This window comes from Urocampus carinirostris, chromosome 1 (assembly GCF_059441175.1).
Source record: "Urocampus carinirostris isolate Australia breed hairy pipefish chromosome 1, RoL_Ucar_1.0, whole genome shotgun sequence".
NCBI lineage: Eukaryota > Metazoa > Chordata > Actinopteri > Syngnathiformes > Syngnathidae > Urocampus > Urocampus carinirostris.
Genome location: NC_142349.1, coordinates 18,330,343 through 18,907,058, shown reverse-complemented (window position 1 = coordinate 18,907,058; position 576,716 = coordinate 18,330,343). Strand labels below are relative to the sequence as shown.

Sequence of the window (576,716 nt, the reverse complement as noted above, 5' to 3'; positions counted from 1 at the left end):
TTTCGTCACTTTAACAAATTTCATCGTAGAATAAAAGAAAAACATTAGCACACGCGTGAAATCACTCTGCTTTCACCCCTCCCACCACCTTATTTCCACCAGCGTAGTGCGCTCCGTGGCCGGAACCCCGAGGGTAAAGGTACTATAAAAGCAGATAGGCGCGGTAGAAAAAAAAACCACAAAGGCCTCTTGACCTCAGTTGAAAATTTTTAACACATAGATAATAGAGAGTTTATTACATTTTAAACTTGTAAAGAACACCTCAAATAATGAAGCCCACCATTAATGAGGGTAAGGGCAAATATAAATGAGTGAGGTGAAACATTGATGTAAACATCTACGGATTATTTGCTTCAACTTAATGTTTTTAGTCTTTGTAAAATTCAGGAAAAACATCAATATGATTCAGATGCCTTTCATTGAATTTGCTACATTTCTCCGCCATTGATTTTTGTACGAGTAGTCAAAGTTCTAAGAGTGGGGGCGGACTGCCGCGAGGACTCTTTCTTGTGTGTGTGTGTGTGTAAGCGGATATGTATAGCAGCAGATCCTGTAGAAACAACAGCGATGCCAAACTGCTGGAGGACTGGATCAACATGCACCAAGCTGCTGAGGGGGAACGCAAAGGCAACGGCACTGGAAGGAAGCGGCACACGCTGGCCCTCGTGCTAGCAGCCGGTGAAGTCGCTCGTTTCCTAATGGACTTCTTTCAGATTCAGATTCAGATCTACTTTATTGTCATTCTAGTACACGTGTATACAGAACGAAATGTCGATGCATCTGACCCCCACAGTTTCCTTGAATGTACAGATATAAATAATGTTGTATTGTATTTTGGCTACGTGTAGTATTTTACCATAGTGCCGATAGTGCAAGAAGAGTAGCTAACCAGATGTGCAAAATGGGCAGTCAGGTTAACAAGTCAGGTACACAGTAACATTAACACTGTAACAATAACGCTGTAATTACAATAGTGCAGAGAGCAATGTGCAAGGAGTGGCAAGCTATAAAAAAAACTGCCAGTAGTGCAAAAGTCAGATTAGCAGCCGTTTAGATTTAAGTTAACTATATGTTAGATTGACCATTCAACAGTCTAATGGCCAGGGGGACTAGACTATTGCGGAGCCTGGTGGTCCTGCACCGCACACTGCAGTACCTCTTCTACCTCTTTACCGACATCAAAAATATGTGTGTTTGCAGAAAGTCACGTGTAAACAAAAAGCCAACTATAACAAAAGATTCAGTTGTTGTTGCTTTAATAAGAGGCTTCCATGAATTATTCAATACAAATACATAACTGTTTTTTTTCTTTTTGATAAAGCTATTTTACAAACCTACCAATGATTCGGGAGAATAATCCCCATAAAGATTACTCTGATGATAAAAACACTAATTTAATACTTATTCCTCTTTAAGGTTTCTTTGAAAAATTGGCACTGGCCACGGTGAATCTACAGTACGTCTAGTGAAGGAAACTATCTACCCTGGTCATATCTCTCAAGAGGAGTGACTGACAGCAAGACATACACATACAAAAAGAAAAGAAAAAAAGGGAAAAAGTAGCAAAAAACACACACAACATTTTTGGGCCCATGACCAACCTAAATGCCCAAACTTGAGCACCCAAGTTGGTCATGCATTCGTCCCTCCAGATGAAACGGGACACAAGAAAGCGGCCATTTCACTCGGGTCAGGGTGACACAACACACTCTTCTGTTCAACAGCAGGGCCCGACAGCTTTTGCTGGTTTACCCCTGCCGCATCATACAGGTGCCCTGCCCATCCCTTAGAACGTGTTCAAAAATCCCACTATCCTTTCACAACACCTCTCCACTCATTCCTATCACCAACAAGAGCTCTAGCTTCCACTAAATATAGACCTCTTTCCTGCAGTGCACTCATAACACCATCCATCCACGTCAATCGCGGCCTTCCATTTACTTCTGCTCTGTAGATCCTCACTCATCCTCTTCATGTGTCCAAACCAACCGAGTACTCGCTTATCCACACACTTGCTCAGTTCCACTACTACTCCAGATCTGTCTCTCATTCCATTTCTCATTCTATCCAATCTTGTCACTCCTAAAATACTCCTCATACACTTTATCTCAAAAACATTTTATTTCCTTCTCAAATCTGCGTTCAGGCTCCAAGTCTGTGCACCATACAACATAGTCGGCACAATCACACTCTCATATAGTCCCCTTTTAACATCCATACTCATACTCTTGTTGCTCATCACTCTCCTCAGAGCACATAAAACCTTGCTTCCTTGATTCACTCTGTGCAATACCTTGCACTTCATTCCAGAAACTGCAGCCACATCACAACCCAAGTACCTAAAGCTTTCAACTTCTTCCAGCACCTGTCCATGCAACCTTATTTCTAACGCCATGCCCACTCCATTACGTGAACACCTCATCAACTCTTCCCAACATTCACACATAACTTACGCCTATCACATACTTTTCCAAACTATATTACCAACCTTCTCAATGTTTCCTTAGAATCAGCCACAAGCGCTGTGTCATCTGCAAACAACAACTGACTTACCAGCCAGACCGTTCCACTGTGATCCATCATCTCCGCACCTCTGCCAAATACTCTTGCATTCACCTCTCTCACCACACCATCCATGTACACATTAAACAGCCATGGTGACATTACACACCCCTGTCTCACACCAGTTAACACAGGGAACCACTCACTTGTCTCACTCCCCACTCTTGCACATGCTCTGCTGTTCACGTAAAAACTCTTCAATGCTTCCAAAAACTTTCCACCCAATCCATACATTACCATCACTTGCCACAACGCCTCTCTATCAACTCTGTCAGTCTTCAGTCTCAGAACAAAAAAAAAAAAAAAAAAAAAAAAGATTTACAATGTGGTCATAGACAGTGTTGGGCCCGTTACTGAAAAATGTACAGTAATTGGTTACAGTTACCAGTTACCTGATTTAAAAAGTCATTGTGTTAATTGTATATACAGTATGTATAATTAGAATGTACAGTGCAACTGAAAACGGATGCTAAGAAGCTTCTGGTGAAAAATAGGTACCCTTAGGTACAATTATGTTAGCCCCCAATGAGGCTCATGTTATGTCAAATAAATGTAAATGTATCAAACTAGTGTGTTTTCTGCACTATAAGGCCACCTAACAGCCTTCATTTCTTTTCAAAAGCTGACCATGAACCTTATGATACAGCGTGCCTCATATATGGATCAATAATGAGTTGCAACAGGTCTTGTACGTACAGTAACATCCGTCGACTGGATTTTCTAAACAACAGCGACACTGACACCATTTATGATGACGTTGAAGAGACGGAGCCGGGTGTTTCTGATGTCGCATTCGCTCAGTTTTTCAATTCGGACATGGAAGATTTTGAGGAATTCTATATGAAGAACTGAGAAGGTAAGCTTTATGAGTTTCTTTTGTGCGTTTACAGCTTCCTGTTTTTATGCTATTGCTTTAAAGATTATTTTTCTTGTTATTGCTTTGCACTTTTACGAGTGTTACGATGTTGTGATTGCACTAAAGTTAATTTAACATGTGTTTACTGAATGGAGGAAAAGTTAAATATTATACCTTGATGCTGTTGAAAGATGATTCAAATTTGTTAAATATGTATCACAAAATTACTAATGCTTTACCTCGGAGAAATTAATAAAACAGCTGTTTATTAATTTTGGGAGTGAATGGAGTTGTCAGAAAACTGATTTGTGATCTATTAATAAAGTTTGACTGACCCATCTGACTGTTTTGTTTATGTATCCTATAGTGCAGCACCCTCTAATGGATTCATAGCATACAGTAACCCCAACCTCTACTGTGGCGCCTTATCGTCAGGTCCGCCTTATGTACGAAAAATATACGACAAAAGACTTTTTTTTGGGTGCGTCTTATAGTGCAGAAAATACGGCACCCGTATTTTGAACAATGCATGTTTATATGTATTACGTGTATTTTTGCTTAGTATTTATGATAATGTTGTTTTTTTCCACCAGGAGATGCTAAATAATACATTATTGTCCCTTTAAAGGGAACATTATTACTTGAAGTCCTTTTGATTTTGCAGGTTTAAACATCTGGTGTAAAATGCACAATCGTTTCATTCAATAAATACGAGAACTGGAAATCTTTCTTTGATTTAGGTCGAGTCTTGTATTTAGGGTGGGATGGTGGTCCTTGAAGTCAAGCCTGTTGAGAACGACTACCCTAAAGCGTCGTGTGGCCTGAAGCGTGTTAGAGTGTTGGAAATGTTCTCTCAAACAGAAGTCATTTTGATGCAATGACCTACAGTAGTTTTCACAAGCACATTACAATAATATTGCAAAAAGTCTCCAAATGGCTTCCTGCGTCTTCTCCATTGCCGTCATCAGTAGGCATCTTTATTAGATCTCCGAGCCACCTTAGCTGGCTCCTCTCAACGCGCATAAGCAGCGGTTCTAGACGGAGCCACTCCCGGATGACATAGCTTCTCACCCTATCTCTAAGGAAAACTCAGCCACCCTGCTGAGTAAACTCATTTCTGCCACTTGGATCTGGGATCTCTTTCTTTTGTTCATGTCCCACAGTACATGACCATAGGTGAGGGTAGGAACTTAGATCAACCCATGTTCCTCGCCTTCATCAGGACATGGGAGAAGTTCTGCTCGAGTTGGGAATTGAAACACTTTCTGACATAAAATTCTGTTTGACGTACCCAACGGACCCTCACTACACACTTAGGCCTTCTAGGGCGAACAGGGCTCTTCTCCCACCGTCAGAGCTCACTCACCACTAGGTGTTGATCAGTTGAAGTTGTTTTGGTTTTACTGGTCAATTTGTTTTTTGAAAACATTGTGATTGTATTACACTATCTCTGCTTTTTTATTTGGGTCAATGCAGGGTCCTGAAATCAGACCAGTTGAGAACCACTGCAACACACAATGTGCAATGTTATTTTTTTGTTAGATCAGTACAGATAGAAAAGGGAATTAGCAACATTATACTCTGTTGTGAGAGGAAACACAGCAAATTATTGGCCGATCAAAGCAGTGACAATGTGCCGTTTTATTGGCAAAAGGACTCACTGGAGTGCATGCAGAAAATATTTCCCTTTGCGACCCAAACTGACCCGTAGTTGTGCTATTTGATAATAAAAATGCAATCATATGATGTGAAAAATATTTCAAAAGAAGTGTCCAAGACTCATTTTTAAAACATGCACATCCACAGAGCTCAGTATTTGCCAGCCTTAACAACAAATTAACATACCTGTCAACCTCCAGGGCTCCATGCCCTTACAAACTGTCGTATTTTCCCTTACAAAATAATCTTAAACCATTTTTTTTTCCAAACGTGTTTATTTATGTAGTTAAACATGTTATATTGTACATGTGTTTTGTTATATAATTCTGTACATATTCTTAATAATAAAATTAAAAATAAAATAATAAAAAAATAAAAAAATCAGGAACTATTGTTATCAGCGTAACTAAAATATCAGCTAATAACACTTTAAATTTAAATTTGTAAATAAAGATACTTTTTGGAGGAAAAAATTAGTAGGCATTTCTATTTTGTAAACCAAACAACAACATCAACCATTGATGCTCGTATTTTAAATTTGAATGAATGAATGAATGAATGAATACTTTATTTAGAACATTAAAATAAAATCAGAACAAAAACAATAACTCAACAACAAAATAATGTTTTATTGTTTTAATATGCTTATCATATAGAATACGATTGCCATTGTCAGAAGCACAGCAGAATGCACGTTCACGCGAGGGGGAGAAGAAATTGCAGGTGAGTCGAAATTAGGCACTACAGCGGCAGATGCATGCGCACAGTAGCATCAAACGCTCGCTTCGTTTGCGACGAAAAAAACGATACAGTGATAGAGGCTACCGCGGCCAACTCGTTTGACTTGATTTGCCGTTTCGTGTTAGTCGGTGTATACCGGATGGTACCCATGATTGACAAATTTGCATTTTTCCATACAGATTTTCTTGTATGTTGTACACGTCTTAAAATGCATAATAAACGTACTTTGTATGGCAAAAACGTACGGGTTGACGGGTATGAATTAATCTACAAGAAAAGTTATTGTGACACAAAAAAAAAAATGTTTTAGGTAGTTCATAAATCTAGTCTACACTTTTAGTCTGCTGGAATTTGCAACTTGCATTTGTAAACACTGGAATTCCAAACCGAAAAAAGGCAAAAATTGTGTACCAAGAACATAAGGTGCATTGTATTAAAGTTCAGTCAAGTGTGCCATTGCTTTGTTTACCAAACTCATAAAGTGCACCTGATCACAGATGAAAAACTTTTTTTCTAGTAATCAAACCTAATCGAAATCTTAATACTTGGTTTCTTAATTGAACAGCTGTGCCAAACGTCCATCAGAAGTGTCTACAATTCACCTAGAATGATAGCAAGCTTATAGTTAATTTGCTTCACTTGTTTTTTTTTTCTGTACCGTGAGGCCCCATGCAGATAAGGCTCCATTAGCAAAATGCCGTTGGCGATCAGCGTGATTGGCAGTCGGAGCTGTCCAGGACCTGTCACACTCAATGCTATTTTCAGAGATGTTTCTAGTTGTGTTGATCATGTGCTTCAGATCACATGCCCATCCAAGATGGCTACATTGATTACGTAGCATATTTTCGCTACCTGGCAGCACTATTAAATTGTGCATATGGATATGTATGTGAAAAGTAATAGACCCTAAAAGAAGACAGCATGACTATGTAGAAGATTCAGTGACAACGGCGCTAAAGAATGTGGCACCAAACACCAGAAACAAAATACCAAATTGTAAATAGTGACACTTTAAATAGCGCCAGGTAAATGGCCTGCATTTATATGGCAGTTTTTAAGTCACTGGACACCAAAGAGCTTTACAAAGTGCTTCACACTTACCCATTCACACTCACACACCGATAGCGACAAAAGCCATGCAAGGCGCCTACCTGCTTATCAGGGGCGTTAGGGGTTTAGTGTCTTGCCCAAGGACACTTCGATTTTTAACTCTGTGCAGGATTTCGAGACAGGCAGGTATTGGATCACAGTTAAAATGCAAAGGATAATGCATGGAATCAACCACAATGATCTGCATAAACACAATGTTCTGCATAACCTACATACCCTTTTTCAATCTCTCGTGTGAGCCACACTTTCTCCTTTAACCTGTTATTTTATATACAGTGAACTACCCCCATTCCTCATTTAACATTATTTTGGCGTCCTCTTCTATTTTTGCCTTACAACACACGCACACAAACACACACGCACGCGCACAAACACTGGGCTTGCCACACGTTTTGAAGGAAATCCACTGTGTCCACAATTCCCCTTTTGATGTTCTCATAGTGTCCTCTACTATGTCTGCTTCAAAACAACACACACACTCAAAGGGCGCGCCATACACTTTGAAGGTAATACTTTCCATGTGTGTCTTTAGGCGTGAAAATACTGTTCTCCATGTCTCTAATTGGAGCACAATAACATATAAAAAAGACAAACACATGTCATTTATTTTACACCAAAATTAAATGTTGAAGAAAATATATTTGACAAAACACCATGCAATGTTTGGGTGAAGCTCATTTCTCCCCAATTTTACAACTCTGAATGTAGAATTCATTTAATAAATAAAGTAAAAACCCCTTTCTAACCTATATCATTATTGGTGCACTACAGGCTACAAACAGCTGGAGTAGCAGCTCGAGTTGGAATTCAGCAAGGGAAGATTTGTCCGTTGAGTTTTGTTTTTAGAGTCGCAATTTATAGAAACAGCATGCCCAGCTGTTGCGTGTGCTGGTTCTCAAATTGTCAGGAACACCCTTTTTTTGTAATTCCAAGAGGAAAAACACCGTCAGAATCCCCTCTTTAGGTGTGCCATTTAATATTTGATAAGTTATCGTGGTGATCTGGCTTGGCTTTACATGGATGCTAAATGCCAGAGTAAGTGTAAGTATGATAAGTGTTTTCTACCAATGCCTACTGTAGACTGTAACTTTATTACTACTGGTCCTAACTAGTAGATCCTGTGTAATAATAATTATAACATTCATAATATTTTTGTCAATGCATGTTTTATATAATATGTATTTAATAATAATGCATTATCATAATTTGTATTATTTACATTTTTAATTGTCATTGTTATTGTTAGCCCACCAACACTAATGATGTATTTCCAGTGGGTGCAAGCCAAGGAAAGTAAATTCTTCTTAAGTTTACCTGATTTGTGAAATTAACTACTGTAGACCTTCATTTGACACGATCATCTGAAACACCTTTTTATTCCATTTAACTGGCCTAAATAGGTGTTTTACTTGTTGCGGACTCGATTTCGACTAGACAATAATTCCTCGTAAGGTTTTGCCATAAATAAATAAAAGAAAAATGTTCAAAGGGTCGGGCCAGACAAAATGATTTTTCTTTCACTTTGATTACTAAAATACAGTAAGTGTCTTGCTGTTTGCTTATTTAAAATGTTACTATCTAAGAGTGTCAATTGGCTGGTATAAGATGACATGAATTCCACCGTCATGCCTTAACAATACGCGCGCAGCTTGGCCACGTCACACTCGTTTACCAAAGCAGAAAGGGGTCTTTAGGTCTCTAAACTACTTAACAATGCAGGTAGTGGTAAACATAATACCAAACATTGCATTTGATAGATAAATACCCGAGGGGAGTTTTGTTGTTTTTTCAACTCATTGAATATTTTACAGACAGGAGCGGAGGGGAGGCACACAAAGCCAGCACGGAGCCCAGAGTGTTCACAACAATGCAAAACCGGGAAGCAGCCTTGCACACAAAAGCCCACACTATCATATTTTTCTATTCGTTTGTGCTGTTTTCGAGGTTTGCTAATCCTAGCCCCGCTATCCCACCCCCCACACACCGCCCTCTACTTAATGAGCATCCATGTGTTTAATTCAGGTATTGCTAGCTGTTTACATCTTTCGCTTGCACAAAAAAGGATTTAAAAAGAAATATGACAGCCAGCATGGACCGACGCTTGCAGCTATCTAATCACCAATTAAACAGTAATCATTGTGAGACGAGTGCGTTGATACTGTAAACCAATAAATTAGGCATACATAATTAATGCCTGCGTTATGAAGCAGGCGGGAAAATTGCGCCTGTTTTCAGAACTGTGCATCAATGGCTGGCTTTAATTCAGATGCAAGTGTAAGATATCAACCCGTTTATCTTTCTCCGTCCATGACTTTAATGCAATCCGCTTCCATTATCATGGTCAAAAACAACATAATTCTCAATCAATATTCCCTTATATCATATTGCTTTGTAAAATTATTACAGACAATGAAAATTTAATGAAAAGCAAAAAGCTAAGAGCAACAGTGGAGATTAATTCATTGTGTTTTCTTCTGTGCACCCCCCTAGGTACACATTATATTGGAACGCAAAGGTGTGTTCCTGTGTGGAACCCTTTTAATCACTTGTATGACTGATATCTTTTTGTTGAAAAATTCGAGTTGTTTTTTTCCGTTATTGAAACGTAGTGAACATTGTTTATAACAAGATTAGGTATGGCACTCAAGGATTAACACGTAATAATGACTTAATAAAGGAAAACATTAGTCAACTATTTACAAGGTAGTGGTTGGAAAATGGCCCAACTTGTAAATTCACATGTAAGTGGATATTACTATCGATATCCTGGTACGCGGTGGGGCAATAAAAGCCTGTTGCTGGGCTGGGCTTGTAAAGCGCTCGAGAAAATGTTCGGTGGGACCAGTTATAGTTGGGAAGAAATGTAAGCGTACATATATCTCATCTCATTACCTGCACCGCTTATCCTCAGTAGGGCCGCGGGGGTGCTGGAGCCCATCCCAGCAATCATCGGGCAGTGGGCAGGGGACACCCTGAACTGGTTGCCAGCCAATCGCAGGGCACACAGGGACAGACAACTCGCTCGCTCATTCACACCTAGGGACAATTTGGACCGGCCAATCCAACTGAAATGCATGTCTTTGGAATGTGGGAGGAAACCGGAGTGCCCGGAGGAAACCCACGCAAGCACGAGGAGAACATACAAACTCCGCACAGGAAATGTGTTATTTCAGCCAATACTCATTTGATGGAATTGTGTTGTTTACTCAACAAAAAAAAAAAAAATATTTACCAAGGCTTGTCTTTTTATCTTGACAAATACAAACACATAGACCAGGGGTCGAGAACCTATGGCTCACGAGCTAGATATGGCTCATTTCATGAGTAAATCGGTCTGGCAGATAAAATGTGGCCCATGTAGATCTTCGTGTCGTTCCGCAATAGTTACATGTTTTAAAGCCAAAAACAGCGTTGTTACATAGATGGTTCGGGTCCAGGTTAGGGCACAGTCGCAACTACAGTCTACACTCTACAGTCACGGTGTTACACCAAAAAAAATCCTGTTTCGTCTTTACGTCTCTAAGGAATCCTTCAGTGGAAGCTAAATAAACAATGTGTGTTCACTGTTGAGACACTATATGATGAATACTCACAGAAGAAACTGTAAACACGCGGAAATGCAAGCACCCAGAGCAATTTGATTGGGTGAATGATAGGGTTGGGTGGACCTCAGCACTCATAGCACACCCACTACCTTCTCTCTTGCCTAGCCGTCAGCAACAAACGTAAATACGTCTATATCGTTCTCGGTTGCAGTATTTTGTGACATTATTGCAAAGAAAAATTGATCACACCTTGTTTAGAAACCATTATTTATGAAGAAAATTACATACAAAAGGAGCCTTAATGATCTTAAGTAACTGCGGAAGAGAGACTCATTTTAAGTGGTATATGTATATTGATATGGGACACAGACTCACATTTTATTATTTCATAGATTGAAACAAATCATCAAACAAAATAAATGCGCTGAATAAATACCTTTTCTCTGGAGAGCGGGTTTGGCGGTTTTGTTGAATTTTGTCTTAAAATACATTAACGTGTGGCTCTCAAAAAATATGTATGTCACAATATTTTTATTTAATGGCTCTTTGTAACAAAAAGCTTCCCGCCCCCTGATATAGACATTTGATTGGAAGTAAATTTGTAATGTTTAGTCGAAAAGTGTTCGCCTTTAAATAAATAAATGAAAATTTGGCAGCAGCTGGTGAAAAAAAAATATGATCTTTTTTTATTTATTTTTTAATTGTATCTTTTTTTACTTTTTTAAAATGTATATATTTGTATATAAATATATTTGTATGTTAAATTGTGTTTGTATTAGGTGCACTTGTAAATCTCTTTACAGGCCTTGCATGGAAACTTCCACCTGGAATTTGTCTGCAAATGCAAGTTCTGTGAATTTAAACATAATAGATATGGGACCTAATATTTTCTGTAAAAAGCAATCAGGTGAGGCATTGATTTGGAACTGACCACTCGGATCTGAAATGCAAAGTCAGCCTACACGGTAAATATTAAGTGTTAAAACTTTTATCAATTGTGATATAAAATTGCATAGATAAATTACATGAGGCTCCACTTCTACAAATTACTGCTTGGTGTAGCGCATGCTAATTTACAATCAGATGGCCCAGACGGAACAGGTATGTCAGGGTTAATCCAATTTACTCAATTTAAAACATCACCATGCTTACATTTTTATAATATATGAATGTACTAATATACTATATATATATATATATATATATATATATATATATATATATATATATATATATATATATATATATATATATATATATATATATATATATATATATATATATATATATATATATATACAGGGAGTGCAGAATTATTAGGCAAGTTGTATTTTTGAGGATTAATTTTATTATTGAACAACAACCATGTTCTTAATGAACCCAAAAGTCTCATTAATATCAAAGCTGAATATTTTGGAAGTTGGAGTGGGGCTTTTTTAGTTTTAGCTATTTTAGGAGGATATCTGTGTGTGCAGGTGACTATTACTGTGCATAATTATTAGGCAACTTAACAAAAAACAAATGTATACCCATTTCAATTATTTATTTTCATCAGGGAAACCAATATAACAGCTCAACATTCACAAATATACATTTCTGACATTCAAAAACAAAACAAAAACAAATCAGTGACCAATATAGCCACCTTTCTTTGCAAGGACACTCAAAAGCCTGCCATCCATGGATTCTGTCAGTGCTTTGATCTGTTCACGATCAACATTGCGTGCAGCAGCAACCACAGCCTCCCAGACACTGTTCAGAGAGGTGTACTGTTTTCCCTCCTTGTAAATCTCACATTTGATGAGGGACCACAGGTTTTCTATGGGGTTCAGATCAGGTGAACAAGGAGGCCATGTCATTAGTTTTTCTTCTTTTAGACCCTTTCTTGCCAGCCACGCTGTGGAGTACTTGGATGCGTGTGATGGAGCGTTGTCCTGCATGAAAATCATGTTTTTCTTGAAGGATGCGGACTTCTTCCTGTACCACTGCTTGAAGAAGGTGTCTTCCAGAAACTGGCAGTAGGACTGGGAGTTGAGCTTGAGTCCATCCTCAACCCGAAAAGGCCCCACAAGCTCAACTTTGATGATACCAGCCCATACCAGTACCCCACCTCCACCTTGCTGGCGTCTGAGGCGGACTGGAGCTCTCTGCCCTTTACCGATCCAGCCACGGGCCCATCCATCTGGCCCATTAAGACTCACTCTCATTTCATCAGTCCATAAAACCTTAGAAAAATCCGTCTTGAGATTTTTCTTGGCCCAGTCTTGACGTTTCAGCTTGTGTGTCTTGTTCAGTGGTGGTTGTTTTTCAGCCTTTCTTACCTTGGCCATGTCTCTGAGTATTGCACACCTTGTGCTTTTGGGCACTCCAGTGATGTTGCAGCTCTGAAATATGGCAAAACTGGTGGCAAGTGGCATCTTGGCAGCTGTACGCTTGACTTTTCTCAGTTCACGGGCAGTTATTTTGCGCCTTGGTTTTTCTACACGCTTCTTGCGACCCTGTTGACTATTTTGAATGTAACGCTTGATTGTTCGATGATCACGCTTCAGAAGCTTGGCAATTTTAAGAGTGCTGCATCCCTCTGCAAGATATCTCACTATTTTTGACTTTTCAGAGCCTGTCAATTCCCTCTTCTGACCCATTTTGCCAAAGGAAAGGAAGTTGCCTAATAATTATGCACACCTGATATAGGGTGTTGATGTCATTAGACCACACCCCTTCTCATTACAGAGATGCACATCACCTGATATGCTTAATTGGTAGTAGGCTTTCGAGCCTATACAGCTTGGAGTAAGACAACATGCATAAAGAGGATGATGTGGTCAAAATACTAATTTGCCTAATAATTCTGCACTCCCTGTATATATATATATATATATACAAGAGGGAGAAGGTTTGCCAATTCATAATTCATAGATTGTGAAGTAACACCTTGCCGGTCTGTTCATTGCACGTTCAGACTACATTATAATTTTGAATCGTGCCGCACAGGATCGCCTCTTCAGGGTGCCGGATACCTCGACATATAGCACATTCGACACTTGTGAGGTTGACGGTAATAGGGCATGAATAGGCTCCAAGTTGCTACGGCCGACACACATCTTGAGATATCATCAACATCATACCAGAATAGGAAATCACAAGAAAAAAAGCACCTTCCAATCCGATGAATCCATTTCAGGGAGAAAAAAAGGCTTTATTTTTCTAATGCAGTTTTTTTTTTCTTTAGGGCTAGAGTCCTGCGGGTGTTTAATTTTCCATGACACAATGCAAACCATCGCCAACTTTTTGTCCATTCGCTCATAACGCATGAGATGGAAGCAAAGAAAAAGCTGGGGACAAGCTGGGGGCTAAAGACAAAAGTGTGTTTGACTCTGAGGGGCTGTCATGAATCTCAAGTATATACCTTTGAAAACAGGGGATGTCAGCCGCATGAGCTTGCTTTGACTTTTCGCTATTAAAAAAGGGATGGACATGTATTTACATTAACTAGATTGTATAGGTTCAATCCATTGATCTAATGCTAAAACCTTATCCCTACAGTTAAATCATCATGTACGTTCGATTGAGGTTCAATGGTAAAGCATGTATCCGAGCATGTCAGGGCAGTACAAACACAAAGACTTTCTGAGCAATAGCGGTCAGAATTGTCTGCTGGAAGGATATAATTAGAATACAAAAACATGGAGGAAGGTGGAGGCTAACACGCACTGATCTCAAGTTAACCCTAATGTAAATAAGTACCAAAGTAAGTACTGCAAAATTCGGACTATAAGCTGCGACTTTTTCCCCCAGTTTTCAACCCTGCGACTTATGCAACGGTGCAGCCAATTCATGCATTTTTTTTAACGGCCGCCAGGGGCGTCCGAGCAGTAAAGATAATGGGATGGAATACACAAATTTAGTGTAACTTTGTGCTTTGTTGTTTAATAAAACTTGTATGAACAGACCCTCATAATAGAAAGGGTGTCAATCAAAAGGAGAGGGCTAACTACCATATTGGGAATAATTTTACGAGTCTGTTTATTTGTGAAGCTAAATAATGTGGCGAAACAAATGGATTACAAGAAGCAACGTCCAACAAAGCAAGAAGGTTTCAGGCGGATTTCTATTTATCTGTAAACATTATCATGTATTATATGGATTGTCCTTGATGGAACTAAGCAATTTTCACGACGATCAAAGAAGTTGATTACGGCCAGTGTACGTACTGGTGAGTTATACTGCTTTATAGCTTTCAGGTCTTCTTGTTTCAGACTGATCGTGATGTTTTTCCAATGAGTATATTTTGAAATTGTCAACATATCTTGAATCCCATGAGTCTACGCTTACCAATGATCTTCTGCATGACATAATTCAGTAACTGGTGACATCGTACAGACACGTATTTGTTTGTCAAAAGTGCTAACCTTAAGGGGTTAAGGTACCATAAATTATTAAAACGCTTTCAGTGTACCGTCTTTCTTTATAAATATATCATGTTTCAATGTGGGCACATGTGGCTTATAGTGAAATGTAAGCATACATATATCTCATCTCATTACCTGCACCGCTTATCCTCAGTAGGGCCGCGGGGGTGCTGGAGCCCATCCCAGCAATCATTGGGCAGTGGGCAGGGGACACCCTGAACTGGTTGCCAGCCAATCGCAGGGCACACGGGGACAGACAACTCACTCGCTCATTCTTACCTAGGGACAATTTGGACCGGCCAATTCACCTGAAATGCATGTTTTTGGAATGTGGGAGAAACCGGAGTGCCCGGAGGAAACCCACGCCAGCACGTGGAGAACATACAAACTCCGCACAGGAAATCTGGAGCTGGATTTGAACCCACGCAGGAGGTTCCCATGACATGAACTGTGCCGCACATGCGCTAAACACTGCATCGCCGTGCATATATATATATATATATATATATATATATATATATATATATATATATATATATATATATATATATATATATACATACATACATATATTTTGGGGGGTAATACCCATTCAAAACATTAATAATTAGAAATACATTTGAATTGTGTGAATGATATTGCCTCTGGCAACGTCCTAAAAGTTGACTTTTAGTGTCACCACACTGCTTTAGTACACTTACTCGGTACAGTAGCTCGCCTACACACATTCATTCGCTTGAAAAATGAAGTGGATGCTTCCTCGATGTATCTACAAATAATTGATCAAAGTCAATCCTGCTATCTAAGGGTAATCTATACTGAAACCATTCCCAGAGAATTAATGCTTACAGAGGAACAGCACCAAACCCTTTGAAATATTTTTTTCTAATAAAACAAATCAAAACATAGTTTTAGGTTTCGGCACACAGTAACAATGCTTATGAAAATATATGTATACGTTATGGCATTGTATGAGTTAAAGACAAGGCTTTAAACCAAAAGTGGGTTAACCTGGTCCTCAAAGGCTACATGTCCTGCATGATTTTGGAGTTACTCAGCTCTAATACATGTGATTCCAAACAACACAATTGTTACCAAGCTTCTGACAGCTTGGTAACAAAAATCAACAATATATAAGAAGAAAAACCTTCGAAAACATGAAGGACACGTGGCCCTTGAGGACCGGGTTGCTCACATCTGCGTCACAGAAATCATGCTTTGGCTCACGCAATACACAGATTCCTTAACTATAAATCATCAGACCATTCAAAATCACTTTTTGACCAGAACAGACTAGCCTGGTGGGTGCAATTAGTAGACAAGCAGTCCTCCAGAATAAAACCGATTATTTGAGACCAGTTTGAGGTTGTCAGGCCCATTGCTAGTTTGGGTACAAATCGGTTTAGTGCTGTTCTCATCACTTTGGCTACAAATGAGTTTGCACAATGGAGAACCGTTTAATAAACGGCAGCCGTGTTATGGTGGTCCGGGTTCCGCAGGGCTACAATACTGAAGACCACAAAAAAAGGTCATTGAAAAAGGAATCAGTTTTCTCAATTCTATCTTCTACCATCATGTAATCACTTTCATCATTGATGTCTTTAACCTTTTTTTCCTGCGACAGATTGTAAAGAGGCTCCTACAGAACACAACTTCAGCCATAGCGCTTTTATGGTTAACAACCGGCAAGGGACTATGGACCAAAAAAGCAAGTTTTAAAGTACAAAACAATAACCCAGCATCCAAATAAGCTGAAAACTCCAAAGCGAAAAGTTTGACTAACGTTTAATTAAAAAATCCAACAGAGAAGTAAACTAACAGCATGCGGCAAGGTTCATTACGGCATTACGTTAGTTTGCACAATTAAAAGTACAAAACAGGCTATAAAACGCACTGACAAGTAATAAATGATTACTCAAGTGTGTGCAAAGCAATATACTGAGCACATGTTAAATGAAGACAGTAAATTAAAGCTGCAATGAACGTTATTTATAAACCTTCATTAATGTGGTTAAACAAAAAGACTATACCGATTGGTAATCACCACTCCCAGCCCAAGTTTACAGTGGAACTAAAGATAAAACTTTCCAATTTAATTCCAACTAAGTTTGTCCATTCGGTCTGCTATCTAACGCATGGATTGGCAAATGTTTTGAGTTCCAGGTGGCATTGGGTTAAAAAAAAGTCTGGTTGGGGGTTGGATTGAGTTTCTCGAATCTGATACTGCGGTAATATATGAGGGGGAAAAGATAATGTAGGCCTATCCAATTATTCCTCTTATCGTCACTGCCGTTTTTTAAGAATCTATTTTATGGCATTTAAAAAAATGTTTGGGGTTTTTATTTTTGCATTTTTTTTCTTTTGCATTATTTTGCGCATTCCATTCTGGCAAAAATAGAAAATGACAAAAATATTAGATAATGGAGCTTTGGTATGCACTTATGAATAAAGATACATTCAGAAATGGACAAATGCATGTTATTTCTTTTTCTTTTCATTGATAAATCGTTTATTCAAATTGGTTTTCTTCTGCTCAAAATTAAATCAAAATGATATTTGATGTCCCTTTTTTAAAGCACTACATTCGATAATATGCCCTGAACAACACAGAATTCACTACAGTTGGCTCATAAGGGGTTTTGTTCATTAAAATGGGTACAAATATTGATAAAATAAATAAATAGCTCGTGAAGCAAAATTTAGCCAGCTATTTGAAGGTTGGGGACACTAGGCACAAAAGTGGCACAAAATCAAAGCATTTTTTTTAACCAATTATTACATATGATCATTACAGGGCCGTTGTCTCCCCATCCCTGATGTTAGAGATAATTTACAAAATGTTGCAGTACTGTGTGTGTTTATGCAATAGGATCACCAACACAAAAAGTTCAGCAACAAAGACTATATTTAGCGTCAAAAGCATCATCTTTCTTTTCATTAATCCCCGATTAACTTGTAACTTGTGCAACATTTGCCATTACAGTGGAACCTTGGTTCTCGACCATGAACCGTTCCAGAACCCTGTTCGAAAACCGATTTGGTCGATCACAGAAAATCGTTTTTCCCATTAAAAGTAATGTAAAATCCTTTTAATCCATTCCAACACCCTAAATGTTTACCAAGAACGTAAACATGAAGCTAACCCAGGCTAATCGTACGTTCGCGTTAGCGTAATCTTCCGTACGAAAGATTACGCTAACATGAACGTGTAAAAATAAAAAAATCAGGTCGTTTACACGTCATTTAGCACCCGGGTCTCCACAACAAGTGGTGAGCGGTTAAAGGATAAAGAAAAGATTTATGAATAGGATTTCTTACCTTTGTGGTGGTCTGCAGAAGCCATGCTCTATTCCCTCGAAAGAAGGGAAATTTGCACATCTTCTTTATATTTTGCTATTATTTCTTTCTTAAATGCAATAGTTGTACGCACTACTCTTCTTTTTTCACCTGTAGCAACTTTGCTGCTTCACCGACCTTCTTCCGAGGCATATTTAGGGGTTAAAACACTTCGTTCACCGATTTTAAAAACGAAAGCAAAAAGAAGTGCACGCTCTCGTGACAACAGTTCTTCACGAGGGGTGGGGGCAATCTACACCCGTACGCCGCTCAGCATCGCCCCTAGCGTACCGGCGTTCGAACTCCGATTTTTTGAACGAAAAGCGAAGCAAGAATTTCTCCAAATTTTTGGTCGAGAACCGATTTGTTCGAACTGAGAGGCATTCGAAAACCGAGGTTCCACTGTTTGTGGTTTTCAAAAAGTAAAATATTATCAAGTACTATCAAAAATGACAAAAACAATTAAAATTCCGAAATACTCAATTGCATTACAGTGATATTCCTTTTTGAAGATGACTATTTTATTCCTTGGATGGAATTCACCCCAGAGGCAAAAAAATACAAATCGAAACATTTCTACAAGAACTCTACGGCTATTTAGCTAGCGTGACATTCAAAGGAAAAAAAGTTGTGACCCTTATCACAACGTCAAGGTAATCCCAAATTCACAAATACGCCAAATGTAAGGATATATATATATATATATATATATATATATATATATATATATATATATATATATATATATATATATATATATATATATATATATATATATATATACTGTATACATACATCGGAGCCAAACCCCCCTAGTGGGAGGTGGCTAGAGTCACGAACACATTCCTGACTCTTTCTGGGAGATTGATTGAGGAGGGGAGTCCCAGCCCCCTCGCTCAACCCAACTGATGTGTTGGGAGTCATTAGGTGACCAAACCCCCCAATGCCGAGCGCCAAGCAGAGAGGCAATGAGTACCAATGTTGTAAGTCTTAGGTATGACTCAGCCGAGGCTTGAACTAGCGAGCGGGGACATACGCCGAACGGGGACATACGCCTGACTAGCTGATCAGGAACCATGAACCAATAATAAAAACGGTGATAAGCCGGTCAGGTATAAGCCAAGGCTTACGGCAAAACCGGGGCAAATGTCAAGCTGGCTAAAGAACACACGGTGGGCAGCCAACAATCGCTACCCGGGAGCAAACAAAACAGGAAAGCCCTGAGCAGCCCCAAAGCTAACGGGGAGATAGCCCGACAAAATTATACCATAAGCGATACACGCAGCAAAAAACACAAACAAAAAGCCACAATCGCCTACTTTCAAGCAGAAACGAGCAGGTTGACAACCGGCCTCACATAGTGTGTTAATGGGATTCGCCATTTTGAAAATATTGTTTTCCTTTAATGGTGTCTCAGCTCTAGAGGATACTAAACAGATGGTTCAACGTGGGATATTTTGTAAAAAATTTGCAAGATTGTCGTAAGGAACACTACACGTTCTGTGATAATACAAAAAACAAATTAAGTTAGGGAATACTGTTAAATAAACAAACCAAAAAGTTTAAGGACCTTCCAGCAGAGGGCGTTTGGTCAAGGGCTGTCCTTACAGAAGTATTCTTTTCTAAATCAATAGATCGGCAGCCCGCCGGAGACTAATTTCATTATCAATCCAAGCAAGTAATGATCTCATTAATTCACTCTCTATTCATTTTCAGCTGAGTGGATATTAACCTTTTGCTCGTAATCATTAATTTTCCAGCTTGGAGGTGTGGCCAAGATTGTGGCGCAAACAACACAACAAGTCCTGACATTGAAGGAGCTTCTCCGTGATGCATAGCATCTTAGTTCTCATGCTCCGATGATCAATGCATCGATCGGACTAGCAAGTGAGCTAATCTCTCACCCCACACTGGATGCCTTGTGCCCCAAAGGTGGCGGGAGAGTGTGTGTTTGAGGGGGTTGTGTGTGTTTTTTTTTTTTTCAAGTCATGCATAATTTGTGAGGACAATTATCATGCTCTGAATACTTTGCAGAAAGCTAACGGGGATTACAATTTGATTCGACTTCACTCCTTAAAATAAAAGCCAAGGTTGTACATTGAAGGGCAGTTGCCAGCCATTGGGATTTTATCCTCAAATATTCCCTTGTTGTTAGCACTGACGTGTGATTTTTATAGTGTCTTCTGAAAAAATCTGTAGCGGTTGGCAAGCTTTGGCACAGGCCTTGCTGTTTTAACCTGAGCTCATCAGGGGGGAGTTGGCTTTTCTTGGATGCACTGTCTGAAGCCACATTTACTCAAATTGGCCAATTGCAGAATCAACAGGAGAGCGAGGACTTACTGGTATGTGTCTTTCAGACAAAACCGCCTCAAATGGGATTTGGCCATGACATGTAACATACAGTAATTGGATGTGTGATGATGTCGACACAATTGCTCTCAACACAAAAGACTGAGTCTTTCTTGTTTGACGTTAAACTGAGGTTAGAGCTGGTGGCGGTCGGAGGCCAGCTAACACTTTTTGATTGTTGGCTTGGATTATTCACATTTATTTGTAAGCAGTGTTGGGTTATAATTACTGCCTACCTCCTCCAAAAAGTAATTAAGTTAGTGACGAAATTACTCTATCGTAAAAATATCTAGGTACTGGGGGAAGTAACTGTTTCAGTTACTTTAAAAAGGTGTTGAGTGTCTATGACTATGACATTTCCTGAGCAGATACAAAACACCGCAGTAAAATCTTTGACCGGAGTTGACTTGAAGAGATGGAAATCATAAATATTTCTAGAAATCTGATTTTATTCCGGCTTGGCTTATTAAAGAGGGCTGGCTCTTTTGAGTCACAAATGGCTTTTCAGGTTATTTTTGTTGCTTTACTCCCTACATTACTAATTATCTTCCAACATTATGCATAAAATGACTTTCAAATGGGGAAAAATTGAGGTGAAAAGACAAAAATCTTAAAAATAAGAAACAAAAACAATACAATAACAGAAATGTAATGAGAGATAAAAAAGAAAATGGAATACACTTTTCATTTTTATATAAACACAATAACACTAAAAAAACACAGTAAATATGAATCTAATATTTGTAAATCTATAAAAAAGATAAAATAAAAAACAATTTTAAGCATATTTATGCTCAAGAAATTGTGAGTGAACAACACGGAATGCCCCAAAATGCATATTGACCAATCACGAGAGAAAAACAACCCTTCCTGCCCAGCACTCATATGTCTCCGCACAAATCAGCATTTATAAAGTAGTTTCGCTTCAGGTAGATTACAATTAGATAGATTAGATCACTCTCATTATTATTGAGAACTAAAAATGTCAGAACAACCCCAAAAACTATTATAAATATAGCTGTGAGAAAGCAGATGGTTATAGAAAACTCCTCAGTTTAAAGTACAGTAATCTCGTGCTGTACCACGGTTGACTTTTCACGATTTCGCTACTTCTTAGATTTTCATCGTGCGTTGTGTTCTGTGTTCTGATTGGCTAAACAGAGCCCCCCCCTTTCTTGCCAGTTTCTCCCTGTGTGTCAATGATATTGCGGTCTAAGTTGTACACCTACATAAAAAAGATGGATAAACCTTCCTTGTGTATGCGCAAATCTTTTTCATTTTACAGTCGTTATTAGGCCATCATGTAAACAAAACGCTCTGGACCCAAAACAGCACAGCTCAAAAAGCAGAGAAACAGAGAAGCAGCGAAGTCAATGTTGTTTTAGAGACACCCAAAAATAAAACAAACTGTGAGACGAGACATGATGACAGCCTTTTAGCAGCTTGTTACATTGAAAAGAAATTGATGAATTAAAAATGGTACACTTTGAGGAAAATCCGAAGAGCTCAAAGAAAAGTAAATGCAGCAATAATGTCAGGGAAACTCATGACACATGGGTAATACTTGAGTAAAACAAGCCAGATTTTTTAAAAGTGGCACTTGTCTGAGTGTTCTCCGAGTTGAATATGATGTCAAATGCCACAAAATGTGAGACCCACAGAAAAGTAGTTTGTGTTGTGTTTTAAAAAAAAAAAATGATCACTTCAATTGCAATCATTCGTTTTGTGTTTTTATCCCTAGATCTATAGTGATTATTTTTTAACGTCCACATGATGGCAACAAAATATCATCTCAAGTAAAAAAATGGATTTATGGTAGCTCGATTTAGCTGCAAAATTACTTTTAAAATTCAAATTTGACAGTACAGTAGTTATTTGTAAGAATATATTTTTATGAAATACAGAACTTTTATTTGTCAAACGAATGACTGGAAATGTGGTTTGTTCTTGTTCTGTTTTAATGTTTTAATTTAAAAAATACATGACTAAATAAAGGAATAAATTAAAAAAAATACATGTTTGTACTTTGAGGGTTTTAAATGTTACTAGACCATTTTCGAACACAACCCCGTGGAAAATGAGGGATTACTGTATTAATACCTTTGCCACAACACTGGTATCAGTTCTGGAGAAAATCCTACTTACTGAAAAATATTATTATAAAAATGCAATTTAGAGAGTTGAGAGTAGTTTGAAATTATATCTTATACAGATATTGCTTTAAAAGATAATAAACAATTGAAATAATTAGGGTGAGGGAAGAAAATACTGCATGCTATGAGTGCTCAGTCTTACAAATACTTGACAGTAGTGCTAGGTGTCAAATCAGACCTCAGCATTCTCGATTTTTTCCCATGCACATCTCTCCTTTCATTCAATCTTGTCCTTTGGGTTTGTTTGGACTTTTTCTGTGCTAAGAGGCCTCACAGAGGTGTCAGTAAAATGGAATGATGGCGCTGAGGCCTCATATGAGGGGCAATGAAAGCATCAACGGTGAGCATGCAATGCATTATGTAGCATATGGACAATTTTATATTAAAATGCAGGAAGCATCACCAGCAAAAGATGCACTCATAAAACACGGCCACACAAACTTATCTGTTTGTGTGTGTGCGCAAGTGAAGGTTTAAGTCAACCTTCTCTTCTCTGGAGACATGCGGGCTTCGCCAGAGAGTCCTTTTAGTAGTATTGTGGTTTTATATCGAAACTAAGATTTGGAGAAAAACGAAATATTGTAGGGAAAAAAAATATTCTTCTTTTCTTTTCAATGACATTTAGGTTCCCATATCAGACTGTACTTCTATCTCAATAAAATATTCTTCTTTCTTTCAAGGAATGACCAGTGTTGAGAGCAGGGTTGGGTAGGGTTACTTTAACTGGATTACTTTCAATTACTTTTGGATTACTCCAATACCAAATATGCTAATAAAAGACAAAAGAAACTAAATATGAATAAAATTACTAAATTTTGTGCAGGCTTGTAATACATGGAACGGCAAAAATGATGTTGGCAAGCTGTTTGGATTTATTTTCATTTTTTTTCTGTCACATTTTATGTTAGTTTTGCCGGAGATCAAAGAGATCAAAGCCAGGAGAGAAAGCTTACCACGTGTTGTGAGTCATAATTTTATTCATATTTAGTTTATTTTGTCTTTTATTAGCATATTTGGTATTGGAGTAATCCAAAAGTAATTGAAAGTAATCCAGTTAAGGTAACCCTACCCAACCCTGGTTGAGAGTAACATGTTACTTTGTTCGGTAACAAGTACTGTAACGCGTTACAAAGTACAACTCAATACAGTTACACTATGAGTGTAATTTAAAATACAGTAGTTTCTTTTCCAAGTAATTTAGGATCTAGTATCAGTATTTTCAAATGTCACTGCCCGCCAATATCAAGGCTCATCTCTGAAGAGAGATAAGGCTTTACATCAAAAAACAATGGTGACCTGATAATGAAGGTGCTATACCTAAGTCAGATCTGATTCTGCTACTGGTAACATTGGAAACTAGTAATATCTGTTTCATATGGGGTAGTAAACCCATACCCCAAAAAACTGTCCTGGAAGAAGTGCCCTGACAACCCTGGCGGTTAAGGGATTTGTGAACCGTGAAGCTAACCAATAATTGTTACAACAAATATCTCAAGCATTAATCATTTGCCAAAAGAGTTTCGTAGTTCTCAACTCTATTTAGTTCGAAGTTACGTTGGTATATTGTCAAGATTTCATGACTGTGCTTGCATGTTGTTGTTATTTTGAAAACAAATCGGTTTCTTAGTTGTTGTTTTTACCCACCTTATTAATATTGTTTCAATTTGTCCTTTTTTTCCCTACTTGTAATTACACAAGGCGCAAAAAATGAATACACACTAGTACACACAAATGATTGCAAAACAATCATATCACATGAACGGATCGATCTAGATATCAATATCATCGATACTGAACAAGTACTCGGATCGGATCAATACTAATGTTCTGGGATCGATACTGTCTTCCTATTGCTACTGTATCCATGATAATGTGAGTGGGCTGAAAGATGATATTTACATACATTAAATGTTTTTATACAGCCACCCGATTTGCCAATTGTTGCCTGAAAAGTGCTACACAATTTATTTATTTTTAAAAAATGATATGGATATATTTTAACTTTCAAATTTGATCTGATTGTGTTAAGGTTTTATTTGCACGACTGGCTTTAATTTCAAAATTTAGTACTTGGTTTTCTTGTTGACATTGTGATACAGTAGTTTTTATTACAATGCTGCTTTTATCCTCTTTTGTGCTGAAAGTTACTTTAGCAGCAGTAGTTTATTTCTTATGCTGTTAAAGTTATTTTTTACTCTGTACTGTTTACACTGCTTACATTTACTAATATTTTGAGAATATTGAGCAAAGGAATATATTATTAATATTATTATTATCAGTAGTAATCATGATGACATTGCTGTCTTTTTGGATTGACTCCTGACTTTTCTTCTAAAAACATTTTTGTTGTACAATCATTGTATTTTTTACTGTTAAAGTTTGCATTTTATTTAACAAAATATTAAACATTTACTTTGCATAAAATTGTTGTGCTGTTTTTATCATAACTAAAATAAGTTTACTCAGCATTACTGAGGAAAAAGTATCACTATTGGGTGAGTATCAATCAATACGACCGTGCATTTACTTGGATTGATACCAAAAGTCCAAGTATTGCCCACCCCTAATGCAAACAATGTGCAGCCCCCAAAAATCAGTTTCCCGATTTTGTTGGCCTGAAAATATAGTAACCTTCCACTTCCCTAACAAACTGCTGTAATTTAATGTCAAACCATCTTTCGAAATTGAGGGATTAAATATGCCCGTCTCATACAACAGTTACCAATAATGCTATATCAGCTGTCTTTTCTTGAGCTAATAGGTGACAAAACGATGATTCTCCTCTATTGGACTATAGAGTTGTTTAAGTTCAAAAATACCAACAAGAATGGAATCGCTCATTGATAGAAAATACATGAATGCAGCACTCCTGCAGAGCAAGCGGTTGCGGCTGACGCCACCCAATGCTGACAGTGCGTAAATGATGTAGCCTTCAAAGACATGTCAAACTTTGGCCCGCAGCAAAGCAAAGTCTGACGAGCGTAACGTTGTGGAGCTCGCGAGAGACGTACAGTCAGTGCATACAAACATCAGTCGCTGCATCCACGCTGCCATATGATCAACATTTCTCTGGTGGTACTCAAGGGTTTTGGGGTATTAAAGCGCATCCAGTAGGTAGAGAAAGACAACAGCCTTGGATGCATCCTGCTGGGAATATGGCCGAAGATGCTTTAGCTTAATGAACCTTCTAGGGATTAAAGTATCTATGCGGCCATCTCCCCGGCTTGGCTGTCAAAACAACAAGACGTATGATAATGCATGCAACAAATGAGGCCATTTCTACATTGAAAACACCAGTTTGTTCTATTTCCTCATTTGGTAGCATAACAGGACCAAGTGATTTTCGTTTTCAAGGATTCTCTCGTTAGGGGAGCAGAAATAATACAAAAGCATGCATTATACGAGAAGAAATAAATTTCACATTGGGGATTTCAAAGCAGGCATTTGCAGCAATATATACAAACAAATCGAATGAGTGAAGAACATTTATCATTGACTTGCATAGAAAGTTGGCAGTATGGAACATTAGCTTGGATTGTCAAATGAGCCAAATAATACTACAAGAGATTTTAGAAGATAAGACATTTGAGAAAAACATATTTTTGAAACCCAAGTGTGTATTATATACAGGTGGGCCATTCTGGGAATATTGGTATCGATCCGTTCCATGCAAATACATGGATGTATCCATTAATACCTACCATTCATCGATACCGTATGCTTGGAAATATGATTACCAGTAATATTTGAACCGTTCCCTTTTTGAGTCAGTTTATAATTACAATAAACCAAAAATAAAGATTTAAGGCACTAAAATGTTTCATTTTTTGTAACTACTAACATTGAAAACTTAAATATTTCAATAACTGTTTCAGAACACAAGCTAAGACAGTCAAACAAAAAAAGCAGCAACTTAACAGCACAACAAATGCTGTATAACAATATCATCCAGGGAACTAGAACACCTATTCCTAATGTACTATATTTTAAAAAAAATAAGTAATGTAAATAAAGGGTCAATTGTTTCCTATTGGCTTTATTGCCATAGTGACAATGGATTTACGGGTTTTTGTTCAGAAACAGTAGCATGTCTAAATGTTTTTGCTGCCTGTTGCTTTATGTAGGGTAAGATTGTTTATGCCCATCCATTCATTTTCTGCACCACCTATCCTCAATATGGATGCCGTACCCTACCCCAAAATGTGTTCTATTAGATATATATATTTAATACTGGTAGTTGTACTTATTTTACATGGCTAGAGATGTTATTTTCTGAAGAAATTGACATGTTTTGGCTCCATCTTCCTACTATTGATTCTGGTATGACAACTTTGTGGAATCAGCTTGCCCAAGTGGTGCTTTTAGCACCTGTTTAAAAGCCACGTACGTTCCACAGCCATGCAGGGTTTCATAGCCCGGTTCCGTCAATTAACCATACATCGGTGGTCATCTTCTACTTTGCTATCACAAGTTTTGCTAGCCGTGTTTAACATTTGTTTTCTTTGTTAGCACTCTCATCAACCATTTGGCTATGGTGTATGGCTTGCCGCTAGTCACTATTGTTGTTTGTTGCTCACTGGCCTTCCACAGCTAGCCATGCAAGCAACTGTCACTTTGTTCTGTAACTCTGGATCCGGCCGAATGACAATTTCTGGTCTGCTCATAAACTTTTACTGGCCTTATCAACAGCTTCCCCCGTTAGTCACCAAAATAAGCCACTTGACTGTGGGCTTCTCCAGCTCTGATTATCACTATTTTTAACACTTTCAAATAAAGCTCCCTTGGTCTTTTGTCGCTTCAGATGATTTACACTGGGCTTCATTTCCCGTTGCTCACCATGTAATTTCACTCACGGAAAATTCAATTTTGAATGAGCATAACAATTGTAAGAGTAGGCAATCTATGTCCCGCCACACGTTCAATCCAACTTCTGGGATTCTGAACGAGTATTTGGACCACAAAAACAAGATTTGAAGAAGCAGTTTTTTGAAGAGTTTTGTTTTTATATACAGATAAAAAGTAAACAGAATTTATTTTGCTTGTGAGCCGGACCAAATAATTTCTAAACAAGCTCAGAGAAAATTGCTGACCACAGTTTTAGAGAAACGGGTGAGGGTTGACAAAAGTGAAACTTAACCACATTTTAACAAGAGAGCTTTTGTTAAGACTGGTTCTAACTGGATTTTGCAGGTGGTATAATAAGATGATTATTTGATGATTATTCAAACATGTGGATAAACATAAAGTGCATTTATAAAAACTAAATGAATATATCAAAATAACTTTGCTGAATAAATAACAAGAGTAATATAACTGCAAAACTAATGCATTAATGACTACATAATCAGTGACACATTTAATTAATCTAAATGATTTTTGCCAGGTAAAATCCTTTGAGCTTCTGTTATGTGACATTCAAATTCACACACTTTGGCTCCAATATAGGATACAGTGACCTGTAGTGGTGAATATTGGGGCAAATATGACGTCATAGTTATTGGCATAATAGAAAGAAATAAACCTGATAACAAGTCACTTACAGGCACACTGAAGCATTTAATCAACCAACACTAATTTCCCGAGCATTTATATTTTTTATCATAATATTTGGTGATTTTTAATGTTGTAGTAGCAAAGATATACTGCTAAACATAAGACATGAAATAACTATCTATCTAACATTGTCTATCATTGTATTATAAAAATGTTTGTATTGGATCGATTTAAGTGAGCAGGTTGGACCTAATGAAGCGTCTGCATGGGAATTTGTGTCAGGGGCGTGCACAGAGACTATTTATAATCACTACAGAAGTTAACAGCCGTCTCGGGCAAACACATCCACGCCCACCAAAAGAGAAGGAGGACAACATGCTGCCTTTTACGTTCCCATTTGCAGTCAGGCAATTAGTTACACATTGTTTTTAGGAAAACGACACAGGTGGCGTGAGCTAAGCCAAGAACTGTTTGAAAACATCCAAAATTAGCTCATTCTAACATCCAAAATGCTACGGCAGCAATGTGCAATTGCTCCAGAGTCAAAGAAAATTCATGAGCGATAGCTTTTATCAAGTCCCATTAACTGCACACTTTCTTTGCTATCGAAAGCCAGGAGATTCTCAATGGCATTATTTTGTCTGCATTATAGTGATTTTCGGCCCTTAATTGGTTTTAAATTAAGTTCTTGTGTCAATATTTAAAGGTGCTGTCCGGAATTTAGATATGTTCTACTTGCTGAGGTCATCAGTGCAGCCTCTGTCATGCCCCTTTTGTGGCACATGATAGTATGCGCATTTCCTGCACACGCTTGATTAAAGTACTGTTTTTCCATCTTTAAGTTTTATATTTGCTGAGTTTTAATCGTGTTCCTTTTGGATTTGCTCCAGTCTGATCTAATGGTGATGTGGAATGCTGAAAAGTCAAAATTGGCTTAAAAAACCCTGAAAAGTATTTAAAACCCTCATTTAGGGCAAAAACTCTTACCCATCCAAAACATTAACCCTAGATCTTATCAAAACCCTAAACCCAGCTCCAACCCTAGTGCTAATAGGTCAAAATAGGCTTCGATTCTTCTTAAACCTGAAAATGCTTTCTATACCAAGTTTAAGGTCATAACCTTAAAGAAATCAAAACCATAACCTCAACTCTGAACCCAGAAATAGTACTGGTCTGAATTGGAATCAAATCAAGAACCGTATGTGTCCAAGGAAAACATCTTATCATTTAAGCTATGATGTACTCCTGAAACACTAGCTCCAAACAAACCCTAACCTAACCCTAAAATGTATACTGTCTTGCTTGGGGACCGAACTCATAAACCTAAGTGTCTTAAAGCATTTTTTGCTAAAAGTCAAAATTGTCTTCAATTGGTGGGTAATTAAATGTACTGAAACTTTCTTTTTTCTTTTCTTATTTCTTCTCTTTTCAAAAGTAAAAGTGTGCATTTTGGTCTCTGAATTTTGTCTTTTTCCATTGTGCTTTTAGCCCTCGTTTTCAGTCGCGCAGAAAATAAGCGACATTTAGTGGGAAAATAATACACAATTTCTGTTCAACTATCATATTAAAGGCGGGGCTTCAAGGCTATCACCCTTAGTTACCCCGCACTTAAGTATTAAGTGCTGCAATTAGGCCCTGGGCCGCTGGTTTAAGACCCTTGCTTTAAGGCCCTTGCTTTAACGTCTCTTTTTTATAGTTAATCTTTGCTTCCCTGTTACTGATCCTCGCTCATATGCCCACCACCGAAAAAGGTGACATATCTTATATACAAACATAGCAAAGAGAACAATCACAGTTCCTTACTGTATCTCGCATTCCATGATAAGATTTTTCAAAAATGGTTCTTTTCTTTTTTGTGGGAGGGTAATGCACTTAAGAGTGTCACTTTCGTGACCACAAGATATGTCAATAACAGCTCGTGGATATTAAATGATTCGTTTTTACCCTTCGGCTCAAATCAAATATTTGCCTTTCTACTCGTTTTCCTCCTCAGCAGATCCTCTGTTGTTTTAGGAGTCTTACAAATAAAGCCTTGTAATACGCTTGTTAAAAGATCAAAAGACAGAATTTCCAGAGCTGAGATGTGATGACTATATTATTTTCAACTTATGCTTGAAATTTAAATGTTCCTATAAGAAATTCATAACCTATCTGCATGTATTTGAAACGCATTCATGAAAACAACACTCAGGCAAACGATTTGGAGTCAATTTGATATGCGTGGAGATGGTAGCAGTGTGAGAGATGTGCAAATACCTAATGTATTTACTATCGAACTCTTTAATTGATATTACTAATAAATATTCATGATTTTCTTGATGTCTGTACCCATCTATCCGTTATCTGCGCCGTTTGTCCAAGTGAGGACACTCTGAACTGGTTGCCAGCCGGTCGCAGGGCATGTTTATACCCGAAACGGGTAAATAACTGTATATACTATCAAGGTGGAACAAAATATTTTGGAAAGCAATCATAGTAACCCATCTGTGATCACGGTTAATAGGGAACAGAACCTCCTGCAAAAGAAAAAAATCTGCAAAGTAGAAGCAGCTTCATAAAAGCCCTCAAGTGACGAACTCACCTCAAGATGATGTTCATACTGACTGAGAATACATGCTTGTAACCAAATAACAACTTTGGATCTACAAATAAAACTGAGAACACAATTTGGAGGGCTTCTCTCTTTAGTGCAACTTAGTGATTTAGAGAGGGACTGGCTAGCTGCATGCTAGTCTTGGGTATCCTTGAATTTTACCAGGTCTCCAAAATGATTACAATCCAATCATCCCGAATGTATCAGTTTCCCACAAATTGTAGCTCCAGGGTCATCTGTCTCATGGGTAATGGATGTCACGTTGGTGAGATACAGGCTTGGCAGGGGTAGCTTTTGAGGGTTGTTACATAGCCTAGGCATGGCAATAGGCCAGACCTGCAGCACGACTATTGCCTTTTCTTCCAGATGATAATAATCTACAAATTATTTGCTCTCTTGGTCTTCCCTTTAGAGTCAGATTTATTTAATGCATTTCTTTGCAATGTAAGGAACCGCTAAAAGCTAGCTGTTGCCATGCTTTGTAGTTTGTTTGGATGGCCATATTGACTTGTGCGCCTGCCTTGCTGTTTGATTGACAGCATGCACAAGCCTATCACAGTCGCGCACATAGGCAGTCATGGCCCATCAAGCATACACACATACTTTCTGCCCCAGTGATAGCAATTGTTGACTACTTTCTGTTGCAGAACACAATGCAAGATCCTTTGATCTCAATGGCAATAAAGACAATTCAATCCAAGATCTGCTAAGCAGTGACTCAGCAATAACAGAAGTGGAAAGTTGCGAGCGGATCCCTTGATTTGGTGGGACTGCAGTTTTTTTGAAGTCAGCTGCACTCAAGCAGAAAATATTTTTTTTTTACCTAAAGAGCTGTGAATAATCTCATTTTCCTTTTTAAACCCAACAATTCTCTGCTGCAACTCATGTAGTCAAATATATTGTGCACAATTAACAAATATCGTTATGGTACATTTGCAGTTAGCTGTAGATTAATAATTGATAGTGAATTAGAATGTAAAAGCCGCATGGGAATGTTTCTGATCCCGGCTTGAGTACTTTTATTCCCAAGGTTGAACCTGTTTAACCTACAATCAAGGAGCCATGATGTAAATCTCGATTTTATATTCATCAAATCACCGTTACGGCGCTTGCATGGGCGCGAGACGTTCAGACGTTGACACAAAATCAACGGCATCTGGAGATGACGAGGTCAAATAGAGCTGGCTGAGGAATCTTAATTAAAAGTCAGCATGCGATACGGGCGGAATTGGGCCCGTCCACTCGTTTCTCGCCTGACAAAGAATCATTACACCAGATGTCAGCGTTGATCAATATTCTGACAGGGTCGGAACCCGAGGTCTTCACCCAAACCTGTGCACCGACTGCAAACCTGAAAACCACGTCCAGGCATAGGGATGAGGTCGAGCAGACATAGATAGCCCGGCAGCCCAGACTGGATCGTGAGTTTGCACTGGTGAGACATCATTAAACCCTTTCTTACTGCTCTGCTTTGCATAATTCATCTGCAGCCGCTGAAATATATATGTTGCTGTGTTGCCGAGAGTCTAAGGCACAAAAATTGTGGGGTGCCCGCAAGGAGCTGAAACACCGCCCGGGAGGTGGGCTTCAACAAAGAACGGGCAGGTGAGGACTTTGCAATGTTATTGAATGAAAGTTGAATGCGTGTTTGATGTTTTTCATGACATGCAAATTTGGTTATGTGTGTGAGAGTGAATGTTGATGTTCTAAACATGCGTCATGGTGGAATCTTTCCAAGTTTGTTGGCCGATGAGCTCACTTCAGGAAGAAGCGAGCCGGTGCCTGAGACACATTTTGTGCCAAATTATTCATTCGTAATACAAGTGACGGTCTTGTTTTTCTCATAAATCATAAAACTGGGAGTGAAGTTTAGAGGGTGTTGCCCAAAATAAACAAGTACAAAGTGCTGCCAGGGTGGCAAGAAGGGTCGCACACCAAGACTGCAAGTTTTAGTTTCTTTCAACTGAGTTTACATGCGAGCATTAATTTGAAAATTCAAAAACTCATTTAACTTATTAAAACATACTTTTATGCTGAAAATGGAGGACTATCACATATTATAATCTTGCTTTCAACTATTCTACATTTGGAAACCAAAAATGCATTTCCTTTTCCTATATTTTTTTCTCTTTTCATAAATAGTTTTTTCAAAAAGCTCCACAGCGTCACCAGGGCAACAAGCGTAATTCTACATTTAGTGTTCAGATGGGACAACAGCTCATACATAATATTCAACAACACTAATAAATTGTTCTGTGAGTAACAATGCATTAAAGAGAAGGACCCTTTTTTTAAATTACAATGCTACAACACTGATGAATTGCAGTCAGGTGGTAGGTGAGGCTGTAAGATATGAAATTAGAACTAGATTAAATGGTTATTTTAAGTTATTTCCTGTTTAACATTACAATTTGGGATTTTCTTTGTCGAAATGGCAGAATTGTCACAGTGTATTGTGAATATTATAAATACAATTAGTATGTAATGTATTAAAGTGCTACATGACTGAGGCACGCAATTCTCTTGCCTCATAGCGGAGAGCGATAGCAAGATCAAGGATTCAGATTTTGCACACACCTCAACCCCAAACAGTAGATTGATAGTATGAGCGTGCTCACAGCAAGTCAATACATCCTGTAATTTATTTTTCTTTGCATGGAGTTTTGTTATAAAAATGATTTCCTATCCATTGATGATTTATTCAGAAAGGACAGGATAGCCTTAAATCATACTTCGACGTAAGGCAACAAAATGTGTTTTTCCATGCATATAGTTTAAATATTACTTTATTGCTCTCCCAATCAAAAGATAAATTCGATATAGGTTCAACTTTTTGGTAAATCTCAGCGTGCCTCACCAGACACAAACCTCTTCGTGAGTCACTGTGCACTACATGGACAAAGTCATATAATAATTATCTTCTGCAAAGAATGAGAAGTTAGGCAAGAGGATGATGGCGGAAGAGAAAAACGAGTACACTACATGGAGTAAACAACAGAGCAAAGTAGATCATTGGCTGCCCTATGCCCAGTCCGAAGAACTATGCCGACTTGCGATACTGTAGCAGGGCTGTCAACATTATAAGGGATTTTTTTCACTTTACGCTACAGGTCCCTCAAAACAAGGACAAACTGGCGAAAGACAGTTTCTTTCTCAGGGCCATCACCCTCCTAAGCAAGGACGAAACACTAAACTATATATCTTTATAATCTTGCCACCTATCTTGGATTTTTTGTTGCTGCAAATATTATTGCACTACTTTTCATTTCACTATTGTTACGATGTGCTATTTTTTATTGAACTATTATATCTTTCGTCTGTCTCTAAGGACTATATTGTAAATATTGCCTAATCATTTTGTCTATTATTTTATGTGGGCAGCACGGAGGCGCAGTGGTTAGCGCATGTGCGGCACAGTTCTAAGGTCTTGGGAACCTCCTGTTTGGGTTCAAATCCAGCTACCGGACTTCCTGTGAGGAGTTTGTATGTTCTCCCCGTGCTTGCATGGGTTTCCTCCGGGCACTCCAGTTTCCTCCCACATTCAGACATGCATTTCAGGTGGATTGGCCAGTCCAAATTGTCCCGAGGTTTGAATGAGCGAGCGAGTGTTCTGTCCCTGTGTGCCCTGCGATTGGCTGGCAACCAGTTCAGGGTGTCCCCTGCCCACTGCCCGATGATTGCTGGGATGGGCTCCAGCACCCCCGCGACCCTACTGAGGATAAGCGGTGCAGCTAATGAGATGAGATGAGATTATTTTATGTTTGTCCTTATTACATGCTTGGTCGTTTTTCCCCAAAATTTGAGATCAAGTGTTCTGGAGGATGAAAACCAACATGGTTGTTTAGCAGATTTGTACGGATTGCATCTTGAAATAACATTAAACAATTTGGCGAGAACTGACAGTAAACAGACTTCACACAGGAAGCCCGAAGCATGTGTTTGCACCAGGAACCTCAGGCAGATGAATCACTGAATCACCGTGCTGCTCTGTGATCTGCATTAGTGCCCTGATCTTATGCTCGCAATGAGCTCAGATGATGCTTGCCATGCACTGATACCAAAAGTGATCAACAGTCTTATCCATCCATCCGGAATTCCCCTTCGTCGGCCTGTTTTCTAAAATCCTTTAAAACTCAGGGTGAGCAATACTGGAAGTGTTGATATCAATCCGACCCAAATTAATTCAGGGAAGTATTATACCAATCCGATACCGATACGATTTGCTTGGAAATTTCATGATCATTGAATAATTGAACCCTTTCCCCCTTGAGTTAGTTAATATTCACGATTAACACAGCACAAAGATTTTAGGCACTAAAACTGTTCTATTTCTTTAATGAAAAAACTAAAATACAAACCTCATACTTGTTTCCTTCTATTTTAAATGTTTTTTGACCATTTCAAAATTTGTACACTGTATAACGACTTTGGAACCAGGAAAGAAACAATCCCATCTTGCCTATTTTGGCTCTAATCTGGATCCTCTCAGTGGGCGAGATGAAATATGCTGAAAATGTGTTTTGTTTGTTTGGAAATTAAAATAACTTTTTAATTCACAGTCAGTGAGTAAAAAGGCGCCATGTGGAGTTTGTAAGATTTATTATTGTTTAATTGGGGATCGCAATCATAAATAAAGGGAACAATCTGTTTCAAAACAAAATTCAAAAGTGTCAAAAAAAAAAAAAAATGGGTGTGAAAAAGATACAAATATAACAAAGTCAACTTGAAAACTTCCATTGCACAATATTTTGAAAATTAACTCAAAGTGAAAATAGTGTTAACAATAAAATGTAAGTCGGTACTTTCAACAGTTTAAAAATACATTTCAAACAAACTGTTTCAGAAGTGACAAAACAAAGAGGCAATGTAACCAAAAGACAAATACTTCTGAAGTGTGAAGTTTTTCCTTACCCTCATGTAGGATTTAGATCAGGGGATGGTTTAATGATAGTCTGCAGTCCTTTGAGACTGTCATTAAGGGCTGTATGAATAAACATAACTGGACTTGTATAAAAATATTAACACGACAACTAAAATACTTTCTATTATATATTTTTGAAACGGTCAAAAGTGCGGCAGCACAGCGGCGCAGTGGTTAGCCCGTCTGCAGCACAGTTCTGAAGTCATGAGATCGAACCTTCCTGTGTGGAATTTGCATGTTCTTCCTGTGCTTGCGTGGGTTTCCTCCGGGCACCCCCGTTTCCTCCCTCATTCCAAAACATGCCTTTCAGGTTAATTGGCCGGTCCAAATTGTCCCTAGGCGTGAATGGGCGAGTGAGTTGTCTGTCTCGGTGTGCCCTGCGACTGGCTGGCAACCAGTTCAGGGGGTCCCCTGCCCACTGCCCGAAGATAGCTGGGATGGGCTACAGCATGTCTGCAACCCTACTCAGGATAAGCGGTGCAGATAATGGATGGATGGAAGGTCAAAAGCGCAAATGATGTGTATGCCAAAATGGATTAAATTTGAAAGTTGTAATGAGTATATAATCTTACAATACACTAACATTATTATAGTGATCGTTAAAAAACAGGAAGACAGTATTGATGCAAGACAATAGAGTCGATTCGATCCGAGTACTCGTTCAGTATCGAACACATCGATATCAAAATCGATCGGCCCAGGCTTACTTCAAACATGATGTGTCAGCGAGCATCGTGTTGACAAAAGCGTGTGGCAAGCGTCACTTACTTAGCAATTTTACTCCCACCATCTGTTTCCACTCTGACGCACAACGACGTTGTAAAAAGGCATCACAGTAAAACTAAGTGGACGGGGAACTGATTAGCGGAGGAGCTTCTCAAGGCGGCCTTGAGAGCCATTTCCGTGCCTTCCCGTTAATGACGCCCGTGGAGGTGACGTGTTCCGTGATGCTCGCTCATTTTACCTTTGCTGTCACAACAGTGCGGGTGGAATGTAGCACGTAATGAATAATACACCGACGGACCAACAGCAAGGTAATTACAGGATAATGAATGCACCTACATTTTGCCGACAATGTCGGGGGGTGAAAGTGAAGAGTACAAAAAGTGGCTTGCGTTGTGCTCGAAAACAGCTTTAAAACTCACACACCTGTTTATTCACATTACAACAAGTACTGTTTTAAGGACTTTCAAAGCCCATTTTTTTCAATGTATCCAGTACCATTTCAAGAAAAAAATCCAGTGTGAATCATTTATTTTGCAGAGCCACAAATATATAAGCAAATTACATATTTTATTTGTAATCTGGCGCATGCATTTTTCAAGGCACGATTTTTAGATCTTGAGTAAATCGCTAATCGACAAATCTCTCTCATATACAGTATGTCACGAAAGTGAGTACATCCCTCACATTCCTGCAGGGATTTTATCATAATGTTTTATTGAGCAACACTGAAGAAAATTCACTTTGACACAATGAAAGGTAGTCTGTTATAAAGCTTACATAGCAGTGTAAATGTATTGTTTTCCCATTCATAAAACTCAAAATCTAGCCATTAGTAGCTAAAGCCCCGGGAGCAAAATTGAGTACACCTTTAAATAAAAATTCCTGAAGTTCAATATTTCGTGTGGCTACCATGATTTTGCAGAACCACTTTAATCCTCCTGGCCATGGATTTCACCAGAGGCTCACACATTTCTGGAATGCTCTTCCACTCCTCCATGACAAAATTACTGAGCTAGGGAATAATCAAGATCTTGTGCTTCTCCACCTTCCACCTGAGGATGCCAGAAATATGTTCTATTGGATTTAGACTTGGAGACATGCTTAACCAGTTCATTACCCTTACCCACTTTAGAAAAGCCTTGGTCATATTAGAACTGTAGCACCAGACCATTACATTCCCAACACCATGCTTGACTTCGGACACAATCCAGTTTGTACTCCTCACCTGGTTGCCACCACCCATGCTTCACACCATCTGAACCAAATACATTCATTTTTGTCTCATCAACCAGAGCATATATTTCCAGTGAGCCATGGTCTTTGATGACAGACTTCTTTTTATTGTGTCACAGTGATGTTTCTTCAGTGATGTTCTATTAAACATTATTAGGAAATCTGCAGAAATGTAGGTGTACGGTTAAATGGCTATAATATATTTATTACATTTGCTCTTCCTGTTACAATTTACCACCGGAAAACGAAACCCTAATATTTTGCATGTCCATAGTTGACAAGTAATCTTTGCACTAATACACGTTTCACGGTGCCCTGTTTTAGTGTAGCTTGCACCTGTCCGATTGGGCGCAAGTTGTAGGGTGCAATGACGCTTCATAGGACAATGTCATACAAACTAATGCCAGCTGCAGTTAACCACAAGGGAAGAAACAAAGCACTGGCAAAGAGTAATAAAACCAGGAAGCAGCGTCGACGTAATTTTTAAGATGGCTTGTTGACAAACATGGCAACAATTCCTAGCATTAGGCCATTAAGGGTTTCAATTACTCAATAAGCATGTTATTTCAGAGCAAAACGTGTTGATATCAGATCATTATCGCTCATAACGACCTTGTACTTACTTGGATCGGATTGATACAAAAAAATCTCAGTTTGGCCCGCCCCAAACAATGAGAAGCATGCAAGTATGTGCATAATGACATCACAAATATGCTAATGTCATCAAATGTGGACAAAAAGTTGCATAAATGAATCATGGCAACAGGATTATTCCCTCCGAAAACCACCTCCATAAAAAATAAATATCACATGTTGCAGATGAATTAAAAATAAATCTAATTCAAATGCACACTGTGACATGAAGAACAAAATTGACCTACTAAGAATACAAAAAATATATACGTTTTTTAACCCATGTGTTTTTTTGTTTTTTTTTTACATGCAACTTCATAAAGTAAAGATATGAGGAAAATTAAAGGTAAAAAAGCTCAATTTGGTTCGGACAAAACAAATTAGGAAAATCATACTGCTTTTTAAAATATGTTTGCAGAGAAAAATCAATTGGCTTTGGATGGAGGGGATGGAGTTCAGTAACCCCAGAGTCCTTGGTTAATTTCCAGTTCTCCCCCAAGTCATTTTCTTTCTATCCTCAATAAATATCTATCCAACACAGTTCACTTACCTTGCTTCTAGTACCATTCACACAAGTAAATCGTTGGTCGCGGGGAGTAGGTTGCTCAGCCGTGGAAGTGGGACTTCCGCGGCGAGCGCTGACTGTGTCGGGAACGAAAAAGAGTCGAAAGCAAACAGATCGTGGCGGGAGAAAAACAAGAGCCAAAACACAGGAAAAAACAGAGATTCGCAGACGGACCGACCAACGGCGACTGTCAGGACAGCGTTTAAATACTGACAGGGAGCCAATCCGTCAACGAGTTTCAGCTGGTGACCACGGGCGGGGGTCAATTGGGCGACATGGCAACCGTGACAGAAGGGTTAATAAATATAAACAGGTCATGTGAAGGACTTTTAAAACAGGTTGGAGTTTCTTATCAGAGTGCTTGGTCCCTTTTTTAACCACATTATGTACTCTTTTTTTGACATGGATTCAGCATGTATTGTCTCAACATAGAATGTATCTGTATGGTTAGCAAGTTAACAGGAATATTTTGTACACAGTTTTTGGTTTCACGGCGACCTTATAAACAGCAACTCAATAAAAAAAGGTTATTCGGGACGTTTTTCTTTACTGGCTGTGAAGTTGCTTCTATATATATATTTTGTGTATTTCTCTGAACATTCCCCTATTATTCACTGTCTATATATCTTTTGCTGTTTTAGTCTAAAGTCCAACCAATGATGTGTCAGTCTAAAGTCCACCCAATGATGTGTCAGTCTAATGTCCACCCAATGATGTGTCAGTCTAATGTCCACCCAACTATGATGTGTCAGTCTAAAGTCCACCATACTTGTACTAAATAAAGCTAGCTTAGGTGGGGAAGAAGTAGGAGGACGATTGTGGAGCCGAGAATACATCCGTTGTGTTCCTCCCCGTTTCTCCCCCGCTGCAGCGGAACGAAAATGTATATTGTCGTTACCTGAATTACTTTTTAGATCTGATGAACGGCCACACAGGGTTTGCCCTTAATTTGGACCTCACACTGGCGAAAAGGTAATATTTCGGAGTAAGGCAAGCACGGTGTACCATCTATGATTCAATTATTTTTTCCCCCGGTGAAACCACAGGTCAAAATGTGAACTTGTGTTCTATGAAATAAATTATTTAAATGTAAATACATTGTTCATCTTAATGCAAACCTAGCTTAATTCCGTGCACCTTATAGTCCAGTGCGCCTTGTAAATAAAAAAGTATATCACAGAAGACAATTATTTGTAGGGTGCGCCTAAGGTTCTGGTCTGACTAATTGTGCAGGAAGTCATTTTTATTGGACAAATAATAGAAAAACATCTGAAAATTTGAAGGATTCTTATGAGCAAAATGTATTACAATTGGATGAAAAAATGTTCTAACCCCCAAAAAATGTAGATTTCATGTACTATGTAAAATGTACAAGTTTCGCAACACTCTATTGAACCCAAAAGAAAGGCAAGAATAGTGTAAAAATGACATCTCTGACATTTAAATAAAATATCTGGATTAGTTAAGTGGACTACACCCTTGTGCATGTGGCGTGCATCTTTGAGATGAAACTTTTTTGGAGTGAATACATTAAGGGTGGGCAAATCAATATTATTGATAGAAGGAATGTACTTATATCGGATCGATACTTCACTGCAGTGTCACTTCTCTACGTAGATAGTGCAGTCCTCTCTCTCGTTTAAGCCTGTTTGTGTGTTGACATAAGCCTCTCCCTACCTGGCCTGCTGCTGCATTTTACCTGCCGGGCAAAAGAGAGGACCAAATCCACACACGCGCCCTTATCAGGAGCTAAATACAGTATGACAGTATGATCACTGTGTGGACTTTTGTTTCAACAACACAAAAGGTGTCATTTGTGTAGTAAAGTGCCCCCCTGCCGAGGCTAATTTCCCAAAATACATGAAAAAGTTCACCTTACAGGGAGCAACTAAAGATATAAACATGTTGCTGTTCCGGAACAAGAAACTGTATATCCCTTGTCACTATGGCAACAATGCCAAAAGGGCTTGTTCGGTAAGTGGCTGATCTTTTATGTGGGACTCTCTTGACTTTTGCTCTGTAGCAGTGGGAAGTATTTTTTTTTTGATCGTTAAAGGTTTTTAGATTGTATTTTTTTACACTATTGGCACTTTGACTTTTTTTTTCCAAAATGTTGCCCAAGGTTGGTTTGACATGTAGTGTTGTTATATTTGTATTTCTTACTTTGCTTTTTTTTTGACTCTCTTGGCATCTGAAACAGTTTTAACATAAATATTTCTATTTGCTTTTTACACTGTTATACCTAGCAAAAACACATAAACAAGCACACCAATGTTATTTTTTATAAACAAATTATTGGTCGAGAATTTTTTATTTATTTTACATAGTGGAATCCTTACTTAAGTGGCCGCCATGTTTGTCTGCCATGTTGTTGTTTGCTGCCATTTAGTGGTCAAATAATACACACTAATGATTTAAAGTTTGAAATGAAGTTATTATGTTGAAAAATGAAACGTTTTATAACGTGTTTAGTGCCTAAAATCTTTGAGCTTATCATAAACAAGCAAAAACACGTCATGACATTTCCAAGCAAAAAGTTAGTTAAAATTAGTATAGATCAAAACTATCATGATCTTGGATCAGATTCATCATAAAATTTCCAGTATAGGCCACCCTTGGAATGCATAATTTCTGAGCCTTCGATACTTTACTGGTCAATTGAAACCGATATCGAATTATTTTAGACGACAATAGTAAAAGTGTGCAATGGCTATATTTACGTTCAGACGGATACTGTCGGTATATGTGGGGAAACTAGTCGCTGAGCAAACGACCTTGCTCGGACAATCCCTCAAAGTATTTGAGGCAGGACAGTGATGACAGTTGAGGAATGTTGGGACGCACTCTTGAGGATACATCAGTGGCTAAAATTGTCGCCGTATTGACCGCCTTGAAAAGAATGAACACATTCCCCACTCAGTGGTGGGAACACTCAAAATCAGCACTTGTGATCTTTTCGTTGCTGAATGTATTAGGTTGGATTCAGCAAGTGTAACATCAGTTGCGGCTTCAGCAGATCAGTTCAATGCCGGAATATTGTCAAGCGCTGCAAACACAAACTCTAGCTGAACTTTGATAACACGCATTTATTGTATGTGACTCCAATACAACAATTGCATGTAATCCGGTTGGAATTTGAAATTATTAACCGACACAGCAAACGCTCATTTAAAACAAAAGTGTACACACTTCAGCTAGCTAGCTACCTCTGCACAATGTTAATAAGTGATTAGCACGTCAATGATTTTTGGGAAATACAGGAATCCCTTGCTGTGTCGCGGCTTACCTGAAACGGTTTCGATACGATTTTCATCGTGCATTGTGTTCTGCAGGACTCAACTCACAACAAATGCTATGATTGTTGTTGTTATGTGTGTGTTGGAAAGGAGTGAGGCTCGCGCGACTGTAATAGGCTGGTGTAAACTGAAATTCTACGTGTCCTCCCAAAACAAACTAAAAAGCCCGATGACAGCTGGTATTTTAGCGTCATGCAGTGTTTTCGTTTGCCCGCGTCCCTGCTTCCTAGACGCATCATTTTTTGCTGGGGTCGCATAGTGTCAAATCAACGTGCGTCCCCGGGATGCAACTTCTTTTGACACAAAATTGTCCTTATTAGCCGATTACTTTTTTTTTAACAAAGATTTACCGCACTCCAAACTTTTCATCAGGCAGATCCGCCATTGTTGTCTTGGTCTCGCGGTTCGAGTTTTCGTCTCCACGCAAAACGCAATCGAGATCTTGTTGCTTCGAGATTACGTCATTGTTGTGGTGGTTGTCCTCGAGTGAAAGATAAGTATGTCTCCGAAAAAAACAGTTAGTATTACGTGCAAATCAACACAAAATTGGTAATTTCTTCCGTTTCAGTAATAAGTCGAAACATAATACAGAAAGTGATAACAATGGCAATAATTCAGGCACGAAAAAGCGGTGGAGAAATTCTTCAGAAGATCGCGGAGGCAAGGAAAACACGTGTGCTGAAGCGAACGATTCGACAAAAGAAAATATAAGAATACTCTTAGCAAGAATGGACTAAAATATATTCCTGGTGACGCTATGAGGAGGATGATAATGGAGGCTACATGTTCTGTGATGCGTGTACCCGGCATGACAAAAAAAATGGATTGCATAAATCATTTCGCAATACGAACTTTCAGAAAAGCACATTGGATCGGCACAATGACAATGAAAATCACAAATTAGCTATGGAAATTCTGTTGCAGGAAGAGAGAGGCAAGTATGAACGAATACGACATCAAAAAGAAGACTTGGCCATGCTTTCACACCTAAAAATAGTTAAGTGGATGGCAGTATTTTCAGTATTTTGTATAATGTACAATATTGTGAACTGAAAAATCTGAAGTGATAACTACTTTATATTACCAATTAACTGTGATGACTAAAACTTAATGAAAATATAGATTAGTATTTCAGCAATATTATTTTGTATAATGTACATTTGTGTGAACTGAAAAATCTGAAGTGATAACAGCTTTGTATTACCAATTAACTGTGATGATTAAAACTGAATGAAAATATAGATTAATATTTCGGCAATATTATTTCGTATAATGTACATTATTGTGAACTGAAAAATCTGAAGTGATAACTGATTTGTATTACCAATAAACTGTGATGATTAAAACTGAATGAATATATAGATTTATATTATATATTTGTTGCCGATTTACAATTTCAACCTCCATAACACTAAATTTTGGGGACCCATAGATCTTTGTTGAGACCCATAGATTTTTGAGCATGCGAGTCCCGGGATCCATCACTTTTCAGAGGTAAAATGAACACTGGTCGTGTTGCATTGAAAAGAAACCACCCTTCTATTTTATCTTGCTTATCTGAAATCGGGTTGTGGGGGAAGCAGCCTCAGCAGGGAAGCCATGACCTCTCCAGCCCAAGCAACTTCATCCAGCTCTTCTGACGGGATCCCGAGGCATTTTCCGGCCAGCCTAGAGACGTAGTCTCTCCAGCGTTTCCTGGGTCATCCCCGAGAGAGGCCTCCGGGAGGCAACTGAGCCACGTAAACTGGCTCCTCTCAATGTAGAGGAGCAGCAGCTCTACAGTGAGTCACGTCCGGATGACCAAGCTTCTCACGCTACTTCTAAGGGAGAGCCCAGCCACCTTCCGGTGGAAACTCAATTTAGCCGCTTGTATCAGGGATATTGTTCTTTTGGTCATGACCCACAATTTCTTGCAATAGAGAAGGGTTGGAAAGTAGATCGACTGGTAAATTGGGAGATTTGCGTTTCATCCTGTCTCTCAGATAGGACGCACTGTGTTAAATATGGCAAAATGACATCTAAGCCGGGCAGCACGGCGGCGCAGTGGTTAGCGCATGTGCGGCACAGTTCAAGTCATGGGAACCTCCTGCGTGGGTTCAAATCCAGCTCCAGACTTCCTATGTGGAGTTTGTATGTTCTCCCCGTGCTTGCGTGGGTTTCCTCCGGGCATTCCGGTTTCCTCCCACATTCCAAAAACATGCATTTCAGGTGAATTGGCCGGTCCAAATTGTCCCTAGGTGTGAATGAGCGAGTGAGTTGTCTGTCCCCGTGTGCCCTGCGATTGGCTGGCAACCAGTTCAGGGTGTCCCATGCCCACTGCCCAATGATTGCTGGGATGGGCTCCAGCACCCCCGCGACCCTACTGAGGATAAGCGGTGCAGCTAATGAGATGAGATGAGACATCTAAGCCCTCTAGTGTTACCTGTGGTGTTCTGCAGGGTTCAGTATTTGGCCCCAATCTCTTCAGCATTTACATGCTTCCATTAGGTGATATTATTCGCAAGTATAATATCGGTTTCCATTGCTACGCAGATGACACTCAACTATATATTCCAATGGAGGAATCTGCCACACTAAACTGGAAATCTGGAGGCCTGCCTCAATGAGATAAAAGAATGAATGTCACTCAACTTCTTGCGCCTAAACTCTGAAAAGACCGAAATAATCATTATTGGTCCATCGAAATGCCGTGATTTGTTTTTAAAAACTGCTCTTAACATTGTCAAATGTAATATCACCCAGAGTGACTCAGTCAAAAATTTAGGTGTCACATTTGACCCCAATCTGTCCTTTCAAACACACGTTAAGAATATTACTAGAAAAGCTTTTTCCATCTTCAATTAACGTTGCTAAAATTCACCCCATGTCGTCTCAGTCCGATGCAGATATTATAATTAATTCGTTTTATACCTCCCGTCCCGATTACAGTAATGTAGTACTCTCCGGTGTCCCGAAGTCCTTCAGCTGGTACAAAATGCTGCAGCAAGGCTTTTAACTAAAGCAAGAAAGTTTGATCACATTACTGCTATTTTAGCTAACTGGCATTGGCTCCCCGTTAGCTTAAAATGTGATTTTAAGGTTCTGTTGGTATGATACAAAATCATTCATGGACTTGCTCCCTCATGGTTTTTCAGATTTAATTTCCCCCCTTGCCTTCACCCTAAAACTGCTGGTCTACTTGTGATCCCAAGAGCCAAAATGAGAACCGCAGGTTCGAGAGCGTTCTCCATTCGGGCCCCGGTGCTGTGGAATGCTCTTCCCTCTGAGATTCAATCTGCAACCTCAGTGGAACTGTTTAAATCTGGGCTTAAAACACACTTCTATTCTATAGCATATGAGTAACCTATATTTTATGTTGACAATATAAGTGTACTATTGGTTATTGCAACATCCGTTGCAGCCTGGTCATCCTGGAAGGGTCCCTTCTCAAGGTTTCTTCATTTTCCTGATGTTGAAGTTTTTGAGTTTTTGAGCTCATGTCTCTTTAGATCAGGGGATGGTGTTATGATAGACTGTGGTTTGCAATAATCTGTGGTCTGTACAACCCTTTGAGACTCTTTTTGATTAAGGGATATACAAATAAACATGACTTGAATCGACTCCTTCACCATGACGGACCGGTTCAAGGTCCGCATGACAGCAGTCACTGCACTGATTCATCTGTCAATCTCCAGTTGCATCCTTCGCTCACTCTTTCAGGTCAGGCTTTCTACTGCGACTTTGTAACAACTCTAATATTCCACCCTTTCCGAGCCTGCACCTCACAAACGCAATATCCATTACCCATGAAACAAATAACCCTGAGCTACAAATGGCGGAAAACCACCACATTCCTGTATTTTGATTATCCCGGACACTTTGCTCAAAACGGGCAGCACGGCGGTGCAGTGGTTAGCACATGTGCGGCACAGTTCATGTCTTGGGAACCTCCTGCGTGGGTTCAAATCCAGCTCTAGACTTCCTGTGCGGAGTTTGTATGTTCTCCCCGTGCTTGCGTGGGTTTCCTCCGGGCACTCCGGTTTCCTCCCACATTCCAAAGACATGCATTTCAGGTGAATTGGCCGGTCCAAATTGTCCCTAGGTTTGAATGAGCGAGTGAGTTGTCTGTCCCTGTGTGCCCTGCGATTGGCTGGCAACCAGTTCAGGGTGTCCCCTGCCCACTGCCCGATGATTGATGGGATGGGCTCCAGCACACCCGCGACCCTACTGAGGATAAGCGGTGTAGCTAATGAGATGAGATGAGACTTTGCTCAAAACAAAGATACCCGATGCTAGCCAGAAGCTAGCCAGTCGCTCTCTCAATAGCTTCCTTACACCGAAAGGATAAGCCCTCCAATTTCATTGTACTTTGTACAATGACAATAAAGACCATTCATTCAACTGCAATTCTTTGTTCTGTTCTTTATTTTTAAAAACTCTATAGTTGATATTTTGTTACACTCATATCGCTAATAAATAAAAAAATGTTTCTACTTTGAGGGGTTTTGACCATCACATAATTTTGGGGGGAACGCGGCCCTGCGGAAAACATGGCATTACTGTATAATCAAGCCATACGCCTCAGAGAAGAGAGTTTAAAAGAGTGAATGAGGCAACTCATGATTCATCACAAGATGGCTGGCTTTGAGTGTGCTACCAGCAATTAACCTGTAACCCTGCATATAAAGTAAATATTTTTTAATCATGTATCAAGTCAGTCAATTTTACTATTTACACAACATAAAAGCAATCTTGTCACATTCAAAGAAATTGTTTTGTCACATCATTTATCAGCATTAACATGTAGTTTAAGTCTCCTTCATTACCTTCACTTGTCCTTTTTTTGCCTCATTACATTTGTGCTTTTCAATATTTGATGAAACTTGCAAATGTCTTGGATTCTTCTTGAAATCTAAAAGTAGCATTTTTAAAATTGTTATGCAAACATAAAATATTTTGTATAAAATGCTGAAACTCTTTTGAGCAACAGTCATTCTTTCCTTAAATAAAATGAACAAAGTGTTCTGATTATCTGATTTTTTTTTACTGTGGCAATATGTGTCATTATCCTTCATTCACTCAGTTCCTTTGTTCAGTCACCTCTGTAACGTCAAAAAACACCTTTTTTTTACATTGTTGAGATGAGGATCTCCATGAATAGCCCCAGTGTATGATTGTAAAGTTGTTTGTGAAAAAAGAGGTTGACTTACTTTAATCAGAACAAACATTTTCTCAGGTTTGCATTTTCAGCTTTGTGGATATTATGCAGGAATAGGATGATCGATGTGTTTTCTTGCTTCAAATTCCGAGATGTTAAAAAAAGTTGTATTTTTAACGTTGATAATCTTGAACTGAAAGCCTAAAAATGCTTCCTTAAAGTCATCGAAATTTATGTTTTTAACTCTTGGATTGCATTCGAGAACACCAGGATGGCGTAAATTCTTGCTTTTTTCTTCTCCTCGAATTGCAAATTTTTGATCCAAGGCGACAGATCATCACAAAAAGCTCTTCTGTGTCAAGTTCACATCACTCTATGTTCTACATAAAGAAAGGTCCTCCAAACTGATTTGTCAGATAAAAAAATAAACCAAAAAAATAAACCAATTCTAAATCACCAGAATCTATAAATTTCGTATTTTGACAAGATACTCCATCCATAAATGAAGCAAAAATCATGTGGAAATATAACGTCGTCTTCAATGCTTTAGCTTGCTAATTATAGGGACGAGCGACTATCTTCTGTTTCCATGATCATCTCGTCTTGTTGCTTTTTAACGTCTGCCTGAGCAAATATTTTTCAAAGTAAATGGATAATAATTTTCATAAAAATATAGTGAAGATAATATTTTAAAAATGTCTTTAAAATGGGATTTTATTTTTTGTGAGGTGCGATACCGATCAACAAATATTTGTCAAGAAAGATCAATTAACTGGTCGTTTTTTAAACATTTTTAACTATCAGTGGCGTGCTGTCAGGGCCTCCATTGGGTTCTCTGCTGGCCTAAAAATATATCTGAATATTGTGTTGTACTTATATTTTGTCCATGAGTACCTGATATATCATTTCAAATTGTCCGTCAGCTTTTTTTTTTAATCTCTTTTCCCCTCTGGTTGTGCTGCTTCCTTATGTGTGCTTACATATTTACTTAACTTTACTTTTAATCTCATTTCAGCAATGTTTTGGTTGCCAATGTCAGTAATCTGCCCGGAGGCTTTCACAAAGACTACCGAAGGCCCTGACAGATAACATCAATGTTTGATGAAGCTGTTGATTTTTCCCGCCCCAATTTTTATTGATTTGGGGCGGCAGTAGCTCAGGAGGTAGAGCACTCGTCTTGGGATCAAGGGATCCCAGTTCGAATCCTGGCTCGTCCGTGTTACATGTTGAAGTGTCCTTGGGTAAGACACTGAACCCGTAATACCCCCAATAAGCAGGTTAGCGCCTTACATGGCTGCAAGGCCACCATTGGGAAATGTGGAGCACATTGTAAAGCGCTTTAGGAAGTCATTGACTTGAAAAGCGCTATGTAAATGCAGATCATTTCATTTCATTTCATTTGATTTAGCCAATGAGATTTCCTGTTGGCGACATCAAGGCCTTCTTGTAGGCGTAAGGAAACGTCAGCTAGGGAGCGGTTCTGCAACCTAAAATCTTTTATTCTACTAAATCATAATAACTTTTAACTCATCTAAATATTTTGATACTAAGCAACTTGAATGACCAGCAACTCAGAATCTCTGAAAACACAAAAAGAAATGTTAATTAAAATATTGACTCCTCAGTGCAACAACACAAACGTTGAAATACAAGTATCAACTTCACGTTATTCATGAAAAACACAGGGAATATAAATTGAAATGTTTCCAGATGTACAAAAAAGATAGAAAACAAATCAACTTTAACCTTTTAATGCTCAACAACATAAAGTGAGCAACGTAGAATCCCTAAAAAAAAAAACATGCACATTGACCAATCACAGGTGAAGTGTCTTGAAGGGAACAGGATTTTGACTGGTGGGGAGCCAGCTACTGTCGTTTAGTTCTAAGAGCCGGCCTATCGGAGTGGTTCGTTTGCAAATGCCATCACTGAAGGCATGTGTTCTGTGGTTCTATTACACTTCCAGTTTATTATTTGTCATAATTATTTTGACTTGTAGTTAAAAATGTTATTTTATAAAAGGATGACGGTGCTGCTCCAACAACTTCTTTCCATCTCATGCTTGTTGATTCTTACAGCTCGTTTTCACAATTAGCTGCCATGCGTGACTTCCGTTACCACGCAGGTCCTCGGTTGACGGTTAGCTGCTGGGCAAATCACGACACGCTTCGCAGGGATGAAACAATCTGTCAGCTCGACCGTGCTTGTTTATTCTTTTCCAATGCCATTTCCACCTATTTCTGAATGAATTCACGAGCGGAATGGGATATTAAACCTGGTTTTGACTGCACAAAATATGCTATCCAGATATGTACAGTCCTGTTGGGAGGATCAATCTTCTTATAAAAAGCATGGGAAGACTATGCGGTGGTTCCAGTAAAGCTTCTTTTTAAAATAAGTGGAAAAGAGAAAGTCGGTTGGTGTCAAACGGTTCTTACATAAATAGATGCACCTCATGCAAAATAAAGGAAGGTTTTCCTATCACAAGGATGCTGGTTTATCTCATTCACAAATAATTACTAAAATACAAGGAAATGTAAAGCTTCAAGACAACGTGGCCTCAGGTTTTCAACATCTAAATCTGGGTCTCGAACTTGCGGTCTGCCCTCGCTTTAATATAAAAGTTTAAATAAGCATCATGTATTATTAAAAGACTACAGCTGGTACAAAAACATATTTAAAATAAGCAAAGATGAACGATGCAAACATGTTAGTTCTAACATTGACATTTATTTTACATGATAATCAACTCACCTTTAGGGAGCTGAAATAATTGTTCCCCTCGCTGCTTCGATGACCCATATAAGCAAAAACCTTGCGAAAGGCTACCCAAGAAGATGAGAGAAAAATGGTACGGTTTGCGACTTTGAGTCTTGGTAGTTAGTATTATTTGTTGTGCTTTAGGACTCATTTTTTGTTGTCACAAACAGTAGAACAACATGTAAAGTCAAATAATACACACTGCCCCCTCAATGTAAGTGCAGCTCACTCAAAAGATGTATTTTTGATTACTGATTGTTTTATTTTCATAATAATTCTGGATGTTTATTTTCAGAACGTATTTTTGTAGCATTTTCTAAAAAATGATATTCTTGTGGAAAACCCAATCCGGCCCAACTTCACCCACACCCCAAATCCAGCAGCCCCCAAGTAAATTGAGTTTTAGACACCGATCTAAATATATTCGAATTTTTGCTTATTTGCGCCACTATGGTTTGCAGGCCAACTGCAACCCAGACACTAGTCTGTAAAAAAGCTGCTGGTGCCAATATTTGCAGGTAATTTCAGTAGGGTTTTAATGGGAAACACCCATAACAGAAATGTGAATTTACCTTTGTTCGTCATGATTACTGAAAGGGGGCACCTGCGGCTGCCCCATTGGCGCGAACAGCCTTGAGCGCAGAATGGTTCCCTGACTCTTCTTAAACCCACGCCTTCCAAGAGGAAGCTGTCAGACCGTCCTGCGAACCTACACTTTTGCGAGACAAGCTTCGTACCTTCCCACAATCTCCTGCCCTGTTTTCTCCTGCCTGTTACCTGTTGCCGACCTGTTTCTGGACCCGTTTCTGCCCTGCTCTTCCGTCCCAGCGATCGACCTGTTTTGCCCTGTTTCTTGCCTGATACTTGTTGCCGACGTTTTTTCTGGACTCGTTACCGCCCTTGCTCCCCCGTCCCGGCTATCGACCAGCTTTTCTGCCGCCCACGACTATCCTCGCTTGACACGGATGTGCCACTTCCGCGTTCCTGCCATCAGCTACCCGTGTCCGACGATCATCGGATCGTGGAAGCAAGCACTGCTCTCTTTCTCAATAAAACTGAGTAAAACAAACGCTATTGGATCCTGTCTCTGTTTCTGGCTTGTGACATTGTTTTAAGGTTATAAGGTTTAGGATAAAGTAAAGTCCTATTTTTAGACATTTGAAACGTGCAATATGACTGGATAGATCATTAAACTTCAGAGTCATTGTGATAATGTAAATGCTGTGATATACTCTTAAGTAGCAAGGTGTTTGCACACAATTCAAAAAAAGACATACAAGCGATATCAGGGTAAGTACCCTTTGCAGACCTGGCCCCTTGATTGTCTGTTTCAGATCTCAGAACAAATTCGCAGGCGAATAAAACGAAACAACTTTGGAACGGCAGTCCTGTTGAGGTGTCAGCACGCATCAGTTTGATTTCATGCCGTGATCCGTGAAGCGTGAGGCCGTGCTCAATTAAACACTTTCCACTGGCACACACCATCCACAGCAGCTCGTGCTAACGTTGCGTAGCATGCCCTCCTTCGTCCTTTCCTTCCACGCACTGCCGAGACAATGATACTTTGCCTGAATTGGGTTTATCAATGTCAAAGACAGGGTTTGTGGACTGTGTGACCAGCATGAGACGAAGAGCACTTCGTGTCCTCACTTGATGGAACCTTCTTAATATTAATTCAAGTGGCTTCTGCACTTTGGAAAGTTTGCGTCCAGCTCATTCCTAAATAAATGAAACTTTAAGAGAAGTCCTGTGTCGTCGAGTACGATGTGTGCTCTCAAGCAAAGGACAGGGTAGACAAATGCAAAGTTAGAGATAAATCAATTGTGAAATGGATAAGCCTCAAAAGCTGGCTCAAACAAAAAGCCAGCATTGTGGCATCAAGCATACATTTCTGTCTACATGCTGTGCAGTGTGTGGCTAAAACACACTGAAAGCAAAACTTTACTTATATATCCTGCTGGTAAACACCCCTTTAAGAAAAAAGGGTAAAGATGTGGCTGCAGGCCATACAACTTACGAATTGAACGAAAGAGAAAATGAAAAATGGTCCCATTTGCATGCACTTTTTATGTCCAGAAAGTTCTTTAAAAACGTGTTTACTTGACATCTAGTTAGTTAATGAAACCCCTGTGTAAAAAGCATTGGCTGGCTGTGGATTTCAGGGGTAGGCTTCCTGCTCCAGTGTGAATTAGGTATGTGTCTTTTGCGAACAAACTGGTTCGATGAACCGGCTCTAGGAAGTGAAGGGTCCTATTTTATGTGAGGACTCAGGTGTGGGACAGGCATGCTCGGTCCTCTGGGTCCCACGGCACTAGACTTTGCCGACAACGGTCCGCCAAGTGAGCCGGCAACGCGAACTCTGCTGGAGGGGCGAGTGGGGGTCACGGACAGTGACGGCCTGTCGTTTCTTACGAAATCCAAGTTAAAGAAGACGGTATAAACAGAGACGACGAAAAAACAATCACGGTTTGATAATAGAAATTTTTAAAAAATCAGCGCGAGAAAAGCTCGACTTGACAGGCTTGCTCGCTGACGTGATCACCCCCTGGTCGATTATAAATTGTGAATCCCGTGACGTTTCTCAAGGCCCTCAAGCTGGCGTTCAGATGCCAACTGGGAATCTGATTGGCTAAACCAACAGCGGTCTCAAAGACTGATACTATGGGACACAGCCTTCAGGATTTTTGTGAAGTCCTCTGGGTAGATTTCTAGCAGAGAAACAACTAATGGCTGAAATGTGATGAGTTGAATGCCTGAATATGAAGGCACACACCTGAAAGCAGTTCAGCCACTGAGAAGCAATGAAATCAAACAGAAAGTCATTTTGCAATTATTTACAAAGGATTGGTGGACAAAATATAATCAAAATCAAGTGATTGCGATATATTTTAGGCCAGGTGAGAAGGTACAGCAGGCCCTCACGGCCCACCACTGGTAAAAAGTATGTACATCAGGGGTGTTAAAGTCAAAGAAGGAGGGTGGACTGATTAAATGTCAAAACATTTGAAAGTGATGTATATAGTCTAGTGAACCCAATTGACCCTGATGAAAAGCTAAACCATATACTTCAACACGATAAGAACAAATAATGCAATATTTGGTTGTGGCACTTTCAGCAAACTTTAGTTTGTATAAGGCACAAAAGACAAATGTATTTGATATAAAAATCTTTATTACATGAACATTAAATGAAAGAAGTTGCTATTGTTAAGGCACCATCAGTTGCCTATATTTTAGCAAACGCGGGCTAAATGCATTTAAGAGAAAAAAAATATTTTACTTAACTATAATAAAGTAGAGTGCAAAGAGAAGTAATGTACAATTAAAACAAATACACAATGATTCCTGATGTATGATACAATATTGAATCAAGATCATCTCAGGACCCACCTAAAAAAATCTATAGAGGACCCGACGTGCCCAGCAGGTCTTGACTTTGACATATGTGATCTACATATTGCATTAGTGAAGAGCTTTTTTTGGTACTTTTATGTGTGTTCATTATGTCGTATGTGTAAGCTACTGTATCGTGATCCATTTTGTAAAGGAAAACAATCACAAAATAACCTGTAAGTCCCTGGATCTCTATCCGTCCCGTTGCTGCAGCCTCCATATATCGAGTTATTTGGTTTTCTTCTGGGCTGTCTAGTATCTGGTCCTTGGGGAAGAGGCTATGATAGTGTCCTCCGTCTACCAGAGGGCACCTAATCGGATTGTAATTGGGACAGGTGTGTCCAACCACCCCACACTTGTCCCTAATTAGACTGACTCTTTATAAGGACATTTTGGACAACACCTGCTGTTGGGCGTTTTTTTACAGTCCACCATCAACTTCAGCTTTCTGAGGTTCATTTTTTGGTTTAGAGAGTTATTGTTTTGTCGTTTTAACAATCAAACAAAATAATTTGTTGGTTACTTTGTGGATGAGTTTGTGATCAAACACAATGTTTATTGAGCACCTTGTTACTGCTTTCCGGCCCCACCACACAACCCCAACACAGTCTCCCTTGCATGCATGAATTCCAAACCGTCTGAATTAGAGAATTAAGCGTTGTCATTCATTTTTCAGATGCCTATCCGCACAAGGGGAACCGGAACTCATCCCAAAATATGTCATTCAGTGGACAGGGGACAACATGGACTGGTAGCCAGCCAATCGCAGTGCACATAAAGACAGACAATAATTCACTCACAATCATTCCCACGGACAATTCAGAATCGACCTGTCATGCATGTTTTTAAAATATGAAGGGAAATCAGAGTGTCCCAAAAAACTTTACACATAGAGGGCAGTAGTTGGAATTGATCTTTCAAATTAAAATTGTTTTTATCGTCATTGATTACATTGTAGTAAACGTTGTTTGCAAGAGATTAGACATGGCACTCTAGGAACAAAATTTAAAGTATTAAATAAAATAAAAAGATAATGTCAGCATAAGGAAGCAAAAAGAATTACAGCTTTAGCCATAGAAACTGGCCAAGGTTATGAGTTTATTAGAAAAACAGTGCAGCAAAATGAAGGGCAATAACATTTGGCAGCAGCATAGTTGCCAAATAAATCCATATATACATACATACATACATACATATTTCACAGTCTTATGTATTTGATAAGGTTGGTGATGACCCCGGGGGAGAAACTGTCGAGAATCCAAAAAATGATTTTTAACTGTTGAATCAACAATTAACAACAATTAAGGGACGATTAAGATAAAGAACAAACAACATATTTTAGAGTCTTGAGGTTTTTTTCCACCACGTGACGACAATTTACAATATCTCATCTCTCATCAGCTGCACCGCTTATCCTCAGTAGGGTCGCGGGGGTGCTGGAGCCCATCCCAGCAATCATCGGGCAGTGGGCAGGGGATCAATGAATTACTTTTCCTAATTGTTTGATAAATGTCTTTAACACCAAACAGCTTAACTTCCTGTCTTATGAAGTTATCTAATCCTTTTACAGTGCAAACATTTTGTTAAATCTCATTTTTAAATATTTATTGAAATTGATACTCGTAATTTACATGTGCATCACGATGATAAATCACAATGATGATAGTTGTTATTATTAAATGAATGTCAATAATATTGTGATGGTGATTAAATATTTGTTTTCATCCTTTTTTTTTTTTTTTAACAATTTGTGTTGTGCGTTATAAGCAAAATTGAGATCGTTGGGTCCATTTCCATTCCTGCTTTATTATTAGGATTTAACAGCAGTGCGGCTGCTGCCCCCGGAGTCTCTTACAATGCGATCTGCTCTTTGTCAACACACGGTCTTAATTACAGATTTTAATTAGAACCCTTGGATTAGCATGCATTTTAATGAACAGAACAAACACGAGAGGCAACCTTCAACATATCCTCACCAAGGCAACATTTGTTAATTGCATCTATATAAACAATGGAAGCCTAATTCATAAAGAAGGTTGCCAAATTATGCTAAGTATTTTACATCATCTTGTATGGTTCACAGTTGGACCGTATGTTTTCGTTTAGTACACATTTTCAAACGTTATAATTCATGCACCCACACTGCGAATTTAGTTTAAAAAACTTTTGATGAGAAGAAAAATAACAATGGAAATATATTGTCAAGCCCAAAAAAATGCTGCTTTTGGGTCGGTTAGTTGTCAGTGAGAGAAGTTTGTAGGTCACTGCAGCCTTTTTATTTGCACTTTATTTGAATATATCACTGCACCCTTGTTGGCATACCTCGTTAAAATATGACAAAAACAAAAACAAGCGAAGGTAGCATTTCGTAATGATAGTAATAGTTTTGATTTATGGGATAAGATGTACAGTTGGGGATCTGATGTTTCGGGTTTGTAAGGCTCGTGATGTAGTTTTCATATATTCCTCGCCGGAGACTCGGAACGGGTGGGATGGCACCACTAGTTTCGTGAATTTGATGTGCTTGGTTACTCATTTGTATATCTGTTGTACATCATTATCTCTCACAATTCTGAATCTACAGTGGGACCTCGCTACTTCATGGTTCCACGTCCGCGGGTTCAGAGCTTCGCAGGTCTAAAAAAATAATAATAAGTAAATAAAACAATAAAAAAATATATATATATGTATTTTTTTTAAGCATTTTTGAAGGGGCGTCGCTACTTCGTGGTTCCACGTTCGCGGGTTCAGAGCTTTGCAGGTCTAAAAAATAATAATAATAAAATAAAATAAAATAAAAATAAATAAAAAAAAAACTTTTTTTTTTCTTAAGCATTTTTGAAGGGGCGTCGCTACTTCGTGGTTCCACGTTCGCAGGTTCAGAGCTTCGCAGGTCTAAAAATAATAATAATAAAAACAAATAATAAAAAATAAAAAAAATAAAAAAAATACACATATTTTTTTAAGCATTTTTGAAGGTCACTAACTACTTCGTGGTTCCAGGTTCGCGGGTTCAGAGCTTCGCAGGTCCCAAAAAAAAAAAAAAAAAAAAAAAAAAAATATATATATATATATATATATATATATATATATTAATCTCTGTCTAATCAAGCATTTTTGAAGGGGCGTTGCTATTTCGCGGATTTTCACTTTTCGCAGGTGGTTTTGGTCCCTATTAACCGCAATAACCGATGGATTACTGTATTTCTTAGTGAAGTTGGTACGGGGCATCTGACTTCCTCATAAATCGCCAACATTTTGCATCCACCCTTACAAGGTTAGTGTCTTTGATGCCATGAATACAACTCAGTATATTTCAATTGAGTACCTTTTCTTCTGACTTTTGAGATAAATTTGCATAAACCGGAAGAAATGATACGGCTGTTCTATCCGGAATAGCGACTTAATAGTCGCTTGCGGTCGTTTTGGCCGTTCCATTTGCTCCGCGTGTGAAACGTGGATATTGTTACTATGGTAAGCGTGGTTTAGTAGGATAATGAGAGCAGTCTGATTAGATGGGTCGGCAAGGCAATAAATTAAACAAAACAAAAAATCATGGGTTCGATAAAAACCGGAAGTGGCACATTTTTCCTGAAACAGGAATCAAATTTGATCTTTGGAATGGATTATTCACAGACAAAGACTTCGTCTCGCCTCGAAATACAGTCAAGTTTGATGTTGTTTATAGGTAAAAAAGTCGTAGATTTTTTTGAAAATCAGTAGGCATTTTTAAGGGAAGAAAAGCAGTAGATAAGACATAAAGCAGCAGTGTTGGTGAATATGTAACAGGAGCCAAACCACAAAGGCAGAGAAAGACTCGCTGCTCTGCATTTCCAATGTATAGAAATAAGCAAAGCCTGCTCATTAACCTGGCGGTATTCCATAGACGGCACCGTGAGCCTGTTGCACTTTTACAGCTAAAGTCAAACAGGCACACAGACAACAGCTGAGATGCGAACACCCATGCATATTGGAAAACAAAATAAGCCACAGATGAACAGCTGAGACTTGAAGTAGGAGCTGGAAGGATGAAGTGGAGAGGAAGCAGGGCTACAGATGGTTCATAAAGGTGTAGAGACATGTACTCTGGCACCACATTGCATCACATGGACACGCAATGCGTCACATATAATGGAGATTACGCTATAGGGGAACTTTCAGCCATTCAAGTGTGTCAATAAAAGCCTTTTTTCCTATAAAGCAATTTTCTTTTAAGACAAAAAAGAGATCACATATTAACATTTTTTTGTCCAATCAATAATTGTTGTTGGCAGTTTATTTAATCAGTTTACCTCTCAGGGTTTGTTATCAGGCCCAGTGTTTAGCTCTTTTACGTGCAATGGCTGATCGAAAAAAATCCCCAAATATTGAGATATTCAATTAGCATTTTAGTGTGCATGGTGTTTTAATTCATATTTGCAATACTTTCAAGTAGAAAAGAGCTGATAATTTTATAGTTGAGTAAACACATTCAAAATAAGTCAAAGACATTAATACATTTTGAACAGTCAAAGAGAACTAGAGAGGACTTTACCCCAAAAAAACCCACAATCCCAGATTCCAAATCTGTTCTAAAAGTCCTTAACAAACCCTTGCTTTTCATCAAATATCCAAGGTTGCAAAAACAGATCAGCATTAAAGTATGTGGTATTCAAACAGCAACAAGAATTTTCCCAGGTACTGACAATGATAATAACTGAAAAATACAGAAAAAATGTAATCAGTGCATAAATGTCAAAATACCAAACAACGGTGACGTATAAAAGTCGAAAAAACAAAGTGGAATCCTGTGCAATATTCTTTAAAAATGTCCGTAAATAAAACAGAATAAACTCATCATTACTGCGTAGCAATACCATGTGAAAGTATTGGTACAAGTACCAAATGCTTTTAAGGTCTTGATTACCCTGATAGTCACAGATACAATTATCCGCTGCCCTCCAGTGTCCATTTAAAAAGCAGGAACTACAAACTGGACTGATAATAATTTCCCTCAAATAAATGCATTACATACTGTAGATATGTTTTTAATGGATCAGCCTGGAAAGGGATAATTATTTACAAGTGGTATTGATAGCTGGTAACAGTATTAATGAGTATTCAAGAGTCGAACAACGCACTGAATTTATGTGGTATTGATAAACTTAACAAGTTACTCAACCAGTGGTAGTGGACTAACAACCTCAAAATTGGGATTAATAATAAATCAGAGGGATTAGGAGTTGAATCCAGGCCGACTCATACAAAGATTCAAGAAAATGCTGCCCATCACCTCACTGGTCAGCAATTAGCATTAAGGATTAAATCAAAGTTGCCCATCACTGCCAGGGAGCTGTAAACAGAGCTCCGATTTACTAAAACAAAGCTTTATTTTGAATAGCATTAAGTATCGTAAGCAAAAACCATTTAAACTACACGGTAAATGGTCTGCATTTAAATAGCGCCTTTCAAGTTCCTATAGACCTTCAAAAGTGCTTTACAACATGCTTCACACAGATTCGCACACACAAACCGATAGCCATACATGCCGCGTACCTGCTCACCGAAGACAAAATCAACTCTGAAGAGCTGAGATTTGAATCTGTGACCTCTCAGTCCCAAGATGAGCGCTCTACCTTCCTTAGTGAAATTTAGTGAACGCTAGTGCTGCTTGTGCTTTATTACAATAGTCTCTAATTGGAAAAAGAAATGACTTGGCTGTATTGTCTAAAACTACTCGAGAAAAATTTTAGGACCCAGTAAAACAAGTTTGCTGTTCAGGTCACACGCACTTCTGTCCACCTACGACCAAAAAGAATAAACATGAGCATATTTTGTATTTGTTCAGAGAAGAATGACAAGCATGAATGCCTCGTTATGAGCTTGTCACATACGTGTCCCAATTAGACCACATTGTTTACACTTACCCTGCTACAAACATGCGTTATGTTCCAGAAAATACAATTAAGCGAGCGAGATTTTCTTCTTTGCCATTTTTTTCCGAGCTCAGGCCTTATTTGTATGCAGTCACTTTCACGGCAAGCCCCCGAGGAGAGCAGAGGTCCGTATATTGGTTATTCCAAGAGATCAGCTCTGAATATTTCAAAGGGATGCGTGCAACTCAGAGGAAATTCAGATCAGTACAGATGGATTAATCAATGCGTTGGTATTTCACAAAGAACGTCCACATTAAAAAGTTCAAAGGCTGGAAGTTGTTATCCCAGGAATCGAGGGCGTGGGGGGGTTTATGTGCCTGTATCTCCAAGTCCTTTGGAGTCGCACTCTCTCTACACTTATCGACATTTTTATAGACTTCCTCCACATTGATTTGTGTAAACTGGGGGCGTTTTAACTGAGTCATAAGAAAAATCTGCTTGGTGACAATTTGTCTTGGCCTAAAACTTCCCACAGTGCAAAATTGAAACACCTACATGCCCAAAATATCAAGTCAAGAAAAAGGGCTCACTTCTCAGCACGAATCGGGCTTATTGTGCGAATGTCAAGGTTGAACAATGCCCAGTATCATTTCCCTGATGAGAGTGTAAGAAAGGGTTGTTAAGCCGCATGCTTTTGTAATAAAAGTATAATTTTGGTGCAAATGTTCCTTTTTCTGAGGATTTTTTGTTTTTTCAAACAAAAGTGAATAAAGAGACCCCTTGCTACTTTGCACTGGTTCACTCTTTTGCAGATGTTGAATTAACTTGTATTTGTTGTCATTGATATCATTGTATCGTGTATTGTGTTCTGATAGCAGGGAGCAGGGGGGCGCTCTGTGTTGAGTTGTGACTGTTTGTGTGTGCAACTGTGATTAACAGCGGCCGGGCGCTGCCTCCCAAAACAAACTGGGAAGCACAGTGACTGCTAGCTTTTAGCAGCTAGTTACATTGAAAATAAACTCATCAATTAAATCAGACTGAGGAAAGTCAGATGAGCGCAAATAAATGGTAATCACCAGCGAGTGCTCTGTGAATTATTATCAGGTTTGAAAAACTACTGAGATGGCGTCAGAGAGAAAGCTGCTGGTCCGACCTCCTGCTTTCGCTGGGCTTCGTAGCAACCCTCACAGGCTACCCCCTGGGAACCTTGTATTTCAGCAACGCCAAGTCCATCACCCAAGAAAAGGATTACCTGGAGCTACAACTCATGGGCAACAGCTACATTCAGGATTCTTGTATTTAAATCATTAATCCGCTCGTTAAATTCCTTTCTACCACTGAGAGCAGAATCCCTTCAATTTTGTGTAATGACAATAAAACAATGTATTCAACTGCAATTATGTGTTGTGTGTTATTATTATTAGCTCCATAGTTATTATTTTCTTAGTCATACACTCTCTGTCGGTAATGGCGTCATTTTGAGGTAAGTTTGCCCCTTGGCGCTTTTATGAAGGTATTAAGCTACTTTGCATATTTTCACTTTTTGCCGATAGCTCTGATCCGCACTAACCGCATAAACTGAGGGAGTTATGGATTTTAATTTCCTTATTGAATTATGTTAATTGTCATTTATACCAACATAGCAAACAATATTTGCGTTGAGATTAGACTTGGCACTGAACTTAACTTAAGGCAGTCTTCTGAGACCAGCCCATGTTGTAATAATAGTGCAATGTAAAATAGTGTGTAACCATAGTGAAATGACAATTAAGCAACAAAAGATCCCAAACAAGATATGAGTGGGGGAGACGGAGTACAGTTGTAGCACAGAGACAGATAGTTGTAACGGTCAAGGTTTGACAAATTGGAAGAGAGTTATATTGATGCCACTCCCCTTTCTATTTTTACCTCACACAAAACGTTTGTAAACTCTGAGTGACATTGTCTTAATTCTATCATCAAATTACACATTTTCATTTATGATTTCAAACATTGTCTTTCTCATTGCTTTTTGTTTTACGTCAAATATGCTAAAGATTGACAATGTTTTGGCACATGGCTGTAATGTCCACATTTTTGGCTTTAATCCCATGTTTTCTTGTACAGACACTGCCCTACTTACGAACGAAATACGATCCGGACGATCCTTCGTCAGCTGAATTTGTTCGTGAGTTGCTTCAATGCTATATTTTGTATTGAATGTATGTTAAAGGTTTATGTAAGTATGTTAAAGGTTTATGTAAGTATGTGTAAGGTTTATATATGTATGTTTAAGGTTTATATTATGATGTTTAAGGTTTATATAAGAATGCTAAAGGCTTTTATAAGTAACCTGTATTGTTTTGGACTGAAAAATAAACATTTAATAAAAAAATATCATCTATAGAGATGGAAGGAATTAATTAGATGTTTGTCTACATACAAAGAAGCACAGCTTCCTAGTGTAGATTAATTTTTGAATGAGTATGCCTCATATAGCGAATAGTCGTAGCGAAGCAGTGTGGTGAGAGAAGAAATGGGCAACAGAGCTTCAATGAACCTTTTTCCTTTATAAAAAAGATAACAAAAACCCATCGCCATTGTCTCTTCGGAGAGGGATGACCTTTTGTGCACGCCCATGGAACGAGATTGGAAAAATAGGGGCCTGAAAAGTTCTTGCAAACTTCATGCATCGTTCGTGCATAGTTCATACTTGAGTTTAGTGTCCTTGCGATGAAATGCTGTTTTGTAGACAAGGAACCTTTTTGTTCACGGAAAGCATTGTTTGGATATCAGAAGTAGCACAGATGCAAAAAAGAGCCACAAGATCAAGCAGTTTTGTCACTTCGATCGGTTTCAAATTCATCCTTTTACAAAAAGCTGTTTTTTTATCAGGTTACTCGGAAACGAGCATTTTTTAAGAAAGGTGTTCAACAATTGTTTACTAAACAATGGTAAAAGCTAGGAACCTTTTTTTTAATAAAAAAATGTTTCAAGGTTTCTTTTAAAATATTCTATGTCTTCATAGCTACAAAACATAGCTTTTCTGTAGGCCTTCAAAAATGGCAAACAATGGCTTTCGACTGCTCTTCCAATTTGGGAAAAACTTCTATTATTGAATGAGTTAAAAGTCTTTTATAGTGTTCAGGCAACATCCAAAAGCCCAATTGGTTTTGTTTTAAATCAGATACTTGTACTTTCTCCAGTACTATGGCACATTAGTCTATCCTTGTTTGTGTTTTCCCAACAGCCTTGCTCTTGTAGACTAGATTTTCCTACTGTTTGTACTAGTTAGAAAATGTCAGATATTAGATAAATGCACATATCTTTAATTAATGCGCCTTGACTCTCCAGTGGTTAACTGATGCAATTTATCCATTGAGGCGGATGAATCAAGCGCTTTATCAAGTATAAATAATGTGTTGTGGTGTCATTTTTAAGATAGGGCTGCTTCCCAAATTACTCTCCTACCAGAGTGCGGCCGACCTAAGGTGGTCAAGTTAGATTTGGCACTCCACGCACGTCACGGAGGAGCACAACAAGGCAGCCCAGCTTGAATGCTTAATTTGCGGGCAGTGGGATGCTTCATCCACGGATATAAACAAGAGCCCGGCCTATTGCATGCGACGTCACGTGGTCGGCGAGCATTCACTGAATTTGTAAGCAGGAGACGGAGGCTTCTTGTTAACCCCTGGAGCTGGATAGCCAGAATCCATTCAAAAGAGTCTCCAGACCTTGGCGTGCATAGCAATTTAAATCATAAGTCAGCGTCAAGTTTTTCATTATCTTCCAACTGCTGCAACAAAGCCCGGTGGATTAAAATGGCCCGAACCCCAAATGAAAGGCCCAATTAATGAAACACTTATTTTACATAACGACATTTAGCTCACAGCTGCCGACTTGCCCGAGATGTCCTCACTGCCGTGTTGTCCTTTTCTGATCAAAGAAAACCGGGGTTTAAACGTGTAATGAGGACGCGAATTGCAAGCATACTTGGATTTGGGTGATGAAAACTTCAGCACCCCGAGTAAAACAGGTGGCTGAAGCCTTGGAGTTCAGGAAGAGGGTACATATTTGGGTCCAGGCCTAATTCATTTATGACCATATGTGCCAATCGGTTTTTGTAAATAAATCCCATCTGTGCACAGGAATAGAAAACTTATAACTACGAGCTTGTTTGGGAATTTTCAGGGCTGTCTGTATTACACAACTCTGGTAGAGGACAAGGTGCTTACATGTGTGTTACATTTTGAGCATTTATTGGTGTGCATTAACAATAATCATACTACAGGACTTGGTCTAACTTTAGAGCTGGAATTTCACAGTATACTTTGAAGTCAGTGGTTGGCAACCGTATCCGTACCACAGACCGGTTTAAAGTGGGACTATATATACGAGGCTGACACAATAAAAACATTATTAATAATAAAATTCACAAAAATAATTATGATAAGCCAAACTCCACGGTGGAAACATCGGCAGACCTTGTATACTGGTATGACTTTGGCCCCACCATTCCACCCTAATGACAAGCTGCAACCCAAATCAAGAAAAAAAAAATATTGTGCAGTTAAAAGCAAAGACTGTATAAAATACTCACCTCTTTTTCAAAGAACAAAATGACCAGCAAAACCAACATGACTTCAAGTACTGTATATACTGGCGTATACACCTACGATGCAAGTGACCCCCTAAAACTGCTTTAAATTCCCACATACTAAAATAAATTCATACCCAAAATATGAATAAAAAGTACCTTAACTTAATTAATTATTAGATTATATATATATATATATATATATATATATATATATATATATATATATATATATATATAATATATAAATATATATATATATATATAAATATATATATATTGAAGAGTAATGTAATCGTAAAAAGCCTGAATTATAACATTTTAAAACCATTTAAAATATAAAGTCTCTGGGAATGGTTTCAGTATGATAAATCACCGTTAGATGGCAGGAGTGGGTTTAGTCAGATATTTGCCCACACATTGAGGAACCCTGTACTTGGTACTGATGCTACTTTTTACTGGTGTATGAGTTTTTGGGTGGCCCTGCGTAGTAAGTAGGCACACTGAAGCAATGTGGTGAGAATAGATAAGATAAATAGTAATTGACAGGTATAAATCTCTGGAAACCTTATTGCTTTCAAACAAAGATGAAAAAGTCCCATCGTTATCGTCTGATCAGGGTAGGGAGATGTTTTGTGTACATCTGCAGGAGTGCGGTCGCCAGAGTGAAAGCAATCACCTTGATGACCAAAATTGAATGAATTGTTCCTTAATAGTTCATGCATCATATCAGTGTTCTTGCAATAAAATGTTGTAATCAAAGTGCCCTTGTGTTTATGAAGAACATTGTTTAGATATTTGGAGGTATCACAAATGCGGAAAAAAGCACTGAAGCGAAAGTTCTTCTTGAAATGCATTCGTTCACAAAAAGCCGTTTTTATCTAAATTTTTCTTGGAAACGAGCATTCTCAAGAAACTTAGCAATGTTCAACTGTTGTTTACTAAACATTGGTAAACGCTAGAAACATGAAAGAAGAAGTTCAAGCTTTATTTTGATGTGTCCTTTGCCTGTTTGGCTTCAGAACTAAATTTTCTGTGGACATTCAAAAATTGGTCAAAATGGTAAAAATTGGCTGGCAACGTTTCTTCTCATTTGAGAGAAATGTGTGGCATTGAATGACTTAAATAAGTAAACATATTTAACATGAGAAAACTTTTCAACAAACAGCATGATTTATTTATTTATTTGTGCATGAAGGAGAAGAAGGGGGAATAATGCCTGATAAACAAAAGTTTTACCATATAAAAGTCTGCTTATAATTCTATTACTAACCCCGAAATGCCATTGCAGTGCAGAAACATGTGGCTTGGCAAGGTGAAAGAGCATGTCCGGCCAAATTGGTAGGGGAAGGCCATCGCTTTTCGAGGTGCCACGCTTGTCCATAAAGAGCAAGTCATTCATTACTGTCAGCTTTAAAGTACACACCCCTCATCACTAATGCGAAGACGCCATCTCCATGCAGAAGGTGATACCAGTGAAAAACATCCACAATGACCGAAACGCCCCCCGCGCTAAACAGCTGCTGTGCTTGTAACATTTGACTTTAACAAACTAGTGACTCTTTGATGAAACTGCAGTACGTGGTTCTTATTCTTTTATTCAAAAAATAACCCGGAGAATTATTAAGTAGTCATGGACAGTGTTGGGAAAAACGCTGCTAGAAATAGTAATGGGGTAATCTAACCAATTAATTTTACTGCCGTTACAACGCTGTTACTGTTACTGACGGTCAAAAGCAGTTTTGTCACTTTGAAGTAGTGATTTTACGCAGATGCTGGAGACAGGTGTCGAGTGCTTGTATCCCAATCAGTGGTCGCAATATCTCAAGGCATCCAGTGATACAGAGAGTGACGTCGCGCTGGAGGCAGACCCTCGGCAGTTGTCGTGCAATAAGTGCAGAGGTGGGTAGTAACGGAGTGCATTTACTCTGTTACATTAAGAAGAATTTACTATATTGTCATTCTTGTACGCACGCATACAAGAACGAAATGTCGATACATCCGACCCGCAGAGTTAAAGTTTAGCGGGCCGATGCAGCCACAGCCAAACAGGGTGCCACCATTTTAGACCCAACTGCTGTGTTGGGAGTCATTAGGTGACCAAATCCCCCAATTCCAACCCTTACTGCCGAGCGCCAAGCAGGGAGGCAAAGAGTACTAATGTTGTAAGTCTTGGGTTTGACTCGGCCGAGGCTTGAACCAGCGACCTCCCAGTCTCGGAGCGGGCGCCCTACCATCAAGGCTACCGAGCTTGAGTAAGTTTAGGGAAATTGTGTACTTGTAGGAGTAATCTAAAATCCCTATACTTTTACTACAGTAAATCTGTAAAGAAAAAAAACAGTACTTTTACTACGCTAGATTAGGCAACATTGAAGTTGTTACTCCATTACTTAATAAATCCCCTCCATGAAAGTATGCGTCTGTCCGTCTCTGCTGAAGCGCATTTATTTTGACGCAGAACTACACCAGGCTCTACCATGTTTAACCAGTCAAACGTAGCAGCCTAGTCACGTGACCATATTCAACGTCAGCGGGGGAAATTTTGTTTACAGATGAAACAGATGGATAATGTCTATTAGCAATACTGACTATGAAAACACAGAAGAGGAGGAGCCCCCCTGGCCTCAGGTCAAGAGCATGTTCACATTAAAAAGGGTGCCAAACACCAGCTACAATATGCAATGTTTTCTTTGTTTGAGTTCATGGGATATTGTTCTGCTTGCAGAGCCTGTTAAGATAAAAATGTGCTAATTGGTGCTACATGTGCTTAATGTCTGCGATTGGCTGGCAACCAGTTCAGGGTGTCCCCTGCCCACTGCCCGGAGATGGCTGGGATTGGCTCTAGCCCCCCACAACCCTAATAAGGAAAAGCAGTACAGCTAATGAGATGAGAAGAGATGAGATGAACTTAATGTATTTACTTGATTCAACTATTTGTATTGTATTGTTTATTAAAGCACTTGAATCTACGTTAACTAGTTTAATCTTATTAAATTAAATGTATTTTTGTTGAATGGATGGACTTTGATGATTGGACTATTTGATTGTTTGTTTTTTAAAAAATCAATAAGACGTTGCTACAGTTACTCGGTACTTGAGTAATTTTTTCACCGAGTACTATTTTACTTTTACTCAAGCTGCGATTGGCTGGCAACCAGTTCAGGGTGTCCCCTGCCCACTGCCCGATGATTGCTGGGATTGGCTCCAGCACCCCCACGACCCTACTGAGGATAAGCGGTGCAGCTAATGAGATGAGATGAGAAGTATATAGATGACTGTTTTTATATACTTGAGTAACATTATTCTGAAGTAACAGTACTTTTACTTGAGTATATTTTTGGCCACCTCTGAATAAGTGTCTCGATATGTTGTTTCGATCTTGTGCTTCGATTGGTGGAAATATGACATGACCACGGAAGCGAAGCGTTGTGATGTCACACGTGTGTCGAAAGTTGACCATCGACGTATGATGGCAAGATGGCCAACAAACATGTCAGCTCCCTGGGTGATCCTCATCTCATGTCAAATAACTACAAATTTTTCGAACTACGAGAATTAAAAAACTGTACTCTTATATAATAGTTCTTGCATTTTTGCACATTATCCCGTTCAATACTTGGCTATATAATGACAATGTCCTTGTAAACCATTGGAACATTATGGGTAGCCATTTATCCACATTTTGCAGGGTTCTCCAGTACTTATTTGCATATGATTGCCACCTCTGTATGATTATTGTCTAAAGCTGAAGAGTTCATCAGCAAAAAGAGGTACCTTTTAAAACCAAATTCTGCTGATATGATTTTGATTTTGAATAAAAATGTGCGAAACACCCAAATCCCACATCCCTATGTCACTAGCTTTCTTTACACTGACCACTTAGAGTTCCCTTTGCACGGAAGCATTTCCATGTTTTATTTAAAAGTAACACAACCGATTTGGGGGATTTTGTCAGGTTGTGAGAGTTTGACTGAATTTATTAAACTCACGTTAGATTGTTTACTGCTAATTGTTATTTTATTATATTTAAGTGTTTCATCCTTGCAATAGGAGCGGCTTTGATCAGATCTTAGTCCACACATCGAGGAAGCCCAACATCCTAGTTTTGCTTCATGTATTTAGCGATCAAGCGTGTAGGCTGCCCCAAATGACGAGTAGTCATAGGAAACAGAGTGGTGGGAAAAGGGAATACAGGGATAACTACAGACATCTAATGCTTCACAGAGCTTTTTCTTTCTAAAAAAAAAAAAAGACGACAAAAACAGGCTTCTACTTACCAGCTTTTGAGTATTGCAGGGCCTCTTTAGTTGTATGTAGTCCGTGCAGCCCTTTGAGACATCTTGTGAGTAAGGGCCATACAAAAAAATAAACTTGACTTTTTGAAAATATCTTTTGCTGGTGAGGTGCAATAAACATTACAAGGTTCTATAACACAACTAGAGTTTCTTTCTTCTCTATTCAACTGACTTGAATACTGATCATACACAAAAACTTATTTTTTAAAGTAACGGAAATAGTTGCGTTCCCTGGTAACTAGTTACTTTTATCTATCTATCCATCCATCTACCCTGGTCCCTCTAGAGGGCTGAACGACAGCAAGACAAACATACAAAAAAAGAAAATAAAAAAGGGAAAAAGTAGCAAAAAACACACACAAAATCTGTGGACCATGGCCAATCCAAATGCCCAAACACCCAAACTAGTTAAGCACCTCGGCACCCAAGTCGGTCATGATTTTGTCCCTCCAGATGAAACAGGACACAAGAAAGAGGCCATGTCACCCGGGTCAGGGTGACACCACACACTCTTCTGTTCGACAGCAGGCCCAGACAGGTTTCACTGGGTTACCCTTGCCACATCATACGGGTGCCCTCCATATCCCTTACAATGCGTCTATACATCCCAATATCCTTTTACAAAACCTCTCCATTCATTCCTATCACCAACAAGAGCTCTAGCTTCCACTAGATTTAGACCTCTTTCCTGCAGTGCACTCATAACACCATCCATCCACGTCCTTCCTCTTGGTCTCCTTCCATTTACTTCTGCTCTGTAGATCCTCTTCAACATTCGCTCCTCATCCATCCTCTCCATGTGTCCAAACCAACCGAATACTCGTATCCACACGCTTGCTCAGTTCCACTACTACTCCAGTTCTGCCTCTCACAATTTCATTTCTCAATCCATCAAATCTTGTCACTCCTAATATACTCCTCAAACACCTCATCTCAAAAACATTTAATTTCCTTCTCAAATCTGCGTTCAGGCTCCAAGTCTCTGCACCATAGAAAACATTCGGCACAATCACACTCTCATACAGTCCCCTTTTAACATCCATACTCATACTCATGTTGTTCATCACTCTCCTCAGAGCACCCAAAACCTTGCTTCCTTGATTTACTCAGAGCAATACCTCGCACTCTATTCCACCAACTGCAGCCACAACACAACCCAAGTACCTAAAGCTTTCAACTTCTTCCAGCACCTGTCCATGCAACCTTATTTCTAACGCCATACCACTCCAGCATGAGAAACTTCCTTACCATCCCTCTCAATGTTTCCTTAGAATTAGCCACAAGCACTGTGTTATCTGAATACAACAACTGACTTACCTGCCACTCTGTTCCACTGTTATCAATCATCTCTAAACCTCTACCAAATACTCTTGCATTCACCTCTCTCACCACAACATCCATGTACACATTAAACAGCAAGTTAACGTAATTACGTTACTAACACTGTTACTTTTTAGAAGAGTAACTCTAAATAATTACTTCTTTAAAGTATGGCGCCCAACAGTGGTCATGGATACCCACTGCTCATTTGATAAAGAAAATTGCATCAGACCATTGGCCATATTGCTTTTTGCTCATTAGTAAATTATAATTCCTCATTAGAAAATCATCACAAGGGAGCCGATACAGGTATCTTTCACATATCACACCTTTTGTTAACCGAGCCAAGGTTAACTGAGCTGTGGGTTACAGTAATTTTGTATGATTCTTCAATATAACTGAAACTATTAATTTTCAAAAAAGTATTTCCCAGATGTCCCTTTACAGGTTTGTTGGGAGCACATTCCTAATGTAGCGAGGTCAATTTCAAATAAGGCCTCCTGAGGTTGCTAGCTTTTTTGACAGGCATATCAAATATGTGTTTTGCCTGCATCTCCTTTCCTCCCTATGTGTCTCAAATAAGATAGGATTGCTGAAAGTACATTTTTTTTCCTCCCATCCAAGGTCGACAAAGTAAAGCTGTGAAGACGCTGGGCGGCAGGAAATCTTTCGTGCAATTTTAATAAAGCTTTTCAAAATTATTGAGGGTGAGCACACACTTGCCGGGCATCCTGCTTAAAACACTTGCACTGAAAATGATGGGTTGGCGCATCGATCAAAATGTCGATATTATCAATGCAAAGAAGGTACTTGGATCAGATAAATACTATTGTCCTGGGATCAATACTTTGCCCCTCCATTAACTTACTCAAAGCACAACTTTAATATGTAGGAAGCGCAGTCCTCTCTCACCAAGCGCCCTTTTTATGCCTGTTTGTGTGACTGACAAGCAGACTTTTAGCACCTCTACCTGGCCTGCTACTGCATCAGAAGAGAAGCCTAAATTTAAGTGTGCACCCGTATCAGAACCTTAATATTACAAAAGAAAATGGGAAGCGCAGCACAGTGTGGACGTTTTTTTTTTCCAAACACCAAAAAGGACGTTGCTAGGTGTCATTAGTGTGGTAAAGTGGTCGGCTAGGGTGGCAAATTTACAAGAACACATGAAAGAAGTTCACCATACAGCGAACGATTAGCTGCAACAAAAAATGTGTACATGTTGCTGTTCCTGAACAATAACCCGAAAATCCATTGTCACTATGGCAAAAGAGCCAAAAGGGCTTGTTTGTTACATTGCTTATTTTTTGCTTGGACTTTCTTGTATTTTGTAACAATTTACTACAAAGTAAATCATGTTTTTCCTGTTAAAGGTCTGACTTTGTTTTGAAAACATTGTGCAACGGAATGTATAGTTGTTATGTTAATCTCATTATATTTTGTATTTTTTTTACATTGTTGCTTTTTATTTGACTATCTTGCCGTTTAAGAAACAGTTGTACAGCCCTGTACATATATATATATATATATATATATATATATATATATATATATATATATATATTTCTATTTATCTCTTATAATGTTAATGTTTGAATTGTAATATAATATTGACACATTTACAGTGCCTAGAATCTTTCTCGACCGGGAGGGTGACATTTTTCAATGATCATGACATTTCCAAGCAAAACATTTGGATCGGATACAACCGGATCAGATCGATATAACAATTCCCAGTATCGTCCACCCCTAGTGAAAATGACGCCTCATTTATGACGTAAAGGCAAAGGTAAAACGGCGCTTCGGGACTCGCCGAGCTTTCAGTCCATGTCTATGAGCTTTATCACTGCTTGTCCCAACACCTTGTCGATGTCTCCAGAGCAGTTGAAATGACGCCTGTGCCGGAGTGAGGGCCATAGCCGTGACATCTTTCCCACTGCATTATCTTCACACTCCATCTCCCTGGGGTAGATGGAGTGCATAAGACTGGAGGCAACCGCACCCGCCCTGTCCTAACATGTAACCGGACATTGCTTTTAAGGGCTGTCTGTTAACTGTGTTGCCAATGATTTTTTACGGCCTTCAGATTGAATATTCCCTGAGCCTCCTGCGGCAGAGGCTGTGACATTACAACTGATGGCTCCATTATTTTTGGTGAGTCTTGGCAGGACTTTTATGTTTTTTTTGTTTCCCGTTGCACTTTACGTTTCCCGCCTTTAGCACTCACGTTTTCACAAGGACACGTCGGCTCGCGGCAAGCCGGGCTCGTCAATGCTGTGTTCACTTTTGTATAGAGAAATCTATGTTCACAGTCAGGCGGACTCTCAATATCCATTTGGTTTAGATTCTTGTAGCTCCATAAAAGGACACTTTCTCAAAGTGTCCTTGCTTTTTCCCCAACAACCTAAGCAATATGTTGCTCATACACACGCATTATTGCGAGTAAAGATATCTCTATGAACTGTCATTGCTACTATGATAGTTTCGGGACATACTTAAAACCTGAGAGTCCTATAACAGAACTTGAAAGTACATTAGAACTGATTATTGTTATCATTATTATTGGTATCGAAATAACTTTAGTGAGCAGAAGCCTTATAAAGTCAATAGATGGGTAAAGCTAATAATTAAGCTTGTTATTATTAGTATACAAATTATCATGACTATTAATTTTGTTGTCAATGATATTATCATTATCAACTTTGTCTTGCTGTCTATGGAAAAATAATCTACGGATACTTTTAAAGCATAGTAACAATGGATTTGAAAAAAAAAAGGATTATGTCAACAATTATCTTGGAGCCATGTAGGAAGCACAATGTAGCAAATGTTTCTGTAGGAATTGGGAAAGATATTAGACTGAACGCTGCCCAATTGCCGATCATTAAAAACGAGAAATTTACTAAAGTCTGTCCCTTGTTTGATGTCTTAGACGTAAGCCAATCTAACATATTTGTGGTTGAAGGAGATTAAATTCCTTGAATCTTAACAGCTATCAAACCTCCTATTTTGCCTTTTCAATTTAATTGAACCAATTTTTATTCAAAGTTTTTGGCAGGGGTTCCAGCACCGGTGGCGGGAGCCAGCTCTCGACAGCTGGGGCTGCCGCTTATAGGCCCAAAGACGATTCGTGCTCTGAATCTAGGGGCTCTTCGGTGTTTTTCCAAAATAACTCACACGGATGCGAGGTGATGGAGGAGAGAGGGGACTGCGCCAAATTGCCTTGACTTCTTGTTCCATTTTTTTCTTCCACAGCTCAAAGAACAAGCAGAAACTTGATAACATAGCAGTTTGGCAGAGACCGATTCAAACTGCAGTGTTTTTCTTGTTAAAATTATGAGGGGAAAAAAGTTTATTTATTCACTTGTGATTAAATATTTTCAGGCAAGTATGTATTGCTTCTTTATCAAACAATATGTAAAAAAAAATACTTTTATCCCGCAATCCTAGAACAGCTTTGTTGTAATTGAAAAGGACAGGGGAGTTCAATATAAAATACCCTGTAAAGACTGCCCAGTGTCAGCCTGCATGAATGGTCTTTTGTGGTTATGCATATAAATTATGAAATATGAAATATGAAATGATTAATTAGTTGTGAATTCTTCTTGCCAGCATTCTGTCGTCGACTGGACCACTACACAGTAATTGCTCGCCTGTCATTTTAATTTACGAGCAAATCTTTGGAAAACGCTTTAACATGGCGCACAAAAAGGTCATTCAAATCTCTTTCATTTAAAAAAATAATAATGAAAAGCTGTAAATAAGGTCCAAAAAAGCTCAAATGTAGTTGAAGATTGTTTAATTGTTGTCATGAAAAAAACACACAGATGTGTGAGGAGCAATCAAATCAATTCTTATATAAACAAAGGGACAATAAAGTAATCAGTTCCCTTCACTCGACACGTGAGCATGTTTCTAGCATTTATGAAGAATTCAGAGAATAGAAGAATTCTGGCCCATTTCTTATTTTTATTTTAAGTTGATCAGACTAATGATTAACAACCATTTCACACATTTGCACAAGGAAGATCACATGCTGTTGTAACACAGTTAAAAGGTGAGTTACAAATGAAAACATAATAAGATTATTTTATATAAAATAATATTTAAATAAAATCTTATAATTTGACAGAAAACACATTGTAGTACAACAAAATGATCAAATAAAATTATTTATTTGAATCAGATTAATAAATACAATGATTTATTATTCCCTCTTCCAACAGAACAAAACAAACAATTTTTTTAAAGAAAATAAATCAAATAATTCGTAGACATCATAGCGAGTGTCAACAGCCAGCTTTCATTGTTGCATGAGTAGACGACAGACAATATGATTATGATAGCACTCATTAATGAATGGCAGCCACTCCAGCAGCTCCCGTGTTATTTTCGATTGTTCTCGATTGTTCTCAGCTCAGGGATGCTGCTGGAAATGTGAATTTCCCTTCGGGGATGAACAAAGTATCTATCTATCTATCTATCTGGCAGCCACTCCAGCAGCTCCCGTGTTATTTTCGATTGTTCTCGATTGTTCTCAGCTCAGGGATGCTGCTGGAAATGTGAATTTCCCTTCGGGGATGAACAAAGTATCTATCTATCTATCTATCTATCATTGCTTGGAATTAGCACTCCATCTGTGACGGTGTAAGTCACTATGGATGAAAAACCTGGTTTACAAGAGTTTTAGCCCTCCTGTAGATTTTATTTCAAGGGATGATGTGATGATAGTTTGTAGTCTGTAAAGCCCTTTGAGACATCTTGTGATTAACGGCTTAACAAATAAATGAATATGACTTGACATGACTAGTGAGTTTTGTTGTGAATTTTTCTTTGATGTATTAAAACGTTGCTTTAATGGCCTGTGGAAATATTGGTTGTGGAAACAGATTATACCATTTATATCAAAGAGAGCTCCTTTTAACATTTGATGTCGTTTGATTATTGTTTTACGTTGTTACTTGACTTGCCTTATTTCTGTGTAAATTTACAAGTTATTGTAACTAGCTTGGGCTACAAGTTTCTTGACATGTAGATGCAGACGGCTTGACTTTGTCAAAGTTTATTTCTTGAAAAAGGACTGAATACATTTCTTTTGTTGCTTTTTTCAAAGGCCAGGTTTTTTTCCCCTCCAGGAGAATTCCTCGGTTTCTTGGAGGATTGAAATCTTGCTAATCCGAGTGGCGAGGAACCCCAGACCAAATATACAACAAAGCGCTGAGTCATCATAAAGGTGTGCATCAATGTTTGGAATTGGATTATTCCCTTGATCTTGACTGTGTCAAGTCAAGTCAAGTCATTTTTATTTGTATAGCCCTAAATCACGAAGAGGTGCACGATAGATAGTTATTACATCAATTGACAATTGAGGGGACCGCATCACAAGAGCCTCAAACGTTTTGTAATTATTAGAGGTACGTGTATTAAATTTGAGCGATTTTTCAGAGATTAGCGCAACACCACCACCCCTTTTCAGCGTGCGTGCTATATGACTACTCTCGTAGTCTGGGGGAGAGGCATAATTTAGCGCTAAGTGCTCATCCGGGCATAACCACGTTTCACAAAGACCCATACAGTTAAGTTTATAATCACGAATAATGTTATCAACAAGTAAAGCTTTTGGAGCAAGCGATCTAATATTTAACAGACCAAATTTCAGCTTTGCTGAATCATTTGACTTAGCTGAACTCTTTGTAGTCTTTGTCGAGATCTTCAAAAGCTCCCGGCGTTGTGGCCGTTCGTGAGCGCTGAGTTTAAAGCGTCGGTTGTCCGGCGAGGAATGAATGGTGGAATTAGTTACATCCTCGCGTCCATCCTCGCGTCCATCTTGCTGCTTGGACTTCACACGCTTCACACATCTACCTGCACGGCAACCACGTTTCTGTTTCCTTTCTTTACAGGGCCGCCGCCGTCGTTTATTAAGAGGAATAGCTGTCCACAAGGATGCCGGGTCTCTTTGAAGTTCGCTCGGTATATCATAGGCGTTATAAAAAGTGCCCGAAAAGTCGAAATTTAGACGCCCACCCAACCGAATAAGTTCGTCCCTACTGTAAGTGTTTTTGGCCACACATGTGTCCAAAAGTGAAAGCGAAAAAGACAGGAGAACGGCAATAAATAGAAGGTTAGCTGGACAACGAGCCGCAAGCATGTATCGTGTGGACTCACGAAATTTGAGAAACACTGATACCCATGGATTTGGGATTCCCTGAATTGGAGGACATCAAATTTGTTTTTTTCTTTGCCTTTTTTATGAACCTTTTTGTCTTTCTGGTGTACAATTATCGTAAATTCCGGACTATAGAGCGCACCTGATTATAAGCCGCACCCACCACATTTTAAGAAGAAAACCGATTTTGTACTTTCACAAGCCGCACCTGTATATAAGCCGCATGCGCCCACATTAAAAAATGTAACACAAACACAAAATCAACCCAAACCCGACTTTAAGTACCGTGATTGAAATTGAATGGGGGTTTGGGGTTTTTAAGGGTTATTGATCTATCTTCGTTATTCATTATCCATTATCCGTTATCGGTCAGTTCATAATACGCTACAAAGCCTAGGAGCCGGGACACTTACTCTCAGCCAAAAGGCCAAGCTAAGGTCCTAGCCCTAAAGCCTTGCTGCGATCATTGCGAATGCATGTTCCCGGAGGTACTGCAATACCGGGCCGATGCGTGGAATGTCCTTCATTAAAGTACACAGTCCAAAAATCAGAGCCGGCAAAATGAACGGAATATGATACCGGTACTTAACGTTTGATGCAGACCTGCAGAGTCCGGGTCCCGTTGAAAATAATCCGTGGAAAAAAGTGTATATTTCCAAAGGTAAGGGTGGGAAAAATATATATCCACTATTGTCCGCCGTGTCCACAAACAGGTCTCACCTTTACGCCACTTCCCGTCACTCCGCGTTTGTTCAGCCCCTTCTTTTTAATTCGCCCGTGCAAAACATATCTAAAATAAATACAAATAAATACATTACAAAAATATACAGTTGCAAATACATATTATACATGGTTACACATATTTACAAAGAAAGACGGTACACCGAGAGAGTTTTCAAAGCTTTAATAATAATAATATAACTTTCATCCCAAATGGTGCCTGTGACAGGGCAGTTAATGGTAGCAACACGCTAGCAACACGCTCGCAACACAGTAAACAGGTCTGTTAAAAAAACATACCGTAAATCACGGTAAACTGTCCTCATCTTCCTCCTTAGAACTGAAGCCATCAAAGTCGTCTTCCTCAGTGTTGGAAAGAAACTTTGTCATATAGACGTCGTCCTACGCTCCCGCAGCCTCACTTGTGCTGTTACTGTCGCTGGAAGTCTCATCCACTCCTGATTCTGTGCCCTCCTCTCCGTCACGCAGCAGACCGGCTTTTCGGAACCCGTTGGTGATGGTGGATTTTTTGATGTGCCTTTCTTTTTGCATTTTGCACGATGAGGGTATGTTTACGCTAATTTAATCTATGCACAAGCCAAGAAGTTGCAGTCTTCCTTGGCACATATATTCCACCGGTCTAAATCTTACCTTTTGTACTCGAGCGCCGCTAGCGGCTGTTAGAAAAATTACGTAAATTGGCCACATCACTGAATAAGCCACAGGGTTGAACGTTTGGGAATAAAAGTAGCGGCTTATAGTCCGGAATTTACGTTAATGTTGTCAAAAATTGTGTTGCATAAAATGTTTTGTAGCTTTTAATGTTTGTTTGTCTTAACAATTAAGACAATTCTAATTCTAATAATGATTCTATTTTGATGAACCTTCTTGTCATTCATTTGAATTTTCATTGAAACTTAAAACTGTAATATTGTGTTTCTTTAAATTCTGACACGGAACAGATTCAGGTTGAATCTATAACCGTGGCATTGCACAAAGATGTAAATTTTGTGATCAATAATTGGTTATCAACCAAAATTGGAGTAGATAAACAGTCATTATCTGAACTAGAAAGAAAAAGGGTTAGTAAATCATCCATGATTGCATTAAATTGCTGGCTTTTGTTCAAGTTAATTTTGATCCGGGGTATCCTCTATTTTTTTACTACTCAATAAAACTAAAACTAGTCCAGTAGTTTTTCCTTCTCTTCGGCATTGGTGCTACACTGTTGTGAATAGACTAATACATGTTCATGGTAAATAGTTTTTGAGCAAGAAGGGAAGGGCTTTGGGGTCCCTGACTGCATCCCACTGACTTTAATAAAGGGAACATTGAACCCTGGAATGACTCACATACAACATCCATAGCCAAACAAGTCCCTTTTATAATCAAATTTAATTTCAGTCTTTTTCTTTTTCATTTATCTACGTTTTCATTTTGGTGATTATTTTCTTTTTCTTCATTTGCAAGGAATTAACTTTAGTCACTTTAACTGAGCTTTTCTCTTTGACCTCACTTCCTGCTTGTGTGTTGATGTGAAGATTTCAAGAACCGTTGTGTCAGCCTTGGACTCGCCGCTTATTTGATTGCCATGGGTAAATATTTACAGTCGGTCAATAGCCAGCTTGTGTTGTTGAACGTGGCCTCATTTGATGCCTTTGCGGTTCACTGCAAGTGCGTGATGAGGTTCAGTCAACGATTTACGACACCAAAGAGAGTCAGTTAAATAGCACTGATGTCGCGACTGGCCACTTAGCCAGAACTGTTTTTTCTCTCTGCGACATGTATACATATTTTCCAATTTCTATATGTTTATGAAATCGTTACTCAGCAAAAAATATAATTATAGAATAGAATAGAATAGAATATACCTTTATTGTCATTGTTACAAAATGGGTTAACATATTGTGACAACGAAAATACTTCTATACAAGCATAAAGTAGATTTTTTTTTTTTAAAAAAAAGGTCATGTCAAGAACCCACTCGGAGTTGGGCAGAAGCTAGTTTCAGAAACACTGATTAGTACTGCTTTCATTCGGGCATGGTTTGGCACACAATAAGTCAGGTAGCGAGGCAACAGAGGTGAGGGATCTGTGTTCCACTGTGTCCAAACAGCAAGGTTAACAGTCCAAAATTTCGTCAGGCGGTACTTCTGAAAGGTCAGGCAAGGGTTCAGTACACTGGAATAGCAAGACACTGAGACAAGAGTGCTTGGTAAGTAACATGGAAGAGAAAGAACTAGCACCGAGCCAAGGTGACAGAGTGTATAAATAGTTATGAGTACGATTTTTGATAGGAGGGAAATTAAGATAAGTGACCGCAACTGTGAGGAGGAAAATTGAACCCAAAAGTGAGTGACGAAATAAGAGAGAGAGGAGAGAGTGAACCTGAGTGCACTATTGTGACAAGTAATGTAGACGAGGAACTTATCACTGTCTTTACATGAGAATTGCATTAAAGGTATAGCCAAATTTTATATTACATGTGTTTTTGCATAAGATCGGCAGAGTAAAAGCCCACAGTAAACCACACCACCTACATTGCATATTACCGAATCTTATTGCAATATGTATTCTGTGTAGCACTATTTAGTTATTCTATATAACACGCTACAGTGGGCATTTGCACGTCACACTGGGTATTTGTATATTGTATTCTTTTTGCTTTATTATTGTATTGTTCTCAGCTCAGGGATGCTGCTGGAAATGTGAATTTCCCTTTGGGGATGAATAAAGTATCTATCTATCCATCTCTATCTATCTAAAAATGTTTTATCTGTATGTTCCAATTATTTTCAAGATAATGCAATTTGAAGACAACCTGTCTCGTCTGACTTTCTGAACAGTAAAGTCATGTGAAAATCACCGGCACCTGAGCGAGGCACTTACCATATTAGTTTGGGTGTGAAATAGTCAAATAGATTATAAGTGTTTTGGTAGTTTTTGTAGGGAATACCTTAGTGTTGTGTTGCAGGTGCATGCAACACCAAGGGGCGATCAGCCAAAATGGGGCTAACTGGCAGAAATAACACACGGAAAACTAACGGCGTGTAACCAAGGAAATCAATAAAAGGTAGCCGCATCCTCGGCAGAAAAGCAGGAGGCTGGGCGACCAAAAACACGCAGCAAGCAGCCAGGCTAACCGGGAATCAACAATGAAAATTGGATACGGCAACAAACACAAACCAACCTGGGAATAAACCAATGGTCACAGCAGGCAAACCGGCTGCTAACAAAGGCTAATCTGGACCAAACAAAACTGGAAGCATTTGACAGCTTCGACGATAATAGGAAGCTGTTATCACATAATATTACCATAATAATAATGCCATAAAAATATAGTTAATATTATAATCACTAATATTACCACAACCTCTAACTTAAAAGGAGGTGAAGGCAAACAATAAAGATAAAAAATGCAAGCTGTAACAGCTGCAGGTAAACTTACCTCACGCAGCTTTTAAAGTTCGAAGGAGGCAAGTCTGGCAAAACATTCAGAAGGCCCCCAGTGACAGGGTAGGCAAAGTTGCAATACTCCAAGCAATGAGCAGTATGCGATTGCTGTTCATTACAATCGCACTCTTTTTGGAGCTGCCTCTTCACGTTTCGTTACCCGGATAATAGGCTTGTTTTCATGCAATGACATCACAGCTCCAGAGGATATGAGACAAATCAGTTAACTTTGAGACTAATTTGTTCAAGTCACCTTGGGGAGGAACACTGCACGTTGTATGCCTCATTGAAAAAAATGCTCTATTTGAATCCCTTTCTTAATTATGTTAAATCCAAACATCTGCATACGATAGAAAAGACATGCCGTATTGATATAAAGTTGCGGATGTATATATTATTGCATTTTGAAATTAGATGTGAATTTACCTAAAGTTAACTGACAACGAATCCAGTAGAGTCCATCACTCTCAATATTTCCAAGCTGAAAGGTTACATACTACCATACAACTACCGAAACACTGACAATATCAGTGACCGCAGTTATTGATTATGAAATTTGTCCTTGACCTCGTCAAGGATCTCATGATTTACTTTCAGAAAAAATAAATGTGGGAGATTTGCTATGGCGAATGCCAAGTGTGTGCTATTAGTAAAGACAAGTGGTTACCATATTCATTGAAAAACTTGAGGAAAGACTTTTCAAGGTTAGGCACAACTATAGGGGGAGTGTTTTCTAGGAGATAGAAAAGCTCTGCCAAGGACGAACAATTTTAAACTGGGGCATTACAAACACCCTTGTGCAGATGCCCTTTATTTCTGCATGCGGCCATTTACTATCAAGCTGTTACCAATGTTAAAGAAGTGTTTACAATATTTTCAATAATCCAACGAGGGTGAAAACAGATTCATTTTTTTCAAAGTCATTTGAATCGCTTGTATATATTATTTCATTTATATCCATTTTGTAAGGTTGCTTAGTTTTGTAGTCTGTTATGATGGGCGGCACGGCGGAAGGGTGGTTGGCACGCAGCCCCACGGTGCGGAGGTCCAAGGTTCAAGTCTAGCTACAGCAACCTCCCCGTGTGGAGTTTGCATGTTCTCCCCGTGTGTGCGTGGGTTTCCTCCGGGCACTACGGTTTCCCCCCACATTCCGAGAACATGCATGTCAGGTTAATTAGCCAGTTCAAATTGTCCCTAGGAGTGAATGTGTGAGTGAGTTGTCCGTCCCTGTGTTCTCTGGCGACCAGTTCAGGGTGTCACCTGCCCGCTTCCTGAAGATGGCTTGGATGCGCTCCAGCACCCTCTGACCCTAGTGAGGATAAGCGGTGTAAAAGATGGATGGATGTTGAAAGCCCTATAAGACTTTTTGTGATTAAGGTCTACACAATTATAATACAAAATTATACTGAAAAAAAGCCTTTGAGTCTTTACTTCTCAAGAGCAAAGAACGCAATGTAATCCACAAAGTTTGTTTTTCAACAAAAATATGAAAGCCACAAATGATGCAAAGCTTATTGTGTGATGTGATTTGGGAATGAATTGTTTTTCCCCAGTTTACGAATTAATTGAGGACCGGCTCATCTGCTTCTCTGCTACTGGTAACTATGGATATCAGTACTGTTTCATGTGCGGGAGCGAAACCCTACTCAGAAAAAAACATCCAGGAGAGGGATTTGTGCCGCCAGGCTGTACTTGCTCAAGACACATCAAACAAAAAGTGGTACCCTGAAGAAGCTGGCGGTTCAGGGATCCGTGAACCGTGATTGCAAGTTATCTCATCCCACTAAAACAGTTCTGCTATAAAAAAATTGGAGATGGATACAGTATTAAGTGGAAACACGGGATGATATTGAAAACACATTGACAGAAAATAACATCTCAACATACATCAAATTTAAAAAATGATAATGTTATTATACTAAACAAGAGTTGCATACTATTTGTTTCTAATTGGGACTGGGAACAAAGCTCTACATCCTCTGGAAAGTTATGAAAGGACTAGACACAAACGGGAAAAGAGAGTAGGGTTGCAGATGTGGGTCATTCCAAAGGAATCGATTATTCAGTCCGACATTGACGGATATCCTAACAATTTACAGACACATCTTGTGTGAGTTTATATTTGCAACGGGATCTCTGTTGAGACTAATGACCAGTATGTATGGCTGATGAGGTAGAAGGATCCAGACAACACAAATCGACCGAATATTTTTACATTTCATATTTTATTTATATATGTTAATTTGCATTCAAACCTTAACGGTTGAGTAAACTGGGACTTGGTACAGAAAGCAGGAACAGGAGACACATGTTTATTTGATTTGAACTGGATGGTTCAATAACCAAAATGAAAAAGAACAAAAGCCGACGGATTTTAAGTTAATTAACACGAGTGGGGGACAACAAGTGAGCTGGACATGATAGAACTTTGAAGAATTGAGGGGAAGAAACAGGAGAAAACACAGAACAAGACAGGTTATAGTTTTCTGTACAATTGCGTCACAAAATTTACAACGATGCCAACTTTTATAGGGTTGTATAATTTCCATAGGATCGTCTGAGTAGAGATACATTCATAGATACAGTGAACCCTTGTTTATTGCCCAGGGTTTCATTAGAATGAACCCGTGATAGGCAAAATCCATGATGAGGAATCATTTTTTTAATAATCATTATACACCATAAAACTCTATAATGAAGCAAAATAACAAACCAATTTTACAGGCCAAACCCTTTATTTAACAAATGAAAGTATTAAACAGTAATTCCTCGCTTTATCGCGGTTTACTTTTCATGTTTTCGATACTTCACACATTTTGAATTGAATTATCATCGATTTTTAGTGTATCATGCATTTTATTCTGCAGCAGACAGCGCACAGCAAATGTTATCATGGGGCTTAGGTTGTGTGTGTCTGTGTAAGCGTATTTTGGGTGGGTGTGACTGTGTGCTCGACTGTGATAGGCCGTATGCTGTCAGTCAAACAGCCGTGGCCGGTGGGAGCACAAGTCAGTGTGTCAACCTAAAAAAAAATGCGGAACACGGCTACTGCTAGTATATCAGGAGCTCTTTACATTGAAAATCAATTCATCAATTAAATCAAACCCTGATGAACGTCAGAAAAGTGCAAAAAATGGTGATCATCAGCATATCCGTGGATTGTTATAGGGTCTGAAGGAAGGGACTGAGGTGGCGTTTGGAGGGAAAGCAATAGCGGTATTTCAAGTACGGCCTACTCCTACAGCTGAGTAACAGGCCCCCCAGCCTAACCTGTAACTCCCCAACGCCAGATCCATTACCCGTGAAATGGATGACCTGGAGCTAAGACTCAGGGGAAACCACCACATTCGGAACGGTTCTATTTTAATCATCACGGAGACCTGGCTCAATCGAAGGATACCCGATGCTTGCGTGCAGGTACTAAGTAAGTACGCCATCTCAGGGTAAGTTGTACCCTTGAAGGGGGTTCTTAACCCCATTTACCGCAATAACCAAGGTAATACTGTATTCTGTAGCTACAAACATTTATTTATTAATTCATTTATTACTAATGCCTACTGTCTTAGGAACTTTTTAGCCATTTACAATGCAAAAAACAATGCATGAAGAAAATCCATGAAGCAGCAAGGTGAAGCGTGTTACATAGAAAGGTCAGAAGACCACAAAGAAATGGTAATCAACAGTGGTTGCCCCGCAAAAACATATCGGGTCCAGGATTGGACGGAGGCGGCGTCAGGAGAGAAGGCTGCAGGTTCCGCCTACTGGTAAGGCTACCTAACAATCTAAACAAGCAACCCCTGTATCTCACCTACGCCAGGTCCCAGTCAACTGTTATAACCGAGGGATTACTGTATATGATAGTTTTTTGCTTTTTAATCTTATCAATATTGTTTTTGTAATGAATTCAGTTTATTTTACCACAAGGAGGCGCTAAATAATACACAAAGTCTCTTTAAACTTGAATAATCATGAGTGTTATGTTGTGTTTTTGAAAAAGGATTGATTGTAACAACACTATTATAAAATGGACTGGCACAATCGAGAATCCATTTACTCAGACCCTACCTGAGATTCTGGAGCTCAGTTTGTTCTACAGCCCACTGTTGAAAACCAACGAGTCGCTATTCATGTTTTTATTTTGTCTGTGCTGTTCGGACACTTTGCAACAGGATGAAATGTGTTGTTTACTGAGTGTAACAATGTCCACCACTTCAAATCCCCAACAAGGATGCTGCGGTAATAAGGACACAATATAAAGCCTTTCCGCCTTTTCTCACACTTGACAGGGAGAAAAGCGAAGGCTCCAGGTGGATAAAATGAAAGTGCCGGCAGACCGGCGTAACTCACAGCGCCAAATCACACCCTTAACATCGCAAAAAATATATTCCCTTTGTCAGCATTTGGAATGCTCCCTTAGGAGCATCTAAGGTTACACTTTCGGGACATATTTCAGGAAAATAAAGTTAATGTTGTTAATTCACCCTCTGTTAACCTGACTTTACCAGGAGTCTCACAGAGACAACCTTTATATGCAGTAAATGTAACGACTTTAAAAAAAAATGCTCAGAGTGAGGGAAGATTTACAAGTCATGATGAATTTGCGAATGGTAGAAATGATATATGAGCAAGCACAAGGAGGAGTTTGGTGCACCGTCAGCATGGAAGCGGCGCAGGTGCCACAAGAGCGAGGGCCTGGAAATAGGCCACCATTGTGGAGGGAAGGCAAAGCCAGCACAGCGGGGCCAAAGAAAAATGGGCTTTGATGCTGTGCATTTTCACAGCGGGAGGACACTAGGTGAGCGGACGCTCATTTTTTATTTCATATTATGTAACACAAACTTGACTTTGTATGATGAAATGATGTAAAGAAAAACATTTCCAAAACAAACAGCTTACTCCAAGGACAAAAAGTGGAGTTCATGGATACAGTGCCTAGCGAAAGTATTGGCAACCCTATAACTTATTGTCATATTGCCATAATTCAAGTTTTCAAGAATCAAAGAACCAAATTATTTCAACATTTAATATTACATTTACAACGAGAAAACTGTAAAAGTAGGTTCTTTCAGCTCAGCCAACTGACTCCAGAAGTGCCCTGAGCAGTTCTGAATGATCTAATGTCGACCTAAATGTCGACTAACAATCACATACAGAATGTACCTGTGCGTCTCAGTTTAATTACCACTGCTCTGTAATGGGCTCAAAATGTCTGCAAAAGGAGACACTTTAGATCAGACCGAACACACCAGCTAGGTCCGGGATAAATTTGTGGAAAGGTTCAAAGCATGAATGGGATGCCAAAAGGGCTTGCAACATTTATACATCTCCCAGAACGGTGCACAAGCAATAATATCTAAATAGAGAGAGCATAAAACCACTGCATGCCTACCAGGACCTAGCCATTCCTCTAAATATTTGGTCTACACAAGGAGAAAACTAATCAGTGAAGCAACAAAAAGACCCATGATCACATTGGATGACTCGCAGACATGCACAGCTGAGGTGGGACAATCTGTGTATAAGACAACTATTAGTTGTACTCTGCACAAAATATGATATAGTGTCAATAAAAAAGCCCTTTCTGAAAGAATACTAAGATAAATGGCCGTTTGTCGTATGCATATTTTTTGTATGTGATGATGCTAAAGTGTGTCTCCAGTTGATCTTTTGTTTTGTGTGTGTTTGGCAATTTAATTTATTTGATCAAGATAAGATGTGTAAATTATGATTGTCTCAGACTTAAATAATAATTAAATTAATCTATATAAACACAAAATGTTGGTTTGTGCCAGAGGGGATTTTTAACACTTAACATTTACATTCACTTAATGAAATAAACGGTGACCCACTTTTCTGTCATGAACCAGAACAGGATCAGGACACAAACACGTGACGTTTCTCACACAAGCCTTTTATTTTATGGGAAATGGGGAGTCATGCACGTTAGGCAGCAGTCTGGCATGAAATGATAGGAAGCCAGAGTATTATTTGAGTAGATATCAGATGGGTGGGGTCGATACCGGACAGGACGGGACAGACAGGATTGATAATGAAACAGGATATCAAAATAGAACAGGACAAACTAGACGTGAACGAAAACTGGAGGGAATAATATACAGAACAAAAATAGACGGGAACGAAACTGGAAACCGATATTAAACGGGACAAAATAAACTGGAACAATACCAGACAGGAAATGCCAACAGGAAACAGGACCGAGTCAAAGCCCACATCTAGCAGGGCAGAGGTTCGTCGACGGACTGACAAACGAAGAGTGAGAACACTGAGCTTAATTAGACGGAGAGCCAATCTGTCAATAAGCAGCAGCTGGTGCCACACGGGCAGGGCCAATTGGGCGCCATGGCAACCATGAAATTATCAGATGCCTTGATGTCGTTTATTTGACGTTTTAACATACGCATTTATAAACTTTTACACATTTATACCTGGCTATATTTTATTTTATAGTTACGTTTCCTCTATTTTAACTGTTCAATCCACATTATGTCTTCCCAGGATGTGATTAAAAATGTTAATAAATGGTCGATTCATTTTCAATTAGATTTAGAAAATTGCAACAAGGTGTTACATATATCTTAACAAATCCAACCATGATCTGTATCAAACCTCTTTAAGGTTCACTGTATTCCCATCTTGTGTGAAAATGATTTCTACATTTGCTGGCATGACCTTTCTAGTCACTGTGGAAGGAAAGTGGAATACTTTTGCACCCGAGTACATGTTAGCGAGTTGGTGTGGCTCCAGCCTCTATGATGCAGATGCAGTCATACACAGCTCTACTTGGCACCAAATCACTTGATTCTTGACTAGACCTAAGGGCAACTTTGTGTGATTAGCTAATAAGATTATGACCCTATCTTAAGCATTTTATTTGAATTAATATCTATATATAGGGCAGCACGGCGGCGCAGTGGTTAGCGCGTGTGCGGCACAGTTCTGGGGTCTTGGGAACCTCCTGCGTGGGTTCAAATCCAGCTCCCGGCCTTACTGTGCAGAGTTTGTATGTTCTCCCCGTGCTTGCGTGGGTTTCCTCCAGGCACTCCGGTTTCCTCCCACATTCCAAAGACATGCATTTCAGGTGGATTGACCGGTCCAAATTGTCCCTAGGTGTGACTGAGCGAGTGAGTTGTCTGTCCCCGTGTGCCCCACGATTGGCTGGCACCCAGTTCAGGGTGTCCCCTGCCCACTGCCCGATGATTGCTGGGATGGGCTCCAGCACCCCGCGACCCTACTGAGGATAAGCGGTGCAGCTGATGAGATGAGATGAGACGAGATGAGATATATATATATATATATATATATATATATATATATATTTTTTTTTTTTTTTTCTTGGGCTCTTGTATCAGTTGTATCCTGAGATTCTGGAGCTTAGTTTGTCCTCAATCATCATAGAACTTGGGCCATTCCTGCGTATTTTCGACTCCTAGCTGACTCAAGTAATCAAAAAAAAACAGCAGATGTGATAAGCTGTGTGATACTCCCAGACTCCATTCCTATCAACTCATGGTTCTGAAAAAAGAACTTAGCCCTGCCGACCCACAAGGGCCCAGACCTGCTCAACCCACAACACCATATTGACATTGGGGGACACATTCATTCGTAATTGTTAAAATGACCCCAAGTCGCCAGTATTTGCAGTTCTCATGAGTGAGTGCATTGATATAAGTCAGGGGACTGATATTGTACAAAAAGTGATATATGTGGTACAAATCCAGGACAAACTAATTGGTTCGATAACGTATGTGCCCCAGAGCAGATCAAGGAACTGCCCCTCGCCGCCATGATTCACTATTTATCTGCCAGGTCTCGAGTTTTCTAAAATAAATTATTAAGTTCACCCGGCTTCTGCGAGTGTACAACGGACTGCTCACAGACTTCTTAACAAAGTCCACGAGATTAACCTTTGAATATGTTCAAGTCAACACCATGTCTCCCATCTGAGTTATACGCAGCGGGTCAGGAAAAATAAGTAATTCATCGCTACATGAAAAGACAGAGTCTGGATTTTCACCATGTTATGCTGTATTATTAGCTGGCCAGGAGATTTACAGTAACTGCAAGTGTGTACTTCAGGGAGGGTTTGACGGGCCTCAGGCTCTGTGATAGGAAGGAACACGGGGGAGAAAAGAGTAAGTGCATTAAGGACAAGAAGGGAGGTAAACTAAATCAGAAAAATGGTGATGGTAGACAACGACAAAAAGTTGCAGAAATTGTTGACATGTTTTGAAAGTACACCAGACATCTTTGTGATTAGATGGCCATCTGTTCTTGGGTAACATATTTTGGGCAGCCTCAGCCACAGAAGTGTTGAATGAGTGCCGCTTGTTAGTTTTGTTAGTTTGTTTTTTGATCAGTCCTTATGTACTTGTTTAATTAGTCTCAAGCATTGCAATTCACTATTGAATTGACAGATGTTTCTGTCGTATTTGTGCAATGATTGATCAGTCAAAAATCGCTAATGACAATCGCGAAACACTGGATGTATCGTAAATTAAACTCAGGTTGTAACAGCAAATGCGTCATATCCTAACCACTGCTATATATGATTTACGAAAACGTGTTAAAGGTTTTATATCATGATCACAATGTTTTAGCCGCGGTAACAGAGACAAATGTTAGAGAATGGAGAAAACATAAAGTTGTCCTGAATTATATAAAGGAACGCAAATGAAACACGAGCGAAACAAGTCTATCGTGTATCTGATGATACATTGGACTTTGAAGGACATTGAATAAATGTATTGAAAATTTTATGTCTGTACCGTAAATAAAAACCGTGTGATGATGATGATGATTTCATGGCCAGCATGGTCGCCGTGGCAACCGGTCTGCCCCGCCCCCTGGGCACCAGCTGAAGCAGATCAGCTAATTGCGTGTGTGCTACTTAAGGTTGGGTTGTGGGTATTGCGGGTGTTGGCTCATTACACATTTTCCGTTCTGTTATGCCCTGTCCTGTTTAGTTTGAGTCGGAGGAAACCTGTACCTGCCCATTCTGAGTGTAAGAATGTTTTTGTTCTGTTTTGTCCCGGAGTTTTGGACGACTTTTATTTTGTTAAATAAAAGTTATAATTGTGACCGCAAATGAGTTCTCCCTTCCTGCCTCCTGCCTCCGTTCTGGTCCGCCCCTCCCCGTGACAGATGATACAACGGTGGTCTAGTTGTTAGGTTGCAACCCAGGTTTGACTCCAATAGCATCTAACCACAAATTTTTTGTCGGACGACGCATTTATTGAATGTGATCGGTAAACAGAATTTTATAACAATTTAGGGGTGCACATTGTACTCAGGTGCTCATGATACACGTATAAATATGGTTGTGAATGTCCAAATTTAAACTGGTGATTATTCCAGTGGATTTGTGGGTAAACATAGGATATGTGAGCAAAGAAATGGTCGGGCTTATATGTGAAACGACTCAAAACACCCGTCTTCTCTGTGAAGCTTCCAAATTACATATTTGAACCCATATATTTTTTTAAAGCATACATGTCAATTGATGGTAAACCTACTGTAATTTCAAAGAGCTGAGTGACATTTTTTATGTATGAGAACTACAAGCTACATTAAAGTTTGATTGGAAAATATTATTTAAAACCTGCAAATTTCATAGTATAAAGATACTATTTGTACCACCAACCTTTATCAACCAAACCCAAAACATATTGCAATGCTCTGCAGGTGAACTACCAAAGATGAGACATTTCGGTCTTGGTTGAGTCGATATTGTCCACGGTTGTGGTGGCTTGGAGCTTAGAATTGATTTGATCTGTGTGAATAGAACTTGAAACATGTATTAAGATGTAAACCGGTTTAATAGCACTTTATTTGCATACATTTGCATATGTGTTCTCTAAACTAGGAGGGTGATGGAGCCCATCCCAGCTGACACCAGGCATTGGGCATGGAACACCCTGGACTGATTGCCAGCCAAACACAGGGCACACATATACATACAACCCCTCACACACATCCATACCTAGGGTGAATCTGGAGTCACAAATCAACCTGCTATGCCATTTCAAATGCGGGGGGAGATTGAAGTACCCGGAGAACATGTAAACTCCACAAGGAGAGAACAGAAGCTGGAATTGAACCCAGGACCTTTGAACTGTGAAGCGAACTTGCTAACCAGTCAGCTGCTGTTCCACCCGACACTTTATTTATGTTAGATTATTTTGTCTTCATTTAGATTTCCAGTGAGATTTGGGCAGAGCCAATGCAGAAAATATGTACAGAGAGAAAATTAAGAGAAAGAAATTGTCAGGACCAGGACAGGAAAACAAGCAGAGGAACCCACTCGCGTAACGTTACTCACAGTTTATTTGGGAGAAGAGAAAGGAGCGTACACTCGATCCGGAGATCTTTGATTGCGGGGAGTAGATTGCTCGGAACGCAGAAGTGGTCAAAATCAAACAGATCGTGGCGAGAGCAAAACAGGGGCACAGACACAGGAAAAACGGATATTCACAGGGCTTGGCAAAACAAGAGCAATAACACAAGAAAACGGAGATTCACAGGGTTTGGCAAAACAAGAGCAAATACACAGGAAAAACGGGGATTCTCAGGGCTTGACGTGTTCAAACAGAGTTTCGCAGACGCCCCGACCAAAGGCGACTCAGAGGACAGCGTTTAAGTAGGGACAGGGAGCAATCCGTCAACAAGTTTAAGCTGGTGTCTATGGGCGGGGCCAATTGGGCACCCTGGCAAACGTGAAAGAAGCTAGCGCCACACGGCGGGGGCCAATTGGGCGCCATGGCAACCGTGACAGAAATAGAAACAGAAAAAAATAGAGAAATAAAGTCTCAAGGTTTCCTCTTTCTCCTCATGTTGAGGTTTTTGAGGTTTTCCTTGCCCTCAAGTAGGTTTTAGATCAGGGGATGGTGTCATCATAGTCTGCAGTTTGCAATAGTTTGTTGTCTGTGAAACCCTTTGAGATTCCTTGAGATTAAGGGCTATAGAAATAAATATGACTTATGTGTGTATTTTTCATAGTGGTGTCTTTGGATAATTCATTGAATCTTAGTCTTAGTTTTATATTATAAATCCAAGAATTATTATTATTTTGTCAATAACCAATGATTTACCTTAAGAAACATCTCTGGTCTGATTTCCTCCTCATCTTAGCTTTGTTTTCACAAATAATTGTTATCTATATCATCAGCGACCTCTAAATTGCTGCATTTCATGTTTTGATTTTTGAAAATACTAACGTGACCTTGAAATTTGTGTTCATCCTCCAAAAAAGATGATTTAGTTAGGAAGGCCATGTGGCAGCAAATGCACAAGAAAAGCACAACAGTAGCTTGAAAAATTGCTAACTGAATGAATTTGATGTATTCAATTATTCAAATTGGTTAAAAAAGATGGATGATGTTGAATGGGAAAGAAAGTAGGAAGCTATAACGGTCAACATACCGAACATAATGACTCACACTATATTGCTCTGTACTATATTGCTCTGTTATATCAAAATTTTCTGGCAGAATTGTTCCACTTATAATCAGTGTGATACTTATGGCCAACAAAGAACATATCCTTTGTGTCACGGTTGTGTTAGAGCCTGTAGAAACCATGGCAACACAACATTTTACTTCCCTAATACCTCGGCCTCACCAGCCGACAACACAAATACCTTTAAAAGGGCAATTCTACACAATGATGTTAATGTTGAACTGAATATTTGGAAAATGGAAAAAAAACATCTTTCTCTGAGGTTTGTCTCCTTTTTGTAAGTGTTGTTTTTTTCCCACAAATGCAACCCAGAATATATTTTATAGACTAGGACTAGACTCAACTAAGTATTGTACTGACTTCCTTTGACAAGTGCCAACCAATTTAAAAAACACAACATTAGGCGCTTTTCCACTGCTCAGTTACAGCTCGTCTCACCTTTTTGGGTTTTCCGTCATGAAAAAATACCTGGTTCTTGGTACCCGGTACCATCGTTTTTGTACTGAAATGTGTGTTGTACTAAAAGTCACTGCCGACCACTGATTGGTCAGAGAGGTTTGTCCCCAAGAGCTGCATCCAAAACAGAGCTGCCCTTGTGTGTCAGGATATTTCCTGAACAAAAAAATATTTTTCGAATTATGTCTACCTGTGATTCTGCCCCGTGGTTGGTTGGCAAAGTGCATTCAAGAACGAATCTAGCGGGAGTTCGACAAAACAAAACTGAAGTGGTTCAAACAGATGGATAGCAAACAATAGCGTAAGCTAATGTGTTAGCTAATATTTTCGTTTGCGCTTATTCATAGTAAACAATATAAAAAGAAATATTTTAAAGTCTAGAAGTCCCTCTTTGAATGTTTGCCAGCTGTTCCATTTATATTTTTAAAGAGTGTGTTGTGATGCCGTGTTAACTATTTTCTGTGGCCATAAAATATAATTTTATGCAGAGATTACTAGTCTCTTTTACTTCCCATATAAAATAAGTCAATTTAAAATGTGTCCCTTCATTTAAAAAAACATTAGAAGCATGTTACTGTTTATTATTCGATAACATTGCTAGTGTGGGCGGGTGGGTATATGGATACCTTAACCATTAAGCATGTATGGTACCATTTCCTGTGGTGTGTCTCGGGCAAGTACAGCCTGGTGGCTCCCATCTCTCTCCCGGCCAACAAACATTGCTAGTGTAGTGACAATATAGCAGTGTTCAACTTTTTTGGAGGCAAGGGACATTATTTTTGTTAACAAATCTCAAAGAACACGATAAAGTTTTCTTCATTTCCATTTGGTTCACAATTTTACTGTAATTTTGGATTTTACTTTATTTTTAACATAACTTTCATAACATTTTGATTTTGTTTTTTTCTAGAAACATTATCAAGAGAAAAAAGGAGAGAAAAATATCTGCCAGCGGAACAAAAAAATATTCTATTCCGTTTTTTTTCCCTACATTTTTAGTAAGTATAGAACTATATCAGCAGAAATATGTGCAAAATCTTCGACTTAATTATTCTAGCATTTTACTTTCTTACAGTTTACATATTTATCTTGTCTTTCTAAGTTATCTAAAGTTATCTAAATAAAATAATACTTGAGCCAAAATTAACTGCCATTGATATTTTTTTTACAACAAAGGATATTTTTTTCTTGGCTCTGGAGTCACAAATAGACATGCGTTTTCCGAGTGGGGGCCCCAAGCGGGAGCATAGGGAACTACTAAATTAGTTGGATAAGCGGTTGCAAAACCCTGCAAACATGAATTCTAGTGTAGTGTTGTTAGTGCTGATGGGGGTAATGGCTAACACATCTTACTCTGGTACTCGTTTTCTTGGTAAACTGAGTCGGACTTAATTCCATTTTTGTGTTGGCCCGAGCCAGGGGTTCTAGTTGCCTCCATTGAAACACGTTTCTGTCTTTTGCCTCACGGTTGGGGAGGTGGGCCTTCACTATTGTAAGCTCACCAAACAATTGTTGAATAACTAAGGGGATCCATGGATTGGGTTGTAAATAATGCTCCCTTCATTTTGTTCTAATGGGGTAGTGTTGTGGCAGGGCCGAATAACATCATTTCCAGTTTGATGACTGCAAAAATGCAGCTCTAACTTTTGTGTTGGGGTTCTTTAGGTTACTATCCTGAACTCTTAATGAAGCAGATGAGTGCAGCATAACACACATCTGAGTACAAAGCCCTTAGTCAGAAAAGGTCAGTGTTCCCTTCCCCTTAACAAATGAGATCCCAAGTGAAGGAGCTCAAGTACAAAGGGCACTGTTCAGTAGAAGAGTGGGACAGACAAATTGACACTGCATGGATTGCTATGTGGAAAACAAATTGAGCCAAAAAGCAAGCTTCCAATTGTTGATCAACATTTGTATCTTCACCTAAGGTCAGGAGAAGTGGCTCATGGTCAAAAGCATGCGACAAAATTAGTTTTCTCCACTTTGGAGATAGAGTTAAAGACTCCGGTATATCCAAAGAAAGATGAGATTCCTTGGGCATCATGTTAAATGTCTCACTGGAAAGAAGTTTTTTTCTGGAAAATTTGTATGTCCTCTATATTGGAAACATTATTATAATCATTAATTTTCCAGCTGCTAATCTACATAGAGGGAGCTGAAGGCCAACTCAGCGACTTCGGGATATGGGACATCCTGGACTGGTTGTCAGCCAATCACAGTATTGGAAGGATTAATGTTAGGATCTAGCATACCTCCCACCACCAAAGTGCCCCAACTGGCATTTTTAACTTGGCACAGGTTTGTCCAATCATCACACACCTGTGCTCTATCACCCTGAACATTTTAAGAGGACATTTCTGTGCAGAAAACTCATTTTTACTTCTCCTGTCACCCTCCTTGTGACATTTTTACCACCCCGTTTGTTTTTTTCTTTTTTTTTGTTACTTTGCTACTGGCATGTTCCGATTGTTTTTTGGCTGGCCATTTTGTTATTTGCTTGTGCCCACTTATTTGTTCGGTACATGGATCCAGACTTTGTTGAGAAAATACCATCCCTTTTATGAGCACCTGCCTGCAGTTCCTGCCTCCCCCACTTGGGTTCATCATCATTACCACCAAATAATCACAGTTAAAGTATACTTCAGGAAAAAAAAGACATACAAATTAAAAGATAATTTTCTCATTCATTTGATTTAAAAAGAAGTTTTGGACTGATCTTTTTGACGGTTACAAGGCTGCACTGGCCTGATTAGCATTCCAGAGAATCGCCGCAATTTCAAAAGCGTTTTCTACTCATGCCCTTGTAATTTGTTCAAAGTCTTAAACTTGACAATCACTCACAACATGGGGGGAAGGTCACTTAATTATGTCTGTGATGAATAATTTGCAAAAACTAGTTTGACGAAAGAGAGCATGAAAGCCCTCCGGTGACCTCTGCGGCATTACTTCAATCCTTTGTGACAAAAAAAAAATGGAATAGCAAGGCTGTTGCTCTGATTTTTTTTTCAATTGTTCATTTGCTGCTTACTCTTTGTATTTCTGTCAGGCGCTCCCATTAATTGAAGTGTTGACGACAATCCAAATCTTTTCAGTTAGATATTTCAATGCCACCCTGAACTGAATCCGACATTCAGCATCAACCTTGAAATGACACAATTGAAGACTACAGACTAGTAAAACATAGCTCTGGAGAGCTCAGGTTGCTACCAAGGCCAAACAATATACATGTGGATCAACATCAAATTGAACACCTGAGTATTTTTACAGTAGGAGAGTGCAATATTTCCTCAGAAATAAATAGCACATGAAACTGGATCTCACGGTTCACGGATCCCTTAACTGCCAGAGTCATAGGGGAACAACTTTCTGTGGTGTGTCCTGTCAAGTACAGCCTGGCGGTGCCCAACCCTCTCCAGACTGTCTTTTTGGGGTAGGGACTGAGATAGACTTCAGTATTAAGAGGCAGTGGCGTGTGACAATAACCTATACGAGATTCGTAATTACCTATGAAGCACTATTTTGTTCCAAAGTTTTAAGCACCACATAGTACAATACACATTGCATCGCTCGTGGCTTTCACATTTAAGAAATAGATAAATAAGACTTTGTAGTGCTGACATAACGTCCTTTGCTTTTGTGACATATTATCAAGGCTTTCTGTCCTGTAAAGAGCTTCACATGTTATTGTATCTATATTAAAATGCTGCATATTATATAATAAATAAACAACTAGATGGCTAAAAAAATGTAAATGGTTCCTTCAAAAATAATTACATGGTTTGAAATGAGTTACATAAATATATAAGTACATAATTCAATTGAAAATACATACACACTCAAATACATGGTATACACAAAAATTTCTAAGTGAATCCGTGTAAAATTAAGTTGTTCTGGTAAATGGTAAATGGTCTGCATTTATATAGCGCTTTTCAAGTCAGTGAAGAGCTCCCAAAGCGCTTTACAATGTGCTTCACACTTACCCATTCACACAAACACTCACACACCAATAGGGAGTCAGCCATGCAAGGCACCTACCTGCTTATTGGGGACATTAGGGATTCAGTGTCTTGCCCAAGGACACTTCGACATATAAGGAATGACCTCAGAAATATTGTGGAAGTACAGAATTGAAAAAAAATAGCATTAAAATTGAACTTTTTAGAGAGGCAAACATTTGTATTTTATCAGCTGTTCTGTTTCCTTGGAAATGGTGTTCCTCATCGATGTGATTCAGGCTCATTTGCGTCTAAATGTTGGTCTGATTCATACAAATAAGTCTCAAGAGGTTTTTAATAAATAAAAATATGATCAAGCCTATTGTCACAATGAATTGGTAACAAACAGGTTTGCACTATTTCAATGTCTTTAAAAGTGAAACGTCACTGTTGTATGTCAGGGTTTTATTTTGAACGTATACAGCACTTTGGGCATAACAATTTCTTTAAAAAGTAGCGCATTAAGATTGTTGACTAAAGTGTGTGTTTTGCATGCTTACAAATAATAAAGTTTATACACACAAATTGGTAGATTGTTTTCTAATGCAAAGTGCAGTTTTTTTGTAATCATTTTTAGGTTTTTGCAATATTGAAGATTCACATTTGCATGCATGTTTTTAAATTCAAGTTTTTTTTTTAATTGTGTACTATGTTTTAATGTACAAAGGGGTGTTTGTCTAATTTTGTTTGACTAGATGCGTGAAAAACTAAGTGGATCTACTCCCCCATTCAGAGACATATGTGATGATTTTTAACTAACCAGGGTCAGGTCAAGGGTGGGCAAAGTTTTTGGTTTCCGGGCTGTGGTGTTCCGCAGGGTTCAGTGCTTGGCCCCCTTCTCTTCAGCATTTATATGCTTCCACTAGGTGATATTATTCGCAAGTATAATATCAGTTTCCATTGCTACGCAGATGACACTCAACTCTATCTCCCGATGCAGGAATCTGCCACACTAAACTGTGGAAATTTGGAGAACTGCCTCACCGTGATAAAAGAGTGGATGTCACTCAATTTCCTGCGTCTTGACTCTGAAAAGACTGAAATGTTAGTTATTGGTCCATCTAAGTCCTGTGACTTATTCTCTAAAACCGCTGTTAACATCGACAATTGCCACATCACACAGAGCGACTCACTTAAAAATGTAGGTGTCATATTTGACCCTGATCTGTCCTTTCAAACACATGTGAAAAAAATTACTAGAACCGATTTCTTCCATCTTCGTAACATTGCTAAAATTCGTCCTATACTTTCTCAGTCGGATGCGGAAATCATAATTCACGCGTTTGTTACCTCCTGTCTCGATCACTGTAATGCACTACTTTCCGGTCTTCCGATGACCAGACTCAAGAGTCTTCAGCTGGTACAAAATACTGCAGCGAGGCTTTTAACTAGGACAAAAAAGTACGATCACATCACCCCAATTTTGGCTAACCTGCATTTGCTCCCTGTTAGCCTAAGATGCAATTTTAAGATTCTCCTATTACTATACAAAATCATACATGGACTTTCCCCCTCATATCTTTCAGATCTGATTTCCCCCTATGTCCCGGCCCGAAGCCTTCATTCTGAGAGCGCCGGTCTCCTGGTGATCCCAAGAGCCAAAAAGTGTTCCGCTGGTTCGAGAGCATTCTCCATCCGGGCACCGGTGTTGTGGAATGCTCTTCTCCCTGCGATCCGATCTGCTGCCTCAGTGGACATGTTTAAGTCTAAGCTTAAAACTCACTTCTACTCTATAGCATATGAACAACCTAAACTTCTTATATGTAATAACTTGTGAAGCCCTTTGAGACTATTTGTGATTAAGGGCTATACAAATAAAAATGACTTGATTTGACTTGACATTGGGTTAAACATTTTCGGACCAAGAGGAGTAAAAATATTTAGATTTTTTTTGGTGTGTGTGTGTTTCTTATTTTGTAAAGAATGAGAAGAAGCCCAGGGGAGCATGGCGGCGCAGTGGTTAGCGCGTGTTCGGCACAGTTCTGAGGTCATGAGATCAAACCTCCTGTGTGGAGTTTGCATGTTTTTTCCGTGCTTGCGTGGGTTTCCTCCACATTCCAAAATCAGGTGAATTGGCCGGTCCAAATTGTCCCTAGGTGTGAATGAGCGAGCAAATTGTCTGTCCCCGTGTGCCCTGCGACTGGCTGGCAACCAGTTCAGGTTGTCTCCTGCACACTGCCCAAAGATAGCTGGGATGGGATCCAGCACCCCCGCGACCCTACTGAGGATAAGCGGTGCAGATAATGGATAATGGATGAGAAGAAGCCCAAATATGGTTGAATGGATGGGTGAAACATGCTGTGGATCTGAGGTTGGTTAATGGATGCAAGGGTGTGTGCAAGGGATAAATGTAAATGGCGAACAACAGTTGAGAATGAATGATATCGACGTACGTGATGCGGAGTGGGTAAACCAGTTTGTGCTGATGAAGAGTTGCCTTGTACAGCAACTTACCCCTTGTTCTGCTGTGGGCTTGATGTTATGTGTCAGGTTGGGAGCAAAGGGGAATGAATGTTCTCTAAATGCGAATGTGTTCTTGTCTCTAGTCACCTCCCACTGGGGAATATAGCTTCAATAGATAGATTGATTGATGGATGGATAGAGGGAGAGAAAAAGAGAGAGATAGCTTGATTCAGTCTGCAATCCGACACCTCGCCAATACAATCAGATATTATTCTTCCATTATCTGCACCGCTTATCCTCAGTTGGGTCGCAGGGGGTGCCGGAGCCAATCTCGCCTATCTTCGGGCAGTGGGCAGGGGACACCCTGAACAGGTTTCCAGCCAGTCGCAGGGCACACAGAAACAGACACCTTACTCGCTCATTAACTCGCTCAATAATAGTCTTTTTAGAAAGCAGCGTCAATGTGCATTAATGAATAGTTATATTTCACTTTTGTTGTCAATAAATAGACCATTTAATCGAATTATGAGCCAAAAGAATTTCTGCAAGCTTTAAACCCTGCGGCTTATGCAATGCCACGGCTTTATGCATTTTTTTTTCTAACGGGCGCCATGGCAGTGAGAGTGGAATATTTGTGTCGAGGAAGACACAAGTTTAATGTAACAGAGCTAGCATGAACAGGCCCTCATCATGAAAAAGGTGTCAAGATGGCTACCCAAATTGGGAATAATTTTACTGGTCTGTTTGTTTGCAAAAAAACGGTTTACAAGAAGCAACGTCCAACGAATCAGAGATAATTTAGGCGGATTCCTATTTATCTGTCAGCATTATCTTGTGTCGGAGTTAATATTTTACATGGTTGAATTTTATAGATTCCCCTTGATGTAACAAAGCTATTTTTACGAACATTCAAATAGTTGATGACGGCCAGGGCACATAACATTGAGTTACACCAGCTTTATAGTTTACCGTAACATCAAGCAGTGCTTTGTCATGAAACGGATCGGGAAGCAAGAAGTAGTAATTCATTTGCGTAGACATCCTCACACTTTAATTGAGAAAGAAAAGTTGTCCAAAACACGAACGGACCAGACCAAAAAAAAAACAAAAAAACGGGTCAAACACAGGCAAAACTACAACTAGACATTTCCAGAATAAAACAGAACTTGCAGGAATCTCTCAGAATATTACACCGAAGTGCAACCAAGTCCAACAAGCACAACAAGTATAACCATGCATAAACAAGTTTTCAACAACGATCTGGAAAAGCGCAGTTCGAAAGTGCGCGTTTAAGTACCCACAGGAGTAATCAGAAAATGCGAGTCAGCCGGTGTCAAGGGGCGGTGCCAGCTGGGCACCATGGCAACCGTCCAGAACCTGACAGAACCACCTCTTCAAGGGACAGCCCCTGAGGTCCCAAAAAAGCCAAATACCTCGCCCCCCAGAGTGGGTCGACGCTCCCGAAGAGGGTAACCCCACTCCATTCCCCCAAAACGCAGGAATGGGGAAAGGCAGGGGCTGCAGGCGGACGAATTGGAGCATCGAGCAGACGAGTCGGACTCAGACAGGTCGGGCGGTGCAGGAGAGTCAAACGGGCGAGTCAAAGAGTCGGATGGCAGCCAGACGAATCGGAGTGGCGAGCAGACAAATCAGACGTGCGGATGGGTGAATCAGGCAGACAGACAGGTCGACAAACAGGCATGGCAGGCGGACATCGGGACAGGCGGACTTCGAGACAGGCGGAAGGACGAACCTCGAGACCGGTGGGAAGGCAGACGGACGGGTGGATGTCGAGACTGGTGGGAAGACAGGCGGACGGGCGGATGTCGAGACAGACACAAGGACGAACCTCGAGACCGGTGGGAAGGCAGACGGACGGCCAAATCTCGAGACTGGTGGGAAGACAGGCGGATGGGCGGACTTCGAGACAGGCGGAAGGACGGAACTCAAAACTGGTGGGAAGGCAGGCAGACGGACGGACGTCGAGACAGGCTGGCGTTGAGGTCGACGTGGACCTCATTCAGCTCGGCGCCAATTCTTTCCGGAAACCCCATTCGAGGCACAGCAATTGCCACGATGGGCGGGGCCGTGGATTGAGTGGGCAGGAAAGATGACGACGCGGCCGGAGAAGGAGCCTCGGGAGCCGGGGCCGTTGCCGATAGGAGCTTATTCAGCCGACACCACATGAACTCAATCCGCTGAGCTAATTGCTCCATCTGGCGTTGTATGCTCCGTTGAGATTTCTCGACCTGCAGCTGAAGGGCGGCGCCCTCACTGGGCGATCGCCAAACGGCACCCTCCATCTGATCCAACTGCTGGAGAGCGTAGGGAGTCTCCAGCTTTCCCCAATTTGTGTTGGGATCGTTCGCTGAGTTCTCAACGTTTGGCCAGATCGTTCTGTCATGAAACGGATCGGGAAGCAGGAAGTAGGAACTCATTTGCGTAGACGTCCTCACACGTTAATTGAGAAAGATAAGTTGTCCAGAACACTAACGGACCAGACCAAAAAACAAAACGGGTCAAACACAGGCAAAACTAGGACTACGCATTTCCAGAATTAAACACAACATGCAGGAATCTCTCAGAATGTTAAACCGAAGTGTAACAAAGTCCAACAAGCAAAACAAGTATAACCATGCATAAACAAGTTTTCAACAACGATCTGGCAAAGCGCAGTTCAAAGGGAACGTTTGAGTGCCCACAGGAGTAATCAGAAAATGCGAGTCAGCCGGTGTCAAGGGGCGGTGCCTGCTGTGCGCCATGGCAACCATCCAGAAACTGACATGCTTTAAATTGAGACACTTGTACGATATTTTCCAGTTTCGCAATTATTTCCTCTTTCGACTCAATCGTTGTTTTTAATATTTTTCACATTCATTGTCAATGACGAAGTAAGACTAACAAAATCACAGTTAAATGAATTCTGGTCCCTTTCAAACACAATTGGGATACTGCCAATTGACTGAACAAAAAGAACACATCAACTAGGGCATTGTCACATTTCATGTGCTGTTAACTCTCTGTTTTTATTCTTTTTCTTCGTATTATTTTGCCACCACAAAGGCTACAACCCACTGAAAACAGGTCCGTGACCCACTTTTGGGTCCCAACCGACTGGTCTAAAAAAAAATATATATATTTTACAATTTATTTTTCCACAAAATTGTTTCCCATACAAACATTGTTGCAGGGCGTCCACAGCATGAAATGATCAATGAACGTATAAAGTAGGAGGAAAATGTATAAGTTGACGGAAATGAGACAAGATCCTGTCTTTTATCATTATTTTCAATTTTATCCTCTAATGTTTGGATTTTGCATGCCTTTCGGCCAAGCATGACAGTGCTAAACATCTGCTAACATGCCGGTAGTTGCGGACGCCACATCTGCTACTCGCCCTCTTCACGGGTGAGTCTCAAGCTTCACGGGTCGATGACTCTGTCTCATTTGATTCTGCCCTCCAGCCCCCCGGTGCCGGGCCACGCTGCGAAAGGCAGCACCTGAACATGTAAGAAGTGTCACCTACACTTTTATGTTTTCAAATTAAACAGACAAGTTTGCAAGGCTGTGGGATAGAAAAAAAATGAGTTTTGGTTTTCTAACTAAAAACGAAAAACTGGATGCACATTTTTAAACTTATTTCCAAATTGTAAAACATACAAAATGAGGTGTGTACAGTGTATTTGATATATATATAACATACAAAATGAGGTGTGTACAGTGCATTTGCTATATATATATATATATATATATATATATATATATATATATATATATATATATATATATATATATATATATATATATATATATATATATATATATATATATATATAATATATATAATATATACATGTACAAGTCTGTATCGGAGCTGCCTCACATGTTGTGTTATTGGGATTCAGCATTTTGTTAGTGTTGTGTACCTTCCATGACGTTACAGCTCTAGAAGAACCAAACCAGATGGTGCAAATTTGAGAGTAAACTTCTCAAGTCCACTGGCACTTGGACCATTTTGCAAAATATTTGCAAAATCGTGGGGAGGGATCCTACACGTTCTGCGCTTAATGTTTTTTAAAAAATGGGTGTTTGGGAATACCTTTTAAAGTAATGTGAAATTATATTTTATTTTTCCCCATGAAAATCCTCTGCATATTTCAAACCAACAAATGCAGAAAGAAATCAAGTACCCCAAGGGCTATACGGCACACTCCATGTTACACTCTTGTATGTGCCAATGGAAGCACAGCCGGCTACTGACGGAATGAACGAAATGATTTATTTAGTGCATGTTTGCAGGATATTTGACATGCTCGGGTATGTTTAGCCAATAGCCTCATCATAATGAAACAGCACGGCACCAGAAGAGTTGCAGAGGAGGCATATTATACCCCAGGCTATGTTAAATGACGCCCCTCTTTCACAGTCACAGGCTCATTCTTCTTCATGTCAGCAGCATCCCCAGAGGCCAGGGATGAGCACAACTAATCAAAATATGTCTGACAACAATTACACTCCAAATAAATGTTTCGCTCGGTTTTAGTCTCATCTACATCACAACAATTTCAACAGCAATCTGGCAAGGATCGCATTTCAAGTTTGCTTCCTGTGAGCCCGTGGCATGACTTTTTCAATACTTGAAAATCAATTATTAATGCCTTCGACGGACATGTCAAGTACCAGCCTGCTGGATGATTTGATCTGCTCTGCCAAAATTTCTGAGTATGTCAAAAAAGCAAGTTTCTACGTGTGTTATATCAAAGGTTATGATGTTTGAATTAAATGCAAACCAAATGCTCTCTCCACCTGCTAGTGTGCAGCAATGTATAAAAGAGCTGACATCCAGCATGCATGTTAGTGCCAGGAAATAAACATTTGCAATGTGATGTGTCCATCTAGAATAGGGGTCGCCAACGTGAAGCCCACAAAAATTCAATATTTTTCTGATGGTTCTCACTCAGGTGTGAAACTGCATTCGCTCAACCTTCTAAATGCCAAACATGAAAACCATTTCCCCTATTGTTTGAGAACCAGTGTGTTATGTTTAGAAAAGATCCTTTGTCACCCATGATTAACCCCTTAATGTTAACGTAAAATTTGCTTAACATCCCAATCCAAGACGTACCCCAAGTAAATCAAATGCTGTTCTTGAACCTTTTAAAAGATATGGATGGTTTGCGTTTGTTTTAATAGGTAAGACTCTGAATTTTTGTCCCAAACTGAAATAACCACTGCAAGTGCTGCTAACATTGAGTAATCTGAGCTGTAGAGGATTTTCAATCCCTAGACAAGATTCGTGATTTTACAAAAATTTTACCCTCTTGCGGGTTGGAGCATCGAAAAAATTAGTCCTCATTTCCTTCTTCAATAGAAACAACTACAAATCCAAATGGTGGATTTGCAAAACTTATGCAAATTAGTAGAAATCTTACTTTTATATTGCAAAAATCTTGAATGGAAACACAGGTTTTAACTGACTTAATAAACAGAGAACAAAGTAAGTGACTGTATTTACTGTTCTACCTTGATTGATGACAACAAAGTCACAATGTCTGACCTTGATTCCCCTTCAGGGCTCCCGCCCCCATCCGTTGCATTTTGTCATGGCCAAAGTCGCGGATCTTCGACCGGCGGTAGACCAGCAGGCCAAGGTCAAAGGAAAAAACCCCACTTAACCCACTTTGCCACCGTTCAGGGTCAAGCTGGGCTTGCAATGACACCTTTTTTCAATTACAGAGATCCCTCGCTACTTCGCATTTCGATTATTGTTGGTTCACTCCCTAGTGGATTTTGAATAGAGTTATGTTTATTTTCGTGAAAATCACCATATCGTTCATTTTGTTCAAACAGAAAGGACACAGTAAGTGCTGATTGTGTGTGCATGCATTGGGTGGCGTGGCTGTCCGCGTGCGCAACAAGTGATGGGCTTGTGTAAGCTGTCAATCAAACAGGGGCATGTGCAGTAAAAGTCTCAGATCAAAACAAGCTGGGAAGGATGGCGGCCGCTAGCACTTAGCGGCTCATACATCAAAAAAAAAATTCATCAATTAAATCAAACAAGAGGAAAGTTAGGAGAGCGCATAGAAATGCTGATCACCAGCAGGTGCTCCATGAATTATTATCGGGTTGGTGAAGCGACGGACTCGGCGTCTGAAGGCAATACACTGCTACTGCTAGGCAGGCAACTCTCTTTATTCCCTCCTGCCAGGGCTGTATTTCAGCAAAGCCAGATCCAATAACCATGAGACGGATGACCTGGAGCTACAACTCATGGGAAACCGCTACATTTGGGACGGTGGTATCTTAGCTGGCTGCTCTCTAAATTGATTTCTTGCACTGAAAGGAGAAGCCCTCCAATTTCGTTTTACTTTTGTATAATGATAATATAACCTTACATTCAATTTTGGTTGTGTTGTGTGTTATTATTTGTCAATTTGTAGATTTTATTGCCTTACAGTGGAATACTCTCAGTCAGAAATAAGAATGATCTAAAAGGTGAGTTTGACCTTTGGGGAGCTTCAATGAAGGTTACTTTGTGGACTCACTTTTCGCGAGTGGTTCTGGTCCCCATTAACTGCAAAACCTGAGGGATCTCAACGCCTCTTTAAATCAGTCGTTCTCCTCTTACCTTAATGTACAATTAGCTTATCACTGTCTATTTAACGAAACATCAAGTACCAGCGAATCCAATAAATTAGGCGGTGAATTTACAGTGCAGAGGGGAGCTTTTATGACCTGTCATGTCTGTCAGATTTGGGAGACAGCAGTGTTTGTTTTCCTCCGTTTGATGTTGCTGCCAATTCTTGGTTCAATCTCCACCCTCCTACCCCTTCCTTTTGCAGTGAGTCTGTGGCATTCCAAGTCATATGTCATGCTATTAGAATTTAGATTAACATATTTTTTTTCCTAATCTGGATTGTTTCTATGGATTGGCCATGACCTTGCTGTCTTCCATTTACCGTAAATTCCGGACTAACGTTCAACCCTGCGGCTTATTCAGTGATGCGGCCAATTCATGTAACTTTTCTAATGGCCGCCAGCGGCGCTCGAGTACAAAAAGTAAGATTTAGACCGGTGGAATATATGCGCCGAGGAAGACTGCAACTTCTTGGTTTGTGCATACAATAAATTAAATTAGCGTAACCATACCCTCATTATGCAAAATGCAAAAAGGAAGGCACATGACGCATCTTTCAAGCTAAAAGCAATCGAGCAGTCCGATAAAGAAGGAGCGAGCGTGTTGCCAGCGTGTTTTGGAATAAGGGAGCGTGGGACGACGTCTATATGACGAAGTTTCTTTCCGACACTGAGGAAGACGACTTTGACGGCTTCAGTTCTAAGGAGGAAGATGAGGACGGTTTACCGAGATTTTTACAATTACGGTATGTTTTTTTAACAGACCCGTTTACTGTGTTGCTCGCGTGTTGCTCGCGTGTTGCTCGCGTGTCGCTACCTGTCACAGGCACCGTTTGGGATGAAAGTTATTATTATTAAAGCTTTGAAAACTCTCTCGGTGTACGGTCTTTCTTTGTAAATATGTGTAACCATGTATAATATGTATTTGCAACTGTATATTTTTGTAATGTCTTTATTTCAGACACTTATTCTGATATGTTTCCCACGGGCGAATAAAAAAGAAGGGGCAAAAAAACTCGGGCTGACGGGAAGTGGGGCAGTAAAGGTGAGTGTTTGTGGACGCGGCAGACAATAGGGGATATATATTCTTCCCACCCTTACCTTTGGAAATATACACTTTTTTCCTTGGATTGCTTAAAACGGGACCCGGACTCTGCAGGTCTGCATCAAACCTTAAGTACCAGTATCATTTTACGTTCATTTTGCCAGATATGATTTTTGGACTGTGTACTTTTATGAAGGACATTCAGTTTCAATCGCGGGACTTAGTCGGGTTTGGGTTAATTTTGTGTTTGTGTTACATTTTTTTAATGTGGGCGCATGCGGCTTATATACAAGTGCGGCTTGTGTAAGTACAAAATGGGCTTTCCTCTTAAAATGTGGTGGGTGCGGCTTATAATCAGGTGCGCTCTATAGTCCAGAATTTACGGTATTCTTCTTTCAATAGTTTTTGTTTTTATTTTTATTTCATTTGTTTGGCATTCATTATTTTTTATGGCTGCTCGGAGCCATAGGATATTTATCTTTGGTGGGTGCTGTTGTAATTTGTTTCAGTACTTAAAAGATTTGCCCAAAGTCTTTCACTGATTTTGGGGTCAAATTATATTGCTTAACATACACATAGCTACAAGGTTGCTGATTTCATTGTTTGCTTAGGGTGTTTTAATCACATCCATGCCTCCCATAAGGCTGAAAAGGAATGCTGAGGGCAATTTTAAAGTATTAAAAAAGGAAAAGATAAGATAGAACATGGCATGGCGGCAGTCTGTAATCTAAGGTCCTTGTCCTGGTAGAGTGGCAATAAATACTGGATGAGATAGCATTCTTGCAAACTACACTTAATACTTCTCAAGTTTGTCATAAATAGTTACCAACGATCATAAATAATTGAGTGGATTTAATCACCTTCGACACATAAATAAACTTGGCACATGCCAAATCCCCAAAGCAATTCTCCAGCATGCTTTTAATCGAATCCTGTATATATTTGGAATGCATCGAAATGAAACTTTGGGTCAAACCGAGAATGTGAATCGCTTGGCCAAATTATCGAGATAGCAACAGCCAAAACTATTATTCTGTACACCATCACTATTTCCAGCTGGTTAGCCATCACTGTCCTGCTAGATTGTTCTTCCTTACCTTCCGGGTTGTGTCTCCGCTGGCCTCTGAGACCTTTACTCCCTACGCAGGACAGATGTTCATTTACTGAGACATCCCTGGCTAAAGTAACCAATGAGCTCCTCTTAGCAATAGATTCCGGCGCCTAGTCAATGTTACTGCTGCTGGATCTCAGTGCTGCTTTTGATACTGTGGACCACAAACATATTACTTGTTCATCTGGATACATCGATATCTCAGGAACTGTACTCTCGTGATTTAGGTCCTACCTGTCGGACAGGACGCGATGTGTTAATTACTGCAATATGACCTCTAAACACTCTGATGTCCCCTGTGGTGTTCCACAGGGCTGTGTACTTGGCCCCCTTCTTTTTAGTATTTATATGCTTCCACTTGTTGGTATTTTCCGCAAGTATAATATTAGTTTCCATTGCTATGCAGATGACACTCAACTGTATCTGCCACTTGAGACAACTGCACAGTTAAGTTGTAGAAATTTGGAGGCCTTGTCAGGTTCTGCACGGTTGCTATGGCGCCCAGCTGGCACCGCCCCTTGACACCGGCTGACTCGCATTTTCTGATTACTCCTGTGGGTACTTAAACGTGTCCTTTTGAACTGCGTTTTGCCAGATCGTTGTTGAAAACTTGTTTATGCTTTATTGTGCTTTTTGGACTTTGTTGCACTTCGGTGTAACATTCTGAGATATTCCTGCAAGTTCTGTTTAATTCTGGAAATGCCTAGTTTGTAGTTTTGCCTGTGTTTGACCCGTTTTGGTTTTTAGGTCTGGTCCATTTGTATTTTGGACAACTTTTCTTTCTCAATTAAAGTGTGAGGACGTCAATGCGAATGGGTTCCTACTTCCTGCTTCCCGTTCCGTTTTGTGACAGAACGATCTGGCCAAACGATGAGAACTCAGCAAACGATCCCAACACAATTTGGGGAAAACTGGAGACTCCCTACTCTCTCCAGCAGTTGAATTGGACCGAGGACGCCTTTTGGCGATCGCCTAGTGAGGTCGCCGCCCTTCAGCTGCAGGGCGAGAAAGCTCAATGGAGCTTCCAACGCCAGATTGAGCAATTAGCTCAGCGGACTGAGCTCATGTTATGTCAGATGGATGAGCTCCTATCGGCAACGGCCCCGCCTCCCGGGGCTCCTTCTCCAGCCGCGTCGTCACCTTTCCTGCCGACTCGAACCACGGCCCTGCCCGTCGTGGCAATTGCTGTGCCTCGAATGGGGTTTCCAGAAAGACTTGGCGTCGAGCTGTCCGAGGTCCCCGTTGACCTCAACGCCAGCTTATCTTGACGTCCGCCATTCCATCTGCCTTCCCACCGGTCTCGAGGTCCGTCCTTCCGCCTATCTCGACGTCCGCCCTATTTTGTCATTGAGGACCAGCTTTTTATTCAAACGCTGGAATTTCTTCATTTCCAACTGCCCAGTGGTGGTTCTGTCTCTTAATCGTAGTCAACCCTCCTCCTCATTCATTTTGAATAGCCTTAGGGTGCTGGACTTCGAGTGGAATCCACCGTTGCATAGTAAAGAGTTACCCTTTTTTTAATAAGTGGCTTGAATGTCTTCCAGTGGCCAGCAGGGAAACAGATTACTGGCTGGGCACAGGTGTTCATTGCCTGGATCTTATTTTGTTACTTAGTTGACTTTTCATGACCTGCCTTTCCCTCTGCATATATTTGAATGTGGCTGCTTAGGGAGTATCCTGGAGCACGTACGCTAACAGATCTTTTGGTCTCTACTTGGCGGGTAAAGGTGTGGCGGACTGTTCGCACTATGTCTGCCTTCAGCGTCTCACTCGAATTTCCTTTCATTCAGGTGACATCACCTTTTAAGATGTCCCTGTGTGACAGTGGTGGGTAGTAATGGAGTACATTTACTCTGTATTTTTTTAAAACCCTATACATTTACTTTTACTTAAGTAATTTTTTGATGAAAAAACTGTACTTTTTAAATCTGCCATTTTAGACAACATTGAAGTTGTTACTTGGTGACTTAATGAATCCCCTCCATCTAAGTACACGTCTGTTTGTCTCCGCTAAGGTGCATTTATTTTGACGCAAAACTCCGCCAGACTCTACCATGTTGAACCAGTTAAGCGTAGCAGCCTCGTCACGGGACAATATTCAACCTCAGCAGGGTAAAAGTTGTTTACGGATGAAACAGAAAATATAAAAAAATAGATGTTTCTTGTGAGGGTGAGAAGATCGATCACAACATCGACTATGAAAACACAAAAGAGGAGGACCACCCCTGGCCTCACATCCAAAGCATGTTACCCTTTAAAAGGGTGTCAAACATTAAATACAATATTTTTTTGAGTTCATGGGCTAACTTGTTCTGCTTGCAGAGCCTGTTCAAAACTAGCGGGGTTTTAAATGTGCTACTTGATACTACATGTGCTTAATTCATTTATTTGATTTGTATTTTCTTTTATTGTTTATTAAAGCACTTGAACTTACGTTGATTATTTTAATCTACTTTCAAATTAAATGTATTTTTTGTTGATTGGATGGACTTTGATAATTTGATGATTTGATTGGTTGTTTAAACAAAAAACAATAAATACGACATTGCTACAGTTACTCAATACCTGAGTCATTTTTTCACTAAGTACTTTTTTACTTTTACTCAAGTAGGTATTTGGATGACTACTTTCACTTCTACTTGTGTAATATAATTCTGAAGTAATTGTACTTTTACTTGAGTAAATTTTTTGGCTACACTACTCACCTCTGCTGTGGGAGCACCATACATTACATGCAGTAGAGAATGAAAAACGCAGATTTAGCACTTTAGTTTAGTACGATGAAGAAAAAGTACAAAATGATACACAGTACATAGAGCTCACACAAACAGACGTTGTTTTTTTTTCTGTTTGCAGCAATTAATCAATTACTGACACGATCTACAACAAATGGGCAATTTGTGTCCTACATTATTCACACGGCTTTTCAATTTTTAACTCGTTCAAAGCACTGCAGGAGATGGAAAGTTTGAATGCAATCTTAATATGCTGTTATGCAATGACTAGTAACATTTGTTGTTGTTACATTTGCTTAGATGCACTTCAAGTTGTCAACATTTCTTTGCTAAAAAACATTGATGTCACTTTATAATCACCTTTGTGGTTACATAAACTGGTCTTTATGCCTACATATTTGCCTGCATCTTGGTTGCGTCAAGAACAGAGCCCTCTTAAATCTCTACTATTCCATGATTGCTGGATTATGATACTATAAATTTAGTGAAAATCAAAAGATATTCTGCCCGCAGTCATCTTGTGGAGGATACAATTGCTTTTTTCCTATGACAAATTACATAGCTTGGAAAATGTTGTTTTTTTTGCACTATAGTGGCTAATAAATCATAGAGAGCATCACTTCATCCCATAATCAAAATATATCCAAAGCTCATAAAAAGAATTTAAAAAAAACAGTCTTTCTCTCCGACACACTTTCAGTATTACACACATACTAAACCTCCAATTGAACTATTTAAATATTTATATGTTATTTATTACTATTATTATATATCGATCAATCAATCCATCCATCTATTCTTTCCATGTATCCAGTGTCAGATTGCAGGGCCACCAACTTTAGCAGGGAATCCATTACCTCTATCCCCAGCCACTTCATCTAGCTCATCCAATTGGATGCTGAGGCATTTGTAGATAAATAGTCCTTCCAGCATGTCCTGGGTCATCACCAGGGCCCTGCGCCAGTAGGCTATGCCCGGAACACTTTCTAAGGTAGGTGTCTTGGGGACATCCCTCCTTTCAGTTCTTATACTGTAGTTCAATTCAAGATTTCACATTCAAATTGAATCATTATTCAGAGAGCAATGTGAATCATTGGATTATTTAAGATACATTTAATACTCGCAGCTGTCAAATTATATATTCTCACAAAAATGCAGAAGTAGTCCAATTTATGTCAAGTTCTTGCACTAGGTTCCTGTATCTCTGTAGGTTCCCTCTCCATCTGTCTTTTTCTTCCTTTTTCTTTTCTCCATCTCTCTCAACCTTACCTTATTTGGTCACTCATTTCCGGATTCAATTTACCGTCTCATAGGTGTGGTTACTTGTCCTGATTTACCTCCTATCACAACCCCCCTTCACAATTGAAACACTCTGTCCCTTTGGCTCTGTGTTAGTTTCCTGCCCTTCCTGACAAATTTTTGGACTCTCGCCTTCGCTGATTGAGTTTATTGGAACACTGACCTCTTGCATGCATCTTGGACCCTGATTGTTGCCTCGCTACCTGATTCCCCCTGTACCAAACGCTGACCAATTAAAGACCTCCATTATTACGCTAATATTTGTTTCTGGACTTTGCTTACGCACCAGCCCTAGTAGGTCCTTGTCGGAGGGAGCTTTACCCTGTAGTCTTTTTAATGATATTGTCATGCAACAGTAGAAAAATGGGACCATTTAGAATTTTTTTTTTTCAAAAAACTAAATATTTTCTCCCTGGCTACTCTCTTTTGCCAGTACAGGTGGCAAATTGCCTTGAAGTTATGATAGCTGAGGCAGTTCGCGGATAACTTCCTTAGTGGGAACCCTACCGTCATTAATCCTGGAATGATACTATACTGTTTTATAGTGCCAAAGAGCTGCGAAGGAAGAAAGTCATTATCAGTTTCTGTAGTTGTTTGCTCGGTGGTTGTAATAACCAAGTGCGAAAACGATGTCTTGCGCTGTTTATGGCCAGGTTGTGTGTGCGTGTTAAAGGAACACTCCATTACTGCCTACTCTTATCTTCTTAAAATCAATAGGCTACCTCACTATTGGCGTGACTACGAGCTGAGTCAGCCTAATTATCCCCAATCCACCTTTAAATCACACAGGCTGCTATAATTAAATAAGGACTGCTTAAAGTGTGACTGCAAATGAAGTCGGGGGAAGGGGGCGAGGGTGCTGGGGTTACAGAACCGGGATCAGCTGTTGCCAAAAGTGACCTAACCTGAGCCGTCCCGTAAAATATTGACGTGTCAATAAAATGCTGTGTTAATATATAATATAAATGCATGGCCTTCCGATCACCCGTTATGAGTGTTTATGCCAAACCACTTCATAAAAAAATAAAGTGTAGCTCAGGTGTGGGCAAGTATTTGGAGTTGCGGGCCACATTGGGTTAAAAAACTGTTTTAGGGACTTAATTTAGTTATCTATTATTACCATAGCATGATTTTTTTTTTGCGGTAGCATGGCGGCGCAGTGGTTAGCGTGTGTGCGGCACAGTTCTAAGGTCTTGGGAACCTCCTGTGTGGGTTCAAATCCAGCTACCGGAATTACTATGTGGAGTTTGTATGTTCTCCCCGCGCTTGCGTGGGTTTCCTCCGGGCACTCCTGTTTCCTCCCACATTCCCAAAGACATGCATTTCAGGTGAATTGGCTGGTCCAAATTGTCCCTAGGTGTGACTGAGCGAGTGAGTTGTCTGTCCCCGTGTGCCCTGCGATTGGCTGGCAACCAGTTCAGGGTGTCCCCTGCCCACTGCCCAGAGATGGCTGGGATGGGCTCCAACCCCCCCGCGACCCTAATAAGGATAACCGGTACAGCTAATGAGATGAGATGAGATGAGATTTTTTTTTGCATTTTTGTAGTATTTCTGCAGTCAGATTTTTGTAGTAATTCTGTAGTATGTTTTAATAAAGTCAGTAGTTTTTTTGAAAGGAAAAATTTGGTTATTTTTGGAATATGTTTGTAATATTTCTGCAGTAGTATTTTTATAGTATTTGCATCGCAATTTTTCAGGAGCATTTTGTTGTATTTACACAGTACAGTTTTGTTGTATATCTATACTATATTGTTTCTGTAGTATTGTAGTATTTTTTTGTGATACATCTGTAGTAGTATTTTTGTCTTAAAGAATTACCCATTATTATTATTATTATGGTTTGTTTGCATTAGTTTTTTAGGTTTTTGTATTTCAGTGGTTTGTATGTTTGGGTGCTTGAATCTTCATGAATGTTGAGTATATTGTATAATTGCGAATATTGCATATCAAGAATTTTTATTGTGTATTTTTTTCTTTGCAGTGGGAAAAATAACAAAACCATTGGACTTCTGTGTCATGGTTTTTCCATAACTGTCTGTTATGTTGAAATGATTTTGTCTATCAATATATATATTTTTTTTAAATAAATAAATAAATAAATAAAGAATTACTGTACTGATGTTCGAAAAAGCCGATCCGCGCAGGAAATGCAACCATAACAGCGGTAACAACAAAAAATGCAAATGTGAAATTCAATAATAATGGCATAAATTAGGTCACTTTTTTTGTATACACCTGAACATTATGACATCAAAACTAAAAGCACACATAGGAAATGTTCCCTTGCTTCAAAAAATGGATGTTTCTTGTGAGGGTGAGAAGATTGATCACAATATCGAGAGTATCGATACTTAATGACTACATGGACCGATACTATTGTCATGGGATTGATGCTGCATTCCTATTTTGAAAAAAAAAAAAAAAAAAACAATAACAATGCTGTTATTGTGTCGTGAGTTTATACATACATTTGTGTTTACATTTCATTTGCACTACTTTATTTCGTAAATAGATAGATAGCTAGATAGATAGATAGCTAGATAGATAGCTAGATAGATAGCTAGATAGATAGCTAGATAGATAGCTAGATAGCTAGATAGATAGATAGATAGATAGATAGATAGATAGATAGATAGATAGATAGATAGATAGATAGATAGATAGATAGATAGATAGATAGATAGATAGATAGATAGATGGATGGATGGATGGATGGATGGATGGATGGATGGATGGATGGATGGATGGATGGATGGATGGATGGATGGATGGATGGATAGATAGATAGATAGATAGATAGATAGATAGATAGATAGATAGATAGATAGATAGATAGATAGATAGATAGATAGATAGATAGATAGATAGATAGATAGATAGATAGATAGATAGATAGATAGATAAATAGATAGATAGATAGATAGATAGATAGATACTTTATTCATCCCCGCAGGGAAATTCACATTTCCAGCAGCATCCCTTCGCTGAGAACAATACAATAATAAGGCAAAAGGAATACAATATACAAATACCCAATGTGACGTGCTAATTCCCACTGTAGCGTGTTGTATAGAGTATTTGAATAGTGCTACATAAAATACATACTGCAATAAAAGTGCGGTAATATGCAATGTAGGGGGTGTGGTTTAATGTGGGCCTTTACTCCGCCGGGTTGAGTTAAAGAGCCTCATGGCATGAGGAAGAAAAGATCTCTTCAGTCTGTCCGTGGTACAAGACAGTGACAGCAGTCTGTCGCTGAAGCTGCTCTTCTGTCTGGATATATAATGCTGTGTAGTGGATGTGATGAGTTGTCCATGATTGACTGCAGCTTTTTCAGTGCCCGTCTCTCAGCTACTGTTGTCAGGCTGTCGAGCTCTGTGCCCACAACAGAGCTCGCTTTCCTCGCCAGTTTATTGAGACGAGAGGCATCCTTCTTCTTGACGCTGCCTCCCCAACACGCTGCCGCATAGAAGAGGGCGCTTGCCACAACTGTCTCATAGAATATTTTCAGGAGCTTTTTGCAGATGTTGAAGGACGCCAGCCTTCTGAGGAAGTAAAGTCGGCTTTGACCTTTCCTACATAGAGCTTCTGTGTTGGCAGTCCAGTCCAGTTTGTTGTCCAGCTGCACACCCAGGTATTTGTAGGTCTCCTTCACCTTCTCCTTTGATGGTTACAGTAACCGGGTGAGTTTTAGTTCTCCTGAAGTCCACCACCATCTCCCTGGTCTTGGTGGTGTTCAGGTGCAGGTGGTTTGCATCGCTCCATTGGACAAAGTCCTGAATCAGTTTCCTGTACTCCTCCTCCTGCCCACTTCTGATACATCCCACAATGGCAGTGTCATCAGCAAACTTTTGCACATGGCAGGGCTCAGAGTTGTACTGAGAGTCCGATGTATACAGTGAATAGGAACGGAGAGAGCACGGTCCCCTGCGGAGATCCTGTGCTGCTAACCACAGTGTCCGATGTACAGCCCCCCTGTTTCACAAACTGGGGTCTGCCTGTCAGATAGTCCGTAATCCATTCTACAAGGTGTGAGCTAACTCCCATGTCTGTCAGTTTCCTACTCAGTAGCAGAGGCTGTAAGGTATTGAAGGCACTGGAGAAGTCCAAAAATGTAATCCTCACAACCCCCTTAGCCCTGTCCAGGTGAGAGAGGGATCGGTGTAGCATGTAGATTATAGCATCCTCCACTCCCACCTTCTCCTGGTAAGCAAATTGCAGAGGGTTGATGTCGTGACGGACCTGTAGCCTCAGGTGGTGCAGCAGCAACCGCTCCATGGTTTTCATCACATGTGATGTCAGGGCGACCGGCCTGAAGTCATTGAGTTGCTCAGGTCTTGATTTCTTTGGGACTGGGATGATGCAGGATGTTTTCCACAGCTGAGGGACCCTCCCCTGTTCAAGGCTCAGGTTGAAGATGCGCTGTAGAGGGTCTTCCAGCTCCAACGCACAGGCCTTCAGCTGTCGGGGGGATACTCCATCTGGACCAGCTGCCTTGCTGGTTCGCAGCCTCCTTAGCTCTCCACACACCTGGGCTGCAGTTATCTTGAGTGGGGGGGTGTCCTCCGTGCTAGTGTCCAGACGGGGAGGGATAGCTGCAGTACTCTGGGGTGAGGGTGAGTTGGGGTGGTCAAACCTGTTGAAAAAGTTGTTTAACTGGTTAACCCTCCCCACATCTACGTCCACGGCCACACCTCGCTTGGTGCTGCAGCCGGTGATGGTCTTCATCCCTTCCCACACCTCCTTTATGCTGTTGTTCTGCAGCTTTTTCTCAAATTTCCTCCTGTACTGCTCCTTCCCTTCCCGGAGCTGGACTCTGAGCTCCCTCTGTACTCGTTTGAGCTCCTGCTGATCACCATCTTTAAAGGCCCTCATTTTTCTGTACAAAAGGCACTTGATGTCGCTCGTGATCCAGGGCTTGTTGTTGGCATAGCAGCGTACAGTTTTTATAGGAACAACATTGTCCATACAGAAGTTAATGTAGTCAGTGGTGCAGTTTGCCACCTCTTCAATGTCCCCACTGCTGGACCCTAGCAGGACATCCCAGTCCGTACGTCCAAAGCAGTCTCTCAGAGCCTGCTCTGCCTCAGTAGACAATTTCCTGAATGAGCGTGTGGTTGTTGGTAGCCTCCTCACTTTTGGTTTGTAATGAGGTTTAAGCAGAATGAGGTTGTGGTCTCCTTTCCCAAGGGCAGGCAGTGGCGTAGCACTGTATGCATCCTTGATGTTCGCATACAGAAGGTCAATAGTCCTATTTCCCCTGCTCTTGCAGTCCACATACTGGACGAAAGAGGGCAGTGTTGTATCAAGAGTCACGTGATTGAAGTCCACAGAGATTAACATGGTGGCCTCCGGGTGTTGTGTTTGTAGCTTAGCCACAGCGGAGTGGATGACGTCACACGCTACTTCCGCATCAGCGCGCGGTGGGATGTAAACAATAAAAGCAATGGCGTGTCCAAACTCTCTGGGCAAGTAATAGGGACGCAGACTTACGGCCAAAAGTTCAACATCACGGCAGCAGATAGAAATCTTTGTGTTTACATGCCCGGGGTTACACCACCTCGTGTTCGCGTAGATGGCAAGTCCGCCTCCTTTGCGCTTCCCGCAGGCTTTTGTGTCTCTGTCTGCTCTCACAGCACAGAAGCCAGTTAGCTCAACGTTAGCCTCCGGGATGCTAGACGTGAGCCACATTTCCGTAAAGCAAAGCAAGCTGCACTCCCCGTATGCTTCTTTCACAAGAACAGCCAGTTCGTCCCCATTATTATGGACGGTACCGATGGCTTATATCGCCACTTCGCTGCTAGCCTTTAGCCTTTACCTTAGCACCGATAGGGCCGCCTCACCTCGTCAGGTAAAAGGGGGACGACGCCGGCTCCAGAATTCTTCAGGTAGAGGAGTTGATTCCTGGAATAAACGCATTTTTGTGCGTTATAACCCATATCCATAGGATAGAAAGTAATCCAAAGTGCTGCAAGGCAAGGCAAGGCAAACACTGAAGATATAAGCAAATACAAAACAATAAATCACAAAAGTAGCGAGAATAACACGGAAGATCGCTGGAGTGGCTGCCATTCGCGGGGCATACTCAAATAGAAGGTGGAAAAGCACAAGTTCTTGTATACCCCCCAACTCAGTCATGTTTTCATGGGGGAGTGGAAGAGCATTCTAGTGGCAATTTGTGATGCTCTGGATAAATCTTTGGCTAGGAGGATTAAAGTGGTTCTGCAAAATCATGGTAGCACAAAATATTGAACTTAAGGAACTTTAACTTAAGGGTGTACTCACTTTTGTTACCAGTGGTTTAGCTACTAATGACTTTATTTTGAGCTTTTTTAGGTTTACACAGACTAACTTTTATTGTTTCAAAGTGATGTTTGTTCAGTTTTGTTCTTTAAACATTAACGTGAAATCTCTGCCGAAATGTGAAGGGTGTACTCACTTTTGTGACATACCGTACATTGTAAAACATGTTCACTGCAAATCCTGGAATACATTAAGGGCTGCCACTAGTCCCTCAGTTTGATAACAGATAAACATCAGCATCTTCTTCTTTCATCAAAAGGGGTATGATAAAACCAGGTTTGGGTAGGGTTACTTTAACTTGATTACTTTCAATTACTTTTGGATTACTCCAATACCAAATATGCTAATAAAAGACAAAAGAAACTAAATATGAATAAAATGACTAAATTTTGTTCAGGCTTGCGGAATAACGGAATACATGGAACGGCAAAAATGATGTTGGCAAGCTGTTTGGATTTATTTTCATTTTGTTTCTGTCGCATTTTATGTTAGTTTTGCCGGAGATCAAAGAGATCAAACACAGGAGAGAAAGCTTACCGAGTGTTGTGAGTCATAATTTTATTCATATTTAGTTTCTTTTGTCTTTTATTAGCATATTTGGTATTGGAGTAATCCAAAAGTAATTGAAAGTAATCAAGTTAAAGTAACCCTACCCAACCCTGGGTAAAACTCCAAATAGGGCTTAAAACCTTGTCGGTTCACACAGCCTACCGCACAGCAATAATTCCTTATTATAAAAAGTCATGGTTATAATCCTCTGTCGTCATTATTCTTTCAATTTAAAGGCTCATTCAAGTGCTGTCCACTAGGGTGCTTCTTGCCCTCCATCATGGCTTTTCCTTCTGCCAGGAAAGGCAATGTGACAGCACGTGCAAAGGGTCAATAGTCAGCAATGTGTGTTTGGTGTTAATTCAATATCGTTCAGTCATTAACAGTTTTTAAACCCCTTCTCTTGGGTTTTTCATTTGGAGCATAATCCAAAAATACCACTGTATTTTAGAATTTATTTTTTTAGTATTCAGCACATTGTTCCATTTCCAACAAGTACCTTTTTCCTCAAAGTAAATGACTCTGGTGATCTGGTCACTCAACCAATCCATCTATTTATCTATCTATCTTGTTCATTGTAAGGTAGACCAGTTCCCCAAATGGGCATTACCAAAAAAAAAGAAATACAAAAAATTGCCAATCTTCTTTACCGATGTGTATAGGTTGTGCAGCAACCAAGCTGAAAGTAAGATTTATAGCAGTTATCTAGACGAAAGCGTCTTTAGGTGCCTTTACCTGACTTCAAGAGTTGCCAATGTGAAATCGCCTCTGGGAAAAATTGTTGGTGTTTTTCCTGACAATTTAATTTTCAAACTTTGAAGAACAAAAAAACCACACACCCGCACCCAATGAAAAACTCGACTACGTCTTTTCTGTCGGTTTCGGAGTTGCTTAGTGCCAGTGAAACTGCAAAAGCAGGAGAATATGTTCAATTAAAGCTGATTCAAACAGCTTGTGGTTAAACAGAACAAAAATAGTTTAGACTGTCAAGAAGATTCATTATTTTCCTTCGTGTTTTGTAGCACGCTGCAGTCATTGTGTGTGTTGGCTTTCTGTCATTAACACCTCTCCAGGAAACTTTCTGTCTCATTAATCTTCTTACCTCGTTTTCTCATTTTGACAAATGTTCTTTGTATATCATTGAAGACCGACTGGTACATTTTTAAGATTAGTTCATTATTTGAACAATGAGAATTCACACTGAGATAAGTCTTTATGTTTGATCAAAAAGGTTAAAACTTTTTATAAAAGTGATTTCTGAGCAAATACGAGTCTTAGCCAACGCTAATTAAAGTCAAATAAAATATTCAATTGAAGAGGTTGTCCATTATTACTGAAATAAGACATTGGCATGAACATTGAACAATATATTTATCATTACTGGCTAACTCATCGTGTTTGTTAGTATTATAAAAACACAATGGCATATTTGTAAAGACTGGAGGAACAGAGAAATCTTGTTCAGGCATCCAAAGTTCAGGAGCCGGTAGCAATATCGCAAAGATTCAACAAAATATGAAGATAAATATTACTTTTTGTCATCGTAAAAAAGTGTCACATTATCTTGTTTTGTCACATTTGTCACTCATTTTTGAAGTTTTGCAGTAGTGGGCCATGAGAAATGAAATGAAATGAAATTATCTGCATTTATATAGCGCTTTTCAAGTCAAGACTTCCCAAAGCGCTTTACAGTGTGCTTCACATTTCCCAATAGCGGCCGTGCAGCCATGTAAGGCGCTAACCTGCATATTGGGGGCATTATGGGTTCAGTGTCTTACCCAAGAACACTTCGACATGTAGCACAGAGAAGCCGGGATTCGAATTGCGATCTTTTGATCCCAAGATGAGCGCTCTACCTCCTGAGCCACTGCCTCCCCTTACCCTGAGAGCCTGCAATACCTTCTCTGCCTGCCTAAAAAAATGTAATGTAATGGTAAATATATTTTTTCCATCAGTACTTATAAAATAATTCACTTTTTTTTGTAAGCTTCCTTTCATGGCTTCTCCCTGGTTGCGCTGCTTCCAAATGTGAGCATTTATATTCAAGCATTTAACCAGTCACATTTCTGCCATTAGTTGTTGCTAAGCTCAGAAATCGACCTGGAAGCGTTCACAAAAATCCTGAGGCATAATATCACATAATTGAGAAAGCTGTTGGTTTAGCCAATCAGGTTCGGAATCGGCTTCTGAGAGCCCAAATGGTGGAATGTAGGCCAAAAATGTCAATCATTATGTTCGTGTTGGGACCAGCCTCTCTCTCGCTGACCTTTTTGTGGTCTGTTTATACAGTCCCGTTTACATTTATTTCGTTATAAAAGCCAGGCCTTATATGTCGCCCCACGCTTCCCCCTCTTAAGCATTCCGCTTGCCGCCGCCGTCAGACCCACAAAATCGGATGCGCGGTTGAGTCTACTCCACTCGAGTCCTCACAAATAAAATAGCAAAGTTCACTTCTGCCACTGTTTTTTCATGAATAAAAATGGTGATTAAGCCCAATAGAGAAGAAAAATGTGTTGGTGAAAGACCCTATGCCACACGAGAGGAAATTAAATCGACTTTTCCCAAATTAATTGAATTACGTATTTGGCTTTTCAGTGTGATCCCAATTTTATTGTGGCCATAGTTGGGAGTGGGCGGTGAGGGAGATTATGTATAAGGGGAGTCTGGTGTCAAACGTTTAATCTTGCTGGAGAAACCCTTTGAACAACTTGTGTTTAATGAAGTAGCATAATCCTCTAAAATCACATAATCCTTTATTTGTCCCACTGAGGGGGAAATTACTTTTAATAATAAAACACATTCTTTGACTTTATAATTCAGTTTGGACAAGATAATGGCAACAACTGTGGCTGATCCATCTTTATCATTTGAGAGTTGTCCCTTCGAGGTTCCACTATTCAAAAAAATAAATAAAAATCAATGTGTTACCACGGTGACAATCTATGTAACTTCACTGTCTCATCATCCGTTCAACATATATTGTTTTTGTCCCCTCCCCTCATACATGATCCTTTGAGCTTCTTGGTCTCCATTCAACATGTATGCTTAGGGTTTGGTCTTCCCGGAGACTCATACGTTATCCCCAAAGGTTTTAATTATAAGTGTTGCAGATTGGGGCGTGTTCACTTTAATAGAACAGAGCGATCCCCTGAGTCTTGTTGAAGGGTGCTGCGGAATGGTTTGTACTTTTTCTTTGGCAGTATCAGGGTGATCACTTCATTTTTTTGCCAGCAAATACTGTGTTATACAATTGGCTTTATTTTGATTTTAGAAAGTATAAATGTGTTTCCTCCTGTTTGCAAGGGGTGTTCAGAAATTGGTGCCTTTGGTGCACCGGCTTATTCCATTCGCCTCGGGGGCATCCAAAGAGCCTGAAATGAGTCAAATTTCAGAAGTGTGCTTTAAGTTCAAGATGCATTTTTGAAATAAGGCTTCAAACTATGTGTGGTTGGCCAAGATAAGTAAAACTGTGGGCGATACTTGAATTTTTTTGTATGGATTCAAGTAAATAACTGGCCGTACCGACTGATACCAATCCAATACTGATACTTTTTGCTTCGTGATGTCATTGAAAAATTGACCTCCCTTCCTGAGTTAGTTTTTTGATATTATGACAAACATAGCACAATAATTTTAGACACTGATGTTTTGTTTTCTATCCAAAAACTACAATACAAACTTTAAAAGTGGGGTGTGTGGGTTGAGGTGGCCTTAAATAGTTAGAAGTTGTATCACATTAAAAAGATAATTGCCATTCTTTTCTGTCACATGCCTCATGACAAGGTGTATGCAGTCATTTCTTTTCTTCCACAAATGTCCCTAAAAAGGCTACTTTGTATTCAAGAAATGTCATAAAGTTGAAGTAATGAATGCTAAAAATATTGTATTCAATGCAGAATCCATTCTCTTACCCATTACTGTGCCTGTTTAAACGATCGGCTTTTTGTCATCCTGCTGAAAGTAGAGAATGACTTCAGCATTTGTTCAGCTGTACCGAGGTGACTTCATCATCAATATCCATTACCGGTGATGGAATAGCAAATAAAGTCTCCCCGATTGCCTTCATTTTTCCTTCACCTCCTTCTTAAATATGTCCCACATAATTGTCAGGTAACGTGGAAGTGCCCTGTTTGGAAACTGATGATTGGAGGTCGTGAACGCAAGAGCCGCTGATTCTTGGTTGGTCGTTTACAGACCCAATCATTCCTTCTCTCAGTGCTAGCTTTAGCCTCGGCTGTTCTTGGGACCTCTCTGGTGATTTTCGGTGCCGGTGCCAATGTTCCAATTAAGGAAAACGTGAAACCGGACTATAAGCCGCTATTAATTACATACTGTGTACTATATATATATATATATATATATATATATATATATATATATATATATATATATATATATATATATATTTATACCGTATTTTCCGCACTATAAGGCGCACCCGGTTAAAGGGCGCCCCCCGAAAAAATTGTTTTTGGTCCTATTTTTGACATACATAAGACGCATCGGATTATAAGGCGCTATAATGGGAACGTGGACAAAACAGTCAGATAGTTCAGTCCAACTTATTACCCCCTTAATATTCCCAAAGCTTGCAAAGACGCAAATACGTGTCGAGAACACGTGCGGATGCGGTGTCCGTACGATGTCACTCAAATGCATCGTTCCATCATTCAGAAGGTTAAAGTCTTGGGATTCAAGAAATGCCAACCTTTCCTTAGTTTATATTTTCTTTTTCGCTCGCAACTTTACTGAGCATATGACAATAAACACTTGGAATTGAGTTTAATTTAAAAATAGACACTCTATTCCATCCATTATCTGCACCGCTTATCACAGAAACATCGAGTTCAGTCTGAAACAAGATATATAGCCGGAGTAGCTCACCGAAGTCGTTGTGTTCATAATAATGTGCAGCCGTGGTCCTCTTATATCCGTTAGTGTAGTAAATCCAGGAGAATAAAATATTTACAAATACAATATAGTAAAAAATGCTTTCTGTATGCCGTCAAACTACGTGCTATACACATTCATCTTTTTCGGCCAATTGTAGGCTTTGTTTTGCCATTCAAGCCAATGCCAGCCTGTAAATGATAAAAAGGATGCGCCTCTTGACCTCCGAATAACTTTAGCCAATAGTGATCGATTCAACTGATGATTGACACATCTTTTTTGGCCAATTGCAGGCTTTGCTTTGCCATTCAAGCCAATGCCAGCCTGTAAATGATAAGGATCCGCCCCTTGACCTCCGAATAACTTTAGCCAATAGTGATCGATTAAACTGATGATTGACACATTGGTTAGCCAATGAAACGCCGGTAAATAAATCCCAGCATACACCGCGGACTACTTGGTGTTCAGGGGAAAATCTAGTCGGCGGCTGCTTGCCTTAGTTGCAAGACTTTGCGAATTAATATTGAGCCATAAATAAGGGGCACTGTATTATAAGGCGCATGGTCAGCTTTTGAAAAAAATAAAGGCTTTTAGGTGTGCCTTATAGTGCGGAAAATACGGTATATATATATATATATATATATAAATATATATATAAATACTCAGTTCCAAGAAAAACGGCTTTTTGCAGAAGGATGCATTTTAAGCAGAGTTTTCACTTCGTTGTTTTTTTTCTCATTTGTGGTACCTACAAAACAAGGCTTACCAAAAACACAAAGGCACTTTGCTTGCAAATTAACATTTTATTGCAAAAACAACGAACTTGTGCATGAACAATGCATGAGCTTTGCAAAAACTATTCCCGGTGACTTGATCAAAAGATTTTTGTCACCATGGCGATCGCATTACTGCGGATATGCACAAAACCTCATGTGTGACGACAGCATACACCAGACTAGCACATTCACGCACATAGACCCCCAGTCTCCCACCCCAAACCCACCCACACTGGTGTGTGCTGTCTGCTCACAAGATAAGACAAAGGCAATTCAATGCAAAATCCGCAAAGCAGTGGAACAGTAATAACCGAAGCGTGAATTAGCAAGGTACTGTATCTGTATTGGTGGGGACAAAACAAGGCTTGGGGACATTTTTTTTTTTTTTGGTTTGAACAAATTTATTGACACTAATAACAGAAAAACAATCATGACAATCTCAACAGCAATTAAGCACATTCACAATATTGTATTTCAATATGACTTTTTTAACAGCAAGCACAATGTGAGGTTTGAACAACCCTTCTCGAAAATCTTAATAGCAATCAAGCATATTCACAATTTCATTATATAACATCTTTGTTAGTGTCAATAGATCCGTCCAGGCCAAAGTCGATTATTTTTGGTCTGTGGTTTGAACAAATTTATTGACACTAAAAACAGAAAACAATCATGACAATCTCAACAGCAATTAAGCACATTCACAATATTATATTCCAATATTACGTTTTTAACAGCAAACACAAAGTGAGGTTTGAACAAACCTTCTCGAAAATCTTATTAGCAATCAAGCATATTCACAATTTCATTATATAACATCTTTGTTAGTGTCAATAGATCCGTCCAGGCCAAAGTCGATTGTCCTCGGTCTGAACAAATCCACCGACACCAACAGCAGCAAAACAAACACGACAATCTCAACAGCCATCAAGCATATCCACAATTTTTTTATATCTGACAATATGACGTGACGATATGATGTTTTAACATTTTTTCCTGACATTTTCAACATCAATTAAACAATTTCAGAGTTATTTTCTTTTAACAGTAGTTAACCAGCGTGTAAAAGGCAATACTATTGTGCAAGGGCATAGCTCTGCCATCCCACCCTCCCAAGCAGCATTCTTCCATGCCAGATCTACGCCCTTCATGTATTGTAAAAAGAAAAGAGAAAAAGAAATGCTGAGAAAATGTAAAGGAAAAGTCACCATTTAGTTCACGGGGAAACATTCTGTCAACAACTCAATCTACAACAAAACAGTAATACAAGAAAGAAAATCATACTTTTGAAATCTCATTACAGATAACAGAAATAACCGCAAATTACTTTTCTCCACTTTTGACCTATTAACTAAATTGGAATTTAGAAAGTCTATTTCAGAACCAAAAATGCTCTTTGTGAGGACTTTGTAGGTAGCTTCAAATGTAAAATTTAGTCAAGTCAAGTCATGATTATTTGTATAGCCCTTAATCACAAGAAGTCTCAAAGGGCTGCACAGACTACAGTCTATTGCAAGTTATAGACTATTGTGACACCATCCCCTGATCTAAAACCTACATGAGGGAAAAGAAAAACTCAAAAACCTCAACAATGAGAAAAATGAAACCTTGAGAAGGGACCGCACGTGAGGTAATCCTTCCAGGATGACCAGACTTCAATCAATGTTGTAAAAGCAATTAATACACATGCGCATAATTCTGCAGAACTACTTATTTGCAAAAAAATCCGAGATGCACCTAGGACACTGACTTCCAGAGGCTCCCAAAAGGATCAGAAATCCAGTCAGAAGGAATAGGGGCAAAATCAGTTTACGTCTTTTTGTTTTTTACAATGGAAATGGTATAAAAGCTGGACAATCAATTTTACCTGAAGAAACACTGGAAGGTTTTGCCTTGGTTTGTACAAAGACACCTGGTTGAGTTTGCTCCCAAGACCACCAAACTGATGTTTAGATTTTAATCCCCACATCTCTTCTAAATACATATTATGCATTATTTAAGGAACAGATAGTCAATATAGTCAATTGTTCTCTTCAAACAGATGTCTTCCGCGCCAACTTCAAAACAGAGGTGGTGATCCTCTCTTGCCCGCATGCTGGTTTAAGAGGTAATTTTGTCATTGTAATCCTGTGCAGTCCTTTGAGACATTTTTGTGATTGAGGGCTATATAAAATAAATGTGACTTGACTTGACTTGAAATGTGACTTGATACTACTGGATATTAGTGCTGATTTTGATACAGTAGATAACCACATTTTATTCACTAGACTTGGAAACCAGGTCGACATTTATTTTGCTGTTTTGAATTGGTTTTACTGCTACCTCACAGACAGACATTTTGAGTAAGTATGGATTCACGTTACTCTGAAAACCATTAAATAAAATGTGAGGTTCCTTAAGGTCTAATTTTAGGCTACTTTTTAATCGTTATATGATTCCCTTTTGGGATGTCCCTAGGAGACACAGCGACACTTTCCACGGTTAAGCTGATTCTGAGCAGATGTACATTGCTGTGTCTCCTGGTGACACAAGCCCTATTGATACTCTTTAAAATGTATTTTAGATTTTAAGTCATGGATGGTAGGGAACCAACTACAGCTCAACCAAGACAAAAAAGCAGGCCATGGCAGTCAAAGAGAGAAGCATTTACTAAATTGGAATATTTTAGACCTTCACAATGTATTAAGTATGTACATGTTATTTTTTACCCTAAGCTTAGTTTTATTCCATATATCAAAAATATAACGAAGATTGTTTTTATCATTTGAAGGTTGTAGCCAGAGTTTGTCCATTTCTAATGCAAATTTTTGCATCATTTCTTATAGATGATTTGAATTCTGCGGCTCATTGACGGATTGGTTTTCCGTCTATTTAAGCTCAGTGCTCTCACTCTTCCTTTGTCAGTCCGTCAACGAACCTCTTCCCCGCAAGACGTGGTTTTTGACTCGTTCCTGTTTCCTGTTGGTATTTCCTGTCCGGTTTTGTTCCCGTTTATTTTGTCCTGCTTAATAGCGGTTTCCAGTTTCATTCACGTCTAGTTTGTGCTGTTTAATTTTGATAACCCTGTTTTGATACCAATCCTGTCCGTCCCATTGTTCAATATCGGTTTCCAGTTTCGTTCCCGTCTAGTTTGTCCTGTTTATTTTCGATTTCCTGTTTTGATATCAATCCTGTCTGTCCCATCTGTCCGATATCCGTTCGGGCAATTGGTATCGATCTCATGGGCCTCTGGCTTCCTATCATTCCACGCCAGACTGCTTCCTAATTAGCATGACTCCCCATTTCTCCTAAAATAAAAGGCTTGTGTGAGAAACATCACACATTTGGGTCCTCATCCTGTGCCGGTTGTTGACAATTGTACATTTAATGTTTTTACACAGCGCTGTGCAAATGAATTTCAATTTTTGAAAAAGTGCTATACAACGACATTCTGGTTTGATTTTAAATATGTCATGTTTGAATGTGGGAAACTGCAGCTTGTAGTTCAGAGCCACTTGATTTGTACTCTATAGTTTTACCTTTCCAAGAGTAATAGATGCGACCTGTACAACTGAAGTGACCATTTCAAATGAGAGATCATTTTATGTGGGTCTGCAGCTATGTTTATCTGTGGTTGGTAGTGAAAGTCACATCCCTATTGTTTTTTTTAAATGTACCCATCCACAAACCTACTTGAATTTATGTTTTTGCTCAAAATGTTCCATTGATGCACATCCAAAGACACGTAAAGTGTCAGTAATTGTTACAGAAATGGATAAGAAGCGTTTCTGGAAGCGTTTTGAAAATAATCGGCTCAAAGCTTATTGATTGATGCACGCTTTCCTCTGCGCCCTCCATCTCCCAGAAACCTCAATATTCATTCCGATCCGTGTTTTGACCACACTCCCACCACATTTCAGACATCTCATCCTCTTGAGCTGTTTTCTGAAAGAAATCCTTCTACTATTATGTGCTGGACAAAAAAGCTTGCTGTCTGTTTTTTTTTTTTTTTTTTTTTATGTGCGGGAGTGTAGCAACACAGTAAAAGTGGCAGGCTCTAAAAGCTAATACAATGAGCAGTAAAGCAATAAAAAAAAAAAGTCAAAAGGAAACTTGAAATAAATTTTCTCAGTTTCACGAGGCAGGTGGCACTCCTCCATATTACAACTCAGGTCATTCGATTGTTCATTTAAGACTAGAAAAAGCCCTTTGTGGAAACGAGACTTAGCAATGTAGGTATGAAATGGTTTACTGGCAGAGGACAAGAAGGCACTAAGAAAAAAATGCATCATTGTAAATTTGAGATAATTATCAGTGGCGTACCTGCCAAAACTCAACCTGTTATTTTGCATGTACATTTTTGAAACATGCAAGTAGCTTTTGGGCCCTCAGACTCAAATACTGTAATTAACCTGAACATTACTGTTGATTGATCAATGTGGTAACATCCCGAGAGGATTTGGCTTTTATATCCTGGCCTTTACAGCATAGACTTATAACTCTACATTTCTCTACAGGAGACAATATGAGACTAATAATTAGTTAGCTTGCTTTACATCCGACACTGTTATCAGACTTGAGCGGTAGCCTCAGAGTTGTTGCTCTTCTACCTGCTGAAATCTGTCTCTGGCAGCTTGGGGAATACCTTTGCCTTTGTGGCCCTGCAAAATGTAAGATCATTTTCCTTACAGTACAATAATTAATCCTCTGGGGTCCATGATTCGGAACTGTGCCTGAAAGGACTCCTTTCAGCTCCCTTACTCTGCAATACATTGTCGAATAACCTTTAACAAATACTGTACGTTGTACTGTTTTCCACTTCATGACTTCATGACTATTTGCTCTGATTTCTGAAATACACACAGAAAAAAAGGCTTTTTTTCTCAATACCTTTGGAATCATGCCTTCTAATTTGTGATACAACCTCAAAAGTCTTTTGTATATTTATACCTATAATAGCTGGTGAAGTTTTGCGTGATTGTGTTCTGACTTGGGTCATTCGAACGCTGTCATGTAGGTGGTTGATTCGGTCTTCTATCTGATACTTACATAATTATGTTGGATTCCACATTATTTAACACCAAAAGGATATCCAAATCTGGAACATTGAGCAGTACCGGTACAAAATCAGTTTACAGATCATTTCGCTCTGTTTATGTATATTTTCTTATTTTACTGTATTTTTTGCCCTTTTCAATTTTAACAATTATATGAGCAAAATGATCTGCCATCAGAACACTTTTATTTGGAGGAGGTGGGGGGCAATGTAGATGTTTGGAATATTAACTGAGTATTTGGAATGACTGAATATTTTATATCAAATATACTGTATATAATGTAGTTTTCACTAGTTTTGAGCAGACGCACGTTCCCTTTACCATTTTCCATTTTGCATCGTGGTTATCCGGCACAATTGTTAGATAGATATGGTTGCACAGTACAAATGTATCAGTAAAATACTCGGGTCTCGGCCTAGGTTGAGTGCAGATCAAGCATAGAGGAGCACAGGAGCGAGTTAGGGGAATTGAGGGGGTAAGTATGAGTTGACAGCCAACGTGTGGACAAGGGCTTTGGGTTGGCCTGGTTTTTTCCGAGCGGCTCATTGTTACGGCGAAGAAAAAGTCCCGTGACGACGGCTCAGTGAGATATCTTCCAGGAATCATAAGATTTCAGCAGATCTTTTCTGAGGTTCAAGCAAGAAAATATACGACGTGGCATAAATTTTCTAGGTTGTAGCTTTTGATTGGCATTCGACAATTGAGCTGGGTATGTTTCCAGCGCATTCAGCGGATACACAAGCAATGTTGGGAAAAAAAAACAGCTTATTTTTTTCTGATTTCAAAGCCACATTTCATTTATTGGACATTACAGAGTTCTAAAAAAATCGTGGTAAATTTTGAAAGCACATCACATCTAAAAATCAAAGAGCCATCTCCCTGGAAAGACACACAAACCTGAACAGGTTTCATCAGGCATGTCAAACTCAGTTTGGCTGGGGGGCCTGATCCAGACTTATGTTTGCATTTGGGACGGATAAGTAAAAACTATCAACGTCAAATTTTTAGTTTCATTTTTCAGTAGCCAACATTTGTAGCCTGCCCTACAAATTATAATAAGGGACAAAAAAAATAGTTTCATGTTTGGCATTGAATTTGTTTATTTTGACAGTGGGATAAATGCAGCAAAAAACAAAATTATATATGTATATATATATATATATATATATATATATATATATATATATATATATATATATATATATATATATATATATATATATATATATATATATATATATATATATATATATATATATATATATATATATATATATATATATATATATATATATATATGTATATATATATATATTCCTCCGGGCACTCCGGTTTCCTCCCACATTCCAAAAACATGCATTTCAGGTGAATTGGCCGGTCCAAATTGTCCCTAGGTGTGAATGAGTGAGTGAGTTGTCTGTCCCCGTGTGCCCTGCGATTGGCTGGCAACCAGTTCAGGGTGTCCCCTGCCCCTGCCCAGAGATGGCTGGGATGGGCTCCAGCCCCCCCGCAACCCTAATGAGGATACGCGGTACGGCTGATGAGATGAGATATATATATATATATATATATATATATATATATATATATATATATATATATATATATATATATATATATATATATATATATATATATATATATACATATATATATATATATATATATATATATATATATACACCGTAAATTCCGGACTATAATATTCAGTGAAGCGGCTAATTTATGGAATTTTTCTGACGGCCACCAGCGGCGCAGGTGTTTAAAAGGTAAGATTAAGACCAGTAGAATTAATGCGTCAAGAAAGCCTGCAATCTCTAAACTTTAGCATATGTTTTCTGTAAACTTAAGATTTGTTTCAATGCTGAGAAAGATGCCTTCAATGGCAATAGTTATGAGATGGAAGTTGAAAACGATCTATCGTGATTTACTCATTTACAGAATGCTTTTATTTCACGTGAATGCTTGTTACATTGCGAGCGTGATCCTACTAGCGTGTTGGTACCTTTCAAAGGCACAGTTTGGGATGAAAGTTATATTATTATTATTAAAGCTTTGAAAACTCTCTCGGTGTACCGTCTTTCTTTGTAAAATATGTGTAACCATGTATAATATGTATTTGCAACTGTATATTTTTGTAATGTATTTATTTTAGAGATTTATTCTGTTATGTGTTCTTCGGACGAATAAAAAATAAGAGGCGGATTAAACGCGGCCTGATGGGAAATGTGTTAAAGCTGATTTACCGGTAGATCTGTCTGTTGTCGCAGCGGAAAATAGTGGATATATATTTTTCCCACCCTTAACATTGGAAATATACATTTTTTTTCCTTGGATTACTTTCAACAGGACCTCGACTTTACAAGTCTGCATCATACCTAATTATCATCATCCATTTGTGATGTCAACTGTAGTTCTAGATTTCAATACTATTGCGACGATGGCTGTTGAGATTGTCGTGTTTGTTTTGCTGCTGTTGGTGTCGGTGGATTTGTTCAGACCGAGGACAATCGACTTTGGCCTGGACGGATCTATTGACACTAACAAAGATGTTATATAATGAAATTGTGAATATGCTTGATTGCTAATAAGATTTTCGAGAAGGTTTGTTCAAACCTCACTTTGTGTTTGCTGTTAAAAACGTCATATTGAAATATAATATTGTGAATGTGCTTAATTGCTGTTGAGATTGTCATGATTGTTTTCTGTTTTTAGTGTCAATAAATTTGTTCAAACCGAAAAAAAAAAAAAGACTGATTGTGGTGGATGTTCCGGGAGCGGTGCCTTCGCAATATTCGCAGCAAGGCTTTGAGGCTAGGACCTTAGCTCGGCCTTTTGGCTGTGTCCTGGCACCTTGACTTTGTAGCGTATTATGAACTGACCGATAACGGATAATGGATAAGTAATAAAGAAAATAGAACAATACCCCTTAAAAAATTGCCCCCCCCCTCCCCCCCACGCATCGGCCCGGTATTGCAGTACCTCCGGGAACGGTGCATTCGCAATGATCGCAGCAAGGCTTTAAGGCTAGGACCTTAGCTTGGCCTTTTGGCTGAGAGTAAGTGTCCCGGCTCCTAGGCTTTGTAGCGTATTATGAACTGACCGTTAACTGATAATGGATAATGAATAACGAAGATAGAACAATAACCCTATACCCCCCCCCACACCAGGCTATGATGTGATGCGTAGAATAAGAGCTATCGCTTCTCTGCATTTTGGCGAGCAAGGCATTTGAGGATAGAAGCCATGATCTTTGATTTTTGCAGTCCAGAGATGGAATAGGAGCTTGCTCTGTCCACTCCACGCATCGGCCCGGTATTGCAGTACCTCCGGGAACGGTGCATTCGCAATGATCGCAGCAAGGCTTTAAGGCTAGGACCTTAGCTTGGCCTTTTGGCTGAGAGTAAGTGAACCGGCTCCTAGGCATTGTAGCGATTTATGAACTGACCATATTATGAACTGACCGATAACGGATAATGGATAATGAATAACGAAGATAGAACAATAACCCTTAAACCACCCCCCCCACCCCCACCCCACCCCCCCATGAAATTACATCTGATGAATTTACAGCTTGGCCCGAGTTAAATTTGTGACTGTGTCACAAGCTTTAGTACGGGCACCTGCAGCTTACACAGAGGTACAGCTTGTACACCGGTGCGGCTTGTGTAAGTAAAAACGTGATAATCACTTCAAAAGTGGCGGGTGCAGCTTATAATCAGGTGCGCTCTATAGTCTGGACTTTACAAACATATATATGAATATATATACATATAAACATATATATCCTGCATAATTTTTTTTTCAACATGGCGGCGCGACTATACGCAGCGGCTTCACGTGGCTCTCCAGTAAATCTTTTTACTTTAAGTGTTCTTTTATCTCTCATCCTTTCTTTGATAAATACCTGTTCGGCAACTATCACCTTAAGTCGCCAGGAACTTATTAACCTGGGTCTAAGATTAGATTTCGACTCATTTCACGATTACAACACCAACAACAACATCCCAAAGGACATACGAAGACCACCGGGATCTCCCTGGGTTACCTGCCCGCCCAACAAGCGACGGAGACGGCGGAGGGAACGTAAACAAAAACGAGGTTCTCGGGGAGGCCTAGCGAAGAAGCTAAAAAGACTACCACACCGACAAGCGCTTCCGAGTATCTTCCTGACCAACGCCAGATCCATCGTACACAAAATCAGTGAGCTTGAGCTGCGGATAGCTACTAACAACTTCGTACAGAATAGCAACATTTTTGTGATCACGGAGTCATGGCTTGACCCGCGGATCCCCGACGCTGCAGTTCAGCTAACAGGACGCACGCTACACCGATACGACCGCAACGAAGACTCCGGCAAAAAAAGAGGTGGGGGACTATGCATTTACGTACATAATGCGTGGTGCAATAACAGCAGAATTATTGATGCACACTGCTCGCCCGATCTAGAGTTTCTCGCGGTATCGTGTAGACCATTCTATATACCGCGAGAGCTAACTGTGCTCATTGTGATAGCTGTTTACATTCCTCCGGATGCTAACGCTAGCACAGCGCTAAACCTTCTACTCGCTGCCATAAACATTCAACAGCTTGCACACCCCGACGGAGCTTTCATTATCGCTGGCGACTTTAATAATGCATGTTTAAGGACTGTTCTTCCAAAATTCTATCAACATGTGAACTGTGCAACAAGGGGTGAAAAAACTTTGGACCGCGTTTACAGCAACATCAAAAACGCATACAAAGCTTCCCCCCTCCCCCACCTAGTAAATTCGGATCACATATGCCTATCCCTTACCCCCTCATACACCCCCATCCGAAGGAAAACAAAACCTGTAACGAGGACAATACAAACGTGGCCTGAGGGAGCCCTCTCCAAGCTGCAGGACTGTTTTGATCAAACTTGCTGGGAGGTATTTGAACACCATGACCTCCAGAAATTCACTGACACTGTTTTATCCTACATCCGTTACTGCACGGATGAAGTCACAGTATATAAAAAAGTCAAAAACTACCCAAATCAAAAACCCTGGATGACCAGCGAGGTGCGCACCCTCCTCAAACACCGCAACACCGCCTTCAGGTCTGGAGACAAGGCTCTTTACGGGGTGGCCAGGGCTGACCTGAAGAGAGGCATCAAGGAAGCAAAATCAGCCTACACAAGGAGGATCGAGCACCTCTTCGCTGGAAATGACCCGAGGAGGATGTGGCAGGGCCTCCAACACATCACCAACTTCAGAGGCCACAACCTGGCAACTGTTGAGGCTGAGGCTTCACTAGCTGAGGACCTCAATCAGTTCTTCGCTCGCTTTGAAGCTGGTAGGCCACATACAGCAACATCACACCCATCAACAACCAGCAGCAACTCCCTCACATTTCAGGAGCACGAAGTCAGGCGTGCGCTGAATACCATAAACCCCAGGAAGGCAACTGGCCCGGATGGAGTACCAGGGAGGGTACTCAGGGACTGTTCCAATCCGCTGGCTGGGGTCTTCACCACCATCTTCAACCGGTCCCTGTCACAGGCGACCGTCCCACCTTGCCTCAAAACCTCCACCATCATTCCCGTCCCCAAAAAGTCAGCAGTGGAAAGCCTCAACGACTACAGGCCTGTAGCTCTCACGCCTGTGGTCATGAAGTGCTTCGAGAGGTTAGTGTCCCGGCACATCAAAAACTCCCTGCCACTCACACTGGACCCCCACCAGTTTGCCTACAGGGCAAACCGCTCCACTGACGACGCCATAAACACAGCACTTCACACCGTGCTGAAACACCTGGACCACCGGGGGAGCTACGTCAGAATGCTCTTCCTGGACTTCAGCTCAGCCTTCAACACCATTATCCCGGAGATCCTGGTGGAGAAACTTGCACACCTAGGACTCTCTCCCTCCATCTGCCACTGGATAATGGACTTCCTCTCCAACCGCCCACAGTCGGTGAAACTCGGTACCCACGTCTCTCCCACCCTAACACTGAACACTGGCTCCCCCCAAGGTTGTGCACTGAGCCCCCTGCTTTTCACCCTCTACAGCTCCGACTGCTCACCGACCCACCCCACAAACACTATTATTAAGTTTGCTGACGACACCACCTTGATCGGCCTCATCTCTGAAGGGGACGAGGCGGCATACAGGGATGAGGTTGAGTCACTTTCAACGTGGTGCTCGGAAAACCACCTCATATTGAACACAACAAAAACAAAAGAACTGATTCTGGATTTCAGAAGGAATAGCAGGAATCCAGCACCACTCATCATAAAAGGAGACTGCGTAGAGAGAGTCCACTCGTTCAAATTTCTGGGCGTGCACATATCCGACGACCTCTCCTGGTCTGCAAACACCAGAGCGGTGGTAGGGAAGGCCCAGCAGCGACTGCACTTCCTGAGATTGCTCAGGAAAAATAACCTAAAACAGCAGCCGCAGGTGTCTTTCTACAAAGCCACAGTGGAGAGCATCCTAACATACTGCATCACGGTGTGGTATGCGGGGTGCACAGCAGCAGACAGGAAAAAGCTCCAGAGGATCATAAAAACAGCCCAGAGAATCGTCGGCTGCTCTCTGCCCAGTCTGGAGGACATTGCCTGCTCTCGCTACCTCAGCAGAGCAGAAAACATCGTCAAGGACTTTTCTCACCCCGGCCACCATCTCTTCGACCTGCTGCCTTCCGGCAAGCGCTACAGGTCACACAAAGCAAAAACGAACAGACTCAGAGACAGTTTCTTCCCCACAGCCATTACCACCCTAAACAGACACCGCACAAACAACTGAAAACTGTTGCAAAAAAAAAATAAAAAAAATACCTCACACGTATGTAAAATGGTACTCACGTACATGCTGTCTGCACTATGTTTGTTCACTGCTCAACAGACACCGCACAAAAACTGAAAACTCGTGCCAACACTACCTCATACGAAAATAATGTTACTCAAGTCTTGTTCTTGCACATGTCGACTGCACTACGTTTAATGCTCAAATTGCACAATGTCTGACCATTTCCTTTTTTTGCACTACGATGTCTATGCTTGCACCAATGTATATGCGGACTATTTTTGCACCATGATGACTTTGCACCAAATGCAATATTGCACAACCGTTACGATACAACGTTATCACGACAACCCTGTATGTAACATCCCACATGCTGACATTGTTGTGTAAATACCATGTAAATTATAACTATAGCCTTATTCCCCTTGTTTTATAACATTATCTTCTCTGTTCCTTTATCTTCTTGCTCATACCCTCACTATGTGTAAAACTGGAGTGTCATGCCCAATTTCGTTGTCACAATATGTTAGCCCATTTGTAACAATGACAATAAAGGTATATTCTATTCTATTCTATTCTATAATGTAAATATATAGGGGTAGGTTTACTTTAACTGGATTACTTTCAATTACTTTTGGATTACTCCAATACCAAATATGCTAATAAAAGACAAAAGAAACTTAATATGAGTAAAATTATGACTCACAACACGTGGTAAGCTTTCTCTCCTTGTTTTGATCTTGTTGATCTCCAGCAAAACTAACATAAAATGCAACAGAAACAAAATGAAAATAAATCCAAACAGCTTGCCAACATCATTTTTGCCGTTCCAATCATTCCGTTACTCCCCAAGCCTGCACAAAATTTATTAATTTTATTCATATTTAGCTTTCTTTGTCTTTTATTGGCATATTTGGTATTGGAGTAATCCAAAAGTAATTGAAAGTAATCAAGTTAAAGTAACCCTACCCAACCCTGTTAATATCTCGTTCATACATTCAATATGGTCGATGTAGAGTGTAAAAAAGAGGCGAGGCGTTTCATTTGAAATGAAAGTGGAATAAGAAAGCTTGATGCGGTTGAGAAAATGGTTGGAATCCGCCTGCTGAATTCCATTTTGCTGCTATGACAGTTTTTTGAATTTTTTTGTATCAATTTCTTTTTTGGACACTTTGTAAGTGGTTTAGTGCCCACTTGTTATTTTAATTTTTTGTTTCTTCCATATGTATTTTCCATCTCTGGTTTTGGTCTTAGTTTTAGGGCTTTGTTTTGTTTGAACATGTTGTTTTATGAACCCTGGAATGTTTTTAACTTTGAACCTCCATTTGTCATTGAATGACATCCCTCTTTTTGAGCACCACTGCCCCTAGTTCCTGCCTCCCATACAAAGGTCCACACCCTTCAAACCATAACAGACGTCTTAGTTTTTTTGGACCAATGCATTTAATCATTCATTATCTAAAAGGGTGTTAAGAGAAAGAATACGATTATGATGTGACATGGCAGTTCAGTGTTTAGCAAGCCTGCGGCATAGTTCCAAGGTCATTGGTTCAAATCCAGCAACCAGCCATCCCGAGCCATCCTGAGTTTGCATGATCTCCCTGTGCTTGTGCGGGTTTCCTCGAGGCACTCTGGTTTGCTCCCATATTCCAAAAACATGCATGTCAGGTTAATTGGACGGTCCAAATTGTACCTAGTGTCACTGTTGCCATGGTGCCCAATTGGCCCCGCTCGTGTGGCGCCAGCTGCGGCTTATTAACAGATTGGCTTTCCATCTTTTTAAGCTCAGTGCGCTCTCTCTTACTTAGTCAGTCCGTCAACAAACTTCTGCAACACAAGACATGGGTTTTGAATCAGTCCTGTATTCTTGTTGGTATGTCCAGTCCGATATTGTTGTCGTTTATTTATGTCCTGTTTGATATCGGTTTCCAGTTTCGTTCTAGTCTATTTTTGCCCTGTTTATTATTCTCTCCAGTTTTCGTTCCGGTCTTGTTTGTCCTGTTTATTGTTGTTTATTGTTTATGTCCTGATCCTGTTCTGGTTCCTGACACCAAGGTGTGAATGAGCTAGTGAGTTGTCTGTCTCTGTGTGCCCTGTGACCGTCTGGCAACCAGTTCAGGGTGTCCCCTGTCCACTGCCCACTGCCCAAGGACAGCTGGGATGGGCTCCAGCACCCCAGCAACCCTACTGTGGATAACTGGTGCAGATAATGGATAGAATGTGATTGTGAGTCTATGCCAGCATTAAAACGTCTAAGTACTGTTAGATTTGCTGTTCTAAAAAGCGAGTACATTTTCATGTGTGAAAAACAAGCTTAAGGTAAAAAGCTTCGGTAAAAAACAGTCGCTGAGTATCTCGGGCTTCCCACACAGGAGCAGAATCCAAGAAACAATAGATGGTCGAGCTGAGACTTCCCGCTGTGTCAAAAAACAGCGGGAGGAGAACTGTACACTGACAATAAAAAAATAAATAAAAATGGAATCACTGAAAGAGCTTGAACATGTCCTATCGGTTTGACTGATATGTCATGGAAGGGGGCAAAGAAAACCAAGTCTGGCTCAACAAAGGAAGCACCCCGCCTGGCTCGCTGATTAGTCTCAAAGAGGAGGCAGTTTTAAGCTTTTGTCAGGAGCGGAATTAAATGGATAATGCCGCTGTCCGACGTCCCGCAGATGCCCGGGACGAGCTGGGCAAGACGTGCAGATTCTCATAATCGAAGTCATTATCAGACGTAAATAAAAAGAAAGTGCAACCACCTCAAACGAACAAAGTGATTTCACAGATCAGTGATGCCCTTTTCTAGAGATGGCAAATTAATGACTATGCCGTCATTTTTTCCTACCCTCAAGTCCTTCTCAGCGCAACAGCACAGAGGGCTTTGCCATCAACAAGGTGAAATCGTTTTCCTGCTTTTGGAAGTGAGGTAAGTGGATGGGGGAATTGATAATGGGATTCAGTTAATTGTAAATTAACAGCACCGTGTTAATAGGATCCTGTTAATTAATCAATAAGGAAATAAATCTTAAATTAACTCCCCTTTTCTCTACGCCCTGCACCCGCTAACCCTGTCGTGGGATAATTACCAACCGACTTTAATTGCTAAGAATTTAATCTGTAGCTCATCATTAATCAAAATGACCATCATGACTGCAGATTGGCTTCACACTCACGTCGACACAGACAGGTAGTCTATCTCAAATAGAATGAAGTAAACAATGACTCCAGCAAGAAAATGACTACATTATCAGTCCATTGGACAAAATGGCGAAAAAACATTTTAATCATGGTGTTTTTTCCCTCCATCCATCTGTTAAAGACTTTTTTTAAACACAGAAACTTTCCAGAAGTCATTAAGTGAGTTGGTCTGGGAGGAAGAAATAAGCGTAAATGATGTCGATATCTTTTGAAAATTTCGATTGGAATTTGGAGTTTTTAGCTTGTGAGCCTGACACTAAAAATGTTCTGAGTTTGAATCCCTGCTCTCTTTAAATTGTCCCTAATTTTTAATCAGTGATTACTTATGTTGCTTTAGGAGGAAACGAAACTGCTAAAGTACTCAAAGCGCACCATTAAGTTTCTCCCATATTTTTAATTAAAAACAAGAAAGCTGGCGCCTAAAGACACAAAAGGACATTGAGACTAAATGGTTGACATATTTTTAGGGAAAGTTTCCATTACCTCTTTGACGCTTCACAGTCATTTGTCAATATTATTTTTTTCTCAGAGTTAAGTAGGGTTACACTCGAGCCTATTAGCTTAAGAATTTGGTAGCTTGTGAAAGAACACTGTTAGTTGTGATCTAATGTTTTTTTAAAAGTTTGAATACTGTATAGACAAAAAGGCTCCACCTTGAGTGGGTTGGCGTTTTATTATGCATGTGTACTGTCTGGGATCTGAAATGTAAACTAATTTTATTCATATTTTATACAAAGAACACACACCTAATGCATTGCAAGATGTTTGCATGTGATTCATCGTCATAACTCATTCATTTCAAATGAAATGTTGGGATGTATGAGAAGTCAGATTCATAATATTTTTGTCGCTGTCCAAAAGACTTATGATACTTTGTTTGAGCATCCGTTCATCAGTTAAAATAAAATACAAAATGAATAAACTTAACGGCAGAATTTGTCAATGTTAAAGTGCAATCATGTAGAATGATAATCATAATTCTCTAGAGAAGATAGAGAAAACAAAAAGTTTTCTGTTCATCGACAGTCTTGACTTCTTGATGCTTTTTTTTACCCCAGTACATATCTGCAATTGAAATGTGCAATTGAAATGTGCAACATACTGCAACAATGCAACCAGTTCAGTTATTGTAAGTCGGTGGGTGGGATTATTGCCAAAGTGAAGGGGAATAGAGGAATACAGGTCTTTATTTGGAAAGCATCAACAGGAACTCGCCGGTGACTAAGACCACACCTCTTGACCCGGACTTCCCACACCTTTAAAAGAAAAGGCAAAGCTCTAACGTGCCTCTTCTTTGTCCTGCTGACTTCACACATGCTTCAAAAAGGGGGGGAAGACCTCGCCGGCCAGGTGGCCTGAGGACAATGACGACCTACAAGGCTAGTAGCCACAGCCTCATCTCTCCAGCCTAGAAACATGGCAAGACCAAGCCATGGTTCTCCCTCTCCCTATCCCTCGGCTGAGGGATGCGACAAAATTGATTGAGAGACTCCTCCTTCCCCCCACGTGCTGATTTGTCTGACCAAAGGGAAGAAAATATTTCACGATAAACCGTTTGGTGCTGGGCAAATAATATTTCATTGCTGCCACGTTGTGAAAATAATTCCTGACCATTTAAATGACTTGATAATCTCAACCTGGTTTATGGATCAATTATTTCATTATTGCTACCAAATATCTTTCCCTGTTCCTGTTTTCGTCAACAATGTTTTTTTTTTATTCTTTGTTTGATTCAATTTTCCCTGTCATGTGTTGTCTGCTGCAGGGACAACGAACTTTTGGCCTAGCGCAGGGGTCGGGAACCTATGGCTCGCGAGCCATATATGGCTCTTTCTATGAGTACCTGTGGCTCGGAGACAAATTTGATTGCATGCTAATTTTCTCCATCTCGTCCAAAACGTAGGCTACTAATCCTGTTCAGGTACACACAAAGCCATACCAAAGCTGATTTAGAAGCAATGCTTGGCAGAATATATAGGGCACATTTGTCACTACAATTTACAGTCAAGGTGTCACACGAAAAAAAAACCACAGAACACACTGTAGATACGCCAAAACACCGGAAGAGAACTTAAAGTTTTTTGATTGGGTGAGTGGGAGGGATGGGTGGAACTATGCAAAAAGTGCAAGCACTCCCTCCCTACTCTCGCCCTACGCCGTCTGCACCATAGATAAGCACATCAGGCTCCCTTTTTGCAGAATGTTGTGACGTTTTTACAAAATAACTGCTTACATCTGCTTTTGAAACCAATATGTATGAAAAAAAAGGGTCAAAGTGAGTTCAACCGATATTGAGTAATTGCAAGAAAGACAAGTTTAAATTGGTATGTTTGTTGATTTTGGGACACGGGCTCTGGCATTATTCTCTTTTCATAATTTTTATCAAATCATCAAAAATAAATGTGCTGAAGACTAAGTTTTTGTCTGGGGCGCGTGTTTAGCATTGTAGTAAATTTGTCTCATAATATATGGTGTGGCTCTTTCCCAAAATAAAATTAATATATTTTGCTTTTATGGCTCTTTGAGTCAAAAAGGTTCCCGACCCCTGGCCTAGCGTGTGACGTCATCCACTCCGCTGTTGCTAAACTACAAACACAGCACCCCGAGGCCATCCTGTTAATCTGTTAATAATTTACACAAGGATACTGCTGGAAGTATGAATTTCCCTATGGGGATGAATAAAGTACCTATCTATCCATCTATCTATCTATCTATCTATCTATCTATCTATCTATCTATCTATCTATCTATCTATCTATCTATCTATCTATCTATCTATCTATCTATCTATCTATCTATCTATCTATCTATCTATCTATCTATCTATCTATCTATGTAAAATATAGTTTGTTTGTATCAAAAACGTGCATAATGTATTTGTGTGACTCTACTATTCTCCTTCTGGGCTGATCAATCATTATTCATATCAATGATTTGAAAAATCAATAATTTAAAACTGAAGTTAAAATATGTTTAGAGTATTGCTTCCTTCATGACACAATATGAGGCTATGTCGAATTAATTCGGGTGGGCACTACCTGCTGGCCGAATAGGTAACCACCAATTAGATTCTAAATTAAATAAATATAATACAAAGCTATTACTCTTCCCAACCCCCAACAAAACAACAAAACCTGCTCTCCAGACAAAAGCTAATCGTTTGGCAGATTTGATTTCACTGTGTGACATTTGATAATTTCATAAAATATATGAAATAACATTAATGTCAGAGCCTGTGTCCCATATTAACAAATATACCGGTACCTCTTAAATGTGTCTCCCTTTCACTGTTACTTTAAATCATAAAGGCTAATTTTCATCGCCATTTTTGTCAAGTTAAAATAGCCCTGAATCATGAAATCTTAAAAGGGCTGCACAGAACCAGGTGCGACTAGAGTTATTTTGTACAAATGTCACAAATTACTGCAAATGAGAAGAATACGGGTTTTTTAATTTAATCAAGTTTATATAAATAATGTAGTGTACTTTGCGTCGATCCACCCACCCCTACTGCTCACCCAATCAAATTGCTCTAGGAATATGGCGGGTGTTTTCAAGTGTTTGACGTTTCTACAGTTCCATGGGTTTTCATCATGAAGTCTCTTAACAGTGAACAATTATTCTGTAATGAGATTCCATATAAAGGATTCCTCACAAACATAAAGCCAAAACAGGGCTTGTTGGTGTAACTCCGTGAGTGTAAAATGTAGTTAAAACTTTCATTGTCTGCACCGCTTCTCCCTACTATGGCTGCTGGGATGCCAGAGCTCCTCCCAGGAGTTAAAACTTTGCCCGATCATCTTTGGATCAAATAGATGACCCACTGTACTGTATTGCATAAACTAAGATTGGAAAGTTGCAGAGAAGATCGCCCTTATTTTAACTCTGAGCCAGATGTACTGATAAAAGGGTGATCTCTGGCCTGCAGGCGACACGTTCCCTACCCTGTGTCCTGTGTTAAAATGATATACTATCCTATAACCCCCATCCCCCCCACCCTCTTTTTGTGTTTTGGTAAAATAGTGTTGTGCATCGTCTGGAATGCTTCTGCTTTGTAAGTACCCCAGAAAATTTGTGAGAACAGTCCTCCGGGATGTTATTGAAGCAGCAATCGGAATCCATATAAATTCCTGCAAGGGTTGCGCTATCCATTATTGTTCTGCTCCGGCTGTCTTCATGGATCTGCATCACTACAGTCAGTTGAACTGCGTGAAAATTAAACTACGTTTTCGTCTAACGATGGCTCGGCACGTGTGCACACTCGCTACTGTTGCCAGGCTGCCACGTTGAATGAGCCTTTTGTTTTACACCCACACTGACACCATGGAGGTGTGAGAAGTGGATGTTTGGCCTCTTGTGTGATGTCAATAAAAGTATAAAACGTTAAAATGAGGTCAGCCATAGACATTTTTATCAATGCTACTGATTAAAGCAGGGTTTATTCACATCTTTCATGGCCAAATTCAAGCACTTTCTGAGGACGTTTTAAGCCAATTTTCCAATTTATACAGCACCATTAAAAGCAAAAAGCCAGTGTGAAATTGCAAATACAGTATATTTGTTTTTAAGACAAATTTCCCCCCACATAGGTTTTGGGTGAACATGGCTGATATGTAGTTTACATTTTCAGTTACAGGAAGTTCTTCCATTATAATTCAGCACCAGGAAACACTCATCGACTGCATCATCTGACAATGAGCATATTGTTGTATGATCCATAATAAATGTCCATATGAAATATGTAGTCCTCGCACTAATACATATTTTATAGTACCCTGTTAAAATGTAGCATGCACCTGTCCTCTTGGGTACGACCAGTAGGGGGCAATGACGCTTCATATAACAATGCTGTGCAAATTAATGCCAGTCAATGGAGTGAATCACGAAGGAAGAAGAATTAATGGCAAAGGGAAGTAACCAATGTCGTGTCAATTTTAAGCAGACTTGTTGAAAAATATGGCAACAATGTCAAGCATTTACAAGCAATTCAACCAAAATTTGAGCAATTTTCAATTCTTGAAAATACGATATTAAAATTCAAGCATTCTCAAGGATTCCAATCACCTGTACGAACCCTGTGGTTGGCACATTCGCCTAACACGCCAAAGATCCTCGATTCTGGACCAGGTGGAAACAAATGTTGGTCTGTAGAGGGATGAGCGCCACCAAGCTGTACTTGCCCAAAGCACACTACAGGAAATGGTGCCGCTACGACCCTGGTGGTTAACCAACTGACCAACCAACTATTTAAAATGACTGAGGAAAGAAATATAAATTCTTATTGGGACAATCACTACTCATGATGGAATTAATGGATTGTGCCGATTTGCTTATATAGTGTTTTGTGAAGAACGTTTTGTTTTTTGCATATTCCAAGTTGTTCTAGTATTTTGTCAGTCGTCGACAATCTTGACTTCTTGATGCTTTTTTTGACCCCAAAATTTGGTAACATAAGTTACAGTGACATCTAGTCCACCTCAGGGAATTCCACTAGGAAGCCGCTGGCTTTTTCAGGGTTCTCCTGGGGGAGGGAGACTTGTAGGGCACACACCGATGCCCAATTCAGTTTATAATGGCTATTTTTTATGCAATGCAAAGCAGATTTCTGCAGAAATTTAATGGTTGCTTTCTCGCCTCCGTGCATGCTGGCTCTACTCTTGTGCACCATAAATTGATTTTAGAGTGCAGTTGGTGAAAATATTCTTCTGAGTTATTTCATTGACTTATCTTTGTTGAAGATGAATGCATATTATGTATATATATATATATATATATATATATATATATATCTATATATATATATATATATATATATATATATATATATATATATTAAAAACATGCATTTCAGGTGAATTGGCCGGTCCAAATTGTCCCTAGGTGTGAATGAGCGAGTGGGTCGCCGTGTGCCCTGCGATTGGCTGGAAACCAGTTCAGGGTGTCCCCTTCCCACTGCCCGAAGATGGCTGGGATAGGCTCCAGCCCCCCCGCGACCCTAATGAGGATAAGTGGTACAGCTAATGAGATGAGATGAGATGAGATGTATATATTTATATAAGGTTGATCATGTAAAATATTTTGCATGAATGTTCTAATCCATATATTAAAATGAAATTAATCTAACCAGATTCCTTAACCAGTACAGACAGCTGATAAGAATTTTAATATTTAGGGTACTTAATACTGATATATGGTTTCACGGTGTTTCAGTTCAGTAGCAGTTAAAGGTTTGAGCTCTTTCTCTCAGTCATTGATAATATTAGCGGTAGGTAATTCTACTTTTTAATCTAGCTCCAGTGGTTGGTTGGTTGGTTGGTTGGTCAGTTTGTCGATTACCTTAGCACCAAACTAGCTTTGGCTTAGCTTGCTACTTTGTTTTTTATCTTTTGACGACTTATTTACTAGTTACAAGAGACCCCTTGATATAAACATATTGTGCTTTGTGTTTATAATAGACAGCAGACACCGAGAACGGGATTAGGGAAGATGCTCTGTGTTAGGTGGACGTGTCTGTGTTCGTGACTGTGATGGGCTTGAGTATGCTGTCAGTCAAACAGCTGGTATGGGCATGCGCAGTCAACGTTTCAGATTCAAAACAAACCGGGAAGATGTGTGGCTGCTAGCTTTTAGCGCCTCCTTGTATTGAAAAGAAATGTATCAATTAAATCAAACTCGAAGGAAAGTCAGAAGAACTCAAAGCAATGTTGATCACCAGCTGGTGCTCCTTGGAATGTTATCGCGTCCCGGAATCGACTGAGGCGACGTCAAAGAGAAACTAATAGCCTGGTTTCAGGTCCGGCCTACTGCTTGGTTGAGCTAACACCCAGTGCTGGTGTGCAAATAGGAAGCCTTTTGATGCTGTTCCCACGCAGGCAGAGGGGCTTAGACTTCCATGACGGTGTGGCGAGGGTCCAAGCGTTACGATTTCCGTGTGGAGGTCAGGGGGTGATAAAGCCCGGACCACACAAGGATGGATTGGACATTCGTGTTCAAGTAAGTGGGGGCTCTTTGCTTATACCTGAAGTAGGTGTGTTCTTTTTATGAATGTCCTCCATTTTAATTTTAATTTTGTATAGTGACAATTAAACCATTCATTCAACTGTGACTACGTGTTGTGTGTTATTATTTGTTGATCTGTAGTTGCTATTTTGTTACAGTCAAATACTCTAAGGTAATGCACTTTGGGTTATTTTTTAAGGTGTGATCATAAAAAATTAGTTTCTTAGTTAATTGTAGTTTATATATACAGTAGCTTCTTCTGAAAGAAACTAACTTTGTTTGATTGTAGTAGCTACTCATACTAATCATCATTGCTTCCCAAGTTACACTAGTTTTTTATTTATGAATAACCAGTTATTGTATTCATTAGTTGATCTCGTTGGTTATATTTTAAAAATGAAGGATTGTTTGTTTTTTGATTCCCAAATTTAAAAATATTAGCAATTTGGGAAAAAGAGGTCGCCTTCTATCAAAGTATTCTAGATTGGTGTTTGTCCTGTGGGTGAAAATTTATGTTGAAAAAAATTCTTGCTGGCAATTCTGAGCATCATTCAACTTCACGTTGGACTGTAAATCCAATACGATTTGACACGTTAAATGCAGTTGTATCATAACTCATCCGTTACTCACACTCCATCCCACACCCTTTACCAAAATTTAATGTCTCTTGTAAATAATTCATGTAAATCTCACGAGGACAAGCCCGGCCCCCGGAAACATGTTTATGATGTTTGTGAACGCCTGGCATGACTAAAATATCAGAGAACTTCAAGTGTCATCTGTATTGCTTGCGTCTGGACTACAAATAGTACACTGCACACAGGAAATTACATGGAACAAAGTTTAACTGGGGAATGGTCTGCATTTATATAGTGCTTCGCAAGTTACTGAATATCTCCCAAAGTTCTTTACAAGTTGCTTCACACTTATCCAATCACACACTCACACCCCGATAGCGACCGCCATGCCTACCTGCTTATTGGGAGCATTGGGGGTTCAGGTCAAGAATCATGCTAGGAGAGAATAGAAATTAGAGCAAATGTATCAATGTCGAAACAACACAAAAATATACTGACGTTGATGAAGAGACTTGTGTTTTGACATCAAAATCGCTCATTAGGCTACCTGCTGAGAACGTCTGATTCTTGCAATGAGGACGACAGTCTGTTGGCACAATCAGCCCACTGAGTGTTTTCACTATGCTATGAGACGAGAGAGATGACACACATCCACAAAAGGCTAGATGAGACAGAGAGAAAGTGAAGATTTTGTGATTTTACAAACACCATTCGAGTTGATACACACATTCTGCCGTCTTTGTGCTCCTATTAGGATTGCTATCCAGACCCTCATTAGCGTCAATATTTTGGGTTGTATATATCCTCTTCACATCCTATTGGGATGATATCTGTGTTATCCTTAGACTTGGGTCATCTACCAGAGGCCTGGGTACCAGAGGCTTGGAAGTTTGAGTGTTCTGCACAGTATCTTAGCTGTTCCCAGCACTGCGCTTTTCTGGACTGAGGCTTCAGATGTCGTTCCTGGGATCTGTTGGAGCCACTCTGCAGATTGGAGTGTTATCGGACTGAATGCCCAATAATCACGGGGACCACGCTGACCTTGACGTTCCACATCTGTTCCGCCTGCCCTTTTTTAACCCTTACTTCTCCAGTTCCTCATGATACTTCTTCCTGATGTTGGCATTACCTGCAATAGTCGCATCTAGTATGACCACCTGCTCTTTGTCCAGCAACTATATCAGTCTGGAAACAGAACTGGAGCTTAGCCCTGTTGTTTTTCATCATATATATAAATATATATATATATATATATATATATATATATATATATATATATATATATATATATATATATACACCCGTTACATATATATATATATATATATATATATATATATATATATATATATATATATATATATATATATATATACACCCGTTACATATATATATATATATATATATATATATATATATATATATATATATATATATATATATATATATATATATATATATATATATATATATATATATATGTAACGGGTGTAATAATAACTTTTATTTTATTGAAATTCCTGCTAAAATATGTGTATAGTTTTTGGTAAATGTCCTGCAATGCTGAGTCCAACAGTGCCATCTGCTGGTATGGGGTGGGGTTTGGTTTTGGCTTCTAACATGTGACCAGGAGGCGGGGTTTTGTCAGTTTAACCAGAGTACTACAAAGGTAAGACATATCTTTTGGTGCTCCACAAAATAAGTTAATTTTAAACATTATAACCCCAGCTGACAAATCTCTCACCATGCATAGTAATGTGATTGATATTGTCAAGCTGTTTTGATTTATTTTCGTTTTGTTTCTGTTTTACTAAATATTAATTCCCCTTGTAGAGATCAAAGAGATCAAACCCAGCAGAAAAAGCTAATGTTGTGACTCATCCATTTGCAGGTAAATTGTACCCATTTTTATACTCATTATTGTTTTTATTCCTATTTTTTCATATACATTAAAAAAGGATGATGTTGGTTAAAATTCAGAGTAAAGAAAAACATGTTGAATTCATTGTAAACGTTAAAAATCCACTATACGATCTCTTGTTAAAAGTATCTTGTTAAAATGCAAAGATTTATAAATGTATTGTGATATTCTAAAATGTATTTTCTGTAAAGTGAAAAGACAGCTCTTTGATATGCTTTGTTGTCAGTTTAACCAGAGTACTACAAAGAGATCAAAGAGATCAAACCCAGCAGAAAAAGCTAATGTTGTGACTCATCCATTTGCAGAAACTGTAATAATAAAAACCTCATCATCCAGTCCAGCGTGAATGTGGATCTTTGGTGGGACACGTACACCGCGGTTACATTGGTGCCGTGACCCGGAATTCTATCAAACTCTCCGAACCGAGGACTGTCCTACCTGCCACATTGTTTCATGATGCCATCAGCTCACAGTATTTAAAATTGCTATACAGTGACGTGTTACGCAGGCTCCTGATTTATTTTGTGATTTTGACTCATTTACATATTTGAAACATGTTTAATCAGAGCACGAGTGACATTTCTGAGGGTGTAGCTGATCAGATGACAAATGTTATTCAGGAGATAGGACATACATTGGCTGATAGCATTTTCTCACGTATACAGTCACACAATACAGTAGCTCCTAGCGCTGCTGCCACACAAGATGTAGCAAACACATTGAGTAAGCCAGGTTATGTGTCAGATGTAACACAGGTTCAGGTGGTTACACAGAGAAAGGTTAAAGAACCACCATCATTTAATGGGGATGGCTCAGACTCAATAAAATTACATGAGTGGGAAGATCTAATGAAGACATTTATTAAGAAGAGTAATGTGAGACTTGAAGAGCAAGCAGAGGAAATCCAAATGCATTTGAGAGGAAAAGCTAAAGATGTAGTTAGGTTTGGCATTAGAAACAGTAATATAGACGTCTATACCCGCCCTGACATGATTTATAGTCTCCTCAGGAAACACTTTAGCTGTACCAAGTACTCTGCTGTCCCTTTAGCTGACTTTTATTCAACTTTGCCCAAACACCAGGAGGACCCCTATGACTACTGGCTGAGACTAAACAGAGCAGCTGACCTTGCCTCTGAGTGCTTGAGTGAGCAGGGCAAAACATTTGACAACCCTGAAATAGAGGTCACTCGCATGTTTATTAGGAACTGCCCATGCAAGGAACTGGCACTCACTTACAGATCAAAAACCATCGAAAAGTGGTCAGCATGTGAGGTACTAGAGGTGCTGAATGAATACCACGCTGAGAAGAGCTACAAAGCAGATTCCCTACAACAACCTGCGAATCGAGCGGAAATTGCCGTACACAAAGCTGAGGTGAACCATGGTCCAACCCTCATGCACGAGCCACCTCAGACTTCGAGCCCACAGTATGTCTCTCTAACGGACGTTATTAGTATGTTGGAGAAGGTTCTGATACGTGTTACCTCAAACCAGTTTCAAGGGAGAAGGCGAGCTCCAACCAGGCGACCTGGAGACAGAATTAATGGTTTCACTGACAAGCCATGTATCATTTGCAAAGAAGTCGACCACAGTGCTCTCTCTCATTGCCGAGACAAAAACCTTTGCTTTCACTGCCATGCCCCAGGACATTCTCGACGTGATTGTCCAGTGACGAAAGTTGTCCCGCTGCCTCAGGGAAACTAACTGATCTGCGCTTAGGGGAGAACAGTGCAGATCAACTGAGTATACCTCCCACCACTAATGTGAAGCCTGACATGCAAGATAATAAATCCATTTATGAGATGTATAGCAACAAGATACCTCCATCGAAGAAGCTGATCTTTCAGGGGTTTCAGAGAATAGCGGAGACTGACGAACTGTTTTACACACCTGTACTTGTGCAAGAAGGCCCCACTTTCAGAGCGCTGTTGGACAGTGGGTCGATGGCTTGTACAGTAAGTGAGGACACGGCTAAGTCCCTCCTGCAGCAATTCCCTGATATGATGAGTTACACGGCCGATGATTATGTCATTGTAGGCTGCGGTGGACACCAAGTTTCTCCCAGAGATATGTACGACATTCACGTCACAGTTTACGGGTGCCAAATGATAATACCAGTAATGGTGGTGCCAGGCCAGACAGAACAGATGATCCTTGGCAGCAATGCCATCAAATATATTTTGACTCAATTGAAAAGTACTGATGGCTATTGGAGATTAGTTTCCACTCCTGACAACGGTCTGTCCGATAACCACAGTCAATTCCTGTCAATGCTTTCCAACACAGAGAGATGGAGAGGTGATTGCATTCCAGACAAGGTAGGGACAGTTAAGATCAAGAGTTGCGTGACGCTGAATCCACGGACCGAGTACGTTATTTGGGGCAAGTTACCTGAGTTGGCCGGGGCATCAGCGGGCAGCACAGTGGTCGTTGAGCCAACCCAATCTAAGGCTGCGCCCAGACAAGTCCTTGTCGGACGAGTTGTTACTCCACTCTGGGGAGATGGATGGGTGCCTGTTAAAGTCTTTAATCCCACGGACAGAGTTGTGGTGCTGAGAAGAAACAGGAAAATTGCAGATGTGTCTCCTTGTATCGCAGCGGAAGACCTGCCCAATGCAGAGGAGGTCAAGTGCAACGTGCAGAGTGTACAGAGCAAAGAGGTCCGACCCAGGTCAGAAGAGGACATGATGCGTGCATTGGAAGCTCTGGGACTGCAAGACATTGACCTGAAGTCATGTGAGGTTTCGCTGCAGTGTAAAGACAAGCTCCTTCATATCATCGAACAATTCGAGTCAATCTTTTCTCGCCATAAGATGGACTGTGGAGAGGCCAAAGAGTTTGTACATCGTATCCACCTTGTTGATGATAAGCCGTTCCGTCTACCCTACAGACGTATACCACCAAGTCAGTATGAAAAACTGAGGACGACTCTGAACGAGATGGAAGAGAAAGGAATTATTCAGAAGTCGACTAGCGACTATGCATCTGCGCTTGTTCTCATATGGAAGCGGAATGGAGAACTAAGGGTATGTACTGATTTCAGAAGGCTTAATGCAAGAACCATAAAGGATGCCTACCCACTACCGCATCAAGCTGATGCTTTGGCCGCACTTGGGGGAAATGCCTTTTTCTCCACAATGGATCTGACGTCAGGCTACTACAATGTCCCCTTGCACCCTGACGACAAAAAGTACACGGCATTCTCCTCACCATTCGGCCTTCACGAGTACAACCGGCTCCCTCAGGGACTTTGCAACAGCCCAGCAACATTTATGAGGATGATGATGTCAATATTTGGTGATCAGAATTTCATGAGCCTATTATGTTACCTCGACGATCTGATGGTGTTTGCCCCCACAGAGGAAGTTGCACTCCAACGCCTGCAGATGGTGTTTACTCGCCTTAAGGAACACAACCTCAAGCTCGCACCCAAAAAGTGTTTTTTCCTCAGACGGACTGTGAAATTTCTTGGGCATGTCATCAGTGAGGATGGAATTCGGACTGACCCCGAGAAAGTGAGAGCGATAAATGACGTACAAGTCGCTGATCTAATGGAGTCGGATGGCAAGACGCCATGCCCTAGTAAAATCAGATCTTTTCTAGGCATGGTGATGTATTTCCAAAGCTTCATTGAAGCATGTTCTGCGAAGGCAAAACCTCTGTTCAGGCTCACATCTGAATCTGGTGACAAGCATAAGCGCAAGAGAGCCCGCAAGAAAGGTCAAGTGAAGCTGACGCCTGCAGATTGGTCCGATGCATGCCAGAACGCCTTTGAAACACTGAAGCACGACCTCGTGACAGGTGTCACTCTGGCCCACCCAGATTTTGATGCGCCGTTTATTCTGGCTGTCGACGCATCCTTTGATGGGATTGGAGCAGTCCTGTCACAGCTGCCACCTGGTGGAAAAGTAGCCAGACCAGTCGCCTTTGCAAGTAAGACGCTCTCTCGCTCCCAGCTCAACTACCCTGCACACAGGCTCGAATTTCTTGCCTTGAAATGGGCGGTATGTGATAAATTCAGCCATTGGTTGAAAGGAAGACACTTTACCACGTGGACCGACAATAACCCACTTACATACATTTTGACCAAACCAAGACTTGATGCGTGTGAACAGCGGTGGGTAGCGAAGCTAGCTGCATACAATTTTGACCTGAAGTACATTCCCGGACCAAAGAACATCGTAGCCGACGCTCTGAGCCGTGAGCCATTTGTACGGTCATGTGTGGGTCATCGCCTTGTTACCGAGCCCTATACTTCGCTCTTGGACCAAGTCAACAGGGTGAACAACAGTACTGTGCAAGAGGTGTTCAGAGTATCCAACAATTGTCACGCTGTTGTAGACGAGAGTGCTGGGACATCAGACGAGTCAGTAAAAAGGGCAATTCCATCAGGCTCCAATGGTTCTGTGACATCAGAAGAGGTTGCTGCTGTCTTCAGTGCTCAGTCCACTGGTGGCGTGGGTCAAGTGATGGGAACAGACGCCAACGTCAATCTTCTGCAGAAGGGAGATCAGTCAACGGCACTCCCACAGAGTCAGCTTGTTGGTTTACAAGAACAGGACAACACAATAAGCAGGACCATGTACTTTGTGCATAGACACAAGAGACCTACCAGGCGTGAGAGAGCTGTCGAGTCGCCTAGTGTGATGAAACTACTGAAGCATTGGAGCAGACTCACCATACAGAATGGCATGCTCTACAAAATAAGGAAAGATCCTCACATGGCCAAGAAAATCTTCCAGTTTGTGGTGCCTGATTCATTGAAACAGAAAGTCCTTCAAGGTTTACATGACTCAGCAGGTCACCAAGGCCAGAACCGTACTTTGTCTCTGGTGAGGCAACGATTCTTCTGGAATGGCATGGAACGTGATGTTGTGAATTATGTCAAATCCTGTCAGCGCTGTGTAGTAGGGAAAACACCGGAACCACACAACCGTGCACCACTCAAGAACATAGTCACCTCTGAGCCTATGGAGTTGGTTTGTATAGACTTTTGGACTGCTGAGCAAGAGAACAAGTCTGTAGATGTCCTGGTCGTAACTGACCATTTCTCCAAGATGGCGCACGCCTTCCCTTGCAGAAATCAAACCGCCAAACAAGTTGCTCGCCGTCTGTGGCAGGATTTCTTCCTTGTCTATGGTTTCCCACGGCGTATCCACTCTGATCAGGGAGCTAATTTTGAGAGCAAACTGATCAAAGAGCTTCTAGAGATGGCAGGGGTGCAGAAATCCCATACCACTCCGTACCACCCCATGGGAAATGGCATCGCAGAACGATTCAACCGAACATTGGGAGATATGATCAGAACCCTTCCCCCTCAGCCCAAAGCAAAGTGGCCACAAATGCTGCAGCAGCTCACATTCTGCTATAACTGCACAGAGCATGAGACAACAGGGTTTGCACCGATTTACCTAGTGTTTGGTAGGATCCCTCGTCTCCCTGTCGATGTCATGTTTCAACATGCTAATACCAATGATGCTGTTGTCAGCTACTCTGACTTTGTACGCCATCTGAAGAAAGATCTACATGAAGCTGCTCAAATTGTACAGAGGAATACTCTCAGAGAACAGACTCGTCATGCCAAGCTGTACAACCGTAGGGCCAAAGGATCACCTCTCGTCGTGGGAGACCGGGTGTTGATCGCCAACAGAGGTGTCCCGGGGAAACGCAAAGTTGCAGATAAGTGGGAGTCAACCCCGTATGAAGTCATATCAGTCAAGCCTGATCTCAATGTCTACAGAGTCAAGGATTGTCTGACGGGCAAAGAAAAGGTAGTTCACAGGAATTTGCTGCTCTCTGTTAGCTTCTTGCCCTTAGAGGATGATCTGGCCAGCGAATCTGAACACTCAGAGTCTGACGCTGCTATGCATGGAAGTGATGTATGCCCTGATTTACCTGACGCGGTTGAAGACACTGATGTCCGTACAGTAAACTGGGTGATACAGGCAGGTGAAGAGCAAGTTCATCCAGAGGTAGAGGATAACTCACTAGACAGCAGATCTGATGCCCAGTCCGACTCTCGCAGTGTTGATACATCCAGTCGAGGAAGTCAGCACATCCCCGAACAAGATGTTGACCATACTTCAAGTGACAATACGGAAAGCCCATCACAGTGCTCTGAAAACATGATCCCTTTGGGTATGGGTCTCCCAGACGAGACCCCATTGAACCCTGACCATCCGGACGCAGACTCCCCTGATACTGACTGTTTAGACTTGACTGCCCCAGACCTTCAAGCTCAGGTTATTTGTGCTCAACCTAACCGTTATGGTCTTAGGGTCCGCCAGTCCATCAGGCCTCCTAGTCGTCTTATTTGTCAGATGAATGACCATGTGGTAGGTGACAATCATCTGTCCGCAATATCTGCAAGTTCCTAGTTTAAGTTCAGTAGAGATGCACTTTCAGTTTGAGTAACAAAGCTTGAGTAAGAAACAAGAATTGTGCCTATGTGAGCACTTACAACTACAGGAACAATGTTTGATATTTCAGAGATGTAACAGGCATCTTTGAGTCTGTGCTTAGTTAGGAGTTTGCTCGCCTCCTTTCTTTTCACACTCCTTTTTGGGAGAGTTTTAGAACTGACATGCACTTCAGTTTGTTCCTTGTAATAATGTACCAGTTTTCGTGTCCTCTTTTTCATCAGTATTTGCCTTTTTGGCATGTGATTTTTTTTCTTTTTAGTGTAGCACTCCCATATTTAGCAGAATTTCAGGGGGGTGTATGTAACGGGTGTAATAATAACTTTTATTTTATTGAAATTCCTGCTAAAATATGTGTATAGTTTTTGGTAAATGTCCTGCAATGCTGAGTCCAACAGTGCCATCTGCTGGTATGGGGTGGGGTTTGGTTTTGGCTTCTAACATGTGACCAGGAGGCGGGGTTTTGTCAGTTTAACCAGAGTACTACAAAGGTAAGACATATCTTTTGGTGCTCCACAAAATAAGTTAATTTTAAACATTATAACCCCAGCTGACAAATCTCTCACCATGCATAGTAATGTGATTGATATTGTCAAGCTGTTTTGATTTATTTTCGTTTTGTTTCTGTTTTACTAAATATTAATTCCCCTTGTAGAGATCAAAGAGATCAAACCCAGCAGAAAAAGCTAATGTTGTGACTCATCCATTTGCAGGTAAATTGTACCCATTTTTATACTCATTATTGTTTTTATTCCTATTTTTTCATATACATTAAAAAAGGATGATGTTGGTTAAAATTCAGAGTAAAGAAAAACATGTTGAATTCATTGTAAACGTTAAAAATCCACTATACGATCTCTTGTTAAAAGTATCTTGTTAAAATGCAAAGATTTATAAATGTATTGTGATATTCTAAAATGTATTTTCTGTAAAGTGAAAAGACAGCTCTTTGATATGCTTTGTTGTCAGTTTAACCAGAGTACTACAAAGAGATCAAAGAGATCAAACCCAGCAGAAAAAGCTAATGTTGTGACTCATCCATTTGCAGAAACTGTAATAATAAAAACCTCATCATCCAGTCCAGCGTGAATGTGGATCTTTGGTGGGACACGTACACCGCGGTTACATATATATATATATATATGTAACGGGTGTAATAATACCTTTTGTTTTATTTAAATTCCTGCTGAAATATGTGTATAGTTTTTGGTAAATGTCCTGCAATGCTGAGTCCAACAGTGCCATCTGCTGGTATGGGGTGGGGTCTGGTTTTGGCTTCTAACATGTGACCAGGAGGCGGGGTTTGTTGTTAGTCTTACCAGAGAGAACTACAAAGGTAAGACATATCTTTTGGTGCTCCACAAAAGAAGTTAATTTTAAACATTATAACCCCAGCTGACAAATCTCTCACCATGCATAGTAATGTGATTGATATTGTCAAGCTGTTTAGGTTTATTTTCGTTTTGTTTCTGTTTTACTAAATATGAATTCCCCTTGTAGAGATCAAAGAGATCAGACCCAAGAGAAAAAGCTAATGTTGTGACTCATCCATTTGCAGAAACTGTAATAATAAAAACCTCATCATCCAGTCCAGCGTGAATGTGGATCTTTGGTGGGACACGTACACCGCGGTTACATATATATATATATATATATATATATATATATATATATATATATATATATATATATATATATGTATAGTGATCACAGGTTTAGTTCCAGCTACCAGCTTCCCTGTGGGGGTTTGAATATTCTCCCCGTACATCCCTGGGTTTTCTCCTGGCACTCAGACCCCCCTCCACATCCCTAAAACATGCATAGCAGGCCGACTGGTGATTCAAAACTGTCCCATGGAATGAGTGTGTGAGTAAACGTTTCTTTCTGTGTGCCCTGGATTTGGCTGGCAACCAGTTTAAGGGTGTTCCCTGCCCATTGCCTGTAGTGAGCTGGGTTGGCCTCCAGCACCATCACGATCTGAGAGAGGATAAACCGCTGGAAAATGGATGAATGAATGAATGAATAAATGAAGGTCTGACTAAAAATTAATGATGAATGAAGTAATGAAGGAATGAAGGAATAAACTGCCTCAAAAACCCGAATTAAACATTGAGGCTAGATTTGTAGTCCAATGTTTTCTTTTTCAGAACAATAGAGGGCATACGGAGTTTATTCTTAAGGTGAAACTCCAATCATTAACAAAATACTAATTTGACCATTAAAGACACTATATCTGAATGTAATGTAATCCAGTGGCAGCCAGTGGAAACCCATTTAGGCCGAATTGAATCCAGTTTGTCTTGGCGAATGAAGAAAAATTGAATTATCGTATGAACACCGTTAGATGTAGATATCTGTTTACCATTTTATTTGAATAATGGCTTTCATGAGCCCGACAAAAGAACAATGTTGAATTATAATTACCATTTAATGAGGAGAGAAGCCAGGCAGAGAGGCAGCCAATAACTGGAAATAGCGGCCAGGCAAGAATCAAGTGTTCAGCTTCTTGCTGCACACCTTCGCTCTTTGTGCAATCCACATGTGCCAAGACAAAGTGTTATGAGACGAGGCGAGGAGGCACTTCCCTCAAGCGTTTGTACATAAAGTCGTCGCTCCCCACACAGTCAGAAAAAGAAGAATAAAATATCAACAGCACCATCTCAAACACATAAATAATGCATTGTTTTGCACACTCGGCGAGAGAAGCCGACGTGACATCACAAAGACACGGCGGTTTGTTCCTGCTCTTGCACTACACCGAGACTGTTTTCACACTTCTGTCAAGAGTTCATTTGGCACTGCTCCATACTACTGACACATAACTAGGAAAAAGGTAAATTATGGATACTTGTGTCTTTCTTTAAGCCTTCCTTTCATCCCTGTTTAAAGAATACTTTTTTGTTTAATCTCATGCTTTGCTGTGTATGGTCAACAAAATATTCAAACTATTGTAAGCACCAAACGATGATTGCAACTCATTTTGAAGCCTGGAAGTTTATTGGTAAACTATAATTCAAATTATTAGAGAGGCAATTCAACCCATTCAGAATGATTCTCTCCTCTCAATAGAAAATAGGCAATGGCGTTGATGGTACTCTTAAACAATAGCATTCAACTCTTTCACGATACACTCAAGGGGCTTTTCCACTCCACAGTTCCAGCCTGCCTCGCCCTTTTTGGTTTTCCATTACAAAAAAGTACCTTGTTCTTGGTCCCTGGCACCACCCTTATTGGTACCATCTCGATAGGGGTTCCTTGACACATTCCCAGGGGCTAAAATGTCACTGCTGACCATTAATGGGTCAGCGAAGTCAGTCACTATTGACCTCTGATTTGTCTGAAAGGATCCGTCCTGAGAGGTGCATCCAAAACAAAATGTCTCCATTGTCTGTTCGTGTATTATTTTTATTAAAAACTATTTTTTCGAGTTATGGCTACTTATTATTCAGCTCGTTGTCAGATGATGTAGTTGATGAACAAATCCAGCAGGAGGTTGACGGAAAAAAGTTGAAGTGGTTCAGACTTCTGGATATCAAGCTCTAGGGTACGCTAGCGTCCGTAGCTAATATTAGCATGTGTGCTCGGAAATATAAAATATAAAGAAACATACTCTCAAAGTCCCTCTTTTAATGGTTGCCAGATGTTTTATTTACATTTTTATACCTGTATGCGTTGCGATGCAGTGTTAACTGTTTTCCGTGGCCATCAGCAGATTACTGGTCTAGATTTTCATACGAAATAAGCCGATTTTAAATCTGATCTTTCATTTAAAATAACATTAGAGTTTTGGATTGCTTATTATATGATAAGATTTGCTAGTGTAACACAACTATATAGCAGGGGTTTTCACCCTTTTTGAGCCAAGGCACACTTTTTTTAAACCTTGAGGAACAGACTATTGAAAACGTTTAAAAGTTCATTGACTGCACCCGTTTTTTTTAAGCTTACATTATATTGCTTTCTTACAGTTGACATTTCATCTTACCTTGCTAGAAAAAAAAATTAAACAACTGGAAGTGAGCAAAAATTATCTGCCAGTGCATTTGTTTTTACAACATATTTGTTTTTTGTTTTTAATTAAAGGATTTTTTTTAAATCACTAAATCTATGTCCAAAATTCCCTTCACTTCATTTATTTTATTATTCATCAAAGCATTATCAAACAATATAAATGTACTGCATCTAGAGAAGATTATAATTCTACATAAAAATGGAAAATTGCTGCCACTTATTTGGCTGGTTCTTTGAAGTAAAAAACAATGGCATGCTTTTTGGCAAAGATAAAATTAGGAAATGTATCACTGTAATATAGCAATTTATTATTTTCCTCCACAAGTGACCGAGACTATCTGGATTAGCACCAAAAACGGCAAGACTAAAGGCAAGACGTTTTTTTAAATTGATTTTTTTAAAAGCCTATCATTGTTCCAGGCTTCAAGACCACTCATCCAAGAAGATACATTCCCTCTTTGAAACCTTACCTGAGAGGGATGCACCTGCAAACCCAGCCAAATACTCCTCCATGCACAAATCAATGTCTTTACTTTTTAATTTTGGGTGAAGATATCATGAACAAATGTGTTCACAAATAAGTGTGTTGTGTTGTCAGCCTTTTTTTAAACGTTTTGGTAATTCAAATGTTAAAGCCCCCGGCTTACGAAACCATGGCAAAAGGGTGTTTTTCAAGTTACACAATAAAATGTTCATTTGTATGACAATAATGTATCAAGGGTATTGAGGGCCATCCCAAGACTGCATCAGGAACTTCAGGTAGATAGGTGCATTTCAGAATTAGAATCACCTTCATTATCATTGTATTACTACTACAAAATTATGGTTGCACCCCAGTTGGAAAAATATACAATATAAAGACTTATACATGGAAACAAGTGTTCACCTCTAATATAAAGCATTTACATCTGCAATAAAAACTATACCCAACTTGAATAATGCACTTAAAATGTACAAGTCAACATGACACCTGAAATACTTTACATTTGTACAAAGTTATGGAAATTAAGTCAAGAATAAATAAAGTAAACAATACAACATAAAAGAAAATACAGTATGAAAATAAAGTAAAAATATTTATTCTGCAAATTAATTAGTTTTACTGCCCAAACATTTTTAGAACCATAGCAATAGTCAAGAACATCAAAAAAAGGAAAATCCCCCTGCCTTGGAAATAACTTAATACACTTAATACAACATCCTAACAAACATTGTATGCATTTATAACAACATATTCCTATTGTAATCAAGTTTTATGGCACCAGAGACACGTAAGTAATTACATTTTACCCCTACAAAAAATACTGAAATAGAAAAGGAGACTTGGGAAAGTACTTAGGACTCGTGGCCAGGCGAGGCAAGGCGAGGAGAGCTGGAACCATGTACAGTAGTGGAAAAGACTCATTAGTGAATATTTGTTTTTTGTCTTTTAAGATTCCAACTAATGTAACTTCACTCAATTTGCTTGTTTTGCAAACATCTTTATTTTGTTATATAATAGATTTAGCTCACCATTTGTGTCAGGGACCCCACTTGGGGGACAGAGCACAGAGCAATAACAAAGATTAGCACAGTAAACGCTGTTATTATATTCAAGCAGGGTTCGCTACAGGAAAAGTCAGGTAACGATGCAACAGTATCTAGTAGACCTGAGGAAACCAGCATGATCCAAAAGGCAGGTGAGAGATCATTGTTCCAGTAAATCCAAGCAGTTCATCAGGTGTTACTCCTGATCCAGAAGGGCAGGCAGGGATTCAGTGCGCTGGAAAAACAAGTGGTTGAGACAAGGAACATGACGGGAAAGACAACAAGCTAGAAATGAACCAGGGACACGGAGTACTAAAAAAAGAAGAGGACAAGTTGTGATAGTAGGAAAAACCGTAAGAAAATGAAAACAAGTGACCACAGCTGTGAGGGGGGGGGATTAACCCAGAAGTGACTGGCCCAAAAATAGAGAGGGAACTACAGAGAAACAAGAACCTGATGAACCTGAGTGCTGGATCAGGACAATTTGACAACCGATTTCGTGCCTGAAAAAAGCAAATCGAAAGCTTGCTTAAATCAGCAGACCACGGTGAAACCGCAAAAAAAAACGGTTCTGTTCTGGAGGAAGTGCGCATTTACACGCTGTCTAAAATACTTTCTATTTTTTGCAGACTGGAATTCTCACAAGGAGTGATTAGAAGAAAACACATTCAGATTCAGATTCAGATCTACTTTATTGTCATTCTAGTACACGTGTATACAGAACGAAATGTCGATACATCTGACCCGCACAGTTTCCTTGAATGTACAGATATAAGTAAAAGTTGTATTGTATTATGGCTACGTATAGTATTTTACCATAGTGCCGATAGTGCAAGAGGAGTAGCTAACCAGATGTGCAAAATGGGCAGTCAGGTTAACAAGTCAGGTAAACAGTAACATTAACACTGTAACAATAACGCTGTAAGTACTATAGTGCAGAGAGCAAATGTGCAAGGAGTGGCAAGCTATAAAGAACTGCCAGTAGTGCAAAAAGTCAGATTAGCAGCCGTTTAGATTTAGGTTAACTATATGTTAGATTGACCATTTAACAGTCTAATGGCCAGGGGGACTAGACTACTGCGGAACCTGGTGGTCCTGCACCGCACACTGCAGTACCTCTTCCCAGAGGCTAGCAGAGTGAACAGTCCATGATGGGGGTGAGAGGGGTCCCCGATAATGTTCTTAGCATGGGATAGGCAGCGCTTCTGGCCAATGTCCTGAATGGAGGGAAGTGTAGTCCCGATTATTTTCTCTGCTGTCCTCGTTACCCTCCTCACACTACCCCAGTCGGTAGCGCTGCAGCCTCCACACCACACAGAGATACAGCTGGTCAGGATACTCTCTTTGGTGCCCCTGTAGAATGCGATGAGGGAAGGTCGGGGCAGGTGGGCTCTCCTCATCCTCCACAGGAAGTACAGGCGCTGCTGTGCCCTCTTAACCAGTGATGCAGTGTTCACGGACCAGGTGAGTTTGTTTGTAATGTGCACCCCTAGGAACTTGATACTGCTGACAACCTCCACAGCCTTGTTGTTGATGCAAAGTGGGGCATGGTTGGGCTGGTTTTTCCTAAAGTCGACAATGATCTCTTTAGTTTTGTCAACATTCAGGACCAGGCTGTTGTCCCTGCACCAGCCCACCAACTGCTCCACCTCCTATCTGTAGGCCAGGTCGTTGTCGTCCCTGATGAGGCCCACCACTGTTGTGTCGTCAGCATACTTCACGATGTGGTTTGTGGCGGACCTAGGGACGCAGTCGTGTGTCATCAAGGTGAACAGCAAGGGGCTCAGGACACAGCCTTGGGGGGAGCCCGTGCTGAGGTAGATGACATCTGAGATGTTCTGACCTATCCGCACTGATTGGGGTCTGTCACTGAGGAAGTCCAGCAGCCAGTTCCGCAGGGGGGTGTTGAAACCCAGGAGTCTCATTTTGTCTACCAGATGTTGTGGGATGATGGTGTTGAATGCTGAACTGAAGTCCAGGAACAGCATCCACACATGGGTGTTCTTCTCCTCTAGGTGTGTCAGGCTCAGGTGAAGCGCAGAGGAGATGGCATCCCTGGTGGAGCGGTTTGTCCGGTAGGCAAACTGAAAGGGGTCGAATGAGGAGGGGAGACTGGAGGTGATGTGCTCTTTAACCAGTCTCTCAAAGCACTTCATTATGATAGGAGTCAGTGCAACGGGCCGGTAATCGTTGAATGATAAGATCTGGGGTTTCTTTGGCACTGGGATGATGTTGGCAATTTTGAAGCATGATGGTACTTTGGCTTGGTCTAGCGAGGTGTTGAAAATGTCTGTTAGTACACAAGCCAGCTGATCGGCGCACTCCCTAAGTATCCGCCCCGGTCAGCTTTTATGTTGTATCAGTAAATTGGCATTTTAAAACGATTAAAAGCTTCAAATGCTTCTACCATCTAAAAATTCTGTTATCTAAGTTTCCTTTGAAAATAGAAAAAATCGTTTCAACCCATTTTGAGAACAGTACATTATCAGAAAATCTATGACATGACAGGTATATTGCCACTGTGCTCAATAGGCACAGCCCCTGATATGTTAAGGGAGCTTTGTGGAGGGAATTTCTCTGCATCTTATTTCAATTCATTATGCTAGAAAAACAATTCCAAGAGGGCCTGTTGACTGCCTGGTGCCCCAGCCGCAATATCCTACATTTATATGGCCATTCATTCATATTTTATGGCGCATGTCCTTATTAGTGTGCAATGGGCTGGAACCCAACCCAGCTCAAAATGGAACAAAAGGGGAAACCGTGGACTAATTGACAGACAATCTGAGACTAACAGCGTCTACACTCCCACACTTGTTGGTAATTTTGAAGGGGTGTTGAACAGTCTTGAGGACATTTCAATTCAAGTAAAATTGAAATCATACGTCATCAATACTTAGTTACCTTTTCTTCAGTTCAAATAAAATCCTAATTTGGTTACTAACAGATTCTCAGGAGAAGTGTTTTGTTCTTATTGCACATGAACCATCTGAACACAACTTGCCTTCCACTAGCTATTTGAAACCTTATCTCTGCATCCTTCCCTTGGCAATACTATTTATGAACATTACACAAAATCAATTTCATCCTCGACACATAAAAAAATTGGCTTGATCTGTGTTATTTAGTCCCTTTAAACACAACTTTCAATCCAAGTTGAAAATAGATATAATGATTCAAAAAAATTAAAAAAAAAAATACTCGGGTAAGTTTGGGCTAATATATCCTAATAGTATAGCAGCTCTCCCTTTGTCTGTGGGATCTTTATCTGTGTGGATCCGTGTTTATCCTCACATTGTATATTTTATTTTATTTTTACTGATGAAGTAGTTACTTAATAGTGCTTATGGAAGTTATTTTGCTAATATGACGTTTTTTTTAATAGAACAGGTTACATTTCTGCTATCCATCACATAAGGTTAGTTCGCCAATGTTGTATATTGTATCAATTACACGGGAACATGAGGACAAAGCCCTGCTTTTTTGGGGTGTTTTTCACAGTTTTGGTTACCTACACTGTGCATGGTTGCATGTGAAAGATGGTGGTCATATCTAAACTCCTTTCCCCGTTTACTTGTGTAGACTGACACACAAATAAACAAACAGACAAACTTGGCCTTTGTTGACATACTTCTTTTAATTGTGTCAAAGTAATGTTTCTTCAGGGATGTGCTATAAAACATTTTAATGTACTTAGACTGCAAATTATACCTTTTTCAGCACCATCGCTTTGATTGCGGGTAATAAACATAAAAATATGAAATGAAAAGTAAAGTATGTCACAGTAAAAGGTTAGAAGTTTAACAAATCAAATTACATAAAATTGATAAATTAGCCATCCATATTGAAATTTCAATTTAAATAATTTTTTCTCGAATACTGAAAAAAACAACCCCTAAACTCACCCAAACATTTCCGCCATTAAGAGTAAGGATGAATTTTCTCTTGTGTATCCTTATACTGTACCGTCATTATGATAAAAAAATAACAATCCGCATTTTTATGGATGTAACCCATGACCTCTTCTTACCTGTTAAGAGGGATACTGCTCCATCATTATAAAAAAAAATGCGTGGACGTACGGTCGTACTGACGTACTGTCGAGGAAAGGTAAAATCCCGAGTGTGTCATAAAACGGACACTTTGTTACAGGAGGATATAATGGATGCATTTTCAGCCGCACACGATAAAACTGACATTCACTCACTTTGACGGGAGCCAGCGAGAAGCAAGCGAGCTTTCTCAAGGGGTGAGGCGATCAAACGTGGGATCTCTCAGTGACCCACCGTGTGACACCAGTGTTCATTACCAGCTAATGTGAGCTGAAGTCACCCAGATGGCGCCGCTTGTTATTAGTCACAGCGTCTCGGCAACCTGTAAATAACACCCGTTGTCAAAAAGCCTTGATAGCGCTCGTTCTCTTTACGCATTTTTGAAGCTGCTAAGAAATAAAAGTAATGACTTTTAAACGGTGTAAACACCAGGGCACCAGCGGGCCCACAAGGCGGCGTGAAGTGGACCCTAAGAAGACGTGCAATAAGCTCGATTAAGCCCGTAATGATGACACAACGGCCGTTTAAAATGACAGCAGAGGATGTGTGAGAATTAGACTTCTGGCGCCTGTAAAAGTTTGTGGCCCCATCATTTCTGATCACACTCACTTTGACACTCCACTGCAGGCAAAAAGACACATACTTGGAGTTGATTCACTGAGGTCCATTAAGAGCTTGGAAAAAGTAGCAAATGTGACCAGATGTGGAAAGAAACACCCAAAAATGAGAATCTATCAAGAAAGTCCAGTTTGGTTCAGTCATTCATTAAAAAGGGGTAATGGAATCAAGGGAAAACTGGGATATTTACTGGGAATTTTAGTATCAACTTTCAACTTTATCGTCATTATGCTGTGTGCACAACATACACCACGAACGAAATGACGTGTGCAAACATTCAATAAATAAGACACAAATAACAAATGGGTAAAAAGGTAAAGGTAAGCTTATAAATTATGAAAATACATTAACTTTAGAAAAAAAATGTGCAAAACCCAAAATCTAAACAAAACCGTTTTGCGTTGCTTTGGCAAAAGCCAGATGTGTGAGGGGGAAGGGCAGGAAGAGAGTTCAGGGCCCTGACAGCCTGATTAAAGGCTTGTCCTTGAGCCTGCTGGTTCCTGCTCTGACACGGTGCAGTTTTTTATTTTTACGCCAGCAGTTGAAGAGGCTGTGGAATGGGTGGCTGCTTTGCAGGTGAGGCGGGAGTTTTAGAGATGTGCAGAAGGGGATGTCAATGACCTTTTCCATCGCTCTCACGATGCACTGCAGAGTCTACTGGGAGGAAACGGTGGAGGCACCATACCACACGATATTGGTACAATCCAAGTAAATACAGGGTATCATCGGTCAATACCGAACCGATATCAATACTTTTTGCTTGGAAATGTCATAATCATTGAATAATGGAACCCATCCCTCCTTGGGGTGGATTACACCTACAATAAAAACAGCACACATTGAAAATGTCATGCACACAAAGAAAACGCCATGCACACAATTATAAATGTTTATTGAATATCCGGTTTCCTCCCACAATCCAAAGACATGCATTTCAGGTGGATTGGCCGGTCCAAATAGTCCCTAGGTGTGAATGAGCGAGCGAGTTGTCTGTCCCTGTGTTCCCTGCAATTGGCTGGCAACCAGTTGAGGGTGTCCCCTGCCCACTGCCCGATGATTGCTGGGATGGGCTCCAGCACCCCCGTGACCCTACTGAGGATAAGTGGTGCAGCTAGTGAGATGAGATAACTTGAATTATTTTTGGAAAAATAAGTTGGGGCTTCAGGGCGTCACGGGGGCTGAGTGATTAGCGCGTCCGCGGCACACTTCTGAGGTCACGGGATGAAATCCAGCTCCCAGCCTTCCTGTGCAGAGTTGGCTTGTTTTTGTTTCCTTCAGGCACTCCGGTTTCCTCCCACATTCCAAAAAAATGCATGTCAGGTTAATTGGCTGGTCCAAATTGTCCCTTGATTGCGACTGGCTGACAACCAGTTCAGGGTGTCCCCTGCTAACTCCCTGAGGACAGCTGGGATGGGCTCCAGCACCCTATTGACCCTACTGAGTATAAGCAGTGCAGACAATGAATGGATGGATGGCGTTAGAGCTTTATTCTATCTGCCCTCTTAACATTGATGCTCAATTATATTACTACAGAATTCGATTATTGTCAATTTTCCAATGTAATATCACAAACAATACACATTTTTGTGTGTAGTTCATGCTCAAATTAAATGCTAATTTTACAAATCCCATCCATGTACTGTTTGAATCCTGCAGCGTCATGGGATGCTCCGGGTGGAAAAACGCTGTAGAGACAAGTCGGCTTTTATTTACATGGTCCCTAACATTGCATAATGTTCCTTGACAGAGGACAAAATAGCTCCGCACGCAATCCACGGCCATGACAAGACAACCCGAAAAGAAAGCACTATGGCAAACAAGTCAGCCAGAAAACACTGAAACACATGTGACGGAAAATGGAGGTGACAGCAGCCGTGTGTGATGGCAGAAAGCGGGGAGATGAAACATTTAAAAGAAAATACTAGCAAAAAAAAACACTCTCTGACTGTGTCCTAACCTTAGTGTTCTCACAAAATCGAGTAAACTATTTCATTCGATTTAAAATGTCTTTGCCCCGCTCATCCAGACTGCTTTTTAAGGAAAAGTTTTAACATTGCAATCAAGCGGATGACACTGTGTAGATGCTATAGCTAGTGCTCAACAATAGTGCTGTCTTCTGGAAAAACAATACAAAATGTAGTAAAGCTTAAAAAACAGGTTGAAAATACAGTAAATGGAAATGTATAGCATAATGTTTAACCACAATATATAACCTGCATTACATCCTGAGCCAGAGTGACCAAAAATTAGTTCCTTCAGTTTAGGAAACATAATTATTTAAGGATTAAGAAAACAGCAAAATTAACGGTGTGCCTCAAGATTGTTTGGACTTCGCCTCATCGAAATAGTTAGCACTTTGACAAATTGGCTTCAAACTTATTAATAAAAAATGCAAAATGTTTTCTAATAGTCAACAACTAGTGAAACAAATTTAAGAAATAAAAAAAAATATTTCTACATTTTATTTTGTGCCAATAAATACAAATAATGAAAAGAAAGTGTTGCAACTTGCAAAATATTGGCCCTCTTTGAGTTTTTACTTTGCAAAACCCCCTTTTTAAACTGAAACATTCGTCCGTTCTTCCTAAAAAAACACCTCGAGTTTCTAAATGGTTGATGGTGATTTTTCTCCACAGGATTTTCCAGTTTCTATACGTTTAAAATATAGACTTTGGCTTGGCCAATGTTAGTTAGTTTTGTAATGTTAGTTTTGGTACTTTCCATTATAGATTTTGCTTTATGTTTGAATTGTTGTCCTGTTAAAAGGCGAACCTTTGCAGACGCCAACAGATTTTCTGTCAGAATCGCCCTATTCGGCTCGATCCATCTACCCATTAACTCTAACAATCTTCCCAGTCACTGCAGAGGAAAAGCAACCTCAAAGCACGATGCTGCCCCCACCATGTCTGACATTGGGAACGTTTTTTTTCAAGGGGCTGTGGAGTGTTAATCTTATGCCAAACGTAAAACTTTACATTCAGCCCAAAAAGTTCAAGTACAGTTAAGGCTCTTTTCATGAGTACATATAGCTTGGAGATAAAATCATACTGATGCAAGTTTCATTTAAAATGTTTAAATTCGGATAAGCGTAAAGTTAAATCTAGTACATGTATAGACACCGAAGCACTATTATTACTATGAGTGGTTTGGTCCAGTATATAAAGCGCTTACATCGCACTACAGTTATAGTCAAAGTGTCACACAAACATACCCCACTTTGGCTGTATGTTGCTAAGGAATCCTCTACATAGAAGCTCATTAAACAATTTAGATTGACTGTTGAGACGCGTTATGATGAAAACCCAATGAACAAACTTTAAATGCCCAGAAACGCCAACCAAGCACACAGAGCAATTTGATGGGGTAAGCTTTAAAGGTGGTCAGAACTATGCACAGAGCGCACTTCTCTCTGCCCAGCGCTGTCCGGTAAATACATCAGCATCCTCGTTTGTATTATTTTGGGACATTTTTAGAAACTCGAACAAGAACTCTGCATGCACCTTGTTTTGAAACCATTATTTATGAAAAAATGAAGGTCAAAATGAGCCTCAACGATCTTAAGTAACTGTGGGAGGGAAACAAGTTTAAAATGGTATATTTTCTGATGAGGGACGCAGGCTCTCGAATTGTACTCATTTCATAAATCGGATCAAATCATTTAACGTCATACAGATTTCCTTAGAGTGTGACTAATAGTTGTCTTGTGCACAGATTGTCCCACCTTTGTTGTGTATGCTTGCAGGTCATCCAATGTGATCATGGGCCTCGTGGTCGCTTCACTGACTAGATGTGTGGCAAAAAGTTTAGAGGGACGGCCAGGTCTTAGTAGGTTTGTAGTGGTTTTGTGCTCCATCCATTTTGATATTATTTCCCGGGCAGTGCTGCAGGAGATGTGTAAATCTTCTTGTATTATATTCTTGCTTTGAACTATTCCACATCTTTATTCCGGACATGCCTTTTGTGTTCGTTGGTCTTCATAATGCTGTATGTTCTCCAGTGTGTGCTTTTACATACCTCTGGGCCATCACAGAGCAGGTGCATTTAAATCTTTTTGTCATTGGTAGTCATTTAGGTCAACATTGGAGCATTCAAAATATAAAATAACTTGTTTCCACTTCAGGATGTGTCTCACATGTTCGATCTTGGAGAATACGTTATTTGTCACTGGGACAACAACATGGCAATGGGACAGCTTATCAGTGCTACCATCTTAACCACTTTTCCAAGCTCTCAGGCTACGAAAGAAGTAACAACCAACTATCTAGCATTTGTGTGTGGGAGGCAAGGAAATATTTTATTAGAGTCCTCTTGGGACTTTGTGACTGTGATTGTTTCTGAAAAACATCCAACAGAACTGTTATGCCATGCCCCGACCAAATTCCCTGTCCCTTTTCCTCATTCCTCGGCCAACCTCGACCAGCAAAAGTGAGTAGAGTTGCAATCCGTGCAGCTGCAGTCGCCTTCAATAAAGGCCATAGCCTTTAAGAACTGCTAGAGACAACTAACTGGTGCTGGAGTGTATACTGTAGAGTTGGTGGCGGTGTTGAGGGCACTTAAGTGGGTGGAAATGGGGGCACATAAAAAGACAGTAATATGTTCAGATTCGGCATCAGTCCTGGAAAGCATCAAGACATTTTATTCCGCATGTACACAGGACGTTATTAACACAGCCACAAAAATACATAGGAAGGGGAGGCAGTTCACATTTTGTTGGGTGCTCGCACATGTGAGGGTTCAGGGGAATGAAGGAGCAGACATGTTGGCGAAAAGGGGACCTACGTTTATTAGCAGAGCTAATTGTATAATGAAGGCGGGGGTTACTTAAGAAATGGCAGAGCATGTGGGATGGAGAGTCCAGAGGGCGACACATGAATGGGATTTAATGCAATGTTTAGACAGGCAAGGGTTGATGGTGAATGCAGAGGAGTGGAGACTGTGTTGTCACGTTTAAGGATTGGACTCACTTTCTTCAACAAATCATTGAAACCAATGGGTCAACATGACATTCATTGGATTGTGAGAGGTCTGTCAAAGAGAAGATTCAGTGGAGCATTTATGAATTGACTGCTTAAAGTGCAACATTCAGAGGGAGGAAATGAAGAAAAGGCTGGTGGAAGCAGGAATAATGGAATTGTCAATTAAATTATTGCTAGGCTCGAACAGTGGCCATCAATGGACGATTATTTTATATTTTCTGAGTAGTGTGGGACGTTTTAACAGGTTTTGAGTAGGGAAATGGTGAAGAAGATGTAGAGATAAGGGGTGGCAATACACCAAAGAGATTGATGTCAACCCCTGTTGAACCCCAAGAAGAGGAACCGGTGTTGGAACATTTTCCATTGTGCTTTGTAGAAGCCAGTCCATGTTTTTATACTCACATTTTGAACTTCGATCTTTTGGATTCCTTTCTTTATTATGGCATTTGCCTCCTGTTGAGCAATTTTTTTTTTATTTTTTTTTTTTTTGCTCTAAGGCTCCCTCCGCTTCAAAAAACAGTGTCTCCAGCTCCCTGGTCACCCTCACAGCCCTATCTGATTTATCAAGTCTTCCCTCTGATTCTGGACTCCCACCCCCACTCTTCAGTAAATTCCAATAAATCCCGTATTATAAAATTGTAGTCTTTGAGTCTTTTTCTTCGGTACCTGGCCCCCATTCCGGTCGAACCCTAAAAGGAGCGTTGGTAAATATGCTTTCTGCACTAGTTATGGTTTCTTCAGAAAGAACAACTTGGCGACTGTTCTGTTGTGCACCGCTTTGTTGTTGTTATTGTCCGTAAAAATCAAGGCAGTTTTGGTCGAGTCATTTTCATTTTGGTCCGCCCTATACTAAGAAAACAGGGAAAGTAATGACATGGGGGACGGGCTGATAGTTGGAGAGTGTCTTTGCCCTGGCAGAGGTTTGCACTCTGATTAAATGTCACTCTGCCAGCACTCAAACACCGGCATCTACGTGCGGGAGGAGACCACAACTTTTTCAGGACCTGAAGTCCAGGCTTAAATCTTTCCTTTTAGCTATAACGACATCTTAAAAAAATTGAATCCTGCTCGAGAAAGGAAGATGGTATATCTGATATTACAGCAGAATGCATTGTAGCAAAGCTTTAACAGGAGTTCTTTTTTTTTCCGGGACACAGGATAGGTCCCGGTTCAGTTACAAGGCAACAATTAGTACAAATAGTTGAGTTTTACATACATCTGAACTGAATTAATGAATGCCCTTTATTGTTATAACATAAGGATAACAAAACTGGAGGGCTTGTCCTCTCAGTGGACGTATAGTAAACTAAAAAGGTAAAATTGTGCAAAGTGATAAAAACGTTAATTACAATATATTAATCAAATATGGAAAAGATGTGGATACTTACAGTGGCCGTTGTACAGTAAATTGTGCACGTGGGTCCTGTCAATGAGATTTCAGGGTAACAATATCTCTTGGGGAGAAGCTGTTGCTTTGATGCACTTGTAGCCCCTTCTTGAAGGCAACAGGTCAAAAAGCTGCGCACTTGGATTCATCCTGTCCTTGATCTTTTGGGATCTGCTGAGGCTTTGAGTGGAGTAGATGTCCATCAAGGAAAGGTGATGGCAGGGTGTATTATTAAAAATATTAGGGAAAACAACTTTTCCAGACAATGGTTGGTTTGTATAAAAGTACGTAAAAGAATAAATTGTTTACCATGTGCCCCTATCTTTCTGAATAATATTGTGTAGGTACAAAAAATGTTTATCTTAGGCAATGGTCATTTAGCCACCCGGAAATGACATCAGAGGCTTCAGGTTACAACAAATAACAGCTAACCAGTTATCTGTGTTTGCGAACGAGGAGATGGTTGTATATTATGTTGCTTATTTTAAGACTAGACTCATGGAAATACGAGAAAACAATTTTGAAAAAAACATTTGTGATTTGACTTACCTTTATGATTATTTTTAAAAAAGAAACACTTCGTTAATCTTATGATTGGAAACTTCATCCTGCGGCCCCTTCTCAAAGTTTGTTTTTTTTCATACCAGGTTTTTAGGTTTTTTTCGTACCTTCTTAATGGTTTCAGATCAGGGGATGTTGCCATTGTGGCCTTGGCAGCCCTTTGAGTCTTTACGATTGAGGGCTATACAAAAAAGTGTGACTTGATTGGACAAATTCACTTTTTTAAGCTTATTACTGCATAGATGTTGTATGCATTACATTTTGACAGAATACAAAATCATAATACAGGGTGTTACAAAACTCTTAGGCAGATATTAACATTGACTATTTCAGAAACTATCGGGTATATCAGACTAAATCTGGTAAATTCATAATGCTTGTAATCTCAATTTTTACATGTAATGTTCAACGATGTTCAATGTAAGCATCATTGGTCACACGGCGCACATTGCACTGTCAATGATTGCAACAGCTTCTGTTATTCGTGCCTTCAGCTCATCCACGTCTCATGGAAAAGTGGTCACATAGGCCAAACCTTTCAAAAATCCCCACAAAATGATATCAGATGGTTTGAGATCTGGAGATCTGGGTGGCCAGGACATGGGGTCGTGGCCATTCAACCGAGACCGTCCAATTTATATGTCTGGCAGTGTTGTTCCCCACTCAGTTTATCCATTAAATAGTTTTCCAGCATGTCAAAGTGCATCTCTCCATTGACTGTTGCTCTTTCATAGAAAAATGGTCCATCGACAACTTCCTTCAAAATAGCATGAAACAGTAAATCACCGCTGTAGTGCCTAATTTCGACCCCCCTGCAAAATCCTGCCTCCCTCGCGTGAACGCGCATTCTGCTGCGTTTCCGACAATAGCGATCGTGTTCTATATAATAAGCTTATTAAAACAATAAAGCTATTGTCGGAAGCGCAGCAGAATGCGCGTTCAAGCGAGAGGAGAGGATTTTGCAGGCGAGTTGAAATTAGGCACTATATCAGAAGACTCCTCAACAGCTGCCGAAGTGATGTTTTGCCATTTCATCGCAGAGCACAACATACCTCCAACATTTGCCAATCACTTCACAAGGCTTATGAAAAACATGTTTCCCAGTCCCAAGGCTGCAAAAGTTTGTATTTTTTGTCCCTGTTAAATAATCTGTTTGAAATTTAAAATACAAGCATCAATGGTTGATATTGTGGTTTGATTTACAAAATAGAAATGCCAACTATTTTTTCCTCCAAAAAATATCTTTATTTACAAATTTAAATTCAAAGTGTTATTAATGGATATTTTAGTTACGCTGATAACAATTGTTCCTGATTTTTTGATTTTATTAATTGTATTATTATGAATATGTACAGAATGATATAACGAAACACATGTACAATACAACATGTTAAACTACATAAATAAACACTATATAATACTAAAAATATGGTGTAAGTTTATTTTGTATTTTGTAAGGGAAAATACGACAGTTTGTAAGGGCATAGAGCCGTGGAGGTTGACAGGTATGTATATTTCATTAATGTATACACAACTACTCACTTGTCCAATGCTATCCACCTTGCCTTAATTACCTAGCAATTACTTTTCTTAATAGTTTCCTAGGACAAGATCTCCAGTTTTCTGGGTCATTTATGAATCCTCAGGAGGCCTCTGAAAGTCAATCTTGCACAATAGCGAAGATGGCGTCCTGCAGAGCCTTATGTCAGCCTGCTGCACGCGGGAAACCGACCAATCTGATTCTCTTTTCGCTAAACGACAGTAATGACCAGGTTCTTTAATACAATTACCAAACTCAAATTGGTTAAGTTAATGCTCTTTGATAGAAAAACTACAGGTAACGCTAAGAAAAATGTCTCCACATAGAGATTAACAGATGTGAAATGACATTCATAAGTTTGTGATTCCAAACCCTATTTGTCTTTGAGAAGACAGCCTCCTGTCAAAGCTTGACTAATTTGGATTCCGACGATGCAGAAAATCTAAAAAAGCCATCACAAATATCGTGCAAGAGCCCTGTCAGCATCTGCAGCTCAAGCTCGTGTGCAGCACGGCTTCACACAAAGTGGCTGAGATTTCTTGTGGTCCTCTTGTCACCTTCCACAAACCGATAACGGAGGGTTTGTTTGCTTAATTCAATTAAAGGCGACTGCGTTGCTGTGAAAAAAACTAATTAGAGAGCGCCCATTTGTCGACACGGCCACAATGTTTCGGTTTGCTTTCACATCAACACCATTTAGTCCCTTTTAATTGAACTCCCGACTCCTTTTCACCCTTCGATTGGTCAAGTCCGATTATGGTCTTCTGATTTGGGTGGATGGCAAACAAAATAAAGTTTAAGTGCTTTGTGATTATCTTTGATCTTTAGGTTTTGAGATGGTACCTAACTCATTCAATGCCATACATTTATCTCAAATTGGAAGTGTCAGTGTCCCGGCCAATGTTTGCGATTGTGCCTCATTTTTGACGGCCCAAAAAATTTTAGTTCTGTAGCTATATTCGCGTAGGACTCAAAAATAAGAAAACGTTAATCCTTATCTTTCATTAGAAAAAGATGTATGATTCTAGCGTTTACCACTGTTAAGTCAACAACAGTTGAACATTACTTATTTTCTTGGAGTACTCGTTTTCCAAGAAAACGTCTGAGAAAAAAAGGCTTTTTCTGATTGCATTTCAATCAGAACTTTCACTTCTGTGCTTGTTTTTGGGCGTTGGTGATACCTCCAATATCTAACCAATGCTTTCCATGAACACAAGGGTGCTTTGCTTACAAAATTACATTTCATTACAAGAGCACTGAACATATGAATGAACGATGCATGATATTGGCAAGAACTTTTCAGCGTCTAAACAGAACACAGTACTATGAAATGCTGCTTAAATTGTCTTAATGTGTAAAAATTATGAAACTTGCTAAGATATTTAATCATGTACACCTTTGTTTGGAAAAATGTAGCTGAGTAACTGATAGTATTAACGTTTGCAAATAATAATCCTCAATTATCCTATCAAATGTCTTCAGAATCTAAACTCTCTAAGAAGGATGAAGTCATTTTTACCACTTTCCTTTTCAAGAAAAAGCTAAAGAAATGAAATTGACGATCCATTATGTTTAGTCTGAGAACAATGGTGGGGATGGGTTGCTAGGAGGCGTCCTACCAAGAGGTGGGAAACTACTGTTTTACTAAACAATAGGGCTGGGCGATACTGGGAGTTTTGGTATCGATCTGATCCAAGCAAATACTTGGTAGTATCAATAGTTGGCTAATAACAATGTGATATTGCACAATATTTTGAAAACAAAGTCAGCTATGTAAATAAAGTGTCAATTTTCTCTCACTGCTCCATTGCCACAGCGACAATGGAGTTACAGGTTTCACAGAAACAGTAAAATGTTTACATCTTGGTTGGATTGTCTTGCTCTTTGTTGGGTCAGCTTTTTCATGTGTTTATGTACATTGTTGGTATTGCTACAGTAGCAGACCACTTTACCACACAAATTAAACCTGTCCTTTTCTGTGGTAGAAAAAAAGTCCTGGACAGTTCTGACTCTGAATCCTGCTCGACAGCAAACCAGTGAAATTCAGTGTATCAAAATGCAATTCAAAGGCTTTGAGGTTTTGTTTATCCTCAAGAGCGTTCACATGTGCTGAACTGTTTTTCAACATTCCAGCCTTCTCACCCAATGTTAACCGACCAACCAAACAATGCTTCTAGCCAAAAAATGAGTTGCGACTTAGCAGACCAGGTGGTGTAAATTGGTGCAAATGTGTCTACGAGTGGTAAATAATTTAGAATAGACAGCTGTGTTCACAAAATGTATTCACAAAGCTCTTGAATTGCAGTTCTTCTCTTTTTTTTTTAGATCTTAGTCCCACTTTTATCTAGCTTGATTGGATTTCCTTATCCGTTGTTAGTTTCAAATGCTATGTTTTCATAGTATTTGATGTGCACATGATTCCAACTACATTCAATACTTGTGTGTGTGCGTGTGTGTCAATTCAAATATGATAAATCGCTTAAAACAGTGCAAAGAGCTAACCGAATTTGACGTGTAGCCACCTTCACCATCAGCTACCTGATCTAAAAATGGTGGTGGTCCCAAAAGCGGCACGAGTTTAGAGGTGGGGTTTGGCGTTTGAGGTGTCCTTTAAAAGGTTGAAAGTTTTTATCTATTTAGTATGTGTTCACAATGCCCAAGAGAGTTCAAAGAGCCTTTTTGATTTATTTTCCATTGTGCCATTATGCTTCCATCTTACATTTATCAAAGTTGTTTGGGGCGGAACACATTAAGTTCGAGGAACTGAGTCCACACAAATTAAATATGAAAATTCGAGTTTGCCAGAGGCTCCGTCCCTCAAATCAAGTTGGTTGGGCTCAGGCTGTTTCGTGCTTAAAAACCTGCGGGCCCGGGACGGGTCGGACCGTTTTTTTAGGCCCGACCTTACCTTCAATCATAATAGATATCAATAAGTAATGTGTAAAAATACTAATACAGACACCCCCTGACTTATGTACGTTTGACTTACAGATTCTGGTAGATACGATCATTTTTTTCGGGATGTCGAAAAATATCCAGACATTGCTGTAAGTTAGATTTTGTATTGTGTGCACATTTTTCCGAGTAGAGGACGATACTGTAGTGCTTCTTTCCGCTACGTGGCACTATGAGATGTCACCCAGCATCCACACAAAAGAAGAAATCCGGCTTCTACTTCTTGGTTTCGTGTGTAATCATAACAACGTGTACTGTATCGCGAGCGCACTAAGAACTTCGACGTTTTTATTAATTAATATCTCGTGCAGCCATTCAATATGGTTGGTGTAAGTGTAAGGAAGAGGCGAGCTGTTTCTTTAAAAACGAAAGCAGAATGAGAAAGCTTGATCCGTTTGAGAAAATTGTCGCATTTTTTCAGCCACTTTTTGCCACGTAGGTGGACCTCTTGAAGCGCAAGTAAAAAGTAAGTAAAACCTCACTCTATTTATCTTTATAGAGCATATTTTTTTATGAAATGTTTTTTTTTTTATTACAAAACAATACTGGTTACTTATACAAGTCTTAAACATACTTATATAAACCATAAACACACAGCAACTTACGAACAAATTGAACTAACGAACGATCGTCCGGAACCTAACTCGTTCGTAGGTCGGGCAGCGTCTGTATGCAGTACATTTCAATCAAAATTGTATTTATTGAATTTATTAAAATAAAAACAGTTTAAATTGTAATATGACCTAAATAACTAACTATTTTAGGACCTTTATTAGTTTTTGGTTTTTGTTATTTTCAATTTGTACAAACAAAAACATTGTTTTACTGTATAGTCGTTACTTATGATCGACAATAAAGATGCTTTAAATCTTAATCTGTTGAAATATCAAGGTGATTATGTTTTGGACAAAAAAGGTTTTGCCTCTCAAGCACAACCTTTGCCCGGAGACGCTCCTCTTCATCATACAACGGGACACACACAAATTGTTTGTATGCTCAAAGTTAAAAGTCAATCCACGGACGCCTCATTATTATTTCCCCTTTCAGTGAAGGTCTGACTGGCTTTGAAAGATTCATGAGTAAAGTTTGTGTGGTTAATAATTCAGGGATGAACCTTTGAGAAAGCTGCACCTCAGGCTTCGTGCAGTCAGAAAATACTGCTTTTCTGAACTGTATCATAGATATAAATATATAATAAAGCCATGATTCAATAACTTCCTGTATGTTTAAGTATGTGTTTGTTTTTCTTTTTAATTGTGTTATTGGTCCACATTCAAATTGTAATAAAGGGTAGGTGGATCCTGGACAAAAATCTTGTGGAGGTTACCACTAAGGGGCCGGTCACACAGCCGTTTGCGGCTGAATCACGGCTAAAATTTTGCGTTTTTTTTTTTTGCCCGAGGTTGCCCGCAATGGAAAATGCGCAAAATTGGCCAACCCGCTGTTCATCGGTGGTATGCCCGCAAAACAGACGCCGGCGACTGTTCCGCTTCCTCATCGCGTCATTTCTGCGTCATTTTCTCGTGTGGACCATGGGTATAAAAGCTCCCGAGCCGGTGTTGTGCCCAAATCTGACTCCTACGAACCCCCCCCCCGCGTGAACGCGCATTCTGCTGCGATCGCTTTTGTTGGAAGCGTGCATTGACGTTGGTGACTTTTTCATCCGTGTTAACAAACGCATTTTGTAGAATACGATCGCACTTTATTGTTTAAATAAATGCGTTATATAGACTAGGATCTCCCAATTGTTATAATTAGCTCGCTTTATTGTTTTAATAAGCGTTTTATATAGAATACGATCGCTTTTGTTGGAAGCGCAGCAGAATGCGCGTTCACGCGAGGGGGGGGGATTTTATATACGGTGTGCATTACCGTCCGATTACGTTCACAACAAAAACAAAGACGGAATGGTTTAAGTTGTATTACATTCCCAACAAATGCAAGACGAAGTGGTTTTGGTTATATGTTCGCCATTACATTCCCTAAAAGTGAGATAAAAGTGAGATAAAACGAAGTAAAAGTGGTTGTAGTCACGAGGGGATGTAAATCTCGGCAGGGATTATTTCTAGGCATAACACCGGGCTGTAGAAATCATAACCGCTCAAGACACAGTCCCGTGAAGATCAAGATTTCAAGCTATGGCACCGAAGAAGCCAATATGTTATTATTGTAATAGTTTTTCATTTTCATTTTATTATCTTGTTATGAAATGAAAAGAAGTGTCAAGAAATAAAAATGGATTAAGACGAGGTCACTACGCTGACGGGGATCCATGTTCACCCCCTTGACGTCTCGAGCACAACTGACGTGTGCTCGGCAAATCGCGCTGTATATACGCGGAGAAAGCCGTTTGACCGTCACATGCGTAACACGCTAATTTCACGTAATAACACCGCGATACAGGCGCAGAACATGCTATTACCATGCTCCACCCACGATTACCCGCTGAAATTTCCCGTCCTTCCCATGTGTAACCACGCCCTGGCCGCGGCCAGAGCACGTCGTTCCGCGTCATTTCCGCGTCATTACCTCGTGTGCCGCCCGCGGTTAACACGTGCTCAAAGTTTTGAGCAGCTCAAAACTTTTTCGCGCGGCCGACCGCGTGTGAATTTCCGACCGCGAGTAAAGCACTGCTGTATCTCGTCTATATGGCGGTCTCTAAGCGTCCAACAGCGCCCAACAGCGACTTCTTCACGGCCAGAAATTTCTGGCCGTGGTTCAGCCTCGATACGCCCGTGAAAGGCTGTGTACCCGTGCTCTAAAGAATTATGCAGCGCAAATCTAGTTCGCGCTGCCATCCTCGCGTGAATTTCTAACCGCGTGTTAAGCACAGCTGTATCTCGTCTGTATGGCGATCTCAAAGCGTCCAGTAGCGTCCGCCTCACAGGCAGAAATTCCTGGCCGTGATTCAACCGCAAACTGCTGTGTGACCGGCCCCTAAGGTTCAAAACTAAGTAAAGGGTTCAGCAGCCCAGTGTAGAAGCTTTTTCTTCTGAATATTAAATCAATTGCTTTACTTGTCAATGACCCTATTAATGATCACAGTCTTAACCTAATTGGCATTTGTGAGACCTGGTTGAAATCAAATGAGTTTGTATCGCCAAATGAGGCTTCTCTCCCTAAATTTTTGAGTTTGCATTTAGCACGGGCGTGCAAAAATGGTGTTTGTTTTACTCTTATATCAGAAAGTACGCTGAAATAAACTCCCGGCACCTCTACTGTTTTTGAAGTGTTTAAAGCACTTGTTATGAGGTCCCCTATGTCACCACCAATTCATGCAGTAGTTGTGTATCGCCCACCTGGACCCTATTTATATTTTTGGGATGAATTTTTGGAGTTGTTAACCGACTTAACAATTTATGCAGACAATATAATAATTATGGGTGATTTGAATGTTCATATAAACTCCCCATCTAACCCATCTACTGTTGTTTTTAAGTCAATGATTGATACATTTAGTTTTTAATGAAATGTTTGATGTGCCCATTCATAATGATGGGAATACTCTGGACATTGTTCTGATCCTAGGCGTGGTTGGCTCAAAAGTTTTGGTTTTACCTTATACCAACCCTATCTGGATCATTATCTTGTTAAGTGTGAGGTGCTATTTATTTTTTTCTGTGATAAGGAAAACTTGAGTTTTAGTAGCCGCAATATCAGCCCTGCAACGGCATCAGCTCAAGTATAATTATTACCAAGGGCAACTCCGTTCTTCCCTTCGTATATTGGGCCTGTTTTTTCACGAATGGCTTTAGTACTGCTTAGGTTAACGTTACTGTCTATGTGGCACCCTACGTCATAATGTCATGATTGCCGATTCAGAGCACCTGTGACTGCTCAATTGGCGCCAACAGCCCTGAAAGCTAATTGGCTAATGAACTCTTTTCAAACCCCCGGCTTTCAAGTGATCCCTGTCAGATCGTTGCGCTTCCAGCTCGGCAAGCTCTCACGTTCAGACTCTGATCCTGCCCTTTTTTTCTCTGCCTGATACCCGTTGCCAACTTGTTTCCGGACCTGACTCTTCCCCGTTCTGCCTTCCCGATATCCGACATGTTTTGCCCCGCTACCTGCCTGACACCTGTTGTCGACCTTGTTTCCGAACTTGCCTTGCTCTCCCGTCCAACGACTTGTATTTCCTGCCAATCTTCGACCATCCTCGCTCGACACGGAAGTGCCACTTCCGCGTCTCCTGCCACCTGCTACCCTTGTCCGTCAACCATCGGATCGTGGAAGCAAGTCCTCCCTCTTTATTAATAAAAAACTGAGCAAACGAGCGCTATTGGGTCCTGTGTCTGTTTCTGGTCTGTGACACATAAATGTAGACCAAAGAAGCATGTGCTTTGGTTTACTGAAAAAAACAGGCCACTCATACAAGGTTGCAGGAAACTTGAAAAGATCTGTTTGGGATATTTAATAATTCAATGATCATTTCCAAGCCAAAAATATCAGACCAGTAGAATCAATACCATTATTTTTTATTTGGATTGTATAGAAGTACTGTATCGCCCACCGGTAATTGTAATGAGACTCCGTTCGACGCTATTCTTAAACAAATATATCAAATCGAGTTTTTTTCCATTTTTTACCAGTTTTTGGTGATTTTTTAAGTTCCAAAATCAATGCCTGTTGCTTCAAGTAAATGTTTTTCTTTCTTCATTCCGCCAGTGAAGACAGATGATTTGTTATTGTAACAGATAAAGAACAAACTTTAAAAAACTAGCAACAGTTGACCTTCTAGAATCTGGAGTGGACCAAAAATGTGAAAATAATGCTAGTCTAGCTCAGGCAGGGTTGTGGCAGCGCAAATGTTAGAGGTCGTCACGGTACGGCAGAGAACGTTGGGAAGTTTCTCAACCGAGAATGTGAGGACATCTCGGCAGCCTTCCGGCGGCCCCGAGGGCGGAGGGAACGGATTGCTCCAATTACAGCCAGCCTCACGCATCGCAGGCCCCCAACTGACACATACAGCACTCTATTGGAGAGGACTTTTAGTTGTTGCATGTTGCTGCACAGTGGCCACGGGCGTGGGTTGGTCATGGGGAGGAAAATGTGGGAGGAAAGTCTTTTTCCTAGCAGGTTAACTTCACGTTTGGCTTTCCCAAGACATTCAATTCACCTGTTTGAGGGTAAATGACTACTTTACATTTATTGTGTCTCTAGTTGTAGAGAGGTCCACTCAATTTTGTGTCAGAGCACATACAGTACCTCTACTTACGAATTTAATTTGTTTTGGGAGTAGCTTCATAACTTGAAAGCTTTGTAAATAGAGACGCTTTTGGCATGTAAATGCGCTCATCTGTTACAAGCCCTGCAAAAGTACAGTATGATATTTTTATTCAATCGTAAAAAAGCATTCGAACATAAAACAACATGTACTGTTACCCAATTCTAAATCTATTGCACCAGGGTCATTCTGAAAGGGGGATTAACACTTGTAAGCCCCCTTCTCATGGTTTCTTTTTTCCTCATGCTGAGTTTTTGAGTTTCGTTGGTTTATCAGGCAATGGTGTAATTGTAATCCTGAGCAGTCCTTTGAGACATCTTGTGATTAAGGGCTATTCAAATAAATGTAACTTGACTTGAACAAATATATTAAAATTTACATAACCGGACTATAAACACAAAACGAAAGGCACATTATGTAAAAAAAATAAATAAATAAAGGAAATATTGAAAATATAAATTTACCTTTTTACCTCCTGTTTATCGTAAAACTGATCCAATGACGTCTCCTTTCGCCAGCTTTTGAAAATATGTTGGAAATGCGCAAGGCAGAAGTAGCGATTGCCCGACTTGTCAACACTTTTTCCGGGTGATTCCTTTCAACAAATTCCAAGACTTCATAGAAATTTGCTAAAGTTTCTTTAATTAGGGCTGATTGAATGATGGCTGCATCTCACTGCAAACCCTCCTCCTGCTCGTCTGTGAACTCTAAATTGTGACGGTGACACGAAGACCATGCCCGGACCACGCATGCACAATGATTGCCAGGCAAATTTGAAGCAATGGCTAGTTTGTTTACATTCGAGATACTCTGCAAGCGGCATATAGCAGCGCGTACTGTACATTTTTTACTTCGTAATCAGTGGCAATATTTTCCCGTTCAGGTACTTTCTTATGTAGAGACATTTGTAAATAGAGGTAACACTGTAAATTGAATTGAAATATCTCTGTTGTCCGACCTAAGCTTTAATAATCGGGCAAGGAAAAATACTGCAATAACATTCAACACCAACAAAAATTCCCAAATAAGTCGCAATATTTTTATATTTTTCAAAGTTTTGTGCTTCGTTAAAAATGACGATGGCCTTGATGAAAAAACTGCCCCTGAGCCTTTTACTCTCTTGTTTTAAGGGAAACGTAGCAACTACCAGAAAGCAACAGGTCAAAGATGTGGCAGCTGGGGGGAGAAGAGTCCTTTAAAATGTTGATAGCTCTGCTGTGGGATCACATGCCTACAATGTCCTCCAAACTGTGATAAGAGTAGCAGATATATTTGTTGCTCTGCAAAATACATCATTAACTTCGGAAATTGGAAAATTGGCTTTGAAAGTCTTTTAAAAGTGCTTAAATTGTAGGCATTTTAACACTGTAGGCTTAAATACTTCTTCTTTACTGTCATGTTTTTTGAATTAACTTCACGAAATGTATCGCTACAACAAGCAAGGCTTATTGGAGCATGCGAATAAGTGATTGGGGCAAAACACCGTCTTAACTATGTTTCTAGAGAGAAATGTATATTTTAAAATAGCCAAAAGATCCTCCATCATGGTACAACTCGTTATTTGGAACATTTTTTTCCTCTGCAAAGGTGCTGCCTCTGGTAATCTGTCGCCATCATCAAGCAATGTGTTTGTGTCTGTAATGCATTTGTAGAGCTTGATTAAAAGATTGCCTGGATTTCTGAAATCTTTCCAATATCCAAGTGATATTTCGGTAAAGAGTGCAGCCAGTGTTGTTTGTTGGCTCCAAAATCTTGAAAACGAGCTAGACGGTATTTACAGGGTCTTAGGAAAAGGTTATCTGCAAACAAATCAATTTCAACCAATTGTTTCCAATATCTATTTTCAGGGTCCGCCAGTACATCCCCTTGCAGCTGAGAGCTATGCTTGGACCGGGGCCTAAATTGGCAAGGGATAAGTACGGCATACTGAGTCGGGAGAGCCGGGGATCACCTTGTTAATTGAGAGGCGCACTTGAGAGATTGACTAATTGATCAAGGCCTTAGCCGAGGTGGATTATTCGTGGCTACAACATCGCAGCGGGAGGAAGCTTGTCAGCGATGATTCATGTGTCTCCTCAACAGTCGGTCTCTGCGGTGTCTTTTGTTCAAAGGTGGGACGGTGCAAAACGTCAGTGCCCCTCTTCGTCTCGCCTTCCAAATTGGAATGTTAAAAAAAGATGAGGCGGTTGTTGATATCTTGCAACAAATCATTGTGCAGTGTCGGGTGTGGCTGAGCATCCCTCTCCCCTTGGAAGCTTCCCCTGTCCACTCCCCCAAACGGCTTCTCGGATCCTCTGAGCATCAGAGGGACCCAAGATGTATGAGGGTGCTGTAATGGAGGCACGCGGGGGCCCTGAGTAGAACCAGGAAATGTCTCCATCACACAGATCACGCCCCAGTGTGTCATCAACTGGGAGAAATGAAATGTGTTGGTGCTGAGGCTTATAAATGAAGGAGGAAGTTGAAATACGCCAGACAGGGAGTTAGGATGCCATGTTTGGGATAAATTATAATTTGGATTGGAGAAGGTGAGAGAGGTTGAAAGTTAGACAGCTTGCTAGTTGAGACTGATTCAATAGCACCATGTTGTATTACTAAAAATATATGTTTCTAATTAGGCACAGAACATGTAGTGTTCCACCCCACAAGTATGAAAATATGTTCATATTTTCCATATTCCATATTTGAAAACTCAAGATTTTAGTCTCAAAGTTGACCGATCTGGCTTGGTTCTTCTAGAGCTGTGATGTCTTTGATGTAACACAACACATTCAAAATGGTGAATCCCAATAACACAACATGTGAGGAAGCTTCAAAACAGTTGTTAATATACCCCTTGTTTCTGCGTGGAGAAATTTGAACTTTGCCCACACTGTCGCTGGGGCCCTAGTGCTGGTGTTCCCCTGATGATATCATAGCTCAGGATTACAAAGACAGGACATAATGTCATCAAAATACATGAGCTCAGAAAATAATTGTAATATACGAATAAAATATTTATTTTATGCAAAAAAACACATATTATTTCCTCTTATTTTGCATGTTTGAAAACGTGTGGCTAGTAATGGTTATGGTAATGTCTGTTTCATTGCTAAAAGCAGTGTGATCCATTCTTTTTTAAGCCAGGGCATTTATTACGAACCTCAGATGTGAAAAACTCAAAAGTAAACAGGGTAATTTTCACAAAATAACTATCTTTTTTGAACACATTATATTTTTTAGCCATTGCCAATATTGCCCACTATTATGACTGAAGCTCAAGTCAAGATTATTTTAAAGCCATGTGAATCATTCAACATGGAGGATTCTTCAAACCCCTAAGTAAAAAAAAACACCTCAATTTCAATTGAAGTATTTTACAAAACAGTTCTTTGTGATACAAGTGTAGATGGAGTATACATCTTAAAAGTGGACACAGAAATTACAATATATGCCTGACTAGGATGCGTAAAGTATTGATCTAATGGCACAGAATGTCTTTATTTGGAATATATCAAGTTTGAATCGGACATTTTATAAAAAAGGAGTGGTAACAACGTCTGCAGTTGCCAGGGATATCCGGTCTCTAGTTTTGTTCTATTCCGTTTTGTTTATTTATCTGCTTTTCAGTGTCGCTATTCGTACATTTCTGTGACGATGGTAAACAAAAATGAATATATGAAAATGTATTCTGTGTGTGTTTATGATTTGCATGTAGGAAAAAAACGTGAAACAATGAATGTCTTCGTAAAGTCTGTTCAGGTTGTGTGAAGACTTCATTCGAGGTGACTAAGCATGCACATTCCTCAGCTTTATAAGAATGATGGCGTACGCTGACGGAAATGACAGCGACTTTCTCCTTTGCGGAGCGTCAATGTGACATGTGCAGGATGGAGTGGGTGAGCCAATGAGAAGGCAACTCATTACTGAACGTTGTCCAGGAGGCCGACATCATCAATCAGCTCCTCAGCTATCCAGATCGATACCGTGTCATTACCTGTTGGCGCGCCCCTGCATACCCACAACTGCGGGAAGGGGATGGGCAAAAAAAGAGAAAATATCATAGGCCCCTTGCTCTTGTCTTATTTACAGTCATTTATTTGTGCGGGGTCACAGGTGCCAACAAAATGAACTGTCTTCCAACCGTAATCCAGTGAGCAGCTTGAGTCCTGGAGGACCTGTTTGACCCCCAAAAGCAAGCGATTTGTATTCACGTTTACACTCAGAGGAAGACAACGCCAACTTTGAAGACGGTGCCGTTTGCCAAGGTCAGGCTTACAAACGCAAAACAAAGCTAAAAGATTCTTGGCACAGTCACAAGGAAACTTCTTGTCTGGTTTGAATCTAATATTACAAAACAACACATTGAGATACTATGGGTATATTTACATTAAATTAATAGTCCAACTGGGATATTTCCGCATTAAACTTTTGACATTAGAAAAACAATAATGTCACTTATGTCACTCACCACAATCAACAAAGTACCATGCTTGATTCGTCCTCGCTCCAAAAGTGTGCTCCATCGCTGCATCTGAAGTGTTTACAACTCTTTCTTGTATGTGTCTTGCTAGAAGCATGGACTCGCACTACATATGTATGGATACAACTGGAGTATTTCCGCTCTAAGGACAAAAATGAGAAATGTCCAGGAGAAATCAATTACAGTAATACACGTGAGGCTTTTTTACCAAGTACGCCAAGGTTAGTGAGAATCATTTTTCTCTGTACTACAAATCCACAGTTCTTTGCAGCACCAACAAAGAAAAATCAATAACCTGGATGGGGGAACTGCTTATAGGCAGTAACGGACAGGTAAGCTGATTAGTTGAATAGATATTCATGCACAAGTAATAAAAAAATGAAAGGATTAACCCAACCGTTTCAAATTATTCGGGGTCGGGCTAATACCATAAATTGATTTTTGTGTATATTTTATAGTTTTCCCGGTTTGAACTTTTGCCTATTTGAAAATGTACCCTGTCATGAATTTATTTTTATAAAATTAAAGGAATGGGATTAAGAATTAGCAGTTTATGACACTCTTGCCTATTTAGCTATTTAGCACACTACTGGTTGAGCATTGCACCTCAGCACACCACTAGGTCGAGAACGCCGCTTGAAGGCCTGCTTTGTATCCCCATGTCACAATGGGCACAAAAAAGACAGCAAGATCATTTTTACTTTTGTTTTTGTTCTCTCCTCATACTTTCTGTTTGCCAATTTGTACTGATCTGTTTAACTTTTATTACTGAAGGATTTTATACATTTGACTATAGGGGATTTTGTACGATCAAATACAAATTACATTTAATGCAAAAGATATTCACTGAGTGGGCTTCAGGTCGCGCCGTTCCAAGTGCGGAATGTTTTGGCTGGGGAATTTTGATAACAGAACTCTGACGCAGATGGCAGGCGATGTTTGGAGAACAAAGCCCTGATGACGTGAAAACGCTCGGGGAAGTTTTGACCATTTCAGACATCGAGGTGACGAGGTGGAGCCCACATGGGGATTCTCTGGCCCGCCCATGGGAGGAGCCGACACGCCGGCTTGCAGAAAAAGGCGTGGGCCGGGAGAACTTGAGAAGATAGGAGAAGATTGAGGGGGAACGTGAGAGAAGAGGCTCGACGAAGACTCGAGCGACACTAATTTGGCTAATTCGATGGAGTTCACTTAGTTAAATTACTAAAGAAATTAAATCTGCCCCCGTGTGGAAATGCGGGTTTGTTGTCCGTCTTTTCAAAAAAAGAAACGAGCATGCATTGTTGGGTGAATGAAGGTTATGTTTGGTTAATCGAGTCAGATAACTAATTCGAACAATTTGGTAAAGGATTCATTTTAATAGTTTATTTCCTAACATTACATTTGGATATTTTTTATTTACCGGTCTATATTTCCACGAAGAAGCTGAACACCAAGAAAGCCCCCGGCATCTGTGCCATTACCGGCGAGATGCTCAAGGCCGGCGGTGATGGCATGGTGGAGTGGCTAACCCGCCTATTCAACCAGGTGTGGGAATCGGAGCAGCTGCCCACCGACTGGACCAGAGGAGTCATCTTGCCCTTCTGGAAATGCAAGGGCGACAGGCTTGTCTGTGGAAACCACAGGGGCATAACCTTACTCTCCATCCCGGGCAAGGTCTTTACCAGGATCTTGCTCAGCCGTGCCCTTCCAGCAATCAGAAGCTGCCGCCGTCCCCAGCAGGCTGGCTTTATGCCCAACCGCACCACAACGGACCACATCTCTGCCGTCCGTTTGCTGATAGAAAAGACCCGTGAATTCCGTAAAGATCGCCATCTATATATCGGATTCATTTATCTGAAGGCCGCCTTTGACACCGTCTGCCACTCTTCACTGTGGAACATCCTCCAAGCTCTCAGAGCACCACCCAAGATCATAGCCCTGTTCAAGCTGCTCTACAGCAACACAGAGAGCTGTGTCCGTATCAACGGCATTGACTCCGACTGGTTTGCTATCTCCAGCGGCGTTCGCCAAGGCTGCGTGGCTGCTCCCGACCTTTTTAATTGCATCATCGACCATCTGATGTTCAGGGTTAGTGAGCGCATCCCCGGAGTGTCTTTCGGCAACTACCACCTGACTGACCTGAAGTATGCTGACGACACCATCATTCTCAGCACTTCCTACAGCCAGCTGAGAGACGCTCTGGGCATTTACAGCGAAGAGGCAGCGCGGCTTGGCCTGCAAGTGAGTTGGGCGAAAACCAAGTTCATGTATGTCGGTGATGGACCAGATCCACCTCCCATCCAAATTGGTAGCGACATCGTAGAGCCTGTCAAGAGCTTTGTATATCTGGGGTCCATGGTGACAGACAATGGGGACCTAAAACCAGAGATTCTCCGCAGAAGAGCCCTGGCAGCATCTGCTCTGCAGTCTCTCTGGAAACCACTCTGGCGGCACCAGACCATCGCACGCAAGACGAAGCTCCGCATTTACAACCTCGCCGTACTCCCTATCCTGCTTTATGGCTCAGAAACATGGCCCCTGAACGACACCCTGGCCACAAGAATCGATGGTTTTGATAGCAGGGCTCTCAGAACCATCGAGAACATCAGGTGGCCCCAGCGAGTCTCCAATAAAGAGCTCAGAGCCCGCACGTGCCAGCCCCAAGCATCTTCCTTGGTCGCACAACGCCGCACCCGCTGGTTTGGCCATGTCCTTCGTCTACCACCAGACCATCCGACACGAGCCATTCTCCAGTTTGACCCAAAGGCCGCAGGCTGGAGACGACCACGAGGGAAACCCCGCACTCGATGGCTCGACGTCGTTGCGGGCGACCTCCAACAACACGGAGTTGCCGTAGAGGATGCAGAACAGCTGGCACAAGACCGCCAGCATTGGAAAAACCTGGTTCATCTGGTCGGCTCAACGCACAGGGTTGGGACCCCCCGACCTTCGCTGGAGCAATAAGTAAGTAAGTTTCCCTGTCACTTCTTTTATTTAGCCTGTCAGACAACACTGCGGTAATAATAGAATACCAAGACACAGAATTTGCACAATTTTGCAGACATTAGATCCTGTTATTAGGAGGAAAAACAACTTTTATTTTTGTGTGTTCCTACTCAGTTTAATCAATGTTAGTCGCACTTGCAGTTATTATTTCGATTTGGTACACAACCAAAAGTGTCCATATTCTCCTAACTATTCAAGAACAACATTCAATTCACTTTGGGTACGTCTTGGACTGGCATTTTAGGCGAATTTTACAGAAACGGGAAGGGGTTAAGCAGTTTTAGGGAGTGGGCTTCAATGTAAGTATACAGTATGCGCTAATTTCATAGTAACGCTCTACTTTTGGGTGTCAGTAATCTGGGATGTCTTGCAATTACTTTTTATGGAAAGTAACTGTAATTTATTACTTTTTCAGTAACGCACTGATCGTTTATAGTTGTAATATAAAACAACAACAGCACAATAAACATATTGTCAATTGATTCCTCCCTGTCAGTGGCAATCAAGCCTGTGTAAATCTAGTTTATTTGATACAGCACCAGTATCGGATCTTATTAGACTGACAGTATATGACCGCAGAGGATGGCTTGGCTGCCCCAACACTGCACTCTGCTGGTAAACAAACTTCTCTCACAACACGCGCACGCTGACCTGGCCGCTATCAACTATCAAGTCAATATTAATATTAAATACTGCATTTAGCTCTGAAGGTTTTCTTTATTGGCTTGATTTCGTGTGTTTTCAAAAGCAGGGAGAATAGGGGTACAAAACAGAAGTCTGTTCAATTGTGTCCCAGAGGAAAAATGCACAGCATAAAGACCAATACTTGTTCTTTACGCTATTTGCGCATTGAAGTCAAGACATCTCATTAGGTATTAAAATTTTGCCAAATGTAGTTTTCAAAAATAATTGCAAGGGGCTCCGTCAAAGCGTACCCACTTTTTCTAAATAATTTCATGTCTGTTGGAGATTATGTGAAGAAGAGTTCAAAACGGACTTCTATGGAGTATATAGGAGCACGCACAAACTTCTCTTCTTTATCATTGTGATATTTGATTCCTGCAAGCTTGCAGAGCTTATGTTAAATCGTGTAAATCATGGTTTCGTAGCCATGGTGTTTTTTTGGTTGTTGTTTAATCGTGTGAGTATTCATTTGTGTCACTTTATGTTTTTTGGTGGTTTCAGCTACTCTGTGTTTTTCAACGTTGCAGCTAGAATAGAATAGAATAGAATATACCTTTATTGTCATTGTTACAAAATGGGTTAACATATTGTGACAACGAAATTGGGCATGACACTCCAGTTTTACACATTCACAGTGAGGTATATATATAAGGTTATAAAACAAGGGGGATAAGGCTATAGTTATAATTTACATGGTATTTGCTCAAGAAATGTCGGCATGTGGGATGTTACATACAGTGTTGTTGTGATACCGTTGGTATCGTAAGGGTTGTGCAATATTGCATTTGGTGCAAAGTCATCATAAAAGTAGTATGAGTCACAGAGGCTGCTTTGTTTGAACCTGATCATTCTGAAACCTTACCAGTCTTATTATGCCTAGTCTTCAGTAAATACTTGATTTTCTAAAAGGGGTTCCTGTAAAATTCGCCTAAAATCCCAGTCCAAGACGTGTCTATTTTATTTTATAATCTTTTATGATCTGCTTCTCCGGTCACACAGAAACCAAATTAATAATGTATGGGTAAGTAAGGTAAAAATACTGATTTGGTCATTTGTTTGTCGTTGTTTTCTCCCAAAATCATAGTCTTTGTACATATATATTTTTCCCAGCACCTTACGAGTTAAATTATCATTCATAAACGTATCAAAACGAGTGGTTAGTGCGTGTTTAAATCCAGCTACCAGCCTTCCTGTGTGAAGTTTGCATGTTCTCTGGGAACTCCGGTTTCCTCCAACACTCAAAAAACATGCATAACAGGTTTATGGGCCAGTCCAAATTGTCCCTAGGTATGAATGAGCGAGTGAGTTGTCTGTCTCTGTGTGACCTGCGACTGGCTGGCAACGAGGACAGGGTGTCCCCTGCTTACTGCCCAAAGACAGCTAGGAAGGGCTCCGGCACCCCCGTGACCCTAGTGAGGATAAGCAGTGCAGATAATGGTTGGATGGATGGATACAGTGTGAAAACAATCATCAATGGAAATCAATACTGTATGTACCATCCATCCATTACCTGTACCGCTTATCCTCAGTAGGGTCGCGGGGGTGCTGGAGCCCATCCCAGCTATCTTCGAACAGTGGGCAGAGGGAAACCCCGAACGGGTCGCCAGCCAATCGCAGGGCACACACCTAGGGACAATATGGACCGGCCAATTAACCTAACATGCATGTTTTTGGGATGTGAGAGGAAACCGGAGTGCACAGTTTGGAGGTCATGAGATCGAACCCCCTGTCTGGAGTTTGCATGTTATCCCCGTGCTTGCGTGGGTTTTCTCCGGGCACTCCGGTTTCCTCCCACATTCCAAAGACATGCATTTCAGGTGGATTGTCTGGTCCAAATTGTCCCTAGGTGTGAATGAGCGAGCGAATTGTCTGTCTCTGTGTGCCCTGCGACTGGCTGGCGACCAGTTCAGGGTGTCCCCTGCCCACTGCACGACCCTACTGAGGATAGGCGGTGCAGATAATGGATGCATCGATATTGAATCGTCAATTCACTGCAACGTTAAACACAATTTAGAAAGTGAAATCACATATGATTTATTGGACAATGTCAGTCTCACAATTACTGTACGAATGAGACATATATGTAAAATGATCATAGACACACGATCATATGCTAATATGATATATAAATACTATCCAAAACAACCAAATTAGTTTTTAAAAAAAAAACACTAAAACAAGAACAATGAATCCAAGTTGAGTGTGATCATTATAGTGTATAATAATTGTATATTATTATTATTGGATGAGATTGTTTCCTGCACTTTTTGATGTGGGGAGTGAGGCGGTGATATTCAAAAAAGGTTCCATCTTGTCAAGCCAGGTCGCAGTGCAAAAACACGAAACAATGACTCACAGATTTTTAGAACTTTGTGGAGATTCCACTCACCAATGAGCTCTTACCTCTTCAGGGAATAATGTTCCCCTGTGGAGCTTCTTAAGATATACCCCAAAAGTGTTTTGAGATGGATGCAGCCCTGATTTTTTTTTTAGGGGATCAAAGTTATCTTAAAACTCCCGGCTGCTCTCAGCTCGGCAAGATTACACCTACCAGCAGAAGAATACGTTTTATTTTCACCTTTTTAATGCTCGCATTGTTTGGTCTCATGCCTCTTTAAGAGAGTAGTCAAAACGTTTTGCAGAGGGGCTTTTTAACCCGGTAAGTATTAAAGTAAATAGTGGGGGAAAACTTGTGCTGTATTTACAAGGCACACCTATGAAACCCCAAAAATGAAAATGATAAGAAAATTGTCCAAAATTGGAAAGTGTGCCTTATATACTCCGGAATACACAGGATAAGGCGGGAAGACTGATATAGATAAGACTGATTATTCCTCCGGAGTCTCACGAGAACGGTTGCTTATTCAAAAACTCCTCCGTTTTTTTTTTCTACTCCTCACTTTCTTTTAATTGCTTTGAAATTGTCTGTTTTTTCAGCTTTTTTTCTTACCTTACCTACATTCAACATATACGAACATTGTGCAAAACAAGCAAAGCCGATGACATGGACTTGATAAATTCAGCTTTAAAAGAGGGATTTGAAAAGAGCCAAGATCGTTTTAATTTGATGGCTTACAAAAAAGACAAAAATGTTGTGAAAATTGAGAAAATGCTGAAGAAACTGATGGAAAAAAATAGCTAAAGGATGTGAGGAAAGAGATTACAGAAATCAAGAAAGACTTCAACGGTGAAAATGGAGAACGAAGTTTAGAAAATTAAAGAGCACTAATCAAGCCATTTCGACAGAGAATAAAAGAAAACCAAATAACGACACAAATAAAAGGAAGAGAAGATTAAAATCCTACAACATAAGGCATATGATATAAAACAATGTGCCCGTCTCAATGGTTTAATCAATACAGGACGAAAAGTTCAGCCGCACGCAAGAAATACCAACTTAAACAAAAACATGGAGAGAATGGCTCAAAAGGTGAAATCTAACTGACATAAATATATAATTAAGAAATAAATGTAAAAGTGAAAATTAACAAATAGGTGAAAAGTTTACTCTTAACCCTTAATATCCAAGTCATAGTGAACAACACTTGTGCCTAACTGTTTGCTTCAAGAACCTTAACAAGATAGCTCGTTTATAAACACAAAGGAAAGATGCATAGAAGTATGTAAACAAAACAAGGTATAGAAGCTTGTTGTGTTCGGGTTGGGTTGGAAAGTGACACCGGGTGTGGGTGCAGGACCTTTGGCAGGTTTTGTGTTGAGCATGAACTGGTTCCCCAAGAAGATACAATTCTGATACCCAGGTTGACCTCTAAATACAATATGTTAATCAGAGCAACATTGGTGTAACACAGAGATGGCTCACGGCGTGAGTAACGCATTTTGGTTTCGCACTGAATAGACGACACTGGAGAATACCCTTGATGAGGCTGATGTTATCTCAGGGGCTTGGCGGTCGCTCACCTAGTCTGGTCAGGCTCTTGTTGTTCACCCTGGGTGCACGTCCAATCCCACTTATAAATTAAAATGTTCCACTTGACAATGCGTGTTTATCACAAGTAATATACACTATATTGTAGTGAAAAGTGAGAACGAAAAAGATGTGGAAAGAATAACTTCTCAGAAACCTTGAAATACTGTAAACATCGTGATTCAATAATGTGGTCGTTTTTTTAAAGAACTAACAAATGATTGTTATAGTGATGTTAGACATGATCATTTGTTTATATGATTAATTAAAGAACTGCCCAAAGTTATTATGGAGACGGTCTCCTATAAGCCTTTGGCTTCAACCAGTCATCCTTTATTTCTTTTCAGGTTTTCAGGATATTTGTTCAGTCTGTGATATAATGTTTGTTGCAACATGACTGAAAAAAAAATAACGAAACAACAAAAAGCATCCAGTAAATATAGGTATGCGTTACCAGATAAGGTTTTACAGTAATACCGGTCAAGGATTGAGCAATAATCGATAGACATCGCAGGCCTAAATTGCAAAATATTGTTGGCCACGGGAAACGAACCCAGGCAGTGGCAGTTTAAATGCCGACAATTCACCACTGGACCACCAATGCACCACCAACAGTATAAATGCCATGCGACAGGGTATTGGAGCTTATCTCATTATAACTATTTTAACTCACAGTGCCAAGAACACTGTTGCGCATAACGCATTCTGATAGGTTCAGCAACGTATGGCTCATAAGCCAAATATGTCTCTTTTCATGAGTACATCTGGCTCGGAGATAAAATACAGCCCATGCAAACATTCTTTGTGCCATTCCAATTTCAGAGTATGGAAAGTAACACAATGCACACCCATTTTTTCCAAAATATAAAGGGCAAAGTTTCAACTATAGTTTACACTCACAGTGTTACACGAACAGAACCTTTAAATCAGGCGTCTCCCACCTTTTTAAAGCTAAAACCTACATTTTGTCACTAATTGGTGCATGGAGTACCCAGTTTGATATGCATTTAAATATATAAACTTGTTGCTGGCGGAATTATTCAGATATAAGCACTTATTGAGTTTTCATCTACTCCGCGAATGAAGCGAGCACGGCCCAGTCGCCATCTTGCCAGGTTGCCCGGGCCATACTGACAACATCCCGTCAGTAGGCGTGGTTTATTGACGTCACACATAAGCAGGAAATGGAGTCACACATGAGTGTCATATTACATTACAATGAAAATTAGACTGAAAACGTATTACAAATAATAGAAATAGATTGATCTTTGAACCATGACTATGTGTGTGTGTGTGATTACTTGTATTTTAGGAATATAAAAACAGGTTAATTTCATAGCATGCGAGTCTGAGAAATACACAACTAAAAATAGCTAACTACAATTTCTAAAGTAGCAACTTATCATGTTATTACTATGTTGTTACTATGTTATAGCCAGGTTAGTAATGGGAGGTTGGGTTAAAAAGATTCATTAAACAACACAAAAATATCCTTCTACTAGAAAATTGCAATTACCAAGCACTGGTGAGCTATTATCTGAAATTGTTATTTACGATACAAATGACGGACAAAATGAGCCTCAACAATCTTAAGTCACTGCAGGAGGGAGACAACTTTTTAGTGGTATTATTATTATTATTATTTCATAGATTTTATCGAATCATAGAACGTCACACAGTGAAATATAATGTGCTGAAGAATTAGCTTTTTTTCTGGAGAGCTTGTTTGTTGGTTTTGTTGAATTTTTTCTTACAATCTATAATGGGAATCCCCCAAAGAAAATTAGAAAAATATTTTGCTTTCATGGCTCTTTTGAGTCAAAAAGGTCCGCCACTTCTTCACCAACGAATGAGAGAGAATTGAGACAGCCTTTCAACAAAATTCTATACAAGCTCTCACGTATGCATACATGTTAATACATACGTGGAAAAAGCGGAGAGACTGTTTAACCTATCAGAATGCAGTATTCAAATCCGTGTTGTGACACTGATTAAAATAGTTTGATAATGGGACGAGTTCTAATGCCGTTTCAATTAACAGTTGTTCCGCCGGTGGTCGAGTGGGAATGTGTCAGCGCTCTCACTGCCACTACTTGGATTTGATTCCTATTGCGTATAATGTTTTGCACTTTTGGACAGCAACACACAGAAGATCTTATGGTACTCTCAGTTTAATGCGCCTTATAGTGCAGTGCGCCTTATGTATAAGATAAAATATGGAAAAAACTTTTTGAGGGTGTGCCTTATAGTGCGGAAAATACCGCAGTTTTAATCGAATGAGACGAGTTTTACGCCGAGAGTGAGGCCTGCCTCCTCACCGACTCAGGTTGCAGGTGAAACAGCTGTTTTATTTGGAATCAACAGGGAAGTAGCAGGTGTCACCTGGGCATCCACCACAGGGACACTGTTGCTTGCCTTCATTTGATCCAAAGTGCTTCGGACAGATTACCGGGACCAGGGCGAGCCAAGCTGGTGATCAAGTTTCTAAGGAAAGGATTGGAGGGGCACTATGAGGTAATACGGCCATCTTGGTGTCCATCTTAAAGGAAACATTTGTGAGTGGATCAGTGATCACTCACAATGTGTATGTGTGTTCCATCGCAGAAAGATAATTGTCTGCAGAGAAACCTCCCGAGGCCGTAAAGGCAGCTTGTTTCGAGATGGGATGATTTCACAGGACGTTTAACTTTACACCTCCCATTTGTTACCTCTTCGGGGTATTACCGGAATGTCCATTAAGGGGGAATCTGAGAAAATGTGGCAACCCTTTCACCTCATCCAAACGTTTATGGGTGCGTTCAATAGCCCCGAGGTGAAAATGGCAGGCAGGGTGTGGAGGTATTAGCGTGGACATTCTATGGAGCTGGTTAATTTCTGAGTTTTTCTCATGGAAACAATAATTTCTCAATTAGGGGGAATGCGAAGACTAGTCATCCATTCCAGGGTGTCACCATTAAAATAGAGGAAAGCACTTTTGTTATATTCGTAAGAATTGTAGATATGATCATACAGTCATATTACTCACTATGCTGTTTTTGTGAAACGACCAGTGTGCATCATGTGACCACTAGATGTCGCTGTGTGCTGTAGTCAATGTAGTGCAATCGAAAACAATTGCTAAAAAGCACAAAGAAGTATAAAAAGTACTGTGATTCTACGTACTGTAACCAATACAAAAAAAAGTCCACAGCCATTTTTAAGGGGTTTTGGTACCCATAGCATGTCGTTTAGTTTAAGCGCATTTTATGTAAAAACATAAAAATAATAAATAAAAAAATATTCTTTTTTAAATCAATAATGTTTTTTTCAATGAATGAAGGGTTCTTATTACATGGTGGCGCTAAATAATAAAGACTGACAGGGATCTGTAATGACAGTTTAGTAATTTAGTTGGAGTCAAATAGTCAATATGTAAACCAAATGTCCATATTGTTGATGAATATCGTGAAAATATGACCAGAAATAGATATTTTTTTATAAATAGTGTAAATTATCTATAAATGAAAAATATATTTTGATTTTAAGAACTTCCAATAAACTGTAGGCATTAAATAATTGTGTCATTTTACACAAGGAGAATGCCTTTTCCGATACAATAAGTTTTATTGTCACCGTAGGATGTAGGACACCTTGTTCATGAAAACCATGTAAAGAAAAATGCTTGCTGGAATTCCACACAGGACTCGCGACGCGTACAAACAAAAGCCACACTGAACATTTATAGATTCAAATAAAAACCCCTGCTCTCTGATTTTTGTTTTGACGTCGTTTTTTAAATACGCTTTTCAAATAAATTTCAGTTGATCGCCTTTCAGTTGTATCATTGGACCTATGGCTGAGAAAACAAATTTAAAGTGAAGAGCATAAAAGTCTGCACCAAGAGTTTTTCACAAGACAGGAGGGGGCGCTAGTTGCGAGCGCAAAATATTCTGGAATTTTCAGAGACAAGTTATTGAAGTAACATGACGTTGACTGCGGTATGTCACCTTTGTATTTTTAAACAGCAGAAAAAGAACCAACGATCATTAATGACTCTTAGCGTCTCCTGCTATGCCCCTACAATGTCATTTTCCATGACAGATTTTGCGTTCTATTTTGACTCTTCTATCTTGCCGTAACCAGCTTAGGGTGTGTTTTTCAGACAACATGAAAAATCCGTATAAAAGTACCATTTGAAAGCAAAACACTAACTGCAGGTTCCGGTCTAAACTGCACTCTGAAGTCTTTTTTATCAAGGATTTTTTCACGTTGACTATCTGTTAAGCTAACTAGAAAAGGCAAGAGCAGAACATCTCCTACTGTCTGGCCAAAACCACGCAGCCGCGCCTCCGTGTAACATTTGCTCTGTGTGGCAACAATGCATTAATTTCATGAGTCAACAGGCAAAGGGCTGGCAGTTTGTGCAGAGTTAAACAGTGTTTAATTGGATTTTAATCCATGACAACACCACTGCAGGCTTGTTTCCATCTTTTATTTCAACAGCTCCTGGAGTGTAATAGTGCTGATTACATCCTACCCGGGGTTTTGCCCCAGATTCCCCTGCTACCCCTCCCGGAGGTGGACATTGTCGCAGTCCCTGCTGCCTAAAGCTACTGTTTTCTTGTTGTTGTTGTTGAGGGACAACGAGAAATATGGTCATCTAAGCAAGTTATTTATTTCACTGCACAAGCAGCCCGAAAAGGCCCCAGGAAAGAGGCTCACTCATGGAGGCAAAACATTAACTATTAAAAATAAATTAAAAAGGCACAAAAAATAAAAAAGCTAGAGGGCGAACTTTACCCAAAGGAAATAAAGAGAGCAGCACGTTTAAGAGCTGGAATTATGTATTTATTCATTTTGGTTACTTTTGCTCATAGACTGCCCCTACAGCTTTGGGTCTCGTTTAGTTTAAACTAATATTTTCAATAAATGGAAGTCATAAAATGACCATTTGTGGTAATTCGTCCAAAAGCTTAAGCCCTGTACAAGCCTGGCAACAAAGTGAGTGCGTCGCCACTGGCTATGCTATATGCTTTTGACGTAAGGTGTGTGGGAGCACTTTCTAGAGGAAAGGTATGTGGTGCCAATGACGTTGAATATGAAGCATGTTAGATAATTTTTGCATTCAGTGGCCGATGAAAACAGCGAACTGCTATTTTCCACAATGCATACACTATAAATGCAAAACACAGCAGTAGAAGAAGGATCTTAAACCCGAGCCAGAACCCGACTTGAGCCGGAACCGAATTCTGGTCAGGTTGGGCCTAAAATGTCAATCATTAGTTTAGGTTTGGCCCTTCTCTCTTGCGGACATTTTTTGTTTTTTGATTTTTCGTTATGACTTTTTTTTTTTTTTTTTGCCGATCCCACAAACACGCTTCAAGCAGAGCTAGGAGGGGGGCTGCGTTGAATAAAAGGGGGGACAGAATCCATCATGCACACAGATGTTTCTCAAAAAAAAAAAACTAAGACCAATGACAGACGGCTAATTCGGGTTGAAATACCCACGGGGCAGGTAGGAGTTTTTCAGGCCTGATCTTACCTCTACATCTCGTTTGGAAACATTTAGGACGCCCTTCTAGAGAAGAAATTAGTCAATGTTTTGCGAACATAATATATATATTACGTAACATGGGCAAAATGGTAGGTACAACAGTATTTTATTTAATATTCAGAAAGTACTTACAACAATTTCAACCACAAATCAAGTCCTCAATTTATACATCCGAATTGAAAAGAAGTGGGAGTTATCTATCAAAAACGCTGGACTTTTCTTTCCGTATCGTCGGTAGCAATGTCAGGTCGATGGAGTTTTCCTTTATTTACGAGGAACAATGACTAGTGAATGAAATGAAATGATCTGCATTTATATAGCGCTTTTCAAGTCAAGATTTCCCAAAGCGCTTTACAGTGTGCTTCACATTTTCCAATAGCGGCCGTGCAGCCATGTAAGGCTAACCTGCTTATTGAGAGTATTAGGGGTTCAGTGTTTTTACCCAAGGACACTTCGACATGTAACACAGAGGAGCCAGGATTTGAACTGCGATCTCTTGATCCCAAGACGAGCGCTCTACCTCCTGAGGCATTGGTCCATTACCATGACAACTACCAATGACAGCAACACAAAGAGACATCTGTGTCGCAATCCGGCACTATTTTCCACAGTATAGTTGCCCTGGTCCTGCCGTCTAGAAATACAGGGCTCACATTCTACACGATGCATTCCTTATTCACATTTTCGTTTGATGCAGTAGTAAATATATTTTCTCCTTCATAATCCCCATCTTGAATGGTGGCATGATCCCCAAAAACGTGACATGAACAACTCAGAGTAGAACAGAGAATTCCCCACATGCTCAGCATTTGGTGCGCACCAGGCTGATGGTACCACTGTATTTTATAATCTCATTTTGGTTGGCAAATCTAGGTTCAAAATTTAAAAAGAAGCTATAGTTTGGCTGAAGTTGAACAGTAAATGTATGAGCTCTTACTTGGTGGGTAATTTGAAACACATGTTGCCAAAGCCAAAGCAGGGCAAAGTTTGCATTTTTAGGACCACCTCCGATCTTCATTAGGGTAACTTGGTGAGAAGGGCACTCACCAACTAAACAAGAGACTGGGTGCAATCTGCGGTATACATTCTAAAGAAAAAAAACTATTCTTTCTCATATTCTATCTTATATAAAATTATTCTCATTTGTTGAGAAGATTACAGCGGACAGACGGAAAGCCATGCCAGGAGTGAAATATGTCCATTAAATGCACCGCTTATCCTCAGTAGGGTCACGGGGGTGCTGGAGCCCAGCACGGACGTTCTTGGGCAGTGGGCAGGGGACACCCTGAACTGGTTGCTAACCAGTCGCAGAGCCCACGGAGACAGACAACTCACTCGCTCACTCACACCAAGGGACAATTTGGACTGGCCATTTCACCTCGCATGCATGTTTTGGGGAATGTGGGAGGAAACCGAAGTGCCTGGGATCTTGTGTAATAATTCATCCCTCCAAATGATAAAACAAAAAACTTCATAAAAAAAAATATTGATTTGAATAATAAGCAAAAACTAAATTATCATATGTAAAAGCGTATTTTTTAAATACTCTTAGGTCGCATGATTGTCCGTCATCTTGCTGCTGTTCTTTGGTACCAACAAAGAACAAAAACCTGGAAAAACCTGAAAGGCTGGGCTAAAAAGAAAAAGAAACATGGTGCGGTTTGGTCACTTTGAGTCTCCGTAATTTGTAATCTTTCTTGGGCTTTGTAGCACGTGTTTCAGTGGCATTACAAAATACAGCGACATCTAGTGGTCATATGTGACAGGGTCCATTTAAGCTTAAACTTGAAAGATAAAGCTTTACATTTTTTAAACTTTAACTTGAAGAATGTATGAAAAAATCAAATGCATATTGAATTTCAATTGCACTTTTAAAATGTTGTGATTAAATTACTTATATAAATCATTTAGGTCCTATGAACAAGATGATACATTTATGTGATATCCTCTTTCAAGACAGATCACGCCTTAAAAAGAAAACTTTAAAGATTGCCATTTGGAGGCGATGTCACGAAGAGAGCCTCAGGTGAACGGGAGCTTCCCACCATGTAAACATTAATAAAAGATCATGGAGACACAGCGGAAGCCCACTGACCCTCACGGTGCCCTACAAGCACAAACATGTGAATAGAACATTTCCGAGCCCCTGAGCTAACAGACCCTCCTCCAGAGCACACACGAGCAGGGCGACATCAACTCAGCGGTCGCATGGCTGCAAGTCAGGTTTATTTTCTCGGCATCACGTAGAGAAACAAATGGAGCGTGCTGGACCAGCTGAGACCAGCTCGCTGCAGTCTTGCCTCGAAACACTGACTTCTCTTATCTAGTGGCAAGTTTTTTAGGGCCTGAGGTAAAAGTTTTTGGGTTATGAGGGCAGATTTCATTTCGTGGTCGTGTCCAAAAAACCAAGAATTTTAATGTTAGCGTTCATGTATTTTCTTCATTCGATTACACGATAAAAGCATACAGTATGTTATATACATTATGTTTGCAAGATATTCCTTTAGAGTAATCCAGCGACAGGCAACAATTCTGGATTGATTTTTGTACTTAAAGCCCTAGTGTGTAATATTTGACCACTAGATGGCGCTGTATTGTCTAATGCAACCAAAAACCTGTGCCACAGAGCACAGTAGATCAGCAAGTTGCCAGACAAACATTGGGGCGACCAACACACTTCTGTATAATGATGTGCGTTTTTTTGCATGTTCCGCTCTACCATTGCTTACCATGATTTAGGAGAATAAGCCCCTTTAGGATTATTCAGATGATACTGTTATCTCTGCCTATACTAATTTCATTCTCATTCCTTCTTCATCGGGTGAAGAAAATTGGCAAAGACCATATGCTTGTCTGACGCACCACCAATTTAGACTCTAAACCTCTTAAAACACAAAAAATATTAATTGAAATGTTTAAAATAACAATGGGAAAGTTCAGCAGTCTTTACTGAAGATTGGCATCTAGGACGTGCCTCGGCTTTAAGGGACTGAGTCGGCTTCTTCTGCCACTAATAGTCAATGCACTCTGCTTTGGGGCCATCAATATCATTAAAATAAGTCCAAATGTGGCCTGCTGTTAGGCAGAGTGACGAATAGTTACTGGACTAGTTCTAGGTTTGGTGAGTGGTAAAATTAATAGACGAAACACCACAGTCAAAATTATTTCAAACAAACGTCGGTAAATTTTATGAACGATGACCAAGACAATTGACAACATTTGACAGACATATTTTGTTTGATGCCGGCAAGGGCCAGTCATAGTCTGTTATCAAGTTTTGACTAGCCCGCGGTCTTGGTCATAAAATTAATAATATATGGCCGCCAGTAATCTTGACCGCATGTAAAATAAATTTGTGCACAAAAAAAAAAACAATTCACCATTTCATCAGATGATAGCAGTAGCCCTTGGACCACCTTGTCCACGGTTGTTTGGCATTATGCATTGTCATCTTGGAAAATTAGTTCATCATCCCCATTTTTTCAATTGAAGGAATGAGAAAGCTGTCTAATATGTCAATGTAAACCTATGCATTCATTGCAGATTTCACCACAGTCAACGATGGTTTCCTTATAGCTCTCCTATATGAAAATCCCATTTCTTTAAGGTGATTTTGCAAAGTATTGTCACATATATTGACACCTACTTCCTCCCATTTCCTCTTCAATTGATTGATTGATTGAGTGCATTTTCTGTTTTCAAGACGTATGGCCTTTAGTTTTTTGTCTTCCTTGGTCTATGATTGCGCTTGACTTTAACAACCCTCCCATGCTGTTTGCATATGGTCCAAATCTTCGATAAAGCCGACTGTGAAGAGCCAACATCTTTGACAACCATACAGGTAGAGTAACCTTCTTCAAGAAAATGTCAGAGACCAGGAACAGAGACAGGACCCACTTGCGTTCGTTTTTACTCAGTTTTATATAGAAGGGGGAAAAGGCTTGCGCCCACGATCCAGTGATCATTGGTCACGGGTAGCAGATCGCTTGGAACGCGGAAGTGACACATCCGTGTCGAGAGCGGGGTAAGAACAGGTCAATGGCTGGGACGGAGGAGCAGAAATGTAATCAGGTTCAGAAAAAGACGTCGGCGCTGGGAATCAAACTGGAATCAGGACAGGATTGAGTCAGGGGTCAAAAGGTGCTTGCCTAGCGTGGGGCTGAGGTTCGCAGGCAAACTCAAAACCGTTGACAGGAAGGCGGGGGTTTGAAAAGAGATCAGCAGCCAATCAGAGTCAGAGGCCGTTGGCGCCAACGGAGCCGACTCAGATGCCCCGCATCAGTATGCATGACAGAAAAGTGACAATCCTGTCTTTGGTCTCAAAAGACGTCTCTCTTGGTGGAGCCATGATTCTTGCCAATCCACTAAGTCCAGGAGCCCTCCAAGGTGTGATAACCACACTGTTTTTAACTGCTGGCTAACAAGTAGATTTAAACTAAGCCAGGTGCCCACTTAAGAAAAAGAAATTGACTGGGTGTGTCCTTATTTTCTAGTCTAAATGCACTGATTCCATATTTCTTTCCTCAGAATTGAGTGATTCTGTCATGATTGCCGATTCAGAGCACCTGCGACTGCTTAGTTGGCGCCAACAGCCCGGACAGCTGATTGGCTGATGTACTCATTTTAAACCCCCGACTTCCAAGAGATCCCTGTCAGATCGTTATGCGAACCGTTGCCCCCAGCTCGGTAATCTCTTACGTCTGCCTGCCTCCTGTTGCCGACCTCGTTTCCGAACTTGACACCGCCCTTGCTCTCCAGTCCCGGCTAGCGACTTATTATTCCCGCCTGTCTTCGACCCTCCTCGCTAGACACGGAAGTGCCACTTCCACATCTCCTGCTCCTCTTGTCCGTCAACCATCGGATCGTGGAAGCAAGCCCTGCTCTCCCTCTTTATTAATAAAAACTGAGAAAACGAGCGCTATTGGGTCCTGTGTCCGTTTCTGGTCCGTGACAGATTCAAGATTTATTCCCCTGCACTTTCTCTATAAAGGTAGCATTTATTGATCGTTGCAATGTTTTTTCTCAATTTATTTTGGTGTTTCTGAATGCCAATATGTTGCACTTTGGAATGACCTTACCATTGTTTCATGTTTGTAATCTGAGTTCTTTTCTACAGAATGAAATGTCTTAATCAGGGTTTACCCAAGACTAGTGATTCTATTATTTTTGCTAAGGGTTTTATAACATTGTAAAGTTATGCACTTGCACCGGGCAAATCTGCCCATATCACATAAAGAAGACCTGCGTAAAGATCTACATTTGACTCATGCATTTAAGTATTTTTCCAACTGAAAATTCTTGAGTAATTCAGGTGGGTATATGAGCAATCTACACTCTCGCCCACAATACTCGCTTTAATCAGCTGTGCTGTTTTGTACATGCGCAAAAGACCTGAGAGAAATGAATGAATGCATGCTTTTATTCCCTTTTCTTTTTATAGTCGAGCAAAAATAGTCACCGCAGAGATTTCTGAAGAGAGATGAAGGATTTTGTTGGGTATATGCAAGTTGCGTTTCAGATTCCTAGGTGATTCGAGGATGTGAATGTCTCCACGCGCCTTGCTGAGAGGAACAGTCGGAAGCCAGAATATTTGAATTTCATTGTGTTTGACATTTGATAATGGCTTTGTGCGGCTTTCCATTCCGAAGGGTCCCTATCATGTTTGCTCAGACTTTTCACCCTGTTCACAGAAAAAAAAAAAATCAATGGCATACAAAATAGAGCTCAACTATTACAGCGGTATCGTGAAGACAAATCCAATTATTGTTTTAGCTTCACATGAGGAGGCACTATACATATCAATCCGCCCTCTGGGAATAACTGCTATTTAAATAAAGGCTTGTACCAACAAAGGGAAATGTGGAAAACTATATGTAGGTGTAGCAACCTTGAGTCTATTCAGTACATTTGTATATGCAAGTGGAAACAAGGGTGTACAAGAAACAGCATTTGCCAATGTCTTCTTCTCATTATGTTCGATTGTGTCTAATGTATTCCTGCAGCCTTATATCTGCGGTATAATGGGCATTTTACTTTAAAGTAGCATCCTTTTTAGAATAGAATGTAAGATTGTGGTTTATTTTCTTTAATGTGGATCTATCAGTTAAATGTTTAAAGCTTAACGTTTTGAATACTGTAACAAAACTATATTTTTTTCCTCATAAGTATTTCATTTACTCAACCTTGTTTTGAAATTGTGTATTTTCTACGGCAGAATTCACTTTAAAAATGTGTCCATCTATTTTTCAATGAACCCAAAGCAGATACAGACGAATAGACTTTAATTACATTTCACAAAGGAGATTTAGTGAAAATCCTGAGTAATTCAACCCCAAAATGAGGGAAACAATGAGTTGTAACTCAAACCAGGGAAAGTGGAGTAACTAGAACGGTTGAACAAAGAGAGGTAGGTTGAAAGCTCAAACTGTTACAGTAGAAACAGTGGATTTCTTTACATGCAGGGAACAGTCCGACTGGGATCAGACTCCGTATGTTTGGAGCAATCTTTTTTTTTTTTCATTTCAAGTGATGATAGGTTTAAGTTTTAGTAGACACTCAAAACAAGGAGAGAAGACATCAATGGATGTAGAACTTGCAAGGAGGACAGGGAGAGAAGCAATGTTCCCTCTAAGCTGCGTCTGTGCGCAATTGCGCACTACCCAGAGCTTTTCCGCGCACAAGAAAATCTAGCCAGCTCACAAAAATGAGGGCTCGAAATTGCTAATTAAAAAGCGAATTAAGTCAAAGTTAGAGTGCATGAAGGTAAAAATGCACGGGTTTCCCTGACGCTGTGTTCTAAATGCGATATCTTTAAGTCAATGTCGCAGTAGAACGAAGTTGAGTGAAGTCAGTAGTGCTTTTCAAGAACTGGATTCCTCGGCTCGGCTCACTAAAAAGGATTTCTCTTCGGGTCCCAAACAGCTCTTCAGGTTGTTTTTGCTTTTTTTAATCCCTACAAGACCAATTATTATGTAAAATTATGCACAAAATGACTTAAAGGAAGGAGGGTTGGGGGGAATAGAATAAAAAATAGAAAAAATACCAAAATAAAAGTGGTGAAAAGCTGAGAAAGAAACAAAAGGAGAGAAAAAGAAAAAAAAGAGCAGGAAAATTTCACAAAAAAGCCAGAAGAAAAGAAAGAAACAAATAAAGGAAAAAAAGGTAGAGAACAAAAAAGTGAGAAAAAAGTAACAGCTAGGAAAAAATAAACACTGAGATTTTTTTTTAAAAGAATTTTAAAGAATGAGAAAAAAACGGGAAAAGAGGAAAAGGTTTGTGTTGCATTCAAATAATTTCCAAGTATATCAAGTTAATCTTGTTTCCAACATTGTACTTCCACTAAAAAATGTAATTAAATACAGTTCTGTATCATGCAACCGACTAAATAAGCCCCCAAAAATGTTAGTATTATGCGACAAAAGACACCAGGAATAAACGAAATGGAAATCTTGAGAAAGAATTGTAAAAACAAATTACGTTTGTAGGCCGTACAACCTTTGCAATAGTACATGAGTCAATTCATTCAAAAGTGAAAAATAATGTTGCATTGCCGGAAACACAGCAAAATGTAACTTGATGTTTAGTTTTGGACATGTCTGATAATAATTTAGTTGCCACACTTGGGATTGCTGTTGCTCATTGTTGTTTCAATCGTTGCTCACCGACTTTGTGTTAGCGCTCAGACCCGTGGAAAATTAGAGGGAACATTGGAGAGAAGCCTTCAGATAAGAAAGTCTAACACATTGTAGAGGCCCTCCCTTGAACCATTTTCTTTGTATTAGGTGGAGGTGAAGCACGAGCGACGTCATTACGCAAATAATTGTGAAATCTGCATTTCACTTTTGACATCAATTATTCAATGATAAAAAATGATATTCATGATACTCATCAAAATGATCAAAGTACCGTGCTGTTTTTTGCTCAATTGTTGCATCAAGTCTGATTCAGAGTTGTGCTCGTACGTGGCTTGCCAAAAACAAGGACTTCCTCTATACAGGTGTGGCATTATCGTCCTTGGGACAGAAAATGAAATGGAAATGTCTTGTAGAAATCAACCGACACACATTACCTGTAGTTGGAGTTTGATAATTTTTTCTCTCTTTTTCTCATTCTTTGTTTCATACTTATCTTTCTTTCTTTTCTTTCACTTTCTTTCGGTTTCTTTTTTCTTTATTTATTTTATTTCAGGTTGTCTTGCTTACTCTCTTTTTTCTGTTTTTCTTTGATTCTGTATATCATTTTTTCATTCTCTTTTTCATTTCCTCTTTCCTTCTATACTTTTCTCATTCTTTCTGTAGTAATTTTTTTATTTCTTCTCCTATGCTTCTTTCTTTCCTCTTCCTCTCTTTCTTCCATCCATCGATCTATAATCTGCTCGGCAACAGGCCCATCCCAGCTATCTTCGAAGCCCATCCCAGCTATTTTCGAGCAGGGAACAGGGGACAGAGAGCACCCTGAACTGGTTGCCAGCCAGTCGCAATCTGCGGACAATTTGAACCGGCCAATTAACCTGACATGCATGTTTTTGGAATGCAGGAGGAGCGCCCAGAGGACACCCACGCAAGCACGGGGAGAACATGAAAACTCCGCGCAGGAGGGCTGTTGACTGGATTTGAACCCATGACCTCAGAACTGTGCCGCAGACGTGCTACCCACTCAGCTGTTGTGCCGCCCTCTTTCTTTCTTTCTTTCGTTTTATTTTCAGCCACATCATATTCAGGGCTCGGTGTAATCTTCCCATTGGGAGGAGTCCAAATCACATATCCCGGCTTACCTGTTGCTCTGGTGACATTTGAACCAGATCACGTATAATGCCGTTTTTATACAGCTTTAGTGAGCCATTTCTAATTACACAGATTTGGTTGAACTAAGTTTTTTTTAAACTATTGACATTTTTTATTCATTTCATTCTCTTCCATTGGATTTCTTTATAGGTCATTCTTGGTATGTTGAGAGAAAAGTAGTTCCGCGTTATCGTTTCTTTCCGATCTATTTATATCGAGACACTCGCCTCCGTGTACACAGATGGTTCGTCTCTATTTTCCTTACTTTTTCAAACATCTATTTCATTATAGATATACTACTAAGCATTCTAAATTTTTCCTAAATAATAGTATAATTTCTATTTATTGTTTAATTTCATGGGTAATGTGTTAAACTACGGACTCCACCGGATATCACTTGAAACGTCACCGTGGAACTTTTGATCGGTAAACGTGCTTTTTTAACCACCCAAGGCATGAAAATCATGATTCCCTTTATGATTATGTCTAGTCAAACTCTTGCTGTAACTACATATGTGTGGATAAAACGTTGTCAATCTATGCTACTTTCACTGTCAACGATTTTAAATTATATGCCATTAAAATTTGTAATGAATACGTTGTTTCATAAAGTATTGAGTTGCCATACGTTGCAGGCAACCCAGTCGTAGTAGTAGTTAATTCAAGTCATGTTTAGTCACGCGGAGTGTCAAAGGGCTGCGCAGACCCTAGATTATTGCAAACCACAGCCTATTATCACTCAATCCCCTGATCTAAAACCTACATTAGGGCAAGGAAAAACTCAAAAACCTCAACATAAAGAAAATGAAGACACCTTAAGAAGGGACCGCACTGAGGTAGTCCCCCTTCCAGGATGACCAGGCTGCAATGGATGTTCAATAACAACTAATACACATGTATTATCAACAGGAAATATAGGTCATTCATAAACTAGAGAATAGAAATGTGTTTTAAGCCTAGATTAAAACAGTTCCACTGAGGTTGCAGATCAAATCTCAGTGGGAAAAGAATTCCACAGCACCGGGTCCGAATGGAGAACGCTCTTGAACCTGCCGATCTCTTCTCGGCTTTTGGGATGACTAGTACAAAACAATAAATATCATAATAATAACAGATATTTATAATTGATCATGATACAGTAATCCCATCCTATATCACAGTTTCGCTGCTACTTAGCCGATTTTCATCGTGCAATATGTTCTGCACGCTGATTGGCTAAACCATCGCCCCTCTCCTTTTCCGCCTGTGTCTGCCTTCGCGTCAATGACGTTGCTGGCTGAGTTGTACACATAAAGGACATATTGACCAACCTACGCACAAAAATGGTTTTCAATGTGGATTTTCTTTGGAAAACATAATGTCAACAAAACCCTCTGGATCGACAAAAGCACCAAAACGCTGAGGGAGACGCTTTTTATCGGGAACAAAGTTGCTATTATTAACCCGCCAACTTTGCTCTGGAGCCACATGTGGCTTTATGACGCTACCCAGTGGCTCCTTGGCGCCTTTTCAAAAATGCTTGATAATGGAGAAATATATGGTTTCTGTAAAAGGGCTCAAAGGACACATACTTTACGTATTACAATTAATATAGATAATCTATGTGTTTCATTCCTTATTAGGCTTATACAAAGCGTAATTTATTTTTTCACTTCCAGACATATATTTTTTTTTTGGGGGTCCCAATATTGTATGGCTCCTTTAACATTTTGGTTTGTCGACCAGAAAATAAATGCAGTTTTCTGTTTCGTCCACATGATGGCAACAAAGTATAATTTCGAGTAAAATGAACCATGTCATCAATACAGTTAGGCAATGAAGCGGAAAAGATTATTTTGAAAATTATAATTTCACAGTGCAGGTGTTGATTGTAAAAAACAAAGTTTTTAAAGTACAGTACTTTGATTTTTGTCAAACAAATACTCGAGTCTGTAATTTTTTTTTTTTTTTTTTTCAATGCAGAGCATGTAATAAATAAATAAAGATTTCTGCATAATGGATTTTGACTATCCTGGTACCTTTTCAGAACGCAGGCCCAAAAAACGAGGGATTGCTGTATATGATTTTACAAACAAAGTACACTAGTTTCAATAAGCAGTTGTAACTGCATCAGCTAATGCTGCACCCCCTTTGTTTTAGCTGTTGCATGCATGAAGCTTGTGCCCTGCTTTAAAGCAGTTCCTTGTAAATGCCCCCTCCAGGGAGCTCGTCACCACTGTTAAACTTAAGCCTAAAGGACAGTGGATGCACTTGGCAATTAACTTTAAGTTGGTTTCTGCCTTTAAAACAAGTTGTGAAACATGCTTTATCTGCTTGACCATTCTTATAAAATACAAGTTTGCTCCAGTGCTACACGATTAGGCAAAATCGATATTGCGATGTGTCGTAGTGCGAGTGTGCAAGACACCGCGTGTTTTTTAACTATTTATAGACAGCAACCCTAAGGAAGCTCCCCAGAAAAGGGCATTGTTTACTTAAGTTTAACCCCTTAACAATCCTTTAAAATTCACCTAAAATCCCAATTCAAGACGCACCCAAAGTAAATTGAATGCTGTTGTTGAAACATTTGGAGAATCTGGACGGTTTTGGTCATTTTTGAAATGTAACACTGTGAAGTTTTGTCACCGCCAGTGCTACTAACATTGAGTGTTCTTAAGTTGTATGACACAAAAATTGAAGGTCTTTATTCTTGCCTGATTTTATTTTATTTTTTTCGTGCAATCGCATGCCTGCAGTTGAGTGTAGTACGGGCATCATAGCATGAAGCCTTAACTGGTCCCAGGTCTAAGTTGATCATGATGGGAAAAACTAAACACTAGTATTTTACAAATCCATCTAGCTGTATGTCTTGGCATTTCCAAAAGTGGCCATCTCGAGACTAAAAATGAATAAAGAACCATTGGATGCATAAGTTGGATCAAAATCACCCCATGGGTTGGTATTCTTTAAAATATTCCAAATAAAAAGTGGTAACATTGTGTTATTCCTGGTATTCCTCATAAAACATGTTTATGACATAATGTCATTAGTATTTCATTTTTTCCCCACTATGTTTTGAACCCACTCATGGAAGAATGTACTGGTAGGTCATGCATCCAAGTGTTAAGTACTCACAAAAAACATAACGAGCACAGAAAATGCACTTGTCTTTTCAAAACCTTAAATGCAACATTATTGCAATACTGGTCTGAAAGATTGCAATTGTATGTTCACCTGAAAATCGTGCAGCCTTACTTTGCTCTATTTTCTTCATCATACGTCACATGAAGCCAATATTTTGCAAAAAGTATGTTCAGAATAGTTTGAAACAACAAATCGCTAAAACTATGTTTACAAGCGTTGGCAACAAATATATTCATCGGTGCTTTACAATTAATGTGTCACTTCCTCATGTTGAGGTGTTGGAGTTTTTCCTTGCCCTCATGTAGGTTTTAGATAAGGGGATGGTTTAATAATAGTCCGTGGTTTGCAATAATCTGTCGTCTGTGCAGCACTTTGAGACTCTTTGTGATTAAGGGCTATACAAATAAATATGACTTGACTTGATTTAGCGCGTCGCACATCCAGTGTCACACGCCGCATGAGTAACACAAACTTGGTGTTCAGAAAATGCAAAATGATACATTACAATATAAACTACAATAATTATATTTTTTGACTCAACTGTGTAGTCTTTCCTGAAATGAAAAAAAAACTATTTGGGAATACTTTTATGTAAGGTTTTCTTGTGGGAAACCTGAGGTGGCCCAACCTCCCTTAGATCCAAGCTCTGGGGGGCCTCCTAAGAAAATTGAGTTTGAGCCCTTTTCTCCAAATGGACATTGTGTATTTCTTAGCGCCTCTTAGTGTTACAAAACAACCCTTCTTTATAAAAACAAGTTTTTTTGAATAGAAAAATGAGCCAAAAATTAAATACTCGTTGGTCAAAAAAATGTTTTTTTTATTTTACCTAACTTGAATCTCTCTTAGGGGCATCTGACCATTGTCTGCCACCTTGCTGTTTCGGGTTCCCCAAAAAAACCTCGTGAAAGGCTGGGCAAAAACCGAAGAATAATGTTGCGAACTCATGACATTGAGTGTCCGTAGTTTGTATTCTTCCTTGTGCTTTATAGCACTCCTTTTCAATTGCACTTCACAATTTAGCGACATCTAGTGGTCAAATATTACACAGTATCCCTTTGACTTAGCTCACATCAAAACCCCAAACATCAACCGAGCTGTTTTATGATTGTGCGTGTCTGCATTCTGTATTCATGTTGCTTATGATTACCTTGACATTCTTTTCAGACCTGCAATGACGTCACTATGGCCCAAGATCTCTGCTGTTCTTCCCCCAGACGAGGACCACTTTCCATTGGACTTCAGCGGAAGAGTGGAAGCAAGCGTGTTGGAAATGCTGAAGAGATCAAGACGCCAACTATACAGCGGTGCCCCCGCCACTAGTCGCCTGCTGGACGCTCAGATCGTCTTGGACGTGTCCTGGGAGAAGCTCAACACAGGAACATGGCGCCACGTGGACAAAGAGTGGCGCCGCGTTTACTCGTACGGGTGCCTCTTCAAGATATGCGCCTTGTGCGGAGAGGGGCCTTCAAAGGGTGACTTTTTGCAGGCCATTCGCACCTGTGATATGGGCCTACTCATGGGTGCCGCCATTATGGATGATCGACTGCAGGTTCTGGTCCAAATTCTGCATAAAGAAATCAAGAAAGACTCCATAGATGAGGAAAAGAGCGAGCATGTGCAGGCCAAGGTCAGTGTGTTGATGTGAAAAGTTGTAAAATGTTATCAAATCTAAAGCAAGGTGAAATTAGGAGCAAATGTTTGATTTTACCTCAACAGAAAGTAAAGTTGTCACTGCCAGTTCTTCCGCTTATTCAAGAAGACCAGGCAATTGCTAGAGTTAAATGCCCTTCTCTGGAAAGCTTCAATAAAAACCACCTACTCCCCAGGGAGGCGGTCATCTTGGAGGGGACCATTGATCACTGGCCGGCTTTCAACCAGCACCCCTGGAGGTTTGGTTTGATGTCTGAGCAACCTTCAATGCTCAAAGCACACTGAAATGTACAGTCAATATAATTTGATCTGGTGGTGAAACAACACATTACAGCACAATGTAAGGGTATTTGACAGATGCATGGTATGTTTCACTTGTTAAATTCACTCGGGATTGAATCCAAATTAAACCCAGCTGGACATTATCGATACAGACACTAAATTCATGTAGCAAATATATTTTTATTGCATATTGTTTTTATTTCTACACTCAATATTATTGTCAATTTTCTCTGTTTTCCTTCGTCAAAGTTAAAAGGAATTTATTTGTCACCTTTTAATATGTGCTCAACATACAATAAATCGAAATTTAGTTTCACACTCTCCCATGCGCAGACATTGACGACAATAAAGTGCAGATGGATCATTCTCAATAAAGGTGCAAGTGACCTTTCGGCTAATACTGAAGTAAAAACAACTGACATATAAGACATAATAAAATGTTCCAAGCAGCAGCAATAGAGGCAGTATTATAAATAAATGTTCAAATTTAAAAGTTAAAAGAGCAAAGAATAAAATAGTTTAAAAAATAAATACAATCAGCAGGTGTGTGCAAGTTGATATGCAGTTATGAGTGGTCATTTCTCTCCAGTAGTCTAAATGCATGGTGGATGAAACTATTAGAGTCTAGTAGTGCGGGAGAAGAGGCTTCTCTATCTCTTGCCAGAGGGCAGGAAGCTGAAAAGACAGTGTGCGTGATGGGTTGCATCCTTGGGAATAGAGATGGCTTTGCAGGTGAGGGAGTTATCTGCACCGCTTATCCGCAGTAGGGCTGCGGGGGTGCTGGAGCCCATCCCAGCCAAGTGATACCCCAATTGTTAAAATGTTTTCACAGTATTCATGCATATATATATATATACATACACAGATCATATTGATTTGTGTATAATGTGCACCCCAATAGAAATTTTGTTTCAGAAGAGGCAGGTGAGGCCATGCCCTACCTGCTCTAGTCTGGAGAGGCAGGTGAGGCCATGTCTCACCTGTCATCATGAAAATCTAAAAAAGTAGATATATTAAATGGTTATATTTATTCAGTGTTACAATTGTTTTCACCATTTTTGGATTTATTTTTCAAAATTGCTTGATTTTCACATTTTATTATGAAAATTGTTAATACAATTAATATGTAAAGTATCACTGTGCTGAGCGTCTGCAGACTGAGGCACGCAATTCCCTTGCCTCATTGCAGAGGGCGATAGTGAGACCAGAGAGATTTAGCACACAACTCAACCGGAAACAATCAAACTATGAATAGTTTTAGCAATTTTTTCTCATTTCATTATTTTTAACAAATCTGTTGAGGGTTTTTATTCAAAAGGTGTATCCATAGACTTAATTTAAAAGTTTATGGTAAGACAATAAAAGTTTTTTTTTTTTTTCTATGATAAAATTATATGTATATTGCTTTCTTGCTCTGCCAATCAAGTGATAAATAAGTAGTAGATTCATGTATTCTCAAATCTGACTGAGCATCACCAGACACTAACCTCACCTCACGTCTCTGGTAATCTTGGTGTGTTTTAGAGCTGGGAAATAAATCAAATATGTCCGAAAATATATTGTGTGAAATCGGTTAAATTTCATTTGGGGGCCATATCGCTCAGCACTAGTGTTTTTTTTTCTATCCTCAAGATATGTTATCACATGTAATTGTCGGGTGCGCATGACAATATAGGTCCAAGGCTCACATTTTGAAAGGTGAATTATTCTCAAGACAGTAATTCAAAAAACAAAAATGCCTCAGAGGTGAAAAGTGACTCTTTTAAGTAACCGCAACAAGTACAATTGCAGCTGTCTGCCAGGGCGTGCAATACTTCTTGATACTCCCGCCCATTTAAGCAGCCGTGCAATCAGGCTGATTTGCTCTTTGGTGGCAGCTAAGTGCACTTATCTAAGCGACTAGCGTGAAACACTGTGGACGTGAAGGACGTCGAACAGACAATTTCCGTCTCAAGTCCGTTTTCCATCTCGCTGCACTCGAGTGTAAACCGATCTAAAATGTTCCTGAAATTTGACATTGTTTCGTCCTTCTCTCACCCGACCTAAAGCCTGGAATACTTGAGGTCAGTGGCTGGGTGTCGCACCGTCCCCGTGGAGGTGGGCTCCAGGTACACAGATGAGGAGTGGTCACAGAAGCTGATGACGTTCAATGAATTTATTGACTGCTATATTTTAAAACATGTGAGTAGTCAACCAATAAAAGCACAAACTGTACACCTTGTGGGAATTTAGAATTATTAAATAATTGTTTTCTTTTTGTTATAGAGCGACACTCTGCAGGAAGGGATAACGCCGATCTGTGGATATCTGGCTCAGCATCAGCTTTTTGAGCAGGTGATGCAGCAAAATAAAATTATTAGCACAGCGTTTTTAGAAGTGCAATACTTTGGTTTGACAGTAACAAATCACTGGCACAGTCCGTTTAGTCTCTTATAAATCAAAGAAACCAGATAGACCTTTTATTTTTGTTGCACAAAAAGTCCCACATCTTAAAAGAATTTACAAACCAGGATCATGACCCTCATGTGGTGAGGCATAGATAAAACAGATGGATGTGTTTTAAAGGGATAGTGTGTACTATTTAGCATATCCTAATGGTTAAAAATGTCACTTGTAAAAAGAAAAACAACAAAAAAACAACTATATCAGCATTGTCCATCATCCGTGTGCCAGAAGGCTTTGGGGGCATCTCTGAAGAGTACGGTGACAAGATGATGAAAGTGCTGTGTCTGAGTCAATCAGGAGTCCTTTCCCTCTACTGGTAGCCATTGAAATCAGTAATTTCTGTTTAATGTGGGGGGGGCAAATCCCTACCCAAACAAACTGCTTAGAGAGGGATGGGGGTCGCCAGGCTGTACTTTTACACAAGCCATAAATGCCCAAAAATATAACAAAAATGGAGGTACATATTTTTTTAATATTCCGCAATAAAAAACCTTTTACAATTGCATATTCCTTTTTATTGGTCGTTTGTTAATTTTGAACAGCTCAGAATGAAGAGGAGTGTCTCTATTTTTGGGTTTGTTTTTTTTGTTTTTTTTCAAACATTCCATTCATGCAAGACAAGGAGCGAAAAGTGTTGATATGCCTTTTTATAAGAGCAACGACGGTATGGAGTTTTTAATAAGCAAACCTGCAGACATTTACAAGTACATGTCAGCTCAGTAGCCTAGATGGTAAGGCGCCCGCTTTGAGACTGGGAGGTTCGGGTTCGCGCCCCGGCCGAGTCATTCCTAAGACTTAAAAAGTGGTCGGCGGCGCCCTCTCTTGGCTGCGGCTGCATCGGGTCAGATGCAATCGACATTTCGTTCTGTGTACATTGTTACACAGAATGACAATACAAGGAAATTATTATTATTATTATTATATATATATTTTTTAAATTTCTTATCTATTCATTTATTGCATCTGAATTAAAGGGACAGTGTAAAATTTAGCAATTCCGAGTAGTAAGAAAACATTATTTATAAAATAAAATAAAAATGTTACACAGTGAGGAAAATATGTATTGGCTACTGTACCATATATTAACATTAATTTTCTCAGGTGTTCAAATACTTATTTGCAGCTATATCACACAAATAAATTGTTAAAAAAATCCTGAATTGTGATTTCTGGATTTTTCTTTTTAGTTTCTCTCTCACAGTGGACATGCACCTACGATGAAAAATTCTGACCCCTCCGTGATTTCTAAATGGCAGGAATAGTAAAATAGAAGGGTCCTCACAAGGGTCATGGGGTGCTGGAGCCCATCTCAGGCATCTTCGAGCAGTGGGCATGGATACCCTGAACTGCTTGGCAGCCAGTGGCAGAGCAGACACAGACCTATAATTCACTCGCTCATTTAAATGAATAAATTGTCACCTTTTAAAGCATAAATTTTGATAATATGCCTTGAAAAACTCGAGTTTATTTTTGTACATTTTCATAAATATCTTTATTTACAAAATAAATAGATAGCAGAAAAATAGCATGTGGAAAAAAATACAGCCAGTTCTTGAATGTTGGGGACACTATGGACAAGAGTGGTACCAAATGAAAGCCTTTTCACTAGTAGGACTTTCTCATCTCATCTCATTAGCTGCACCGCTTATCCTCAGTAGGGTCGCGGGGGTGCTGGAGCCCATTCCAGCAATCATCGGGCAGTGGGCAGGGGACACCCTGAACTGTTTGCCAGCCAATCGCCGGGCACACGGGGACAGACAACTCACTTGCTCATTCACACCTAGGGACAATTTGGACCGGCCAATTCACCTGAAATGCATGTTTTTGGAATGTGGGAGGAAACCGGAATGCCCGGAGGAAACCCACGCAAGCACGGGGAGAACATACAAACTCCGCACAGGAAGTCTGGAGCTGGATTTGAACCCACGCAGGAGGTTCCCATGACTTAAACTGTGCCGCACATGCGCTAACCACTGCGCCGCCGTGCTGCCCTAGTAGGACTTTATTTGTAATAATTTAATACGTGATTACGATTTTAACATTTTTCGTTTGGCGGGCCGGATAAAAAAAAGCCGTAGTTTGCCCACCCTTGGTGTATGGGGTGTTATGTGTGTGCATGTGTATTTTCCATCACAGTGACAACCGCTCTTATAGACAATATTTTTCTCAAGTTGGATAAGGCATATATTCCCCGTTGCCACAGATACCGGAGTTGAAGGATGACATCCGCCTGCCTGATTACTGCTGCCTGGGCGAGGGAGAAGAAGACGATGTGACCATCAATGCCTGGTTCGGGCCTGCTGGCACCGTCTCGCCACTCCACCAGGACCCCCAGCACAACTTCCTGGCACAAGTAACAGCATGTGACACTTATTTTGTGATTGATGGTGTTTTTTTCTTAAAATAAATAGTCATTCTATAAATGTTAGAGGTGATGTGGAAGAGATTAACTCCTTCAATGCCATAACAAATAAAAACGTTTTCAGAAGCGAGTACTAAGACATAAAAATGTGTTTTTCTTGTGTAATTAAAAAAAAAAAAAAACAGTATAAATGGTAGGTAACAAGCCTCTGGGAATGATTTCAGTATGATAAATAACCGATAGACGGCTTTGATCAGATCTTTGTCCACACATCAAGGAAGCCCAACTTTCTAGTGTTGCCTCCTGTTTCTGGCAAATGTGTGTGGCTTGTAGGGATTGTGAAGCATTGTTGTGAGAGTGGCGCTATATGACTGAATAGTTATAGACAGTTAACTGCATTTTTTTTAAGTATTGAAGGTATCGCAAATGCAAAAAAAAAAGGACCGAAATAAAAGGTCTGCTCGGAATGCATCCTTTCACAAAAAGCCTGTTTTTGCACAAGTTTTCTTCGGGAACGAGTATTTTCAACAAACGTACCAATGTTCAACTATTGTTTAAATGGTAAATGCATTTATATAGCGCTTTTCAAGTCAATGAAGACCTCCCTAAGCGCTTTACAATGTGCCTCACACTTATCCATTCACACACACACTCACACACCAATAGCGGACATGCAGCCATGAAAGGCGCCGACCTGCTTATTAGGGGCATTAGTGATTGCCATTCTAAATTAAGTATTGATTTTTCAGTGCAGCAACAAAAAAAATTGAAAAAAAAGCTTATTGTGAAACACATCATTGAAAAACACTGGAAACATATATCAAAATATTAACAAATCTAAAAAAAAACTAAAATTCCAGCTTTGGGTAGATAACTCTAAAAAAAAAGGGTTACCGTATCTGACTATAACTCATTACTTTTTAAAAAATTAACGCACCCAACACTGCACATTATTCAGACTACAAAAGCGCCAGGGAACCGCTAAGGAGCGTTAAAGGGCTGGTTCAGCCTGAGGAGAGGTCCAACTTTGTTGGCAAAAGAAAGCCTCTACTCAGGTTTTCTTAGGATCAGGGGATGGTGTAATAATAGTCTGTAGTTTGCAATAATCTGTGATCTGTGCTGCCATTTGAGACTCCTTGTGATTAAGGGCTATACAAATAAACATGATTTGACTACGATCGCGACACACGTTCTGTGGGAAGCGCAGCGCTAAGAAATAGAGCGCGTGCTCACGCGAAGGGGGAGTCCAATTTTCAGAAAAGGGGGCCCACTCCGGCCCTGACTATAACTCATGTTTAGAAAACAACCTAAAACATACTTTTTTTTTTTCGAGTGAAAAATGAGGGCCCCTGCTTTTTTGGGATGTGCCCTATGCCTATATAGGTAGAAAAATAGAAAAATGCCTTTCCTGTACGTGTTCAAACATGAGTCAGATTGGCAAAAATTGGCTGGCACCGCTTCTCCCAATTTGAGAAAAACATCTGGCATTGAACGAGTTAAAAGTTGTGATTTTGGATCTTCATATGACATATTCTCCGACTGTATGTCCATGTCAGGTGGTGGGATGCAAATACATCCGCTTGTACTCACCAGAAGACTCGGACAAACTCTACCCACATCCGTCTCAACTCTTACATAACACCAGCCAGGTGTGATTGGCATCATGTACTGTCAATGAAACCCATTTGTATTAGGTGCATATTTGTCAAGGTCTGCTAGTGATTCTATAACTTTTACATCAGGAGCGTCTCATCTTAGGACAGAATGTTTTTCAGCTTCTTTCTTAAAGGGACACTGTATAGAAGTTGCTGTATTGTGTAGTGAACCTTAAAATGAATGCTACAAAGAAGAATTCAAACTATAGAAACTCAATGTGACCAAAAAGCAGATTTTTCTTCTTCTTTTTTTGCCTAGCCCTTTACAAGGTTTTTGGGTGAGGCTCATGTTATGTCAAATAGATGAAAATTTCTGAACATATGAGCATTTAAAAATGTACTGGCAAGTTCAGAAATTTCAAATCAAATCAATCTTTTTTTTTTTTTTTAAACGAATTCAAGTCACTTGGAGGCACTACATAATACACAATGTCCCTTTTAGACAGGCGTGTCAAACTCATTCTTACTAAGGGCACATCACCATAATGGCTGTTTTCAAAGGGCCTGGTGAAATTGAATGGAATGTAAAATAAATGTCACTATTCCTTTATGTAAAATAACAGAATTTATTATTCAAGTCACGACTGCCGTATAGAGGCGCCGAGCCGTCAGTTAGCGGGTATTGTAGACGTCGTGGAAAATGTCGTTTTTGGTCAAAGCTCTCTCTTGACCCATTTATTTTACGGCGCAGGCCACATAAAATACTTTGGCGGGTCACATTTGGCCTCCGGGCCATGAGTTACACACATGTACAGTGGAACCTCGGTTCTCGACCATAATACGTTCCAGAACCCTGTTTGAAAACCGCTTTGTTCGATCACCAAAATCATTTTTCCCATTAAAGATAATGTAAATCGTTTTAATCCGTTCCAACACCCTGTATGTTTACCTCGAATGTTTAACGTAAACATAAATGTAACCTAGGCTAATCGTACGTTCGCGTTATTGTAATCTTCCGTACGAAAGATTACGCTAACATGAACGTGTAAAAATAAGAAAAAAAGAATAAAGAAAAGAATTATGAATAGGATTTGTTACCTTTGTGGTGGTCAGCAGAAGGCGCTGGTAGACGGTGGGAAGAGGGATGGAGGAGGAAGGAAAATTATTGTTTGGAAGGATGTTCTTTTCTCTTAAAATACCGATCTAATGACACTTGCTTCTGCCTTCTTTTTAGCACTTTTTTAAAGTGACTCATGACAGTGTCATGCTAATAGCACTCACTCCCCTAGCCATATCATTCGATTTCACAGCCTCCCTCTTCTTTAGTATCCTACTGATCGTAGATTTAGCCATGCTCTATTCCCTAGCAAGATCAGACACTCTCACACCTACTTCATATTTTGCTATTATTTCTTTCTTAAATGCAATAGTTGGACGCACTACTTTTCTTTTTTCACCTGTAGCAACGTTGCTGCTTGCACTGACTTTCTTCGGAGGCATAATTAGGGGCTAAAACACTTGGTACACCTATATTAAAAGCGAAAGCAAAACGAAGCACGTCCGCACGCGATAACAGTTTGTTAGGAAAAGAGCGATCTACACCCGTACGCCGCTCAGCATCGCACCCTAGCGTACGCACTCACGCATTACCGGTGTTCGACCTCCGATTTTTTTGACCGAACAGAGAAGCAAGAATTTCTCAAAATTTTTGGTCGGACTCCGATTTGTTTGAACTGAGAGGCGTTCGAAAACCGAGGTTCCACTGTGCCTGTACTTTAAGATGAAGAACCCTAAAGCCACGTCAAGTTGCATATTGGTAAATGCAGTTTTTTTTCTTTCCCCACCCCCACCAGAGGGCAGCATCACTCTGTCCAACTTTGTGAAATCCCCTAAACTTTAGGGCTTAAAGTACATTTATTTTATTGGATCTCAAAGTACCTACATTTATAAGGCAACATACTTCCCTGTTGCAACATCTCAGTGAACATGTATTTTCAATTATATCATAGATTAACCCTTCGGTGGTTGCTATTTTATTTGTGAACCTTTTGCCAGTGGTGATACTTAATTTTCGTAATGTCGGAATATAATTTTAAATGTAAGGGTTCAATGTGCATATTTGTTGTCGATAAGTTTATCCTTAAGTAGCGACTCAAAAAGGAGAGAGGACATCAATGATTTTTGAACTTGCAAGGAGACCGTACAAGAAACCCTATTCAAATTGCAGGTGTACAATTTTAAAAACAGAATAGCCATATCAGGGTTCTTTAATCTAACTAAATGTTATAGGTCACTCTTTGCCAACGCATTTTACACCCCTGCCTAAATAGTGCTACATAGAATAATTGATTCATGCACAGGAAAGCAGTCCTAAAATAGAGTAGCCTTTAATGTCACTGATAACTAAGAATTGAACATTGTTTGCAACAGGATTAGACATGGCGCTCCAGGATAAACAAGATAAAGATATAATAAAGACCCAATTAATGTTAACCACAACCCCACCCGAAAAGTTGGTGAGCTAAAGGCTCAGCAGGGGTGGCTTCAGGGGGTTGTTACGTAGCCAACCTCAGTGTTGCCTTCTCCCACAAAGCCGCCTCAGTTGCTTCCCGAACCCGATAATAATCCACGAAGCACTGGCTGGTGATGGCCATTCCTTTTCGCTTTTCTGACTTTTCTAAGAGTCCTATATAATCTATGATTTAATTTGCAATGTAATGAGCCGCTAAAGCTATCTGTCGTCATGCTTTGCAGCTTGTTTTAGTGGCCACATTGACTCATGCGCCTGTCCGCCCTGGCTTTTTGCCTGACAGGATACACAAGTCTATGAAAATCGCACACACGTTCACTCCCATCAAAAACTAAAAGTCCTCCCTAACCTTAACCCGTGATAGAATTTACTGTGTGCTGTCTGCTGCAGAACGCAATGCACGATACGCTGATATCAATGACAAAAGATAATTTAATTCAAAATCCACAAAACTGTGAACCAGCGATAACCGAAGCACAAAGTAGCGAGGGATTATTATAATAGAATGTCAGAATAGACAGGCCTTGAAAGTACAGTTTTCTTTCTACAACTAAGTACACGCAAACGTGACCCCTGTTCCCTTTTTCGGCCAAGGTGGAGGTGGAGAACCCCGACATGGAACGCTTCCCGGAGTTCACGGAGGCTCCATACCGAGATTGCGTGCTGCGGCCCGGGGACGTGCTTTTCATCCCGGTGCGACACTGGCACTACGTGCGCTCCCTGGAGCAAAGCTTCTCCGTCAGCTTCTGGTGGTCCTGATCCAGGAAAACCACACGACTTGATCACAGGTTAATCTCCTATCACGGCGAACGCTATTTTCAAGCATTTATTCAGAGTGTCTCGTTTCGTTGCGTCTCTCTCAACCTTTTAATCCAGCAAATATCCTCAGGTGTCTAAATTTGCATAATGCATGCAAATGAGAGACAGCGGCTAAACGTGCCGCCTGTTAAAGCGGGTCACTGCCGAGGATGAATAAATGAAATGTTCCCCGTGGGCACACTCGTACACAAAGGCACTCGTTATCTTGGCAACCTTTTCTGTACCTCGAACCGGTTTAATGTCTTACTATATTCTCCCGGCCTAATGATAACACGAGTAATAATAACAATATGCCCAAATTCACTGTGTAAACACTAGACCACCGGGGACTGGACCAAATACAAAAAGGCAGTTTTTATCTCGTTGTCACACAATTCTTATTCACGGTAATACGTTGTTCCCCGATGTTTTGGCTGAACAATTTCCCATTATGCTTCATTACAATCTTGTACAACATGGCATTGAGAGTAAAAATAGTCTGATGATGAGATAAAATCAAACACATTTGATTCTGTCATCTACCATCCTTGTGTTCTTGCGGTTGGCATTAGGCGCTATCACTGCCACGATCTGGGCTCGATATCCATTGCAACTAATGCGGAACAAATGAGGTCAGCGCGATATTTGTTGACTGATGATTCATTGCTCAATTGCGGTGAAGGTACTACAATAAAACATCGGTGCATGGTGCACCCAAACTGAATAAATAGGGTCTAAGCAGAAAGGCAATTTTTCTTTCCTTCTGTGCGGCCCAGTACCAAACGACCCGCGGCCTGGTGGTTGCCGACCAATGTGTTGGCATACCTTCGTACGCCATCTTTTATCATTTATCATTGTAGAATACAAATGAAAAGTCAGAAGGAAAGTTGAAACCATGTTACTTTATGATAATGTGATCATTTCATTTTAGAAATATCAGTTAGGGTTTAGTCACCAGACCATACGTTCCTGACACATTTTATTTTGCTGACTTACTTCGCTTACTCCAGTGGTTTCCAACTCTTTGAGCCATGTGTCCAAAGGGCGGTCGGCTCGAGACCTCTCTATCACACAGTGCCCTCGGCTATTCTCTAAGTTTATGCCTGAGTGTGTAACTGACACTGACAGCCACACTTTTAGTACCGCTCCCTACCCAGCTAGCTGCTGCATCCTGCCTGCCAGAAGAGAGGGGCAAATCTAGTCGACCACCCTACAAAAGCTAAAAATGACAGATGGAAACAAAATGCAGCACAGTGTGGATTAGACAATGCCAGGAGTAATTTGTGTGGTGTACTACTGTGGCAACAGCACACATTTACATGAACACGTGAAAAAAAAAAAAAAATAATAAATAAAAAAACTCGCCTTCCGTATACCGAGTTCCAACCAAAAATATTAACCTGTTACTGTTCTTGAAAAACCTGTAAATTTGTTGTCATAGCATCTTGGTTTTTGTTTTGAACCCCTTGTAAAAGGAATGTTTCTATTTTTTATTTAATACTGTTTGGAGTCATTTAAGACAAATGATAGATTTTTAGTGCCTTAAATCTTTGTGCAGTGTTTATGGTAAATATGAACTCAGAGGGTAAGGGTTCAGTTATTCAACGATTATGAAATTTTCAAGCAGAACGTATCGGATGTATTCACTCGTATCGGATCATTACCAAAATTCTCAGTATCGCCCACCCCTAATGTGTACATCAACCACACTTTTGTATTTACCGCTAGAAAAATCACTCACTTAGACTGAGCAAAAAATGTTGGATAACGAAAAGGCCACTGATTTGTTCAGCGCCATTGAAATGTCAAGAAAGATTCTATTTAGCACTCGCAAAAAAATATGTAATAAAATAACACAAGGTTTGAAACCATTACAGCCTGAGCCTCGCGACAGTCTGTTTGATTGCTCAACTTGCTGGTAGTGTTTGATACCTCCTCGTGCAAATTGTTACCCTGAATAAATTCTAAAAACTAATCTTTCGGCTTTCTTTTCTTGAGTGCTTATTTTGTTATATGGTAGATTCTCATTCGCATTTTCTTTTTTCCGTTTTGGGGCATGTGATATAATTAGCTGTTGATGACGGAAATAAACAGTTTTTTCCTGCACCTTTCAATATCTTAGTCCACACCATTAGGTGAAGACAATGTAAGGCAGGGATGCTGTATCCCGCGGGTTTACTGTATTCAAACTGCGCGACATGTTAAATATTTTGTGCTGTCCAATTTATAGAAATGGTATCTGACTTAAAATTGGACACAGATGTCAATTGCCAAATGTGATACCAAGACTCAACCCAACAAAGCCCACTTCCTCTCTTTTACCCCTTTAGCAACATTCACCATAAGGGTAAGAAAGTCAAAATCTGCCTCAAGAAGTACTGTATACCTATGTGAGTGGCACAAGCCTTATTTCACCAGGTCAGGTCAGGAGCACCTTAGCTTCTCCCTACAACAGGGTACGTAACTCGAAAATCAGATCCGAAAAAAACAAAAGTGGATCTAAAAAATTTTTTTTTTTTTTAAATCTTAAATTAAAAAGTATATATAATAATAATAATAATAATGTCCTTGTATTGTCATTCTGTGTAACAATGTACACAGAACGAAATGTCGATTGCACCTGACCCGTTGTAGCGAGCCGATGCAGCCGCAGCCAACAGAGGGCGCCGCCGACCACTTTTTAAGTCTTAGGAATGACTCGGCCGGGGCGCGAACCACCGACCTCCCAGTCTCAAAGCGGGCGCCTTACCATCTAGGCTACTGAGCTGATATAAACCAAAGTGAAAAATGAAACAGTAGTTTATTATTATTATTACCAAAGTGAATCAGAATTAGAATTTACCTGAAACGACTAACACAATCACTTATAATTGAATGAATTGTTTTTTATTTTATTTCTCAAGATCACTAAAGACATTATGATATGAGTTTAATACTTTCAAATTTAAAACGTAAATAAATCAATAAACTGATATGAACCAATAGAATAGGACCAACGTAATGTGTAAACCTTTTGGAGCAACACAGAAAAAAAAGCAAAATTGGTCTTTTTGATTTACATTTATTGTAGTGTGTGTTTGCATATATATATATATATATATATATATATATATATATATATTATTTACACTAAAGAAACACCCTGCTATTTCTCCCACTTAGAAATCATGGTGGGGTCTGAAATTTTCATCGTAGGTGCATGTCCACTGTGAGAGAAAAATGCAGAATTCACAATGCATGATTTTTTTTAAAAACAATTTATATGGGTTATACAGCTACAAATAAGTATCTGGACACCTGTGTATCATCCAGAAATCTATCCCTGAAAGACCTGTTAGTCCGCCCATTAGAGGTCCACCTGCACTCCATGTATCATCATCCTGAATGAGATGCACCTGTTTGAGGTCGTTAGCGACATAAAGACACCTGTTCAACCCATACAATCAGTATATAATTAGCACGTTAATGAAAAGAGCAACACTGATTTGAAGTTGTTTTTATCTCTGCATTACAGAGTTAACGCTTCATGAAATACAAACTCAAAACTGTAAAATTTGTAATAAAACTGAACCTTTTTTTGTCTCAACATGTAAAAGGAAATGCAAGATAAACAGCTTTACTTTGAAATTTTTGAAATATTAAACCAAAGGTGCCTTAACTTCTACTTTCTCATAGGTAAAAATGGGGGATACAAGGCCCACTTTTTTTTGTACAATCTTCGTCAAATCTAGTAATTTCAAGATGTAGAATGAAATTAAAATTCAATTTTTTATTTATTTAAATCTTTTAGAAGGGAGGTAAGTTTTCATCAGATCAAGACTTTTGGATCCTCTGGTACAAATGATATATATAATGGTTTATTTCTCTGGTGTGATGACGAGATATGATTTATGATACTTGTTATGATAAGTGTTTTGGTTGTCAAGGCAACGGGACAAAAATAAGCTCTGGCCTTTTCCCGTCTGCCCTTTTCTTCCTTCAGTTTCGTCAATTGTTTATCAAAGCTTTTAAATTTCAACTTATTGCGAATATGATGAGCAGTGGAAAAAAGTGAAATGTCTATCCATTAATGTTTTGTTTCAATATGGTTAATTTTCACAGAAGAAATCCATTTTCTGAAATGCCTATGTAATCCAGTTGTGCATGATAAATATCGATGGCAAGAATCACCTTTAGTACATATTGCCTGCCGCTAAAGTATGGTTGGCAGGCCCTCAAATAAACCCTTGGCAGTTGTCCAATCAAACCTGTCCACTTCTAAAACAAGAAGAACAAAAGCAAACAAGTGGCCTTTTCCAGCCACTGTTTCTCCTGAGCTGCTTAGAACATGTGACACAGTTATATACCCATAGGGGAGAGGTAAGTTATTAAGTTTTAGTGCAAGCCTGACATGAAATTCAGATAGGGATGATTTTAAAATGTCAATCATTACGGTTGGGTCAGGCCGGGCTTCTTTCTTGTTGACTTTTCTTCGGGGGAACTAGTAGCGTGGCCCATGATGTGCAAGAAATCGAAAGAGTATCTTGTCACTAGTGATGTTTCTACGCTAAATCGCAGTGTGCCGAGGCGTTTCGAGGCCATGACTAGTTCTGGCCATGAGAGACCGCAAAAAAAAAAAGGCACCTCACCTACTGCACTAAACTCTTGCAACGTCAAACAAAGGACTCCTTTCTATCTCTCTAATCCACCTGTCATTGTTCATCTTTGTCTCTATTTCTCTTTTAAGGTGCCTCATTAGGCACTTAAAGACATACTGGTGCTGTGGTTAGGATTAGGGTCAAATTGTCGGACAGCCTTAAAATTTACCTGTCAACTCTTAAAAAAATATCTGTCAATGGTGGAAAATTGTCAGTTAATATAACATCTGCAGACACGGGAATGTAAAAGATCTAAATGTATATAAAGTCCTGTTAAAAATAGATTTTGTTACACAAGACAGGTTTCATTTTGTTATCATATATAAACTTTCTTCCTCCTGAGTCCTCACAAATAAAAATATGAAGTTTTCAATCAAGTCGTTTGTCTGGCTCGAGCTGGTTCTAGCTTTAATATACCAGCAGGCCCGGGTGGGGCTGGATTTTTATGAGGCCCGATCTTACTTCTGCCGTAGGGAGCGTCATAGGAGTAACAATGCTCAGCAGTGCAGTGTAATGTCTAGCCATTAAGTCAAAATGCAAATTACCCTTTTTTTTTTTGCTTAGTTTCAAGAATAAGAATTATCTTTTACAAAGTTATAAAAACCTTAGTGGCTTAAAGTTGATATCTGCACCTTTTTTCCCCCCTTCCTCTCGTTATTCCATGGGCTCAGTGGAGGAAGGGTCCATGTCTTGCAGGCGTTCGGCCACAAAGAAGCAGAGCGTGCCGCCGAAGCCCACCACCACCATTAGGAGGAGCTGCCACATGAGCGGCGCGGCGCCACTGTAGAAGAAGGCCACGGCTGCCAGAACCGACTTAACAACACAGGAGCGGAAAACAACAGGAGACACTTTTTAGATTGGAGAGGAATGAATGTCAGAAAAACGAGTACCATATTTTCCGGACTATCAGGCGCACCCAAAATCACCAAATTGGCCAGAAATTTGAACTGGATCCTAACTTCAGCGGCCCCAAACTAAATTGAATATGAGACCCCTGATATAAAAATTTCTTTGGCAATTCTCAGACTTGTCCTGGCCATGCTTGTGCTGAAGTTGTTTTTATGGAGCTAAACTGGAAATAATTGTTATTATTTTATCTCCGAGCAAAATGTACTCATGAAAAGAGCCATATATGGCTAACGAGCTATCGGAATGAAAAGGCTTTAGGTCCTATCTTATTATTACACTATTTCTAATCAAGCTACCAGATATGTTAGAGTACAGAAAATTTTATTTTACCTGTTCTCAGCTCAAACTAAGCATTTTAAGTGAATATGTGCGGCTATGTTATTTATACATTTAAGGACGACCAAACTACTTCCCACGATACTATTCCCTTCATTCATTTCTCATCATTCAGTCAGAATCTGGTGTGCTTCGTTAAGACTTTGAGAGTCTGCTTTAGCTTGGACCGGTTTGACGTCTGACAATATTTTTGCAGTCCGGCCGAATAATTATTCAAAAAAATAAAAAGTAACAATTTGGTACGTCACTAAAAATAGTGTGATGTTGAGACAAGACCAAATGCCTTTTTTACAAGTCATCTGTATTCCTAGTGATCTAGTGGATAGGATCCAGCGTACCCCATGCTGTGAGCCGGGTTCTTTTCCCTTTGCATCCAATGCTACATAATTGTGATCAGTGATGTATTTTGACTGATCAATCAATGTGCGACTACGACACTTTAATATTTAATATAACAGTAGTTTTGATTCCTTGCGCCCTTATAGATGAAAAAAATACTCAATGATCCCGTTTAGCTTTTCTAAAACGATAACACAGCAGGAGATAGTTAAACTTAGCGGTGAATGTGTCAAAACGGAAAAGCTCGTATCTGGCTCCGTCCTTTCGCTCAGAAAATGCTTTGAAATACTGCCAACGCGTTTACCTGTATGAATTTGAAGATGGCAAAGGCCGGCGTGCTTTGCTCAGCATAGATGCAGCCCAGAATACTGTAGAGCTGCGTGTTGAAGCAGCTGTCTCCCAAGCCCAAAAGGAAGCTGCACAGCAGGGCGATGGACACACTGCCAGGGCGTCACAACCCACCACATAAACACAACTGGCCCACTCAAAGGAAATTTCTTACACTTTATTTTCTACCTACCTTGGGGTAAGATAGGGGGTCTTGGTGGTGACCGAGCTGAAGACCACAGAGGCGTCGTCAGGGATGTTGAGGAAGATGAGATAGAAGGCCACAAAGTGCACCACCATCCCCAAGAAGACCACCGAGGTGCGTCTGAAGCGGTTGTTCTTGCACACTAAGCCGAACAAGCCTCCCCCTGATAAGTCAGGAACGTTTTCTATTGAGTCTGTGATCATTTGGGCAAGGGAACTTCAATGTTTGCTCTCCTTTAACAGAGACGGAGTTTTTAGAAATGGGATTTTTTTAAATCACACTCGACTTGTAGAACATGTCTTAGTATACAAATGTCATATAAATCTGGGCTTAAAACAAAATTCTATTCTATAGCTTCTGAATGACCTATATTTCATGTTGACGATATCTGGGTATTAATTGTTATTGCAACATCCATTGCAGCCTGGTCATCCATTACTTCATGTGTGGTCCCTTCTCAAGGTTTCCCTTTTTGAGTTTTTCCTTGCCCTCATGTAGGTTTTAGATCAGGGGATGGTGTAATAATAGTCTGTGGTTTAGCCCTTTTACACTCCTTTTGACTAAGGGCTATACAAATAAACATGACTTGAAAAATCACATTTTTAATGGTCATGAGATTTTCTCAATGTAGAGTTCATATGAGGTAATGTTATAAAAGGGGAAGAGAAAGCGAATAAGAGAAAAAAACAAGAGCTTTAACTTCCCAGGAAAAGAAATTCATCTACTTAAAGTTTGCCCTTTTCGCTACAAGTGCATCAAGTAAAGAACTGCATTCCTTTTAGTTATGAACAACATTTTTCTTCCCGTACCAGTACCGATAAAATCCTGCCTCAGAAGGCCGATTACTTTTTTTTACAGCATGAGCTATTTCGAGAAAAAAAAATACATAAAAGCTCAATATTCTTACGAAACCTTTTCCCCTCAAAACATTTTCTCCTTGGATCTACCCAATTCTCGGATATCACCCTTTTTGACTTAGAAACTGTTAATTTTTCTGAAAGTTGTAACATTGGAGACTAGAGCTTGACAATCAATCAACACTTTGTCAGTAATAGTAATAAATACTCTGATAATAATGAGGGCGGCACGGCGACCGAGTGATTAGCACAGTTCTGAGGTCATGAGAACAAATCCAGCTACCAGCATCCCTGTGCAGAGTTTGCATGTTCTTCCCGTGCTTGTGTGGCTTTCCTCCCGGCGCTCTGGTTTCCTCCCATATTCCCAAAAACATGCATGTCAGGTTAGTTGGCTGGTCCCAATTGCCCCTAGGTGTGAATGAGCGACTGAGTTGTCTGTCTCTATGTGCCCCACGACTGGCCGGCAACCAGTTCAGGGTGTCCCCTGCCCACTACTCAGAGATAGCTGGGATAGGCTCCAGCACCCCCGCAACCCTACTGAGGATGACTGGTGCAGGTAATGGATGGATTGATGATTATATTAATATTGTATTGATAGACGTAACGAAAAAATATATTTCGGTAGTGAATATGTCACTTGTAAATAGTATACAAGGGCGCCTTAGCTAGGAAAAATATATCACTCAATTTTACCGGGTGGCATTATGTTAGTTGAAGAAATTGGTAACCATAATTAATCCAAATAAATATCCAAATGCTGATTCGTAGAGGGGACATAACATTTGGTCAATTATAGCTATGGAAGTCTCTCATAGCCACACATGTGATGCGAATTTATGACAGCAGTGACTTACGGAAAAGTCGAGACAAGACAAAGTTCTGCTACTCCACAGTACTTTAGAAAAATCCAAATAACATATTAAGGAATATAATTGTTTGAACTATTTCTAGCAAATGGAATAGGTTGATTTGCTAAAATACCGTGACTCAGAATGGCCAGTTATTGGGTCTTTTCCTTTTGCTGTGGGGCAGCTAACTGATGCCAAATGTTGCTGTCACAGGTCCCATGACTATTGGCCTGATAACTATCGTGCATCTCTAATTGCTTTAGTCAATTTTGAACTTCCTTAGGGTTATGTCTGTAAGTAGATTGGACATAGAATGCAGGTCAACAGGGCTCATCGACTTTAATTGTGACACTTCCTTAATGGGACATTGTAATATTTGACAACTAGATGTCCCTGTACTGTGCAGCGCAACTAAAAACGAGTGTTACAAAGCACGAGGAAGATTACAAACTACGGGGTATCAAAGTGACCAAACATCATCTTTCTTTTCTTGACCAGCCTTTCTCAAGGTTTTTAGTTTTGGGGGTACCTGTTGCATGGCAACCGTGACATCCAATGCGCTAAATAATACACAATGTTCCTTTAAATGTTTTCATGCCAGTCTGGCAAACAACTTCCTAATGTGATCTATATACTTAGCAGAAAAAATATAAATGTAAAAAAGGTCAAAGCTGAGTGACCCCACCTATGACTTCCCCCACGCCGACCACCATTCCTGAGACCCCGATGAGGCCTTTAGCGGCCGGTCCAAATTCCGCCGTGGCTCCCAGGCACGTCCCGTAAACACCGCTGTAGAAAGACAGCTCCAGGCCTGGAAGGCACCACAAGAATGCTGAGGGGGGCGCCACCGAGTAACCTGATGGTGCCGCTTACCGCTATACGCCATGCAAGGAATCAGGAGGAGGATTGTCCTGGTCCGTAAAATCTGCAGCATGGTCTCTACGGAGAAAACAATCTTGTCACTCCGGATATCAAAATTCATAATACAAATCGGGTTACAATGGCAATATTAAAATTGTCTTATTGCATAACTGTCAAACAGTACATTTTAACTGTACAAAGTACTGTTTCTGGGTACCATCTGGTATGCACAGAATATTAAGAAAAGGCAAATCAAACTAGTTTGCCACGGTAGCATTATCATTTTTTTTTTGTTGCTGACCAGTGACGCGAACGAAACGGCTCTCTAAAGTGAATGACAGGCGTTGGCTCCCCATCAAAAAGGAGCCTTGCTCCATGGGCGTAACCAGTCCATTTTTTAGGGGGTGCTTGGGCACCCCCTAAATTATAGCAGTTTTAAAATTCTGTTTTCCTTAATAGAGACCAGAATATGCTTAAATATGATAAGAAAAGACCAAATAAAATATACAAAAGTTAAACAACGCAGCGTCTGAAATATTGAAATGGTTCCGTTCATTTGTTTCATAATGTAGGTACTACGGTTCATTTAGTTCTCTATGTCTCTCTCTCTCAACATTTCCTCTTGATTGATCCAAATGGTACTACAAGCACGCCCCCTAAACAGTCCAACTACACTATGTCACAACAAATTTCAAAACAGTCTGATTTGCATTGAATTAATGTCCTGAGTGACGCATAAATTACGCGACTCAACGGGTCAATGATAAAATCCGTTGCCAAAGCATTTCATATTCGATTGAATCTATTTGCTGTTGCAGCCCTAGCTGTAACCCCTCTTATTTCAGATGTCTTGGCATCAACTAGTGTTGCTGAATCCACTTAAATCCGTAGAACAGCAAAAGCTCACATGGTGTAGAAAAGCCGATGGGTGCGGATGAGAAAATATCCAGTTGGGAATTGGCTCCACAATCGTGAACACAATCTGTGTGCTGTTCATTATATTGTTAAACTGACCCTATGAAACCTTTTGAAAGGCATCCTTACGCTACAAAATATAGAATCCAATCCAATTAGCAGACAATTTTACTTATTTACATGAATTATTCTAGGTTTATGACATTCAACTTGTTATTCAAGCAAAATAACACTATAAAAATGGGCAAAAAAATGTGTCATCTAACAAACCGTATATCATTATTACTCTTGTCAAGCATTTTTTCCCAATTTCGTTCCTGGCAGATCTGATAATTAACACATTCAAATTTGGAGTAATTAAATATAAAACCTCACATAATTTTCATCTCTTAAAGCATTTCTGATGTAAAAAAAAAGGGCAATCTGAGGTTTTCTTTTTCTTGTAACAATCTGAAACACATCGTAAAAAAATACAGTAATAAATGATACAAATGAAAAAAATTTAAACAGCTTTGTTGGCTTATTTTATATCAGGGGATGTTTGATAAAAGTCTGTAGTTTGCAATAGCCGACTGTGTTGTATGGTGCAGAGACTTGGAGCCTGAACGCAGATTTAAGAAGGAAGTTGAATGTTTTTGAGATGAAGTGTTTGAGGACTATGTTAGGAGTGACAAGATTGGATAGACTGAGAAATGAAATTGTGAGAGACAGAACTGGAGTAGTCTTGGAACTGAGCAAGCGTGTTGATAAGAGAGTACTCGGTTGGTTTGGACACATGGAGAGGATGGATGAGGAGCGAATGTTGAAGGGGATCTACAGAGCAGAAGTCAATGGAAGGAGACCAAAAGGAAGGCCGCGATTGACGTGGATTGGATGGTGTTATGAGTGCAAAGAGGTCTAAATATAATGGAAGCTAGAGCTCTTGTTGGTGATAGAAAGGAGTGGAGAGGTGTTGTGAAAGGATAGTGGGATTGTGGACGCGTTCTTAAGGATGGGCTGGGCACCCGTATGATGCGGCAGGGGTAAACCAGTGAAAGCTGTCGGGCCCTGCTGTTGGACAAAAGAGTGTGTTGTGTCACCCTGACCCGAGTGACATGGCCGCTTTCTGGTGTCCCATTTCATCTGGAGGGACGAAAGCATGACCAACTTGGGTGCTGAGGTTCCTAACTTGTTTGGGTGTTTGGGCAATTGGGTTGGCCATGGTCCAAAAAATGTTGTGTGTTTTTTTTTTGTTATTTATTTCCCTTTTATTTTCTTTGTTATTGTATGTGTGTGTCTTGCTGTCGGTCACCCCTCTTGAGGGATATGACCAAGGTAGATAGATAGATAGATAGATAGATAGATAGATAGATAGATAGATAGATAGATAGATAGATAGATAGATAGATAGATAGATAGATAGATAGATAGATAGATAGATAGATAGATAGATAGATAGATAGATAGATAGATAGATAGATAGATAGTTTGCAATAGTCTGTGGTCTGTGCAGCCCTTTGAGACTCTTTGTGATTAAGGGCTATACAAATAAACATGACTTGACTTAACAAATATTAGACATAACTACTAACTGCTAGATAAGATAATTTGGGGGGTTAACACAATGATTTTCATAATGTTTTTTAAAAGGGAAAATATCTTGAAACAAGAAAAAAAGTACTTAGAGTAAGCAACATTTATTTTGCCTACGGGGTAAGATTTTTTTTTCTCTTTTGCAGTGTAGCGTATCAGCATTAAAGATACATTGCAAGGGTTGTCGTTTTTTTTAATCTCGTGACTGCAGACCTATCTTTTAGTGCAGCCTGTGTCACTCTGGAGTGCTTGATCCAAAATGCCTTTAAGTGACAAAAGTGATTAAAAAGTTAGAGTCCGATTTTTTTGTATTGCTATGGGCATTGGTAGAACATGCAACTTTCCACTTACTAAAAAGGACATTGTGTATTATTCAGCGCCTCCTAACGGTAAAATAATGTTTTATTTAAAAAAAAAAAAAAATATATATATATATATATATATATCTTAATTTGAATACAGACGCTGCCCTACTTTCGAACGAGATACCTTCTGGACGATCATTAGAAGTTGAATTTGTTCGGAAGTATCTTCAGTTCTATATTTTGTATGAAATGTATGTTTAAGGCTTGTACAAGTAACCTGTATTGTTTTGTACAAAAAAGAAAACATTTTATCAAATAATATACTCTATAAAGATAATAAAAATTGAGTTTAACTTACTTTTGGAAGATGTGCTTCAAGAGGTCCTCTTTCGTGGTAAAAAGTGGCAGAAAAAAGTGTTCTGACCATTTTCTCAACCGCATCAAGCTATCTTATTCCACTTTTGTTTAAAAAAAAAAAACGGCTCGCGTCTTCTTTACACTTTACACCAACCATATTGAATGGATGCTCAAGATATTAAACAATAAAAATGTCGAAGGAGATACAGTACAGTATGTTTACACACGGACTAGGAGGAGGAAGCGGATTTTTTTACTTCTAGGTGAACGCTGGGTAACCTCTCACTGCTCCACACGCCGGTAGCGGCGGAAAGAAGCACTACAGTACGGTCCTGTACTCAAAAAAAGGTGCACACAATACAAATTCTAACTTACAGCTATGTACGTATATTTTTCGACATCCCGAAAAAAATGATGGTATCTACCGTTTTACGTAAGTCGAATGGTCGTAAGTAGGGGAGCGTCTGTAATAAGAAAAAAACACAGGTACTATGATATAAACATGCATTTATTTAATACTAATAGGTTGAGAAAATTGTATTTTATTTATAATATGATGAGGCTCACCTAGAGGGAGCTTACATGATTGTCCACCATTTTGCTGCCAAGGGTACACCCAAAAACCTTGTTAAAGGCTGGGCAAAGAATTTCAACAAAAAATTGTGCAATTTGGCCACTTTAAATCTGCGTAGTTTGTATTCTTCCTTGTGCTTCCTAGAGTTCATTTTCTATCACAATTCATCTAGTGATCAAATACTCTGTCTTTTCAGGTAACAGGAAGACACGAGCGATTAAAAAGTCAGTTTTTTTGACTGCCCTGCTCCATATTGTGGCTCTCCTTAAAAAGATTCTCTTTTTTCAAAGAGGATGGGGAACAGTTTTTAGTTTACGCCCAATTTCTTGTTTTTTTACATAAAAATGACGATATTGATGGATTCAAGAGATGCAACTTACTTAAGTCCGTCTTCACCTCCTGGATGGCTGTGTTGGTTTTGTGCTTGTACCTAAAAGCAACACAAAATGCCTTTAAGTATAACAGAAATGCAAATATTTCAAATCAAGAACAATTGTCTGATTTTAATTACTTTGAATTTATCGATAAGTTACACACGCAGTGCTGTGTTCATGTGTTGGCGTGTGTTTGGGAATTCACAATTTTTGGGGGAAAGTGTTTCATTTGAGTTTCATTTATAGAACCATTTTATTTTGTTTACTTTTAAAAAATATTCAGTTAAACACCAAGACATTAATCGGCTCTGAGGTGGGGATCATAAGGTGAAATTGCCGTACGGTGGGGGATAAAAACCTATAAATTTTCACTAATGCAATTCACACCCCGGTAAAAAACAATAGAATTGAACATATTAAACATTAGTCACAAAATAGTATTAAGTAAGTACCGCTAATATGGAATGTATGTGAAAATGACATGTTGAATAAACACACGTAAAAAACAAATAATACATTCTATTTGACTTTAGTGTACGGCTCCACGATTTTGGGAAAAACCCCAATTGCGATTTTTCAGACCCGTATTGCAGTTTCAATGCGATTTTTGATTCAAAAAGGAAAGAGCAGTTTCTGTGATAGTTTTGCTTTGTTGTGGGTACTTAACCCTTGGATACTTGACCTACGAGTACATATTCTCTTCCATGAGTGGGGTCGAAAATTAGTGGGGAAAAAATACAAATAATAATGGCATTAGCTCAGGAGGTAGAGTGCTCGTCTTGGGATCAAGAGATCGCAGGTTCGAATCCCGGCTCCTCCATGTTACATGTCGAAGTGTCCTTGGGTAAGACACTGAACCCCTCACGCCCCCAATAAGCAGGTTGGCGCCTTGCATGGCTGCATGGCCGCGATTGGTGTGTGAATGGGTAAATGTGAAGCACATTGTAAAGCGCTTTGGGAAGTCTTTACTTGAAAAGCGCTATATAAATGCAGATCATTTCATTATTTCAGTTGAGGAAAAAAGTTCAGACTGTTAATCCCAAAACCACGCAGATAATCCAAACGGTTCAATTAACTTTGGAGACGTCTTAGATTAAGTGTTTAGGTGAATTTTACAAGCTTACTAAAATGTTAATGTTAGGTAAATAACGCCCTCCTTTGGTGAGGTTTGTTAAGGTTGCTGTCTATAAATCCCCCCAAAAAAAAACAGTGTAATGCGATGACACAATCATACTACGTCACATCGCAATGTCGATTCGATTTTTTTTAACCGTGCAGCCGTACTTTGGTGTGATGTGACTGTGATGTTAGCTGGTACAGTAAAGTTAATGGGTGGATGCAAAAGGGAAGGAAAATAGGCTGGATTGAAATTAAAACTGATTTTTAAACTTCCACTAGCGAAGATTTTCATGCCTTTAAAAATACTTTGTTACTTTAATGGCCTTCTTACTCTTAATAATGATTCTGATAGCCGATTAGTGACAGCCATATTCCTGAGCAAGGCTAACGATGCATGTCCCTCTTCATATTTCTTTTTGATCTCAAGCCTTTTCCCTGTTATTATCTTATTTCTTTTCCATTTACCATCACTGCATGTCTTGGGACCCATAGCTAAAAAGATTAAAGTTTATTACACTAGATTCTGAACTGTACCAAGAGAGACAAATGGAACATAATGGAAGTGAGTTCAGACGTATTAAAGATACTGTGACGTAAACCAATAGCAGACCATCCTCTTATATGACATAGACCAATAGCAGAAAGGTATCTTAGAGATGCATGAGGCACGAGAACAGCACAGTCACATGCACTAACACCATAAAAGTTTGAATTTTGTACGTTTTTAGCTATGCAAAATAATTTGTTGTTGATCACGTATGGTGGGGAAAGTGTAACCAGGGGCTGAAAAAGCATTGTATTCTACATGGGGACATGAAAATATTGTAAGGTAGGTATGCTGTAACCCCAAGTTTGACGGTATTTTTAATGTCTAAAGCATGAGTCTTCAACGTCATGCCCACTGGCACCAGGAAGCCCCCAAAGACAAACAAGGCAGCCCCAGTCTTGTTCTGAAAATATATCATGAATATATCATATGAATGTTATTTTCTAGAAAATGTCCTTTCTAACTGGCATGATGTTTAGTGACCGAGCCCATCCTAACCTCTTATAATTACAACATAGTCATACCATAGTAACAACATGGTAATAACATGTTTTTTAGCAATGCATATCAAACTGGTAGCCCATCACAATAATCAGGAACAAAAAGTAGCGTCAGCTTTAAAAAAAACTTGGTGACCCCTGATCTTAAGTGTTTGTCAAAAGCAAAGTAGAAAAAAGGCCACAAAGTCAAAAATTACAAATTCACAAAATGACCGACATTAATTCGTTGTACGGCATTAACGGTAAAAAAAGTGAATTGTTTTTCCAACATTATTTCAGAACAAAATAGTTTTTCTACAGTGAGTTAGGATCTAGTATCCGTGTTCTCACATGCTGCTGCTGGTCAATGTCGGAGTCCGACTCGTCGCCTAAGTTAGGATGACGCTTTCACATAAAAAAACTACAGTGATCAGATAAGGAAGCTGCTGCATCTGAGTCACATTGGAAGGCTTCTCCTACTAATGGTAACCATGGGAACCAGTACTATCTGTTTCATGAGGGAGAGCAAACCCCAGTCTAAAAATACACATCCTGGTGAGAAATGGGCGCCGCCAGGCCCAAGACACACTCCAGAAAGAGGTGCGCCGACGACCCAGGCGGTTAAGGGATTTGTGAACCATGATCTCGTAATATTTTTAAAGACAAAAAATAATAAGAATGATTTTCTTCTTATCTTTTTTGAAAAGCTGATTACAATTGATAAACACAAAATGCTATTTTTCTTTTGTACTTCGATTAATTTTATTTAAATTGCTTTCTACTTACACCATATGGTTCGAAAGCAACGACTGTCCTTCCTCCTCCGAGAGCATCTCCTCTTCAGGTAGTTGAGTCCTCCTGAGTACCAAAAAGCACAGGGTGCCCACGATGGAGGCCACCAGCAAGAAGAGGAAGATGTTTTTCCTGCTGCTGTCTGACAACGGGAAAATTCAAAGACAGAGACAGTTCACGATCAATTTACCTTCGAAATAATGATTCTCTATTCAATCCATTACAGTACTACCTGGTATTTCTGTTCTTCCATTCCAGTCCAGATAAATGTATAAATTTCCAAACAACATACTGAAAAAAATGGATAACAAAAAGATCATTTATGAATGAAAATAGCACGGCGTGTTTCTAAAGATATTACAAAAAAGACTACATTTCATACATATTCATGCAAACTACCTCAGGCTACAGTATCTTGAATGCAATTATTTTACATCTTAAAAGGTTGAACATATTTTAAGACTCATTTTGAGTGTTTATTAAAGTTACAGCGTGTATTACTTGACCACTAAATGTCATTGTAAGATGTAGTGATACTCAAAATGAGTGCGCCATAGCATACAAAAGCAACACACTATAGAGACTTAAAGTGAAGGATCATTGTGCTTAATAGGGTGCACAATGATGTCAGCTCCCTTTGCGTGAGGCTCATGTCAAATAAATTCTTATTTCCCAACCTGTACAATTTTTTTTTAATTCATGTTTGTATGATAGTTTATGTAGTTGTGCTAGTTATTCAAATCAATATTTTTGGAGTGAAGTTTTTCTAACATTGGAAATAATACACAATGTCCCCTTAAGGCTAATTTTTAGGGATTATAAGGTTCAATGCTCGACTTAATAATGTTCCACCAAAACATCGATGACTCGAATGACTTTTTTTGCCTAAACAAGCATCATACCACTACTACTGTTACATATTAGACTCAGTCATCTTCTTTTGTTACTGTGAGAAGCACAAGAGAAAAACGGCTGCATTTTGTCAAACAATGACTCGCACTTTTAAACCTTATACTTTGTAAGCAATTGGCACCTCTGGTTAGTGGGTCCATTTTGACCTGGGGTCTTACTCAGTCCTAACCACCAAAAAGTATCGCTCAATATAGTCAATATTATATGCTGACAAATGTTATATGTATCAATAACCATATATTGTCATTGCAATGTGATTTTATGGCCAATGACTTCACGCGCCTCTCTTCCAGTACCTGCACTGCAGCAGAGCCCAGAACATGCCAGTGTTCCTGTTGATTGTGGAAGCATCAGAATTCTCCACAAGAAATTGACTTTGAGCAGTCCACAACACTGCGAGAGAGGAGAAGTTTAAAAAAATGGACAACTGGAGACTTTGTGTGGGTCATGTGAGTGGAGAAATGCATGGGGGAGGAGGAGTGCAGCAGACAGCAGTTAAGTGGCTGCATCAAGTGTGACATTATTTTTTGTGCTGTTAAGTAACATGTGTAATCCCAGGACAGGGCCGGGGGACATCGCCATGACACACTAAACCCTTTCACCCTCTCCAAAGATTGACATCAGCATTGTTAAAAGTTTGTAATAGAAATATGTGGTTTACTGTGTAGGTGATGTTAAATAATCTGTGAATGTAGGAAACTTTAGGAATGCACATCATTCACACAGCGTGGTGTTTAACATGTAATGTACACGATTCCACAAGAAAAGTGGTTTACGCCCCAAAATCCTAAACGAATATGACAAGATGATGAGCAGAGAAACCGATCACTCCACATCCAATTTTGGTGGACGACTTTGACTGATAAAATGAATGAAACGCCGCAACACTGGACCAGGAATTATTCAAAAATAAAATAGTATTACAAAGAAATCGTTTAGATAGATAGATAGATAGATAGATAGATACTTTATTTATTATTTTAATGCGGAAATACTTAATCACATGTAGATGTCCTAGGGTTAATCAGGAATAGTTTGTTTATTCTTTACATAATAAATAGATTTGATCATTTAATCCCCTATTTAATTAACAATTGAAACATTGAATTCATGACACGTGTAATTAATCATTTATAGTGTATTTACTTCTTTTGTTCAGTTTTTGTCAAGAGACGGACGTGGTGGCGTGGAAGGTGACCGGACCAGAACGTAGGCAGGAGGCATGAAGGGAGAACTCAAATGCGTTGACGATCCATAGGTTTTATTTAATAAAATAAAAGTCGCCCAAAACAGAACAATACAGAGTTCCTCCGGCACGAACTCAACAGGACAAGGCATAACAGACTAAAACAGGACAAGGCATAACAGAACGGGATTGTGAATAATGAGTAATGAACCAGCCCCCGCCAAACCCAAAATCCAGCCTTAAAAAGCAGAACAGCAATCAGCTGATCTGCTTCAGCTTGAGTTCGGGGCGTGGCATACTGGTCGTCATGGCGACCGTGACAGAGCCCCCCTCTTAAGGGACAGCTCCCGAGGTCCCAAAAAAGAAAAAATTACTACCTCGCGCCCCGGAATGTTGACGATCGCGATTGGGGCAACCCTGCTCCCTCCTCCGAACACGCAGGAACGGGGAGAGGCAGGCGCCATCTGCGTCGGGCGGATCGGAATCGGCGCTCGGCAGGGGGGGTCTGGTGGCCAACTGGACAGGGGATGACAGACAGGCAGAACCGACGAGAACAGGACAGATAAACAGGACAGGCAAAATCAGGACAGATAAACAGGACAGGCCTCTACAGAAGAGTCGCACTCAGGACAGGCCTCTACAGAAGAGTCGCACTCAGGACAGGCCTCTACAGAAGAGTCGCACTCAGGACAGGCCTCTACAGAAGAGTCGCACTCAGGACAGGCCTCTACAGAAGAGTCGCACTCAGGACAGGCCTCTACAGAAGAGTCGCACTCAGGACAGGCCTCTACAGAAGAGTCGCACTCAGGACAGGCCGATGCAGAAGAGTCGCACTCAGGTCAGGCCGATGCAGAAGAGTCGCACTCAGGTCAGGCCGATGCAGAAGAGTCGCACTCAGGTCAGGCCGATGCAGAAGAGTCGCACTCAGGTCAGGCCGATGCAGAAGAGTCGCACTCAGGTCAGGCCGATGCAGAAGAGTCGCACTCAGGACAGGCCGATGCAGAAGAGTCGCACTCAGGACAGGCCGATGCAGAAGAGTCGCACTCAGGACAGGCCGATGCAGAAGAGTCAGACTCAGCTGGGGTTCAGATGCAGAAGAGTCAGACTCAGCTGGGGTTCAGATGCAGAAGAGTCAGACTCAGGGGGGAACAGATTCAGAAGAGTCAGACTCAGGGGGGAACAGATTCAGAAGAGTCAGACTCAGGGGGGAACAGATTCAGAAGAGTCAGACTCAGGGGGGAACAGATTCAGAAGAGTCAGACTCAGGGGGGATCAGATTCAGAAGAGTCAGACTCAGGGGGGATCAGATTCAGAAGAGTCAGACTCAGGGGGGAACAGATTCAGAACAGACAAGACAGGACAGGAAAGACTGAACAAAATCAGTACAGGGAGACTCAAGGCAGGCATGGGAGTCGAACAGGCAGGCATGGGAGTCGAACAGGCAGGCATGGGAGTCGAACAGGCAGGCTTGGGAGTCGAACAGGCAGGCTTGGGAGTCGAACAGGCAGGCTTGGGAGTCGAACAGGCAGGCTTGGGAGTCGAACAGGCAGGCTTGGGAGTCGAACAGGCAGGCTTGGGAGTCGAACAGGCAGGCTTGGGAGTCGAACAGGCAGGCTTGGGAGTCGAACAGGCAGGCTTGGGAGTCGAACAGGCAGGCTTGGGAGTCGAACAGGCAGGCTTGGGAGTCGAACAGGCAGGCTTGGGAGTCGAACAGGCAGGCTTGGGAGTCGAACAGGCAGGCTTGGGAGTCGAACAGGCAGGCTTGGGAGTCGAACAGGCAGGCTTGGGAGTCGGAGTCGGCCCGACGGGCAGCGGAGTCGGAGTTGGCCCGACGGGCAGCGGAGTCGGAGTTGGCCCGACGGGCAGCGGAGTCGGAGTCGGACTTGCACGCAGGGGAGAGGGAATAGCAGGCAATCGGCACGGGAGTCGGGCAGGCAGGCGTCAATTCTTCCTGGGACCCCATTCGAGGCACAGCAAGGGCCACGACGGGCGGGGCCGTGGTTCGAACGGGCAGGGAAGGCCAACTCAGTAGGCGCCTGCCAAACTGCGCACTCCAGCTCTCCCCAAGTCGCGCTGGGATCGTTCGCTGAGTTCTATTTGTTGGCTGGTTCATTCTGTCAAGAGACGGACGTGGTGGCGTGGAAGGTGACCGGACCAGAACGTAGGCAGGAGGCATGAAGGGAGAACTCAAATGCGTTGACGATCCATAGGTTTTATTTAATAAAATAAAAGTCGCCCAAAACAGAACAATACAGAGTTCCTCCGGCACGAACTCAACAGGACAAGGCATAACAGACTAAAACAGGACAAGGCATAACAGAACGGGATTGTGAATAATGAGTAATGAACCAGCCCCCGCCAAACCCAAAATCCAGCCTTAAAAAGCAGAACAGCAATCAGCTGATCTGCTTCAGCTTGAGTTCGGGGCGTGGCATACTGGTCGTCATGGCGACCGTGACAGTTTTGGAAATGTTGTCACTCCATATTATTTTAAACACAGTACAGTGCAAAAATAAAATGACCGTTTTTTTTAGAAAGCTGATGGAAAAATAAAGGTGTGACAATTAAGTAACCTGTACTTTAAATTATAAGAAAAAACAAGCAAAAAATAAAATAGAAGTTCGTGTCTTGAGAAAAAATGTATTTGAGCAGTATTAAATACAATGAAATAAACTATTAAAGTATATAAACACATTTAATATGTTTTAAAATTAAAAATAATATTAAGTTAAAAACAAATAGTAAATCACCTGACCTGGAGATTTTTCATTTATAGAATTAAACTACAATATAAGTAATTTACAAACAAGAGTTTTCCAGTCTTCACAATAAGAGTCAAAGTTTATTTTGATTTAAATTCAACAAGAAAAAAAGACCAAAAATAAGAAATACCAATAGAAATAAGAAAAAAAATGAAATTAGAATTTTAAATACTTTTTGGTACCAAACAATAGAGAAACCCACCAATATTTGTTAAAAAATAATTAAGAAAAAAATTCACTAGGGTGTAAAAAAGGAAAATCAAACATTTGTAGTGTAGTGTAAAGACTTACTGAGGATTTCTTTAAAGAACTTTTAAAGAGATACATTCATCAATATAGATAAAAAATATACATATTCCGACCAGGGTTTGGGAATGACTTACTGGCAGCGCCGAACCCAATCAGCAAGGACATCACGTAAAAAGACCATGTCGACGGCTCAATGAAGACGGCGATGTAGCCACTGGATGCGTAAAATGACATAGTGATCAATGAAAAGTCCATCAAATATCAACTGCAGTGTTGGGAATAAGGCATTACAAATGTATGAGGTCCTGGAACGCAATTTGTTGGCAACATTGACTGTAACGTGTGATTGATAAAGGTGTGTAATGTAATTATCGTTACAAAATGGTGCGTTACTCTCCTTTTTAAAAGTAGACTATTAATCACAATGTCTACTGTACTTCATTGATTTCTCCTTTGTTCATAACGTTACATTTAGTTCTTACTCCGCCAGCAACACAACGCTGGATACAATTGATGATCAAGGCCTGCGCGTTTATAACTACCTACAAAATACACCTGAATTCAATTAGAGTGGCACCGTCTCAATGACGTGTTATTTCTCCCAACTGATATTCTGATACCCTTCCTATCGTATGCACTGGCATCCAAGCCATATTTAATACTGAAAACGGGGACATTGAACAGAAATGGAAATCATTGAGTGGTTTGAAGACAACAGACAAAATTGATATGGAATGTCTCACAAGCAAGGAAATATGAAGGGTTCGACGCTCCCACGAGTTGGTGTAGACGTTTTATCCTATTTCTCTTACATGTGGCTTTTTTTAAGCAGTTTTACGGGTTCAGCTTAAACATGAGTTTAATCTGTAACTAAATAGTTACTTTAAGAGTAACATGCTACTTTTGAGTATCAGTTATCCGGGAGTTGACTCAATTACTTTTTAAATTAAGTAAATCCTAACTGTAATGAATTCCTTTCTTTTTTTCAGCAACGCGCCCAACACTGCTGAAATGCCACCCCCGTGAAGTGGTACCTGTAAAGAAGCCCGCTCAAAAACATGGTCATCTTTGGTCCTAGCACGGACACTATGGCGGGTGCCAGCAAATTGGAAAAGGAGAAGACTCCATAGATGATGCCCAGACTAGAAAAAAAATGAGCTGTGATTAGTACAAAAATGTTGACATAAAATATGCAATTAAGCATTTTTGATACCTGTGGTATCCAGTTCCTATAAAGGTGTCATTTCGCAGACTTTTCATCACCGTTTGCTAAAATCAAAGAGAAAAGAAGGAGGGAATCAAATTATATTGAGTGTTGAATATAATCATTTAACTTCTGAAGCAAAACTGGAAACACGAGACGCACATGACACTGGTCGTTTTCCCCTCTGTTTAAACACTAAGTATATCTGCATGCATACAAGTTATAACTATTCGTAATCATCATGACTAAACATACTTGCTTTATTAGCCTTCGATACATTACATTTGGAAAGACATTTTAGGCACTTAAAATTGGTTGAAAAATAAAGTAAAGGTAAAACAAACCCACGGAAACAGAGCAATCGTAAAACATTATTCCACAATATTCAATTTCGGTAATTACGGTCAAAAACAGAATTTAAAAAATACCGCGAACCAAATAAGCCCTTTTTTTAACCCACCCGTGGTCCTCATTTTAAGGACCGTCATTGTACTTTTTTATAGAGCTTACAAGGAAAATTTTATTAAACATTTCTTTTTTTTCTACTGGTGGAACCAATCTAGGAAAAGTAATAAAATTGGAATTCAAATAAAACATCATTTAGAGTGGTTGTTCTTCACTGGTGCGACTTCAGGAAACACCATCGCACCCAAAGTACAAACCACGATCCAAATCAAGGGAAAAAATCCACTTCTGAAATGTATTGCATGACAGAATTGTGCAGTTTGAACCAGAGATAGTGTATTATGTTCAAAATAATAATAATAATAATAACAATAATAATAACATAAATAATAATAATAATAAATGACGAGCAAAACCGAAACAACTTCAAGTACCACATATAATAGCAATACAGCCAATGTCGCAATCCAACCAATGTCGCATACAAGCAGCCCCCTAAAACTGCTTCAAAAAAGCCACATACTAAAAGAAATTCAAGATATTGATCAAATGAGTACCTAAACAATAAGTATTAAACCATATCGGTAATAAGGATTAATACATTGGTTAAAAGCTAAGAAATATAACATTTTTACGCCATTTACTGTAATTTCCAGCAGTGCTTCAATAGCAATGGTTTCCTTCTTTGACCCGATTGTTTTTCCATTTTAACGCCCCCTTATCACTAACATTCTTTGGCCCACCATTATGGGCAGAAAAATGAAATACAACCAACAAAATCATTAAAAACCGAAATGCGGTCCATGAGATCGAGTATCATCGCCATCTACTCTCAACTAGTATAATTGCCTGGTTTTTTTTCTTACCATTTTTTTTTGCTAGGGCAAATCCTCGTGACCCACTGAAAATTGGTCAGCGACTTACTTTTGGGTCCTCACCCACCAGTTGAGAAACACTGATTGATTTTTTCCCCCTTCAGGGTTTTTACACAGTTCTGGGTCATTTTGACTCAGACAATGGGAGGGTTAAATATGTCATAACATAGAACGAAATAATAATAACAATAACAATAATAAGAATAATGGTGATAATAGTAATAATAATACTGATATGCTTTAAAGAGCGGATTTTCCTTTTCTTTATAAAAAATACACTAATAAAAGAAGAAAAACGTTTACTTCTACATTCCCGCAGGTGGTGAAGGCGGTGAAGATAAATAAGAATCCCAAACCCAAAACCACGACATTAAAAGTTCTCCAATCTGCCATTGCGCTTCTTTCGCTTTCAGTATCTTCTTCCTCGTCGTCGTCTTTTCTACATATTTCGCGAACGTCGCTCCCCAAACTCCACTGGATAAACTCTTGAAAGGCGCTAAAAAGTCATATCGTGTTGATAAAAAGAAAAACTAGTAGGCGGCGATAACAGCAGCATTGGGAGTTTTCTTGTCGGTATGTCACGAAAGGCGTGCTTGTCAACTTGTGACTTGAATTAAGTGAGTGTTTTTTCCCCCTGCTTCTGTTTTTCCTTTGGATGACTTTTCGCTCCGCGGTGGCGAACTACTGGTCTTCTTCTTTCACCGGGACAGTTGAACCTCCCTTCAATTGTCACAGTTTTAACGCCATCTAGCGGTGGGAAAATATCTTTAAATCAAGTGACAGACGAACAAGATATGAGCAATGCCGGGGTGAGTAAAACGGGAGCACGTACAAGTCACTCGCGCTATGTAACTAAAACCACTTTGTAGCTCACTTTTATCTCACTTTTAAGGAATGTAATAGCGAAAATGTGACTAAAAACATTTATTCTCACATTAGTTGGGAATGTAATAGAACGGTTATGCACATTTGAGAAAGTAGCCTGTTTATTTTGCCTTTTCTTCCCCAAATCACTCAAAATGTCATATGCTCTACCATAAAGCTAATTACACTGAACTGAACTGTCAAACTATCAACAGATAAATCGGGAGACGAACGTTTCTGATTTCTTGTCATAATCAAACACATGAATACATTTTATTCTAGTTGAATAAACAGAGCCTGTGCGCGCTCCCGCTAGGACAGGGGTCGGGAACCGATGGTTCGCGAGCCATATATGGCTCTTTCTATGAGTACCTGTGGCACAGAGACAAATTTTATTGCGTGCAAATTTGCTCCATTTCAAATAGTGCAAGCACTCCCATCTCTCGCCCTACTGCGTCTGCGCCAAAGGTAAGCACATCAGGCTCCCTGTTTGCAGAATGTTGTGACGTTTTTACAAAATAACTGCTTGCATCTGGTTTTGAAACCAGTATGTATGAAAAAAGGGTCAAAATGAGTTTAACCGATCTTGAGTAATTGCAAGAAAAAGACAAGTTTAAAGTGGTATGTTTGTTGATTTTGGGACACGGGCTCTGGCATTATTTTCTTTTCAGAATTTTTATCAAATCATTAAAAATAAATGAGCTGAAGACTAAGCTTTTGTCTGGTTTAGCAATTTAGTAAATTTGTCTCATAATATATGGTATGGCTCTTTGAATCAAAAAGGTTCCCGACCCTTGCGCCAGGGGGTACAATGCTCGGCACAACATCGGCTCATGTCAAGGTGGAGTTTGGGTTGGCTGGATGAGAAAAATAATTATTAAATGTATCTATCGCTTGCATCTAACCCTACTTGTGTATTCATTCTTGAGCCAGCTATTTAGCCACATTCAGCACAACAGATGAGGTCAGTTTTGCCATCTGGGGGAATTCTCCCTTCCCAAATTTGAAGTTTGTTTGGCCTTCCACCATTCTTCCTTTCTGTAGAGGTAAAGTGAACAAAGAATGAATATAAGTCAGGTACGATGGAAGGCAGAAAGGTGCTAGTTGGGGCTGAAAAAGCCAGGAAAAGAACAAGGAAAGTCAAGTCATGTTTATTAGTATAGCACTTAATCACAAGGAGTCTCAAATGACTGTACAGACCACAGATTATTACAAACTACACAATATTATTACAATATCCCCTGATCTAAAACCTACATGAGGGCAAGGAAAAACTCAAAAACCTTAACATAAGGGAAATGAATGACTTGTTATCATTCAATTCATCATCTTGCACTTTTTGCCTTTCATCTGTGTGCTGCGTATTTGCAGAATATAGGAATTCATTAGCTCCTCTCACTCAAATAAGCTTGAGAAGCGTCTCTTTCGGCTCAGCTCACTAAAAAGAGCTGTCTCTTTAAGCTCCAAAAAGCCTCTTTAGATTGTTTTTGTTGCTTTTATCCATATACTAAAAATTGTTGTGTAACATTAGGCATGCAATTAATTTTGGGGGACAAATAAAGCTAAAAAATGATTTAAAAAAAAGTCAACAATGAAAAATAAACCACAGTAGAAAAAAGGCAAAAAGAGAGAAAAAAGAGAAACAATAATAAAGGAATTAAAAAGAAGTTAAAGGCTCGAAGAATCAAAAGAATTCTAGGAAATTTAGGAATGGGAAGGAAAAAGCAGTTAAAAAAGTGATAAGCAGCCAATCAGCGTCCGAGTCAGTTGGCGCCAAAGGAGCGGACTCAGGTGCCACGCATCAGTAATCATGACAATGAGCGGAGCTTCTCTGCTTGAAAATGTGTAAAAAACTAGGTGCAAATGCTTACTGTCTACTTGTTGATTTACACTGAAAAGGAAATTCTCATGTCTATAACATTGACATTGTCATCAACAAAGTTGCAGACACCAGTGCTTAGCTTTGGATGATTTTGATGTTTTCACCTACTTAAAATGTGTTTTGTGAAGCTCCTTCATAAGAGTTATAAGAGTGTCGTGCAAAGCCTAACAATCTGCAATTTCGATTCCAAATGACTGATAACGAACATAGGTAAATATGTTTTCATTTATATCAGAATCTTTATATTATATTCCTTTAAATTAAAATGGTCAAGTATTTTCCGTTGACTTATTAACATATATTATATTAACACGACCTAGCCTACAGAGAGGAGGTGGAGCAGTTGGTGGGCTGGTGCAGGGACAACAGCCTGGTCCTGAATGTTGACAAAACTAAAGAGATCATTGTCGACTTTAGGAAAAACCAGCCCAACCATGCCCCACTTTGCATCAACAACAAGGCTGTGGAGGTTGTCAGCAGTATCAAGTTCCTAGGGGTGCACATTACAAACAAACTCACCTGGTCCGTGAACACTGCATCACTGGTTAAGAGGGCACAGCAGCGCCTGTACTTCCTGCGGAGGATGAGGAGAGCCCACCTGCCCCCACCCTCCCTCATCACATTCTACAGGGGCACCATAGAGAGTATCCTGACCAGCTGTATCTCTGTGTGGTGTGGAGGCTGCAGCGCTACCGACTGGGGTAGTGTGAGGAGGGTAACGAGGACAGCAGAGAAAATAATCGGGACTACACTTCCCTCCATTCAGGACATTGGCCAGAAGCGCTGCCTATCCCATGCTAAGAACATTACCGGGGACCCCTCTCACCCCCATCATGGACTGTTCACTCTGCTAGCCTCTGGGAAGAGGTTCTGCAGTGTGCGGTGCAGGACCACAAGGCTCCGCAATAGTCTAGTCCCCCTGGCCATTAGACTGTTAAATGGTCAATCTAACATATAGTTAACTTAAATCTAAACGGCTGCTAATCTGACTTTTTGCACTACTGGCAGTTTTTTATAGCTTGCCACTCATTGCACATTGCTCTCTGCACTATTGTAATTACAGCGTTATTGTTACAGTGTTAATGTTACTGTGTACCTGACTTGTTAACCTGACTGCCCATTTTGCACATCTGGTTAGCTACTCTTCTTGCACTATCGGCACTATGGTAAAATACTATACGTAGCCAAAATACAATACAACTTTATTTATATCTGTACATTCAAGGAAACTGTGGGGGTCAGATGCATCAACATTTCGTTCTGTATACACGTGTACTAGAATGACAATAAAGTAGATCTGAATCTGAATCTGAATCTGAATATACATGAATTTCTTCCCAATGAAAATGCATCATAAGAGATTGCTTCTGTTCCATGCATTCAAATTCCTTCTCTATAACGATGGCTTTGGGTAGAAAACTCCCTGGCTGAAAAAGGGGGCCCACATATGAGTATCGTACAGACAAGCTTAAAAATAAGCTATCCAGTGTCACGGTTGCCCATTGCCCTCACTTGGGGCCGCCAGTGTGGCGCCAGCTGCTGCTCGTTGCCTGATTGGCTTCCCTCCTATTTAAACTCGATGCTCTCATTCACTCCTGGTCAGTCCGTCAACGAACCTCTGCAATTGCAAGACTTGTATTTTGACTCTGTCCGGTATCGATCCTGCCTGTCTCGTCCTGTCTGGTATCTTGCTCCAGTATCCGGTATCGATCCCGTCTGTCCTACCCTGTCCGGTATCTGATTGTGTATCCTATATCTGGTATTGATCTTGATCCCAGTTTCGATCTCTTCTGCCCAGCGATCGCCGAATCGCCGGCGTTTGTGTTCCCGCGCATGACTTCTCCATTCCCGTAAAATAAAGCTCGTGTGAAAACGCGTCTAGGTCCACCGTCTTTTCAGTTAATATTACAAATATATGAAAATGTCGGCCTTATGGCATTTCAACGAAAGACATATAAGATCTATAAAAATCATGTGGATTTTTTATCTTTGCTATTGTTATTGACAGTGGCGGCCCATGCATTTCACACCTAGGCCTTCAGTCGTGCTATATCTGAATCAATCCAGGAATTGAAAACTATTTTAATGCAACCACATCTGCAACACGTATTTAAAAAGCATCAATAATAAAGTCATAAATTGCACTGTTATTTAAGAATATACAACATTTAACTCACCAAAAAAAACCTTTTTATTTGTGCACAAAATCCATTCTCATTTTTTTCCTCAGAAATATTTCAATTATTGTCAGTTAATCTGTTTGTTTCAATTTCATCAAGAAGCTCTTTACTATTGCCATTGAAGCCAATGCCGAAACTTAAGCATTTGTTGTTGTATTTTTGGCATCCATTTTTATTCGATTTAGGGCTAAAAAAAAGTCCATTCTGCAGAAGCAGTGCACACAGGGATTTTCATCTACATTTTTCTCTTGGGATACTTCCGTTACAGACGGTAACTAATAATAGTTTGTGAAACCACTAACGTTCCGTTACACCTTCGAGAAGGATTTACTCTGACAACTCAAAATCGTCTAAGTCACGAGTCGCAAACATGCAGCCCGCAGGTCAGATCAGGCCTGCCAAGGGTCTTAATTCAAGACAACGCCGAAAGAAGCACAAGGGAAAAATAAGCTGCAGTTTTATCAATGTGTCCACTTGATGTTGGCAAAGCACGGAGCTACTCCCGAAGCAACTGGAGCAGTATTTCTTTCTCTCTGTTTTTCTTTATCTTTTTAGCTTTCTTTGTCTTTTTCTCTTATTCTCTCTTTCCTCCTGTTCCTTTCTTTTGCTCTTCTCTCTCCTTTTTTCTCTGTTCTTTATATCTCTGTCTCTAACTCTCTCTGTGTCTTTCTCTCCATTACTCTTCTCTCTCTCTCTCTCCTTGACTATTTCACTCTCTCTCTTCTCTGTTGTTCTCTCGTTTTGTTTCACTTTCCTTCTTTTACACTCTCCCTTTTCTCTGTCTCTCCCTTTCTCTGTCTCTTTATCTATTTTTATCTCTGTTTCTTTCTCTCTGTGTCTTTTATTTTCCCTTTTTATCTCTCTCCGTGTCTTTCTCTCTCCTTATCTCTTTTAATCTCTTTCTATCCCTGTATTTCTCTCATTTTCTCTTTGTCTCTTTCAATTCTCCCTTTTTCTCTCTCTCTCTTTCCCTCTCTGTCCGTCTTATTTCCCATGGGCTGGTATTTTAATAGAAATCAACACTAATATATAATTTGCTATGAAAAAAATGTGAACGTTTAAGAATACACTGTCTGTTTATATATTATGGTCATTATCTATAGTCAAGTCATGTTTATTTGTATAGCCCTTAAACACAAGGAGTCTCCAAGGGCTGTATAGACCACAGATTATTGCAAACCACGGACTATTATTACACCATCCACTGATCTAAAACCTACATGAAATGAAGGTAAGTGTTTGTTTTTTAAAAGAAATGTGCACATAATATAAGAGCATTTATTAAACGTGGTCGATATTTTGACCGGTAAGAAGCAGTGAAGATCGTTGACCGTAAGTGAACGTTTTAAATTGTACACGAAGAAGAAAAGAAAAGCGGAAGCGCTAACTTTTTAGTCGTCTGGGTTTCTTGCCACGTTAACCAAGAACACCTACAAACCAAGAGCGTTCGCCACCATACGTGTTCGTCTCGGTTACATTCGCGAAATGCTCATTTCGAGCGCACATATTTATGACCGTATTACCTCCCCCTTTCAATAAATAAATAAACAATACAAACACGTCTAGGATATACACATTCATTTTCCAAAAGGGACACACGGGCGTATTTTTGGAGGAACCCATTCCATCTAACATGGGGCAGTGGGCAGGAGACGTATACAGTATCATCTCATTAGCTGCACCGCTTATCCTCAGCAGGGTCGCGGGGGTGCTGGAGCCCATCCCAGCAATCTTCGGGCAGTGGGCAGGGGACACCCTGAACTGGTTGCCAGCCAATCGCAGGGCACACAGGGACAGACAACTCGCTTGCTCATTCACACCTAGGGACAATTTGGACCGGCCAATCCACCTGAAATGCATGTCTTTGGAATGTAGGTGGAAACAGGAGTGCCCGGAAGAAACCCACGCAAGCACGGGGAGAACATACAAACTCCGCACAGGAAGTCCGGTAGCTGGATTTTAACCCACACAGGAGGTTCCCAAGACTTTAGAACTGTGCCGCACACGCGCTAACAACTGCACCGCTTATCCTATTATTATTATTGATAATGTTGTTGTTGTTGTTATTGCTACTAACATTCTACTCCGGAACTACCCTGTCCCTATCCTGAAGCAAAGCAGTATCGAAATGAAATGTATTTGAAGCATTTGAAGCGAACCCACAAAACATCGTTATGGCCTGATTTTTCTTTTACTTATGAATTTACATTTAACCATACCTGCCAACCTGTAAGTTTTTGCCGTACAAAGTACGTTATTATGCATTTTAAGACGTGTACGACGTACAAGAAAATCTGTACGGAAAAACGCAAATTTGTCAATTATCGTTACCATCGGGTATACACCGACTATCACGAAACGGCAAATCAATCAAGTCAAACGAGATAGATAGATAGATAGATAGATAGATAGATAGATAGATAGATAGATAGATAGATAGATAGATAGATAGATAGATAGATAGATAGATAGATAGATAGATAGATAGATAGATAGATAGATAGATAGATAGATAGATAGATAGATAGATAGATAGATAGATAGATAGATAGATAGATAGATACTTTGTTCATCCCCGAAGGGAAATTCACATTTCCAGCAGCATCCCTGAGCTGAGAACAATCGAGAACAAAACAATCGAAAATAACACGGGAGCTGCTGGAGTGGCTGCCATTCGTGACGGCGCCGGAAGAAAAGATTCAATTTGAATCATGTACAAACAAACAAACAATTGAATCATGTACAAACAAACAAACAAACAAAACATTCATGTTTCAATAAGTGGAGTGTTAATAAAATGGGGGGAAAATAATTTCTGATTCTGATATAACCAGGTAAAACTAATTTTAAGTTACCTGTCCAAATGAATGTTGTGCCATCTCACCTTTCCCACTCTCTCTCCTCTCACCTGTACAATATAACATGTTAAACTACATAAATAAACACGTTTGAAAAAAACAATATGGTGTAAGATTATTTTGTATTTTGTAAGGGGAAATGCGACAGTTTGTAAGGGCATGGAGCCCTGGAGCTTGACAGGTGTGTTTAACATATTTTCTGTCTTCACTCTTAGCGCTTCAAAAACCGGAAAGTATGTCGCTTAAGGACGTACTCTTCAGTGGTCTCGTATAAAAGGAAAACGATCTTGCTCTGTGTGTGCGCGACCTCTCTTGTTCTTTGTATGCTCTCGGCTCAATGCGCGTTTCCTATGATTGTACACAATCATCATGGCGACCCAGGATGGTGGGTATTGAGCAGGATAGAGGAACATTTATTCCGTAGAGCTGCAAGCATTTTCGTGCCGGGCGATGAATTAAAGCACGTCACGGATAGACGCGTTGACAACGGCCACTGTTAAGGTCGTGTCTTAAAATAATCGTGTCGTCCTGTTTGGGTTTATTTTGACATGTTTACCAGGTTAGTAGCTTGCTAAGTGTTTGCTAACCAATGCAAAATGAGCCGTACACGCCGAGGGGTTTTTTTTTAATAAACAAAACCGTGCTAAATAAACTACACTCATATGACACTCTCAAAGTTGTTATTAATTATAAAATATCATGAAAAGTATAAAATGCTGTGTCATTTTAACGTTTTGGTCTCAAAAGCATGTTGTATCCTTCACGTCTTTTTTTCTTCTTTCAAGCAAAGTTCAAATCGTTAATTAACTATTAATCACAGCAAGTGGTAAAAAAAACTGTCTTAAAGGAACATATGCCAAACTTTCATTATTGGCATCTTAATTCAACTACTCTGTGGATTGTTTTTTCATATTATTCACTTATTAGACTTGCATGAACATATCTCACCTTTAGGAGAAATTCGCCGCTTTGAAGTAAAAAAGGATGACCTACGTGAATTGTATAGATCCGAGGAGAAATGTTTCGGTATAGGGAATGGGGGTATTCTGATATTTCCCAGCGTGTATTCGGCGTTTGCATTTTAAAAAATAGTGTTGTTCGCGTGGGTAGGAGTACTGTATTAATTTGTGTCATGCATATTAGATTTCGTCTCGTTATAAGATCATTTTTACACACGTTACCAGAGACCAATGTCAGAGAATGGAGAAAATAAAGTAATCTTGAACGATATAAATAAGGGAGACAACTCTTTGGTGTATCGTAAATACATTTGTTGTAAATTTTATGTTGGTATTATTTCAGAGTTGCCAATACATTATTTACATCAAGGCTGCATGTATTCAACTTTTTCACAGTCAATGGGTACAACAGCATTTTGTACTCATTTTTAATAAAATGAAATCTTCCACACCCTTCTGGCTATCTAAGCCCTGACCCATTTTCTTCCCTGATTATTGAAACCTTAATTTAACTACCCTACCCGTTGTTTTTGCAGCCCACTTTTAGACTATTGATTTTCACTCGTTTTTAAACCCAAATGAAAGACATTTTAATAATTTAATAAGTGACAAAGTTTTTACAGGTTCTTAAAATCCTTGTACATGCTTGAATTTCAATGTTGTGTTTTCAAGGATTGAAAAGTGCTTGCATTTTAAGTGAAGTGCTTGTAAATACTTGAAATTGTTGCCTTGTTTCTCAGCAAGTCTGCTCAAAATGAGCCGACAATGCTTTTGGTGGCTTCGCTTTGCCATTGGATTTGTTCTTCCCCCATCATTAACAGCGACTGGCATTTGTTTGTTCAGCATAAAGCGTGCTCAAAAGGGACAGTTGCATGCTACACCTAAACAGAATACTATGAAATGTGTATTAGAGCAAGGATTACGTATCAATCCCAGACATTTATAATGGGCCATGCAAAAAAATCAGGTAGTGTTTCCTTGTGGTGAATTCCAATGGGAAGAACTTTCTGCAACTTGAACATAATCTTCATCTTCCTGTTATTTTACCCAACACCTACTCAAGATATAAAAATCATATGTCTTACATGATTAATACCTGATTTTTTTCTTTTAATTGTACTGGAGAAATTGGAAAACTGGTTTTGAAAGTCATTAAAATATGCTTAATTTGGCCATGAAAACTGTGTATGAATCCTGGAACGAAGTAGCATATCTTGCTTACAGTCCTTGGATTGGTTCACTGTCCCAATCCTGGTCCCGTGTTTTAGAATCCGGCACGTTTCAAACTTGTTCATGTCCCAACACACTTATATCATATTGACAAGTATGCAGCAGATTTTAACAGAAGCATAATAACAATTTAGATTGCTTTAATAGGTATTGCAGTATAGAAGCATCTAAAACCTGAGGGCCAGTATTGGGAATTGATGCTCCAAATTGTTCCCTTTTTTTGAATGTATGTCTGATCGCACGCGGAAATTATTTCACAATTTTGGCTTTCTCCGATACTCCCTCCAAAAATGGATTAAAGCTTAGTTAAAGGCTCTAAATCCAGGGGTCTCTAACTTGTTCCTTGGTAGCCCACCGACTGGTTCTAAAAATACGTGATGGCTCATTGTGATTTTGTAGAATTGATTTGTAACTGGTGCCGCAAGCAGAGCAGTGTTTAGCGCGTGCGCGGCACAGTTTTGAGGTCATGGGATCAAATCCAGCTACCAGCCTTCCCATGCAGAGTTTGCATGTTCTCCCCGTGCTTACGTGGGTTTCCTCCGGGCACTCCGGTTTCCTCCCACATTCCAAAAACATGAAGGTCAGGTTAATTGGCCGGTGCAAATTGTCCCTAGGTGTGAATGAGCAAGCAAATTGTCTGTCCCTGTGTGCCCTGTGACTGGCTGTCAACCAGTTCAGGGTGTCCCCTGCCCACTGCCTGAAGATAGCTTGAAAAGCTCAAGCACCCTGGCGACCCTACTGAGGATAAGTGGTGCAGATAAAGTATGAATTTGGAACTGGCATTTTGTTTAGTGGTTGACAGAGCCTATTTGAACCTCTAATAAATCCAACCTGGCAACATAATCACATAGTAACAACATAATAATAATAATAATAATAATTTCCTTGTATTGTCATTCTGTGTAACAATGTACACAGAACGAAATGTCGATTGCACCTGACCCGATGCAGCCGCAGCCAAGAGAGGGCGCCGCCGACCACTTTTTAAGTCTTAGGAATGACTCGGCCGGGGCGCGAACCCGAACCTCCCAGTCTCAAAGCGGGCGCCTTACCATCTAGGCTACTGAGCTAGTAATAACTTGTTATTTTAGAAATGCATATCAAACTGGTAGCCCTTTGCACTCATCTGTAACAAAAAAGTATCTCTTAGCTTAAAAAAAGGTTGGTGACCCCTGGTCTTAATCAGCGGTTACCAATTGATCTGATTTAAGGACCTACCATTGCACCCTAGTTACAAGCTGTGAGCCAAATCAAGAAGAAATTCCACTTCTCAAATGTATTGAATGAAAGGATTGTGTTGTTTGAACCATAGATAGTAGAATACATTGACATTCATCAAAAAAATCTAGACACAATGACAGGCGAGACCAAACGATTTCAAGTACAGTAATCACCCTTTAATGCCCAATTCGTTGAATTTTTAATGAAACCCAAAGCGCTTCACTTAAGTGGCTTTGTCTTTTAAATACTCGTAATAAAATCAATATCTGCGTTTGGCCATGCTCAACATGTGTAAACAAACTATTTGTCTTTTTCCGTGGTGCGAAATGACGGATGTCAACTTGCATTTGCTGGGGATATCTGCCATGTTCTTTAGTGTAAATAACCTTTAGTTTTTTTATTCTTAGCAGCATATTGCAGAGGAAAAGGCCTGCAACCCAATGAAAACGGGTCCACGACCCACTTTTGTGTCCCGACCCACGAGTTGAGAAACACTGCTCTAAATTAACATAAGGGTGTGAAAGGTTATGTCCCTGTGTCCTGGGTTGACTGCTTTTATCTCACCCGACCTCTAATATGATAATGTTTTAATGACTTTTTTTCATGAATTGCAGGCAGTTTAGTAACTATGGAAGCGGACCCAAAGCCAAAGGAAGAGGAAGACGCCGGCCCTGCGGGAACGACACAAATATCCAACTCAGATCCGCCCTCAGACCCGGGAAACGCCGCAACTCAGGACCGTGCCGGCATCAGTAACGGGGACGAAAGCCCCGAAGACGAGGGCGAGACGGTGGACTTAAAGATCATCTGGAACAAGATCAAATATGATTTACGGATCCCTCTGGATAGCAGTGGTGCTAAACTAAAGGAGAAGATCCATTCGCTCACAGGTGAGAGCAGTATCTGCACTTTCATTGTTTGGCCTTGACAGGAAAAGCAGCAAAAATGTCAGGTTTTTAGTGAAAAATGGGAGAAAGGTACCAACGACACATTTGTGAATTCACTTGGGTTGAACAGTTAGGAAGGAGAAAAATATTTTACTCATTTACAATGTGCCCAATTTGCAATTCGGAATTCATGAGCATTTAGTTCTTCTTGGACCTTAAAGAATGTATTTTATCAACAAATATAAGCAATGATTTTTAATGCATGGAATATTTAGACCTTATAAACACTGGTATTAAAATTGCAGTACGAGTACCACTGGCAGAATCTAGCTAGTACATGGATCCGCAACACGCGGCTCAGGAGCCCCATGCGTCTGTTTAGTGCTGCCAAGTGGCTCCGTGGCGCTTTTCCCAAAATGTGATCACAAATCAAGACCGACTGGCGGCATGAAAGAAACCACCTGGTCATTTGACATAAACATCCCTCAGCCATTTTTTCATCATGCCTTTGTCCATCCAGCCCTTTTCACTTGCCTTCATGATGACTCCTACAGGAAATGTCTCTTTAAGCAAAGTCTTTCTTTTGAAAATCACCATACGCGTTAGTTTTTGTCGATCAGTATGGCAGAGGCACTTTTCCAATTCGGGCCATGATTCAAACGCTGAGCGGAGACCTACAATTCAAATTTTTGCGGGGAATCCCACACTTCTGTTCTTTCTCAAGTCCCCCAAAAAAGGCGCGCTTTGTGATAGGGCGCGGCTTACATTTTGAATGAAATCTGAGACTTTTTGTAGATGGTAAATGGTCTGCATTTATATAGCGCTTTTCAAGTCAATGAAGACCTCCCAAAGTGCTTTACAATGTGCTTCGTACTTACCCATTTGCACACACACTCACACACCAATAGGAAGTCAGCCATGCAAGGCACGTACCTGCTTATTGGGGGCATTAGGGATTCAGTGTCTTGCCCAAGGACACTTTGACATATAACACGGAGAAGCTGGGAATTGAACCTGTGACCTCTTGATCCCAAGACGACCGCTATTCCTCCTAATGCCGCCTTATGGGTGTGAAAATGTTTTTTTGTGTACAGCACTTTTTCTTCAGCTGTGGCTGTAATAAAGGGCTTTCTAGATAAAATGGAGTTGAGTTGAAACTTTCATAACTTTGTTTAAAAAAACAACTATGTATCCACAGTGATACATTTTATGGCTATTGAATATTTGTTTTTATGTGTATTTTTCTTCAAAAAACAAGTGTTTTGGGTGGTATTTGGTTTGAAATGTGTGAAAACCTGGCAAAATTCAACTACCTATCTTCATGTGTCAGGTCTTCCCCCGGCGATGCAGAAAGTCATGTACAAAGGCCTGGTACCAGAGGACAAGTCGTTACGGGAGATGAAAGTGGTGAGCGGCGCCAAGATCATGGTGGTGGGCTCCACCATAAACGACGTGCTGGCCGTCAGCACACCCAAAGAAGTTTTGCAGCAGGAAGTCAAGGCCGAAGAGAACAAGAAGGAGCCACTATGCAGACAAAAGGTTCTCAATCTGAATATGATCCTATTGATGGCAAAAAAACAGCGCTCATGATTTTATTAAACAAAACGGTACCTTGAGTTGGGCAGCACGGCGGTGCAGTGGTTAGCGGTTGTGCGGCACAGTTCTGAGGTCATGAGATCTAACCTTCCTGTCTGGAGTTTGCATGTTCTCCCCATGTTTGCGTGGGTTTCTTCAGGGCACTCCGGTTTCGTCCCACATTCCAAAAACATGCATGTTATGTTAATTGGCCGGGCCAAATTGTCCCTAGGTGGGAATGAGCGAGTGAATTGTCTGTCTCTGTGTGCCCTGCAACTGGCTGGCAACCAGTTCAAGGTGTTCCCTGCTCACTGGCCAAAAATAGCTGGGAAGGGCTCCAGCACCCCCGCGACCCTACTGAGGATAAGCGGTGCAGATAATTGATGGATGGATGGTTCCATGAGTTCCCTGTTTACAAAGCCACTTGTCATCATCTTTGCTACTTCACCTTTGTAAAGGTCTTGGAACCAAAAGTTCACTGAAGACTAGGAAACTAGAAGGAAACTGCAGTAATACTCATGCCCCAAAATACTGACTATTTTATTTGCATGTATTTTTCCTATTCCAGCAACACAGGAAAGTTCTGGACAAAGGTAAACCTGAAGATGTAATGCCGGCTATTAAAGGAACAAAAGTAAGTGTTAACCTGTTTTTGTTTTTTTTTCTATCTAATTTATATTTATTTTAAACATCTTTACCCTACCTGTCTGCAGGAACGACTACCAACTGTGCCTTTATCAGGAATGTACAACAAATCCGGAGGTAAAGTAAGACTCACATTCAAACTGGAGCAGGATCAGCTATGGATCGGAACTAAAGGTAAACCCGAAATCGATAAAAACATTTGTCCTTTGTTGTTTTAAAAAGTGTCTCTTTGTTGTGCGCAGAGAGGACGGAAAAGGTCCCGATGGGCTCCATCAAAAATGTGCTATCTGAGCCTATTGAAGAGCACGAGGACTATCACATGATGGTAAAGTGCTGTTTTATATTTGGCATTTTTTTGAATCGGGCTGAGACTTATTTAAAATAGTCTCAACGAGTAGTAGATACTTTATTCATGCAGACAAACAAGTTTTGCTCTCTTACCCTGGTGCTCGAAGTACAGTTAGGCCAGAAAATATTTGGACAGTGACACAAGTTTTGTTATTTTAGCTGTTCACATAAACCCATCCAGAAGTACAATAATAAATTATTTATGGGCTTCAAGTGTACAATCTCAGATGCAATTTGAGACTTTCCACGTACAAATCAGAATATGAGTTTCGGAATGATAGCCCTTTACACTCTTGACACCGCTTTCTCCAGGGACCAAAAGTACCGTAAATTCCGGACTATAGAGCGCACCTGATTATAAGCCGCACCCACCACATTTTAAGAGGATTACCGCTTTTGTACTTACACAAGCCGCACCTGTATATAAGCCGCATGCGCCCACATTAAAACATGTAACATAGTCACAAAATTTAACCCAGACCCTACTTCAAGTCCCACGATTTTAATTGGTTTTTCGTTTGGTTTGAACAATTTTATTGACATTACCAACAGCAAATAAACAATGTGAGGTTTGATCAATTTAGTACGGAGTTCAAATACCACAGTCGGCATAATGACCGGAAAATGATACGGGTACTTAAAATTTGATGCAGACCTGCAGAGTCTGGGTCCCGTTAAAAGTAATCCAAGGAATCCAAAGGTAAGGGTGGGAAAAATATATCCATTATTGTCTGCCGTGTCCACAAACACTCACCTTTACCGGTCCCCACTTCCCGTCATCCCCCGCGTCTGTTACGCCCCTTCTTTTTAATTGGTCAGTGCAAGACTTATCAGAATAAGTGTCCAAAATAAATACATGACAAAAATATACAGTTGCAAATACATATTATACATGGTTACACATATTTACAAAGAAAGACGGTACACCGAGAGAGTTTTCAAAGCTTTAATAATAATATTATAACTTTCATCCCAAACCGTGCCTGTGAAGGGTAGCAAAACGCTACTAACAATACGCTCGCAATACAGTTAACGGGTCTGTTAAATAAAACATACAGTACATGTAGAAATCACGGTAAACCGTTCCCATCTTCCTCCCTATAACTGTCGTCATCAAAGTTGTCCTCATTTAGAATGGGAAAGAGACTTTGTCATGTCGATGTCGTCCCACGCTCCCTCATTCACAAACACGCTAGCAACACGCTCGCAAGGTAAAGTTTGCGTGCAGTAGCTCTGTTTCCTTCTTTATCGGACTGCTCGATTGCGCTTAGCTTGTAAGCTGCGTCATGTGCCTTGAACTCGAGCGCCGCTGGCGGCTGTTAGAAAAATTACATAAATTGGCCGCCTCACTGAATAAGCCGCAGGGTTGAAGGTTTGGGAAAAAAGTAGCGGCTTATAGTCTGGAATTTACGGTAATTGGACAATTGACTCAGAAGAATTCTTCCTTGTTAACCTGCCATCAGTGAAGTATTGAAATAATCTGGAGGATATTGTAGGTTTGTGGTTTTGCATTAGGACGCTGTGGTTGTGATCACACACATCATGTGTTCCAAGGAGCCCTCAATGGAGGTGAAGCAGGAGATCCTGAAATAAAAAATTAAAAAAATCATACGAGAGGTAGCTAAAATACTTGGAGAAGCCAGATCAACAGTAAGTTGCAGTCTAAGAAAAAAGGAATGCACTGGTGAGGTTGGTGATTCAAATAGGCCTGGACGCCTAAGCGACAGATGATCACCAAATACTCTCCATGGTAAATTGAAATTAATCTACAACATCTTCAAAAGTGAAGAAAACTATCCTTCAAGTGGGTGTATCCGTCTTTAAGTCTGCAGTAAAGAGAAGACTTAAATGCAGAGGGTTCACCGCTTCATCAGTCCCAAAAATAGACAGGTTGGACTTGACTTCACCGATAAACACCCCAACAAGCAATCCCAGTTTCGGCAATGTGTTCTGTGGATGGATGAGAATAAGATAAACATGTACCGGAATGATGGAAAGAAAAATGGGGAAAAAGTGAAAGTCTATGATTCATAGCACGCCACATCATCTGTGACACATGGTAGGGGGCAGTGTGATGGCATAGGCATGGATGGCTTCCATGGACCCTGAGTCACTTTTGTTAGTTGATGAAGTTATAACAGATAAAAGTAGCTGATGAAGTACACAGGTATACACTTTGTGCTCCAAATGCGGAAGAGTTGGACAGCACATTACAGTGGGGATGGACAATGTCTCAAAGCACACAGCAAAAGAACCCCAGGAGTCTAATAGGGCAATAAAGTGGAATATTCTATGATGGTCAAGTCAATTTCCATATCTCAACCCAATCGAGCATGTATTTCACTTGCCCAAGTAGAGGTTTATGGGAGAAAGACACTCACACAAGCAAGAACTTAAGGCTGCTTCTTTAAAGGCCTGGCAATGCATCAACAAGAAGGAAACCCAGCATTTGGTGTTGTCCATGGGTTTGTTAGGAAATAAACTATTAAAAATGTATCGTTTACCAAATTGTTTAAATTAGTTATCTGACTCCATTAACAAAACATAACCTTCATTCACCTAACAATGCGTGCTGTTTTTTTTTTTTGTGAAAAGACGGACAAGAGACTGGCATTTCCACACAAAGGGTAGATTTATTTTCTTAAAGTATTTGACGAGCGAATTCCATCAAATTAGCCGAATTTGTGTCGCTCTTCGTCGAGCCTCCTCTCGTTTGTCCCTCTTGATCGATCTTCTACGATCTTCCGAAGTTCTCCCGGCCCAGGCGTTTTCACAAGGTGGAGTGCCGGCTCCTCCCACGGGCGTGCTGACTCCTCCCATGGGCGGGCTGACTTCTCCCATGGGAGTGCCAGGAAAGCCCCCCTGGGCTTCACCACCTCCTCGCCGAAGGGCGTCCCGATGTCTAAAAAACTCATATCAGCAGAGCGCTTATCAAAACAATGCCTGACCTCCTGCGTCACAGAGGCCCCTCTCTGTCGTCGGATGTGCTGATTATCTTATCAGCCCTTGTCCCAGTTCCCGTTGTTTCTGTAAACATCATTATGCACAAGGTTGCAATGACCTGCCCCACAGCTCAGCCAGTGAATATTTTTTGCATTAATTGTAATTTGTATTTGATCGTAGAAAATCTCTTATAGTCAAATATATAAAATCCTTCAGGTTCCAGTTTTTAGGCAGTGATTGCCTCCAAAGGGTTTGCTACCAAATGTTGACAACAACCTTTGTTTAGATTAAGCTTAATCGTCCATTTACTTTTGTGCCCCCCCAAAAAATACAGTTTCTTAATTTTCAGTCAGATGTTGTCCAACCACTTGTATCAAACATTGCTGTTTGCACTTCAATTGTGGTCTAGATATTTCAAGTTCAAGTTGCACGAAGAGCCTAATTTTGGGAAATGACGCGGTCGTCCAAGTAGTTTCGGCCCAAACCTTACTTGAAATAGCTCTTTCTGATGCAAAAAACTATTCATGTCTTTGCAGGCGTTCCAGCTTGGTCCCACAGAAGCGTCTCAGTATTGGGTCTACTGGGTGCCCACTCAGTTTGTCGATGCAATCAAAGACACAGTCCTGGGAAAATGGCAGTATTTCTAATGTGCCTCTTATCAGTCTGCTTTTTGACACGAGTGAGCTGGGATGGAGGAAGAGGATGCGGCGGCTTTGGGGGAAGAAGTGATGGAGGCTCGGGTACATTTTCCAGCATCTTATATGAAGGAACTTGACTGACGCCGACGAACTAAAACCGTCGTTCTTAGTTTAAACATGCGCTACATGTGGCAGCGTTAACATTTCTCAGTCCTCTCTCTTGATCATTGATGGGCATCAAAAAAAATCAAGGGAAAATGAGACTATTGTACAGAAATTGCTAACACTTCTGTTATTCTTAAAGAAATAAAAGTTATTTAATGAAATGTAACCAGAGTTGTGTCTATTATTTAAGAAACTGCTAGTCAAGTCATAGCAGGACTTATGCGTATGGGGCATAATGGAGTTGGACATACTGTGGAAAATAAGAATGTTTTTCCCAAACTGATTTCAAAATATCAGATCAAGTGCTTGATTTCGAGGTTAAGGCCCAATCCCATTTCTCTCACTCGGCCCTGAGGACCCTCCAGTGAGGTCCCTCGATAGAGGAGTGCCCTCCGCCGGTGGAGTGCAAAGTGGAGATGGTTTGGACAAGACTTGCAAGGTTCCACCCCTGTCCAGGAGATGGCGGTAATATTAATTGGCTGTAGACCTCAGTGACGTATTGGTCTACCTCACATGTAAACAACTTGAGTCTCAACCTGCAGTGTGTCAGTTGGAGAGTTCGTGCAACGTTAAAAATGCCCGCTACTGCTGTGTTATTACCGATTGCCTGAAAGCTCTTCATCTTTTCCGTGTCTCCAATCAACGGAGGAGAAATGTGCTATACTGAAGACAGCTTCGGCGCTATGTAGTGCTGATTCATCTTTACAAGGTACGTACACTCATTTAAAAAAAATGACCCGTTCGGTCAAATACAGAAAGAGTTAACATACAATGCACGTTCACATAATACCCTATGTTTGTGTAGACATAAATGGCAATCTACTTATTGGTATCTTAATGCCATTTTATGACATATAGTAGGGGTCTTGAATGTGTGACATGACGAAAAGTAAACAAACACAAGAACAGTCCACCTGACCCTTAAGCTGACATAATATCGTCACCAAACTTCCCTGTACGACCGAAAAACCTTAGTTCATAAGGAATTTAATTCAAAAGAGTTGTCATTGGATATAAAAAAGGTCATTTCAACATTTTTTCATGATGCTTACATCACAGTTAAAGCGGTCTTTTTCTTTTCTATGCCCACATTTATGTCTAAATTGTTTGTTATCTATTGTGTTCCAGAGTGGCTGTCCCATAAGCGTGGACAGGTTGGACAGGAATGTTCCCATCCTGTGCTTATGGTTGGATGTGGAGTCAGAACTCATTCAGGACTTAAGGTTGAGCAAGAAGGTTATGTGGGCCCTGCAGGAGCTGCTAAAGAGGGAACAGGGCCGTGGCTGGAGGTCCTGATCTACGTGTACTGGCTGGCCCACGCTCTGTCCTACCGTGTGGTGTCACGGGTCTTCAGGGTTCCCAGGTCCACCGTACAAAGAATTGTCCACAGTTAATATGGAATAAATTGCCCAAAAGCCATATTTTAGGCTCTTTAAGTCAGACCCACATTTGCATTATGTGCTTTTCTGCATTACTATTCAATAAACATCTTCATTTTGAGTAACACCTTGGTGGTTTATTTCATAATGATGTGAGATACTGTGTGTGAACTATGTGACTGTTGGACAGAAAACAACTACAAATCACTCCAGCTTAAATAATAGTTTACTTTCAGAAAAACAAACTCACATTGGGCCAAAATACATAATAGTAAATAAATAATGTGTCACAAATTTTAACAAAAATATACCAATACTTCCATGAAGCTGGGAAACACAAACTGGAACTTCATTGAGTTCTTAATAAAAAAAAATATTTTCCTTTTATAAAACAAAGGGAAACATTGCAGAGATGTCACTGTTCTGGAAATTTGTCCACGAGCTTCCCAAAAAGGACAGGAACCGCTCAGTTTTGGCCACAGTTTCTTCGAGCCTTTTCCTCACTCCGGCAGACTCCACTTTCAAAAAGTCAAGGAGTGTATTGTGCTTCCTTTTTTTTCTGGGTGATTTGGGGTTTGGCGCCGGATTAGAAGGTGCCAACGACGTGCCCGGTGGTGTGGATGGCGTGGTAGCTGTGATGGTGACCAGCTCTTCCACGGGACGTTCTACAGTGGCCTTTAGGTTGGGTGGAAAAAACAAGAATTACTTAATGCTGATGTATTATACAAAAACAACTGTGTATAGGGTGCTCAACAAGTTGATGTGAGACAGGAAATTATAGGATGTGTTCTGGATAAGTATTTGATAGTGAATAGATACACAAAATTGACATGTTATTCTTATGGCTGTATGAGCCTTCTATTGGCCAGCATCACATATGCTTTAGAATTGTCTCCACATTTGGACAACATTTTGAGAAGGTAATTAGTTTACTTAATATGTGTTTACAGAGAAGGCAGTGGACTATGTGATAGTAGTTTGTATCAACTGTATTTCCACGTGAAATTCGGAGACATTACTCATAATGCATGATGAAAACTAATGCATTCTGATCTCACATGAAAGAATCATATTGTAAATAAAACACGACACCCGAAATTGTGTGCAGTAAACAAGCGCTTATGTCCAGAACGGTATTCTGACTATGCTCCTTTAGCGACTGGCCATGTACAGTAGATGTAAAAGGACGACTCGTTTAAGATAAAAACAGGGATGGGCTGAACCGTGATTTTCTGCACAGTTATCCTACTTTACAGTTTGTAGCGTGAATATTTTTTTGCCAGCTCCCTTGGTAGATTAGTGCACTTCGTAAAGTAGCGATTTTGCAATGTTCGTGTTTTAACGCGAAAATACGATTTTCTATTGCATTTACGTCTAACTAAGATATCTCAATACATTTTGTTGCAAATACATGCGCGGTTGTGGAAAACTACTTACATTTGTGCGGTTCCTTTCCGGGCATGTTTGTTGATATTGAGAATTCGCAAAGCCTTCTGGGTAGTCACTTCGCTGCCAAGTGAGGTCGAGAGCCCCCTCGGTCTTGAAGTGGCTACGACATGGTTTGAGGGCACTTCTGCCTCGGTCTTGAGAGTATCGGGACACACCCCATTTTCACGTGAACGCGCAAACCGAGTGACTAGGGCACATAGCGAGTGAAAGTGCGAAGAATGGGACTCAGCCTAAATGTGTTGTGCACTCAATGCTGTAGCTTAAAAGAATGTATTCTCACATGAGTGCCATCTCTCCAGGTTTCTATAAATACTGTACATTTAAGAAATTGGTATTAGAAGTTTGGTTGAAGTTAGCCTTTAGCATTTTCCATGCTTGTCAAGTCGCACCTTGCTTTATTTAAAAAAAAAAAGTACATTTATGTCAGGGCGTGTGTGGCACAGTTCTGAGGTCATGAGATCGAACCTTACTGTGTGGAGTTTGCATGTTCTCCCCGTGCTTTTGTGGGTTTCCTGCGGGCACTCCGGTTTCCTCCCACATTCCAAACACACGCATGTCAGGTTAATTGGCCGGTCCAAATTGTCCCTAAGTGTGAATGAGCGAGCTAGTCATCTGGCTGGCTGGCAACCAGTTGAGGGTGTCCCCTGTCCACTGCCCGAAGATAACTAATACCCCTTTTGTTTAGTTTCTCGGGAAATACGATTTTTGTATTGTCTAATGGAGGGGGGGGGGGGGGTGAGTTGACTTGGGATTCTCATTCATCCCGTTTCCAGTTTTGACCATTCAACAATTATTTTGTAATCCTCCTAACCGGTTATGACGTATTAAAGCCGGAAGTTGATCATTGAGCGGGAAAAGGGTTTACAAACAGCTTCGTCCATCTACGTATCATGACGTGATGGACAAAACAGAGAAAGCAAATAATAAGAAGCGCACGCCCCCGGTGAAGCTCCTTTCAGGCCAGCTGAGGACGGCAACGGCGGTGGGAGGAAGCTCCGGCGATCCTGGGACCGGATGGCTCGTCAGGCTGGGCAGAGAGCGATCTTTGCGGGTCTCGCTCGTGTGGATGCAGGGCACGGTCCTCGAAGCGCAGCTTGCACTCAACACAGTGCTGCTCATGGATGAGACCGGCACGTTCGCCGTGCAGGGCGTTAATAGCATCCCTAAAGGGAAACCATGTTTGTCTTCAGGTAAATCAAGCTCCTTTGAGTTGCTCATGCTTACATGTGATTTATTCTGGAAGTGCAGCCTGTGGGGGTATCGAGGGGCACTGCACATCAGAGATGGGTAGAACCTAGTTCCATTTGAGTAAGTTTTGAGACATTTTGCACTTCTATACTTTTACTTGGGGGGATTTGTGATGAAGAAACGGTACTCTTACTCCGCTATATTAGGCTTAAGTAATTCGCGCATTCTGCGATGGTTTGTTTTCTTCCGTGTCAGCCCAAGACCTGCCCCTTAGGACGCAAAGATGAAGTCACATTTATTGGTATAGCCCTTAATCACAAAAATGTCTCAAAGGGCTGCAAAGGATTACAATGACACCATCGCCTGATCTTAAACCAACATGCAGGCAAGGAAAAACTCAACGCCTCAGCGTGAGCGAAAAAAGAAACCTTGAGAAGGGGCCTCACAAGAGGTAATCACACTTATATTAAAATAAAAAACTGATTTAAGACAAAGACCACAACATGTCAATAAGCTGGAGCTTTTATCTTAGTCCACTTGAGCTCGCCAGCTTGCTTAAATTGAGTTTTGAAGTGGACAACCTCGCACTCTAATTTCTAAAACAGTATCTTTCAACTTTTTTCTCTGATGTTTGAGTAAATATTTCTCCAGCCACGTAACTTCTTTGTCTGGTCAAATACAAATGAGTTTGTTCCATAATCAAAATTGGACACCTGCGGAGATTTCATAGAATGAGATTTCATTATTATTGTGCACTGTGGTTCATTGATTCTCTTGGCCAATCATGTTGCTGTCCTTAGTTTTCTACACCCTATAGCAGGGTTAGGCAACCAATGGCTCGCAAGCCATTTTATGGCTCTTTTCACGAGTACATATGGCTTGGAAAAGAAATTTGAGCGCGGCACAAATCTCTATGGCCTTCCAAAGTCAGGGGATTGGATCCTCGATTTTGGTACATGCAAAGCAACGCTGAAGAAGCAGCGGTTCAGTCCAGTATATATAGGGCACTTTTTCAACAAGTTTACACTCAGAGTGTCACATGAACTTACCTTTTTTGGCAATCGGTCGCTAAGTAATCCTTTAAATGGAAGCTCATTAAACTACCAGGGTTCTACAGGTTAAGGCAACTAAAATTCAAGACTTTTTATGCATCAAATTTAAGGACTAGTCAACAAAAAACCCACACTTCAAACAAAAAACATTTCGTGCATCACACACAATAAAGAGAAATAACTGCACAGAAATCTAACTTGAACTGTATTCATCTGAGTTTATTTACTTAAAGTTGCTATTTTATCTTTATAAATGCATGCTGCATTTTATTGCACTGTTTTTGTTGCCCTGATAAGGGACACATTTTGCACCTCAAAACCGACAACAAATTCCATGTATTTAATTTTATGAAAACAATTAAAAATTCCGTAATAAGTTAAACTTGAATCAGTATACAAAAAGAGTAGTCAAGCCATTCCCGTCAGGGTGCGCTGCATCGTTAGTTTGATAATTGCTAATATGGATATATATATTATATATATTAAATAAGGTGTTCACTGTTAAAACTCTTTATGATGAAAACCCACAGAACAAACTGTAAATGCCCCCAAAAGCCGTAGAGCAGTAGTGGTGGGCACACATAGAGCACTCCCCTAATTACATCCTTAGCCTTCTTGTTTGCGGTATTTCGTAACAATTTTATATAAAGAACTGCTCTCACCTTGTTTTTAAACTACTATTTACAGCAAATACTCAAAAGGAGTTTCAATGATCTGAGGTAACAGCGGGGAGACAAATTTTAAGTGGTATGTATATTTGTTGATATGGGGCACAGGCTCTCGCATTATTATTTCATAGATTTGATCAAATCATAAAACGTCACGGTGGAATAAAATGTGCTTAAGAATTAGATTTTGTATGCATATAAAATATATATCGTATTTTCCGCACTATATGGCGCACATAAAATCTATTTTTTTTTTTTAAGCCTTATAATCCGGTGCGCCTTATATATGGATCAATATTGAATTACAAGGTCTCGCAACTTACGGTAAGCAGCCACCGACACAATTTTTCGCGTAGAAGAAGTGCGCTGTGCATACTGGGAAATATTAAACAACGATTCTCTTTTATTTGTGCGTTTGTATAAAGACCCTGAAATGGCTCCTATTAAGAGACACGCTTACAACGCAGTTTAAACTCAAGGCGATCAGTCACGCAGTAGAACACGGGAATAGAGCAGCAGCGAGAGAGTTCAACATTAATGAATCGATGGCCAAGTAAGGAAGACTAAACAAAGTTTCCATGGCAATAAAGCGAGATGTCCACAGTTAGAAGACACACTTCAACAGTGGGTTGTTGAACAAAGAGCAGCAAGTAGAAGTTTCAGTACAATAACTATTCGAATGAAGGCAACGGCGCTGGCACGGGAACTTAACATTAAAGAATTCAGAGGTGGTCCTACTTGGTGTGTGTTTACGTTTTACATTTTACAGTTATTATGTTATTGCTTTATTGTTACTGTTTTGCACTTGTTGTTTTTGCACATTCCGAGTGTCACTATATTCAGATTCAGATTTACTTTGTCATTCGTGTACACGTGTATACAGAAGGAAATGTCGATACATCTGACCCGCACAGTTTCTTTGAACGTCAGCCGGGATAGATAAGATTAACCATGTCTTTGTCAGAATTTTAGCGCAGCAGTTCGTCATCTCGCAGTTCGATGCCACTTCCAGTTGATAAATGGTCCAGTTTATTGTCCAGAGAGCGAACGTTGGAGAGGAAAATAGATGGGAGAGGCGTTTTGCAGGGTTTAGCCTTTAGCCTAGCTGTTAGCCCGGCCCGATAACCTCGCTTCCTCGTCCGGTGTCTTGCCACTCTGCTTCGCTGCTTTGTAGGCCGCTGGGTCTTGTTGACATAGCAGTCCGTGGCTAATAAACACTCCCGAGTGGTCGTAGCACCGAGCGCTTGATGTCTGGATGATCGCATATCCAGCAAAAAAAAACTGCAATCGCATCAATCTGCAGTTCGAGCCGACTTTGTGCGCCGTCAAAACTGAGTCGAAGACTGGGTCTTATGGCCAACGTGTAAAAAACTGTAGCGAGCCGATGTAGCCGCAGCCGAACAGGGGCGCCGCCATATTGCGATTGCACTAACGTTTAATTTACCATAACATTATCAGACGTTTTTTTGCGTGTTGACTAAATGGAGGAAAAGTAAAATGCTTTACCTCAGAGAAAATAATAAAACGGCTGTTTATTCATTTTGGGAGTGAATGTAGTTGTGGAAAGCTTGTTTGTTATCTATTAATAAAGTTTGACTGACCTATCTGACTGTTTTGTTGACATTCCCTTTAGCCCGGCACCATGTAATGGTTGCATAACGTAACTACATCCTCTACTGTAGCCAAGTCAAGTCATATTTATTTATGATGCCCTTAATCACAAAAATGTCTCGAAGGACTGCACAGGATTACAATTACAAAATTGCACAATTACCTGATCTTAAACCAGCATGCACTTATAGCGCCTTATAACACGGTGCGCCTTATAGTGCGGAAAATACAGTAGCTTTTATGGCTCTTTGAGTCAAAGACGTGCATAGACCAGAGAGTCTTTAAAAACAAAAATTGACTTTTTGAAATATGGTTAATTTACCAAAATGTGGCTTGTGTTTTAGCCATTTTAAAACGGTATGTGATTCCATGCTCTACCATCTAAAAATTACTGCTCCCCGCTCTTTCCCCAAGGCAAATACGTGATGGTGATGGGCATCATCCTGGCAGTCTCCCCGGAGCCGGTGATCCGTGCAGTGAAGCTGGCTGACCTCTCGGAGAACGCTGCACTTCATAGACAGATGTGGAAACTGGAAGTGGAGGAGCTGCAGGGCCTTCTGGTCACTTGAGGACGACACACTTCCTAGTGTCCCGTGACAACTGGAAATTAAACTAACTTCACTGATTGTCAGATTAATATATTTGTTAAACAAATGCAAGTAACATCCCCACTTTTGTACAATGCACTAAAATCTTGAATTCAAAGAGTCAAAAGGAGTTTTATTTGGTGTGCTGGCTGAAAAGTCATAACTGACTGACATATCTGGACTGGTTAAAAAAAAAAAAAATACTTGTCAGAACTGTCAAAGAGAAGCTTCACGACGTGCTAACTTCATCACCCTCTTGAGACAAGGGGTGCAGACATAGCAAAGTTTCTTAGGCTAGGTTCACACTGCAGAGCTTATTGCACAATTCCGATTCTTTGGGGGGTGAAATCTGATGTTTTTTGTGAGGTTGTTGACATTTGCAACTAAATGTGGCTTGCTTGTGATCTTCTGTGTGAAGGCCACACGTGTCACGCATGTGCAGAAGAGGACACATGACATCACACGCAGTGCGCTCACCGTTTGCAGAAGTACAGTGGGACCTCGGTTAATGGGGAAAAAAAACACCCGCGATAAGTGAAAATCCGCGAAGTAGCGGTGCACCTTAAAAAAATAATTTATTCTTATTATAATATATTTTTTAATTTTATTTTATAATTATTTTTTAGACCTGCGAACATGGAACCACGAAGTAGCGACGGCCCTTCAAAAATGCTTTTTTTTTTTTTAAATTATTTTTTAGGCCCGCAAAGCTCTGAACCCGCGAAGCAGCGAGGTCCCACAGTACTCAAAATTGTTAACAGTGGGGACAACGCTGGGCAAGGGGAAAGAGTGCACGCCTTGTGTATAGCTCCACCCCTTCCTACCGCTCACCCAATCAAATTGCTCTAAGATCTTGCGAAAGCTTTTGGGTAAAAATTCAGTTCGGCTTACCCAAGTTCTTTTTGTGGCTTTTCATCATAAAGTGTCTCAAGAATGAACAGATTGTTTAATGATCTTCCATATAAAGGATTATTTAGTGATTTACACCCACAACGGGGTCTGTTGGTAACACCTTGATTTTAAACTAGCGTTAAAATTGTGTCCTATATATAAACCTTTCGCAATCAGTAAATACTCGGCTTCGCATTTGCGATAATCGTCTCTGCATGAATTAATATATTGCACAAGCTCATCTCCAAGCCAGATGTACTCACCAGAAGAGACAAGATTCCCAAGCACTGCATTAGTGGATCCTTTCGCTGTATCAATAAGCACCACTGGTTGTTTACAGCAGTGACGTTGAGCGACATGAGAATCTAGTATGCGATGCGATATTGTCTTTTCCATGAGTTAGACAATAAACCAGTGTTCCTCTTCCATCAATCGGTGAATACATGACACCCTGTTTTCGTCCGCCATGGCTATTGATTAATCAGCTTCCTCTCGCCTTGTCGAACGCAAATTAATGACGTCTGCCGGCTATTAATGACGTGCAGGTCGCATGTGTAAGTCGAGTGTTCGGACAGCAGTCGCATTCTGAAAGATCAGATATGTAACGGACCACATACAGTGTTGTTCAAAATAATAGAAGTGCAATGTGACTAACCAAAATATGTCAGGATTTAGTATACTTTTTGGTGCCAGACAAGTTTCCCGTAGGTGCAGTTTATATGCAAAAACGGCATACTTAATACCCACACTCACAAAGCTGTGCAGTTGGGCAAATGGTCCAAAGAGCTGTTCAAAGAAATAAATGCCTGCTGTTGACTATACAAATATTTTGCATTTCCAAAAAGTAGGATTCAGAAATCCCAATATTTAGTTGCATGATTATTTTTTTTATATATATAACCGCCTTTACATGCGTTGCATAGTCAACCAACTTGTGGCACCTGTCAGTGGTTATTTCACTCCATGATTGTTTGACATCATTCCACAATCTGTTAACATTTCTTGATTTTGCTTTACAAACAGCATTTTTTATATCACCCTACAAGTTCTCGATTGGATTGAGATCTGGGGATTGGGCTGGCCACTCCATATCATTCATTTTATTGGTTTGGAATCAAGATTTTGCTCGTTTACTGTCATATTTGGCGTATATGTATTGTTGAAACACCTACCTGCCATTGAAAATATTCTGTTTTTTATTTATAAATACCTATTTGTACTGTTCATATTCTAGCTGTTATTCACTGTCTTACTGCTGTAACAAAAGAAATAGGGCAACATAACCCCTTCAAGTAACTTGACATAAACTCTTTCATGATACCCAGTATGTGATAAATGGGCCTAACAAAGGAATAGGAGAAACATGCCCAGACCATGATACTTGCACCACCATGCTACACTGTCTTCAATGTGTACTGAGGTTTGAATTCAGAGTTTGGGGGTCATCTCACACAAGGTCTGTGGCCCCTGAACCCAAAAAGAACAATTTTACTTTCAAAAGTCCACAAAATGTTCCTCCATTTTTCTTTAGGCCAGTTGGTGTGTGTTTTGTCAAATTGTAACCTCTTCTGCACATGCCTTTTTTTCTAACAGGAACTTTGCGTGGAATTCTTGAAAATAAATTTGCTTCATCCAGATGTTTTCTGTCAGTTGTAACTGTAGACTGGTTATTTCATTCTGGTTATTTGAATAGTTGTCTTCAGTTTTCTACCAATTTTAAGGCATTTTAGCTGAACAGCCAACCATTTTCTGCACCTTTTTTTTTATATGGTCTTCCCTTTACAATCAACTATTTAATCAAAGAATGCCGTTCTTCGGAGCAGTGTCTTAAACGACCCATTTTCCTCAAATGCATGTTCAGCCTGTGCTGGCTACATCATCCTTAAACAACCACCCGATTCACACCTGATTTACATCTGTTTTTGTTTTTGTTCTCTCCCAAAATTGACGAACTCAGAGAATGGCTGCCACACTGCTATTTTTTTTAAACACACTTCTTTGAACTATTTGCCCAATTGCACAGCCTTCGGATCGTGTTTATTATGAATGCTGGGTCTTGTTCGTTTTTTGAGAATCCACTGCACCTACTTATAACTTGTACGGCATGTAACCGTTAAAAAATATACTAAAAAACATACTAAAAAACATTTTGGTAAGTCACATTGCACTGCTATTATTTTGAACAACACTGTATGAAATTGGCCTGGGTCTGGTTTGCAAAAATCAGGTATGTGCCGTTTAGATCGGCTACAGATCGTGCCTGTGCAAAAAAAAATCCAATATCCCTGCAGTGTGAATTTAGCCTTAGTTAACCTCCTAAGACCTGGACATAAATGCACATCAAACAAGAAGCTCGGGTCTTGGGGGCACTATGCTTCCATTGGTTAACCTGGCACTGAAGCATGCGTCCATCCCAATTTGGCATCTGCGTCACTGCTTGAAATTTATGCCACAACGCATTCTGGCAGACCTCCGGGAAACTTGAGGTCATCTTGAGTTGGGGTACTGCTTTTAATTGTGTGACCTTGAGTGCATTACTTGATGTCCTTAAGAAGAAAACTGTATTTTCCAAAGTCATTGTCATTAGGTGCTACAAGGTGGTCTTTTCTGGCTTTGGCAAGTTTCATCAAAAGGACTTCCCGTCGCTCCATCCACTCCTTGAGCTCCTGCTCGCCGTGCGCCAGCTTGCACAAGTCCTCCTCCGTGCAGGTCCCTATATGGAACCTGTACCAAAACACCACCAAGCATCAGTTGGCTCCTAAGACAACCGATTTCCTTGAAATTAGTCTCTTTGAGGTTCCAGGCTGTTGTTTTCAAAATAATGTTACTTAGCAGCAGAGTGCAGGGCATTAATGAGCGGTATTGAACAATTCCCATTTGTTTTCCCCCACAAAGTTTGCATGCGGAAGTCCAAAGAATAAAAGTTTAGTGGGAGGGAATATAATTGCTAAAAATATTTTACAATACAATGAAAATCATCAATAAGTTACCGGTACTATATTTTCCACAATCTAAGGCAGAAAAAAAGGTGATATTTCTTTTCCTATATAAGGCTCACCAAACAATTAGACGCATGGAAAATAAGGTGCATGGAATTAAGGGCTAGGGTTGCACATAAAAAAGTACAGTATTTGTGCATTGATTGATCAGCCGTGATTGGTCAGTCAAAATATGTCCCTGATCACAATTGCGAAACATTGGATAAAACGGGATTTGAACCTGGATCGCGGCGGGGAGAGCGATCTTATCTCTTAAACCACCAGGGATCCTGATGACACACAAAAAGGCGTTTAGGTTTTATCTTATCACACTATTTTTAGTCACAGTACCATGTTAGAGAATGGAGAAAACTAGGAAAAATATAAATAAGCGCAACAAGCACAAGTGGGGAAACAACCCTTTGGTATATCTGCTGATGAATCGGACTTTGAAGGACATTAAACAAATAGATTTCACATTTTATGTTGCTATTGTGTTCATAGTGCACGTTGTCAATAAATGTTTTTAATCATTGCTGCACATATTCAACGTTTGTCATTTACAATGATTCGTTAGAGCTCAGAAAATGATAGAGTATTTTATACCAATTTTTTTTTTTATCTTTTTCTTTTCTCCATTCTCTAACAATCATATCTGACACAGTAGTCAAAAATAGTGTGAAAGTGAGACAAGACCAGATCCCTTTCCAAACGTCATCAATGGGACATTAAAGCCTGGTAGTTAGCAGTGAGAGTGCCGAATCCTATCAGAGTTAAATCCCTGTTGTCACCATTGCTTTGCAATCGTGGTCAGCAATATTTTTTGATTGATCAATAATCGCGCAAATATGGTAATTTAACAATATGTATAAGGCGTATAATACAATTTCTGGTCAATATGCGTTTTTTTAGGTCCGCCTTATAGTCTAGAAAATACTGTAAATGCTGCTGTTTTAATCGAATTGTAACTCAAGTCCATTATCCATCCATTATCTGCACCACTTATCCTCAGTAGGGTTGCGGGAGTGCTGGAGCCCATCCTAGCCATCTTCAGGCAGTGGGCGGGGTACACCCTGAACTGGTTGCAAGCCAGTTGCAGGGCACACAGAGACATACAACTCACTTGCTCATTCACACCTAGGGACAATTTGGACCGGCCAATTAACCTGACATGCATGTTTTATTTGGAATGTGGGAGGAAACCGGAGTGCCCAGAGGAAACCCACACAAGCACGGGGAGAACATGCAAACTCCAAACAGGATGTTCGATCTTATGACCTCAGAAATGTGCCGCACACGCGCTAACCACTGCGTCGCTGTGCTGCCCTGTACTCAAGTCTGAGATCTGTAATCAAAAAAATCCTTCTAATAGACAATTGAGTCATCCAGGATGGTTCAGCACTATTAGGAGTTGCTGGGTCCCACAAGCCTCACCTCTCACAAACTTTAAAGGTGCCAGTTGGAAATCGATACTGCCAGCAGTTGTGATCGTCATCAGAAGTGAAAACTCGCTCCTTGTGTTTTTCTGAAGTGATGTGTTGCTGCCATTGTTTTTCACTGTTGCAGGTCCTACCACATAGCCAGCAGTGATTACCAGCCTGTATTTTAGTAGGACAAGAAATATAAAAGAAATATTAACAGATTTTCCACTAAAATGCCCCATTGTTGTTCACTTGAAATTGACTGACAATAAGTTTATTTCTAACTTCTTGTTGTATTTCAAATTACCAGCATACTCATATCTGTGAATGTATATATTTAGCCCGCATTTTATACGTTTTTGGATCTTTTCAAATTGTAAATGCAATCTCTGTATGGGGATTTTTTTTTATTATGTTGTTTGGTAGACTTATCTCATCACGACCATTTTGGCTCTAATCCGGATCATCTCCTTCACTGGGAGCAGAATGCATCATTGTAGCTTGCTTATATTTTGGGGTACACTAGCATTTATTTTTTTTGCACATATTGAAGCACTGCTACTTATTAGCAAAACTAAATTTACTTTAAATGGGGAAATTTAGATGCTAAAACTATTGTTCGTCTTGTTTTACAGTGAATAAAATGTACTTGTTTGCACAAATTATCTTTGATTTTATTCTACATAATCTGTCTTGTTGTTAGAAAATAGGTGCTACGTTGAGTTTGTAAGGTTTATTATTGCTTATTAAGGGGAACTGCAATCATTAATAAGGGGAGCAATTGGCTTAAGTTGAAGGGTATGCATACTGGAATTGGAAGAGATGACGGTTCTAAAAACAGGAAGGAGGAAAAAGAGCCACACTTAACACATACACAATGGGATACTGGCTCAGAATCAGACACTGACAGAAATCTAAAGACCCCTGTCTTTGCTGACTGTTATTGCACAGGATGACAAAATGCATACATTGGGTCCATTTGTTAGTACGTGTGTCCAGTAACCACAAAAATAATTGCTTTCCTGACTGCAATTTCTGACCTTTCTGTTCCCAACTTACCACTTCTTCCATATAGTCTGTTGGCATCCGGATGGGCTTGCCATTCTCCCTCACAGAGATATTTGCGTTTTCTTCACCCAAACCTGGCTTTTGAAATTGCAACCACTTGTCATAAAGCTGCTCTAAATCAGCAACTAAAACATAAAACACAATTTTTAGTGTCATGTCAGGTCAGACATTTGAACTTCGCGCGCAAAGGATGGGTCTCACTATTGTTTTCCTTCATGAAGGTCCAAAGGTCTCGCTCCTCTGTGCTGTGAGCAAAGGTGCAATTGCCAACATACTGACACTTTTTGCCCGATACCACATGCAAGCAAATCTGGGGGGAAAAAAAGTATATATAATATATATAAAATAACTTTTTTAAAAAAATAAACATTTAAGATTCAGGTGTCATTTCGGTAGTTACTTTTTACCTCAAATTGAGCTGGAATTGCCTTTTTGGTAGGAAGAGCTCTAACAGTTGTCCACTTTTTCCTTTCATTGGAGTTTACAAGCACCACACGCTTGTCTTTGGCCCACCTAGAAAAGAAAATTGTCTGAGCACCAGGTTCTAGTGCCCGCACGTCCTCAACACAGATCAACTTACGTGTGCCTTGCCTTCGCTGAGCAATATTTTTTATTCTTGTCGGCTTCACTTAGCTGCCCATTTCTCCAACACTGGCTACAAACAAACATCATCTTCAGATTTGGAGGGCCGAATCTTCTTTGGCCTAAAGACTGATAGCGTGGGATTGACAACCTTCACTATCTTCATTTAAAGAGCAGAAATACAAGCAATATCATTTTAAATGTTACCTGGCCACCTTGCTTTGCAATATTGGCGTTCCAAAATGTGGTGGCCTCCTGGACAATACTTTCATGACTGATGCCTGTGCGATACCAATAAAAACAGTGGGGATGGATTCCACATAAACCTCATTTGCACAAAACGGTGAAAACATTTCTAGTAAATTGTCCTTTTTAGGTATACCTCCAAAATATAAAAGCACTCGAAAGCCGAATTTAAAAAGTGGAGACCTCCCACAAGGAAAAGAACAGTTCTTAATGGCAAAATTTAAACACTGTTAAGGATTTCAAAGCCAGGTTTCCAAAATCTCCAGTACCATCAAGCATTTTCAAGGTTCATAGTTATTGGGCCCCTGGTTAAGATATGTTCTAAGCGTCTACTTAGTTTTTCTAAAACAGAGAACCAACAATTGATAGTGGATCACTATTGTACTGCTTTACTTCATTTCATTACTTGTATCTATTGTTTTTCAATACTGAATTTAAAGAATCTTACGGCTCTGGTTCTGCAGCATCCAAACCTTCAGCTCGATAAGGCTGTGAGCAAAAAAGCACTCGTCTTCTCTCATGCAGCCATAACGCACTTCGTGTCGACACAGGTCGAGCTGGCTCAGGGGGTTCAACATTCGGATTTTGGAATATCGCACTGTATTCTCGTACGTTATGTGGACGAGGCATCTGGTGGACACACAGAGTAACGCACTGACAGAAACTTGTTTATAGACTCTTTTCCTGACACAGAATGTACTTACTTATGTTTCTCAAAATCATGCTTAGTTACTGGATGAGAGCAAATTGATGTGTTGTCCTTGTTGGTTTTACTGATGATTCTAGGTTTGTGGTCAAAACACACCTAGACACAAAACAATGTCCGTTTATACTTTCATAACATCACTTATGCTGCTTTTTGACCTACAACAATCCGATCCGTCGAAAAACAACAAACAAAAATTTTGATTACCTGTTAAACCTCCTGACACTAAAATGGACTACAGTACTCACCATTTCTTGTCATAAAATACTATTAGGGAAACTGTTACTTTTCACAATAGTTTGTGACTTTTACAAACAAGCCAATAGCATAAAGCTGTATACTCACTCCACATAGAAAGACAAATATCTCAGGGTGTTCCTGTAAAATCTTGGCCACACTCAGCCTCGTGTGGGAGCTAGGCCCAAAAGGATCAAAAATAAGTTCCCGTGATAAAAGTCCTATCCGCTCCAAGGTCCAAACATCAATCTCTTCCTGACAATAGGCAAATGTGCAGTGACCTGGATAGAGACAGTCTTTTCCTACAGCCACCTCTGGAAAAAAAGTAATTCAAAAAAAGTACCATAAAGGTATTTGTTTTCTCCCCAATAATCAATACAACCATTTCAGTGTTACAAATCAAGCTTTTAAAAATGTAATTGTACCTTTGCAAATGTAGTATGATCCAACATATTGAGTTTTCGTTGGTCGGGGTCGAATTAACTTCCATCTTTTATCAGGTGACTGTCTAAGTCTGCCCAGTAAAATGTCCTTTTTACATTTGTGCTCTTCGCTATAGAGCGTGTAATCCAACACACCAGTTCCTGTAAACACGTAGCCCATTTCGCATGAGATGGTGATTGTTTATCTTTTCCTCTCCATACAACACAAGAGTAGTCACTCACCTGTTCTCAGGTAGCAGAGGGAACATGCCTGCTTGAATTCATGAGTTTCAGCTAAGGGGTTTTTGGTTGCCCCGGAAGGTGCATTCTTCACCTCAGGCATGCCATAGGCCATTCCCATTGGAGGGTCATTGTTGCTCACCTGTGTCTTGCAAAACATAAATAGAGAAAACGCAACAAAGGTTTATCTCACATTCCTGTCACCATTTGAATCCCAGAAAAGTCTTACCTGTTGCATGAATTTATTTGAAGAATAATCTGAAAAACACACACGCGAGACATTTGTGAGTGCCACTATATTATTGGTCGACAAAATTGTGCGCAAAATAAATGTACACTTTATGAACTTTATGATGTGCGAGGTCAGCAAAGTTTGGTTGAATCACAGAAAAAAATATAGGAAAACAAAACCACTTTTCTTAAATTACAACTCAATATGGTGTGAATCAAGAAGAAAACATGTACGAAAGTCAACTGTGACCGTGAGGCCTTTTTAAAGTCACTGGACAAATTTAAACAAACATTTGGAAGTGGTGTTGCTAGGTTTATGTTTTTGAAATTGGAAACCTGCAAAAGGAGATTTCATATGATGCCAGTTCCTTAGTTTGACTATTATTGCTCACTGTTGTTCATTGTTTGGACTTTATTTCATTCTTACTACGGGCCAATCGTTTTGCTGTTTTTCGATTTCCACACTCCTTAGGGCTGATCTGCTATTTGTAACCTTGAAGATTTAATAAAAAAAAGGATTGCTCAGAGGGCCTGAGGAATGGTATGGAAATTTCTTGTCTAAAGGCTTCTCACCCTGTCTTCTACAAGTTCAAAATACATTGATGTCATCTCTCTTTATTTTCTGTGTCTACTAAAGCTTAAAACTAACAGGTGTCAACACAAGTTTATTTGCTTTAAAATTTGGAAAATATTTGTTTAAGACACTAGTCTAGTCTTTGTTTAGATACAACTTTCAAATAACTACCTGTGAAAGAGATTATTGACATTCTAACATATAAACAGTGTATGATTGCAAACTAATTCAAGTGGAAAAAAAGGGAATGAAATGAAGCATTACTGATCGTACCCATTTTATGATCTGATAGGGTGAGGCTATCCAAAGTGTCGAGGGGCTGTGACATAACGTTAAAAGTGTCCATCCCAAAATAGGCACCAGATCCTGGCTGGTGATACAGAAGCGGAAGGTTGACGGTGCACTGCTGGGTGCCAGCAAAGAAAGGGGGTATGTGAGACGGCATCATGAATGGACTTGACATGGAGGAGACAGAGGGCATAGTATGTTGCAAAGGAAGTGGGTCCTTTGTTGCGGGGATGACCTGCGAAGACAGACAGTAAAGATTCCTACATGGAATTACAAAACATCTTTGTCACGAGCAGGTGATGACATCTGCACACAGACCATAGAAGATTCAGGGCCTGCCTGGTCCAGTAGTTCATCCAAGTCATTACCAATGATGTCCCCTTCTAAGTCATGGTTGGTCTCATGCAGAGAAGGGGTCTTATTTGTCTGGCAGCCATTCAGATAAGTTGAAACAGAAGGGAGAGCGGGTGAGGGAGAAGACACTCGGGGGGATAATGGCTCAAAACCTCGAGGCTCAGTTGACGCAGCTATGTTGTTTGAAATCCGGAATTCATCTACTGCTGTGTCATTTAGTAGGGCAACATGGACCGGTGTGGAAACAACACTTTTGACCTGTACCAGCTCGGGGACTTCTGGAACACACAAGGAGAAACAGCTTTACGATTGGTGTGCTGAAACAATCAAATGAACAGAAAAAAATAATTAAAAGCACTTATTGTAGGTTTACTCAATAAAAAAGAAATCCACATGTTCCTCCATTTGTTTTTTAAGCAACAGATTACTTTTTTGGACATCCCAAATGTTGATATTTTTATTTACATTGTAAGAAAACGAATAATGAATTGTTGAAAAAAAACATGTTTTGATAATAAGATGCATAGTCGAACACTTACCTGTTTCTATTTCCTCAACAGAAGACAAGTCTTGGGATACCTGCGGACGCACAGATAAGAATGAGTAAAACGCGCATCTCTTATCAAGAGGGACTTTAACAGGCTTCGTACACCTTTTAATGGCCAATTTCAAGCACTTTTTAAGGACTTTTACAGTAAATTTTCCAATTTCCTCATTACATTAAAAAAAGGAATCCCGTATGAATCATGTAGTTTGCAGAGCTACAAATATATCTGTGATTATCATAGGCGAGCTTTAATCTTAGGTGTGCATTTATCAAGACAATGATTTTAAGATCTTGAGTCAATTGCAAATATATATATATATATATATATATATATATATATCATACATCTGAACAATGCATGCATAAATTTTGTTGAGACGAATCTCCCCACATAGAAGTTGGGTAAAAAAAAAAACAGTAAAATGTAGCTTTCATTTTCAGTTGCAAGAGGTTCTTTCCATTACTATTTACTACTAGGAAACACTACCTTCATTTTCTTTTTGAATAAATGTCTATATTTGACACATACTTCTTGCACTAATACACATTTCTTGTTCCCTGTTCATGTGTAGCATGCACAAGGCGTCTTGGGGGCGATGACACTTCCTAGGAGAATGACACCCAAAAAAAAGCCAGCTGCTATTAAACACGAGGGAAGAAAAAAATGAAAAGGCAAAGCGAAGCCAGCAAAGAGCAGTGTCGTCATCATTTTTAAGCAGACTTGTTGAGAAACATAGCATCAATTTCAAGCATTTACAAGCACCTTACCACAAATTCAAGCATGTTGCAACACTTGAAAACACAACTTTTAAGTTAAAGAATTTTCAAAGATTTCAAGCACGGGTACAAACCCAGTTTAAAGGTAAAGTAAAGTGTATAGTTTACAAATAGCCAACAAAATGTCAAATGTGTTGCTCTTCTTGCCATGTGCCATTGACTACAGGCATTGCCCTCACAGTAAGAACAACTTGCACTGTAAGCTGAAGTTTTCCACTGATGTGAACTTGGCAGTGTGCTTAAACATGAAAAAAAAAAGGATTATTAGTTTTTTTTTAACCAACAATAAATAATTTTTAAAAAGCAATCAACTTACGTGTGGACCTATTTAGAATGTTGACTTGCAGTGGTTTCCAATGCTTAGCAATGCAGCTGTCCGCATGAAAAATTAAATCTACATGTCTACCCGCATTAATCTTTTTTCAACCGTCTTCAAGTCCCAGATTATAACTTTTTTATTTTTATTATTTAGGCCAGGAAACATATTTATTATGGTGGCTGATAGGTCGGGTCTATGCTCTATGAAAAGTAATAAAAAGAAAAAAAAAGAAATTGCAATTGAATTAGAGAAGTACATGTTCACACTTCTCAGCCTCCCTGGTAAGGAGTACTGGACAGGAGGGTCCGCCAGGAGGTCGAATCTCGGATTCAGGAGGAACAGTGTGGTTTTTGTCCGGGCCGTGGAACACTGGACCAGCTCTACACACTCTGCAGGGTCCTTGAGGGTGCATGGGAGTTTGCCTGCATGTGTTTTGTGGACTTGGAGAAGGCATTCGACCGTGTTCCTCGGGAGGCCCTGTGGGGGGTGCTTCGGGAGTATGGGGTACCGCACAGTCTTATCCGGGCCGTGCGGTCCCTGTATGCCCGGAGTCTGGTCCGCATAGCCGGCAGTAAATCGAATTTGTTCCCGGTGAGGGTTGGAGTCCGCCAGGGCTGCCCTTTGTCACCGATTCTGTTTATAACTTTTACAGACAGAATTTTTAGGCGCAGCCTTGGTGGGGAAGGAGTCCGGTTTGGGGGCCTCAGCATTGCGTCACTGCTTTTTGCAGATGACGTGGTGCTGTTGGCTTCCTCAGGCCGTGATCTTCAGCTCTCGCTGGAGCGATTCGCAGCGGAGTGTGAAGCGGCTGGGATGATGAGCACCTCTAAGTCCGAGACCATGGTACTCAACCAAAAAAGAGTGGCATGCTCCCTCCGGGTTGGGGATGAGATCTTGCCTCAAGTGGAGGAGTTCATATATCTTGAGGTGTCGTTCACGAGTGAGGGTAGGATGGAACGGGAGATCGACAGATGGGTCGGTGCAGCGTCTGCCGTCATTCGGACCCTGTACCGGTCCGTCGTGGTGAAGAGGGAGCTGAGCCAAAAGGCAAAGCTTTCGATCTACCGGTCGATCTACGTTCCTACCCTAACCTATGGTCATGAACTTTGGGTTATGACCGAAAGAACACGATCCCGGAAATAAGTGGCCGAAATTAGTTTCCTCCGCAAGGTGTCTGGGTTTTCCCTTAGAGATAAGGTGAGAAGCTCAGTCATCAGGGAGGGACTCTCTGTAGAGCCACTGCTCCTCCAGATTGAGACGAGCCAGTTGAGGCGGCTCGGGCATCTGATAAGGATGCCTCCTGGACGCCTCCCTCGGGAGGTGTTTCGGGCATGTCCCACCGGCGACCCAGGACACGCTGGTGAGACTATGTCTCTTGGCTGGCTTGGGAACGCCTCGGGATCCCGTCGGATGAGCTGGAGGAGGTGGCTGGGGATAGGGGCGTCTGGGCTTCCCTTTTACGGCTGCTGCCCCCGCGACCCGACCCCGGATAAGCGGAAGATAATGGATGGATAGATGGCAATTGAATTATCATCCTAAGATCAGTTTAAGAATTAAACATTTCATCAAATATAGTTTCAATAGATCTTTATAGCTTGTATAGGAACAGTTGGAAGATGTGGGGAAAAAAAGTGTCATGTTTTGTCCACCCAGTACTGAAAGCGCCACCTTTTAAAAGGTATATCATATGCACTGTTGACTTATTACCTGCTCGGAAGTTTCATCCTGATTACTTGCCCCGTGCAAAACATTCAAGGCTGGCTGTAGAGAAATGGGGGAAAAAAAAGAACCTTTTTTATACAAAAACGATTAAAGATGCATTTATAATTACAATAACAATCACATTTAGACATTTTTACTGAGCTTTTCCATAGAAAACCAGCGTTTCCCATTGACAAGTTAGCCATGAGTTATATTCAGGCATTGGTAGTAGTAAGTTAGGTGACATGAGAGTTATGTGACACATGAGTTTTTAACAATATAATGTATTTAGTGCAGAGACACATTTTTGAAACAATGAATAAACACTATGAATCAAAAACACCCCGAAAGCCATTTAACTAGTTGCCTCCTAAATAAAACTACATCTCATGTACTTGACAGGGAATTTTAAATCAAAAACCTAAATGATAGGACAATGAGGGCTTCTGTGATTTTAGGTGACGCTTACCGCATTCCTTACGTAAGCTTTACGAATTTTCAGTCCTAGGATTTTGGCCAGTTCCCGAGTCAGCTTTATAACACTTGGATCCTGGCAGAGAAAACAAGTTAGAGAAAACAATATACTGTAGTGAAGACCATCCAAATATGAATGACACAGTATACAAACTACGTTTCTTGTCCCAATTTAAGGAGTTGAATGTAATTAAATTATTTTAACTAGCTCAGGTTTATGCAGTCTACTATCAAAAATACTTATTTTTAAGACTTTTTTTTTGGCTTCTTAAAATCGTAAAGAACTATATTTTCCACACTATAAGCAGTGTTCTCGTTTGCCCGCGTCCCTGCGTCCTAGACGCATCATTTTTGCTAGGGACGCATAGTGTCAAATAGACGCGCGTCCCCGGGGTGCAACTTTTTGGACACAAAATTGTCATTATTACCCGATCACTTTTTTTGACAAAGATTTACCGCACTCCAAACTTTGCGTCAGGCAGATCCGCCATTGTTGTTTTGGTCTCGCGGTTCAAGTTTTCGTCTGCACGCCGATCTCGGCAAACGAGATCTCGTTGCTTCGAGATTACGTCATTGTTGTGGTGCTTGTTGTTGAGTGAAGGTTAAGTATGCATACCTGTCAACCTGTATGTTTTTGCCGTACAAAGTACGTTTATTATGCATTTTAAGACGTGTACGACGTACAGGAAATATGTGCAGAAAAACGCAAATTTGTCAATGATGGGTACCATCTGGTATACACCGACTATCACGAAACGGCAAATCAATCAAGTCAAACGAGTTCGAGTTGTGTAGTGAAAGTCCGTCTCTTTTTAGAGAACCGGCTTTTTCGGCTCAACTTATTAAAGAGAGCCGGCTCTCAAACGGCTCACTTGCTTTGATGCATTATATTACGAATTATGATGTTGTATAAAGAAGTTAAGAAAAAAAGGAAGTATAAAAGGAGTACATGAAAAAAGACAGGTTTGTGGTTATCCCTTTAATCAGTATATTACCAACAATAATTTGAATAAGAAAATGTATTATTTTACTTAATTATATTTGCATGTATTTTTTCCTTCTACAGTGAACATCCGAGCTACTTTATTTTTGAACTTTTTTTTATAATAAACTTCATTCATGTCGAGCAACTCAGTGTCTCAACAAAATGTTCATTAACAATATATATGATATAAGGAAACACATGTACAATATAACATGTAAAACTACATAAATAAATACGTTTGAAAAAAAAATATGGTGTAAGATTTTTTTGTATTTTGTAAGGGAAAATATGAGTTTGTAAGGGCATGGAGCCGTAGAGGTTGACAGGTATTAGTATGCCTCCGAAAAAACAGTATTAGGGGAAAATCAACACAAAATTGGTAATTTCTTCAGTGTCAGTAATAAGTCGAAACATAATGCAGAAAGTGATAACAACGGCAATAATTCTGGCACGAAAAAACGGCAGAGAAATTCTTCGGAACATCGCGGAGGCAAGGAAAACACGTGTGTTGAAGTGAACAATTCGACGAAAGAAAATAAACTTAAGAATACTCCTAGCAAGAAAAGGACTTTTCTGCCAAAATGGACTAAATTATATTCCTGGTGACACTATGAGGATGATGATAATGGATTGGACCTTGAGAAGGCATTACAACAGCAAACCACGAAGAATATATGAACTGAAAAATCTGAAGTGATAACTGCTTTGTATTACCAATTAACTGTGATGATTAAAAGTGCATATATGTATAGACTAATATTTCAGCAATATTATTTTGTATAATGTACAATATGTTTTTGAACTGAAAAATCTGAAGTGATAGCTGCTTTGAATTACCAATTAACTGCCATGATTAAAACTGAATGAAAATATAGATTAATATAATTATTTCAGCAATATTATTTTGTATATTGTAAAGTATTGTTGTGAACTGAAAAATCTTGAAGTGATAACTGATTTGTGTTACCAATAAACTGTGATGATTAAAACTGAATGAATATATGGATTTATATTATATATTTGTGGCCGATTTCCAATTTCAACCTCAATAACACTAACTTTTGGGGACCCATAGATCTTTGTTGGGACCCATACATTTTTGAGCATGCGAGTCCCCGGGACCCATCACTTTTCACAGGGTAAAATGAACACTGTATAAGGCAACTGGATTATAAGTCACACCCCCAATATTGTTTTGTCATATATTTTTAATACTTAAGGGACACTGGAGTATAAGGCGCAGTATATTAAAACAACAGTAAGAGATACCTTATTCATGTATGACCGTAGAGCATTTTTTACACTCTCGGTATAAATTAGTGCAATAATTGATCAGTCATAAAGCCCTGTGTAGTAACACACATTAATAAATATTGTACGCATTTCCAATCGTATACACCACATTCTGCAGTATATAAAGCGCACTAGGTTATAAGGCGCACTTTCCAATTTCTGACCAATACAGGTTTTTTAGGTGCTCCTTATAGTCCAGGACATAACAGTAACTAATACTAGCGCAGTCATTTGTGTATTGCATGTCCACAGGATTACAGTCCAACTGTGGGATTTTCATCCTCATGTAAATTGTAACATTTTGCATTTTTCCCAGGTAGCTGTGTTAGCCACCGGGGTTTTACTTACCTGTGGCACAACTAGGGAACATTTGGCAACAGCGTCGTATGCCTCTTGATACTTCCCCATTTCTTTAAGAGACCTGGCTTTTCTGTACAGCAATTTGTAGTTGCTGTCATTGAACTTCAGCGCCTTATCACAGTCTTCTAGCGCTAGATCGTACAGTCCCTAAAAGTCAAAAATTGGGTTCAAATGTTAATGAGCGTTTTATTTCGATCATAAAAATTATATGGGTGAGCTTTTATTGGCAATGTATACTTCAACACAGAGCCAATTAGCCCTTTTCAGATTTAAATGTGTCACTCTCTGGGAATAAACAATAAATTCAAAGAGAGGAAACATTTTCATCTTAATAATTTTTACTTTTTTAACAAAAAAAGTATGAAATGTAATTTCAAACAAAGGCTGTCATTGATAGCCATGCAAGATGCTATTCAATGCTTAGTGAAAATACAGAGACAGAACGTGTTTGTTCGCTCGTTTAACGTTTTAATTGACAGGCACCAAATTCTCTTTCTTGTGGTTTTCAAAAAGTCAGAGGACTAAACTAGACAAAACAAACATGGTGTTTTTATAGCTGAATTATCCTTTTCAACACGTTGCCTGTGATTTGGAGAAAAATTAGTCAGGGATAGATTGCTTCACACTTATTCATGCAGTTAGCCCTGTAATTGGGAATAACAGGCATATCGAAAACCAACTCACCGGAATGATATTTAGGCATGCGGCGGCTCGATTTGCATAAAGTTTCTCTAATAAACCCGTTGCCACAGAGACCTCCTCTGAGTCGGCGTAATCGGCAACACTCAAGGCTTCTGTATACATCTCGATGGACTTTGTCCATTCGCCCTCTTTAAACATGTCATTGCCTTCTCCAAAAAGATTACTAACAAGATTCTTAATAAACACCTGAAAACATAAAGATTAAGAAGTATTTATTGATAATAAAAGAAAAGAGACGCAGTTTAATAATCTCAAATGAATAATATGTTCATGGCATACTTCATATTGATCTTGACTTCCAGGATATGGCAGAGTGGATCTACAAGCAAGTGTATCATTAAAAAATGTTAATGCAAATAATAGCAAAACAGATATTCACATTTGCTCTTATATGATCAGAATTCAATAAGAAAATGATTCTCTAAGAAATTGTTGAACCCAGTTTTGTCTTATTTGTTTTTCCTTCTGTTAAAAATCAGAATTCAAATAGTCCTTGTGCCAAAGCACTTTTATTGGCTCCCTGTGCTTGCCTATGAGTATGTATTAGTGGAGCAATTTAGAGATAAACCTGTACTTCCAACTAGGACTGATGATAGTGTCTCTAAACTTATTTTCTCAAGTTAAGACCCAAAGAGTGGCGCGGTGAATGAATGATTAGCATGTCTGCCTCACAGTTCGGAGGTACTGGGTTCAGTTCCAGCTACCAGCTTCCTAGTATGGAATTTGCATGTTTTCCCAATGACTGCGAAGGTTTTCTACAGGCACTCCGGTTTTCTCCTACATGCCTGCATGGCAGGTTACTTGGTGAGTAAAATTGTCACTAAGAATGAGAATGTGAGTAAATGGTAATATGTCTGTGTGCCCTGCAATTGGCTAGCAACCAGTCCAGGGTGCCCATTGCCCGAAGTCAGTAGGAATGGGCTCCAGCACCCCATTAATAATCAGCTGGAAAATGAAGAAAGTCAAGAGTCAATTTCTTCTGTTTTATCAAGTGATATGTTTTGCTTAAAGAAGGTTCCAAGTATTATATCTAAATATTTTATCTAGTGACTGATGCATGACGCAAAAGGACCTGATCATTAATGTTTTAAAAACCAATACTTAGGTAGAGAAAAACTACAAATTTTAGGCGAAAAACGTCATATGTTGATAGCGTCAAGCATTCTAGCTTAAAAACAAGGTCTCAACACTAAGGCAGTAATTTTGGGGGGCACCATCAAGGGGGGTTGGTGTGACCACAGGAAACATTTTTTTTCTTGTTTTTTAGAGTCCAGGTGCATCTTCACCATGCTGGGGGGCAGTGGCACTTTCATTACCGAAGTGTGCGCATAGAGTATAGTTTTCGTTTGCACTGACCATGTGTGTTTCACACACACAGCAAAAAGTTTAATATATTCTCCGGTGATACCATATCAAGATTTTCAAAAGGCATGAAAAGAAAGGCTAAATTAGAAAAAGAGAAAAACGAAAGAGATAAAGAGAAAAATAAAAGTCTCCCTCTATTTTGGCCCTAGTCCGGATCATCGCATTCACTGGTAATAGATGACAACATCACTGCAGACTGTAGATTGATAATTACGTCGCAGTACACTAGTAAATGTAATCCTCGATCAAGCATTTCTTTTTGGTGCATATTATGGCACTGCCACGTATAATAAGCAACACTAAATTTACTGCAAGCAAGAAAGAACTAAAAAAAGATGCTGAAAGAATTGTTTGTCTTTTGTAGATGTTAAATAGAACAAACCCGTTCACACAAACCATGTTTTTATTCTACAGTCTGTCTAGCTGTGAGTAAATATGTGCCACATTGTATTTGGAAGGTTAATTATCGCTTAATGAAGTGAAATAAAATCCTTGATCAGTGGAGCAATTGGCTGAGGTTGACAGGTATGTCAGTGCAAAAAAAGAAAAAGGAAACAAAAAAAAGAAACACCACAGGAGAGGATTTTATACTGCCTGCAGAATTAGACATTGCCTCTGCGATGCTGGATCAGATAAGTTCTGCAAAAAATAAAACTATCCCTCTGTCCAATGACAAAGTAACAAATAAATTGAGTTTAATGTAATATGGTGGTGGGTGGGGAGTATCTTGGGGGGCGTGAGATGTTTCCATCTTTCTAGGCGGGCATGATAGAAAATAATTTAGCACTGCACTAAGGTGACATTTAAATACTTGTCAACTTATGTTTTCCCTGTAAAATCATCTCAGAAAAGCTGGATGACGCTTTACAATGAAAAACAACAGCGATAAGATGATAAAGGTGCTGAATCTGAGTCCAATCGGGACACTTTTCCAGCTACTGGTAAGCATGCAAACCAGTACTATTTGTTTCATAAGGGGGAGAAATCACCTACAAAAACTACCTGTAGGAAGGGATGGCTGTAATAGCACAGGACACATCACTGGAAGAATGCCCCCATGTTCCTGGTGGTTAAGGGATCTGTGAACGCTTGTCCATGATTTTTTTCTACCTTTTTTTTTTCTAGACGGATCTCGACGCATCCATTTCGGCTCTAATCAGGATAGTCTCGGTCGCTGGTAACCGAACACATCATCATCGTAGATTGCTAATTTTGTCGTGGTATTTGACATAGTCTGTCTTGCTGTGCGTAAATGTGTGCCATGTTATGTTTGTAAGGTTTATTGTCGCTTAATAAGGGGAGTTGCAATTATTAATAAGGGGAACAATTGGCTGAGGTTGACAGGTGTTTATTTGCCTTTGACACTTACTGTATAAACTGCAGCCCTTTTTGAATCTGCTGCCAGCGACTCTTTCTGTCCAATTGTAGCAAGCCGGACATGACTGCGAGCTCTTAGGTTTCAGAGCCTGGGAAGTGAAACATTGAGTTTTTCATTTATTTGTGTTAACACCCTGAAAAATACAGTGGTTGCGATTCACCACAAAGGATGGGTAGTTGGCACAAATTATCATTACACTATTGTGGTGTCTAAAACACTCCTGTTTAGTAGCGTCATGCCTGGAATTATTATTTCAGAATTTCCAACATGATAACTTAATGGCAATTTCAAGGATTTAGACAAAAATTCAAATGAGTTGAAACGTACTCTAGGAGTGGGCGGCGAATGAATAGAACTTTTTTTAACCTCAAAATGAGGTGTTTCAAAGCTCTTGCCAAATGATATGATTATTTGCACCCCATTTCAGAATACAATTCCGAACAAACTGGGAAAAAAGTCCACATGATACTTTTATAAAAAAAACAATGTTTCGAGGAATAAAACGTTAGCGGGAATGATGTAATTTGACGGAGTGACCTTAATCGATTCAATTATTGCAAGTGTTGTTGAATGTTTTAGACACGAGATGCACTATTGTGTTACATCATATTATCATATCAGTACATCCTAATCAGAAAACGAAAGCGTTTACATCTGCGGCGGAAACGTGAATGCGACTAAAAAAAACAACCTTTCGCTAGCAAATGGAGATTTTTTTTTCTAGAAAATAGACCGGACTTAGACAAAACAAATACATGCCCTAAATTACCTAGTTTACCGACCAGACACAATAGCGACTTGTTCCATCTTTTCTTTTTTTATTTCGGCTGGTAAATATTCACCCCAGGAGCAGTGTATACTTACTAGAAGATAAACACAAGCCAGAGAAGCTCTCAACCCGGCAGCATACAATGAAGAAATTCGATTTTTAAATTTGGTTTAAAATTGGTTAGAAAATTACCAAAATGTGTAGTGACGCCAACGGCGCCGTTGACTTTATTCTATTTCGTTGCTGAATAAACAACAAGACGTTCAAACTATTCTAAGTGCTGCCCTCTAAAGGGGGTAGACGGAGTAGCAGGTTTACAACTTTGGTTGAATTTTCCCTTCGGCCTGTCAAAAGTTTCACAGAGGACCATTTTTGATTTTCCATTTTCAGTGAAATAGTTGAGATCTATAGCAGAGGTGAGCAACTATTTTTCAGTCAAGGGCTGCATTGGGTTTGAAAAAATAATAGCCGAGTGTCCAATCCTAGAGACCAAACCATTTCCCCCCTCATTTCCTCATTAAATATGAATGCAGACCTCGACAAGTTATATTTCTTTAGATTTGTTTTTAAATAGATTTCCATGGCAAAATTGTTGTAGTCAATCCGTTGTTTTACTTTTTCTACAGTAATAGGATACTTTCAGTCATAATATTTCTGGTGTACAATATTTGTGTTCTAGTACCTATCATGTTTTTTTTGGTAGTATTTCTACAGATGTTCCTTTGTAGTATTTCCAAAGTAACGTTTTTATAGTATTTCTGTAGTATTTTTATTTTAGAAGTATTATTGTAAATGTAATTTTGCAGTATTTGTACCGTAATGTTTCTGTAGTAGTGTTTTTTTACTATTTATGTCGTAACATTTCTGTAGTAGTATTTGTTTGTATTTTAGTATTACTGTAGCAGGATATTTTTAGTATTTTTAGTCGTATCTTGATAGTATTTTCAAAGTATTTCTATAGCATTTCCATTGCAGTATTTTGTATTATTTCCTTAGTGTCTTTATAATAATACTGTAGTTACATTTTTGCTGTATTTCGGAAGTTATGTCTTTAGTAGGACAGTATTATTGTATTATTGTATTACTGCTGTATTATATTTATAATATTTCAATAGATTTTTTTCTTTTTAGAATAAAAGCAAAATAGTATACATTTGGGTCCCTGTTTTTAAGCATTCAGTTTTATATTTTGTTTTGTAGTAGACACACAAAAGGACAAAGCTGACCTCTTATCCACAGTAGGGTTGCAGGTATATATGAATGTATATATATATATATATATATATATATATATATATATATATATATATATATATATATATATATATATATATATATATATATATATATATATATATATATATATATATATATTACATTTGGACCATTTTTGTTTGACAGCCAGAAGGGAACAGCCCACAGGCCGTAGTCCCACCCCTTATCTATAGAATGGTTTGAAATGGTAAAAGTCTAATTTATTCCTTCTATTATTTATCACTTTTTTGTCTTCAAGTTTTTCATTACGTGTTTATCCTGAAGTGTCATGTCTAGTATCTTTGTAAACAATGTTGCCTACGTTGTTATCAATGACTATAAAGACAATTCTAATTCTAAAAAGTTTAATAACAACGTTTGGTTGATTGAGTGTCAGCACGGCGGTGCAGTGATTAGCGCGTGTGCGGCACAGTTCTGAGGTCATGTGATCGAACCTTCCTGTGTGGAGTTTGCATGTTCTCCCCGTGCTTGCGTGGGTTTTCTCTCACATTCCAAAAACATACATGTCAGGTTTATTGGCCGGTTAATTGGCTAGGTGTGAATGAGCGAGTGAGTTGTCTGTTTCTGTGTGCCTTACGACTAGCTGGCAACCAGTTCAGGGTGTCCCCTACCCACTGCCCGAAGACAGCTGGCATGGGCTCCGGCACCCCCGCGATCCTACTGAGGATGAATGAATGAATAAATGGGTAGGTCCCTTAACCATTAGGGTCGCAGGGGCACCATTTCCTGTGGTGTGTCTTGGGCAAAGACAGCCTGATGGCGCACATCCATTTCCAGGCTCTTTAATAAAAACTACAGGCAAACCAGTTTGTCAAAGAATCGGCTTAGCTGGCCAATGGTGACGCTCAGGAGATTATTCAGGCAACTTCTAAAAAAAGATGCACACTCCCTTGGCTGTCACAGCCAGAAAGAGCGCGCCCAAGTGTGCAGTATGCAGCCCAGCCGCCTGCCACATGCCATGACTGCCTTTCATAACCTGCCTTTGCTCTTTGCAGGTAAGTTGACTGCTTCAGTTCCGTAATGAGGATTTGGGTATTTTTAAATTCATTACTGGATAACGAAAACATGAATGACAAATATTTTCATTCATCTTGTTTGGTTACATATTGATACATTTCATCCCTGTACATTTTCACGTTTTAGTATGTTTGTTTTTTCTGATCATTACAAATTGTGGACGCTGTATAAGAACTTTTGTATGGAAAAACTATGTATTGCTACAAAACATAAGAAACTGCAAGTAGGCAAATAACTAAGAGGGGTGCTAAAGATTTATTTTTTTGTTGTTTACCTGGTAGGTAAAAGACATTTGTTTACACAAATATATTTGTTTTTATTCTAAATAGTCTGTCATGCTGTGAGTAAAAAGGTTCCGCCTTGTGTTTGAAAGGTTTGTTTTCACTTATTAAGCGGAATTGCAATCATTAATAAGAGGAGTAACTGGCTGAGGTTGACAGGTATGTCATTTTCAGAATAAGAATTGTGAGGAGAGAACAAAATGTCTTGACGTATGTCTCAAACAAAACCACGGAGTATTCCTTTTGTTAATGAACAAAACTAATCGGACGGGTTTCTTGCTATTTTCATAAGATCTCTAATATTATCGTGACCAAAGCTGAGGAATCATGACCAAAATGTGACTAAATTTCTTTTCTGGTTATTTTCTGTTTTTTGCGTCTAAACAAAAGGTGTTTGTATAGCTAATTTGTTATTTGTTAAGCATGGGATTTTCAACAGGTGCTAAATCTTTCATATATATATATATATATATATATATATATATATATATATATATATATATATATATATATATATATATATATATATATATATATATATATATATATATATATATATATATATATATATATATGTGTGTGTGTGTGTATTACGTATACAGAGATAGAGAGAGAGAGAGAGAGAGAGAGAAAGAGAGATAAAAACACAGACTGTTTGTACAGTGTACACTCCTTTGTCTCTGGGAACACGTTTGTGATAAGTTTGGAACATGCTGTTGATAAATATAGGATATATATATATATATATATATATATATATATATATATATATATATATATATATATATATATATATACTGTACAAAATGAAGGCACTTAGGCATTAATTACATATTTTAATGCACACAATTGTCCCAAAAAGAATGCCGATGGAATTTACCAAAAACTTACCACAAAAAAGCCTTCCAGCCCTACATGTTTACGTCACAGACAAGACTGCATTATTTTTTTCGTGGTTAAGGGTTCCAACCAACCAACTAACCGTTTGGTTCATTAGAGTAGTAAAGCTCAGCAGTGATTTGAAGTGCTGAAGTATAGATTTTAAATTGGTGCTGCAGGTTTCCCAAAGAAACACATAGGTATAGAGCAGAGGTTGCCAAACTTTTTGAGTCTTTTTGTCGTATTTCACTTTTTGTGTATGTTGATAGAGTCGGAAATCTGATACCACGGAAATACATAAGGAAAAAACTGCATAAACCAATTTAAGAAAATTCTTATTTGAATTTATCGGTACAAGCTATGTTTCATTGTCTATTTGTTTATAAAGGGACTATTTCATCCAATTGGTCTTACAACACTCAAAACATACAAATTAATATACATATCTACAAATTAAAACTTGGAAAATCAACATTTCCTGTCAAGAACTAGAACAGGATTAGGACCCAATCGCGTGACGTTCTCACACAAGCCTTTATTTTACGGGAAATGGGGAGTCATGCACGTTAGGCAGCCGGTCTGGCGCGGAAAGACGGGAAGCCAGAGACAGAAGAGATCAATAACGAATCAGTATAACAAAAAAAACAGGAGAAACTAGACGGGAACAAAAACTGGAGAAACTAACAAACAGTACAAAAACAGACGGAAACAAAACTGGAACCCGAAATTAAACAGGACAAAAATAAATGAGAACAATACCAGACTTGAACCCACGTCTTGTGGGGCAGAAGTTCGTTTGACGGGCTGACAACCGAAGCAAGTGAGCGCTGAGCTTTATATAGACAGAAAGCCAGACAGAAAGCCAATCCCTCAACGAGCCACAGCTGGCGCCACAGGGGCATTCAGTGCCCAACTCTGTAATTGATTGCAAAACAATGTTCCCTATGTGACACACACGGGCAGGGCCAATTGGGCGCCATGGCAACCATGACATTTCCCTTTTTAAGCACTAAATTTGATCATTTGGCATCGAAAAAATCAACGCACTAGGGTTACTTTAGGAATCTCATCTCATCTCATTAGCTGCACCGCTTATACTCAGTAGGGTCGCGGGGGTGCTGGAGCCCATCCCAGCAATCATCGGGCAGTGGGCAGGGGACACCCCGAACTGGTCGCCAGGGCACACAGGGACAGACAACTCAATCGCTCATTCACACTTAAGGACAATCTGGATCGGCCAATCCACCTGAAATGCATGTCTTTGAAATGTGGGAGGAAACCGGAGTGCCTGGAGGAAACCCACGCAAGCACGGGGAAAACATACAAACTCCGCACAGGAAGACCGGTAGCTGGATTTGAACCCACACAGGAGGTTCCCAAGACCTTACCTGACCACCTAACCGCTAACCACTGCGTCGCCGTTCTGCCCTACATTAGGAGTGTTTTATTGAAATTAAATCGAGTATTTTGATAAGTAAAGTTCATGTAAAAAAGCAAGTACAGAAAAATGTAGCCTTCTAGTTGAATGTTGGGCACAATCACAATTAAAAAAAAAAAACGTTACTATAGGGGCTCACGAAGGGACACATGATAAATAAGACAACAAAATGACAGCACATTTTCATTAGAATTATTTTTATGTTAGCATTATATATTTACCATTTCTGTTTGGTGAATGAATGATTTGGTGGTTTAAAAGTTTATTTTCTGTCGCAGACCAGGAACGGAGACAGGACCCAATTGCGTTTGTTTTACTCAATTTTTATTAACAAAAAGAACAGGACTTTCATCCACGATCCGATGATCGTTGGTCACGGGTAGCAGATAGCAAGAACGCAGAAGTGGCACTTCCGTGTCAAGCAAGGGTAGTCGTTGACAGCGAGAAAAACAGGTCGATGGCCGGGGCGGAGGAGCAAAGACATAAACGGGTCCAGAAGAGAGGTCGGCAACAGGTATCAGGCAGAAAACAGGGCTGTATAGAGTCGGAGAGTCACAAAAGCTTGCCTAGCTGGGAGCATAGGTTCGCAGACGATCTGACGCGTTCTTTCAGGAAGAGTTTAAAAAGAGTCCAACAGCCAATCAGGGTCCGTGACTGTTGGCGCCAACGGGGCAGCCACAGGTTCCCCGCATCAGTAATCATGACATTTTCTGCTTATTTTCTTCTAATAAAAATGCCCACCTGAATTCGGGAACTTTGCTGTTAGATTTCATATCTATTATAAATAGGAGCTATAGCTTCTTTATCCCTCTGCACGGACATCCATACGCTATCTTTAATTGTGTATTTTTCAATTCAGGTGAGTGTAATCGTATTGCCATGACTCTTATTTTAGAGGTGAGGTGCATTGAGGTGTGCTCAAAAAGTTGAAGGGAGAATATTTTCTCTAAGTAAGTAAGTGTTAAAATATACCCAACCGAGTTCAAAGAGCCTTCATAATACTTTTTCCACAATACATATGTGCTTTTATCTTACCTTTATCAGAGCTGTCTGGGGCGTGCAACACATTAGGAATCAGGAAAAGGGGAAAGGAGTTAGAGGAGAGAGTAATTTTATGCTTGTCATCTGTTTTTTGTTAATGTCGCATGAAAATGGCAAAAGTCAGAAAAGCTTGTTTCAAATTTAGTCCAAATGCCACCCCACTACCCCAAAAAGTAAAACATTTTCAAATTCCACTCAGCACTTTAAAACAGAATACCATTGCTATGGTTTGTTTCCTCAAATTCTCTCTGGTTTATAAAACACAGCTCTGGGAACGACACTAAGGTTTGGTGACATCTAGTACACATATTTAAACTGCAGGTTATTGTTTGACTTGATAGGGGCTTATTTCTCAGCTGTTTCTCATAGGCGGAACTAAATCCATTGGTGGGCCTTCGTTTACTAACTTCTGGTATAGAGAATGAGTGGAAGAAAATGGAGACCCTAATTCAAACCCTTGCACGAACCCTAACCCTAACTCCTAACCCTAACCTCTCATCCGCTCATTAGCAAGATGGCAGGATCTTGTTAATTATCCCTAAAATTTGGAATCACCTATATTGTAGCAGAGAAACCTCAAACATCATGGAGTACATGTGACCCTCGAGGACCGGAGTGCCAAATGTGTGCTCTAACCCTCATCCCTAACCCTAATGCTAGCCCATAACCCTGACCATGACCCCTACTAATAGTGAAAGCATTTGGACCAATTCTGTTTTGAAAGTGACTGAGGTTGAAAATATCAAGTTAAACCCTTTTGTTGCAGTGGCTGTGGCCTTGGTGGCCTATGCGGCTTTTGCGGCCTCTGTGGCTGCCGCCCCATCTGAGCGCTCAAAAAGGGGTCTGCTGGAGCTAGCTGGAATCATCACTTGCAGCACAGGGAGGTCCCCCTTGGCTTACGCTTCATACGGGTGCTACTGTGGACTGGGGGGCAGCGGCTGGCCACGGGACAAAGCCGACTGGTGAGTCCCGATAATTTTTCCCACTATACCGCACAATAGCATGGCTGCTTATTCGTTTAACGCAAATACTGCCAGATTATAGTCTTAAAAACTCCCAGTAAACACCCTAAACACCCAAAATACGACCCACCTATACATTATGTGGTGCATAGGGTACAAATTACTGACGATGAATGCTGTATCTTAATTTCCTTTTTGGAAACCACCAATGCCATGAGCCACCTCATCAAGCACTCCCCAATTCCACACCCAAATCTTAATTGTCTCCATGCTTTCAACCTCAAAGAAACAAACTAACCACTCCTGTGGTCATGCCCCTCCCACCTGCTTCTCAAATAGTCGCCTTTTCCACCCACCACTTTTTAAACTTACACACTAAATTCAGTTAACTCCATCGCCTCACATGAAATGTAAACTTTCATTTTGACCACAGGTGCTGCCACAAACATGACTGCTGCTACGGCAAGGCAGAAACACAGGGCTGCTATCCTAAGACGGACCGCTATGATTGGACATGTGATGACAAGACGGCCGAATGCGGTATTTTGTTTTCTCTTACATCTTGCGTACTAGACTATATAATACAGTAAAACCTCAAAAGTCCTAAAATAAGTTTAAAGATTTCTAGTCCCCTGTTGAGCGACCTTGAATTTTTTCTTGGGTTTCTTCTCAATAATATCAATTGTTGGATGGTCAGTGAACAGACTTACTGTGATTTTGCATCTATTGCTATTGGATCTAAAGATTAAAAGCTACACTTTATTTTAATTATTTTAAGATATCGATACTCTTAACAGTGGGGGATAGCGGTATGACTGCCCTCAAAATGCCGTATCAGAGTCAAGAACTAGAAATTGAAGACATACTAAATTGGCATCAATAACATCCAATACTAATGAAAATGTTGTGTTTTGATTTAAAGGCATCTCTCTATAATAAGTCATTTTTGGCCAAGAACAGGCATCTTATACTTACTATGGATATTAACTATCCCACAATTGAACAGGTTTGAATTTAATAAGTGTTACATTAAAAACTTATGACAACTTCAAATAGAGTGACATTTTTTATGCATACAGTCCAGCAGTCCTCATTTTTATACTTGCGTGACATTTTCAAATACACTGAAGGAGTGAATTATAGTCAAATGCGGAAAAAGGTGGATTTTTTTTTGTGAAAAGTGCTTGAACTGATCGGTTCATCAGAAAGGCACTTGCATTTACAGTCAGACTTGCCTCACATTCCTGCACACCAATTATCAGAACAAGTACAACACAGATTGTGCAATTCTTTATCATCTTTCCTCTAGCACACTAATGAGTTCTTAAAGGTGTGCCTGGAGGAAAATATTCAGCTGATTGAAACCTAAATGCTTTCTATTCTATTGTTCTGCCTGTTTTGTCTTTTTTACCACGCAAGTATAACACATAATTGTGTCGGTTCTCATTTCCACCATTGACTAACAAAAGTCTGCCATCTCTTCCAGATGATTTGACCGACATGTGTGAAAAACTTCTTTGTAAGTGCGACCGGGAAGCCGCCAAATGCCTAAGAAATTCACCTTACCAAAGGAAATATACCTTGTGGCCGAAGTGGTGGTGTGGCTTTCACAATCCAATGTGCAGCATTCACTGAGAATGTAAAAATGTGTAAGACAACGGCCAATGACAAGTACCCAGCGTTTTGCAATCAATTACAGAGTTGGGCACTGAATGCCTTTAATGGAATCAATCGTTGGCCTGTCGACTATTTTGGACATTGAGCGTCTTGAGATGGAGTGAGTTTATCCGATTTTCTTTACAAGCATTTGAAGAGTTATATCACAAGGTGGTGTTTTCCTCCACGCTACTGAAAAGTGTGAATTAAGTAACAAAGCATGAAGCCTTTCTTTGTGTAAGGTGCCAACAGTAAATTGAAAATAAATCATTTCTATGTTAATGATGCCTTTGGATCAAGATCTAGGAAGGGGTTGGAGTTTAGAACAAGTCCGGCAGAAATCATGCACACTGTCAACTAATGTGAGTCTGGTCCAGAGAAGTCAAACTTAGTTCGGCTTTGGGGCCGGATCTATACTCTCTGTTGTCAGGCAAGCTGGATCAGTAAAATAATGTAATTTAAAATGTTTAGCGTAGTGTAGTTTTTCAGTAAAATGCTTTATATTTCAGCCTACTTTGGATGCCTATCTTACACATTACAGTGTAATCATGGATGGCAAGGGATCTTTTTTTAAACATAACACATGTATCTACAAACAATGGGAAAAACATCAATTTCAACTTGACATTGCAACAACTGCTTTTGTTGTTGTTTTGTTTTTACCAGTTGAGTGAATGCTCTTTTACACCTGGACTAACTCACCACGCTAGACAAATTCAAGTGGGAGCTATGAAAAAATATATAATTTTGGCCTACACAAATACATGAAATTGGTGGATGATCACTTGTTTAATGCCATACTTTGAAGCAGATGTCTTCAAGTCAAGACACTGACGAATTGACGATTCTGGTTTGCGTAATATGCAAGGTGTATTGTAATTGCTGAACAGTGATTAGAGATTAACATCAGTACTTCAAAAGGCACGAGCGGGGTTCGAACCCGCGATCTTCGGTTTACGAGACCGACGCCTTACCACTTGGCCATCGCGCCTGCGCAAATGCTAGACGGTGTTGTATGAATCGACATATCCAAAGGGTTTATCCGGAGTCAATTGTATGGGTATTTGTATTGATTTGATTTTCTATACTCTAGAGTACATATAGTCTTGGATTAGTGCTACATGAAAGATTACTGCCTTGGAACGGTTCAGGGTTGTTTTAGTACTTTTTTGTACAATGTTTATTTTGAGAAAGTTGCATTTTTTCCGTTTGTTTAACTGAGCTAATTTTTGGTGAGCCTTTTCGTTTAGTACATTTTGGGCAAAACTAATGGGAACAGCTTCTTTTGTGAACATTTTTGGACTGTTTTACTTTTCAATCTGTTAAAGAAAAGCTACACTTTGGAATGATTAAATCTCGTTTTTAGAAACAAAGCCTTCGTCTCTATTTGTATAATAGGTGTTCGACAGTTTTTTAACATGTTTTATTTCTTAGTTTTTTTTATTTGGGAAGGACAAAAACAACATCAACAATTAAAAAAGGAAACAATAAACATTTGGTGTACACTTCGACCACGAGCCAAAAGGTAGCAGGCCGAAGCAAAATCTTTTAAGTGCCTCCCCCTTTCCCTATTACTATTTATTATGCATGCAAAACACATAAATGACCGAAACAAAACATTTCTTTGTAACCAGCGTTATATACAATCCCAACATTTTATTTTACAGTTGAATATGCATTTCTATATTGATTTTACATGTGTTTCCCCAAATCTCTATATAACGCAAATAAGGCAAGATTAGTGAACTGTACAATATATTAAGTTTTTTTGGTCAAATATAAGTCTGCATTTACTTATCACTTCATTGATTTTTGCTAATTATGAATGTCAAATGTTCAAATGTTCTGCATTTATATAGCGCTTTTCGAGTCAATAAAGACCTCCCAAAGCGCTTTACAATGTGCTTAACACTTTCCCTTTTTACACACACTCACACACTGACAGCAGCGTCAGCCATGCAAGGCAACTACCTGCTTATCCGGGGTATTGGGGAGTCAGTGTCTTACCCGAGGACACTTCGACATATAACACAGAGGGGCCGGGAATCGAACCTCATCCCAAGACGAGCGCTTTACCTCCTGAGCTACTGCCGCCCAATGTGTTTTATATAAATGTGGTGGGCAACTAATACTGTGGCTAAGAATCACTACAAAAAACTTACACTCATTAATGTTTTCTATTTGAACCTTTCCTATTTTTATTTTTATTTCTTTGTATTTTGGGGGGATTACTAAGATACCATAACATTTGTCCTTGATATGTTTCATAATAGTTGTTTTTTATCAAATGATTACTTATTATTTATTTACTTACTCAATTACGCACCTCTAGTGTCATTTTTGTTCTGTTCAGTTCTTGTACCAGAGCCTATTATTGTGGTGTAGTCAGCAAATAGGATGTATTTCAGTATTAATTATACATTACTCAAATCTTTTTATACAATAAAAACAATGAAGGTCCTAACACAGACTCTTGAATAACTCCACTGGTAATGCTCCTTAATCTTGAATTGCTGTCGCCAGTCTGTATACATTGAAATGTATTTGACAATTATGACCTTACATATTCTATATGGCTGTAATTTTCTGAGTAGTATATAGTGACTTGTTGAATCAAAAGCTTTCCGGAAATCTATTAAATACCAAGACAATATGACTTGCCTGTGTTATATGTTATGTCTTCTACAAGATAAATTAATCCCAGAGCTGTATGTTGTTTTTCTTTAAAGCCATACTCACCATCATTTAGTAACTTCTGCTTGTTAATCAAGCTTCTAAAAAATCTAACATCGCTCAATCTTTTTTGCGCTTTGCATATTTTCTCAACATTCCAACCAGTCAACCGGCCTGCCACCATCAGGCTTTTTTTGGGTATAACAAAAGATGCACACAACTGGCAGTGGCACAGAAAGGTCAACTGAATGAAATGTGATGCTAATCTGTGACCCAAAGTGCAGACATCAAGGTTCTATCTCTAATTATGGAGAAGCACTTGGTAGGCTGTGATTCTTTTATGGCTCCACCTCAATTCTTGCAATATGCACGAAGACAAATGTTGTCTCACTGTGTGTTGCTGCAAAATAAAAATAAAAAGAAAAAAATCTAAAACCTAGACTTGCTTGCTTTTTTGAATATGATCAGATTAAAGTGCTTTGGAGAGTATTTAGATGAGAAAAAAATTATCAAATGGATAACAGCAAAAAGTGAATTATTTCACTGAAGAGTGTCTGGGAAAACAGTAATTTTAAGGTAAAAATCAAATTTTATTATATTTCGCTTACAGCTTAAATCACCACCATGAAACATTCCTTTCTTACAAGGTTTTAGGGAAAAAACTATATTACAAATTTAGCATTTACCAAATTGCTCTAATTAGTTATCTGACTCCATTAACCAAACACACACTTTATTCTCCTAACAAATGCATGCTCGTTTTCTTAATTTAGGGAAACATATTGACAAGAGACAGGCTTTTCCACACAGGGGCAGATTTATTTTCTTAAATTATTTCTTAAGTGAATTCCATCGAATTTAGCCAAATCATTGTCGAATTAGTCTAATTAGTTTTCGTCGAGCCTTGCTCCCGTCCGTCTTGTCTCTTCCGTGTTCCGTTTTTTGACACGTCAGGGCATCGGCCCCTCCCAAGGGGCGTGGTTTTTCCTCCCCTGGGGCGGGCCAGGTGCCAACGTCACCTCCTGCTTGCAGGAAAACGCCACCACGTCTAGAGGGCTCACAACAAGGAAGCTTATCAGAAACCTCGTCTCCTTTACCTGCGTCACCCCTTGTCCTCGTTCTCGTTTTTATGTAAACATAATTCTTGTCCAGGCCACACTGACCCAAGCCCTGAATCCCTGTGAAAAATCCTAACTGCATTCAGCAAAATTTAATTTGTATTATATTAAATCCCTTATAGTCAATTAAATAAAATTAAAAATCCTTCAAAGGCTATCAAGCAATATTTCAAATGACACTGTGTGCTATACACAGAAAACATGTGTTGTCAAATTTCACACTCCTTAAAGGGACAGGGTGAATTATTTGAAAACTAGATGTCGTTGTATTGTGTAGGTCTACCTAAAGCAAGTACTAAAAAGCACAAGGAAGATTACAAACTGATGCGACTAAAGTGACCAAACTGCACCGTTTTCTGTGTAACATTTCTTTCGAGAGGTTTTATTTTGAGGTACCTGGAGCAGAAAGATGGCGGACAAATATGTCAGCTCTTTAGGTGAGGCTTATGTTATGTAAATTAATCCAAATTCCTTGACCAAGGAGTTTTTTAGATGTTTATTGTTTATCCAATATATATATATATATATATATATATATATATATATATATATATATATATATATATATATATATATATTGGCCGGTCCAAATTGTCCCTAGGTGTGAATGAGCGAGCGAGTTGTCTGTCCCTGTATGCCCTGCGATTGGCTGGCAACCAGTTCAGGGTGTCCCCTGCCCGATGATAGCTGGGATGGGCTCCAGCACCCCCGCGACCCTACTGAGGATGAGCGGTGCAGCTAATGAGATGAGATGAGATATTTATATATATATATATATATATATATATATATATATATATATCTCATCTCATCAGCCGTACCGCTTATCCTCATTAGGGTCGCGGGGGGGCTGGAGCCCATCCCAGCCATCTCCGGGCAGTGGGCAGGGGACACCCTGAACTGGTTGCCAGCCAATCGCAGGGCACACAGGGACAGACAACTCATTCGCTCATTCACACCTAGGGACAATTTGGACCGGCCAATTCACCTGAAATGTATGTTTTTGGAATGTGGGAGGAAACCGGAGTGCCCGGAGGAAACCCACGCAAGCACGGGGAGAACATACAAACTCCGCACAGGAAGTCTGGAGCTGGATTTGAACCCACGACAGGTTCCCATGACATGAACTGTGCCGCACAAGCGCTAACCACTGCGCCGCCGTGCTGCCCTATATATATATATATATATATATATATATATATATATATATATATATATATATATATATATATATATATATATATATATATATATATATATATATATATACATATACATATATACGTATATATATATATATATATATATATATATATATATATATATATATATATACATATACATATAAAGAATTACATTTTTTAACCACTGGGAGGCACTAAATAATACACAGTGTCCCTTTAAAAGAGGCGTGTTACACTAATTTTTACAGAGGGGGCCACGTCAACGTAACGGCTGTCCTCAAAGGGCCTGATGTCAATTACAAATGTAACTAAATGTAATTGAATGTTTTTAAAGAAATCCCTCCAAGCTACAAATCAACAAGGAAAATTAAACACCCAATTGCAAATAATAATTTAGAGTTCCTTTGCTCACTTTCCACAATCGCTGGTCTGCAAGAAATGTGTCATAAGAAGATATAATAGTTTTTTTGTCAAAGACAAGATATCAGAGACACAGAAAAAGTTTTAGAAAGTAGACAAAAACAGAAACACCACAATTTTTTAAAAAAAATTCTATGAAGGCCCATTTAAGGTGTCTAAACTCAAAGGCAGCATTTAAATATGAAATCTCAGACAGCTAAGTATCAACAATCGTTATTTTTCGGATACATCAAAAAAATCCAGTGATTCTGATCTGATTAATTGCAGTCTGCATTTTCTCAAGAATTGAAGATGGTTTTAAAATACCCTACAATCTATTTTGCTGTGGTTATTAGATATTGTATACCAGCTTTTTGTGACCAGTAGGTACCAAGGCACATTCTAAACATACACTGAAGTTTGCCCTGATGAAAATCTGACCAATGCTTGAAACATAGCTTTGAGTTTAAGCCTTAGTATGAGAGGCGGCATCAATGGATTTTGAATTTACATGGAGGACAGGGAGAGAAGCTTTCAGATTAGGAATTTCCATGTTTTTTTTTTTATCAACTCTTCAGTTACGATTAAGTCTTTTTACTTAAAAAAACAATTCATTTTGTTCCAAGATGGTGTGGCTTAATGTGACAATGACCATAACCAGACGTGCTAGTGTGACATTCAACTGAAGCAAAAAAAGCTGATAATAAAACTACAAAGTAGATGCCCCTGCTTTTCTATAAAAATCCCACCCTCCCGTCTGTCTTAGTTTTATTTTTATACCCAAGTAAGATTGTTGACCAGGCAAAATCCTCCCAATGTTATCTCAATTGATAACGCGCATGACATGAAATTTACACGGACAATCTCATAGACTCTCTCTGTTACTGCAGATTCATAGATACAAAATGCTCAGTGGACTTTATTGTCAGTCCCAGGACGGCACGTGTGGTCAGCGGGCGCACAACATGGGACAGGACAACAGCCAATGCAGCATATTCAAGATGCCCCCCTGCTGGGCGGCCCGCCAGCATCTCAATACAGCGTTTTGAAGTCGGATGGAAAATGAGAGCACCCCCCGCCCTGCCACCAGCAAAAGAGAGAGGGGCTGGAACGGAGAAAGTGGATTCAGAAGGAAGGAACCCTCGACAGATGGACTTGCTGGTGATTAAAGATGGCGATGTTCTTTGCTGCAGACCACAGAGGAGGCTGTTGCCTTAGTCCGGCGATTGAGATCTGGAAAGCCCACAGGAGGCTAGAGCGGCAGGTAGGACTCCCGGTTCCTCTGCGGAGCTCATAGTCGGGCCATTGTCTGTCTTTAGTGTTGGTGCCATGCTGGTGATGCTGAGTCTGGACTTTCATCAAAAGCACAGCACATTATTTGATGTGACTGATGAATTCGCAATCTATGGAGACCAGCAAGACCATTCATTCCACCAATGTCTGATGATGCACTTTCTTTACAACGAATATTTTGAAATTTTGTTCCTGGTCTTGTTTTTATATTATTTATATTTATCTGTGTATTTGACGTAGTACCTAAATATGCCCAGAATTATCACAATGCCTGTTTCATTAACTCAATCCTTGTGAGTCACAACCAGAACAAAGAACATCTGCGAGACTCCAGCAAATATTTTCAGACTTTCAAAATAGGATATTAAATATGAAACTTATTTTTACATTGGTTGTGTATTCAATCAAACTGAACTGAAATGTAGAATTATAGTTTTAGGCGTCTCTATCGAATGTTTTTGTTGAACTTGTAGCTTTAAGAACATGGCAGAATACTCTATTGTTCATCTTTTGAGTGCTTTCAAGAAGCATTCTTGTGTGTCTTTGTAAGAGAAGCGTTCCTCAACACATCCTAATAGTCTTTTGTTCATCCAATGCGGAGATAAGCCTATTTCATTTCAAACCGAAACGGGCATTCAAATCCACATAGACATGTGGAACAAAGGCCTAGCAGAACTCCAGAAAGACAGGAAAACATGGACAACATGTATGGAGTAAAGAATGTACCAGTTTATCCAAATATTCTAAAGAATACTTGGTATATTAAACAGTACATGCAAAACACATTCGATTCACTCATTTAATGTTTTAATTCAGATTATATGAAGCACTACTGAAACTATTCATCGGGGCCATAAAACTATTTTAATGCCTGTTTTTGCAACTACATTAAATATGGGATTGCTTTTATGCATAATATCTATTTATTTTTAATACTTATCTAATGATAAGAAATGTAGTGATAATGTTACTGTTCAAAAGTCTTATAAATAGGATAAAGTGAGCATTTTAGGAGTATTTTCAAATCTTTAGCTTGTCCACCATATAATGAATCAGTAGCTAAGTACATACAATGTAAACATCACACATAAGGCCAACCAAATATTTAAAAGGTTAACTTTGTTTTTAATTGTAAAAGGAAATACAGATCCATATGCCATTTAAAACTAACCAATCTCAATGTGAACATGTTCCTTTCCCAGATTAATAATTTAAGAAATTATATAGTAGACATATACTGTATGACAGGAAAAATAGTGAAAAATGATGTTGATGGGTTGTAAATCATAAACAAATTGACCATTCCACAAGTACATTTTGGACTTGTGGAATAGTCAAAAAATAAAATCACTGCTGCAACAAGAAATTGAGTGCATATAGTTTCCAGTTGCGTGAAAGCACTTTTGGCTGAAGACAAATGGTAGCCTGGTTTTTCACTTTCTGGACCTAGATATTTATCTTATAGTTCCCACATGTTGTAACTTATTCTTCTAATAATGTATTTTAACCAACTTTACTCAGAGCAACAGTATTTGAAATTCCGTTCATGAACTAATACCAACAACAATTTATCATCATGTATTTATTTTTCCTTTGCATCAAAAAAAAACAAAAAAGGGAGTCAGAACTCTATAACAATTTAAAAGAAAAATAAATACTAATTTGAGGCCTTCTACAAACTTGAAATTGTCAGAGTCCATTTAAAGGAAACATTTCTTCCTTTTTAGGTCCAAATAAATGTAAATGAGCAACCCCAGCAATGCTCAAACTTTGTGGAACCTTTCCCTGACCTAGAAGCAAGGTGGATTTTACATCAGAGTGAAGCATGTCATAACTTTCCAATGGAATTCACCGTAATTGGATGCACAGCTGGAAGATGTGGAACGGAGGTTTCTGACCACAAGGTAAAACAGCAATTTTTTAATTTTTATTTTTAATATGTGTTTTAAAATACATTTTTAAACCGTTTGATTGAAATTAATTTTATTTATAAGTACTGTGTTAATGAACAATAATCCACAAAATTAAATGTATTGAATATACATTTTGGGAGTAGAACCTTGTATCCTGAACTTTTTTTGTGTTATAATTTTGGCGTGGATCATCTAGATATGTTTCCCAATCTTTTTCGAGCCAAGGCACCCTTTTTTCATCAAACAATCTCAAGGCATACTCTCTGTCAAGAATATTTTAAAAGTGAATTCCTGGCACCAGTTCCATGTTTTTTTAAGCTTATATTATCATGCTGCCTCAACTGACAGGATATGGTTTTAGTCGTCACTGTTGCTCAGGAAGTCAAACAGCACATTCATTTAGGTCAATCATTTTGCTTTAATTTGGGATTTTACTATATTTTAATCTGTTTATTTTTTTCGATGAAAATGACAAAGATAAAACATAGTATGAGCAAAGAATATCTGACAGTGGAACAAAAAAATGTGTATTAGGTTCTATTTTTTTTTATTATTTTGTAAAATGGGAAAATAACAAAATAAGCATATGTATTGCAAACTTAAAAATATATAAAAATTACGATGAGGGGGGGATTCTTTAACAGCTTCCTCAAACAAAGTAATTGATTTAACAAGGTCCCGTGTAGTGGCTCAAAAGCAGATAGTTCAGTATATAAAAAGAAAAAAAAATCAACTGCCTCATACAGATATGGGTGGATATCACAGGTAATTATGTGATCAATGAAAGAAAACATACTGAACAATTGCATGCTTTCTTGCCCAATAAATGTGTTAAAGCAGGGGTGTCAAACTCATTTTCACTCGGGGGCCACACGATAGAAAAAACAACCTGTCGAGGGCCGGACTAGTAGATTAAAGGGAAAGAAAAAGAGAAATGAATAAAAGAGAAAGCGAGGGAAAAGGAGAGAGGGCGGGACAAAGAAAGAAAAAGAGAGAGAGGGAGAGCGTTAGAAACAAAAGAGATAATAAGTCGTGAGAGAGGTGGAAAAGAAAGGGAGAGGAAGGAAAGAAATCCAAAGAGAAATAGAAAGACAGAAGGAGAGAAAAAGAAAAGAAAGCGCGAAGGGTAGGAAGAGCGAAAGGGAAAAGAGAGAAAAGGAAAAAAGGAAGTTGACAAAAGTTAAAAAGACACACAGAGAGAAACAGAGGAACAAAGGAAGAGAAAAAGAGAGACACAGAGTGAAAGAGACAGAGAGTGGAAGAAAAGGGGTGGAAGAGAGAGAGAGAGAGAGAGAGAGAGAGAGAGAGAGAGAGAGAGAGAGAGAGAGAGAGAGAGAGAGAGAGAGAGAAATAAATACAAGTACAGTGTCTTTGGGAGAGGAACCTGGCTTTGGCAACATCAAGTTGACATATTTCAACCTGCAGCTTGTTTTTCTCTTGCGCTTCTCTGAGTGTTGTCTCGCGGGCCGGATTCACTCCCTTAGCGGGCCTGGTTAAAGTAACCCTACCCAACCCTGCTCATTTCCATAGTCCAACCTTAGCAGAAGAGCAGTTTCAGTGACAGACTGCTGTCACTGTCTTGTACTACGGACAGACTGAAGAGATCTTTTCTTCCTCATGCCATGAGGCTCTTTAACTCCACCCGGCAGAGTAAAGGCCCACATTAAACCACACCACCTACATTGGATATTACCGAATCTTACTGCATTATGTATTCTGTGTAGCACTATTTAGTTACTCTATATAACATGCTAAAGTGGGCATTTGCACGTCACACTGGGTATTTGTATATTGTATTCTTTTGGCTTTATTATTGTATTGTTCTCAGCTCAGGGATGCTGCTGGAAATGTGAATTTCCCTTAGGGGATGAATAAAGTATCTATCTATCTATCTATCTATCTAGCTATTTGTCCGTCCAGCCATCCACAGAGAAGATAATTTTTCTTTTACATGCAAGCCCAAGCTTGGGCAAATCCCTGCGGCACAATAGACAATGTCTAATGGCCCACTTTTTTGCCCCAGCACGCTGGTTGAAAAACACTGTTTAAGATCACAATGGTAAATCTTTTGAATATTTTCAAGTGCAAATCCTAAAGAGGTGGGTGCTGACACGCCGTTCTAGCTAGTCGGGCAGTCTTCCTTTTTCTTGTGTTTTGTATTTTTAAAGTATTGCCGAGTGCATAGATAATACTGTGTGCGGTGGTCATCCTTACTACTCTTCACACATGACCAGGCTTATGAGAACACCCATGACACTTGTTTTTCTCACCATTCGTGGGACTTTTTGCATCAAAAACACACGGCCCGCTTTAAGCATCTATTTGGACAGGTAGTGATGTTGGAACAGATAATGTGCATTCCTTGAATACATAAACTTTTCTCATTAATAACGATTTTAGTTTTAGTGCCTTAGTCTCGCCTATGGGCGATTATGGATCACTTCCAGCAAATGGCTTCAATGAAGCAAGGATTATTTTTTATTTTTTTTTACTTTCATGATTTTCCTGTGCTAAAATGATTGGAAATTCTGAGCAGGAAACTGTGGTGATACGATATCAGGCCACGTGAATGCAACTTTCTATCGCTCACAAGTGTTTTGATCAACATATGCCATCAATTTGGCGGTACGTGTAATGTTGTTCCAGTATTTGTCCTGGGTAGTTTTATTGTATGAGTTCTGTGTAGCTGCCAGGTATGAGGAGGGATCTGAGGCGGGCTCTTTGGCAATGTTTCTCTCATTCTTTCTATCTTTCAAATATGACAAGGGATCTGAGATGGCCTCTTTGGCAATATTTGCCTCATACTGTCTCTGTTATGTGCTTTAGTATCAACTCATGACATAATTTAAAAGTGTCTAGTGGGCTTTGTGCAGCACAAGAAAGGAAATTGCAGATGAGCTTTAAAAGGAAAGTAAAGTGTGCCTTCCTTTGTTGTGAAAAACTATGAGCAAATACATCAATTAAAGAACTTTGTATCTAATCATCTTAAGAAAGTAGCCATGGTTAACGATGAGAAATTTCACATGATGGTAATTAGAGCTCCTTTTGGGCTCACAAGAGTCAATTGTACATTACACCTTTTGGGCTTGTTTGGAAAATGACACACACACACACAGACACACACAAAGCTTGGGCTTGCATGTAAAAGAAAAATGATCTTCTCTGTGGATGGCTGGACGGACAAATAGCTAAGGTTGGACTATGGAAATGAGCAGGGTTACTTTAACTTGATTACTTTCAATTACTTTTAGATTACTCCAATACCAAATATGCTAATAAAAGACAAAATAAACTAAATATGAATAAAAATATGACTCACAACGCGTGGTAAGCTTTCTCTCCTGGATTTGATCTCTTTGATCTCTGGCAAAACTAACATAAAATGCGACAGAAACAAAATGAAAATAAATCCAAACAGCTTGCCAACATCATTTTTGCCGTTCCATGTATTCCGTTACTCCCCAAGCCTGCACAAAATGTGGTCATTTTATTCATATTTAGTTTCTTTTGTCTTTTATTAGCATATTTGGTATTGGAGTAATCCAAAAGTAATTGAAAGTAATCAAGTTAAAGTAACCCTGCCCAACCCTGGAAATGAGTCACTGCATGTACTGTAAAGTCAGGGATCCAACCGACAAACCAACCAACCAACCAACCATAACTTCCTTACCTATTTAGACATAATTGATGCTATTCATATTTATTAATATACTTGAGCATTTATTATTTGCTTCTTGATATGATCACCTAACCCCTCGATATATCCATTAATTGAAGCGTTATTCAGTCTCTACATTGTTTTAAAGGCCCGGTCACACAGCCTTTCACGGGCGTATCGAGGCTGAATCACGGGCAGAAATTTCTGCCCGTGAAGCAGACGCTGTTGGACACTTTTGAGATCGCGATACAGACGAGATACAGAGGTGCTTTACACGCGGTAAGAAATTCACACGCGGTTGGCCGGGCGAAAAAGTTTTGCGCTGCTCAAAACTTTAGACCACGGGTAACCGCGGGCGGCACACGTGGTACACACGAGGTAAAGACGCGGTACGAACGTGCTAGAACGTGCTACGGCCGCGGCCAAGACGTGGTTACACGCGGGTAGGACGCGAAATTTTAGCGGTAATCGCGGGTGGAGCACGGTCATAGCACGTTTGTTCTGCGCCTGTATCGCGGTGTTATCACGTGCATTATTAGCGTGTGTACCGCGTGTAAGCACGGTCAAACGCAATGCAGCCGCGGTTACCCGCGATAAGGACGCGGAACAGTCGCCGGCGTCTGTTTTGCGGGCATACCACGGGTAAACAGCTGGTTTAGCCAATTTTGCACATTTTCCACCGCGTCTGCTTCACGGGCAGAAACTTCTGGCCGTGATTCAGCTGCGATACGCCCGTGAAAGGCTGTGTGACCATGCCTTAAGTGCTTTTTTTATTTCAAGATTCGAGATTGTCTTTATTGTCATTAACATGAAATTGTGATACATTTTTTTTCAACTAAATTTATAAAAGATGTTTAATGTGACGATACAAAAACATCTAATCAAATATGTATATACAAAAAGAAAAAATACTATGTATATACACTCTGTGTTGTATATGTACACTAAAGTGTGGCTAAGTAGATAATAGATGGATTCAAAATTTTACAGCCCTGGGGAAAAAGCTGTCTTTCAGTTTGTTTGTGGAGGCGCGTGTATTCCTGTAGTGCTTTCTTGATGGAAGTGATGCAGGCAGTGTGTGGCCCGGGTGGCTGGAATCCATTGGTTTCAGTTAAAGGAGAAGGTCTTAATGTGTATCAGAACTTGCCATAACCGGGTGTGAAGTTGAAAGTTTTGTTTTTGTCACAGCCTGCCCTCTTGGAATAAAAGTTATTGCCAGCCATTTACAGTGCATTTGTAAAACCCTACAGTCCGGTTCTGTCCCTCTGATTGCCCACAAAATTAATCCTTTTCACACAATTTAAAATAAAATTTGACAGAGAATAGTGGATAAACACAGCCCTGTTAGACGTAAAATCAGGCCTAAAAAACCAAGCCCGACCCGACCCAGACCACAGGTTTAAAAGCCCGAACGAGCACAAACCCAACCGATTAACTTGATCTGAGGGACCGGGCCCGAAGTAAACCCTAAGCTGCATTTCCACCCCATGCTTACTTCGGCACTGAAGTGCCTTCCTGTGGCTGAAGTACGTGCAGTGCTGAAATGCATCGCCGAGGTGCGGCTTCGAGTTTACTCCAGGCTCGGTCCCCCAAATCAAGTGTACGCCTAAGCACCAAAGTACACGCGACGTTGGGGTGCAGCGCCAAAATTTGTTAATCAAGTAAAAGTCAAGTAGAAGTAAATAGTAGTAATGCAAATAATTACTTGAGTCAGAGTAAGTGCATGCTGTGCAGATCCTTCACTAAGAAGAAAAAAAAAATGGCGAGAGAGAAGCCTAGCCTGATTTAATGATTAACATTATGTGCCCGAACTGTTCGGGTCCAGGCCCAAGATCTAACCTCTAAACCTAGTGTGTAAATACTGGAACATGCACACAATTAGCATTTTGTTGGCTCTAAATTTAATAACGATTATTTCAAAATTACATTCACAGGGTGTTCCTTTAAAGCCCTAGTGTGTAATTTTTGACCAGTAGATGGCACTGTTGTCTCATGCGAACGAAAACCAGTGTGGCAGCAAGCAGAAAGACGCCAAAAAAACGTACTAAGTTTGTATTCCACTTATTAAAAGGAATACACATTTCTCGACCTTTGATTTTTTTTCAAGAACAATGTTATGATAATTCATGTATTTTGCCTAATATTCAAGTCAAGTCAAGTCATGTTTGTTTGTGACACCCTTAAGTACAAGGAGTCACAGATTATTGAGAGCCACAGACTTTTTTTTTACTCAAAACAAGTTTTTTTGTACCACTAGGAGGCAATACATATTACACGCTGTACCTTTAACAATAGTATTACTGTATATTTTATATAACATATCTTTAACAATAATACAATAACAATTATTATTGATTAATTGTCGTTATCTTTATTATTATTGATATCACCCAAATAAACAATGTATTTAAGGTGGGTGCAAGCTCCAAAAGGTAACTTTTCCAAAGTATAACTGATGTGTTAATGAAGCTTCTGTAAAATATGAACTGCTCATTTAAATTCTATAAAACATCATAGTTCGAGAAATTATAATTATTTTTACGTAGTAGTATCCCTATTTAGTTCGCCACCATGTATGTCTGCCGTCTTGTTGCGTGCGGTGGCACTGGTTTTCGTTCGCATTAGTCAACAGTGCCATCAAGTGGTCAAATATTAAACACTCTGGCTTTAATAGGATTATTATTATTATTATTATTATAGGTGATCTAATAGCTATTACCAGAAGAAAATGAAATGATCTGCATTTATATAGCGCTTTTCAAGTCAAGATTTCCCAAAGCGCTTTACAGTGTGCTTCACATTTCCCAATAGCGGCCGTGCAGCCATGTAAGGCGCTAACCTGCTTATTGGGGGCATTAGGGGTTCAGTGTCTTACCCAAGGACACTTCGACATGTAACACGGAGGAGCCGTGATTCGAACTGCGATCTCTTGATCCCAAGACGAGCGCCTCCTGCCGCCCCTAAGTAGCAAACTTACAGTCAATAGTAGGAATTGGTAGTAAAGATATAGCATTTTTCTGACACTTATCATACTTTCACTTACTAAGGCATTTGGTATTCAAGTAAATGTAAACAAGTTCGCCACAATAACTTACCAAAAATGAAATGGGAACGGTAAATGTGGACATGCCTAATGATGTCCTCGGTCCACTCGGTTATGTTAATGGCTTGCAGCCACAGGCTATTTCGCCGGTGCCTTTGAAAAGCCTGATATTTCTAGGAAGAATTGCAAAACTAATTGTGTTCCCTAAAGTTGCATATCCTGCACCCTCACACACAACAGCTGTGCATGTTGTTTTTGTAAATTGTGAGCGCAACTCGGCATACAAATCCTCTCTTGCTCCGTTCAAACTCGTACTCCTTTTCGCGCTGTGATGGGTCAATAATGCGCACGCATCTTGTTGTGATGAGGCGATGATTTAGGCTGGAACGGAATCTACTGAGGCATCAGAGATAACGCTTCGACTATAGAAAATATATTGCCAGTGGCGCTATTTTACCATGCTTGTGGGCAGCTGCCATGCGCGCGTTGTTCGCTAGGGGCGCTGCGCACCATCTTGCAGCAGACACATTAGAAGAGAAAAGAGACAGCCAGGCTGACAGAGCTGACTATCCTCTTTGTTACGCTAAAAACTCTCGCCATCCTCAATCATGACACCGTCCGAAGCGGCTGCTGGTTCCCGACCAGATGCCCGCTGCATTCCGCGCGGCCGAAAAGGTGAAGTATTTGTCACTTTTGTTGAGGGTTCGCGTTGACATCACAGGAAAGATTGCGGTAGTCGGTCGAGAAGGGCGAGGGAGTCAGAGGAAGGGAGACAACAGATTAAATGCATGCACCGCCGTGTCTTTGCCTCCACTCTGTGGAAATCCCGTCAGAAACGCGCGTTGAAATGTCAAGAGTATATCGAACGCTGCCTGGGGAAAGTGTCAGCATTGGTCTCTTGCGCGGACTGCTTGACGTGCGCTTGGACATGTCAGCGGGTGAACACAAAGTTGTGCACTTGTCGCTGCTCCGCCCGTAGGCCTGCTGTGTGCGTGTGTGTATACGTGTGTACACTGAATTAGTTTGGGGCGCCCCTCCCCCACTTTTGCCGCCGCTCTCATTTTCAGTTTTGACATGAATGTGACAAGGCTTTCCAACGTGACCAGCAATTTAAAAGGGATGCATTCATTTAGTTTAACGTACCAGGGCAAGGATGGGCAAATTAAGGACAAAGTCCTTCTTCTTCCAGGGGGTTTCTTACCTCCAATAGAGTTGATTTAAATAACCGGGATCTTTATTGAATTTCTGCACAGCTTACTGATAATTTGATCATTTAAATCAGTAGTCAGCAACCAACTGAACGGTTGTGGGTTACTGGGCCGCAAAGAAGGATAAACAATTCCTTTGTATGTTACCTATTGTTGTTTTACTATCATTGCTAACTTTCAAACTGAACATAAACCGGGGCTTTGAGATGGTATGTTTAAATTTAAATCAGTGTGTCGTAGTTGCCTATTAGGCGTTGCAACTGTCTTGTTGGAAACAAGGATTTCCGTCAGCCTAAAGATACAGTGAAGTATGAATGAAACCAAACTTTTGCACTGAATAGCCAATCAGCGTGAAGAATAGTCAACTATATCATGCTAGAATGATTGTAAGCAAATTTGCCACTATGGAAAAACTTTTTTAGTTGGATGATGCACTGATCCCTAAATCTAAAACACAACACCGAAACCAGATAATACCAACCAGCTTTTGGCCGGTTGGTTCATTTAATGAGTTTGTATAAAACTACAATAATTATTTGAAACGCAGATAGACGTGACATTTTGCATTCAACTGCATTTAATTGTGACTAGCATGTTTTTCTATTGGCACGTCCACCTCAGAGTTCAGAGGTCCGGTTACCGGCCTCCCTGTGTAGAGTGAGAGTATTCTCCCCTTGCCCCTTGGGCGCTCAAGTCATATCCAACACTCCAAAAACATGGCTGGGATGGACCTACCACTCTTATGGACTTTGTTAGGATGTGCGGTTTCAGAAAATGAATTAACGTGATCTTGGTGTGATGCTTCAAAGAACATTTAAATGTTCCACATGACCTACAGAGTGGATTTACACTCAATATTATTATTAATGTTGTTATTATTATTATTATTAATCTTATCATTGATGTTGTTATTTTTGTTATTATTACGATTGTAAAAGTACAAAGCTGTTCAATGCCGCCCTTGGGCCAGGCCATGAAAATATTGTCAGACTATGAACCAGTCTCTGGTACAGAAATGGTTGCCGAACGCTGATTAAATCACTTGTGTTGAGGATAGATGCCTCCAACCAATGGCGTAGTTTTGCCCTGGACGGCAGGGGTTTGTCCCCACCAATATTTTGCGATTGCTAGTGCATGTATGCCCATTCCTTTAAATCTATAACATGTGCATCTCTTCACGGATATCTTTCTCTTTTTTGCTGCTGCAAATAATATACATGGACGAATGAAACACGCTAACCCTGACTTCTTCTCTAAACAGGCCTCATGTGTATTGGTTAATTTCTTTATGACATTTTGATATTATTGCCTGCACCCACTGTGGGATTGTCACAGTTGTACTGTGTTCATACATATAGGTCGGTATTAGCTCAGGAGGTAGAGCGCTCGTCTTGGGATCAAGAGGTCGCAGATTTGATTCCCGGCTCCTCCGTGTTATATGTCGAAGTGTCATTGGGCAAGACACTGAATCCCTAATGCCCCCAATAAGCAGGTAGGCGCCTTGCATGGCTGACTCCCTATTGGTGTGTGTGTGTGTGTGTGTATGGGTAAGTGTGAAGCATATTGTAAAGCGCTTTGGGAGGTAGTCATTGACTTGAAAAGCGCTATAGAAATGAACATTTTACATATTTGGAGTAAGCCCATGCTTCTGGCACAAATTGTAAACGCACTGGACGCAGAAATCGAGCACAGTTTTGGTACAAGTAGGAAACAAGCATGGTACTTCGTCAGTTATGGAGAGTGATGTGAATGAAACCATCTTTTATTTAATGTCAAAAGTGAAATGCTATAAATAACCTATTTGTATAATGAAGTCATTCTCGCTTGACCCTTGTACTTCAGATTACTCGCAAACACCATAGTTACGCGGTTGTACGTAAGTCATTGTTAAGCCTTTAAACGATGAATTCGTTTGGTCCAAAAATACAAATTCCGATCCCAGTATTTCCACATGTAAACATGTCTGTGATACGGGATATAGTTAATGCTGCTTAATGTGACCAGTAACTGGTACCTATACACAAAACAGTGTTTCAAAGTTAGAATACATAATTTCTAGTATAAACATTAAATGGTTAAACACACAAGATTCAAAGTCAGTAACTGAACAGAGATGGTGGTCAAAGTCCAGTTTAGAATCGTTATATGCCTTGTAATACTTAAAAGAAAATTCAACACATGTCACAGAAGATTTGGGTACAAAAACAAACCTCACCAAAAACTCAAGTTTATTTTTATGTCAAGACAAACAGCCTGATAGAACCACTTATGCTGTAGGTAGGGCCGGAGATTGTACTGTGGGTAGGTACTCCCATCAGCCTGATGAATTAAACATGGTCAGGCTCTTGTGCTATCTTGCTAATCAAAAGTTGAAATATATGTTTGGTAACTTAATTTTTAATTATTAAAAAAAAAAATAATAACTTTGCGTCCATGTGTCAATACAGCTCTCTAAGAATTACTACACTAAACTAAATGTAATCGTCCTTAAAAAAACCCTAATGATCTAGATGACTTCTCTAATTGGAACCATCAATCCAAGCCATGTTCACAAATAAAACCAAGACAAGGGATTAGGACAGAATATGTTTATTATTTTGTCTGAATTCAACCTAAAATCGGTTGCATGAAAGCAGGTTAAATTTAGCTCGGCTCAGTTCCTATGGTATTTTTTTCGCTAAAGCTTGCCTGCTACAGACCTGGCTATAATCAGTTTAAGATTATCAGCATCAATACATACGACACTTCAACAGTCAATAATGTGAAAAATAATGGGTTTTATTGTATTTCCATGGATCTTCTTGATAAGTTGTATTATTTTAATCAGCCTGCATTTAAATTTTGCCTACAGGCTATATTGTCATTGAATTAAACTATGTTTTCTGTATAAAAGCAACAGTTACTTTATAGTGTAGTCATCTAATATACTCATTCATGTAGTACATTTTGTGAATGTCTTCAGCTGTTCAATGTGCAACACTTGGCTTTTTAAAACTTGGTCTAGTGTATTCTCACTGCAGAAGGATTATGGCTACCAATTTCTGTTCAGCGTTTTAATGCGAGGCAAATTAAGAATGCATGTCAAATTGTTATCAGAGCTTTAATAAATAATTGTATTATTATTATTATTTAGATCCTAAAAAGTAATGCAAAACTTGCAACGATACTATCAATTGTGTTTGACAAGGGGAATATCGTATATACCTGAATAGATCCAAATCCCATTCATCAGTTCCTTCGTCAAAGTGAGAGGTTTGTTCCTAATGAAGGCTCAAAAAAAAAAAAATCAATGTACAAAGATACAAATTGGAATTTTCTTTATTGTTATCACTAAAAATGTAGTGAACATTGATTCCAATGAGATTAGACATGGCACAGTAGGATAAATATGTAATACATGACTTAAAACACACAAACCCTGCTCAACTCTTGCCAAGCTTAGCAAGGTAGTCCACTGTACTCAACAAACTGTTTTTTATCACAACTGTTATTTTTATTTATTTAATCCATGAAATCATGTTTGCTGATAAAGTGTGAGGCCAGACAGAAAGTGAGTGTCCCCTCAAGAAGCCTACAATCCCTTTTAATAGTTCTTGAATGACTTTGATTGGAGCTCTAGCGTATCAAAAGCTAACGTCACAATCAAGTCGCACTATGTTAGCCGTTCTTGCCAATAAAAATCAAAACCACTCCCTAAAACATAACTTTAAAATACTGACCCAGACAAAACAAAATGGGATCTTGCAATGAAGACAAGTGTAAAGCAAGTGTGATGCAAGAATGATTAAAGTGGCATTTCCTGTACATGCAAGCTGATAATGCTCAAAACCTCTTTCATCGTGCTACATTGCCCAAGATATTTGAAATTGTATTAACTCATATGTACCCTGTTGCCAGGCAGAAAACCGTATCCGGGTCACGCATAGCAATAAAAGACGTATCCCGCTCTTTTCCTGCATTGGCACCATTTTCACTACTCTGGCAATCTGGTTAATGATTTAAACATTTAGCACCTTATGCATTCCTCTAGATTTGTGCTGAATTTTTTATATTTGTGGTGTTCAGCTAGATACTGGCCACTTGAGTCCTTCATGAAACGCTGACTTTACAGAATACTAATAAAATTTGCCTGTGCAGTCTGCTTATGTCATAATGCTGTGGGTCTTTATCTCTGTATTTTCCCCTCTTTACAGGTGTTACTTTGCTGTGCCGTAAGTAGGCATCTGGATCTTGCAATCGTGTCGTTGGAGCTGAACGGTGACCTTCTCCTTGAATGCCAGGACTATGAATTTGAGCGATCATGGGGGCTTCCTGGTTGACCTGGGTGGCAGCTTTAATGAGGATGCCCCCAGACCGCCAGTTCCTGGTGAAGAAGGCGAACTGGTTCCCACTAAGTCCCATGACTCAGGGTTTTTGCCATCCAAAAGCTTGAAATGTGAGGCACCTGTTGCCACACCCAGGCGGCCTGACCAGGACTTGGGCTATGAGCCTGAAGGTAGCGCCTCTCCCACGCCCCCTTACATGAGATGGGCGGAGTCGCTTCACTCGCTGCTGGACGACCAGGACGGCATCCACCTCTTTCGGACGTACCTTAAGCAGGAAGCATGTGCCGACCTGCTGGACTTTTGGTTCGCATGCAGCGGCTTCCGTAAACTGGAAGCCGGCGAAAGCAACAACGAGAAGCTTATGAAACTGGCAAAAGCCATCTATAAGAAGTACATCCTAGACAGCAGCGGTATCGTTTCCAGGCAGATCAAACCGGCGACCAAGTCTTTCATCAAAGACTGTGTGATGAAATCACATATTGATTCAGCTATGTTCGACCAGGCTCAGACTGAGATTCAGGCAACAATGGAGGAAAACACCTACCCTTTATTCCTTAAGTCGGATATATATTTGGAACATGCTCGGACAGGGGGTGAGAGTCCCAAGCTGTGTGATGATCAAAGCATACTTTTGGGTAACACAAAAAACCTGCCTGGTTATTTGCCAATGTTAAACGAGAATGAAGAGTGGAGATGCGATCAAGAGTCGGAAGACCCACCCAAGTGTGATATCTTGCCCAGCAGCAGGCTCTCTCGCAGGTTGCTTGCGGAGACACCATCACATAACACTGCAGGAAGATTTCAGGAAGAGTACAGGTACATCCTCACAGCTTCATTATTTCCCCAAAACTTTCTATTGCGCACTTCTGAATTTGAAGTAAACCTCCAACCCCTTCTGCCGTCAGCAAAGCTCCCGAAACATGAGATGAAATGTGTGTAGAGGGAGATAAGAGATAGGTGGTGCACCCAAAAATTCCAAGTACAGTATTAATGTTGGGCTGTTCAGAAGGCTGCGGGGGAACTTTCACTTTTTGTATGTCAGAGAGAAAGCTTCTTTTACTGCTACTTCAGTTTGAATCTGCTAATGCTGACACACTCTTTACACGGTACTGTCCATTATTGGGATTGGGTTTGTTTGTCTGATTTGATAGCAATTGTGGCCATACACGCAAAAGTTTCCTTCACTGAATCCCAGTTCAGGCCAAGCCACCAGAAAGGTAACCAACCTGCTTTCACAAAGGGAATAGACAATGGCAGATAAAGTACACACTTTTTTAAACTCAAAAATAGAATCGCAGATGAAAAAAATTTCAACGTCAAGGCTTCTTTGGAAAATTGACACAAAGTAAAAGTACAAGACTAGATTTAAATTTAAAATCGAGCTCACGTAAAAGTAACATGTCCTAATAGTTTCATTCCTATAAAAAGAGAAATGTGACTAACTTTCTAGAAGATAAAAAAGATGCATTAAAAGATTTTATTTGACTTTTCATTCAATGTCATTTACCTTTCTTAAAAATAATAAAAGTTGTTTTGGTGGAGATTATTTTTATCAGGAAGTAATATCCCTTGTTTAGTAAAACCCTCCCTGTCAAGGAACAGAACAAGGACTCGGATCCAATAGCGTCAGTTAAAGGCTTTATTGTGACAAGATTCGGTGGAGCAGGCTTGGGACGTCGAGCCTTGGCAGTGGAAAGCCTCTTGGGACGATATGGCAACTCCGTGGTGAAAACGCGTGGCGAAACGTAGCAGGTAAGTCGGTGGCCGGGACGGAAGAGTAGATCGAAAACTTTTAACAGACAAGGGTCAGGCAACGAGAATCAGACTTGGAATATACATGGGCTTGTGGTACCTTGAATGTTGGAGGTTCACTCAGGAAATGAGGAAGACACTCGAACGTCCATCTCTGGACGCTGACAGCTTATGTAGTAGACTTCCACCAATCAAGAAATCGCGTTCCAGCACACCAGCTGATTACCTCAGGTGACTCCGGTTAGGTAATCACGACAGAACCCCCCCCTCAAGGGACGGCTCCAGAAGTCCCCCAGGGAAAAATAAAAATAAATCCAAACACGTCACATGGCAACACCGGTAATCCAAGGAAAAAAAATCACAGGCCAGTTACAAATAATTCCCCAAAACCCAAAATACATCACCAATAATCCAAAAATCGAGGGCCCAGAGGTCGTCCGATGAACCCTCAGAATTCTTCCGAGTGGATAGAGGCCCCTTCGTCCGCATCTGAAGGGGTGGTAGCGGGTGGGTCTGCCGGTGGAAGAGCAGCAGCGTCGGACCTCCGACGACGACCACGGCGTGGTGCTGGTTGGTCAGGATGCAGTTGATGGAATTCTGCCACAAGAGATCGGTCCAGGATCTGCCTGCTGGGAATCCATGATCTCTCCTCTGGACCATATCCCTCCCAATCGACCAAGTACTGGAAGCCCCGACCCCTGCGTCGGGAGCGGAGCAGGCGGCGCACTGTATAGATAGGCTCCCCGTCCAAGGAGCGTGGAGCTGGGGGAGTAGGTGGAATGGGTGCCAACGGACTCTGGCTGACGGGCTTGATTCGGGAAACATGAAACGTGGGGTGCACTCTCATAGATCTTGGTAGACGGAGACGGACTGCTGAGGAGTTGATAATTTTTACTATAGGAAACGGGCCAAGATACCGAGGAGCCAGTTTCCTCGACTCAACCTTCAGTGGAAGATCAGCTGATGCGAGCCACACCTTCTGGCCCACCTGGTACTTCGGAGCAGGACTCCTCCGTCGGTTAGCCCCAACGGCATGAGTCTTGCTTGCCCGAAGGAGTGTGGCCCGAGCACGAGCCCAAGTTCGCCGACAGCGACGTGCATTCGCCGTAGCTGACGGGCAGTTTACTTCCTCTTCTTGACTAGGGAACATAGGGGGTTGGTACCCATACACACACTGGAAGGGGGACATTCCAGTGGATGAGCTAACCAAGGAATTGTGAGCATATTCCACCCATGCCAATTGCCGAGCCCAGGACAACGGTTCACTAGAGACCATGCAGCGAAGTGCCGTTTCCAAATCTTGGTTCACTCGTTCAGACTGACCATTGGATTGAGGGTGGAACCCTGATGAGAGGCTGACAGAGGCACCCAACAGACGACAGAACTCCTTCCAAAACGCGGATGAGAACTGGGGACCACGGTCAGAAACAATGTCCAGAGGGATGCCATGGAGGCGGAACACATGCTGCTGGACTATCAATGCAGTTTCCTTGGCGGAGGGGAGCTTCGGTAGTGCCACGAAATGGACCATCTTACTGAACCGGTCCACGATAGTTAGTACAGTCGTCATCCCCTCGGATACTGGCAACCCCGTCACAAAGTCCAAGGAGATGTGGGACCATGGGCGGCGGGGAACCGGAAGTGGATGTAACAGACCGGCCGGACGTTGGTGGGATGTTTTGTTCTGGGCGCACACTTGACAGGCGGAGACGTATTCCCTAACGTCCTTGGCCATGGTAGGCCACCAGAAGCGTCGGGACAAGAAACTGTGAGTCCGAGCCGACCCCGAATGGCAAGAAAAGTGAGAATTGTGCCCCCATTGGAGGACCTCGGACCGTAAGGGTTCGGAGACGAATAGTCGACCCTCGGGACAGGAGCTGGGACCCGCCTGATCGGGTATCGCCTCTCTGACTCGGGACTCGATATCCCAGGAGACTGCTGCCACCATACAGGAAGCTGGAAGGACCGTTGCGGGACCCTGAGGTGTGTCATTGGAACTCTGGAATTGTCGGGACAGCGCGTCGGGTTTCACATTCCGAGATCCGGGTCTGTAGGACAGAGTGAAGTTAAAGCGGGTGAAAAACAGGGCCCAACGTGACTGGCGAGGATTGAGCCGCTTGGCCGATCTAATATATTCTAAGTTCTTGTGGTCAGTCCAAACTATGAACGGCACCGTTACCCCCTCCAACCAATGCCGCCATTCCTCCAGGGCTAGCTTGACGGCCAACAACTCACGATCCCCCACGTCGTAGTTGCGTTCGGCCGGGGACAACCGCCGGGAAAAGAAGGCGCACGGGTGCATTTTCTGGTCCTTGTCCGACCGCTGGGACAGGACAGCACCCACTCCCACATCTGAGGCGTCCACCTCCACTACCAGTTGGCGTGCAGGGTCCGGTACCTGGAGTATGGGGGCCGTAGAGAAATGGGTTTTTAGACGGTTGAAAGCTGCATTAGCCTCGGAAGACCACCGAAATGGCTCTCTAGGACTGGTAAGAAGCGTGAGGGGAGCTGCCACCGAACTGTAGTTCCTGATGAACCTCCGGTAGAAATTGGCAAAACCAAGGAATTGTTGGAGTTTTTTCCGAGACTCAGGGACAGGCCAAGAGGTGACTGCTGATACCTTGGCAGGATCCATCTGAAGGGTCCCCTCCGCCACGATGTAGCCCAGGAACGAGACTGTCTTGGCGTGAAACTCGCACTTCTCTGCCTTAACAAATAAAGAGTTCTCTAGGAGACGACGGAGAACCAGCTGGACATGTTTTCGGTGTTCATCGAGGGACTTTGAGAAAATCAAGATATCGTCCAGATACACAAAAACAAAACGATTAAGCACATCTCGTAAAATGTCATTTACCAAAGATTGGAAAACAGCTGGAGCATTGGTTAATCCGAACGGCATTACCAGATACTCGTAGTGACCGTTGGGTGTGTTGAATGCCGTCTTCCATTCATCACCCTCCCGGATTCGGACTAAGTGGTAGGCGTTGCGCAGATCAAGTTTAGTGAAGACCGTGGCCCCCTGTAGAAGCTCAAATGCAGAGGCAAGCAGAGGCAAGGGATAGCGATTTTTAACCGTGATTTCATTAAGGCCCCGATAATCTATACAGGGCCGGAGTGACCCGTCCTTTTTTCCCACAAAGAAGAACCCCGCCCCAGCAGGAGAAGAGGAGGGTCGAATGATACCAGCCGCCAAGGCATCGGAAATGTACTCCTCCATGGCCTTCCTCTCGGGAATGGACAAGGAGTAGAGGCGGCCCCGAGGAGGAGCAGACCCCGGCAGGAGATCAATTGCGCAGTCATAAGGTCTATGAGGGGGCAAGGAAGAGGCCTTAGCTTTACTGAAGACCTCCCGTAGGTGGTGGTAACAGGCTGGGACCTTGGACAGATTGGGTGGAGCCCTCGTGGAAACAGGATGATTTGGGTAAGGAGCGGCTTGCAGACAGGTTTGGTGACAGTCCATGCCCCATTCAAGTATCGACCCAGTGCGCCAGTCGAAATGGGGGTTGTGTTGCACCAACCAAGGATGACCCAGGACAAGGGGTTGGTTAGGGGAGTGAAGTAAGTGAAATCGGATCTTCTCTCTGTGATTTCCAGACAACTGTAGTTCAATGGGTTCCGTTATTTGAGATACGGTGCCTAATAGGTGGCCATCCAAAGCCCGAGCTGATACCGGGTTAGGAAGGGTTTCAACAGGTATCCCCATCTTGTGTGCGAGTGACAAATCCAGGATATTTGTTTCGGCGCCAGAATCGATGAGGGCATGGAAGGGTTGAGATGTACCGGAAATAATGAGATTTGCCCGGAGAACAGGTCTATCAGTCTTGGGGAACGATAATAAAGCTGAGCTCAATCGGATGTCCCCTATATCCGACGAGCGTTTGCTTTTAACGGGCAATTGACCACCCTATGTCCCTGGCCGCCGCAGTAATAACATAGCCGTTCGGTACGCCTTCGCTGGCGTTCTTCGACGGAGAGAAAGGTGCGGTCCACCTCCATCATCTCATGAGGTGCGGTAGAATTGGTTGGGGGGTTCGGTATCTTACTAATGTCTTGACTTTGCCGGGTGATGGGTTGTCTGGGATCTTCTCTCTCTCTGCGTCTTGCCTGAACCCTACGGTCGATCCGGGCGGTCAGTTCGATAGCATTGTCAAGAGTTACCGGAGGAGCGTGGGAAACCAATTCGTCTTTGATATAACCGGACAAGCTATGGAGGTAGGCGTCGACCAGCGCCTCTTCGTTCCAGTGACTCTGGGCTGCTAGTGTGCGAAAGTCAATGGCATAGTCGGCAATGGAGCGTCTCCCCTGGCGAATGTTCAAGATTGAACGAGCAGCATCGACTGATGAGGCTCCAGAATCAAAAACTTTAATCATTTCCTGGCTAAGCAAATTAAAAGAGGTGCATGCTGTCGCCCCTCGTTCGTATTCTGCCGTTCCCCAAAGGCGGGCTCTGCCAGTCAGATGATTTATCACAAAAGCCACCTTCGCCTTTTCGTTCACAAAGGCTCGCGGTTGTAGATCAAAAATTAGTCGGCAATTTATAAGAAAGGGGCGGATCTGGGCGGGCTCTCCACTGAATCTCTCTGGCGAACCTACTCGTGGTTCAACACTGCCGACCTGATCAGAAAGGGGCGGAACTGGATCTCGTGCTCGTGTTGCCGGGGAAGCTTCGCACTGTTCAAAAAAATCTTGGTGACGTTGTACTTGCCGGACTAGTGTGGATACGTCGTGGACGATTTGTTGTATTGCGCCTTCGGTGTGTTGTAGGCGCTGTAGCGCGGATTCCTGTTCGGCATTTCCGCATCTCTCAGAGGTGGGACGAACTGTCGCTGGATCCATGCTTTGGTTCGAGTGTTCTGTCAAGGAACAGAACAAGGACTCGGATCCAATAGCGTCAGTTAAAGGCTTTATTGTGACAAGATTCGGTGGAGCAGGCTTGGGACGTCGAGCCTTGGCAGTGGAAAGCCTCTTGGGACGATATGGCAACTCCGTGGTGAAAACGCGTGGCGAAACGTAGCAGGTAAGTCGGTGGCCGGGACGGAAGAGTAGATCGAAAACTTTTAACAGACAAGGGTCAGGCAACGAGAATCAGACTTGGAATATACATGGGCTTGTGGTACCTTGAATGTTGGAGGTTCACTCAGGAAATGAGGAAGACACTCGAACGTCCATCTCTGGACGCTGACAGCTTATGTAGTAGACTTCCACCAATCAAGAAATCGCGTTCCAGCACACCAGCTGATTACCTCAGGTGACTCCGGTTAGGTAATCACGACACTCCCCTCTAACACAAAGCAACCACTGGTATTTTTTTTGCTAAACATTGGCTGCATTCAAAGACCAACGAGCAGTCGGAACTTTCAAATGTTCAAATATTAAAAAAAACCTCTTTCTTTTTTTTTGTTATTTTCCAGATGTTACGTATAAGTATGTAACACCAAGTTAATTTAAAGTTGCTGTACCAAATTTTATCTTTCTTACTCGCTGACGCCATCTTCTGGATTCAATTAATCATTGCAACCTCTGCAATGCTCCTTTTGTGGCGCGTGCAAGTACGTGCATTTCTTGCATACGCTCGAATAAACTCTTCTTCTTTTTATTTTTTATAGAGTTGGGTTTGTGCTTTTGGACTGTACTTGAAACAGGTCTTTTTTGCTTTCAACATTTTCATTCTACAGTAACAAAAATCTGCAGTGAAGAGCATATAGTCACTCTCATTATTGTTATCATTATTGTAATTATCATCATTATTTTCAATTCATACCTGGAGGGAAGTTCAAAGTATGTGTGAGCAGTGTGAACTAAAGTGCAGTGAGTATAAAGTCTGGTCTCATTCAATTTGGGTGACATTCATAAATTTCATGCACATTTAGTATTCATTTCCTTTTTTGCATTTCTCAAAATAAAACCTGTTTTGAGGGCTTAGTTGGCTTAATATCTTAAGTAGATGTTTAAAACAGAATTTTGATGAAAGCAAGATTGTCATTCTTTTTCAAAAATAAATATATATGTCAAACTGAGTCAGTAATACGTCTCAATAATTTTACAGAAACATCATTAGTTGCCAAAGTATATGATACATAGTTTGACCGATGTTTATGCAAAACAGGAAAAAAAGAACCAAGGTTAAAAAAAAATGACTGGTCAACATTTTTAAGCTACTTCTTAGCTGTTTTTTTGTTGATCTTGCAATTTACATTAAACTACCACAGCAAAGGTGGTGTACAAATGTTCCATCCATCCATTATCTGCACCGCTTTTCCTCAGTGGGGTCGCGGGGGTGCTGGAGCCCATCCCAGCCATCCTCGGGCAGTGGGTAGGGTACACCTTGAACTGGTTGACAGCCAGTCGAGGGCACACAGGGACAGACAATTCACTCGCTCATTCACACCTAGGGCCAATTTGGCCAATTAACCTGACATGCATGTTTTTGGAATGTGGGAGGAAACCGGGGTGCCCGGAGAAAACCCACGCAAGCACGGGGAGAACATGCAAACTCCATACAGGAGGTTCGATCTCATGACTTCAGAACTGTGCCACACACACGCCAACCACTGCGCCGCCGTGCTGCCCAACAAATGTTCCATCATGACAAATTTTGAGAAAAACAGAAAGGGTACATTAACAAATCTTGCAATGTAAATAAGATTTGAAAAGAAGTAAAGTAAAATATACAGACTATCTTCAAAATGTACTAAAGTACACAATCATAATGTAGATTACAATCATCATGGTCACATTGTAATTCTATGATAGTCATTGAAGTATTTAGAAACGCAAAAAACTTTAAAGCCAGTGAAATGAATGCATTAAGACACATCCTTACTTCTGACTTGCGTGGAGAACACCGCCAATTGTGAATGCCAGAAATCATAGTGTTAAATAGTGTTTGAAATTCCAAGAAACTGCAAAAAATTGTCTGCACGGATTCTTTAGTTTTTTCCATGTCCATCAACACCTTTGTGATGTATAAATATTAAGGGACGCACAGACACCTGAGCGTTCTAGGCTTTGTGCAAAGACTTCTCTTGCCTCTCTTGATTGACCTTTAGGCTTTTGTGTAAACAACACCTATTTCATCCGTAATTCCCCAATGTCCCCTTATTTCAGGCTCTGCACTCTGCTTGTTGCATACATTTCCATTATTAAGGGCAGTGAAAGTGGAAGGAATTAGACGATTGCAGTGGTTTCTCATTGAATTTTTTTTTCTTTTGTGGGCGCGTGTGCATTCCAAACAGGAAGGGAGCTCGATCGAATGCTTTAGGGACTTCAATGTGAATAAAAAAGACGATGCAGAACATCTATAATTCATGTGTGGGAAGCATTGTCAGAAGTATTCTCGGCAACGTCAAGCACGGAATGTGAGTGATGTCAAACGAATGTCTCGAGCTGTTCAATGTGCAACACTTGGCTTGTTAAAATTTGGTCTACTGTATTGTTCTCGCTGCAGAAGGATTATGGCTACCAATTTCTGTTCAGAGTTTTAAACACATTTTATTACAGAGCCTACAAAGTTTTTAAATTATGAAATACTGGAATGGATAGAATATTAAATATGTGCTTGGTCGGTTACTTAGTGTAAGTATGTTATATTTTGTATTTTATTGTTGAATTGAACAAACAGCACAGGTGTTGGCATATGAATGTATGACTGAACAGTTCCATGCCAATGCAAATTCATTTCAGCTCACAGACTTAGATGGAGGTGGTATTTAGGGGTTAAGTCAACAAGTATGCAGCTGTTCCAATTTGAAAAGAGGAATACTGTTCTCAAGTACATGAGAAGGAAGTCTTTACATACTTAACTAGTCCTAGACTATTTTCCACGTTTTTCATTTTGAGTAATAGTATTCGAATAAAACGAATATTGGATCTTTAATACAGTCTTCATAAAATCACTAATTTTATACACACAACTTCTACACGATCAAAAATGATGTGCTTAGATTAATTTTAAAATTTTACTGACCTGTGCAAATTTAATCATAACTACGTAATGTAAAGTGAAATGAAAGCGGCAACCAGCGTGAGTAACAATGTCCCAACAAGGCCGCGAAGTGCAACCAGTATTGCGGAGAATAAGGGATTGCATATGACTAAGGCTGCTATCCTCAGATGTCAGGTACAGAAGTGACTGGTACATCAGACTAATCTGGGTTGTGCTTGGATGCAATGTGAAAGTAGCTTTAATCAGAATTAGAATTGTCTTAATAGTCATTGATAACAACGTAGTAAACATGGTTTGAAACGGGATTAGACACGGAACTCCAGAAGAATTTCATGATAGAGACTTAAGAGTCATAGTAAGTATGAAAAAAATATTTTCAAGTTAGTGCTTGAAGACAGGCCTAAGTTGTAAGTGCAGTCTTCTTTTTTATAATAGTACAATGAAAACTATCGTAACAATCTTACGATAACATTTTGCAGCAGTGAAATTCCCATGGAGGTCAATAAATAAGATATGAATACCCATTTTTCTATACAATTACCATTTTCAATAGAACTGGCAAGATATACAGAGTGTCGATGGCCTTGGGGAATTAGCTGTATCTGAGCCTATTTTAACTTTTTTACGGGACTTGTAGCACCTACCAGAGGGCATCAATCAAAGAGGTGGTGGCCAGGTTGAGAGAAGTCTTTTATAATGATGTTGGCTCTGTTGCGATATTGCATGTCCTCCAGACTGGGTAGAGAGCAGCAAATTATTTTCTGGGCTGTGTTGATTACTCTCTATTTTTTTCCTTCCATTGACATGTTCCCAGAATAATTGTGCGTGTATATTTTTCGCTTTGCAATAAATATGGCGTGTAAAAATGTTTTCTGTTCTTTTCCCAGACATACACTCGGCCGGGAGCCATCCAACTGCTACTATGCTAACGCTGGTCATGCGTTGGCTCCGGCCACTAGTGCTAATGACAGTGAGCAGCAGAGTATGTCCAGCGATACAGACACGCTTTCATTCACTGACAGTAGTGTGTAAGTATTTTCTTCTATGTTGTTTAAAGGAACTGTACGGAATATGGAATTTTGTTACTCTGCTACCACCTCCTGGCTTAAAGTAACGATTGCAGCCTGAGTCAGCTCATTTACAATGCGTGTGCAAGCATGGGCATTTCTTGGATGCGCTCAAATAAACTCTTCTTTTTTCATCTTTCATGGGGCTTGGGTTGTGTTTGGACCCGACCTTAAACGGGCATTTTCTAACTTCCACCATTTTCCTGCAACACTGACAAATATAAATTTGAAAAAAACTTTTAGGGACAACATGCAGTCATTCTTAATCACACTCCTTAGCCCCCATTCCTCGAACCTAATATGTTTTATCCTGAAGAGTATTGATGAAAATGAGTTAAAAGCAGAGAAGCGCAGTCGAAAATAAATCATGTTTACACACTACCTAACAGAGAAAATATTTACCTTTTAACTTTTTAAGACACCTCAAACGATGCACCACACCTTTAACAATGTTTTGATTTTTTTTTTTTTGGTCAGCACCATGAATGTGGTTAAACCATGCGAATATTTAAAAAATGCTTTGTTATTTCCAGAGATGGCGTCCCAGCTTACAGATACCACAAACTTCATCGGCGGGAGATGCACGAGAGTGCCCGAGCAAACGGACGCGTGCCGCTGCCTCTCATCCCTGTGAGTCATTCATGGGTTATCCCCACCTCCTCCTCCATCTTATTTCCCTTTAGGTTTCTTTTAACTGTCTCTCTGCCGTATTCCTCTCTTTCCACGTGCTCCCCTGGAGATGGTGCATATTACATGTATGCTGTGAGGCCTGAGAAAGGATTGTAAAAATTATGGTAAATAGAAGGTTGTCCAAACATGGAGCTCCTTGCTTTTTGAGAGCTTTGCTCAAGCAGTTGAGATGTTCCCCCGTGACTACCAGATACCTCCCCCATGCAGCGCCAGCCCTAATTAGACTGACCAATAAGAAGGCGCTGTTAATTGACTAAATTTTACATGAATCCTCCCTCCGGGTGCTTTTTAATGATTTTCCACATGATTTTAACCATGGTTAAACCCATACAGAGAATGTAAGAAAGTCTTTGTTAGACCATCCAGTTTAAGAAATACCACTTTTATTTTATAACTTACTGTGCTTTTTTCCTCTTTTTTAAGCACACAACAAAGATCAAAAGGGGGGGACTTAACAAATACAAAACTAAAAAACAAACAATATCTTCCATGTTCAAATTATTCTTCTTTGTTCGTGGCAGTGTCTTTATTTTCCCTATAGTCTATCCATTTTTCCAATTTGTCCATGAATTGGGTCTACTGTATTCTTATACGAAATGGGGTTTTCTCCATTACAAATATTTCCTCTACAGTGCACACCCACTGCTCTAAGGTGGGGAGATTTGTACCCTAATATTGAAGAACTACCACTTACTAGTATTATATTTTCTATGTTTTTGTGTATGTGTTAGGCTTGTTGTCGGTCACCCCTCTCAAGGGATATGAACAGGGTAGATAGATAGATGGATAGATAGATTGATAGATGGATCTATCGATCGATTAAACTCAATTTCACTCAAATATTAAACAGTCTAGATGTAAATGTTTTCTATCTCCAGGCACCTTCATTTTGCACAGTATTGCCGAAAGTCATGAACTAAAAATGTACTCTGGTTGAAATATCTCCCTCCTGTTCTCCAGCGCACCAACAGAATTCCAAAGGACATCCATACGGCGCCAGAGCATTTTGCCGCCGACTTGATCCTCCGCCTGGAGTGCGTCCTAAGAGAGAGGGAAACAGAAGAGCGTCTCAGAAGGTTGCGCCTGGTATGTTTGTTTTGTTCTCCTGTACCAAATCAGCTGTAAAACCTCTAAGTCCTCTGTTTTCTTTGTGTGCCTGAGCATGTGATGATGCTTTAAAATATTGTTTTTTTTTTAAACAACTGTTTAAATCATGGGGTGCCAAACTACCTTCCGCTGAGAGAAGGATAAGAAAAAAATAATAGCCACTTTTCATCCAATAATAATTGGCATTTTGTTAATATGTCCACTGGATGTCAATGCTATGCGCCACTCCAAACTACCCACTGTATATGCTGACTACCATTTATCAAACAGAAGATATCTATGGAAATTTTTTTTTTTTTAAATAGATGTCTGTTCTGCATATGGTTTAAAAAAAACTAATTTTGTTCATCAATGTATTAAATTTCATACACCAAAACACTTCTGAAGTAGCCCTATTACATTGAGTTTTTCAATGCAAATGATCATATTTTAGTGCTTGAAAAAGGAGAAATGACTTTGCTGTTACTCTTAATTAAAGTTTCTTTTTGTAATTGAATATATTTATTTCTATATTTTTTGTTTTTCAAAACCAGTTTAATGATATAGTCTTTACAAACAAATTAACAATGAAACACAATTTGTGCTGGTAAATGCAAACGAGAAAAAATATTGGCTTATGTTATCTATCTTAAAGATATTGGACTTAAGACTCGTATATCAATCAGCTATTTTCTTTCCTCCAGCCCGTTCCCTGTGCAAATGTTTTCAAACCAAACTGCGACTCCAAAAGTTTGCCAACCCCTTGTTTAAATCAATAGCATTTTGTCTTTGCAAGAGACACCAACCACCTTGTGGTTGAGGTTTACAAAAGAATTAAATGAGGCCAGCTTTTAAGAGTATGCTTTAAAAATACATAAATAATAGAATGACATAAATGGCGAGTAGAGTTGTGTCTGCGCCCTGTGGCCAATCTGGCTTTGTGCAGCTATCAGATGGAACACCTGCGCTTGTCAAGCCGGGAACAGTGTGGAAGCCGACTGATGTGACTTGAATGCCAAGGAAATGTGGCTCAGTACTCAAAGCCAAGCGTTTGTTTCGGTTTGGGTCTAAAAAGAAGTGAATGAACGCACACACAGTAACTGGTGCTTTAGCCGTGAATTTTACAATATTACACTATAGTCTTCTCCTGGCCACGAGTCACACAAATACAATTTGTCTCCTTGAAATGATGAAAATGTTTAAACGTGCCTTTCCTACTTCGATGCTAATTAACACCAGTTTAATGTGAGTATTTTTTGTATGGATAGAATTATATATTTCTTCTGCAAGTTTTCAATTACTATTTACAAGCAATTGGACGTTGCCGGGCATTCTACTTTAGCAAGGTTGTTGGGGGTGTGGGTCGTGGAAACGTGTGCATAAGAAACAATTGCAATAATCAAGCTATTAGTTCCGATAGAAGGTTGTATTCGGCTGCTTGGTGTGATCGGGAGCTGCAGTACCACATTTGGCCGCCAGAGGTCATTAGATACCACACAAAAGCAGATGTTTATTGATTTTGTTGGTATTTATTATGGGTGTCTTGACACAAAACTAGGCTAAAAGCACTGTACATTTTAACAAAAATCGGTTCTGCCGTTTCATAGCTTACAAGTTACGTACCAACACACACAAATGGGGAATTATAAAGTAAATTAGATGAGATGGATGGATTTATATTAGATTTAGATTGTATAGATGTAGATTCTTGGAAATAGTGAAGGTGAGATTTGAGTACATTGGATTTGTTTCCATTAATTTATTGACCACTTTTGTTCTTATTTAAAATATTTGTAACAAGCACTCTTGTTCTTTATCATTGCACAATAAAAAATCATCTTTAAACTATCTTGATCAGCAGGACCTCATTTTCTTACAACAACGTCAAAACCATGTTAATATTAAAGACACCTTAGCTAAATGTAAATGGACTTGACCTGTGCAGTGCTTACTACAACACATTGTTCATTCGAATACACAATCATAGACAAGTGGGTCACTGTCATAATAAAGTAGTGCAGTACACTGTACTGTTTAATTAAATGGAATGTAATAGTAATTAATGTCAATCATAACATTGTTTACATTGATGGCAACATAAAAACATTGGTAGAATTGTTGAAAGTGCAATAGACAGTAGACACTAGACATGGTCATCAGAGCTTGATTGAGTAGTATGGCTTATGCCATGCGCCTAATGGGTTCACAGTGTTCTCTTAAAATAACTTGGCCTATGTTCATATGAAAATCTGATCAGAATATGTAAAAGTGGTCTCCCTTCTCCATTATTTATTTCGTAGACGATATGTGTGACACAAGAGTGTGTGCAAATTATTTATGTATCATATGCTTGCGAGGCAGCTAGGTGGTGCTGCAATGTTACTCCTCCATGACCATGCACATGCATAACACTTTTTAGTGCCAATCACCTGCGGCCTTATCTAGAAATTAAAGTCAACAAAGACATCGCTACTTTTATGAGCCACAAAGTGGTGAGGTGTTGAAGAAATTGTGTTGTGCTATGGATAAGCGAAGAATCTTGTTTAATTCTGTGTACTGACGCGTATAGTCTGTTTGACATAAACACGTTAACTGATTCAAACCAGAGTTTTGGGTCGTGTAACAGGGATATGATAGCTTTTTTACTTGAGAGAGCATTGTCATAGTGTTGCATTTTCATGTTCCCAAAACATCAAATGTTAATGGTAGCTCTGTATGCTGTCCCATATAGCACTTAAAGCAATGATCTTTATCATTATTATAATTTTGATTTTTGTTATTATTGTTACTCTTGTTTCTATTGTTACTCTTGTAACTATTGTTACTATTGTTACTTTACTGGCCTCAATTTCTAAGTGCACTCAGAACTACATTGAGAATTCAGCAACGAAGCTCTGCAGGATTTGATTGCTGAGTCTCGATTGTTTTGCGCTCGTGCCCACATATGATTTTAGTGGTCGGTACCTGTATTTGCAAATCTTTAAAATAACGGTGTGGCTCGACCTCTATGTTTAGATTTTTGTTTGCAGCAGTCGTGCTGTGTTTTTTTGTACTGGCGAAAGGCTGACATCTTGTGGTGAAATTGGTTCAAATCAATTTCACTTCATGTGTTTGTTTTTAGTTTGGAATACTGTAAAATAGGGGTGTCAAAGTCAAATGGACGGAGGGCCAAATAAAACATTTGGCTACAAGCCGAGGGCCGGACTGTCCAATCTTTACTGAAACCAAGATTTAACCTACTGAAAACACAACAAATATATTACAATATAATTGGATAAATAAAGCAATATTTTCTTATGACTCTGTCAGTCATTTTTAATTTCAGCAGGCACAAAATACAAATGTCCTTTATATAAAAAACTCATAAGATATCTCATAACAACAACTCATAACCATTTTCTATCATTCAATTATCTGAAATTATTAAAAAGAAATATTGCCTCGAAATACAATAAAATAAAGTGCAAAAATCTCTTGTTACTTAAAACCAATAGCAATCAACACACTGGACCTCATCTGTCCTGCTCAAATGTACATTGACTTTCCTTTCTGTGCTTTCTCTGGGTTAGTGTGAAAAAAAGGAATTACTGATTAACAAATAATAACAATCAAAAGTCATTTTCTCTGCTAAATAGGAGACAATTTTATCAAAAGACTGTTGTCCACATCAAGATCTATTTTCCACGAAAAGCCGAAAAACAAGAAACACTCCCAGGACAGAGTCGGCAAACAAAAACAACATAGTCAACATAGACAATAAAGCTTTAAAATTCCCGAGGGGAACAACAAAAAACAAGACCTTCTTTATGTGCATATTTAACTTTTAAACTTGAACGGAGTAAAAACTTCAAATGTGTAATTGCACAGGAAACATTACTGTATTATTACTGTATTTACATACATTTATATACAGTACTGTATTACTACAACTCTACATTACTTGTTTGAGGCGTGTGTTTTGTTTCATGATGCCGTCTAATATCATACTCTTTCATCACCGCCACACTTTCTCCACATAGCAGACACACAGGTTTTCCAGCTACCTCCGTGAACATGTACTCCAACTCCCACCTTGTTTGAAAGCCCCGGTTTTCAGTGTCCACCTTCCGTTTAGCCATTGTTGATGGGTATCTGTGGGCTAATTTTTGCTGTTATGCTAATGACTGCTGCTGATCGACTGCTGAATATATCAAACCGCCTCCCGCTTTGCTCCCGCTCGGCGCGTCCCCGTTGCATTGTGGGAAATGTAGTATTCATGCGTACTGCGGGCTGCTGGCTTGCAGCGGCCTGCGGGCCGGATCTAATAATATATTGATAGCGGGCCAGGTAAAACCCTCTCGCGGGCCTAATGTGGCCCACGGGCCTTGACTCTGACATATGTGCTGTAAAAGGAAATAAAATCAATTTTAAGAATTGATTTCAGAAACATAAATATAAAGCCTTCTACTTAGTAAGGCTTTGATAGCAGTAAGAGAGAGATCTGAGATTTGACTTCCCCAATCCTGATCCACAAAGACCTGAGTCAGATTTGCTATTAAAATACATCGACTGATGCCACGTGAGTCAGATTTGAGATACATTTCTCCCGTTCGACACCTAATTTTAAAAGCTCAAGTTAGTTATCGGGCTTCTGCAGAACTTGTTGCTGCACTAATCATATAAATCAGGTGTGTCCGAGGATTGAAACGTCGAAAACCTGCAAGACTCTGGTCCCTAGCTTGTTTTATATTACGCTTGTGCACATTTATTTGACAGTAGAAGATTTTGACTATACTCATTAATCTTATTTGTACATCCCCCACCATAGGATGAGAAAGATAAAGACTTCCCTGCTGGTGATCCCCCAGCAAACTACCCCGACTACTACGACACCTTCCTTAGAGACACACATGAAGAGAATCCTGAGAGCATCCTGGATGAGCACGTCCAGCGCGTCATGAGAACGCCGGGCTGCCAGTCTCCAGGAATGGGCCGCCATTCTCCCAAGTCCTGCTCACCAGACGCTTTGAAATCATCCGTGGAGACAGCGCCGCCTTGGGGCACTCAAGGCAGGCATCCTTTTAGGGATCCTTTTAAAGAAGAGACTGGTCACCTATGCACACATCACAAACAACGGGCAGAGTCAACTTGGGGCATGGACTCCACAAACAAGGAGCCTACGGCACATGGGTACGTTTAGAAAACTATGCGTGTGGGGGTGGTCTTACTCTTCAATTTGCAGATAGTACTGTTGTTTTGTACAGGGGCAAAGTCGGTGCACAATGTAAACGATTGTGTAAGCGTGAGGAGGAAGCGGCAGCACCTGTCAAAGCCATTGAGAAGAATGAGAAGATTCTTATGTGGTTAATGGAAGGACACAAGGAGATGATCAGACACAAGAGGAGTCCCCACAGGTCAGTCTTAACTTTTTCATTTTTTTTCTCTGTACTGTAGTTTGCAGTGATCATTAAATAATGTCCAAACAGTAATGTTTTTTGTATTGATTTTCAATGCAATTCAAGCATATACCGTAAATTCCGGACTATAGAACGCACCTGATTATAAGCCGCACCCACAACATTTTAAGAGGAAAACCGATTTTGTACTTACACAAGCCGCACCTGTATATAAGCCGCATGCCCCCACATTAAAAAATCTAACACAATCACAAAATTAACTCAGACCCGACTTTAAGTCCCGCGATTGTAACTGAATATCCTTCATTAAAGTACACAGTCCAAAAATCACAGCCGACAAAATGAACGGAAAATGATACCTGTACTTAAGGTTTGATGCAGACCGGCAGAGTCCGGGTCTCGTTGAAAGTAATCCAAAGAAAAAAGTGTATATTTCCAAAGGTAAGGGTGGGAAAAATATATATCCACTATTGTCCGCCGTGTCCACAAACACTCACCTTTACCGGTCCCCACTTCCTGTCAGCCCGCGTTTGTTACGCCCCTTCTTTTTAATTCGCCTGTCCAAAACATATCAGAATAAGTGTCCACAATAAATACAAATAAATACATTACAAAAATATACAATTGCAAATACATATTATACATGGTTACATATATTTACAAAGAAAGACGGTACACCGCGAGATTTTTTAAAGCTTTAATAATAATAATATAACTTTCATCTGGGCAGTTAATGGTAGCAACACGCTAGCAACACGCTTGCAACACAGTAAACGGGTCTGTTAAAAAAGCATACCGTACTTGTAAAAATCACGGTAAACCGTCCTCATCTTCCTCCTTAGAACTGAATCCATCAAAGTCGTCTTACTCAGTGTCGGAAAGAAACTGTGTCATATAGACGTCGTCCCACGCTCCCATCCACCCCTGAGTCTGTGCCCTCCTCATAAATTGGCCGCATCACTGAATAAGCCGCAGGGTTGAAAGTTTGGGGAAAAAGTAGCGGCTTATAGTCCGGAATTTACGGTATATGTTTTTCATTATCTACATTCAAAATAGAGCGTCTTCAACTTTTTTTCAAGCTGAGAGCTACTTTTGTTACTAATTGGTGTAAAAGACACCAAGTGTATATGTATTTCTAAAATAACAACTTATTGTGTTATCGCTATGTTGTTACAAGGAAGATAGCTGGAATAGGCTCCAGCAACCCCGCGACCCTACTGGGGATAAGCTGTGCAGATAATGGATGCATGAATAAACTTCTCAATACTTTTCATACAACTCACTGCAACTGAAAGTGTCACATAAAAAAAAGAAATTGACACTGAAGAAGGCCCCTACCGGCCACACCGATAAAAGGTAGTTTGCGACGTAGGGAGGTTACTTTTGAGGTTATGTAAAATATAAAGATTTATAAAGACAATGTTTTTATATTTTATAGGCAACTGAATGGGCAGCACGGCAGCATAGTGGTTAGCGCGGCACAGTTCTGAGGTCATGAAATCAAACCTTCCTGTGTGGAGTTCTCCCCATGCTTGCGTGGGTTTCCTCCGGGCACTCCGGTTTCCTCCCACACTCCAAAAACATGCATGTTAGGTTAATCGTCCGGTTCAAATTGTCCTTAGGTGTGAATGAGCGAGTGATTTGTCTGTCTCTGTGCCCTGCGACTGGCTGGCAACCAGTTCAGGCTGTCCCCTGCCCACTGCCCGATTATAGCTGGGATAGGCTCCAGCACCCTCGCGACCCTTCTGAGGTTAAGCGGTGCGGATAATGGATGGATGGAGGCTATTGAATTTGTCTAATTTGTCCTATACAGTAGTTGCATGGCTTGACCCATTCCATCATGGCACCTATGATTAATTTCTGAAACAGATCTTTATGACCTTCAATGGTTAATACTGATATTATATAAGTCAACCAATCTTTATCTATATTAAAGTTGAATCTTAATTTTTTGATTTTATAATTCCTACGCCCAAAGTTCAAGTGTGAGATCTCCATAAAAGAGAAGTTGCGATGTTTAATCAGAAAATTAAATTTAAGTTTTTTTTGTTTTGATGGTTTTTGTTAACTTGGCTGGAGTAAAGACTTCACTCGGGCTACTTCACTGAAACATCCAAGTTTGGGTCACTTTCCAATTAAAAATACATATTTCCAACCTATACTTTCTATCTATTTTGCAACTTATTTGAGTCATAAAAATGTGACTTTTCATGGAAACCCCATTATTTTGGCTGTGACCTCAAACTTTTGAACGGCAGTGCAGGTTTAGAAACAATGCGTTAAACGTTGCATTCATGCCCTAATGAAGAAGTTTTATTTTTTGTTTATTAGTTGCACCGCTGGCTCCAACAAGGTTCCAGGCGATCCCAGCTGCTCATGGGACAATGTGCAACCATCGCATCCTTTCATCCAGGATCCCACCATGCCCCCCAACCCTGCCCCAAGCCCACTCATCCAGCTAGAGGAGGTCTGCCGTCGGTTAGCGGAAGAAAAGATGATCAAGTCCGGAACGGTACAGCTCAAACAACGGTACGTGGACACCCATTTGACAAATCTCTACTTTATATTAATTCATGTTTGTCGACTTTTAGGACAATGTATCTGGAATCGAGTAGGTATTTCCTAGTGGCTGGCCGTGCATTTCACATCCAGGCCTTCAGTAGTGCTACGTCTGAAGCAATCCAACGCTCAATGATTATTTTATCGCTATAAAACCTTACCTGGAGCTTCAGCTGCGACACATTTGAAAAAAAGTATCAATATAACCTAAAAAATTACAACAATATTTAGGGATATAGCCACATTTTACCCGCCAAAATCCTTTTTACTTGTATACAAAATAAATCCCTCTTTCTTCACTTATTAGTTTTTATGCAAACCTGTGCTTCTCTCAGCAATCCGATAAAAAAGCTCCACATAGATTTCTTTATTTTTGGATGCAGCGCTTTCAGCGTGTCCCCAAAATTAAATTTTCCGCTTCCCACGGTTGTGACAGACTTGCTTTCTTCGAGTTGTCCAACTTTTTTTAAAATGTCCAGCTTTTTTGTAAAAGTCCCTCTTGATAATGGCTTTGACCAGGCATAAATATCTCTTACCTTAGGATAAATTAACCATTTTGAAGTGAAAAAAAGGAGACATAAGTGACTTGTTGTGATCGGAGAAAAAAACGTTTTAAGGTGGGAAGGGAGGTATTTGTGAAATTTCCCAGAGTTAGTCAGGCGTTTGAGATATTGCATTTGAATTGAAATGAGTGTAGTTCACGCGGGCAGGAGTACTGTATTTATTCGTGTGTAACACACCTAACATTTTATTTCTCATCACCTTATATATACTCGCCGTACCAGAGACAAATGTTTGCGAATGGAGAAAACACAAAGTTGTTCTAAAAGATAGAAATAAATGAAAAAAAGAACGACAAAGGACACAACTCTTTGGTGTATCTGATGATGGATCGGACTTTAAAGTACACAAAATAAAAAGATTGTAAATGTTATGATGTTATATTGTCCATGATGTTCAATAAGTGATTTTATTCATGGTCGTATGTATTCAACCACTTTTGTCACTAAATGCTTATCTTGAACTGAAGAAAAGTCAGCAAAATATTTTATACAGATATTTAATACAAAATGAGAGGTGCGCCTTATACACAAATAAATACGGTACTTATTACACACCATTCTCATCTTTTTAACCCTTGATCCATTTTCATGCCTGTTTGAAAGTAAATCTGCATTCAAATCCATTTCTTCACCACCTTCAACCTTTGCGGGTTGACAAATCAGCTTTTAAATCATCACAACAATACATTTGCTTGTGCAGCTCGCTACAGTTACTGTTTACTAGCTGTGTAGTACAATATACAATCATTCTTATTTGTCCTCTTCAGGTTTAACAGCAGTTGACACCATCCATATGGTACATTCCCGCCCACTAGCCAATTATAGTTTGCGATAACGCTGACATTGTCAGAGCCAGAACAAATGGTAGACCCACATGCGTAACGTTTCACTCAAAAGTTTTTGGGGATATTTGGGAAACAAACGCCAGCGATCCGGTGCTCGCTGGACGAGGGAAGCAAGCCGCTCACGAGATTGGAGCGTGATCGGTATGCGGGAATGGACTTCCCGGGGTGGGAGATCGGAGCGTGGTCAAATGGGCAAAACAGGTCGATTGCCGGAGCAGGGGGATCAGAGAGTGGTCGGTGGTCAAAAACGGGTCGTTAGCCTTAGCGGGAGATCAGAGCGTGGTCGGTGGTCAAAAACGGGTCGTTAGCCGGAGCGGGAGATCAGAGCATGGTCAAAAGGATGAAATGGGTCGATAGCCGGAGACAAATCAGGAACAGACGAGTGTTATACGGATGAAAACGGGACCGACAGGACCCAGAGTCAAAGTGCTTGCCTTGCATATGCGGAGGTTCGTTGACGGACTGACAAGGAGTGACTGGAGTACTGGGTATGAATAGGAGGGGAGTCAATCACGCAATTAGCAGCAGCTGGCGCCAAACCAGCGGGCATAGGTGAGTGCAATGAGTAATCATGACAGACATTTCTTTATGCCAGAGGGAAGTCTCTGGTCTCATTAACTTGAAATTTTATTGGTTAAGGCAACGGCTTTATGAAAGCTTATTTTATTCTACAGGGCCTGCAGAGCTGCTTGTGAAGGCCTCCAGGTAGATTTCTGACCATGAAAACAAGTAAATGCTTAAATGTAAAACGCACATCTGGAAACGGTGCAACCAGTGGGAAAGAAATGAAAGGAAGCTGGCTGAGAATTTGGGATTATTCAACTAGTATTCATGGACAAAATAGAATTAACATCACATGAAAAATACATTTTTTTAGGCCAGCAGAGATTGCCTTGCAGGCTTTGCCGGCCCAACACTTGTATTGAATAAATCACGTATGATGCTTTCTGTGTAACATAATTGTTAACTCCTTCAGGTATGTGATGGAGGTGATCCAGCGAGGTCGCACTGCAATCAGGCCTGCACTATTACCGCCCCTCAGTGTCGTTCCTGCTGTTTCCGACTGCGAGCTCTCCGAGCCCGAGTACGTAATTTTCTCTCATCACTCGCTCATTACTGCTCCTTTATCACTGTCACTAAATTTGGAGCATCGTAAAAAGCCTTGCCCAAGAAGTAGTTTCTCACATACTACAGTATTTCAATGTTATATTAAAATAAATAAGACAACCAAATTAAAGAAAACCCAAATACAATATAGATTTTTTTATCTTGGCACACATTTGTTATGTATACATTTCCCACAATAACTATTTTATTAATATAATTATTATTTAATTGAATTTTCTTTACTGTCATTGATATCAACATTGTAAATAGATCGTGTAAACACGTAATAAAGAACTTAAAGGGGGAAAGACAGATAAAAGACTGTCAGGATATATAGGTAAAAATATTAACAATGTAGTGCCCAAGTTATAATATTAGTACACTGCTTATTAATGAAAAAAATAGTGCATTGTAACAATTATGCAATTTATTTTCTTGCCCTTATGTATGATTTAGATCAGGGGATTGGGTTGTAATAGTCTGTAGTTTGCAATAGTCTGTGGTCTGTGCAGCCCTTTGAGACTCCTTGTGATAAAGGTCTATACAAATAAACATGACTTGACTTGACTAAAAGAAGTGCAAAAACAAATCAGCAACAAAAACTATTTCATTGTTTTTTTCACAAAGTAAAAAGTCAAATGAGTCAAGTCAGTGATAAAAAAAATTATATTAAAAATATTGTTTGTATTATTTTAAGTCATATTTATTTCTACTTGGTAACTAATATTTCACACATTGCTGTTGTGAAATTTTCCCCACTTATAAAATAGAATGATACTAAAAGTACAATGATTTTTTTCATGTAATCCTCCACATCGGTCAAACATTTACGTTATATATACAGGACTGTCTCAGAAAATTAGAATATTGTGATAAAGTTCTTTATTTTCTGTAATGCAATTAAAAAAACAAAAATGTCATACATTCTGGATTCATTACACATCAATTGAACTATTTCAAGCCTTTTATTATTTTAATATTGCTAAATTTGGCTTACAGCTTAAGAAAACTCAAAAATCCTATCTCAAAATATTAGAATATCATGAAAAAGTATACAAGTAGGCTATTCAACTAATCACCTAAATCATCTAATTAACTCGAAACACCTTGCGAGGGTTTCCTGAGCCTTAAAAACACTCAGCTTGGTTCAGTAAACTAAATCACAAGTATGGGGAAGACTGTTGATCTGACTGCTGTCCAGAGGACCATCATTGATACCCTCCATCAGGAGGGTAAGACACAAAAAGACATTTCTCAAAGAGCAGGCTGTTCACAGAGTGCAGTTTCAAAGCATATCCACAAAGAGTCTGTTGGAAGGGAAAAATGTGGCCGGAAACGCTGCACAACCAAGAGAGATGACCGCAGCCTTAACAAAATTGTGAAGAAGAGCCGCTTCCAGAATTTGGGGGAGCTTCAAAGACAGTGGGCTGAAGCTGGAGTCCAGGTATCAAAAGCCACAGTTCAGAGACGTGTCCGGGAAATGGGCTACAATAGCTGTATTCCCATGGTCAAGCCACTTCTGAACTCAAGACAACGGAAGAAGCGTCTGACTTGGGCTATGGAGAAGAAGCACTGGACAGTTGCAGAGTGGTCCAAAGTCCTCTTTTCAGACAAAAGCAAGTTTTGCATTTCATTTGGAAGTCAAGGCGCCAGAGTCTGGAGAAAGGCTGGAGAGGAGCAAAATCCAAGTTGCTTGAAATCCAGTGTGAAGTTCCCACAGTCAGCAATGGTTTGGGGAGCCATGTCAGCTGCTGGTGTTGGTCCACTGTGTTTCATCAAGTCCAGAGTAAATGCAACTGTGTACCAAGAGATTTTAGAGCACTACATGCTTCCATCTGCTGAAAAGCTCTATGGAGATGAGGATTTCATTTTCCAGCATGATCTGGCACCTGCCCACAGTGCCAAAACCACCAGTAACTGGTGCACTGACCATGGCATCACTGTCCTTGATTGGCCTGCTAATTCCCCTGACCTGAACCCCATCGAGAATTTGTGGGGTATAGTTAAGAAGAAGATGAAAGACACCAGACCTACAAATGCAAATGAGCTGAAGGCCGCTATCGAAGCATCCTGGGCATCAATAACACCTCAGCAATGCCACAGGCTGATTGCCTCCATGCCACGCCGGATTGATGCAGTAATCCGTGCAAAAGGATTCCCAACCAAGTACTGAGTGCATCAATGGACATTTTCAAATGTTTGATTTAGTTTTGCTGTTATAAAATTATTTTTTTACTTGGTCTGAGGAAGTATTCTAATATTTTGAGATAGGATTTTTGAGTTTTTTTCAGCTGTAAGCCAAAATCAGCAATATTCAAATAATAAAAGGCTTGAAATAGTTCAGTTGATGTGTAATGAATCCAGAATGTATGACATTTTTGTTTTTTTAATTGCATTACAGAAAATAAAGAACTTTATCACAATATTCTAATTTTCTGAGACAGTCCTTTATACCAGTAGATAGTGCTCACGTACAAGCATATTTACTTTACCTTGTTCTTTATGTTGTTTTGGTTTGTCTTAGCATATCGTTGCAAGTCTGTGACCCTGGAATAATTTCATGTCAGGCTGGCAGTTGTCATCCGTTGATGGTTATATGTCCTGTATATACTGTATATATATATATACATATATATATATATATATATATATATGTATATATATATATATATATATATGTATGTATGTATATGTATATATATGTATATAATATTAATATTAATTTACTATTTCAATAATCCAACAACTGTTGCTATTTTCTTTTTTATGAACAATTAATGTTTTTTTTTCCAAGTAACGTTACCCAGAGACATATCTTTTGCTTGGGCATGCTCGCAGGCTATATCAAAGGTCACCAACCTTTGGGAAAAGGTGTTACTCATAAAAGACAAAAGCCCGTTTGATATATTTCTTCCTGAAATATAAACTGATGATATGTTATCACAATGTGATTGTTATGTTATTACCAGGTTGTTATTATTAGGAGTGGTGCTGAAACAGTCTCAGTCAAGAACAAAAGCATCTGCTCTGAAAAAGAATACTGATACCAAATGTAATTGATGCACTACTTTTAAAACAATGTTTTCAGATTTACTATTAAGTATTAATCACGTATGTTCATCATTACTATTGTTTACATTTTTAAATTTCTCAGAAAATCACAATCACCCTTCAATGGTGAGCCACTGAATTTCAGAACTAGTCTTGGAGCTACCCTGGTGGTTTTTCAAGGTCTACAGGCACCACGCTGGTGTCTTCTGGACTTTCTGATCATGTTCATGTGCTTTGAGATTAAGAAAAATGCACTTCACCTTTATACCAGTAGATAGTGCTCACGTACAAGCATATTTACTTTACCTTGTTCTTTATGTTGTTTTGGTTTGTCTTAGCATATCGTTGCAAGTCTGTGACCCTGGAATAATTTCATGTCAGGCTGGCAGTTGTCATCCGTTGATGGTTAAATATTTATTATTTGTCATGCTTATCCCCAGGCACAATGTTAGTAAAGGGCCAATGTGTGACAGTGTGACAGTAGCCTACTACTTCTGCGGAGAGCCCATCCCATACAGGACATCTGCCAAGGGCAGAATGGTGACGCTCGGCCAGTTTAAAGAGCTGCTTACCAAGAAAGGGAACTACAGGTGAAACTAACTTTTTAAACTTCATATGATTGACACATGTCCGCGATTATTAAAGCCCGACCCAGCCTGAGCCCGACCAATTAACTTGTTTTGCACAACCGAGCCCGAAGCAAACCCAAAATTTCATAATTTTAAGCTTGGATTCAAACATTTCCACTGAGGTTGCAGATCGGATCTCAAGGGCAAGAACATTCCACAGCTCCGGGGCCCGATGTTCTGCAGAAATGTCCTACTGTCAGATGATCTGACAGCAATTTTGTTTTCTTCACAGTCTAGTAAAACCAGCAACACTGAAACTCAGAATTATTTCCTGATGATATAAAATGAGGGTCAACATTAGAGGTAAGATTGTAACTAAAAAATTCCAACCTGACCCAACCCAGCCCGTCGGTATAAAACCCTGAACTAGCCCGACCGATTAACTTGATTTGAGGGACAGAGCCTGGTGTAAAAACCCTAATTTTCACATTTTATTTGTGAGGAGAAAAGGGGAATTGTGTCCGTCTCTGACAACAAGCACCACCAATTCCCCCTCCACGCGCCTGTGTCTGACAGTGTCGCCGAACACTGCACAGCACCTATAAACCGGAGATTCACACGCAAAGAGCAGCGTGCATGCTGCTTGGATTTCCCACCAAGAAAAAGAAACAAAGAACACACGACGAAGGGGTAATTAAAAAATCAGCAAGAGAGAAGTTCTGGCCGGCCCGACTTCATGATTAACATTTAATACTCAACCCCCGATTTGGCATGCCTACACACACTGCTTGATTACCGTCCATACCTGTCAATCTCCACGGCTCCATGCCCGTACAAACTGTCGTATTTTCCCGTACGAAATACAAAATAATCTTACACCATATTATTTTTTTTCCTGAATGATGCATGATGGGAAATCCCCAGGCAGCAGACACATGCGTTTTGTTTGCAACGGAAAAAAACGATACCGAGATATAGAGGCCACCGCGGCGAACTCGTTAGACTCGATTGATTTGCCGTTTCGTGATAGTCAGTGTTTCCCGGATGGTACCCATAATTGACAAATTTGCGTCTTCCGTACAGATTTTCTTGTACGTTTTACTGGTCTTAAAATGCATTATAAACATACTTTGTACGGCAAAAACGTACAGGTTGACAGGTATGGTAGTCATCAAGCGCCATGATAAAAGCCACCACAGAAAAACACGCCAGGCTTAAAAACTTTGTCAGAAATCAGTATTTTGAAGCAGTAAAAACAAAACAAAATAAATGAGAACAAAAATCGCAAGTACTTACCATTAGATTTCATGCGCAATTGTCATTGGTAGGACGTTTCAATGGGTATGAACGAGTTTCAGTCCACCAGTCTAACCCGAATGTAATAATTGACTTTTTCGGCTCGACACGACTCGAAAATGATTCTCAGGCTCGGTCCTCAGATTTTATATTATATTGACAGCTGATAAGTTGAATAGTATGAAGCCTCGGAGAATCTAGAGAAAAAATAATGTGCAGCCCCAGTTCCTTTTTTGTTGGCAGGTATTATTTCAAGAAAGTGAGTGACGAGTTCGACTGCGGGGTGGTGTTCGAGGAGGTGCGCGAAGATGACGCCACGCTGCCCATCTTTGAGGACAAGATTATCGGAAAAGTGGAAAAGATCGACTGAACACACGAGAGCGAGAGAAAAATGTCAACAGAAAGTGGGCGGAAAGCAAAACAGGAAGTGTTTCCAGAAGGCGCACATTGTAGCTTTGTAAACTATACTTGAGGAAAAGTGCTGCAGATGTATTGAACTGTGGTAACGTAACTTCTTAGGTAACCACACCTATTGTGATTTCTTTTATACGTGTGGATACCAGATGTGTACAGTTTGTGGTAACAGATGAAATTTTATATCTATTTAACTATTTAAAATTTGCTATTCAATTGAAACCCCAATGAAGCTGGTCACAATCCTTTTCTAACATTAATGATGTTATCTTTAAATTCCGGATTAATATGTATTTATTATTTTGTCACTTTTTAGTCAGACAGCACCTTGGATGGCTCAGTTATGATATTTTTAGGTAGTTGATGATCCCGGATTTCTCTAAACGTCCTCACAATGTGAAACTATTGTTGTTATTATATCAATCAAATCAGTTTTATTTATTCAAATTGATAAGTGGCCTTTGACTTGTTAACACAGAGTGAGTATTCAAAATGACGTAATTGTGGATCGGAACCTCTATGCAAGCTGCTTTGAGTGGTGATGGTGACGATGAGATACAAAAATATCGTGAATTGGCTTGTTCAAAGTTATATTCATCTTTCCTTTGCATGCCATAGCACTCATAATTTATCGAAGACTGATTTCAGTCTTTTGTTTTCGTACCCGGTAGGATTTCTTTCTTAAAATCTCTTCTGATTATGAAAACAGCAAGTCATTGGTAATACTTGTCGGCTGAGTGGTTAGCGGATCAAACCTTCCTGTGTGGACTTTGCATGTTCTCCCCGTGCTCTCGTGGGTTTCTTCCGGGCACTCCGGTTTCCTCCCACATTCCAAAAACATGCATGGCAGGTCAATCGGCCAGTTTAAATTGTCTCTAAGTGTGAATGAGCGATTGGCTGGGAACCAGTTCAGGGTGTCTCCAGCCCACTGCCCGAAGACAGCTGAGATGGGCTCCGGCATCCCCGCGACCCTACTGAGGATAAGAGGTGCAGATAATGGATGGATGGATGGACGGACTATTGTTTTAACGGTGCTATGTTTTAATGGCAAAAGCCTATGATGCCTTGTTATTGTTTTGGTTACAAGTGAATCTAGATGGTCAAATGCTGATTTCAAATTTATGTGACAATAAAAATGACAGGGTTTGGTTAAAATCACAGCAGAAGTTACCTTTAAAAGCTCTATAAAACTTGCAGACAGTTAGGTAATAGGCACCAAGACCCCCAGCGAAAAGTGGAAAGGTGAGAAGTAGCGTCGCACATTCATTAAAGCCCCAAGGGTTACACTTTCCATGCGATGATGTCCTTACCTTCCAGTGTAAAAAAAGCTATTCAGACAGTAGCTGCCTAGCTGCACGCTAGCATCAAGTATCTTCGTTTTAAGTCAAGTTGCCACGGTGTTTAAAATACAAGAGTCGGGAATGTAGTGGTTTTCCACCAATTTGTAGCTCCAGGTTATCTGTTTCACAGGTAATGGATCTGGCTTAGGTGAGATACAGGCTCAGCAAGGGTGGCTCGTGAGATTTAAGATGGACACTGATTTTAAACGAGATCAACAAATGTGATTTTATTATTTTTATACTTTTTAAGTGTTTTCAATATTTTATGGTTTATTTAAGATTTTTGGATTAACTATGTTTTATTTGTGTGCAGCACTTTGTCTTCAGTTGGGGCTGTTTTAAGGGCCTTTATAAATAAATTTGAGTTGATTTTTTTATGTAGACTAGCCGCAGTAGGCAGGACCTGCAGCCCCGATATTGTTTCTTGTTACTTTCCCCTTAGTCTGATTTCATTGAGGATTTTTTTTTCCCAATGTAACAAGCAGCTAAAAGCTACATGTTGCCGTGCTTTGCAGTTTGTTTGGGTGGCCACATTGACTTGTGCGCCCGCCTCGTTGTTTGACTGACAGCATACACAAGTGTATCACAGTCGTGCACAACCCACATACAAAGGCCTCCCCAACCTGCCCACATGATGGCATTCGCGGTGTGCTGTTTGCTGCGGAACACAATGCACGGTACATCGATATCAATGACAATAAAGACAGTTCAACTCAAAATCCGTGAAGCAGTGAAGTAGCGAGGGCTGATTGTATACAGAAAGCACTTACGGTCCACTGCACTATAGATGTGCTCACTCAGTGACCCGACAGTGGCAATTGTCCATAGCATTATTTTACATAAGGTTTTCTAAAAACAAGAAATCTAGAATTTAAGTTTCATATTTTTACAAGCACGCCTTGCACTGATGCTGTGCTGGCATGACTTGAGAGTTAGGGTTACTACTGTATCATTAGAGCACAAAAGTAGGAATTGTGGGGTTTCCATGGCAACAACCATTTTCCTTTTAAGACAAGTCAGTTCATCATACAATTTTATCATATTTTTGGAACTTTCATTTTTAATAATTAAAATAGAAGCATTTAAACAGCTTGTACAATTGAAATTGGTGAGAAAAGTGCAAATGTCACCATCACTAGTATTTTTGAAGTCCACAAGAGAAAGCTGTTTACCACTCAGCATTCAGGGCTGAAGAATAACTCAGTACTGATGTTCGGGGGAGGTGGATCTCAAGTGGATCCTGAAATCGTTTGTGTTGCGGCTGAAGCCTTGGGATTTAGATGCAGTATAAAGCTTATTTATTTGTCAAGAATCAAATAAATTATTTTATTTATTGTTTTTATTTTCTGTCTCGGTAGATTTACCAGCTCTGAAAATGCCATTCAAATGTATAAAGTGACAACAGAGTGCCTTTACTGCTATTATCGTGCTTTCTACAAATACCGCTGTTGTATGTGAATATGTTAAACATGAAAGGTCATCAATCTGTCATCGCATTCACATGAGAACATACATAGACAATAAAAACATGCAATAAACCAACTCTCGACTAATGAAATGTAATGATCTGCATTTATATAGCGCTTTTCAAGTCAATGACTTCCCAAAGCGCTTTACAATGTGCTCCACATTTCCCAATAGCGGCCTTTTATTATCGTTCATATTAGCTAGCATTCTGGAGGATTTCTGTACGTCACCACTCATAAATTTGGAGAATAATGACGGATTGAAAAACTTTACAAGTAATTTGCAGCAAGCATTTTAATCAAGGCAGGAATGTTTGATCACATTACCCCAAAATGGGCTGACCGTGAGTTTAAGATGTGATTTTAAGGCTTTTTTGACATTATACACTGTTGGTCTTCGACATGCCCACTTATATCTTTCAGATTTATTTTTCCAATGTTTCTGCTCGGAGGCTTTGCTCGGAAAATGCTGCTCTACTAGGAATGTCGGAGTGACTAATCAGGATGAACGGTTTGGGCTGGCTGGACGAGAAAAATCATTTTAACATGTATCTGTTACCAACCTTACCCGTGCATTCATTCTCTAGCCAGCTATTCAAAGCACCAGATGAGGTAAGTTTTACCATCTGGGGGAATCCCCCCTGCCAGATTTTAAATTGGTTTGCCCCACCACCATTTTTCTTTACTGGCAAAATTAACACAGAACAGCGTCAGGTACGATAGAGGGCAGAAAAAGCCAGTAAAAGAAAAAGTAATGCGTTAAAAGAAGGACTGTTATCATTAATTTTACTCGTCTTGCAATTTTTGCCTGTCATCTGTGTGACCCCTGTTGCGTGTTGTGCTACATGTTTACATAATTAAGCAGTGAATTACCTTTACCTGGCAGCTTTTCTCACTCAAATAAGCTTGTAGTGATGGGAAGTCCACCTTTTTTTTTTTTTTTATAAAAGTAACTCTTTTGGCGGGCAGCACGGCGGCCCAGTGGTTAGCGCGTGTGCGACACAGTTCTAAGGTCTTGGGAATCTCCTATTTGACATACTGTTACCAGTCAGATACCACTTGAAAGACATATTAATAATTTAAAACTATTATCTTTGTAAGTTAATGATAATTTAATGTTCCCCGTGCTTGCGTGGGCTTCCTCCGGGCACTCCGGTTTCCTCCCACATTCCAAAAACATGCATGTCAGGTTAATTGGCCGGTCCAAATTGTCCCGAGGTGTGAATGAGCGAGCGAGTTGTCTATCCCTGTGTGCCCTGCGATTGGCTGGCAACCAGTTCAGGGTGTCCCCTGCCCACTGCCCGATGATTGCTGGGATGGGCTCCAGCACCCTCGCAACCCTACTGAGGATAAGCGGTGCAGCTAATGAGATGAGAACTCTTTTGGCTGGGCTCAGAAAAAAGAGGCGGTTCTTTCGGCTCCCAAAAGTCTGTTTAGGTTGTTTTTGTTAATTTTATCCATATTATAAAAAATATTTTGTAATATAGTGCAAAACATTATTTTTTGGTGGCAAATAAAACAAAAAAAGGAAAAAAAGTCAACTGTGAAAAAAGAAACCACAAGAGAAAAAAAAAAAAACACTTGCAAACAGAAAGGGGAAAAAAAGAAAGTAATAAAGGAAGAAAAACTATTTAAAAAGCTAGAAAAATCAAAACTCTCACGAACCAGGAACGGAGACAGGACCCAGTAGTGTTCGTTTTCTCAGCTTTTATTAGTGTCTGGCGAGGAGGATCGGAGACAGGCGGGAATTGCAAGTCGTTGGCCGGGACTGGAGAGCAAAGGCAGTGTCAAGTCCGGAAAGGAGGTCGGGAACAAAAGGTAGGCAGGTAACGGGGCAAAACAAGTCAGGTAACAGGCAGGCAGAACGAGGCGAAGTCAAGACAGATTGGCAACAACGATCAGGCAGAGAAAAGCGGGGCAGGAACAGAGTCGGACGAAAAGGCCTACTGAGCTGGTGGCAACAGTTCGCATAACGATCTGATGGCTTCCTCTTGGAAGCCGGGGGTTTAAAAAGAGAACAACAGCCAATCAGATGTCCGGGCTGTTGGTGCCAATTAAGCCGTCCCAGCTGCGCTCAATCTGTAATCATGACAAAAAGAATACAAAGAAAATGAAAATAAGGAAGGAAAGAGCGGGAAAAAAAATAAGAAAGGAGGAAAGAAGAAGTAATAAGATATTTGGGAAAAAAAAAGAACAAAAAAGAAGGATAAAAAGCAGGTCATCTTACAATATAACCCCCTCACAGATGCCTTTCAGGTCATCGGTGTGGTTCCTGTTGAGCATATCCTGTACTCAGGTGGCATGTGAGCGGAGCTTCTTTGATTTTCGAAAACTGACTTGGAAGCTCACTGTGTTCATGCTGATGTACTCTGAAAAGGAAATTCTTATCTCTATACAAAATGACATTATCATCGACAAAGTTGCAGGGACCAGTGCTTTGCTTTAGAGGATTTTGATGTTTTAAGTAGCATACTTAAAATGTGTGTAGTGAAACTGTTTCATAAGCATTATAAAATAAGTGTAAAGCTTAATAATCTGCTGGAAATGAAAATGCAACTTTGTTTTCAAATGACTGACACTGTACATACATAAGTATTTTGTATCTATATCATAATCTTTATATATTTTCCTTAGAATTAAAATTGGAAATTGGTTTCTGTTAATTTAACATGTACCTGCATTTCTTCCTATAACAGCTCACTGCTGGTCTATTTGTTCAAATTCCTCCTCCATAACTAAGTGTGATGGCTTTGGGTAGAAAACTCCCAGGCTGAAAAAGGGGCCCAGTCTAGGCTTGCCTACCAGTGATCCCTCGTGTAGGTTTTAAATCAGCGGACGGTGTAGCAATAGTCTAGAGTTTAGACTTGCTGTGATTAAGGGGTATACAAACAAACATTACTTGACTTAATTTGTATTCATCACACCGAGTTTAGTCACACTATGGTCTTTGCATAGGTGGTAGCCTAATTATTATTCCAGTCATGCGATAATGATCACTGTAATCAGAATCTATTGGCGGTTTAGTGTAGGTGTGTATATTCTCTTCCTACACATGACTGATTCTTTAAAAAATAAAAACAACTAGGCTACGAAAACTGTTGGAAAATAAATGAAAATTCGTCTTTATCCGGTTGAAAAATGAAAGTTAAAAAATGTCCTTTTCAAGTAGTTGAAAGGACGTCTTGTATCGACTTTACAGGGAATAGAGTACATTAGTCAAGGTATAAAATAACATCTATTTTTGGACTTATTTTTCTCGTCTACCTTCGTACTAAATGAAGTCTAAAATTGGCCAAATCAGATTCATCCCAAAATCCAAATTGCAAAAGATGTATAAATGATATTATTGTTTTTGATGCATAACAAAATAATAATGCACAAATTTATAATCCCTGAAAAGTAAAACGGCCACGAGAGAGAGCAACTAAAAATATGTGTATGGGGTACTGTCATGAGTAACGATATATCTATTTACCCTGGTCATATCCCTCGAGAGGGGTGGCCGACAGCAAGAAAAACACATATACAAAAACAAAGAAAATAAAAAGTAATCAATAAAAGAGAACAATAGGTAACATGTATGCCCCCGATAAGCAGGTAGTTGTCTTGCATGGCTGACGCTGTGTGAGTTTGTGTGAATGGGTAAGTGTGAAGTACATTGTAAAGCACTTTGGGAGGTCTTCATTGACTTGAAAAGCGCTATATAAATACAGACCATTTTCATTTATTTACATTTACATTTGCTTGTTCTATTTTTGTGTAAGCACATTTTCTTTCTCAACAGAAGTTTAATGTTTGGGTGTGCGATATACCAAGGTGTTGGTCGTACAGCATTCACCGTACTTGACCTATACTACTGACTTCATTTGCTCGGGAATTGAACCCGATTAGGAATCCTATCCACTAGGCCCCTATGAATTATAGATGATGAATGAAATGGCATTGGATTTGATCTTATCATAGCACTATTATTATTCAAGATACTACGCTGTGCATCGTTGTAATAGAACATTATATGAGCGAGTTCAACAGTGTGACGTTGAGATAAAATCCAATGCTTTTTCTAGTGTCATCTACTTCCGTAATCATCCAGTGATAACATAGTGGATTTAGGCCTGTTGTTATCATTATTATCATTATTATTGTTATTTTTACTAAGCTTACCGTGGGGCCGGTGTTACATAACACCGGGCCACAAGAATATCATGAAGGGATTTTTCTAGTCTTAATTTTGAAAATCTCATCTCTCATTAGCTGCACCGCTTATCCTCAGTAGGGTCGCGGGGGTGCTGGAGCCCATCCCAGCAATCATCGGGAAGTGGGCAGGGGACACCCTGAACTGGTTGCCAGCCAATCGCAGGGCACACAGGGACAGACAACTCGCTCGTTCATTCACACCCAGGGACAATTTGGACCGGCCAATACACCTGAAATGCATGTCTTTGGAATGTGGGAGGAAACCGGAGTGCCCGGAGGAAACCCACGTAAACACGGGGAGGACATACAACGTTAGGATTTAAACTATTTATTCGCTATTTTTACTGCAGTCAGTAAACGAATTTGCCTCTAGGTGTTGCTTGTGCTCCACCATAAATCTTTTATTTTTCTCTGAAGGATGCTAGAATTTCCTAGACTGATAATTTTTTTTTGAACTTACGTTATCACTTAAAGTTCTTTTGAGTTCTGATATGAATTATTAACCCCAAGAAAATGGATTTAATGAACCAGGCCGATCGAAATAGCAAACATATGGTAATTTATTAACTCAGAAAATTATTGATAGGGAAACAGAAAGAGAGAGGAAGGAGCCTGAGATTATGGGAGTTTTGGACCACTGCGAGTTACTAGCACAAAAAGAAAGTTTCCCGCTATAATGCTAGTGGATTTGGGGAGATTCCCTTGTTTCCAAGAACTAGCAAACATGATGTTATACAAATAAACTAGACTTGACATGTGACATTTGAAACCGTCCTCTTACTTGTTGATGGTCTCACGCTCCGTAAGGTTATAACGCATGGCACAGATGCATCTCGAGGTCACAGCGCAGGCCCTCACGACACTTTCAAGTGATCGACTTGCAATGAAGCAAGGAAGAGAAAAGGAGGGCGATCTGTCGATCGGCTCCCCTTTGTGTATGGACCAGGGATGCTTGACCGGGTCAGGCCTCTTTGGGCGGGGCTGTAGACATCTGAGACCACCAGCATTTGGATGACGGTGATTAAAGTTGCCAAACTTGTTAGAAAGCCAAACAAGTGAGAAATTTGCATAATGTTCTCTACTTGAGAAAACCCCTCAAACCGAAATAATTACGTACAATGACAACACTAATTTATCAATACACAGCCTTGGATGTTTTAATTACTGTTATTTAAGGTCAACAAAAACATTGTGCCAGAAAACATCCAAAAATTATTCATTCGGTAAGAGGGAAATTATAACTTGAGGTGCTGTAGTAAATTCAAAATCCCAACGGTGAGAACAACCAGGAAAAGTATGTGTGTGTTTGTGTGTGGAGTCAATCTTTGGAATAATTTACAAGATGAGATCAAACAATGTCCAACTATTCATGTGTTCAAATTTAAACACAAATAACACTGGCGAAATACAATGATGAAGAAAATGGAATACGAGGGAGTTTGGTAATAGCGTTTAAAGCTATGGTTAAATTTGTTGTTATTGTTGCTATTATTATATCTTAACTGTTATTATAAATATTCTTTTTATTTTTATTGTTGCTATTATCATTGTGCCGCAGTGATGTCTGGTAACTAGTGGCATTATGACGTTGAAGGATGGGTATTACGAAGATTTGTGTATAAAATACGTGATTATTGTAATTATTATAATTATTGAAATCTGACCTATGTAATAATAATGTATATCCATGAGATTTCATTATATTAGACACAAGAGGAGAAGAGGATTTGTAAAATGTATTTAATAGGGAAGATAAAGGGGTAGGCAAAATGAGAATCTGTTTCTGACTAACCCTTTTCCAACATGTTCTGTAACATGATTTTGTTGTTGACTCATTGTTTTTATCCTGTTTTTATTTTAATGTTCGAAATAAAGTTTTCATTCATTACATTCAAACTTCATGTTATCAGATTTCATTATAGGTGTCAAACAGGCGGACCGCGGGCCATATCAGGCCCACTAAGGGATTGAATACGGCCCGCGAGACAACACTCAGAGAAGCGCAAGAGAGAAACAAGCTTCAGGTTGAAATATGTCAACTTGATGTTGCCAAAGCCAGGTTCCTCTCACAAAGACACTGTACTTGTATTTATTTCTCTCTCTCTCTCTCTCTCTCTCTCTCTCTCTCTCTCTCTCTCTCTCTCTCTCTCTCTCTCTCTCTCTCTCTCTCTCTCTCTCTCTCTCTCTCTCTCTCTCTCTCTCTCTCTCTCTCTCTCTCTCTCTCTCTCTCTCTCTCTTTTCCACCCCTTTTAAGTCAAGTCAAGTCAAGTCATTTTTATTTGTATAGCCCTTAATCACAATTATTCTCTAAGGGCTTCACAAGTTATTACATATAAGATTAGGTTACTCGTATGCTATAGAGTAGAAGTGAGTTTTAAGCCTAGATTTAAACATTTCCACCGAGGTTGCAGATCGGATCTCAGGGGGAAGAGCATTCCACAACACTGGTGCCCGGATGGAGAACGCTCTCGAACCAGCGGAACACTTCTTGGCTCTTGGGATCACCAGGAGACCGGCGCTCTCGGAACGAAGGCTTCGGGCCGGGACATAGGGGGAGATCAGATCTGAAAGATATGAGGGGGAAAGTCCATGTATGATTTTGTATAATAATAAGAGAACGTTGAAATCAAATTTTAGGCTAACAGGGAGCCAATGCAGGTTAGCCAAAATTGGGGTGATGTGATCGTACTTTTTTGTCCTTGTTAAAAGCCTCGCTGCAGCATTTTGTACCAGCTGAAGACTCTTGAGTCTGGTCATCGGAAGACCGGAAAGTAGTGCATTACAGTAGTCGAGACGGGAGGTAAAAAACGCATGAATTATGATTTCCGCATCCGACTGAAATTTTCTCCTACTCTCTGTCTCTCTCTCTTTCACTCTCTGTGTCTCTATTTTTCTCTTCCTTTGTTGCTCTATGTCTCTTACTCTCTCTGCGACTTTTTAACTTCATTTGCTCTAACTTCCTTTTTTTCTTTTCTCTCTTTTCTCTTTCTCTCTTCCTACCCTTCGCGCTTACTCTTTTCTCTCCTTCTGTCTTTCTATTTCTCTTTGGATTTCTTTCTTCCTCTCCCTTTTTTTCCCCCTCTCTCACGACCTCTCTTTTTATCTCTATTGTTTCGCTCCCTTTTTTTCTTCCTTTGTCCCGCCCTCTCTCCTTACTCCTCCATCTTTCTCTTATTTCTTTAGCTCTCTTTTTCTTTCTCTACAATCTACTAATCCGTGACAGAATGTTTGTTCTATTGTGTGGCCCCCGAGTTAAAATGAGTTTGACACCCCTGTTATAGTACATGGTGAATTGGTACATTTAGGATCTGTCCAAAAGGGAACAGTAAGAGAATGGTTTCAAATGTCACATCCATTAACTAAAATTCTGAATTACTTGGAAGTAAATTTTGTGCTGTGCTTATTTGCTCTACAATAGTCAGACATCAAACCAGTTTGTGGTACAGAAAATGTTGTTGACCACTGAAATACTTTACAGGATGGCACAAAAAATATGAGAACCACAACCCAAGAATATAAAGAGTGGTAGAAGGAAACCATATTTTAAATTTTCTATTTACATCAGTGGAAACCTTATAACATGCCATTTAGGAAAATATGCTGCACCTTTCAGTTCAAAGTCAACACTGTGATTTCATTTTTGTGGCGCTCATCAGAAAAAGATCATTTTCATTCGTCACTCAAACCTCTTAGATATCGACATTGTGTTACGGAAGCGAAAAGCAGAAACATAACATGTACAGGGCATGGTTATAGAGCAATCACTTTTAATGGACAACACATTTCCCCGGGGGAAATTGCAGTAGAAAGTCACGATTCCAAGTCCTTAGAATCCCTCGAGGGAAAATCTTTTTGAGTTGCTAGGGGCAACCACACGGACCATTCCCACACTGTGTGTGGTTTTTTTTTTATAGAAGAGTGACGAAAACATCGTTTGAATTAGGGTAAAATGTTGTTCTCAGCATCCGATTTATAATTCAAGGATAGCAACGGTGTCACTTATTGGAGTAAATATATCAGTTTACAAATATTATGAATTGTATTGAATGTAAAAAATAAAAATTGGAAAATGTATACTTTTTTAAAGATATTTGTATTTGTTCGGTTACCATACAGAATTGTTCCAATATTCCCTACTTTAAAGTCTCTTTGAATTCAACAAGATCTTAGCAAATATACTCCAACTTTACAATATGAGTACCACACATTTAAAAGTCCATTCTCCACTTATAAATACATACCTGTCAAGGGACAAAAATGTGCAAAAGTCAAGCTTCCTATTTTTACCCACAACTTTCTATTTCTTTTTTCATGGAGTTGAATTTTTTCAACAAGGTGATTTTTTTCAGATCAAAAACTGTTTGAATTATTTATGTCAAAGTATATTTGCAACGACCTTTTACACATAATGTCCACAAGGGGACTCTCATCACAAAATGAAAGTAATGCAGAAAATTTAGCAAAGGCAGATTTTTTTTTTTCTTCAATTTACATAGAACGACAAGATGAAGAACTCTTACAGAGTCAATTACGCACAATAAAAGAGTAAGAGCAGAGTATTTGAAACATGTCTAAAGGAACAGCAATGACCCCATTGTATCTTACAGGCACAGCATGTTTATAGCAGGGGCAGCTTCACAGTGGACAAAAAACAAAACATCTTCATCAAAAATCATATTAATTTCTGAAGTCATTTTAACATATTTTAGCAAAATATGTACAAAATACGACTAAGGTGTATAAGTTCACTGGTGCGTAAATAGAGTATGTAAACAAGCCCCTATGCATTCCCAGCAAATGTATACATCTCATATCGCTTGATGCAATTTGAAAAAAGACAGATAGGCAACAGCTCTCCTATTCAAATCATTCTTTTTAGAGGAAAATTGGTCGAAAAACAAGGACATTTAATTGAGGTAGGCCAAAGCACACGCAATTAGGCTGACATGTCGACGGCACAGTAGCAATATAGATATTTGTTCGAGTGCCGTTGTCTTCACATTTTTCTGGTATGTACAAAATACATCTTTTTGAAAATACATCTCTTATATACACCGTGTTACCACATCCACCGAGAAGACTTCCAGGTAAAGTGATACTAAGCAACGCCAAGGAGAAAAATTCTCCTGACAGAAAAACTAAAATAACATGTGCAGTGAGTTTTTAGGTTATAATAGTAATTTAAGTAATAATAGCAAAACTTGTATTTTCTGATTGCTTCTGTTTACACATACAGTATTAGAGACTTGATCTCTTTGATGAATAAAATATTATTTTCTTAACTTGCATGCATACTACACAACACGATTGTACAAAATATACAATAAATCTACACAAAACATAACAACGGATGAAGGGCTGTTGAGGTTTGAACAAAAAGCCCGGACAAAAACCTTTTAAAATGAGTTCGCTTCCTAATTCTTGAAAAAAAACATCAGCTTCCTCTAAAGCAATAAAATTCTTGTGATCAAGAGGTCTCAGGTTCAATTCCCGGCTTTTCCGTGTTATATGTCGAAGTGTCCTTGAGAAAGACACTGAATCCCTAATGCAGGTAGCAGGTAGTTGCCTTGCATGGCTGATGCTGCTATCGGTTAGTTAGTGTGTAAAAGGGAAAAGTGTGAAGCACATTGCAAAGCGCTATATAAATGCAAATCATTTACATTTACATTTGTGTGTTCGAAGTGAGCCGTTGCCAATGATCTAAAGTGCAGGTAACGGTTAAGGCAGAAACGGTAGATACACTCTTGATGGTTTTGGTAAAGGGACAGTGTTTAATGTGTGACCACTAGATGTCACTATATTGTGCGCCGCAACCAAAAACGACTACTAAAAAAAAGCACAGGGAAGAATAAAAAATAGAAACTCGAGTGACCAAACGGTACAATCTTGTTTTTCTGCCAAGCCTTTTGCTAAGGAAGAAAAAATGAAATGGGGAAAAAAAAAATAAAAAGAAGGAATGTCAAAAGATTAAAGACATTAAGTAAGGAAAAAAGAAAGAAAATAGAAGACCAAAAGACAAAAAAGGAAGAACAACAAGGAAAAAAAAGAAAAACTATTTACCCTTATCAGCAAGATGTCAGACAATTATGTCAGCTCCCTGTGGGGGTGCCATATGTTATGTGTAATAAATAGTAATTCTTCAACCTTCTTGTGTTTCAAAAATGCATGTTTTTATGATAGCTAATGTATGTTTGATTATTTTTAAATCTACATTGTTTTATATTTTTTTATTGAACGTCGTTTTTTACCACTAGAATCTGCAAAAAAATACACACTGTCCTCTGACTATACATGGGGCCTTAAAGTCACTTAAACCCATCATGTTTCAAGTTTTTTTTTTACATTTCAAATAAATACAAACTGCACAATAACCCAGCATAACTAATTTGTATTGTCATGGTTGCCACGGCGCCCAATTGGCCCCTGCCTTGTGGCACCAGCTTCTGTCACGTTTTCCAGGGCGACCAATTGGCCCCCGCCCATGGACACCAGCTGAAACTCGTTGACAGATTGCTCCCTGTCACTACTTAAACGCTGTCTTGTGAGTCGCCTTTGGTCGGAGCGTCTGCGAAACTCTGTTTTGACACTTCAAGCCCTGAGAATCTCCAGGTATCCTGTGTTTTTGCTCTTGTTTTGCCAAGCCCTGTGAATATCCGTTTTATTCCTGTGTTTTTGCTTCTGTTTTGCTCTCGCCACGATCTGTTTAATTTTGAGCACTTCCGTGTTCCGAGCAATCTACTCCCCGCGACCAACGATCTCCGGATCGAGTGTGCGCTCCTTGCTCTTCTCCCCAATAAACACCGAGTAGTGTTACGTGATTGGGTTCTGCTACCTGTTTCCTGTCCTGGTCATGACACGTATAAATAGTTGCTGTTTTTTGTCTTACATTTTTGACAGGGGAGCAAAACAGTACAACCCGTCATCCATATTTCCACCATTAGGTGTCCCCTTCCGCTTTACGCAGTATTTCAAAAGTAACACTGATGGGTAATAATGATTTTCTAGGAAATTTGACTTCTAACAGTTTTTGGCCTAAACGTTCATGTTGTGTTAGGCATCGGCACCACCGACCCTTCGTTATCAGGTCAATTTTGACAATTTTCACTCAGACTTCTGACCACCAAACAGAAAGTATCGCTCAATAAAGTTAATACAACATACTAACAGACATTATATGCATCTTCAACCATATATTCTCATTATAATTAAATTTTAATGGCCCCAGAGACACAACAATTACCACATTTGATACCCTTGAACTGGGCCACTAGACAGTGTAGACCCTTATATTACATAACGGTTAAACCTACCATAAATAATTTCAAAAGGTAAAAACATAAAAGTAAAACAGTAGCAACATACCGGTAGTTATAAAATAGGTTGTTATTTAAGAATGGGTGATCATTAACAACTATGCAGCTCTCGGTTTTGAAATTGTTTCTGATCCACGTTTAATATCATGTTTGCCAGCAGACCTTTCAGTCCTAAAACTGCGAGAAACCCAAACTTGCCGATTAAATTGTGTAAAATCTTTTCCTATCATGTTTTCAAAAATGTGAAAATGTGGAGAGATGAGAACCAACAATCTGCACAATTTCTTGAAGACAGAAATAAAAACAAAGAAACTAAAGAGAAAGACAACATTTACATAAAACAGACAGTATATTGTAAAAAAAACATGAAATAGGGGCAACATAAAAACCTTAAGAGACCAGGACATGGTTCAAGATACTGCATACGGTAGAGAGAGAGAGCAAGAGAGAGAGAGAGCGAGAGAGAGAGAGAGAGAGAGAGAGAGAGAGAGAGAGAGAGAGAGAAGGAAAAAGAGAGAGAGAGAGAGAGAGAGAGAGAGAAGAAGGGGAGGGGGGGAGGGAAATAGAGAGAGAAGGAGGGGATGGGGAGAGGGAGAGAGAGAGTCAAAAACAGAAAGAAAGAGATCAAAATAGAGAGAGAGAAAAAAAGTGATAAAATGAGAGAGTCAGTAAAAGAGAAAGAGGGAGATCAAGAAAAAGAAAGAGACAAAGAGATAAAGAGATAAAAGGAAGAGAGGGAGATCTAGCAAAAGAGAGAGAAAGAAAAAGGGAGAAAGGGAGAAAAAAAGAGAGAGTTGAAGTAAAAGAGAGAGTGAGAAAGAGAAAGAAGTACAGCTATAGTTGCTCTGGGAGTGACAAAGCTCCTGGCTTTGGTGACAATAAGACATATTTAAAAGTGCAGCTCTATTTTCTCTCGCCCTCGTCTCGCGGGCCGGATCAATACCCTTGTCGGGTCGCATGCAGCCTGCTGGCTGCATGTTTGACACCCCCCTCTGACATACGATAAATTTTGGATGCTGTGAGTGAGCGCGCGTGAGTGTGTCGTGTATCACAATGTGTGCTTTTTGAAAGGTAAATTTGAATGCTATTCTATTTCTAATTTGTATGTTGAACACCATCTGTTATGTGAGTGTCTTGGACATGGGAAACCTTTCCGTGGCTTTCTGCTGAAAAGGCTTTCATGTCTCCCAACAGCCTTTCCACATTCAACAGTTTGAAAATACACAAAATAGAGGTCAAAACCTCGCTGCGTGTATACATTGGCAGCATATTGTATTCTGACCATCAGCAGTACATATTCATCTGCTCCTCCTTGTAAAAGATGCGTGATGTCATGCAAACAAAACAGGCAAGCTCTGTTTATTCATTATCAATGAAAAACAATGCAATCTCTTCAAGGGGGTCACCAAGCTCATGGAATACGTGCCTGGCATGTTTTTGCAGTTCACAGACATCAATGGGACGTCAATCCCATGTGGTAGTATGGTGGGCTAGTGCTGAGGGCAGGGGTATCAATAACACAGGAGCCAGACCAGTAGATTAAAGTGATAGTTTGAGAGAGAGATAGAGAGAGAGCAAGCGAGAGAGCGCGAGAGAGGGCGGGAGAAAGAAAGAGAGATAGAGATAGCAAGAGAACAAGAGATCAATAGACAGAGAAGGAGAAAGAGCGAGAGAGTGAGAGAGTGTGAGAGCGAGAGTGCAAGAGAGAAAGCAAGCAAGAGAGCGAGAGCAAAAGAGCAAAAGAAAGTGACAGAGAGCGTGAGTGTGTGAGAGAGAGAAAGAGCAAGAGAGAGATAATAAGAGAGTGAGAGAGAGTGAGAGAGAGAGACAGAGAGAGAGAGCGAAAGCAAGAGAGCGAAAGCAAGAGAGTGAAAGTGAGAGAGCGAGAGAGGGCGTGAAAGTGAGAGAGAGAGCAAGAGAGCGAAAGTGTGAGAGAGTAAGGAACCAAGAGAGAGCAAGAGAGAGAGAGAGAGAGAGAGAGAGAAAGAGAGAGAAAAGCTAGAGAGTGATATATATATATATATATATATATATATATATTAATACCATACATTAATTATAGAACACATTTTCCCTTTTTCCTCCTCAGTGACGCCACTTGCAGCTTTACCAGTGCGAATCTGTAAATTCCAGATATAGTTGGTTTTGGTATCACAGGCATACTATAATATAAACGGTCTGAAGTGACATGCTTGCCCAAAATCACTCTGCAGTTTACCATCTCTATATTGAATAGGCCTTAAATGTCTTCTATTTTTGAGCAGATATCCTGGAAAAACAGTAAAATGAGAATCCCCTGAAGCTCACATGAGTGGGAGATGGGCTGGTTGTCACTATGTTGACTGAGAGTTTACCAAGGATTTCAGTTTTGGCGATATTTCGCATTTTAGAATCAAAAGAATCAAAACTGACCCTAACTATACATATGTAACCATTCCAATTAGATCATTTTTTTAATGAACTGACTTATTGTTTGAACTTTATTTTGTTGAAATATATGAGAAGCCTTGATGTCATAGACACATGTGGTTTTTGTGTACATTTCAATTCAAAAACAAGTCTGTGGTGACCATAACACCAAAGGAGGGTTAGTGAATTGGAGAAAACAAGAATTAATGTATTAAAATATGTACATAATTGAGCAGAATCTTTTGCCAAGCAGCTGAGAATAATTTATAACGCACTTCCTTTTGCCAAAATTCATCCGCTGTCTGCTAAAGCATACGTAACGAGAAGCGAGAGAGAATACAAATACTAGAACGCTCTACCCAAAGCCGAACGCAATGCCCCTCGGCTGTGGCCAATCGTTCCCCGTAGTGTGTTCAAGTGGGCAAGTTGAGGCTGAGGGTGGCTTCCCTAGGCTGGACAGGCCGCCTGTTGGTCATCTCGCACTCGTTCTGCCTGCCCTGATCTTCGATCATCTGAGACACCTCAGTGGACGCGGCCTCGAAACCCGGCAGGGTGTTGGCCACGTGCACCACGTGGACCTTGTTGCGGCGGTTGTTGTCCAGCAGGCAGCTGAAGACCTTCTTGAAGCCCTTGCGGAAGTGTTTGGAGACCAGCGCGTAGACGATGGGGTTGACGCAGGAGTTGGCGTAGGCCATGCAGTGTGACAGCAGGCGCAAGACGTAGGTGGCCTGGTTGAAAGGGAAGTCGCCGTACAGGTAGCACAAGATGACCACGTGGTAGGGCAGCCAGCAGATGCAGAAAAGCGCCGTGACAATGATGATCATCTTGGTCACCTTGCGCTTGGCTCGCTTGGACTCGGACATGCCGTCCAGGGGGTCCACGGCCGTCCACAGGTACTTGATGGTGCGCGTGTACGACAGGCTGACGATCAGCACCGGGAGGACGTACCCCACCAGGAAAGTGCACGTGTCCAGGAGCTTGCGGTCGTGCTCCCCCCAGCCGGGGACGCACACGCTGCTGTTGGCGAAGTTGATCAGGTGGTAGTAGCTGAGGTAGGGTCCCGCAAACACCAGGGAGAGGCCCCAGATGATCACCATGGCGACCACCGCGTTGCACGGCGTCCTCAACTCTCGGGAGCGCAGCGGATAACGGATGGCCAGGTACCTGCCGAAAAGCTTTTATGATTAAAGCTTCTCACAAATCCTTAAACATGCAACGTGTGAGGAAATAGTACAAAGATAGCTGTCAAGCTCCACGGCTCCATGCCCTTACAAACTGTTATATTTTCCCTTACAAAATACAAAATAATCTTACACCATATTTTTTTTTCAAACGTGTTTATTTATGTAGTTTAACATGTTATATTGTACATGTGTTTCGTTATATCATATATTTTGTTAATTAACATTTTGTCGTGAGATCCTGAGTTGCTCGACATGAATGAGGTTTATTATAAAAAATGAAGTAGCTTGGACGTTCACTGTAGAAGGAAAAAATACATGCAAATATAATTAAGTAGAATAATACATTTTCTTATTCTAATTATGAATTCATTTTCTGCATTAAATTATTTTTGGTAATTTACTGATTAAATGGATAACCACAAACCTGTGTTTTTTCATTTTCTTATTTTATACTTCATTTGTTTCTTAACTTCTTTATACAACATAATAATTCGTAATATAATGCATCAAAGCAAGTGAGCCGTTTGAGAGCCGGCTCTCTTTAATAAGTTGAGCCGAAAAAGCCGGTTCCTTAAAAAGAGACGGACTTTCACTACACAACTCGAACTCGTTTGACTTGATTGATTTGCCGTTTCGTGATAGTCGGTGTATACCGGGTGGTACCCATCATTGACCAATTTGCGTTTTTCCGTACAGATTTTCTTGTACGTCGTACACGTCTTAAAATGCATAATAAACGTACTTTGTACGGCAAAACCGTACAGTTTGACAGGTATGTACATGCTACACCCATCTGCAAGCATTCAATTGCAAAAACAATTAAGACGAGAATAAAAACCTTATATTCCCGTGTGTTCCAATTTAGATTACTCAATGTTAGAAGCACTTGCAGTGATTATTTCAGTTGGGGACAAAACTTGAGACTGCCGCCTTTTAAAAGATACCAAAACCGCCCAAATTCTCCAAACTGTTCGATAACAGCATTTAATTTACTTTGGGTACTTCTTGGATTGAGATTTAAGTGAATATTAGATGATAATTAAGAGGTGAAATTAAAGTAAACAGCGCCTTCTTCTGGGGAGCTTTGTTTGTGTTTGCTGTTTGTAAACATTTAAAAAAAAACGTGGTGGTATGCGACTACACAATCGCACTACGTGGCATCGCAATGTCGATTAGATTTCGGTTAATTTTGCTGCCCTACTAGCAAGCGAGTCGCAGGGTTAGGTAGGGTTACTTTAACTTGATTACTTTCAATTACTTTTGGATTACTCCAATACCAAATATGCTAATAAAAGACAAAAGAAACTAAATATGAATAAACGGAACGGAATACATGGAACGGCAAAAATGATGTTGGCAAGCTGTTTGGATTCATTTTCATTTTGTTTCTGTCGCATTTTATGTTAGTTTTGCCAGAGATCAAAGCCAGGAGAGAAAGCTTACCACGTATTGTGAGTCATAATTTTATTCATGTTTAGTTTATTTTGTCTTTTATTAGCATATTTGGTATTGGAGTAATCCAAAAGTAATTGAAAGTAATCAAGTTAAAGTAACCCTACCCAACCCTGGCGAGTCGTCATATTGTTTTACGTGTTAACTAGTCGAAGAGCGTTTTAAGCCAAGTTTTGGTAGTTTTAGAGCAGAATGGTTTGTGTTGGTTTGCATGTAGATGCAGTGATAGCACAACAAAGGGCAAGCAGTCAAAAAGGGGCTAACTGGCAAAAAAGAAGGCACACGGAGATGCGCTAACCGGGACCGATCAAGAAAAGGCGGCCTCGGCCTCGGCGGAAAAACCCAAGCTGGTCGACTAAAAAACACGCAGTGAGCAGCAGGGCTAAACAGGAGCTAACAACAAAAAGCGGCAACGGTGACCAACAAAACAAGGAACACTGCAAAACTGGTGCTAATGCCAGGCTAGCTAATCAAAACATGAGGTGAGCAGCCAGACTAACTGGAAACCAACGCCGAAAAGCGGTGACAGCTACTGCCATAAACGTGAAGACGGCTGTGCATGAAACAGGGGACAAGGCAAGACCGGCGCTATCGCCAGGCTAGCCAGGCAAACAATACAGCCAGAACAGCAAACAACCGCCAATCAGGAGAAAACAAAACAGGAAAGCCCTCGGCTGCCATGACGCAAATGGGGAGCTATCCGGACAAAACCATATCGGAAAACAGAAAAACACCAAGTAAATTTCTCCAAACAGAAAATGAGCAGTATGCAATCGCTACTCACTGCAAGCACTCTCTGTTGTGTTAATGGGATTTGACATTTTGAATATTGTGTTCGTTCAATGGCAACACAGCTCTACAGCAAGCAAGCCAGATGGGTCATCTTTGATACTAAATTCATCAAATTCCTCAGCGTGAGGAATATTTCGAAACATATTTGCATAATTGTGGGAAAGGACACGACACGTTCTGTGCCTAAAACTAAGAAACAAATTCTGTTTGGGATTACCTTTAAGTTCAACTCCATGTTGTCTACCAAGTGACATGACTAATTCCTGACCAATTCATGACTGATACTGAACAGATGTCAACACATTTATTTGAAATCGAGGTAAATTGTAAACGGATGTCACAATTTTGTTATCGTTTCTGTAGACATGTAGATAAATGGTGAGACAAATATCTATGGAGACAAGCAGTGCTCCCTCTAAGCTGCGCGTGCGCGATTGCGCACTGCTCGCACATTCTCAGCGCACAAATAAATCTAGCCAGCGCACAAAAATGAGGGCTCAAAATTACTTATTAAGAAGTGTCTTAAGTCAAAGTTACAGTGCATGAAGGTAAAAATACACGGGTTCCCCTGACGTTGTGTCCTAAATGCGGTATTTTGAAGTCGAACGAAGTTGAGTAAAGTTAGTAGAGTATGTCGAGAACCGGCTTCTGCGGCTCGGCTCACTAAAAAGGAACCGGCTCTTTCGGGTCCTGGGGCAGGGGTATCAATAACACAGGGGCCAGACCAGTAGATTAAAGTGATAGATTGAGAGAGAGAGAGAGAGAGCAAGCGAGAGAGCGCGAGAGAGGGCGGGAGAAAGAAAGAGAGAAAGAGATAGCAAGAGAACAAGAGATCAATAGACAGAGAAGGAGAAAGAGCGAGAGAGTGAGAGAGTGTGAGAGCGAGAGTGCAAGAGAGAAAGCAAGCAAGAGAGCGAAAAAAAAGTAGAAAAAAAACACCGAAAAAAGAATAAAAAGTTGCATTCAAATAATTTCCAATTATATCAAGTGAATCTTGTTGCCAACATTGTACTTCTACTAAAAATGTGATTAAGTACAGTTCTGTATCTTACAACTGACGCAATAAGCCCCCCAAAATGTTAATGTTATGCAACAAAATATATCAGGAAATAAAAAGAAATAGATATCTTGTGAAAGAATTGTAAGAGCAAACGACCTTTGTAGGCCGTACAACCTTTGCAATAGTACATGAGTCAATTCATTAAAAAGAGAAAAATAATTTTGCATTGCCGGAAACTCAGCAAAATGTAACTTGATGTCAAGTTTTGGACATGTTTGATGATTAATTATCTTGCCACACTTGGGATTATGGTGGCTCACTGTTGTTTCAAGCGTTGCTCACCGACTTTGTGTGAACGCTCAAACCCGTGGAAAATTAGAGGGAACATTGGCGACAAGTGATTTTTTTGTTGCGTGTTACTGTCACGTGAAATCGCTGTAACACTGTATCTCAAGCACCGTGCCACAGCACACTTATGTGCAATGTTCCCTCTAAGCTGCGTGTGTGCGCAATTGCGCACTGCCCAGAGCTTTTCTGCGCACAAGAAACTCAAGCCAGATAACCAAAATGAGGGATCGAAATTGCTAATTAAGAAGCGAATTATGTCAGAGTTAGTGCATGAAGGTAAAGATACACGAGTTCCCCTGACGCTGTGTTCTAAATGTGGCATTTTGAAGTCAATGTCGAAGTAGAACAAAGTCAGTAGAGTTTTTCGACAACCGGCTTCTTCGGCTCGGCGCACTAAAAAGAACCGGCCTTCGGGTCCCAAACGGCTCTTGGTTCTTTAATCCCAACATCACCAAATATTATTTAAAATTATGCAAAAAAATGACTTAAATGAAGGGGGTAAATAGAGCAAAAATGTAAAAAAGATACCAAAATGAAAAACGAGTGAAAAGCTGACAAAAAAGGAAACAAAAGGAGAGAAAAAGAGAAAAAAGAGCAGGAAAAATTCAGAAAAATCCAGAAAAAAGAAAGAAAGAAAGAAAGAAAGGAAAATGAACTAGAGAACAAAAAGCAAGAAAAAAAAAGTAACAGCTAGGAAAAATTAACACAATGACATTTTTTAAAGGAATTTTGAAAAAAAAAGAAAAAAAAAGGGACTGAGAAGAAACAGTTTGTGATGCATTCACATACTTTCCAATTATATCTAGTCAATCTTGTTGCCAACATTGTACTTCCACAAAAAAAAATGTGATTAAATATAGTTCTGTACCGTGCAACTGACTAAATAAGCCCCCCAAACTGTTAAGTCAAGTCAAGTCATTTTTATTTATTCAGCCCTTAATCACAAAGAGTCTCAAAGGGCTGCACAGGTTATTTCACAGACTATTATTTCAGACTATTATTACACCATCCCCTGATCTGGTTAGTATTATGCGACAAAAGATACCAGGAAAAAAAAAAGAAATGGAAATCTTGTAAATTAATTGTTAAAAACAAATGACGTTTGAAGGCTGTACAACCTTTGCAATAGTACATGAGTCAATTCATTGAAAAGTAAAAAATAATTTTGCATTGCCGTAAACTCAGCTATATGTAAGTTGATGTCAAGTTTTGGACATGTTTGATAATGATTTAGTTGCCACACTTGGGATTGCTGTTGCTCACTGTTGTTTCAAGCGTTCACCGACTTTGTGCGAACGCTCAAAAGCTTACAGTTGTGGAGTGTCTGTGCTGTCTTCCTGTGTTCAGCAAAGTAACTGTAACTGTGAGAAAATTATAGTTCGACTATAGTTTGAATGTGCCTTTGTATGATTTTATCCTCGAAAGATTATATCCAGGTGTCTTTTGTTACAATAGTATCAGCTCAGGTAATTTTCCCCTATAGACAAGAAGATGACTCAGAAGTCCTTGAGAGATAGCGCTTGGCTGTCGGACCTCCATAAAATGTGCCTCTCCTCCCTATCTATGCTTCCTTAGAAGTGCACTGCATTATTGTTTAAGCTTACCGTAAATAATAAGCTCCTCTCCCTTCAGGAGGGCTAATCTTTATCTTCCAAGGTCAGTAGAGCAGCTTTACTTTATCTTTGGTTTCTCATTTATCATGATAATGTGACACCTAGCGACCAGCATTACAGACGTTGCCCTACTTACGAACGAAATAGGTTCCGAACGATCGTTCGTATGTTGAATTTGTTTGCAAGTTGCTTTAGTGCTATATTTTGTGTGTTTAAGGTTTATTTAAGTATGTTTAAAGCTTGTGTAAGTAACCTGTATAGTTTTCTACTAAAATAATAAACATTTCATTAAATAATATGCTCTATAAAGATAAATAAGGTGAAGTTTAAACTACTTTTGGAAGATGGGCTTCAATAGTTAGGGGCTTTCCTCCTTGGTAGAAAGTGATCGAAAAAAAGCGATCCAACCATTTTCTCAACCGCATCAAGCTTTCTCATTCCACTTTTATTACAAAAGAAAAGGCTCGCCTTTTCTTTTAACTTCCCACCAACCATAATTAATGGATGCACGAGATATTAAACAATAAAAATGTCAAAGTTCTTAGCACGCTGAAGATACAGTATAGAATGTTTATGCAAGAACTAGGAAGAGAAAGCGGATTTCTTCCTCTGATGGATGCTGGGTGACCACTCACGGCGCCAACACACACTGATAGCGGCGGAAAAAAGCACTACAGTACCGTCCTCTACTCGGAAAAAGGTGCACACAATACAAAATCTAACTTACAGCAATGTCTGGATATTTTTCGACATCCTGAAAAAAATGTTTGTATCTACCGTTTTTTGTTGGCTATAAGAAGGGGAGCGTCTGTACATCGTTTTATGTAATCATGTGATCTTGTTTAGGCCAATCAGATATGTTGTTTTACGCCCGTGTTTTGAAGAAATGGGAAACTAGTTATCGGATGTGTGTGTTTTCTCTCTGAGCCAATCTTGACAGAAAAATTCTCCCATATCTGTACACGGGAACTGATTGCTATTTCATAAACAGATGCTCAGAAGGTAGTCAGGGTAGAACCTATTTTTGAATTATTTGGTCTAAATAAGAGATTTGAGTTAAGGCTGCAGTCAATTAAAGAAAATGGTTATTTTAGGTATTCATTTTTGTCAGGGCGGACCAGAACAGAGCAGGAGACCCCAGAGCGTTCGTTACAAGTCTTTTATTTGGGGAAGCGTACAGGGTTAGCGGGAGACGCGATGACCGTCGAACGTCAGCAGCAACGCCGTGAAGACAACTTCGGGACACGTAGCCAATCGTAGCGTGGGACGGAAGCAGGTCGAGTTTACCGGGACTGGAGAGAAGATCGTAGCGTGGAACGGAAGCAGGTCGGATCGGAGTCAGGCAGAATCAGGTAAACAAGTCAAAAAAGACACAGGAAAATCAGGCGAGTCAAACGGGGTAAAAAGTAATCCTCCGACGAAGAGGTCTCCGTGTAGCGTGCTTAAAAAGGGAACATAAACCAATCAGGAAGCGCATTCCAGCGCGCCAGATGATTACCCCAGGTGGCTCCACTTGGGTAATCATGACAATTTTCTAATTTTACCGGAAAAACTATTTAAAATCACAGTAATATTTTTTGGGGTTTACCTGGTAGCAATGTTCCCCTCTAATCTTCCAAATGTGAGCATCACTGTAACAACGGTGAGCGACCTCAATCTCATGTGTGGCAACCAAATTATTATTAGACATGCCCAAAACCTGACATCAAGTTACATTTTGCTGACTTTCCGGCAATGTTGAATTATTTTTCACATCGTAACATATTGATTAATGTACTATTGGAAATGTCATACGGCCCACAAACATCAGTTTTTTTTACAAAATCTTTTACATAAACTTTCCCATTTTTAATATGGATCTGTTGTTACACGATATTAACATTTTCTGGGATTTATTTAGTCCGTTGCACTATACAGAACTTTATTTAATCACAATTTTAAGTGGAAGAACAATGTTGGCAACAAGATTGATATTTGGAAAAATATTTCAATGCAAGACTAACCCATCCAAGAGACCCCCCCCAAAAGACATATTATTGTTATTGTTGATCTTTTTCTGCTCATCTCAGTTTTTTAGACCTTATTTCCCCCCCATCTTTTTTTAATGTTTCCTAGCTTTTTAAATCTTTTTTTTTCCTTGCTTGTCTTTTTTTTTCTCTCCATTTTATTATTTATTTTCTGTCTTTCTTTCTTTCTTTTTTTTCTTTTCCGGTCTTTTTACGTCTTTTTTTATTTGGGAAATGTGTACTTTTTTACTTGGTTTTGAATAAAATTAGTCTAAAATGCTGGCTTATAAAAGACAAAAATGAAGCATTTCAATGACTCAAAAAGTAAATTATCATTTAATATGATGGATAGGATATAAAATAGGCATTTCTTAAGGATTAAGGAGTGTATTCCGGGAGAAAAAGACTCTGAAGTACTTTCTGTCTAAGGACTCAGTTTATTTCCCAATCTACCCTCTGTCCAGTGGTATAACCGCTCTAGCCTGAAAGGTTTTCGGCTCGCTATGCCTAATAGGCACGCATAATTTGTGAGACATACATTAGGGACCTGTAGCATCACAAATTAAAGTGATTGGCATCAACAGAGCTGACAATCAGGGCTCCTTTCCTCATAATGGCAAGTGAACTCAGAACCCCAGAAGTGCAGTACAGATGGAGTACCAGGTAGGGTGCTTAGGGATTGCGCTATCAAGCAGGCTGTAGTCTTCAGTTCCCGTCAAAGGCTACTATTACATCCTGCCACAAAACCTCCACCATCATCGCCATCCCCCCAAAATTGTCAGTATATGGATTACAGTATGCATAAACACTGACAATGCAGTGTTTTAAAATACTGAAGACCACAAAGTAGTCCCAGCTCCACTCATTGTCAACGGCATTGGTGAGGTGTTTTCATAACCTTGTGGCGGGCTACTCAGGTGTCCTTGCCATTGTGGACCATGTTGGAGACCCGTAGTGTAAAGAGTCCAATCCTTCAAATTCCTGGGTCTCTGCTGTTCCATCGACATCAGAGCTGTGGTGGCGAAAGCCCACAAGTTATGTAACCACTCTGAGTGTGCTTAAGGAGAACAACCTGGAATGGAGGCTGCTGGTGTCCATCTACGCAGCATACTGGCATACTGCATCACAGTGTGGTATGCCGGGAGCACAGTTACAGACAGAAAAATCTTGCATAGTCATCGACACTGCCCAGAAAATCATTGGCTGCTCTCTGCCCAGTCTGGAGGGATTAGTCATTTCACTAGAGTGTAGCACAGGGGTCTCCAATCTTTTTCAAAATGAAAGCATTTTTATTGTTAATATTAGTGGAAGGGGCACCCAGTCTTATATACATTTCTAAAACGATAAGTTATCTTGTACTACTTCTGTTATCACCAGGCTAATTATTGTGAGTGAAAGAAAGAAAGAAAGAAAGAAAGAAAGAGAGGAAGACAGAGAAGAGGAGAAAAAGAAAGAGGAGAATTAAGTAGAAAATTGGGTTAACTCGACTCAGTCAACCAATAATAATAATAATAATAACAATAACAATGACAATTATATTAATAATAATAATTTTATTAGAAAATCACTATGATCAAACAGCTGTTCAGAGGGGGCACCCGGGTGTCCGCAGAACAGGTTGGAGACCCCTGCTGTAGCCGATCCAACAACATTATAAAAGACTCCTCTGACTCCGGCCACCACCTCTTTGACCTGCTGCCCTCTGGCAAACTTTTACAGGACCCAGAAAAATAGGGTCAGGGACACTTACTTCTCCAGGGCCATCACCACCCTAAACAAGCGCACAAGACTGTGAGTAATAAACATCTTGCCTATTTATGGCTAGATAAGTATTCCGTGTTTTATTTCTCGACTTAAATTTTGGAAATATGTTGCTGCGAATGCCATATTATGTATAGGGTCAGGGACACTTACTTCTCCAGGGCCATCACCACCCTAAACAAGCGCACAAAACTGTGAATAATAAACATCTTGCCTATTTACAGATAAATAAGTATTCCGTGTTTTATTTCTCGACTTAAATTTGGGAAATATGTTGCTGCGAATGTCATATTAAGTTTCCCTATTTATCATGATACTCTATCGTATCTCATGTTTCTCTTTTAAGTCTTTTACTCCATGTTTATCCCGTTGTAAACAATGTTCACTACGTTGTTATCAACGACAATACCATTTTTTTCTAAGTAGACGTATTCTGTCTCTATGAGCCTGCCCTAATAACCCTTTGGCAACACTTATCCACACTTCCTCCTTCAATTAAAGGGGCCTGTTTGCTCACTCCACAGCTAATTTCCTACCTGTCCACTGAGACGGCGGCCAACGTGAAGCTGCTGGCGTACATGGTGAGGTTGATGAAGAAGTGCACGGCCTTGCACATGAAGGAGCCGAAGACCCAGCCGTCGAGGGAGTAGATGGTGGCTTGGAAGGGCACGCAGAAAACGATGAAAAAGAAGTCGGCCGCGCTCAGGTTGAGGATGAAGAGGTTGGTGGTGTTGTAGCCCACCTGGCCACTCCGCAGCAGGACGGCCAGCACCAGGCTGTTGCCAACCGTGCCCAGCAAGAAGATGAGCGAGAAGACCACCGACACGATCACGCTGGTGGCATTCAGCGGGTAGCTCTCCGAAACGTTGACGGGTGCACTCAGCCCAGACAGATTCTCCGCGTCGGACATTTTGGACATCTACAGTGTGAGATCGTAAATCAGGATGCAGTAATTGAATACACCATTAAACAGGATTACAATGGTAATGGTTGCTATTTAACAAAATCTAAATTAAACAAGATTGTATCAACGGTCAGGTTTAAGTTCTTACCTCAAGGCTGAAAGTTGCGCACAAAACTTTTCCTGCTTAGGCAAGAATAGCCTGGTTTGGATTCATCAAACCTTTGCTAATAGATCAACACAAGTATTTCCTTGTTTAACGGCTGTTGGCGCGATCGGTTTGAGGAAATGACGCCCAAATGTTTGTGAAAACGGTAACGTTTCTCCAGGCCGTCCCAAATTCAAATTTGAACCAACTCAGAATCCAAATCAACAGCCTAATTCTCACATGTTTGGTCTCATGAGAGCCTGCAGATCTGGTTCTGCAGGCCTCAGGGTAGATTTTTGAGCCTAGCAACAACTAATGGCTGAAATGTGATTGGTTGGATGATTAAAAATTGAAGCACATCTGGAAGCAGGTTATTTAGGGAAAAAGCAATGAAAGGAAGCTGAAAGAGTTATTGATTGACAAATTATAATTAATATCACACGATTAAGATATTTTTAAAGCCAGCAGAGAAGGCCTTAAAGGCCCTAACGGCCCACCATTGGAAAATTGTGGTGGTGCATGAAATGGTAAATGTAATGCAAAATTACGCAGATATATTTCAGTCATTTCATCAAACTCTTTTCTGTCCACTGGTCTTGCTGTGAACATCAAATTTGGCATTCCATTTAAAGACCAGTTACATAACGTATTTTGCAAAAAAAAGTAACATGATTAGAAAGGTTTTCAGCAAATTATATAATAATATATAATTAGAGTATCTTAGGGGGTCTGCCAGCAGGCAGCAGGACCACCATTCTCGAGTGTCCTGATTTGTGCATTAAAAGACAAGGTACGGGAGCTTGTCTTTGATGCCTCCAATATCAAGCTCCCACTTGTCTGCCCTAACTCTGAGATGAGCAGGTAATGCCTGTTTTGTGTTCTCTTTAAAATGTATATCTATGTGGTTGTATTCTGTTTTATTTAGTTTTTGTTTGTTTTCCATCATCCTCACCAACTTATGTATTCAGCTAAAAGTTTTTTGTTTTTAATTAAGCTCAGGATTGTGAGAAAATTGCGTAATATTATGGTGACAGTTATAAAATAACAATGTTAAACGATAGCAAGAAAAATAGACATATAGTTGATAATGATAATAATATGTTTAGTTGTCTATTATTTATTTTTCTTCGCTACTACAGAAGAAGCCAGGTAGCTAACATGTTCACTGAGTGTTACAATTGGATGCTAGCAAGGCGAGCTTAAGAGCATTTAGCTGTCAAGTGCTGTTGATTTTTAAAATATTTGATATTCACAGAAAGTTATGACAATAAAAAGTCAAAAAAACATTCAAAGGGGTTATTTCAAATATTATATTTGGTGTTTTACCATACTTTTGTGTTATTCTATGTATTTAAATGAGTATAACCAATTCTTGATATGAGCTATGATCATTACACGAATGGTAAATCACTTTTTTGTTGTGAAGCAAATAGTTTTCTCCGAAATAAGTCAAATAAAACTTCTAATGAGCTTTATCAGATTACCCTGTTCTTTTGATATTAATATTTGAACACTAGATTTTGCTGTATTGTGTAGTGCAGGGGTCTCCAACATCCCGTAGGCCCAAGATTGCCTCCGTGGGACCGCTGTGGTGAGTTTTTCCTGCCCTCATGTAATTTTTAGATCAGGAGATGGTGTCATATTATTTTGTAGTCTGTACAGCCCTTTGAGATTTGAGATTAAGAGCTATACAAATAAAATTGACTTGCCTTGACTCTTCACCAGCGCTTGATCATTTTTATTTTCTAGTATATTGTTTTTTTGTGGTTGATTGAGTCTATTGAACCCCACTTCCAATAATTAACCTAGTAATAACATAGTAACAACATAGCAGTAACAAAAAAGTCGTTTTTTTAAAAATGCATATTAATAATATAAAAAAATGTAGCTTTCGGCTTGAAAAAGGTTGGAGACCCCTGGTATAGTGTAACCATAAATAATTGAGACGAAGCAAAAGGAACAATACAAACTACGGGGACTCAGAATGACCAAACTGCACCATATTTCATCTAATTTTTTTTTGCCCAGCCTTTCACAGGATTTTTGTTTTTCTTTATGGGTACCTGTAGCAGCAAGATGGCGGACAATGAGGTCAGCTCCCTTTTAGTGAGCATCATCTTGGGATAATAAATACAAATTTCTCGACCTACGCCCATTTAAAAAAAATGCACGTTTATATGGATAGTTCATGTATTTTTCCTTATTTTTTGTGATAAAATGTTTTCTTAGTGCAGTGGTTGGCAGATTCGCACGAGAAAAACATTTGTTGGCCTGGAGAGGGATGGGCCCCATCAGGCTGTACTTGCCCAAGACACACCACAGAAAATTGTGCCCCTACGGCCCTGGTGGTTGAGGGATCCAACCAACCAAACATTATATTAATTAATAAAGTTTTTTACCACTAGTAATTTTAAGCATTGATTTTCTTTCTTTGAGTGAGAAAGAAAGAAAACCAGTTAACATACATTAAAATAAAGGAAATGATTATCTCGTTTTCTGCGAGATATTCATTTTTTTGCAACGCGTTCAATATTTATGAACAGTACATTAACTAAACCCAACCTCTAAGAATACTTGTTTACCTACTGGATCTAATCAGCAAGAGGCTTTTTTAAGAATATTTTAGTTCTTTTTTACGTCAAACCAAAGAATCCCAATCTAAGGAAGAAAAAAAACACTCAACATGACACACCTGTGAGAACTTTTATCATTTGTTTCAAAGCATTGATGGGAAAAAATAATAAAGAAGGCCAGTTGTGACATCTCACATATTGTCAGTGAGCAGAATTATTTGAGGGTGCAGTCGAACTCTGCTCTGCAAATAAAGGTAGGCATTGAAAGCAACAAGCGGCACTGCAGCTGAATGGTTAACGCGTGTGCGGCACAGTTCTGAGGTCATGAGATCAAACCTTCCTCTGTTGAGTTTGCATGTTCTCCCCATGCCCACATTCCAAAAACATGAATTTCAGGTTAATTGGCCTGTCCAAATTGTCCCTAGGTGTAAATGAGCGAGTAAGTTGTCTGTCTCTGTTTGCCTCGTGACCGGCTGGCAACCAGTTCAGGGTGTCCCCTGCCCACTGCCCAAAGACAGTGGCGACTCTACTGAGGATTAGCGGTGCTGATGATGGATGGATGAAAGCAACAAGGCCATTGTGTCACAGTTCTGAAACAAATGTCCATTCATTTTTTTGTATGAGCAGTTCAATTGACATATCAAAATCAGCCAAAGTAGAGAGATGTTTGGCCCTGCATATGTTAACCCAGGGGCTCGAGGCCACATATTTCTTTTTTCATAAGTACACCAGGCTTGTAGATGAAATTTTCCTCATGTAAATTCTCTCTGTGTTGTTCAAAATTTGGTATGTTCAATTTTTGTATAAAGGAAGCCAAAAAATGTTGCAAAAGGTTTGGTCTAGTATATACAGGGCATAGTCTCAATCACAGTTCACAGTCACACCGACACCAACCCCGTGTTGGCTGTACGTCACAAAGGAATCCTTTATATTAAAACTCATTTAACAATGTATGTTCACTGTTGTGACACTTTATGATGGAAACCCACGGAACAAAATGTAAACACCCAAAAATACCAGCCAAGCAAATTGATTGGGTAAGCGGTAGGGATGGACGGAGCTATGAAAACATAGCGCATTCACTCCCGTCTCTGGCCCGGCGCCCTCTTCGCCTAAGGTAAATAGGTCGGTATGTTTCTTGTTTGGAATGTTTTGTGACATTTTTACTAAAGAACTTTGTTTGCACCTTTTTTGTAACCATTATTTAGGATAGAAATGACGGCGCAGTGGTTAGCACGTGTGCGGCACAGTTCTGAGGTCATGAGATCGAACCTCCTGTGTGGAGTTTGCATGTTATCCCCGTGCTTGCGTGGGTTTCCTCCGGGCACTTCGGTTTCCTCTCACATTCCAAAAAAACCATGGATGTCAGGTGAATTGTCCGGTCCAAATGCAATTAGCAATTACCCCTCAGTGGGAGGTGGCTGGAGTCAAGAACACACTCAAATTCACCAAACATTGATTCCCCTTCGCTCTTCCCAACCTGACACCAACCATTAAGCCCACAGCACAACAAGGTTGCTGTGCCATGCAACCCTTCATCAGCAGAGAGGCCCCACAGCATACACTGGTTTACCCCCTCCACATCATATGCGTCATTATCAGTCAATCTTAACCATTATTTGCCATTTACATCTATCTCTTGCACACACTCATGCATCTATTTAATTAACCGACTTCACATCCAAAATACGTTTCATCCCATTCATCCAACCATATCTTCCTCTCATTCTATTTCCCACCACCTCAGCACTGCTTACTCCTTTCATCAAACAGCCTTCATCCATTCTTTCCATATGTCCAAACCATCTTAAAACATTTTCATCAACCCTCTCAGCAAGCTCTCTCACCACACCAGTTCTTCTCCTTACTTCCTCATTCCCTAACCAGTCCAATCGGGTCACTCCACACATACCACGCAAACATCTAATTTCAAAGACATTTAACCTATTATGCTAATTTACCCTCAAACCCCAGGCCTCTGAGCCATACATCACTGTTGGTACCAGCACATCTTCATACAATCCTCATCACATTGTGAAATAAAATGCGCTAAATCATTCGCTTTGGTCTGGAGTGCAAGTTTGGCAGTTTTGTTGAATTGAATCTCAAAATACAACACAATTAAAGACAATAACCGAGGGATTACTGTACAGTGGCACCTCTACTTACGAATGTCTCTACATATGAAAGTTATAGGTTACAAAGTCTCTGAACGGCAAAGCATTACCTCTAGTTACAAAGGCGGATATGAAGTCAAAAATTCAGTACAGGGTTTCCCGAACGTAAACAAACTGGCTATTGCATAAAATCTATCTGGCAACCCTACATTATCCTAGGATGCTTTTTATGTCACTGTCATAGTTCAGAGTTTAGAGATGAGGACAAAGAGGGGCTCCGGCAAGATATGGGGGAGGAGGGCGCAGCCCAAATTAGAATGAAAGACATTTTAGAAAATTATATGAACCCTCGGAAATTTTGGAAAGAAATCACCCGGAAAAAGTGTTGACATGTAGGGCTATTGCTCAGTGTGAGGACGTCTGCCTCGTGCTTTTCTGACGGATTGTCAAAAGCCGGCAGAAGCAGACGTCATTGGATCCGTTTTTCAAGAAACGCGAGGCAAAAGTAAGTGAACATTCTTATCATTTCCTTTATTCTTTGTTTTTTTTTAGACTATGTGCCTCTCGTTTTATGTAAATCTCGTGGTAATCTAATTTGAATAAAATTGTATCAATTGTACTGATGCTCTTTTATGATTTATTCAAAGAATATCATACTGTACTCTTTCGGGGCTTGGAGAATGGGTAAGTGAATAGCACATTGTAAAGCGCTTTGGGAGGTCTTCATTGACTTGAAAAGCGCTATATAAATCAAGACCATTTACCATTTACCATTAGTGCATTTACATACAAAGGGGGCCCTATTTGCGGCGTTTTTAGGTTACGAAGCTACTCCGAGAACGAATCACATTGGTACGTAAAAGTACCACTGCAGATCAAATTAGAAAAGAAAAATTAACTGTAGAAATCTCTAATGCCTCAAAGCAAGGCTCTGTTACTGATTCTACAAACAGGCACAAGTGGCGTTTCCATCAAAATCCCAATTTCTTTTTGTTCCTCTTGAAATGGAGCTGTCAATTTGTGGAGGGCTCTTATAGAGTCATTCTTCGTATCCGAGCTAATCTAAGCTCTTCCGCCGAAGGTTCCCACAGGGCTGGCCATGGTGCTCTTGTTGCATCTCCACGGTGGAAAAATCACTCACAAAATATTTCCTTTGAGACAGCTTGCGTGTGACTGTTCAATTATGTCACATCTTTCATAATAAACAGAATCCCAATGAAAATGTCTGCACATGGTAAGTTGTCCCTGTCTCAATGCATGAGCAATTACCATTGTAATGCAAAACAGTACAACACAAAAACAGTTTGTACAAGATTATTGAATGTCATATTCTCTGTAATCCTGCTTTTTACAATCACAAAAAAAACAATTGCATGGTTTAATATTCAGTGTTTAAATCATGATTGAAGATGTACTTTGTGAGATGATACATATTTTAATTATGCATTCCTCCAAGTTGCAAATATTACTTTGGGCAAAATAACAAAAGTCCACATTTATTTTAATATTAACATGGTTACATGTCATATTTTAATTTGACTTTTTCACATGGTAGGATGACATTAATTTTCTGGAATTAGAATTTTTTTCTTGTGATTGCTCTGTACCTTTCCAAAAATGTAGTTTCTTAGTCTGAATCTTCGTAACTACTTTGCTCTAATAGTACAATATATACAACTATACTGATACAGCTATACTTATTATTCTTTTCCTTTATCAATTACTTTATTCATGATTTTTCCCTTAAATATTGGGAAGTGTTCAGTTATTCTCATCAGAGTAGACCTTTTGTGATATTGAAAATTACAACAAATAATACACACTATATTTGTTTACATTTAATTTGAGTATTTTTGTTCCTTCTAAAATGGGAATTTAGGATTTGTAATGTATTCCCTCCTGATAAATTATTTCTTCAATTACTCCTTTTTTATTAAATATTTACACAATTTTTGTTTTTTAAAAAGTGGTGAAATGAGCTTTGTTGATGATTTTCTTACATCACAGTATTTGTAAAATTTAAACTGAAAACCACAATAAAATTATCACTACATTCTTGAAAATCTTTTATTACCAATAATATTTAAGTCGGGCAGCACGGCGGCGCAGTGGTTAGCGCTTGTGCGGCACAGTTCATGTCATGGGAACCTGTCGTGGGTTCAAATCCAGCTCCAGACTTCCTGTGCGGAGTTTGTATGTTCTCCCCGTGCTTGCGTGGGTTTCCTCCAGGCACTCCGGTTTCCTCCCACATTCCAAAAACATGCATTTCAGGTGGATTGGCCGGTCTAAATTGTCCCTAGGTGTGAATGAGCGAGCGAGTGAGTTGTCTGTCCCCGTGTGCCCTGCGATTGGCTGGCAACCAGTTCAGGGTGTCCCCTGCCCACTGCCTGGAGATGGCTGGGATGGGCTCCAGCCCCCCCGCGACCCTAATGAGGATAAGCGGTACGGCTAATGAGATGAGATGAATATTTAAGTCAAGTCAAGTCATGTTTATTTGTATAGCCCTTAATCACAAGGAGTCTCAAAGGGCTGCACAGCAAACTACGGACTATTATTTCACCATCCCCTAATCTAAAACCTACAAAAAGGCAAGGAAAAACTCAAAAACCTCAACATGAGGCAAATGAAGAAACCTTCGGAAGGGACCGCACATGAGGTAATCCCCCTTCCACGATGACCAGGCTGTAACGGATGTTGTAATAACAAATATTACACAGATGTTGTCAACATGAAATGTACGTCATTCATAAGCTGTAGGATATAAGTGTTTTAAGCCTTGATTTAAACAGTTCCACTGAGGTTGCAGATAAAAACTCATATCCAAACCTTTGAATTTGCAGTTTTATATGTTTTTTCTAGGAAATTTAAAATGTATATCATAGATTTAAAATGTATATTCTTAATACGATTATATTGGCTTAGTATGTCATGAGAGAGAATCAGATGCTATTGAAAAAAAATCAGCCACATCTCTGAAGTATGGATCAAAATATATTATAAAAACCAGCCGATTGAGATCACATGAGATTTGAATGTAAGAACCGGTATTTAATAGTATTAAAGACCTCATCTGGACTTTCAAAGGAAAGGCTTGGAAATGCAGCCACGCATTAATGCAAAGGCATGCAAAGGGATAGCGAATCAAGATGTTGATGTTATGGCAGAATCTCACTGAATTAGCAAAAAATAACAGCATCTGATGACATACTTCACACATCAGCAATAAAAATCTCATCCAAATGCAACATTTGCATGAGTGTGCAACCCACCTGGAGGAGGACTCCAAGCACCAAGTCCGACCGTTCACTCCCGCTAGCTGACTATTGTTGCACTCTGCTCCGCTCCTTTTTACTGTTGTGCCTCCCTCATTTTGCACATACCATCTTACTTCATTCTCTCTCTCACTCTTTGCTGGTAAGCCACCGTTTCGATTTCCCTGCACGAGGACGGGGACAAAGAAAGCTGCTGTGGCTATACGTCTCGAGGCTAAGGTGGGGGATACCGGGAGGATGCGAGTGATGCAGCAGCGCACCTCGCGAGTAAGCGATCGCTGTCAGTGATGATAGGGAACGGATGAGTTCATGGGGAGGGGGTTGCTTGTTTGTACATGCGTGCAGGTTTTATTTTATTTGCAGCGGTACAGACAGTCCTGCTGGAAGTTATAAATAAAACAATGTGACCGTGCTGGCAATAAACAAAAGCCTGGTAAGAAAAGACACTTAAAGGTATTTGAAAGACAAGATTTTTTGTGTGAAATAGGCACAGACTGTGGAGTGTTTCTCCTTACAATTATGCAGATATGTTGTAAAATATTACATGTGCCCGAGAACTTTGAGAAATTTGAGTTCAAAGTTGACCAACCTAGGTGATTTCCCTTGGAGCTGTGACATCATTAAAGGAACACATCACTTTTAGCATGCCAATCCCATTAACAAAACGTGAGGCAGCTCCGAAACAGACCTTGTAGGTAGTTAACAGCGAGTGCATACAGTTTGTTTCTGCTTGGATAAAGTGTAACTATGATTACCTGTTGGTGGGGGGCTGGTGACTGTTTTGTCAGAGTTGCATATTTCAATCTCCAAAGGTTACGTGGGGTGAGTTTCCTTGTCGCGGTTATAGCGTGCGTTCCTTCTTTGCCTTCGTCTTCTTTTAAGGAAGGCCATTGCGGCTTCTTGTTTGTATCTTTTGCTGTGTGTGTCGCGGTTGGAAAAATTTGGAACAATCGGAATCTATCTATCTATCTATCTATCTATCTATCTATCTATCTATCTATCTATCTATCTATCTATCTATCTATCTATCTATCTATCTATCTATCTATCTATCTATCTATCTATCTATCTATCTATCTATCTATCTATCTATCTATCTATCTAATTTATGTCTCAATGTATTGCCATTGTGTCATTGTGCTCACATGTACCTGGTTTTAACAGTACACACAGATGTTTTATCTCTCATATCTACAACGTTATTTATATTGGTGTACTGTATATTGAATTGCATACAATGTGGAGCAGCGGCTAATACGACACTAATACTAGAGGAAAACAACTGATAGGCTAGAAAATAGAAGACTTTGTACTGCATATATCTACATTGAGGCAGCACGGTGGAACAGTGGTTAGCGCGTGTGCGACACAGTTCTGAGGTCGTGAGATCGAACCTCCTGTGTGGAGTTTGTATCTTCTCCCCGTGGTTGCGTGGGTTTCCTCCAGGCACTCCGGTTTCCTCCCACATTCCAAAAACATGCATATCAGGTTAATTGGCCGGTCCAAATTGTCCCTAGGTGAGAATGAGCAAGTGAGTTGTCCGTCTCTGTGTGCCCTGCGACAAGCTGGCAACAAGTTCAGGGTGTTCCCTGCCCACTGCCCGAAGATAGTTGGGATGGGCTCCAGCGCCCCCGCGACCCTACTGAGGGTAAGCGGTACAGATAATGGATGGATGGATATCTACATTGAAATACATTCAGAACGAAGCTTTAAAAGAAGATTGAAACGTGTCCTGCAATAATGCGTGCCTATACTACGTTATTACAGATGATTTCTACCCAGGCAAATTATACTAATAGATGAGTGCATGTGTATAGGGCACAATATTTCATTCTCGGTCAAAATGTGTGTTGTCCGCATGACAGCCTTCACAAAGCTCACACTACATTCTCCCTTTCTCCCCATCCATTGGGGCTCTGTTCCATGCTAGCCTTGGAATGATTTTAGACCAATCGCAATCCAGAAGACATTTCCAGTTTCTTTTAAGGGAAAGTGTGTATTATTTGACCACTAAATGTCATTGTATTGTGTAGTGCAACCAAAAATGAGTGCTGAAAAGCACGATAAAGAGTTCTGACGCTCCTCTACTTATGACTATTCGACTTACGTAAAAGAATAAACACGAATATTTTTTCCGGGATGTTGAAAAATATCCAGACATTGCTGTAAGTTAGATTTTGTATTGTGTGTACATTTTTCCGAGTACAGGACCTTACTGCAGTGCTTCTTTCTGCCGCTACCGGGGTGTGGTGGCGCTGTGAGAGGTCACCCAGCATCCACCCAGAAGTAAATCTGCTTCCTCTTCGTAGTTCGTCTGTAAACATTCAATACTGTCTATCCTACGTCTATACTATCTACAGCACGCTAAGAACTTTGACATTTTTGTTGTTTAATATCTCGTGCATCCATTCAATATGGTTGGTGTAAAGTGTAAAAAAGAGGCGAGCTGTTTCTTTTGAAATGACAGTGGAATAAGAAAGCTTGATGCGGTTGAGAAAATGGTCGGAACGCTTTTTTCGGCCACTTTTTACCATGGAGGAGGACTTCTTGAACCACGTCTTCTAAAAGTAAGTTTAACTCAACTTTATTTATCTTTACAAAGCTAATTATTTGATGAAATGTGTATTTTTTAGTACGAAACAATTCCCGTTACTTATATAAGCCTGAAACATTCTTATATAAACTTTAAACATACAAAAAAAAAGCACTGAAGCAACTTACAAATAAATTCAACTTACTGCCCGATCTTATTCGTAAGTAGGGCAGCGTCTGTACGAACTACAGAGACTCAAAGAGACCAAATTGCATTTTTCTATTTTTTTTTTAAATAATTGGGATGGGGTGAATTACGTCAGCTTCCTTCAGGTTTGTGGCATAGCAGTATTTAAAAAATGAAGAATAAAGCCCTTTGAGACTCGTTGTGATTAAGGGCTATACAAATAAACATGACTTGACTTATAAAGTATGTACAATTTCAAGATACACTAACTAAATTATCATAGCGATAGTTAAAATGGAGGTACAGTATTAATATTAAGACAATACCATCACTCAGATATCAATATTTAAATTGATCCGCCCACTCCGATCCTCCATATAGTGTTGGTTAAGAGTATTCCCAATCCCATTCCACATAAATCAAGATCTTTCAACCTTTCGTCAACCTCATTTTTTTCTCCCTGCCGATTTTTGAAGTGAGCCATCCTGCTACCCTAGCAGCATCGTCTATTTAGCGAGCTCCAGTCCATGGCAACCAATTCAACTGTGACCCTCTAATTGGTCCTGGGGCCGTTTTTTATTACTGTGTCAATGTGTGCGAACGAGCGGCTGAATGAGCTCAACCATGGAGATCCTCTTAACGAATGACCTGTTAAAAGGTGTAACATTCACGGCCCGTCGGGTGTCATCCATCAGCAGTTACAACGGCTTGGTGTGGCATTTAAATGTGGGTGAGCAGCTCTAACTGGGAAAAATAACCAGGTTTGGGAGGGGTACTTGAAAAATGTAATCCCGTACAGTTACTCAATACCTGTTGAAATATATAATCAGTAACGTGATCCGAATACTATCATAAAAGGGTAATGTAACTGGATTACTTTCAATTACTTTTGGATTACTCCAATATATAACTCAATTGTATTTATGATAAATGAACAATGAAACTTTGAAATAATTGGAGGAAAGTCACTTGTAGTCCTTTTTGCTCTCGCCACGATCTGTTAGATTTTGACCACTTCTGCGTTCCGAGCAATCTACTCCCCGCGACCAACGATCTCCGGATCGAGTGTGCGCTCCTTTCTCTTCTCCCCAATAAACTGTGAGTAACGTTACGCGAGTGGGTTTTGCTTCCTGCTTTCTGTGCTGGTACCTGACCATCTGACCAGAATGGCCAGAGTGTTTCACAAGGTGATAAAACTCTTTGAAGCAAGGAAAACATTTTTCTCAACTGTTGGAACCGCAAAATAAATCAGACAATTCTAATTCCAATTCCAATTTTATATATTGTGGTAAATGAAAAATAAATGTATTTACAATTATCTCATAACACGGCATGAAAAACTCTAGCGGACAGCACAACTTTTCACGATGGTGATTTCTTGCTGTTGGTGGGCTGTGCAAACCGACAAGGTTCTAAGCCCGATTTGGTGTTTTATTGTATCCCTTTTGATGAAGACAAAATATGGCGATGTTTATATGCAATCAAACGGAGGGAGTGGTGGTAGACCTCAGAGTATTCCAGGATATGTGGCAAATATTTTTTACATTGTACATTAGATGTATTTCCGAGCAATTTTCTGTTAAGTAGGTATGGGTCACGTCAAAGACACTCAGTATATCTACCTATAAATTAACTAGTGCTGGCTAACTAACATCGGTGTCTTACCCTTGCCATTTCTTACTACTAAATGAATTGCTTTTATTGTGATTGAAAAGCAATTCAAAACAGTGATCTTCTTAATATCATGTATTGAAAACTGTTGTGTGCTCTACCATTAAGAATTCGCCAAAATGGACTTTCAAATTATCAATGGATAAAAGGGGAGACAAACATTCAGAAGATAAAACATCATTTGGCCAAAGTAAACGTTTCAACATGCTCAAAAGTGATTTGTTTACAAGGTGTAAATGACCCGTGCTTTACAGTGCTATTACATTCCCCCCAAATTTTGAGATGAAGTCGTTTTAGTAAGATTTGTGCAATTACACGCTGATGGAGCATTTTTGTTCGAGGTCCTCAACGTCAAAATGGAAAACAATGAGTGATAGACCAGCTAGACTAGTTTCATCGGGTCAAGATTAACTTTTGTCTCTTCTCGTGGGAATTAAACAAGAACCCAATAAAAAAATAAAATAAATAAAATTAGGGGGAGATGTCAAAGTGAACATAAAATCTACATATTACGCAATACATCTCATCTCATTAGCTGCACCGCTTATCCTCAGTAGGGTCGCGGGGGTGCTGGAGCCCATCCCAGCAATCATTGGGCAGTGGGCAGGGGACACCCTGAACTGGTTGCCAGCCAATTGCAGGGCACACAGGGACAGACAACTTGCTCGCTCATTCACACTTAGGGACAATTTGGACCGGCCAATCCACCTGAAATGCATATCCTTGGAATGTGGGAGGAAACCGGAGTGCCCGGAGGAAACCGACGCATGCACGGGGAGAACATACAAACTCCGCACAGGAAGTCCGGTAGCTGGATTCGAACCCACACAGGAGGTTCCCAAGACCTTAGAACTGTGCCGCACACGCGCTAACCACTGTGCCGCCGTGCTGCCCAATGCGATACATCATCATGCTAAATTTTACATGTATGATTATTTATCTTGTGTCGTGATGAGATGTGATTTATGATACTCAAAATGCCTTGCTATTAAAATCAGATTAAATGACAAGAATAATGTGAAAATTGTTTTGTCTGTCAAGGGGACAGGACCGAAGTAAGCTTCTGTTTTCCTGTCCGTCCTTTTTTTCTTTCTGTTCAGTCAATAGTGAATCGAAGCTGTTGATTTTCAATGTTTTGTGTCCTCAATCAATCAATCAATCAATCAACCAACCCACACATACACCCACCCACCCATCCATCCAATAATCAACTAATCAATCAATCAAACATCCCACCAACACATCCATCCATCCATCCATCCATCCATCGGTCAATCGGTCAATCGATCAATCCGTCCGTCCGTCAATCAATCAATCAATCAAGCAATCGATCAACCAAATAACCATCCAGACTAATTGTGATTAAGGGCTATACAAATAAACAAGACTTGACTTGAATGGACCCTTTCTTTCTCTCTCAGTGTCTCGCTCTCTCTTTCTTGCTATCTTTCTTCCTTTCCTTCTTTCTCTTTCTCATTCTTTTTCTTTCTCTTTCCTTCTCCCCTTTCTCTTTTTTCACTCTTTCTTTCTATATCTCTTTCTTCCCTTCTTTATGTCTTTCTCTCTATTTTCTTTTTCATTATTTTTCTTTTATTTCTCCCTCTCTCATTCTATTATTCTCTTTCTGCCTCTTTTTTTCTCACTTTCTCTATTTTTTCCTTTTCTCTTTTTCTTTCTTTCTCTTTAATTTACTAATCTGTCCCCTGTGAGAATGGCCCCTGAGCGTAAATGAGTTTGACATCCCTGCAGTCAAATGTTTGCTCCGAACACTGCAAAAAGGTCACAAACGTTCCTAACATCGTAAGCTGCTAAAGTGAAAAATGACAGTTCCGCTTGTCAGGTGCGCTTTAGTGCAAGATGGAAGTGTTTTGGAGAAAAAATTCCGACCAAATCTATATTCAAGAATACCTCCTGGAATTATTTCATGTGAGGGTTTCCATGACAACGGGCTACAAATTGCCTTGGCGGCGCCCAAGCAAAAAACGCAAACGGATTGATCGCCGACAAGCCCACCCAGAAACTGCTGAATTATTGAAGAAAACAAAGCAAACAAATCGCGGTCCCGTCTTACTCTGACTTCCGGCTTTGGTGGAAGCTACCCATTGCCACAACCACTAGCATACTTCATCCTCGGTAACCACCAAGTTGTAGCACCTATGCTGTCAGGCAGAGGTAAAGCTACTGGACTAGTTCTAGGTTTGGTGAGTGGTAAAATCAATCGAGGAAACACCAGAGTCAAGATTAACTTGAACAAAAAGTCGGCAGTTTAATGAACATTGAACAAGACAAGACACTGTTATTTGGTTCAAGGTGTTTGATGACAAATCATAAGTTTGGTGGATCTTGGTTTACTAAGCCTTGTTTGATGGTATTTCTATTTCTATTTGATTTTTTTCTCTTATCTATTTGATCCCATTAGAAACATTTATTCATACCAACTGTACCAAGGGGGTACAGGCAGTGCTGTTGCAGCACAGCATGCGCATAATGCCCGATTTACAGCAGCTGGTATTCCAAGGCGGTCTTCCATCCAAGTAGTAACCAGGCCTAATGCTGCTTAGTTTCCTAAGATCGGACATTCTCAGGGTGGTATGGCCATAAACAGGATGGTAAATGGTAGTTGGTCTCCATTTATATCGTCCTTTTCAAGTCACAGAAGACCTTCCAAAGCGCTTTACGCTTACCTATTCACACACACACTCACTTACCGAGAGCAGCAACAGCCATGCAAGGCACCTATCAGTTGATTGAGGGTGTTAGGAGTTCAGTCTCTCGCCTAAGGACATTTCGAGATTTAACTCGGAGGAGTCCAGAATCGAACCTGGAAACTGTCACGAGCCGTCATCTATTCTAATCTCTGTTGATAACCCGTTATTAGTAGCAAATTTTGCAATTATGTGCACTGGGTTTTAGAATGAACCTGAATCTGTTTAGTGTCAGAATTTGGAGTCACACAACGATACATTTCAGATTTCAATGACAATTCAAATGCATGACAAGAAGGTTCATCAAATATGAAAACAATTTAAAAAATACACAAATCTGATGTTTTCCGAATCAGGGATCCCAAATCCATGCGTAAAGCTGGTTTCTTAAAGTTCCTAAAGTTCACAGTCAAGATCTAAGAGACAATTCAATTCCTACTGCAACCTTGATGCAGGGGTCCATGATGAAACAGCTCGATTCTCGGTCTTGGGATGCTCGGATCATCGAGATTTCCAATCATCCGAGGGATGGAGAAATTTTCTTGGGAGTGAAAAAAATTTGTCCAAAACTCGTCTCGATTGGTTTGTCCGTCTTTTGTGAATCACACCGAAGAGATATGATTTTTTGATTCCAAGCAATATTGTGCTAACGATTGCTGTCATAATTGCAAGTTCTGTCTGTCTTCTACTCTGGTGTGCATTTTCTGAGTCTGCCCACAGTAGAGGTAAGATCTTGGGCCCCGAACCCGGAAATTGTTCGGGGGGGGGGGTTCGGGCATTAGATGCCAATCGTTAAGTCGGGCTAGGCCGAGCTTCTCTCTCGTCATTTTTTTTCTTTGTGGAATATCTGCACAGCAAGTACTTACTTTTACTCAAGTAATCATTTGCAAAAATACTTCTTACTTCTGCTTGAGTGATACTATTCTGAAGTTACTGTCCTTTAACTAAAGCAGGGGTCGGGAACCTATTCGACCCAGAGAGCCATAAAAGCAAAGAAATGTTTCAAAAATAAATTGAGAAAGCCACACCATATATTTTCAGACAAAAATCAAAAAACTGCCAAACACGCTCTCTAGACAAAAACTTATTGTTCAGCACATTTTATTTCACTGTGTGTCATTCGGTCATTTAATCAAATCTATGAAATGATAATAATGCAAAATCCTGTGTCCCAAATCAAAGTAAATATGCCATTTAAAATGTGTCTTCCACCTTCAGAATAGAATTAGAATAGAATTTACTTTTATTGTCATTCTTTGTAACCATGCACACAGAACGAAATGTCGATACACCTGACCCGTACAGTTAAACTGTAGCGAGCCAATGCAGCCGCAGCCAAACAGGGCGCAGCCATTTTAGTCATTAGGTGACCAAACCCCCCTATTCCAACCCTTAATGCCGAGCGCCAAGCAGGGAGGCAATGAGTACCAATGTTGTAAGTCTTGGGTATGACTCGGCCGAGGCTTGAACCAGCAACCTCCCAGTCTCGGAGCGGGCGCCCTACCATCCAGGACCGAGCTGGACGGCGACTCTTCAGTTAAGAGTGTTGATGCAAATTTTTGCCGTTAATTTTGTCATTGATAACGGTTTAAAAACAATGTGCATGTAAAGTTCTTTTGTAAAAATGTCACAAATTACTGCAAATGATAAGCATATCGTCACATTTACTTTCGGTGTAGACTGCACTGAGCGAGAGAGAGAGAAGGAAGTGCCTTGCGCTGTGTGCAGGGATCCGCCCACCTGTACTGCTTACCCAATCAAAGTCGTTTGCCAGCGTTTTTATTTATCAGTTTAAATGTTTTTTTATCGAACTTCTGCATTCAGTTGCAGAAGTTCGATAAGAAACCATTCGGCTTTATATGGACCAAAATTGCAATGAAATCACTTGACTTTGGAACACCACAGAGAGATGTGCAATATTTACATTATACTTAAGAGCCATACATACTCATGAAAAGAGCCATATATGGCTCCCGAGCCATAGGTTCCCTACCCATGAACTAAAGCAACACACTTGTATTTGGCATTGAAATACCCGCTTCAGGAGACAAAGTGCACACATGATTTGAGGGACCGGGCCCAAAGTAAACCTGAAGTTGCACCTCGGCGCAGCATTTCGGCGCCACGCGTACTTCAGCCGAATAACACACTCCGGCGCAGAAGTACGCACGGCACCGAGGTGCAGCTTCGGGTTTGCATCAGGCCCGGTCCCTCAAATAGATTAATCGATCAAGTTCGGCTGGTTCAGGCTTTTAGACTCGCGGGTTGGGTCGGGCTGGATTTTTTTTAGGCCCAATCTGACCTCTAGCCCTCAATGAAACAAAGATGCGGGACTGGCTATCGGCATTCGCTTAATGTCTATGATGTATTTCTTTTTTTTCTAATTGGCCTTTTAAAGGGGGTTACATCTTTGTACAAATGTAAACATATTCAAGAAATGGATCCAGGTTGTGCTCTCAATATTAGTTTTGTGACATGGAGTGTGTGTCAACAAGCAGTCTATAGCCACTGTGACCAGACAACCAATGAGGTCATTATCCCTGACACTCACCTAACTATTACTAATGAATTTGTTTCCAAAATACCTTTCCTCTTCAATCAACCATATATAATATTGATGTATTTGCTCTACTGTACGATCCGTTGCACTTATGGGTTCCAGATTTGTTATTATCTTCCTGTTGACGCCACTGCCACACATAAATCAGATCCACCAAGAGAATAATGGATTAATTTGAGGCGTATGGTGCTCAGAAGCATCGATACCTGGACTAGCAACTGGACTGTTACTCGCTCTTTATTGAGCCGAGGCACATATTTGATATTTAGACGATAAACAACAAGGCGCTCTAGACTCCTTCCCAAGTTGATTTCCACACACATATTAAATAGACGGTATTGTTTTGAGTATCTCTTTCAATTTTAACAACCATGCAAACGAAAATAATCAAATAAAAAAAATAAACACGAAATAATCAGCATGGCAAAGACTAACAATGAGGGTGGAAATGCAATTAACAGCTTGAAGAGTGAAATGTCTCTCTTGAGCTTTGGGGAAAAGCCTTATCGACACGCAATTAGTCTGCCACCTTGTCTAACAACAACGATGCAAAGAACCTGGGAACGCCGAAAGGGACATATTTATTGCCTTCAACACAAAAAACTTTAACCCAGTAAATATAAACACATATACATACTAGGACAATACATGAACTATCAAACTAATGTTATTTTTAATAGAAAAAACATAGGCCGAGAAATTTACAATTTTTTTTACATAGTGGAACACCTACCTAAAGGGCGCCGGCATGTTTGTCTGGCATCGCGGAAACACTGATTTGCATAGTGCATTCTATTAGGTTAATTAGTCCCTCCACTGCTTCACCTGTAAATCAATAACCTTTCGGTTTAACATGTACATGTACGTAAAATAATTTGTATAGTATTTTGTTGAAAGACTTACTATTTTCTGTTTCTGTCCTTCTCAACATTATTGAAACACAAGTGGAAAAAGTGGAGACTGTTTAAAATGTTAATCTATCAGAACGCACGATGCAAATCAGTGTTTGTGGCCCCATGAGTAAAAATCGTGTGATAAAGACGTTAGGTCTAAGGTCATTTCTCATGTCATCTGAACCATTGATTGTCTAGTAGTAAAGTGTTGACGCCCTCAATGTCATGAACCGCCTTGGAATCAGGTAGCATACATTGTATTGCAAATTGGGGGAACAATGCTTATCAATTGATCAATCATTCCCCATTTATGGAAATAGTATATAACAAAAAACCTTAGGCGTGTTCAGGAGAGTGAGTGATTGCTATCGCGAGCTATCGCTAGCTTCTGAACGGCCAGTGATTATTGAGCGCTCGCGTGCCCGAGTAATCACGGGAGAAAGACCGCTTACTTTGATTTCCAACATGGCGTCGACAGTGCAGAAGATGGAGGATCTCACCCTGACGAGTGCTGTTGGCGATGTAATATATCGTCTTACATTGCCTGGTAATGTTTGTGAACAATGCAAGACAGGTATGACCCTTCCACTGCGTTTAGGATAACCTTAACTGTGTCAATATGCGAACTGTCGCTCATATCAGCCAACTCGCTCAAAGCAAGCTGTAGAACGAAATCCATTGTACTGTCGTCGGCCATTTTGGATCAGTAAGGCAATCACAGTGAGCGATTACAAAACGTTCAGCAGTGCGCGGCAAGCGATTATCAAGAGACTACATGTCTGATCACTCTCCTGAACACGCCTCTTGTGTAGTGTTGCACATTAATATATAGTCCATGCATTCCCAGTGTTATTCAACATATTCCAGGGTATATAAGGTATACGGGGTTTTAAATTGCAGGGGTTATAAATTGCATTTTCAAATTCCTCGCTAATTTGGGGTTTTGGCATGTTGCAGGAAGCCATAGTACAACATACTATCAAAGTAACCTATAGTTCTGATTTAGATGCTTGAGCAGAATATTATTTTCACAATGACTTCACTCCAGGATTTCTGCGTCAATCAGTTCAACCATCTCCAGCATTCAATGAGAAATAAGAGAAGAGCAAGTGCGGCCTCTCAAGAAGTGCATATCCCAAATACATCATGTAGGGCACGCTACAAAGGCTCCACAGAATGCTGGTCAAATCTGGTTATTGTCTTACCTATGACCGCATTAGACTACAGCTGTAAGGGTAGCATCAGCATTTGTAAAGTGAATTGTAATTGTGATCTCATATACATACATACATCATATATCCATCCATCATCTGCACCGCTTATCCTCGATCGGGTCGCGGGGGTGCAGGAGCCCATCCTAGCCATCTTCGGGCAGTGGGCAGGGGACATCCTGAACTGGTTGCCAGCCAGTCGCAGGGCACACAGAGACAGACAACTCACTTGCTCATTTACACCTAGGGAGAATTTGGACCGGCCAATTAACCTGATATGCATGTTTTTGGAATGTGGGAGGAAACCGGAGTTCCCAGAGGAAACCCCAGCAAACACGGGAAGAACATGCAGACTCCACACAGGAAGGTTCGATCTCATGACCTCAGAACTGTGCTGCGGACACGCTAACCACTCATCCGCCATGCTGCCTACATTATATATATATATTATATATACTTACATAAATACAGTACATACCGATACTGCCGCTCTAAGGTTTAGGGTTCTCCCAGTTTTGTGCTTTCCATGAAGAGTGACACCTTTCTTTTTTTTAATTATCAAATGAGTCGCAAAATAAATAGAAAGTATAGTTAAGACATTGAGAAGGTTTGAAATACATATTTTTTTTTTTTTTTACCTCCAAACTTTTTTCATGTTGACTATGTCTGTGTATTGCAACATTCATTTTTGGCCTGGTCTTGCTGGAAGGGGGATTACCTCATGTGCAGTCCTTCTCAAGGTTTTTTCATGCTGAGGTTTTGAGTTTTCCTTGCCCTCATGTAGGTTTTGGATCAGGGGATGGAGTGATAATAGTCTGTAGGCTGTGCAGCTCTTTGAGACTTCTAGTGGTTAAGAGCTACACAAATAAACATGACTTTTGTGAAAGAATGGAAATTTCTAAGCCGCCCCCAAACATTTGAACGGTATATATATATATATATATATATATATATATATATATATAAATATATATATACACAATGCATCTGGAAAGTATTCACAGCGCTTCACTTTTTCCACATTTTGTTATGTTACAGCCTCATTCCAAATTGTATTTATTGAATCTCAAAATTCTACACAAAATACTCCATTATGACAATGTGAAAGTTTTTTTTTTTTTTTCCTTTTTTTTGAATTTATTAAAAATAGAAAACTTCACATTTACATAAGTATTCACAGCCTTTGCTTAATACTTTGTTGATCCACCTTTGGCAGCAAATACAGCCTCAAGTCTTTTTGAATATGATCCCACAAGTTTAGCACACCTATCTTTAGGCAGTTTTGCCCATTCTTCTTTGCAATAAGTCTCAAGCTCAATCAGGTTGGATGGGGGACGTTTGTGCACAGCCATTTTCAGATCTCTCCAGAGATGTTCGATCGGATTCAAGTCTGGACTCTGGCTGGGCCACTCCAGGACATTCACGGAGTGGTTCTGAAGCCAATCTTTTGAGATCTTGGCTGTGTGCTTTGGGTCGTTGTCCTGCTGAAAAATGAACCTTCGCCCCAGCCTGAGGTCAAGAGCGCTCTGGAGCAGGTTTTCATCCAGGATATCTCTATATATTGCTGCATTCGTTTTTCCTTCTATCCTGACTAGTCTGCCAGTTCCTGCTGCTGAAAAACATCCCCACAGCATGATGCTGCCACCACCATGCTTCACTGTAAGGGATGGTATTGGCCTGGTGATGAGCGGTGCCTGGTTTCCTCCAAACATGGCGCCTGGCATTCACACCAAAGAGTTCAATCTTTGTCTCATCAGACCAGAGAATTTTGTTTCTCATGGTCTGAGAGTCATTCAGGTGCTTTTTGGCAAATTCCAGACGGGCTTCCATGTTCCTTTTACTAAGGAGAGGCTTTCGTCTGGCCACTCTACCATACAGGCCTGATTGGTGGATTGCTGCAGAGATGGTTGTCCTTCTGGAAGGCTCTCCTCTCTCCACAGAGGAACGCTGGAGCTCTGACAGAGTGACCATCGGGTTCTTGGTCACCTCCCTGACTAAGGCCCTTCTTCCCCGATCCCTCAGTTTAGAAGGCCGGCCAGCTCTAGGAAGAGTCCTGGTTGTTCCAAATGTTTTCCATTTACGAATAATGGAGGCCACTGTGCTCATTGGGACCTTCAAAGCAGCAGAATCTTTTTCTGTATCCTTCCCCAGATTTGTGCCTCAAGACAATCCTGTCCCGCAGGTCTACAGACAGTTCTTTTGACTTCAGGCTTGGTGTTTGTGCTCGGACATGCACACTCAACTGTGGGACCTTAAATAGACAGGTGTGTGCCTTTCCAAATCATGTCCAATCAACTGAATTTACTGCAGGTGGACTCCAATTAAGCTGTAGAAAGATCTCAAGGATGATCAGTGGAAAAAAGATGCACCTGAGCTCAATTTTGAGCTTTATGGCAAAGGCTGTGAATACTTATGTAAATGTGATTTCTTAGTTTTCTATTTTTGATAAATTCAAAAAAAGTAAAAACAAACAAAAAAAAAAACTTTTTCACATTGTCAATTTTGAGATAAGAGATTAAATTAATACAATTTGGAATGAGGCTGTAACATAACAAAATGTGGAAAAAGTAAAGCGCTGTGAATACTTTCCGGATGCACTGTATGTACAGGGCAGCACGGTAGTGCAGTGGTTAGCGCGTGTGCAGCACAGTTCTGAAGTATATATTAAACATATATCCCCATCTAACAAGGACAGGCTAAGAGACAGCTTCATCACCCTACACAAGTGCACAAAACTATGAAAACATATCTTGCAACTCATTTTAGGTTGTTCCTTTTCGTTGCTGTTCAATGTTATTGCACAAAACTATGAAAGTAAATATAATGTGACAATCTTTGGGGATTTTCGTTGCTGCTAAATGTTAGTGCACTTTTAAAAATTGCATTATTGTTATGGTGCACGTTTTATTTTCAATTTTCAACATTGCATATCTATAATAACTTAGGTCAGTCTCTAAGCACTACGTTGTAAAAAAATTCTGCGTTTATCCTGATAGTCTTGTTTTTTTCCCTCTTTAAAGTATTTATTAAATCTTTACCCTGCAGTGTCGTGTCTAATCTCAGTGCATACAATTCCTACGTTGTTATCAATGTCAAAACCAATTCAATTTGATTCCGACGCAATACTGCTATCTGGTGTTCATGGGTGGATTAGCACGAAAACCATGGATGCGCGTTTGAAATAATTTATTAGTCTTCATAGATGGCAAAATAACAGTTTTGTGATCAGCATATTTATAAAATATGTACAGAACAACTCATTGGTAAAAAAAGTGAGCTAAAACAGAGTAAAAGGCGGCAAATGAGTAACTCTTGAGCCATTCAGTGAAAAAAGAAAGAGAAAAACACCAAAAAGAAGACGAAAAAGATACTAAGACAATCATCAAATGTTGTGGATTCACTCAGCGCTTGGAAAAGACAGAAAGAAAAAAATCTTTGCTCCAAGGTCAAGAAAGGCTGCAGTTGAACTGTTTAGACTCCCGTTCCTTGAAGAAAGAAGATGATTTTTAGAAACTAACATTTTCAGCACATGCTTTAAAAAACTCAAAATTCTCATTGAACTCAGTGGAAAGGAAAACACAGGGCCATGCTGGCTGGGTACCTACATGCTAGAATGCTAGTGTAGACTAACTTTTCCGGCCGGTACCTGTTGTCTCTGCTGCTGGCGTCTGTATTCTTCTTCGCTGGCAGCCAGAGCCTGAGCCAGTGCCAGATCTTCCTGCTCTTGCGGGCTGAGGACAAAACACATGAAGATTTTGAAAAAAAAAACAAAACAAAAAAACACTTCTGCAACAACTACAGAGCGTCTCCCTGTTTGTGAGGTCAAATTCCAAAATCAAAGCAACTGAATGCAGGGTTCCCCAAAGAATTTTGTGAGACCCTGGTGGGTGGACGGTTTAGCGGGTGCGGTGAGAATATTTCGTACATTTTAACCCTGGAGAACCCAGTTACCTTTTTCTCCTTTGGAAAATGATGACTCGTGGGTTCACAGAATTAGTTTTAAACGCATCAATCTGGTGCATTTTAGAGCAATTTCCACTAGATCAGTGATGAATGTGTGCCCTTGTACACTAATAAAACTTAAATACACTAGTTATGAAAGGCAGTTTAATGCAAACTAAATCAGCTTGTCCTTTTTACTAGACTAAAAATAACTAGTGTTGTTTCGATACCGATGCTGTACTACTTTAGTGTATCGTATCGGTGAGTAAACAGACCGAATTTATTGAATTATAATATTCATATCAGTGATTTGGTAAATTACAGTATTAAATATCAGTACTGCTGTTTTTTTGACTGCGGTTATGTCAGTAGAAATGTTGGTAGATCCGATCCAAGTAAATACTTGGTCGTATCAAAATTTCATCATCATTCAATAATCGAACCCTAGCCCTCAAGTTAGTTTACAGTTATGATAAAAACAGCACAATGATTTAGTCACTGAAAGTGTTTGATTTTAAATTAAATAACCTCATTGTAATCAGTATATAAGATAAATATAAAGATTACTAGTATTCCAACAGTTTCAGAAACAAAACCAAGAGAGTCAAACCAAAACGGCAGCTATATAATACAAATATACCTGTAAATACTGTATAACAATGTCAACTAGCTAACAAAAAACTTTAATGGCCCAATATTGTCAGTAATGCAAAGAAAGTGTCAATTGTTTCTCATTGGCTTTGTTGCCATGGTGAGGATGGATTTTTTTTTCATAATTGTATTTAAATTTGTAGTGTTGTCGCAGAAGCAGACCACTTAAGCACACAAATTGCACTTGGCACTGTATAATTGTCAGTGCGGAACTCTCTGCACTAACCCTTTTTTTCTGGTCCTTTAGAGTTGTAAAACGTTCTAGGGAAAAAGGGGGCTGTTGTCGTCGTCACCTTTTACCCAGCTGTCTAATCACAGTGCAGGCGGGGCGGGACAATCACCAGAGTGTGTGCTTAAGCACGGCAGGAGGGGTTGACTGATACAGATATGCATCACAAATACACACCATGCAGGGTTCTTGCGCTTTTTTCATGGCCAAATTCAAGCACTTTTTAAGGTCTTTCAAGGTCAATTTTCCAATTGATCCAGTACTGTTGAAATAGGAATTTCAGAGTAAATAAACCCCATATAGCTCTGTTGTCTGAGGTGTTACCGTAAATTCCGGACTATGAGCCGCTACTTTTTTCCCAAATGTTCAGCCCTGCGGCTTATCTAGTGAAGCGGCCAAATTATGTCATTTTTCTAGCGGCCGCTTATGATTTAAACCGGTGGAACACGTGCGTCGAGGACTTCAACTTCTTAGTTTATGCAAAAACTGTCTATATGACCAAGGTTCTTTCAGATAGCAAGAAGACGCCTCTTATAGAGGGAGGAAGATGAGGACTGTATACCGTCAATTTAACAATTACGGTATGCTTATTTAACAGATACGTTTGATGCGATGCGAGCGTATTCATAGTAGCGTGTTAGTACCTTTCAAAGGCACGGTTTGGGATGAAAGTTATATTATTATTATTAAAGATTTGAAAACTCTCTCGGTGTACCGTCTTTCTTTGTAAATATGTGTAACCATGTATAATATGTATTTGCAACTGTATATGTTTGTAATGTATTTATTTGTATTTATTTGAGACACATGCTGATTTTCACGGGCGAGTAAGAAAGAAAGGGCGGAGCAAACGCGGGCTGATGGGAACTGGGGACGGGTAAAGGTGAGTGTTTGTGAACGCGGGAGACAATAGTGGATATATATTTTTCCCCACCCTTACCTTTGGAAATATACACTTTTTTTCCCTTGGATTACGTTCAATGGGTACCCCGACTCTTCAGGTCTGCATCAAATGATAAATAGCTTGCTCTGTTCACTCAAAGTATCGGCCTGGAATTGCAATACCTCGGGGAACAATGCAATTTCGTTCATAGATTCTTGGCGCTTTGGCTAGGACCTTGACTCAGTTCCCTGACTGAGAGCAAGTGTCTCAGCCTTTTGGCTTTGAAATGTATCATGAATTGGCTGATAATAGATAATGGATAACTACTTAAGGGTAGGGTGGTCCTTATTTTTCGACTTTTAAAATTTCATGCTCTGACCCCTTGAATGTGTTCCAATATATACAAAACGTAATTGGGCAAAGTTTCATCAAAATCAAAGGATATTTAGAGGTCGCTCAAGGCCTCTGAAATTTTGGTATGAAAAATAAGGATTTTTCGCACATTATATCAGACCTAGTGTACAAAGTTACTGGCACAATAAATAATTGTTCAATAATAAAACTGCATAAATACATGTCAACGAAATACTTATCTGACCACACCAGTAAATAATTTTGACTGTCTTTCGGATTTCAAGGAGAACAATTGTCACAAAACGGATTGGGATTATTGTGGCATTCGTTTTGACTGGCTTTCTATTATCGATTAGTATCACAGTGCCTTAGTGGTTTCAGATATTCACCACACTGAGTTCTGATTGTCAAACGTGTCACAAAAATCAAGATGGCTTCATCGAAGGGATCAAAAAAATATCTTCTGCCTCATGAAGAGGATATAACAGGGTGTAAACTACCTTCGATTCAACAAGTTTTGGGTTATTTTTTGTATCGACACATCGAATGCAAAGAGACTATCAGAGTTGCAGCAACAGCCACTGTAGAGAAATTGACATCTTTCTGGCTCAGAGCACGGATTCCTGTACGTCACACACAAGACATGGTGAAAAAAGTTGAGAAACTATTTGGACGTGCATGGGATCGTCTTCTAGTCCAGAAATCCAAATCTTCAAGCGATTTAAAACGCAATGGAGCTTCATCGACTCCAGTGACTTTCAGAATGCAAACAGTGATGAGTACACCAGACAGAACATCGCAGATGTTAGAGACAGCCTCAACGGTTTCATTTCTGAAACCCTTCAAGCGAACCAACCAAGAGACGACTACCGGGAGTTGCTCGAGCTTGTCCTTGTCTATCTCGGAGGCATACCTGAGCGAGAAGTGAAGTTTATGGCACCAGGGGCGATGCATCAGACGAGATGGATGGCCAAGGTGATATATTCATTCAAGGTGTGGATGTTTCGACACCAGTTCCGACTGACTGCCCGTGAGGAAAAAGGTCTTCGTGACGTGTGTCTTTTCTATGCTAGGATATATGTTAAGGCTTGGTTCCTGTGTCCTGTGGCAGCCAGTGCTCCTCGCCATGATCTCGCTTTTCTAAAGGACCTGGTGAACTATGGGAACATCAACAAAGCCATCTCTCAAGCGACAAGCAAAAAGTTTGCAACTCATCTCTGGTATCTTTCTGAAGTCCTTGTTGGCTTGTCCCTTTTTGATCCCGACGTATCGCATGAAACGAAAACTGACATCTCGAGTGCCATGAAGTCAACCCCAGGAGCGGAAGAACCAGAAGTTAAAGGCCAGGTGGATCTGAAGTGCGTCAATGACAAGAAACTCGCAGATTTTGCAACCACTAATACCATCAAGCTGCTGCAGCTTCTTGAGATCTCCACCAGCTTCTTGGATGCAGAACCGACCACATGGAATGGCCGCATTGATTATAGAGAGGCATGTGACAAGGTGAAAGCATTGTCTGTCATCAATGACCACGCAGAGCGAGGCGTCGCACTGATTCAAAACTTCAATGCTCGTCTCACCCACAATGAAGAACAATTACAGTACCTGTTACTGGTGGTTGCAGAACATCACAAAAGGTTCCCGAATACTCAAAAACAGACCATCGTGAAACAGAAATGAACACTTTGTGAACATACACAACATTTGATTATAGGCTATGTTACAATGATAAACTTAATGATTCGTTGAGGTAATTGCTGAACTGAGAGCAAACGCATTGTTTTTCCAAAGACAATCGGCCTGTTTTATGTGAACTCTGAACTGGTGATTTGGAAATTATTATTCGACTATTACTCGGTAGACTGTTTGGTGTTGGCTTGGTTCTATTTTCACTTATCATATTGTTTTTGTACTGTATGCACATCAAACTGTAAGATTTGTTTTCACACTGTTTTGCATAATGCACATGATCTGTGTTGGTGAAGTTGCAAATTTAGTTCATTTTATTGACGCCCAAATTTGGATGTTATTTGGAAATGCCGATCACGCACAGTGAATGAAACCTCGAAAGGGTGGTGGCTGTTGAGGTAAAAATAAATACAATATTGTTATATTTACTTGTAACTTTTCTTGTGTTACAATTATAAGCAATGGACTGAAATTGGATGTTCTAAAACGCCGTACACATAGGGTTAAGATTTCCGTTTTTTCTCGAAAATTGCCAAAATTTTACCATTTTGGGAAATTTCAAAGTCGTTGAGCTACCTCTAAATATTATCCAAATTGTTCAAAATTGCACACAGTGTGTTTTTATCGATATAAGAACATATGCGGGGGTCAGAGCCCAATATTTCCCCCAAAAAAATTTCGACCCCCATTAAGGACCACCCTACTTAAGGGTATAGAATGATAAATCTACACAAAGTCCCCCCGTCAATAAAATTGTTCAATCAAAATAAATCCAATATTTAATGTGGACGCATGCGGCTAATATACCGGTGCGGCTTGTGTATGTACAAAGTCGATTTTCCTCACGAATTGCGGTGGGTGCGGCTTATAATCAGGTGCGCCTTATAGTCCAGAATTTACGGTACTTGCAGTAAGAGGAACCAGGAAATTTGATAGAGCCCAAGCCAAATATTAAACCAGATGCTGAATGGGGCAAAGAAAATGAAACTTGAGTTTCTGTACCCCATTTTATTAATGTTTGCTGCCGTCTCTATTTGGTTCAAGTTGTATCAAATTTTATTGTTATTTTTAAAACCACAAGCACTCGATGACGTCAGACTGTAGAGTTGTTCAGCGATTCATGCCAATCTAATATGGAGCATACATTTTCAGTTGCACGAAGTTCTTCCCATTACAACATACAACTAGGAAACGCGGTTGCTATTTTTTTACATGTGCCCTGTTTAGGTCTAGCATGTAGCGAACAGGTAACAAAAAAATAATAGTTAAGCTAGTAATCTATGCAAGTTACTTTTTATATGACTGGAAAAGCGTTGACTCTTCCACTGTGAAGAGTTGTATCTTTTTTGCATACTTTGCAGAGAAACATGACAAGAATTGCTTGCATTTTCAAGCACTTACACAAAACTCAAGCATTTTCCCGACCTTGAAAACACAACAATAAAATTCAAGCATTCTCCTGGATTTCATGGAATTTGCGATCATTTAAATAATAAGAAATCTAAAACCGATTTTGATTTAATTTGCAATTGTATATATTTAACAATATTATTAGATTTTTTGATAATACAAGCTTATAAGATCCTGGCTGGACCAATTAAATGCTGACAGCCAGCCAGAATCTTCCTGTTATGGTAAACACAAGTATAAAGTATCATGCTCACCTAAGGGTGGGCGTTGCAGGTGGTCTTGACTCAGCCAAAGACATCTCTAGAGCTCTTTGTAAGGCTTGCTCTTCTGTCTGAAAATAGAAGAAGACACAGGTTGAGCATCCATGGGCAGAAAATATGAAGGCCATGTGATGTCCAATACGCACCAAGCCCCCCTGAAACGAAGCAGACGGCTGCACTACATTCTGTGCTGAAACTGAGGTCGGAATTGGTCGACTTGTGCTGGAAAGGGAGCAGAAGGAAAGCTAGTAGTGAATGGACACACAAGTGTGCCGTAGGAAATTTCCCAAAGTGATACATCTACAAACTGAATTAATCGGAACTGGACCGTGCTCGTATTCATACTTGCTCCTGCTTCGAGTACATTTTTTTTATACTAAATCACTAAAAATCCATTCAAATATCAAATAAATATAAAGATACAACAAAGAGATGAATGAGATTACAATAATCCCTCACTTTACTCGGGGGTGGCATTCGAGAAAGGTTCCGTAACAGTCAAAACTCGCAAAGTAGAAACATTAATTAAATACTCTAATAAACATTTTAACCAAAGAACAAACAAAAGGCTAAAGCATTTGTGCAGTAAAGACAATTACAGTACTTTTTCTAAGTAACTGCACTGTCAAATTATAATTTTATCATTATAATAATGTTGGCGTGACAATGTACTGCGCTCTGTTTAGAAAACGATACACTTGAATGCAGATTTTGTCGACGATTTTGGTAAACAAAAATGCAGTGTGAAAAAAACATTCCAAAAACATAAAAGTACTGTACTTTATTAAAAAAAAAATGTTTTTAGAACTAACTTCTGCACTGTCAAATTATAATTTCTAAAATATTATTACTTTTATATTGAACTATTGATTGGTTATCTGCAACATGACTGGTTGATGAATCTGCATTCTCTGCGAACATGATTTTGACAAAAATCTCAATTATGCTCCTAAAAAATGAATAGTGCGCTCATGTTATTGGTGAGACTATATATTAAAATTACAGTTTTGCCATTTTTGTTTGGCAGCCCAGACTAGGAATACATTAATTAATAATAAATAAAAAATATGAACGTTTCAAAACTTAACTTCAGATTACAGTTTGTCGCAAATAAATTGACATTGTTGGGAAACAAAATTGGGGTTTAAAAATGCTCCCTGTTGCATTTCGAGATGTACAACAAGCAGTTGCTAGTGGTAGCCTCTGGAAATTCTCGTAACTTGGATTTTATCTTGTATGCCTGGAAAGATATCTGTCTCGAATCTTGAATTCCTCAAATCTTGAGCATCTTGATAGACTAATTATGATAGCAAAAGGTCCGGCATACAGCTATGGCTAGGCTAACAACTCTCTGAAGCCACCCCTACCAAGCCTGTATCTCACCAACGCCTGATCCTTTACCCATGAAACAGATGGCGTGGAGCTGCAACTTACAGGAAACCGCTACATTCGGGACATTTGTATTTTAATCATCACAGAGACCTGGCTTTACCAGAGGATCCCATAATGCTCGCGTGCAGCTATCTAGCTGCTCTTTACATCATGTTTTTACACAGACAGGAGAAGCCATCCAATTTACTTGTAGTATTGTCAAGAGACAATAAAGACCATTCATTTATTTAACTGCAATTCCGTATTGTGTTTTTATTTGTAGATCTATAGTTGTTATTTTATTACGGTCAGTCTAAATTGTTACTGATATTAGATAACTACCATATTTTGCAGACTATTTGTCATGCCAGATTATAAATGTCACTTGCCAAAAAATGCATAATTAAAAAAGAAAAAAACATAACTTGCACCTGGAGCATGAGTAGCTATCTAACCCCCAAAAAATACATGTCACCTTGAAAGGCAATTTAAAATTAAAATAGATTAAAAATAATGTCCCCATAGCATATGTCACGACATTGTATCTCATTTTTGGGGAATGTATTAGAACAGTAAAACAAAGCATTTGCAGCTTGTATAGAAACCACTTTTGAGTAAGTTGAAAATATTTACCACAGCAAAATGACGTCTTATTATCTAAACGTTAGTTGCCTGATTTATCTGTTGATCATGCCAAAGAGAGGCATGGCATAATGACGTTAGCTGGGCGCAGTGTCGCAAGACCATGCGGGTGCAGACTGTCTCGCTCTCCAAATAAGTGAGCACAACATGGTGAGGTTTACATGATCAACACTGACCTAGAGTGCCCTCTTGTGGTTTAGCGTGAAAATGACATGTGAAATGATACAGTAATGGTAAGTGGTCTGCATTTATATAGCGCTTTTCAAGACAATGAAGACCTCCCGAAGCGCTTTACAATGTGCTTCACACTTACCCATTCACACACACTCACATGTGTCAATTTCATACAGTATAAATCCACCCTCTGCAAAACTATGAAACCATGAAAAAAAGCTGCCATTTATAGTCTGGAAAATACTGTAAATAAATGTTTCTACTTTGGGGGTTTTGATTAATGTATAACACAACCTCTGTGAAATTAAGGGGATTACCCTACTGTCAATTTAGGCAACATTAATATCTAAGCTTTAAAAAAACTTGAAAGTGGTGGTGGGAATTAATTAATAAACATTTTTGACAGACAGTTTGCTTCAAGATTAATTAATGAAAAAAAGGACCTTGGCTCAAAAAAAGGTCGAAAAACACCGGACTGAAAGAAAGAGGAATCCTTTAAAGTAATCCCTCACTTTAACGCTTAATTGCTTCATGGATTCTAATCATTAATTATGTTCTGCATTCTGATTCTAAAAAGAGTCATTTCAGGAATAAATGTTAATATGTACGGATTACAGTACTTTTATTTGTTAAACGAATGTTTTGGCCTGTCAAAATGAATTGTGCTTTGGTTTAAATGAAAAATAGATTATTCAATCGCATAAAAATTGTAAAAAAAAAAAAAAAAAAAGGTTTTCTACTAAGCAGCGTTCGCCTATCACATAATGTAACCCACGCAAGAAACAAGAAAATACTGTATAGAAATGATTCAAATCAAGCACAATAAAAACAAGGTTGAGTTCCATTTAATCCTCACCTGCTACTGGGACCTCTGCTGGCTGCACTGCTGCCATTTGAAATCGACCTAGAGTGTCCTGAGGAGGTGGAGGCGGATGTGGAGGAAGACCCCTGAGCCCTCATTAAAGCAGCATGTCTAAGACAACATGCAATTAGAAACCAATCGTTTTTAGCACACTAATGTGGGATTGTACAAGGCACCCTACCCGGGTTGCGACAGCGGCTTGCCGTCAGTCGTACAATCGTGGTCGAGCGGATGTCGGTGTTTAAGACAGTAATTTAAATGACACTGGTCACACGTCACCCGCATCATCTCCTTCTGCTTACAGCCTCCTTTCGAACATTTGTTGGTAAATATCTGAAATAGAGACATTTTGCTGTTTTGAAAACTCCCAGAGGATTTGTTTATACTTTGGTAAACACAGCCAAGGACAGCAGCCAACCAGAAATGATTCATAGGCCAAATAAACAGCAGAAGTCAAGAATATAGGCAGCGGTGCTTAGAGGTGGGGTGCATAGTTTGAGGCGTCTTTATAAAGTTTAAAGCAAATATTTTCGCTTGAATGTGTTAACGATGCGCAAAATATTTAAAAGAGCATTTATATATTCTTTTCTAACGCGCCTCTCTGCCATTATCCTACTTTTATCCTCGGTGTTCCAGCCACTGAACCTAATATGCTGGAGGAAATGAGATGGTGGGTGGGGTGTGGGGAGTAGACAGATCCAACACGTGTTTGATTTCAAATCTAAGATGAAAATAGTAAAAGAAAAGGATTATTTCCAATACAGTCGAAATGCCAACCACAAAAACGATGAAAAAGGAAGATTTTATTCAAGCGCGTCCAAGAATGTCACATACTTGCATGCGCAACATAAGAAGATTGAGAGGCTGCGATGATCTTTTCAGCCAAACGATGGCGTCAGCAAGTAGAATATTTTGAAATTACTGACACCACCTTTAAGGACAAATTAAAAAAGGCCCTGAATATTTGAACAAGAGTGAGTTCATCTGCATACGTACGTTGTTGATTAGAAACCAAAATATCTTTAGGGATGCTCTCTGTAGACATTTATTGTCATATCAAATAGCAACTTCTAAATGGAGATTAGAATTTACTAATTCTTTTAAGACACCGGGTGATTTGAAAACCTACATTCGACAATGCAGTTTAGTATTAAAAAAAACTGTTTTGTTTTTTTCAAATATTGCAAACAATCAATGGTCATTTAAACAGAGCTGCTCAACATTGGAAAAACATCTGTATTGATAGGGAATTTTTAGATTACAGAATGTTTTTGTATTAGCATTTAAGAGCGCCAATTTAAGTCTAAATGGTTCCTGAACCAGTGGGAAGCAACCACCAAACAGCAGACCAGCACCGGGCTGTAGGTTGTTTGGTACCGGGCTGCACAGACAGAAAAAAAAGAGTTGTCATATTTTTGGCTAATACTGTATTTATTCGTGAAATCACGCTTTTTTTTAATCCCCCCCCAAAAAACTCAAAGTTTGGGTGTGCGTTTTACACGAGGTACAGTATATTAAGGTGAAGAATATCGCTGACAGTATTTGCTATTTGGTAGAAAATACTTGATAATACAAAAATACCTGAACCATCATACCAATATTATTTTTTATTTAAAAAAAAAAAAAAATTGGTAGAGAAATTTGTATTTCTTATATATTGTTGAATCCCTACCTAAGGTCGCTGCCATGTTTTTTCTGACAACTCCCTGCTACGCCATGCTGTGGGGCATTGTTTTTTTGTTCGCATTAATCAAAACAGTGCCATCCATTAGTCAAATATTACACACTGGGGTTTTTAAGTTCTGTGCAATAAAAAAAAAAAACCTCTGACCTTTCTTTTCCGTTGCGCAGGGTCTGATTTGCAATCACGATCGATGTGCTCCCCAACTTTTATGTCCGGCATCTCTCCTCTCTTGATGGGAATGGGGATGTTGCACAGTGGACATACGGGGACCTGGACATCCTATGGGAAGATACATTTAGATATCCTCAGAGCGCTTCTTTTCTATTATTTTATAAAGAAAAAAAATCCATGGCAGGTTTAAAATAAATGGGGGTCTACTCAGCCCAATGACAAACACTATAACCGTTTTTTTTCACTTCTATTAGTTTTGGCAATATCATATCCGTCAACTTATATGTTTTCCCTTTAACAGTTTAAAATTGTGTACGCTCTATGACATTTTTTGTACGGGAGTTTTTTGTTTTAATACATTAAAAAAAAAAAAACATTTTCATTTGTTAGACCAATCTCATCTTGCACATTTATCCGGATTGCCTCAGTCACTGGTAACAGATGACAAAGTCAAGCAGATTGCTAAAATTGTACACTAGCAAACCGTAACTCTCGATCAACTAATTATTTAGTAAATAAAATAAACTTAAGAAGTGTTATTGACCCTCAGTTATTTTATTTCCTAGCATTATTTTTGCCAAGGCAAGGGCTCCCAACCCACTAAAAACAGGTCTGCTGTTGTGCTGACAGCGATTTCCCAGGAAATGTTCAACTTTCACTCCCACAAATAATAAGAGACTTTAAAAGCAATAAGATGAAAGCAGTTATTACCATATTTTGCGGACTAAAAGTCAGTTTGTTTTCCATAGTTTGGCCGGGGGAGCGGCTTATACTCAGGTGCGAGTTATATCTATCTATCTATCTATCTACCTACCTATCTATCTATCTATCTATCTATCTAGGGGCGGCAATAGCTCAGGAGGTAGAGCGATCGTTTTAGGATTAAGGGATCCCAGTTCGAATCCCGGCTTGTCCGTGTTACATGCTGAAGTGTCCTTGGGTAAGACACTGAACCCCCAATACGCAGGTTAGCGCCTTACATGGCTGCACAGATCACGGCCGTTATTGGGAAGTCATTGACTTGGAAAGCGCTATATAAATGCAGATCATTTCATTTCATTTACCTACCTTGGTCATATCCCTCAAAAGGGATGACCGACAGCAAGACAAACACATACAATAATAAAAAGAATAAAAAGGGAAAAAATTGCAAAAAAACACACACAAACATTTTCGGACCATGGCCAACACAAATGCCCAAAGACCCAAACAAGTTAGGCACCTCGGCACCGAAGTTAGTCATGCTTTCGTCCCTCCAGATGAACGCGGCCATGTCACTCGGGTCAGGGTGACACAACAGGGCCCGAAAGCTTTCACTGGTTGAACCTTGCCGCATCATACGGGTGCACTGCACATCCCTTAGTACACGTTTAAACATCCCAGTATCCTTTTACAAAACCTCTCCACTCATTCCTATCACCAATAAGAGCTCTAGCTTCCACTATATTTAGACCTCCTTCGTACAATGCACTCATAACACCATCCATCGACGTCAATCGCGGCCTTCCTCTTGGTCTCCTTCCATTTACTTCTGCTCGGTAGGTCCTCTTCAACATTCTTTCTTCATCCATCCTCTCCATGTGTCCAAACCAACCGTGTACTCCCTTATTCACACGCTTGCTCAGTTCCACTACTACTCTAGTTCTGTCTCTCACAATTTCATTTCTCAATCTATCCAATCTTTTCACTCCTAACATACTCCTCAAATACCTATATACTTCTTAATTATGCATTTCTGGGCTGGAGCGATTTATAATCCGGAGCAATTCATAGTCCGGAAAATAGGCTAAACTTTGTTTTTTTTTAGTATTATTTGACTCTTACTGCTTCAAAATACTGTTTTCTGATGTATCTTTTAAGCCTGGACATGGTTTACTGTGTTAGCTTTTAGCATGATATTTATTGACTATCTCTCAATGTATGTATGCATGCATGCATGCATGCCAACCCTCATTTTACATTATCAGTAAAAGTTCTGTTTGCAATGATTTTCAGTTTTGCTGTTCGACCATTCTATAGTAGGATGTTCATGTAGAACAGCGCAACCCACTTTCGGGCCCCGACCCACCAATTTAGTTGACCCGTTTTAGTCGATCATGGATTCAAAATCTGATTCCAACACCCAAAAAGCTGGCTAACCTTTTTGTAAGAAGAAGTGCATTTGTGGTGCGCATATGTGACGTGGTCCTTGCAGAATATCTCTTGACAGGCATCGCATTTCATAGGAAGGAAGTCTGCCAAGATCAAGGGGCATTTTCATTTTTACATTTAGTTTGAATTAGGACAACAATATACAATATTAATGGTCTTGGTCACTTACCTAAACGCTTGCAAGTCTTCTCTGAGCAATGTTCCCCCAAATCTGGAAATTCCATGTCAGTCCAACACAAGTCTCAACTAAACATCAAATCAAAACAAAATGACTTAAAGGGACATTGTGTATTATAGAGGGCTCCGCGCTTTGTGCTAAAAATAGTAACACGGCTTCGTGCCGCCATCTTGGAAGTCTGTCGATTACAAGCGGTGATAGCGAGAGGAGCAAATATTTACTCAGTTTGTCTATTTATTTACTCAACTAGCTTCGTTTGTGTACGGATTTTGTCCATCAACACTATGGAAAACTACGTGGAGAGTTTAGACAAGCTAGCACGCGAGCGGTACGCTGCGAAGTTGCATTTTATTGGAAAATTGGATCCCTACAACATTAAAAACAAGGACTGGAAGTCTGATCCCGATTTGTTGCCGTGTGTGACTTACATCGAACTTGTTAACTATCTTATTTTCCACCCAAGTCCCTTTTGTGAACTGAAGGATTTTCAAAATTACAAAAGTATGAAAGCCTACGACAGATTTGTGTCTGGTTGGGTTCGGGATGTGTCTGTGCACACAAGCGAAGTTGATGAAAACAAGATTGTGAAAGGGAAAGTTCTACATTCTCAGAGTTTGTCTCAGCCAAGTTTACAACCATGGATCATTGTTGACAAGTCATCATCGATTCTGTGTGCCCATTGCAACTGTGTTGCAGGTTTAGGGGAATGTTGTTCTCATGTTGCTTCCCTTTTGTTCTATGTTGAACAACCCGGGAAAGGCAACGCTTCTCCGAACGGCGCACCGGTGGCTAAGTTAGCTTAGCTTTCGGGGGCTTTAAATCCTCTATTGACGCGAGTTGACTGAGGAAAGGAGACTCTCTTTCCCTGAAACCGCGTTGAATGTCTCCACCAAAATAGTGTACGAATGAGAAACGGAGTTTTGTTCGGTTTTTAAATGTCGTTTTCGGCGAAATACCTCACGTATATGTTATAAAAGTAGTTTGGGGTCGTCGAGCTGTTGTCATGAAGTACACATGTCCCATAACCTTTTTAAAATTTATTTCTACATCATAAATAATTCAATTTACCTGTCAGAAAGTGATCAGAACAAACACGAACACAGTCAAGCTTTGGCAAATTCGACCGGTTGATAGCTGCCAGCCACATTCGTCTTCGCCGTTCACTTTTCTCCTGGGCTTCAATCCCCTGATCGTAAACACACTTCGGAAGTCTAAAGAAGCCCTTCCCACCCTTTACCCCTCGGCTACAACAGCCAACAATAACGCACGTATTCGGCATTACAATGTAGAATCTAACCGGTTCGCTGAACAATAACAATGAAGTGAAAAGCTTTGTGGACTTCCAAAATTGGCGCCAGCAATGCATTGTGGGTAATCTTAGGACCTCGAAGCACTCTATATAGAACTTCTTAAAGGCATTGTACAGAATTTGGAACTTTGTTACGTTCGGCCGCCATCTCCTGGCTTGTGTAATCATTGTCAGCTCGTTCACCATGAGCATACTAGTACGTGCATTTCTTAAACGGCCTTAATAGGCTCTTCAATCTTTCTTGAGGTTTTGGTGGGCGTTTGGATTCCAAACAAACCAGGCCTTTTCATTTTTAAGCGTTTTCATGGTACACTGACATATAGAAAAGCTTGAAGTCACTCTCCAGCACTTAACCCCCATCCCAATTAACTAAACCTAGTGTGTTCTGCCCCGAACCGCTCTGCTAAAAGTAGATAAAATCATATACGCACAGTGGGGAAAAAGCATAAGGGCTCTTTGAACTCAATTGGGCATTGTTAACACAGCCTTATTTGATAAACTATTTCACTTTAATTTTACGGGACCCCTCAAACGACACACACCTCTGAGTGTTAAGTAGTGTTGACGGAAACCAGGGCGGTGCTGTTTTAAACACGCGACTCCACCGGATGCTTGCTAGCGAGGCTAGTAGCATAAGCTAGCGTTGTGTCAAGTCATCGTTAACTTGCAAATACAAAACAAACTGGTTTGTTCTCAATTACAACAGGACGGGGAAACCTCCATCTGTTGCACCGATTTCAAATAGATGTCCACGAGGGCTAACTAGTAAAATGAGTCAAAACAGTTCTAGTCAGCATTCAGTACCACTCGTTAACAGGGTCATGCTAAGAGAAAAGATTAGTGACTAGCTGGCAGAAGTTACATAACTAATATGGGCTAAAGCCATTATGGAATGATTTCGGACTGATTTGAGAAAATATTATGCTGTCAAATCACCCATAGGCGTCTCGTTTTCTATCAACTCGTATGCGCTAACATCCACCTATTGGCTAGCATCTATACACGCAATACGCCAAACAATCTTAATAGTAATTGCAATAATCACAAGAACATCACTACATTTAACATTATATACTGTATACTTGGTGACTTCCGGAAAACAGGAGGGAATTACACACTTTGTTTTTTAAAGCTTTACTAAAATGGGAGAAAGCAAGAACTTTAGCTCGAACGTAGTGACAGACGCATTTTTTTACTCACCAATTCGAATCTAATGGTTGTCGTGGATGGGGGAAAACGTAAAAGTCGCCCAAAGCTGGATTCGCTTGATATTAGCACCACGTAGAAGCAAGAAAAGTTCTCTTGGTTCCATCAACAGTGGAGATTTAGCCTGGTGTCATGTGCGCTCCGCCCACATAGCTACGTCACCGTGACTCAGTACAATCCGTCAGGCAAACTGACGTCATACTTATTATTCGGGAGCATCCTGGAAAGTTCGAGTTCTTTCTTTCTTTCTTTCTTTCTTTCTTTCTTTCTTTCTTTCTTTCTTTCTTTCTTTCTTTCTTTCTTTCTTTCACTTCCAGACATTGCTAAGCTTTGCAATGTATGTATGTATGTATGTATGTATGTACAGGACTGTCTCAAATAATTATTTAACTGTGATAAAAAGTTTTTTTTTATTACATCACAGACCAAAAATAAATTTAAAACAAAATGCCATAATGCATAAATATGTTTTCAGAAGTATTACTAAAACGTAAATAATATATATATATATATATATATATATATATATATATATATATATATATATATATTTATTTATTTTTTTTTAAACGCTATAGTAAAGGATCTGGCGCAGCTTAGCAAAATGTATCAAGCCTCTGGGAATTATTTCTGCATTAAAAATCACTATTTGATGACAGGAGTGGTTTTGATCAGATCTTTTTCCACGCAGCCCTTTCTCAAAGTTTCTTCATTTTGTCATGCTGACGTTTTTGAGTTTTTCCTTGCCTGTCTGTAGTCTGTACAGCCCTTTGTGACTTCTTGTGTTCAGGGGTTATACAAATAAGAACAGATAAGATAAGGTAATCCTTTATTCGTCCCATAATGGGGAAATTATTTTGTTACAGCAGTAAGAGATGTGTTTAATTGCTGTTAAAAGTGTCGATAAAATTGGTCAAACCTCACATTGTTATAATAGGATATAATGAAATTTTGAATGTGTTTAATCGCTGTTAAAAGTGTCAATAAAAATTGTTCAAACTCAAAAGACATGATTTGACTTGACAAAATTTTAAATTTCTGAGACACTCCTTTATGTATATGTCACCTTTACCTATACATATGAGTACTGCATTCACCGCTGTTCAAAGATACACATAGGTGGTGATAGAACTCCTCAGCCATCCATTTTTTGCCCCCTTAAATTGTTTTTATGTATTTGTTTGTTTGTGTTATCAATTGTTGAACAAATTGCATTAAATATATATGACAATGAGAAAATGTTAACTCTAAAATGTAAAATATTAAGTGAAATATAAAGTAAATATTCATACTTGTTCTCCCTCTGAGCATACCTTCTTAAAGATCTGTGTATGTCTGTCTATTTAGTTAAATGTGGTGTCTGTGACTTAAAATATTGTACTTGCTGATGCCATCTTCTGGCTGATATCATTATTGGAGCGTCTGTCAAATTTCTTTGGTTGCACGTGCAATAATGTAAAATTCTTGGATTGCACTCAAAAAAACTTCGTTTTTCATCTTTGGGGGAGGGTTGGCATGAAGACTGTATTTGAAACAGTCATTTTCTTACTTTCACCCTTTCCACAGGCACGCACGCGAAATTACTCTCTTTCCTCTATGAACCCATGAAAGTGTAAATTGAGTAATATCTTTTCAAAATCTTGTCAGCTGATGTATTCAGCAATGCTTGCACAGTCATAAAACGGTCGCTAGAAGGCAGAAAAGCTCTATTTTAGGACGTTCCATTGGGTGAGAAAAAAGAAGCGAGAGGTAATCAGGGTCAAGGATGCTTAACAGCTCAATGATCTGGGATCTGTTGTACAGCAGTTGCATGACATTTCAAAGAACAAGGATTGCCTTGATGGTAAGAAAATGTCCACAACCACCTATTTACAAGCAACAGATGCGATGAAGGGAAAGAATCCTCTTAGAACACTTCTTTGCTATTTAATGTCTATTTTCACTTTATTCTCTTGGGTTTGAGATATTTATGTGCAAAAGCAGATGGCCGGGCCACAAAACACAATGAACACGTTTCTTTCCGTAACGTGAGAAGCATCAAGGGATAGACAGTAAAGCCCTAACTACATCTCCGAGGCCTTGCATGAAGCTTGCTTCAGCTTTTTGCCAACCCTTCAAGATATCACTGTCTGAAAATGGCCGAAAATGCCTGTATGGAAACATGACTTTTAATTTTGCCCAGGGATCACTTTCATTAGCTCAGGAGGTAGCGCTCATCTTGGGATCCTCCGTGTTATATGAATCCCTAATGCCCCCAATAAGCAGGTAGGCGCCTTGCATGGCTGCATGGCCGCTATTGGTGTGTGAGTTTGTGTGTGAATGGGTAAGTGTGAAGCATGTTGTAAAGCGCTTTGGGAGGTCTTCATTGACTTGAAAAGTGCTATATAAATGCAGACCATTTACCATTCCATATCTGCAGACGAAGACATTAGACACTCTTCAACCTTGTGGGTGAAACTAAAATGAAGGAGGATCTTTATCAAATTAAAGTATTTTTATTTCTAGTAGTATGAACCTTAACTTCACTGAAATGGGAAAATAAAATTCCTGATGCTGTCTGAACAGTAGTTCAAGCGGCTTTGCAGACCAAACGAGCCATAAACATTATTAAAGACTCTTCTCATCCCTGGTACCACCTCTCTGATCAGTTGTCCTGTGGTAGGCGCTACAAGTCGTCCTTAAACAAGGTCAGTCAGGCACAGATACAGTTTCGTCACAAGGGGCATAACCACCCTAAACAAGTGTGCAAAATTAGGAAAATAAATAAATTGCGACTTCTTTTGGATATTTTGTTGCTGCTTAATGTTCTTGTACTATTTTTTATTGCAATACTGTTACGATCCACCATTCTTTCATTGCGCTACACTATTATTATTATAATAACAATTCAAGTAAGTCTCCAACACTACTTTGTTAATTCTTTTGCCTTTTTATCCTGAGAGGCTTTCATCTTATTTTCTTCTTTAAAATACTTATTGTCTACCCTGGAGTCTCATGTCTAATCTTGTTGCATACAACGTTTCACAACGTTAAATTTCAATGACAATAAAGACGATTCACTTCAAATCAATACGGATTCCATGTTACTGTTTTTGTTTTTTTATTTTTCTTTAAAACAAATTTGTGCCAACATCATGAAATGGTTGCTCAAAATTTGGATTGAGACAGTAAATTCCTAATGATCAATAACAACAAAATCATCAACAATAACAACAACCACAACGACAATAATAATGATAATTTAAAAATTAACAATAATAATAATAATAATAATAATAATAATAATAATTCTCCATAAAAGGCGACTACACAACATTACTCCCGTGAGTGCCATTTTACCATCTTTAATGTATTTGTTTATTTATAAATTATTTTGTTTTATATTGAACCCTTTTGATGTATACTCAAGTTCTTGAGCAACGCAATTTAATGATGTAAGAAAACTGACACTTTTAAAACGATAATTTGACCCGTAAATACTCGTTTAACACAGGTGATTATTAACTATACTATCATAACTAACACTATAGTTAACCTATTCGCTGCCCTATTTTCCTGTATGTATCAGGTGTCCCACGGGTCAAAATAACCCGTCATCACTGAGCTCCCAAGAAATTTAATCATATGAAAACATCAAATTTCATATTGCTCGAAGGAACAACTAGTCCTTCACTACTGTACACTATACTTCTCCCTCTTAACTTGTATTTTAGAGCTAAAGATTTTTGTTTTAAATGTGCGAAAATGAGTTTCAGATGCATATTTATTCATTCATTGACGAAAGTTATATTCTGTTTTTTCCTCTAGTGATCAATTTGACACCAAAATGACTGATTTTCCTTTGTAGGGTAAAGTTCCGTTTTCTTCTTGCGGTTTTAAAATGTCTTCCCTGTAAGAAACAAGAAAAAGAAAACAGCTGTTTTTGTTGGGTTTCGTCCAAATATTTTGTTGTTTCCTTTTGTCAATTAGTGATTAATGCAGCTTTTTTTTCCTGCTGTGCCAAAAAACGCCATTCATTATATATATATATATATATATAAATATATATATATATATATATATATATATATATATATATATATATATATATATATATATATATATATATATATATATATATATATATATATATATATATATATATATATATAATCCTTATTGATGATACCAGAAATTTATTATAGTGTATTTCTAACAGTAACAAAATAACAGTGTTTTTATATTATTATTGACAATTTCAAAAATAATAAAATTCATTATTATTATTATTTTACAAAACAAAAAAATCAGAGTTACAGCAACAACTAGAAAGTGCTTAAATTGTTAGTGGTACCGTAATTTAACACTTGTGTCATTTTTTTCTTAAATAGGTAACAACACATGCTGGTTTAAGATCAGGTAATTGTGTAATTTTGTAACTGTAATCCTGTGCAGTCCTTTGAGACATTTTTGTGATTAATACATGTGACTTGACTTGACTTGTAACAAGCATTATTATTATTATTGTAATGATTATTATTATTGTTGTTGTTGTTGTTGTTATTATTATTTTTATTACTCAAAACTAATAATTATCATTATTTTTCACTTGCTACTAAAAAAAAGTTCCCCCTTTCTTGTAGGTGCTGTAATTAACAAGAGGTAAAAAAGTATGAGTGGGAAGGAGGTTGGGGGGCTGGGTGGGCGCATGGTGGTGTTGCAATGCAAATTATTCCGCACAAAGGCTCTTCGCAAATTGGCGTCACCATTTCTCAAATGATATCATTACTATATTTTGAAAATGTTAATCTGTTGAGCGGATTTCCCGGGGGAGTTGAGTAAATTAGTTCTATTTCCGAGACTGCCTCCTCTCTGCAGGAACAGATGAAGAAGAAGAAGAAGAGGAGGAGGAAAAGGAGGAAAGGGAGTGAGGGGAGGGGGCACACGTCGGTGACAAGCACCTCTGATTTGCTGATTACAATTAGACTCCCCACTTTGGGCTCCTTCAAGCATTCATAATTCTCGGCATATTAAGCACGTTTTAGCAAAGGTGATAAGTCACTTTTAATTGAAATTAAATGATTATTCGAATGGAAGTTTGGTTATTGTTATTATTAGTATTATTATTATTATTACGAGGAGGCAATGCATTCGTTTTGAACACGAAGCAATCGAGAGTGATGAGTGGAGGGAGTTGTGGGTTTGAGGGGTGGGATGGGGGAGAGGAGGATTTTGAAGGGCATTAGGGTGTCAGGATTGAATGAGGTAATTTGAAGGGAATTACTTTCTCTTCTATCAGAAATGAACTGAATTAAAAAGTCCAAATCAATCGCTTTCACTTCTCCATTCTACTTTGACAGCGGCACAATTACTGATAATTAGATGGGAGGAAACTTTTAATTGTGGGATTAGGAAAAGAGGCAGAGCATTTGCAAGGATCAGAGGAAGGAGGTGGTGGGGGGGCATTCCAGGCACTTCCTTTTATTTCATTTATTTATTTATTTACCCATTTATATTACGTTGCTTTGATTCGAAATCGAATCACAGGATTTGCGAGTTAAGAATTGCAATCAACATCTCTCTCGTTCGCTCTTTTTTATATGTTTAATTGGAACCGCATCGAGTTCATCCAAATCATTCCCAGAGAAAAAAAAACAATTAATTTAGATTTAATTCTATAATTATCACCAAATCAAATAACGTGCAACCTAATTTAGATGGTTAAAAATTAACGTGCGTGAAGTTAATTGAGTAATTAAACCCCCTAAACTGCCGTCTATTAATTTGCCTGCCTAATTAAAATGAATTTGTGGCCGTGCTGCTATAAGAAGGCAACATTGTTGGCAATTGGCAGTCGATGGACATTCTAGATAAGAACATGGATGTTTTTGTTTCGGATTATGTGGTTGCGTTCTCGGACCTGTGCATTATTGCAGTATAATAACACATTGCACTGAAAGGTGTGCACCAAATCCGAAGCTAGTCTTTTAAAGGACGTGCATAAAAGAAAATAGGGTAACCGGTGCCACGTGGGGTCTTCTAGGGTCACTGTAACGCTGTAAACCCAAAGCCTCGAATGACAAAATGCAGTATGGGAAACAGTCAAATATCCGACTTACTTTGCACACAACACTTCTGCACTGGACCATGTTCACTGACAAAGCGATGTATTACTGGAGTGGTTTCTCTATTCATCTTAAATTGAACTAGTAAAGTTAAGGGACATCATATATAATATGAGGTAGAAAATGCACTTAGAATTATTATATAAAATTCTGGCAGTCATTTTTAAATATATGTTATAAATATAAATACATTTTTTTCATTTTTTATTTGTTTGTGTGTTTATTTATTTGTTTATTTATTTGCACAAAAAGTAACAACAAGTTACAACAATTTACAACAAGTTTAATTAAACCACAGCAAATTAATGTTATGGAGAATTATGGAGACCCCCCCCAATAAATAAATAAATAAATAAATTAATAAATTAATTAATTAATATACAAAGCGGATTTAAATAATTTGAATAGAAAAAAAAAAATTAATCTTCAAGTCTTAATCTGGTACTTGAAAGTTACATTTCGAATGACATGCAAGAAGATCTCATCTCGATAAATTCATTGAAATGTATGTGCAGGTTTGTTTTTCTGTGCAGGAGAGGGTCAAGTGAGGAGCGGATTATAGCCTTCCCTCATAATAATATTAATTAAACAATTTGCATGCTAATAAGGTAGCAATTATTGTGTCTTCTGCTGAGAGATCCAGGTTATTACAATATGTCAATCCCGGTGTCAAGGGTCGCCGAATAAGAGTTGGTAGGGCATCTCAGGGTTTAAGAACCTGGGGGGTGGGTTATGTGGTTCTGGTGTATGATGCTAAATTTCAACTCGGATTAAACACTGTGACACGTCATCATAATTGTCAAGATGGTGGCATCTCTTAAGGGACCAAATCACGGTATTTGTAATTAGCTGGAAAAAACTGTCCTCATCTATTTGCATGCATTCAAATATGTCGTTTCCTTATAATGAATCAAACTTGTTGTTTGCCTCATGCTTTCATGTTGCATACAAAATCCATAAAGTTCGAATGTTGGAATCAAAGGGGTTTAATACGATGGATTTGCTTGTGGTCATCAAAACATGTAAAACCAAGTGTCTGGTAGTCATACAGGCTGCAGCTCAAAGCTTTCCCCACCTGCACGCTGCCTTTCCCGGTATCAGCGCAGGCCCTTCCTCCCGATGATTCCCCGGTGTGCGCTGCGATGTAGTTCTTATCAAAGCCCTCTTGTCTTGTTGTGACAGCTCTGATATTGTTTATTGAGGTGGATGTCAGCCTTGATTAGCAATCGATACGGGAGGGGGCAAGGATGTGGGAACGCTTATGATGTCACTGCCCACCGCAGCCTCTCATTGGGTCTTGGATTCCCCCACAAGTCCGGGCTAATTATCAGGGAGGTTCATGTGGATAAAGTGGAGCTCATCGCCTAGCACACATCATGCCCCCACCTCGTCTGCCACACTCGATTTTGCGTGTTTTTAAACTTTAGTAGACAAAAAAGAAAGCATAACCATCACACTCCTCATTAGCGGTCCACCAGTAGACGTCGTTTTCCCACCTCTCTCGCCCTCGGGATGATGGACAGTCGGATACTGGAGCCGTCTCACGCTCAATTCGGAGGCTCGCTTGGCGGCGGAGGCATGGTGGGCTTCCCGTATCATCTAAGCCACCATCACGTCTACGAGCTAGCAGCTGGCCACCAGCTCCAGTCTGCCGCCGCCGTGCCCTTCACCATAGACGGATTACTCAATGGGTCGTGTGGAGCATCCGTAGGCGGTTCCGGTGGACTCCTTTCGGCTGGATGCGGGATGAACGGAGATGCACCGTACAAACTGACAGGTGAGACTGCCTTGGTTCTGCCGCCTCCGAGGATGGGAAATGAGCAATCATCGCGCATGATGAGAACAATGAGTCATTTCCATTCTATCGCATGCCTTGGGCTGAATAAAATGACGTAAAACTAACACTGTCAATTGGTAACAAAAAACAATCGCTATTAAAAAGAGAGTTGTGGCTTCATGCACGTTTCAAAAACCCACAAAATCTGTCAGTAAAAAAATACAGAGTGCATGCTTGTTCTTCTGCCGGCAGACTCGGGGGATCTGGACAAGGAGAGTCCCGGCTGTAAGAGGCGGAGAACGCGCACTAATTTCACCGGTTGGCAGCTGGAGGAGCTGGAGAAGGCGTTTAACGAAAGCCATTATCCTGACGTGTTCATGAGGGAAGCTCTGGCCCTCAGATTGGACCTCATTGAGTCCAGGGTGCAGGTACGCATTTGTCTGATTAACTTTTCATTTACCTGTAATACGGACACCTTTGGAAATTTTGTGAAATTTGCCTGTTTCTGACGTTAGATGTCGTTATTGTTATTAGTAAGATTATTACTTGTATCATTAGTATTCCCCCGATTAAAAAAAGTTATTATCAAATTAAAACTATAACGACTGGAGTCGACAGTATACATTCATTGCATTGCTCTAAAATGATGACAATAGAAAATCTGATTAAACGAGAAAGCAACATTTGAAATTTGTTTTTTTCAAATAAAAATGCTAGTTCTAACCTCCTCAATTGTTCGACTCTTCTTTCTATTTATTTTGCAAATTATTTAATTTTTAAAAGTGTGACTTTTTATGTAAAACACAATATTTTAACCCCAAACTATATATATATATATATATATATATATATATATATATATATATATATATATATATATATATATATATATATATATATATATGTATATATATATATGTATATATATATATATATATATATATATATATATATATATGTATATATATATATATGTATATATATATATATATATATATATATATATATATATATATATATATATATATATATATATATATATATATATATATATATATATATATATATATATATATATATATATCTACCACCAGCACGAATAAGCGCACAAAACTCTGTGAAAATCTATAAATTACGACTTAAATGGGATTTTTTGTTGCTGCTAATGTTGTTGCACTACTTATCATTGCATATTTGTCATGTTGCACATTTTTTCTTCGTAGCATTATTATTATAACTAGGACCAGTCTATAACAACTGCCTTGTAATTATTTTGCCTATTCATTTTGACAGTGTTTTATCTTTTTTTTTCTTTAAAGTCTTTATTTTGTACATGTTTACTCTGGACTGCCATGTCTAATCTCGTTGCATACAATGCCATTAAAGACTAACAATTTTCCCTACAATGACATTAAAGACTATTCTATTCTATTCTATTCTATTCTATTCTATTCTATTCTATTCTATTCTATTCTATTCTATTCTATTCTATTCCATTCTGTATAGTTATCCTTACCAACTTGACATTTGTCGGCACCTTCGATTATTATTGTGTGTCTGTTTGCAAGTATAGGCCAATTAGAAGTAAACTAAGGCCCTACGCAAGTCACAAGACAACACCCAGCAGTTTGTTAATTAATCTTTGTCGTGTTTAATATTTTGTATTTTCAGACATATTTAATAAAAAATAAAGGAACCAATATATAAACACGTGCACCTGTTTCACTATCCGTGCACACAGGTCTGGTTTCAGAACCGCCGAGCCAAGTGGCGGAAGAAAGAGAACACCAAGAAAGGTCCTGGCCGACCTGCGCACAATGCACACCCGACCACCTGCAGCGGCGAGCCCATGGACCCGGAGGAGATCGCTCGGCGAGAACTGGACCGCTTGGAGAAAAAAAAACGGAAGCAGGAGCGCCGTCTCCTCAAGGCCCAGAACAAACATCTGCACGGGGATCTATTTCACACCCCGGGATCGGACAGCGACAGCGGTTTGTCTCACGTCACTGATAGTGATCACGGCACCGGCCCGCGTTTGGACCTCACCAAGCCAGTCTGTGATCCAGCGACTCACCCGCTGCACTCGCTGAGCCAGAACCAAAGACATTTGGACCAGGACGCCGGTGGTTCCGATCTGGACTTGAGCGACCGCTCGAGCTTGTGCCACGGCACCAACCGAACACCTGGCTTGCAAAAACTCAACCCGTTCAGCGTTGAGAGCCTCTTGTCGGACTCCAGACCCAGACGCATCTCTGCAGCCTTACCTGCATCTCGTCCCCTCATCGGGAAGGGGCATTTTTTGCTCTACCCTATCACGCAGCCGCTGGGATTCATCGTCCCCCAGACGGCCTTAAAAACCCATTCGAACCCTGACAGCGGTTCCGAGGACCCGTTAGGGAAGAACCAGGTGCCCGGACTTCATGAGTGCAGCGCCTCTTCAGGGTGCGGGAGCGTGTCCCCAGGAGCGATGGACAGGGACAGATCAGGGTCCTGTAGCCCTGGGACTTTGGGCCAAGAAAACGGCACACATTGCACAAAAGAAACTTTAGAGGAGAGTCGAGTAGAAACAACGCTGAACTGTGACGAAAAAACAGAGTAAAGCTAAAAAGCGTAACCTGAACGAACTCCTTCAAGTAAAGGCCAAAGCTCAACTTTGCCGAGTTCGATAACCCGAAAGTGAGCGTTTAGATTTCTGGGGGGCGCGTGTCATAAAAACAATACCCTTAAGAGCTGTTTTAAAAAAATGACAATACTATTTATTTACACATGTGGAGCGTTTTTCCTAAATAAATTTATTGTATACAATCATCCCAAAAGCGTGAATGACCTTATATGACGGGACTTTCGGGTAGCACCAGCCAATCACATGAAAGAACTCCTACCGAGTTCCGTGTGGAATGTATTCTGCGTCTTTTTCCTCGTTTCCTTTATCGTTTTTGGAGTTTTCTTTTTGGTTTTATTCCAATATACACATACATTGTAACAAGCCCCTTCGCCAGACATTAGTCTCTGGGTGGGGGTGGGGGCATATTAATAGCGGGGGAAGGGGGCACAATTATTCTTAAAAACAAAAGAAAAACCCCACTGAGAACAGGCATCCAGTTGGGGCAGAAGTCCTTAGTGGACGGCCTCCCATAGTGACATGACAAGTCTCACCTAAAGGGATCCAACATGATTATCTGCCATCTTAAGGGTACCCAAAAAACCTTATGGGAAACAAAAATCAAAAAAATTGTGCGGTTTGGTCACTTTGAGTCTCCGTAGTCTGTTATCTTTTTTGTGCTTTTTGGCACTTGCGTTAAGTTGTACTTCACAATATATATATACCTGTATATAGATACACACACACACACACACACACACACACACATATATATATATATATATATATATATATATATATATATATATATATATATATATATATATATATATATATATATATATATATATATATATATATATATATAATATGCCGAATTTTCAAAACATCAGTGAGTTACAAGTACTTAACGTATTCATATTTGGTGTATAAGATATACGTTTTTTTAATCTTATTGTTATTTAGTTTTCATATATATACTAAACCTTTATCAAACAGCAAGACCAAAGGGGAAGGACTTAGTAGAAATGATTAGTTTGTTGAAAAAAAAAAAGAAAGGTTAACTTCCATGCGGTTATAGCCGCCAACGTTTTTGGAGGGTGTGTAGGATTTCATGTTACTGTATATTTTATTAAAATTAAGCAACTATATTATTTCTTTTTATGGGCAATCGATGACCTAAGACTCTTTGAGAAAAAAAATGTTGCACTTCTATTTTGGTGCATATTCATCCATAACACACTTATAATGTACACGCAATACGTGCGCGTGCGCACATTCACATACTCCAAAAGATGAAATGAGGTTAGGAGCCCGAGGCAAAGGGAACTGCTGCACTCCTGCGTGTTTTGATATGAAAGTAATTATTTTCCCGGTGGCTACTTTGCGGGGGGAATACAGTTTATTTTAGCTCTAAAAAGGTGGAGGAGTAGATGAGTTGGGGGTGGTGGGGGAAATTTGGTAATACATTACCGATTTGTGGCGATATGAAATCACATAAACTTCCAGGAATAATAGAATTAGCATGAAAAGGCCTGGGTGTCAAATTGAAATAAGAAAATAATAGCCTCGGCAGCTGCGTGCATGTGGGCTTTATTGGATCGTGGGGAGGCATTTTCATGAGCTCACATTTTGTGTGCAATTGTGTATGTGCGCGGGGCCCTTGTGGAGCAGAAGGAGGAGAGGGGGTTGCACATGAAGATAGATGTTCGATGATATCCGCTCATTGTTGTGTCGCCTTCACGTCCATGTCGGGCTCTTATCATCCTATTGATCACGACCGGGCTGTAATGGGCCGGGCCAGGCCAAACGTGCCTATTTACAATAGCACAACACATTTGTTTTAATAGGGAAGGCGCTCCCCGGGGAGGCCGAGCGGGATCTGGGACATCTGCTACCTCGACCCGCCTATCCGCCCACCCCATCGCTTCCTTCTATGCCAATATTGGACCACAATATTATGCCTGTGACACGTGAAAGCCATGTTTCTAGTTCTAGTGGTAAAAAAAAAATAATACACGACAATATAGATAGTAAAGATGCTTGAACTTCATTTGTAAATTACATGGAATGATCCAAAATTGCTTTCAACGGCAGAATGAAATATTTTTAAATTCATTGACACTCTTGCAGCTGTTTACATAGGAAGCAATGGTGTATTAGGAGAATACATAGTTTAAATGATATTCTTAGATGCATTTGTTGCTTTTCATTTTATTACCGTTAATGCAGTTTACTGAGGTTGGCCCAGGGAAATTTCTGAGGTTATAGAAGATTTGGCATTTTTGCCTGGGACTTTAGAGAGCTCTTATATTATTATTGTTTTTCAAAAATGGTGACATCTCAATGGCATGGCAACATGCAGAAAATGTTTCTACGTTTCCAAAACCCCAATTAACTAAAATAGCCATGCCTGGAAAATGGACATGGTGATATATCAAGTGTAGTTTTCAATGTTTATTTCTACTTGTATTATATATATATATATATATATATATATATATATATATATATATATATATATATATATATATATATATATATATATATATATATATATATATATATATATATATATATATATATATATATATATATATATATATATATATATATATATATATATATATGCCAACATTTCAAAACATCAGTGAGTTACAAGTACTTAATGTATTCATATTTGTATATAAGATATACGTTGTTTTAATCTTAGTGTTATTTAGTTTTCATATATACAATAAACCATTCATTTAAATACAATTAAAAATCAATTATCCTTTTTTTTTAAACAACCTCGGTAAAATAATACATTTATTTTTAATTATCATTTTTTTTTCCATGTGAAATATTTTTTTGCTTCCCTTTCAAAAAATGTGTTATCCTTTGCCCAAAAAAGCCCATGTTTTTTTAACGCATTGAGCAGGTGTTAAATCACTTCTGTTGTCATCGGGTCAAAATGACCCACCACTTTTTATTAAAACCCAGGAAAATCCAACTAATTCTATTTATAGCGCAGGTTGTTAACGGAATCTCAAAGATTGGTCCCAAAAGCGGAAAAAATAAATAAATCGAAATTTTGTTTTTATTCCCCATCTATGTAAGCTGTACAAAGAGTACCATGATGTCCTTTAAATTGTACTACCGTTCAAAAGTTTGGGGTTGCTTAAACATTGTTATTCTTTGACAAAAGCTAAATCTAAATGGCAAAACAAATCAAATACGAATTACTTTTCTAACCTTTTCAATGTCTCGACTATTTGTTTTTATTTTATATTATTTTATATTATTTTTCCATTTTCTAACGTATTTGATTAATTACAAACGACACTATTGTCTTGGTGACGTTTGAACGGTAGTATATAGTTTCAATTTCGTGAGCTCACAAGCATTTCTATTTGTTTTTTTCAATACACACTGCTCTCCGAGGCTATGTGGGACGTGTGCCCAGTTCATCTATAATTCATTAGCAGGCTGAATAAGAGTATCGCTGGCTGCACATTGGTGGCCTTAAGGTAAAATTAGCGATTTGCTTAAGTAGTTAAGCTTTTTCTTGCCTGAGAGCTGCACGCCTGCATTGCTTGAGGAGAACCATCAATCGATGTGACTGTGTGTATTACGAAAAGAGAGGTAAAAAATTATAGACGAAGTAGTGGCGTGCTGCCCATGAATCACACTATATGAATTCAATTTGGGCCCGCATACCCGCAAATTTTCAATTTGAACGGGATCATTATGTGGGGGGAAGAGAGTAAATTGTTTTTGCTCTGTTATGCTTCCCGGACGAATGTCGTTTTTCTTTCTAATTACGAGTTGTCAGGTCGACCTGTCATACAAGCGCTGATTTTCAATTGAACAGATCATTGTGCGTCTATACGTGCGCTTGATAAATATGCAATGTCTCCAAACAAGCCTGGATATCAAGGGGGCAGGTGTAGAATAGGGATGGGGGAGACACCGGCTAAGTAATATTGGGGGATGTGTGCAGCAATAAGTGCAGATCAGGCAGCTAATTTAGAACCCCCCTGTTTTTTGGTGCCATTTCCATTTCCCATTTCGAACTCTCAAAGGAAAAGGAGAGGTAGCCCAGGGGCAGCAAGCAAGGCCTTGTATTATCATGTACAGACGGGGTGTGAGGTGGCGGGGATGGTGGTATGTGCACACAGCAAAATCCCCTTCTTGTCTGCCTCAGCCCCCTCACGTTCCTTGCATATCGGATATCAGGCCTAATTAAGGCTAATATACTTTTCTCTGTATGCGTTAGTTTTGTTTAACAGGGACAAATTAATTAAGACTATTAGGATGTGTCATTTGCAGCATCCCTGTCAAAGATATTGGCAAAAAATGGCTTCATTTGACACGAGGGCACATCATATAGAATCGTATGAAGGCTCATTTACCTCCCTAAGCAAAAAAAAAAAAAAATCCTCCATAAAAATAAAACGGTACTTGACATTTGGCTTCCTCTGCTGCAGCAACTTGAGTCATAACCCCCTCTTTTTCTTTCTTTTTAGGATTATTTCACACTCTTCCTTCTCATTAAAGCGACGCTGGATTTAATCATGCTTATCTTTCACAGTCACACCTTGGATAAGCCTCAAATTAACCAGCTGCACTGATGATTTTTAAACGGTGTCTTAGTGGCAAAATGCACATTTTATGAGCAGAACCTGCAAAGCAAGCGTATCCATAGATTAAAAATAGTGCACCTACACAATTGGTCTTCCAAAGAAATTCCTTATTTTAACTAATCAAGATGAGGATCAGGTTTGTGTATTGTGAAATCAGGTGCGGGCCTCATTTAAAGAAATATTCTTGATTCTGTTGTTTAATGTAATAAGTCACAAAAACACGTGATAGTATTTGAATACCGTAGGATTATACAGGGAAATCATTACTTAGATGTATTTAATTGTTTGGATGATTAAGAAAGATCCAAATCGGCAAAGTATTGAGGTCAATTTTATTTTTCTCCTTGCATTTGTAGAATGCATTACTAAATTATATATTCTGATGAAAGACAAACCACCAACATGCAAGAGCTGTTCTTCATAATGATAGGGTGAAGGGTGGATAGCTGTAGGTATACACACAAACTTTATAAAACTCTGAATCTGTATTTAAAAGCATGCATTAATTCGGGATAACCCACCTACTAAGGTGTCTGAATATTTTAAAAAAGTACTGTTGGGCTAACACATAACCTCATAGTCCATAGAGTAAAAAAAAGAAAAAGTGAGTGGCAACAACAGTGTGAGGGCGTCAAGAGTTGCAACATTTGCACACAAAACGGTGAATTCCATACAATTTTTTTGCGATTGCTCTGCATGTTATCCACTTGCTCTTCCAGCTGATGGCCCGACAGAGATTGAGACGCGAGGAGACAACAACACAAAACACTAACAAAAAGTGGCTTTCACAAGCTGAGCATGGACATGCACGTGTAGGAACATTATGCACGCTGCATGCTTGAATTTGGATTTTTTTAATATAAGAACCTCAGCAAAAAAGTTCTTATTTGAAGCACAACACAGTTTAATTGGTGGAAGATGAAAACTTTGTAAGCATGGGACCAAAGAAAAAGACAGAAGAGTCCATGAATAAAAGTATTATAATACATTTATGAAATGAACACCTCATTATTTATCTTTTGAAAGTTATATTGTGTCTATTGCGATCCAGTGGGCATAAACAGATCAGTATTACAAATATGAGCACATTTTACATATATTCACAAACTCACACTAAATGTAGAGGCGGTTTTTAGGATTCAAAAAGCCTTTCTATGAAAATTTGGTGAGAGTATAACGTAAACTCTATTGTGGCTATTTAGTTGCATCAAACTATAATGATGCTTTTTTATAGCAGGGAGAAATAGCCGATAGTTAAGCATCATTTTTGGTTCAATCACTCAAACAAGGAGATATACTTTCTCAAAATGAGGTTGAGCTTTTTCATAGAAAAACCTCTGTGGCATCTATGAGCCTTACCCTCGAGCTTCCCCTTTGAGCTTGATGAGTATTTTGTAAAAAACGCCAATGTATCAGAAGCAATTCATCCATTATGTTTGGAAAATCAACTTTAAACAAAGCAATGACAGAACCCTTCTAAACATGTTCAAAAATACACAATACATTTGGGAAAAATGGAAAAGATCAATACACTTAGACCAGAAATTATTAAAAAATGTAAAAGTTGATTGTGAAATAAATATTCCCACTTTGTAAAGTGTTTTTCCCCCCTCATAAGTAGCAATATACAAATTTAAGGAAACAGACAAGCCTCTCAAGGGTAGTTAATATAACTCTGTTTTTCTGCATGGAGAAAAAGTAGAAAACATTATCACTCTTTCAATGACTAAAAAACGAGTACAAATTAGAGCAACAAACCCCCATTTCCCAGTTGGGTCACTCCTTTGATCCAAGCGATTTGTTTCCCTTATGTCGGATCGATATGAATCGCCAGATTCGCCAGAGTCAGGCACAAAAGAACCCCGGAGAACATCCCGACCTAGAGCTTGAAAGCTGTGTGAAAATCAAACTGTCATTTGGTCAATAGCTAAAAAGCAGCAAGAGTAGAAAAAAGGGGAAGCGGCAACCGAGGCGAGTCTCTGGCTTGTGATCCGGGGGATCAGCCTTGTGGGCTCCAGGCTGGTTGTCTCAAATATCAATAGGACACAACAGCTATGACACACAGACAGGTTAAATTAGGGCCTGAACAACGATCCAAGTTGGAGATGTTGATTTAAAACTTGGAAAAGAAAGAAATCCCCCTGCACCGATGCATAACGATCTTCAATGCGACTTGGCTAAAAACTTTCTCCACCAAAATTGGATAAGAACTTGAAAAATACAGTAGCACAAATGCACCCAAATACACCAGTTGGCAAATCAGTCAGTTAGTTCATGAGTCAAATTCACCACTACAGATTGACGATCGGAACTGATCATTTTATTTAGGAAAATAAAAATAAGAGGAACGAAGGTTATTAAAGATGAGTCTCTGAATGCCTATTAATTTAAATAATTACATTTAATCTTATAGGGACACTGTGTAATATTTGCCACTACATGTTGTATTGTGTCAAGCAACTGAAAGTAAGCGCTACGAAGCACAAGGAAAATTTTAAACCGTGGATTCTCAAAGCGACCAAACCAAACCAAACCAAACAATTTTTGTTTTCTTTTTTTCTTGAACTACATGTATTCAAAAAAGCACATATTCATATGGTAGTTCATATTTTTTTGCTTATCATTCAAATAAATATTGCTTTTTCTTTTAAATGAATAAAGTTTTTTTTACCACTATGCTCTATAAAGATAAATAAAGTTGATTTTGGGCGCGTTCTAAGGGATGGGTAGGGCACCTCTATGATGCGGCAGGGGTAAACCAGTGAAAGCTGTCGGGCCCTGCAGTTGAACAGAAGAGTGTGTTGTGTCACCCTGACCCGAGTGACATAGCCGCTTTCTTGTGTCCCGTTTCATCTGGAGGGACGAAAGCATGACCAACTTAGGTGCCGAGGTGCCTAACTTGTTTGGGTGTTTGGGCATTTGGGTTGGCCATGGTCCAAACATTTTAGTGTGTGTTTTTTGCAATTTTTTCACTTTTATTTTCTTTGTTATTGTATGTTTGTCTTGCTGTCGGTCAGATCTCTTGAGGGATATGACCAAGGTAGATGTATTGATTGATAGAGTTTAACTTACTGTTGGAAGATGTGCTTCAAGATTTAGGCTACTTCCTCCTCCGTGGTAAAAAGTGGCAGAAAAAAAGCGTTCTGACCATTTTCTCAACCGCCTCAAGCTTTCTTATTCCACTTTCATTTCAGAAGAAATGGCTCACACTTACACTTTACACCAACCATTTTGAACAGATGCACAAGATATCAAACAATAAAAATGTCAAAGTTCTTTGCGCTGGCGATAGTATAGACATATACAATATAGAATGTTAACACTCGAACTAGGAAGAGGAAGCGGATTTCTTCTTCGGGGAGGGGGGGATCCTGGGCGAGCTCTCAAAGCGCCACATGCCGGTAGCAACGGAAAGACTACAGTAGTGTCCTGTACTCGGAAAAAGTTGCACACAATACAAAATCGAATTCACAGCAATGTCCGGATGTTTTTCGACATCCCGAAAGAAATTTTTGTATCTACCGTTTTACGTAAGTTGAATGGTCATAAGTAGGGGAGCATCTGTATTCAGAAACATCCATCTATCTTCTGCACCACTTAAACTAACCAAGATGGACGGGAGTGTTGGAGCCCATCCCAGCTACCTTCGGGCAGTGGGCAGTGGACACCCTGAACCGGTTGCCAAACATGATTCAAGAAATAAATTATTTTTATTTATTTTATGTTATTTTTGTCTCATCTCATTATCTGCACCGCTTATCCTCAATAGGGTCGCGGGGGTGCTGGAGCCCATCCCAGCAATCATCGGGCAGTGGGCAGGGGACACCCTTAACTGGTTGTCAGCCAATCACAGGGCACATAGGGACAGACAACTCACTCGCTCATTCGCACCTAGGGACAATTTGGACCGGCCAATTCACCTGAAATGCATGTTTTTGGAATGTGGGAGGAAACCGGAGTGCCCGGAAGAAACCCACGCAAGCACGGGGAGAACATACGAACTCCGCACAGGAAGTCTGGAGCTGGATTTGAACCCACGCAGGAGGTTCCCATGACTTGAACTGTGCCGCACATGCGCTAACCACTGCGCCGCCGTGCTGCCCCTTGTTATTTTTGTATTATTTATTTTTCAACATATCAAAATACACAAAAAAAGGAATGTCAAAATCTACTTTGAGAATAACCACCTTCACTAAAAGTGTCATGATTACCGATTGGAATCACCTGAGCCTGCTCATTTGGCGCCAGCCGCTGCGGGCTATCTGATTGGCTCTCTGTCCTTATTTAAACCCTGTCCTGTCACTCTCCTGTAGTCAGTCCGTCCGTGAACCTCTGTTGATACAAGGCAAGCCTTTTTGACCCTGACTCCCGCCTGTCCCGTCTTTGCACCCGTTTTTCCACCTGCCAGTTCCTGATCTCCCCCTTCGTCTCCGGCTATGACCTGTTTTGATCCCGACCACGTCTGCTCTCCCGTCCCCGGTTACGACCCGTTTTTGAACCCGACAAAGTTTGCTCTCCCGTCCTGGCTTACGACCCGTTTCTGACCCCAACCACGTTTTTGCTCTCCTGTTCCGGCAATTGACCTGTTTTTCCATCCCTGACACCGCCATCGCCCGCTACGGAAGATCCACTTCCGAATTCGGATCACAATCCGATTGCGAGAGCGACTTGCTTCCCGCGTACAGCAAGCACCGGATCGTGGGCGCAGTCCTTCCTCTTTCTTTCAATAAAACTTGTGGTAAACGGTACGCCATTGGGTCCTGATTCCGTTCTGGTCGTGACAATAAACGTACATCTCTTTATTTCTTCATTCTTTTTCAATGATGTAAAAAACTGAGAACACAATTTAAACATAATTTTATAATAAATAAGTGTAAACAATTAATTATGGGTTTTAAAAATGAATTCATTCTGAATTATTATTGAATCTGCCTCCCATGCAACACATTAAAAGGCAAAGGAATTAGAAAACAAAACAAATATTAATAGTTTTATATTCACACGATCGACTGAAGTCCTCATTAATGGACAACAGATATGCGATTTGGTTCATTAGATATTTTGACAAAATATTGGCGTCAAACTGTTTGATAGTTTGACCTGGGATGAGGATGAGTTAATTGGCCAATCAATCAGCTATGGGAAATGTATCCAACCGAATGTCAGAGTGATAGTCAGGCTAAAAAATGACATCAGTTGGGCCCTTTTGAAGATTTAAAGTTGAATATGCAACTTAGCTTTGCCTGCCATCAAGCATCCGTGAGCATATAAACCATTTACCGAAACACACCCTTACGCTCAAATCCTGGCAGCGTGCAAATGTTGTCATTGGGGGCTTAGCGCTTGCTGCTGATTTGTATGAAAGAGACAAGTCTTTTCCTTTGGCCGACTTCCCGGGAAATCTTTGCCCCGGGGGTTAATAAAGCGTGAAGTGTGAAAAACTGGCCAAGATGAGACGATTTAAACACTGTTTTCAGTCCTTCTTGCGCTTTTGTCTACATTTATTTAGAGAGCGATGGCGTGTTGCTCTTATGAAGACTTAAATCCGCGCGTGATCTTGTGTGACCAACTGTAGGGAAAGTGTACGACGACTGCAAGCGACCACCTTCACATTTTCAGACACCTTTTAAGTTTCAATACAGTACTTGTAAGCATGTGTGTCGGGATCTGGTACGTCACCTTTCCCCAGAGAGCACTATTCGATTTAGGAACTGGACACCACACCCCTGAGTACAATCTCCAGTTCTCCACACACCTGTCCCCAATTATACCAAGACTTTATATTTTATATTTTATGTTTTAGGTTTGCTTTTTGTTTCTAGTTGGACACTTGTCAGTTATCTGGTTCTCTGGTATGTTCTTGTTTGTTGTTGCTGATTTTTGTTTATACCGTATTTTTAAGCCCACAAATCACACATAAAAGTGTCGGATTTTATTCAAAATGTAGGGCGCGTCCAATTGGGCATTGTACCCTGTCTTTCATGCAGAGCGGCTGATGGAGAACAGTTCGGTGGCCTAAGGATTAGGTGCTTGCCCCTGAGAATGAGTAGTCACAGGTTTGCGCCTTTGCCAAATCAACACTTCCAACTTTTTTGGGTGAAATCCCGTGCTTTTGTCAGATCATTTACATTTCCAATGAAATGGGACTTCTGTGCGTCTCCCCTGACTTTTAGTCGTCTCTTGCGCACACAATGCAGTGTTAGTGGAAGTGCTCACGGATGCTAACGCCATAGTTTATCTAGCAATTTGAAATTTATTGTGCTGCTGGAGGCTGAAGAGAGTTGTCCCCCGAAATATGAATTAAACCTAAAACCTCCCTTTCCTCCCGTTAAATGCCCTCTGTGTTTTTGTCCACCATGGTGTGTTTAGTTCTACGCTACGCGGAAGAACATGGAAACCGAGCAGCCATGAGACAAATGAAGATCAATGAATCGAAGGTTCACAAGTTGGGGGAAGCTACAGAAAACAAACTCCGACAAGTTTTTAACCGTGTTGTTTTACCATCAGCTGTCCCCTGTTCTGGTCAAATACTGTCTTCTGCATCATCTCTTTTTGTATTTGGTTCTTTTTGGTCTGTCTGGCATCTGGCCCTTATGGGGAGGTAATGTCAGGATCTGGTACGCATCTTTCCCCAAAGGGTTCCAACCAGGTTTGGAACTGAACAACCCTGATCCCAATCTCCACACATCTTTCCCTGCTTATCCCAAGACTTGAACAGCACATGGTGTCGGTTCATTACCATTTCCATGCCATTTCCATCCTTTTTTCTGTCACTGTGTCAGGTTTGGTTTATGTTTCTGGTTTAGAGACTTGTCTTGTTCTTTTAACAATTGGTTTGTTTTTGTTTGTTGTTCATGGTTTTTGTAAATAAATGACAGCCTCTGTTATGGCTTCCTTGTACTTGAGCCCACCCCCGCAAAAGTGACAACATGGTCAGATAAATAAAGCAATATTTTCTAAGCTTCCCATGATATGAAGATTAATTGAAAGGAACTGTTATCATTCAAGAAGTCTGTTGTTTCTATTTTAGAAAAACAGAGTACACTTACCCCCAAAAAGGAGCATTTTTTTCACCATTCAGTCAACTGAAAAAATTATGTTAAAATATAATTGGATTGTAATACCTCTTGCTTTTTAAGGACTAAATTTCTTCTTATGCATTTGAAAACGGGATTCTTTTGAAAGACATTTGATAAATATTTTGATAAATATATTTTAATGCACAAGAAACAAAATGATATTGAAAATTACATGTACTTATTGTTCTACGTTTTTTATGAATGATGGGCCAAAAAGAGACATTAGGGACACAAGTGGCACAAAAACCACAGCATCTTTCTATTTGTTGTACTTAAAAAGGTTTTTCTTTTGCTTACCTTTTGTTCTGCGGGCTGGATTTAAAAGTCTGACAGGCCATGTGTGACACTCGGACCATAGTATCCCCAACTCTGGTTTGGACATTGTATAGTTTTTCTCTCAGGTTTGAGAGAAAACTATTTGTTAGCAAATCATTTTAAATTAAATAATATATTTTTAAATGTATTCATTTGATTAAATTCAAGTCCAATATTTCCGTGGCCCTCGCGACTTTATAGTTTTCAGTATTCGGCTCTAGATTTCTCAAACAAAAAAAAGCTTTTTAAGAAAGAAAAAAAAGATTTCAATATTTATGATTTTCATGGAATTCTTTAACAGTGCAGCTCACGCTTTGACCTCCATAATGGATACAGCACACGTTGAAGGGGGACTCCACCAAAAGACAGTTTTGGTTGCAATTAAAGAACCCTGTCAAGAGCTGCAAGGCGAGAGGGAGTCTGAGACGTTCACAATTAAAGAGCAATTGCGAACCTTCTGAACAGCATCAAGGCCAAGACCTCACATCTCGCCATTACATGCACATTATTTCATCCCCGAGCGCTCCCTGCTAACTACTGACATGTACACTTGCCGTCATGAAGCTCAGGGACAGAAACAGTCTATAGTAGTCCCCAGTTTCATTTTAGTGCCCAAAGGGAGTGAGTGTTTAACTGGGCCTATATTATTGTCAATAAATAAAAGAAAAAGTGCTTTGTAGAGAAAGCCTTGTGACATAAAGAGTATCAATCACTTAAGCCTGTGAGATTTGACAACATTTTACTGTAGTTATCCAAAGTTCTACTAGCCACAATGAAGTTAAAGTGGCTGAAACACAACTAGTGACGTGTATTGTTAAGTTCGTACCTAAAGTAAATTTGGACTATAAGCCGCGACTTTTTTCCCAAGCTTTCAACCCTGCGGCTTATGCAATGATTGGGCTAATTTATGGATTTTCTTCTAAGGGCCGCCAGTGGCGCCAGACAATATAAGTGAGAGTGAGACACGGGGAATACATGTGTCGAAGAAGACGCAAGTTTAATGTAACTTTGAACTTTGTGCATGACTAGCATTAACAGACCCTCAACATGGAGAATGAGTCATTCAAAAGGGGAGCTAACTACAATATTTGGAATAATTTTACAAGTCTCTTTGTTGGTCAACAGAAATAATGTAGTAAAACAAAGGGGTTACAAAAAGTAACGTCCAACAATCAGAAATGTTTAAGGCGGATTTTATATATCTGTTCACGTTATCGTGTGAGTAAATATTTTACAAGGTTGAATTCGATGGATTGTCTTTTGTGACGAAGCCATTTTTGCTGACATTCAAAGAAGTTGAAGAGGGCCAGGGAACATAACGGGGAGTTACCTCGGCTTAATAGTTTTCGGGTATCTTGTTTCAGACTGATCGTGATTTTTATCTGATGAGTACATTTTAAAATGGTTATCATATCTTGAATCACAAGAGTTTAGGCTTTCCAATGATATGTAGCATGCTATATTTCAGTGACTGGTGAAATCATACACACATTTTTTATCAAAAGTCCGGTGGCCTACCGGCGAGCCATCTGAACGATAAGTGATGAAGGTATCGTGTACAATTAGAACTCTGTGTACCATCTTTCTTTGTAAATAACTCATGTTTCAATGAGGGCAAATGCGGCTTATAGTCAAATGTGGCTTATCTATGTACAAAATGTTTTTCCCTTTAAAAATGTACTGGGTGTGGCTTATAATCAGGTCCCCTTGTAGTCCGAATTTTACAGCAATTAGTTACAGTTATTAATTACTTCGTTCAAAATGTAATTTTGTTGCCCCTCGGATTACTGAGACCCAAAAGTTACTCTGAAAGTAACTATCTAGTTTCAAATTACCTAATATACTAGCATTGAACGTGGCCACCTGTACAAGAAATAAAGGAAAACGTGTACACTATCTTTTGGAGGGCGTGATGCCTTCCAATTTCTTGGTTTGTGCGATCTTGAAGGCTTGGAAACTTACAATGGAGACACTACATATCCATTTTGTCTATGGACTTCAAACCACTCAAAGATCTCATTTGTTGCAGAATACTGTCCAAGACATTTTATTTTTTTTCCAGGGCATAGTGTATTGTAAAATTCAGCACACTTTTACCCTCAATTCTGTGCTCAGATTCGCCTTGTTGGTTTGTTTTCCCTGTATAAGCCACGCCTTCTCTCCAAGTGCTCGTGAATTTAAGATAACCCCCTGATTTGCTCCTGATCAGCCCTTGTTAACAACACACAGTGCTGTTTGGTCAGCTAGCCGGCTAATCTGCAGCATCTGCAGCCCCCCATCCACCCTTGTCACATTATGAAGGGGCACAGGCACAGAGGCACCATAGAGAGCATCCTGACCAGCTGTATCTCTGTGTGGTGTGGAGGCTGCAGTGCCTCCAACTGGGGTAGTGTGAGGAGGGTGATGAGGACAGCAGAGAAAATCATCGGGACTTCTTCCCCCTCCATTCAGGACATTGCCAAGCCAAGAACATCATTAGGGACCCCTCTCACCCCCATCATGGACTGTTCACTCTGCTAGCCTCTGGGAAGAGGTACTGCAGTGTGCGGTGCAGGACCACCAGGTTCTGCAACAGCTTTGTCCCCCTGGCCATTAGACTGTTAAATGGTCAATCACACACACAGTAAGCCTACACAGCTGCTAATCTGTACATCTGTTTGTTTTGTTTTTCTGCATTACTGGCAGTTCTCTTATACCTAGCCACTCCTTTGCACATCTGTTCTCCTCTGCACTATCGTACTCCAGTGTTATTGTTATTGTATAATGACTTGTTTACCTGACTGCCCATTTTGCACATCTGGTTAGCTGCTCCTCTTGCACTCTTTGCTCTACTGTATAATACTATACATAGCTATAAATTATTTAGCATATTATCAGTACTTCAATACTCTAACTCAGTAAAACATTTATTTATATGTGTACATTCAAGAAAACTGTGCGGGTCAGATGTATCGACATTTTGTGTACAAGAATGACAATAAAGTATATCTGAATCTGAATCTGATTTCAGTATTTTATTATATAGTTGTAAATACAGCTTAGATGCAAGTATAAGTGCTGGCGAGAAAGTAGCGAGACATTTTTGTACTCTGTTCTCAAAACAGTGCCCCCATAACTGTATTAAGTCATACTTTGTAGAGCAGTATAAACATGCCAACTCCACTTTGACGACAAGATTGGCGGTGTGACGCTGACGTGTTAGGGCTCGTTAATACGTCCTGATCGACCGGGGAACATAACCAAATTCGAATGCAGTAAAAATTGTGAACTGTTAAATAGGTAGTGGAGTAACGCTCCATGTTGTAACAATAGTTGAGTTACACATTTTCCACAGTAATATTGCGTAACAGTACTCGTCACTGGGAAAAGTAATTTTGTTACTTAGTAACGTGTTTCTCTAATCACTGGTGATGTGTCATTCATGAACATAATGGCTATTTGAAGTGAATAAGGTTTGATGTCTAATTTGAGTTTTAAGTAATGAACGCTAATTGTATCCCCAACACGATCAGGGCTGAGAAAACAAATTTACAATCAAAGATTGTAGTCTTTTCCACAAGATGGAGGGAATATTGGATTGAGTGTAAAAATACACAGTGATTCTCACAGATGGGCGATTGGAAAACGTTGACTGCGATTTTTATTGAGTCTTTGGCATTTTAGAACCTCAACTCCTCCAAATAGTTGATTCAGCTTATTGTTTCACCTTTAGGCATGTTTATATATTTATTCCTACTCCATAAAAAAAGATTTCCAAATGTTTTTTTTTCCTGGTAAAAGAAAACATGTGTTAAAAAAAGCACTAAAGGGCTACATTTTGTTGTTATTCCCTGTATTCTAAAACATGCAAAATGTGATGACATATTGCATGGTTTTAAAATCTGTTTATATTTCAATGGTGAAGGTACAACAAAAGGCGAGAAGCCAAAAAGGAGCTAAATGGCAAAAATAATACACAGAGAGCTAACGTTGGCTAACCGGGAATGACCAACAAAAGGCTGCCACACCCTCGGCAGAAAAACGTAAGGCTGACCAATCAAAAAACTAACTGGGAACCAACAATGAGTAGCGGCTACAGCGACAAAAGCGAACCCGGCTAGGGATAAACCAATGATGCTACAGATTAGCCGGCTAGCCGACCAAACAGCACTGGGTGTTATTAACAAGGGCTGATCAGGAGCAAACAAAACAGGAAACCTTCGGCAGCAAGGACGCTGACGGGGAGATGGCCGGACAAAATTATACACGCAGCGAAAAACACAAATGAAAAGCCACAATCGCCTACCCAAAATAAGGTGAAGGCAAACAAGGAATGCAGGCAGGTATGGCGGTAGTTAAACTTTCCCAACGCACTTTTGGAGTTTGTAGCAAGCAACTCCAACAAACAGTCACAAGTTTCCCTGCAAAAGGGTAAGGAAAATTCAAATTTTCCAAGCAGAAATCCGTTGTATACAACTGCCATCAGTTTCAGAGCTGTCTTATATGTTGTGTTAATGTGATACTCCATTGTGAAACAAAAGTATCACCACTATGACGTGACTGCTCTAGAGGAAATGAGCTAGATGCGTCAACTTTAAGACTAAATTTCTCGAATTTTGCAACATACAGTTTCAGCCTAATTGTGGTAAAGAATACTACACTTTTTTGCCAAATTAAAAAAAAAAAGGTCTTTGTTAATGCCTTTAAATATTTGCAATGGAGAGGCATACACTGTAGATGCAAACCAAAGCCCCTCAAACCTTGCGTCAGTTTGGAGCCAATTGTGCAGAGGCTGAGAGCAAATAAAAGGTGATAACGTCACATAATCAATGGCACTTACATCTTGGAGGTGTGAGTACATCCATCAGCGATGCAGACGACCACCAGGGAGGCCCAAACCCTATTGACAGTTTGAGGGGAACCTGCAGAGGGACATTTTAACACACCGAACATTTATTTTGCTTTTTTGACAAAGAAAGTGAAAACTTTTAAGTACAGGTTAATTTGCTTGGACCAGGGGTGTCCAAACTTTTCAGAAAGTGGGCCAGATTTGGTAAGCTGAAAATGTGTGAGGGCCGACTATTTGGCCTGGTTTTCTTTGAACAGTCTTCAATAAATTCCTCCTCCTTGCTTGGTGACCTCGTAGCTCACCTCTGTAGTATTTTCATTTGACTCATAGGGTTTCGTGAAAAACAGCTTCCAGTTGCTTCACCTTTTCACAGTGTTCGTTGCCAGTTACCTTTTTTTTGCGGTGGGCTAAAGTTCTCACAGAAAGCCAAGGGCAATACTGAAGTCAACATAACTGATGATACAGGACTAGAAGTATAGTGTTTTTTTTTAATGATAAATAACTCTTACTGTTGATCACTTTGAATGCAAAAATTGAGCAACTTAATTTGTGGATGAAAAACTTGAAATATCGTGAGTATGTCGTACGTATTAAATTAAATACTGTCATACCTCCCGCTTTGGTCCTGTTATGTCTCATATGAATAAAACCATGAACTTATTTCTCTCGAAGGACATCATACATTTTTCCAGACGTCACAGGAAGGTTTTATGTTTAAAATACATGCGTTGTGGAAAAGAGCAGCTCGCTGTTTTCCTCTGTGCCGCCATAGAAAAAGGAGAAGCCACACGTTATCAAGTTACCATGTTTCAAATGTTGCAAAAAGTAGTAGTCTGAAATTTACGGTAAGCAATGCGTGTTGTCCAATAGATTGCCTCCCCGCGACATAATGCATGCACTTATCTTGCACTGTGATTTAATCTTTGTATGTCTTTGAAGTATGTAGATGTCAATCAATTTCACAATTGACTTGTATTTACATGCTATTACGGAGACACTCCCATTAACATACTAATTAGCATAGCGGGTTCTTACACCAATTAAAGGTTAAGACTTTATTTAGGAATTTGCATAAATCAGCAGTATGTCTTTGTGAAGCTCTTGCGAGTCGGGTTGTGAATACTTTGCGGTATTTTACCCACGACTATTTTCACTGAAGACGTGTTTGTATGCCGCATGCCTCGACGGGTGTGATTTCCAATTAGAGAGCATCTGGATTTCAATAAGTGACCATGCCGACAAAAACCCGCTTGCTCACACATCTTTTAAGCGCCTCTGCAAATTAATGAACGGAACATGAGAGGAGGAAATGATTCCTTCTGAGTTCTCTTGGGCAGATAATGATTCTCATCTTTATCAGCAGTTCATCTTCTAAGGTCAAGTGAAAGTGAAAGGGATGCAAACCCCCCAGTGTTTCCAATTAAGATGAGAGAAAGGGAATAGAGAGAAATAGAAGCGTGCAACAGCGCTGGGCTGCATTTTCCACAGACGTTTTTTTTGTCAGTCCCTGAAGTATCCGGAGGCAATAGAAAACAAGACGATTGAATTATGATACCTGTGATTCCAGTAGTGGGGCGTCAGGGCCCGCAAGGGCTTCTCTGCTAGCCTAAAAAAATGTGCATCATGTGATATTATCATATTTTGTCACTGGATACTAATCAAATAATTCCAAATTGACTTACAGCTTCCTTCATTGCTTTCCCTCTGGTTGCACTGCTTCCAGATGTGTGCTTTGACATTCAAACATTTAATCAATAAAATTTCAGCCATTACTTGTTGACACGGTCAGTAATCTGCCCGGAAGCAAGCACAAAGACTTCTGAACGCTGTGAGCCATGACAATCAGATTCGGAGAGGTGGGTAGTGTCGTTTGAGGTATCCTTAAAAAGTTGAAAGCAGAATATATACTCTACTGTATTACGTATGTGTTTTAAAAGCCCCAATATTTTTTTCCCAGTTTAGCATCTTTTTAATTTAGCATTAAAAATGGTGAAATTAAGTAAATCCATGTTTAAGTACAGTGGGACCTCGCTACTTTGCGGTTCGACGTTCGCGGCTTCAGAGCTTCGCGGTCTGTAATGGTTAAAAAAATAAAATAATATATATATATATATATATATATATATATATATATATATATATATATATATATATATATATATATATATATATATATATATATATATATATATATATATATATATATATATATATTTATATATATATATATATATCCTCCAGGGCCGCGCGATGGAGCGAGTTCGGGGGACGCGGCGTCACACGGCGCGACGCGAGAAAAGGCGGCGGGCGTGATCAGGCTACCCCCGTAACCGGTGGGAGCCCGCTCGTCCGACGACCCCAGTAGCGCGGCGCGACGACAGGCGGCCGTCCGCGCGCGGCGGGCGAAAGGCGGCGGGCGAAAGGCGGCGGGCGAAAGGCGGCGGGCGAAAGGCGGCGGGCGAAAGGCGGCGGACGTGCGCGGGACCCCCGGAACTGTGTCGGTGTTGTGCGTATCGCGCCCGAAAGTACCCGCGCCGCGGGTTAGGGGCTCGCTCTCGGGAGCGACCGAACGGCACCCTTTGGTGCGGCGCAAGTAAAAACCCTGTCATGAATGTGTCTCCGATCGTCCCGGGCGGACGTAAAATTGCCCAGCTGTACGACTCTTAGCGGTGGATCGATGAAGAACGCAGCTAGCTGCGAGAACTAATGTGATTTGCAGCTGCGATTGGCTGGCAAGCAGTTCAGGGTGTCCCCTGCCCACTGCCCGGAGATGGATGGGCTCCAGCCCCCCCGCGACCCTAGTAAGGATAAGCGGTGCAGATAATGAGATGAGATGAGATTTTTTTTTTTTTTTTTTTTGAAGGGGCGTTGCTACTTCGTAGATTTTCACTTTTTGGGGGTGGTTTTGTTCCCCATTAACCGGGTCTAAAAAATAATAATAAAAAAAAAAAAAAATGAAAATAAATATATATATTTTTTTTTTTAAGGTGCGCCGCTACTTTGCGGATTTTCACTTATCGCGGGTGGTTTTGGTCCCCATTAACCGCGATAACCGAGGTCCCACTGTACTGTCAAAAGATGCAATCTAAACTCCAAGAAAGATAAAAAAAGGAGAGTTTATTAGAACGCGTCTAAGAAATACATGTACAGACGCTCCCCTACATACAGACATTCGAGTTAAGAAAAACGGTTGACACCAACTTTTTTTTCGGGATGTCGAAAAATATCTGGACATTGCTTTAAGTTACATTTTGTATTGTGTGCTTCTTTCCGCCGCGTGGCACATTGAGAGCTCACCCAGCATCAACGCCGAAGAAGAAATTCGGCTACTCCTTCCCAGTTCAGATTCAGATTCAGATTCAGATCTACTTTATTGTCATTCTAGTACACGTGTATACAGAACGAAATGTCGATACATCTGACCCGCAAAGTTTCCTTGAATGTACAGATATAAATAAAATGTTGTATTGAGTTGGAGTATCGAGTACTAATAATATACTAAATAACTATGGCTATGTATAGTATTTTACAGTAGTGCAAAGAGTAGTGCAAAGAGTGCAAGAGGAGCAGCTAACCGTGTGTAACCATACTATACTTTATCTCCTGCGCGCCAAAAACTGTGACATTTTTATTATTTAATATCTCGTGCAACTTTTCAGCATGGTTGGTGTAAAATGTAAAGAAGAGGCGAGCCGTTTCTTTTGAAATTAAAGTGGAATAAAAAAGCTTGATGCCCTTGAGAGAATGCTTGGATCGTTGTTTTTTTGTCCACTCTCTACCACTGAGGAGGACCTCTTAAAACCCGTCTTCCAAAAGTAAGTTAAACTTAACTTTATTTATCTTTATAGAGCATTTTGTTTCATGAAATGTTTATTTCTTAGTACAAAACAATACAGGTTACTTATACAAGTCTTAAAAATACCTATACAAACCTTAAACATACAAAATATAGCACTGAAACAACTTACGAACGACTGTCCGGAACGTATGTCGTTCGTAAGTAGGGCAACATCTGTACTTGCGTGCAACATAAGGAGCGTGACAGAGGCTGCAATGATGAAATACGCCACAATTTAATTGCACCCAGTTATAACTTCTCGTCGGACAAACCAGGTCATTGCTTGAGGACCCACAAGCCAGCTGGGGCCTTCGGGGGGCACACATATTAAACACTAAGTGCACAAGTGATTCGTTCGCATTGTTACAGCCAAGGTGCAATGACCACTGACCATCTCACCCTCCCTCAAGGAGCCCCACTAGGCAAAATTGCCCCCCTCTAACTTGTTTCTCTTCATACGATGCTGCGTGCGTCCATTGTGTAGACTGTTGCGTTCTGAGCTTTGTTCTTCTTAAAGTTGAAGTATGTCCATTGAGGTGTCATTAAAACGTATTGAGTTAAATATTTTCTCTATTAAGTATGTGTTAACACTGCCCAATAGAGTTTAAGGAGCCCAAATATTTTTTTTCCACTGATTCTATCCTCTCTTTTTTTACGTTTAGCAGAGCTGTTCGGTGCGCATTACATTAGGTTCGAGAAATAGAGTCTGAGGAGAGTGCTGGAGAGTGATGTGCTTGTCACGCAGGTTTTCTTTTGTATTGTGAGCGTAGCATGAACATGGTGGACGTAAAAGAGGCCTTCCTCAAGTAGAGTCTATACCCAACCCCCCCAAAAAAGTTTATTGGAGCGCATCTACTTGTGTGTCTAATAAAGCAGTATACAAGCAGAATAGATTATTATTCTTGTTATATGTCATGGCCGATTTTAACACCGCACAGTACCCCATATCCTGGGCCCCTAATTACGCCTTTTTTGGCCCCCCCAGCACACTTGCTACACAACTGCTTGCATCCAGTAGTAATTTGGGTGCTAGGCAAAGAGTTTTGCAAAGTTCCAATTGCAGGAAAAAGAAATTCAATTTCCGCCTTCTGACAACAAGACAGAGCCAGGACCAGACCACCTCAAGAACCTCACTTCCTTCAATAAACTGTTGTCATATATTATTGGAAAAGCACCTCAACGCCAGCCACCACCTCATGGTCCCTGCTCAGAAGTCTCTCAAGAGTGTCAAAGGAAAATAATTTTCATATGATTGAACATGTTTAGCATACACATACACATGCACACACACACACAACCTGAGTGCAAAGTGCTTGAAAAAGACTTCAATTCTGTGATAAAAAGGAGCATTTGTGAGCACGTGCTTAAGCATATTATACTGATCAATTGCATGCTGGCTTTTCATTCGTTGGTAATTGGAACCGTGGCTAAAATAAGTGGGCATCAATTGCAAATAGATACCTCTTAAGGGATACCCAGATTCTAAAACATGCAAAATGTGAGGAAATACTACATATTTTTTGCATGAAGTCTGTATATATTTTATTGCTATATGTCAATTACTGTATTTTCACGACCATAAGGCTCGAAAATTGCCGGACTACTTGTAACTCCAAGAACCAAGAAGAAGTCTGCAGGCTCGAGAGCGTTCTCCATCCCCCGGTGCTGTTATAAGATCTGCAACCTCAGGGGTTTTTAACCCTCAAGTTTTTAAATCTACACGTAAGACCCACTTCTGTTCAATAGCTTATGATTGATGCCCACCTCACACTTTTTTCTTCCTGTCCTTTTCGACCACCTGCATGGTGGTGATACGAGGGAGAAGGACCATTCGTGACGGGTCAGCGGACCAGCGTCTGGACCCGAAGCAGGTCAACGTCAGCATCGACGAGCCAGCAGAGAATAGAAAGCTCCGTCGTTGTTGTCATGGACTTTTTGGACCATTTTACAGGCCCGAGGCGCCGTTGCTGATATATTCATTCACAACGAATCCAATAACTTTTCGCAAGAGGGCACCAACAGGATGTGGAATTGGACATACCTGTGCCCAATCTCCTCCACCTTTTCTTAATCTTCTCCAGATCTTACCTTTACTGTTCAGAAAGCCCTCTGTGTCAGTTCATTGGCATTGTCATCCTGGTTGCCATTTCTATGCACTTACATCCGGTCTTCAGTTACCATGTCAGGTTTGTTTTTTGTTTATGGTTTGAGCACTCTGCTAGAAGTTTTAGACCTGGTTAGTTTTTGTTTATTGTTCCGCTTTTTCGTGTTAGTGAAAATCATCCTTTGTTGAGCACACATGTCGTAGTTCTGGCTTGACTGCATTTGGACCAACGGCAACACGTGACAGAATGACCCGACCAGCAGAGGACCCAGCGGGAAGTGTCCATCTCCTCTGTCCCTTTCTTGGCGTCAAAGGACTGTCCGCCGCACCTGCTCCCTGTCACAAGAAGGTCCCCTCAGCTACTTGTGTATCCTGTCCTGGCGGTGAGAAAAGGGTTCTTATGTGGCCTCTTGTTCCTGTCCTCGAGGCAAAAAAGTTTCCGTCCGCCCGGTGAGGTGAAGGTCACCCATGCTCTTCTGGTCCCTGCTTTTGAGGACAGGAACCCTCGACCGCCCAAGTGCTGGAGCCAAAAAGGTCCCTGTCCTGGTGGCAAAAAGGTCCCGGTCCTGGCGGCGACTAAATGAGTTTCGGTGGGAATGTTCATGGACCTTCAATCTTTCCCAGTTATAGTGAAGATCTGTTTGATGCAGCCTTGTTTTTTTGTGTCATCTGGCATCCAGTCCTTAAAGGAGATATAATTTAGGATCTGGAACTCCACCCTCCACCAGAGGGCACCACCTCAGTGTGGAACCAGGCATACTTGTGCCTTATCGCCACACATACTCCTAATAATAATAATAATAATAATAATAATAATAATTTCCTTTGTATTGTCATTCTTTGTAACAATGTACACATAATCTCAAGGCTTTATATTGACTGCTCGGACATCACACTTTGTCGGGTCATGACCGTTGTCATTCTGGTTGCCATTTCCATTCACTTCCATCCTGTCTTCACTTACCACGTGAGGTTTGTTTTTGTTTCTAGTTTGGACACTGATCTTTAGTTTGAGACCTGGTTTCTTTTAGATTGTTATTTCTGTTTTTGTTTTTGTAAATACATACAATCTTTCTGACTTCCCTGCATTTGGGGCCTCCAGCTAAATGGGACATACATATTTATTAATATTTTTAAACAATTAGTGAATACTTATTTTCTCTAGGAAAACAAACATTACTGTACCAGCAGGCAAACCGCTTTATTTAATCAACATAGATCGCTTAATGGTCACTTTCATTCCTGCCAGGCAAAAGGGGCAACAAGGCTGGGCACAAAAAGCAATCCCTTAGTAGTCCGCAGTTGGATGATTTTTCCCGAGAAGAGCTGAACCTCATTGATTCAGCGACATGGGGCGGATGTCACACACGCACTCTACAACACTCAATGATTTCGCCATCCCATTCCTATTTAAATTGCCTGTGTGTTTCCTGCTCTGACACCTGTTTAAATCGATGCCTTTTCTCCGCAGGTCATGGACGTGATGTGGAAAGGCGCAGCACCGTCGCCCCTCAAATCCGCTAAAATCAACACAATAATTGAAATATTTTCAAAATGATTACGTGCAAGTCCCGGCGCCCGGATGGCGGATAGAACCCCACTCCCTAGTTGCCAGGGGGAGTAAATCATCTTGCATTATTTGATTTCGCTTACTGATATGAAACCGCCAGTCCCTCCATTAAATGCCTGGTGGTGCAGCACCTCGGGGAGGGACGGCACCAAGAAGACACAAAATAGGCAGTGGTAACATTTTAGAATAGCATCACTAAATTCGCTTCTAACATGGGGGGCTCTGCACAAATCTGTTTGTTTCTGACCAAATAAACAAAGCACAGCCTCCACTTGTAATCGAAGCTAAACAGAAAAGACAGCAAAATGTAGAAGAGTTTTAGAGTGCTTTTATAAAGATGCCAAGCGGAACCCTTGGCTCTATTTGGCCAGTAAAGCAGCCCATGAGATAATAGTCAGTCACCTTCAATACTTTTGACTTAAAAATAGTCTGTCAGAAATGGTGCATCAACTTGAATTTCTACGATAGCACTGCATTTAGCTTCTTCAGACATCACAGTTGGGAAAACGGCATGCACCTGCATCTTTAATTTGAACTATTTTAAAGTATATTTTCTTATGCATTTACTAGTAGCAAAGTGAATTTGGTAGTTAAAACCGTAAAATAATCACACAAACTCAAGGAACAAATTATTGTTACTGCCATGGACGACAGTTTTGGGGTAGAAACAACTGTACAATCAAGCATTGTTGGGGCGGCAGTAGCTCAGGAGGTAGAGCTCGTCTTGGGATCAAGGGATCCCAGTTCGAATCCCGACTTGTCCGTGTTACATGTCTAAGTGTCCTTGGGTAAGACACTGAACCCCTAATACCCCCAATAAGCAGGTTAGCGCCTTACATGGCTGCACGGCTGCTATTGGGAAATGTGAAGCACAATGTAAAGCGCTTTGGGAAGTCTTGACTTGAAAAGCTCTATATAATGTAGATCATTTCATTTCATTTCATTTCATTTCATGTGTGTGGTTTCTAAAGAATTAGGCAAATTTACCAACTGAAGATGGCTCATCTTCAAGAAGAGTGTCCACAGTGTTCACTGATGATTAATGCTTTGAATAAAAAGCAAAATACAGCAAACAAAGTAAAATCTATCCTATATTTTTACTTTTTATAATTTAAGTATGTTTGGGTATTCAGATACTTTGGGCTGGTTCAGTGAAATCTTAGCTTTGACCTAAAATTGTGTTCCCTCGTTTTTTAAAATACTATTTCTGGATGTCTACAGGAAACACACATCTGTTCGCCCACCAGAAAAAGCTAATTTAAAGTTGACTTGGTATGTTTTGCATTTTTTATTTTGAAAGAGACTCTCGGACAGGACGTGATGTCAAATGTCGAGACATATTAGTTAAGTCATGCATGACATTCTCATGATATTATCGGCATCACTATCTATCCGCTTACCTTGGAGTGTCTTCGACGCAATCTTCTGTTCAAGTTAAGTCATGTTTATTTGTTTAGTCTTTAATCACAAGGAGTCTCAAAGGGCTACACAGACCACGGATTATTTCAAACCACAGACGGTCCCCTGCCCACTGCCCAAAGATAGATAGGATGGGCTCCAGCACCATCACGACCCTGCTGAGGATAAGCGATGCAGATAATCATGGATGGATGTATTTTCATATACAGGACTGTCTCAGAAAATTAGAATATTGTGATAAAGTTCTTTATTTTCTGTAATGCAATCAAAAAAACAAAAATGTCATACATTCTGGATTCATTACACATCAACTGAACTATTTCAAGCCTTTTATTATTTTAATTTTGCTGAATTTGGCTTACAGCTTAAGAAAACTCAAAAATCCTATCTCAAAATATTAGAATATCATGAAAAAGTATACAAGTAGGCTATTCAACTAATCACCTGAATCATCTAATTAACTCGAAACACCTTGCGAGGGTTTCCTGAGCCTTAAAAACACTCAGCTTGGTTCAGTAAACTAAATCACAAGTATGGGGAAGACTGCTGATCTGACTGCTGTCCAGAGGACCATCATTGATACACTCCATCAGGAGGGTAAGACACAAAAAGAAATTTCTCAAAGAGCAGGCTGTTCACAGAGTGCAGTTTCAAAGCATATCCACAAAAAGTCTGTTGGAAGGGAAAAATGTGTCCAAAAACGCTGCACAACCAAGAGAGATGACCGCAGCCTTAACAAAATTGTGAAGAAGAGCCGCTTCCAGAATTTGGGGAAGCTTCAAAGACAGTGGGCTGAAGCTGGAGTCCAGGTATCAAAAGCCACAGTTCACAGACGTGTCCGGGAAATGGGCTACAATAGCCGTATTCCCATGGTCAAGCCACTTCTGAACTCAAGACAACGGAAGAAGCGTCTGACTTGGGCTATGGAGAAGAAGCACTGGACAGTTGCAGAGTGGTCCAAAGTCCTCTTTTCAGACGAAAGCAAGTTTTGCATTTCATTTGGAAGTCAAGGCGCCAGAGTCTGGAGAAAGGCTGGAGAGGAGCAAAATCCAAGTTGCTTGAAATCCAGTGTGAAGTTCCCACAGTCAGTAATGATTTGGGGAGCCATGTCAGCTGCTGGTGTTGGTCCACTGTGTTTCATCAAGTCAAGAGTAAATGCAACTGTGTACCAAGAGATTTTAGAGCACTACATGCTTCCATCTGCTGAAAAGCTCTATGGAGATGAGGATTTCATTTTCCAGCATGATCTGGCACCTGCCCACAGTGCCAAAACTTCCAGTAACTGGTGCACTGACCATGGCATCACTGTCCTTGATTGGCCTGCTAATTCCCCTGACCTGAACCCCATCGAGAATTTGTGGGGTATAGTTAAGAAGAAGATGAAAGACACCAGACCTACAAATGCAAATGAGCTGAAGGCCGCTATCGAAGCATCCTGGGCATCAATAACACCTCAGCAATGCCACAGGCGGATTGCCTCCATGCCACGCCGGATTGATGCAGTAATCCGTGCAAAAGGATTCCCAACCAAGTACTGAGTGCATCAATGGACATTTTCAAATGTTTGATTTAGTTTTGTTGTTATAAAATTATTTTTTTACTTGGTCTGAGGAAGTATTCTAATATTTTGAGATAGGATTTTTGAGTTTTTTTCAGCTGTAAGCCAAAATCAGCAATATTCAAATAATAAAAGGCTTGAAATAGTTCAGTTGATGTGTAATGAATCCAGAATGTATGACATTTTTGTTTTTTTAATTGCATTACAGAAAATAAAGAACTTTATCACAATATTCTAATTTTCTGAGACAGTCCTGTATGTATAATGTGGTGATAGACGAATAATTTCAATCACTGACACTAAATAGAGACAATGAGAAATGAGGCAAGCGTGTCGTAATGATGTATCTGTTGTGCAGATTGTACAGACGGCCAACTCATACACAGTGTTGCAGGTAAAAGCATTGTATTACCTGTATTATATTTCTCCTTTAATATAGCACTCCTTTTGTTGAATTCTTGTGAGCCTGCAGTTTACTGAGGGCAGCCCAGTAGTGGGGTAGTGATACGTTCAGGGACATTTAGTAAATACGATTGTCTTGCTTTTGTATTTTGCAGTTAATTGTGTTAAAAATCACTATGCGATCACTGTACTGTTGAAATTGTGGGAATGTTTCACCTAGCCTAGTAAATGCAAATATTGTCAAAAGGTTTGGTGTATCCCAACTTCAAACAAGTAAAACGTAAACTTGGACACGAGCCATCCCAGAGTCTGTTGAACATTTTGAAACAACATTGCGTTCTTATTGTGCTCTTAATGTCAAATAAAACAGAGCATTTCTTGTCTGCAATGTGAAAGAGAGACTTGTATTTTAGCCTAATAAAATTGATTCAAATGTAAGCACTATTTCTTAGGACCACAAGCCCCTGACCTCGGTTTCCTCTGATTCTTTTTCAAGGTTACATTGTTCATTTATCTTAAACAGAGTTTAGTTATTTTATTTATAATAAGTTTACTTTGTCTCTTATTAGCATATTTGGTGTTGAAGTAAATCATAAGTAATTGGAAGTAATCAAGTTATGCTTCTTCAATATAACTGTGTTCAAATTACATTACTGATACAATTTGTTATACAGGGTACAAGTAACGGTATCAGCTTACATTTTCAAAATAACCCCCAAACCCTGTTAAATTCTTGGGCTCGAAAGGGGCTGAATACCAATCGACATACATGCCTCTTTTTACAAGTAGACCAACGCTGCCCCTCACATTTAATATTAATACTGCATTGAGGAGGATTTTCTCCAAAGACGTGTTAGACATTGAGGGGCAGCTCTTGTCGGTCTTGTCAAATGAGATCAGTACTCGCCATAATGGTGAGGTCAAGTGGAGGGGCAGCAGCCTCTCCTCCTCTGTAACAGGCCGACAAGCCCGCCACTGTATAATGGGGCTGTGCATTAAAACAAAAACAGCCCTTCAGCAAGAAGACGGTAGATACACTCCACAGGTTGTTCAAACAATATTTAAGAGAATGAAAAATGGAAATAAACCTCCAAGCATACTGGCTCAAGAGGTTGTGTGCCTCTGACCAAAGTAAAAACAAATACATGTGATGGGTCTGGTCCTAACAGCATGGATGGATGGAAAGTACTAAATTCCCTTTATGGATTCAAATAATACAATGACAATACCTGTGGTGTGCAAATACATTTTGAGGGGGGCAAGTGATTTGAGGGAAAAAATGGGTGCTCTACATATATCAGAAATTCATTTTAAAGGTTTATATTTAATGAACAGAGAGAGAAAAAGTAATACTGTATACTCACAAGTTTATGAATGCAACTTTCTAAAAATTTACACTTAATATTTTGAAATGTATATGTACTGTATCTGTCAATATGATGTGAATAATGTGAGTCGTTAACTAACTGTGCAAGTTTAATTTAAATTCAAATGGAAAACAATTCTGCCTGTTGACGGGTGAGAGGGAAGCTTGGCGAGATAAATTGTTTTGACATTTGGCGGTGAGGGTGGACAGAGTGACGTCATGCGCGGGGTCAGGGTTTTCTTTCATCCCAGGATGAAAATGGTGAAAGTAAAAAATAGATAATTTCAAATACAGTCAAAATGCCAATCCAACCCCCAAAAAGATTTTCTAAAAAAGTTTATTTGAGCGCATCTATGAATTTCACCTACATGCACGTGCATCAAAAGAGGCTGCAATAATTTCAGCCAGAAGATGTATTTCCTTCTTTTAAGAAAACTTGCCACAACTGAGAGGGTGGAAGAGGTTGCAGACCCAAGGTATTGGATTTTGTCGTGTGCTGTGTTACGAAGATGAAATATGAGGGCTGCGGGAGAAGATGTTGAACAGTAGTCACAAACTTGAGCTTGCATTAACGATGGCTGATTGGTTCAGTGACTCTTTTAAAATCCCCGGCTTCCAAGAGGAAGCTGTCAGACCCTTTGCGAACTTATGCTCCCAGCTAGGCAAGCTCATACCTTCCGACATTTTCCTGCCCTGTTTTCTCCTGCCTGATACCTGTTGCCGACCTGTTTCCGGACCCAATTCTGCCCGGATCTGCCATCCCGACCACCGACCTGTTTTGCCCTGTTTCCTGCCTGATACCTGTTTCCGACCTCTTTTCTGAACTCGATACCCCCCTCGCTCGCCCGTCCCGGCTAGTGACCAGTATCCCTGCCCCCTAGGATTATCCTCGCTCGACACGGAAGTGCCACTTCCGCGTTCCACCCACCTGCTACCCATGTCCGTCAATCATCGGATCGTGGAAGCAAGCACTGCTCTCCCTCTTTATCAATAAAACTGAGTAAACAAACACTACTGGGTCCTTTCTCCGTTTCTGGCTTTTGACATGCAGTTTTACATCTGACATACCCACCACACTATACAAACTCAACACTGCTCTCCACCGGCCAAAAAGCACTTTATTTATTATTATTACTTTTTAAAATCAGAACTTTTGACAGAAAAGACTTGCTTCTTTTTTAACACGCACAGATATTTATTGCGGTCCAGGTTGAATCACCAAACAGGCTGGATCCGAGCCTCGGTCCTTATGTTTGACATGTCTGTGCTTATGCTTCAGTCCATAAATTGGCCAGAAAAGAGCCTTCAGCTTGTGTTTAGAGCGCCAGCTGCTGCTTTGTCGTAGAACTTCATCGCTGCGGACTCCAAGTGAGCGATTGGTTTGTTGACGTGTGGAGATAATGTACAGTAAACAACATAAGTACAGTTTAAAGTTGCCTCATTAGCCCGCCGTCAGGCACAGCCCGGCCAGGGTCTATATAGTGGGCCCCCCTACTCGTGTTTAATTACCGAGAGGCACGTATCTTTGGTCGTCTTCAGACTGTTTAACTGCTTTATTGGGCCGGCGCGTGGGGGCCATCTGGCCCTGTGAGTCCCCTCGAAAAAGCCGCGGCCTGACAAGCAAGTGATATGTCAATCCAGTCATCTACACAAAGCAACATCTGCCGTGCTTGCAGCCCGCCATTGTGCGGCCATTTAATCTGTCCCCCTCCTCCTTTTGAGGCCACACAACAGTTCTCCAGTATTATGTTTTGCCACTCAATTAGCATTATCATCCAGCTGAAATCGAAGCCAATTTACCTTTAATGACGCGATTGTTACATGAGTGACAGCAGTCAGCAGCTTCGCTATTCCTAGATAAACGCCGAACCGCCCTTGTTTTTCCGGGTCGCTGGCGGGGGTGGGGAATAGGTTGGTTGGAGGGATTCAGGGTGTGGAGTCTGCGCCAGCAATGACGCCTGGCCCCGGCTCGCCCCTTCTCCACCGACATTGTTTCCTCCGCTTTGCCAGAGTCAGTGTGCTGGAAAATTGAGTCCAGATTCATTAGGTTTCCAGTGTGTCGCTCGAGTCAGTTAAATTGATACATTTCCTAACAAAATTGAAGTGCTTTTGTGGCGCCCGCGGATGGCTGGTGACCCCGCTCGGCCCGCTGAGCCGCCCGAGCGAGCTGATGGATCCATTAGACCGCTTAGACTGCTTATTCCTCTGCCTCCATCTCTGACTGACACTGTAAATCTGAACCAATTTCAGACCCTAATCACCATTACAAACCGCTTCCACTGTCCATTTGTTACTCCGCTATTTCAATGCGCTTCCTAGATGAGTTCCGAAAGACCTATTTAGGGGTGGGTTCTGGGTAAAGGTGGGGGCTCCGTGTTTCCTGATGTTAAATGGCTCGTGACTGGCCAGTTTTTTCCAGAGATGGGCAAGGGGGAGGTGACGGTGAAAACAAAAGGGGTGCTTGAATAACTCCTAAAAGATAGAGTTGAATTAAGAAAAGTGATGGATAAACAAATAAATCGGAGCATTCTGCAAAATGAAGGACAGGCCCCGATTCTGGTGTTGGTTGAATGGGCGGTCCCTTTGAACTACAATTACACCTCCATAACATTTCCTCAGCCTCTCGCTTTCTTTTTCCTTTTTTTCTTTCTTTTTCCTTTTATCTACTCAGTCGACCGTGCTGCACAAGCGCGGTAACTGGAGGATATTATTTCCCTGTTGGCTGCCGTCTATAACTCTGCTTAATATGCGCTCCATAATTTAGGAAACTTGAATTATACCAGCCCATCCAATATACTTTGCTTTATCTATCTAACCTTCAACTTTGTTCAACTCTAAATCGGCAACTCAGACTTGGATGCGGAACTGGTGAGAAAAGATCCAAAAAGACTAAAGCCAGCATGTATTATTCATGGTCTTAAAACATCTGCGTTAAATTGCGGTGTTTTATGTCGGAGAAGTGTCGAGTTGAGCCATCAGTCTCGACATCTAATTAACTGCTGCACCTCGGATCCTTTGAGTGCGCTGAAAACTCATTTTAATTGATATTGAGATGTTTATGCCCTCGGAAAGTAATTAAGATTTTCAATTAATCCTGTCTATTTTCTGGACATCTTGCTTTGCCGTCCTTGAGCGTCCGAAGAATTCCCTCGGACCCCCTACCCAGAATTAGTCGGCGTCCAATCACAAGCCCCGCAGCTGACCCAGTCCGAGGCAACCAAATCCAATTAAATAGCACTCAGCGAGGAAAAAAATGCAACTTTGTTGCTTTGAGTTTTTCTAATGGCTCCACAGAGTGCTTTAAATGGGCCATAACATTTTTCTAGCTGTTTTGAAGTTATCAATACTTTTATAGCAATCAATCAAACATGTTTTCATTGAGTACAGGAGAATCAGTTGAACAATGCTTTGGAACAGTTGTAACAGGAGGTGAGGTGCGATATAGAGTCCATTGAGTTTACAGAAGACTTTTTGAAAAATAATTCAGTGATCAAAGGTGAGTTTGTCATCCAGTGGTACCTCCAAGTATTTGAAGGTGTCCCGTACCAAATCATGACACACATTCAACGAATACGCTAAACCTAATTTTAATTTTTAATTTTCGAAATGGAGTAAAATAGATAATACTCACACTACTCGCTGCGCAAATGAGGTAGTTTTTAATGTGTTCTAAAAGAGTTCTGCAATTTGCATGACCCTCAAAACTAAAATTGTACCAAGTTGTACCAGGTTATCGGCTGAATGCATATGTAGTAACCCTTTTTTTTTTCATTGTCATGAATCATGGCTTGCTTTGTTTGTTTTTTCACTTAGTGTTTTGAGAAAAAAAAAATAAGTATTATAGGGTTTAAGCTTAATTCCAATGATTTATGCATACATGACACAATACACAAAGTTCAGTAAAGCTATATACGTATTTCCCACTGAATAAATACAGGTACTTTGTAAGCGATCCCGCTAAACTCTCGGATCAAAAATGATTTCTTCCTGACACAGCCAAAACATTTAGGCCAGCTACTGTATTCTTGCACCAAGTATATCTATACAATGTGCAAGTGCAAGTTTCTGAGACTGTTGTACCTTGTAGGATTCTGTTTGCTGCCCTTGCAGTGCTTTTCCCTGCAAACAGTCACCTGCCCATCGAGGCAACAAAAAGCCTGCTTGAGGATTATGGTGACATCATTTTAGCACTGGTCTGTAAGGCAGGAGGCGGTGTTGAATGGGTTTGAACCAGCTATGCCACATGAAGATAACATTTGTCACCGGTGGCCTATTCATAGATTAGTGGACTGTCGCCTCTTCACCAGGTGAAATGGCTTTGGCACCGGTGCACGTTTGTTTAAAAAAAATTCAGGCCTCTGCAGACAAGGGGGAACATGTTTCTTTCTTTTTCTGGAGAGTGCTGGTGTGTCTGCCAACTGCTTTATAAAGTGTGGTGGCTGTCAACATGGAGGTTACTGCTGCAATTTGTCGCTTCTTAGTGGTTCTGGTGCTAGGTGATCCCATAAAAAACACAACAAGCAAAGTGGCTCAAAGTTGTATTTCAGATGTGCTCTTGTAACCATAAGACCAAAGTTTCAGGTACTACACCAAGCAACCAAAACATATCAACATAGATAATAGGTATATATGTCAATATGTAAACATATATATCTATCTGCAGTATCTATCCATCTATCTATCTACAGTGGCTTGCGAAACTATTTGGCCCCCTTGAACTTTGTGACCTTTTGCCACATTTCAGACTTCAAACATCAAGATATAAAACTGTAATTTCTTGTGAAGAATCAACAATAAGTGGGACACAATCATGAAGTGGAACACGCTTTATTGGATATTTACAACTTTTTTAACAAATAAAAAACGAAAATGTGGGTGTGCAAAATTATTCAGCCCCATTGGTTTAATACTTTGTAGCGCCACTTTTTGCTGCGATTACAGTGCAAGTCGCTTGGGGTATGTTTCTATCAGTTTTGCACATTGAGAAACTGATATATTTGCCCCTTCCTCCTTGCAAAACAGCTCGAGCTCAGTGATGTAGGATGGAAAGCGTTTGTGAACAGCAGTTTTAAGTTCTTTCCACAGATTCTCAATTGGATTAAAGTCTGGACTTTGACTTGGCCACTCTAACACCTTGATACGTATTTTTGGTGAACCATTCCATTGTAGCTTTTGCTTTATGTTTTGGATCATTGTCTTGTTAGAAGACAAATCTCCGTCCCAGTCTCAAGTCTTTTGTGGACTCCGTCAGGTTTTCTACGAGAATGGTCCTGTATTTGGCTCCATCCATCTTCCCATCAATTTTAACCATATTCCCTGTCCCTGCTAAAGAAAAGCAGGCCCAAACCATAATGCTGCCATCACCATGTTTGACTGTGGGGATGGTGCGTTGAGGGTGATGAGCTGTGCTGCTTTTACGCCGAACAGAGTGTCTTGCATTTTAGCCAAAAAGTTCTCATCTCACCAGTGCACCGTCTTCCACATGTTTGGTGTGTCTCCCAGGTGGCTTGTGGCAAACTTTAAACGGCACTTTTTATGGATATCTTTAAGAAATGGCTTCCCTCTTGCCACTCTTCCATAAAGGCCAGATTTGTGCAGTATACGACTGATTGTTGTCCTTTTGGGCAGATTCTTCCACCTCAGCTGTAGGGCCTCTTGGCTGCATCTCTGATCATTTTTTCCTCGTATGAGCTAAAAGTTTAGGGGGATTTGCAGTGGTCTGATACTCCTTCCATTTCAATATTATTGCTTGCACAGTGCTCCTTGGGATGTTTAAAGCTTGGGAAATCTTTTTTTGTATCCAAATCCAACTTTAAACTTCTCCACAACAGCATCTCAGACCTGGCTGCTGTGTTCCTCGTTCTTTATGATGCTGTCTGCGCTTTAAACATACCTCTGAGACTATCACAGTGCAGGTGCATTTATATAGAGACTTGATCAACATTGAATCATTTAGAGATCCTTAACGAACTTCTTGACAGAGTTTGCTGCACTGAAAGTAAAGGGGCTGAATAATTTTGCACACCCACTTTTTCGTTTTTTATTTGTTAAAAAAGTTTAAAATATCCAATAAAGTGTGTTCCACTTCATGATTATGTCCCACTTATTGTTGATGCTTCACAAGAAATTACAGTTTTACATCTTCATGTTTGAAATCTGAAATGTGGCAAAAGGTCACAAAGTTCAAGGGGGCCAAATAGTTTCGCAAGCCACCCTATCTATCTATCTATCTATCTATCTATCTATCTATCTATCTATCTATCTATCTATCTATCTATCTATCTATCTATCTATCTATCTATCTATCTATCTATCTATCTATCTATCTATCTATCTATCTATCTATCTATCTATCTATCTATCTATCTATCTATCTATCTATCTATCTATCTATCTATCTATCTATCTATCTGTCTATCTTCATGGGAACGAGCAAACATTACATTTGTGTCTTCTTCAAACTTGCAGCAATAAGTGCACGTTCATTGTCTGTATTTGATGTCCATGAACGCTTTTTTTTTTCCAACATTTTCATCTTTGTCTTTCACCAGCCAGTAATATTAGTTCTCTTTAAGTGAGAAACACATTATGCTCCAATGGAAATCACAACAAGTCAAATATTTCCTTATCAAAACTATGGTGGTGTTCATTATCGTATGCGAAAACGTTAAATGGAAATGCAGCTAGTCTCTAATCCCCACATGACTTATACCTGAAAAACCCAATGTTCGAATACAACTTCCAAAATTTCTTGTGTATAAAGAATGAAGGCAAACACATTTTATTGACCTCTAATGCCGAAATTGAGATAGAACCATTAAAATAATAATGAGCTCTTCTCACCCCGCCCACAACCTCTTTGACCCGTTGCCCTCTGGTAGGCGCAACAGGTTCCTTAAAACAAATACTAACAGGGTTAAAGACAGTTTTTACACCAGGGCTATCACCACAATGACCTAGCGACCAAAACTGTAAAAAACATTTATCTCTCAACTTATTTGTGAATTTCAGTTGCTGCTTTAGGTGATTGAGCTATTTTTCAATGCACTAATATGACAACTTAAGCCAATCACCAAGCACAACCTTGTACATATTTCTGACTATATATTTTGACATTCTTTTATCTTGCTTTAAAGTCTTTTTTAGCAAGTGTTTATCCTGGAGCAATGCCTAATCGTGTTGCAAACGATGTTTACTACGTTGTTATTAATGACAATAAAGACAATTTAACTGATTTCAATTCATTTCAGATACTGCATTGTCTGCTAGGGCTGAAATCTTAAAGGCTTCGTGTCCCTAGATACAAAATGTATAAAACCGCCATTTCTTATTTTAAGAGGACAAACTCAAGATTGTAGTCCCTCTATCAGCTTCAGGACCTAGTTACCTTTTGTTTTAACAGAAAGACTGTAAAACTTGTATCTGAGCTCTCAGGGGAAAAAAACATGTCTTGAACAAGAATGCCTAACGAGTGGGAGAAACATGACTCACCAAGCTTTGTGACCAAAACACCGTTAGAACCAGTTCTGTAACTCCATTTGACAGACTATCCATGTATTATGTCCCTAAGTGACTAAATGCTGTGCTTGAGTACCCCGTCCGATCGAAATGAAAATTCAACTCATTATCAAACATGCATAGGAATGGGAGACGTTACTCTGCATTATAAATAAAATAGCTTACATTTGATTCCCACTACATGCAAAGGGATATTAGTTTTGACCTGGAACATCAGGTTTGAAATTGACACTATAGACTGAAGCTGACGGCAATGTAGCGTCCATTTCCACTTGATCCAATCTCTTTGGCTGGGATTGGAGGAGAATAATAGTGGTTAGTCATCACACAAACTGTGACATTGCTAAAGCAGCACATTCATATAGCCACCGCAACAATGGGCCCTAATTGACTTTCTATTAGCGTTGCTTTCTTGTCTGACATGTTGGCCAATCTGACCAGACTGCCAGTTACCGCCGCGTGACGCTGTGTTAAGAGGATGGGTCATTTCTTGTATTGGTGTGAGATCGCTTGATGAAATGTGACATTTTTGGAAGGTTGTTTGTTGCATAACGTTATTGCACCAAACTGCATCAAATTATTTTGAATATAAAACATGTAGAAATGTAAAATGTTCTTTAGGAAAAATTGTGTGTTTTTGATACTAAATGACTCTTAGTGGGAAACAAATTAGCATACTTGAAAATTGATTCAGTTCTTAGAGCATCTTGTATTTTTTGGTGTAGAATAAAGCGGAGGAACCTAGATTTTCTTAAAAATCAAGGAGACAAAGACGAATTTCACAGTTGCTCAGGTCTCACGAAACAACCAATCACAGCTCAACTTGTGACTGTCATTTGACCAAACAGAAAACAAAAAAGACTTCCTATTATAGATGTTGTAAACCTCGGTGCAGAAAAAGGGGTTCCTCTGAATAAACATAACAAATAAAATAAAATAAACAGTGGGCAGGGAACACCCTCAACTGGTTGCCAGCCAGTCACAGGGCACACAGAGACAGACAACTCACTCATTCACACCTAGGGACAATTTGGACAGCCCAATTAACCTGACATGCATGTTTTTGGAATGTGGGAGGAAACTGGAGTGCAAGGAGGAAACTCACGAAAGCACGGGAGAACATCCAAGACCCGCACGGAAGGCTGGTAACTGGTTTTGATCCAATGGACTTAGCGCGTCTCCAGCACAGTTCTAACAACTTCGCCGCTATGCTTCTCTCTCTCTCTCTCTCTCTCTCTCTCTCTCTATTTATATATATATATATATATATATACTGGACTGTCTCAGAAAATTAGAATATTGTGATAAAGTTCTTTATTTTCTGTAATGCAAATAAAAAAACAAAAAATGTCATACATTCTGGATTCATTACACATCAACTGAACTATTTCAAGCCTTTTGTTATTTGAATATTGCTGATTTTGGCTTACAGCTGAAAAAAACTCAAAAATCCTATCTCAAAATATTAGAATACTTCCTCAGACCAAGTAAAAAAATAATTTTATAACAGCAAAACTAAATCAAACATTTGAAAATGTCCATTGATGCACTCAGTACTTGGTGGGGAATCCTTTTGCACGGATTACTGCATCAATCCGGCGTGGCATGGAGGCAATCAGCCTGTGGCATTGCTGAGGTGTTATTGATGCCCAGGATGCTTCGATAGCGGCCTTCAGCTCATTTGCATTTGTAGGTCTGGTAACTGGTAACTATACCCCACAAATTCTCAATGGGGTTCAGGTCAGGGGAATTAGCAGGCCAATCAAGGACAGTGATGCCATGGTCAGTGCACCAGTTACTGGTGGTTTTGGCACTGTGGGTAGGTGCCAGATCATGCTGGAAAATGAAATCCTCATCTCCATAGAGCTTTTCAGCAGATGGAAGCATGTAGTGCTCTAAAATCTCTTGGTACACAGTTGCATTTACTCTGGACTTGATGAAACACAGTGGACAAACACCAGCAGCTGACATGGCTCCCCAAACCATTGCTGACTGTGGGAACTTCACACTGGATTTCAAGCAACTTGGATTTTGCTCCTCTCCAGCCTTTCTCCAGACTCTGGCGCCTTGACTTCCAAATGAAATGCAAAACTTGCTTTCGTCTGAAAAGAGGACTTTGGACCACTCTGCAACTGTCCAGTGCTTCTTCTCCATAGCCCAAGTCAGACGCTTCTTCCGTTGTCTTGAGTTCAGAAGTGGCTTGACCATGGGAATACGGCTATTGTAGCCCATTTCCCGGACACGTCTGTGAACTGTGGCTTTTGATACCTGGACTCCAGCTTCAGCCCACTGTCTTTGAAGCTCCCCCAAATTCTGGAAGCGGCTCTTCTTCACAATTTTGTTAAGGCTGCGGTCATCTCTCTTGGTTTTGCAGCGTTTCCGGCCACATTTTTCCCTTCCAACAGACTTTTTGTGGATATGCTTTGAAACTGCACTCTGTGAACAGCCTGCTCTTTGAGAAATTTCTTTTTGTGTCTTACCCTCCTGATGGAGGGTATCAATGATGGTCCTCTGGACAGCAGACAGATCAGCAGTCTTCCCCATACTTGTGATTTAGTTTACTGAACCAAGCTGAGTGTTTTTAAGGCTCAGGAAACCCTCGCAAGGTGTTTTGAGTTAATTAGATGATTCAGGTGATTAGTTGAATAGCCTACTTGTATACTTTTTCATGATATTCTAATATTTTGAGATAGGATTTTTGAGTTTTCTTAAGCTGTAAGCCAAATTCAGCAATATTCAAATAATAAAAGGCTTGAAATAGTTCAGTTGATGTGTAATGAATCCAGAATGTATGACATTTTTGCTTTTTTATTTGCATTACAGAAAATAAAGAACTTTATCACAATATTCTAATTTTCCGAGACAGTCCAGTATATATATATATATTAACACGACCAGCACACAGGGTAGACCCAATCCCGTAATCCCGTAACGTTTTCTCACAATTTTATTGAGATATATGAAGAGAAAGGGCAGCGCCCGCAATTCGATGCTCGCTGGACGCAGCAAGCAAGTCGCTCTCGCAATTGGATTGTGATGCAAATACGGAAATGGATCTTTCATAGCGGACGATGGCGGTGTCAGGGGCGGAAAAACAAGGTCGATAGCTGGGAAAGGAGACCAAAAACGTGGTTGGGATCAGAAACTGGTCGTAAGCCGTGACGGGGGAGCAGACGTGGTCGGGATCAAAACGGGTCGTAGCCGAAGACAAACGGGGGCTAAATTGGGACAGGCGGGAGTCAGGGTAAAAAAAAAAGGCTTGCCTTGTATCAAACGGTCTCACAACAGGGGAGTGACATGACAGGGTTTAAATAGGGACAGGGTGCCAATCAGAACCCGCAGCGGTTGGTTCCAAATGAGCAGGCACAGGTGATTCACATCGGTAATCATGACATAAATATGGATGTATATAAAATATATATTAGATATAAAAATATATAAAGGCAGCACGGCGGTGCAGTGGTTAGCGCGTGTGTGGCACAGTTCTAAGGTCTTGGGAACCTCCTGTGTGGGTTCAAATCCAGCTATACCGTATTTTCCGTACTATATATATATATATATATATATATATATATATATAGTATTCAGGTAAAAGAAAATGTACATAATTATCTTGAGGTTCACTTAACCATTTTTAAAATGATAGGGTATACTGGAAGAAAAAAAAAAGGCCTAGAGACTTACACCAAAAATAAAAAAAGAGACATTTTTATGGATAAGAAAGCATAACAAGGTAACCGGGAGAAAACCTGAAAATACCTAAAAGCTAACCCAAGAAGTGAGATCAATATGCCAGTTATTACCATTAAAAAGATGCATGCTAAAGGTATTCGACTGCCCCTAGTTTTTACACAAAAATCTCCTACAATTTGGCAATGACACCTCTTGAAATTTCACTCGGAAGCAAAGATTCAAAGATGGTTAGGGTGTCTGTCGTAAATGATATCACGCCTCACACTGAAAGGCGGCCACAGTTATGGAAAACGTTTGCATATTGGAAAAAAGGGGGCGTGGTGAGTAAATGAGATGTGACACGTTATTTGTGCTCAGCCGGCCGGCAAAGCATATAATAAATAAACAACAATATCGGGCCGTGTCTGAGCGAGACTCCGACTGTCACGCCCTTAAATTGTCTGTTCCCTATTTGACATGTAACCTCCTGACTGGTTAGCACATGTACAAAAAAGCGCACGCTGGCTAAAACACAAAGCCAATCACTTGTGACAGGGACTTCTCGCCCTATAATTGATCCGTATTAGGGCTACAAGGGCGCAGCCTGCAGCCGCCGAGGGACGGCAACGCATTACCAGGCAGCACCGGCGGGGCTATTTTCTAGCAGGGAAGATTACATCTTCAATTTTACCTTGGGTGTAGACCTCAGTGAGGCCTCGACAGATATCTCGCTTATAAGTGGGGCCTTACTTATTGCTCTTTCAAGTGCTGGATCTCTCCATTCGCTTTAATTAAATTGTGCTTTTTTCCCCCCATTTAATCTGATTCTTCTAATCCAGAATGGAGTGTGTTGAGACTTGGATGGTGTGATTTGAAAGGGAATACTCTTGGTTTTGTGGACTGGCGTTATCTCTGGTACCCCCACTATTGAAATGAATTTGAAAATGAGGTTTGTGTACTCTAGCACTTTGACCCAAGATATATTTTCCGAGAAGAGCTTGTAATCGAAAGTAAAAAATCTGTAATCTGCATTTGATCTTTTATTTTCATTGAAATGAATTTTTTAGAGAGGGAGTCTCAAACTGTGACCGCAGCACATTTTATTGATTTTTTTTCCATTGCAAACATTGCCTTATCTCACGTCATGTGTGCCGGATTAAAAGAGAAGAAAGAGGAGGTAAAATTGAATTTTCAAGCTTTTACTGAGTGATAGCAAACAGTAGATATTAAAAAAAAGAAAAAAGGTAGTAGATACATAAATATGATCTGTTTGCACGTGCTGACCTCTGCTGCTTTATGAAAGCCCATTCAGCTATAAATTTAGATTCCTGGTCTGAAGCCCACCACACCATCATCAGTCAAGCACAAAATAACCAGTTTGTTTTTAAAAGACACTGTGGCTACTATCTTCTTCAACTGATGGGTCGGGACCCAAAAGTGGGTTGAAGACCCATTTTCAGTGGATTACCCATGGCAAAATAATGATGATAAGAAGAAGAAATGAAGGGCCATTTACACACCTTAACAGTAGATTTTGAAAATGTCCTGGTCTCTCTCTTCTACCAGTTCAGTGAATCGGCTAGTTTGAGAGGCACATCATTTCATTTTGATTTGTTTGGTTTTATTTACTTCTAATAATGGGTCCCCAGAAAGTTAGTAATAAGGGGAGGGAAAAGTGGAAAACAGTGACAACAACAATTTAGTCAAAGAAGCGCTGGGAAACGATTACTAGATACCAAAATTGTGCTGCTGGAAGGTATGGTATATGCTTTGAAAATGTTATATATTTAGCTATTTACCAGTATATTGATCCTGATGAGAGGCTGGGCAAAAAAGTGAGAGGAAACGTTGTGCCGTTTGGTTACTTTGAGTCTCCGTAGTTTGTATTCTTCTATGCGCTTTGTAATGCTCAATAACTGCGTTTTTAATGAAATCCAATCATATATTCTCCAATGTATCTGTGTTCGGCCATGATCAACATGTGAAAACCAACTTTGACAGTCTTTTCTTTGGTGTGTAATGGCAGTTGTCACATTTGCAGGGCATTACCGCCATCTACTGTTAAAAAGTGAAACAGACCACTCACTCGCTCATTCATACAATCAACCTGAAATGTGGGAGGAAACCGGAGTGCTCTGAGGAACCCCAACATCATAACATGCAAACTCGACATGGGGAGACTACAATATGTCACGACCAGAAAGGAATCAGGACCCAAATGCGTAGCGTTAATCACAAGTTTATTGATAGAAAGAGGAAGGGCAGCACCCGCGATCCGGTGCTCGCTGGAAACGGGAAGCAAGGCGCTAGAACGATGAATAAATACATTTGTTTCATGCATATAAATAGGTACATAGATTCTCATTTTATTCTCTTAATTTATTTTTTGTCCTGAAGCCCATGAACTGGAATTATTTGAATTTCTAAAATAACAATGTCATCATGTTATTACAATGTTATTGCCAGTTTAATTATTAAAAATGGAGTCAGTCAATCAATGAAAAAAAACAATATTTTGGCAAAATCACTATGACCCAAAACTGGCAAGCTATTTTCAGAACAGGTCTCAATAGTCTTTAGGGCGCACCCTGGTGCCCGCGGGCAACACGTTTGAGACCCCTTATCTAGAACAAAAGAGGAAAAAACATGATGCAAAAAGCAGGCAAGGGGTCAGTATTCCAGTAAAGCAACAAAGGCAACAGTCCAAGAGTTCATCAGGCGGTACTTAGGATCCATATAGAGAGAGAGAGAGAGAGAGAGAGAAAGAGAGAGAATTGGTTTCTTGGTTACAATGTTAGGCTTCCTTATCCATTAAAATATCGTTGTGGGTTCTTCTTTCTGCCAGAGAAAGAGAGCACAAAATCTTTCAAGCAATTGGATTACAATTACATAATGATATTATAAACATAAATTATTTAAATTTCCAAGTTTACACAAAAACATTTTGGGCTCCTCCCTTACCAATATGGATGCTGCTCCCATTAGATAAAAGCGAAATGGTATATTGGAAACAATCCATTTATGGGAAGACGCGTTGCAACATCAAGTAAAATCCTCCACCTTGCATGTTACACAAAGGCGTGCTGTGGAATTTACACTAGGGCCTTCACTCCATTCTTAATTAGTCATGTGTCCTTCGCAAACAAACCGGTTCTACGAGCTGACTCCTGGGAGTGAAATTCTATATTTAATTTGTGACGACTCGGGAGGAGTGAAAGGGATTAAGGCTGACCCCGGCCCCCACCGCATGCCCGGTTGTCTGGGATGTCGCCGTTGTCGGGCGCAGTCCACAATCACTTGCAGGGGCATGGGTTGCGAAAGTCTTTCTTGTGTAACAAAATCCATGTTAAACAACGATATTTAAACATAACATTGAAAGGTGGGCAATACAAAAAAAAAGTCAACGAGAGAACTCAGCCCGACCCGAATGTGATGATTACACATTTTAGGTTGGACCAGCCTTAAATTTGGATCTGATGGGCCAGGGGCTTAAGATTTTACCTCTAGGCCAGGTATGGCCCAGAGCCAGTTACGGCCAATGTTCAAATTTTTACTGGCCAGTTTGCCTTGTCTGTGGCCCACCAGTAATGTTCAACGCAGTATAAAAAACCTGGTTCTTGTCTTTCTGTGAGATTTTTACTCCACCCCATTTCTGACATAGCCACTATACAAAAAAAAAGAAAGAAAATTGACTGTAAGACCCGCCACCTTCAGGACAGGTGGAAATTTTTTTCACCAAAATCTGAAACAACTGCGTCTGCCTAATTTTCCAAGAGACTGTGGCTGCCGGACAAAAAATGCTGACTACAAAAAGTTAAGTAAAAAACGGACGCTGCGGAAAGGTGAAGCAACGGGAAGCTGTTCGAACGGCACAGCAGAGCTTTTTCATGAGACCCTGCAATTCAAATGAAAATGCTTCAAGGTGAGCGATGAGGTTGCAACACTGATTGCCAAGCGCTGCAAAACATATAAGGATGGTACATTTATTAAAGACTGTTCAAAAAATGCCAGGCTAAATAGTCGGCCCTCGCACATTTTCAGATTACCAAATCTGGCTCGCTTTCTGAAAAGTTTGGACACATCTGCTCGAGGCTGAAAGTGGCAGACAAAACCTTGTCCCGCTTTTGGAAGGCTTGCTCACTTTGGAGTAGTCCAACATTTCGCTATTAAATACACACAGCGGTGTATTTTCTTGTTTAAAGGATGTTGATGCGATTGCTTTGTTGCATTATCGCCCTCTAGGTGACGTTTCATCATGCATGCAAGAAGGCCTGAATGTTGCCAACTCGAAAACAGATTGGATAAACCAACACCTTCATTGTCATTTATTAGGTCACGTGAGGTCCTGTAGATCTGCTTCTGCTTATTTCTGTGCCTAGAAACAACTAAAGGCTGAAATATGATTCGTAAATGCTTAAAAATGAAAACACATATCTGCAAGTGGCACAACCAGGGAGAAGCAATAAAAGGAAGCTGATAGACAATTTGGAAATATTTAATAAATACTGATGGAAAAGTTTTTTCAACATCACACGATTCAGATATTTTTTAAGGCCAGCGGACAAGGCCTTGTAAGCCCTCAGAGCCCGCCACTGAACAAAAAAATACGCAAATAAGCATGTGCATGTGTAAAATTTTAACCACCACAAGTATTTAGGAGGAGCCCTGAATCATTTGCCCTCCAAGCGGTTTTCCAAGCATGCGCCACAAGACAAAAAGTGACTTCAATGCTAGCTAATCACAACTCCAGATGAAAAACTGTGGGAGGAATTGCGCCTCAGCCCTGCCAGTTGAAAAAAAAGGCTGAAACAATGAATATATTTCAGGCAATTACCTCCGAGAGCAGAGTTCCATAATTTAGGTCTGCAAAGATAAAAGTAATCCACAACAGAAACTAAAGAGCTGATCTCATAATGGATATTTTAATCAAGTCCCTGGAAAAAGAAAGGAGAGCCTATTAAATCCCAATTTTAATTTGTGAATAAAGAAGTGATTTTGTGGGGGCGGTTTCGACAATTACCGAAAGACTCGATTTTGTACCGGATTACACATTTATTTTAAATAACTTTGTACTAGCGCCTTCTTTTTTTTCCCCTTAAATTCGGTTATTGAAAAAAAAGATATCTTGACCCTTTGGAAATGAAAAGAAAGGAAAAATATAGTTCTCCTGCATCAATATTTCATAGAAGCTTAGGGGACTCAATAAGCTATAAGATGAAGTGTCGTCACTATGGTAACAACACACCCGGAATATTTACATCTGTCCCATATGGTAGGGTAACCGTCCCGACAGGAATGTTAAAGAGAACAAGTCACCTAGTGGACCTCAGTATCCTGATGTGAAATTTCATTTTTTTACAAAACGATAAAACACTCGGACATAAAGTGACACAAGATATATTTCACGTTTTTCTTTATCTGAACGAGTCTGATTGAGTCCGTTTTAACTCCTTCAATACCAGACGTTTCTCTCAAATAGGGTGAGGCAGTGCCCGCCAATTTTTGCCATTATTTTTGAAGGCCTGCAGAAAATGTTGTGTTGTTATATATCAGGGGTCTCCAACGTGGTGCTTGCGTGCACCAGCTCACCCCCTAAGGACAGTTGAGGTCCCCGCGGACCTGTTTTGAAAGAAGCTCACCAGTGCTGGGTCATTGTGATTTTTTTTGAGTAAAATCATTTTTTTTTATAGGTTGATCGAGTCTGTTTAATTTAGGAATGACATAGAGATAACATAATGATAACATGATATATTGATATTTTATAAATTTTAATAACTTCCAGTTCATGGGCTCAATGAACAAAATGCATCTATTCAGTTGTTAATAATTATCTTTAAGCATTTGATCAAGAGAACAGAATGAGACATTTTTTCATGTATTAAACAAATGTATTTATTTCTGTTAATATTAATCTATGATACAGGAAATACAACAAACTATATTCCTGTGGTCTTATAAAACGAATGAGTTATTGTTAGATTATCAAAATAGGTCACAGAGTATGTTGTCATCATAACATGAGCTTTCCAGCTATAGATAGTTGATTGTTTAATCATCACATTCTTGCTTTGATGATCACATTGTTTATTTAGTTGTTGTAGATGTTTGTTTATCCACATATCTTAGTGAAGTGTTTACTAGCTGTATCCTTTCTTATCAGTACTTTCCTAGCAATGATCTTCCACCCTTATCTAATCATACAACCTTTGACGTCTCCCTCTTGTAGAGAGAGTGGTCCTTTCTTTCGCCTTGTACTGCAAGATCCCAGATGTGCCTGTTAGAGTTTCATGTTCCATTTTGCAAATCAACACCCTTTCCTATTTAAACTGTGGTTAGCAAATTTCAATGTTGGGAGCACTTGCAGTATCTCTATCGATTCTTCCGCAGTGCCCTCTGATTTTGTCTTTATCTTGTAAACTTTGTAATAAATGTCCTCAGCTACCTCCGCGACCCTACTGAGGAGAAGCGATACAAATAATAGATAGATGGAATAGACGGATGCGTCCAAATACTCCCGGAAAAGAACAGGCAGCGAGACATCGGAAATGTCTTTTCGCCTTCACTAATTAGCAAGTCATGTTATGTTTATTTGTATAGCCCTTAATCACAAGGAGTATCAAAGGGCTGCAGAGAACACAGATTATTGCAAACTACAGACTTCTATTACACCATCGGCTGATCTAAAACTTTCATGAGGGTAAGGAAAACCTTAAAAACCTCAACATGAGAGAAATGAAGAAACCTTGAGAAGGGACCTTTTTTGCAAGTTATCAAGCTAAATTTTGGCCTCCTTTCTAGCTGGCTATTTGGAATATTTTTTTTAGCTTTTCAACATGCAACCTCTTTTCTTGCCTGTGAACACTGCCTTATTTTCTTTGCTGCAACGCTGACAGGTCCGTGCGTTGGGAAACGTAAAGGAACATGTGATGCTGTTGACCCCAGATGCCTAGTACAGAAACAAAAAGGGACTAACAAAGGGGGCTGGTACAGATAGGGGGACTGTGGGTCCGTGTGTCTCTTTGAGGCCAGGAGGAACTTGAAGACGATAGAAAAGAAATGAAGTATTGAGGTTACTGCGATGCCCTGCGAAATGTGCGGCGAATTAAACGAGCTCATCTCGGAAAGGCGGTTGCGTATTTCCCCTGTTTGCCGAAGACAATAGCCACATTAACATCCTGTTCTGTTGGCCGAGCCCGGGCCCATATCCCGCCGTGATTGGGTCGGGATGGGAAGAACCTCATTGCATCCACATCACCATCCCATCACATCACATTGGCATATGCGGCTCACTGCGCGTCCACTTTTGGGCCAAATTGAAGAGGCTGCGCCCGAGCAAAAATAAATAGGCGCTTGAATAGCGTCGGACCCCGTCGCTCAACCTTCTATCAGCAGGAATCTAGCAGCCGTGCCGCTTTGGAGAATTTCAGTTTAGCTTCCGATTACGGCATGTCGCGGCATTTTATTCCCTACATCTCTATGCTTCGCAGCTTTCCAACACTTCCCGGTAACTGCCTATTATCTGACAGTTCCGCTCAGCTGACCCTGCCAATAAAACTTTTCATATCCTTATAAATGAACTCAATTGCCGCGTTCTAAACATTGACACCACACTAACAGATCATCTCCACACCTCGGAATTGGATAAATTCCCTTTTCCTTATGAATATATAGGAGGAGATTAAAGCCATGATAGCTTTTCAGATTGCCGCGCAACGGCCGAATTAGTTTAGCGAGCGTTTACAGACCAAATTGGAGCCATTAAATAGCGGATTGAATTGATGGCACATCCATTGTCTCCCCAACAGTATCACTGTAAAATCAATTAGCCGTCACTTTCCCATTCTCAATAAGGTCTGATTGTCAGCTGCGGGTGAATAAAGAAGACCCTGACAGCCCTTCAGAGCAGAACGCTGCGTGAAAACAAATCAGGCAGGCGGCCTCCGGCGAAACGTGAGCTGTAATTGCACAAAAAAGGAAAAGAAAAGAGGCATCATTGTCATCAAAAGGGCATTGTGCATAAGACGGCCCATTAGTTCAAAAATGTAGCACATCGCAGGGATGGTGAGCACATGCAAATCTTTTCATGAGACAATCTCTCATGGCCCAAATAAAAAGATGCTTATTGAATCTTTATTATTGCTGCAGAAATGTTCATTAGCCGTCGCTATTGTCCCTCTCTGTGCGTCAGCCTGTGCCATCGGGAACTCGGTTGGGTTACATAGCTGTTCTGAAAAAATTGAAAATGGGGGCTCTAAAAGGATAGAGGGAAAACAATACAAATAATTTGGAGAGGAGGGGCACAATCTGAGGTGCAGATTTAATAATAATAATAGTTTTAATGATAGTAATAATAAAATACAACGCACAAACACAAACAGTACTTTGACACCTACAGTGCCTAGCAAAGGTGTTTCCCCCCCCCCAAAAGTTTTTGACGTACTGCCATATTTCGGGCTTCAAACTTAAAAAATGAAAAATCTTGAAATATTTTTGAGAATTAACAAAACGTCTGACACAATCATGAAAATAAATTTATTCAACAATTTATATTTGACAAGAAAAATTCCAAAGTAGACATTGCAAGACTATTGCCCCCTTTTATACAAACCGCATTTTGCTCGATCACTGCCACACGTCTTTTGGTGTATGTTTTCAAAAATGTCACACATCACAGCAGAAATATGTGGCCACTCTGTTGCAAAACAGCTTAAGTTCCTTAAGGATTGATTGTGATTGTTTGTCCACAGCATTTTTCAGATCTTTCACATCTTGAAAAAGAAATATTTGCTCATTTTTGGTCACAAAACCGCTCAAGTTCATTAACCCTTAAAATTTTCCCAAGATTCCAATCCAAGACGTACACATAGTAAATGAATGCTGTGTTTCAACTGTTGGACAATATCTTGAGTTTTGTCCCAAACTGAAATAAGCAGTGCAAGTGCTACCAACATTGAGTAATATGAGTTGGAACAAACAGAAAGAGAAGGTTTTTATTCTCGCCTGAATTAAATGCCTGCATGCGAGTGTAGCATGGGCATCTTAGCTTGAAATCAGGTGAGACAATACCGTGAAGTCTGGTACACTTGTCAAATTTGTTCACAATCTTAAAAACTAAACATTGTATTTTACACATTTTTCAAATGGTATGTCTAAGCGTTTCCAAAAGTGGCCATTTGGAGATGACCAGTTTACATCACTAAAACCTTTGCAACTCTGTATTTTATTTTGGCCGAGTTTTAAGACATTTTAACTTTTAATATTTGACTTCTCTTTCCAGAAGTCAATCAATGATTGTGCACACATGCACGTTTTGTTAGTGCTTAAAAAAATGTATCACATAATACACATCATGATGGCATTGCGCACTTTAATTTGAATACACAGTGAATATCTGCGCAACGTTCTGTTTAGAATTTAATTGGCTAACCAATGGGTCAATCATCATTTAATTGGTGACTACTGGCTGAATATATTAGTAGCTAAAGAAGGGGATCTCCGTTTTATCAAACAAGCTATTATTGGCTAATGCAGGCTCTGGACCGTAAAAAAAGGCCGCTGTTGGCCGAGAGTGGTGTCAATTAAAAGGTCAGAGGCTAACAGTTGTATTAAAAATAATCTTACGAGTCTGTTTATTTGTAAACGGAAATAATGTAGCACAAAAAAATAACAGATTACAGAAAATTAACGTACGAAGATGCAAAAATGCTTTTAGGTGGATTATCTTTATCTGTCGGCATTATCGTGAGTATTAGGGTAAATAATTTACACAGTTGGATGCAATGAATTGTCCTTGATGTAACAAAGCCATTTTTGCGGACATTCAAAGAAGTTGAAGATGGCCCAGGGGACATACTGATGAGTTACGCTGACTTTATAGTTTTTGGGTATCTTGTTTCAAAAGGATTTTGATATTTCTCTAATGGCTACATTTTGAATCCTAACGATATGAGAAATGATGTATTTCTGTTACTGGTGACATCCCACAGACACGTATTTGTTTATCAACAGTCCACTGGGCCGGGGGAGAGTTAAGGGATTAAGGTTTGATTGTGATTATTTGTCTGCATTTTTTTTTTCCACAAATGCTATATTGGCTGAGAGTTTAGCTTGGCCATTCTAATATCTCTACAGACGCTCCCCTACTTACGACCATTCGACTTACGTAAAACGGTAGATACGAACATTTTTTTGGGATGTCGAAAAATATCCGGACATTACTGTAGGTTAGATTTTGAATTGTGTGCACCTTTTTCGAGTACAGGACATTAATGTAGAGCTTCTTTCCGCCGTCACAGGCAAGTGGCGCTGTGAGATGTCACCCAGCATCCACCAGTAAGTAAAAAAAATCTGCTTCCTCTTCCTTGTCCGCGTGTAAACATATATTCTTCACCTGCTCGTAATTCCACCATTGCCACCAATGTGGCGTGTCGGTTTTGTGTGGGTAATGGATTGCTCCTCGTTCATGAAAAAAATACACTTACGGTCTCTTTGGAAAGCGACAATTGTCAGCACCCGTCTATTGGGAACACACTGAACTCTCTCCAAAAATATACTCTTGCAGTCTCCTACAGTCTCGCATCAACTCTGCTGACATTCGTCGCCCTACTGACATCATTCATGCGCACCTCACATTCTACACCAACACTCCACCGCGGTGAGAACTTTGACATTTTATTGTTTAATATCTCGTGCATCCATTCAATATGGTTGGTGTAAAGTGTAAAGAAGAGGCAAGCCGTCTCTTTTGAAATGCAAGTGGAATAAGATAGCTTGATGCGGTTGAGAAAATGGTTGGATCACTTTTTTTTCGGCCACTTTTTACCACGGAGGAGGACCTCTTGAAGCGCTTCTTCAGAAAATAAGTTAAACTCAAATGTATTTATTTTTAGAGAACATATTATTTTATGAAATGTTTATTTTTTAGTACAAAACAATACACACTACTTATATAAACCTTAAACATACAAAATACAGCACTGAAGCCACTTACGAACAAAATCAACTTACTAACGATCGTCCGGACCCTAACTCTTTCGTAAGTCGGGCAGCGTCTGTATATTGTCTGTTTTAAACCATTCCATTGTAAATTTTGCTTTATATTGTTGGAAGTTGAACCTGCGTCCCATTCTCAAGTCCCTTGTAAACTCCAATAAATGTTCTGCCTCAATCCCCCTAAAGTTGGCTCCATCCATTTTCCTATCAATTATAATGATATACCAGCCTCAGATGAAGACAAGCAATCTCAGAGCATGATACTGCTACCACCAAGTTTGACAGTGGGGATGGTGTTTTTAGGGTGATTGCAGCCTTAGTCTTACGCCAAATGTAACATTAAGCATTCAGCCTAAAAAGTTAAATTTTGGCTTCATCTAACCAGAGCACCTTGTTTTACATGTTATTTGTGTCTCCTAGCAAACGCCAAGCGGGTCTTTTATTCAAAGTGTTTATGATTGAATCATAAATCACCATGGAGCTTCATAAACATTTTCTGTTTACAAAACAGCCTCTTTGCCCATTAAGTGTTCCGTCAACTCCCACAAATAAAGCAGCATTCTATCAATTTGCCTTAGGCGCTGCTAAATGTCCTCTGAGATCTAGACTGCCATCTAATATTTCCCTTTAATGAAATCAAACAGGGTTTGCTAGTCTCTCCCCACCATCTCCAAGCCATCACAAAGCATTGAACAATATCTTCCGAAAAGACACCTCGTCATGTGAACTGCCAACCTTCTCGGTGTTGTGTAACTTGAACATGCATATGCAAAGGCATCACTCGCAGCATGTCAGAAAGAAAGGCAGGGGGATATCACAATATGTGAAAATAAAGATTTAGCCTATAAAATTTCGAGTCAAAAATGTAACTACAAAAAACTTTTTACACAGGATATTCACAAGGGTGCACTAAATACAATAAAATCCAAAGTGACGCAGGAAACTAAGCAAAGGTGGAAATTCCTGTTTTTTTCAAGATTCACACTAAACATTGAGATTAAGAACTACCGCACTTTTCAATTACACACAACAGAAGTGGAAAGGCTGTAGAAATAGGGTCATGCCTTCTACAAGACACGTCAACCGACGTGCATGTCTAAACCTACACCAGTGACATCATCGAGTTGTCTCTTAAATGTACAATATAAAGGTTCTTTGAACACTGTTAAAACATACAGTAATTTAAAAAAAAAACATTCTACTTTCAACTTTTTTAAAGACACCTCAAACGATGCACCGCACATCCAAAGTTAATTCTTCCGTAGTGACTCCTGTTTTGTCGCAACGAAACTTTAAAATTTGAAAAAAAAGGGTTAGCCACATTATTCCACCTAAAATTGTATAATCGTGGAAAATACAAAGACAACTCTATTTCATCAAAATGTGCATGGATGGATTTGTTCGAGGGCCAAAGCCATTGAAAAATCCATTCCCAATAATCTCCTACCAAGAGGAAGCGATTATGTCACGCTAAAATGTGTAATTTAAAAACAGCGTTTACAGCTAAATTGACTCTCATGGCCACACATGCCCGTAATTTACAATGAAAATAATAATGATGTGACTTTGTCGCTGGTGCTGCACTCTTTGTATTGGCAGTGGGCCGCTTCATCTGCAAACAAAGTGAAAGCTTTGAGACGTTCACATGAAAGAGATAGTATTGCCGCACGTGATCAACACTTCACCTTTCAATCTGATGCTCATCCTAAATACTTTGATTTCATGAATATGAATGCTTGTGCACAATAGCTGGGATCGAATCTAAAGACATCTGATGCCTACGTCTATTACACACCCTTTCAATAAAATAGAAATCCATACAGGCATCATTTTGCAATGTTTGGTAGGAGCAAAGATGGAATCAACTGCTGTGTGTATGAGTGTATGTGCTGTGCTTAGCCAATAGGTGCTCATCTTTTACAATGTTTAGTCATTGAGAGGTTCTTTTCAATGGTCTCCATTTATATAGCGCTTTTCTTGACTTGACTTGAAACAAAAAAGTTAAGCATAACGACTAAAATAAGCATTCAGCGTGGAACACTAGTTTTGAAAAGTTACATGTAAGCTCTGTTTAAAAGGATGATTTGACATTTAGATAAAATATCAAAATTTGATAAGAAACCCATTTTATAATAAATATTTGATTGTAGAAGCAAATGATCAAATAAAGTACATAATATTATTAGGCGAAAAATGGTTTGTTATTCCCTGTTTTAACTAGGTTTTGTAAGCAAGGACATCAAAGACAACACAGAAATTATAGCAAGAAGCGATATAATTTCTTTCGTTATTGCTCCCTCCAGGCAGAACATGCACATCAGAGAAGACGATCTGCGATTGGAAAACAAAAGCTCTCTTTTTCTTCATTGACTCCACCAGTGATAGTTTGATTCATAAAGGACGAATAAACAGATCTAGACACCAGTTGTTTTTTTCCTCCCGGAAAAATGGCTTTATTTCTTGGAAGAGTGGTAATCTCCTTGATCCAAGTGGCAAGCTACCCTAGACCAAGAATCCACCTGATTCATCATAGAGCTTCACATCTAAGTTTTTCCATAGATAATGTAAAGTTTATTCTTGTATTTCATAGTTTGTTGTTGCTCCAGAAAGTACATGTTTTAATTTTCTTTTCTGTAGTTTTTTTCAGAGATTCTTATTTGCTTGACTTTAAAGTTGCTCAGTATTAAAATATTCAAAGTTGAAATAAGTTACGCGTTTCCTGTTGATTCACGGATCACATAACCGCATGGATCGTCGGGGTACCAATTTGAACACAACTCTGGACAGCCTTCTCCACTGTTGACAGTCCCTGGCCTGTTCTTTGGTCGTGGCAAAGTTGGCACTAGTCCATTCCTTAACGTTGTCGGACCAGTTCTTTTTCGGTCGTCCTCTCCTTCTGCCCCCTTGGAATGTTCCCTGGAGAATCATCTTTGTCAATCCTGATGATCTCGTGACGTGACCTTAACACTGGAGTTTATGTCTGGCACAGTTGATAACAATTCTTCGTACGGTCCAATGTGCCGTCTGATTGTGTTGTTCATTGTTTGGTTTGTAACATGGGCTAAGTACCTAAGGCCTATAAGTTTCCTGGAGCAAGAGATCTCCATGGCCTGGATTTCCTTTTTGAGTTCTTCTGTGAGAGTGCATGTCTCGCAAGGATGGTAGTAACCAGCGCATGCATGAGTGTGATCACTGATTTCACTGCAACATTCATATCTGTCCAGATCGGTTTAAGTCTGGCAAGTGCATCTATGGTTTGAGCTATCCTGGCCATGATTCCTGGTTCTGACCTCTCTTCTGATACAATAGATCCTAGATATTTAAATTTCCTGAAATGTTTTACTTCTTTGTGCTTGATGGTAATGTTTGTGGTGACACCTTAGGGATTCCTGGTCATTACTTTTGTTTTTTTCTGTGCTGATTTACATCCCATATTGGCTTGATGCTTTGTCCAGGCAATGGACCTGATCTCTGAGTTCCTGTTCACCTCCTGCCAATCCGGCAATATCATCAATATGGAAGTTAGTGATGTTGTGTCCTCCAATACTGACTGTACCTTCATGTTGCTCAAGAACTTCGGACATGATCCTCTCCAAGAAGAAGTTAAACAAAGTTAGAGAGAGAATGCAACCACTCTCCAGCTTAGGATCTTTGTCAAAATGTCTGTAGTTTGCTCACCACCATTTTGTATATCTTCTGATGGGTTATTGCTGATGGAGACTTTCTGTTCTTCAGTGAGTTAATTGCTGCCTGTTCTTATTTTCGGAGGATAGATAAGTTGTCACTCTCCACTTGGACGGAATTCTTAAGGACCTCAGGGTCTCCCTGTGTTGGGTGGTTGTAGAGTCTGGAACAGTATTCTGTCCATCTCCTCTTGATCTCTTTTTCTTCAGTTAGCTTTTTCCCTGCCTCATGCTGAATGTTGCTGACTTTTGCCTGTTTTGTTTGTATGTGGATCTTTTACAATCTGGAAGGCTTTCTTTGAATTGTTCTTGTTGAGGCACTCTTTCAACTTTACTTTCCCAAGATAAAGTGTAATTGCACCTTCACTATACTAGGGGGCTGTGGTTTTCTCATTGGCAGAGTGTTTTATTTTACATCTAGCCTCCATGTAGGCATTAAGCACAGACTATAAGCATTGAGTATGAAGTGTAGACAAGAAGTGTAGCAGGCCAACAAGTGACCCCATGAAAAAATATTTAAAACAGATGTGGGGACAGGCAAAGAAGGACGAGGTACAGGGGTAGACAAAACTCTACTCCAGTAGCACCTCACTGCGACCTTGAATTGAAACGCGAAAGACTGCTGTGTTTGCCATGGTAAAATGCTGGCAGCTGACCCAAATAAATGAAGCAGTCACTTAAAAGACATTACAACCCAATCAGGGTCAAAAGATGATTTGTTTTTTCCTTCAGCAAAAATGTGCCAAAAGGTGTAGATTTGGCATGGACTGAGGTTACATGTTTTTATTAATATCGAGCAATCTTTGTTTTGTTCCCCACCCAAATTAGGTGATCACTTTAAAAAACAAAAAGATTGATCCTGGGGGGTGCGAGGGGATTTCTTCTTCTGAAGAAGGGCGTGACAGAAAATAATTGAGACACACTAGTGTATCGTAACGGTACTGATGCACAGGCAGGAACAGGCACGATGAAAATTCACGAAGTAGCGAAACCGCAATCTGAATAGTTGATTAAGCTGAGCTTAGTGAGCAGAGCCGAAAGCAGGAGCTCCGTTAACTCATTCAACTCATTCAGACGTACCCTTCAAATGGGAATTTGCCATTTTGACTGATTTTTAAAGGCCTACAGAAAATGTTGTTCAGTAGCTATATAAGCCCAGGACAAATCATAACAAAGCTTCAACCTTCATCCAAAAAAGTGTGTTTTTAGGTTTTACCAATGTTTAGTAAACAACAGCTGAACATTGCTAAGTTTCTTGAAAATACTCGTTTTTCAAGAAAACTTCTGAGAAAAGAAAGAACACAACTTTTATTTTTTGCATTTGTGATACTTCTAATATCAAAACAATGCATTTCATAAACACAAAGACATTTTTCTTGCAAAACAACTTTTTATTCCAAGTACACTGATCTTATGCATAAACGATGCATGAACTTTGCAAAAACTTTTCAGCACCCGATGTTTCAGGTGGCGTGATCACACAATTTTGGTCACCATTCCAATCACCTTCCTGCGTAAGTATGAAACATCATACTTCCCTTCCCCGACAACGACGAAGGGATATTTTGTGGAAAAAAACAGCTCGAAGCGTTACCATATCAATATCTTCTCTACTCTGACCACAATGTTTCAACAAATCTAAACCAACCATATGGACCACCTACACACTCTCATGCGTTGGATACAGGATGCAAGATGAGTAAGTGGGGGCTTCCTCGATGTGTGAACAAAGATCTGATCAAACCCACTCCTGCCAAGTAATGGTTCCCTGTTGCTTGAAATTTACTGATGATCTGCGCCAACCCTTGGCAGCACGGCGGGGCAGTGGTTAGCGCGTGTGCGGCACAGTTCTGCGGTCATGAGATCGAACCTCCCATGTGGAGTTGGCATGTTCTCCCCGTGCTTGCGTGGGTTTCCTCCCAGCACACATGTTTCCTCCCACATTCAATAAACATGCAAGTCAGGTTAATTGGCCGATCCAAATTGTCCCTAGGTGGGAATGAGCGAGTGAGTTGTCCGTCTCTATGTGCCCTGCAACTAGCTGGCAACCAGTTCAGGGTGTCCCTTGCCCACTGCCCGAAGATAGCAGGGATGGGCTCCAGCACCCCCGCGACCCTACTGAGGATAAGTGGTGCAGATGATGGACGGATGGATGGATGCGCCAACCCTTTATAATACAGTGGGACCTTGCTACTTCGCGGTTCCACGTTCGCGAGTTCAGAGCTTCGCAGGTCTAAAATATAATAATAATCAAATAAATTAATTTAATTAAAAAAAATTTTTTTTTTTCTTTTTTCCTAAGCATTTTTAAAGGGGCTTTGCTACTTTGTGGTTCCACGTTCGCGAGTTCAGAGCTTCGCAGGTCTAAAAAATAATAATAATCAAATAAATTAATTTAATTAAAAAAAAAAAAAAAAAAAATTTTCTTTTCTTAAGCATTTTTGAAGGGGCGTCGCTACTTCGCGGTTCCACGTTCGCGGGTTCAGAGCTTCGCAGGTCTAAAAAAAAAAATAATAAAATAAATTAATTTAATTAAAAAAAAAAAATTTTTTTCTTTTTTCCTAAGCATTTTTAAAGGGGCTTTGCTACTTTGTGGTTCCACGTTCGCGGGTTCAGAGCTTCGCAGGTCCAAAAAATACTTAAAAAAAGAAGTTTAGGCATTTTTGAAGGGGCGTCGCTACTTAGCGGATTTTCACTTTCCGTGGGTGGTTTTGGTCCCCATTAACCGCGACAACCGAGGGATTACTGTAGTGTTTAAACATAAGACAAAACAAACATACTTGACGTGTTGGCACCAAGGGACAAAGGTTCCTAAAACTATATATATATAAATATATATATAAATATATATATATATATATATATATATATATATATATATATATATATATATATATATATATATAAATATATATATATATATATATATATATATATATTTATATATATATTGTACTGAATGAGTTAAAAGGACCGGAATTCCTATCACTATTGACCGTATCAATTTTCTTAATTCGGACCTTAAAACGTTTCCAACTGGCGGTAATTTTTCTGTGAGAAAATCTCAGTAGATCTTCTCTCATTGAGATGGGCGGGTTTCCCTAGTATGCAAACATATGATTTTTGGTAGCAGGTGGAGCGGCGCTCTGCCGTTTGGGGCCCACAGGTGCCGAACAGATGCCTCTGAGGCGGAGCGAGGGCCCCTCTCATGCGGGAACGCCGCTCGGGACACATTTCGGATTCAGACCCGCGCATCTGCTCTGCCCGGTCTGCTAATTAAACTCGCCGTCTGACGGGCGCAGTGTGGACGCCGGAAAACAATAGCTCGCTTTTGAACCACACAAAGTCACAAGGCCTGGGCTGCAGGGCATTGAGTGAAATATTTCCGGAGAGCTGCCCAATTGCTGTCATAATTGCTATTCGGAGAATTCATAATTACAGTCAGATAAAAGGCAAGCCGGGTCAGCTAATGGAAATGTGTTTGGAGAGGAGACGCCGTCTAATAAGTCATTTTGCCTAATAAACTATAACCGATTTAATCTGTGCCTTATCGGGCCAAGATTTCACCACTTTCCTTTTTAATTGGCTATTTTGTAATCCCGATTCCCAACAGAGGCAACGGCCCGTCTCGCTCTCCAGAGAGCCGCCCGGAAAATCAGTTTGCAGCAGCGTGTCAATCTCATTCTGCAGCGACCATCTGGTCGCCGCGGCCCAGCACGGGGTCTCGGCGAGCCAGTCGCCGTCACCTTTGCACAATGTGTTCATGCAAATTTCACAGCGATCCCATACTCACCAACGCTACCGTTTTATGCGCAAACTAACACTTTCATCCCCTTGTTGCCAAAAATCGATAAAAGAAATAGTCAACAATTTAATTCATTGGCGATTATTGTCGCCACATCTACACATTATTAAAATTTCTGCTGAGAGTTGCACAAGCGCAATATCATTTCTGCCTCAAGCGTTAACATGAACATACAGAGATGGCAGCATCAACATTATCTAAGAGTACCAAAACATCTAAAGTTTGGGAGAATTTTAGCCTGGACACGGTGAATAAAAACACTACTTGCAGAATTTGTTGAGCAGACCTTGCGTCTCATGGCGGTAGATCGGTGACGCACAAACATTTAAAAAGCACGTCGCACAGTTGAACGCAACAAGGTCTGACTTGCCTCAGTAAAATTTAAGTAACGTTTGAGCCAATACTGTTTTAATAACATGATTGTAAATTTTGTACTTGTAAATGTTGCTATAAAAGAGAGCATAAGCATTATGCCAGACTATGTCTGACAAACTTATTTGGAATTAAATCCATGCAGTCTACAAAACTCACTACTGTTGTTAAAATGTTAAAAACGACAAAAGTCAGATTTTAAAAGTGTTTGATTTTAAACTGTTGAGTATTGTTAAGTTCTTTTGTAACAGAATTTGCAGTTCACAACTAAATGTTCTTCACAAAATATCCACGATATTTGTTCTACAGTATTTACCGTTCTTCTGCAGCAAATGAGCCTGTTCTTGTTTTTTTTTATGAATATACAGTATGTATCTACTGACCAAGCACTGCACCTAAATGGTTTTAGATTTTTTTTTTACGAATCTGCAGTATATGTAATAAAACATGTGTTATTAATTGTATCGATTTTCTTGTGTTTAATATAATTTTCCACACAAATAAATGTCAAGTTACAAGTCACATTTATTCTTATAGCGGGGGCGGAAGTGGCTCAGGAGGTAGAGCGCTCGACTTGGGATCAAGAGATAGCAGTTCAAATCCCGGCTCCTCCGTGTTACATGTCGAAGTGTCCTTGGGTAAGACACTGAACCCCTAATGCCCCCAATAAGCAGGTTAGCGCCTAACATGGCTGCACAGCCGCTATTGGGAAATGTGAAGCACACTGTAAAGCACTTTGGGAAGTCTTGACTTGAAAAGCGCTATATAAATGCAGATCATTTCATTTCATAGCCCTTCATGGCAAAATGTTTAAAGGCCACAGGCCACAATTACACCATCCTCTGATCTTCCGCCGGCATACGGGCAAGGAAAAAGTCAGCATGAAGAAAATGAAAAACCTTGATAAGGGGCCACACAACAGGTAATCCCCCTTCCAGGATGACAAGCCTGCAATAAATGTTGAAGTGGGTAACAATACACAAAACGTAGTCAATGTTAACAATAAAAATAGGTAATATGTAAAAGTGTCAAGAAGTCCAACTCAGCAACGACACAGCTTCACATCTCAGACAGCTGGTCAATGCAGTCTATGACATGCTTCCTGTCCAGGTGCTGGTCTGCTGACTCATCCTGGTTGGTGCATCAATCATAAACTATGGAATATAAATGTGTCTTAAGTCTAGATTTCAACAATTCCAATGATCCATAGCGCAGGGGGTAATCACAGAACACTCTCAAACCTGCAGATTTCTTCTTGGCTCTTGGAGTAACAAGTAGACCCACATATTCCAAGCCGAGGATCCAAGCAGGAACATAGGGGGAAATCAACTTCATGCTTAATATAAGAGAAAATGTATATTGATCAGATTATTCGAGTAATCGTTTCACTTGTCAGTGTCTAGTCAACTATCAAAATAATGGTAGCTGCAGCCCTAATGAACAATATAATCTATGGTGTGATATTTTATCTATAAGAGATCACACCAAGTTTCATCGGTTGATGACACATGTTCCTGTGCGTTTGCAGGATTTGACAGGCTTGACTTCAGCGCCCCATCAACCCAAATGAGAGCCAGAACGATAGAAAACCAATACATGGATAACCAGGAATTGTGAGCTTAAACGAGCTGCTCTCAAATTTAATGCTCCATTCGGCCCCATTTTTTATCGTAATCTGAGTTCATGACAGGACAAACAAACACAGTCTACTGAGCGGCGCAAGTGTGCCGAGCTGTGTGGACTAGGCTCCATTCATCGGACCCGAATTAATGAATTAATTAGATTTTAATTAAACAGCACACGGGCTGGAATCAAGTCATTATGCTTTTATTTGTTTCCGGATTTTCTTAATGAATCCTAGTGGCTGTAAAAATGAATCCATCCAAAGCCCAGCACAAACATATTTCCCTGAACTTGGGCGAGAATGTTTTTGTGGAATGTACAAATAAAAGAGTGTAAATTCCCTCTATTCATTAGACAACGTCCTCCTGGAACACGGATGGAATTGCCAGATCCTTGAAGGAATATTGCTTCGGGTGCCGCTTAATTAATTCATACACCCCACTAAGTTTTTTACGCTCTTCTCCGGCTGCGGGCCCCTAATATCCTCCTAACTCTTAACGGCACTGCTGTGGCTCTGGATTATTAAAACACTTAGGCGGACATTAAATCAGCCTTTTTATTTATCTAATCATGCACAGGCCTCGCCTGAATATTTGCATGGAGAATAACAGTTAATTGAGCTTACTCTTTTTTAATAGACATTGTATTTGATTAGTTCTCTTATTAAATTGTAATATAAAATGGAGTCTAACTCATTGGCGAAGAAAATTAGTGAATTGGGTTTTGGATTATAACTGGGATAAGACAAACACTGCACTTAACCAATACTTACAGTCATTGTTGTGCGCTGAGTTTTTTGTCTGGTTATGCACAGTCAAATTAAAAAAAGATGAACCCACATTTTCTTCATCTTTTGAATGACAGAGCGAGAAAGCAATATATTAACTGTAGCATAGACACAAATGTTTTATCGTCTTATCTTCTGAACTAAATGAAGTCAATGCAAGGCTTCTCCGAGTAAGGATTCAAATACATAGGATGTTTTGCGGATAGACCCAAGTGAAAGGAAGCAAAACTGAAGCAGGGACGCTCAAAATAAGGATGGTTTTAAAAAAAAAAAAAACAGGAACAAAGTTAAAAACACACAAGGGATCACAAACTAAATACCATGTCCAAACAAAACAAAACAACACATGGTCCAAGCCAGAAACAAAGACCAAACAGAGAATGGAGATGCAGAAAAAAGTAACATACCAACAAGACGTTTACAAAACAACGAAATGTTTGAACAAAACCAAAGCTGACAAACCAGATCCAAACCAGACACAAAGACAAAATCGGAAATAGAGATGCCATGACCCGATGCAGTGTGCTGTAGGAGCAGTCAAAATAAAGTCATTGGCTGATTGGCAGACATGGGACCAAGTCACACATGTGCAAGTCTCAAGTAAGTCTCAAGTCTTCACCTTCAAGTCCCAAGTAAGTCCCAAGTATTTTTTTCTTGGGCAAGTCAAGTCACAAGTCAAGTCCCGAGTCTTAGATTGCCAAGTCCAAGTCAAGTCACAAGTCATAAAAACAGCGACTCGAGTCGACTCGAGTCCAAGTCACTAAGTCTCAAGTCCCCATGTCTGCTGATTGGTGATAGGTGTGTGGAGATTGGGATCAGGAGTGTCTCACTCCAGACTCGGTTGGCGCCCTCTGCATGGCTTGACCTGCTGTTAGTTTATCAACACTTTCAATAATTATATTTTTGGGGGTTAAAGTGTGGGCCTAATTCACATTCTTGACCTCTGCCACGAGGCAAGAGAATTGCATGCCTCAATGCATCTGCTGACGCTCAGCACAGAAATACATTACATACTAATTGTATTAATAGTCGTATCCTTAATACATAGTGAAAATTCAGCAATTTCTAAAGGAAAATCTGATATATTCTGAAATAACATGATAAAATACTTTAACAATAACCATTTCATATATTTTGGATTTTATGACAGCTTAATCACAGCCTCACAGGCCTTTTCTGATTGCTGACTGGTTACAATTACATATTTTATCTGCCACCAGAGATGGTAATAATAATTATTTATCGCATGTTTCAGTGCTAAAAGCCCAAGAGGTTCTTCATTTAAGTTTTCCCCAAAAAACAAACTCAAACTTGTGAGGGAACAAATAACGGACTTTTTCTGCATATCCTTTTTTTCACCTCATAACATCAACAACTTTCATTTGCCTTATTTAGCTGCAGGTCAGCCTCAGTATAACGTCTGAATTTGATAGCTATGTAAATTGATCTCAAGGGATATTCCGCTATCCACTGGTGACAATAATTTCTTTATAAAACAAACAGTGAAAGCATGTTTTTTTTTTTTTTTTAAATCTCTAAAGCCGAACAGTGCTTTTTAGGGCTATTAAGCAGATTTTTTGCCATTTGCATTTATAAGCATTACCTAGTGATTTAGCTAATGGTGACTGAGGATAAGTGCAAGTCCAAGTGAACACAGCGTGTGTGTGTTCTTACGTGTTTTTCTCATATATCACCGCGGTGCTGCTGTCTATTGTGTTGTCAGTTCCTTTGTCATTTACACAATGGCCATTGCTGACACATTGGCAGCCTCCATAGGGGTCGGCATTGTTATGTAAATTAATATTTACTTGCCTCATGAAGTCAGTGGTGATGGAGATAATAAATGCTGTGGTCTTCTTCATAACGTGCTTTATATAGCTACTTAGCGATGTTTAAAAATCACGGACTGTTAAACCAATAAGTTAAAAATGAGTAATATTGCTTTGTTTCTGAATGCTGATTACACTGATGGAACACTGGAGCGTCTTGCTAATATTGTTTTGGTCATGCCAAATCACGAAGTAATTAAAACACATTCACAGAGTGTTTCTTTTCGGAAATAATAATGTCCTATCTGCAAAAGACAGGGGACTGAATTTGGAGGGATAGCTAAGAACAGGTAAATGATAATCACAGCACAAAAAAACCCTTTGATTTCATTTCAGCTTGAGAGTTCCTTAACAAAAGAAAATTAGGATCCAAATGGACATTTCCCGATCGCAGTTTAATTGGATGGACACTTGTGCTTAACTTATCTTTTCAGCTCCACTAATTAAAGAACACTATTTTTCTCTTTGAGAGCGTCTCTGACTTTTTAACTATTTTTTAAATTAACTTATTCAGAGATGTGTCTAAAAATGATGCCAATTTTTTAACAACTTTTCTTGAAGTAAATAGAAGCTTTGAAATGCGGCATTAAGCGCTCCAGCTACAGTTTGGTGATGTCGCTTTTCAAAGAGACCAATATCTTCTAACGAATTGTTTTTAAGTCAAGTCAAGTGATGTTTATTTGTATAGCCCTTAATTACAAATAGTCTCAAAGGGCTGCACAGACCACAGATTATCACAAACCACAGATTATGTGGTGTATGTATGCATGTATATTATGACACCATCACCTGATGTAACAACATAGTAACAACATAATTGTAACATGATACGTTGATATTTTAGAAATGCATATCAAACTTGGTGTCCTTTGCACTAATTAGTAACAAAAATTAGCTCTCGGCTTGACAATTCAATTCATGTTGAGAATTGATCCTTGACCAAAAGTATGTGTATTGAAGTAGGAGAAGCTCTCTTTACCTCGCATATTCAAAATAAACACCAGGGCCACAAGACTAGATGAGGAAAAAATGCTGGAGAGAAGCAGTTCAGTTGAGGTTTATATTACAGTAAAACAAATAAAAAGTTTATATTCTGACCTGGTGGGCTACATCCATCAGGGGGAGACGAGCTGGTTAGAAACTGGGCACAGGAGTGTCGAATATCCTCAGCCTTTGTAAGAACATTTTGAACAGCACACATGGTCGGGTTAGGTTCATTCCACTGTTTTGTTTGTTTCCGGTTTAAAAATTCTGTTAGTGGTTTGTTGTCCACTACTTAATTTATTACTTTATTCCTCTCATTTTCTTTTTACTTTTTTGTTTTTTTGTTTTTTTTTTTTGTTTTGTTTAGACGTTTAGTTGTTTTATGAAATATTGTTTGTCACTTTGTAAATACTTTTCTTAATAAATACCATCCCTCTTTTTTTAGACCACCCCTGCCTCAAGTTCCTGCTTCCGCCTCCAGTTCCTTCCTCCCCTACACGGGGCATGTGGTTATTTTGTTAACCCTCGTCACTTTGTACCTTCTTTTTTTGTACCTCCTTTTTTAATTAAATACAATCCCTCTTTATGACCACCCTTCCCTCTAGTCCCTGCTTTTCCTACATGTGTCCATCATCCAAAAAATATATCTTATTCTTGGCCTGTAGAATAAAGCTGTGTGCCTTTCACCAAATCATTTAAAAAATGACTTTTATTTTTCTAGGTTTGAAAAGAATGAAGTTTTCAGTGGAAAATTCCTCAAATGCTGAACCATCCCCCCATTCCGGTTCATCCTGGATCTTGATGGATTTTGCAGGTGTCTGGCAAGACTCACGGTTTATTCCCAACCATGATCTTGATATCACTTGGAACAATGTAAAGACTGTATAACGACTAAATGAATAAATCCATGAGGACATTACAGGAATACATTTAAGGTGCATACCTAAATAGTTGTCAAAATAATGTGATGATTAACATAGATAAAACAGTTGTAAGAGTGAGAAATACACTACTACAGTGACACATTTCAATGTTTGAACAATATCAAAAATAATTATTCCAACAACCTGTAGGGTATGTTCATAAAGTGAATGTTTACAACATTAGAAAAACTATTCGGCCAGCTCCCCATATCACTTCTTTCTGCCCTTGTTTGCAACAACTGTTAAAGGCTTTGCTGCTTTCCTACGTTCTCTTTTTCTTTGTCTTATCTGAGTTGATTTGTACTTTTCAATTGTATTCTCACCTCAACACACAACAACACAACGGGAACCAAGTCTTACCTTAACAACACCGCAACTTCTAATTAAAACAAATGATTTGCTCCCGTGTGGCGTTGAACTAATGCGGAGGGTTCTGCATTATTGCCCGTTTGGTTCTTACACAGAGTCTGCCGAACCATTAATCTCAACCCTACACGAGTAAAATTGAAGCAATAAAATACACTAGCGGCGGCATCAAATTTCTAGCTCCTCAAAACTATCGATCCGCAGACAAACAGTGATTGTTTCTGTCATCCCGCGCTTCCTTTGTTGTTCTGGAGAGAGACGTTAGACTGGCGGCGGAATAAAAGCTTGGTTTGCGGCCCAGGCAAAATTTAATTAACTTACCTCTGCTGGTATATCTCCTTCGAGACTGCAGAGGATAGGAAATACTTTTCATGAATGTAACACTTGCTTGAGACCGGCCCGGGGTTGGGACAGTTTAACACGAAAAAACAAAATTGGCCAGGCTCCATGTCGAACAAAAGATGTGTGGCAACAGTGCTTAATCTGATGTACCTTTATGACATTCTACAACCAGATTTCCATTTTTATTGTGGATTCAATTAACCTTATATGTCATAGTAAAGGTCCGCGAGGTTTCGTACGGACTCTGAGATAGATACATTTATATATCTATATATATATCCCTGGGGGGAGGGCGCAAGGCTCCGTCAAAGGGGACTTGGGCGCTCATGACATCCGGAAACTCTTTTTTTTTTTTTTTTAACTTTGACAGAAAAAAGTGCAATTGCACCTCCACTACACTAGGGCACAGTGGCATTCTCATTGGCAGAGATTTTGTTTACATTTATCCTCTACACAGTGCATTAAGCACAGAATGATAGCATTGACTGTAAAGTGTAGAGACATAGTATAGTAGACCCTCAAGTGACCCCATGAAAATAATACTTGAGACAGATTCAGGGACAGGCGAAGAGAGACAGGGTAGAGAGACAAACAAAAGTGTCCTCCCGAAAGATATGAAAAGGAAGTTTAACAAAGCTTACGTAGCACTTCACTGCAACCTAGGAGGGAGACGAGCAAAGACCAGCATGCTTGCTATGTACGGTAAAAATGTTGTAAGTGTACAGTACGGAGCAAAATGATTTAAGACATTACAACCCAATCATGCTGATAAGACGTTTTTGTTTCTTCTTAGCGAAAATGTGCCGAAAGGCCGATATTTGGCATGGACGAAGGTGACGTGTTACCACTTATATTGAGCTATTGTTGTGTTGTCCCCAACACAATTATGTGATCGTTTAAGAAAACAGATCGATCTTTGGAGTCGCGAGAGGATTTCTTCGTCCGAGGGGTGAGTCATGACAGAAAATAATTAAGAAGCGCTGCTATAAACAATCAGAAGTAGTAGTGAGGTCATGTAATTTCTCAGTCATTCTTAACCATTAATGTGACGAGCTTTGTTTCCGTGCAATGAAGAAACAGGGAAAAGCAGCACCAGCACGAAAAATAGGAACTCCAGTAAACATTTTTAAGCCTAATTTGGTAAGAGACATGACAGGCCTGTGGCAGCGTGCAACTCCAATTATGATAAGGATTAAGCACATGCAATCAAGTGATGAAACAAGATAGCGTGCAGTGATACAGTGGGTGAGCAAGCAATTAATTGGGAGAGCCTTGCTCTATGTCGCCTGCAAAAAAAAATTAAAATGGTTTATACACTTAAGTGTTGCTGATAACAAGCAATGTGAGAATAGACCACATAGACATGACTGGAATGCAAGATTTGGAAAAGGCATATTTAGCATTTTCTTGTAAATGTTGTGACTGTAGACCCATAGTTGATTTGGCATTTTTTTCCATGATAATCACAATTTTATTTTTGGAGGAGCTTGGGGTGTAGGAAGGGCCCATAGATAAAATAAATATTAAGACCATCAACAAGCCATTACAGTTGATGGTCTAAAATACAATTTTTTTGTTAATGTAAAATGAACGTCTCGATTTGCAGATCCTGAAACTGTCACACATTTATTCTGAAATTTCCCTATGGTATAATCGGAAGCTTATGCCTGACAATGGTTTCAAACCATTTTATAATTATGTTCTGCTTAGTATGTATTATTGAGCTATATAAATCAAAGCTAAAGAAACATTTACTGTCAAAATCTTATAGCCAAAGTTTACATTCACAAGTGCAAATTCATAGTTTGAAAATCACTTTCATCTGCTTTAAATGTCCCGTCTCCGTTTCTTGTCTCTGACACTTTTTTTATGTATTTATTGCCTTCATAGCATGTTTGTTTGTATATATTGTAATTTTAAATGTTTGTACCGTTTGTTTAAAAGTAAGGTGCATCAGTTCTGGGTCAAGTGCCCGCTCGGGTGGCACGAAATCAAAATGCAGAAGCATGGATTAAGGCAACAGTGACATCAAGGTATAACCAGATTCTCACACGTGCAAAATATGATAAAATAGTGCATGATTTTTTAATAAAATCTATGTATATTCAATCTGCGGATTCCAATTATTTCCGAGATATGCATTTTGAAGGCTGCCTGTCTTGTCTTCCTGAGCTGTGACACTGGCACCCTCACAAGCCAGTCTCCATGATGTTACGAGTGTTTCAAACCAAGTTTGTGGAGAATGCCTAGGCGCCGCATAGCAGTTGGATGCAATAGTGATACAACAAAGGGCTGGCAACAACATAAAGCGGCTACAGCAACAAACACATACTCAGCCAGGAATAAACCAATGGACGTGGCAGACTAGCTGGATGCTTGCAAGGGCTAACAATCACTTAATGGCTGCCGCAGCTTTTGTGGAACAGCAGCTGGCTGACCAAAAACACGCAGAGCAGCCAAACTGACCGGGAACCTAGAACAAAAAACGGCTATAGCAACAAACCCAAAACCGTCCTGGAATAAACAAATGGACATGGCAGACTAGCCAGCGACTATCTCGCGCTAACCTGCAGCACACAAAACTGGAAGTCTTCGACAGGCTCGACACCCGCACGGAGCTGGCCGAACAAAATTATACCAACCACGAGTCACGTGCCTAAAAACAGAAACAAAAACCCACAGTAGCTTACCTAAAAGAAGACAAAGGCTAACTAGGAAACTTTTGGAGGTCAAAGCACGCAACTCTGAAAAATCAGCCACAAGGGCCCTGGCGACAGGGTAAGCAAAGTTTCTATTTCTCCTAGCAGAAATGAGCTGTATGCAATCACTATTCACTACAATCGCTGTCTGTTTCGGAGCTGCCTCACATAATGTGTTAATGGGATTTGCCATTTTAAAAGTCTTGTGTTCAATCGATTACGTCGCAGTTCTAGAGGATATAAGCCAAACCGATCGACATTAGGACTGAATTAGAAATGGATATATAAGGCACGATTGAAGTAATTCTGCTGAGCTCATATAAGCTCAACTGATGTAAACGTTTGTCTCAGGTTTGCGTTCAAAGTAAAGATGGCTTCCTGGAGGTAGGGTAATGACAGCATATGCTCAATCTGTTTGGCTGCTGCCTGTCCGACTGTTCTCAGAGATGATGGGATTAATTAGCAAGCGGATGACTACTAGGGGAAAGATGAAGCTGTCATTACACTGCTGTTCGTTTAATAATGATGGCTGTCTGGGCTGCATTCACTGCCGGCCGTGCTCTTAACTCTGACCCAATTAAAACCACAGGTAAACTGGCGGCGTTCACAGGTGACTCCCTCCCGGGGACGGGCACGGAAATGAAGCCGCGCCTTTTATCGGTGCATCATGGCCCCGCAAAGTCAACTTGACAGAATGCAGGGCACTTGATAAACAGTCTATCTAGGGCACGTTCTGTATATAGCGGGTCTCTCAAGAGGTTCCTGACAAAACCCAAGACATTCCCGGGAAACCCAAAGCAAATTATCCTGACATGGATGAAACAATAGAAAATTGGACAAATGATATAATTTGAGTCCTATAGGACCTACCAGTGTGTGCTGCTTTCACCCACCCACAAATCAGAATGGAGTTTGATGGTAAAGGTCAGGAAACAAAGGGAGTTCTCTACAAACACCAGAAAAGCGCCCGCCATATCAAATGTAGTCTTTCTTTTGTTCTTGTTTAGACTTCTGCCTCAAGGGGCTAAGCCTTAGCCGCTAAGGAGTTGCTTTTAATATACTTATTGAAAAAAAGAGTAGGATATTTTTCAACAAATATTGTGGAGCTCCTCATTTTACACCAGTACTATAGATCAGTGTTTCTCAACTGATAGGTTGGGAACCGAAGGTGGGTTGCAGACCCAATTTCAGTGGGCTGTTGTAGGGGGTCACTTACATGTGTGGTGGGGTTATATGTTAGTCTATATGGTACTTGAAGTTGATTTGGTTTTGCTGGTCATTTTGTTTTTTGAAAAAAAGGAGATATTCGACTATCTCTGCTTCAAACTGCGGAATCTTTTGTTGGATAAGTTGGAAAAGTGAACATTTTTTCTTGATTTGGGTCGCAGCATGTAATCGTGGGTCCTGAAATCAGACCAGTCGAGAACCTCATCTCATCTCATCAGCCGTACCGCTTATCCTCATTAGGGTCGCGGGGGGGCTGGAGCCCATCCCAGCCATCTCCGGGCAGTGGGCAGGGGACACCCTGAACTGGTTGCCAGCCAATCGCAGGGCACACAGGGACAGACAACTCATTCGCTCATTCACACCTAGGGACAATTTGGACCGGCCAATTCACCTGACATGCATGTTTTTGGAACGTGGGAGGAAACCGGAGTGCACGGAGGAAACCCACTAAAACACTTTCAAATAATAATTGAACATAAAACAATACAGTAACAAGTTAAATAAGTTGATATTAACGAAATATATTGTAAGTTTATTTTGAGTGCCGTAACCGAGGAGACACGGAGATCGCATACCTGTCAACATATTCGTTTCCCCCGTATTTTCTATGTTTTTGATCATTTCACATTTTACATTGCGTATCATTTCGACTCTAATCGTAATCATCTCTATCCCCTGGTAGGAGACGACAACGCCAACGTAGATTGCCAATATTTTGTGGTGTTCTACATAGTCGGTGTTGCTGTGAGTAAACAGGCACTGTTTAAGGTTTATTATTGCTTGAGATGGACGATTTGCACTCATCTGAGTAATTGGCGGACGTTAAAATTATAATAATTGAGAGACTATTGATGGTGCTTAAGCATTTACTGTACACCTAAAATTAAAGTTGCTGTAACTTTAAATGAACATGGACATGTATTTTTATAACAGCACAATTTTATTTTTACTTTTTTTGTCCGTATTAGTTTGCAGGCACAAACTGGATGAGCTGATACTGGCAATGAGCAGCCACTCTCAGTGATCGGTTTTGAACAGTCTCTTAGTGGTAGCCCCAGGGGCTGTTCGTGATCTGGATTTTCCTTTAAATCGTGAGCAAGACTTTTATTGAAAAACAAAAAAGAAACCTCCTTTACCAAAAATCCCACTGTACTTTAATTGTTAAACAAATACTTGAGCCTCTAAAATACTTATTCCTTGGTTTCAGTGTATGATGGAATATTTAGTTGTGTAATATTTGTAAAATATAAAGGTTTCTACTTCAAAGATTTCGTCTAATACAGGTTCTTTTAGGAACATGACCCCTGCGATAAAAAAGGGATTGCTATTCTGTATTTGACTACGGCAGAGCAAAAAAAAAAATATAGGGAGCATCATTCTTTAAATTAAAAAGAGTGATAGAAGTGGGAAAATCAGTTTGATCCATGGGGGATTGTCTTATCCAATATCACCTGCTCTTGACACTTCCTCACAAGGGCTAAATAACCTCAAAACAATGAGAGCAAGTGGCCATAGCATGCTAGTTGATGTCACTTCTCATAATGCCGCAATGGAGGCAACCACTCCAGCAATGGCAGCAGCGGTGGGAGTGACATTACGTGCAGGCATATTTCTCAAAACGAAGCTGGCCTTCACTAGGATCATTACATCCACATTTTAGGGCAGGAGTGCCAAAAAAAAAAGCAATGAGGGTGCTGTCATGTTAAATGGCTTGGAAAGCCTTCAAACATGGAAGCACAACTGAAGTTATCTGGCAAATGTGAACGACGTCTCACTTTGAGAAATATTATTAAATATAATATGGGGGCGGGGGGCTATCCAGTAATAAGCAAAAAATTCACAAAATGTGATTTATTTAATGTAATTATAATTAATTGTCGCTTAATATCAGACCAATTGTCATAATATGTCGAATTACATGGTATGGGATTCTCTATCAATGGCTCCTTCTAAAAAACTTGCTGACTTGTGTTCAATTGTCGTGTTCCGTTATGGTAGACATATCGCCACCCTGTTTTGTATTAGTTATTTGATTTTTCAGTGTTTTTTTCTGTTGAGTGTCCTTGAAGGTCTTGTGCTATTTCTGTTCCACGTCACCTTAAAACAACAACATGTAAGTAAGTAAGCTATTTTGAATGTTAGCAACTGCAAGAACTAACAACTGTAGGCTTTTTTGGGGGGGTTCATTCAAGAGTAAATAAAGTATACAGTATGATAAAAGTGAATACATCCCTCACATTTCTGCAGAGATTCTGTTATAATGTTAAAAGGAACATCACTGAAGACACATTACTTTGACACAATGGAAATAAGTAAAAAAGAAAAAAATCCACTGGTCTGATGAGACAAAGAATAATTTATTCGGCTCAGTTGGTGTGAAGCAACCAGGAGAGGTTCAAACACTTTTGTGTCGTACCAACAGTTAAGCATGGTGTTGAGAATGTCATGGTTTGGGGCTGCACAAGTGCTATTTGAATTAGAGAGTTACCTTTCATTAATTGAAACACAAACTCAAGCAAGTACTGGTGAATATTGGAGCAGAGAATGATCCCCTCCTTCCAGAAACTGGCCCGCAAGGCAATGTTCCAGCCTGACAATTACCCCAAATACACATCTAAGATGGCCAAGGATTTTCTGAAGGGGCTGAGGGTAAAAAATGAGCTGGCTAATCATGTTTCCAGATCTAAATCCAATCTTCCAAGATCTTGAATACCCCCCAGCTCAGTCATGTTGTCATGGAGGAGTGAAGGAGCATTCCAGTAGCCATTTGTGAGGTTCTGGTGAAATCCATGACCAGGAGGATTGAAGTGGTTCTGGAAAACAATGGTGGCCACACAAAATATTGAACTTCAGGAGCTTACTTAAGGATGTACTCGCTTCTGTTACCAGGAAATTAACTATATTTTGAGGTTTTTTAGCTTTACACAGACTACCTTTCATTGTGTCAAAGCGATGTTTCTTCAGTGTTGTTCAATTAAACATTACAGTGAAATATCTGCAGAAATGTGAGGGGTGTACTCACTTTTGTGAAAAATGGTGAGATGGTATTTTGTAAGACATGGACGTGGTTTGGAAGATAACGCTCTGTGCACAGTGGAAGTTTACTAAACTGACTTTATGTTCAACCTCATAAACAGACAAGCTTACTCAGTGTAATTTGAGAGTGTTCTAGCAAGGTCCAGACACAATCCATAATTAAATAATTGACACAAATACATAGATAACCCTCAAGTGTATTAAACATGGTGACCGCAACTTGAAACTTTGCTACTCTCTGCCGCTATTTCCTAGCTTAAAGTTATGATCACAGCCCGTAGTTAACTCACTCAAGTACCAATAATCTCTTCTTTTTAGTTTTTGGTGGTTCCGTTTGGTGTTTGGACTGTATTTTAATTAGGCCTTTTCTTGCTTTCACCATTTTCACGCTACACTAACAAAATACTAGGAAAAGGTATGAAATAACTCTCCCGCTTTTTTCACCTTCCCTATTCCTGCTTACTAATGTTTTCGAGTCCCGGAACAGCGCTGCTAAAAGTAAGATAAAAGCAGATAAGGTAAGAAAAAATTTTTTTGAATTTCTTTGAAGTCAGAACTTTTTGAAGACACCTCAAACTACTCCAATTTCAACTTCAACCAAATTAAACTTAAATAGTCAAACAAATGTAACTGTACGATTCATAGAATTTTTAAAATTTCTAATTATTATAATTTTTACTGTGAAACTCATTTAATTATGCACTGACATTTTACACGGTTCTTCAATGTAAGGAAGTAGAACTCATGTCTTGACTACATTTGAATATCTAAACTAAATATATTGTTGTAAGAGTACTTCTTCGCTCAATGTTGGGTATTAGAAACTAATTTGTATGCTACATGCGCACCAAGCATGTTAGCAACAGCTAGCAAACTTCTTTCTGATTGTCTCAGAAACTTAATAGAAGTTTATTTTGGGGGCTAGGGTTTGGCTGTTTTTGACATCAAGCCTTCATAATTGAACGTTTAAACTCAGTAATTACATCTTTTGAAAACAGATCTATTTGCTCCACATTTCCAACGATTTTGAGCCACACGCGGAACATCAGGAGACTGTGTCTGGTTGCTGCATGTTTATCATGTCCCACGCCTGTTAAGTCTATATTAGCGAGCACAAACAGCTGTCAGCGGGAAACAAAAGGAGGTGAGTTTGTTCTGCCCGCTAAATGAGGTTGTCAGCATCATCAGAGCACCTCTCCGCTGAGAATATACTGGAGGGGTGACAGTTTTGACAGAACGGGACACCCGCAATGTGCACCAGAGAAAATCTCATTTGATTATAAATCCTCAAGCGCAAGCGTAGACATTTGCAATTTGTTCATTTTCTCGCCGGAGGGGACACACAAATACATTATACGATTTTCACACGTTGAAACGCACTAAACACAATTTCGCGAGGAGTAATTAAAAAGGAAAACAAACACAAACAGGGAGACGCGACCTTCAAGCGAGGCTCCTGGACATTTGCATTTGCTGAAGGCTTTTCGAGCTGATTGATTAACCGAGACAGAGCATGCCGAGACACATCAGGGCCTCCGTGCAGGTTAAGTGGTGCTAAGATCGTTTTATATAGGCTGTGATTAGACGACGAAGCTTGACGGCTCTGACTACCTGTCCTTCTAACATCCTTCAATCAGGTGCCCTTCTATGAGTTTGAGGATCTTGGCAGAAAAAAAAAAAACTCTTTTGGGAGAATTAGGGAAAGTGCGTGAATTGAAGTGAAAATTGCATTTTATAACCCTGTATAATGAGCACGTAGCTACTCGTGTTTACATTTTCAACTTCTCCCTTCTCATGGTAAACTAGGATAGACCCAAGGGCTTCTTGATGCCCAGCAGCTACCTGGTGCCAGCGGGTATCATATTACCGTATTTTCCGCACTATAAGGTGCACCTAAAAGCCTTTATTTTTTTCAAAAGCTGACCATGTGCCTTATAATACAGTGCGCCTTATTTATGGATCAATATTAAGTCGCAAAGTCTTGCAACTAATGCAGCAGCCGCCGATTAGATTTTCCACCGAACGCGAAGTAGTCCGCGGTGTATGCTGGGATTTATTTACCGGCGTTTCATTGGCTAACCAATGTGTCAATAATCATTTGAATCGATCACTATTGGCTAAAGTTATTCGGAGGTAAAGGGGGGAGATCCTTTTTATCATTTACAGGCTCGCATAGGCTAAAGGGGCAAAACAAAGCCTGCAATTGCCGAAAAAGATGTGTCAATCATCAGTTGAATCGATCACTATTGGCTAAAGTTATTCAGAGGTAAAGGGGGCGGATCCTTTTTATCATTTACAGGCTGGCATAGGCTAAAGGTGCAAAACAAAGCCTGTAATTGGCCGAAAAAGATGAATGTGAATTGCATGTTGGGTTGACGGCATAGAGAAAACAGTGTTTTACTATTCTGTACTGTATTTGTAAATATTTTACTCTCCTGGATTTACTACACTAATGGATATAAGAGGATCATGGTTGCACATTATTATTGAACACAACGACTTCGGTGAGCTACTCCGGCTCTATATTTTCCCTGTATCTTGTTTCAGACTGAACTCGATGTTTCTGTGATAAGCGGTGCACATAATGGATGGAATGGAGTGTCTATTCTTAAATTAAACTCAATTCTAAGTGTTAATTGTCATATTCACAGTAAAGTTGCGTGTGAAAAAGAAAATAGAAACTAAGGAATGGTTGGCATTTCTTGAATCCAAAGACTTTAACCTTCCGAAGGATATTTGGAACGATGCATTTGAGTGACATACGACACGTATTTGCTTCTTTGCAAGCTTTCGGAATGTTAAGGGGGTAATAAGTTTGACTGAACTATCTGACTGTTTTGTCGACGTTCCCATCGTAGCGCCTTATAATCCGGTGCGTCTTATGTATGTCAAATATAGGACCAAAAACTAGTTTTTCGGGGTGCGCCCTATAACCCGGTGCGCCTTATAGTGCGTAAAATACGGTAATCATTTTTGGCTATCGTTGCATCAATATAATTTTTGATATCCAAATTAGAATGTAGATTAGAAAACTATCAATTGAGATTATGTGAAAAAAAAACAAATCAAGGACATAAATATGTTGCAGTACTCCAAATGATTTGTAGATCTTTGATTGCCCTAATCAGTTTTGACCTAGAATGTTGTTTTTAAGTTCAAGGTTAATTGCCACTAAAGTTAAAAGATCTGAGAGGTTATCAATCTTTGACCCATCCACCAAGTTTGGAGATCATCAGGTTCAAAGAGCGAGGGTATTTCATTTTGTGAATGCCAGTGACTGACCACCATCAAAGGCTTTGATGTCTTCTTATATATTTGAACAAAAACAAATCTTGACACCAAAATGCAAATAGTTACGTATATCCATCCAGGCCAGGGGTGGGCAAAGTTTTGGAGCCGTGGGCCACATTGGGTTACAAAATTTGACACGTATGCAGGTCTAAGAAAAAAAAAGATTGGTTTTATTTTTTTTACATATTTTGCTACGGAGTCTCGAAATTCGATACCCCAGCAATTCATGAGGGTAAATGAAGGGACACTCGGGACAAGTCTGGCACCCAAAAAACAAAACAAAACATTATTTTAGTCTTAGTATTACTTAATTTACCATTATATGTATTTTCGTTATATTTTCGTTATATTTTCGCCATTTTCATTTTGTAGGCCGGATTGATAACCCTGGTGGGCCGCATGTAGCTCTTAGGCTGCAGTTTGCTCGCCCCTGGTCAAGGTAAATTACCCTATAGCACAAATACATCCTGGATGCAGTACATACGACTTTCAGAATACTTAAATATTTTCACTGCATGTCCGCATGAGAGACCAGACTCATATTGCTAAAATAGTGTTTATACATGATCAGGTCATAAGGTTTAAAAGTAATTGGCCCTTTGTAAAAAAAAAAGAAATAAAACAAAACTCTCCCGAGTGCGATAATCAACATAATCAAAAGTAACTACAGATGCATAAGTTGAACGCATATCTACAAACTCGTTAGGTTGTGTATTTGTCCCTCTTCCCTGCTTTCCACAACTCCTCCACTGACAACAATGAATTCACATTGGACTGGAGGAAGAATATTAGTTGGTCAGCTGCAGGTGTAGTGATGTCAATAAGCATGAGTTATTAAAGGTCCATTACATGAATATTCTGCCTTTATAGAAACAAATATAAATGTGTTTGCTCCCCAAAATATATGAATTTTGGAAGTTTAGCGGCTTATTTAAAAATCACTAAATAGAAGGACTCAATTACAAAATCAGTTGTGCCAAAGGTTAAAGATGAGTCATGTCACTGGACCAGATGCGTGCAAGGAACCCCAAAAATTGCCACGATTAAAAATATTCAAACAACTTTTTTACTTTAATAGCATTACATTTTCTGGTTGATCAGGAAAAAGAACTAAGTGACTTTGAGTTTTAGTATATTTGTAAGAAATATTTTTTTGTAAAATCTTGTTGTTCTGTGTTTTTTTTTCTAATTGTAATAAAGGCGCTGTCCGGAATTTGGAACTTTGTTACTCCCTGCAGCCATCTCCTGGCTTAAAGTCATTTTCGCACCCTCATTCTGCCCATTCATGATCTGTGTGCAAGCATGTATAGTTCTTTGATGCGCAATAATACATTCCTTTTTGGGGGGTTCCGGTTAGTGTTTGGACCCTACTAGAAGCGGGCCCGTTCTCACTTTCACCATTTTCATGCTATACTGACAAATGAAAAAAAAACTTTGGGGACAATCATTACGCCACTCTCCCAGTCCCCATTCTTCAAACCTAATGTGTTCCGCCTCGAACAGCTCTGATAAAAATAAGATTACAGCAGATAGGCGCAGTGGAAAAAACGACATAAGGGTTATTTATACTCAGTTGGCATTGTTAACACATACTTTAACTGACTAACCCTTTTAAAGAAACCTCAAACGACGCACCCAATCTTTAGGTTTGTAGACAAAATAGCCTGAAAATGGTTTTACAAAAGTTAGAAATATTTGACAAACTAAAATAAAGACAAGCATTCTAGAGGCGGACGAATGTTTGACTGTTCCTCTACAAACCACAAATTGATTTCCCTACACTTTTGGTCCAGACAAACAAACAGTTTATTTAGAGTAGTATTTCTCAACTGGTGGACCTGTTTTAGGTGGGTCGCGGGCCTTTGCCTTGGCAAAGTAATACTAAAAATAAAAATAAAAACTGAGGGTCAATCACACTTCTTAACAGTAGATGCAATAATGCCCTGCTCAATTTCCTTCCTGTGCAGTCCATCCGCACTTTTCAGACGGATCACATCTCAATTTATTCTTATTTAATTTGTTTTATTTTCTTTTTCTTCCCATATTAATAAAGTTAGTGGTAAGGGTAAGGAACAGATTGAGTCAAAGAAGGAAACGATTGCAAAATATTAAAACGGTTCATGAGTGTCTGCCATTGAAGCGCTGCTTGAAAGTACAGTACATGGTTTAGAAATGTTTGTATTTTTACCAGTATTTTACTCTTTATTAAACACATAATTGAATTAATTCTCCATGTACTGTATAGGTACAGCAGCACGGCAACGCAGTGGTTAGCGCGTGTGCGGCCAATTTTGAGGTCAACCGATCGAACCTCCTGTGTGGAGTTTGCAATGTTCTCCCCATGCTTGCGTGGGTTTCCTCCAGGCACTCCGGTTTTCTCCCACATTCCAAAATCATGCATGTCAGGTTAATTGTCCGGTCCAAATTGTCCCTTGGTGTGAATGAGCGAGCGAATTGTCTGTCCCTGTGTGCCCTGCGACTGGCTGGCAACCAGTTCAGGGTGTCCCCTGCCCACGGCCCTAAGACTGCTTGGATGGGCTCCAGCACCCCCGCGACCCTACTGAGGATAAGCGGTGCAGATAATGAATGGGTGTATGTATAGGTACACACTTCATTGATATTTTGTGGCTACTATGTGGCTATTTTTAAGCAGTTCTAAGTGGTCGCTTTTATGCAAAGACTTATATGCGAGTATACCCGGTACTTGTAGTAGTTTTGGTCATTTCGTTTTTTTGAAAAAAGTCAAAAAATAAGGGAATATTTCCTACTCTCTCTGCTTTAAACTGCAAAATCCTTTCATTGGAAACATTTGAGAATTTGATTGTTTAACTTGTTTGGGTCTCAGCTCGTGTTTAGGGTGAAATGTTGGGTCCTGAAGTCAGACTATCTGAGAACCAGTGATTTACAGTTACTGTTTTAGATATGAGCAAATACAGTTCCTCCTGGTAACTGATTGAGAACAATAAGCAAGAATTGTGAAAAAAAAAAACCGACTTAATCCAAATGCACATCTGATCCTCATGTCTGGCCTCTTTGCAGGCTAGTAAGTGGGCCACGCTGGGCCGTGTTCTCTTCAGCGGGCCGTGTTCTCTTCAGCATGAGGATACCTAGGGAAACCCTAGCAGCAACGCTCCACTTCAGATTCTCTTTTTTTTTCCAGAGATCAGACTAAGTATTTTAATTAGTTGGCTAATTGTCTAAGTAATTGGAAGCCAACTTAGCTCAAAGAGTAATCAATCTGTACAGCGTGGCGTTCTATCACATGAAAGGATCTGTAATTAACATGGGTAAAATCATGGATGGTCTTTGACTAAGCTGAATGGCGTGAAGGGGATGGGTCTGTGCGTGATGGCAGATAAGACAAGAGCTAGAGGAGACGGATCACGGATATACACTTTGCAGTTCAAGAACAGTAAAATAAATGCCGCGAATGATTGCTGAAAATGCGCATCTTCCACCTTAAATTTCCCCGAAGAGTGAACATTACCTTAAAATGACAACAATAGTGGCAATTCATTAAATGTTTTTCGCACTTTGAAGTATCAGTTTCACTTTGGAGTCAGGCGTTAAAAGGGAGATGGATACGCAGAAGAAAAAAAAGTCAATGATACATGAGGGAGGAAGAAGACTAATCACGTCTCACGTTCATCCGTTAGAGGCTCTTTAATTTCCCGATGGTAGAAAACAAGACGTATAATGAACAATTATGCATAAAGTCAATTTTGCTATTGTGCGGGAAGACTTAATTAAAATTACTAATGAAAAAAGAGGGACGGTGTACAGTGTGAAGGTTTTCAATGGCGGTCTCCATAGCGACTTAAATCTTTAAAGATAAAAATAAAGAATGTCAAATAATTTTAATGTTTTAGACAAAAAAATGAATTCTTTTTTTTTAGTGAAGTGTTTTTCCCTATTTTATACGTTTGTCATGTTTTAAATACAAAGCCACTTGAAGGAAGGTGTTAGTACACTTCCGGATCACAAAACAATCCATTTTGAACTGATCAAAAATGCAATAAAAATGATAATGCTACAAGCACACACAAACACACACACACTTACATGCACACACACACACGCACACACTGTGGCATATTGAATGTATTCGTGGCTAAACAGGAAGTGGAAGATATGTGGCCTTTGCACTCGTACTGATTTAATGAACCAAATACATTTTGTATCCCCTATTGAAACCATTTACACTGATAGAATTACACTGGCTGCTGTTTCTCTCCCATTTGCATATGTTGGTGGGTGAATATTTTCAGCTCTCGAACTGGACTTTCTGTCAAAACGAATTTTACAGAAATTGACACAAAAATGTTGGCAGAATGATTAATTACACTCTTTAAAAGGACTGTGCTTTTTTATAGTAAAATTAATTCATTAATTAAATAGGACATTGAGGAAAGTCAGAAGAGCATAAAAAGTGACTATCACCAGTTTTTCCCATGGATTATTACCAGGTACGGGAAGCGACTGAGGTGGCGTCAGGAGAGAAAGCAATAGCGAGGCTGCAGGTCTGGTCGACTGCTATGGCAATGATAACAACTCTCTTAAGCCACACCTGGCAAGCCTGTATCTTACCAAAGCCAGATCAATTACCCATGCAACGGATGACCTGGTGTTACAATTCGTGGAAAGCTGCTACATTGTTGTATTTCAATCATCGCGGGGACCTGGCTCAATCTGAGAATACTGTGCAGCATGCAGTTAGCCAGCCGCTTTCTAAATTGCCCTCTTACACTAAAAGAAGAACCCTTCCAGTTTTGTTGTATATCTGTACCACAATTTAAAAGACCATTCATTCAACTGCAATTATTTGTTTTGTGTTTATATTTGTAGATCTATTATTGGTATTTTGTTACAGTCATATATTTACTTTCGGTAAGGATGTCATCTCGCGGTAGTTATGACCCTCGGTGGCTTTTATATATTCTATACCGATTAATGTACGTACTGGGTCCACTGATGATTCTGTGTGTTTTGGCTTGTTTTTGTTTTGCGGGAACCAAGTTGGAGATGCCTGTTCTAATCAAATGTATCGCACTGGATGGAAAGTCTTCAGCATTTTTTTTTAAATCGTGTTTTTCCAATCATATCCAATTAAAATGCAAGAAATTGGCACTCTTATCTGTGCAAAGGCACACAGCTCGCATTGTGTGTCTGAGAGTGGAGGTGTACCTAATATTATGGCCAATGCATGTGCAAGAGCAGAAGTGATTGTTGTGCATGTGACAGCAGCCTAAACTGGATAATTAGGATGAAACAGCCAGGGGAGAGCAGTCGTCAGAAGACATGATATTCCCTCAAGTCATTTCCCTTCTCGCCCGCCCCTTTCTCCCTTCCCCCTTCTTGCACATCCTCCCCTCCGGCCCGCCGCCGCGAGGCCCAATCGGCAGCGTGGCACTGACAGATTGACAAATAAGGTTAATAAGTACTTTCCACCCTTCCTAGAGGCTAATCAAATATTAATCCTTGAGGTGTGGTCAGCAGAAAGAGGAAAGGGAGGGGAAAAACAACAAACAATTGGTTGGGGGTGAATTGATTGAATTGATTTTTAAGCAGTTGCGAGGGGGGCACAGAGGGTGAGGTGGTGAAGGAAAGAAGCCTGTTACTTAAGTTTTTTTCCATTTCTTTCAACTGTAGGAATCCGTTCTCGTCTGCAAGTGCGGTGGACAAATGTTTGAATGTACAGTGGTACTTCTTTATATGAGCATTTCTAGAACGCGAGAATTTTGGTACGTGAGTTTGATTGCGCATGAAAAAACTACTATAGATGAATACAAATAAAACAGTGTGCTTTAGAAAATTCTCAAATGTACTTTCATTTAAAATTATGATAAATTTAATTTTGAGTGTACAGTTAGTGCTTAGGTATGGTCAAGAGTCTCAAACTCATACCCTTCTACCTCAGTCAATTGCTCTCTATATTAATGGTTGCTATATCCCTTTCTTTTTGTGAAAATCAACCTAACAAACACAATATTTCACCTATTTTCTCACAGCAAGACAATTAATTTCGAATACCTTGACAATATTAGCATTAACATATAAGATGAAGTTGTTGTCTGCAACCAGTGACATGGGATGATCCAAATTAGAGCCAAGGCAGGCAAGAGTTTTATTACCTGGAAAGAAAAATATTATGCAGTGGTCACGATTTGAAATGATCAAAAGACCTATAAGATACAGGGAAACATACAAATTGACAGGTATGTGATCATGGTCACTCCTTCCCCACCAACACTAACCCCCCTCCCCTAAAACTCCCACCCCACCTCCGTTATGGCAACTGCCTCCAGTGCTCATAATGATTGCGCATTTTATTTAGCTAATATCATCTTATTTATCTTCCATCCATCCATCCATTATCTGCACCGCTTATCCTCAGTAGGGTTATCTTGAGACTGTATTTTTTTATATTAAATGACTTATAAATGTGTTTTAGTAATCATTTTTATAGCTATTTAGGGTTTACTTGAAAGATTTTGGGTGGGTGGGAACAGCCCAATTAGTTATTGGGAACATTTGCTCACTACACGAGCAATTTGAGCTATGAGCTCAATCCTGGAACAAACTAAGCTAGTATGAAGAGGTATTGCTGTATTAATCCGTCTCCCTATTCAATCTTCTCTGCTTTGTGGTGCTGAACTCTGACCTTAGACACCCCTCTCCCGGGCTACATACACAAAGCTTGTCTTTCTCCAGTGTGTTCATTTTCACACAAATCATGAACCTCATGAATTCCGCCTTATCAACACACAGGTAAAAATAAACATTGTTGGTGACAAATTAATATTTAACACACATCTCATCTCTTCCCTTTTTCTTCACACACCCCCCTCACTAATCGGACGCCCCGGGACATGTCAGGGGGGGCCCAACGGAGCGTACGAACGGCACTGCCACACACTTGCCGACTGACTGATAGGGCAAAATTGGATCCAGTGAAAAATGCAAAGACGCTTATCAAGCAACACTTTCAGGCGGCGCTCCCTGCTAGAGCATATGTCAACATCATTTATTAGATGTGGCCCGGGACTAAATTATGTATGATCACCAAAAGAGAGAAAAAAGGGATTGGGGGGACGGGGGGATATGTGAAATGGGTAGTGTGTGTATTGGGATCATATGCAGCAGGTGGACGAAATAATATTTGAAGAGAATATGAAATGATTAATAAAATATTTGTCATCAATCATTAACGGGGATGTGAACGTTCCTATATGTTGAACGGCCACGACAATCTAATGACATGCGGAGAGTACTGGGGGTGGGAGGCTAAGAAGAAGTCCAACAAATTTCAGACCCCTCCATGATTTCCAAGTGGGAGAAATAGCAAAATAGCAGGGTGTTCAAATACTTATTTTCTTCACTTTATATCAATTATATCAATTATTATGATTGCACTACTTTCCATTGCACATCTGATAAGATGCACATTTTTTTCATTGCACTATTATTATACTTGGGCCAGTAACAAAAAAAACACTAAACCCACACTACAGACAAAAGCTAATTATTTAAAACATTTTATTTAGCAGTTTGCCGTCCGATGATATGGTAAAAATCTAGGAAATAATAATGATGCACATGTGTACCTCCCGCATTCACTTCATATTGTTCGTCATTGTTACCGTCATTTTTGCCATAAATAATGGATTAAAGACAAGTTGCTGAGTTGTTTTGAAAAATATCCCAAGTGACTGCGAATGAGAAGGATAGAGATGTATATAATGTCAGCTATGTGACGGACAAAATATATGACAAATACACGACAAAATAAATGACTCAGTAAATACCAAAATAAATAATTGAAAAAAGACGGAGAAATATATCAATACATTGCATGGATGTCATCTTGCTCTCTGTTTCTTTCTCTATCTCTATCCCTCTCTCTCTCTCTCTCTCTCTCTCTCTCTCTCTCTCTCTCTCTTTATATACCAGTATATATACTGTATATATATATATATATATATATATATATATATATATATATATATATATATATATATATATATATATATATATATATACAAAAGTCAATTCCATTGAAGTTGGGAAAAAGTTTAAAATGTCAGTAAAATTAGAATAGAATGACTTGCAAACCTTTTCTAACCCATATTTAAATGAATACACCACAAAGACAAGATTATCCATGTTCAAACTCATAAACTTTATTTCCATAAGCAAATAATGATAAACTTAGAATTTTATAATTGCAACAAGTGCCAAAGTAGTTGGGAAAGGGGCTTCTTCACCATTGTGTTACATCACCTTTCCTTTTAATAACACTCAATAAACGTTTAGGAAGTGAGGAGACTAGTTGTTGAATCGTTGATAGTGGAATCCTTTCCCATTCTTGCTTTATGTACAGCTTCAGCTGTTCAACAGTCCGGGGTCTCCTTTGTCTTATTCTGCGCTTTATAATGCGCCACACATTTTCAATGGGAGACAGGTCAGGACTGCAGGCAGGCCAGTCAAGCACCCGCACCCTCTTACTACGAAGCCACGCTGTCGTGAGACGTGCAGTGTGTGGCTTGGCATTATCCTGCTGGAAGAAGCAAGGGCGCCCATGGTAAAGATTCTGTTTGGATGGCAACATACTTTGTTCCAAAACCTGAATGTACTTTTCTGCATTAATGGTGCCTTCACAGATGTGCAGGTTACCCATTCCTTGGCCACTCATGCACCCCCATACCATCACAGATGCTGGCTTTTGCACTTTGCGTGCATAACAGTCTGGGTGGTTCTGTTCTTCTTTGGACCGGAGGACACGACGTCCACAATTTCCAAACACAATTTGGAAAACTGACTCATCAGACCACAGAACACTTTTCCACTTTGTATCAGTCCATTTTAGATGGGCTCGGGCCCAGAGAACCCTGCGGCGTTTCTGGATGTTGTTGATGAATGGCTTACGCTTTGCAACATAAAGTTTTAACCCACACTTACGGATATAGCGTCGAACTGTATTGACTGACAGTGGTTTTCCAAAGTGTTCCTGAGCCCATGTGGTGATGTCCTTTACACATTGATGTCGGTTCTTAATGCAGTACCGCTTGAGGGCTCGGAGGTCACGGGCATTCAATAATGGTTTACGGCCATGCCGTTTACGCACAGTGATTTCTCCAGATTCCCTGAACCTTTTCACAATATTATGGACTGTAGATGATGATATCCCTAAATTCCTTGCAATTGTACTTTGAGGAATGTTGTTTTTAAACTGTTCAACAATTTGCTCACGCAGTTGTTCACAAAGAGGTGAACCTCGCCCCATCCTTGCATGTGAATGACTTAGCTTGTTCGGGTCTCCCTTTTTTATACCCAGTAACAACTCTCACCTGTTGCTAATTCATCTGTTCACCTGCAAATAGTTGGTTGATTTCCATTCATCCACTTTCTGAGTAGTTATTGACACCTGTCCCAACTATTTTGGCACGTGTTGCTGTCATCAAATTACAGAGTTGATGATTTTCTCCCAAAACAGTAAAGTTTATGAGTGAAGACAATAAATATGTTGTCTTTGCTGTGCATTCATTTAAATATGGGTTGAAAAGAATTTACAATTTACTTGGATCAATTTTTATTTGCAATTAACACACTTTCCCAACTTCATTGGAATTGAGTTTTGTATATCATCTCATCTCATTAGCTGTACCGCTTATCCTTATTAGGGTCGCCATCTCTAATCTCCGGGCAGTGGGCAGGGAAAACCCTGAACTGGTTGCCAGCCAATCGCAGGGCACACAGGGACAGACAACTCACTTGCTCAGTCATACCTAGGGACAATTTGGACCGGTCAATTCACCTGAAATGCATGTCTTTGGAATGCGGGAGGAAACCGGAGTGCCTGGAAGAAACCCACGCAAGCACGGGGAGAACATACAAACTCCGCACAGGAAGTCTGGAGCTGGATTTGAACCCACGACAGGTTCCCATGACATGAACTGTGCCGCACAAGCGCTAACCACTGCGCCGCCGTGCTGCCCGGTATATATATATATATATATATATATATATATATATATATATATATATATATATATATATATATATATATATATATATATATGTATATATATATATATATATATGTTTATATATATATATATATATATATTATATGTATATATATTGTATGTATATATATTATATGTATAGGTATTGGCTGAAATATTTAGATGTTCATTAATTTATATTTGTAGGTTTTTTATTTGCACATTTACTTTTACATATGACAGGATTGGTCCTACATAGGATTACACTGCTTAGGAACACGTATGCCTAATAACCTGGCACGAAAGTACCTCCATCAGTGTGTGCAAAAACAAGGGCTAAATCCTTCACTTGCAGTAAATAAATAAAAGCAAAAACGAAAAAAACAGTGATATTTGCTCGGTCGGCATGAGATAAGTAGCTTTTAATATTGCGCGATGAGCAATCACTCTCGCAAAAGACTCACTCTTCAGAGATGCTATGTAATTGACTGCACATCTAACAGTATGGAACAAATCCTACTAGTGGAGGGAAGTTGACAAATTGCATTAAACACACACACACTCAATTGGGTTGAGATTGGCTAGAAAGAAGCTCATGTTGCTGCTTATCCCATTAAACATGAAACACTTTAAGCTCTCAAACTTGCTGACACGTGTGAAGAAGCGCTTAGAATATGGCGAAAATCAAATGCAGGAAGATGCAAGTACACATACGCCCCATTGTTTCTAACAGTAGGGACACTGCCGAGCCTTTTTTGAAAAGGGGGGAGATGAAAACGACCCGAGTGTCACTTCGTCTAAACTGCTCTTTCAATGGCTGGCTCGATTGGAACATGTTCCGCTTCTTTTCAATGCATGTAAACAGGTTTTGACATGGGTCTGTTAAAAGTGGCGGGGTGGGAAAAAAAAGCTGTCAACACGCAATATACCTGCTTTAAATCTGTATCCCATTCCAGGCAATCTGTGGGAACCAGGCCTGTGGCGTCTAATCCTGTTTTCATCCCCCCCGCTATAACCCCACCACCACGTACATATAGATCTCCCCCCTTTTTCATCTGGATCACACTTTCAATTCCACTCGCTGGAGCTTTTGTGCGATTTTCATTTGATCTCCGCTTTAAAAATTCCAAATCTATTCAAGTTTTTTTGCTGCGCCGTCGCAGAGAAGCCTGATTTAGCGCCTTCATTTGGGAGCGTGCGTCAACAGCGTGTGATTTCACTGGGGCGATGATTTTCCATGTTTAAAATGTTAACAAGGGTCTTTAAGCTAGCTGATTTGCGCAGCCTGTTATTGACTGCATGCGTGAGTGTGTGTTTTCTTAGACGTACTTGGCCACTCCTACTATTTCAGGAGTGTTACATCAGGTACAACTGCACAACTACACTACTGTTAAAACGTTTGGGGTCACCCAGACTATGGTGAGTCTTCCATGAAAAAGTCAAACTTGTATTTATCAAATGAGTTTTCCAACGTCTGTGTTCTTTAGTCCATAAAATCGCTTCCTTTTTGTGGCCATTCTCAGAAATTGCTTTTTTTTTGGCACTCTGCCTTGAAGGCCAGCATCTCTGAGTCACATTTTCACTGTAGATGTTGACACTGGCGTTTTGCGGGTACTATCTACCCGAGCTGCTAGTTGAGGAAAAAGGCGTAGATTTCTCTATTATTCTTTTTTATCTTTTTGTGGTTTTGGTTGGCAAATTGACTGTATTCAAAACTGGCATTTTCTTTATTTAACATTTGCATGCTACACTAACTAAAAACTGATATGAGTATTAAGTCACTGTCCAACCTAGCCTCCCTTTCCCTTTCCTTCTACCTACAGTCCTGGAACAACTTTGCTAAAAGTAAGATAAAAACTGATCGGCGCAGTGGGAAAAAATAAAAAGGTTCTTTTAAATCAGTTGGGCATTGTTAACGCGTACTTTTTAAGGACACCTCAAACGACTTATTAGGAGACCTCTGGAAATTAAAAAGTTCTCCATTCTCCTACCTTGATTGCAGCTGAACAATACTTACTACTTTTCAGTGGGCATACATGCAGTCTTTACTTTTTCGTCTTCATGTAGTTTTTGGTTACTGCAATTTTGGGGATTTGAAACAACAGGCCAAATGCATGTAAAACAGCTTCATTCTTCTCGACTGTGAAGGTCACAACATGATATTTCCACTCAGCAAACCATCCAAGAATTGTCTGATAAAGCCTGTGTAATGTTTTTTTTTTTAGCCTTCCATCTTTCACATATATACTGACGGGAAAATACCAATACCCAGTGAAATTAATAACGAAAAGACCCTAAGATGCGGATGCGTCACTTTGTAAGAAATTGCTTGGCAAAAAAACAAACTTAGTAGCCCTTTTGAATGCATACCCAGCAGCAATTTATGCAAAGACATTTAATATCAGCCGCACTCTCTCATCTCTTCGACAACTTCTCGCGTTTCATATCGCTCCCACGTCAAAATAAAAGAAGCTACACTGAGCTATTTTCCAAATGTCAACCAATAATAAACAAGTGGGATTTTTTTCTGCACAAATCCATATGCTGTAAGGCCAAAAGATTTGCTGGCCGGTACTGGAAAACAACAATCACATTGTATAGGTGTGTTAGCTTAACAAAAGCCCATAGCGTTCATAATCGACAAGTGCAAAATCGCAGATACAGAATATATGCTGACATGAAAAGATGATCACTGTGTATCCTTATGATTTAATCCAGACCACGCCAGTTTTTATTTGTGTCATAGATGCTAAAAATATTAAGACCCAAGGTTCATTATTTCTATTTTGTATCTTTCCATTAGTGCAAATGGACACATTGGAAGCGTGTTCAGAAGGAAGTCAAATGCATTTTTCATTAATGCAAGTGATCAACATAAAATGATTCAAATTAGACATGATATAGTAGATTAGCAGAAATGGAAAATTACCCTAATGATTTGAAGAAAAAATTAAAATATTTGCTATTTATCACTTTTGTTTTACTCTTGTTTTATTCTTGCTTTATTGTTGTTTGTTACTTTATGTACAGCGACTTTGGACGTCATTAAAGGCGCTTCGAAGTACATTGTATTATTAATTTTACTATTATCATTATCATATTAAATGTTTATTCTTAATTGATTGAAATTGATACAACTTGTTATCAGTATTCCTTTTTTTGCATGAGGTATCAAGTTTGCCATTGTCTTAGTGTGTGTGTTGTAAGAATTCTACTTTCTTTTCAATTTAATTTGATTAGCCTTAATATGTATTTGAAGTAAATGGGAAATGTATATGCAATCTAGAAATAATTTCCGTTCCAAAAAATGAATCATGATTGGCAAAATACACAAAGGAGAAACCTAACATTTTTTTTTATACATTCAAACACTACGTTGAAAGCAAAGAACACACACTATTTACAGGCTCAACCATTTGTTTATCAAATAAAAGTATTTTGCCCGGTGCAGGTGAAATTTTTCGAGAGAAGTTCATTGAGGGGTGGTTGTTGTCTTTGTTTTTTTGTCAACATTAATTAGGTTAGAGAATTGTAGAACGGATCGTTAAAGCGTCCCATTCTCGAGCTACTCGCCAAAGTTCAGTGGACGAAATCGCAAGATAATTTGCAAACGTAATGTAATTCGACAAGCTATTTTACATCCGTGTACATATTAAACATAGAGAAGAGGTGAGTGACTCATTAACCAATCAGAATGCAGAACACAAGGCCTGATGAAAATCCATCAGGTAGCAAAACGTGTAAACCGCAATATAGCAAGGGATTAAGGTATTTCAATTTTAAATACTTTTTTCCCCTCATCTTTCACTTTACCTAAACGTGACTGTAAATTTCATTCACTATGTTGCTGTGTCACACTTTTAGTTTCTTTCACATTTGTCTGCATAAAAAGGGTATTGACCAATTCTTAAAGCACCTATTATCTGTGAAAGGTGTCAACAACTGGATAAATGTGCCATCGCTTTGAATGAGTCAAAAGTGTTAACTAAGTGTTTCTGGGCCATCTAAGCCTTCAGTGTAAATGTATATAACATGTACTGCCTATCCTGTGTCGCAAAGTATTTTTTAAATATCCTATCAGTAATGCCATAAGCTTTTCCCATGACATTTGGAGGTTAATTTGCACCAGTTTCATGGTCACTTATCGACGGCGGGCTCCCAAATTAACATTCACCATGCTTCTTATTGACAGAAGTGTTTAATAAGCCATCAGAGGCAGCAAGACTCTTGGGCATGCAAGTATGTGCAAGAAAAAGAGTAGCAAAACTTGCACTAAATATTCTCTAAGCTAAGATTGCACACTTTAGGGTTCCACTTTTTTCTTGTTAGTTTTCTGTTCGTTATTGTGCCACTCTGTCACTTTCCTTTTGGACTATTTTTGTGCTATGCTATTATTTTATCATTTAAAATGTAGGTGATGGCAGGTTTTGCATCTAGGAAGCTTGTACACAAAGTTGTCAGTATAGCACTAGAAGCCCCCAAATTAATTCTAGCTGGTAGAACACTTTGCACGTCAATTTTTGGGTGACCTCTTTTCTAATTCTCGGCTTCAGCACTCGCTCGCCTTATCTCGCCGCTCGCTGTTGTGGTGCACCGCGGATCATTTCCTGCCGACATCCGCCGCCAAGCTCCCAGGAAAATATGCTTATGTTCAAAGGAGTTCTAATGTGGAGTGATGAGCGGGTCCACGTGAGTCTGACACACAGCTGTCTTTGCTTTAAATCTTACAAATCCACTTCGTAAAGGGGAAAAAAAACTTCTACTAAAGTCCTTCAGTTCTTAGCACATTTGTTGCCATCTTTACCAGCTGCCAATGGTAATGAGTGTGTTACGAACGCATTGACTACCGTTGACGACTATAGATGTTGAAGGAGCGTTTTTCTTCTACGCATCTTGTAATCAACATCTGGGTCGCAAGACTAGCCATAAAAACAAGCGCTGACGCAAATCAGATCAGCTCAGGTTTTATTACAATAAAACAAATCAAATAAAAAACTGAATACAATGTGGGCCTGTGAGTATTGAACAAAGCTAGATAAGGGTCTAGATAAAATGGTTGACTGTCGTTTTTGCAGGAAATGGGAGAGGTTGGAAAGAATGAAGCCATGGTGGGTCAGTTACATTTTTTAAATCCCTGTTCTCACCCCAATACTGTTCAGACTAGATCTTGTTGGATTTTGCAGGTGGTTTAGCAAGACTCATGGCCTCCCCTAACAGTGAATCAGAACACCACTTAGAACAATGTTGAAACTGTATAAAAACTGAATTAATGAATACAAGTGGGTATGTGAAGTAAATAGTTATTTAAATAATGATGCGATGATCAAACCAAATATAAATGTTATAAGAGTGAGAGTGATATCACACGCATCGCCGGGGTTTTCCTTAATTGTAGGATGAAAATAGTGAAAGTAAGTAATAAAAACTATCCAATGAGACAAAGTTATATTAACAATAAATCCGTAAAACAGCTTTGGATAACTAAGGGTTAGTACAATACTTTCAGGGGGAAAAACATTGTTTAGAAAATCTTTTAAACTAAGAGCTGCCGAAGAGCAAGCCGAATCCCGATAACCTATAAACACAAATTGACAGACATATTAAGAACAGAAACAACATTAAAGGTATTTGGGGAATTTGGAATACTCTCATACAAAGTAATAAAATAAGTAATGCATAGCCAAACTATTTCATTGATAAGAACAGTGACAATTATAATTGAAATCAAATTGTCGAAGATTTTATGGTTTTTTTTTGTTGTTGTAAATGTTGGACCGGAACTAGCTGCAAATATTTCTGAGCTCAGTAGTAAACAATTTGAGTCACTGATAAAAACGGAATTCAAAGATCATGTTTTTGTGTGGAGTAATGGAATCAGAGATAATAAACAGCGTAAACAATGTCAGAATAAAACGTCTACTGATTGCTATGACTTAGATGTGATATTAGTTAAGAAAATTATTAAAAGAATCGTGAAACCATTTACCTATATACCGTAAATTCTGGACTATAGAGCGCACCTGATTATAAGCCGCAGCCACCATTTTTTGAGTGAATTGACACTTTTGTGCTTACACAAACCGCACCCATGTATAAACCGTGTGCACTTGCTACAAAACTTACGATACGGTGACAAATTTATCCCAGGCCAGACTATGAGTTCCAAAATGTCAACTTCTTGGTAGTGTTCAAGTCTAGAACCACGGTTGACATCACAGTTGGAATATGGTACCCGTAATTAACGTATGATGCAGACCTGTAAAGTCCGGGTCCCGTTGAAAGTAATCCAAGTAAACAAAATGTATATTTCCAAAGTTAAGGGTGGGAAATATATATATCCACTATTGTCCGCTGCGACAACAGACAGATCTACCGGTAACTCAGCTCTACCACATTTCCCATCAGCCCACGTTTGCTCCGCCCCTTATTTTGATTCGTCCGTAGAACACATAATAGAATAAATCTCTAAAATAAATACATTACAAAAATATACAGTTGCAAATACATATTATACATGGTTACACATATTTACGAAGAAAGGCGGCTCAGAGTTTTCAAAGCTTTAATAATAATAATATAACTTTCATCCCAAACCGTGCCTTTGAAAGGTACCAACACGCTAGTAGGATCACGCTCGCAACATATCAAACATACCTGTGAAATAGATGCATCACTTTTAACTTCCTTAAACACTTATATGGTGGTGGTTTGCTAAAGCCTTTTAGCTTTGATTTTTGCATTCCGGAGATGGAATAAGAGCTTGCTCTGTCCACTCCACGCATCGGCCCGGTATTGCAGTACCTCCGGGAACGGTGCATTCGCAATGATCGCAACAAGGCTTTAGGGCTAGGACCTTAGCTTGGCCTTTTGGCTGAGAGTAAGCGTCCCGGCTCCTAGGCTTTGTAGCGTATTATGAACTGACCGATAACGGATAATGAATAATGAATAACGAAGATAGATAAATAACCCTTAAAAACCCCAAAACCCCTCATATCTAACGCTATCAAGGGCATATTCCACATTATCGGAACGCACGTTAACTATACAGAAAATATATGCTAAGTCTTTAAGATTGCAGTCTTTCTCGGCGCACACATACTACTGGTCTTAATCTTACCATTTAAACTTCAGCGCTGCTGGTGGCCGTTTGAAAAGTTCCATAAATTAGCCGCTTCACTGAATAAGCCGCAGGGCTGAACATTTGGTAAAAAAGTAGCGGCTCAAGGTCCGGAATTTACGGTATGTAATTATTTCTAGCAGGGACATTTCCAGAAAAATAAAATAAAAAGCTATACCAATATGCAAAAATGGAAACAAACTACAGACCGGTATCTCTGTTTCCTCAGTTTTCTAAAACATTAGAGAAACTTTATGATGATAAACTAGACCAATATATAGATAAGCATAAATTCATTATTGAAAGTCAATATGGATTTAGGGCGAAGAGCTCTACAACAATGGCCGTTAATGATGCGGTAGGAAAAAAATTACCAAATTGCATAGAAAAGAAGAGATACACTGCTAGGATTTTTTGACTTAAAAAAAAAATCATACAATTAGTCATAATATACTATTCAAAGGAATGTAATGATATGGCATCAGGGGAGTGGCTTTGGGTTGGAATTAAAGGTATTTGACTTCTAGTCAGTAATATGTGAAATGGGAGAGTTCACATCTGGGTAATTGGACATCTATTGTGGAGTACCACAGGGTTCGGTCCTGGGTCCAAAGTGATTCTATACATTTTATGTTTCAAAACTATCAAAATTAGTCATATTTGCAGATGACATCAAAATTTTCAATTCCAATAATAATTATCAGAATCTAGTAACAAATATTGATAGTGAATAAATTGACCTAAAACATGGATGGACACAGATATGTTATATTTAAATTGAAATAATAGTGATATTATTTGGTAATCACAAGGCTAGACCTGTCAGTAAAAATAGATGGTGTTGCCATAGACACTGTAACAAAAATGAATTTTTTAGGAGTTACAATACATGGAAAATAAACTGGAAAACACACATCAGACACATACAAACTAAGGTATCTAAAAGCATTTTAATTATTAATAAAGCCAACTTATTTTTAAACTATAATGCAGAGTATTCATTAGATTGTTTTGCCATATTTAACGTACTGTGCAGAAGTTTAATGCGATTTTTACAAAACAACACTTTATCTGTTCTTTATACTCCAAAAACGTGCAGTAAGAATTATACACAAGGCAGGAAATTGTGATCACACCAATATTCCATTTTTGCTGTCCAAATTATTAAAATTGTTTGATCTAGTGGAGTTTTCCACTTCACAACTACTATTCAAAGTGAATAAAAATATACTGCCAGAGAACATCCTGAAGTGATTCACAATTATTCCCCTCAGGGGATGTAGTTACTTACTTCAAGATTCAACTGGTGAGAACTATGTGTGTGTGTGTCTGTGCGTGTGTATTTGGAGTGAATTAAATAATTATCTTTGTATAGGTACATGATTTGTTTAATATTTTGGATACAACCTTATTTTAGTGGGTGGATATTTTAAAGCAGTTGTAGGTGGTCACTTCTATGCAATATAGGCCTACATGCGAGTGCATACGTTACTTGAAGTTGTTTTGTTTTTTCTAGTTATTTTGTTTTTTAAAAAGAAGGTAAACATATTCTATTATATCTTCTTGAAACTGCACAATACGTCCATTCAATAAATTAGAGATGTGTGATTTCTTTTTCCTTGATTTGGTTTCGCAGCTGGTCATTTGGATGAAATGGTGGGTCCTAAAGTTAGACCAATTGAGAACCATGGATCTAAATCATTCGATTATTCAATGTTTTTATCATCCAGGGTTCTTTTGAACATTTCAATTTGAACATATGGATGCAAGTGCTGTTTTTATTTTGAATAAAGTCCAAGATGATACGGTCAAGCTTGCGGGAGTTAAATTGTTAAATTTAATCAGTAGGTTGAAATAGCAACCTCCGTCCATTATCTGCACCTCAGTAGGGTTACGGGGGTGCTGGAGCCCATCCTAGCCATCTCCGGGAAGTGGGCAGGGGACACCCTGAACTGGTTGCCAGCCAGTTCCAGGCCACACAGAGACAACTCATTCACTCATTCACATCTAGGGAAACTGGAGTGCGCGGAGAAAACCAACACAAGCATGGGGAGAACATGCAAACTCCACGCATGAAGGTTCGATCTTATGACCTCAAAACTGTGCCGCGGACACGCTAACCGCTCAACCTCTCGGCCGCCTGGCCTGAAATAGCAAACTGATACTGTATTTCCATTTGTTTTGCACGACACACAACTTTCTGATCATTTTTAACTTAGACTTGTCATCATATTCGAGATCAAGACAAAACACACAAAGTAATATCAACAAAATACACAATCGAAAACTGTGCTTGACAGCACACCCTGACAGGATTGGTTGAATGATTGTCGTATTGATTGACTTTGCCTGATTTTCCTTGTGCTGCTTTCCTTCTGAGCCAACATTTTGACCAAGTTATTTTTCCAGTAGTCCTTTCAAACACGTCTCCAGGTGATCGATGTTGAGCGTTATCCAGCCGTGTGTACTAAATCAAGCTGAACCAGAAAGTCAAATAAGTAGTGAATACTTTTTCAAATGTTCTTCTCAATGGATTCACACAATGCCATCTTCCACATTTTCAAAGTATAACCAAACAACAAAAAATTCAAGCACCGAAAACATATTCAAGCAACCTAAAAAAAGGTTGTGAAAATTTATATTTCCTATGTAACAAATGTTGAATTATTTATACAATAAAACATGGATGAACATGAGGGAGCGGGCCGGCTCAGCTCGGCAAAAGCGACAGCTCGCAATCAATTCCTGTCTGGATGGTCTAACAACACATTTGATTATTAGGCGGCATGCTAACCGGCGCCATTATTACCTGCGTTCGCCTCCATTTGGCGGGAAATTTCTGCAAAACGGCGCAGATTAAAAGATGCAGAGTTCACCGATTCGGTGTCTTTGAAGAGACAGTTAACGTCGGCTGAAGCGGCGAAAAGAATGCACATTAAAAGAGCTTTTGGATTAATGCACTTTGGAACTTCACAGGCGGCGGCATTCACACTGAGCTGAGATAGCCGGGAAACATTATTCATGGTGTTTTTTTTCATCCCGACTCCACTTTATTAGCTTATTTGATTCACCATTCTCCTCACAGTTGATTCAATACATTCCTTATTTGCATAAAACTGTCCGGTAAGATTATCTTCACTTATTCCATCTATCCTAAGAGTCACCTTGTTCAGGATCTTATATGAATAATGAGATTTTAAATTGGAAGACACTCACACAGAGAATGAGGCATTTACAGTTAATTCATCTCATTGAGTTACATTGCTTAGAGGTATTGGAGGGTTTAGATTTTCATTCAAGCATCATATTTAACAGTGTCTGCCCCCCTTACCCCCACCCCGCTCCATCATTCCACTTTAGTGGCATTGAAATTTAAATGGCCTGAGCCTGACAGATCCAATATTGCGACACACTGTTGCTGTTTTCTTGCGCGCCGGTATATTGTCGCAATCTTTACCGCTTACGTCTTCCCCAAATATTTCAAGCAGCCTATTTATAGAAAGACAAGCAAAAGAATAGCGATTGCCAAAAATGTGTCGTGGTTTGACAGGGAGGAGGCGACATGCACAGACTGTGAGGGACAGGGGGAAAAAGAGGGGGGTGGAGGGTTAATTGGCTTTTTATGACTTCAATTAAATAACATTATGCACATAGTGGCTTAACGGCTTATATGTGGCCTCTATTAACAATGTCTCCTTGATTGGTTCTTTGGCTTAAGGTCTCCTGCAACTCGCCAAGCTTGTCATGGCGAGCAGAGAAGAGGGCGTTTGACGGGGAAGTCGCTGTGTGAATAATGAGCTGCTCCAACACCGCACTAAAAGCAACTGCGGAAACAGTTTAACAGTGTGTCGTAGCTTCAGCGGTTCTCAACAAATTTTACTCAATCACCCAATAAAATGTGTGACTCGCACAAGAAAGGATTAAAAACAACGATAGCAGTTAGATACGCATTACCGAAATAACAAATGAGCTCCTATTTCATTTAATTGGAATGCAATTTTTAAAATGCTATCCATCAGTGTTGGGACTGACGCGCTACAAAGGAGACAGAAAAAAATATATTGTGACTCAACTGCTGTTACATATGGTTCTTTACTTACAAATGGCAGATCATTGATGACGATGACAATTTTAAATGGTAAAAGTAACTGTAACTTTGTTTGAGTAAGACGCCCAACATTAATAGGGTTAGGGTTATACAAACACATTATGGGCGATTCCTATTTATCATGAAATAATTAAATAGAGTTAAACATTACCTTGACCTACGGAGTGAGTCACAAAAGGTATAACAGTTTCAAGCCCAACTTTGTGTGTTGCGGGAAATTGTCTAATTTTATATTACCTCGGTTCAGGAAGGAGGGATCCGGAAGGTACCTGGGTGCCTGGAGCACACAGGCGTGGTCACATAACTGAGCAGGGAATCCCAGGAGAACAAGAAGGACCTAATGATGCTGTGGTCAGACCTTACAAACGTCTCTGCAGGACTTCCAACATCTTGTGCATCGCATGGGCCAACAAGCTAAGGACTGTCAAGGTAGTCACAGAAACTGTAGAGATTTCCTCAATGTGGCTATGGCTAAGGAGAGCTGAACCATGGATGGGGTAGCGCTGCCTGGACATATGTTGGGGTCTGATCAACCCCAGCTGGGTAAGTGTGTTATTTTTGACGGACCCAAAACACTCCCACATGGAACTTTACTGATGATGTGTCTGGGTTGCATCAGTCCATGTAGGAAAAGGTTGATGGAGCTTGTTGTCTTCGAGGTGGGATTGGAATGTGATACCATCTGTGTGAGTAAAATGGGTCTGACGGGTATCTTTGCTAAGCGCCTTTGAACTGGCCTCCCAAGAAGAAACAGAATACAGATGTCCAGCTTGACCTTGACTTGTGAATACAGTATGCTTATCAGAGAAACAAATAAACAAGAAAATCTATCCATCTATCTATCTATCTATCTATCTATCTATCTATCTATCTATCTATCTATCTATCTATCTATCTATCTATCTATCTATCTATCTATCTATCTATCTATCTATCTATCTATCTATCTATCTATCTATCTATCTATCTATCTATCTATCTATCTATCTATCTATCTATCTATCTATCTATCTATCTATCTATCTATCTATCTATCTATCTATCTATCTATCAGACTGTCTGTCTGTCTACCCGTCGGTTTGTCCGTCTATCCATCCATCAATCCATCCGCCCATCCATTTATCCATCTATCTGACTTTTCTTGTTTGTGTTTTTGTGGAGATTTGCACAAACCCAGTGACATTTCTGCTTTAAGTTGCAAGCATACGTACAATTTAAAAGGCAAGACAAAAGGATCAGAAGTAATTCATTTCGTCTGGGACTCCCAAGTCTCGGAAAATAAAAATCGAAAAATTGCAGCAAAGCACGGCCATTAAGGCTGCCTGTGATATGTTGAAAGGGAACAAGCAAGAGAAGGACGAAAACAAGCATGTGCCTGTCCTGAAGCGCCACTCCTGAGGTGTTAACTAATCTCTGGTGGCCAGTCCGCACGCTGCCTCCTCTAATTGCTCCCCGTATTTCAGTCGGCGGCGAGAGCAGCCATTGTAGCGAGCGCCCAGTCAGCCCCCAGAGGTCTCGCACCTTCATTATCACTCTTTATTGCACAACCTTATACTGGCACTTGGCACCAAACAGCCTGCCCGTTAAAAATAGAGCCTCCTTCTCTCCTCTCTTTTTGCTGGTTTCACTTTTAATTACTAACACCCAGTCAAAGTCCTCAGCAGGCCTCGCATGCTTCTACTTCTTTTTAGTCTCTCCCCCTCCTTCTTACCTTCCCCCTTTTTCACTAATTAAAGCCAGGACGGAGTTTATTGAAGGGACCCTGACACTGTGCTCTCTCTCTCATCAATTATTAAGAGGGAAAGACAAATCATTTTTAAATTTATATGCTGAAAACTGTCCAGGGACTGACACAAGGTGGTAAAGGTTGGGGGAAGGTGGTGTAAAATTAAGCGGCACACATGAGAAGGAAATAATATGGTATGATAGTTTATGTATTTTGCCTACTAGTCAAATCAATGAGGTTGGGGTTTTTTTTACTGAATGAGTTTTGAAAAGATTTTTTTGTACCAATAAAGGGCACTTAATACTATACACTGTGCCTTTAAAGTGTGCCCAAAGTATTTTATGTTATGTTGATGCTTGCTTCATGTTACAAAATCAGGTAAGTGGAATTATAGATTGTTTAGATTTTACATAGATTTTTCAATGCACTCAAAAATGACAACTAAAGGAAAAATGAAGACAATGATAACTAATGACTAATGGACTTGGATTCAACATGGCGGTGCGCATGGATGCTGCGGCTAGTTGCTCTCCAGCTAATCTTCTATTTTTTACCGTTCTCTTGTCTTTTTTGCTTTCTTTTTTGGACACATGCGTGGCCAAAAATACTTACAGTAGGGACGAACTTATTCGGTTGGGTGGGCGTCTAAATTTCGACTTTTCGGCACTTTTTACACCGCCTATGATATACCGAATGAACTTCAAAGAGATCCGGCATCCTTGTGGACAACTATTCCTCCTAATAAACGACGACAACGGCGCCATAAAGACAGAAAACAGAAGCGTGGTTGCCGTGCGGGTAAATGTGTGAAGCGTGCGAAGTCGAAGGAGCAAGAAGGACGCGAGGATGTGACTAATTCCACCATTCATTCCTCGCCGGACAACCGACGCTTTAAACTCAATGCTCACGAACGGCGACATCTTGTGACGATCTCTACAAAGACTACAAAGACTTCAGCTAAGTCAAATGATTCAGTAAAGCTAAAATTTGGTCTTTTAAATATTAGATCGCTTGCTCCTAAAGCTTTACTTGTTGATAACATTATTCGTGATTATAAACTTAACTGTATCAGTCTTTGTGAAACTTGGTTACGCCCGGATGAGTATTTAGCGCTAAATTATGCTTCACCCCCAGACTACGCGAGTAGCCATGTAGCAAGCACGATGAAAAAGGGGGGCGGTGTCGCGCTCATTTCTGAAAAAACGCTCAAATTTAATCCTCGTACCTCTAATAATTACAAGGCGTTTGAGGCTCTTGTGATGCGGTCCTCTCTATTGTCAATTTATGTAATAATTATCTATCACGCACCTGGGCCATACACAACTTTCTTAGATGAATTTGCTGAACTTTTGTCTGAACTAGTAACCTACGCAGACAAAATTATAATTATGGGGGACTTTAACATTCATATGAACTCCCCACTCAGTTCACTTACTATTGCGTTTCGGTCTCTAATTGATGCATTTGGTTTTAATCAACTGGTTGATTTGCCAACCCATAAAGATGGAAACACGCTAGACTTGATTCTGACTCGAGGAGTTTTAACCTCAAACATTATGGTGTTACCGTGTACTACCGTTATCTCGGATCATTATTTAGTTACATTTGAGGTGCTAGCTAAATGTAGTGCTAAAAAAGCTGAAGGATTTAGCGGACGCAATATAAGCACTGGCACAGTTTCTAAACTCTTTGAACTCCTTCCTGGAGCAGTTGCGTCCTTTCCTTCATACAATGGCTCGATTGACTCACTCATGAATGAGTTCAATACTACCCTGACTAGTGTCCTGGATTCAATAGCGCCCATAAAGCTTAAATCACGTCCTAAAAGACGCACGCCTTGGTTTACTGATGAAACTAGAACCCTTAAACAAGAATGCAGGAAATTGGAAAGAAAATGGCGCGCTACCAAGCTTGAGGTTTTCCATCAAACCTGGTGTGACAGCTTGTTAAAGTATAAAGCGGCCCTTGCCTCTGCAAAATCGGCCTACCTTTCGAAGGTGATTGCATCTCAAAAGAACAATCCCAAGGTCCTTTTTGACACTGTAGCATCGCTCACAAGGCAACAGACTATCGCAGATAGTTTGACGCACTCTGCTCATGACTTAATGGTCTTCTTTACTAAGAAGATTCAATGCATACAGGAAGAAATTGCTAAAGACATTATTAATACCACACATATTAAAGGGCTGAAATCTACAGATGCACGACAGGGTGGCTGTCCAGGGAAATTGTCCAGTTTTAGTGAACTGTCACTTGATGATCTCAAACAGGTGGTGAATGCGGCCAAACCGACAACTTGCCAGTTCGACCCGCTCCCAGGTTCACTTATTAAAAGTATCCTTGGACCTTCAATTCTAAATATTATAAACATATCACTCTCGTCAGGTGTAGTTCCAGGAGCTTTTAAGTCAGCCGTTATTCAACCCACACTGAAACGAGCCAAACTTGATCCAGAAATCTTATGTAATTATAGACCTGTGTCAAATCTTTCCTTTCTAAAGTACTTGAAAAAGTAGTGGCACAGCAGCTGAATGATTTCATATCCGAGAATAACCTTTTAGAATCTATGCAATCAGGATTCAGGGCTAACCACTCTACCGAGACAGCTCTGATCAAAGTAACAAATGATCTCCTACTGGCAATGGATTCTGGCGCTTCATCACTTTTGCTGCTGCTGGATCTTAGTGCTGCTGTTGACACAGTGCACCACAATTTCCTACTAGAACGGTTGGAATAATGGATTGGTCTCTCAGGAACCGTCCTCTCATGGTTCAGGTCCTACCTCTCAGATAGGACGCACTGTGTTAAATATGGCGAAAATACATCTGAGCCCTTTAATGTTACCTGTGGTGTTCTGCAAGGTTCAGTGCTTGGCCCCCTTCTTTTCAGCATTTACATGCTTCCATTAGGTGATATTATTCGCAAGTACAATATCAGCTTCCACTGCTACGCAGACGACACTCAACTATATCTTCCGTTGGAGGAATCTCCCACACTAAACTGTGGAAATTTGGAGGCCTGCCTCATTGAGATAAAAGAGTGGATGTCACTCAATTTCTTGCGTCTTAACTCTGAAAAGACCGAAATGTTAGTCATTGGTCCATCTAAATGCCGTGACTTATTCTCAAAAACTGCTGTGAACATTGACAAATGTCACATCACACAGAGTGACTCAGTTAAAAATTTAGGTGTCATATTTGACCCTGATCTATCCTTTGAAACGCATGTAAAGAAAATTACTAGAACCGCTTTCTTCCATCTTCGTAACATTGCTAAAATCCGTTCAATACTGTCTCAGTCGGATGCGGAAATTATAATTCATGTGTTTGTTACCTCCCGTCTCGATTACTGTAATGCACTACTCTCTGGTCTCTCGAAGTCTAGAATCAAGTCTCTTCAGCTGGTACAAAATGCCGCAGGGAGGCTTTTAACTAGGACAAAAAAGTACGATCACATCACACCGATTTTGGCTAACCTGCATTGGCTCCCAGTTAGCCTTGGATGTGATTTCAAGGTTCTCTTAGTATTATACAAAATCATACATGGACTTGCTCCCGCTTATCTTTCAGATCTGATTTGCCCCTATGTCCCGGTCCGAAGCCTACGTTCTGAGAGTGCCGGTCTTCTGGTGATCCCAAGAGCAAAGACGTGTTGTGCTGGTTCGAGAGCGTTCTCCATCCGGGCACCGGTGCTGTGGAATGCTCTTCCCCCTGAGATCCGATCTGCAACCTCAGTGGAAATGTTTAAATCTAAGCTTAAAACTCACTTCTACTCCATAGCATATGAATAACCTACTCTTCTCGTCGGCTGAAAAATAGTCTGTGTAATATAGTGTAATAATCTGTGAAGCCCTTTGAGACTCTTCGTGATTTAGGGCTATATAAATAAAAATGACATGACTTGACTTGACTAATGATGGAAAGGTTTACCACAAATCAAACAAACAAATTCTGTCTTTTGCTATTATTTTTTTACAGCATTGAACTAACAGAAATTGTAATCTAAACATCTCATCTCATCTCATTAGCTACACCGCTTATCCTCAGTAGGGTCGCGGGGGTGCTGGAGCCCATCCCAGCAATCATCGGGCAGTGGGCAGGGGACACCCTGAACTGGTTGCCGGCCAATCGCAGGGCACACAGGGACAGACAACTCACTCGCTCATTCACACCTAGGGACAATTCGGACCGGCCAATTCACCTGAAATGTATGTTTTTGGAATGTGGGAGGAAACCGGAGTGCCCGGAGGAAACCCACGCAAGCAAGGGGAGAACATACAAACTCCGCACAGGAAGTCTGGAGCTGGATTTGAACCCACGCAGGAGGTTCCCAAGACATGAACTCTGCCGCGCATGCGCTAACCACTGCGCCGCCGTGCTGCCCGTAATCTAAGCATATGTAATCTAAATTCATCGATTAAATCAGACTCTGGGGAAGGTCAGAATAGCACAAAAAAATGGTGATCACCAAAATAACGAATTGTCACCCTATGCATTCTTCTTTGTAGGTGTCCATTATTAAAAACAGCATTAACATGTCACTGGTTAAGGACCTGGTGCGAATTCATTTATAACCATAACCTAAACTGGAACCCCGAAAATCTGGTCTACAAAGGACACATTCCAACAATTGCAATGAGGCCTTAGGTAAGCATTGACTATAGTTGCATCATTCAAAACTTTTCACAGATTGCATGTGCACCTAATGAATCGAAAACGACTTAAGGCAACATACAGACACTGACAGATCAATGCTACTAGCGCACAAGGTTTGGTTTGGACCATAGAGGCCCTGGAAGAATTAGCAAACATCCTGGCATTGATTGTGTGAAATTTTCTCTCTACTGGCTCCCCACCTTTCTTTGTGGGATTCTGTATAAACAGTAGGCCAAAACAGAACGTCACTTAAGTTGGAGCGCTGAGTGTCCAGGTCAGATTGATGTTTCTCTTTGCAAAGGGATGGCTCCCCGCGTACATCCACGTCCAACCTGCCTAAATAAGCTTGAACCTGACAGCTACAGAGGTGAGCTAGCACACAACAAAACAGGAGTAACCTTCATAGGGGAAACAACAAGTGAAGGGACAAGTGATATGTTATTCACGAACCAAATGGCTCTATCAGCTGACTCCTAGAAGTGAACGATGGGAGCCATCTCCCCAGTAATACAAAAAAAACTTGTATTATCTTATACTTAGTCAATATACATTTATCTTCAAGGATTCTGTGTTGCTAACTTTAAATTTGTTAAGTACGGAGTCAACTTTCCACTTTGCACGGTTGTCACTGGTTCACTGCACCGCGGATTTTAAATCGAATCGCCTTTATTGTCATTGATATCAACATTTAGTGCGTTGTGTTCTGAGCAGGCAGCACACAACAAATACTATTATGGGGGCAGGTTAGGAAGGGCTTTGTGAGTTGGGTGGGTGTGACTGTATGGGTACAACTTGGTGTATGATGTCCGACAAATAGCAGGGGTGCGTGGGCGCACAAGTTAACGTGACCCCATTGGCCTCAAAATAAACTGTAAGGCATGGCTTCAATTAAGCTAGTGTTTCAGGGGCTAGTTACATTGAAAATCGTTTCATCAATTAAGATAGATAGATAGATAGATAGATAGATAGATAGATAGATAGATAGATAGATAGATAGATAGATAGATAGATAGATAGATAGATAGATAGATAGATAGATAGATAGATAGATAGATAGATAGATAGATAGATAGATAGATAGATAGATAGATAGATAGATAGATAGATAGATAGATAGATAGATAGATAGATAGATAGATAGATAGATAGATAGATAGATAGATAGATAGATACTTTATTCATCCCCGCAGGGAAATTCACATTTCCAGCAGCATCCCTGAACTGAGAACAATACAATAATAAAGCAAAGAGAATACAATATACAAATACCCAATGTGACGTGCAATGCCCGCTGTAGCGTGTTATATAGAATGTCTAATTAGTGCTACACAGAATACATATTGCAATAAAATTCGGTAATATGCAATGTAGGGGGTGTGGTTTAATGTGGGCTTTTACTCTGCTGGGTAGAGTTAAAGAGCCTCATGACATGAGGAAGAAAAGATCTCTTCAGTCTGTCCGTGGTACAAGACAGTGACAACAGTCTGTAGCTGAAACTGCTCTTCTGTCTGGAGATAATGCTGTGTAGTGGATGCGATGGATTGTCCATGATTGACCGCAGCTTTTCCAGTGCCCGTCTCTCAGCTACTGTTGTCAGGCTGTCCAGCATTAAATCAGACTCTGGGGAAAGTCAGAATAGTGCAAAGAAATGGTGATCACCAGCAGGTTCTCTGTGGATTGTTATCGGGTCCAGGAAGCGACTGAGGCGGTCTTGAGAGAGAAGGCATTGGCGCAGCTGCACGTCCATCCTACTGCTACAGCTAGGCTGTGTGACAACTCTCGCGATCAACCCCTTCCGAGCCTGTATCTCACGAATGCCAGATCTATTACCTTTGAAACTAATGACCTGGAGCTACAACTTGTGGGAAACCAATACATTTAGGACGATTGTACTTTAATCATCACAGGGATCTGGTTCAATTCGAGTTTACCTGATGATAGCGTGCAGCTTGCCAGTCGCTCTTCGAATCGCTTTCTTGCACTGAAAGGAGAAGCCCTCCAATCTCATTGAACTTTTGTATAATGACAATAAAGAGCATTCATTCAACTGCAATTCTGTGTTCTGTGTTTTACTTGGAGGTCTACAGTTGTTATTTTGTACCAGTCGCATACTCTCAGTTGAAAAGGACATCATCTCGAACTATGTTTGACACATGGAGTCTTAAATGAACGGGCGGATTTTCACATTCTGCAAAGGGTCCTGGTCCCTATCAGCCACGATAACCGAGGGATTACTGTCTATAAAAAACATTTGTTCAGTATTTTGTAATTATTTTTTGTACATCTGTAAACATTTGAATTTATATCTTGAGTGATTTTCAGAGATGGTGTGTTTTTTGATTGGTAGTTTATTCTTAGAAGTTTATTCTTGCTTTTCTTACATTAATTTTTGTTGTTTTGAAAAATATTTTTGATTTATATTTTTTGTGTCATAAGATTTTCCTGGATTTGATGTTGCTTGAATTTAAAGTTGCTTAGTATAAAAAGGTGCAAGGTAAACATGAGCTAAAAGTTTAATGTAGGGCACGTGTTTCAAAACTCATTTTCTGAGGCCCGCAAGATAATGCAGAAAGAAGCGCAAGAGAAAAATGAGCTTCCAATAGTGACCTGAAATTTAAATATGTCCACTAGATGTCTCCATAGCTAAGCACCACGCTAAGCACCACTCCCAAAGCTGTATTTTCTCACTATCCTTATTCAACCAGAGAAGAGTAAAGAAACCTGTTCCGATGTTATTCTACTTAAAACAAAAGTCATGGATGCACTGTCTAAAAATTATGAAACCTGAAGGAGAAGTTCTATAGTCAGGTAAACATTTGTATTTAAAAATAAAAGGTCTTTTAAGATAGACTTATACATAAATAAATCAGTTATTTAAATTAGAGTCGGTGTGATTTTGTCGTCAATTTCCACACTGCACAATCGTCTTCAAATTAAATAAACAATACTGGAAATAATTCATTTGTTTTGCATCCTTTTTTTGTTTTTGTTTTTTTCACAAATGCATGGTTGATAAACACTACAAGAGATCAAAGGGGTAAAAATATTGAGGAAGAAAACCCCTCAATCATTGTTTTACGATCAAATCTTACATCTCTGAATCATAATATAATTATGAGCCTCCAAAAAACCCTCAGCTCACCAACTAAGGCACACTTTCTATACCAGTGTTTTTCAACCTTTTTGAGCCAAGGCACATTTTTTTACACTGGAAAAAATTTGCGGCACACCACTTACCAAAAATGTTATAAAATGACACTGAACAGTATGTTTAATTACGATATACAATATGTTGTTGGGGTTGTCCATCGATTCGATGATGACCATCTTCTTTTATTTGAGAGTCTGCTGATGTTTGAACAGTCCGATCCTGGATTGTGGTCGGAGACTCAGGTAAAAGAGGATACCTGCGCAATGACGGTTTTTAAAGTGTCGTAAGGGGTGCGCTTTCCCCAACGCCACTATCTTGATTGTAAAGAAGATGGTTCCAGTGGCAAGGGAGACCCTAGACGACCGGCATCTTTCTACAACTGCAGGCGGCTAACGAGATCCAGGTCTGTAGGAAACCGCCTCAAAGCGTGCCGCCACCAGCTTTTGGGATCACTCTTAGTCTGGACTCTACCCTTCGACCTGTTCGGCTTGGGTAACCCTACCAAGAGTACGAGACTCCCGCTGACATAGCTCTAGGGGTCATGGAGACGCGCAAAGTGCCCCACCACGATAAGGTGGTGATCCGTCGGGACACGATATACAATATACGATATTTATAACAGCACAGACACTTGACAATGACATAATATTTGCAGAAAATGATTCATAAATGTTTTATAAAAATTACAATTTTCAAAAAATGGCATTGAATAATTTCTCCGGACGATCTCTCACGGCACACTAGTAGTGTGTTGCGGAACAGTGGTTGAAAATCACTGTTCTATACTATAAACTTACTCGGCGGGCCCCCATAAAAGTGGTTTCCCTACCATGTGGCTCCCGAGATAAATCAGTTTGACACCCCTGCTATAGACTGACAAATAGATGTTATTATAATTTATGATTATAATAGATATTTTTAAATAACCTTTCAAGTTATTTTGTGCATAATTGTTAAAAAAATGGTAATATAAGCAACAAAAATCTCTTAAGAGCCGTTTGGGAGCTGAGACAAGCAGAAAGAGCCTGTTTCTGAGAGCCGGGGAAATCCCATTACTCGAGTGGACTGTCAAAATTATAAGGACCACCTTGTAGAAAAACAAGGGAGGAAAGGCAACCATAAGGACGGTCACGAAAAAAATCACAACTAAGGGAGTTTAATGAATTCATCTGCATATTAAATATCCAAACGGCAACGTGGCACATAGGGAGATTGAGCAACAATTACAATTAGAGATAAAGAATGTTCATCTCTTAACCTTTAATATGAGGACATGTGTGTATGTACCAGTGTGTGTGTGCACTATATGTGTGAAGTCAATGGGAAAAATAATGAATTTAGTGGGGAGGAAGAGTATGAAAGAAAGAGGAAGGCCGGTCCCTCGCCTTAACAAGCAGCTCACATGGTCAGGGCAATTAGTCACTGTCATACGAGGGCAAATAGAGAAGCTTTTGCAGGCTTGTTAAGTAAAAATTTACACGGGGGTCAATGACTCCAAAAAGAAACGCAGCAATGTGGAACCTTGCCACTCGAAAAATATAGCCACTGCTTGAGTCAAAATAACGTCATGTACACCACAGCGAGCCAATGAAAAATACAACCATAGTGATAATTGCAAAAAGAAAACCTTCGGAAACATATTTTGGGAAGTCGGCAGAAACGAGCAGTTGTCTTCTTACACATTGACAGTTCACGGATCCCTTAATCGCCAGGGTCACTGGAGCTCCACTCCCTGTTGTGACAAGTAGAGTCTGGTAGTGCCCATCCCTCTCTAGGCCATTTTTTGGGTAGGATTTGCATTTCACATGAAGTGGATGGTCCTGGTTCTGCTGGTTACCAGTAGCAGAAGCCTCCTGATCTGACTCAGATACAGCACCTTTATCATCTGATCGCTGTTGTTTTTCAGCGTAAAGCTTCATACCTCTCCTCAGAGATGAGCCGGATCCTAGAATTGATGGGTGTGACAATATTGATACTAGATCCCGAATCACTGGGGGAAAATTATGTTGTTCCAAAATAAAGAGTAGGCGTGTTTTGGTTATTTTCACAAGGTACAATACGAATCGCATCACTTGTGCTTCCCATATCTTTCTTTTAAAAAAAAACTGTGTAGCATTATAACAATTATAATTGGTGGAGTTGCAATTCTGCTGAAAATCGAAAACTTTGAGAGGAAGTACTGCAAATTAATGTCTTCGAGTATTGTTTCTATAACTTCTACAGTTATATTTTTGGAAAATATTATACTTTTTAGTTATTGTCATTATGATGAAGCAATTATCATTATCTTAGTTGTAATTGTAAAATTGTGACACTAAGACATAGTCATGCGAATGTGTAACAATTTTTGACTTTATAGGGATTGCATACTGCTATGTCAAAATAAAATAAGTTTTCTTTTTGAAAAGGTGTATTAAAACTAGATAGCATGGTAGGCTTTTTTATTAAATGCGAGGAATTTTTATGCAAACAGTATAATACAGTGGGACCTTGCTACTTTGCGGTTCCACGTTCGCGGGTACAGAGCTTCGCGGGTCTAAAAAATAATAATAATAAAATAAAATAATTTAATTTTTTTTTTTTTTTTTTTTAAAGCATTTTTGAAGGGGCGTCGCTACTTCGTGGTTCCACGTTCGCGGGTTCAGAGCTTCGCAGGTCTAAAAAATAATAATAATAAAATAATTAAAAATAAATAAATAAATAAATAAATAAATATATTTTTTTAAGCATTTTTTAAGGAGCGTCGCTACTTCGTGGTTCCACGTTCGCGGGTTCAGAGCTTCGCAGGTCTAAAAAATAATAATAATAAAATAAAATAATTCCCCCCCAAAAAATAGATAAAAATTAAGCATTTTTGAAGGGGCGTTGCTACTTCGCCGATTTTCACTTTTCGCGGGTGGTTTTGGTTCCCATTAACTGCGATAACCGAGGGATTACTGTATTGTAAAACTTGATTTTCGAAAGAATACGAATTCTGGTTAAGCAGCAAATTATGATTTCATGACAAATAAATTCCAAGAGTATTTTTAGGAGGGAGCTTGTGATTTTTCTTCTTGAAATGAATTTTACTATGTGATCATATGAATCAAGAACAGACTCATTGTCCTTATTTGGTCTGGACACAGTGAGGCTCTTTTTGCTCAGCAGTCCAAAGAACAGAAGGTTTATGGTAGCTCAATGAATTTAATTCTCTCCATTTATATGCATTATAAATGCACATTTTTATTCAGGGAGGATTTCTCCAATTTGTGCCGTGGCGAGGGGTTGCGTCTGCTGGTGGCGGGGGTGGGCATATATGGGTCAGAGACCCCAGTGCCTTATCAGTAATTCGCCATTGCCTGGTTATTAAGGACAGCTTAGGTGGAGAGGGCTGGAGTAGCAGGAGGGGTTGAGGTGAATTGATTGCCTGTGGACATGTTAAACATGACCCTGTCGGGCTTCCTCTCCACTGCTAAAACGCGCCCAAACTGGGCGCCTCACTCCAAGTAATCAGCTGAGGCTTTAATAAAATTCAGAAAGCCCCGGGAAGACACACATACGCACACAGACGCACACGTACGCACTCGCCACCACCGCCGTGGGGAGTGCGGCAAGTTGAAAATAATCGAAAGCCGCAAGGCAAGAGGCATTTATGCTGTGGCGGGTCGTGCATTTTACACCTAGGCCTTTCGCGATGTGTCGTTCGAGAACGAACCAGCTCTATCAAGCGTACGACAGGAGTCGGTTCCCCACTAATCAGGAAAGGGTTCCCTTCGAGACACGTTTTTTTTTAATCTTACTATTACTGATTAAGCATGTTTATTTTCCAGGGATTCTGCATTTTTTACTTTGAATTTGTTAAGTGTTAAAAACGGTTAAAATGATTTTGGTTAAAATGATATGGTGTTGTAAAAGGATAGTGGGTTGTTTAGACATGTTCTAAGGGATGGGCAGGGCCCCTTTATGATGTGGCAGGGGTAAACCAGTGAAAGCTGTTGGGCCCTGCTGTTGAAGAGAGTGGGTTGTTTCACCCTGACCCGAGTGACATGGCCACTTTCTGGTGTCCCGTTTCATCTGGAGGGACGAAAGCATGACCAACTTGGGTGCCGAGGTGCTTAACTTGTTTGTGTGTTTGGTCATTTGGGTTGGCCGTGGTAATTTTTTTGTGTGTGTGTTTTTTGCTACTTTTTCCTTTTTTCTTTTCCTTGTTTTTGTATATGTGTTTGTGTGGCCGGCGGTCACCCCTCTCAAGAGATATGACCGAGATAGATAGATGATAGATAGATGATAGATAGATAGATAGATAGATAGATAGATAGATAGATAGATAGATAGATAGATAGATAGATAGATAGATAGATAGATAGATAGATAGATAGATAGATAGATAGATAGATAGATAGATAGATAGATAGATAGATAGATAGATAGATAGATAGATAGATAGATAGATAGATAGATAGATAGATAGATGGATAGATAGATAGAAAAAAAAATGTATTAGGGCTTTTTAGTACATATGTTGCCTTTTTCTTTAATTAATAAGTTACTGTGTTTAAAATGTAATACATGGCTAAAAATGGATGTAAGCTCATTAAGAGGTACACCTTTGTGTTTATTTAACCTTAAAGTTAAAAACTATAGAGGTATAATTCTACTTCTGGGTTTTGCTATCTGGTTGTCATCAGTATTGTCACATAATGGCTGATAGGATAGTTGCATGTCCAATTTATCTCCGTCCATGTTGAAGTATTAAACAAGACAACGGCGTAAGTTTCTAAAAGTGTTCATATCATGTATAAAAAACTATATATTTGAGTAGTTTAGACTAATGTGAAATGTATGTACTTTATTTTCGTGAACTTATTGGCACATGTTCTTCATGTATTGTAATGTTCTCTAGCAGTTTTCACCATCAGTAGGATGAAATAAAGCTTCAATTACACTTCCTCTGTGGTCACGGTCCTTCGTTAGCGGTTTAGCTTGGTGTCGTACCGATTACAGTACACTACATATTGAAATATTTTAATTCATATTTCCCATGTTTTTAAAAGACAATGAATTTACATAACAACTGGAAGTTGTTTTTCTTCTACTGTATTTCATAGGGCGCACTGTGTAAAAGAGCACTGTTCCCGTACCTGGTTCTATTTCTGAATTTAACACATACACAAGGCGCACCCCACAATAGCAAAAACCGTCGACAATCCATGTATTTAATTGTAATTTGCTGTAAGTTTCTGCGCCACTGTAGTCCTGGTCCGGTTAGGAAAATGACAGTCTATTGAAACGAAAGCACCACGACAAAAACAACTTTCAAAATGCTAGAAAGATTTTCCGCAAACAATGCTCTGCGTGTGATGTTACAGGTCCTCTTCTACTTGCGGGAAAATTCTGCGGAACAGAGGAGAAGGCATAAAAGTCACAGGATATCCCATGTATGTCACATTTATTTAAACATGTGAACGATCTCACAAAAGCATCTGATTTCAGCCAAAAAGGTTTTAAGCCTTGAACCTGTGACCGCACAGTCTTGGGGGAGGGCGTCTATCCTTAAGACCACTGAGCAGGTCAACGTTTGCCGCTCTGCACAATTTATGTGTGCCCTATGGTCATAACATCTTGCTATTTCATAGATTATTTGTTGTTGCACCGAAAGGTAATATTTTGCTTTTTTGTTGTCACTTCATGTTTTTCAGAGATTCTGACTTGCTTGTCTATAAAACTGACTAGTATAAAACAATTAAAAGTTCAAATGAGTTACAAGTTTATTGTAGAGTGAAAAAATACATTTTCTTATAACTTAATAGAATAATTAATTTTAGACTTGTTCCTTAGGCCTTCCAGAATGCATTCACTTTGCCAACTCAAAATCGAATAGTCTAAACCAACAGTGTTAACGAACCCTATAAAATGTTCCAGCCCAGGCCTTGAAAATTGATTGTTCAGGCCTCTGGGCAGATGACCTATATTTCCTGTTGACAATATCTGTGTATTCGTTATTGCAACATCCATTGCAGCCTGGTCATCCTGGAAGGGGCATTACCTCATGTACGGTCTCTTCTCAAGGTTTCTTCATTTTTCTTATGTTGAGGTTTTTGAATTTTTCCTTGCCCTCATGTAGGTTTCAGATCAGGGGATGGTGTAATAATAATCTGTAATTTGAAATAATCTGTGGTCTGTGCAGCCCTTTGAGACTCTTTGTGATTAAGGCCTATACAAATACACATGACTTGACCTGACTTGAATTTCTGAGCCTGGCAACAAGTCATGGCTGAAATGTGATTGGTTAAATGTGTAAATATGACAGCACACATCTGGAATAAACAAAACCTCGCAGGGAAGCTGTACTGGGACACTCACAAACGATTTGGAATTATTTAGTAATCATGCATGAACAAAATATAATTAATGTCAAGTAGACGAGGTCTTGCAGGCCCTAATGGTTCACCAATGCTATGTGCAATGTTTAGGGTAGGTGGCATCCCTAAAATGGTATCAAAATAATATGTGGAGCATTGCATCGTCAAAATTGTCTTCAAAATTCCCTGCCACGGACTGGTTTGTAGTTTCATGCGTCTCTCTCAAAATTTCGACTGATCGATAACAACGCTTTAAAAACTTTCCAGTAAATTACTCTCAGTCTTGTAAATTTTGTACAAACTCTTTTTGTTCTGTACAATTTACTTAGCGTGTAATTCCAGTGCTCACAACTAGATGGTGCTACAGTAGGTGTTATTACACATTTTTCACCAGATAAATACATTGTAATGAAAAAGCTTCCTTTTCGAAAAAAAAAAGCTTATAACGACTTCTTTGTCTACTCATGTTTTTTTTTGTATTTACTTTTGATATTTCATACATATATAGCTGCAGTGTTTTTACTATTCTCTTTATTGATATGTATTCAGATTGAATACTGGTCGGGCATTATTATTTTGTCTTCCCTAATTTATCATCATTTATCTGAAGGCATGACATTTTTTTTATCTTATATTTGACCTTTAAAGTGACAGTTTGAATTTTTTGTCACCGAATAGTGTAGTGCAACCAAAAACGAGTCCTAAAATGCACAAGAAAGAATACAAAGGTTTTGGGTACCCGCAGCAGTAGGATGGCAGACAATCATGTTAGTTCCCTCTAGGTGATGTTATGTAAAATGAATACTGACTTATCGACTTACAAATATTTTTAAAAATGCATGTTTATATAATAGTTCATATCCATCCATTATCTGCAACGCTTATCCTCAGTAGGGTCGCGGGGTGCCGGAGCCCATCCCAGCTATCCTGGGTGTGATAGTGTTTATCATTTAAATCATAATCATTTTGTTTAATTAAAGAGGGTTTTTTTTAACCAACATATGGTGCTAAATATTACACAGTGTCCCTTTCAGTGCTTATTAGAATTTTAGTCTGGGATGCCATGTCTAATTTTGGTCATCAATGATAATAAGGACAATACTAATTCTATTCCACATTTTCTTGTCCAAAAGTGTTTTTCTTTGGTAGATAAAATGTATTTCTCTATTTCTACTAAACACTAAAGGTGTGGTGCATTATGACAATTGTTAGTGTTACTCGAAAAATACTTCTATAAAAGGAAAACTTTCTAAACATTTGTCCGAAAATAATTTGGCATTCCCCTTTAATCCTGCTTTTTAAGACTACCAAAATGAAAAGACTACACAGTCACATATAAACTCGATGTGTTAGCATAGCATATTTGGTGATTTATATTGTAGTGGGGGGCCCAAAAAGTTGCCCACGGAACTGGTTTAGAAACGATATCTTGGGTAAATTTTTTGGGGAATTGGGTTTCTAACTGGCATGATGTTTAGTGGTTGAATCTGCCCATTTTAACCTCTAATATTTACAATCCGGTAATAACAACGTAATAAGTTAGAAACAACAAAAAAAAGCATTTCAGGCCACATTTGGCCCACAGGCCGTAGTATGTAGGCATATAATGTCAGTTTGATGTTTTGATTATTACTAAAATGAATCATTTACATAAGTGTTAATCTCAGCCAATCATGTTGCTATGCTAAGGAGAGGGCCTTTAGGACAGGTTGGAATTTCTTAACAGTGGTTTGGGTTTTCCTGTTCTTCTTGCAAGATCAAAATCCATCAATGTCTTCTCTCTTCATTTTGAGTGTCTACTAAACTTTAACTTATGAATGGTCACAGGCAAAAATGTTGCTTGTTTTAAGTATATTTTTCTCATAATACTAACAGTAACTTTTAAAGGGACAATGTGTATTATTTGACCAATAGATATCACTTTATTGTGTCGCGCAACGAAAAATTAGTAATACAAAGCACAAGGTATATTACAAACTTTGGCAACTCAAAGTGACCAAACCGCACCATCTTTCTTCCATTTTTTTTTGCCCTGCCTTTTTAAATGTTTTTGTGTTTTTGGGACCGAAAGCAGAAATTTATGTCAGCTCCCTTTAGATGAACCTCGTTCTATGTAAAATAAATACTAATCCCCTGACCTACGAGTATTTAAAAGTTGCACGCTTTTATGACATATGTTTATGCTCACATTTTATCGTTCTAGTTCAGCTGTAATGGCAAATGAAAGTGTTTTACTTCTGTTTTTTTATAGGTCTGTTAACACAGTGGTCGGAAATCTTTTTCAACTCAAAGATTAGTTTAATGTCTTACTATACTCTTTCAGCCCGATAATAATAATAATAATAATAATAATAATAATAAGAAGAAGAAGAAGAAGAAGAAGGGATCTAGATAACCTAGGAAAAGCCATTCAAGTTGATCTCATCATAACACTATTTTTACTCTATTACTCTGTTACACTTTTGGCTGAACTCTTTCCCATAATGCTCCCACACTACTCTGACCAACGTGGCGCCATGAGTAAAAATAGTTTGACAATGAGATAAAACGGAATCCTGTTTTCTTTGTCATCTATGATCCTAATAGCCTAAGAATTGGGATTTAGCGCATATTGTTGGGATAAGAGCTTGCTCTGTCCACTCCACGCATCGGCCCGGTATTGTAGTACCTCCGGGAACGGTGCATTTGCAATGATTGCAGCAAGGCTTTAGGGCTAGGACTTTAGCTTGGCCTTTTGGCTGAGAGTAAGTGTCCCGGCTCCCAGGCTTTGTAGCGTATTATGAACTGACCGATAACGGATAATGGATAATGAATAACGAAGATAGAACAATAACCCTTAAAAACCCCAAAAACCCCATATTGTTGGGATATGATATAATGAAATTGTGTGTTTAATTGCTGTTCAAAATGTCGGAAAAAAATGTTAAATCGCCATATTGTCAGATATAACGAAATTGTGAATATGCTTAATTGCTGTTAAGATTGTCGAGAAAAATTGTTCAAACCTCACATTGTTTATTTGCTGTTAATAGTGTCAATAAAATTATTCAAATCAAAAAACTCACTGTAGTTGTTCCTTTGCATACAATAATGAGCAAACAAAGAACTATTCTAATCAGTCCTCAATTATTGCGATATAAAACTTGCACCTCAACTCTATGCATGTGTTCATGAGGCAAATTGTTTTAATTTCAGTGCGGCCGGGTACCATTTGACCCACGGAACCGGTCCATAGCTTGGTGGTTGCCGACCACTGAGTTAACAATGTCCTACAGCATAGTCCTAACCCACATCCTGAGGTTTGGGGACTACTGGTTAAGCACATTGGAAAGTCATCCGTTTACAGGAGTGGAGTAATTAGGGGCCTCAACCCCTCCCGAGATCGCACAAAAAGGAGGGTGTTTCCTTTGATTAAAGCCGACGGGTGGGGGTGACACTCCCCTTGCACAAACAACAGATTGAAGTTCATAACGGAGGGTCTCAGCTGCCACAGCCGAGCCATGAATTGCGGGCTGCGAGAAGGTGTTGACAGCAGCAGCTGGACATCACTAAGTGATGAAAAGGAAACGCAAGAAGAGAATACGCCATTGGGGATGGGATAGGTTGGATGCGGGGAATCTGGGGCGTTTCCTGGGGGGTCATCTGCTGGCTTGGAACCGAATTGCAAGATGAATGCGTTAACCCGGTGGTGTCAAACTTAATTTAGCTTAGGGGTCACATGGTAGAAAAAAAAACTCTCACGGGGGGCCAGACTAGTAAATGAATGGCATAAAAAGTGGGCCTTTGCTGTAGGGCGGGAGATCTTTTGGAGGCCACAATTAAATTACAATTATGTTTCAGGGAAGTGAGATTTGATTAAAAAACAATTACTGAGATTTATTTCCCTCAATAAAAATGTCTTTCTCAAATTTTTAATTTAATGTCCTGTTTAGCAACTGTGCATTTTGAAAAACAAAAAAAAAATTATATGTATGTAAAGATTGGGTGCGTTGTTAGAGGGAGTCCCTAAAAACTTTAAATTAAATCTTTCCTCAAAAAGGTATGCGCTCACAGTTCAAAGAGCCCTTCTACTTCATTTTCAACTGGCCTAACTGCTTTTATATTACTCTTAGCAAAGCTGTTCGGGGTGGAACACGCAAGGTAAGATGAATTAGGTCATGCTCATCCATGCAGGTTTTGTTTCCATTTTTCAATTTTTTCGAGTAGCATTAAAATGGTGAAAATAGGAAGAGGGCTGCTTTGAGAAGAATCCAAACGGCAACCCAAACCCCAAGAAAAGTAAAAAAGAGCTAATTCGAGCATGTTTAAGAAATGCACATTCAAAAAAAAGTACGATGCAACACTATTTCTCGAATGTACACTTTTAGCGAGTGGTTCCTGTCCAACCACAAAAACCGAGGGATCTCTGGACTCTCAGGCACACTCTGAACCAGCTAACTTTCCTTAGCAAAGTAATGCCAAGAAGAAAAATTGAGGGTTAACCAAATGTTCTTATCCCTGTCTGCTTGATCCCTTATTTCTGTTTAATTATTTGGCGCATTTGAGAGGGACCACAACTAATTTTATTGTGATTTTGTTGGTTTTATTTCCTTTTTCTGCCCATAATTATGGGTCCCAAGAAAGTTAGTTATAAGGAGAAAGAAAAAGGGGAAAACATGGATCCAGTCGAAGGAGGAAATTATTTTTAAAAAATGAGGAATCTGGTGTAGGAGTGTCTGCCATTGAAGCGCTGCTGGATGGTACAGTAAATGTTTTTAAAATATCGTATTTTCAGTTTTTTACAAAGATCTTTATTCTTTATCAGCTACATAATTAAATAATCATCAATGTTTAGGTACACGTGTTATTAATATTTTGAATTTATTTTAGAATGTGTCCATTTAGGGGCTTGCTTGTATGTGATATATAGGCGTATATGTTAGTATGTATGATACTTAATGCCGTCTTGGTTTGTGTAGCAGCTTGTCATCAGGACGGAATTGTGGGTCCTTGAAGTCAGACCAGTTGAGAACCAGTGCTCTAGGTGACGCTTGTGTTATGTACAATAAAGACTGATTTCTTAACCTATGAGTATTTAAAAAAATGCATGCTCATATGACAGTCAGGTTATTATTTAAATCAATAATATTCTTGTTTAATTGATTATAGGGTTTTTTTACCAACAGCAGGCGCCGAACAAACTTTGCCCTTTTCAGTCATTATTACGTTTTTTATCCTGGAGTGCCGTGTCTAATTTGGTTGTTATCAATGACAAAAAGGCACATCATATTTTAATACGTATTCTAATGTAAAATGTCCCTTTGTCTGGAAGACAGTTTGTTTATTCCAAACTGTTTTTCGATAGGTAAAATATATTTTTGCATTTCTATTAAACACTAATCCTTTGGGGTAGGACTGCAACAACAAATCGATAAAATCGATTAAAAATGATTATTCAAACGTTGGCAAAAATATCCTTATCTCTTTGTTGTGTCACACAATATAAGCATCACTTAGCACATTAATTCAATGCAAATGAGAGTGTGTTAAATTTCGTTGCGACATTGTAGTGTAGTGGTACCACTTTGATCCAGCAGAGGGTGACTGGATATTGCATTGTAAAGTGCGATGTCCTCTTGATCCGGTGACAAAGTTGTTAGTAGATCTTTCGCTTGGCAAAGGGCGAATTGAGACCGTATTTTGATGCACAAGGTCTTTCTGATCTGACAAAATATTAGCCTTCTCCTCCAATATTGCCTCTTTTTTGCACTTTATAAAACGTATCTTACATATTTACCGATGTATAGCATACTTGTGTATGTATTTATTGTTAAGCTATTTGACAAAAACTTGGATGTTTTATTGTTTTATCCTGTGGAAAATTCTCTTGTTTTGTACACTATTTCCCTCTCTGTCCAAAACTAATGTTTGAATGAAGAGAATGAACTTAAAAATCTTTTTTTTTACATCCGATTCATCGATTAATGTATTTTCCGGACTATTAGCCATCCAAAAATAATCAATTAGGAAGGAAAAAACATGTATAAGTCGCACCAGGAGTATAAATTGCAGTTTTGGGGGAAGTGTCTTTGATAAAATCAAACATCAAAAACATACATGTCATCTTGAAAAGAAATTTAAAACAAATATATATTAGATAACAGGGTGAATAAGTGTACAGTATTCTAATGTTACATGATTGGCATGCCTGGTAATGTCAGTATTGATGTAACATATGAAGATTTATTCAGATAATTCTAGGAGAAAGAACACGCAAAGCTAGTTCCACTCCAAATCTTTAAATGTAATGAAATCTTCATCCCTAGTGTCAATTTTCAACAACTCCCCCAAATCGGGAGGTTGACGATGAGCACCTTCCTCTTTCAGCTTCTACGTCGCTCACGATGAATCATGGTCACCTCCACTTCTCGCTAACTCCAAACTTTCTTTCTGCATTCGATCTGTATGTATTCTGTGTAGCACTATTTAGTTACTCTATATAACACGCTACAGTGGGCATTTGCACGTCACACTGGGTATTTGTATATTGCATTCTTTTCGCTTTATTATTGTACTGTTCTCAGCTCAGGGATGCTGCTGGAAATGTGAATTTCCCTTCGGGGATGAATAAAGTATCTATCTATCTATCTATCTATCTATCTATCTATCTATCTATCTATCTATCTATCTATCTATCTATCTATCTATCTATCTATCTATCTATCTATCTATCTATCTATCTATCTATCTATCTATCTATCTATCTATCTATCTATCTATCTATCTATCTATCTATCTATCTATCTATCTATCTATCTATCTATCTATCTATCTATCTATCTATCTATCTATCTATCTACCATTTTCAGATGCGTATTTCACTATTTGCAGTCCGTCATCTGCTCAATATGATTTTCTTTTTGGTGCCATTTTTTGTTAAGCTCTTCTCGTTTTTTTGTTTTTTTTATTAATTACCAATGTTGGGCCAAAAGATTCCCCCCCCCCCCCCCCCCCATTAACAGGGCGAGGTTGAAATTATCAACACGGGCCTCGAGAGCCTTTTTAAGGTTTAGTGTGAAAACAACATGTGAAATGATATACAAGTAATAATAAACTCAAATGATATAATAATTTGTTAATAACTTCAAATATAAGTCGCACCTCCGGCCAAACTACTGGACTGTCTCAGAAAATTAGAATATTGTGATAAAGTTCTTTATTTTCTGTAATGCAATTAAAAAAACAAAAATGTCATACATTCTGGATTCATTACACATCAACTGAACTATTTCAAGCCTTTTATTATTTTAATATTGCTGAATTTGGCTTACAGCTTAAGAAAACTCAAAAATCCTATCTCAAAATATTAGAATATCATAAAAAAGTATACAAGTAGGCTATTCAACTAATCACCTGAATCATCTAATTAACTCGAAACACCTTGCGAGGGTTTCCTGAGCCTTAAAAACACTCAGCTTGGTTCAGTAAACTAAATCACTGCTGATCTGACTGCTGTCCAGAGGACCATCATTGATACCCTCCATCAGGAGGGTAAGACACAAAAAGAAATTTCTCAAAGAGCAGGCTGTTCACAGAGTGCAGTTTCAAAGCATATCCACAAAAAGTCTGTTGGAAGGGAAAAATGTGGCCGGAAACGCTGCACAACCAAGAGAGATGACCGCAGCCTTAACAAAATTGTGAAGAAGAGCCGCTTCCAGAATTTGAGGGAGCTTCAAAGACAGTGAGCTGAAGCTGGAGTCCAGGTATCAAAAGCCACAGTTCACAGACGTGTCCGGGAAATGGGCTACAATAGCCGTATTCCCATGGTCAAGCCACTTCTGAACTCAAGACAACGGAAGAAGCGTCTGACTTGGGCTATGGAGAAGAAGCACTGGACAGTTGCAGAGTGGTCCAAAGTCCTCTTTTCAGACGAAAGCAAGTTTTGCATTTCATTTGGAAGTCAAGGCGCCAGAGTCTGGAGAAAGGCTGGAGAAGAGCAAAATCCAAGTTGCTTGAAATCCAGTGTGAAGTTCCCACAGTCAGCAATGGTTTGGGGAGCCATGTCAGCTGCTGGTGTTGGTCCACTGGGTTTCATCAAGTCCAGAGTAAATGCAACTGTGTACCAAGAGATTTTAGAGCACTACATGCTTCCATCTGCTGAAAAGCTCTATGGAGATGAGTATTTCATTTTCCAGCATGATCTGGCACTTGCCCACAGTGCCAAAACCACCAGTAACTGGTGCACTGACCATGGCATCACTGTCCTTGATTGGCCTGCTAATTCCCCTGACCTGAACCCCATCGAGAATTTGTGGGGTATAGTTAAGAAGAAGATGAAAGACACCAGACCTACAAATGCAAATGAGCTGAAGGCCGCTATCGAAGCATCCTGGGCTGATTGCCTCCATGCCACGCCGGATTGATGCAGTAATCCGTGCAAAAGGATTCCCAACCAAGTACTGAGTGCATCAATGGACATTTTCAAATGTTTGATTTAGTTTTGCTGTTATAAAATTATTTTTTTTACTTGGTCTGAGGAAGTATTCTAATATTTTGAGATAGGATTTTTGAGTTTTTTTCAGCTGTAAGCCAAAATCAGCAATATTCAAATAATAAAAGGCTTGAAATAGTTCAGTTGATGTGTAATGAATCCAGAATGTATGACATTTTTGTTTTTTTAATTGCATTACAGAAAATAAAGAACTTTATCACAATACTCTAATTTTCTGAGACAGTCCAGTATATAAAAGAAAACACTGCTACTTATGCTCCAATAAAAAAAAACTGATTATCAAACAAATAATCCAAAAAATAGCACCACACGAGAGGTACGTTGATCCTGCATGACGTCTATTGTTGTTGTGTCATCATATTTCAGATGCAGGTTGCAATTTATGGTTACCACTTCAGAAGCGAGGACACCACTAACCTTGTTTAGCTTCCAAATGATGAGGAATGACATGGGGCAGGCCTTTTACGTTGCTTCTTTGACCCTCTGCTCACGCACTCACACACGGCAGCACACGTCCATTGTCCCCTCAGCTGCACAATGGTGACTGATGTTATTGGAAATGAGAGGTGTGTATGTGCGCAAGTGTGTGAGTTTGATGAATAGAGATGGTGCCCTAAGGTGAGGACAGACTATATTGGTGTGATTCTACTATTCACTATTAATGAACTGCCTAAAGGTGCAAATTAGCTTTTAATGGGTGTTACTTTACTAGCCCCTGCTTCTACCACACACAAAGACGTTTCCCTTTCCTTTTTTTTTTTCAAATGAATGAAGAGGGTGGGCAAAGCAATTACAATGTGTATTGTCTGCAGTTATGGTGAAATAAAACACAAATATTAGCAATCAAATGATTCTGGAGGGTGGGGGGACTACTGCGTTGTGTGTGTTGGCCAGACACATTTGTAAGTCAATATGGAGGACGTAAAATAAACAGCAAAAAATAAATGAATAAAAAATACTATTCTGGTTCATTGCCCTTGTAAATCTGTCTCGATATGTCACATAAGTATAAGTATAGCACGCAGCCGTTAATAAGCTATGTGTCATGGCAGCAGAGGCACGCTAACCCATGGTTGTCAACACTACACCACGTGGGTCGGATTAGATCCCCCAAAAGATTTAATCTGGCCTCCGAGACAATGCTGAGAGAAGCACAACAGACAAATGGGCCATATCACGTCAAACGATGACCTGCAGTTTAGCATATGTACATTGATGTCGCCAAAGCCAGGTGACATTCCCCAAGCAACTTAAGCTGTATTTTGTAGCCATTTATCAACCAGAGAACAGTTAAGGAAACCCCCATCCTGATGTTGTTTCACTTAAAACAGAAGTCACTGACATGTTGGTTGGGTCAACACGATTGAACTCACGAGTGTTGTGCTGAAGTCTCTTTTGAATGCAACATTTGCAACTAAATTATGTTTTTTTATCCTCTTCTCATCGGATAGTACCTGGAAAAAAAAACTAGAGCAATAAAAAAATTGCATCTTGGTGTCTTTGCAAAAGTTAAAAACCCTTTCTATGATTGATTTGAAGTGTAATAGAGAATTTCCCAAATTTAAGTAAACATTTTCATATAGAACATACATATAGAAGCATGCAAAGACTTAAAGACTGAAATAATTTGCGTCGTGTTCTATTTATTGTCACGTTCCAGTTTGCATATTCGAAAAACACTAAAAAAGATAAAATCTTAGTGAATAAATGGAGGGGAAAGAACACAATAGTCATTCTATAACCAAATCTTACACCATGGAATTATGACAGTAATTTAATCATTAGTCTAGAAAACATACCTCACCCAAAAGCTAAGGCACCCTTTTTATGCCATTGATTTACCAGTCTGGCCCCGTGAGAGTGTTTTTTTTCTACCATGCGGCCCCTGAGCTAAATGAGTTTGACACCCCAGTGCAAAACATTCACGCTGGGAGAAGAAAGGCAACACAATAAGACAAAACTGTAGCTTCACTAACTAGGTGGAACTTAGGTTCACGTTGAGAAATCAACAGACCTCCTTCTCCCACAAAGAATTGGAGCCAATACGCATGTAACCATTTCGGCATCCTTCTGGAATAAGACTAGGTTCCTTGATGCTCATTTATTTCCTGACCCGGAGACCTGGTGATTCATCTTCAAGACTTCTGGCAGATTAGGGCAAAGGCAACTTCCAACCTGTTATATTCTATGCCAGTGATTTTCAACCACTGTGCCGCAACACACTAGTGTTCCGTGAGAGATCGTTAGGTGTGCCGTGAGAAATTATCCAATGTCACTTTTTAAAATTTTATAAAACATCTATGAATCATTTTCTGAAAATTTTATTTCATTGTCATGTGTCTGTGCTGTAAAACTGGGGGTATTATAAGTTATAATGTAATTGAACATACTGTTCAGTGTCATTTTATAACATTTTTGTTTAGTGGTGTGCCGCAAAATTTTTCCAATGTAAAAAAACATGCCCTGGCTCAAAAAAGGTTGAAAAACACCATTCTATGCGCCTTTATAAAAATGAAATAACCAGTATGAATCATCAACAAAGATAAATAGCTGCAACTGTGAGCTTCATGTTAGCAGTTAGCAATTTTAGAGTTCTTTGTGTTCAACACAAATGAGATTTGGAAGAATGTTTTAAAATGTCGCTCCATATGTAATCATAATTTGGGCATCACAAACTCTAACCTTTAGAAGAAATTCACCGTTTTGAAGTCAAAAACATAGGTCCCCTACCTATGTGAATTGTATAGATCCAAGGAGAAAATGTTTTGATGTGAGGTATTGTAAGGATTTCCAGAGGGAATCAGACATTTGAGGTGGTGCGTTTGAATTGAAATCAGTTTAAGTTTGCGCGGGCAGGATCACTTAATTTATTCGCTTGTAATATGCATTTAGTTTAATCTCATTATCTCTCTTTTTATACACGCTAGCATAGACAAATGTTAGATAGTGAAAAAATACAGAAATAAATGGTAAAAAGAACAAACAAGGGAAACAACTCTTTAGTGTATCTGATGATGAATCTGACTATTAAAGAAATTCAATGAAATTAAATTTTATGTTGGTATTGTGTTCAATGTTGTCAAAACATGATTTGAATCACGGCCACATGTATTTAACAATGTTCTTCACTTTAAATGCTTAGTCTGAGCTGATAAAAAGTCAAACAAAATGTAATTCTGTTTTTTAATCAAAAATGAAGGGTGCAAAAATACATATGGTATTTCCTCCAAACACTTTTCTTCATTTTAAGCCCTTACCGATTTTTATGCTTGAGTTTTCCAATAATATGTATTTGACTATTGAACTCGTCACATTATTAATGTGATTGTAGTTAATACGCCTCATGATTATCTATGTATTTTTGTGAAGCATTAACTTCTGTGTTTATATTTGATGTTTCCTCCATTAGTGCATTTCTTGCACTCATTAAGTTTGTGGCTGAACTTTTTCTAGACAACTCCCAAATTCCACTGACTCAGCCTATCTTTCCAAGGTTCAAAACAAGGGTGTAGTTTTGGCATGGGAATATCAAGCAATTATTGTCTTGTCCACACCAACAATATGTGATCACTTAAAAAGATCAAGCCTACAACCATGGAAGAAAAAAAGGTGATTTGGTAAACGTCCACTACGTTAAGAGACCTTTCTCTGAAACCACGCCCATGTCAAATCAAAAGCCAGTTTTCTCATGCTTTTTTGTTGGACATTGTCGACTGAACGAGACCATAATTAATTATGTCTTCTCATTTTTTTAGTTGTGTTTGTTTTTTTGCTCTTCTTTGTTTTATTTTACTAAATAACCCCAACGCAACTGCTCTGCTCCAGCATTTTCACCAACATTTATGTAGAATATTGACGAGGACAAGACAGAAACATTTCTATCTAAGAAGTATAACTGAATATACGGAGAAGAATAAACTCAGATTTCGTATTACAGTATGTGTTAGCATTAATGATAAAATGTCTCCATGCGAAAAAAACTATTTTTTTGTTGACATTTTTGGTTTATTGTCTTTTGTCTAGCGTGAACGGAGTAAGTTAGCAGCAATTTACCTTCTATGCGTGAGGCCGGCTCTCATGTTATTTTTGTGCTTTAACAGCACGCTGCAAAATCAATTGGCTTATTGATTGCCAACTAATTAGGCAAAGATAAATGGTTGAGCTAAATAAATACAGCCGACAGTAATGAGCCGATAGAGAGCCCGACATTCTAATTGACTTCTTCATGATATGCCGGCCACCTTCCTATTGGAGGTCACCTCGGGTCCAGTCGACCACGGTCAACCATCTGTCAAGACTTTTGTTTATTTTTTAATTTCCTCAACACGACTCAGGGTAAGTTTTTGGACCTCGTAACCCTCAGTGTACGTGGTTGTGTGTATGTATCATCAAAGCTAATTAGTTGAGTTAGAAGGTCAAAGATTAGGACGGGTGATCGGACAAGAAGCTGCTCATTAAACATGATAGCTTGTAAACAGAGCATTTCCCTTTTTAATCACTTTAAATGCAAAATCATATATTGAATTTAGATATCGACAAGTAAAGATGCTGTGAAATGACATTGTTTCTACAATGACATTTTTTAGAAGGCTTTTTGTCCGCTAGCTGTGACAAAAAGTTGGAACTGCATCCAAAAGATGGATATGGAGTACTTCTCAGTTGGTCTGACTTTAAGACCCACCGTTCCACCCTTATGACAAGCTGCGACCCATCTATGCTTCTATCCATCCATTATCTGCACCGCGTATCCTCAGTAGGGTCACGGGGGTGCTGGAGGCCATCTCAGCTGTCTTCGGGCAGTGGGCAGGGGACCCCCTGAACTGGTTGCCAGCCAGTTGCAGGGCACACAGAGACAGACAACTGACCCGCTCATTACCACTTAGGGACAATTTCGACTGGCCAATTAACCTGACATGCATGTTTTTGGAATGTGGGAGGAAACCGGAGTGCCCGGAAGAAACCCACGCAAACACGGGGAGAACATGCAAACTCCACACAGGAAGGTTTGATCCCATGACCTCAAAACTGTGCCGCGGCCGCGCTAGCCGCTCAGCCATCGTGCTGCCGTAGCTGCGACCCAAATCAAGAAAAAGAAAATACACTTCTCAAATTTGTGGACTGAAAGGAGTGTGCAGTTTAAAGCAGAGATGGAAGAATGTGTTGACCTTTTTCTCAAAAATCAAAATGACCAGCAAAACAGAACGACTTCAATTACCCCGTATAGAGGCATACAAGCCTACATTGCATGTAAGTGACACCCTAAAACTGTTTCAAAATAGATACATACTAAGATACATTTGTATTCAAAATATTAATAAAATGTGTATCTAAATATTCAGAATTCTGTAATAATGTAGACCATAAAGACTAATGTTAAAAAAAACAACAATATATAACATTTTAAAACCATTTACTGCATCTTCTAGCAGCGCTTCAATAGCAGACACTTGGTACACCATTTTTGTATTTCGCAATAATTTCCTTCCTCAAATCGTTTGTTGGTCACTGATTTCCACTTTTCCTTACCTTTATCAATAACTTTCTTGGGACCCATAATTATGGTCATAAAATGAAATATAACAAACAAAATCACAATAAAGCGAGATGGAGTCTGAATAGGAAAATGAGACAGAGCAGGGCATTGTCGCCATTTACCTTTAAGAAGTGTAAATGTCCCTTTGTTGATTTTTCCTTCTTTGCATTATTTTGCCAAGGCAAAAGCCCACTTCAAACAGGTCTCCGAAAATAAATTGGAAATAATACATTTTTTGTGTGGTTGGAAACAGTAGCAGGCCGTGCATTTCACACTTAGGCCTCAGTAGTGTAACGTCCGAATCAATCCAACTCTCAATAACTGTTTCATGTCTATAAAACATTTATTGCAGCTACAGCTGTGACACATAGAAAAAACATAAATAACAACCTCATAAAATTGTATTATTCAGAAATAAAACCACAATTGACTCAAAAAATCCGTGCACAAAATCAATCCTCCTTTCTTTCTTCACGAAGATTTGATTTACTCTGTCGAACAGATTATCCATGCCTTTCAGTTCTATCAAGGAGTTCTTTTCTCTCGCCATCGAAACCAATGCTGAAACTTTAGCATGTCCTGTAGTATTTTTAGTATACATTTATATTAGATTTAGGGCTGAAACTGTATTTTTATTCCATTACCGCACCATAGCCAATCAAAGTTTGTGATCCGCTGATATTTCCCTTACCATCTACAAGGCCCTGATCCGCTAACTTGAAATCTGATGGGCTAAACCAACTGTTTTTTGACGCTTATTTTATGATTCGGGTTCTGTAGAACTAATTGTGAAGGCCTCCAGGTAGATTTCTGACCCTGGCAATAAGTAATGGCTGAAATGTGATTGGTTAAAAGCTTAAACATAAAAACAAACACCTGGAAGCCTTGCAACCTGGGGTAAAGCAATCAAGGGAAACTGACAGACAATTTGGAATAATTCAAAAAGACAAAATATAATCAACATCTCATGATTCAGATATTATTAGGCCAGCATAAAAGGCCTTGCAGGTACTGACGGCCCACCGCTGCTGGAAACTTTGCAGCGCCTTCTAAAACCTTCTAAAACCTTATAACTTATTTGTTACGTACATTTTTTCACCTGAAGGGATAAAAAATGCAAAGAGGTATAATAAAATCCTCTTTCCTCCACTTCTTTGGTGCTTTCACACTCAGTAGTTCATCGCCGGCACCGAGTGGCCTTGTTGACTCAATTGGATTAGTGCTAATATGTAAACACAGGAGGTAATCCTCTAATGAGAGCAACTAAATAAGTTAAAATAGCTTAAATGTCAGCAGGTGTCTGCCAGGTGATTCGTACGCAGGCGAAAAGCGGCATTAGACGGCGAGCATGTTTGGCGGTGCTGTGACCCGGTAGGTGACAGCATAATTACTCGCTTGTAACTTAGAGGGATAATAGAGGGAAACGCCTCCGGGGGATAAGACAAAGACCTGTTAATTATTAAAGCTCGCATCGGGCTCACACCGGAGAGTTGCAATTATTAACGTTGCAGTTCTTGTTTGTGCTTAAACGCTAGTGCCGCCGTTAATATGCTCATTAGGCAAAATGAGTGATTTTATTACTCTTGATTCAGGTTGGGGTTTGTCGAACAAATAGGGGCCCATCTGTTGCCATGAAGTGAAGGAGATCAAGTCAAATGTGTAACCGACTACATTATATGTATGAATGAACGAGTGGCCTTTATTATCATAATGCAAATAAAACAAAATGGGAGGGCTTCTCCTTTCAATGCAAGTAAAACAAATTAAAAAAGTTAACATGTGCAAAAAAAAAAAAGGGTTAAAAAATAATATATTCATGATATATGATGAATACGTGCATAGTCGCAGTGGCAGTTGTACTGAAAATTATGTTCGTGAACGATGAAAATGGGAGATCAGGGTGTTAATGGCTTCCATGAAGAAGCTGTTCCGCATTCTGTTTGGTCAAAAAGATGTAACCTCTCCTTGATGATGTTTTGGACTTTGATAAGGCACAGTGCGGAGTACATGTCCATTCGGGATAGGAGAGGGCAGGCAATGATGTGCTGTGTTATTTTCACTGTTCTCTGCAGCCTCCCTCTGTTCGCCTAAGTGCAGCTCCCGTACCAGGTGGAAAGGCAGTAGGTCAACAGACTCTCGATGGATGAGTGGTAGAAGGCCAGCAGCAGCTTCCTCTCTGTTTTGTTCCTCCTGAGGACTCTCAGGAATTGTAGATGCTGCGTGATCTTCTTTATGATGGCTGTGGTGTTTGCTCTTCAGGAAAGATCATTGGAGAACCTGAATGTGTGGATGGTTTTCAACACATTGGCTGTTTGGAATGCTCTCGCTACTTTAGCAGAGCAGAAAATATCATCAAGGACTTTTCTCACCCCGGCCACCACCTCTTTGATTTGCTGCCTTCCGGCAGATGCTACAGGTCACACAAAACAAAAACAAACAGACTCAGAGAGTTTCTTCCCCAGAGCCATTACCACCCTTAACACACACCGCACAAAAAACTGAAACTCTTTCAAACACACTACCTCATACAGATGTAAAATTGTATTCATGCCTATGCTCACTTTGCACAATGTTGCCTATTTTTGCAGTGCCGCATATTGCACTAATAACATCCCAAAACTGTATGTAACATCCTACATGCCCACACTTCTTGTGTAAATATTGTGTAAATTATAACCTTTATCTTCTTTGTTCCTTTATCTTCTTTGTTTTCTTTTATCCTCACTGTTAAATGTGATATTGGAGTGACACGTCCAATTTCGTTGTCACAATATGTTCAACCTATTTTGTAATGATCACAATAGAGGTAAATTCTATTCTATTCTATTCTATTCTATTATACTCTATTCAAAACAGGACTTCTTTCATTAATCGAGGTAACGAAAAAAACGCAAATGCAGAAAAACAAAGTCCCAATTCATAGGCAAGAAACTATCTAATATGGCAGGGTAATTAATCAAACATGAGGGAATAAAACAAGACAAAAACATACTCTAAAGGGACAGTGTGTGTTATATGGCCACTAGATGTCGCTAAAACAAATGCTAAAAGATACTAGGAAGAACATAAACTGTGGAGACTCAAAGTGACCAAACCACATTATATTTCTTGTCTTTTTTTTGCCTAGACTTTCACAAGGTTATCGGGTTTTGGGGTACCCTTAGCAGCAAGATGGTGATGGTGTTATTTAAACAAATATACATCTTTCAAACAACGATTAATTGAGAAATAGCATGTCAGTCGTGTATTTTTGATTACGGGTTTATCCAATATTGTTGACGTTATTTAGAGTGGGGACGCTAAATAATACAGATAAGTAAAGCATAAATTAAATCCAATTTTATTTTAGAAAGGTTTCATTGGTATAAAATGTTGTTCATTTAAAATCATCATCAAAAGATTGAGTACGATTGCTTAGGGTACACACACACACACACACACACAAAATAACCATTACAAAACTGATGTTTTTCTTCATCTAATTATTTAAAAATATATTGTTTTAATTTTTTTTTTCAAATAGTAAATATTGAAACACCAGCAGGAGCTTTACTTCTTCTTCTAAAAGCAACATGATTTTAAAAGTTAAAGAAAAAAACATTAAAAAAATAAAACAATTCCAGAAAAAAAGTGTCTATTCATTAAAATGACTCCGGCATTTTTCGGAAACAGTATTTAAATATTAAAAAGAAACTTACACGTATGACCAACGAAGGACATTTTTTTTTATTGAAACACAGATAGTGTTATCAAATCTATTTAAAAAGACCTACAAATGTTTATATCTCGTTAACCTACATTCAGTTATTTGGTTTATAAAAGTCATGTTTAAAAGAAAAACAAGATACAAAAATAATAAAGCTAGAATTAAAAAAGCATATATGTTATTATTATTACGACAAGAATGAAAATTGTTTTAAATCGTTTTTATTTAAATGGGAAGGGGAGTGTCAGAATAGTGTCAATCATGATTGATTACATTCACAATGATCAATTAGATCCAGATTGATTTGGGGGTTTTTATTATATTAACTTTAGGAGGGGTAGCTTTAAAAGATACATACACTCATATAAACATTGTCACATACATACGTGAAAATGTAGCATGAAGTTTGGGAACAGGGAATTTGACATACCAACCCATTTTTATTTATAAAGCACCAAATAAACAGCCATTGCAGCACACAGAATGCTGCACTTAGAGAGTAAAAGGGCCCTTCTATATAATAAAACGAAAAAACCAGAAGACAATTTTACCTATTTGGTTTATACAATTTTTTAAATGCCCCCTTTGCTTTTTTATTGTAACATTAAAACGAAAAAATATCTGTTAATTATAAAATTTAAGACTGTAGATTTGGTGATGGGGATATAGCGCTTTTTTAGCGTAATTATGACGTTCATATTTCACACACTATTTGCAAACAACTTGAGCCTAGATTTAATCTCAGGGGATAGAGCATTCCACAGCACTGGGGACCGAATTGAGAATACTCTCAAACGTTCGGTTCTCTTCTTGGCTCTTGGGATCACCAGAAGACCAACATTTTCAGAGCGAAGGCTCCGGACCGGAACATAGGGGGAAATTAAATCTGAGAGATATGAGGGAGCAAGTCCATGCATGATTTTGCCTAAAACCGAACCTTAAAATCACATCGTAAGCTAACAGGGACCCAATGCAGGTAAGCTAAAATCAGGTAATGTGATCAAACCTTCACTGTACATGCTGAAATCAAACAAGTATTACGCTTCTTTCGTGTAAAACAAGGGATCAGTAATGTGTAACAGAATACAGCTGAGTATTTCTTTTCAAGACGAACCAATGAAAGTGAAGAGTCTATGTGCGAAATTGAGGCAGATCAGTCGGGAGTCAGAGAAATAGAGAAATTTGCGACAAAACAGCTAATCATTATTTTAAGTGATCACATAATATTAGTGGGGACAGCCCTCCTCGCCAATGCAAAAACGACGCCCTTAAAATAATGAATACATATTTTAAAGTTTTTAATCATTTGACAACAATTAAGGTCTTATATTTCCAAACAAGATCTTTAGGGCGCTCCCGTTTCAGAGATTATTTGCAAACAACTTCAATTTGCGACAGAAGCGCAATCGAGCAAACACAGTCCTAATTGCAGGATGTTGTTTTAATGAAACGTCTCCGAATCAATAGCAGACAATATTACGGCTGACAATGGAATTGTTAGCAGCCACTAAAGTCATTCGGCGCCGCAACAATTACGCTCTACGCGGACGCCTTTATTGGCTTGGATGGTCTTTGAACGCATCCTGCCGATTTACATCACCTCGTCGGGCTTGTTTGTTCGTCTCGGAGCGCTCGAACGGGAATTAAATGTCGCGGGCGGCGGGCACCGACACCGGCGAGTTGTGATTAAAGTTTGATCTGCCGCTAAATCCCCCATTTCTCCTCATTTCCCTCGGAACTGCTGCTTTTACGTTTAAATTGGTGTTTGACGAACAAAAACAACAAACAGGCAATTAGACGGCTTCTATTGTGACGCCGCCGCACGCAGCTCTCTGAGACTGCGTTTTCTTGCTCTTCCTCTTCCCTAATGGGCCCCTCTGGGACCAAGGGGTTAATTGATGCAGATGTTGATGGCTTTTACACATGACGCAGTGAGCGTCTCCCCAGTGGCTCCTATTAGAGCCACTTTTAATGAAGTGCTAAACACGAGGCTTTTCCTGCTCTGCGCTTGGGAAAGGGAAGGACGAGAAAAACACCAAAGCGCGCACACATGCAGTTGCAGGAAGGGCCCCAATTTGGCACCCACCACCAGTGTTCCTCTCACGAGAGATGGGCGATACTGGGAATTTTGGTAGTGTCAGAAAATGTATTGAAAAATAGAATAAAATAAGAAAAGTCAGAAAGGTATCAACACAATTTAAAAGTTAGAAGACATATTTGAAAAAATACAAACAAAAAGTCAAGTCTGACTCTGTTTTTAGTTTCTATTGATACAGACGCTCCCCTACTTACGACCATTCGACTTATACATTTTTGGGATGTCGAAAAATACTTGGACCTTGCTGTAACTTAAATCTAAACGGCTGCTAATTTGACTTTTGCACTAGTGGCAGTTTTTTTATAGCTTGCCACTCCTTGCACATTTGATCTCTGCACTATTGTTACTTACAGTGTTATTACTTACAGTGTTAGTGTTTACAATATAATGGTACTGTGTACCTGACTTGTTAACCTGACTGCCCATCTTGCACATCTGGTTAGCGTCTCTTCTTGCACTATCGGCACTATGGTAAATAACACAATACAGCTTTATTTATATCTGTACACTGAAGGACACTGAGGGAAACTGTGGGAGTCAGATCCATCGACATTTCGTTCTGTATACACGTGTACTAGAATGACAATAAAGTAGATCTGAATCTGAATCTGAATCTGAATCTGAATCTGAAGTTTGATTTTGTATTGTGCACCTTTTTCAGAATACAGCACTGTACTGTAGTGCTTCTTTCCGCCGCTACCGGCGTGTGTCACGGTGAGAGCTCACCCAGCATCCACCGATTTCCTCTTCCGGTCACAGTCTCAGTTCCTGTGTAAACATACTACGTGTGCTGTAAATCTAGTGTTCTAAGAACTTTGACATTTTTATTGTTCAATATCTCGTGCACCCATTCAATATGGTTGGTGTAAAGTGTAAGAAAGAGGTGAGCCGTTTCCTTTGTGACTTTGTGAAAGTGGAATAAGAAAGCTTGATGCGGTTGAGAAAATAGTTGGATCGCTTTTTTTCGGCCACTTTTTACCACTTTTTCCTAAAATAAGTTAAACTTAGTTTCATATCTTTATCGAGCAGTAGTGTGAGAGCTTTTAAGCTTTTGAGATGTGTTTCAGTATTGTGCTTTATCCTTCAGCCAATAGTAAGCTATGCTACATATTATAGTAACAGACACAAAAAAGTAATTCACAAAAGATGGGGACAAAAGATTTTCCATATTTGGTGTTGAATATGTTAAACTGGTTTATATTAACAGTTGAGTGAATACAGTTTTACACATGAACCAAATCACCATGCTATACAAACTCAACACTGTCCTCTCGCGGCCTGAAAGAACATTTAGTTTGCATTTATTCAAAAAATCCTCAATTTGATCAAAATGACTCGCTTCTTTTTTTGACACACCTTTCAAAAATAGGCACCCTGCACTTTTTCAGACTATAACAAAAAAGTATAAATACAGTATTCGTTTACCCACATGAATTAGCCTCGTCAATTCATAGGACCAAGTGAGGAAAGACTGCCGTTTTCATATGACAGTAATTGTGGGACAAACTGCAAATCTAGACAAAACTAGGGAAAAAAACACCACCAAGACTCGTTTTTTCAACTAATTCTGCATCAGGGCCACAAAAAAAACTTAAAAAATAAAAAACAGCTAAAAGTAGTCATTGGCATTTGGTGTTGATGCTAATGCTAATGGCGCTTCTCACGCAGTGTTACCAGCATGCATTCTCTCAATTGTACTCATTAAAATGACAATCCCAAACACAAACATGCACACTCACACGTATTGACTCGCACAAATACATTCAGTCAGGCGTGGTCTTCAGCTGTGTACGACATCTGGCCCTGTCACTACAAACCAACCCACCCCCCAACAACTCATCAATGCTAGCTCACCCAATCGCATTTGAAAACAATCAGCATCACTTTCACATCCAATTTAGCCACCTGCCACAATAGCCCATTAGCGTCCGCCATGATGTACTATGAAAGCTTTTTATACGGATTTGTACGTATAAAACTATAGAACGCGAAGAGAACGAGTGTCTCCTTCCTGCTGGTCCTCCATCAGGAGGCGCCGATTTCAAAGCGACATCTTAATGGTGGTGTCAGCGTATTAATTAGAAGTGTTAATGAGCTAAAAAAGCAAGCCAAATTAAATTAATGCAGACAAGAGAGAGAGAGAGAGCAAAATTAGCTTCAATTTCTGTAAATGACTCTGAAGTGTGCGCAACATATCAGGCGGCCGCGTATGCTCCCACCCCCCCTAAGCTAATCAAGAGCTACATTGCAATTAGCTGCTTAATTAAAGCAAAACTCGGGCCTCGTGCAATCCGCCACAATTAAGTAATGGTTTTTTCCAGCACTGAGGCGGGCCTGCCTGCCTGTGTTTTCTTCTGGCGGAGATCAACGTATCCAAGCGTTTTCAGACCTGTGGGGGATTTGTGGGGCGGCCCCGAGATTTTACCGAGATGGAGAGCCTTCTATCTCATGCTTCACTGGGGATCCTTTGCTTCAGCTGTAAGCCTCAAACTGCCACGACTGGGGGGTTGAGACATGGCAATTGGCGGCAGCGACAGCCTAATCACTGGTTTTGTCGCTGTGGCTCAAAGGCTTCCAGTTGGAAGCTGAAGCGTTGCACTATTGACACTCGGAACATATTTTGGGCTATGGAAGTGTTGGCACTGGACAAACCCCAACGGCGGACTCAGTTGTCCCGCAGTGTGTGCTGGGGGAATAAACACTCATTGAGACCAATACTCCATACAGAATTGTGAATACTTTACAGGTTTTGACAATCGCAATTTTGGGGGGAATGCAACCCTCTTGAAAAACAAGAGATTACTGCTCCTTCCTCAAGTTTTGGTCTTCTCATAGCTGGCCCCTCTCTGGTATATAAATGATGGTCAGCCATGTTGTCAATGCCCCTGTGACATGCACAAACCTTTGTTCTGTATTCATAGGCCGAGAGTCTATTCTGTTTTTTTTCCCAGCGTTAACCATATTATCTGCTTCCCAGAAGGACACGTGAATCCACATATTGAACTAAATTCATTGCTTACTACGTATTACCATTGGGCTTTATTGTAGTGTATGAATCGTCTGTGCTACATTTAAAATAAATCCTATTTTAGCCAAAGCCCTAGAGTTGATACAGGAATAAATATCGGGAATATATAAAATGTCTTTATCGTCATTTTAATAACAATGTGGTGAAAATAGTTTATAACGAGATTAGACATGGCACTCCGGGATAACCATGTAATAAAGACCTAACCGCGAAATGAAAGATAAGAAATATTGTAAAGATGAATAAAAAAAAAAATTCAAGGTAATGCTTGGAGACTGGCCTAATTTTTTATCTTTGGCCTGCTGCACGCTGGCAGACGCGAAATATTCCTTAAAGCAATGACTAACGGGATCAAAGAGAGTTTCTTCCCCTGGGTTATCACCACCCTAGACAAGAATGCGAAAAAACATACAGGACTGTCTCAGAAAATTAGAATATTGTGATAAAGTTCTTTATTTTCTGTAATGCAATTAAAAAAACAAAAATGTCATACATTCTGGATTCATTACACATCAACTGAACTATTTCAAGCCTTTTATTATTTTAATATTGCTGAATTTGGCTTACAGCTTAAGAAAACTCAAAAATCCTATCTCAAAATATTAGAATATCATGAAAAAGTATACAAGTAGGCTATTCAACTAATCACCTGAATCATCTAATTAACTCGAAACACCTTGCGAGGGTTTCCTGAGCCTTAAAAACACCCAGCTTGGTTCAGTAAACTAAATCACAAGTATGGGGAAGACTGCTGATCTGACTGCTGTCCAGAGGACCATCATTGATACCCTCCATCAGGAGGGTAAGACACAAAAAGAAATTTCTCAAAGAGCAGGCTGTTCACGGAGTGCAGTTTCAAAGCATATCCACAAAAAGTCTGTTGGAAGGGAAAAATGTGGCCGGAAACGCTGCACAACCAAGAGAGATGACCGCAGCCTTAACAAAATTGTGAAGAAGAGCCGCTTCCAGAATTTGGGGGAGCTTCAAAGACAGTGGGCTGAAGCTGGAGTCCAGGTATCAAAAGCCACAGTTCACAGACGTGTCCGGGAAATGGGCTACAATAGCCGTATTCCCATGGTCAAGCCACTTCTGAACTCAAGACAACGGAAGAAGCGTCTGACTTGGGCTATGGAGAAGAAGCACTGGACAGTTGCAGAGTGGTCCAAAGTCCTCTTTTCAGACGAAAGCAAGTTTTGCATTTCATTTGGAAGTCAAGGCGCCAGAGTCTGGAGAAAGGCTGGAGAGGAGCAAAATCCAAGTTGCTTGAAATCCAGTGTGAAGTTCCCACAGTCAGCAAAGGTTTGGGGAGCCATGTCAGCTGCTGGGGTTGGTCCACTGTGTTTCATCAAGTCCAGAGTAAATGCAACTGTGTACCAAGAGATTTTAGAGCACTACATGCTTCCATCTGCTGAAAAGCTCTATGGAGATGAGGATTTCATTTTCCAGCATGATCTGGCACCTGCCCACAGTGCCAAAACCACCAGTAACTGGTGCACTGACCATGGCATCACTGTCCTTGATTGGCCTGCTAATTCCCCTGACCTGAACCCCATCGAGAATTTGTGGGGTATAGTTAAGAAGAAGATGAAAGACACCAGACCTACAAATGCAAATGAGCTGAAGGCCGCTATCGAAGCATCCTGGGCATCAACACCTCAGCAATGCCACAGGCTGATTGCCTCCATGCCACGCCGGATTGATGCAGTCATCCGTGCAAAAGGATTCCCAACCAAGTACTGAGTGCATCAATGGACATTTTCAAATGTTTGCTTTAGTTTTGCTGTTATAAAATTATTTTTTTACTTGGTCTGAGGAAGTATTCTAATATTTTGAGATAGGATTTTTGAGTTTTTTTCAGCTGTAAGCCAAAATCAGCAATATTCAAATAATAAAAGGCTTGAAATAGTTCAGTTGATGTGTAATGAATCCAGAATGTATGACATTTTTGTTTTTTTAATTGCATTACAGGAAATAAAGAACTTTATCACAATATTCTAATTTTCTGAGACAGTCCTGTATATTGTTATAGATATATCTTGCCTATCTATAGAAAAATATCTATTCAAATATTAGTTCTCAACTTTTTGAAATTATGTTGCTGCTATATGTCATCTTACTATTGTTCTGGTGCACCAGTTTCCAAGCACTACCATGTAAATATTTTTGCCTATTTAACCTGGCATTTTTTCATCATTTTTTTCTATTTTAATTCTTCATTATGTGTTTATCCTGGAGTGCAACAGCTAATCTTTTTGTAAACAATGTGTACGTCTTATTCTAAAGTTATAAGTGCATCAGAACACTGATGCTGGTACAAAATGCTGCAGCGAGGCTTTTAACTAAGACAAGAAGGTTTGATCACAGTACCCCGATTTTAGCTAACCTGCATTGGCTCTCTGTTAGCTTAAGATGTGATTTTAAGGTTCTCTTGGTATTATACAAAATCATGTATGGACTTGCTCCCTCATATCTTTCAAATTTAATTTCCCCCTATGTTCCGGTCCGGAGCTTTCGTTCTGAAAGCGCTGGTCTACTAGTGATTCCAAGAGCCAAGAAGATTTCCGCAGGTTCAAGAGCGTTGTCCATTCAGGCACCGGTGCTGTGGAATGCTCTTCCCCCTGATATCCGATCTGCAACCTCAGTGGAAATGTTGAAATCTAAGCTTAAAACACACTTCTACTCTATAGCATGAATAACCTATGTTTTTTGTTGACAATATCTGTGTATTATTTGTTATTGCAACACCCATTGCAGCCTGGTCATCCTGGAAGGGGTATTACCACATATTGGTCTCTTCTCAAGGTTTCTTCATTTTCCTCAAGTTGAGGTTTTTTAGTTTTTCCTCGCCCTCATGTAGGTTTTAGACCAGGGGATGGTGTTATAATAGTCTGTAATAATAGTTTGTGGTTTGCAATAACCTGTGTAGCCCTTTGAGACTCTTTTTGATTAAGGGCTATACAAATAAAAATGACTTGACTTGACTGATGCAATGAAAAGTAGTGTACAGTGGAACCTCGGTTCTCGACCATAATCCGTTCCAGAACCCTGTTAGAAAACTGATTTGTTCAATCACCGAAATCGTTTTTCCCATTAAAATTAATGTAAAATCGTTTCAATCCGTTTCAACACCCTGAATGTTTACCATGAACATAAACATGAAGCTAACCCAGGCTAATCGTACGTTCGCATTAGCGTAATCTTCTTATGAAAGATAACATGAATGAGTAAAAGTTAAAAAATCAGGTCTTTTACACGTCATTTAGCACCCGGGTCTCCACAAAAAGTGGTGAGCGGTTAAAGGATAAAGAAAATAATTATGAATAGCATTTCTTACCTTTGTGGTGGTCTGCAGAAGCTATGCTCTATTCCCTCGAAAGAAGGGAAACTCGCACACCTTCTTCATATTTTGCTATTATTTCTTTCTTAAATGCAATAGTTGTACGCACTACTCTTCTTTTTTCACCTGTAGCAACTTTGCTGCCTGCACAGACCTTCTTCGGAGGCATAATTAGGGGCTAAAACACTTCGTTCACCGATATTAAAAGCGAAAGCGAAAAGAAGCAAGTCCGCACGTGATAACAGTTCTTCACGAGGGTTGGGGGCAATCTACACCCGTACGCCGCTCAGCATCACACCCCTCGCGTACCGGCGTTCGAACTCCGATTTTTTGAACGAAAAGCAAAGCAAGAATTTCTCGAAATTTTTGGTCGAGAACCGATTTGTTCGAACTGAGAGGCGTTCGAAAACCGAGGTTCCACTGTACTTGGTTTGGTAATAGTACAGACGCTCCTCTATTTACGACCATTTGACTGACAAAAAATGGTAGATAGGAATATTTTTTTCGGGATGTCGAAAAATATCAGGACATTGCTGTGAGTTAGGTTTTGTATTGTTTGAACCGTTTTCCGAGTACAGGACATTACGGTCGTGCTTCTTTCCACCACTACCGACGTGTGGCGCTGTGAGAGGTCACCCAGCATCCACCTGAAGAAAAAATCTGCTTCCTTTTCCCAGTTCGTGTGTAAACATCCTATACTGTATCTCCAGCGCGCTGAGAACTTTGACATTTTTATTGTTTAATATCTAGTACAAAACTATACAGGTTACTTATAAAAGCCTTAAACATACTTATATGAACCTTAAACATACATTCCATACAAATTATAGCCCTGAAGCAACTTTCGAACAAATTCAACTTACGAATGATCTCGTTTGTAAGTAGGGGAACGTCTGTATACTGCTTTTTGGTTTGGAGACTATCTGGAGACCTTTTTTGTGTACAGTAGTCCAACATTTATTTTCCACTCTATGTCCCCTTTAAACTCAGACAAAGCCACTCTTTACGTGACTGCTTTTTATAAAATGGTGAGGGTAAATATTCAATATTCTTGTTTTTGAGGAAGCTGGGAGTCTTACAAATCAATTTTCGATGTCACGACATCCACTGTGGAATATGCAAATCGCAGATAAGTAGCGGCTTGTCACCCATCCAACGTTGCTCCTCTTTTAAAAATAAAAACGCCACCTGGCTGCCGCGCAAAACCGTCTCTTTGAAATCCTCTCGAAGGTTAGCACAGTTATCTGCCACTTAGCGTGCACGGAACGTGCCTTTGCCTTTTTTTGAGTTTTCCGCCCTATCCCGCTACAGCATTGGTGGCTGCTGCTGGGCACAATTCTATAATTAGAAAGCAGTTGAGTTGGTTAGCAGGTAATTTGTCTGCAGGCGGCACACGTCTAATTATTGCCTTTCAAAAGCTCATTTGGGTTACAACACTTCAGGTGTCTTTTCTCCTCTCTAGATTTGTTGTTGTGTTCGGCAAAGGTAAAAGTATCCTGGAGCTCTGTGGGTTCCCCATCCATGTCACCTTTGTCTCACGTATCACTTGGCTACGACAACACAATCAAGAAATAAATAAATAATTGTTAATGCTTTATGGGTTTTGACTATCGCAAAACCTTTTTGGAACGCAACCTCCTCGAAAAATCGAAGGATTACTGGCCCATTCCTCCTCAAGTTTTGGTCTTCTCATAGCTGGCCCCTCTCTGGTATATAAACTATGATCACCCATGTTGTCAATGCCATGGTGAAATGCACAAAGCTTTGTTCTGTACTCACAGACCCTGACTATATTCTGTTTTGTTTTTCACTTTATTTGTTTTAGTGTTAGAACAACTTCAATAAAAATTCTCGTACTTGATTCAAAATTAAGAATAACTGAGTTTTTTCCCTGCATTAATCATATTTAATGCTTACCAGAAGACACGCAAATCCACATATTGAACTGAACTCATTGCGTACCATTCCCATTGACATAACACAATCAAGAAAGTATAAAAATGACAATGACAACTGAAACTGTCTCTCTATGTCAATATTATTTATGGGGGTTATAAAAACTGAAACAAAAGGAAACACTGTGCTTTAAAGTAAAGTATATAAAATGGCAGCCTTGTTACTTGACTGCCAAAAGCCACAGGGTCATGCTCATTTAAAAAATTGTCCCTAAACGGTTTGTTAAGGAGTTAGAAAAAGAGTAAATCTGTCAATGGTAGCTAGGTTATTACATAAATACCGTAAATTCCGGACTATAGAGCGCACCTGATTATAAGCCGCACCCAACACCTTTTTAGTGATTTTCCACTTTAGTTCTTACACATGCCGCACCTGTGTATAAGCCGCGTGCGCCCGCATTGAAACTCATGACACAATCACAAGTTTTACCGAGATCAGGGTGTGAGCTCCACGATTGTGATTTTGTAGGGATTAACTGTTCTATATTCTTTATCAACCGTCCATTATTCGTCTAATCATAATACACTATAAAGCCAAAAGGCCGAAACAATTGCTCCAAGCTAAGAGGCTGAGTCAAGGTCCTAGCCTCCTAGCCTCCTACCGACACAATCTAAAAGTCAATAGTGCACAATCCTAGAACTACAGTCGGCATCATGAATGGAAAATGATACCCGTAATTAACGTATGATGCAGACTTGTAAAGTCCGGGTCCCGTTGAAAGTAATCCAAGGAAACAAATGTCAGGGTGGACCAGAACAGAACAGGAAACCCCAGAGCGTTCGTTACAATTCTTTATTTAGGGAAGCGTACAGGGTTAGCGGGAGACGCGATGGCCGTCGGACGTCAGCAGCAAGCCGTGAAGACGGCTTCGGAACACGCAGCCAATCGGAGTGTGGAAGTCTAGCAGATCAAGTTTACCGGGACTAGAGAGAAGATCGTAGCGTGGGACGGAAGCAGGTCGGATCGGAGGCAGGCAGAATCAGGTAAACAGATCAAGACGGAACAGGTAATCAGGAGAGTCATACAGGGTACTAACGTAATCCTCAGACGAAGAGTTCTGGGCTTAGCGTGTTTAAAAAGGGAAACAAACCAATCAGAGGGCGTCCACGTGATTGCTCCAGGTGACTCGAGTTAGCAATCACAACAACAAAATGTTTATTTCCAAAGTTAAGGGTGGGAAAAATATATATCCACTATTGTCCGCTGCGACAACAGACAGATCTACCGGTAACTCAGCTTTACCCCAATTCCCATCAGCCCGCGTTTGCTCCACCCCTTCTTTTTGATTGGCCCGTAAAACACATAACAGAATAAATCTCTAAAATAAATACATTACAAAAATATACAGTTGCAAATACATATTATAAATGGTTACGCATATTTACGAAGAAAGACGGTACACCGAGAGATTTTTCAAAGCTTTAATAATAATAATATAACTTACCCTTGCAATGCATCACATGTGTCTGTCAAAAAAAAGCATCCCGCAATTGTGAATTTCACAGTTAATCGTCCTCAACTTCCTCCTCATAACTATCGCCGTCAAGGGCGTCTTCCTCATTATCGGAACGTACCTTTACCTAACAGACAATGTATGCATAAACTTAGAGGTTACAGTCTTTCTTGGCGCACATATTCTACTGGTCTTAATCTTACCTTTTATACTCCAGCGCCGCGGGTGGCCGTTAGAAAAATTCCACATATTGGCCGCTTCACTGAATAAGCCGCAGGGCTGAACATTTGGGAAAAAAGTAGCGGCTTATATTCCGGAATTTACGGTAATTTCAATGCATTCGGCATCTTTCCAGAACCATCAGCTTCAAATTTCACAGATTTTACCAGTATTGGTATTACATTTAGACCAAAGCTTTCCACACTATCGCTCAACCATCCTTTGCTCTTTTGGCAGTGTTATTTTTATTTGGCTCAGCGTCCCCCTCTGGTAAAACTTGATGTACCACTTTTTTCGTAAACTGTCTGATTTTGTTTGCTGCCAGATGGTGGTTTATGATTGGGATGACCCACAGTTTGAAAAGCAAATTAAATAAATGTCCCCATTGCTTTATATCAGTGCGCCGTTTGATTCCTCTGTCATAATTATTAATGTAAAGACTTTTTGTGCTTTTGTAACGAGAGAACATCTTGAAAATTCGTGTCAAAATTGTTGAAGTGTGAAAAATACATTGGTACCCCTTCATATTAGCTTAATTTGTTCCGGGGTCATGCTCGTGGGTCGAAATTGCTTCTGTAACAAACACATTTTCCCGATATGATCTTATTCAAATCTAATTGGTTTGTTCCTGACCTCCCAGAAGAATCCAAGTTTTTTCCTTGCCCTCATGTCGGTTTTAGATCAGGGGATGTGTAATAATAGTCTGTAGTTTGCAATAATCTGTGGTCTGTGCAGCCCTTCGAGACTCCTTGTGATAAAGGGCTATACTAATAAAGATGACTTGACTTGACTAAAAAAAAAAAACATCTTCTTGATCTCTAAAAACACATTAAAATAATAATTAGAAATTTAAAAAAAAAATCAACATTACGCTTTGTGAAAATTCCTGTTATTGCGTTGGACATTTATTGCCTGTGAGTATCTAACAGATTGTGATGACTTTTTGGATAGACTGTATTTGTTTATCGTAGGATTTTATACACATTTCCGTACTTTTGTGTGACTCTGTATTAGCCTGTGTTAGCTTAGCATGAAATGTTTCTTTATAGTTAGTAAGCTAACAGCACTTTTTGTACTTTTGTTTCAGTTTTACGACGACCTTAAAAAGGTAGTGTCCTAGAAGCCTGGTTATTCAGGACATTGTTCGCTAGCTCTCTAGTTTGGCCTAATTGGTAAAAACTTGGGAGCGAGGGCAGCATAACTATTCTGGAAAACGTAGTACAGTGGGACCTCGGTTATTTTTTTTAATTATTTTATTCTATTATCATTATTTTTTAGACCTGCAAAGCTCTGAACCCGCGAACGTGGAACCACAAAGTAGCGACGCCCCTTCAAAAATGCTTAACAAAAAAAAAAAATATATATATATATATATATATATATATATATAAATATACTGTATAATTATTATTTTTTAGGCCTGCGAAGCTCTAAACCCGCGAACGTCAAAAGCGCGAAGTAGCGATGTCCCACTGTATTTCGCTTGGACATATTGTCTGACATTACACCGGTCTGTGGTACAGAAAAGGTTGTTGAACCCAGTTGTATGCAATTTCAAGGGGTCTGCCTAGCAAAGGTCATTATGGCCTGTCAAATGTCCTTAGTTGTAGCCTACAGCATCCTTTTGCAAGTCTTCTCATTTTGTATCGGTGAGTTTAACTGGTTTTCCCATTCACTAACGTGCATTAAGAAAGGCGGCTTTCCTTTCCCAAACTCCAAGGAATAAAAGATGCTTCATGTTTACATTAATCGTTGTGACGCTAATTAAAATGTAAACGCATGCATTGTTTGGTTTCACGGGCCGAGTGAATAGATTCAGTGCCGACTGATAATCAGGTGACGCGAACCTTCCGCCTGGGCTGTGTAATGTAATATTTCATTTCAAAGCACCTGAGAGACAGTCATGTGATAATTTATTAAGCCACTCTAATTGAGAATCCCATCAAAATATGTAATTAAACACTTAAGCATAATTACCCGGCGCAGCAGGAATCGTGTGAATTAATTAAAGAGAAGAAAAATACATCAATTTATTTGAATTCATTTGTCCCCTTTCCACTTGTAATAATTAACATTTTAATTGCCTTAATCTGAGCGAAACAAAGTCACACTTTACTTGACAGAAACCAAGAAATCCACACTCATTAGGAAAATAACGCGACAGCTACTTCTGAGGCACATTAATCATCTGTGTTTGTTGTTTTGCAGTTACATTGCATCGCGGAATATTTCCATGGAAACACAAATACATTTTCTTTTATTTGTTTAAAAGGGAAATATTGGGCTAGGAATAGTAAATAGTAAAAAAAAAGAATACAGGATAATATTGAATGATACCGATCCAATACCGATACTTTTTGCTCAGAATGGTAATGAGCCGCTACTTTTTTCCCAAACTTTCAACCCTGCGGCTTAATCAGTGATGCAGCCAGTTTATGTAATTTTTATAACAGCCGCCAGCGGCGCTCGAGTACAAAAGGTAAGATTTAGACTGCGACTTATTAGTTTGTGCACAAATTAATTTAGCGTAGACATATCCTCATCATGCAAATTGCAAAAAGAAAGGCACATGATGCAACTTTCAAGCTAAACGCAATCGATGCACAGAAGGAAACAGAGCTACCGCACGTAAATTTTACTTTGACAGCGTGATGCTAGCGTGTTTTTAAGTAAGGGAGCGTGGGACGACGTCTACATGACAAAGTCTCTTTCCCATACTGAAGGAAGACGACTTTGATGATTTTATTTACAAGGAGGAAGATGAGAACGGCTTACCGTGCTTACTACAAGTACGGTATGTTTTCTTAACAGAGCAGTTTACTGTGTTGCGAGCGTGTTGCTAGTAGCGTTTTGCTACCCCTCACAGGCACGGTTTGGGATGAAAGTTATAATATCATTATTAAAGCTTTGAAAACTCTCTCGGTGTACCGTCTTTCTTTGTAAATATGTGTAACCATGTATAATATGTATTTGCAACTGTATATTTTTGTAATGTATTTATTTTAGAAACTTATTCTGATATGTTTTGTACGAGCAAATGAGAAAGAAGGGGCGGGGCAAACGCGGGCTGACGGGAAGTGGAGTAAAGGTGAGACGTGTTTGTGGATGCGGCCGACAATAGTGGATATATATTTTTCCCACCCTTACCTTTGGAAATATACACTTTTTTCTTGGATTACTTTCAACGGGCACCCGGACGCTGCAGGTCTGCATTAAATTTTAAGTACCGGTATGATTTTCCATTCATTGTGTCGGCTGTGTTTTTTTAACTGTATCGGGTATGGGTTAATTTCGTGTTTGTATTGCGCTTATCAATGTGGGCTCATGCGGCTAATATATAAGTGCGGCTTGTGTGTGTACAAAATCGGTTTTCCTCCCTAAATGTGGTGGGTGCGGCTTATAATCAGGTGCGCTCTATAGTCCGGAATTTACGGTAAATAAACTACAACACAAGCTTTAACATTATACAAAATAAATACTAGTATTTTTTATTACAACTGTTTCAAAACAAGTCAATACGACTAAAATACAAATTTAATAAAGTCAAAATTACAAATATAAGACCTTCCATTGCTTTCATAAAACTTTCAAAATAAAACCAGGAGTGCAACTAAAGAGTAGGTAAAATTTAATACAATTTGAAACTTATGATTTTTGTATAATGTTATGACCCAACATTATTATGGCAATATTTAAACTAGAAGGACAGTATCGATCTTGAGACAACTGTATCGATCTGATCCCATCCAAGTACTCGCTCAGTATCAATAATATTTATATTTGTATCCCGCCCAACCTTAACTCATACTAATTTCTGGAACAGACCAGCGAACGAAGTGGGACGATGTGGGGGAGGCGTGGCGGAAGGGTGCTAAAAACAATTGTGGTATTTTAATGCAAAACCAGAGCCAGAGTAACAAACAAACTTCAGTGGGACCTCGCTACTTCGCGGTTCGACGTTTGCGGATTCAGAACTTCGCGGTCTGTAATGGTAAAAAAATTAAAAAAATATATTTTTTAAATTTTTTTTTTTTGAAGGGGCGTCGCTACTTTGCAGATTTTCACTTTTTGCGGGAATCCCCCTCGGCCAATGACCCTAGCACGGCGCGCCGTTTTCTTTTCCCGGCGCGCGGTTTTGGTACGGCTTCCGCTTACCGCCCCCCTACCCCACAGGTCCCCCTTACCCCTTTCCCCCGCGGCCGCTCGTCCGTCGGCCAGAGCCATTGAGGGCCGTGTAGCGCCATGTAGAGCCATCGCGGCCCGAGCGGGAGACGCCGGGCGCCGATATTGTGCCCAAATCTGACTCCCGTACGAAATCCTCCCCCCCTCGCGTGAACGCGCATTCTGCTGCACTCCCGACAGGCCGGCCTCTGCGCCGAGCGCCCAACCCGCTCGGCTTGTTGCGGTGTCGTGCGTGTCGTGCCCGAAAGTACCCGCGCCGCATGTTAGGGGCTCGCTCGTGACCCTAATAAGGATAAGCGGTGCAGATAATGAGATGAGATGAGATTTTTTTTTTTTTTTTTTTTTTGAAGGGGCGTCGCTACTTCGCAGATTTTCACATTTTGCGGGTGGTTTTGCTCCCCATTAACCGGGTCTAAAAAAATAATAATTAAAAAAAAAAAGATAGATGTATATATATATATATATATATATATATATATATATATATATATATATATATATATATATATATATAATTTTTTTTCCCCATTTTGAAGGTGCGTGGCTACTTCGCAGATTTTCAGTTTTTGCGGGTGGTTTTGGTCAAAACAACAAACAAATACCTTGTGTGTGTGCGATATTAGCAGCCTGGCTAGGTGGAATGTTTACTGGGAGATTTCGGATGGACCATGAGAATGACACATGTGCACACACACAGAAAATGTGAATATCTA

The 576,716-nt window shown here is 39.7% G+C and overlaps 11 protein-coding genes, 2 long non-coding RNA genes, 1 other non-coding gene and 2 pseudogenes across 24 annotated transcripts; 9 read left to right on the top strand and 7 right to left on the bottom strand.

Annotated features, from left to right (window-relative positions):
* Positions 1-37,217: 37,217 nt before the first annotated feature.
* Positions 37,218-37,712, bottom strand: LOC148373818 (uncharacterized). Of its 2 annotated transcripts, none has more exons than XR_015852810.1 (2): positions 37,577-37,712; positions 37,218-37,505 (listed from the first exon to the last, which is right to left on the bottom strand). It is a non-coding gene; the product is annotated as an uncharacterized LOC148373818 (long non-coding RNA). The 2 variants fall into 2 exon arrangements; XR_015852809.1 differs by having other exon boundaries at positions 37,581-37,712.
* A 94,048-nt stretch (positions 37,713-131,760) lies between these two features.
* LOC148373817 (U2 spliceosomal RNA) lies at positions 131,761-131,910 on the top strand (annotated as a pseudogene).
* A 75,959-nt stretch (positions 131,911-207,869) lies between these two features.
* Positions 207,870-228,117, top strand: kdm8 (lysine (K)-specific demethylase 8). 2 transcript variants are annotated; one of them, XM_088329581.1, is made up of 9 exons: positions 207,870-207,915; positions 211,959-212,421; positions 212,511-212,683; positions 214,775-214,907; positions 214,992-215,060; positions 217,375-217,524; positions 219,090-219,182; positions 222,253-222,446; positions 227,765-228,117. In XM_088329581.1, exons 2-8 carry the CDS (start codon positions 211,966-211,968, stop codon positions 222,415-222,417), a joined length of 1,239 nt encoding a protein of 412 aa, XP_088185707.1. In that variant the 5' UTR covers positions 207,870-207,915; positions 211,959-211,965; the 3' UTR covers positions 222,418-222,446; positions 227,765-228,117. The 2 variants fall into 2 exon arrangements, with proteins under 2 accessions (XP_088185707.1, XP_088185706.1); XM_088329580.1 differs by having other exon boundaries at positions 207,886-208,097.
* Positions 225,605-247,078, bottom strand: LOC148373815 (UNC93-like protein MFSD11). The gene is made up of 13 exons (XM_088329579.1): positions 246,706-247,078; positions 245,132-245,187; positions 244,953-245,060; positions 244,053-244,132; positions 240,018-240,114; positions 239,042-239,100; positions 238,804-238,951; positions 235,879-235,928; positions 231,788-231,853; positions 231,600-231,725; positions 229,198-229,372; positions 228,982-229,117; positions 225,605-227,906 (listed from the first exon to the last, which is right to left on the bottom strand). The coding sequence occupies exons 1-13, from the start codon at positions 246,793-246,795 to the stop codon at positions 227,748-227,750; spliced, it is 1,350 nt and encodes a 449-aa protein (XP_088185705.1). The 5' UTR covers positions 246,796-247,078; the 3' UTR covers positions 225,605-227,747.
* Positions 247,079-254,493: 7,415 nt separating this feature from the next.
* Positions 254,494-264,963, top strand: ubfd1 (ubiquitin family domain containing 1). Of its 3 annotated transcripts, none has more exons than XM_088329588.1 (7): positions 254,494-254,571; positions 258,211-258,486; positions 259,814-260,022; positions 260,627-260,692; positions 260,772-260,877; positions 260,946-261,028; positions 264,531-264,963. In XM_088329588.1, exons 1-7 carry the CDS (start codon positions 254,556-254,558, stop codon positions 264,639-264,641), a joined length of 867 nt encoding a protein of 288 aa, XP_088185714.1. In that variant the 5' UTR covers positions 254,494-254,555; the 3' UTR covers positions 264,642-264,963. The 3 variants fall into 3 exon arrangements, with proteins under 3 accessions (XP_088185714.1, XP_088185716.1, XP_088185715.1); XM_088329590.1 differs by having other exon boundaries at positions 254,557-254,687; XM_088329589.1 differs by lacking the exon at positions 254,494-254,571 and adding an exon at positions 254,599-254,745.
* A 3,560-nt stretch (positions 264,964-268,523) lies between these two features.
* Positions 268,524-272,713, top strand: rmi2 (RecQ mediated genome instability 2). The gene is made up of 2 exons (XM_088320631.1): positions 268,524-268,815; positions 272,559-272,713. The coding sequence occupies exons 1-2, from the start codon at positions 268,524-268,526 to the stop codon at positions 272,711-272,713; spliced, it is 447 nt and encodes a 148-aa protein (XP_088176757.1).
* A 130-nt stretch (positions 272,714-272,843) lies between these two features.
* On the bottom strand, positions 272,844-521,820 carry LOC148373803 (uncharacterized). The gene is made up of 2 exons (XR_015849849.1): positions 521,676-521,820; positions 272,844-274,111 (listed from the first exon to the last, which is right to left on the bottom strand). It is a non-coding gene; the product is annotated as an uncharacterized LOC148373803 (long non-coding RNA).
* Positions 276,115-293,870, bottom strand: zc3h7a (zinc finger CCCH-type containing 7A). 3 transcript variants are annotated; one of them, XM_088329582.1, is made up of 23 exons: positions 293,735-293,870; positions 292,862-292,958; positions 290,407-290,446; positions 290,110-290,313; positions 289,414-289,572; positions 286,783-286,863; positions 286,320-286,373; positions 283,509-283,548; positions 282,934-283,247; positions 282,601-282,850; positions 281,752-281,780; positions 281,526-281,670; positions 281,286-281,444; positions 280,969-281,174; positions 280,622-280,722; positions 280,366-280,547; positions 279,879-279,952; positions 279,670-279,800; positions 279,497-279,602; positions 279,291-279,399; positions 279,081-279,214; positions 278,035-278,198; positions 276,115-276,346 (listed from the first exon to the last, which is right to left on the bottom strand). In XM_088329582.1, the coding sequence occupies exons 2-23, from the start codon at positions 292,930-292,932 to the stop codon at positions 276,157-276,159; spliced, it is 2,943 nt and encodes a 980-aa protein (XP_088185708.1). In that variant the 5' UTR covers positions 292,933-292,958; positions 293,735-293,870; the 3' UTR covers positions 276,115-276,156. The 3 variants fall into 3 exon arrangements, with proteins under 3 accessions (XP_088185708.1, XP_088185709.1, XP_088185710.1); XM_088329583.1 differs by having other exon boundaries at positions 281,526-281,664; XM_088329584.1 differs by lacking the exons at positions 290,110-290,313; positions 290,407-290,446 and having other exon boundaries at positions 293,735-293,750.
* Positions 295,823-303,506, top strand: pla2g10 (phospholipase A2 group X). The gene is made up of 4 exons (XM_088329578.1): positions 295,823-295,909; positions 300,337-300,532; positions 300,966-301,072; positions 302,019-303,506. Exons 1-4 carry the CDS (start codon positions 295,846-295,848, stop codon positions 302,165-302,167), a joined length of 516 nt encoding a protein of 171 aa, XP_088185704.1. The 5' UTR covers positions 295,823-295,845; the 3' UTR covers positions 302,168-303,506.
* On the bottom strand, positions 303,108-303,179 carry trnat-cgu (transfer RNA threonine (anticodon CGU)). The gene has a single exon. It is a non-coding gene; the product is annotated as a tRNA-Thr (tRNA).
* axin1 (axin 1) lies at positions 308,684-352,500 on the top strand. Of its 4 annotated transcripts, XM_088329575.1 has the most exons (13): positions 308,684-308,826; positions 310,583-310,759; positions 320,036-320,169; positions 322,871-323,818; positions 333,587-333,727; positions 334,300-334,396; positions 335,417-335,542; positions 340,350-340,711; positions 340,786-340,935; positions 343,270-343,467; positions 345,882-345,989; positions 349,504-349,653; positions 351,172-352,500. In XM_088329575.1, the coding sequence occupies exons 4-13, from the start codon at positions 322,962-322,964 to the stop codon at positions 351,296-351,298; spliced, it is 2,316 nt and encodes a 771-aa protein (XP_088185701.1). In that variant the 5' UTR covers positions 308,684-308,826; positions 310,583-310,759; positions 320,036-320,169; positions 322,871-322,961; the 3' UTR covers positions 351,299-352,500. The 4 variants fall into 4 exon arrangements, with proteins under 4 accessions (XP_088185701.1, XP_088185703.1, XP_088185700.1 ...); XM_088329577.1 differs by lacking the exon at positions 320,036-320,169; XM_088329574.1 differs by lacking the exons at positions 308,684-308,826; positions 310,583-310,759 and adding an exon at positions 317,892-318,144.
* Positions 367,702-387,472, bottom strand: galr2b (galanin receptor 2b). The gene is made up of 3 exons (XM_088329587.1): positions 387,232-387,472; positions 378,760-379,142; positions 367,702-369,231 (listed from the first exon to the last, which is right to left on the bottom strand). The coding sequence occupies exons 2-3, from the start codon at positions 379,140-379,142 to the stop codon at positions 368,481-368,483; spliced, it is 1,134 nt and encodes a 377-aa protein (XP_088185713.1). The 5' UTR covers positions 387,232-387,472; the 3' UTR covers positions 367,702-368,480.
* Positions 402,165-418,317, bottom strand: zfand2a (zinc finger, AN1-type domain 2A). 2 transcript variants are annotated; one of them, XM_088329572.1, is made up of 10 exons: positions 418,154-418,317; positions 415,636-415,712; positions 415,455-415,549; positions 413,292-413,423; positions 411,642-411,793; positions 411,455-411,571; positions 408,558-408,633; positions 408,406-408,482; positions 402,599-402,724; positions 402,165-402,478 (listed from the first exon to the last, which is right to left on the bottom strand). In XM_088329572.1, the coding sequence occupies exons 2-9, from the start codon at positions 415,688-415,690 to the stop codon at positions 402,610-402,612; spliced, it is 819 nt and encodes a 272-aa protein (XP_088185698.1). In that variant the 5' UTR covers positions 415,691-415,712; positions 418,154-418,317; the 3' UTR covers positions 402,165-402,478; positions 402,599-402,609. The 2 variants fall into 2 exon arrangements, with proteins under 2 accessions (XP_088185698.1, XP_088185697.1); XM_088329571.1 differs by having other exon boundaries at positions 402,640-402,724.
* LOC148373807 (uncharacterized) lies at positions 405,573-406,732 on the top strand. Its single transcript, XM_088352668.1, has one exon. The coding sequence runs from the start codon at positions 405,731-405,733 to the stop codon at positions 406,730-406,732; it is 1,002 nt and encodes a 333-aa protein (XP_088208794.1). The 5' UTR covers positions 405,573-405,730.
* uncx (UNC homeobox) lies at positions 425,620-428,999 on the top strand. The gene is made up of 3 exons (XM_088353799.1): positions 425,620-426,040; positions 426,293-426,468; positions 427,782-428,999. Exons 1-3 carry the CDS (start codon positions 425,776-425,778, stop codon positions 428,637-428,639), a joined length of 1,299 nt encoding a protein of 432 aa, XP_088209925.1. The 5' UTR covers positions 425,620-425,775; the 3' UTR covers positions 428,640-428,999.
* On the top strand, positions 521,572-521,725 carry LOC148373804 (U2 spliceosomal RNA; annotated as a pseudogene).
* Positions 521,821-576,716: the final 54,896 nt, after the last annotated feature.

What these genes read in the sequence shown, in the direction of transcription:
- kdm8 (XM_088329581.1), top strand. Translation starts at nt 211,966, where the DNA reads ATGACGTCACTATGGCCCAAGATCTCTGCTGTTCTTCCCCCAGACGAG. An exon ending in GCGAGCATGTGCAGGCCAAG is followed by an intron (nt 212,422 to 212,510) that starts GTCAGTGTGTTG and finishes TTACCTCAACAG; the next exon opens with AAAGTAAAGTTGTCACTGCC. An exon ending in AGCACAACTTCCTGGCACAA is followed by an intron (nt 217,525 to 219,089) that starts GTAACAGCATGT and finishes TGTCCATGTCAG; the next exon opens with GTGGTGGGATGCAAATACAT.
- LOC148373815 (XM_088329579.1), bottom strand. Translation starts at nt 246,795, where the DNA reads ATGGCAGATTGGAGAACTTTTAATGTCGTGGTTTTGGGTTTGGGATTC. An exon ending in TTGAGCGGGCTTCTTTACAG is followed by an intron (nt 244,133 to 244,952) that starts GTACCACTTCAC and finishes TTACGCATCCAG; the next exon opens with TGGCTACATCGCCGTCTTCA. An exon ending in CCATCTTCAAATTCATACAG is followed by an intron (nt 227,907 to 228,981) that starts GTAAACGCGTTG and finishes TGTGTTGTTAAG; the next exon opens with TCGGTTCTGGCAGCCGTGGC.
- ubfd1 (XM_088329588.1), top strand. An exon ending in GCTATGGATCGGAACTAAAG is followed by an intron (nt 260,878 to 260,945) that starts GTAAACCCGAAA and finishes TGTTGTGCGCAG; the next exon opens with AGAGGACGGAAAAGGTCCCG. An exon ending in ACGAGGACTATCACATGATG is followed by an intron (nt 261,029 to 264,530) that starts GTAAAGTGCTGT and finishes ATGTCTTTGCAG; the next exon opens with GCGTTCCAGCTTGGTCCCAC.
- rmi2 (XM_088320631.1), top strand. Translation starts at nt 268,524, where the DNA reads ATGGACAAAACAGAGAAAGCAAATAATAAGAAGCGCACGCCCCCGGTG. An exon ending in GAAACCATGTTTGTCTTCAG is followed by an intron (nt 268,816 to 272,558) that starts GTAAATCAAGCT and finishes TCTTTCCCCAAG; the next exon opens with GCAAATACGTGATGGTGATG.
- zc3h7a (XM_088329582.1), bottom strand. Translation starts at nt 292,932, where the DNA reads ATGTCCGGCTTGCTACAATTGGACAGAAAGAGTCGCTGGCAGCAGATT. An exon ending in TGTTGAGGAAATAGAAACAG is followed by an intron (nt 283,248 to 283,508) that starts GTAAGTGTTCGA and finishes TGTGTGTTCCAG; the next exon opens with AAGTCCCCGAGCTGGTACAG. An exon ending in CAGACTATATGGAAGAAGTG is followed by an intron (nt 278,199 to 279,080) that starts GTAAGTTGGGAA and finishes ACTAAAATACAG; the next exon opens with GCTGGTAATCACTGCTGGCT.
- pla2g10 (XM_088329578.1), top strand. Translation starts at nt 295,846, where the DNA reads ATGCAGCCCAGCCGCCTGCCACATGCCATGACTGCCTTTCATAACCTG. An exon ending in CCTGCCTTTGCTCTTTGCAG is followed by an intron (nt 295,910 to 300,336) that starts GTAAGTTGACTG and finishes CTTTTGTTGCAG; the next exon opens with TGGCTGTGGCCTTGGTGGCC. An exon ending in TGACAAGACGGCCGAATGCG is followed by an intron (nt 301,073 to 302,018) that starts GTATTTTGTTTT and finishes CATCTCTTCCAG; the next exon opens with ATGATTTGACCGACATGTGT.
- axin1 (XM_088329577.1), top strand. Translation starts at nt 322,962, where the DNA reads ATGAATTTGAGCGATCATGGGGGCTTCCTGGTTGACCTGGGTGGCAGC. An exon ending in AAGGAGCCTACGGCACATGG is followed by an intron (nt 340,712 to 340,785) that starts GTACGTTTAGAA and finishes TGTTTTGTACAG; the next exon opens with GGGCAAAGTCGGTGCACAAT. An exon ending in TGCGAGCTCTCCGAGCCCGA is followed by an intron (nt 345,990 to 349,503) that starts GTACGTAATTTT and finishes GCTTATCCCCAG; the next exon opens with GCACAATGTTAGTAAAGGGC.
- galr2b (XM_088329587.1), bottom strand. Translation starts at nt 379,142, where the DNA reads ATGTCCAAAATGTCCGACGCGGAGAATCTGTCTGGGCTGAGTGCACCC. An exon ending in GCCGCCGTCTCAGTGGACAG is followed by an intron (nt 369,232 to 378,759) that starts GTAGGAAATTAG and finishes GCTTTTCGGCAG; the next exon opens with GTACCTGGCCATCCGTTATC.
- LOC148373807 (XM_088352668.1), top strand. Translation starts at nt 405,731, where the DNA reads ATGGGATCGTCTTCTAGTCCAGAAATCCAAATCTTCAAGCGATTTAAA.
- zfand2a (XM_088329571.1), bottom strand. Translation starts at nt 415,690, where the DNA reads ATGGAATTTCCAGATTTGGGGGAACATTGCTCAGAGAAGACTTGCAAG. An exon ending in GCACTTCTTCTTACAAAAAG is followed by an intron (nt 413,424 to 415,454) that starts GTTAGCCAGCTT and finishes ATCTTCCCATAG; the next exon opens with GATGTCCAGGTCCCCGTATG. An exon ending in GCCAGCAGCAGAGACAACAG is followed by an intron (nt 402,479 to 402,639) that starts GTACCGGCCGGA and finishes TCTTTCTTCAAG; the next exon opens with GAACGGGAGTCTAAACAGTT.
- uncx (XM_088353799.1), top strand. Translation starts at nt 425,776, where the DNA reads ATGATGGACAGTCGGATACTGGAGCCGTCTCACGCTCAATTCGGAGGC. An exon ending in TGCACCGTACAAACTGACAG is followed by an intron (nt 426,041 to 426,292) that starts GTGAGACTGCCT and finishes TTCTGCCGGCAG; the next exon opens with ACTCGGGGGATCTGGACAAG. An exon ending in TCATTGAGTCCAGGGTGCAG is followed by an intron (nt 426,469 to 427,781) that starts GTACGCATTTGT and finishes CCGTGCACACAG; the next exon opens with GTCTGGTTTCAGAACCGCCG.